This window comes from Phascolarctos cinereus, unplaced genomic scaffold (assembly GCF_003287225.1).
Source record: "Phascolarctos cinereus isolate Bilbo 61053 unplaced genomic scaffold, phaCin_HiC Scaffold_5;HRSCAF=322, whole genome shotgun sequence".
Lineage (NCBI taxonomy): Eukaryota > Metazoa > Chordata > Mammalia > Diprotodontia > Phascolarctidae > Phascolarctos > Phascolarctos cinereus.
In genome coordinates, this window is record NW_027555958.1 from 373,401,133 (window position 1) to 373,977,848 (window position 576,716).

The 576,716-nt window shown below is 43.3% G+C and overlaps 1 protein-coding gene, 1 long non-coding RNA gene and 1 pseudogene across 2 annotated transcripts; 1 reads left to right on the forward strand and 2 right to left on the reverse strand.

Moving 5' to 3' along the window:
• The first annotated feature begins 150,295 nt into the window (after positions 1-150,295).
• Positions 150,296-460,098, forward strand: PLXNA2 (plexin A2). Its single transcript, XM_021007813.2, is given in 33 exon segments — positions 150,296-151,041; positions 188,799-190,065; positions 198,365-198,547; positions 288,306-288,440; positions 350,640-350,740; positions 357,681-357,804; positions 359,846-359,999; positions 361,285-361,381; positions 366,637-366,751; positions 378,229-378,429; positions 382,075-382,171; positions 386,016-386,200; positions 408,994-409,145; positions 419,749-419,866; positions 422,851-422,987; positions 425,951-426,118; positions 426,763-426,856; positions 431,971-432,210; positions 433,315-433,458; positions 434,525-434,759; positions 436,501-436,643; positions 437,251-437,519; positions 439,952-440,018; positions 440,368-440,514; positions 441,894-442,053; positions 442,715-442,818; positions 449,255-449,354; positions 450,523-450,713; positions 452,328-452,399; positions 452,401-452,498; positions 456,693-456,905; positions 457,989-458,139; positions 459,559-460,098. Coding segments are annotated over 32 exon segments (5,679 nt in total). The 5' UTR covers positions 150,296-151,041; positions 188,799-188,877; the 3' UTR covers positions 459,655-460,098.
• Positions 176,735-202,474, reverse strand: LOC110222688 (uncharacterized). The gene is made up of 3 exons (XR_002328463.2): positions 202,271-202,474; positions 181,621-181,711; positions 176,735-176,854 (listed from the first exon to the last, which is right to left on the reverse strand). It is a non-coding gene; the product is annotated as an uncharacterized LOC110222688 (long non-coding RNA).
• LOC144457991 (tubulin alpha-8 chain-like) lies at positions 356,183-357,017 on the reverse strand (annotated as a pseudogene).
• Positions 460,099-576,716: the final 116,618 nt, after the last annotated feature.

Genomic DNA, 576,716 nt, shown 5'->3' on the forward strand with positions numbered 1-576,716 from the left:
TTTTTTTTTCTGGATACCTATCTCTAGGGAGTCCACTCCTTAGAGGGAGAAGGAGGCATACTCCTTTTCTATGATGGAAAAGTATGGGCTTTTCCCAGACTTCTCACTCTTAAGATCCTGTCCCCCTCCTGTCTACTGTACAGTGCCATGCCCCCTCAGATATTAAGGGAGAAGGTGACTCTAAACACCCATCCCTGAACTGTCCTCCACACTGCTACTTCTCTTCCCTGAGCTAAATTTTACCCAGGTTAAAAAAAATTCTAGACATTCTCCTCTAGGAAATATCCATAAATATAAATTTGTATACATTTGCATTCTCATATTGGGCCCAGTGAATGCATACTTGGTGCTCAAATATGTTGATTCAATTCAATTCAAAGCATATTTGTTTATTAAGAACCTACTACGAACAGAGTATGTGTTAGACTCTTGGTGGGGATACAGAATTTAAATAAAACATGGTCTCCTACCTGCCTTCATGGGGCTTCCAGTCTAACAGGGTGATAAGATACATTCAGCAATAAACATAATCACAAAACTACTTGATGTGACTGTTACAGATAGAAATGTCCAAAATAAAGATACTATGAATTGAGTGGTTGATATGTTACATACAGGATTTTTGCTGCCAAAACCTTTGTTCTCAGGAAGGGAGTAAGAAGACAGCAATTGAGGGCAGGCATTCTAAGCACCCTCTGCCAGTGGTGTAAGGGGTTGTACAAGGACAAGAGATAGTCCCTGAGACTGCTTCATCACCCGGGAGACAGAGAAAAAAAGTCTCTGTTTCTCCTCATTACTACCCAATCCCTTTCCTAACACTGCAGCCTTCTGTCCCATTTTCCCTCTCCCATCTCCTCTTGGGCCTTGGCTTAGAATCCTGAGATGTGCTTCTTTTCCACAACTCTGGGCTCCTGGCTTTGGGTGGCACCATGGCTGGAATGCTGGGAGCTGGCATGCAAACATGACCCCAGCGTCCATCAAGGGCACAGGAAATTAAAAAACAAATTGCCCAATGAGTTAGGAACACACAATAGGTCAGAGGGTAAGCTGGCATTCAAAGGTGTCCAACTCCAACATATTACTTTGCCCACTCTGAGGGCAAAAAGCAGTAATTACTCCCTGCTAGTTCCGAAGGTGTGCCCAATCTTTGCAGAGGGCACCAGTAACTCTGAAAGCACTTTGCTAGATGTGAAATAAGGCAATCAAAGATGTTGGAGACATTTTAATTACTAGGCTTGGCCGCTTCCAAAGGTGCCCAAGTTTCAAGTGAATGTGAAGTCTCAATTACTCTGAAAGGGAGAGAGTCACCTGGTATTGTAAGACAGATGACTGGGAAGTCTGAGGAAGGGAAAATGGGATATAGAAGGGAAAACAATGGAAGCCAGAAGGAGAATGACAGGAAATTCATAAGGCATGAGGGTAAAAACATGCAATAGATACATAATATGCAGGAGTGCAGGATGAGCCCTTATCTCAAGGGAGAACAGAGTGTAAATTCACAGGCAAATTAATCCCATTAGCAATTTTTAAAATTCCCTCTTCTCTTCTCAGTAATGCATCTGAAATTCTACTTTTTTTTCCTGCTTCAAGCATCCCATGAACTTTTCACCTTTCAATCTTGCCTGAACCCTCAGCCTGGATTTTCCCAGCAAAGGACACCTTGAGATAATGGTTCTTAGTGTCCCAGGTGTTAATTCAGTTTCATAGGCAAATTCAAAACATCTTTTAGAAAAGTAGGCCCCCCAGCCACCTCCCCAGCCCCCACCTCCATACCTCAGTAGCACAGCAAAGAGGCAAGGGAATTAGTGACCCAATGCTAAGGCCCAGTATTGGTTGTTTTTAGTTATATTCTTGGTGATGATGATGATGACGACGACGACGACGATGATGATGATGATGGATGATAATGATGATGATGATGATGGTGGTGGTGGGTGGTGGTGGTGGTGGTGGTGGTGGTATTGGTGGTGATAGAATGACATAATGGGCACTATACTAGACTCAGAATGAAGAAGTCTTGGGTTTGAATCTTGCCTCAAACACTTTCTAGCTATGTGACCCTGAGGCAAGTTAGTCAACCTTCCTTAGCCTCAGTTTCTTCAGAGTCTATCTCACAGACCTGTGATGAGGCTCAAATGAAATAATAGTGTATGTAAAGTGCTTTGCAAACCATAAAGCAATATACGAATATCAGCCATAAAGATGATAATAAAAAAATCTTATGCAAATGACCAACAACTAGAAAGCTTAAATAATATGCTGCTTTTATCTCCGCTTTAGAAAACTTATTATTTGTTCTCTTTGTCATGGATTTTTTTAAAAACTACATCTCTTGTGCATTCTGTGGCACTTATGCTAGTCACTAGTGTTCATAATGACCATTAGGCACAGTAAGCTGCAGAAGTACTTTCTGAGTCATCAAAGAAAAATTCAATTGTGCTCAGTACAGTTTTAGTGCCAGTTGTAGTTTCTTATATTTCAGGGTTTTTTTGATTTGTCATCCATGCATGATAGATATTGTAACTATCAGAAAATCAAAATACTCAATTATTCATGGATTAGCCCATTTCCAAAACATTTTTGAATGAATGGGAGTCTACAATAATCATAAGATTACTATGATTTTTAGAACACTTTCCCAGTTTTCCTCAGTGTTTTTAGCTCTATTGTCTCATTTTTATCCTCCTGAATACTTGAAAGTTAGGTAACGTAGGAATGATTATTTCCATATTACAGGTGGGGAAACAAGGTACAACCTGGTGGAAGTGTCTTTTAGTGTTTTGTGATGTTTCAAGACACTGAAGTGATTTTGTTTTGTTTTGTTTTTTGCACAGTGATTTCCGAAGTCATGCTTCTTGCAATCTCCCCACCATGGACCCCTCTGAACATCTCTGCCCCACAGGAAACTAGGACTTCATCCTTGGCCCCCTTCTCATGGCCATCTCCATATGTGAGCCTTTTGTCTTATCTTAGTGGGAACCAAGACTCCACACTCTTTTCTGTAGTTTCCTCAGCTTGCCTTTGATGGGGTACCCTCTTATCTCTCACTTTCCTATTACATTATTATTTTATATTATCTTTCCCCATTAGAAGGTAAGCTCCTTGAGGGCAAGGATTGTCCTGTTTATTTGATTTTTATTTCCAGTGCTTAGTAAGTGCTTATAAAAGCTGTATGTCTGTCTTATATAAATATCTATCACAAAGTTCCATCATAGCAAGTGCTACTTTATTCCCACCTATACCTGCCACCTAATACAAGCATAACAGAGGCATAGCAAGATTAAACTATTTGCCACAGTCACGTGGCTAATTAGTGACAGAGAGGACTAAACCCTATGCCTCCTGATGTCTCTTCCAGGACCCTTTCCAGGAGGCCACACAGCATAATTTCTTTCAAGCTTTGCCTAGTATCTAAAGGAATTTGCACAATTAGGTTAACTAGTTTTCTCAGTAATATTTTGTGCCTAGCTGAAGTTCCTCTGACATGTTCTGCTCTGAAATTGTGGGTCATGTTGTGGCTCTCTAGAAGACCCACAGTATGACCGTAGGAGTGGCTTTTGGGGGTGAACTTTCTCCTCTGTATGTCACTTCTCATTCTGCTTTTGGAAGAAGCAGCAGCTGGGATCAGCTGGGGGAATCATTCAAAGGACTGCTGCTCTTTTCCTGCTGAAGATGGGAAGATCCATGCCCTGTTGTATAGAATAGGTCCCCCTCCAGGCAGGGAAAAGGCCCCACTCACTCTAGAAGTCTGGAGCATCATGGGAAAGAAGCTGACAGCTGAATGGGGAAGGAGACAATAGGCCACAATGAGGATTGGGCCGAGCTCCTGAGAAATTGGCCTGTCTGCTAATGAGTGGAACCATCCTCATGCCACAGCCTGGGATAAGGATGAAGTACCTTTCAGTTCCAATGCATTGTCTCTGTTTTCCAAAGCAAAAAGCTGCTCACAAGTAGCATATCCTAGAATTATGGGCTGAAAAGGCTGTCCAGAGGTCAAGGAGGCCAGGCCTACATCTTCAGGGCCCTGAATAGCCCAGATGGAAATAGGGATTTAGCCTATTCCAAAAAACAAAAACAAAAACAAAAAAACACAGAAGAGATAGCACACCATGCCACAGTTACCCATTTCATCTTCAAGTTTTGACAAAGATATAATAGTTCAGTAGGCAATTTGTCTCCAGCATTCTTCCCACCTTCCCATTCTTTCAATCCCCCATCCTTCCTTTCCCACACTCTTCATCCTCAGACTGCTTGGGGGGGAAAAAAGCCTCAATTTTTCCACACTACCTGAGAGTGTTGGGATGGCATATTATTGTCTTTTTATAGATGGATAAACTGAGGTAAAAAAATAAATGGTCTGAGGGATCTCTGGGATCATAGGCCTTCTGGTTTTCAGTCTCAAGAGCATTCTCTGCCCAATTTTCCTCCATGTCATGCTTCAAGTCTTCACTTCTCCATGAAGAGAGAAAATGGGAATATCTCTCTCCCTCTCTCTCTCTGTCTCTCTCTCTCCCGCTCTCTCTCTGTCTCTCTCTCTCTCTCTCTCTCTCTCTCTCTCTCCTCTCTCTCTCTCTTCTCTCTCTCTCTGTCTGTCTCTGTCTCTCTCTCTCTGTCTCTCTCTCTCTGTCTCTCTCTCTCTCTCTCTCTCTCTCTCTCTCCTTTTCTCTCTCTGTCTCTGTGTCTCTCTCTCTCTGTTTCTCTATGTGTGTTTCTCTCTCTCTTCTCTCTCTCTCCTTTTCTCTCTCTCTCTGTGTCTGTCTCTGTCTCTCTCTGTCTCTCTCCTTATGTTTCTCTGTCTCTCTGTCTCTGTGTCTCTCTCTCATTCCTTCCCCTCTCTGCCTTTTTCTTTTTCTCCCCTTCACACCCTCTGTAATTAAATGAGACCTTCACCATTTCAACAAAAAACAATATTTGTTTAGAGAGAGAAAACAGAGGAAGAAATAGTACAGTATTCCCCTTCGAGGCACCCTGACAGAAACAGCACTCGGGGCCTATGTGTCCCTGCCAGCTCTCTTTCTGTAGCGTCTCCCATTTATCACTGCCTTTCGGTGCTGCTATGCAGAGCCATGGAAAGAGAAAAATGACAGGATTTTCCCAAAAAACACAGTAGTGTTTCCTCTTTTCTTTTCCCTTTCATTTAAAAGTCCAAAATGTAAAGTGAGGGGCTGTAGTTAATCAGAGGGCTAATGTTTTCCATTTCAAAGCTCCTTTAATCTCAGGACAGGTTTCACAAACATTTCTTCTCTCCCCAGCCCCCTGCCCACCCCTCTAATAACATCCTAATGTTGCCTCAAATTTTGAGAAACTGAGTAGATTGGAGAGCTGTATGTGGATTCTCTCATTCATCCTCGGAGCTTTTTGATTCTAGCATGCTGCTAGGGCGATCTGCAAATATGACATCCTCCTTTTGAAATCTTCCAAATAGGTATGCTCTGCTTTAAGGCAATCCAACATGTGAAGAATTTACAAAACGGATCAACAAGGGGCTGGAAGAAGGAGGGAGAAGGGAGGGGGATTCAACCCTTCTATAAAAGGACTCATTTCATGGTTTCTTTTGCTGGGGACTCCTAGCTTTCACAAGCATTTACATGCATCCATATTTGTTTAGACTAGATTTCTAACTCTCTGGGGTATCGAGATCCTTAGCTATCGTACCATGAGGGAACTAGAAAGAATTTTAGAGATCACCCAGTCTAACTCTGATGGACAGAGAAATATAAAGGTAAGGAAGGATGTGTAAGAGGACATTGTCCACTAAAAATCAATCAGGAATTAAAACAAGGCCCCAGCTCCCATTCAGCCATGTGCCATGCCAGTCAGACTGGTCTGCAAGTTGTTGCCCTGTACAGAACATTCCATCACCTATCTCTGTGACAGTACCACCCACCTCCACCCCATGTCAAGAATGGCCTTACTTCCACCTTTGAAGCATCAGTAACTTCCTTTAAAATAGATTTCAGGTGCTACCTTTAGCAGAGGTCTTTTCTAAGTCTTTAACTCCTCCAAGGTTTTAAGCCAAGACAAGTCAAGTCAAGTCAAGTCAACAAGCATCCTATTGCATGCCAGGCACTTGGTTTAGTGCTAGAGACACAAAGGGAAATAACAAACAGCAGCCAAACAGTCTCTGCTCTCAAAGAGCTCACAATTTAGTGGAGAAACTATGAAAATAACTACATACAAACAAGATAGAAACGGGATAAATTGGGGAAAATCTGGGGCAAGACACTCATATTAAGGAGGACTGGGAAAGACTTCTTATAGAAAAGGTGAGGGGCAGCTAGGTGGTACAGTGGATAGAACACTGGTCCTGAAATCAAGACGACCTGAGTTCAAATCCGGCCTCAGACCAAACACTTGACACTTACTAGCTGTGTGACCCTGGGCAAATCGCTTAACCCCAATTGCCTAAAATTAAAAAAAAATTGTAAATAGAAAAGGTAAAGGGCAGCTAGGTGGTGCAATGGATAGCATACCGGCCCTAAGTCAGAAGAACCTCAGATACATAACACTCTCACTAGCTGTGTGACTCTGGGCAAGTCACTTAACCCCAATTGCCTCACAAGGAAAAGGTGGGACTTGAATTAGTTTTTTCTCTGAAAGTTATTTTGAATTGTGTTATTGCTGTTTGGTCCTTTCACTCTTTTTCTGACTCTTCGTGACGCCATGCTGTTTTGTTTTGGTTTGGTTTTTTGGCAGAGATCCTGCAGTGGTTTGCCATTTCCTCCTCCAGCTCATTTTTACATATGAGGAAACTGAGGCAAACAGGGTTACATGACTAGCCTAGGGTCACATAGCTAGTAAGTGCCTGAGGCTGTATTTGAACTCAGAAGTCTTCCTGATTCCAGGCCCAGCTCTCTATCAACTTCTCCTCCTAGCTGCCCTCATAGTATAAAGCAGTTAATGGTACAGTGGATGGAGCACTAGGCCTGGAATCAGGAAACTGAGACCCCATCAGTTCCCCACACCAAGAAGTCACAGGAACTCATCTTCCTGGGTTCAAATCCAGTCTCCAGCACTTGCTAGCTGTGTGACCCTGAGCTAGTCACTTAACCCCACTTTCCTCATCTGTAAATGAGCTAGAGGAAGAAATCATAAACCACTCCAGTATCTCTGCCAAGAATACCCAAAAAAGGGGTCATGAAGAGTCAGACACGACTGAGCAGCAACAAAAATACTTTGTATGGATGGGATGATGGGCAGGGGTTCCCAGCAACCCCACATTGTACGGTATTACTTTATCCAAAATTTGCACTATGTTATATTGTATTTTACTGTTTTATTCTCTGTCCCTATGGTCAAATATAAACTCTTTGAAAGTAGAAGTCATTTCATTTATGTCTTTGTATCTCCAGTGCATGGCACAAAGTAGGTACTAAACCCATGTTTAGCTGATTGGGACTGTTTCTGAAATCATTGTAATTCTTAATGGAAAAGTTAAGATAGCTGAGGCAACTCAGTGTCGTAAGTAGAGAGCCGGCCTTGAAGTCAGGAAGAGCGGGGTTCAAATTACAGGCCTGACAGTAGGAACTTCCCATGTGACTCTGGGAAAGTAAGACATGGAATCTCTCAGGGACCCCTGGCAATTCTTGAAGACTTTAAATTGCAGAAACGGTATTGAGCCACATGGGTAGAAAAGGTCCCTTTCATCAGTTCGCTGCACCAAGAGTCACAGATGCAGTCCAAAAGAAAAAATAAGCAACTCCAAGTTATTGCAACTTAAGTCACGCAATCCAGAAATACCACTGGGCTACGAGTTAGTTCTAGGTTTGGTTCTGCCCCTGGACAGCTGTGTACAATTAGCTCCCAGGGCCTCATTTTCCCCATTTTCAGAAGGAGAGGATTCGACTCAATGATCTCTGCGGTCCTTTATATCGTGAAAATTCTAGATTCTCTAAAATTGGGCTAGTCTTCTAAGGTGAGCTTTATCAAGTTTACTGCCCCCTTACTTGGCCAGGCATACAGGAGACAGGGGTTATCATCTTGGTTTTGTTTCATTTTGTTTTGTTTTGTTTTGTTTTTATCTGAGCTTAAGAAATAAAACAAGCATTTCCATAGCATAGTAGAACGGGGGAAGGGGGAAAGAGATCGCATGGGAAACTACAAATCTATTAGGTACAACTTGCTATGGCTTTTAAATATATATTAAAGTTATCATGTGACTTTCTTTTTTTTCCTTTTTTTCTTCCCTCCCCCCCAGATGGCTACCATTACACATATATATGTACATATGATATTACATACATATGTATGCATATGTATATACAGGTAAAATCATTCTATGCATATTTCTGTTTATCAGTTCTTTCTCTGGAAGCTCATATTTATATAAGAAAAGAAAACTGAGACCCAAGAAACTTGAGCAATGACTTGCTGAAGGTCATAGCAGATCAAGGACTGATTCTGGAATTCCAGGCATAACACTGATATTTCCAAAGGTCATGGTATATCTAAGAAACCTGTATCTCTCTCTCCTCCCCCACCTTCTGAATCTACTCATGACCTCTGGCATAAAGTACCAAAATAATGCTTTTCCAGCAGAAAGTTTTCTCAGTCCCTTTTAACTGGAAAGTACCATTTTTCAGCCGCTAGGCAGTGTTGTAGATAGAGCACCAGACCTGAAGTTAGGACTTAACTAGCTGTGTTACCCTAGGCAAGTCACTTCACCCCTATCTGCCTCAGTTCCTTGTCTGTAAAATGGGGACATGATGGAGACAGAAATTGCAAAGCACTTTAGTATCTTTGCCAAGAAAGTCAATGGGGTCACATAGAGTTGGACTCAACTGAACAGCTGAATTACAACAGCTATTTCTCAGAGCCAGAGAAGGATGTCAGTGCCCTGAGACTCCTGGGACCGTCAGTCCATTCTGCATCTCAAGATATAAACATAATTAGTGATTTAGAGAAGAAACTTCCAAGGTTCCAACCCCAAGAACCTGTGACTCATTTTAAGGCTAAAGGCAGTTATAAGGTGATAGATGAAAAAGGACTATTCCAAAAGAATGACTGTAAATGGGAAAAGAAGCCCATGGTTAGGGAAGTCATTCTAGCAAGTGGCTATATAAATGTCTTTATATTGTTATTTCCAGTATTAGTTTGTTGTTCCTCCATGAAAGCTGATTTATTTGAAATGTTATTACTAGAAACACCCTAATCTTTTGGTAATAATTCATATCCTGGAAGATTACAGTTTTGGAAGGCAGCCCAGCGCTGTCTGGAATCCTATTTATGGATTAAAGGATTTGAACAGCATTGCAAGTAAGATCTCTAAAGAGGAGGATAATGTAAACCTGGTTCCATATAAAATGCTTTACCTCTGCTATGGTAACCCCATTAAAGACAGATTGTTAGAGGACACTGGGCATGAGGGCTTTCATTACACTAAACCAGGATATCACTGCCCCTCAAGAGCAGGGATTTGCCAAGCTCAATCTTCCCTTGTTTTGACAGTCTGAACTTGCCTTTGTGGCTCCCCATGCTCCTGGGACCTGCCAATTCCTAACACCATAGGGCTGGATAGTGCAGAGGTCACCATTGGGATCCTTCTGAAGGTCACCTCCAGGAACAGATGGAAGTGATCCTGTGCGGTTTTGGTGGGAAGAGTCCCTGGAGTTGGTATCAGAGGTCATGAGTTCAAATGCTGGTTCTGCCATTTACTCTCTGTGTGATCTTGAGCAAGTCACTTATCATTTTAGGATCTCAGTTCCTGTGTCTATAAAATGGGGGGATTGGGTCCCTTTCAGTGCTAAATCTTGGCATCAGAGATGTAAAGCTGGAATGGTCATCAAGCCCACTCATCCCTCATTTTAGAGACAAAGGCAGAATCTGAACTCCAGCCCTGTGACTCCAAGTTCAGCACTCTTTCCACTGTACCATACTGGGTATGACCCTACATCAATAAACATCCTGACTTTCATTTTCATCATGTTTCACTCATAATCATCCTCCCAAAAGTTTTCCCCCTGTCACTCCCAGTTCACTGGTCCAGATCCACATTTCAGGTGGGCCACAGAAAACATGGAGACACAAAGTTCACGGAAGGCTGCATGTCCAGTGATTACTTGAGGTCTTTGCTGGCTGTTGTGTATACCAGGAAAGGAGTGCTGTCTCCTATGGATAATGTGCCACTGAGTAAGCTTCTCGCACTCTGCTTCACTTCTCTTCCCTTTGGGGTATTATCTGGGAGCCCCTGCTAGGGTTTAGACATGACCCCCAGCCAAGAAGAACCATCCAAAGATGACCACAGGTCTCTTCATGCCATACTTCCTAATCTCTCTTCTCATTTTTCTGTCCTAAATGGAAAGACATATCATCCCATCATTCCTCAGAAGAACTATGACCTATTAACAGAGTCATCAAGGGGACATCATCTACCACCTAAATAATGAATGGTAATTCTAATTATAGCACCATGTGGGATTGATTCAAGAAGTCCTGATTTATTTTTCTCCCAATCTTGTTTTAATCACTTCATCCGGATCCCATTACATTTCACAACTTTCTGCTTTTTTTTTTCTTCTTAGGTTTAGGGCTGGGCTTTGCATGGTTCAAGGTCTCTGAGGCCCCCTACCTTACCCCTCTGAATGGTCTGGGTAAAACAGAGCCCCAAGGTTTAACCACAGCAGCCACTACAGGGCTATGATCTCCAGGGTCTTTGGGAACTGAGTGCCTTCGAACAGAACAAATGCACCCGTAACATAAATTAGTTATATTGATATACAATACAATATGCCTCATTGATCTGGCAGCCAGCATTGTCAGGGAATGACTTGTTCAACATTAGTGAATTTTCCAGGTGAATGAAGCTTATCCTTTAAGCACCAGAACTTTTTTTGTGTGTGTGTTAACCATTTAGGATGGAAAGCTTTCTAAAATGGATTAGACGTTTCCCTTGTCTTTTCACAAACAGATCACATTGACCATGATTTAACCTTTTCTTAATAATGCTCATTAGTGAACATTGAAACACATTTAATTCAACAAATATCTGTTTTTAAAACCTACTATGTGCCAGGCCCTATGAAGGCACTGGAGATATAAAAATAAAAATATGACACAGGCCCTTCCCTCAAGGAGTTTAAAATCTCATAGTGGAATATCTCATGTACACAAATCGATATAACATAAAGTCAGTGATGAGGCAAAAGACAGTTATCTAGAGGAACTTGAGACTGTTTTCAGCAGGAGAGATCAGGGAAGGATTGATGGGAAAAGATGCCAGGGCTAGGCTTGAAGAATTTCAACAGGCTGAAGCGGGGATGGGCTACATTCCAAACATGGGGGATAACCTGTGCCATATGCACAAAGGTAGGAGAAGAAAAGATGAGATCCAGCTTGGACAAAACACAGAGAATATGACAGGAATGATATGAAATGAAATTACAAAAACAGACTGGGGATAACTATAAATTCTAGGCTAAGGGGTCTGTATGTTCTCCTGTAAGTGATAAGGAGTCACAGAAGTTTTTTGAGCAAGGGAGCGACAGGGTCAGTTCTGTACCATAAGAAGATTACTTTAGCATCTGGGTGGAGAATGCATTGGAGAAGGGAGAGACTGGAGACAGAGAGAACAGTTGGAAGGCCGTTATAATGCACTTCAAGTGAGAAGTGGAGAAGTTCAGAACTTGGATATTAAACAATAAATGGAGGAGCAGAGGTGACATATAGAAGAGATGTTTTGGAAGAAGAGTCAAAAGGACCTGGCCAAATGAGTGATTAGAATTAAATGTAATACAATAATGGTCTCAGAGACAACTATTATGTCTGTGTGTTTGGGGGGCTGTGTGTACATTCATATATGCACTGGTGGGCGCTCCATAGGGTAGAGGTGACAGGAAGGATTCTTTGTCCGTACATTACTGGATGAAGGTGTCATGCATCTTTCTCTACCTCCTATCTGTTAATTAGTCAACAGATCAATTTTTTTTGTTCTCAGTATGCCATCCCTAGCAGCCTCCTACATCATGAATCCTGAATAAGTGAAGTATTGCTGTAGATATACGTGTAGCTATGGCTTTAGATATAGATGTAGGTATAGAGATATAGATGGTGTCCCATAAGTTTTAGTGCCATTTTAAGCCTCAATAGCTTAAAAGCCTTTTGGGATACTGTAAGTGTGTGTGTGTGTGTGTGTGTGTGTGTGTGTGTGTGTGTGTGTGTTGTATTGTGTGTGCATTAATAAAAACTTATATAGCACATTTTATAGATAAGTAAGTGATCGCTCTATGTTATACATACTCAGCAAAGTAATAAATCAATTGGCAGCCCTCTGTCTTGCTAAGAACCATTTCCAGTAGCTTAGGTAGACTCAAATGCTACAACAGCTGGGAAAATCTAGGCCCCCAGGTCACAGAATAATTTTAAGAGCTCCATCTATCCCCATGCTATGAAGATTTGTCTTCCTGCCACCAAAAGTCAGAAAGCATATTTCCAACTTCAGCATCCCATGTTCTATGTTCTCAGCTCCCATTCTAGTGAAATGGACATTTTGTCCATTGTCTAGTGGAATGGGCTTTGCATTTAGAAGACCTGAATTCACACCTGTATCTGCTGAGGCCTCTATTTCCACGTGTCCAAAACGGGGTTGGTTCTTTGTGTACCATCTGCTTTGAAAGGCAGCTTGTAAGTACCGTCATGCCCCCACTTGGTTGACCCTACTGGTATCAGGGTCAGGGGAAATGATCAGCCTAATCAAACACACACAAAAAAAAAAAGACGAAGCATCCAATCCAGGTAAAGGGAGAGTGATGGAAGAGTAATGCCAGCTCAGCCTAAAACAGGAAACACCAAGATTTGGGGACAACTAGCTCCTGGGAGATGGCCCTTCATTCTGATATTAAATGACTCAGTTGATTATGACTGGGCTTCTGTGATTCCTGAGTCGTCATTAGGCTTTTTTTAAAAGGAAGAAGCATAGGCTCACAAACTTATAGAGCCTGGAAGGGACTTAAGAAGTCTAACTCCCCCATTTTATAGATGAGGAAACTGAGGCACAGAAGAACGAAGCAACATACCCAGAATCCCACAGATTTTCTAAGTAGTAGAGCTCAGATCCAGCTTCACTGAAGAACAGGCTTTGGGGCAAGCAGTGAAATTCCCAAGGGGCTTATGGGTTTAATGCATCTACAAAGTGCTGTCCCACTTACTGACATTTTACATAGGGACCTACTACCCAAGCCTAGAGGCAGCATGATGTAATGAAAGCGATAGACTCAAACCCTCATGTGTGACTCTGGGCAAATCATTTATCTCTCCTGAGCCTCAGTTTTCTCATCTGTAAAAAGGGACAATAATATCCACCCTACTAACTCACTGTATTTATGAGGAAAGTACTGTGTAAACCTACAAGGATAATTTAAAGGTGGATTGCTGTTACTCAATGCCTCTTCCCACTCTCCCCATTATTCTCACAGTACTCTAAAGGCACGTTCTGTCCGGGAAAGTCACTCAGCTAACACTGGCTAATGGACACAGGGTCTGGCCACCAGCCCACGCCTTTAATGGCGAGCAGGGAACAAGTGGGGAATGGGCATTCAAAACACATCAGAGGCCTTGCCAGTCACCAAAGCCAGTATGACTTCCCCTCATGGCTTCAGCCCGGCCCCATAAGGGTGACAATTTGAAAACTTACACGTTCTGTTTAGGCTTCCCAGAACAGTTTCCTCTGCATTAGGAGCTAGTTGGCAGGCAAGGGGAAAGCAGTGGCAGCTGTGTGGGCCCCAAAGCTGTGGCGGTATGTCATTCTCCCACTCACAGACAGTTTTGTCATCACACCACCAGAAAACATCTGAAAACACAGAGGACTCTGTGTTTGGGGTCAATGTCAAGTGGACAACAACAACAGATTATAAAAATAATAACATTAGAAATTCACATTCATTTAGTGTTTTACGGTATAAATGGTACTTTCAAGGACATGAACAGTCTTGCTTGCCTCTTGTGATATGCGTGGTTATGTTGCCTAGGCAGTGAAATGCTAGCAGACAGAAGGATTATTCAATCATCTCCCACCCCACTGTAGGGTAGGAAATGATGGTAGTATCTAGAACCTTAGGGGTAGAAGTCATCCAGTCCCATTTCCCATCCAACATAGGAATCCATTATTCAGCATCCCTTGACAGGTAGTCAAGTGGAAAGAGCACTAAAAATGGAAGGTTTAGTGACTTCTCAGGAAGATCTGAGTTCAAATCCTGGTTTAGACAAGCCATATGACCCTAAGTCACTTACCATCTTTCATTCTTAGTTTCCTCATCTGTAAAATGGAATAATAATAGGACCTGCCCCCCCCATTGTTTTGAAGACAAAATGAGAGGATATTTGTAAAGTACTTTGAAACCCTTAAGGCAATATATAAATGCCAGCTATTAGTATTATTAGACATACAAGCTCCCACTTTAATCCCAGGGATAGGGAGCTCACTTTCTCAGCCACCTAAGAGTAAACATACTTTGCTTCACCCCAGAGGGGGTAGAAGTTTTATGGGTTACTGATTTAAGATCAGTAAGATCTCCACTGCCTGAGAATGAAATGAGAAGAGTTCATAGTAATGAAGAAAGGGGGATGGACTTAGAAAGAGTATAATAGAAAGAAATTGGATTTACAGCTAGGGGGCCTGGATTGTCTCCCTCAATTAATACCTTTTGTGGCATTGAATTTAACCCTTGAGGCTTTGGATAAGTCATTTAATCTTCGTGGCCTTCAGTTTCCTTACCTGTAAAATAAGGGGATTAGACCAGAGCACCTCTAAGTTGCTGTTGTTCGGTCATATCTGACTCTTCATGACCCCATTTGTGGTTTTCTTGGCAAAAATATGAGAATAGTTTGCCATTTCCTTCTCCAAGTCATTTTACAGATGAAAAACTGAGGTAAATAGGGTTAAGTGACTTGCCCAGGGTCACTCAACTAGTAAGTGGCTGAGGCCATGTTTGAACTCCAGAAGATGAGTCTTCCTGACTTTAGGCCTGGCACTATCAGCTGTGCCACCCAGCTGCCCCAAAGTCCATTATAATACATCTATGTATGTTAGTGTTGGCCAAGGCTGTGATTCCATGAAGCAGTGATTTCTCTACCCATGAAGTTTCCCAAGCAAAAACTAAATGGACCACTTATCAAAAGTGTTATCTATTCAATTCTTGCTTTGGCTAGAAGTGGACTCAGATGATTCTAAGATTCTATGAGTAGATAGTTGCCTGTAAGGTGAGATTTGAGGCCTGCTGCTAAGAGATTCCTGGGTTCCTATCTCTCTTCCCACCCCCCATAATGACCATTAAGGATTCTTTCCTCTAGGATAAGGGTTTGTTTCTGGGGTTGAAATGCAAATACTTTTGGCTAGGATTCAAACATTGAACCAGAATTGGCCTAGTGCCCTAGTCAGTCAGTCTAGTAAAACCCACAGTAAGTTAAGTTTTGATAGCATTAAAGTTAGAGTTAAGGTTGAGGCTAAGCAGTGAATGTATAGAATGAGGGCTCTGGGCTCCTGGCAGAGGAAAGTTAGGGATGAAGTCACCAAAACAAAACAAAGAAGACCACTGAAGTAGAGGAAGGACGAAAGCAATCTCTTACCTCACCATTTTGCCCAGAGCCAACTGGTGCTTACTATCCTCTTTAGATTACTAGATATCTGAGCCACTTGGAGGTAGAGGCATGAAATCTTTCCTAGGAAGCATTAGTACAAGAGTACACAAGTAAGCACAAGCGTATGCCTAAAAAAACCCACTTTTATACATCCAATAATTGGCCCCATCATTTTAGAGATGTCTTACCTCCATTTTCTAATTGGCCTTCAATTGGTAGTGGTTGCCAACACTTTAGTTTTTATTTAGTCTGTCTCCCAGGCCTTTCTGTCAAGTCATTAATGAGGTATAATGATGTGTTATGAAACTCTCAGACCTCCCTTTATGCATTGTTTCTGAATACTGTGTGTCACAGCTATCTGTGATTGCGCCTTCTCTTCCTACCAGATCATGTGCTCCACAAGGGTAGGATCCAGTATCTCCATAGGCACCTAGCACAGTATCAAAGTTGGTACTTCATAATTTTTTTGGGGGGGAGGTGCAGAGGGGGGAAGCAGACACTTAAATACGTGAAGAAAACTACTATATTAAGGAAAGCATTTTGTAATAGATAGCATCCCCCTTGTGTTTCTCCCCTGGGCATTTATTTCCTCACCTGAAAACAAAAAGAAGAGGAAAATTGGATGTAGATGACTTCTAAGACCCCTTCCCATAACATACTGGCTATAGCGTATATAGCTATAACATTCTGTGGTTCTAAAGAGTACAAGTCCAGGGCTCTTTTATCCTTTGTGCTCATGGGGACCAAAATGACATCATGATGTTTGGTTTAGTATACAGTATGTCCAATTATGGCTGATCAGACCAATGGGAGCTCAGAAGGCTCTACCACAGGTCTGGCACAAATAGTCCACATGAACATTTGGAATGGAGATGCATCTCTAAATCTGCACGTCTTAAGCTACTTTTATTCTGCTTTGCTCAAAGAGCACAGTGCCTTCTTTGATGTGGACACATCATTCTGGACTGCCCTGTGTCAGTGTCTCCTATGTCTCACAATCAATTTCAAATTTCTCCAAGACTGAGAACCCAAGAGAGATAGGTTCAGATCTTGGCTCTGATACTTAAAAGGAAGGGAAGGAGTTTATCTCTGCCTTGGTTTCTGCATCCATACAATGACAAACAGCAGATAATAATATTTGGACTATCTATCTGGAAGGATTGTTGTGGATAAAGCTCTTTGTAAACCTCAACATAAGTGTGAAGTGTCATTGAGTCGGTTTTATCTACACACTATTGGGTTTTCTTAAAATAGAGCACATTAGTAGTTCCAAACATCCAGCTCTTCCTGACATGGGAATAAAATTTCACCAGGCTCAGCCCTATTTCTGACCAAACCAAAGAAAATGGATTAAGACTGCAGCAAGGGAGATTTAGGTCAGATCTAAGGAAGAGTTTCTTGACAGGGAGCATTGCTAATTCTGGAACAGGTCAACAAGAAAGACTTTGTGATTGGCTTTCTCTAGAGATCTTTCAGAAACAGGATTAACAGGGATGGTTTCTGTGGCAGTCTTGCTTAGAGAAAGGGGAGGTGACCCAGAACACTTCCAGAGGTGCCTTCCAATTCTAAGATTCTGTCATTTCAGGCCCTAACCTTCCCTCCCTCTCTCCCTCCCTCCATCCTCAGGTTAAGCAAGGCAAGCAGTCCAACTAGCCAATCCTCATTCTATGTCACGAATTCTTCTGGGGTGAAAGTTTAGGGCTTGCCTGAAGAGAAATTCAGCAAAGTCACTCTCTGCAAATTCTGATCAGGAACCCAGAGCTCATCTTGATAAATAAAATGTGACATTCATAACAAACAAACCAAAAAGCAGATAAAGGATGAGAGCCCTCAGCATTAGTGCTGGGGACCCTTCGGCAATAAATAAGTAATATCGTAATAAAAGATATTATAACGTGGTGTCATTTGAAGAGGGAAATGCAATATAGTCTGAAGAGAAAGATGGATAGCTCAAGTTGTCTTCCTGACAGTGGAAGTAATAGCTATTGGATGTTATGTTTAGCATATCATAAAATCAGTGTTAGCAGAAAAGACAGCATCCAAATCTTCCTATAGTCCACATCCAGCCTCTTGACATTGGCAAAGGGAAAAGGCACCAGGTGCAGCTCACTAGGGAGGGACACTTGAGTGTAGAACAAATAGGAGGGACATGAGCCACTCCCTAGCCCTCTGCCTTCAGCTTAAAGTGGAGTTGAACTCTGGGGTAATTGAAAAGTTTCTTCCTCCTTCTATCCCTTCCAGGTTTGCTGTATCTAAGAGGTTTCTATCGACTTTCAGAGCAGGCTTAAGGGGCCGGTGTCAGTGCTCAAATTGCTTTTAGATCATTACTTGGGGACCAACCAAAATCACTTCTTATGTGGAAGCAGAGTTGTTTCTGGGGTATGATTTGAGAGATGCTAAGACCATTCCCTTTCCCCTCCCTCACCCTTAAAATCTCTCTCTCAACTTGCCTAGTGCCTGAAAGTAAACATTTATCACTTCTTTGAATTAAAAAAAAACTCAAGATCAAGGAAGGGAAGAAGAGGGAGCATCAGCTTCATCATGAACCCCAATCCAATGAATGAATGTACAGAAATACAAAAGTGAGGCATTTCCGGCCCTCAGGGAGCTTATGTTCTAATGGGGGGGGTAAAACAGATTCAGAATGAAGCCATAGGTAATCAATCACCAGGCCTTTTCCAGAAGCAGTGATAGTTTTGATTTGATTACTCTTCTCAGAGTGAGAGATAGAAGAGTGAAAAGGTGGAGGTAGGAGGGCAGAATGACAAGAATCATGGAGCAGCAGCAGCAGCAGGGCTGGTGACAAGACATCCTAGGTTGTCATGTGGGTCTGAGACAAGTTAAATATTGAGGTTAGTCTACTTTGCACTCGCTCACCAGTCAGGACAGCTCAACCCCAAGGTGGAATTACAAAACTGAGTAACTTAACATCTCCCAGCCCACCCCCTCCAGTCTGGTTCAAAAGGTATTATTCCAGGAGAGAAAAGTATTGGCAGGGCAGATGAGGGGGTAGAACGATCTAATCCAAAAATCATTCAGCATAGTACAAGGCACCTAGTAGGTGCTTTATAAATATTTATTAATTATTGACTGACTATGTTCCTGGCACTGTGCTAGGTGCTAGGGAACCAAAATAAAAAAGATAAATAATGGCTGGCCTCAGGGAACCCATAATCTACTGAATCAGCACATTTTATAACGTATAGACCTCAAAATCCCCTATCAAGTCAGGAAGCCTAAGACTAACTCATTATATAAAGTGCAATAAGTCTGGGCCTCAGACTTACCTATTAAATGAGAGGCTTGGATGAAATGATTCCAGCTATGATCCTATGGGCTTTGCCTTTTTTACAGATAGCAACCATAGCTATACCTACATGTGAAAGCACAAAAGCCATTTTGGCAATAATAAATCAATACCACAGCAAAGGAAAACATAAAAACTATCTAACAACCCCATACTCAAGTGTCCTTACATGCCAGGTTTTTTGTTTTATTCCTGCCAGGCAGGACAGGCTGGGAAAACATATTGGTCAAAATATTATTTTCAGGGCTACAATAAAACCAAATTAAAATATGAACTATAGGAAAAGTTCCCATATCCCCACATACTTGGGTTCATTAGATTAAAGACTTAGCTCTAGAGGGGATCTTAGATGTCATCTCATTCAACTGCCTCAATTTACATTTAAGTAAACTGAGGCCCAGAGAAGGGAAGTGAGTGACCCAAGGTCACACAGAGAAGAAGCAACCTAGTCAATATTTTAACATAAGTACCCCTTAAGTCCAAATCCAGTAGTATTTCAATTGTGAACATGGAGGGGCTAGACTTGGGAAGGGATCATTCACAAGTCCAGCCTCAGCCCCTGTCTGTAGAAATTGTATCCGCCAAGTGCGCAAGGCCCCCAAACAAGTGCTGTGATTGATGGCTGTGAAGGGAGACATTGTGGGGTTGTGAATAATGTTTCCCCCTCTCATTAGCTGGGCTGCCTAAACATCCCAGAAGTTTTTTGTCCCCACCCCACCTTCACATTCAAAATGAGAAAAACTACTAGAATCATTTTCCCTACCTCTCCCTGGTCTAGAGTTAGAGGTAGATGGTCTCAGTCGTACAACCCCTCACCCCTTCCCATGCACGTTTGCTTCAAGTACAAAACTCAAGAAAAGCCTCTAGCCCACTACAAGCCATTGACAGCAGCAGGAGAGGGTGGCCAACGGCAGAAAGCAAGGTAAGAACACTCATTTATCAGCTATGGCTAAATACTCCCCCTCCCAAATCTCTGGTCCTCAACCTAAAAGAAAAAGCTTCTTGTCTCTGCAGACCTGAGAAGCCCAGTCTGAGATGGATATCTTATTAGTAGGCACTTCCCTCCATCTACAGTAGCAGTCCCTAAAGTGCAAAGGTTTCTGGTTTCTGGGGAATGTTCTTTTCATTCCTCCCCACCCCCACCCATGTCCCAAGCTCTCTGTCCCACCTCTCTACCTTGTAGCATAGAGTGGTTCAGTATGGGAGAGGAGAAAGCATTGTCTCCTGCATCTTCCCCTAAACCTATCCCTTCCGGGTCCATGGACAGATTTCAGGGAGTCTGTGAACTTGGTTGAGGAAAAAAATTACATCTTTATTTTCTCTAACCTCTAACTGAAATATAGCATTTCTTTCAATTATGAAATCCTTTTTAAAATTATTTTGAGAGGGGGTCCACATAAAAAGGGTTATAAACTCCTGCCCTAGACTCATGAGCTGCACCATGTATGTTATGTAGTAGATACAATGCTGGACATGGAATTGGGAAGGCGTGATTTCAAACCAGCCTTTGGTACTTATTAATGGCTCCCATTAGAATGTGCTCCTGGAGGGCAAAGATCATGTTTGTGCCATTCCTGGTATCTCTAGCTCTTAGCACAATGCCTTGCACTTAGAAGTGCTTCATGGATGCTCAAGGATTGACTGACTAAACCTTTCTAGGGTTCAGGTTCCTCATCTGTAAAATGGGGATATTAATACCCATTGGACTTCCAACTTAAGGTTGGTTTGAGGTGTTTAGACATCTTAAAGCGCTACTAAAATGTCAGTTATTATTAATATCTCAGTCCCCTGAGCAGTCACTTCCCACCCCCAAATTCCCAAACTGCCCCAGAAACCATGCCATTCAAGCAGGAAAATAAATGCGTCTATCACCAACTCAGCAGTCTGGCAACGGCAGACAATCCCATTATGTCAATCACCATCAGCAACTCACTTTAACTGGCGGGCTGTCATCTTTCAGAAGATTAATTGCCGAGAACTTGTTGTATGTATTAATAGATCATTTATTCAGATTGATATCTCACCCATTGATTTTCCACCCTTGCCCATGGCCAGGTAGCTTAGCATTATCATGGTCTAGACCTACAGCCAAATTTTTACCTCCAAGAAATGCTTGTAATTTCCTCAAGAGCACAGCAGCCTCTCCCTAGTGCAAGTGCTGAGCCCAGACCAGATTCCACAGAGCCCAGATGCATCTCCAAAACAGTCATGCTGTCTCAGTGCTCTTTTCTATTTTAAACTTTTTTCCCCCAGTTTGGTTTCGAATATTAAGTCCCAAATCTGCCTGCCAGAACATCACTGTCAGATTATAAAGTCACTCCTACCTTGGGTTGCTATAGCACCTTCCCTCTCAGGACCTCAAGCTTCTTTCCTACCTATGAATCTCACATGATCTCTCATTCTTTGCCATTGGGAGGACCAGAACAGGCTAGATTCTCCACCCCATTTGACTGGATAAATAAACCAAGGTCCCAAGAAGATAAGTACTTAAGGTTCACAGAAGCAGGAAGGGAAGAAAGGTGACTGGGACCTCTCCTGGGCTAGGACTCTTCCCTATATTAGCTGCCTCCCTCTTAACACGTGTGTGAGTTGACAGATGAAATCTTGCAGCTCCTATCTGGAGGAAATCCCTCCAGAGAAACCCTTGTCTTTCACAGAAATTTAACAAGGGCTCTGCAATGCAGTGGTAGGTGCTTGGATCCAAGAGACTTTGGGCAAATCCCTTCACTTTTGCCTTAGTTTTCTCATCTCTAAAATGGGAGAATTGAACTAGACAAGGTCCACGGTCCCTTTAAGATATGATGTTCCATTTACACTATTTTCTCACTGACACTAGGCATGAAAGGTGTATTTCCTCCTGCCCTGAAGAACAAGGTCTATCAATCAATGAGTTTCTGTATTTTCCCATGCCTCTTTTGCATATTTGGTTATCAAACCCTAGAAAAACAAGGTCCTGGAAGAAGGGGGCATCTCAGATTGTAAGGAAGATCTGAGGTCCACTTCATTAGAGGGGAGCATGAACCCTTTAATAAAGTGCCGTTGGCTCAGAGCTTTGCTTCAGTCTTTTTTATTGTAGGTTGGTCAATTTTAATCCCCACAGTTATAGAGCAGGGTTCAGTAGCTTAGCAGGAGGTACATGGGAAAATGATATAAAAACAAAATAGGAATCAGTCTTGTACCTCATTAGAATGCAAGCTCTTTGATAGCAAGTACTGATTTACTAGCTGTGTGACCCTGGGCAAGTCACTTCACCCTGTTTGCCTCAGTTTCCTCATTTGCAAAATGAACTGGAGAAGGAAATAGCTAAACCACTCCAGTATCTTTGCCAAGAAAACCCTAATGGGGTCTCAAAGAATCACTGAATAACAGCAACAACTGATTTACTTCTCTTTTATCTCTAGTACATAACACAACATCTGGAACACAGCAGATGTTTAACAAATGCTTGTTGAATTGAATTAAGTTATATTGTTCTGTTTCATTCTTTAAATCTTATCTCCTCAATATGAATATAAGCTCCCTGAGGGTTGGAAGTATGTTTGACACGTGACCTTCTCTCCTCCATAGGAAGATACAACATCCTGGACACAACATTCACCCAACACATATCTGTTGTTGCTGGGTAATCATGACAAAGCTTTGGAGAAAGAGGGAGAAGTATTTACTGGGGCTTCAAAGTGCCCTGGGCCTGTTCAAGTAGGTGCTAGTCTAGTCTGTCATTGTCTAGGGATTAATAAGAGGGCCTGGAAAATCTGAGTGGCCACAGTACAAAGCGAGAGTCAGTGAGGACTGAACCAACCTCCATTTTGAAAATGTCTGAGATGTCTAAAAATACTTCAGAGTGCTTTCTCCCCCAGCTTTCCTCAGCCTCCTAGGAATGAAGCTTTACATGTGCAAAGATGAGCAGCTGGTACTTTTTATAGCAGCAGATAACCAGAAATAAAGTGGGTGCCCATCAACTGAAGAATGCTGAATAAGTTGCAGCACATTAATATAATGGCTTATTATCATACCATAAGACATGACAAATATTGAGGAAATCAGAGATACATGGAAAGAGTTGTATGTACTGATACAGAGGAAAGTCAACGTAACCAGGAGAACAGTATCCGCCGTGATTATATGAAAGAAAACAACACTCCAAGACAGCCAGGCTCTGAGTGATGGTAATGAACAAGCTCGTTGCTAGAAAACAGATGATGAAACACATCCTTCTTTCAGTAGACAGCTGTGAGGACTATGGGTACAGAATGCTGTCTGTTGGAAGCGGTTTTTGTCAGATGGTTTTGCTTAACTTTCTTTGTTATGTGAGAAATAATTCATTTGGACCCCTCCTCTATTCTGATCGGTATTAATCAGTTTGATACTTCATATAAATCATGCAAGGAGGGCCTCAAATTTTAATGTAACATTCACTACTTGTTTACCAAGTTAAGAGGCTCACTTGCACAACCATGAGAATGTTGACAAAGATATCTCCAACTTGTTTTACTCAAATTTCATGCCCAAACTCAGCATTGGCAGCATGCCTTGATGCTTTGGAAAGACCCCCAATTTATCTTTGTACCTCCAGACCTCTCTCTCTCTTGTCCAACATGAGCAAGTGACCATCTTATAACCACTTAGTCAGTGGAGATGCCCCATGCTTCACTCAACCTCTCACCCCCCTCACAAAAAAAAAAATGTGTCATACTTTTGGCCCTCAAGAGCAAGGTCTATCAACCAATGAGATTCTGTATTTTACCATGCCTCTTTTGCATATGTGGGTATAAAACCCTAGAAAAGCAAGGCCCTGAAGATCTGGGGTCCACTTCATTAGAAGGGACCATGGACCCTTTAATAAAGTGCCATCGGCTTTGAGCTCTGCCTCAGTATCTCTTATTGTAGGTCAGACAACTTTATAAGCTAGGGTTTGATGGCTTAGTAGGAAGTACATAGGGAAATGATATAAAAACAAAAGCCATCAATAAAAACTGTGTGTGTGTGGTTTTTTTAAAGAACTAGCTACTGAATGCATAATGGTGCTTCAGAATGCAAAAGGCCTCCAGGAGTCATAGAACCTCAGCACCACAGGATCTCAGAGGTCATCTAGTCAATCCTGGTTTCCATGACCTCACTTCTCTCCAATTAGTCAATGTTGTTTAAAGAAGATGTCACCCAGAACTGAATATAGTAATCCAGATTCCTTCTGCCCAGGACTACATTAGCTACTTGGGGGTGTCATATCAGTCGGTCAATATGCATTTATTAAGTGCCTACTATGTGCCAGGCAGGACAGTAGGTGGCAGAGTGGGTAGAACAATGGGCTTGGAATTAGGAAGATTCATCTTCCTGAGCTCAAATATGGCCTCAGACACATACTAGCTGTGTGACCCTGAGCAAGTCACTTAACCCTGTTTACCTTAGTTTCCTCACCTATAAAATGAGCTGGAGAAGGAAATGGCAATATTTTTGCCAAGAAAACCCTAAAATGGGGTCAGGAAGAGTCGTATAAGAATAAAACAATCCAACAGCAACAAACAACATGTACCAAGCATTGTGCAAAGTGTTCAGGATACAAATAAAGGCAAAAGACCTTCCCTGCACTCAAGACTTAATCTAATGGGAAAGACAGTGCTTTTGAAAATAATCAATGGAGGGAAGTCACTAGAATTAAGAGGAGTTGGGAAAGCATTCCTATAAAAGATGGGATTTTAGTTGGGACTTAAAGGAAGGTAGAGATGAGGACAGAGAGCATTCCAAAGGGGGGAGGGGGCAGACAGAGAAAATGCCCAGAGGCATGAGATGAAATGTCTTGTTGGTGGAATAGCCAAGAAATCAGTGTTACTAATCACAGAGAATGAATAAGATGTAAGAAGACTGGAAAGGTAAGGGTTATGAGGAGAGGAGTTGGGTTATGAAGGGCTTTGAATGATAAACAGGATTTTATATTTGATCCTAGAGGTGATAGGGAGTTTATTAACTAAGGGGGATGGGGGGAGTAACATGGTCAGATCACAGTGTTGAATGATTATTAAGCTCTTACAAGTCTACTAGAATCCCCCAATCTCTTTCATAGGTACTGTTACTTAGCCATGCCTCCTCTATTCCATCCTTGTGTGGCTGATGTTTTTAAATCTAGGGATTAAATTTTACATTTCATACCATCATAGGTTTAGAACTGGAAGAGAACTTGGAGTTCTCTTGAGTCTTACTTCCTCCTTTTATAGATGAGGAAACTGAGGCTCAAAAAAAGTGAATAATATCCCCAAGATCACATAGCTAGCAGTGAAGAAGATGGGATTCAGTTGACGGTCCCTTGATTTCAAATCATTCTTGTTTCCACTGGCCAATTCTGCCTCAATTTCCATTAAATGTCACCTTAGAGGGAGCCCAGGTGAATGACATAGGGAAGTAGATGTAGCCCATCATTCTTGCCTCTTGATATCTTTTGGGATTTTGACTCTGACAGTGCCTGATACATACCATGCATGTACTAAAAGCTTGTTAACTGACTGACCAACTGTCTCTCCAACTTCATGTCATCTGCAAAAATCTGAGAGTCTGTTATTCTGTGATTCTGACACCAGGAGTAACAAGTCATAGCATGGTGGAAGGACCCTGCTGTCTTTGTGATGGAGTGAGCACATGCAAGCAGATTGGGCCTTTGGTCACTGGCCCAGTCTTCCGTAGTGCCATCCAAGGAAACCACCCTCTGTGCCCAAGAAGGCAGAAAGATGATTCTCCATGGTGGGGTCTGTCAGGTCTACAGGAAAGAGCCCAGGAATGGCCAAGGATACGAGAGCACAGAGGCAAACAGATGAGAAAAGGCCACACCAGGATTTGGACAAGAAGAGGAGGAGGGGGGAGGGAGCAGGCTCCTTTGGGCCAGGAAAGAAAATCCCTGTGACCTGGGGGGAGGGAGGAGAGTCGAGGGGTGGTTGCTGGCAGTCCTGCCTGAGAACAGAGGACTTGAGAAGCAGAGATCCCACCGCAGATTTTGCTTCCTAACCAAAGAAGCATGAAAATGATTCTCAGGCTCCACAGCTGTCCTTTTATCTCACATCCCATCTGACAAGGCTAAGCAGAGAGCCAGTGGTGACTAGGGGCTCTTAGTGGCGCACACACACACACACACACAGAGTACCCCTGAGAAAAATCACCATCCAACTCACTGGCCACTGAAGACATGAGAGACAGATGTACACACTTGTTTACATCCCCCAGCGAGTAGCCAATGGAAACAGGGAATTGGTCAGGCAAAGAGAATCTGGGACAAAACCTGGTAGTGTAAGTTGCTAAAAATCCTGACCCCACTTAGAAATTTTCCCTGTTATTCTTGTTTTCCCACTGTTCATTTCCAGCTGAGCCGGGCCCCACAAGAGCCTGAGTTGTCTGTCTATAAAGGCAACTTAGTTACCACATTCAGCTACTTGGGGTGGTGACTGGAAGAGCCAGACAGTGCATAGGACCAATGAAGAAACCCAAGGATTTCCATTCTCCATCTTATCTGGAGTTGTTTTCTCGTCCCCCTAAAAAACTTAAGGGCGGAGGGCTTATGATTGCATCTCTATATCCCCTGAATCTTGGACTCTACCCCTAGCTTCCCTTTCCCCCTTCTGGTAGGGAAGCCTTTGGTCCTTTTGCTGAGGCTCAGGCCCACTGTTCATATGGGATAACTGAGTGGTACAAATAGATAGAGCGTTAGGCCAGGAGTCAGGAAAACCTGAGTTCCAATCCAGCTTCAGACACTTACTAGCTGGGTGACCCTGGACAAGTCACTTGACCCTGTTTACCTCAGTTTCCTCATCTGTAAAATGAGCTGGAGAAGGAAATGGCAAACAACTTCAGTATCTTTACCAAGAAAACTCCAAAAGGGGTCACAAAGAGTTAATATGACTGAAAATGATTAAACAACAACAACAAGAAAAGGTCCACTGACCACCATGAGGCCAAGCATGTACCACTCCCTGCCCCTTCCTTTCCACCACTTTTTTATGGGCTATCTTCTCCCCATTAAAGTGTAACCTTCTTGAAAGCAGGGACATTTTGCTTGTTTGAATTTGCATCTCCAGAACTTAGCACAATGCTTGACACATAGTAAACACTTAATAAATGCTTTATCTTTGTATTTAACAGTCTTCAAAAGTTTAAATATTCTAAGTGCTATCATTGATCTTTGCATTTCCTCCACCTAATGTGGTGTCTTATACGTTTGTTTTTTTAATTACTGGATTACTTCCAATGAAGGATTTCCTCTGTGAATGCAGACGATAATGGTGATGACAATAATAATAATAATAATAATAATTGTTATTATTATATAACACTTGCTATGTGCTAGGCACCGTGCTTTACTATCATTATCTCATTTGGCTCTCCCAATAACTCTCAAAGTAGGTGCTTTATTATCCTCATTTTACAGATGAGGAAACTGAGGCAGAGGTTAAGTGACTCACCCAAAGTCATGTAGGTTTAGATTTGAACTGGGGTCTTCCTGACTCCAGGCCCAGCCTTCTATCTACTGTGCCATCTAATTGTCTGCAACTTAAATAGTCTCAGAGAGTTGTCTAGGGTACCAAGATTCCTTGCATATAGTACTTAATAAAGTTTTTTTTTCAATGAACAAAAAGAATAAAATGGTCACTAGCTGTTCTCTGTATTCACTGAAGGCAGACTAAGTTGAAATATGGCTTGGCCACAGCAAGATGGGTTTAAGTTAGACAAGAGAAAGGATTTCCTGCCTTGAAGTCCTCGAACACAGTCAACCTTCTCTAAAGATCTTAGTATTAACCAATAAGATGATCATATGACTAGAATATCTAGCTAAATTCTTTGAAGTTTGTAAAATACCACATATACATATTATATATATGTGTGTATATATATATATATATACATATACATATATATACACACACATTTATACATATTATATATATACATATATACATATTATATATATACATATATATATTCTCATTTGACCCTTACAACAACCCTGAGAAGTAGATGCCATTATCACTTCCATTTATAGTTAAGGATACTAAGACAGAGGTGAGGTGATTTGCCCAAGTCACATGGCTAGTAATTGTCTGAAGATTCTAACTGAGGTCTTCCTAACTCCAACTCTGCCCCTGTGACCATTTCATAAGTACCCCTGCTGAAAGGTCCCTCAGAATCTGTAATGAGCCCCCTTTCCTTCTTTTCTCCCTTTGCTGAGGCCTCCTTCAGCTCACTAAGAGAGCGTGGACAAAACCTGGACATTCAAATCACCATAACTACCCATCTGAAAGAGGCTACAGTATCTACACTCTTAGGGATCTGAGGCACAGAAGGGACTTAAGTTCACGCTCACCCCAGGCACCAGATATGCTGCCAAGAAGAGTTCATTTCCAGTAAAATGATGCAGGCTCCTTGGTAGACCACCCCATTTGTCCTCACGGCCTCCAAGCTTCCCACTCCCCAAACCCAGCTTCTATCCCTTCCTCTGGCAGCAAGATCTCCCAGACAGAGACTTGCACATACCTGGGAGTTCAGTTCCAGATCTGAGAGGAGGGGGGCCACCCTGCCTCCATCACTCCAGATGGCTACTGGAGCCCAGTCAGCCCAGGCCATCCACTTCCCCCAGCTTCTCCCCAACAGCTTGTGACTCCTCAGGAGCTCTCTTTGGTGGAAAAGTGTGTTCCACTCTCACTGTGAACATGGCCCCCTAGCCCTCCTTCACCAGACACAGCTTACCACTTCTTTAACCCTTTACTTGCCTGGCTGTCCACAACTCCCTCTCTCCTCGTGAAAGCTAATAATGGCAGATGGGCTGCTTAATGTTGGGGATTTGTCCCCCAGTGAGTGCACATGCCTCATACTGGAATGGATCCCACTGTCCAAATTGGTGGAATGCCTTCTGTAAACCAGAGATATTCTTTAAGCCCACAAAGACTTTCCTGACTGAGTGCCTGGGTACAAAGAGGTTGGTATCCCCAAATCTGATCTTTCTGAAGATGCAAAGGACATGGTCCATGTTCACCTTTCCTATACCCACCAGAAGCTACTGATTCTCTTGAGTGGTAATCAGGACATGTCTTTATTCCTATAATAGCATCACAGCTTTAGAACTGGAAGGAAACTTAGTGGTCATCTAGCTTAGGTGGTTTTAACCAAGGGATTCATGAACTTGGATGAGGAAAAAATTACATCTTTATTTCAATATCCTTGTTTTCCTTCATTATCCTATTTGTTTTATTTTATGCTTTTAAAAACAGTATTTGGAGAAGTGGTCCATGGACTTCAACAGACTTCCAAAGGGGTACATGACACACAAAAAAAATTGTTAAGAACGTCTGATATAGTTCAAACTTTTCATTTTGCAGATGGAGAAACTAAGGCCCAGAGAGGTTAAGTGATTTGCCCATAATTACACAGGTAGTAAGTGGCATAACTAGCATTTAAAGGCAAACATTCTCAAGCCCTATCCGGTGTATTTCCTTTTCATCACATGGCTCCCTGTATGTATCTTCACTCTTCTGCAGGCTGCGCTCTTGACTCTCAGGACTTGGACATAGTAGGTACTTAACAAATGCTTGTTGGCTGACCAGACCACAGAAACCTCTTCACTCTGGAAATCACACATTGGAAATATCCTCTTCGCCTGTGACATCTCCCTCTGTTTGGCTGGTTCTTCCCAGAACCCCCATTTTCAGGAGGACCACCCAGGCCAACCATGTCATAGTTCCCGTCAAGGAGGTCTTCCTGATTCTCTGACTTTCTCTACCATGCCCAATTCCCCTTTGCAATTTCCTTTTACTTGTCTTCCCCCATTGGAATGTAAGCCCCTTGAGGGCAGAGATTCCATTTCTTTCTATTTGTATTTCTATTCTCAGCACTTACTGCTGTCACTGGCTCTTAGTAAGCAAGCTTGTTGATTGACCGTATTAGCATGGCACCTAAGGCTGGTTGGTGCTCCATAGACAGAGCCATAGCTAACATATGCACCTGAGGCAGTACAAATTAGCTCTTTAAGCCAACAGATCAATGTGGGGGAGGGGGGCTGAAAGTGGGAAGAAGAGTGATAAACTATCGCTTCTGAAGGACTGGGCATGCTTTCAGCAAATTCTAAATTTGGCACCCTGAGGCAAAGCCCAGCTTGCCTGACTCTAGTTACATTTTTGCTGATGGTACTCTCCAAGACTCTGCACAAAGTGCTCAAATCAAAAGGTAATGAATACTCATGTTCAGCATTTCACCCCTGGCCCACTCCCTAATGATTAAGATGTTATTTTTTTAAAATCTGATCTGATCAATTGGAATTTAATTAACACTGAGCAATTAATCCAAAATAATTCTCAGTCTTTTAATTATGAATTGGATCTGGGAAATAAAAATGATAGGAATTTGAGTAGTTACATAATATAGAGAACTATTTTTCCTCCCTGTGGAAGCCTGGGGGCTTTGGGGGATGTGAGCCTGATATAATTGTTTTATTAGTGCTTAATTACAGCTTTGATACAAGTACTTCAAAGGAGTGACCTTTCTTTATCTCCTTCTTTGAAGTACAGAAATCTTCCCTGCATTCTTGGTTGTTTCAAGAGGCCAAAGACTCTGGAAATGGCTCAGACCCATGGAGGGGGGAGCTTCTGGGGCTCTCCAAGAACACCCAAAGGCCTTTTTTCTTTCTCTTTCCCATCCCTGTCCCTGGATCCACCCCACACAGGCAGACATTCTATTCAGGCTAGAAGACATTCTGGGTCTATCAGTGCACAACAATAAAAGGCATATTGGTCTTAGACACAGGTTTTGGGTTCGAATCATAGCTCTGTTGTTTAGTAACCTCAGAGAAGGCACTTAATACTCAGAGTCTGTTTCCACATCTGCAAAATGAGGATTAGATGACCATTAAAATCCCTTAAACTCTTTATCTGTGGCATAAAGTGCAGCTATATAGAGCAGTTAATGAAGTGTTGGACTTGGATCCAGAAAGATCTGAGCTCAGACGTGGTCTCAAACACTTATTTAACTGTGTGGTCCTGGACAAGTCACTTAATCTCTTTCTGACAGTTTCCACATCTGCAAAATGGGGATAATAATAGCACTCACCTTCTGGGGTTACTATCAGGATCAAATGAGATAGCACAAAGAAGGTGCTTTGAAACCTTTAAAGCGCTATATAATAATAATAACAGTAATAATAGCAATAGCTAATATTTATATGGAGGCAGGTGGCTGTCACAGTGGATAGAGCATCAGGCCTGGAGTCAGGAAGGCTCATCTTCCTGAGTTCAAATCCAGCTTCAGACACTTACTAGCTGTATGATCCTGGAAAAGTCACTTAACCTTGTTTGCCTCAGTTTCCTCATCTCTAAAATCAGCTGGAGAAGGAAATGGCAACTGACTCCACTATCTTTGCCAACAAAATAATTAGAATGTAAACTCTTTGAGGGAAAGGATTGCCTTGCTTATTTGTATATTCCCCCAGTGCCTGGCAACATAGTAAGTACTTAATAAGTTTATTTGTTTATCTTTTGATTTATATCTCCTGCTTTACTGCAATGAGTCTGTCTCATTTCCAGATCCCTTCCATGACTAGTCTGGTGCAGTTAACTGTCAACCAAAACCTAATTCTACCACATGTAGTCTTAGAAGGGTTAGTGCTGGAAAAGACCTTGAGGTCACCAAGTCTAATCTACTGGTCCCCACTGTAGGCCTTTCCTGCATAATATCCTTGATAGATGACCATCCAAGCTCTGCCTCAATACATCTATTGATAAGAAACCAACTATTCCCCCAAGGCATCCTGTTCCATTATAAGACAAATCTAATTACTAAAAGGAAAGAAAATCTCCTTATATTGAACTAAAATGAAACTCCCTGCACTGATGCAGACCAGCAACCTGTCTATGACTTATAGCCTTAGCTGCCTCAGGCATTGGGAGGGTAAATGACTTACTCATGGTCATGCAGTTAGGGGGTCAAAGGACAGACTTGAATTTCCTGACTCCAAGGCCGACCCTCTATTCCATGAATGAAAAGCAAACAAGCAAACCAGCATTTTACCTGCTAACCTTAGCTTTATTATCTGTAGCAACTGACAAGCATTCTTCCTTCTTCCCAGAAAAGACTTAGACAGTAGCATAAAGGGGAACTCATTGTTATAGTAGCGTGCCTTGGATGAAGAGAGGAGAGAGAGACAGAGAGAGAAAAGAGAGAGAGAGAGAGAGAGAGAGAGAGAGAGAGAGAGAGAGAGAGAGAGAGAGAGAAGACAGGAGAGACAGAGAGAAGACAAGAGAGAGCATGGATGAGAGATGTCATCAGCAATCAGAGGGAATGGATTCAAATCCCAGCACAAAGGTTTCTTAGGCGTGTAACCTTGGACATTGTGTTTAATCTCCAGGAAACGCAGAATCTTCATCTCTAAAATTAGGGGGTTGGACAAGCTACCCACTGAGCTCCATTTCAGCCCTGGTTCTATGCTATCACATACCTGATCTGATTCTCTCTTTCTCTGTCTCTCTCTCTCTGTCTCTCTCTCTTCTCTCTCTTCTCTCCTCTCTTCTCTCTCTCTCCTGTCTTGTCTCTCTCTTTTCTCTCTCTTCTCTCTCTCTCCTCTCTTCTCTTCTCTTCTCTCCTCTTCGCTCTCTCTCTCTCTCTGTCTCTCTCTCCTCTCTTCTCTGTCTCTCTCTTCTCTGTCTCTCTCTCTCCTCTCTTCTCTCTCTCTGTCTCTCTCTCCTCTCTTCTCTTCTCTCTCTTCTCTCTTTCTCTCTCTCTCTCTCTCTCTCTCTCTCTCTCTCTCTCTCTCTCTCTGCCCCCCCACTCTTTTTGTCTCTTTCTCTCCCCTTCTCTCTCTCCCTTTCTTTCTCTGTGTGTATGTGCGTGGTGATGGTGGTGGTGGTGGTGGTAAGGGTGATAGCCTGCTTTTGTCTCTGTTTTTCTGTCTCTGTTACTGTTACTAACTCTATCTCTGTGTTCTTTGTCTCTATTGCTTTCTCTGTCTCACTGTGTCTGTTTCTATCTCTTCCTATCTCTATGTCTCTCTGTGTCCCTCTGTCTCTGTCTCTGCTCATCTCTTTCTTTCTGCCTGTCCATCTGTCTCTCTCTTTCCTTCTCTTGTTCTCCCTCCTTATTTTGAAGGGTTTGCACAGCTGTGTAATTTCCTTTTCCTGTTCTGTATACACACACACACACACACACACACACACACACACACACACATCACTAACTCTCCACAATCCTATGCTGTTTTTACTTTCTTTTTTTCCCCTCCAGTATGTGAATCTGATGAGAATAAACCCCATTGTTTTAATGTTATCTGTGTATTATAATGAATCTGCTCTAGGAGAAGCTTGTTATAACATCATCTGTCAAGAATGTATTCCTAATGCCTTTTAAGACGGCCTTTATAATCTGTTGCTACAGAATGGCACTGTGCCTAGAAATCATTTATTAAATATTAGAGACACTGTCAAGTAATTTCACACACTAAGTGGGGTGGAGGAGTTTGTATGTTTGCATGTGCACAGGCATTTCCAGGGGGGTTCTGATGCCCAGTGTGAACATGGATGTTTGGTGAGATTCTGTCACTTTCCACACACCCCATTCATTGTCATAGAAACCTTTCAAGGCAAGAAGATTTATTCAAATATGACTCCAAAGAGAAGGGAAAAGGGGACAGGGGGAGAGAGAGAGACACCCTGAAAAGGCAGCAGGGTAAAATAGCCAAACCTCTCCTCATTGAAGAAAGTGAAAATCAAACTGATAGCGCCAAAAAGCAGAAAATAATTCCTTAGATGAGTAGAATTTCTCCAGGCAACATCATCCATGGGGACCCTCTAGAGCAGATCAATGTTACCCTCTGCTCAAAAATCTCCAATAGCTCTATATTGCCTTTAGGATAAAATACAAACTTTTCAGCTTAGTAGTTAAAGCCCTGCACAATGGGGCTCCCACCTACCCACCCACTGTCATTTCTTATTACTCCCTTTCAAGTGCACAGAGTCAAACTGGCCTGCTGTTGCTCACCTCTTCCTCAAAGAATCTCTAGCTTCCCTTGAAGTACAGTTCAGGAGTCACCGCCTACAAGGGGGACTTTTCCTGATCCTGTTCATAATCAACCTGTCCATAAATACGCATTTACTAAGCTATTAAACACCTACTACAGGGCAGGCACTATGCTAAGCATTACAGATGCAAAGAGGCAAAAGATAGTTCCTGTCCTCAAGGAGCTTACAATCTAATGAAATAACTCTCACTTATTTGTTCTTCTCCCTTCTCCACATTATTTTGTGTTCATTTGTATATATGTATATAATATATATCATAGACACAATATATATATAAACAGCATATAAACACTATATATACAAACACTCCACACAAATACATATATACACACATACACAAACACTATGTACACACACGCACGCACACACACACACATATATATGCATACATATATTTTATACATAGTATTTGCTTACTTAGGTATATATGGGTCTCAGTTTTTTCATCTATAAATTGAATTAAATTACATGACCTCTAGGTTTCCTGAAAGCTCTAAAGTTATCATCATGTGATCTGATGCTATCTTCACCTCAACCTCCTGCCCAAAAAAAGAATATAAGCTCCATGAAGGTAAGATCTATTTCATTTTTGGTTTTGTATCCCAGGCCTACCACAGAAACTTTTACATAATAAGTGTTTTAAATATATTTGTTAAATTCACTTGACTCCATTCATGATTGACAGGTCCAATGGTAGCTTATTCAGGGATGTTTGGTCCATTTCCTTCCCCTGCAAGGTTAACACCAAAAGGAACAATGATGATCCTCCACAATATATCCTTCTATGCTGCTGCTCAGAACACAATACTGGACTGGATGGGTCACAGCATGGTCATTCCAAAGTTCTAGATCTAAGGAGAACTGAACTGCCCTCTGTTTCCTTCTGCAGCTCCCAGAGCTTTATCTGTGTGCACTCAGACATTCATAAACTCTCCGGTACTTAGTTTTGTAGATAAAACATAGGAACGTCCCTCTCCCACCCACACACCATTACCACACACCTGGTGCTTCAGGAAGGATGAATGAGAAAGCCATAGAATTAAATTGAATTCCTTAACCAAACAAGGAATAGAGGAGATCATAAAAGACAAAATAGACAATTTTGACTACATAAAATTAAAAAGCTTTTGCATGAATAAAATAAATGAAGGTAGAATAAGACAAGAAAATGTAGAGTGGAAAAAAATTTGCATCAAATATCACCAATAAAAGTCTAATATCTAAGATATATAGGGAACTAACACAAACATATAACACCAAAAACCATTTCCCAATAGGTAAGTGGTCAAAGAATATGAACAAACAGTTTTCAAAAGAAAAATTGCAAACTATAAATGGCTATATGAAAACACACTGCAAATCAATAATAGTAAGAGAAATGAAAATTAAAACAACTCTGAAGTTCTACCTTACATCTTGAAAACTGAGAAAGATCACAAATGCTAAACAAGGTTGAAAGGGCAGTGGGAAAACAGACATATAAATACAGTGTTGGTAGAGCTGCAAATCAGTCCAACTGTTCTGACTATCGATTTGTAATGGTACAAGAAAAGTAATTATACTGTTCATAACCTTTGACCCAGCAACCCCACCACTGACTGGTCTTATATCCCAAGGAAGTCAGAGGTAGAAGCAAAAGTCTAGTGTGTGTGTGTGTGTGTGTGTGTGTGTGTGTGTGTGTGTGTGTGATGTATGTATATATGTAGATGTGTATATGTATGTATGTATGTGTGTGTGTGTGTGTATATATACACACACACACACACACACACACACACATATTCATAGAACCCTTCTTTGGGGTAGTAAATAACTGAGGGAAAGTAATGGGTACCTAGCATTTGGGGAATGACTGAAAACTATAGTATATGAATTTTAAAGAGTATTATTATGCAAAAAGAAATGATGGCTAGATGGGTCAGAGGGTGGATGGGTGGATGGACAGGTGTATAGATGAATGGATAGATAGATAGACAGATGTATGAGGAATATGAACAGTTCAGAATAAGATTTGTATGAATGGATGCCGAGTAGGTGAAATGAGCAAAAGCCAAAGGACAAAATAGAAAAAGGCTACAGTAATGTGAATTAGAAGTTCACTAAAAGGAAATCAAACTCTGAGTAAATGACAAACCAATAAGGCTTTTGGAAAGCAGATAATGAAATACCTCACTCTTCACAGCAGAGGGGAGGGGGCCTTCAAGGACAGAATGATGTACTCACTGTCAGATACATTCACTCTACCAGATAGTTTTGCTTGTTTTTTTTGTCACAAGATAGGTGTCAGAGGTTCAATGTTGGAATGAAATGAGAAACTCACAAATTGTTGAACACTTAACAAACGGAGGCTTATTTTGCCCTAAAACAGCAAGGATAGGCAACAAAGATACCCTAGTTTCTTTGGCTGGGGGGGGTTAGATGGGGGGCCAGGGAGGTGGGGATCATTTTGTTTCTATATGGAAATGTCTCTGGTCAGCAGCACAGGGTAAAGTGACTCATGTGATCTTCAGGAATTTATCAAATCTGGGAGTCTAGACTGTATATGGCTGGGACTTTTGTCCCTTTAGATGACCAAGAAGTGCAAGGAAAGCCTGTGACAATGTGGTCCTGGGGGCAGCTTTGTCTCCTTTTAGGTAAAGCCTTCCCATGTTGTAGGGGGTTGGGGAGAGAGAAGATGTATCAGGGAAATTTGGTCCTGTCTCAGTAAGGTTCACTCTGGAGGGAAAGTAGAGTGGCAGAAATGACCACACATATAAATACAGACAAAATGCCAATGAGGTCTGTGACATCCTTGACTGGAAGATTACCCGGGTTCTTTATATCCTGAAGAGTCTATAAGTTTATTATTTGATAGTCAAATAAAAGTCAAAAAACAAAGAGATAAATGTAATTATGGGAATCTCCTTCCATGAGAGGTACTAAATACAGCAAAAAGGTCCCTTTCTCTTGTGCATATTAGAATGGTCCTGGGTTGTCAATGAATGAGCTAAATAATGTCTAATCCAGGGGTGGGGAACCTGTGGTCTCGAGGCCACTCTGGCCTTACTTGACTAGAACCTGCATGAAGGAAAGGAGTATTTGCCTTATCCATATGCTTCCCAAAACAGCGAACACTAGTGTCTTCTTTTAAGATTTTGTTTTATTTTTTTAATCCATTTTTTCAATGCATTTTATCCTTGTAAAAGTCATTTCTGCCACTTCACCTTCCCTCAGTGGTACCTTCACAGGACCAGTAGGAGTATTTCATCTCCTAATGAAGATTGCAACTCCTCTTTGCTTTAGTAGCCACTCCTTGTGAATTATTGTAGCCACACACACACACACACACACACACACACACACACACACACACACACACAAATCACCCTGTAACTGATAGATCATGAACCTCTCCAAACTTATTGAGGTTGGTACTTGGTACGAGACATATTCAGTCCATCATTAGGCCCATATTCAGTCTTTCTGGCTTAATATTTAGGCTTCTTTTGGTCATAGATTTCAGATAGTCTGATGATTCTTAGATCTTTATCTCATTTTTTATATCAATTTTAAAAAATTTTGTTTTAGTTTTTATTTTTGTCTCAAGGAATCACTGGTTTCTATTTGGTCCATTATAATTTTCAAGGAATCTGTTATTTGAGTGGGATTTTGCCGCTGCTACACTGATATGTTTATTCTTTTTCTAAGTCTTTCTTCAAGAATTCTACTATCATTTCCCATTCTTTCTTCTAGGGGTCTCATTTCATTTATGATATTATTTTAAAATTCTTGTTTAGTTTCTTCCCGGAATTTTAGTTGAGCTATGACCAAATAATGTTCTTGTTTGAAACTTTACTTGTACCTGTAGTGGAAATATTCTCTTCTCTGGGTTTGTGTCGGGTCTCTCTGGATCTATGATATTTCTTTATTGTCAATATATTATTTAATTATTTTTTGTAGTCTTATTTTCTGAACTATGACTTTGTCTCAAGCACAGACTTCGTATATTTCCAGAGGATATTATGGAGACTCTTTTGGTCCTAATTAATATTATCTGAGGTCTTACTGCTACTTTCCCTGAGTATTGAGTTCTATATCCTTCAGTAAGGACTTCATAGGGAGCTTAGACTAGTAAGTTGCAAACTTGCAAAGTCTTAAGCAGCCTGCTCTAAAGGGTAGTCTGATCCCTGTAATCCCAGCCTAAATTTTTCAGACTCCTAACCCCAGATTGGAGTCTGGGAGACATAGCTCCAAGTTCACACTGGTCGGAGCTCCATCAGATGCTACTGTCTCCGACCCTGTCAGCATACAAGGAGGCTCTAAAACCCTGGTCCTGGGCCAAAGCAACACACATTCAGGTTCATCCCTGGTTCATGCTCTCTGGACACACAGCTACTAGCCACAGCTTCCGTTCTTTCACTGGAAGGCATCTGTTCACGCTCCCTAATTAAACCTTCCTCCCCTTCCCTAGTACCTATAGTTCTCTATCTATCTCCCTTACTGACTAGGGTTGGAAAAAAGGCATTCATTGTAGCTTTTCTTTGGATTCCCTTTCCATTACTTGGTCTGGTGCTTTTTTGCTCTCTTTGCTGGAGTAGCTGTGTGAGAGAACTGGGCTGCATTACTTCTCACTCCACCATCTTTGCTGGTCTCCCAGAAGCAAGTTTAAAAGCATACTAAAAACTTCCCTTACATAAGAATTTCTCAAAGGAAAATCCAAAGATGAATGTGTGCATGAAAAAAAAAACTGTGTTCCCCAAAATATACATGTTTCCAAATGAACTTCTTTCTAAGAGACAGGAGCAATGGAATGGAAAATGTAAGTGTAAGTATTCGAAAGTGTTAATGTTATGAAGTGAGAATAGTACTAGGCCAGGCATCTTGGGGATAGGAAAAAGTTCTCAGGGCAGAAGATGAAGGGGAAATGATCCTATTCAGAGAAACAGGAATCAGAAGACAAGATGATTTGATTCAGGCTGATGTAGCTACTGCATCAACATCTTACTTAGATGACTCATTGTGGCACAGTGGTAACTCTGGGGACTAGATATGACAGAGAATCACGAGCTCTGGACCATCCTACCAAACCAGAAAGGCTGAGCGTATGGATTTGGTGATGTCTCACCCAAGTACCAACTTCAATAAGTTTGGGGAGGTTCATAATCTCTTGGTCAAAGGGTGACTTTTTTTTTGGCACAACAACTCACAAAGAGTACCTCCTAAAGCAAAGAAGAGTTTCAATCTCCATTATAGGATGAACTACCCATAATGATCAACTGATGAATTCTTGAAGTATTGAGGTAAATTATAAGCAAACAAGGGCCTCTTGAAAAATAATCTCCTTCCCAAAATTCATTATATGTATATGTGTCTGTGGTGTCTATATGTGTGTCTAAATTTATATGCACATATATATCCCTCCATACTAGGAACTGAAGATACCTAATTAAACTGTAAATGTATACCTTTAAGTAAAAGTCAATGAAAGCTGTTATTTTGCTTTGTTTTGTTTTGTTCTTTTGGTTTGGCAATAGGGTTAAGTGACTTGCCCAGAGTCACATAGCTAGTAAATGTTATGTGTCTGAGGCTAGATTTGAACTCAGGTCCTCCTGAATCCAGGGCTGGTGCTCTATCCACTGCACCACCTAGCTGCCCCGAAAGTTGTTTTTAACATGAATGTTGTGACTTTCCAAATGGTGATTTTTTTAAAAAAAGAATTTCATTGTGACTCAGTTGTAAAATCACAGACTCTTAGAAGTGGAAAACTTTAAATATGTAATTCAATCCTTAGCTTTTCATCTCTCGAACACAGTCAAGACATGAAAAAGAGGCAGAAGGATTCAGGATGATGGGTAATGATAACAATGATGCTGACAGCATGTATGCATATGGGTATATATCCTTTTAGAGTTTAGAAAGCACTTTACGTATGTAATCTCATTTGATTCTCCTCAGTACCCTGAGAAGTAGGTGATATTATTATCCCCATTTTATAGATGAAGAAACAGAGATTTAAAGATGTCATGCAGTTAATAAGTATCTGAAGTGAGATTTGTAAATCAGGTCCTCTTGCCACCAAGCCCAATGGGGTATATTGGAAAACATGATGCCTCTCCTTGGAGCAAAAGATCAGTCCACTCAGATATAAGGCCTATGTCACAGAATTTTTCCCTCTAGGAATAGCACTTTCAGACCTCAAATTATAACTATGAAGCATTAAAAAACTATTTGGCATTGGCTACAAATTTTAAGAGAACATCAGCAGAGGGGCAGCTAGGTAGTACAGTGGATAGAGCACCGGCCCTGGAGTCAGAAGGGCCTAAGTTCAAATCTGGCCTTAGACACTTGACACTTACTAGCTGTGTGACCCTGGGTAAGTCACTTAACCCTGTTGCTTAGCCAAAAAAAAACCCCACATATTAGGTACCTATATTAGCAGAACAGTTTGGGTAAGAGAACATTAGCAGAGGAACAGCTAGGTGACACAGTGGACAGAGCGCTGGCCCTGGAGTCAGAAGGGCCTAAGTTCAAATCTGGCCTCAGACGTTTGACACTTACTAGCTGTGTGACCCTGGGCAAGTCATTAAACCCTATTGCCCAGCCAAAAAAAAAAAAAACAGACTAGGTGCCTACATTAGCAGAACAGTTTGGGTAAGGAAGAAATTGCCAGAGACAACTGAAGATGGAAGAAGTTAATTTTTGAAGTGTTGAAGAGAAATAGACATGTTGACACATTATTCATTGAGGTATGAATTATTAGCCCTAAGAAAGTTAATGATAAAAAGAAATACACCAAAATATTTATAGCAACACTTTTTGTTGTTGTTGTTGTTGTTGTTTTTTGGGGGGGGCAAGGGACAATTAAAATTAAGTGACTTTCCCAGTGTCACGTAGCTAGTAAGTATCAAGTGTCTGAGGTCCGATTTGAACTCAGGTCCTCCTAATTCCAGGGCCAGTGCTCTATCCAATGTACCACCTAGCTGGCCCTACAGCAATACTTTAAAACTAGCAAAAAACTGGAAACAAAGTAGATGATTATTAATTGATGCATAAACAAGTTGTGGTATACATGGAACACAATTGCACTGAAAGAAATGATTAAAGTGAAGAAAACAGAAGCATGAGAAGAGCTATATGAAATGATGGAAAATGAAGCAAGCAGAACCAGGAAAAAAAACATAAATAGCAACTACAACAGTGTAAAATAAAATTAACGGTACAAAGCAATTGAAAATGAATGATGTAAAATTCTAATGCTTAAGTTTAATCTCAAATAAGAGATATGAGAATTCACTTCCCTTCCTTCTTTGGAAAGGAAGGGGACCATGAGTATGCAACAGACTATAATCCTGGACTTGTCTTATGAACTGTTTAGTTTTTTGCTGGACTTTTTTTATCTCTTTTTTTTAAATTTTTTGTTGTTATAAGAGGCTTCTCTGGGGATCCAAGATGGCGGAGTGAAAGCAGTGACTTGCTTGAGCTCTCCCCAAACCCCTCCAAATACTCATAAAAAATGGCTCTAAACAAATTCTGAAGCAGCAGAACCCACAAAAAGACAGAGTGAAACAAATTTCCAGCCCAAGACAACCTGGATGATTGATCAGAAAGGTGTATTGTGCCGGGCTGGGAGTGCAGCTCAGCACAGCGTGGGCACACAGGCCGCAGCAAACCTGGAGCAGGCCTCAGAGGACTGAACCGTGGGCAGCTGTGGAGATTTCCGGACTCCTCAATCCACCAATGCCAAAGACAACTTAGAAGGTCAGTGGGAAAAGTCTGTTCTGTCGGTGGTCAGAGAGGAAGGGGGGTCTCAGCTCCATTCCCCAAGAGCCTGGCCTGGGGGGGCAGCTGCTTCCCGAGCTTCCGGGCCCACAGACTGAGGGGGAATCCAGTGGCTGATCAGAGAGGGACTGCAGGGATCTCTTTGCCAGTGCTGAGGCAGGAATCTCTTGCTTTGCCCGTGTGTGGATCTGGGTCACAGTTCTGGGGGCAGTGCTGGGGTGAGGAGAGTGCTGGCGTGGTGGAGCTTGTAGTGGCTGTGGAGAGAACCCCTCCTCACAGTTACAGGACAGAAAGGAATACCTGTGCTCACAGGCCAGGAAAGGAGTAAACACCTCACCCCTTATCATACCACCTTGGAAGAACTGAAAATTTACAGGTCCCTACAAGTATCTCTGAAAACAGCTACACAAACCCCTGAAGCTTGGGACAGTACACTCTCCACATTGGAAGCAGACTCTTACCTTAACAAAGAGTTTAAAACTCAAGTAATTGGCTGGGATCATGAGCAAGCAGCGCAAAAAGAGTCAGACTATATTATCTTACTTTGGTGAAAAGAAGATCAAAATACAACCAGAAGAAGACAACAAAGTCAAAGCTCCTACATCCAAAGCCTCCAAGAAAAATATGAATCAGTCCCAGGCCTTGGAAGAGCTCAAAAGGGATTTTGAGAAGCAAGTAAGGGAAGTAGAGGAAAAACTGGGAAGAGAAATGAGAGTGATGCAAGAAAATCATGAAAAACAAGTCAACAGCTTGCTAAAGGAGACCCAAAAAAATACTGAAGAAAATAACACCTTAAAAAACAGCCTAACCCAAATGGCAAAAGAGGTCCAAAAAGCCAATGAGGAGAAAATGCCCTAAAAAGAAAAATTGGCCAAATGGAAAAGGAAGTCCAAAAGATTACTGAAGAAAATACTTCCTTAAAAATTAGAATAGAGCAATTGGAAGCAGTGACTTTATGAGAAATCAAGACACTGTAAAACAAATCCAAAAGAATGAAAAATTAGAAAACAATGTGAAATATCTCATTGGAAAAACAACTGACCTGGAAAATAGATCCAGGAGAGAGAATTTAAAAATTATTGGACTATCTGAAAGCCATGATCAAAAAAAAGCCTAGACATCATCTTTCAAGAAATTATCAAGGAAAACTGCCCTGATATTAGAACCAGAGGGCAAAATAGAAATTGAAAGAATCCACAGATCTCCTCCTGAAAGAGATCCCCAAAGGAAAACTCCTAGGAATATTGTAGCCAAATTCCAGAGTTCCCAGGTCAAGGAGAAAATATTACAAGCTGCCAGAAGGAAACAATTCAAGTACTGTGGAAACACAATCAGGATAACACAAGATTTAGCAGCTTCTACATTAAAGGACCGCAGGGCATGGAATATAATATTCCGGAGGGCAAAGGAGATAGGATTACAACCAAGAATCACCTACCCAGCAAAACTGAGTATAATCCTTCAGGGGAAAAAAGGTCATTCAGTGAAATAGAGGACTTTCAAGCATTCCTGATGAAAAGACCAGAGCTAAACAGAAAATTTGACTTTCAAATACAGGACTCCAGTGGAACATGAAGAGGTAAACAGGAAAGAGAAATCATAAGAGACTTATTAAGATTGAACTGTTTACATTCCTGCATGGAAAGATGATATTTGTAACTCATGAGAACTTTGTCAGTATTAGGGTAGTTGAAGGAAAAAAATTTATGTATGTATATATAGATAGATAGAGGGCACAGGGTGAGTTGAAGATTAAGGGGTCATATCTGGAGAATAAAATTAAGGGATGAGAGAGGATGATACTGGAGAAGAAAGGGAGAGGTAGAATGGGGTAAATTATCTCACAAAAAAAACAGAAAAGAAAAGTCTCTCACAGTGGAGGGGAAACAGGGGAAGGTGAGAGGGAATGAGGAATCTTATTCTCATAGGATTTGGCTTAAGGAGAGAATAACATACACATTCAATTGGGTATGGAAATCTGTCTTACCCTACAGGAAAATAGGGGGAGAAGGGGACAAGAGAGCAGGGGGTGATAGAGAGGAGGGCAGATTGGGAAAGAGGGTAATCAGAAGCAAATACTTCTGAGGAGGGACAGGGTCAAAAGAAAGAATAGAATAAATGGGAGGGCAGGATAGGATTAAGGGAAATAGAGTTAGTTTTTACAACACTATACTAAGGAAGTGTTTTGCATAACTGCACATGTACAACCTATATTGAGTTGCTTGCCTTTTCAATGAGGTGGGTGGGGAGGGAGGAAGGGAGAAAAATTTGGAACTCAAAGTTTTAAAAACACATGTTTTTAAAAAAAATGTTTTCACATGCAACTGGGAAATAAGAAATACAGGAAATGGGGTACAGAAGTCTATCCTGCTCTACAGGAAAATAGAAGGGAAAGGGGATAAGAGAAGGGAGGGGGGAGAGATAGAAGAGAAGGCAGACCAGGGGAAGGGGTATTCAGAATGCATGCCATCTTGGGGTGGCGGGAGGGGGGAGAAATTTGGAACTCAAAAACTTGTGGAAGTGAATATTGAAAACTAAAAAATAAATAAATTCATATTAAGAGAAAAAAAAACAAAAAAAAAGAGGCAACATAGCTTCATCAAGAAAAAAAAGAGGCTTCTCTGGAAGTGGTAAGGAAGAGCTATTCTGGAAAATCTAAGTGATAAAAAAACAGAAGATATCAATAAAAATGTAATTTTAAAAGAAATTTTCCCCCTGTGATTCTAATGAACGAGAAAAATGACTTTGTCCCTTTCCCCTTACTGCTGATTTTTAATGTAATCAAGCTTTAATTAATGGAATAAAATTAAATGCATTAAACATCCACTGTGTGGGCTCTGTACCAGTCATACCTCCCAAGCCCAAGCAGCCCCAAACCTTTAAGTCTGCAGATAGTCTGAAAAAAGGCAGGAGTTCAAGCAACATAGTTTGGGCACTCAGATTCAAATTTCTCCCTTCTTCTGCTCCAAGGAGACAAAATAGAGCTATTAAGCTCTAGCTCCAGCAACCTAGGGTCTTAAAGTCTTCACTGGCTCCCCAGTGCTGTTCCTTTCCCCCATCTACTCAACTCTCTTTTTCATCAGCAAACACAGAGGGTGGTCATCTCCAGACAGCAAAACTAGTCCATCAGTCATATCCACCAGCCAGAGGGGAAAACACATAGGTACCCATCATCACTACCACATTTTTTCTTTCTTCAATTCACCTTTAAAAGCATGCTTGCTCTCCATCTTCTTCATCCTTTCCACTTTGGCCCAATCCCAATTCCTTTACTCCCTTTGGTGCTTTCCACACTCTTTTGGCAGCTAAAGCTTGGTAAGCCTATCCACTTTTGGTTTTCTCTGAAGCTTTATGGGTAGGGTCAACCTCAGGCACTGGGCTGACCTCTATCAGTTGGAGGTGGAAAATGGAATTCTCTTCCTCTTTCTCTCCACTCCAGAGTCCCTCTACCATGCCCCAGAAACTTCATCCTGGAAATTCACTCCAGCCCTGAAATGCATACACTGGAGGTGCACTCCACCCCTACAACCTCTCCCTCTGACTGGCCTCCTCCCAGAACTTCCATTTACCAAGGACACCCAGGCCAGTCATGTCTTCATGCCTCTCCTGGCTGTACTCCAGACTCCCTCTACCGTGCCCTTTCCCTGAGTATCTTGCCACTGTCTCCCTTCTCAGGGTAGGGGCTGTCTTTCTGCTTGTGTTGGCATTCCCACTGTTTAGCAAGTCCCTGGTACTTAAAAAACGCTTATTGAAAGACTGACCTCACATCGTTTCAAAAAAAAACTTTGAACTCATCTGTAAGTGCTAAACTTCAGTGAATAAAGATATCATTAGAGAAGCCAGAGAAAGTGGAGAAAGCCCAGAATATGGGAGTCTTTTATGAGAGAAATGCAGTCTAATATGGGAGAAATGTCCCCTACTCAGTTATTCAAATGAAGAGTGAACCCAAGACCTAACAGTGATAAGACAGGATAACATCCTTCATTTTGTCACATAGCACAAAGAAGCAGACCAGGGGACCTATGCCTAAGAAAGGGAGAAGCTGGTACAGGCAATGGGTTAAGTAACTTGCCCAAGGTCATACAGCTAGTAAGTGTTAAGTGTCTGAGGCCAGATTTGAACTCAGGTCCTCCTGTTTCCAGAGCCAGTGCTCTATCCACTGTGCCATCTAGCTGCCCCAAAACACTACTCTTCAAATGATCAGACAGCTGCTTGGGGATAAGCTTGTTCAATGCCCATGAGGAAAGCCCAGATGTACCAAGTCAAGCCAATAAGAATTTAAGTACCTACTACGTGTCAGGGACTGTGCTAAGCTTTGGGGACACAATGAAAGGCAAAAGTAGAACCTTCCTTCACCAGGAAAGTAAAGAAAGTACACTCTAGGCTAGACTGAAAATAAAATTCCTTCTTCCTCTTCTTCTTCTTCTTCTTCTTCTTCTTCTTCTTCTTCTTCTTCTTCTTCTTCTTCTTCTTCTTCATGATCCTTCATTCTCAAAGTGGTCTAATGGCATGCTGTATCCCAGGGATACACCAGAAGAACACCAGAAAATGAAATTAGAAACAGGAATAGCACGTGCCATCACTGCTACTAGATTTTAAGCTCCTTGAGGGTAGGAACTGTCTTTTTCATCTTATAACCCTCTCAGCATCTAGTATAATTCCTTTGCAAGTCACAGGCTTTCCATAACTACTTACTGAATTAAAATGTTAAACTGTACCAAGCTTAATCCAAAATAAGGGATTTGAGACTGTATCTTTCTCCCTTCTTTGCAGAATCAGGAGAGCATATCTATGGAACACTGTACAAAATGTAGAACTATTTATATGTTAGTTAGTTTTGCTGAAATATTTTCTCCCCTTGCTTGTAAAAGATGATACTCTCTGAAAGAGAAAAGGTAGAGGTAATCAGGAAATGAAGGTGATGTAAAAACAAACTTGAACAAAAATTTTTAATTGCTGAATTGAATAATGAGACCACATATAGAGTAATGTGTTCAGTTCTGAGTGCTGCATTTTGGAAAGGATTTTGATTGACAAGGTTGATAACTTCCAGAAGAGGATGATCAGGACAATGAGAGTTCCAGAGACTCTGCTATATAAGGAGTTGAAGAAAGTAGAGATGTTTTAGCCTGAAAAAGACACAATGTGGAGGGAGAGTTCATCACTGTCTTCAAATATTTGAAAAGCTGTAATATGTAATGGGAAGCTAGGTAGCACAGTGGATAGCACACTGCGCTCAGAGTCAGGAAGACCTGAGTTCAAATCCAGCCTCAGATACTTACTAGCTGTGTAACCCTGGGCAAGTCACTTAACCTCTATTTGCCTTAATCTACTGGAGAGGGAAATGGCAAACCACTCTAGTATCTTTGCCAACAAAACCCCAAAAAGGGTCACAGAAAATTGTACTCAACTTATACAACACAATAACAGTGTGGAAGAGAAACAGTTTTCCCTGTCCACTGCAGTTCCTAGAAGGCATAGTAAGTAGGAATAGTCAGTGGAAGTGATAGAGACAAAGATATTGACTTGAAGATCTTCCTACCAATTAGCAGCTAATATTTGTAGAGTGCTTAAAGATTGATAAAGTACTTTGCATGTGTTTTCTCTTTTGATCTTCACAAAACTATGTGAGATAGGTGCTATTATTAGCCCCATTTTACACGTGAAGAATTTCAAGTAGAGAGAAGTTAAATGACTTGCCCAAGGTAAACACAGCTAGCGTCTGAGACTGGATTTGAGCTCGTCTTCCTGACTCTAAGTCTTGCACTCTATCTACTATGACACATAGCTGCCCAAATTTAAAAAGGCCATTCCAAAAAGTTGAAGGTTTCATTGGGAGGTTTGAAGCATAGGCTAAACACCATTTATCAAGATTGTTCCAGAGTTTTAAGTACAGATACTTCTCATTCAAGTATAAGCTGGGCTAGATTACTTCTAAGGTCCCTCCCAAGTCTGAGACTCTATGATTCTCTATTCATCATCTGTCTAGGTTGTGTGTATGTCTGTACACTGAAATATCAACCTGTTAATAGTAAATTGGCATCTTAATCAGCAGTATTGTGCTACAGCATGTGTTGTCTTGAAAACAACATGGAGTATCATGGTCCCAGTGACTCCGTTCAAAAAAAAAAAAACCTCCTACCTTCAGGCCCTTAATGGTAACAACCAGAAGTCACCACTGGCTGGACACCATTGATAAAAATACCTTTCCCTCAAGTCTCTGCTTCTGACTCCAGCTAAATGCTCTCAGCAACTTCTACCGATAAACCCCAAGCCAGCTCAGTGGGTAACTGATTCCTGCCAGCATATAAAGCCCTTAGGCTGAGGCAGTTTTGTCTTAGTTATCAAAGTCCTTTTAATTGTTGGTACTCAATCTATTCAGCTCACCTATTCTGCTCTTTCAGTTTCGAGCAGCTCCTTCTTTGCTCATGCCTAAAATATTTATGTTCTCCTGATCCTTGGCTGGCTGGTTTTCGGCCCTATCTATTCATGTATGCCCAACTCTGGCTGACCTTTCAACTATTCCGATTCCCATTTAAACCCTGGCAGTTTTACTTCATGCACCCTAGAATCAGCTTCTCAATTGACACTTTGACCCACTGCTATCTATGCCTTAGCACAGGGGTCTCTAACCTTTGTGCCCTGGACCCCTTGGGCAGTCTGGTGAAACCTATAGACCTCTTCTCAGAATAATGTTTTTAAATGCATAAAATACATAGAATTAGAAAAGAGACCACAAGTTAGTAAAAATAAAAATGTAATTTTTTCCAATCCAAAGTTCATAGACCACCTGAAATCTAGTCTCTGATCCCTTGGGAGGTCCAAAGACCCCAGGTTAAGAACTTCCATCTTGACTTAATGCTGAGGGAGCTGCCCCCAGGCCTGTCTCACTGTGGCACAATAAAAAAATCTTCATCTAACTGAAGTCTGTGTATGGGTGTCCAGGCTACAGCTGTTTTCCCTAGCCTATTAAAGAGTCAAAAATGAATCAAATAATTAATAACAATAATAATGATGATGATATCAGCCAAGATTTTCTATGGCACTTTAAGGTTTGCAAATTACTTTACATATGCTATTTTATTTGATCCTCATAACAACTCTATGAAGTCGATGCTATAATTATCCCCCTTTTACAGATGAGGAAACTGAGAATGAGAGAAGTTAAATAACTTGCCCAGGAGAACAATTTATACTACAACAACAATATTGTAGACAATCAATTGTGAAACACTCAAGAACTCTGATCACCATTATGACTAACCACAATTCCATAGGACTCACAGGCAACCCACCCCCTCATAGAGCAGTGATTGACAAAGAGTGCAGATTGACACACAATTTTTTTGTAATTTTTTTTTGCTTGACTATATGTGTAAAGGAATTTTGTTTTCCTTGCTTTCTCAGTTGGGGATAGGGGAAAGAGGGAAGAGAAAAGGCAGATATTCATTTGAGAAAAAATAAATCTTGTTCTTAATTATATGATTCATGTAAACAAAACTATGTATCAGTCAATGTTGTTATGTCTTAATAAAACTAATTTTCTTTTTTAAAAAAAAAGTCTGCAAAAGGATTTGAACTTCACATATAGTGTTCTATCTACTCTGCCAACCAGCCGCCCTACAACTAGGGTTGGTCAGTAAATAGATGGCTCAGTAAATGGAATCCCAACCATTACTCACTGAACCTGCCTGCTGTGGGTCTGATTTATCCTCTATTCCTTCTTTACCCAAAGCATTAGAATCCTCAGAAGCCTTTTTTTCCCCTCTGATGGAGGGAAAAGAGAGGAAAGAAGTCATTCTGGGAAATGGGAATGAACCCAGAGACAGAGAAGAGTGGAATGATACTGTCCCCTGTGCTCCTTCCCTACCTGCTTTCCCAAGCTACAACACTCCCTCGATTCACACTGCATCTCTACTAAACTTTGAGCGGATTCTTGTTGACTTCGCAAAAAGTTGGTTTTAGGGGCACTGAGTTGTTGCATTAGTTTAGCAAGATTGAGCTGTTTAAAATTTCAGAGTTGTCCGCCAAAAAAATAATAATAGGAAGTTGTATTGAGAGGAATGTGCTGACAGCAGTACTGTTTCGGTAATAATTCATGTGTAGTAGATGATGCTTTGGAAGGCAGCCCAGCTGGCTAATGCAGACTGGTGATGCTCTCTCACTGATGGCCGAAGGATTGATTGGCATTTCTGCTCTATCATGAAATCAGCTTGCAAATGAAATAGAGGAGGATCCACGAGGAGGGAAAAGGAATTGGGGAAGGAACTCAGAGGAGGAGAGAGGAATAGCAGGTGGGGGAATGAGGGTGGATGGCCAAGAAGCGGCACTTGAAAGCTTGCTTTCCGATCTAAGCCCGCTTCATCTTGATTTGTCAGCTTGGTATGATTTCAATAAAAGCTCATCTTCTGATAAGTAACGTGCAGCTTTTCTCTGCCTCACCACCCAGGGACCAGCCAATAAACCTCCCACATAAATGAGCTGCCTTTTGCCCATTTATCCACATGTGGGATATATATAATGTGCACATCAAGGGCTCCCACACAGGAAATTTGCACTACTGTGCCCCCCCAAAAAAGCTGTGGGACCTATAAAAATGAAGTCAGCAAGAAAGGAAATGGAGACTAGGATTTAGATATTAACAAATTGGGAAATGTCAGCAAATGAGGTAATGTCCCCACGTTCCCAAGTGCTATCATGGCTCTCCTACCCAGCCTTCTTTATGTGGATATAATTCTCACTTATTAATAGTCTAGCGTTTATATAGTGCTGTAAGATTTGCAAAGTCCTATATGTATGTTATCTTATTTAGCCTTTACAACAGCCCTGGGAGGTAGGTACTATTATTATCCCCATTTTACAGATGAGAAAACTGAGGAAAAAAGAGGTTAAATAACTTGCCCAGTATCACACAGCACATGTCAGTGACTGAATTTTGAGATGCATGAAAATCCCGAGAGCCAGAGTAATTAATAATCAGTTTATTAATTAGGCTAGCATGTAATCAATAATTTGATGGTGCCTCTTGGTAACCAAAGACAAAGACCATGGAGATCATTGAATCCTTAAATATCTTTGGAAAAGTGGGTGCCCCTGACAGGCAGAGATCAACCCTGGTTGGTGAACAGTCAATTAGAAGGTAGACATATTAATGAGGAGGTAGGCTAAAAGTCATCAGCTCCTTCTACTGAGAACATGACTTGATCATGATACTCTGCTGCCTCCAGCAATCTCTGTTTGGTTTCCTCCTTCCTAAGCTGGGTCACCCTAAATTCTAATGGAGGGTCTGCAAGGGCATAGACTTACTTCCTAAGGGCATCTGTTTGCAAGGCCTTCTAGTTGGGTGGGTGGCATCCCACCCAAGATCACAGAGCATGTACCCAGAGAATTTGAGCAATCTCATCTATCAGCAATATCCTTCAGAGACTGACTACCTGACCTGCATAGGCCAGTCCCTAAATGAGGAAATGAATGGAAAAAACTTCAATCCTAATTTAATGATAGGTTATTAATGTAATAGAAAATAATTTCTCTCATTTTGAACTCAGATCTTCCTGATTCCAAATACTCTATCTACTGTGCCACCTGGCTTCCTATTGTACTGTAAGGTTTACAAATTGATTTTCTCCCCAAGGCTTTGTGACATAGGTAGCATATTTACTATTATCTGCATTTTAATTTATTAATTTACTTATTCCCATTACCTTCCCCAAGGGCACATAGCTAATAAGTCAGTAAGTATTCAAACAAAGCTCTCTCCCAAGCCCAAATCCAACACTCTTTCCACTCTACTATACTCCCATAGAGATCTGTGTGGCTACCTCCACATGTCCCAACTGGTAGACATCCTGTTCTATCGATGTTCATGTCTTGCCAAAGCTCAATCCTACGCCAAGGTTCTCAGTCTAAAAATGCCTCCTCCCATACAGAGCTTTCACTCTGGAAGATATTTCCATTGCCGCAGCCCCTTCATCTTATTAGTCATTTCATCTATTTTAAGGAAAAGACCCAAGGTCAGTCACATTTTCTCCATTATTCTTCTCTGGGCCCCATTCAGATTCTTGAGAATTCTCTCTCCACTCTGCCCCAGGTAGATATCCCTTTCCTCCCACCCAGCCCCAACTTTTTAGCTTCCTTGTATGTATTCTTTTCCCCCATTAGAATGAGAGTCCCTTAAGGGCAGGGACTGTGCTAGGTGAGTCCTAAGCAGTTGGCATGGTGCCTGGCACCATATAGGCACTTAAACCCTTTTTGACTTGACGCTAGGTCACCCTGTGCCCCCACTCTCTACCTTCTTCTCTCCTCCTGGGCTACTGAACACCACTAGAGGAAACCACATAATCACATGTGCCTAGACATACTACAAATTTGTTATCTCATTTCTACTGGGCTCACTCTGACACACGGCAATCCTTCTATTCTTCTCCTACCAAATTCTCTGTCACCATGCCCACAGCCAATGTTGATACTTTCCCATCTTTCCTCAAACTTCTTCCACCAGTCCCACTGAAACCGCCATGATGTCATTCCAGGCTACCATTCTAAGTTTAACATTATTTCCCTTCACACATCCTATATTCCCACCAAATCGGCCTACTTGTGATTCCTTAAAACTCAGCACTCATCTCTCACCTATGGACCTTTGTCCAGGCTGTACCTCACAACTTGCATTCACTCCTTCCTCACTTCTACCTCTTAGAATCCCTTCCTTTCTTCAAAGATCATCATATGTGCCACATACTATGGGAATCCTGGACCTCTCCGTCCTCAAAAAATTATAGAAATAGAAAGAGAGATAAAGATAGAGACATTGTAGGTAGATAGGCACAGAGATTGAGATGGAAAAGTTCCCAGAGGGCAACAGTTGTTGAGGGTTTTTTCTACTTTGTACATCCAGTACCTTGAAAAATACCTAGATCATAGTAGATGATTATTAAATACCTGTTATATTGGTTACTGCCAACTGTCAATTATCCAAGGGTGGATCACCTGTAGTTCATCTTTAATTCTGCACTGGTTTTCCCCTGCTAGCTATCATGCATGAGGAGTCCCGTTTCCCCTGGCCATCCGTCCTTTATGCTTTCAGAGAATGCAAATTTATTTTGAAATTAGCCTCTGCAAAACATCATTAGGAAGGAGAGCCTGCTGCCAAAAAAAAAAAAAAGGGAAAAGAAAAGGAGGGGAAGAGAAAAATATGGAACATATTCCAAAGCCAAATGCAAATGGACCGGGGGCAATCCACATCACTGCCCTGTTCTTCTGTGTGGATAATTGAAAAGTAACTAGATAGCATATATATATTCCAAAGGTCCCAAACTTTGTGAAGGGTAACTATTCTTCATCACTGGATGTAGTAAGTAGTGAAGTCCATGAATATGGATCATGGACACTCAGAATTTAGAGATTATATTACCCAACCTGATCATTTTATAAATAAAGTAACTGAGTGCTAAGGAAGGGAAATGATTTGCCTAAAGCTACATAGATCATAAGTAGCAGAGGAGGAATCCCAACCCAGATCTGCTGACTATCAATCCGAGGGTTGGAGGAAAGGGGAGAGAAGGGGCCCGTATTGTTGGTTTTGATCCTGCTCAAATTGGAGATCCATCAGGGAAAGCTTCAAGGTAGATTAATAAATTAATTAATTAAGATTAATAAGGCCCAATCTACTGGCTGAGCTATAGATGCCTGGGAGTTCAATAGTAGACTTCAAGCTCAATAGGAATAAACAGTATGAATATAGGATCGTAGATTTAGTTGGAAAAGACGTTAGAAGTCATCGAAAGCAACCTCCTCATTTTGCTCTTGTTGTTCAGTCATTTCAGTCATATCTGACTCTTTGTGACCCCATTTGGGGTTTTCTTAACAAATATACTGGAGTGGTTTGCTATTTCCTTCTCCAGCTCATTTTACAGATGAGGAAACTGAGGCAAATAGGGTGACGTGACTTGCCTAGGGTCACACAGCTAGTAAGGGTCTGAGGACAGGTTTGAACTCATGAAGATGAGTCTTCCTGATTCTAAGCCCAGCACTGTATCCATTGAGCTACCTAGCTGCCTCCCTCTTCATTTTACATTAGAGGAAACGAAAGCCTAGGGAGGTTACATGACTTGCCCAGGGTCACACAGCTAGTAAGTATTTGAGGTGGAATTAGAACCTGTCTTCCTCCAAAATCAGTGCCTGATCCACCCCATCCACATGCAAAACTCAAGGTGTCCTGTAAACAAAGGTTTTGGTTGTCATTATTACTGTTATCACTGTTATCTCCTCATCATTTTTTTGTGGAGTCCAGTCATTCATCCTTGTCCAATTCTTCATGACCCCATGGATACCAGGCACACCCTTCTATCCTCCACTATCTCCCAAAGCCTGTCCAGTTCCATGTTCTTTCCTTCCATGACACCATCTATCCAACTCATCCTCTTACCCCTTCTCCTTTTGCCTTCAATCTTTTCCAACATCAGGCTCTTTTCCAATGAGTCCTGTCTTCTCATTATGCGGCCAAAGTATTTAAAGCTTCAACTTCAGTATTTGACTTCCCAGTGAATAGTCTGAATTAATTTCTTTAAGTATTGACTGATTTAATCTCCTTGCTGTCCAAAGGACTCTTAAAAGTCTTCTCCAACACCACAATTCTAAAGTGTCGATTCTGCAGCACTCAGCTTTCTTTATAGCCCAACTCTCATAACCACACATTGCTACAGGAAAAACCACAGGTTTGACTTTACAGACCTTTGTCTTTATCAGTAAGGTCTCTGCTTTTTAATATGCTGTCCAGACTTGCTATAGCTTTCCTTCCAAGGAGCAAGTGTCTTTTAATTTCATGGCTGCAGTCACCATCTGCAGTGATCTTTGAGCCCAAGAATATAAAATCTGACACTATTTCCATTTCTTCTCCCTCTGTTTGCCAGGAAGTGATGGCACCAGTTGCCATGATCTTAGTACTTTGTTGTTTGGGGTTTGTTTGGTTTTTTTTTTTTTTAGTGTTAGATTTCAAGCCAGCTTTTATACTCTCCTCTTTCACCCTCACCAAGAGGCTTCTTAATTTTTCTCCACCTTCTGTCCTCAGACTGGTATCAGCTGCATATCTGAGATTTTTAATATTTCTCCTGGCAACTTTAATTCTGGCTTTTGGTTTGTCCAGCCCTAGCATTTTGCATGATGTACTCTGCATATAAATTAAATAAATAAGGTGACAATTTACAACCTTCTCTTACTACTTCCCCAATCTTAAACCAATCAGTTGTTCATGTGTGGTTCTAACTATTGCTTCTTGACCTACATATAGTTTCCTCAGGAGACAAGTAAGATGATCCAGCATTCCCATCTCTTTGAGGACTTGCCACGTTTTGTTATGATCCATACAGTCAAAGGCTTTAGTGTAGTTGATGAAACAGAAACAGATATTTTTCTGGGACTCCTTTGTTTTTCATAATCCAGTGAATATTGACAATTTGGTCTCTAGTTCCTCTGCCTCTTTGAAAACCAGCCTGCTCTTTTGGTATTCTTGGTTCACATATGGATGAAGCCGAGCTTGTAGAATCTTAAGCATGACCTTACGAGACACTATCTTTCTATTATTCTTTTATATTTAACATTCTGTGGATTATTGTGAAGTTGGATAAAATGACTGCTTTTTGCAATGAAATAAGAGTACGAGGACATTATGAGCTTACCTTTTGTGCTGTTGTTATTGTTGTTGTTTAGCCATTTCAGTCATGGCTGACTCTTCTGTGACCCCATTTGGGGTTTTCTTGGCAAAGCTACTGGAGTGGCTTGCCATTTCCTTCTCCAGCTCATTTTACAGATGAGGAAACTGAGGCACAGTTAAATTACTTGCCCAGGGTCCCACAGCTATTAAGTGTCTGAGGTCAGATTTGAACTCAGCTCTTCCTGAGCCCAGTGCTCTATCCAGTGTGGCACCTCATTGAAAGCATCATCAATAAGAGACAAGATGACAGTGTTGACTTGGACCTCATCCTATTCCTACAGGATTTTAAAGTCTTCCATTTGATCTCTGCATTCTAAAAGCTTTGCATTCCATGTAGTTTGGAGATTTTGTGCATTCATTTTGATAATTTCTGTTAAAAACATTGTTCTCAAATTTTTATGGATCAATATTGTGTCAAGATGGTTTTGGCGACAGTTTTGTCCAAAATGACCCTCCTAATCCAGTGTAATTTGTTTGCTGACTTCTCAAGGGTATTTGGGGTAGGGCGGAAGCTGTATTTTCAGTTTGGAATCTGTCATCTTTCAACTAACAAAGGCTGGTGAGCTTCTGCTGCCTAATTGTGGTCACCCAATCCTGTCTTTCTAGTGATCTTTATTCTTATTGTTATTACTTAAAATGTTGGAGCTGGAAGGGATCTCAGAAATTATTTAATATACCTACTTTATATTAGAGAGCAAGGCTAGAGAAGTGATTCACTCAGGTTCTCATAGCTGGTTAACATAGGAAGTATGCATGTTGAAGTTCTGAGGTATGAGGTAAGCCAGGTCATGGTGATCCTTGCTAAGGAAGTGGGACTTCCAGGTTAGATCCTATTCTTTCCTCCACATATCTGCTGAAAGGACACATGTCAATCAACAAGAATTTATTATGAACCTGCTATGTGTCAGACATTGTACTGGGTGCTAGAGGTATGAAAACAAAGGTGAAAAAGTCCCAGCTTTCATGGAGTTGATAATCTAGCCAAAGAAAGACATATCATATTGCACAGTGCAGCATATTGCTTCAATTCCACTAGCTGACCTTCTTCTCATGTCTTACTTCTGTGAATCTATTGAGATCCTATATGGAGGATCTGCCACACTCTGAATAGGTAGGTAACCTTTGGGGAGAAGGTGGGAAAAGGAGGACAAGAAGAATAAAAAAGAAAAGAAGAGAAGGGAGAGGGGTTGGTGGGAAAAGAGAAGCCTTTCCTTACATATTTATTGATCATCCAAAGAGTCAAAGCCCCAACTACTTAACACACTCAACAAGAAGATATAACTTTGGCTCTACAACATACAAATGACCGTCCAGACACAGGTTGTAGAGAATAAGGTACTGTTCCATTGCTGTTCAGTCATTTTTCAGTCATATCCAACTCTTCATGACCCTACAGGGTTTTCTCAGCAAAGATACTGGAATGGTTTGCTGTTTTCTTCTCCAGCTCATTTTACAGATGAGGAAACTGAGGCAAATGGGGTTATGTGACTTGCCCAGGGTCACTCAGCTAGTAAGTGTCCATAAATTTGATCAAATCTTTGCTTCTTCCCATCAAATCAGATCAAAAATCAGATGGTCTATAGACAGTCAGTCAGACAGATAGACAGACAGACAGACAGACAGTAGATAGATAGATAGATAGATAGATAGATAGATAGATAGATAGATAGATAGATAGATATGGTACAGCTCATTTGTGATGAAAGTAATTCTCTCTCTCTCTTTTCTCCCCCTGCCAGCCCCTTTCTGTCTCTGTATGTGTGTCTCTCTCTGTGTCTCTATTTCTCTATCATCATCATCATCATCATCGTCATCATCTCCCATTATCTCTCCACCTCATTGTGATTCTATTCAGAAAGGTTACGTCCCATCAATGTACCCAGAACTCATTCTGTCAGCTCCCTCCACTCCAGGACCAGAATTATCAGCTGAAGTATTCCCTTCATTGAAAGACTAATCCTTTGCCTTGTTACTTGGAGCACATTTTCCCACTTTAAAAAAAAAAAAAGTACAGCTCTGCTTTGGTTGGCATTTCTTTTCATTATCCTTCAGGTGATTGGGGGCCTTACAAAAGATCCACAGAAACATAGTTCGCTCATCTAATTCTGAGCACATTCCCATGTCTGACCACATTAGCAGGGTCATAAATATGTCTGGTAGAAGTCTGAAGTTTAGAATTGATGAGTGTGATCAGCGAACGATCCAAATAAACATAGTTATTATAAAAGCCCTGCGAGGGATTTGGTGACATGCAGAGAAGCTCATGCACATCATTTTCACCTCCATCTTCTAATCTTGCCCATTTTTATTTGGTGCCACATGAGAAATGGTCAGAGATTTATCCCTCATCCTCCTTTTTTTCCCAATAAAGTGTCACTTGTGGGCCAGCAGGCATAGTTGTATCCAAGGCAAGCCCATTCATATGAAGTGAACACAACACAGTCAGTGCCTCATACCCTTTGTCTAAGAGAATCTCACCCATGCTAATGAAAATCAAGAATAAGACAAGTGAAGTCGGACAGAAAAGCTAAAAAATATTCAATTATAATCTGTGACCTAGAACCTCAAATGCTGGGATTACATGAACCGGATTCAAATTTGAAGCAGGGTGGGAGGAATCCTCTCCCAAAACACATTTCTTAGGGGGCAGCTAGGTGGTGCAGTGGATAGAGTACCGGTCCTGAAATCAGCAGTACCTAAGTTCAAATCTGACCTCAGATCAAACACTTGACACTTACTAGCTGTGTGACCCTGGGCAAGTCACTTAACTCCAATTGCCTAGAAGGAAAAAAAACCCACCATATTTCTTACCTTCATTTTTGCCCTTCCCCAAAATTTCCTCTGGGAGCCTCAAAATAATGCTCATGTCTAGGTCTACTCCCACATGAGCAAAAAAGAGTCCCAGTTTCCATGCAAGCACTGAAGGCAATAATGTACATCAGATACAGTCAGGCAAATGGTAAATTGTTGGTAAATGTTTAACCAACAGCTCTCTTCCAAAATTAAATTACCGTCATGTACTTTTAAGTTTGATGCCCATTATTAACATTTTCTCCGTAATTTTCTTAAGTCTAGACAACAACTAACAAAACAATAAATCCAACCCTGATTTGAAGCATTTGCCAATTTCTGGAGTAGATGCTCGTCTTAATATTTAGCCATCAGCTCTGGTAAAGCCAGTTTAAGCTGACTCCAGCTCACCACCAGGTAAGAGACATCCTTTTCTTACCTCACAGAACATGCGATGTAGTATGAAGGATTTGTAGCAGCCCATAAACTATTGTCACTTGATCTATTCAAGACCTCCCTCTAAGGATTTCTGCAGGCTCCCACACTTGGAATACTGTTCCAAGGCATGGAACTCCCCTCAGCATGGAAACAAATTTGGGGTTACTAGAAAAGCAAAGCCCCAGCTTTCTAATGGGGCAGCTAGATGGCACAGCGGATAGAGTACCAGGCCCAGAATTAGAAAGACTCCCTTTCCTGAGTTCCAATTTGGCCTCAGACGCCAGCTGTGTGACCCTGAGCAAGTCACTTCACCCAGTTTGCCTCAGTTTCCTCACCTATAAAATGAGCTGGAGAAGGAAATGGCAAACCACTCCAGTATCTTTACCAAGAAAATCTCAAATGGGGTCAAGAGTTGAATGCAACTGAAAAACAACAACGAACTTTCTAATGAATCTGACCTTGACTCCAGGGACCTGAACAGAATTATAATCTTATAAAACTATCCTGAAGGTTTGGACTCCTACTAGAAAAAAGATGAATGTAAGGTTCCTAGGGAGGCGCCCAACCACGCAAGGGTGTTACCTTATGGTAATACACTAAGTGCCTGGACACTGGAAAAGAAAATGAATTTAGGGTTGCAAGAGAAGCAACCCCTTCCCCATCACTCCTGTACTAATCTGAATAAGGAAAATGAATTTGGGATTACAAAGAGAAGCAACTCTTCTCCTATCAAACCTGCACTATCTGCATAACAGTAAATGTTAATTATTATAATATACTATAATAACTCACAGTAGATAACAAAATACGAAGTGTCCCCAAAAGTCTTAATGAAATTCTTAGCTTTAATAGCTTAATACTATTTAACCATTTAAGCTTAAAACTGTGCTAACACTTTTGGCATACTCTGCATAGGTTCCTGTGTACCCTATATGGGTTTTTTCTCCTCTGTATTGCAGCTTAGTGTCTTGCTTCTCTCCCCCATCTGGGACCACACGCCAGATCCCCAAGCTGGGAACTCTTGTCCCTTCCCTAGACGGCTGGGGCTTACGGAGCTCCCACCACTCGGCCATGCTTTAGCACTCTCTAAAGCCCCCGTCTCTTGGGCTTAGAGTTTACACCACTGCCTGTTCATGACTGTGACCAGGAACTTGAATCCAGATAATCATAGTCTAGGAATTCTCCTGGGCCCATGTGGTAAAGAGACCCAGTCATCGGTTCTTGCTGCCTCCTCTCACTAAGGTTATAGGGGTGAGAGCAAATACCATTGCAATATGCCTCTGCCCCCAAAGCTATCATTAGGGGCTCCCCAGAGGAAAAGCTTTGTGGCTACACAGATTTTCTAACCCTGTGGCCCAGGCTGCTCTTAGGTCTCTGGTTTCTGGTTAGTGCCCAGATCTCCCTGGATGTCTCCTACACGACTGTGACCGCTCTGTTGGTTCCCATTTATAAGCCCAGAACAAAGGGGCTAGTTCCAACTTACAACAGCCAGAGTCAAACAAATCAGATCTAGTCACTGAAGCTCATTGTCTTCTATGAGGTGTAAATATAATGAGTTGATAAATACCAAAGCCCACAACACTCTATGTCTACAGCCTTCTCAAGGAGGTACCAATGGGCATGTCTACACCTTTCACAGGGAGATGCAATCAGAGCTCCAAGACAAGGCTTCCCTCTCCGAAACCATATCACATTGATTAAGCTCCCGTGATAACTCTGGTCATCTCCCCTGATCAGTTACATAGCCTCTCTGGTTCTATAAATGGTTACCTTTCATGAGCCTCACTGACTGGGCAGGGGATCTCTAAGTATTTTGAGAGTATAGAATGCAAATTCCTAAAGAATAGGAACTTTTTTTTTCCTTTTGTCTTTGCATTCCCAGCACCAAGCACAAGCTTTACTCAGAATAGGAGCTTAATGAATTCATGTCGAATCAAATAGAATTTGTTGACAGCAGATGTCCCCAAGTTGGAGCAAACCGTTAGCCTATGGATGGTATCTTCAAAGAACTTCCAGAGATGAAGCCCCTTCTTTCTAGGTAAGTCCATTCTTCATTTAGAAAGGAATAATACCAGAAGATAGAAAGCAGTAGAGATAGAGATGATAGAAAGAGGGGAGGGGAATATAATCAGTGCAGTGGATATAATTCTTTCAACCAAAAGGAATCTGAGATCATTTGGTTTGGGAAATTTATTTGCAACACTGGACCATACACTCTGTTCTAAAATGAGTCTGGGGACAGCTAGGTGATATTTTAGATAGAGCATTGACCCTATAATCAGGAGGACTTGAGTTCAAATCCAGCCTCAGACACTCGACACTTACTAGCTGTGTGACCCTGGGCAAGTCACTTAATCCCAATTGCCTCGCGAAAAAAAAAAAATGAGTCTGCAGGGTGAAGCCATGGTGGTGGAGAGAAGTCAAGGAGTCACCTGAGGTCTCCCCCAAACCCCTCCAAAGACCTTTACATAGTGCCCTAAAACAAATCCTGAACACACAAAAGGATGAAGTAGAACAATTTTCCAGCACAAGACAACTTAAATGTTTGGCAAGAAAGTTCTGTCACACGGGGATGAGAGTGGAGCACAGTGCAGTGCAGGCCACACTAGTGTAGACCAGGCCCCAGCAAACCAGGAACAGGTCTTGGGAGTGAATGAATCAGCAGCTGCAGTGGCTGCTTCCAGAGCTCTCAGCCCACAGATGGCAAGAGGGTCAAACAGCTGGCCAGAAGGAGATTACAGGCGTCTCTTAGCTAGCACTGTGGCAGGACTCCATTGCTTTGCCCATACTCAGACCCAGGTTATGGTCCTAGAAAGCAGTCCCAGGGCAAGGAGGAGCACTAGCACCCCCAAGCTTGCAGCTACAGTGGAGTGGGTACTCTCCTCACAATTCCAGGGCAGAAAAAAGTGCTTGTGGTCACTCACAGATTACAGCACCAGCTAGACGAGTAGCAAACATGCCGCTCCTTAGATTATACCACCTTGGAAGAACTAAAAATTTACAGGTCCCTAGACGTATCTCTGAAAACAGCTGCACAAAACCCCTGAAACTTGAGACAGTGTGCCCTCCACTCTGGAAGCACAGCCTTACTCAAAAGAGTTGCAAGTTAAGAAATAGGCTGGGAAATGAGCAAACAATAGAAAAAATTGTGATCATAGAAAGTTACTGTGGTGATAAGGAAAATCAAAACACATACTCAGAAGAACATACTGAAGTCAAAGTTCTACATCTAAAGCCTCCAAGAAAAATATGAATTGGTCTCAGGCCATGGAAGAGCTCAGAAAGGATTTTGAAAATCCAGTAAGAGAGATGGAGGAAAAATTGGAAAGAGAAACAAGAGTGGTGCAAGAAAATCATGAAAAATGAGTCGACAGTTTAGTAAACACAAAAAATACTGAAGAAAATAACACCTTAAAAAAACAGACTTAGGCCAAATTATAAAGGAGGTACAAAAATCCAATGAGGAGACAAATGCCTTAAAAAGCAGAATTGGCCGAATGGAAAAAGATAAATAAAAATTCAGTGAAGAGGACTCCTTAAAAAGCAGAATTGGCCAAATGGGAAAAGAAGCACAAAAATTCACTGAAGAAAAGAATTCAGTAAAAAATAGAATTGGCCAAATGAAAAAGGAGGTACAAAACCTCACTAAAGAAAATAATCCTTAAAAATTAGAATTGAGCAAGTGGAAGCTAATGATTCTATAAGACATCAAGAAATAATAAAACAAAACCAAAAGAATGAAAAAATAAAAGATAGTGTGAACTATCTTATTAGAAAAACAATTGACCTGAAAAATACTGACCAGGAGAGATAATTTTAAAATTATTGGCCTTCCTAAAAGCCATGATCAAAAAGAGAACCTAGACATCATCTTTCAAGAAATTATCAAGGAAAACTGCCCTGATATTCTAGAACAAGAGGGTAAAGTGGAAATTTAAAGAGTATACCAATCACCTCCTGAGAGAGATACCAAAATGAAAACTCCCAGGAATACTCTAGCCAAATTCCAGAGCTCCCATGTTAGGAAGAAAATGTTGCAAGCAGCCAGAAAGAAACAATTCAAGTATCACAAAGCCATGACTAGGATAAAACAAGATTTAGCAGCTTTTACATTAAAGGATCAGAGGGCTTGGAATATGATGCCCTAGTGGAGCTCAGATTGCAACCAAGAATCACCTACCTAGCAAAACTGAGTGTAATCCTTCAGGGGGGGAAATGGATATTCAATGAACTAGAGAACTTTCAAGCATATTGGATGAAAAGATCAGAGCTAAATAAAAAATTTGACTTGCTAATATAAGACTCAAGAGAAGCATAAAAAGGTAAACAGGAAAGGGAAATCATAAGGGACTTAATAAGGTTAAACTGTTTACATTGCTACATAGGAAGATGATATTTATAATCCATAATCTCATTATTAGGGGAATTAGGAGTATATGTAGACAGAGGGCACAGGTATGAGTTGAATATGATGGGATAATATCTTTAAAAATAAAATTAAGGGACGAGAAAGAAGAATGCACTGGAGAAAGGGAAAGGGAGAGGTAGAATGGGGTAAATTATCTCACATAAAAGAGGCAAGAAAGAGCTTTTACAGTGGAGAGGAAGATGAGGGAGGCGGTGGGGAATGCTTGAACCTTACTCTCATCAGAATTGTCTCTAAGGGGCAGCTAAGTAGTACAGTGGATAAAGCACCAACCCTGGAGTCAGGAAGACCTGAGTTCAAATCAAGCCTCAGACACTTGACCCTTACTAGCTATGTGACCCTGGGCAAGTCACTTTACCCCATTGCCTTGCAAAAAAAAAAATTGGCTCTAAGATGGAATAACATACACACTCAACTGGATGTAGAAATCTATCTTACTCTACAGGAAAGTAGGAGGGGAAAGGGATAAGGGGGGACACTCATAAAAGGAAGGGTAGATTGGGGGAGGCAATACTCAGAAGCAAAACACTTTTGAGGAAGGACAAGGTAAAAGGAGAGAGAGAAAAGGGGGGGAATAGGATGGAGGGAAATACAGTTAGCAATCATAACTGTGAAACAAATTTTGAAGCAAATTTCTCTGATAAAGGCCTCATCTCTCAAATATATAAAGAAATGAGTCAAATTTGTAAAAATAAGAACCATCCCTCCATTGACAAATGATCAAAGAATATGAACAGCTTTCAGATGAAGCTATCAAAGCTATCTATAACCATATGGAAAAAATGCTCTAAATCACTACCGATTGGAGAAATACAAATTAAAACAATACTGAGGTACTACCCCATATCTATCAGATTGACTAATAGGGCAGAAAAGAAGAATGATAAATGTTGGAGGAGATGTGGGAAAATTGAGAAACTAATGCACTGTTGGCGGAGTTGTGAACTGATTCAACAATTATGTAGAGCAATTTGGAATTATGCCCAAATATTTATAGCAACTCCTTTCTGGTGACAAAGAATTGGAAATTGAGGTGATGCCCATAAATTGGAAAATGCCTATAGTATGTGATCGTGATGGAATACTATTGTGATATAAGAAATGAGGAGCTAGATGGTCTCAGAAAAACCTGGAGAGACTTACATGAACTGATACAAAGTGAAATGAGTAGAAACAGGAGAACATTGTACACAGTAACAGCAATATAGTAATATGATCAATTGTAATGACTTGGCTATTGACTCAGAATAGCCAATGACTCAGCCATTCTTAGCAATACAATGATCCAAGACAACTCTGAAGGACTTATGATAAAAAGCTATCCATCCCCAGAGAAAAAACTGATGGAGTCTGAATACAGATCGAAGTATACTTTTTTAACTTTCGTTATTTTTCTTGGCCTTTTATTTTGGTCTATATTTTCATTTACAACATGAATAATATGGAAATATATTTTACATGATTACACATATATAACCTGTATCAAATTGCTTGCCTTCTCAATGAGGGGAGTGGGGAGGAAGGGAGAGAATTTGGAACCCGGTTTTAAAAATTAATGTTGGGGAAAAATAAATTTTTTTAAATGAATCTGTATGTTATTGTGTGTTCTTTACAGATTTGGGGGTTAGCATTTTTTTCTAGCTACTTCTCACCCTAACCTAGCCCCATGACTGAACAAGAAAGCACTTCCACCTTGAGCCAGCATTTTCCAGGTCTTTTCCTACCCAGGGACAGAGAGTATTGATCTTTCTTGGAGAGATCTAGAGGGGAAAAATTTGGAACTAAAATCTTATAAAATGAATGTTGAAAACTGTCTTTACATGTAATTGGAAAAAAAAATAAAATACTATTAAATGGGGGAAAAAAGAAATGACAAGCAGGATGATTTCAGAAAGCCTTGAAAGACTTACATGAACTGATGCAAAGTGAAGTGAGCAGAGCCAGGAGAATGTTATACACAATGACAGCAACATTGTTTGATGAAGTACTGTGAATGACTTAGCTATTCTCAGTAATACAGTGATCCAAGACAATCCCAGAGGACCAATGATTGAGCGTGCTATCCATCTCCAGAAAAAGAAATGATATTGTCTGAATACAGACCGAAGCATAGCAATTTTTTTTTCCAGTGAGGCAACTGGGGTTAAGTGACTTTCCCAGGGTTACATAGCTAGTAAGTGCCAAGTGTCAAGCAGGATGTGGTGGTAGATGTTTAACAACCAGACTCTCCAGGGAAAAAAATATCTATGTGCACACTTTTAAAGTTTAATATGCCTTATTAACTTTTTCTTAAGTCTAGGCAATCAACAGAACACTAAGTCAAGCCCTGATTTGCAGCACTCACTGGTTTCTTGAGGTGTAAATGCTCGCAGTGAAAATTTAATAATTGGCAGAGATGCCTCCAGCATACACCTGGTTTTGAGTCTCTTGTCCTAACCCACCAGTTATCTCCTTCAGATTCCTAGAGATTTCAGTGATTCCATTTCCTGGGACTTCTCCCTCTCTCTTCCTTTGACCTGTCTGTCCTCTTTGTCTGGCTTGGTTTGCATGATGCAGATTTACTACCAGGAATGAGGACAGGCTAAGCCCTTCAGATGAAATTATATTCAAAGTATTTTTCGAGTAAATCTCTACCTTGGAGGGTGGATAAAAGCTATGACTCATCTGTCTAAGAACAGAGGAGGGTATAGAACCAACCACTGGGTTGAGGAAAAAGTCCAATTTATTCACTGGCCTCAGAGTGTGCCTGTGATCTTAGCCAATGAGCTGGTAACTAGCAAGGTCATTGGCACAGATCTGCAGGTGATCGATCTCAGTATGGAAGTTTGAACCATTTAAACACAAAAGCAAGTCTGGTGGGATTCATGGTGGGGTAAGGGGAAGGATACTAGGCCTAGAAAAGGGGATCTTAGGAGCAATCTGTCATCTATAAGATAAAATGCAAACTCCTCAGCCCGGCATTGAAAGCTTTCCACAATCTAGAGACCAGTTACCAGACTTATTTTACAGTATTCCCTTTTGGCATGTAGTAGGTGCTTAATAAGTGTTTGATGTTTTATCTTCACCTACTCCATGCATTTGACATACCAGTTTTCCCACACATCCAGCATTCTATCGCCTTTCTCCATGTCTTTGCAAAGGCCTAAAATACTATTAAGTGGGGGGCTGGGGGGGGGAAGGAAATGGCTTCTTAGAATCCAACTCCTATAGAAAGCTTTCCTTTCCTAATCTCCCTATTGCTAATGTTCTCTGCCCACCCCCAAATTATCTGGCACCAAAACTGTCTCATTTGCCCCGGACATTTAGCTTATTGAAATGCTGGTTATAATGTTTTTGTGACACACTAGTTGAGCAGGTAAAGACAGGCACCACCAAAGATTCATAGTATGTTTGAGCTGGAACCAGCTGGGGTCATTTAATTCAACCATGGCAGCGCCATGTCAGTGCTCCATTGATCCCTTGATAATCATGGCTTTGTCCATATGTTCATTGGGCTGGACTAGACAAACAAGAGTTATAGACTTTTAGGACTTCTATGGCCTTTAATTATCAAATAGTTCATCTGAGGGATGAAAAATCTGTGGTCAAGAGAGGAAAGTGATTTGCTCTATTAGTGATAGAGTTGGGGGCTATATTCTGAGTCTTCTGACTTCAAGATTGCTATACATCAAGGGAAAGAAAAGGGGTAGATGGGTATTTCAGGCTTTGGGTAAGTTACAAATATACCATGAAGTTTACCTTCAATCGATCAACCAGTCAAGTATTTTTAAGGGCCTATTATGTTCTAGCCACTTAGGATATATCAGCTTTAGATATGAAATGACCTTGGAAAACATCAAATCCAACCTCCTTATCGTACAGATGAGGAGACAGAGGCCTAGAAGGTTAAACATCTTGCCTTAGATGACATAGGTCAGGTATCCTGAATACAAATCTGGGTAGTTCAATGGCAGAGATCCAGAATTCAAACCTAGGTCCTTTGAGTCCAAATCCAGTGGCCTTTTCATTAATCTTTAGACCATGCTACTTCTTACAGACCTGGGCAATCCCTGATTGGTGAGGATACCTGAGTTCTGTTGGTCTTATGGTAATTATGGCTGTGTGCTGGCCCAGAGCCTGTGTGTTAGAGAGGAGAGAAGGCGAACAAGTTACACTGCTTCTGTTTATATTGGATAAAAGCTGGGGTACTTGAGAGTAATCTGTATCACAGCTCTATTTACTTTGCAAATAGAGTAAAAAATGAACTGCTTGAATTAGGAGGGTTGCAAAGCAGGGGTGAAGAAGAGGTAGGAAAAATAGGGAGGAGGCCCAAACCCCCCTTCCCTAAGACAGCAAGCAATCTTATATAGATTATACACATACAATCATGTTAAGCATATTTCCACATTAATCATGCTGTGAAAGAAAAATCAGAAGAAAAGTGAAAAACCATAAGAAAGGAAAAAAAAAGAGAAAGAAAAAAGTATATTTCAATCTGCATTCAGACTCCATAGTTCTTTCTCTGGATATGGATAGCATCTTCCGTCATGAATCTTTTGGAATTGTTTTTGATCATTGTATTGCTGAGAAGAGCTAAGCCTAGTATTCCTCTATTATTCTATAAACATTGCTTGAGCTTAACAGTTCAGTAGAATGCCCTTGAAATGAAATCATTGCCACACTAGAGGTCTGGTGATTCCAGGCTGCTAATAACAATAGTGACAATTTATATTTTACACAGGAATTTACATCATGATTTTATATAGGCTGATCATAACAATAATAATTTATATTTATGCAGTACTGATAACAATAATAATTTATATTTATATAGTACTGATAACAATAATAATTTACATTTTATATAGGAATTTATATAGCACTAATAATAACAAAAATAATTTATATTTTATATAAGAATTTATATAGTTCTGATAATAACTATAGCAATTTATATTTTATATAGGACTTTATATAGCACTGCTAATAACAAAAATGATTTGTATTTTATATAGGAATTTCTACTGTTCTGATAATAACAACAAAAAATTATATTTCATATAGTGCTAAAAATAACAATAATAACCATTTATGTTTTATATAGGAATTTATATACTGCCGATGATTTTATTTTTTATAAGTTATATTTTATATCAGAATTAATATAGTGTTTTAAGGTTCACAAAGTATTTTACTTCCATTATTTCATTTAAGGCTCACAACACACCTTCCTGAAGCCCAGAGAAAAGATTGTCCTAAGGACAGGATGGGGAAAGGCTTTCTTGCACAGTAGGAAGTCAAGGAATGAGGATGGAGTTTCAGTAACCTTAAGACCAGCAAAGTTATGTGCATCAGGGGTGAAAGTGCTAGATGTGGAGTTAGGAAGACATGTTTAAATCCTCCCTCGCACATGATTAACCTATGTCACCTTGGATAATTCACTTAACCTTTCCCACCCTCAGTTTCCTCATCTTGTAAAATGGGGATATGTACAGCATCTACCTTACAGGATCATTGAGAGTATCAAATAGCATATGTAAAAAAGATAGTATATGTGAAAGAACTTTGTAAGCTTATTTCATTGTTCTTGTTAAAGGCAAGGACAATAAAAATTACTATGAGCTCGTAGCAGGCCTGAAGCCCGGGAAAATAATTAGGATACAGGAGGGCAGGAAAGAATGATGGTATTTGAAACTGGAAAGACAGTTGGAAAGCATCTATACCAGAGGGTAACCCCCATGTTACAGATGAGTTCACTGAGGCATGGAGATGTCAAGTGATTTGCCCGTTGACCTCCACATTGTAAGAAGCAGAGCCAAGAGCTGAACCTAGGTACTCTAACTCCAGAGGCATTGCTCTCCGTAATACAGTACATTGCCTCTCTCTTACCTGCTACAGCTAAAGTTGGGAAACATTCCACGAGGTCTTGGGTTCCTAGACATCTTAACAAGCTTGATCTACCTCACAGAGAGAGACAGAGAAGGAGAGAAGAGAGAAGGAGAGGGAGGGAGGGAGGAAGAGAGACCTTCATGGGAAGACTGGAACAAGGGGTTTAATCAGGAAAGAGAGAGGCAACAAAAAAAAAGGATTAATTAATACCTAACTTCCTATTGTTTGTAGGGAGGACCAGAATTAACTCTCAGGACTTTAGTAAACTTAAAACCTTTCTCCTTTTTGTCAAAACCTCCTAATCATGTTTTTGTGTAGTGTTTAATAGTAAAACCCTTTCTAAAAAACTAAAAGAAAAACTATATATTATCTCCAGAAAAGAGAGAAAGGTAAATAAAGCTTTAGGGCAGTGAGGTGACACAGTGGATCGAGTGCTAAACCTGGAGTCAGGAACCCTCATCTTCACAAACCTTACTACCTGAGTGACCCTGGGCAAGTCACTTAACCCTGTTTGCCTCAGTTTCCTCATTTGCAAAATAAGCTGGAGAAGGAGATGGCAAACCACTCCAGTATCTTTGTTAAGAAAATTCCAAATGGGATCATGAAGAGTTGGACTGAAATAATTAAACAACACACATAAAAATAATAAGTTCGAACATTTTATACTTCAGAAGTCGGAAAACATTTCAAATCAGGGCTTGATTTGATGCTTTGTGGGTTATCTAGACTTAGACAAGCGATGGAGAAAACGTTAATATTGCACAAAATTTAAATGTTTTAAGCACACATTTCGCCTTCACTCCCCCACTCCCTACCTCCCACCCACAGAAGGTTGTTAAACATTTACTATCATATCCCTGTTTGGAACAAAATTATGAAGGGCATTGAATACTAAGCTGGGGTGTTTGCCTATTATTTGCACACACTCATAAAAATAAAGTTTAGGTTCTCTCCCCAGGACAAAGCTGAGTGATAAGGTATTCAGCTCAAGGCAAGAAAGGCAGTGTGATACAATGTGGGGGGAAAAGTTAGGTTTAGATTCAAAGTATCTGTGTTCAAATATCACTTCTACCACTTACATGATGTTAAACAAGGCTCTTGACTTCTCTGAACCCCATTTTCCTCATCTGTAAAGTGAGGTTAAATTAAATGGCCTCTCAGGTCCCTTCCGGTTCTAATCAATGAGCCCCTAAGATAGGAGTTCTTAACTTTTTTATGAATTGAACCCCTTTGGCAGCCTGGGGAAACCTTGGGGTTCCTTTTCAGAATGTTTTTAAATACATAAAGTCATGCTAATGTGTATCTGGCTGCTGGACCCAGATGGCTCCAAAGAAGAAAGTGAGACTAGTGACTTTGCACATCTCTCCCTCACTTTTACCCAATTCACTTGCATGTCATGATGTCACCTCCATGATGTCATGGTCTTCTTCAAGAATGAAAGACAAACAACAACCCCGTGAGTAGTATTAGATGTCCCACTGAGGACTCAACTGGAACCGGCCAGTTTGGCAATAATAAAATAAAACATGCAGAATTAAAAAAGAAACGAAAGGTAAGTGAAAAAACGTTATTTTTCCCCCAGTCCATTGGCACCCTCAAAGTTCAGCATAAATATGAGTTATTATTAATATAAGGTTTCAGATCTTCTTCCTATCACCTCTAGAATAATATGCAAACACCCCAGCTTAGTATTCAATGACCTCCATAATTTGGTTCCAAACAGGGGTATGACAGTAAATGTTTAACAACCTACTCTGGGTGGGAGGGTGTGCACAAAACACTTAAGTTTTGTGCATTATTAACGTTTGCTCCATCACTTGTCTAAGTCTAGATAATCCATACAGCAGTAAATCAAGCCCTGATTTGTAGTGTTTTCTGACTTCTGAAGTATGAATGTTCACACTGAAAATGTAAGGACCAGCATTCCAGAGGTGACAAGAGCTCTCCCCGAAATTCCCCGGTTCTGAAACCTCTTGCAGTGCAATTTCAAACTCCTCCTCTTCACAATGTTTATGTTCCAGCCAAACTGAACAATTAGCCATTCCCCAAAATATTTGTTCCAAAACCTACCTCCATGCACTCCTACAGGCTGCCCTCCAAGCCTGTCACACGCTCCCTCCTCATCGCTCCCTCTCAGAACCCTTGTCTTCTTTGAAGATTCAGTTCGGATGTCACCTTCTTCTATCACCACCACCACCTCTCCCTAGTAACTAATGTTCTCTCCCCTAATTAAATCACCTTATTTTAAACTTAGAATCATAGAATCTTAGATTCCAACCTGGAAAAGAACCCCAGAGGACATCTACACCAGTAGCATCAAACTCAAATAGAAACAGGAACCACTAATCCATACATAAGATCCCCGCAGGCTGCATATTGACTTAGTTTTAAAATATAATATTTGTTGTTGTTGAGTTGTTTTCAATCATGTCCCACTCTTCACGATCCCATCTGGGGTTTTCTTGGCAGAGATACTGGAGTGGTTTGCCATCTCCCTCTCCAGCTCATTTTACAGATGAGGAAACTGAGGCAAACAGGGTTAAGTGACTTGCTCAGGGTCACACAGCTAGCTAGAAGGTGTCTGAGGCCAGTTTTGAACTCAGGTCTTCCTGACTCCAGGCCTGGAACTCTATCCACTGCACCACCTAGTTGCCCTAAAATATAATGTTATCTATGTTTTATTGTGTTTTTTTTATTTTGTTCAATATTTCCCAATTATACTTTAATCTGGTACTCATCTTCGACACTCTGAAATAGACCAACTCTGTCGTTTTGCAAATGAGTTCCATTAAAGAGAAGCGACCACAACTAGGTGGCATCATAGTGCACAGAGCATTGGCCCTGGAGTCAGGAAAACCTGAGTTCAAATTCAGCCTCAGATACTAATTACCTATGTGATCCTGGGCAAGTCACTTAACTTCTCTCAGCTTTAGTTTCCTTAAAAAAAAAAAAAGTGAGGATCATAATAACACATACCTCCTAGGGTTGTTGTAAGGCTAAAAATGAGGTAATATTTATAAAAGCACTTTGCAAGGGCAGCTAGGTGGTACAGTGTATAGAGCACTGGTCCTGGAGTCAGAAGGACCTGAGTTCAAATCCAGCCTCAGACACTTGACACTTAGTAGCGGTATGACAAATCACTTAACCCCACTGTCTAGCCCAAAAAGAAAGTACTCTGAAAACCTTAAAATGCTATATAAAGGTTAGTTATAATTATTATTACCCAAGGTCATACAAGTTTTAAGTGGCAAAGCAAAGCTATGAACTTGGCTTCTCTGCCTGAAAATCCAGCCCCCTTCCTACTACAGTATACTTCCTCACTTGACTATATATTTATATCCTGCAATGGAAGACAAACTCTGAGAAGAGGGTGTTTGGGGGGTTTTGTTTCATTTTGTTTTGTGTCTCCAAGTCCTTGTGCAGCAGCTTGCTTGTAGCAGACATTTAATTAATGTTTATTGAATTGAATACAAGGCATAGCTGTATGGTAACACACATTGATTTTTTAAAACACCTGGAGTTTACATTTCCATATAAATTCTGTACCCTGAAATATAGCCACCCTGGGAAGAAACACGTTTATTCTAGAGGATGTTGCTATTGAATAGTATGGAAGGGGCATTCAGGAGTCATGGTACCTATTAGGAATGGGCAGCTAGTGAAGCAAGCTTAGCAAGCTATTGGACAAGTGTGAATGTGAGCTGGTGTGTCACACAGAGTAACAACATGCAGATATTGCAGCACCGCGACCTGAGACGGGTGTTGACTGAATGTGTAAAGGCCAGAGCAAGGAGGTGAGCAGAACTCCCAATAGAGAAGCAAGCAAAATGGAGGATAGACACTATCTTCACTGGAGTTCCCAATTCCGCTCATGGTCTTGGAATTTCTATGGATTCTGAGAGTTTGCTTCTGTGTGGACAGGGACTGATCCACTGGGAAGAGAAGCAATCTACCCTACACCCCTTCCCTTGCTAATTGGCACCCAGATGCAAGTTTCACGTCTGTCTTACATCAGCTTTGTAATAAGTGCTCAATGTTCAAATGTTTGCTAAGTGCCTGTTGCTTATAGGGTGGTACCAAGTACCCCTAGGTGAGATGAAGGAAGAAGCCAAATTCAGTTGTTCCCAAAAATAGCTTCTAGGTTAGAGGCAACAAAGAACCTTCCAGATGAGAAATTCCCCACAACTTAACCCAATCTGTCCTTTAAAAGCAGAGGTGCCTGGGCATTCTACTTGACACATAGATTACGGTTGTTTCACTTGAGAGTTCTAAGGAAAAGATTTAACAGGACATTTGCAAAACACCACTCACCCACTTGTGCAGGCCAAAGAGTGCTCATTCTCTGCTCATTCTCCTAAGGCTGTAGGGATAAAGTGAATGATTGCAGCAGCCTGGAGGAATTTTTAAATTCCACCTTGTCAAACTCCTGATTGCTGGGAGAGGTGATAGAGGATAGGCTGCCCCTGATTTTGTTTAGCCTACTTCCCTTGACTAACCGTGTAGAGCATCAGGAAGATTCCTGTGCCAGGGGTCTGAAGATCTCAGTTTGAGGTCCATTTCTGCCATTTACTGGATGTGTGGCCAAAGCTAATTAATCAGCAAGAGTCTTTTTCAGCACCTGTTCTGTGCCCAGCACTGTGCTAGATGCTTGGACCTGGTCACTCTATTCCTCTGGACCTCAGCTTCCTCCTTCTTAAAATAAGAGGGCTAGACTAAGTAACTTCTAAAGTCCATTCCAGCTCCAAAAGTCTATGATCCACATGTGGCACCCAATTGAAAGAGTACCCTTGTGGCCTGAAGGAGTTCATTCACTCTCTAATGTACCTCGGGCTTTCCAAGGAAATATCTGACATACAGGGGGAGTTAGGGTGAGTGCAGGGAGGGGAAACAATCCTGTACTTGTCCCCAAGACAAAGCTGTCTATCATTTGCTTTTAATCTGTTTTCCTAATTTTCTTCCTAAGGAAAGTCAGAGCTCCAATCAACCTCCTAATCAATGGCTGCACTACTCCTGCACAAATGAGCGGGATTTATTAAAGGAGTCATCTCTCTGATGGAAATGGGCACCCTGCTGGGGCTGAGATTGACTGTTCTGAGAATAGACAGACACTAAGAAAATGAGAGCAGGCCTTCCAAGGTCTCTGGTGGCCAGAGAGAAGGTCAGAGCACTCCAGGCAATTATGTGTCCCACAGCTTTCCTAGCCTACCATCCTAATTGGGGGAGGGGGGGTCATCAGTTTGTAACTGGATATTTTCAAACCCACCTAAGGTACCAGAGGCTCACCTCTGATTTCACTCACAGGACGATAGCCTTGGGAAGTTCACTAGCTGAATTGGGCATTTTTTCTGACCTCTCTATCCCATGAGGGCCTTGTCCCATTCCCTCCAATATAGGTCAAAGGGTACTGTTAGGAGGAATTTCTATTCAGCCTAGATTGATCACAGTAATGCTTTACAAAGTACCTTCCTACAGCAAACCCAAAAGACAGATCATATGAGTATTATTATCCTCATAATGGGAAAACTGAGGTTCAGGAAATTTAAGTGGCCTGCCTATGGTGACTCAACTAATAAATGGTGCCAAGACTCAAATCAAGGATTTATTCCAATTCTTATATTTCTCTCCTTATCCGGTGATTTGTGCATTAAACAAATAGTGTTTAGCACAATGCCTGGTACATAGTAAGCACTTAATAAATACCTTTTAATTAACCAATGTATTTATTCATTCAAATACCCATTATACCAGATACATTTTTCAGCCCACTTTCTGCCTCACTCAAATCCAATTCATGTGCAAGTCAAGCTCGTGATGTCACTGGTCCTCTTTTAGAAAGAATACACCCGTGGACACTCCCTGGGCAGGAGCACAAGGCTGGGAACAGTCCATGGTACTGATTGAACACTCCCCAACTCTAAAGACAAAGAAGGAAAAGTAATGGGGGTTTTTACACAAATGTTAGTCTAGAGTTCAGCACAATTCAATACCAGGAATGACCAATCAATAAGTTAGAAACAGCCAGAAGTGGGAGACATTGTCAAAGATGAAAACAAGTTGAAAACCAGGAATGACCTGGGCTGGTGTTTTAACTAGTTATTCGTACTATAGTTACTGAGCTGTGCATGTTGGAAAAGGGGAGAGTGAGGTAGGTGAGACTTCTTTATGGGTGAACAATGAAACTCTTGGGATCTGATATTTCTGGACGGCTTCCCTGGTGTCGGTATTTATGTTTCCCTGTGTTTTGTGTTCATCCCTGAAAAAGTATTGTGTACCAGACACTGCTACTAGCTGCCTGAGGTCTTGTCACAGAGAAAACGAAGAAGCTGGGTGATAATGACTCTGTGTCACCAAGTCAATGACCTCTCTATCCTTTATACTTTCTAAGTCCTTCTGTAATCACTCAAGGGAGCTATGTCCCAGGTTTCTGCATGTTTTCCCAATCAAACCACAAGACTTCCTAAAAACAAGTGACCTTGTCTTGTACTTCTCTTGTATAAAAGCATCTGGCACAATTCTAGACATATAGTACATGATCAATAAAGTCTTGACTGATTGCTTCCCAACAAATCCATTCAATTTCCCAATGATTTTAAAAGTTATTTAGAGAAGCAGTTCAGCTGATGTGAGATCTGAGTTCAAATTCTGGACCTGTCATTTATGATCTATGTAACCTGGAATAAGTCACTTAACCTCTGGGACTCAGTTTTCCCATATGTAAAGGACCAAGTTGAACTAGATCAGTAGTGTCAAGCTCAAATAGAACCAGATCCCTGTGGACTACACGCTGACTTAGAAAAACACAAATTAGCATGATCTGTGTTGTATTTTTATTTATTTTACTAAATATTTCCCAGCTGCATTTTAATTTGGCTCTGAAAGTTTGATGCCTCTGAACTAGGTAACCTATAAGGTTGCCTTCATTTCTAGATCTACAGTCCTACATCCTTATATTTCCTCTAAGCTGCTGTTTCTTTTTTTTAATAATTTTTTTTTAGGCAATTGGGGTTGAGTGACTTGCCCAGGGTCACACCAGCTAGTAAGTGCCAAGTGTTTGGTCTGAGGTCAGATTTAAACTCAGATCCCCCTGACTTCAGGGCCAGTGCTCTATCCACTGCACCACTTAACTACCCCTAAGGTTTTGTTTCTAAATGATCTTTCAAAGTCACTTCTGCCTCTAATGGTCTATCAATAGCTTTTGGCTACTCTACAATGGGTAGCACAGGGGATAGAGTGCCAGGCCTGGAGTCAGTAAAACTCATCTTCATGAGTTCAAATCTGACCTCCGATACTTACTAGCTGTGTGACCCTGGACAAGTCACTTAACCCCATTTGCCTCTGATTCCTCATTTGTAAAATGAGCTAGAAAAGTAAATGACAAATCACTCCAGTATCTTTGCCAAGAAAACCCCAAATTGGGTCATGAAGAATTGGACTTGACTGAAAAACAATGAAACAATAACTACTCTACATATTCCCATCCTCTTGGGCTCCCTTTCTTTGTTCTTATCTCCCAGTTTCCTCATTTATAAAATCATAAGGGGTTGACCTAGATGATCTCTAAGACCCCTTCCACCTCCAAATCTATGATCTCCTCAACCTCCTATCTAAAAGAACTAAGGCCTTAAAGAAATCCATTAATAAACATGGAAGCCTCCCAGACGGATCTCCTTTCCCTTTGCATTTGGTCCTGATGGGTCTCTGAGGGAGAAAAAAGCAAGAAAAGGGCAGAGAGCATGGCAGTCTGATTGTGATCATAGCAGGTAAAGCTCATCAGATAGAGTGACAGTTGCTCGGCCTCCCAAGTTAGGGAACAGGAGGAGGAGGTGCGTGAAATAAGTGGAGGTGGCACCACAAAATATTTTGCAGATAGGTGAGAATTTGAATGGATGTGTCAATTTCGCCTCTCTCCAACATCTGCTTCCCAACATTACCAGCTAATTTCCAGCTGGCTGCCATTCCCCGTTTGTGTCTGTGTATTATAATACTAAAATTTTACTCAGAATATAAACATGCCACCCCCAAAATCCTAAGGTAACTAGGAGAGCTGTAAAAACATTTATGATGAGCTTGAATTTTTAGCTGTCTTCTCTTTTCATTTCAAAACACTCTTTGAAAAATACACAGAGAGCTTTCTTCATAAACTTGGGAGATGGAGACAAGAGGTTGGAGTGGAAGAAAGTATGCACTTGCTTCAAGTACCCATTTTTAAAAGGTCTTTTGCTTGGCACTATAGGGTTACTTAACCTTTTTTTCTGTTTGGAAAGAGAATCTTGGACTGATTTCTTTTCTGTTGCCTGACCAAGTCATAGCATCACCATTTCCACCCCCACTCCCCACCCCCCAGTGAATAGCAGTAGCATCTGTCTATTCATTTGGGCAAACCTAGGAAGAGCAAAAGGCCAACTCCACTCACTGGGGCGCCGCATCTTCTGACCTTCAGTCCTTCAAGCCACTTGGTTTCAAGGTGAGCAAGTCATGTCTTGGAACCAATTAAATATACATACCAGGGTGACTGGAGTATTCTTAAAAAGATACGCAAGGAGAGTACCAAGAAGAAGAAAGCATTTCTGAATGAATTATTGATCAAGATTCCCTTCAAACACACACAAACACACACACACACACACAGTCATACAATAGGCCTGGCACGCTGAAAAAGAAGGTGATTGCATCTTGTGCAGTCTTCACAGGGTTAAGAAAGATAACCTCTTTGCTTAAAAACCTATTCATTTAGTGGATGGGAAATGTATTTATGTCTTCATGTGTTCCCTTTTGTTTGGCTTGCCAAGAATGCCTGAATCAGCAGGTTCATGAGGAAGCTAAGACATCTGACAGGCTTAGAGAAATGATGTGTGCCGGGCTCAAAATTAATTGAAAATAAATGCTTTTCACTTATATAGCAGTTTTCATCCCAGTCTCTAAACAGGCTGTGGATATTAATTAAACATTGTCATGCATCAGGCATTACTTCAATTTTTATTAACTTCTGTGGAAAATAATAATAATAGTAATAACTCTCTCTGATATAGCACTTTAGGGTTAGCAAAGAGTGTGAAGTATAATATCTCAACTGAACCTCATAATAATCCTCTAAGATAGGTATTCCAGGCATAATTATCTCCATTTTACAAATGAGGACATGTGGACTTTAAGAGGTCTTGTGAGTTGACCATGGACACAAAACTAATGTCAGAGACAGAATCTGAACCCAGGTCTCTCCTGACTTCAAGCCCAGTGCTTATGTCTCAGTTGTAAATAGGGAAACTGAAGCAGGGTAGACCATGGCCACGCTGACGTCCACCAAGAGGCATCAGCACTTCCACTGAGCACCAGGTCAGCATCATTAACTCTTTTCAAGTGGATTCCATTTGGTGAAACAGAGCCACAGTCCAGATTCTATTCTATTCTGTGTGACTCACTTTAATTATTGTATGATGGACTCAGCCAGAGATTTGGAGAGAGCAGAGACTCTGATGGGGTTTGCCTCTTATCAGAACTCCTGGAATAACTTATTGTCATTCCTCCCTACCTCTGACAGTTCTGGGGACCAGGTGAGGAACAGTCAGCCCCACTTTTTCAACAATACTCTAGATCCTATTGATCTTTGCTGTGAGTTTTAGAGCCAGGAACAAGAAGGTAGTTGAACCATGAGTTTCCATTTGACAAGGAACATCAAGACCTAGCACAGTGCTAGGTGATGAATAATTGGTGAATGGTTGATTCTAGAGCACTGGATGCTAGACTAATTCACAGTGATCTGCAGCATCACCTTATCCAGCTTACTGTCTTTCCATTTTCCTCCCAGACAATGGCACTCTCCTGACTATCTTGCCCTCCTACCACCCCTACAGACCAGCCTCAGAACAAAGAGAATGTATACAAGGAAAACCAGGATAGACAGGGAATTCCATAAAATAGAAGCTCCTTGAATCTTGCAACAACATATCCCTTTACCCAAAACACAACTGTTAATTATGAGAACATGTGTGAAAATGTAAATGTGGAGTGTTAAGTGTTTCAAACGTATGTCAACAACAAGATAAGACTTACCTTTCACATGCAGATGTATATTAGCCAATCTGAGGAAAGAAGAGACCTTCAACTGGACCAGCTGGATGAATGACAGTCAAAGGCAAAGTTGTGAAGAACTATTAGTCCTTTATTTAGGAAAAAAAGAGGAGGTCACAAATATCAAGAGGGAGTTAGGTTACATGATGCTAGATTGAGACAGTGTTGTGTGATGGGAATAGTATTGGATTTAGAATCAGAAGACTTGGGTCTTTTTATTATTTTTATTATTACATATTTATGCATCTGCCATTTACTAACTATGTGGCCCATAGAAAGTTATTTAACCTCACTGAGACTCACTTTCCACATCTGTAAAATAAAGACTGTTGGACTAGGAGATTCTGGACCTTTCCAAATCTGAAATCTCATGTCTCTATTTTCCCATGATCAGAAGACAAGGAGGGAACAGGCATGCCTAGGATAACCCATGACAAAGGGAAAGAGAAAGAATCCAGTAGTGCATATCCTAAATACAGAACAGAGGCACCAAGCCAACTAGAATACTAAGGCTGGAAAGAGACACAAAGAAATGGGAGAATCTGGGAATCCTAGATAAACTAAGAGTGTAGAATCTAAGTACAATCTCTAGAAAGCCTGTCAAATCTCAGAAATCTGACTTAGAGGGATGACAAGACAACCAAAGAGAAGCCAACAGGACCCAACCTGAGTTGATGATGAAGATGGTCATGAAGTTAATGCCGTTTCTACAAAAGCTATTCCCCAGGGCCCAAAGAGGAAAGGACCACGCCCCCTCCAGAGACCAAAGTGTGAATTAAAAGCCCTGCAGGTGGATGTGGGGGCCATTTTTAATGCCTATTGTTGGCGTGTTCTTATTAATCCTTTAACCTCTCTAGGTCTCATCTGTACACACGGAAGAGCAAGGGTTGGTCAAGACTGAACAGCTTCTCCCCACTATAGGGGGCGTTGGACCAGTTGCCATCTAGAGTTTCCTTGAAGTTTTCAAACTCTGAAGACAGAGACTATCTTTGTCTTTCTTTGTATCCTCAGCGCTTAGCACAGTGCCTAGCACACAGTAGGCACTTATTAAATACTTGTAGACTGACCGAGCTAAATCAGATGAAACTATAGCTATGAGATGAAAAAGTGTGTCATTATGGAGAGAGTGGAATTATAGGTTCTAGCTTAGGCTCAGTTTTATGACCTTGGGTATGTCACTTCTCCCCTAGACCTGTATTCTCATCTACAAGATGAGGAAGCTGGAGCACAGAACTTTTTAAGGCCCCCTCAGGTTCAACAATTTTATGATTTCACGAACTATACATGGGCATGCAACTCCAAAATTCTCCGATTGTATAGTAAAATCAATGTGCACCTAACCCCACATTGTATGCTAAACTATGAAAAGTCACAATTTGATGAGCCAAGAAGAATGAGGAAAACTTCAAGATTTTGATGGGGAAAATCTCCCTTATTCTCCTCCTCTTTCTTTATCCTTGAGCAAAAATGTAGTAACAGTGATGAGTGAACTAAAAACCAAACATCATAGGGGCAACAAGCTAAAGGTCTATCTCCCCTTTCCTCAAAGCATCCCAAACTGTCCCCTCTTTATGGTGCAGCCATCTTTGGAAGCCTGAGTGAGTATGAATGAGTCTCCTGGAGAAAATAAGACTACAGCAGGCTGCAGCATTTTCTGACCAAGGCAATCAGGAAAGGATTTAAATTGAGGTTTCAGGCCTGCAAAGAGAAGGCATTAATCACACTCATCAGTGGAGCCAGAAACAAATTCATTTCTCCAGTGAAGAGGCTTATCAGGCAGAAATTGTAGTCCTGGGGGTAAGAGCAGGTGGGTGCCCAGGTGGAAGAACCAGAAGACCTTAGGAGATGCGAAAGGAAATAATCTATTTACGGCAAATACCCAAAGATGAGACAACATGGCAAGTGAAATGTGCCTCTTCCTTCCTGTGTCTTGCACGAATGCCTTGTCCAAAGTCTATGAGCTTCAGAGTGCCCACAGTTTCCCCCTGAGTAAATGAGGGTCTTCTCTAAAATAATAGCTTTTCTTTAGGGTCTCTGTCTCTCTCTGTCCCTCTGTCTCTCTGTCTTTGTCCCTCTGTCTCTGTCTCTATCTCTCTTCCACTCTCTCTCTGTCTCTCCCTCTCTACCTGTCTCTCTCTATGTTTCTCTGTCTCTTTTTCTGTCTCTCTCCTTCTCTCTCTTTCTCTGTTTCTCTCTCTCCCTCTCTCTGTCTCTTTCTCTGTCTGTCCCTCTGTCTCTCCGTCTTTGTCCCTCTGTCTCTGTCTCTATCTCTCTCCCTCTCTCTCTCCCTCTCTCTGTCTCTTTGTCTCTTTCTCTGTCTGTCTCTCTCTCTGTCTCTCTCTGTCTCTCTCTCTCTCTCTCTTTCTCAGTTCCCCATAGTGAAAAGAGATTTCCATGTAAGAAGTGAAATGAACAGATTTAAATTTTTCCTTTTCTTCCCCCTAAGCTGTTGGTCATGAAACAACTAGAGGGAGGCCACAAGAAAGCCACATGAAAAGATGGACATGGGGCAGCTAGGTGACACAGTGGACAGAGCACTGGCCCTGAAGTCAGGAGGACCTGAGTTCAAATCTGGCCTCAGACACATAATACTTACTAGCTGTGTGACTCTGAGCAAGTCACTTAACCCCAATTGCCTGGACAAAAAAAAAAAAAGAAAAAAGAAAAAAGAAAAGAAAAGAAAAAAAGAAAAGAGGGACAGTCCACTGCCTGGAGCATTAGCCTCCTGTGGACTAACCTTTGGTCCTGAGATCACAGGATCATATTTCTAGAGCTGGAAGGAACCTCAAAGGCCTCCTGACTATAACTTGCATTAATACAGTGTTTTACACAACATCTTGTTTTGTCCTCACAACAACCCTGTGAAATAGGTGTTATTATTATCCCCATTTCACAGATGAAGATACATAGGGTCAGGAAGATGAAGTGACTTGTGCAGAGTCACCTAGGAAGTCTACATCTGTGGTAGAGCTTGAAGAATCCAAGTCCAGAACTAGTCACTTTACAGATGAAGAAACTGAGTCCCAAAGAATTTAAAGTACTTTCCCAAAGTCACATAGCCAATAAATTGAGACAGGATTTGAATCCATATTCTTTGACTTCAAATATAGACAGATGCAGGACTAAGAAAAAGTCATTGCAGGGTGCTTGAGACCAGTAGCAATATATGTGGCTAAAATGATAGAGAACCTTAGGACAGACAACCTTAGTAGCAGCTTAAAATTGAACTCCTTGGCTAGGAATGAGTTGTAAGAGAAGTCTGGCTGGGCAAGTCTACCTGCTGGTGGCTATGGGGAGTGGGGAGAGTTGAGGGGAGGACCTGTGAGCGCACACACATGCAAGTCTACCTATTCTGGGAGATAGCTTACTCCTGTTTGTTGGATTAGCTTAACAGGAAGAAAAACAGCATTGCCCCTTAGACATCTGGGTTTGCATCTAATTTGCAACCCAGTAGGGGCACTGGGAACAGAGGTCCTCCGCCCTCACCCCCCACATCCACACCCACCCCATCCCCCAGCACATTAGCACCTCCCCCTGCAGGCATTCTAGATTCCCCAGGCTGCCATCTTGAGAGCATCTGCAGGAAAAGGTCAGTTCTGTGGATTAGAGAAAATCTTTGGAAATGCAACTCCATCAGTGTTCTGGTTAATGCCAATTAAAGACAGAGATGGAAATGGGGAGGTTCAGATTCCTTTTTTTAACATAAAGATAAACCCAAAGCCCAGGACCTCTGTGATCTGCATTGGCTAATGAGGAAGAATGAAATGGAAGCAAAAGTCAGAAGGAAAAACTGAAATCCAAAGGCAATGCTGGAAAGTTGAGTTTTGCATGGCTTTTAAAAATAAAAATAATAATAATAATAATAATAATAATAATAATAATAATAAACTACATTTCTGTGGTATTTAAAAGTTTATAGGAAATTTTGCTCACAACAACGAAATAGTGTCGATATTGTACCCATTTTACACATGAGGAAACTGAAACCAAGAGAGGTTAAGCCAATCAGTCAGGCAATTAGCAGCTATGTAGCACTGGGCCTGGAATCAGAAAAACTTGGGTTCAAATCTTGCCTCAGACACTTATCAGCTGTGTGATCCTTGGGCAAGTCATTTAACTTCTATCCACCTAACGAAGATTGTAATAGAATCTAGCCCCCAGGGTTATTATAAGGATCAAATGAAATAATATTTATAAAGTGCTTAGCACAATGAGCGGCACATTGTAGGAGCTTATTAAAAGCTTGTGCCCTTCCCCTTTCCTATTAAGCGCTTCCTATGTGCCAGGCAAGTGACTTTTCTAAACTTTATATCTTCCCCCAGAACCTAGCAAGAGATTCTGTCACATACAATAGGAATGTCATTAATGTTTCCATAATTATGAGCAAATTAAATGTCAGAGACAGAGCTAGAACCTAGGTTTCTGGATTCCAAGATACCTTGACATTCTTGATATCTTATTCAAATACTTAGCAACCCAAATGTATCAATGAGTTTATCGATTTGAATTTTTGTTGTTCAGTCATTTCAGTCGTATCTGACTCTTCATGACCCCATTTGGGATTTTCTTGGCAAAGATACTGAAGTGATTTGCCATCTCTTTCTCCAGCTCATTTTACAGATGAGGAAACTGAGGCAACCAGGGTGAAGTGACTTGCCCAAAGTCACACAGCTAGTAAGTGTCTGAGGCCAGATTTGAACTCAGGAAGATGAGTCTTCCTGACTCCAAGCCTGGCACTTTATTCTTTGCACCTAGCTGTATCTATCTATTGGATGGTCCTCCCAATGTCCCGGTCATAACCCATACATGGCTATCCATCCTATACAACTCTATTCCACAGTCTTTCCTAAGTTAGCCACAAAGGATATGCTCAAGGTGCTGCAGATCTACCTCACTTTCTTCTGGTGTCAGCTCAGGCTGCCCACCTGCCACTGTTCACCCTTTCCATGTGACTAGCCTAATGTCTTTTCCTATATTTCCCTGATGATATCTTTTAGTCCTGTTCTTCTTGAAAGTTCCTTCTTCCTTGTATGTCGCAGCCCACTCACATCCACCATGTTCCTCTCCATTGCCCTCTTATATGATCACTTCCAGTTCTAAGATTCTTATGTTACATGCCTCACACCCATACAATGACACTGGGGGAAATATTGGCATTAAAAAGATGGGCCTTTGTTTCTGGGAAAAGTATGATGTCAATAAAGGAGCTTCATGAGTTCCTAAAGACATGCTAGAGGAGATTATACCCTACTTGGTTCAAGAAAGGGCTTTGGATTGGGAAGCAGCAGACTAGAGTAGCAATCCCCTACATACTTCTTGCTAGCAATATAATTGGGGTGAGTCACATAACTTCTCTAGATTTCCCTGACCTGAGATGTAAAATAGAGAAAACAAAACTGTGCCTTCCTGAAGGAAGGGGGATGGACCTGCCCAGCATCTCTGAGATCCATGATTCTATGAAATTCACTCTTTAGCTATATCTTCTCTCTTGCCTGGAATTCTCTCCCTCCTCATTTCAGCTTCCAAACTTCCCTAGCTTCCTTTGAGTCCCAGCTAAAAGCCTACCTTCTCCAGGAATCCTTTCCCAATCTACCTTAATATTGACAGCTTCCCTCTATAGATTGTCTCCACTTTGTCCTTTTATATGTCTTGTGTATGTAGTTTTTTATATGCTATCTCCCTCACTGTCAATAAAGCCTGGGGCCTGAAATCATGAAGACTCAAGTTCAGATCTAGCTTCAGATGCTTATTAGCTGTATTACTCTGAGCAAGTCACTTAACCTGTGTTTGCCTCAGTTTTTTCACCTATAAAATAGGGATAATAATGGTACCTACCTCCCAAGGATTTTGTGAGGATCAAGTGAGATAATATTTGTAAAATTAGCAATGCCTGGCACATAGTAGGCATTTAACAAAAGCTTGTTTCCTTTCTTTCCATTAGTCTGCAAGCTTCTTGAGAGTAGGAACTGTCTTTCTTGTCTTTCTTAAATCCCCAATGCTTAGCACAGGGCCAGGCACATAGTAGGTGCTTAATTAATGCTAGCTGATTGGTTAACTAATTGCCATCTGAGTAACAAACAATCCAACAAAAGTTTCCTTTGGTTACTTGACATGTCATCCTGTCGAGTCCCCTGCCTCCACAAGATCATTATCTAAACCACCTGAGAATTATAAGGCTTGGGATGAGGTGATCTATCCCATTCTTTGTAAAGCATGATCCCTCTAGGGGTATGTGGGTTGCCTGGTCTCCTTGGCTACCATCACTTGTTGGCTAAGACATGACCCAGGGGTCTGCTCTGAGCAGGAAATAATGTGGAATCTGCAACAGCCCTAAATAAGGCCAACCTCAAGAAACCGGGAAGTTGATTCAATGATCGCATGTACAGGCTGTTTTAAGACATCAGAAAACTAAAGAACTACCAGGCGTATAACACCCCCTCACACACTCTCTGCCTGATCAATGTTCCAGGGATTCTGGCAGGAGAATTATCTCTTCCCAAACTTGTTTTAGTCAGAAAGACCAAAGATTCATTAATTAATCATTAGGCTCATTAAAAAGGAAGAGACATAATTTCACAAAGCACTGGGGACCATCCCGTACTAGCAGCCAAGAACTAAGCCCATCTGGGGAGGCTAGAAGGGAACAGCCACTTCATGACCTGTCTTAGAGAAGTACAATGTACCCAGAAGCTGTCTCTTAATTCCGTTTCAAAATGCATCTCCAAACTGTTAATAATAAGTAGCACTTTACTAAAAACATCATTCAAAATGGTAAAAATTCCTCAGAACAAATCACCATCTGGTTGCCTGAATAGAGAGGAAGGTTACCAGTAAGATGAAGGGACTAGAATCTGTGTCGTTAAAAAGAGTTAAGTTAAGGAATTGAGAGCATTTAGCCTGGAGAAGAAGAGGCTTAGGGTGTTCTAAAGGTGTTCAGATTTTACAAGGGCTATTAAGTAGAGAAGGGATTAGTCCTTTACATTGTCTCTGAGAGCAAAACTAAGAGTGGTAGGTAGAATTTGAGGGAAGAGTCTGCTGAACATAAGCCAAAAAGGTAAAGCGAGAGATAGATATTTGGGGGCATGACAGCTCTATGGATGAGATTTTTCTCGATTGTGTTAATTTGTTACAAGAGTTTTTCTTTCTTTCAATTAATTGAGGGAATGTTAAGGGAAGGTAGAGGTGGGTAGCAATAATGATGGAGGAAAAAAAGAAAGAAGAAGGCTATCCAGACATTTTTGTAAATGCACAGAAGAGAATAGGAGATTCAGAAGGAAGCACAGACAAGCAGGACAGTTTTGAAAGTATCATGGAGAATTTATTATATATTTGTGGAAAATCAAATTGAATGAAATTCAGAGTTTCACAGAGAATCCTTTTTGTGTGTTCTGCTATGTATATTTAAATACTCTCTTTTTTTGGTGTTTAAGTTCAGATTTTCAAAAATTTCATAAAAAGTAGAATGGTCTATCTGCCTCAGTAGGTGGTAGGTTCCCTTTCACCGAGGAGCTTCAAGCAGAAAATGAATGGCCTCTACCACTTTCTCCGGATAGTGTAGACCAGGGGTTCTTGGCCTTCTCTGTGTCATCAAGCCCTTTGGAAATCTAATTAAGCCAATGGACCTCTTACTAGAACAATATTTTTAAATGATTTAAGGAAATGTTCAGAGATCAATGAAAATAAAGATGTATTTTTATCCCATCCAAATTCACAGGCCTCCTAAAATCCATCAATAGACACCTTTGGGTTCTATGGACCCTAGGTTAAGAATCCTTCCTGTAGAGGGATTTTGAGTCAGCTTTGGGTTGGGATCTTTGGACTCTGAAGTCCCTTCCAACTCAGATTCTGTGAATCTGTTCATCCTAGTGGGACAAGTAACAGTACGGAGAAAGGACCTGGCCAATATCACACAACAAAGCAATAGGAAAACAGAGACTAGAATCCAGAAAGCCCAAGTATTCATGTAACTCTACTGTCTGACCTTGAAAACAATATAAAATAAGTTGTTATCCTACAAAATATCTCTATAACCTCAGAGGAGAGTCTGGCTCTGGGTCAGTAGCAAGAAAATAAGCAATGTCGTGATTCTGTGCTATTTACCAAAGAGAGCTTATTATTCATCCTGGGTAGATGGTAGGAAAGCACCCCACAAGTCCAAAACCAAGATTACCCTTACCCCACCCCTACTCCCCAGCCTTCTTATCTCTTTTATCCCACCAGCATCATTATCCTTCACATTCTCTATGGCATATAAGACGACTTGTTGTTCTCACATATCACTCTATTTCCCATCTTCATGCCTTTGCACTGGCAGCCTCCCATCCCTACAATGCTCTCCCTCTTCACCTCCCCCTTTTTGGGGCCCCAGCTTCCTTTAAAACTTAGGTCAAGGGGTAGCTAGATGGTGCAGTGGATAGAGCTCCAGCCTTGGAGTCAGGAGGACCTGAGTTCAAATCTTACCTCAGACACTTGGCACTTAACTAACTGTGTGACCCTGAGCAAGTCACTTAACCCCAATTGCCTAAGCAAAAAAAAAAAAAAAAGACAGCTCGAATACCACCTTCCACAAGGGGTCTTTTCTGCCTCTTCTCTCCCAGCCGCTAGCGCCTTCTTCTATACATTCTTTTTATCTGTATATACTGTGTATGTCCCTTTTTATGTACATTTATGTACATATTAGAATATAAATTCCCTGAGGGCAGGAACCATTTTTGCTTTTCTTGGTATCCCCAGAACTTAGCACAGTGCCTGACACACACCTTCCGGGTGAATTCTCTAAGTTCACATATCTTGTGTTTCTATTGAGCTACTTCAATTCTGCTTTGCTCATAGAGTGAAGCAACTTTTCTGATGTGGACATGCCACGCTGACTGAGCTTGTGCCAGTGTCTTCACGTCACACAATCAATTTCAAAGTTCTTAAGAGAGACCTTGAGAGTGTCCTTGTATTGCTTCTTCTGACCACCATGCGAACTCTTGCCCTGTGTGAGCGCTCCATAAAATAGTCTTTTTGGCAAGTGTCTGTTTGCATTCAAACAACATGACCAGCCCATCAGAGTTGCGCTCTCTGAAGCAGAGTTTGAATGCTTGGCAGTTTAGTTCTAGAAAGGCCCCAGTATCTGGTATTTGTCAGGATCACCCTGCCAGGTGATCGTCACAATCTTCCTAAGACAATTGAAATGGAAGTAATTCAGTTTCCTGGCATGGTGCTGGTATACTGTCCAGGTTTCACAGACATAAAACAACGAGGTCAGCACAACATCTCTGTAGACCTTCAGTTTGGTAGTCAGTTTAATATGTCTTCTCTCCTATACTTTCCTGCAGAGCCTCCCAAACATTGATCTAGCTCTGGCAGTGTGTGCGTCAACCTCATTATCAATGTGTACGTCCCAGGAAAGTACACAGCCTAGGTAAGTGAACTTATCCACAGCACTCAAAACTTCTCCATTTGCTGTAACTGATGGTTCATAGTAGGTGCTCAATAAATGCTTCTTGACTGAATGATTGTTTAATCAATCCAGTCTCCCATGTTCCAAACAACATCATTATCTTTAGCTCTAGCATCATCCTGACCCCTCAAATACTAAGTTCCACATCTGTTTTATTTCTCACATCTGTCCTCTCCTTTCTATTCTCAATTATTCTCAACCACCCTCATTACTGCCTACCCAGACTATTGTAATAGATTTTATATTTTTATTCTTTCCCCTTCCAATGCATCCATATCAAATATGCTGCCTAGTGGGGCCCAAACCAGATTAAAATGTAATTGGGAAATAGTTCACAAAATAGATAGATAAAAATACAATAAAACATAGATAACATTACATTTTAAACTGAGTCAATTCTTATGAGACATAAGGGATCCTCATGTATAAATTAGTGGCCCCAATTTCTATTTGAGTTTGACCACATTGCTTTAAATTACCAGCTGATCAATGCCTTTCCTCTCCAAATTGTGAAGGACCTCTCTGTCTGCTGAATGAGTGCTGTACTTTCCCCAATCCATGCCTTTGCACGTACTGTTCTTTTGGCATAGACTATCCTCTCTCACCCTCTTTGTCTGTTGAATATCTGTTAATCTTCTAAAATCCAAATCTTATGCCATCTTATCCATAAAACTATTTCTGACTCTCCCTATTGGTTTAAAAACAATCCCTCATGGTATAGCGTAGCAAAAGCCCCCCCCCCTTACATAGCATTTTGTTTTGCATCTATCTAATAAATTTATCAGATATTATTGCATATTATAGTTATTTGTCCATGTGTCTCATCCCCTTATTCTACCATAAATTCCATGAGGGCAAAGATTCTCTCTCCTGAACTTTATATCTTCTCCAGTGCCAACTTAATGTTCTGCAACAATGTTTCTGAATTAAACTGAGCCAAGTTTAGAGTAATGTGGTGGATGGCTCGCTCAACTGTGCCTCAAAAGACCTAAGTTCTAGTTCCAGCTAGCCATGTGATCTTGAACAAGTGATTTCAGACCTTTCTGAACCTCAGTTTCCTCCAGGGTTCTGGAGGGAATTGATCTATAAGCTCCTTTCCAGATTTAAAATTCTGTGATTCTCTAACTAATGGTCATTTTGCAAGATGGTTTTATTAAACTGATTACGGAAAGCTAGAGATCAGAAGCAATTGTCTGTAATGGATGTGCTAGCCAGAGGGCTAAGATTCAGAGAATACTTGCACTAGAGATCCTGTTGGTGTGCCAACTTTACAGAATTTTGGGTTGGGGGAGAAATGATGCCAATCAAGTAGGAGCAATTTGCTTTCCCCAAAACTTTGTGCTATTTGCTCTTGAAGGCGCTCTGATAACTCAGAACAAATATGTTTTTATGTGGAGCAAACAGTGGGTGTCTGTAGAGGCTTTGTTCCAGCACTAAAGGGACAGAGATATGGGGATAAAACTGATGTGAAGCAAAGGAGTGAAGACCCCATACCAAGTGCCTGATGGCACCCTGCTCGTTCATGCTGTGCTACCCTTGATACAGACATCCAGGGTGCTCTGAGTTTCCTGCATTGTATCAATGGAAAGTCTAACAGCCAGCATTGTGAACACTGATCTACCACAGAGGCATTAGTCATGAGTGAAAAGCCCTGGGCACACACCCTTGCCAGCTTCCCACTGGGAATGACGAGGAATACTACACTTCTGGGCTAGCAGCCCATCTGCCTCTGGGAGGGGTTGATCTTGGGACTAAAGGAGGATGAAGCAGACTAGGGAGTGCACATGAGCTATGTACGTTGATGCTAACTTGCTTTGAGTTATTTCTGATTAAAGACTCAATACAACAACTAGGTGGCACGCTGGATAGGCTCATCTTTCTGAGCTCAAACTTGGCCTCAGACACTGACTAGCTGTGTGTCCCTGGCCAACTCACTTAACCCTGTTTGCCTCAGTTTCCTCATCTGTAAAAATGAACTGGAGAAGGAAATGGCAAACCACTCCAGTATCTTTGCCAAGAAAATCCCAAATGGGGTCACAAAGAGTTAGACACGATTGAAATGACTGAACAGCAACAAAATGAAGAGGTTGAATTGAATGACTTCTGAGGTTACTTCCAGCTGTAGATCTCTGAGTGTGTGTGTGTGTGTATACACATACACACATACACATATACACATATACTACATGTATATATATACCACACATACATATGAAGATTATTTACATATACATATGTTAACTGGAAGACTATTGGCTGGCATTGGGGCAAGGAGGCTGCCAACATTGACCATAGAGACATAATATAATATGCAAGGTAGGTCACCAATCCTTAAGAATTTAGCCGCACCACTGCCCAAAGTCTGAGATGTCTATGAGTCAGCCAAGATGACCTGTAGAGCACCAGTAACCACTCCCCCTTGCTCATAGAGTTTCAAAGGAGAAAACAAAAGTAGCTGATGAAGGCTCCACCACTTCCTCTCTAGGTGAGGCATTCAGATTGGCATTTAATGCAGCCCAGACCTATACTCATGGGTTGATTCAATCCCAAATGATACTCGCTTTGTCACAAGGTCCAGGGCACTCTCCAGTGACCTACATCTCCTAAAGAGATCTTGAGTCATTTGCCAAAATAATTGTTTCTTGTTGTTCAGTCATTTCAGTCTTGTTCAACTCTTCATGACCCCTATTTGGGATTTCCTTGGCAAAAATACTGGCATGATTTGCCATTTCCTTCTCCAGCTCATTTTACAAAAGAGTTAAGTCACTTTCCCAGGGTCACACAGCTAGTAAGTGTCTGAGGATGGATTTGAACTCAGGAAGATGAGACTTCCTGACTCCAAGCTCAGCACTCCATCCACTGTGCTACCTAGCTGCCCAAAACCAATTTGACAGCACCAAAACAAGCCTATGAATGGGACGATTTACCCCTTAATTATCATGCATTTTAGATAGGTACATAGATATACATGGTATTACATTTATAATATCTGACTTTAATTCGTATTATATATACACTTATATTTGTGTATTCTATCTCCCCCATTAGTCCCTGTGCCTTGAGGGCAGGGATTGTTTCATTTCTGTCTTTGTTTCTTTGGCCCCTGGCACAGTGGCTGGCATATAAAAGGTGGTAAAATGGGAATAATAATAACATCGACTGAACAGGTCGTTGTGAGGATAAAATGAGATAATTCTGTAAGTCACTTTGCAAAGTTTAAGGCACCATCTAAACTACTAACTATTATTCTAAGGCACTTAATACACGCTGGAGGATTGATTGGTTTTGTGGGAGGACAAAGGGAGTGCCATTTAGCTTGGATGTTACTGCTGGCTTTGGGTTTTTGTTGTTTCTTTGGGTTTTTTTCCTTTTTGGTGAGGCAATCGGGGTTAAGTGACTTGCCCAGGATCACACAACTAGTAAGTGTTAAGTGTCTGAGGCCAGATTTGAACTCATGTCCTCTTGACTCCAAGGCTGGAGTTCTATCCACTGTGCCACCTAGCTGCCCCTCTACTGGTGATTTGGTTTTGAGTTTTCTTCCTGTCATAGTTTCCTTCCCTCCCTGGATATCTCCCTTCCTCCTGACCCATCATCACCACAACTCTGCAGTATGGCCTTCTGTAAGAGTGACTTGCATTCCTGTGGCAGATTTCTTAACTCCTTACATTAGATCTTGAGCAAGTTTCTCAAGCTTCCTGATTTATTGACCTGATGGACAGAGATTATGGTAGGAACAGTGTCACCCTGAAAACCTTCATTGTCATTTCCAGGTCCTATGAGGATCAGTGGGCATAGTTTGCTTGGGGAAGGGAAGCTTCAGTGGGGACATAATGACTGCCATCAAATATTTGAAGGACTGTCATATAGAAGAATTAGACTAGCTCTGTTTGGCCCAAGAGGCCAAAACTGGGAGCAATGGATGGAAGTTTCAAAGAAGCTAATTAAGGTTTGATGTAAGGAAAAGCTTCTTAATTACTAAAGCTGAACAAAAGTGGAATGGTTTATGTCAAGAGCCCTGGATTTCCCCTCCTTGGAAGTCTTCAAGCAAAGACTGGACAACCCCTTGTCTGGTATACTACAATCAGAATTCCTTTTATTTAGGATAGGATGAAGGGAAATATACTTAGTTTTTCACAACATGACTACTATGGAAGTGTTTTGCATGACTACACATCTATAACCTGTATCAAGATGCTTGCCCTTTCAATGAGGGTGGGTGGGGAGGGAGAAAGGGAGAAAATTTGTAACCCAAAGCTTTAAAAACACATGTTAAAAAATTTTTTTAATTTTTTAAAAAAGAATTCCTTTTATTTATGAGTTAGATTAAATGGCCACTGAGGTCCCTCCTGCCTTTCAAATGCTGTGATTCGATGAACTAATTTCAACTCTAAAGTGGAGGAAAATTTGAAATCTCTTTCCCTAAAAAGGAGAGATCCCCACCTCTCCTATAAATTCATCATGTCCTCCTTGGAGGCAGAAGAATGAACCAATGGACTTCAGGGGTGGGATCTAGACTCTGCTCTCCTCAAACTCCTCCATATGATTCAGTGGGAATAATAATCTAGCTCTATTGCCTAAGAATCCACAAATCCAAATGGAAGGTGCAGTCTTCTTCTCTGTTCAACAAATCACTGAATGTGGCCATCTCTACCCTCATCTCTAGAGAAATCAGAGGTTAATTTTGCTTCAAAATGTCAAAAGAGGGGGAGGAGGAAGAGCCAGCATCACCTGGTCACAGATTCTCATTGCTGATTTTTAGCAGTGCCCCCCAAACCTCTACCAGAGTCAAACAAAGCACCATTCCATCCTGATCTGTGTCCCTTTTCTGTACTATATAAAAACGGCTACATATGGCACACATGGACTGCAGCTCCAAAACTCCCCAGTGCCCACTCCCTTCTATCAAGCTGCTCCCTAAAATCTGTGGACACAGCAGACTTCAAAAGAGGAAGCCGGCTTGATCACGCAGCGTGAGCCTTGGCACACTAGAGCAGGGGCTGTGCCAGGGCCATGGTGCCCATGTCTATCCCACTCGAATGCGGCACTCTGAGCAGCATCTGGCTGCCCACTCCCCACGTGACTGGAAATCGTTGTTCAGAGCCAACTTACCCTCTCCCACAGACCCTGCTTAGATAAAGTTTATTACTCTACAAGTAGACAAAATCAGGAGGAAATAATTAAAAAACAAAACAGATTTAGGAAGGAAAGGACGCTTCCTTTCTTATACACAGCTCCCAAAGTAGAGGCTGGGGCAAAATTAGCCATAAGATAGAACTGTGACTTTTCTCTTCTTTGGTCTCTCATACCCACAAAGGATATGGTATTTAGGTTCAGATATCCGAGTTTGAGATGCTAGTCACGTGACCTTGGACAAGTCATAAATCCTAGATCTAGAGCCGGAAGAAAGCTCAGAAGCCATCTAGTCTAACCCTCATTTTACAGATTAGGAAAGAGGCTAAGGGAACATAAGTGACTGGCCAAAGTCATGCAGATAACAGATATCAGAAGTAGGATTTGAACCCAGGTTCTCAGCTTTAACAGTCATTCCTCTTTCTACTGTACCACACTGCCTTCTTTACTGAGCCTTTGTTTCTTCACCTGTAAAATGGGGAAAATATATGTGTTCTACTTATCTCACAGGGTGGTTGTAAAGAAATATTTATAACTATACAGTAAGATTGTCATAGTAGCTTTTATTCCCACCTGGCTGCCATAATCTACCTTTGGAGTGGAAGAGGTGGTCAGGGAGAGGAGGAAGATTTACAATGTCTTCTGTAGTGACAAAAATTAATTTCTAATGGTAAATTTTTAAGAATTGTGACAAGTGGTAAGGCAGAGGACCTTACCCAGTGCAACACTCAAATCAGATCATGAAGCCAGCCCTGTCTGGAGGTGAACTCTGCTTCTGATTTTCGTTAGCATTCTCTTCCCCCTCAAGAAGAGAAGCAGCACCAAGGAGCACTGGAATTTCTCAGTGTACCCAGGTCTGGGAAGGCAACAGGATGTTTGTACACACACACACACACACACACTCACTCACTCCCCAGCTGGATACAATGTGTTCCTATCTCAAGGCAGAGGACTGGATGAACTCTCCAGAGAACTTTCAGCTTCACCTCAGGGTCCTAAACCTTATTCCAAAGAGGTTTCTTGACTTCCCGGGACTCCTCAGAAGTACAGACAGCCGCTGACATTTGTCATCCTTAAAATAAGATTTCCTCTACAGCCTTTAAAAAGAAAAACACCATTTTCCCCCTCAAGAGTGGGTCAGGAATGAGTTGTCTTGACCACCACTGTTTGGGGAGTCAATTGCTCCCCTCCCAGCCCTGCTCCCAGCAATCTCTGGAGGGGAGGTTCCAATTACAGCCTGAGTCTACCTACAGTCCTTCAGGACCAAACCTTATAGGAAATCATTTCCTGACAAGCTACCAAACACAACTCCTTGAAAGCAAACAGACATTCAAATTCTTTATTTATCTTCCTCTCTCCCCTCCTGTTGTGGAGAGAGAGCTCATCTCTGGGCTGAGCTAGGGACAAGTGATACTGAGCTGAGCTACTCCAGAGACCCCAGGCCCTCTGAAAGAACAAGGGATCCAGAGGTCAGAGGTCACCAGCAGCAAGACCACGGTGCAGAGCCCTCCCCTCCTTTTCCTGACTTCCCTCTGAGGGTTTCTGATATAGTCTAGAATGATATGAACCAAGTGATCAAGAATAGATAGCATTCGGGGGCCAGCTAGGGGGCGCAGTAGATAGAGCACCGGCCCTGGATTTAGGAGGACATGAATTTAAATCTGGCCTCAGACACATAACACTTACTAGCTGTGTGACCCTGGGCAAGTCACTTAATCCCATTGCCTAGCCAAAAAAAAAAAAAAGAATAGGAGGTGCTGGTGGGAAGGTGGAGAGCCTTGTGATGGCCCTTGGGACTTACTGCAAGACTATTTTTGGTTCCTCATCTTCATCCCCATCCCTTTTGCTTCTAATCCCCTCAGTGCCCATAGACACATGCTTTCTCTATCCATTCCCTAAGGTAACAATAAGAACATACATCTATATAGGACTTTATACCCACTCTCTCTCTTGCTCAATCAATAGGCATTTTTTACTTTCTTTTCTAATTTTTAATTTTTCTATTCAGAATCTATTGTCAAGTCCTTCAGTTGTGTCTGATTCTTTGTGATCCCATTTAGGGCAAAAATCCTACTAGTTTGCCATTTCCTTCTCCAGCTCATTTTACAATGAGAAAACCGAGGCAAACATGGTGAAGTGACTCTCCCAGAGTCACACAGCTAGTAAGTGTGTGTGAAGACAGATTTAAACTCAGGTCTTTCTCACCACAGGCCTGGTGCATTATCTAATGCACCACTTAGGTGCCCATCTGGAACTTAACAAACACCAAAAAGATAATATGTCCATATACAAAGTAGGAAAAAAAAAAGAAACCACGCAAAACTGTGAATCACTCTTCCATACAATTTACATTTTAAAGTACATAATAAATTCAACATGTTACTTTCAAAGCTGTCCTGCTTTCAACACACATCTGTTAATCTGATTCTCACCACAACCTTCCAAAATAGGTTGTTCAAGCATTATTATCTCCTATTTACAGGAGAGAAAACTTAGGATCAGAGAGGTTAGGTAAATTGGGGGCCAGTAGTAGTGGGAAGAACACAGATTTAATTTGAAGTCAGAGTCCTTGGGTTGAAACTCCATTTGACATTCTTTACTTTTGAGACCTTGAACAAGTCACTTCAGATTTTTGAACCTATTTCTTCATCTATCAAATGAGGAGTTTGGACTAGAGTAATTATCAGCAAACAATTGTGAAGTGCCTGCTCTATGCCAGGCACTGTGATAGGCCTTGGGGAAAATAAAGATAAAAATGAAACAGTTCCAGTCCTCAAGGGGCTTACAGTCTACCAGGCGAAACAACATGTACACTTACAAGTAAATATAAAATAATTCTGTGTAAGAGGCAGCTGGGGTAGGGTGAGGGTGTCATGGAGCCAGTGGGGATAAGATCAAGAAAGGCCTCACGTACTCGGCAAGACTTAAGCTAAGCTTTAAAGGAAGCTAGGAATCCTGGGGGTGATATAAGGAATAAATTCCAGGCATGGAGGCCAGCCTACGCAAAGATGTAGAGAGAGATAAAAGAATATTATATATGGGCAACAGCAAGGTCAGTCTAGCTAGATTATAGAGAAGGAGAAGGGAAGTAAAGAGTAATAACCCTGGGAAGGTAGAATGGGGCTTGTGCAGGATTTTAAAGGCAAACCAGAGGAATGCGTATTTGATCCTTAGAGGCAATAGGGAGTCCATGAAGCTTATTGAGCAGGGTGGCAGCAGGGTCAGAACTGTGCTTCATGGATGTCATTTTAACAGCCGAGCAGCTCATGCATTTCAGAGAGGGAAGACTTGAAGCAGGGACTACATGAAGACCTAATTAATAAATGTTGGATGAATGAATGAATGATAGGATGAATGAACACAAAAGTACAAGAATGTGCACAGCATACACAAGTTCAACGGGGAATTTCTCTTGGCTTAGGAGTTTTCTAATAGTACAACTCTTTCTAATAGTACAATTCAAACACCACTCTGTTCTTCAACATCCTTCCCAACCTGAAAGTGTGACAAATTGTCTCCAACGACACTACCAAATCTGTAGGAAAGAAGCTCCTGGTCCTTACTAATACAGACATGTCTTCATTGTCGTCACTACTGTTATTTAGTCATTTCAATTGTGTCTGACTCTTTGGGGTTTTCTTGGCAAACATTCTGGAACAGTTTGCCATTTCTTTCTCTAAATTATTTCACAGATGGGGCAGCTAGGTGGCACAGTGGATAAAGCACGGGCCCTGAAGTCAGGAGGACCTGAGTTCAAATCTGGCCTCAGACCAAACACTTGATACTTACTAGCTGTGTGACCCTGGGCAAGTCACTTAACCCCAATTGCCTAAAATAATAATAGATTATTTTACAGATGATGAAATTGAGGCAAACAGGATTCAGTGACTTGCCCAGGGTTACATAGCTAGTAAGTGTCTGAGATCGGATTTGAACTCAGGACAATGAGTCTTCCTGACTCAAGGGTCAATATTCTATCTCCTGTACTACTTAGCTGTCCATATGGTGGCCAAGCTGATCAGGACAGCAAGATCAGGTACTTCTTGGGCTTGGCCCTAAGAACTTTGGGGTCACCAAAGATCTAGGGTTCTCAGTTTGGGTCTCAAGAACTTGATATTATCAGATCCAGCAGTGATCAGGTCCTGTGGAAGACAAATTGGGGAGGGGATGCAATTAGATATAATGAAAAGAGTACTGAATTAGTAGTTAGTTAAAGGACCTGAGCTCTAATCTCATTGACTTTGGGCAAATCACTTCACCCCTCTTCACTCTTTTAAGTTTGTTTCCTTAGCCCAGAAACCAAGTGACCTTGACTAAATGGTCTCTACTACCTTCCAGCTCAAAATAATAATCCCATTTATGTGGCACTTTTAGGATTGCAAAGATTTACAAGGCACTAAGAGTCTGTGGGATAGGTTTTGCAGATACTATTTTCCCCATATTTAAAGAGGACATGAAAACTTACAGCTATTAAAATTCAGAGGCAAGATTTGAATCCAGGTCCCCTGATGCCAGATCCACACCAAACTACTTAGTCTATGATGCTAGTATTCACACTAATCAAACTCGAAAGACTGATAAGCCAAAAGGCTGACTGATTCATTTACAGAGAAAGCTACATCTACCAAGGCTGACAGAAATATTTGTGTTGGCAGGTCAGAGCTCCCGGTATTGTCTTCCCAGGAGCAAAGTCTATTTGAAAATCCAAATTCAGATCAGAAGGTTGTCTGATGAATAAAGGGAGTTGCTTAATCAAAATGGATAGAGCTATCAAGCAATAAGACCCTGATGTAATGAGATAATGTATGTAAAGTGCTTTACAAAGCATAAGGCAGTAAATAAGTGTTAGCTGTTATTATTATCTTCATCATCATCATCATCATCATCATTACCATCACTATTATTATCATTATGTATCCTGTGCTCTGAAAGCAGATGCTTTTCCAGTAGAGTAGATCCTCATGTCAGGGGGTATCCTGTTCCCTGAATAGCCATAGTTAAATGTTGACAAATTTTCACTATAAAAATCATACAAGTTTTCTTCAAAACTGTTAAAGAGACTATGACATCTTCCTATACAATGCATGGACATCTCCACAGAGATTATTAGATGATATCCATCTGATGGAGTATGGTAGAAAACTGTTTACGCATTGATCCTTTATTGATCTGAACAGCACTCTATTGAAGAGAGCAGACAGATCCGGTAAAGAGATGAAAGAACCAATTAGTCAGGCTATTGGTATTTATTAAGCACCTACTATGTGCCCGGCACTGTCCTAAACACTGGGAATACAAAGAAATGCAATAAGAAGTCCCTACTTCCAAAGAGTTCTTAGTCTAACAGGAGAAGATACCAGGCAAGCAACTGTGTGAAAACAAGATGTGTACTAGATAAAGCAGGCAGGATCTTAGATGGAAGACTCTAAGATGAAAGAAGACTGGGAAATGATTCTTGCAGAAGGTGGAACTTTGAATTTTTTTGTTGTTCTTTTATTTTTTATTATTTTTTTCCAAATACATGTAAAGATAGTTTTCAAAATTCATTTTTTATAAGATTTTGAATTCCAAATTTTTCTCTCTCCCTCCCTCCCCTCCCCCTTCTCCAAGATGGCAAGCAATCTAATATAGGTTATACACGTGTAATCATGTCAAACACGTTTCCACATTAGTCATGTTTAACTGAGTCTTAAAGGAAGTCAGGGGAGCTAGGAGACAGAGATGAGGATGAAGAGGGAGTGGGGGATAGTTAGGGAAAATAGAGTTGGGCGGTTGAGTGTCATGTTCGAAGAACAGGAAGAAAGCCAGAGTCACTGAACCATAGACTACATAGAGATGAATAAAGTATAAGAAGACTGGAAAAGTAAGAAGAGGCCAGGTTATAACGGGCTTTAAAAGCCAAACAGAAAGATTTCTATTTGGTCATGGAGGCAAAAGGGAACCAATGGTTTGGCTCACACCAGAACTGAGAAAGAAATAAACAAGAGAAAGCAGATTTGGGGCTAGAGAAGGGAACCCTAAACATCTACATGGTCTCCCATGTAATTCCTTAGTCTCAGAGATGACAGCCATGGAAAGTAAATGGCAGAATGGCCAAGGAGTTCTTGAAGAGGAAAAATCACATGGCCCTAGGACAAGAGGAAACCACATGACCCAAGATGCCAGCAGATGGGAACAGTTAGGGAAGTTAAGGAATGGTGAGAGTTTCTGGACCTTTTAGAGAGGAGAGGAATTTTTCCTGATCCTTCTGTTGTTGTATAGTTGTGTCCAAACTCTTCATGACCCCATTTGGGGTTTTCTTGGCAAAGATACTGGAGTGATTTGCCATTTCCTCCCCCAGTTCACTTTACAGATGAGGAAACTGAGGCCAACAGGATTAAGTGACTTGCCCTGGGTCACACAGGTAGTATCTGCAACCAAATTTGAACTCAGGTCTTCCCGACTCCAGGCCCAGTGCTCTACTCAATGCTGCCCCCTTCCTGACCCTAGTCTAATGAAATAGAGAAAAGAAGCAAGAACATGGTCCTGGAAATGAGCCGTGATGAGGAGAAGCAAACCTGCACTTGTCCTGCAATGAAACCATGATTTGTGTTGACTGTAGATTCCATGGGAAGAGGTAGGTAGAAGACTTATTCTCTACTTGCCACAAGCATAGAACTCCTTTCTGAGTAAGCTCCAGATCTTAAGCTAGTTCTGAGTGTGTGGCAGGAAGGGGCAGAAGGAAGAAGACTGAGTGGCCGTTTCCCTATATCAGACTCAATTACATTTCTTTTCTGCAGAAGCAGAATAAGGATGGTACTATCAGTCTGAAGGACTTTATAAGTCTCTACTAGGGAGGCAAAATTTACCAAAGAGAGGGAAAGAGTTGTGAATGCACATGGGCTCCTGGGAATCTCGGGTATGTGGTGGAATATGGACAGTTACAGTCTATCTACAGTTATAGTCTGACTATAATACAGTTACGGTATCCAAAGTATATTGTTAGCTTGACTGTCTATACAGGAGCTTTTTACCCACATCTATAAAGGGCTAGACAGGAACCATAGTCCAATATTCCCAGGGGAAATCTTGGGTGGGGACAAGAGCTAATAAGTGATTTATAAGACCCCCAAATCCAACCTAAACCATATAAACTCAGAGCTTAGAGTTCTAGGCCACAGGGTATGCTTCTATCCTTATAACATCTCCACAAGACATGCCATAGTTTCTTTATTTTAAAGTACCATATAAATGTAAGTTGTTACTATTATTAATTATTTCAGTTACTGAATGGCAGCTAGGAGTTCAGTGGATAGATTGCCTGATAGAGTCAGGAAGACCTAAGTTGGAATCCTGCCTCAGACACACAGGCAAATGACTTAACCTCTCTCAGATTCAATTTCCTTCTCTGTTAAATGAGAATTATAGCACCAACCTCACAAGGTTGTTGTGACAATCAAACGAAAAAATAAATGCAGAGCACTTTTCCAGATCTTAAAGTACTATACAAATATTAGCCATCATTATTAGTTTCCTTCACTACCTTCACCCTCCTTTCATTTGGAGGGAGTGGGGTGAGGAGGAGGGGGAATTGTCCTTCACTGCATGGGAACTGTAAGGATGGCATACTCCTCCTCCCCTTAAATGCTGAGGAGAGAAGTCCCTGAGGACTCTGAGTGTTGTAGGTGTAAAAGCCTCATGGGGATCCCCACCACCACCCCACACCACTCCCAGTGCTATACATTCATTTCTGGCTCAGAACCTCTTCTCACAGCATCACTCAAATGTCTCCCAAAGACTGTAGTGCAAACTGAAGAAGAAGCAAAATAAGCGGGAGAAGAGAATTGTGAAATTACAATTTGAGAGGGTGGAGCATGGACCCTTCCATTTAGCAGCAAAGCCTTGGGGGGAGGGGGGGGTTGGGGAATCTTTTGAAAAGCCACAGTGAAAGAGGGAGGTGTTGGAAGTAAAAAAAAAAAGCATAAGAATTAAAGTGGAGAGGGAGGGAGGGGAGAGGAAGTGTGAAGAAAAATCGGCTTGATTCTCAAGCTTTCTCCTCTTTTCCTGTTGTTGCCATTGGCCATCGGCAAAGCTGCTGAGGATGGGGTGAGCAGCTATCCTCACCCATCACCCAGGGTCACACTGGAAGTGACATCCAGAATTGCTTTTTATCCCATAGGATAAACATTTATTTGGGGTCATATGTGTAAAAAGCTCTTAATATAGTGCCTGCCACACAGTAGACACTACATAAATTCTTATTCCTTCCCTTTCCCAAGGCCCTGGAAATCCCATACTCCAAAGGCAGTTCAGTTTCTCCTCCCGCCCCCCAGGGCTGAGCTTCTAATCTCCTAATGCATGATTTCCCACCCCACACCCCCTTTCACAACCTCTCCTCCTCCCCATCCCATGCCCAGATATCCGGACGCTACTGGCACATCCCTAACTTTTTCCCTGTGCACCCACCAGCCTCCTTGTCTCTCTGTGATCTATCATACACAAAACCCAATATCCAATTGGGATCAGTCTGTCATCTTCAGGACACAACGGGCAGTAATGGAGCTTTAGTCTATTCCTGGAAAGGGAGGAGGAGAAAGGGAAAAGCTTTTTGTCACCTGTGTGCTGAGAAGTCTATTGTTGGGTGTTCAGAGAACACAGTAATTGATAATGATACTCTGAACAGCACCAGGGTTCGATAAACATGAAACAATTACAGCAAAAGCCATAACAACAGCTTTCTCCGCTCCATTAGGGGAGGTGAGCCAAGGGGCCTGTGTGTGGATGAATGACCTCACACGCTCCTCTGCCAACTCCTGTCCCGCCAGGGCCTGTCAGCGATCCTTCCGCCTAAAGATTGGAAGCAGAGAGTCATGGAATTCTACAAATGTAAGTAGTAGACAAGGGCATCGTGGCGACACTACCTCGCTATGAGTAAAAACGACAGCAGAAATCCTGACCCAAAAGGAGAAAGCTGGCTCTGCCCCAGAGAAGGGATCGGAAAGGGATGCAGAGACTGCAAGCTTCACATTCAAACGCTGCTTTGCCCTGAACTATCTGGGTTACTGGGGCTGTGTGGAACCTGGACTGAAATAAAGAAAATGAGCAGAATATAACGCTTATTCTGGGTTCTCAGGGTCAGTTTCCTTAGCTATAAAATGATAGCTTTATGGTTAGACAAGATAATCTCTAAAGTCTTTTTCCAGCCCTGATAGCCCATGAATCCATGAATAATACTGCTTTATTATGCTATCTTTTGTTTTCGCATCACTTACATTTCTAGCTATGTCCCTCCCCCTCCCAGAGGGCTGTCCCTTTTAACAAAAAATCAGAAATAGAGGGAAAATATTTCAGCAGGCAAGCTAATATATCAACCAGCTCCCATATTGTACACTGTGTTCCACAACATATTTCCCGTCATCCCCATCAACCTTTGCAAATAAGGCAGGGAGACATAATCTCATATCTCTTCCATCTGGGCCAAGCTTGGGCATTATAATTAGACAGCTTTACACTTTTATTGGTTGTCATTGTTTCCATTTACACTAAGACATCGTGTATATTGTTTTTCCTGATTCTGATGACTTCATGTTCCATCAGTTCACATGTCTTCCCATGCTTCTCTGCATTTCTATACTCATTATTTCTTAAGTGCACAATATTCCATTATATTCATGTACCACAACCTGTTAAGCTATTCCCTAATTGATGGGCATCTACTTTGTTTCCAGTTCTTTGCTATTAAAAGTGATGCTATAAATATTCTTGTCCATATGGGATCTTTCTTTCTATCATTGACCTCTTTGAGGCATGCACCTAGCATATGGACATTTTAGTCACTTTCTTTGCATGATGCCAAATTGTATTCCATAATGATTAGACCAGTTCACAACTCCACCAAGTGCATCAGTGTCTTTCAACATTTAAAGTAATTATTTTATTTAATTTAAATCCCTCCAACGTTTAAAATAATAATAATAACAAATAACAATAACAATTTTTATACTTATGTAGCCTTTAGATAGCACTTTGTGGTTTGCAAAGTACTCATTTTATCCTTACAACAACCCTGGGAGATGGTTGCTATTATCATTTCCATTTTACAGAAAAGGAAACTGAGGCTGAGAGACACTGAGTGACTTACCCAGGGTCACACATCTAATAAGGGTGTATGAAGCCTGATTTGCGCTCTAGTCTTCCTGACTCCAGGTCCAGTGCTCTATGTACTGCACCACCTCTCAAGGACCAGCTTTTCTAAACAATGACAATAATAACTAACATTGCTGTAGTCCTTTAAGGTTTATACAATGCTTTCCTCACAACCACCCTATAGGTGGGTAGGAAAATGCTATTATTTTCCCATTCTACAGATGAAGACACTAAGACTCAAATGACATGCTAAAGGACTTGTACCTAGTAAAGGTGAGATGACTACCTAATGAGGAGTATAGTAATTACTGCACCCACATTTCTTCAGTGCTTCAATACTTTAATCTGGGGCCACCCACCAACAAAGACAGCCAACCTCTCAGTATCTTAGTAGATAGTCTTTTATAATTGTGGTGAAAAAATGTGATACCCTGTAGCCAACCTGGTAACGAACTTCTCGAACTTATCTTTGAAAGACAGACAGATAGTTCATCAATCATAAGACTTTTCAGCTTAGTAGGATGTGCCAATGCTTTTTCTCCCTTTGCATTCAAGACCCCATCATGCCATGATGATGGACCAGAGGAGGTATCACAATGCATATTATTTCTATTGAACAACACCACATATGTATGTTTCTACAGACCAATGAACAAAAATCGCATATTGCAGCAATTCCCGAACCATGGCCCGTAAGTAATAACTCTAGCTGAAACTTGATAAAGTAACAAAGGTGTTTCCCAGTTCTCCTGCCACACAGCCCAGCTATGGTTCACATACTGCGACAAGTTCAAGGACAAAGACTCAGCATCTCTAGGGGCCAGAGTCACTTCAAGACCTGACTCCAATGGAAAGACAGGAACACCCATACACATTGGCACTACAAATTGGTCCCAACATTGTAGAAAGCAATGTGCAATTAGGCTAAGAAAATGACTGAAAGATCCATGACCTTTGATCCTGAGAACCCAGTGGGGGCTTGCAATTTATACAATTCGCATGGATGTAAAGCAATGTAAAGCACCCTATAAGACAAGTAGAGCAAGTATTACTATTACCATTTTTCAAATGAGGAAACTGAGGCTCAAGAGTGTTAAAAATAACTAACCTAAATCACATAGCTAGTAAGGAGCAAATCTGGGGTTTAAAACAGTCTTCTAACCCCAAAAGGTATTCTTTCCACCATACCTTTATATTTTTCAAAGACCTTTCCCTAATTCTCTGGCTTCTATCTCAGAACTCAAGCTCTTTGGAGAAAATCAGACCAAGATCCTGCTTCTGTGAGACTCTACTGATCCATGTTACTAGCTTAGGAGAGAGTAAGTCCTTCAACTCACTAAGACCCTATCATCACAGATTTAGAGATGAAAAGAACATCAGATTCCTTATCCCGCATTTTACAGATGAAGAATCTGAGGCAAACAGAGACATTAAGTCCCCTGCCCAAGGCCACTAATACATATCTAAAGTAGGATTTGAACCCAGATCTTCCTGATTCCAAGTCCAGTGTCCTATCCATTACACCAGTTCTGTCAAACTTACATACAAACAGCTGCCATTAAACTGTACATAAGAATCCCTTTGGCTCACATATCCACTTTAGAAAGCCACATATCAGGGGCAGCTAGATGGCACAGTGGATAGAGCACCGGCCCTGAAGTCAGGAGGACCTAAGTTCAAATTCAGCCTCAGACCAAACACTTGACACTTACTAGCTGTGTGACCCTGGGCAAGTCACTTAACCCCAATTGCCTGGAAAAAAAAACACATATTAACATCATCTGTGTTCTATAGTATTTTTATTTATTGTTACATATTAAATTTTAATATTAAATATTTCTGGTCTGGGAGTCATGTTTGACACCTCTGCTTTACATTACACTACTTCCTTCAATATACACTCTCCTTTAATGCCAGTTCTTGCCAACTTCCTGGGCTTTGGTGCTCTTTGGGAGAACATTAGACTTGGATTCAAAATACTCAGTTCTAAATCCTGGCTCACACATTCCTTATTAGCTATGGCTTCACCTCTCTGAAGATACAGTCTCCGTATCTGAAAATGAGAATGATACTGGTATTCCCTATCTCCTAGAGTTGTTGTGAGGCTGCAAGGAGATAAGGGGTATCAAGTGATATTTAAATGCCCAAAGTCAGGAAGACCAGGATTCAGATTCTATCACTTACGCATGTTGGCTGTGTGATCCTACGCAAGTCACTTAAGCTCTTAATGCTCCAGCCCAGTGATGAAAGCAAGTCAAAAAGGGGCCACTACTCCCTATATAAGGATCTCTGCTAGCCACATGTTGACTTAGTTGTAAAATGTAACATTATTGTGTTTTACTGTATTTTATTTGTTTTTAAAATATTTCCCAATTATCTTTTAATCAGATTCAGGCTGCACTCAAGAGAGTTGCCAGCTGCATGAGGCCATGCATTTGGCACCTTTGCTCTAAGACTCTCTAAGACCAAATCACAGAGAAGGTGCTGATCTGAATTGGTAAGAGGTAGTTTCATTATATCAATGAAATTACACATCCAGTCCCTAGTCTAACATTATTATTGTTGTTATTATTGTTGTGCTGCTATTGCCTCTGCATTTGGATCCACCCCTCCCCATGCTAACTAACTAAGTGTGCATAAAAGAGGGTTGTAAGAGCAGGATACATTTGGTTTTAGCTCCTGGGAAGGATATGAAAGGGAGTCAAATTTGCATAGGATGCCAGACAAGCCCTCTAGCCCCTGAAACTTCACACTTGTCTGCTGCCAGGACCCAACGTGCCATCTGCCACCCTAGGAAAGCCAGGGCGCTATAGACCCCTTTAGCATGTATGCCTTTTGTGGCTGATGAGAAAACCTGGTGTGAGAAATCTTAATTGCTCAAAAATACCTTCCTGGTACACAATGCACACACACAATTGCATGAACACCAGAAGAAAGTGCCTTTTCAAAAGCAAGAGCATCGGCGGAGAGTAAAGCATGACGACAAAGGCAAATAGAAAAGCTATTGGATGCCATATTCTGGACTCCAAGTCTCCCTAATGTTAAGAACATTCTAAGTGAGTGCCATGTGTCCCATAGAATAGGGATATGGAGAGCCAAGGTATAGCCTCCTCCTTTTTTTCTATTCCTCCCAAGATCTGGGAATCTCTGAATTTAAATAATATGATGCATTAATATTATTCGTAAGAGTAGCATGAGTGGACTGACAAATGAGGTATCTTGCTGAGAGAGCCATAGACATTCTCTGCTTGGTCCCAGTCCAAGTGATTATATAGGAACTTGGAGAGAGCCAGGTGTTGGCCACTTGCGACCAAGAGGCTTGTTCTGAATGATGATGAAAAGCTTTATGATTGGGTGTAGAATGTGGTGACTCAGGTTGCTGAGATGGAATTCAGTGGGCATACAAAGGGAACAATCCAGCCATCTCTCATTCTCTATCTCTTGGATCTGAAGTAGGAAGATGGCTTTGAGCAGCCTCCCCAACAGTCAGTAGGGGGCCAGGCAGCTGTAAGCATATGGAGGCCTCTGTGTCTAGGAGACCTTGTGAGTTTCCCAGAAGTTCCATCAGACGAAGTCAGGAGGACCTGAGTTCAAATTCAGCCTCAGACCAAACACTTGACACTTACTAGCTGTGTGACCCTGGGCAAGTCACTTAACCCCAATTGCCTCAAAAAAAAAAAGTTCCATCAGAGATCCTGGAAGTGATCAGAGCCAAATCGCAGCAGGAGTAGCCGCCGCCAGAGCAGTAGTGGCCAATGGCAGGAGAAGCAGCTCTCAGGACTCTTTGGACCTACGAGGGAAGTAATGATACTAACTTCCCAGCAGTACGAACATGGGACAGGTCACTTAATATATTCTCCCATCACTTTTCTCATCTGCCAAATAGGTCTGATTATATTACTTTCATTATTCCCTTGTAGAATTACTGGGGGGAAGGAAGGGAAGGGGAGGGGAGGGGAGGGAGGGAAATTTATTAAGTACCTACTATGTACCAGGCACTCAGTGCTTTATAAATATTATGTCATTTGATCCTCACAACAACCCTAAAAGATAAGTGCCATTAATTATCTCCATTTTACAGAAGAGAAAACTGAGGCAGAGACGTTTAATGATTTACCCAGCATCACACAGCTAGCAAGTTATCTGAGGCCAGATTTGAATTCAGGTCTTCCTGACTTCCAGCTTAGTGTTCTATTTACCGTGTTTATGCTGATGAAAGAGAAGCCAACTTTTTCTAGGATGGAATAGCAGCATCCCGGGCCTGGAGACAGAGAAAAGAACGGTATATCCTCTTTAAGTCCTTGCTGGGCATGAGATTCTATGGTATCTGGAGCCTAGAAAGGCAGCACAGAGAAACTGTATTCAGGTGACTCCAGTTCAAGCTCTCCAACACCCACTTCCAGTCACTTTTCCTGTGCCAGGTACTGGGAGGTATTCTCAAAAAAACTAATAAAATAAATGACTAAATAAATAGAACCTCTTGTCTAAAGAACACAGAGATAAGATAAATCATTCTGAGTCCTGGGAAAATTATCTCCACCATCCTGCCCCGGTTTCTCTGTTCAGCCAGAAAACACTTTAATTTATCTTGTGAAATTTTTCACCCACTAGACAAACGTTAAGTATTTCTTTCTTTTTTTTTTTTAATATTTCTCTTTCCCCAAAGGTGGGTTGGCTCTCAACTCATTGCAATAAAAGCTTCATTAGCCTCGGTGCACAGAAGGCATGTGGGGTTGGACTGGATTCAGGACTAGCAGAAGGATAAAGAAACCTGACACTCACTCTTCACATAATTAGAGTTGGTAAAAATAAACTGTGTGCATTTCATTAAGGGAATGGATCTGTCACTATCAAGAGAGTCATTTGTGAATCCCAGGTCCAGAACAGAGGAGTCCCATGCCAACAGGACCAGCCATTTGTCATGTATTAACCCCAGCTGTTAAAAGCTTCCTCTAGTGTCACCGGGGACCATTCCTCCACCCACCTCTTTTCACCACTTCCATGTTGGTGTCCTGTCTGGCTAGCTTCCCAGCTGCTGTGCTCCAGTTGATACTGTACATGTCTTCTTATATATGACACATGTTCTCCTCCTTCCCCTCAAATTCTCAAACATATCTGTGACCTCATCAGGCTGGGTGCCTCCTCGATGGAAGACCATTCATGTCTAGGAGACAAGGATTCCACATAATATGCTGGGGGCCTTCCTTGATTTCTCTTGGCATCAGACAGCTTCCTGGCTGTGGGCAGTACCCGTAGTCAGGAAGATCTGAGTTCGAGTTTGGTCTCAGATACTTATTACCTGTGTTGCCCTAAGCAAATCACTTAACCTCTGACTACCTCAGTTTTCTTATCTATAAAATGAAACTTCTTTGTTCTGATTCTTCTTTCACAACATGACTAATATGGAAATATGTTTAATATGATTATATGTGTATATGTATGTTGTACATGGGTAATCTATATCATATTGCTTGCTGTCTTGGGTAGGGAGGAGGGGATGGAGAGAGGAAAAAAAGTTTGGAACTCGAAATCTTATAAAAGCAAATGTTGAAAACTTTCCTTACACGTAACTGGAAAAAAATAAAATACTATAAAATAAAATCAATCTTAATGAGAGCATCAGCTTCCTAAGGTTGTTGTGAGGATCATATAAGTTAATAGAGTCCTTCAGTCCCAAAGAGGACCAATGATATCAGAGTACCAGTGGAACATTCAGGCTACCCATCAGTTATTACCTAGTCTGGTCATGTGAGCAGCCCTCTTCCTCCTCCTTTTTATCATTTCCTTAATGACATTCTTGATCCTGGTTCTTGGGGGGGGTGGTTATGAGAACAGGAGCAGGTAATTGGTTATTCATAATAACGGACAATTATATTTAATGTCTGCAAAGTACTTTGCATATATAGTGTGTCCCAAACTATTAAACTATTAAAGCTTAAAATTGCACTAAGACCTTCGGGACATCCTACATAATTTTATTTTATCTTCACAACAACCCTGGGAGGTGGATGCCATCATTAGTCCCATCTTACAGATGGGGAGATCAACTGAGAATGGCAAATGACTTGCCCAGGGCCACATGGCTAGTATCTGAGATGAGATTTGAACTCAGGTTTCTCTGACTCAGAGTCCAGCCCTTCTCCTGCTAAACCACCCAGCTACCATGTGTAATGTTTTACAGCCTTCTCACTTCCACCATGCAACTTTGTATTGCCCAACACTCTCCTTCCCCTGTAACTTCTCAAAAGGATGCTTTCCTCCACCAAGAATGTAGAGAAGCAAAGCAAAGCAAAGAGGCTATTGATGATTTCCCTTCAGCAGCAAGCAGATTTGCCTGTTTTTCTGCTGGTCAGAAGGGGATTGCACTGACCCATCCACCCTCCCTAATATATGCACTAGGTGGAACAGTGGATAGACCACCAGACCTAGAGTCAAGAAGACTCATCTTCATGAATTCAAATCCAACCTCAGACACTTACTAGTTGTGTGACCTTGGGCAAGTCACTTAACCCTATTAACCTCAGTTCCTCATCAGTAAAATGAGCTACAGAAGGAAATGGCAAACCACTCTAATATCTTTGCCAAGAAAACCCCAAATGGGGTCATGAAGAGTCAGACATGGCTGAAATAACTGAACGGCTACCTTTCTCTAGCTCATTTTACAGATGAGGAATGGAGGCAAACAGAGTAAATGACTTGCCCAGGGTCACATAACTAGTAAGTGTCTAAGGTTGCATTTGAACCAGGTTCTACTGCCTCCTGGGCCAGCGCTCTATCCACTGCCAGAGAGAGAGAGAAAGAAAGAGAGAGAAGAGAGAGAGAGAGAGAGAGAGAGAGAGAGAGAGAGAGAGAGAGAGAGAGATTACATAGCTATCTGAGCATTTTCTTCCCTACACCTCCCCCTTTACACTAGGACAGACGAAAAAGAGACTCTCTCTCACTTGAGCAGGGATTGTTTTTGCCATTCTTTGTATCCCCCAAAGCTTAGCACAGTGCCTGGTACATAGACATAAATGCTTGTTGACTTAACTTGAATTGAATCTAACCACTTGAGCTACCTATTCAGATTGTGAAAGTATGGAGGTCTTAGCTGTCCCTTTATTTGTTCTAAGATAACTTGATCCACCTATCAAAACTCTGGGAAGGACAATGAAAAGTACTCCAAGGAAATTCTCTAGAATATGGACTCTTATCTCTATTCCTCCCTCACTTTGCTCACCCTGATGCAGGGGCTCAGTGGTGCCTTAAAATATTCACTCATTCTCTATCACCAGAAGGGGAATCATTTACATTTATATAATTTACATATTAAGCACCTATAATGTACTAAGGTGTTTCAAGGCGTGTAGGGGAGGGAAGGGAAGGAATTACGCATTTATATTGTGCCTACTATATGCCAGGTGCTGTGCTAAGCACTTTGTATAAATATGCCATTTGGGGGGGTAGGTAGGGTGATATCGAGAAGACATAGAAAATGACAAAGGCAATTCTCTGCTCTGATCAAGGAAGAATATCCCAAGTAAGAATTCCAGTTAATTAAAGGGAAAAAGAAAGGAAGAAGTACTGGTGCGCAGGTGGGCCAAGGGGCAGCCAATGGCTCATAATGAAACAGCTTCGCCCACTTTAAACATGGACCTGATCGTGGTCATGAGTATTTGAACTCAGATCTTCTAACTCTAGATCCTTTCCACTGAATCCAACGCTGAATCACGGATGAGCTCTGCCCCGAGTCTGTCTTAGGAGACAAGAGAATAGGCTCAGAACCATGAATTTTATTATTACTATCATTAGGCTTGTGACGCCCTTTACAAATATAAACTCACTTGATCCTCATAACAACCCTGAAAGGCAGGTGTTATTATTATCTCCATTTTACAGTTGAGGAAACTGAGGCTGTCAAAGGAGCATGAAGATAATAATAAAAACCTGCCTAAATAGGAGACTCTTCCTATTGCAGAAAATGAGGACATAATTCTCTGAGTCCCTAGGACCATCACTGTTCAATTTATTCCCTGGCACTAAGTAAGCACACCCGGGGCAATCAGTTGGGGATGAGGAGGAAGTAGGCAGTGTACAGAGAAGAGTCTAACTGCAGGTGCAATTACACCAGCAGAGGGAAAGAACTGTTTCTTTGATAGTTCAGACCTCATCCCACAGGAAGTGGGGGAGAAGGCAGATCACAGAAGATGGGGGCCAAAGCAACAAGATATGGGAGTATCTAGCCAGGGCAATTCCAATGAACAAGATAAAAAATGAGAGGACAGGGAAATAAGCAAGATGAGGAAAAGGTTCAAGAAGCCAGAGTTGTTTAGTCTAGAGAAAGTAAAACTGAGGGGTGGCTTGATAATGTCAAGTACTTTGAGGGCCCTTGTAAAGATGGTGCTGAGAGAACAGGACTAAAGGAGGCCGCTGAAGGTACAGCAAGAGGGACCAAGGCTAGACAAAAAAAAAATACATCCATGTTGGGGAACAAGGGAGTGGGAAAAGGGCCTACTATGTGCCAGGCACTGTGTTAGGTGCTATATAATTATCTCATTTGATCCTCCCAACAATCCTGAGAATTAGGTGCTATTATTATTCCCATTTTATGTATGAGGAAATTGAGGCAGGTGGAAGTGAAGTGACCTGCCAGGGTCACACAAGGGAGTAGCAGCTGAGGCCAGTTCTCATTCTCTCTCTCTCTCTCTCTCTCTCTCTCTCTCTCTCTCTCTCTCTCTCTCTCTCTCTTTTTCCTCTCTCCCTCTTTTTTTCTATTGCTGTGTCTCTGTCTATCTGTCTCAAGCTTCTCTGTCTCTGTCTCTCTGTCTCTTTCATTCTCTGTCTCTGTTTCTCTCTCTGTCTCTCCCCCTTCTTCCCTTCTCTCTCTCTTTTCTCTCTCTCTCTCTGTCTCTCTCTGTCTGTCTCTCAATCTCTGTCTCTGTCATTCTTGTCTGTCTGTCTGTCTGTCTGTCTGTCTCTCTCTCTCTCTCTCTCTCTCTCTCTCTTTCTCTCTCTCTCTCTCTCTTCCCTCTCTCTTTTTTTCTATTGCTGTGTCTCTGTCTATCTATCTCAAGCTTCTCTGTCTCTGTCTCTCTGTCTCTTTCATTCTCTGACTCTGTTTCTCTCTCTGTCTCTCCCCCCTCCTTCCCTTCTCTCTCTCTTTTCTCTCTCTCTCTCTCTGTCTCTCTCTGTGTGTCTCTCAATCTCTGTCTCTGTCATTCTTGTCTCTGTCTCTCTGTCTCCCTCTGTCTCTCTGTCTCTGTCTCTCTGTCTCTCTGTCTCTCTCTGTCTCTCTCTCTGTCTCTCTGTCTCTCTCTCTCTCTCTCTCTCTCTCTCTCTCTCTCTCTCTCTCTCTCTCTCTCTCTCTCTCGTTATATAAACAGACACAGCCCAAGTTTCCAGGCTAGTGCTTCACTGGATCATGACTATAGGCCTGAATGCTTTTAAGAAGAGGAAGCAAAAACAGTCAGTTTGAGACCCTTCTGTGACAAACCAGTGCCATTCTGAGGAGTCTCCTCCTGTTCTGTAGCTGCCTAAAGGCCACAAGGTAGCACTGTAGTTGGAACACTGTACCTGCAGTTAGCAAGACCCAAGTTCAAATCCAGCCTCAGACACTTAACTGGCTGTGCGACCCTGAGAAAGTCACCTCATTTCTCTATGCCTCAGTTTCTTTAACCATAAAATAAGGATACTAATAGGACCTACCTCCCAGGGCTGTTGTGAGGATGAAATGAGATAATATTTTTAAAGCATTTAGCACAGTGCCTGGAACATAGTAGGCATTTAATAATTGCTTGTCTTTTTCCTTTCTATTTGGATCTCCTAGGAAGATTAAACAGAATGAAGTTTTAGGCACCCCAAGTTGACTATGCTTGTGACACCCCAAGATTTCCTTGTACCTGTTTTGTATGTAGACACATTGTCAATATATGTGGAATTATCTATATACATGAGTATTATCTTTTCCCTTAGAATTTAAGTTTCTTGAAGACAGGAAATGTTAATAATAATTAAAAGTTACAAAGTGCTTTGCCAATGTTATCTCATTTGATCTCACAAGAAGTCCATGAGATAGGTGCTATTATTATCTCCTTTTTACAGATGAGGAAACTGAGGCTGAAAAAAGGCTAAGTGACTTGCCCAGGATCCCACAGGTAGTAAGCAAAGCACATTGTTATCTTAAAAGTGTTATATAAAGTAAATGGTGATTTTTAGTACTTTGCAACTTCAAAAAAAAAACCTATAGAAACTCAATTTTAAATATCTACAGAGAGGAATAGCTAGGCCAAGGGTAGGTGGGGCCTGACCTGTTGAATGTATGGGGGCTGATAACGTAGCACTTTGCTGCTGGATCACCTTGGCCTTAACCCTGGACTGGGGGAGCTGGTCCTTCCCCACCATGAACCTGGAGGGGTTATTTGGTGAAGTCTAAATCCCAGGGGTCATCTATTTTATTTTATAAACAAGGAAACTGAGGCAGAATTGGTGCAAGAACCCAAGTCTTCTGAGCCCCAGACCAGCACTCTTGCCTCTGTTTGACATTTCCTCCCCCGATTCTTTAAGAGTAGGAGCGTATACTTGTGCGTGTTCAAACCCCACCTTGGCTAGATGCCCTGTGGAAAGTCTCCCTGGGATGTTTCCATGAAAGAGTGGAGTAGTCTGGGTGGGTAATGACAGGGACATGAAGAGCTGGCTTTGGGGGCCTGGGTGAGGCACTGCTCAAGTCTGTGCCTTCCTTTCTCCATGAACTCAGCCCCTTGGCATCCAAGACGTTTCTCCCTTTAAGGACACAAGGAGCTTCCAGAGAAGCTTCTCTTCCCAGCTGCCTCTGCACATAGGCCCTGTCCTCCGCCCTATCTCCCCCTTCTTCCTCTCTTCCTTGTTCTCCCTTCTCTCTGGTTTCTTCCCTTTCAATGACTTTATTGGCATGACGACGGTTGCCAAAACCAGTAACTGCAAGTCTCCATGTCTGGGGATGGATTTCACAGTGGGAAGGGGGCGGCTGGGACCTTGAACCACATTCCCACCACGGATTTCTGCCTCAGTCTGCTGCAGTGGCAGACTGCCATCAGCCTCTGTCTCTTTGGTCTCCAGCCCCGTCTTGTCTCCAGACGGGAGAAAGTCTTCATTCCTACAGAGGCCTGGTCTGGAGCCGGGGATCTGAGAAGAAGCAATCCCAATCCCATGTTTTCTAGGGGCTGTTTGTAAGTAAACCTCGAACTGTCCTATGCACATGAACACTGCTGTCAAAGTTCAGGCTTCCCACTCATCACAAAAAAGTCACAAACCGGGGCAGGAGGGATGTGAGGGGGCAGGGATGGTCAGAGACAATCATGCTTGGTCCCAGTTCCCTGGACACTTTCATTTGGGGTACAGGATGAGAGGTCAACTCGCACTGAGACCATTGCAACACTGGAAAGCCTTCTTCTCGTCCAACCCCACCCCCTTACCATATAAATAAGACTTGGGAAATCTCTCAGAAATAGGCAGAGAAAGCATTCCTCATGCTAAATAAAGCCTTAACCAGGATGTGGTGGAAAAAGTAATGAGCCTAAATCATACTTGCTAGCTATGTGGTCATTTAGCCTAATCTGTAAAATGGGAGGTTGCTTTCATTCTCTACTCTACAGTATTCTTGTGAAGAAAATGCTTTCTGCAGTGTATAGCACCATATAAATGAGAGTGATTATCTGAAAATAAGCTCAAGATAGTTTCTCTTCAAATTATATAAACAAACAAACAAAAAAAGAAACTCTGTCTCTCTCTATGGACCCAGCTTGGTCTATTGATTTTTCTGATATTATCTCTGTCTAGATACAGCTAGGTGGTACAGTGGGTAGAACTCCGGGCCTAGAGTCAGAAAGACCTGAGTTAAATACCTTCTCAAACACAAGCTGTATGACCTTGGGCAAGTCATTTGACCCCTCTCTCTGCCTTGGTTTCCCATAAAATTGGGATCAAAATAGCACCTACCTCCTAGGATTGATGTGAGAACCAAATGAGATTATATTTGTAAAGCATTTAGCATAATGCTTAGTACGCCATAGGGGTTAATAAGTGTTTGTTTCCTTTCTTCCTGTCTCTCTTCCTCCCCCCTCTCTCCTTTTCCTCTGTCTGTTTCTACCTCTCCCTCTAGTTTTCTGTCTCTCCTTTTCTTCTATCTCTCTCTCTTTCTCTCTCTCCTTTTCCTCTGTCTGTTTCTGCCTTTCTCTCTAGTTTTCTGTCTCTCCTCTTCCTCTGTCTCTGTCTTTTTGTCTCTCCTTTCCCTCTGTTTCTGCCTCTCCCTCTACTTCTGTCTTTGCTGTGTCTCTGTCTGTCTGCCTTTCTCTGTCTCACCTTCTGTTTCTGCCTCTCCCTCTAATTCTCTAGGTCTCTCCTTTCCCTACATCTCTGTCTCTCTCTTTTCTTTCTCTCTGTCTCTCTCTCTGACTTTCTCTGCCTCTGTCTCTCTTATACACACACCTTGTCAACATAGCAGACTTTCCTCCTCCGGGTGCCTCAGCTAATGGAAATTTCTATTTGCAATGAAAATCAACTTTGGAAAACGTCACAGCAAGAGGTTTTTTGTTTTTTTTTTTTCCCCTGGCTGCCCAAGATTGATCCGGTCCATAGGATGCACCAGATCATTGCATTCGGTAATTTCATTCTGCTTATGATCTATTTCTTATACGATCAATATGATAAATGCAGCAGAGAGCAAAGTAGGTTACAGCGGGTGCTGCGACTCCGGGCGGAGTGATGAGGAGAGGGGAGCCAGGCTGCCTGGCTATGCGTCTCATGAAGCAAAAAAAGCAATTCAGTCAGACTAAGGGCTACAGATGAGGCGGTATATTCTGGGCAATAAATGCAAATGATGTCACTGCACTTCTCCCAGCACAACTGGGGATGGGAGATGAAAGGAGCTGTGATGTTTCAGTGCAAGGGTCTCCACTAAGAAACCCACAGGAATTTTTCACAGAAGCATGCACTTGGGTATGTTTGGGAGGAAGAGAGAGACTGGAGTTTTCTTATAAAATATGTGCTAACAACAAGGCCCCTCCCCCTTAGATTACTGGACCTCTGAGCACTGTCATTTTTAAAGCACAAGCAAAATGGAATCAGCCATCCAGGTCTGGGAAAATGGGACATCACATTTGTCCCAGAGAATGGATCACCAGCCTGGCCCTCTGAATTCCCTTTGCTACTGTTTTTGCTAGGTCACCAAGAATCAATGTGGAATTAGCTGGGTGACCTGGAGCATGTCACTTAACTGCTTTGGGCTTCTGAGATGTTATCTGTAAAATAGGGGCAATCATTCAGTGCAATGCATTGCAACAAGCATTCCTTAAGCTTCTATGAAATTTACTCTGGGGTAGGTTAGATAGAATACAATTCTTTCCCCCTTGGAGCTTACTATCTAGGTGGGAGGCTATGACACAAAGAACCCCAAGAATGATAGATTTGGAGTCAAAGGACCTAGGGCTCAAATCCCAGCTCTGCAAGTTATTTCATCTTTCTGTGCCTCAGTTTCCTCATCTACAAAATGGTGTTGGATTCAATGGCCTCTCAGGTCCTTTTCAGCTCTAAATCTACGACACTGTAATTTTCTCTGGGTCTCAGTCTCTTTATATGTAAAATGATGGGGTTGGACTAAGTGACTTCTAAGGTCTCTTCCACCTTCAAATTTGTGACCCTATGACCTTCAGACTAAATATGAGGAGTACCATGACTGTGTGCTTGTCATCTGAGAAGGAGCTTGGTTGAGTTGGAAGAAGCTCAGAATCAGGTTGGCAGGAAGGAGATGAATGTTCTAGTGACATCAACTCTTAATCAATCAGTCAACATTTATTAAGCACCTACTATGTGCCAGGTGCTGTGCTAAGTGTTTAGAGATGGTCTACTAAGCATTGGTGGAGGGGGAAGGGAAAGAACCCACATCAACAAAAACACCAATCCTTGAAGTATTGTTATACTTTAAATAGCAATAAAATTATTTTTAAATATTTTATTTTTTCCAATTACACATAAAAACAATTTTTAATATTCATTTTTTTTAATTTTGAGTTCCAGCTTCTCTCCCTCCATCCCTCCTTCTTCTCTGTCCTCATTGAGAAGGCAAACAATTTTACATAGGTTATCCATATGTAGTCATGCAAAACATTTCCATATTAGTCATGTTGTGGGGGGAAAATATAGACCCAAAGAAAATAGCACCAAAAATAAAGCAAAAAGTATGCTTCAATCTGTATTCTGACTCCATCAATTCTTTTTTCTCAAGGCAGATAGCATTTTTATCTTTGTATCTCTAGAAATAGCTAGGTCATTCACAGTTGATGATTGTATTTATTGCTGTTACTGTGTACAATGTTCTGGTTCTGCTCACTTCACTTTGCATCAGTTCATGTAAGTCTTCCCAGCTTTTTGTAAAAACACTCTGCTTATCATTTCTTACAGTGCAATAGCTTACCATCACAATCACATACCACACCTTATTCAGCCATTCCCCAGTTGATGGGCATCCCCTCAATTTTCAATTCTTTGCCACCACAAAAGAGTTGCTATAAATGTTTTTGAAAAATCCTTTTCTTTCTTTTTTTTTTTAATCTCTTTGGGATACAGACTTAGTAGTGGTATTGCTGGGTCAAAAGGTATGCACAGTTTTATACCCTTTGGGCATAGTTCCAAATTGCTCTCCAGAATGGTTGGACCAGCTCACAACCAGCATTAGTGTCCCAATTTTCCCATACCTCTCCAACATTTACCGTTTTGTTTTACTCTCATATTAGCCAATCTGATAGGTGTGAGGTAGTACCTCAGAGTTGTTTTAATAGTAACAAAGTTAAATAGTAATATTGCTATTATTTTCACTCTATTAGTCCTGGGAGTGGGATAAAAAATAATTAAAAGACTTTGTCACTGCTCCTATGGAAATTGGAAAGGGGAAGAAAGAATCAGTGCAAATATGTAATGGTGGAAATAGCTCTGCACTAGGGTTAGAAGGTATCAGAACTGGACTGTGGACCTGGTTGTGCCAGTGACTAGTTCTGAGGCTTTAGATAAGTCACTTCCTTTCTCTGGGTTGTAATTTCCTATCTGTGAAATAAAGGGCTTGAATCAGATACCTGATCCCTGAGTTCCCTTCTAGTTTAAATATCCTAAGATCTGCGGTTAATGAAGGGCAAATTGTATCTCTGATTGACTGTAGGGAGTGAGCTGAGCTGGGGGAGCAGCTGAGCTGAAGCAGAAGAGGAACACGAATCGCTGAAGACAGAGGAGGAACCTTCCTCCTTCAAAGCTAGTACTCAGGCATCACCTCCTACATGAGACATTTCTTGATCACAGATGCTAATGTCTCACCCACACCTGCTCGAATTGCCTTGTAATTAAGATATATTTCATCTACTCTGTGTGTATGTGTGTGTGTGTGTGTGTAGATTGTTTTCCTGATAGAATATCAGCTCCTTGAGGGCAGGGATTGTTTTGTTTTTGTCTGACACACGCTTAATAAATTAAAGGAGATTGGGAAAGGAACAAGTATTTTTATATAGCCCCTACTATGTGCCAGAAATGGTGCTAAGCACTTTTTACAAATAATAATACTTAACATTTATATAACAATTACTAACTGCCAGGCACTGTTCTAAGCACTTTACAATATCTCATTTGATTCTTGTGACAACCCTGGGAAGTATGTGCTATTATTATCCTTTTTACAGTGGAGGAAACTGAGGCAGCTAGAAGGTAAGTGACTTTCCCAGGGTCACACAACTAGTAAATGTCTAAAGATGGTTTTGAACTCAGATCTTCCTAACTCCAGGTCCAGTGCTCTAACCACTCAGGAACCCATTGCCTCTAAATGGTTATTGATTGATTCCTAATGGGAATACTTCCCAATGTTAAATTGTAGAATGAGGCAAGGAGAAGAAGTCACCTGCAGGAGACAGTGAGCAGAGTCACTGGACAAGAGCAGAAAGTCTATGGGGAATAATGAGAAATGAGAGGAAGGGGCAGCTGGTCATCAAAGGAGCCTTGAATAATGCCCACATTTATTTTGCACACTAAGGCTCCTCTTATAATTCTGTGAGCTAAGCAGGACAAGCATTATTATTCCCATTTTAGAGATGAGAAAATTGAGGCTTAAATGACTTACCCAGAGTCACACAGGAAATGGTATCAGTACCTGGATTCTAACTCAAGTTTTTCTAATTCCAACTCCAGTGCTCTTTGCCATATATCTATTCACCATTAGTGTAAAGAGAATTAGATTCAGGATCAGCACTTTAGTCTCTGCTTCGCCACTGACTCACTGTGTGACTTAACCTTTCTTGAACCTCAGTCTCTCCTTCCTCAGTAAAATCAGGTTGGGCAGGCTGATCGCTAGAGCTCTTTGCAGTTCTAAATGCTAAAAGACAGTGAGTCCATGAGATGGCTCTGAGTAGATTTGGAACCTGGGCCAATGTTATACTGGACAATAGGGGGTTATCCAAATTTCTGAGCATTTGGGCATGAACTCAGAAGGGAAGGGGAGGGAAGGGAAGGGGAGGGAAGGGGAGGGGAGGAAAGGGGAAAGAAGGGAAGAAAGAAGCACAGTACTTGACCTATAGTAAGTGCTAAATAAATGTTTCTCCCCTTCCTTTGCCTTTCTTTGCCTTCTCTTCCCTTCCTCTTTCCTGTAACAGGGCTTTAAATTCTTGGAGACAGCTATCATGCCCCCTCTAACTTTTCTTCCTCAAGTTAAAAATCCTCAATTCCTTCAAGTAATCCTCAAATGTCAAGAGGTCCAGACCCTTCCTCACCCTGGCTTCTCTCATCCAGAGATGTCACCTTTCCTCCCCCACCCTCCACCCAATTCCTGAGCACTCTCTAGCCCTCTAAATACAGCATAAGATTGCATTAGGCTTGTTGGTTGCTGTGTCATATTCCTGTCTTCAGAAAAGTCTGCCTTCGCATAGAATCATAGATTTAAAACTGGAAAGGACCTTAGGGACCATCTAGTCTAACCCCCTCGTCCTAATCCAGCCCAGATGTGGGGAATCCTATCCTGCTTTCCTTGTACAGTACCTGTGATTCTATCCTCGTCAGTAATGCTTGTTAAGCAACTCTGCTACACAGGGAGCAGTGCTGGCAGCTTTAAACAATTTGATAAACAAGCAGCAGGCTCCCCATGTGAACTCAGCCAAGTGGAGACAGCCTCCCCCCAACCTCAATCCATAAGAATAGGAAAGGGACTTATATTTTAATGTGCACTGATATTACAGATTTTACTGGTATTATAGCTCTCAGAACTAGCAGAGACCCCAAAAGATAATCTGCTCTAGTTCCCTGACTGTAAAAGGCAGGTATGTTATTATTTATTATACCCATTTTATTGATAAGGAAACTAAGACGTCCAGAATCACATAGACAGAAAGTACATGACAACTCCTTGAGTCTAGGACAAATAAAAAGAGAACTGCATGGGATTGGAAGGAAGAGCAAGAGACAGGCTTGCTTATGGTATGGTGCAAAGACCTGGAGTCAGAAGACTTGGGTTTCAATCTCAGCTTTTACCTATGTGACCTTGGGCGAATCACTTAATGTCTCTGGGCATCATCTATAAATGGGATTGGACAACTAACTAAATAATCTCTGAGGTTCCTTTTCAAATCTGTATTTATGACCCTTTGATTGGATATGGTCCATAGACTGGAGGCCACGGAATGGCACAGTGGATAGAGCACTGGACCGGGAGTCAGGAAGATCTCAGTTCAAAGATGGCCTCAGTCACTTGTTTCCAGTGTGATGGTAGACAAGTCACTTAACTTCTGTCTGCCTCAGTTTAATCAACTGAAAAATGAGGAAAATAATAGCAGTTTTAAACCCAACCCTTCCAGGGTTGTTGTGAGGAATCAAGGGAGATAATAACTGTAAAACACTTAGAACGGTTCCGGGCCCTTAATAAGTGTTTCCTTTTTTTTCTCCTTCCTTCCTCCCTTCCTCCCTTTTTTCTTTCCTTCCTTCTCCTCTCCTTTCTTTACTCCCTACCTTCTTTCCTTCCTTCCTTCTTTACTTCCTCCTTCTTTCTTCCCTCTCTTCCTTCCTTTGTTTCTCCTTCCTCCTTTCCTTCTTTCTTTCCTTCCTTCCTCCCTCCCTTTTTTCCTTCCTTTCTCCCTTCTTTCCTTTTTCCTTCTTCCCTCCCTTCCTTCTTTCTTTCTTTCCTTTCTCCCTCTCTTCCTTCCTCCCTCCCTTCCTTCCTTTGTTCCTCTTCCCTCCCTTCCTCCTTCTTTCCTCCCTCCCTTCTCTCCTTCCTCCCTCTCCTTCCCTCCTTCCTTCCTTCCTCTGATCTGGAGCATCTCTTTGCAAACGAAGGGAAATGTCCAGAGTTACATAGCAGAAAGACCATTCAATTAAGGCTCCAAGGTCTTGAGCCCCAACTCAGACTCTGCTACTTACAACCTGTGTGACTTGAAAAAAAACATATGACCTCTGGACTCCAGTTTCTTTATCTGTCAAATAAAGGGGTCGGGAACCGGATGATCTCTAAGGTGTCTCCCAGCTCCAAATCTTATGATCCTAAACCACTCATTTGGGTTTAAAATTGTCTCATTTTCGCTCCAAATGAAAACGAGCATCCCTGCACGCCCGAGGCTTTGAAGGAGGCATACAATGCCAGCAAGGAATGAAGGGCATTCAGCTTGCCCTCTCTGACCTTCATTAAATGAGTTGTCTAGACGGAGAGCTGCAGCAGTCTTATCAGGGACGTAGGCCCATCAGCAAAGCAGAGAAACTTTACAGGCTCACGGTCTACAGAAGGAGATGGGCTTTCATTTTTTTCGCCACTCCGAGGTCATTTTTCTATTGACTTGACTTAAGCTCCTTGGGGCTCCTGGCCTTGGAGATATTTGTCCACGGCCCTTTTTGCCAGCATCCCAGACAGCTCTTCTGTTGTGGGTAATGAGTTTGAGTCACATGAAAACACCCAAGCCAGTTTCTGAGGCTTTGAGCAAAGGCTCGTAGGAGCTTGGCACTTCTGTTGTGGCCGTCTGTTTTCTTCCATCTCTCCCAGACTGAGGCTTTGGGTCCCAATGTGCCCAGAGGACCCAAAAATTCCTTTTCTCTCCATACTGTTCCAAGTATTCTGGAGTGAGTCAAACACCCAAAAATCCAGTGGGACTTTTCCAACAAGAGGGCTTCCAAAATTGTTCAAGATTTGTATTACCTTTCCATAATTGGAAAAGTTCACCAAACAGCAATGGAATTATCTCTTTCTCTTCCTCCAGCTTGCCAATCAAAACATCGTCTGCATTAATCCAAGGCATGGAGGCCCATTCCCAACAAGCTAACCAGAAGTAATTGGAAGCAGCCTTTTTTCTGCCTTTGGTCTGGGGGTATTTTCATTGTTGCGCTGTTAGAGCCAATACTGAGATTTTTGCCAAGGAAAACTTTCTTTTGAAACTTACATGTTATCTAAATAAAGAGTTGGAAGTGACTCTTGGCAGCCTCTGAGGTGGCTTTGAGCTATGAAAAATAATATACATGTCAGCTGGGATGTGAGCTTCTCCCTGCTTGAAGGGGAAGAGTTGTACTTTTTACCTGTTCTCTCTATTCAAACTGATCTACTTATGCACCTGTTTCAGCCTTCCCCCACCCTGTGACCCCTCAGAGACATCTATTTGACCTAACTGGGGTTGGTGTTTTCAGGGGCAGCAAGGTGGTACAGTGGATAGAGCATTTGGCCTGGAATCAGGAAGACCTGAGTTCAAATACTAGAAGAAAAAAGAAAAGAGAAAGGGAAAGGAATGTATATCAGCTGTTTCAGTGGGTTTTTTGGAAAGCGATTGTTGATGTTTTTCAGTTGTGACCCCATTTGGTATTTTCTTGACAGACACTTGAGTAATTTGCCATTTCCTTCTCCAGATCATTTTATAAATGAGGAAACTGAAGCAAAGAGGGTTAAGTGATTTGCCCAGGTCACACGGCTAGTAAGTGTCTGAATACGGATTGGAACTCAGGCCTGGTGCTCTATCCTCTGCGCCACCTAGTGGCCCAGGCTTTTACTGTACTCACTAGTATTTAGATTTAGAGCAAACAACCTCAGGCCCCAGCTTCCTCTTATGCAAAATAAAGGGATTAGACTAGATCAGAGGGGTCAAACATGGCTGCCTACAGGCCTACCTCACTCCCTATGTCAGGAACCAGATTAAAATGTAGTTCCTATCTGATTTCAGTGTGTTCATGTATTGATTTTTTTAAAGAAATATATAACTGTATTTTTCTAAGTCAACATGTGTCCTGCAGGTATCCTGATATAACGTTTCGTGGCCCCTGTTTCTATCTCAGTTTGCCACCTCTGGGCTAGATGGTCTCTAAGATTCTTTCCTACTCTCATCTAAATCCTCTGGTCTTGAGCACACCAGGGGCATTTTACTCCATCCCAGAGAACTGACCAGGGCATCTGTACACTTGGGTAATCACCAGAATAGAAAATGGTTATGGAGTGTGGCTCTGACCAGCTCTGGAGATAAATCTCACTTAGAAATCCCTCTATTCTGGATACTTTGGTCTCATCTCCTTTCAACCAATGGCTCACCCCAGTAGAAAGAACACTCCCCAAGGGACTGTTACATTTTTGTCATTGTATCCCTAGTGACTTCCACAGTGCCTGGCAAATAATGGGAACTTTATACATGATTGACAGCTAGGTGGGGGCAGTAGATGGTGTGCTGGACCTGGAGTCAGGAAGATTCATCTTCCTGAGTTCAAATCTGGCCTCTGACACTTAGTATCTGTGTAACCCTGGGCAAGTCACTTAACCCCGTTTGCTGTCTCAGTTTCCTCATCTGTAAAATGATCTAGAGAAGGAAATGGTGAGCCACTCCAGTATCTTTGCCAAGAATAGCTCAAATGGGGTCACAGGGAATCAGACATGAATGAAACAACTTAACAATAAATAAATGACTGCTGATTCATTGATTCCATTCCAGTCCAGGGAACTATTTTTCTAGTTTCTCCATCCTTTTCACAGTCCAAACTGAGTTTTCTGTCAGATACTTTCATCCGGTTTCTGATTCCTCCTCTGGGCTCAGGCTAAACCACGGGTGGAGCGTTGAGGCCACATGTGGTCCTCAAGTGCAGCCCTTTGATACAGGTTCAGTCAAAGTGCCACACTTAAGGACATAGAGAGTCACATGTGGCCTCGAGGCCAAAGGTTACCCACCCCTGAACCATACCCATGGTCTTCCCCCACCAACATCTGAGTTCTGAACTTATCCTGGTCCCCAGTTTCTATAAAACTAACTGTGCTAATGCCCCCATATTTTAAGCTATCATTTTTCTCTCACCAGAACTCTCTTTTCAATCGACTACTCATATTGGGATCTGGAGCCCTCCTGTCATTCCACAATGAGCCACAGACCTCTCTCATACCATTACCAATTAATTCTTAATACTTAATTCTCATCCTTAATACATATAAATACAGTCACTCAGCATACATAGATACATGTCCTGACCATAGAGAGAGTCCCCATAGGACCATGCAATGCTATTGGAGGGCTTAGAGTCCAGTGACCTGAATTTGAATTCCAGATCAGCCACTTAATTTATCTATGTGATGGTCAAGTCACTTAACTTCTTCTTGCCTCAGTTTCCTCTATTACAAAAGGAAGAGATTGGCCTGGATGATCTCTAAGGTCCTTTTCAACTCTATATCTGAATATGAGTTTATATTCAAGGCTGTAAGTCATACAACCAGGCTCCAAGCAACTCTCCTAACTCCCCTCACCCTGCTGTATTAGAGACATCACTGTTGCTAACTCCCATCCAGAGTCCTTCCCTGCCTCCTGCCTCCTTTCCCTGCCAGGCCTCTGGAATGAGTTATAGAGCAAAGAGTAGGAGAGGGGCTAAATAAGGATTATCTCCCCCTCAGATAACTTTTATGTGCTCTCGCTCTCTCTCCTCATTTCATTTTTCTTGATCATCAGGAGAGAATGGAGTGGAGGGAGGGTGCAGTAGTGGGGGGTGGCAGAGGGAGCAGCAAAGCTTCCTTCCCCCAAGTCTGCCCCGGTTGCTATTACTTTTATCTCTGGGGTTCTATAAGCAGAAGAAAGTTTAATTGGTGTCCTGGTGGAATGAGATGGTGGAAGAGCTGAATGGCGGCAGGGTTGGGGTTTTCTTTTCCATTGTGCTGGCGGACATAATCCTCACCATCCCCTGTCCCCCTGCCTGTGGTTCAAACCAAAGGCGGGAGCTGGAGGTGGTCCACTCAGTGCATCTGGCTGTTTTGGAAAGCTCCAGGGAGAGACTCATCACACATAATCTAATGCATCAATTAAACCCAACAGATCGCTTTTCAATCACTTGCAGCAGCAGGGCACACACACACATACACACACACACACACACACACACACACACACACACACACACCCCAAATATAATAATCCCAATCAGTAAATATCCCAAGACTCACACCAGCCGCCCCAGCATCTGCCATGGGGGACCAGGCAGAAAGCTATTCAAGCCGCAAGGTGGAGGGGAGGGTAAAAAGGAGAGAGAAAAAGGGAAGGTGGGGGGAGGGGGAAATGCTTGCTGCTGAACTTGAATGTGTGCCCAAGAAGGTCCAGGAGGGCAGGAGTGTGAAGAGCTTTGAAGGCAAAGAGCACTATACTGATGCTAATCGTGATTTTTTTTTTATTGTGCTTTCTAGTCTCTTTCTCTCACTTGGATACACACAGAACTGAAACCTGGGGTGTTAGTCACTGGACTATTCTCTGAATTATTGGGAAAAGGCCAACAATGGGGGAGGGATAGTTAAAGAAGGGGTTCATGTCCAAGATGGAAGTTTAAGACATCACCATGTGAAGCAAGGATGCCCATTATCACCACTATTATTCAATATTATACTAGAAATGCTAGCTATAGCAATAAGATAAGAAAAAGAAATTGAAAGAATTTAGAATAGGCAATGAGGAAACAAAACTATCACTCTTTGCAAATGATATGGTATACTTGGAGAATCTCAGAGAATCAACTAAAAAACTAGTAGAAATAATTAACAACTTTAGCAAAGTTGCAGCATATAAAATAAACCCACATAAATCATTAGCATTTCTATATATTACCAACAAAGTCCAGCAGGAAAAGATAGAAAGAGAAATTCCATTTAAAATAACTCTAGACAATGGAAATTACTTGGGAGCATATCTGCCAAGACAAACCCAGAAATTACATAAACTCAATTACAAAACACTTTTCAAATAAATAAAAGTAAAATTTAAATAATTAGAAAAATGTTAATTGCTCATGGGTAGGCTGAACCGACATAATAAAAATGACAATTCTCCCTAAATTAATATACTTATTCTGTCTCATAACAACCAAACTACCAAAAATTATTTTATAGAGCTAGAAAAATAATAATAAAATTCATCTGGAAGAACAAAAGGTCAAGAATATCAAAGGAATTAATGAAAAACAATATGAAAGAAGGTAGCCTAGCAATTCCAGATTTCAAACTTTATTACAAGGTGGTAATCATCAAAACAATCTGCTACTGGCTAAGAAATAGAGTAGTGATCAGTGGAATAGGTTAGGTATACAATACACAGTAGGAAACAACCATAGTAATCTTGTGTTTGATAAATGCAAAGATCCAGACTTTTGGGACAAGAACTCACTATTTGACAAACACTGGTGGGAAAACTGGAAAGCAGTTTGGCCAAAACTAAGTATGGACAAATACCTAATGCCATGTAACAAGATGAGATCAAAACCAACATTATTTAGATTTAAAGGGTGATGTAAGCAAATTACAGGAGTGTGGAATAGTTTACTTGTCAGCGTATGGATAAGGAAAGAATTTATGACCAAACAAGAGATAGAGAGCATTACAGGATATAAAATGGATAATTTTGATCTCATTAAATTAAAAAGGTTTTGCACAAACAAAACCAATGAGCCAAGATTAAAAGGAAAGCAGAAAACTGGGAGAAAATTTTTACAGCAAGTTTCTCTGATAAAGGCCTCATTTCTCAAATATGCAAGAACTGAGTCAGCTTTATAGGAATACAAGTCATTCCCCAATTGATGAAAGGTCAAAGGATATGAAAAGGCAGTTTTCAGAAGAAGAAATCAAAGCTATCTATAGTCATATAAAAAAAAATACTCTAAATCACTATTGACTAGAGAAATGCAGATTAAAACAACTCTGAGGCAGCACCTCATACATATCAGATTGCTTAATATGACAGAAAAGGAAAACAACAAATGTTGGAGGGGATGTGGGAAAATCGGAACACCAATACACTGTTGGTGGAGTTGTGAACTGATCCAACCATTCTGGAGACCAATCTGGAACTATGCCCAAAAGGTATATAACTGTGTATATCTTTTGATCCAGCAATACCATGACTTGGTCTGTATCCCAAAGAGAGGTAAAAGAGAAAGAAAGAAAAAAGGACCTATATGTACAAAAATATGAATAGCAGCTTTTTTCATGGTGGCAAAGAATTGGAAATTGACAGGATGTCATAAATTGGGGAATGGCTGAACAAGTTGTGGTATATGAATGTAATGGAATACTATTGTGCTATAAGAAATGATGAGTGAGTGGGATGCTTTCAAAATAACCAGGACTTACATGAACTAATGCAAAGTGAAGTAAGCAGAACCACGAGAACAGTGTATACCATAATAGCAATATTGTATGATGATCAACTGTGAATGACTTAGCTATTCCCAGCAATACAAAGATCCAAGATAATTATGAAGTACCTATGATGAAAAATGCTATCCACTTCCAGATAAAGAATTCATGAGGTCTGAATGCAAATGGAAAGCATACCGTGTTGTTGTCATTGTTTTATTTAAGCTTTATTTTTCTCTTGGTTTTTTTGTTTAAGTTTTCTTTCACAACATGACTAATATGGAGATACGCTTTGCATGACTGTATATGTATAACCTTTATGGAATTGCTTGCCTTCTCAATAATGGGGGGGAGGATGGAGGGTGGGAGAGAATTCAGTACTTGAAATTGTAAAAAATAAATGTTAAAAATTATTTTTACATGTAATTGGGGAAAATAACATTAAAATTCAAAAAAAAATCACCATGGTTGTTGGACTTACATGGATCAGGAAAAATTTAAGTTGGACAAAATGGAGAACTTTCCTAACTAAAACTGCTATAAGGATGATCCAGATTACTAAGAGATTATGTAATGTCCTTCAATAGCTGACTTTAAAAAATTGAGACAGACATCTGTCTGTGGTAGTTAGATTTCCCCAATAGATAAATGACCAGAGGATCTAAAAGGCTGTTTTCAAAAGAAAATTCAAGCTGTCAACAACCATGAAAAAACTGTTTCCGAATCACTAGTAATTAGAGGAAAGCAAATTAAAGCAACTCAAGGGTTCCAACCTCACGTAAATCAGACTGGCAAAAATGATCAAAATGGTAAATGACAATTATTGGAGAGCCTTCTCAAAAACAGGCATATTAACGCACTGTTAATGGAGCTAATGGTCCAGGCTTTCTGGAAAGCAATTTGGAACCATGCCCCCAAAGTCACTAAACTGTACATTCCTTTTGACATAGTTACACAGTCAGACTTATCCTCCAAAGACATCAAAGAAAGAAAGAAAGGATTCATATATGTAAAATTACTTAGAGGAGCCCTTTTTGTAGCAACAAAGAACTGGACACTAAGGAGGTATCCCCTGTTACAGATTGGCTAAGCAAACTGTAATATATGAATGTAATCAAGTATTTTTGTGCCACAAGAAATTATGAGATCAGGGGTTTCAGAGAAATCTGGAAAAACATCTATGAAGTTATGCAGAATGAAGTGAGCAGAACTAAGAGAACAATTTATACAAAAACAACATTATAAAAAAAGGAACTTTGAAAGACTTGAGAACTCTTATCAGTGCAATGATCAGCCGTGATTCCAAATGACTAATGATGAAGCACGCTAATAATACTAACAATAATAACTAGTATTTATATAGTGCTTTAAGGTTTTCAAGGCACTTTACATATGCTATCTCATTTGCTAACCATCTCTTGGCAGAAAGGTAATCGATTCAAGATGTAAAATGAGACATATACTTTCAGACACAGCCAATGTGGGAATTTATTTTTCTTGACTGCATATTTGTTATAATGACTTCTTTTTCTTTTTTTTTCCCCTGAAGGCTAAGTTGAGGAGGCAAGAAGGAATAAAAGAAAAAGAGAGAGATAAAGAAGAAAAGAAAGAGAGAAGAAGGAAGGAAGGAAGGAAGGAAGGAAGGAAGGAAGGAAGGAAGGAAGGAAGGAAGGAAGAAAGAAAGAAAGAAAGAGAGAGAGAGAGAGAGAGGGAGGGAGGGAGGGAGGGAGGGAGGAAGGAAGGAAGGAAGGAAGGAAGGAAGGAAGGAAGGAAGGAAGGAAGGAAGGAAGGAAGGAAGGAAGGAAGGAAAAAGGGAGGGAGGGAGAGAGAGAGAGGGGGGAAGTCATTGACACATTTGGCTTTTAAACATTCAGTAAAGGGGGCAGCTAGGTGGTGCAGTGGATGGAGCACCAGTCCTGAAGTCAGGAGGCCCTGAGCTCAGACCATTCACTTGACACTTACTAGCTGTGTGACCATGGGCAAGTCACTTAACCCCAATTGCCTTTAAAAAAAAAAACAGTAAAGAACAAAAAGAAGGCCAGGAAGAAGCACAGATAAGCAAGACTGCTTTGGAAGATACAAGTTGACTTTATACTTAGAAAAGTAAGTGGTACATAATAAAGACCTGTAGTTTCGTGTACAATCCTCTTTTTCTGTGTGTGTGTGTGTGTGTGTGTGTGTGTGTGTGTGTATCTGCAAATGCCTGTTTTATTTGTTATTTGTTAAGCTCATAATTTTTTTTAAGAATACAGTCCTACTGAGAGGCCCAGCACTGACTAGGATTCTAGAGAAGCATATAATGGGATGGATCCTATAAAAAGAGGGCTTGAATTCTAGTTTTAGCTCTGCCACTCATTCCCTGTGTCCGTGGACAAATGGTTTTACCTTTGTGGGTCTCAGTTTCTGCCCTCTGTAGAAAGAAGGAATGAAATGAGATAATCTCTAAGGCTCTCTATAATCTCTAGCTCTAAATCTGTAATCATGAAGAAGTCTTTGGCCTCAAGAAGAAATTTGTGAATGGGAGCCAGGCTGGAAGGCGAGAGCCCCCATTCTGTTAACTATTATAGGATAACTGCAACCCAGGAAGAAAGAAGCTACTTTGGTAGATTCCATCTTTCATAGCTAAGCATGGGCCTTATCATCAGTTCTGCTGCCTGTATTAGTCAGGTATGGGGAAGGGCAAGAGGACCAGGAGCTACATTCTCTGTGCCTGGCTTTGGGGATGGGAACCAGACCCAGGATTCCCTGGGCTACAGATCTGGTACTCGGCTCCAGAGCTCCCCGCTCTCCCAAACAATTAGATAATCCAATAAGCATCTCCAACAGACATATCTTAACGCTGCTAGAGGCAAGTGTCAGAGGCTAGATGAAAGAGAATCAGATTTGGAATCAGAGGACTTGACTGTGAATGTAGCATCCGCTTTTTACTGTGTGTCTGAATGTAAGCAAGTCGGTTTACTCAGCTTCCTTATCCATAAAATGTGAAGGTTCGACCAAAATAATTTCTAAGGCACTCTACATTCTTTGTTGACCTAATTAAGCAGGACCTTTACCTAGTTGGTTCTATGATGATCCCCAAACTTCTGTTTGGTCAAAAGTTCTGTGTGTGTATATGTATTCATATAGAAGTGAAAGCTGCCTGGGCAATTGGATATTTTCACCAATCAATAAGTATTTCTTGAATATATATGTCAAGCACTGTGTTCTATGCTACCAAAGCAGCTTAAAAAAATATGGAAAAGTCCATGTCATTAGCATTGTAGCTGAGGAGATGACATACCCACACATAAAATGGAGCAATTATATGCTAAATGATAGCATACTGACTCCAAGAGCGATAGGAATTTGGGAATGTCTGAGGACCAAGGTATTCAGAGAGGGCTTCCTGTGGAAAACGACCAGGTTTCTAGTGGCTTGCAAGCTCAAGATGAATCTATATGGAAGCCCCCAAACTCACCCACTCATAAGCTGTTTTAACTGAAGCATAGGGAAGTAGAACTCCTGTTGTATTCTTCTTGAATGATGCCACAACTGTAGCATCACATTCACTTCTAGGCTTCACATTTTGGGAAAAATACTGACAAACTGGAGAGTATCCAGGGGACTGTGGACTGTGAAGGACTCCAAACCATGCTACAGGAAGAGCAAGAAAAGAACTGGGGGAAAGAAAGGCTTAAATGAAACAGGATCATTGTCTTCAAGTATTTGAAGGGTTGTTTCTGTGGAAAAGGGATTAGATTTACTCTCGTTGGTTCTGGAGCATAGAATAATAATAATGATAACAATATACAATAACAATGAAAATGATAATAGTATATAGACCACTCTAAGACTTGTAAAGTGTTTTATGCATGTCATCCTCAACCCTGGGAGACAGGTACTTTAATTATCCTCATTTCATAGATCAGAAAAATCAGTTGAGGTTAAGTGACTTGCAGTAAGCATCTGAGGCAGAATCTGAACTCAGATCTTCCTAAGTGAATCCAGCCTTCACTGCCTCTACAAGGTGGTACACTTCCCTCACAGGTTTATTATTGAGGATCGAATGAGATAATATTTCTTTTTTTTTTTTGCAACACAAATAGGGTTAAGTGACTTTCCCAGGGTCACACAGCTAGTGAGTATCATGTATCTGAGGCCAGATTTTAACTCAGGTCCTCCTGACTCCAGAGCTCTATCCACTGCATCACCTACTTGCTCCTTGAAACAATATTTATAAAGCCCTTAGCATAGTGCCTGGCACATTATAGGTCATTAATAAATACGTATTCCCTTCCCTTCCCTTTCTTACCCACCACCTACCTGTAGAATGGGTGGAGGGTTCCAGGGAGACAGGAAATGTACCAAGGGATAGTGCAGTGGATAGAGTACTAGGCTGGGAGTCAGGAAGACCTAAGTTCCAATCTGGCCTCTGACACTTAGTATCTGTATGACCCTGGGCAAGTCACTTAACCCTATTTGCCTCAGTTTCCTCAGCTGTAAAATGAGCTAGGGAAGGAAATGGCAAACCACTCTGGTGTCTTTGCCAAGAAAACCCCAAATGGCATCATGAAGAGCTGGACACACTGAAATTACTGAACAATAACAGCAACAACCAGGAGGTGAGAGATGGGGCGTGTCCAGAGGAAGGGGGCAAGGAAGAGGGCGACACGTGAAACTATGTCATATCAAAAGCGATGGGTGATTGAAAGAACTTGGAATGTTTAGCCTACAGAACGGAGCAAAAGATGGAAGCCATTGGGACTCAGATCTTGGCTCTACATGAGGGGAAACCTCCTAACATTTTGTGTAAATTAGTAGGGTCCAGAATTCCAAGGAACATGAATGAATTCTCACATTACATCTATAGGATTGATTGAATAGTATGCAAGGCATGTGCATGTACTCATTCATACAAGAAGTACAGAAGAACACATGAACACATCTGCATCATTGCCACCCACTGAGCCCTCATCTGTGGTCTGGGGAATAAAGCCACCCAAAGGGTGGCTCTTCCTGAGAAAATACCCCAAATTCCAGATGGCCCGCAGATCTCAGGGGCTCTGCAGTTCAACATCACAGTAAACAAGGTGGCTGGATGCTCCCATCTCAGAGAAGCAATCACTAGCAGAGCTGTAAGCAGAGTGAGGGCTGCAGAGCAAAAACAAGAAAGCACGGTACCTACTTTCAGGAATAATTAGTTAAAAGAGAAAGCTACCAGATGTATGCCAGGAGTGAACTCCTCCCCAACTCTGGTGGCTTCCCTGGCAACAATTTCGTGCTGGCTTTCGAGGGTCTTCATCTCCCCCTCAATGGATCAATGTCATCCCATGCCCCCTCAGCTGAAGGTGGGTTCATGCATCTTGCCCTGGCTGAAGTCTGAGGTACTTTCTCAAGCTTCAAAAATTCCTAATCATGTCTTTGAATAGTTGTGAGTAAAGCTGACAAGTCTACAAATGAGAATTAGTATTGATATTAATAATAATAATAGCCAGCATTTATACAGAGCTCTAAGGTTTACAAAGTGCTTTATATGTCTTTTCATTTTATATTCACAACCACCCTGTAAGGTAGTTGTTTTTATTGTATTCATTACAGATGAGAAAACTGAGGCATAGAGAAATTAACTCACTTGCCCAGGATTGTGCAGCTAAGTAAGTATCTGGGGCAGGATTCAAACTCAGATCTTCCTGAATCCAAGTTTGGCACGTTGATAATTGGTAAAAATTCCTTCAGAATCAGGAGTATTCATGAATGTTCATGAGACATTCTTTTTTTTTTATTTTTAGGCAATTGGGGTTAAGTGACTTGCCCAGGGTCACATAGCTAGTAAGTGTCAAGTGTTTGGTCTGAGGTCGCATTTGAACTCAGGTCCTCATGATTTCAGGGCCGGTACTCTATCCACTGCGCCACGTAGCTGCCACTTTGTGAGATATTCTTGTTGTCTCTGTCTAGGTCACTCCTCTTCCCATTGGATGAAGGCTCTCTGATCTAAAGAGCCTGCTCAGTTCCAGTAGCCCCAAAGAGGAATGAGCTACCTCTAGAAGTAGTAAGTTCCCCACCGTTGGCCTGAGGCAGTAAAAAGTACACGAGATTTGTAGTTAGAACACCCAGGTTCAAATTCCAGTTCTGGTGTTTGAAACTTATGATTCAATTCAATTCAATGAATATTTATTAAGCAGCTACTATGTACCAAGTGTTATACTAAGCCCTAAGGATACAAATAAGAAAGAGTTTACAATCTAACAGGGGAAAACAATACGCAAAAGGAAGATTGGGTGGAGGCCACCAGGCAATACCCAGCAAAGGGCCTGATTCAAAGTCAAGCAGAGCTGCTGATGGAGAATGGAGAATTACTTGGAAAGTTCTGAACATTCAAAGCCCTCTAGAAAGGAAGGTTTTAGGAGATGACAGCTGCCCCCTCCAGCCCTCCAATCAGAAGAGAGAAGCAGCTGAAGAAGTTGAGGCAGTATTGCTATTAAAAACTGAGTCAATCAGCTTGGTGATAAAATTTCAAAAAGATCAGTAGAAACTCTTTGGTTCTTGCTTCCTCATTCCTAAAATGAGGAGTTGGACTAAAAGTTCCCTCTAACAACCCAAAATCCTTCATCCTAACTCTTTAATCAGATACTAGAAAACTATCTGTCATCAAGAATTTTGCAAGGGAAGAGGCAGGGTGGGGAGAAGGAGGAAAAAGGAATAAGCATTTCTATAACACCTACAGTTTGCCAGGTGTTGTGCTAAGTTCTTCACCAATATTATCTCATGTGATCCTCACAAAAGCCATAGGAGGTAGGTGCTGTTATTATCCCCATTTTACAGTGAAAGAAACTGAGGCCAACAGAGGTTAAGTGACTTGCTCACGGTCACACAGGTGTCTGAGGGCAGACTGGAATTCAAGTCTCCCTGACACCAGTGCTCTTTCCACTATGTCACCTAGCTGCCCTATTTTTGTTATTCTTATTCTTATCAGCAGCAGCATTATCATTTTATAGATGAGAAAAAGATAGATGGATAGGGTATCGGACTTAGGTAGTTCTGGGTTGGGTTCCTATTTATTAGATGTGTGACTAGGCAAGTCACTTGACCACTCTTGGCCTCAATATCATTATCTGTCAAATGAAAGGGGGATAGGATTCAGTGACCACTGACTTTCTTTCCAGCTCTACATCCTGTGATCCTATTGTAATTGTGGCCATCCCATGGAACATGGGCAGGAATGGGCCCCAAACCCTGACCCACATCTGGTCACACATGTTCTGGTTGGACTCTGCCAATGGAGGCTGAACTTTGATCACTTCTGGTGAGACATGATCTTTTTGATAAAGGCTGTGGGCCGATAAAGACCTCTGGTTGGTCCCCATACATCACCTCTTCCACCCTCACCGTGATGGGGGAAGAGAGGCCTAGTATCCAAGGGTTCCCCTGAGGAGCAACCACTGAGAAGTCCACTCAGTGGTCTTTGACGGGTCAGATAAGTTCTCAGCTTCTTCTTCTTTTCTACTGAACTTGTGTCTCAGTACTCTGATAGTTCTCCCTTAGATGTCCCATGAAGAGAGTTGGATAAGGGGGAAAAAAGATGTTTCCTCTTCCCAAAACCTATGAGAATTGCTCACACATAACAGTAGTAGCATGTGCTGACCTAGAAAATTATGAGACTGGACCCCAAGTCTCAGGCTGAATCTTCTGCTTTCTCTTTCTTACCCTGAGCACATGACCAAATAACCATCCTGGGATGGATGCTTCTAGCATTCGTGGCTACCTCGTGGACTTCAAAGATCTAGGGTCATCAGGAGGTCAAAGTGATTTGGTCCAGGAGGTGCGTTGCTTCCAATTACATCCTTTTTAGAGGAGAACATGGACGATGGCAAGAGAATGAGCCCAAGCAATGCCATGACTTGCCAGAAGAGCAGAACCTTGAGTGAGTTGCTGAAAAAGTAACCGAGCTGAGATACAGCTCAACAGTTCCACAAACCATTTCATGCTCTAGTGTTTTAAACATAAACCTCTGGGGAGTTGTGGGTTACTGGCTCATATTTTAAGTGTTTGTCCATGAACAATCACGAGTCCTTTGTGTTTTAAGCATCTCTTTTGTGGTGGGGGAAATAAATAACTGACTTAAATCTAATCTACTGTGTACATTGAGCAACTTCCTAAAATTGACTCTGTTAATTTTTTTTGAGAATGCCCTAGACAATCTAACCTAAGGTTTAAGGGATTGGCCCCATAGTCAGAAGTATAAGAAGCCAGAGATGGCCCATCTCTTTAGAGACAAGGTTTTCCTAGGACTGAAGCTAGTCTGTGTGAGCCTAGAGTAGGAGAAGTTGTCCCAGTCCTCTGGGCCTGCAGGTTTGTTATGTGAGGGAAGATTGTGGGGGAGCTTGAAGACTGAATGAGAGAGACAGAGAGAGTAATTGATATACTGCCCACCTGAAAATCAGAATAAGTTATTCTCTTGAGATTATGCTTAGTGAAAACACTCTTCCAAAATAGAAAAGTATAAATAAATAAATAAAATAATTATGGGAGGATTAAAAAAAATAATAATAAGCAGATCAACATTCATTTCAGCTTTACTGAAAAGTCAGCAGGAGAAAAAAGCTATATTTGCCAAGCCTAGAAAGAGACACAATTACTAGTAAGGGTGTAGGAAGGAAGAGGGGATAGGCAGAGGAGGGGTCCAGTGTTGTTTTATTCTCCCAGAAGATATTGCAAATAATGGAGAGGTATAAAGCAGGGGAGGAGAAATTACTTTGACAGGGCCCCTTTTAGGGAGGAAAATGGAGCTAAGTACACGTTCCATTATTCCCAATCTTTCACTCAGCTCCCCATTTACACAAGGGCTCCTGGAGTTGATATTTCCCCTTTGCTGTCGTAAGTAGTCATGGACTGGAACCCATCATTTCAAAATAATGGTCTGCAATTCCCCCATTGTCATGATTAACACAGAGGAATAATTATTAGCCACGCTGAAGACGGCAGTGAATAGATATTGCTGACAGCCCAGGCTGCCAGCCGGCCCTGCTTTTCCAAAGCCCATCAAGTGTAGTTCCCAAGCCTTTTACCAGGAAGGGGCTGTGATGCCCCAAAGAGATTACAGAGGGCGTATTTTTCTCTTCTCCCAGAAGGGAGAACCAGAGGCCTTCCACATTTATCATGCAGCCAGACCTCTTGGGCTGGCTTTAGTCACCCAGCCATCAGTGACTCAAACCTATAAGAGCTAAAGCTGAGAAGCGAGGCTTAGAGTGAGGGTGGTGCACGGGAAGACAGAAAGAAGGCAAATAGCCAATTGCCCCGTTCATCCCACAGTCTTAGCCCCAGAAAGCAGTAGGAAACATTGTCAGCTGAATGGATCGAAGGAGCTGAAGCCACCCATGACTCAGAAAGATTCATAACTCCAGGGCTCTGAGCAGGAGAGTTTATCAAAAGCAGGAAAAGAAAGAAATCATGGGGCTAGGAATGATTGGAAGGCAAAATTCTATTTCTCATCTTCGTCCCTGGGTTGTTGTACTGCCTCATCCTTTCTTGGATATCCAACTTTCTTGGCTATTAGGAAGCCACTCTTCACTTATTACCAAACATTCTCTCTTCTGCCTAAGAGCATTTAAAATAATCATAAAACCAACATTAGAGCTGGGAGGAACCTTAAATGTCATCAAGTGCAATCCCCTCGTTTCAGAGACTACTAATTTGAGGTGACAGAAAGGCTAGGTGACTTGTCCAAAATCCTATAGTATTACTAGCCAAGTCAGAACTAGAGCCCATGTCTCTTGACTCCATGGCAAATAAGAAGAGATGAGATAGAACAGAGGTTCTTAATATGCAATCTGCAGAGTTTTTTATTGTATTTCAATATTAATTGATTTCCTTCGTAATCCTCTGTATTTTATGCATCTAAAAACATTTCTCTGAGAAGGGGTCCACAGGCTTCACCAGACTGCCAAAGTGGTCCATGACATTGAAAAAAAAAAGTTAAGAACTTTTAAACTAGATGAATGACTGAAATTAGTGAACGAATGAATGATTGAATAAGCATGTATTAAGCACTTGCTATGAGCCAAACACCGTGCTAAGCACTAAGGATATAAAAAGAAAACAGCTCCTCTCTCAAGGAATTGGGGAAGACAAGATATATAGATGATCCCTTCCCCTTTAACATTCTATGAGCTCTTGAGTCCATGAGTCACATGTAGGGAGAGATCTGGAAGGACTGGTCCCTCTCTTTCTTGTTATTTTATGCAATGGTGACTTAACTGTTTGCCCAGGAATCTTGGGATGCTTAATTTCCTTTGTTCAGGTACTGGTTTTCCATGACTAGCATCTATACAACCTTGATCCTGAGCATTGCAAAACACCTAAAAATAGCCGTTTGGCTATTACTTCTCATAAAAGCTTCACTTCACTAACTTAACTCAAGGAGCTATTTCAAATATTATTTATTTAATCACTATAGTGTTAATCATTAAAGCTGATGAAGTCAGAACACTCATTCTAGAATCTGAGGGCCTGGATTAAAATTCTGCCTCTAAAGCTTAATTATAGTGTGACCTTGGGCAAAGTATTTTAACCTCTCTGGGACTCAGTTTCCTCATGTGTAAAATGAGGGGGTTGACTAGATGTCCTTGGAATATCCTTGTCCCTTCCAGCTCTAGATTCATAATCCTCTAAGGAATGGGGAGAAGGAATTGTAGGAATGGTGGTCATGCTCTCCACTTTCCCATGTCCTTGACATAGTGAGAGTCAATGTTTGAGTTACAGGGCTGTGGGTGTTTATGTACTCCACCATACCTATGGGCATTCAGCCAAGTGACCATGGCTTGTGCATAGAGCATTTTGATGTTTGTTTTAAAAAATGTACAGATTTGCAGAACCAAGGACCAGGTTCTGGATTTTGTTCTTCACCAGCACCCTCCCTCAGGAATCAAGAACCCCACAGAGCCCTACAGCAGCCCCAACATATGTGGTTGAGTTTCCTCAGACTTCCTGTGTTGCCTTGCCTATTTCACTCCTAAACACTCGAGACACATCTTCAGGGTAAAGTGTTGCGCCTCAGAATGAAGCTGTTCAGCATTCTCATTACACCACTGGGCTTTCCCCTCAGGGTCTGGCACCTTCCTCAACACAACAGACATTAAACAGAAGCTGGAGTTGGAGGATGGGGGAGGGAAATGGAGAGTTTGGTCTTCCATCCCTGAAGATTTTATATTGTGGAGGCAAGGAAGAATCCTTTATTATCATTATCGAACACTGTTCCCCCTAATTAGAAGATGGGAGTTCAAGTCCATAGAGGTTTGCCCGACATAAATGTCATTGAAGAGAACAGAGCAACTGCTATGTGTTTACTGTCCCTGTGCAATGCTGCAAAGCTGACCTGGCACATCCTTCACAACAGGGGCAAATTTTATATTCATCGAGCCCAATTATCCCATTATTTTGAAGACCAATGTCCAGGTACATGAAACTAAGTGGGACAGAGATGGCAATTTCCTCACAAGCACTGGTACATGTTGGTACTATCTTTGCTTCATGCCATGCCCCAAAGAGGAACATACACCCCCTTAAAAATAGGGGGAAATCAAGCTCATTAGTATGGTTGTTATTAACTATTGTTAATAATAATTAGCATCATCAGCCACGCTCCCTTTTCATGGAAGATGATGACACTCTTCACCTACTATCATAGAATACACGTACTGAGTTTTCCAAGACATGGGTATATCTTTGCTTTGATCCATCCTGTTACCAACACACTAGAACACTCAGTTGATGAATGCAGACAGAAAATGTATCATTACTCCTCCCATTACCTGACTTTTTGATCATTGATTCCCAGTCTCTTCCCTTTTCTACCTCAATAGAGAGATCATAGGATCACAGAAACATACATAGAAGTGACCGAAGAGGCCAGCTAACCCAACTCCTTCATTTTGCAGATAAGGAAATGGAGCCCAAAGAAATAACATGGTTCACCCAGGGTCATACAGGTAGTAAGCAGAAGAACTAGGATTTGGCATAGCTAGAGGTTGGTGTAGTGGAAGGAGCTCTATACTTAGTCAGGAGACCTGAGTCCGAGAGATGCCATGCTGCACAATGCTGTATTTGGAGTAAAAGGATTTGGATCAAACCCAACCTCTGCCACCTAATACCCTCTGTGAACATGGGCAAATCTCTTAAACTCTCTGTGCTTCTTTTTCCTCCTCTGTAAAATGAGAGGGTTGGGCTGGATGGACTCCAATCTATGCCCTAATGTCCCAATTCTGAACCTCTTCTTGTTCATCCTTCATTTTTGAAGAGGACCAATGACCAATGCCTTGAGTCCAGTGTGAATTGGATTTAAGGGAGGCAGAATTGTTCAAAGTCCTTAGCCCCGCTCTCTTCCAGAGTCATCGAAGTCCAGTGGCAAGACAAAAGTCAAGAGAACTGATGATGAAGTGGGTGACCTCGGTGTCTTCCATGTCTGACCAAGCTCTAAGTGCTCCACAGCACCTGCTTCAGCTGCCTTCGTGGCCATTGGAACAAATTGTTCTCATCCGCCCATCCTGCCCAGAGAAGACCTCACATGCTTGGAGTAGACACCTCCCCAACCCAAGGTCAGGTCAGTTACCCTCAACCTGGTTTAACCCATCTGGGGAGACAGTTTACCAGGGTGTGGCCACTGCACACACTACAGTTTCTTGGAGCCAGGTGAGAGTTGAGTGATCACCAATAGTGGATGAGCAGCCCTGAAAAAGGCTGGGCAAGCTCTCACACCAGAGGTGCTGGTCCTCCCCGAGCTCTCCACATACCCCATACACGCCTTGCTAGCTGTGACTGGGGGGCTGGTATTTTTATCTCTCTATTCCTCATCTATGAAAAGAGAGAGCTGAACTAGAGGGCCTCTAACATCCCTTCCATATCTAAATTTCTAATCCTGAGTCCCAGCTCTGAAACTTCCTAGCCATTTAATTGTAGACCAATCATTTAATGCTCTTTTTCTCATCACTTTCCTCATCTACAAAATAGGAATAATATCTGCACTATCACCTCTTCCAGTGGCTGTGAGGAAACTGTTTTATAAACCTTAAAGTGATATTTGAATGTTAGGTATTATTATAAAACCTGGACAAAGGAAGATTAGACCAGCTAGGTACCTTTGGGCTCTGAGTACCTTTGATCCTCAAAGGACAAGCTACATTAAATTTCATTGTTCCTCTGCCCCTGCCTTCTTACAGCATAATCCTCTGGACCTTTACCCCTGAAAGCTAAGAGGCAGTGAGAGTCAGTGAAGCCTGAGCTAGTCTGAAGCAGCAAAACTCAGCCTGTCTAATCAGACACCTAGGAGGTCAGGCCAAAAGGTGGAGAACACTGCCCCACTCCATGACAGTCTGTGGCTCCCAGTGAGCAGCAGCAGAACAGGGAGGTGGTGGGTCATCAACTGCTTCTCTCAGCACCTGGCCTTCATAGCACATTTTGGAAATTCATCTTCCTAATGGAGGGGTGGAGAACCTGCGGCCTCAAGGCCTAATCCCTAATACCTAATCAGGGGCTATTCTCCTCAGGACTGTGGGTATGTAACCGCATTTCCCTAACTCCCTAGTGGCATGAATGTGTCAGTGCACCTTGGTCTTCCCAGAGGGAAGGAGCCAGTTACAGGACTGATTGTGATCCACAATGACATAGAGAACTGTATACAAACTTCTTGCTATCAACTTTTTGATGTTGTTTGGGGAGTATCTGTGCTGGGGCGGGGGGGTTCATTATGGGGAACAGAGGAAGACAATAGGGTTTTCCATTATGTGACAAAGGGATGTTCCTGGGGTGAGTAACTATTCTCTTTGAAAACTTCTCCACAGAGAACAGGCCAAGAAAGGGATCAGATGTAAGCTGCAATGTTGAGGCAGAAGCTCAGGCACTAGGAGATTGGATCCAGGCTCTAAGAGGTTGGGTCATCCTTTGGGGACAGACTATGAAACCTTCTTTTCTGAGACATTTAGAAAACTGAAGGGGGGTAAACCCTACTGGGACTTCAGGCCCAAGGCTGCCCTGAGCACACACAAAGAAAGAAATTGTGTTATGAAAAAATACGCAGGAGTCAGAGGACCTGGTCTTGAACCTTGGCTGATTCCATGGGACCTTAGGCATGCTATTGCCTTTCCCTGAGCCTCAGTTTTCCTCTTCTGTAAAATGAGATTCATAGCCTAAGAGCTGAAAAGGACCTTGGAGACCCTCTAATCCAAGTACCTCTTTTTACAGATAAGGAAACTGAGGCCGAGGGAGGGTTAAGGCACTTTCCAAGGTCAGTCATATCATTAGCTCCTATGTGCCAGATCATGGAATCAACCTGGATCTGTTCTGACTCCAGGGTCAACTTTTTTCCCTTTTCTCAATATCCCGGGTTGCCTCTCAAATAGCTGCAAAGGGTAATTCCTTGAGAAAGACTTAGAGCCATGGTAACTTATGACAACAAATTCACTTCCCTGGGGAAGGCTCCAGAAGGAGGAGGGAGGGGGAAGGTAGAAGTGGAATGGGGAGGGTGAGCAAGGCCTAAGCTCTGCTTGTGGGAGGGTTATCGAGAAAGAAGAGAAATCTCACCTGGTTTGATTTATAACCTTAACTGGCTTGCTACTGTTCAAAGTAGGCAGGAAAAGTGGGATTTGCAAATTGATGAGAAAGGAAGAGAGAGGAAGGTGATGTCTTTATGAATGGCTCTGAAAATCGCAAGTCGGTGTCCTGATCATCGCTTCGTAGATTTACAATTCAGGTAGTCAGAGCCTTATCTCCCCTGGATTCACCCCCTTTTGGCCTTTGGGTTCCACAAGCTAGGCTGTCAGCTGTCCTCTTGGTCAATGGCAGGGTTTCCACGGCTGCCACCACTACAGATACTTGAGATGCTGAAGCCTATGATGGGGAAGAGGTGGCATGTGAAAAGGACCCAGTGAGGATCACTTCTCTCTGTCCTCAAATAAACTAAATGAGGGAGCCCACCTAAGTTAAAGCCAAAGAAAATTTCAGATGAGAGACGAGTGGGTGGGAGATCTTATCATGGTCCTACACCTTCAAAACTAAAATCAGGCCTGGGATATGCAAATACACAGCCATGTAGTGAGAACAGACATGCACAACCACCCGCAAGGCATGAGCCGGTGCACACATTCGCTACCTCCCCCATCCCCTCCCCCCTACATTAATCTAAATATATGCACACACACACACACACACACACACACACTCTCTCTCTCTCTCTCTCTCTCTCTCTCTCTCTCTCTCTCTCTCTCTCTCTCTCTCACATGCACCGGCATTCCCCTGCTAAACCTTGACAGTCCAACACACCACCCCCACCTCCCAAAGGCAAGCAGATTTGATACTGAAAGGCTGCCAGAGCCTGGCTAGCTTCCAGAACCAAAAATACCTTCTCTGATAGGAGGGGCTAGTGAACTGGAGTCTTATTTGTGTGGCTAGGGCTAGGTCTGTGCTCCAGAGGGGGCCCTCCCCAGAAGACTAGTTTGCTGGCCATTTACAAGCGAGGCCAGGTCGTCTTTTCTCTGAGGCCAGTGAAAGGTTCTAGACCTTAACAATGGTCTCCTTGGCCTGAAAATAGGTAGTCCCATACATCCACATGTACACTCAAGGAGAATGCTCCCCTTTATTCTCCTCTCCACATCTTGTGTACCAACCCCCCACCCCACCCCACCCCAGTTTATAGCTGAGTTCTAAGGAAACAGTGTAGCATCAATTATTATATATATATATATATATATATATACCTATAGAGTCTTTTAAGGTAATAAACAATTTTACAATTAATCAACAAGTGTTTACTAAATGCTTTATTATGAGCCAGGGGAGGGGAGGGGTGCGGGACACTGAGAGTACAAAAACCAAAATAAAATAATCCCTGCCTTCAAGTGGCTTATTGTCCATCTGGAAAGACAGTATTCTCTTTTATACATATATATGCGTGCACGCACACACACACACACACACGCACACACACACACACATAATATTATATGTAAAATAGATATATTCAAAGCACATTTAAACAAAAGGTTGTTGTCTGTTCTTCGCTCTCAAAGAGGACCATGACATCACGAAGATGATGCCATGACTTTCAAGTGAATTGGATGTAAGTGAGGGAGGGCTGTGCAAGGTCACCAGCCTTACTTTCTCCTCCAGAGCCATCTGGATGCAGTGGCAAGAATAGATCAGGTTAGAGATGGCCCCACAAAAGACAAGGTAAGCAGCATGATAGAGTATAGATGAATCTTTTACCTAGATTTTAACAAAACTTTTAGTAAAGTATCTCATACTGTTCTTGTGAAGAAGATAGAAAGATCAGGATTAGTTGAAAATAAAATTAGATTCAGAACAAATTAGATGGCCAGAATCAAAGAATAGTTCTTAATGGTTCAATGTCAACATGGGAAGACATTTCCAACAGAGTATTCCAGGGATCTGGGCTTGGCCCTGTCCTTTTTAACATTTTTATCAATAACTTGACTAAAGGCATAGATGACGTGCTCACTAACTAAATTTGCAGATGATACAAACCTGGAAACGATGGCATATACAATGGAAGATCCAATCTTGACAGGCTAGAGCACTAGGCCAAATCTAATAAGGTGAAATTCAATAAAAATAAATGTAAATTCTTGCTGTGGTGCAAAAAATCAACTTTGCAAATGCCAAATGAGAGAGGCATGATTAATGTGGACTACATGTTCAAAATGAGTCAGCAGTACATTGTGGCAACCAAAAAAGAGAGTGTGATCTTAGGCTACATTAAGACAGGCCTAGCTTCTAGGAATAAGGAAGTGATAGCATCACCATCCTCTGCTCTCATCAGGAGTATTGTGCTCCATGTATAATCCATGTCAAATTGCTTGCCTTCTCAATGAGGGGGAGGGGAGAGGGGGAAGGAGAGAATTTAGAACTCAAAATTTGAAGAAAAAAAAGAATGTTAAAATTGTTTTTACATGTAATTGGGAAAAAATAAAATATTATTTTTTTAAAAAAGAGTATTGAGCCACCACTGAAGAAGGACATTGACAAAATAGAAAGGGTCCAGAGAAGGACATTAAGGATGATGAAGTGAAGGGATGATATTGAATTCATGATACTTGAGGGGAAGTTGAAGGAACTGGGCATGTTTGAACTGGAGAATAGAAGATCCAGGGGAAACACAACTGCTGCCTTCACGCATTTAAAGGGTTATAATATGGAAATGAAAAAGATATGGCCCCAAAGGGCAGAACCAAGAGCAAAGGGGAGAAATCTCAAAGAGACAAATTATTATTTGATGTCAGGAAAAGCTTCTAACAATTAGGGATATCCATTAGCGGAACTGATGATAGATGCTTCTTGGAGGTCTTCAACCAGAGATGAACAACTACTTGTCAGGTTAAGTTATAGTGGGGGTTCCTAACATGTATGGAATGGACTAGGCTGGTAAGGTCATTTCCAACTCTGAAATTCTGTAATTCTATAATTTGGGAGGAGGAGGAGGAAAGTTACCAGATTGGAGGCTCAAAGCTGGACTTTGGAAGAACCTAGGGATTCCAAGAGGTGGCAGTGGAAAAAAGAAGGGTATGCCTTAGCACAGGACATAGTCTATGCAAAGACATAGTAATGGGAGATGAAATATCATGTGTGACAAATAGCACAAAGGCCAGTTTAGCTTGACTATATAATGCATAGCAGAGAATAATATGCAATGAGGTTGAAAAATCCCGTTGGGACCAGGTTATGAAGCCAGACATTAATTCATTTGCTACAAAAACCCTGGGAGGCTTATGGTACAAATATTAATACTCCCATCTTACAGATGAGGAAATAGATGCAGAAAATTCTTGTCCAACTATGGCCATTCAGCCAATAAGAGGCAGGCCTGCAGATTCAGACTCAGGTCATTTGACTCCCAACTGGGTGCTCTTCAGGAATATCTAATATTCCCCAACTGTGTTACACAAAGATCCAGTGCAATGGGAACCAGGATTCCACGAAAAACATTTATTTTTTTCTCTAAAATATTAAAAATTAAATTATCTGTAAATCCAAAATATTTATTACATGCAGTTTTTCTGCATGGAAAAGTTTTATTTTTCTCTATTTTTTTCTAGAACATTCTTTCTTCATCCTGAGGAAGTGGGGTGGGAAGGGGAAGGGAGTCCTTAGCCTTAGAATTATTTATAGCTTTTGTCAAGTCCAAACTACTTTTATAATCCATCAATATTAGATAATCCTGATGAAAAGTCATGATACTGTTGTAATTGTGGTTAATAATAGTGAACCCTTTTGTTTCAATGGTCTTTCACTTTTAAGAGTTCTTTCACATTTATCATATAGTTTTATCCTTACTACAATTCTTTGAAGAAAACAATTACCTAGAGAGAAACTGAGGCATGAAGAGGATAAGTTTCACAGGATGCAGAGTGAGGACTAAAAAGCCAGACTCCCAACTCTCAGATAAGAAGAGTACTTTCTACTGAATTCAACTGGACGTTTGGGTTACTTTCCTTTTTGTCATGTTACGCCAACTTTTGGAGTTTCCCAAATTGTAGGTCTTCAGGTCTTGGTGGATCTGGGGCTAGGTGGATTGTCCTCTCTAATGCAAAATGCATTGTCTCCTTTTGAAAGCCCCTCCACTGGGGGGTTTCCTTTATCTAGAGGGTTCCAAATTTACAGAACAGGGGAGAGGAATAATTTGGGTTCCTTCATATCCCTTGAGGCTTCTAATGGCTCATTAGGGGATTGCAATCCAAAATTGGTCAGTGGAAGGTTGAAAAGATGTTTTTTTTTAATTTTATTAATTTATTTTGATTTATCAACATTCGCTTCCATATTCTTTTGAGTTGAAAATTTTTCTCACCCTTCCTACCCCCCACCCTCCTCAAGACGGCACACAATCTGATATAGGCTTTACATTTACATACCCATTAAACATATTTTCACATTAGTGAAGTTGTAAGTAAAAATTAAAACCAATAAGAGGAATCATCAGAAAGATGAAACAAAACTCAGCAGAAGGTAAAAATAAGTGATAGTGATTCAACTTCCATAGTTCTTTCTTTGGATGTGGACAGCATTTTCTCATCATGAGGCCTCTGGAGATGTCTTAGATCCCTGTAATGCTGAGAAGGGTTCAGTTTAACAATATTAGTCATTGCATAACATGGCTGTTATTGTGTACAAAGTCCTCTTGGTTCTGCTCACTTCACTCAGCATCAGACCATATAAGTCTTTCCATGTTTTTTCTGGACATTTATAATGTTGCTTAGATATAGTGAAACTCAAGTACAAGGAAAAAAAGCAGATTGTCCCTAGTCACACAGCAAGCTTATCATATTACTCAGGTCAGAATTGCAAAGACTAGGAATAGGCAAGATGGATGGACAGGTGGATGGATAAGTAAATGAATGGGTAGATGGATGAATGAATGAATGAATGCAAATAAATGAATGAAAGTACATTTATTAAGCACTTATTACATGCCAAGCACTATGCTAAGAGCTGGAGACATGAAAGCAGACAGTCCCTGCCCTCAAGGAGCTTATGTTCCAATAGAAATAACACACACGGGGGAGTGGTGGCCAGAGAGTGGTAGAAGGTGGCCAAGATAGGTAGCTCTGCCTAGGGCACAAAAATGTAGGGAGGAGGGCATGACTTTTGGATATAATTTTTATAAGTACACGTTTTCAATGCCAGAAAATATAGATAGCAAAATCAAGGAATGTCATAGCCAGGTGGACTAGACAATGAATGAATGAATGAATGAATGAATGAATGAATGAATGAATAGCATTAAGTGATCACTATCTGACTAACACAATCTGATAAAGCCTGTCTATTCCCACAAGGACCTCCTATTACAAAAGTAGATAACAAATACAGGGGGAGTGGTGGCCTAAGTAAGATATTTTGGTATGGAAAATAACAAGGATAGTGAGTGGATTCATACGAGTTGATTGACACAACCTCTCCAGAAGTTAGAGTAATATATGATTTTTATGTAAAGCATTCCATAACCTAAAACAACAATATAAATGAGAGCTATAATGATGATACCCTGCCTGGATCACTGTCTAGTCATGGCAAGGGGCTTGTGTAACTCAATGAAACCATGAGCGGGGTTACCCAAGACAGGTTATAGTGGAAAGATCTGACAACAGAAACTGGAGGATAGAAAGACCTGGCGCGCTGTGGTCCGTGGGGTCACAAAGAGTCGGACACCACTGAAAGACTGAACAACAAAAATAATAATGATGAATTCAAGGTTCCTTCTTGCTCCCCGATATAGGGATGCTAGTCTGGGAACCCTTTTTTTTTCTTCCCTCATTTACATCAATGGAAACTAATGCCACTAGAGGGCAGGAGAGAGCGCTTTTCAGAAATCTTGAACGTGTAGGTAAAACTGTTTTGGGCTGGAGCTGTGAGATAGGGCAATAGAGGATACCCGGCAGTACTGCTTTTAGGGAACGCTCAGATCACCTTTGTTTGGTGTGAGGTGTAAAGATCTCGGGGATTCTGGAGATTGAGGTAATTAGCGGTTTTAAAGGCTCTAGACTTGCTTGGAAAGTCTTCTACAGAATGCCAGAGTTCAGAATTCTCTTTGAAATGCAAACTCTGTGGACCAAGTAAACTGAAGATAAACAAGTCCTGATAGCAAAGAAAGTAAAGAGTAGTGACTCATTGTTTACGTGCTGGAAAGTGAAGACTATTATTCATTAGAAATCCTACCTTGTCTAAAGGTCTGGGAGGGAACAAAAGTCCAGCAGGGGGCTAATCCCCAAAAGCTAAATAAGACCTTGGTGTTCTAAGAGAAGAAAGGAGAGAGGAGGTGAAGGTCATTCAACAAAGAGGTTAGGAGAGGGGAGCACTCCAACCGCGCTTCTCTAGACTGGGCAAGGAAAGTGGGGTGCTGGGAGAGTGATTATATCAGTTTGCGTGTATGTGCTTGTGTGTGTGTTAATAATAGAACCTGTTATCTGGTGGAGAGGCATGTATCTGAGACTGAGGGTGGAGATAGGAGATCCGACCGGTACTGGAAAACTGGCCAAGTGGGGTCCTAGGAAAGTACACTTTATTTTGCACACAAAGAATCTGAATTGAAATTCTGTTTCTGTTATTTACTACCTGTGTGACCTTGGGTAAGTCGCTTTACCGCTCTAGGCCTCAGTTTCCTCATCTGTAAAATGAAGGGGTTGGACTAAACGATCTCTAAGGTCCCTTCTAGCTCTAAATACTATGATTCCATAACATCTGGCTTCAGAAACACTCACTAAAGGGCAGTCAAGTGGGTGCCTAAGTTCCCCCTCCCCCGCCGAAACCCTGGTCTGAATTCTAAGAGTTAATTCTCCATCCCTAGAAAAACTTGGCTGACGTCTCTCAACCTCTCTATCCCCAGTTGAAGGCTCTACATACAAAACAAGAAGGGTTTTGCATTTTAAAAAATAATGATTATTATTTTTTTAATACCGCGGAAACCACACTCGACACTTAGTTGCTTATCTGTATTGCCTTTATGGGAAGATAAAATTCCCATTTGGCTTTGGGGGGGAGGGAAGGGAATACACCTTCACTACTGTCCATACCCCCACCAGGCAGACACGAGGATGAGTAGGGGACGGAATGGCAGACACCAGTGGCATGTAGTGGAGAGTGACACCTCTGAGCCCATCCTGTCCTGCCGCCTACTGCTCCCATCGCTAGCCTGAGCCCCAGCACCTCAGGCAGCCCGGCTCTCGAAACCTTGACCCTGAATCCTCCAGCCCCGGCCGGGTTTCCGCTGCCCCTTCGGGACTCTTAAGGTGGCGGGTTAGGTCCAGACCCGACTGGCAGCCAGGCAGCCTCCCCTATGCCAAACAGGACTTTTCCCTTCGTGGACAGATGCCAGGGGAGGAAATCCAGGAAAAGCGCGCCAGGCAGTGAGGAGGGGAGGGTGGGGAGAAAGGAGACAGGCAAAGGGGGAGAGCTGAGACGCGTAGATGCAGCGGATGGTGCCAGCCCCCAGCCCCGGTGACGCTGGCAGGGAGAGAGTTAATGCCGCCCGGCCTCTATGATAATGAGCTGCATGGTAATATAGAGAGAGGGGCAGGCTCAGTAGGCTCTGCCGCCGCGGCTGCTGTAGCTGCCGGGCGATGAGCCGTCAGTGCCAGACTGGAACAGGAGCTAGGGCTGAGCGCAGTTCCTGGGAATTTTTCAGCTGGTTCAGCTAGCGAACGAGTGAGCAAAAGGGAAAACGAGAGACAGACTGGGAAGAGAGGGAGAGATTAAAAAGAGAGAGACACACAAACACGGAGACAACACACACACCACACACACACACGCACACGCACACGTGTGCGCGTGTGTGTGTGTGTGAAACAGATTCCCGGAGGAAATAGGACCGTGAAAGAGTAGAAGAGAAATAAGGGAAGGAAGCGCCGGGATTGCTGATGTCAGAGGGAGCCCGGAAAGTCGCGGTGGAAAAAATCGGAAGACAGGCACTGCTTGGCTCATTCCGAAGAAAAGAAATTGCCACCTACCCCAGCGCGCTCACATACACACCCCTCTCGGCGCCCCCTCCCCAAAATCGAGGCAGCCGAGCCCTGGCTTCTGGGGTTGGGGAGCCCTGAGTGACTGGAGGAAGGTGCTGATCGGAGACCGGCGGCGGGGCGACTTGCGGAATACAGATAAGTGGCTGGCGGCTTGACGTGGATTTTAATGAATTTGGGCTCCATGTGGATGTTTTCGTCTCCGTGAATCCGAGCTGGGGGCAGGGAGCGAGGCTCCACGCAGCCCCGGGGGCCAAGGCGAGCGGGCAGCCGGACAGACAGACATCGGCAGGCAGGGTAAGCAGCGAGGGACTCCTGCCGGGCTCGCCGAGCGGGCAGCGTCTGTCTCGCCCTCTCCTTTCCCCAAACCGTTGGCCCCCTCTGCTAAAGGACTCCTCCCGCCACACACTCACACACACATACACACACACTCCTTCACCTTTGGGGCGTTGAGATCCTACGGAGAGGGAGGAAGAGACTGGGGAAGAGGGCAGCTGCCTAGGGAAGGAGAGTTCGCGGCTCCATTTGGCTTTGACCACCCCGCCCCCATGCCTTTCCTCTCTCCCTTCCCACCCCCAAGCTCCGTGCCTAGGAGAACACCGGGCCACTTTCCTGGTACTGGCATGCGTGTCTGTGTGTGTGCGGGGGGGGGGGTTGTATATATGTGTGTGTGTGCTTGCGTGTTCGTGTATGTATGTGTGTTCGTGCGCGCGAGGCAGGATGACCGGCTGTCTCCATCCTTGGGGGGAGGAGGGGAGGTGACTGGAGGCAGTCAGGGGCGCCCAGGTTTGCAGTTCCCAGGGTTTGCATTCCCAGTGATTCTCTAAAAATCCGAGGCTCAGGTAAAGGCTAGGAGTCGGAAGATGAACTCAGTCAGAAAGGGCCTCCTTGGCTTGATTAAGAAACAGCAGGGAGGGAACAAAATCTGCCTGGATTCTTTGGGAGTTTTTTTTCTTCCCGGTCCCCCAATACCACTGCTCCAGAACATCAGAGGACTTGCATTTTGAAGCTAAACAGTCACCCTATATGCAGTTCTGGTATGGCTCCAGGAGAGATCCCAAAGCACTTAATAAGGGTCAGTATCTGTCTAGTGCCTTATAAGAGCAACACTCTCCTGAAGATCTTCACCACTGTTGGAATGGTCAGAAGGTAGGAGTGTGTGTGTGTGTGTGTGTGTGTGTGTGTGTGTGTGTGTGTGTGTGTGTGGGTGAGAGAGAGAGAGAGAGAGAGAGAGAGAGAGAGACTATATGTGGTAGGAAGGGTAATGGACTGGGCTGAGATTTTGCCCAGGGACGTAGGGGACACTTTGTGAGCTTTCCTCGTTTTAAACAAATAACATTCTGGCCAATCCAATGTCCACCTCCTCTCCTCACTCAGCCCAAGAACCAGGCCTAGGAACTCTTCCTTTCCTTTATCCTAAGGCACTACTCATGCCATCTGCTCCTAATTTGAGGGTTGGTCTAGGTGGAAGATGTTCCTCAGAATCTGCTGCTCCCCAGGGAACTTCAACCACTTGGTTTGAGAACTGTGTTGTCTCCCCCTTCCCTAATTGTCCCATTGATAAGACCCAGACTCCTTGGGAGGAAGCTACATTTCAATGAGAAGGTAATGTGGAAGTTAGGCACAGGACTGGGGCCTCTAGGATATGGTTCTAGAAAATGCGACTCATTTATTGGGGCTCATCCAGAGAGTAAAAAAACCCTGTGTATGACAGGGGTCTCATATGGGCATCTTCAATCCTGATGTAACAACTGCAAAGTGGTGATGTAGGACATGTAGAAATTTGGAAGTTTCTGGCTGGGGCTAGAAGCAGGGGCTTGAGGACTCACTAAGGAAGAAAACCTATAGGGTTACTAGATGCACGAGTCCTTAAGAGTCTAGTGAACTGGGACTTATCTCAGAAAGTTAGACCTCCAAGGCTACTGTCAGGGATGGAAGACTGGAATGGGAATGGAGCCCTCCTTTGGTGAGGGAGCACCACACACCATCATTCTTGGAAACACAGTGCCAGGATCACTTCTTTATCAGCCTCCTCCTGAGGTTTGGCAGTTTCAGCCTCTTTTCTGGGTTGGCTAAGGACTCCAGGGCCTTTGCTAGGGCAGATCCAGCAACTAGATGCTATAGCCTCAGCTTGGGAAATTTGATTCCATTAGCAATCCCAACCCTCCCCTCCCCAGCCTCCAGGTGAGTAGATGTCTGCCTCCCTGGACTCCTTATTACCCCCAAGGCACCATTTGATACAAGTATAGTATCTCTCCAATGGCCTGGTTGTAGTGGGAGATGGAGTAGGAGGAAGAAAGAATCAGAAGAATGCTGCAGGGGAACAGGATGGGGAGAAATAGTGTTTCTTGGTGTGACCATCCTATCAACCCCCTCTCCCCTTCCCACCCACCCCCCGACCATCACTCTGACCCCTTTCTCCAGTCTTGAACTTGCCACCTACAAGCCATTACTAGGAAAACTAGACCTGGTCCACCGCTGATCCCCACCAGGGATTTGATGAGAGAGAAGGTAATTTCCGCTGCCCTCTCTGCTCCCACATGGGCCTCAGCAAATTGCATTAGGATGGGTCAAATTGGCCTGCAAAGCAGCTAAATGGAAATGACATTTGGAGTGATTTGCAGAGGGGATGCCGAGGGGCAGCAGCTATGGCAGAGAAGTACCTGAGTACCAAACCTTCTAAGGTTTGGAGGACCAGAGGACTAGCTGTCCTGGCCTTTGCCTTGACTTGTGTGTCTCTCTGAAGGCTGAGGACCTGGGTAAGGGCAAAGGAAACTGAACTGGCTGGCTGACAAATTGTCTCACTCCAATCCCAAACCTCTCTGGTGACTAAGGAGAAATGCCTGTAGTTACAGGACTCTTCATTCTTACCTCCCTCCTTCCTATGTTGACTAGGGTACACCCTGCCCCATCTCCAAAGATCCAGAGTTCTCTCTGTCTCTCTCTCTCAACCACCTGGCACCAGGGTCTGGAGAATGTGAAAGTTCACCCTTTCCTGGCATCTGCTTATAGCACCCTTAAAAGGATCGCATGAAGGGAAAAGGAGCCCACCTCAGGGAACAGCTACTTCCCGGCCAAGCCCATTTCCCATTTACAAACACGTCTGATTATTCAGCTAATCTTTATTTCATGGGCATGTTGCAAGAAAACACACAAGCAGGAGGGGAAGCCAGTGACACGGTTAAATATACACGGCAGCGGCAGCTGGCAGCGGTCTAAGCGCACCGATTCAGGTAGTATGAAATATTGATGGAGCCAGGCTTGTCACTGTGTTTAGGTTTTTTATATTGTCTGTCCTGCTCCTTCCCACAGATGTCTCCCTGACGTGGGATATGGCAAAGGGGTCCCCCAGCTCCATCTCTGGAGAGGCACTGCACACACGCACACACACACACACACACACACACACACACACACAGCTGTCTGCATGCATTGCCACTTACAGCTGTCTCCACACACACAGACTGAGGCACAATATACTTCTGTCCATTCCAACGAATGGAGAGGCAGGGAACTCCAAGCCAAGCCCCCCCCCCCACACACACACACCCAATCATAAAGAGACTGGAGCATTGTGTTACAGTCTGTTAAGGGGAAATAATTCAGGACTGTCCATTGGGGAAACTGGTGGAAACCGAGGCTTCGAGGTGTTGGTGTTTTATAGCTCAGCCTCTCCACACATCACCCTTCCCTGAACCTCCGCCTTCATGGGGATATTCGGCTATTAATTCATTAGATTTGAATTTTTTTAAACCAGCCGCTCCCCAACCCCCTATATATTCAATTCAAACAGTGATGAATGGACTAAAATCCCTCAAGGGAAACAGTTTTTCACTTAGTTACAAAGATTTCATGCCTAATTAGAGAAATGTGGGTTGGAGGTTCCTTTTTTTTTTTGTCATTTTTAAAGTTGTTTACCTCCATCCAGCTTTGCTAAGCCCAGGGTTTCCAGACAGGACAAAGAGAAAGATATTGTAAATGGGAAAGGGGGAGAAGCCAAAGAGATATGGGTGGGGGGGGAGAATTCAGACCTTCTGTCCCCACATGGTCTCCAGAGGGTGAATGAAAAAAAGGGTCCCTGTTTCCACATCTCTCTGCTCAGTCTTCTTTGCTTCCCTGACTCCCATGTCTTGGCATTTCGGCATATGGAGCTTTCCTATCTAGAGGCATACTCTATGGTCTGATTTTCTAGGGCAGAAATGGGAGAAAGTTCTTTGTCTTTGGGAGTTGATGTGGAGTAAACAGAGTATGAGGAGTGGGTAGAGGAGGGTAGATCAGGCAGCTAAAAGAAAAGGAAGAGTGACAACAGACAAGGAGAAAAATTCTTTGCCTCCCCAGTCAGTTAATCATTAACCCTCCTGCCCTGCCTTAGCTGATATCTGCTGTCCCAGTGAAAGGATATCGCCTGGAAACCCAAATGACTAGCAGGTGTTCCAACAGCCCCTTGCCACCAGACACTTCGTGTTCTCCCCTTTCTTCCTCTTCACTCCCCCCACACACAGTCTCCACTTTTTTGCTCCCCCTCCCCACATGCACAAACTCTTCCCATCCCCTACCAGCTGTCCCTTCACCCAGGCCTGCCAGTTGTTTGAATGGGAGGGCACATCTGAGGGTTGTGATAAAGCAGTGGGGGAGCATGGACTGAGGACAGAGGGCTTGTTCCCTACAGGGCTCCCTCAGAAGCAGGTGCCCCAGTCCCCAGGTCACATAAAACCTGTCCTTGGCCAAAGTTCGCAGAGGGGTAAATTGCAGTCCAAATTCCAACTTGCTGTAAAGAAGTTTGGCTGTTCTTGTACCTCCAACTCTGGATATTGTATTTTGAATGTTGCTTTGACCCTTTCGGGAATGAAACATTTGAATGCAGTGCTGTCCAAAGTTTTTCAGAAAGTATGGAGACTGCAGGATGGTGTGAGAGATCAGGAGATGGACAGAGCCAGTCTGAGACACCTACAGAAGCAGGGATTTCTCAGTCAATTAGCATATATTAAGCACCTGCTGTATGTCAGTCCCTGAATTAAGCACTGGAGAGGCAAAGGCAAAAAACATGACATGAAGAGGCAGAGATGGAGAAATAGAAAGGAAGAAGAGAGGAACAAAACAAGATCAAAATATAGCCAGAGAGACAGAAATAAGGCATGGACCCAGCTGTCACTGCACAGCCACAGTGGTGGGGGGTGGAGGGGAATTAAAGAAGGGGAGAGAATAAGAGCAGGAAAGAGCGAGGTTAGTAAAAACTGGGAATGGAAAGGGCCTCTGGGTTCTATATGGAAGTCCCTTGCGGAGGACCGGGGAATTAAATGGGGAATGGAAGTACCACTTTATGGCCACTAGAGGGGGCCTCTTGCAGACAAGGCTGACTTGTAAACAGTAGCTTTTGTGCATTTGGAGGGAGAAAAAAAATGAGAGAAATGGGAAAAACCCAGCTGTCACTGCACGGAGACCACAAGTGGCTTTGCTGTGTTGTCAGCAAGACCCCAGGGTCCCCGTCTGGCTGAAGGGGAAATTGAAAAGGCGACTGCTAGCCTTAAATAGGACTGTGCCTAGGGCTCTAAGGGAATGGGGGGAGGGAGGCACGAAGAAAAGGTGGGGACTGCCCAGGAGGGATACCCTAGGTGTGCAAGTTTTCAGGCATCTTGACCTGCTGGCCCAGTGGGTGAAGGGAGTCCGCCTTTATCTAGGGAGAGGCTCTTGGTTCCTCTCCCATGTGCTTTCCGGTTTCTGCATTTATAAGGTTCTGCAGCTCCCTACATGCAGATTTGCCAAACACTCTCAGATGGTAAAACTGATCCTAAAGGGACTTAAAAGGGGGAGAGAAATGGCCCTTGGAATAACTGAACATATGTCAAAGATGTATCATGGATCTAATCTTCTGCTTTGTGTTCTCAGTGGGAGCGTTCCTCTGAGTTATAATCCACCCTTACATTTCAGCTGGAGCACAATATTGAGAGAGAACAGCCCAGTGTCTTTCCTCACCTGAGGAGTTAATGACCTTCTAATGGGGACGTGGGAAAAGCATTGAAATTGGGGGTGGAGAGGAGGAGGTGAAAGGCGAGGGAGTAGGGAAAGGAGCAGAGGGAAACATCTCTTAACATCTGATCTTATCCTCCGATACCAAATCTTGGCTTTCCTTTGGCTCCCATTTGACCTGGGGGGAGAAAGAAGAAAAGCAAGATATATGTATCATGTTATGAAAGTTTAATCCTGCTTTCCCTCAGCTAAAATGGCTTTCAAGATGGGAGATTTAAAAAAAAAAGGCCACAGAATCACTCTTGGAAAGTTTAGCTTGTCTCTCAGGAAGGAAAAAGGAGAAGAGAGGTTAGGAGGAGAGTAGGGCCTAGAGAGCATGTCCAAGACAGTGTTCCCTCCATTCTACTGTTATATCAGTGCCCCACCCCAAACACAATGAATGAATGAATGAATGAATGGAAAAGGCATCTGTTTAGCATATACTACATGCTAAGCTTTGAAGATACAAATACAAAAACAAAACCTACCCTCAAGAAATTTACATTCTGATGAGGGAGACTGCAGTTAGGTAGCAGAGGATTGAACAGTCAGGAAAAAAGCGAGTTCAAATCCAACCTCAACACTTACTAGCTGTGTGACCCTGGGCAAGTCACTTAACCTTGTTTGCCTCAGTTTCCTCATCTGTAAAATGAGCTGGAGAAGAAAATGGCAAGTATCTCTGCCAAGAAAAGCCCAAAAGAGGCCACAAGAATTAGACACGACTGAAATGACTGAACGACAAGTCCACATAAGAGAGTGGCTGTTAGAGAGGGACAATTTAATCCTGGAAGTTCCAGGTATGTCAGGTGCCCTTGAGAGTGACCTACTTCCAGAGGTTCAATTCAAGGGACATTATTACAGCCAGATCCATGAGGGCTCTGTCAGAAGATTCCTAGTTCCTTCCCTTCTAACTTAAACTCTTACTACCATAGGGGAGGGGAAGGAATACAGGGACAATGAGAACGCTGAGGGACAGTGATGTACTAGGTAGAGTATTAACTAGAAATCAAATCTCCACACCAATACTAACTGTAACCATGCATAAGTCATTGAGCCTCAGTTTTCTCATCTTTAAAATGGAGATTATGGTAATAATTTGGTAATGCCAGCCTCACCCAGTTGTTGTAATAGTCAAATAAGATAATCCATGGAAAGCACTTTGCAAGCCTTTCAGTGCTATTTAAATATCATTTCTGTTCACTATTTGAGGGACTGGGTCCATTGGATTGCCAGGCTGAGTGTGTTTATTAATACAACTGCTTATTATTATATTCAACTCATTTGAGCCAGGGCTAAATTGAACTGGATGGGAAGCATACTGAGGGCAGGGACTGGACTCTTCACTGTTATTTTTTTTACTAATAAAAAAAAGTGTGAGATGCTTCTCCATAGACTCCTGATTGATCCTCTGCCAGTAGGAAAGATTGGACACCCAGCCCAGGGTTTCTACAGCTAATGTTCAGAGAGCGTTCCTTTAGGTTGAAGAGGGATTTGACATCCTCTACGGTTGCTCCAGGGAGCAGAACAAAGACTAGTGGGTGGAAATGACAGGATTCAGACTCATATTCCTTATAATGAAGAACTTTTTAACAATTAAAGCTACTTCTGTGGAACTGTTAGCTATGTAAGACTGAACTCCTTTTTGCTGGAAGTGCTCCCGCAGAGACTGACTGACCACCAAGTTCAAATCCTGGCTTTTCCTCTTTCTCCCAGTGTGACCTTGGACAGATCTCCAAGCCCAAATTTCCTCATGTGTAAAATGAAGACATTGGACTAGATGATTTCTAAACTCAAAATCTATCATCTGTGTGCTCTCTGAGATCTCAGGGATGTTGCAGAGGGGATTTCTCATCTGGGTTCATGGTCTACCTCTAGGATTCTAGGATTCTGTGCTTCAGGATTGGCTGGCCCTGGGAGGTTAACAGGACTTGAGGCTTCTAGAAAGATAGCTAGGCTGGGGATCCAGAAAATGTCCTTCTAATCTGTTATGCCACTTCTTAGCTATATGACCTTGGCCACTGATTCTACTTTTCTGGGGTCTTAGTTTCCTCATCTGTAAAATTGGAGGACTGGACTAAAAATGGAATCTAAGTTTACTTTCTGTACTCCTAGACATTCCGAAGTAGTGGGAATCAGAAAGTGAGACCATTCCAAGCCATCCGACCCTAATAACCAAGGTCAGAAACTCAGAGGAGTCAAAATTTCAAAGAGACTGAAGGGATCGTTGTTTGCCTGCGGAAAAGCCATGTGACTTCTCAGGGCAGTCAGCCAGCAAGGAAGGAGTGGGGCAGGGCAGATGGCTCCCCACCTTTGAGGGAGGGGAGGAGAGGAGAGAGAGAGGATGTCTGAGCAGACTGTCAGCACCTTTCCTTTTCTCCCCAGCACTTAGCAGAGACCCCAACAAGTAGTAAGCACTCAGTAAATGCTTGTTCACCGACCAACTCCCTGACTAATACAGTGTTAAAAAATGATGACCACTGAGGCAGACAGGAGCTGTGTGAGGGGATGCTGCCACTTTGAAGCAGTTTCCTGATTTGTAAAAGTGAAAGTCTGGGTTGGGTAAATATTAAGTTGACCTGTGACCTCCTACCTTCTGATGGCTCCCCATGCCTCCCATTCTAACAGCTGGGGGATGAAGGATACCTGAAAGGAAAAGGGACTGTTGTCTCAGTGTGAAGGAGGTCAATTCTCAGGAGGACAGAAATTTTCTCAGGAGGAGGGGCTGAAGCATCCTTTTCATTTTTTATACTATTTCAGGACCCCACATGACAGACAGGCAGACAGACAAATAGATAGGTATAGACAGAGACAGAGAGACATGAGAGATAGATAGACAGACAGACAGACAGGAAATTCCTGTCTTAGAATCACAGGATTTAGAGTTAGAGTGGTACAGTGTGTTGCTAGACTCAGTTACGACAACTAGATTTCAAAATCTGTCTTCTGAGACAAAATTCTTACTAATTATATGTCCCTGAGCTAGTCACTTAACCTCTGTTTGCCTCAGTTTCCTCCTCTGTAAAATGGGGATAATAATAGCATCTACCTTACTGGTTTGTTGTGAGGATCATATGAGATAATGCTTGGCAAAGCTTAAAGTAACATATAAATATCAGCTGTTATTATTAGTAATGGGGCTGAAAGAGATCTAAGAAATCATGTGATACAACCCCTTTGATTACAGATGAAGAATCAGAAATCCCAGAGAAGTGATGTGACATAAGTAGCATAGTAGTCAAGAACAGAACCCAATTCTTCTGATTACAAATCCTAAGCTTTTTCCTTCATATTTCTTTGCCTGTCTTTGTCATTTCTTCCATGGGGTTTGGAATTGGTAGCCCCAAGTGGTTTCTGGTAGCCAAGCTACTTTGAGTAATTTATCTTGGTGTGAATGAATTGGGCCTCAGAGTCACATACTAGTGATGGAAATATGTATATGGGGGGTAAGGGGGATGGCAGGCAGGGGGCCAAGAGGATTGAGGAGAGAACAGATCAATTCAATAACAGGAGTCTGGGATCACAGGATGGGGATCTTAACACCTCTAGAACAAAAGACCTCCGCCACTTACCACCCTTCACACCTTTCCAAAAGGTTTATCAGTCCTCCCCCATACACAGTCTGACTTCTGGTGCTACCTGGGGAGAGTGGGGAAGAAAAAACCTAACATCGTTGAAATAAGACACGCATAGGAGACAGGATTAGTAAAAGTCTCTTGCTGGGGGGAGCATCTGAACAGGAGAAAACATTATGCAATGATCCAGAGGTTGTGAGATATGGAATGTCGTATCTGTGGAAAGGCTAGTGAGCCCTTACCTCACTTATGTATTCCAGTTGTTCCATCATTTGAGAATGAGAGTCAGAGTAGTGGTTAAAGAGCTTGAAGCAGAGGAGACTTCTACTGACTGTGGGACCCTGAGCAAGTGATTTAACTTCTCAGCCCTCTGGACAGCTATCTAAGATTATAAATGGTGGAAAAAGTGATGATGTAGAGCCAGTATCTTCCTGTACCAATGCAATCACAGGTCAAGCTACTTTTCTTACAGTGGGGATGAGGAGCATTCACACTCTTCCCAAGGGTTCTAGCTTGGAAGGGGGGGAGGGGAGAGCTCAGAGATCAGAAACAGCTGCCCCAGAAATGGGAAACTTCCATTCCCCTGCATTGGTTTGGAATTTGTCTTCTATTTTAATTTGAAACATTAGTTAAACACTTAAAGTGTGTAAAGCACAGTGCTTCATTCAAAAGTAATATTTGTATAAAAAGCCACACTCAGGAGAGTGTCATGGTTACAATGGGCATGACTTTGTTCCTTGAATTCCAAATAGCATTCAGCTCCAAATATCCCCATTTCCTCCAACTGATCTTCTCCTATGGCATGCTTTTCAATGAATTCTCTCACTATCATGGTCACTCTCCTCTAAATACACTTCCGCTTGTCAAGGACTTCCTAAAGCATGACACTCAGAACTGAACACAATGCTGTAGACCTGGTCTGACATTAGCAGATCTTAGCAGATCTATTTTTGTTATTTTTGTTTCTCTTACTATGTGTTTATGTATTAGGCACATTGTTGTTCATTCATTTAGTCACATCCGACTCTTGGTGACCTCAGGGACCATGGCACGCCAATGCTGTGCATGGGGTTTTCTTGGTAATCCTTCTCCAGTGGATTAAGGCAGACAGGTTAAGGGTCACACAGACAGTATTTGGGGCCAGATTTGAGTTTAAGGTCTTCAGGCCTCCAGGCCTAGCGCTCTGTCTACTGAGCCACTTAGCTGCCTCCAAGGCAAACAGAGGTTTAAGTGACTTGCCTAGGGTCACACAGCTAGTAGGTATCTGAGGCCAGATTTGAACTCAGATATTTCTGATTCCAGGCCAAAACTCTATCCTGAGCCACCTAGCTGCCTCATTAAGCACATAGTAAGTCCTTAATAACTGCTCATTGACTATCACATTCCTCATTCTGGACACTGTGTCTTATTTACTTAACACAGGATATGATCAAATTAGCTTTTTCCACTGCTCTGTCACACTTTTCAGCGGTTGAGCTTACTACTACCACCTAGACCATTTCCCACACTGACTACTGTCCAACCACACCCCTTGTATCTGGTACTGGGGTACTTGATTTGTTTTAATCCAAATGGAGGACTTGGTCTAGAAAATAGTCAATAAACATTTATTAAGTGTCAATAAATAGTCAATAAATACTTATTACTGTGTGCTGGGCACTGTGACATTTGTTCCTACTTACTTTCATCATATCAGACTTGATCCAATTGCTATAGTTTATGGAGATTATTTTGGATCCTGACTCACTCATCCAAAGTACAAGCTATCTAGGTGTATGCTCATAAGTGTTTAACAACTGGCTTCGGGGGGGGGGGGGGGGGGGGGGGGGGAGGACAGAAATGTACCTAAATTTAATCTGTATTATTGACATTTTCTCTGTCACTTTCATAAGGCTAGACAATAAACAATGAAAAATCAAGCACTAATTTGTAGTGTTTGACAATTTCTAAGGTGGACCAGCATAACCTGTTTGCCTCCCAACTTCATCTCAAGTACAAAATTTTTTAAATGGATTATCATACCACCTGTGGTATTCATTGATAAAATGCTGAACAGAACAGGGTCTAAAATAGATACTGGGCATAGATCCAAGTTGACATCCATTTGCTATATATATTGATGAGATGATAGATTTAAAACCGGAGGAGACATTAAGTTGTTGTTAAACTCCTTCATTTTACAGTAGAGAAAATTGAAGTCCAGAGAATCATTTGCCCATAATCCCAGAGATAGCAAGTAGCAGAGACAGGATTCAAACCCAGTTTTTCTTACTCTAAAGCCATGGATTATTCTACTACACTCCCTGCCTGCCAGTCATTCAGTTTTTTCTGAATCCTCTCATGTGGGTGACCTCTCTCCATGTTATCCACAAGGATAACATAAAGGTCTTTGTCAGGACTCTAGCTGAGATCCAGCTATATTATGTCTAAAGCCTTCTCCTGATCTACTTACCAAGATACTAGTCCTGCCCAAAAAAGATGTGAGGTTATTCTGGCACAAGCCATCCTTGATGAACCCATGCTGGCTCTTGGGCATCTCCTTTTTCCCTTTCTAAATGCTCACAAACCATCTCTTTTATAATAAATTTCAGAATTTTTCCAAGGATTGAAATAATGGCCACTGGCCTCATCATTTGAAGATTTATCCCCTCTTCTCACTTTAAAAAATCAAAATATTTTCTAGTTTTCAGTTCTCTGGCACCTCTTTCATAATCCATGACTTTTCAAAGAGCAGCAATAATAAATATCTTCAAGTTATTGCAACTCCTTAGGAAACAGTTTGCCCCAGCTTGGTGACTCATTGAGCACAGCTAGGTACTTTCTTACCATCTCCTTGATTATCTTGGGTCTTAATTCCCTATTAACTATTTCTGTTCTGTCCTCAGTACAAAGATCAACCTCCTTGGTCAAGAAAACAGAAACAAATAGAAGTTGAGCAATCCTGCTTTCTTTCCTTAAACATTTACCCTGAATGGCAATGCTATCACTTTAAAATTTCTCTTATTCCCAACATGACTGAAGAAGTCAATTTTGTAAGCTTTAGCTAATTGTGTACTTTAACTGATTCAGAGCTTTACCATGGCTAACATATATGGGGCTTTTGAATTTTTCTGCATTCATTCTCATTTGCCTTGTTTATTTCCATTTCCTTCAGGTCTTTTTAAAATATCTGAGTTGGTGGATTAGTTCCCAGTTCATCTATGTCAGTTTCTTGATGAAATTCACTCCTTTATTACTTCTCAAGATTGTTTGTTGTGTTATCAGAATTTCATTCTTGAGAGCATTCCATCTCACTGGGGCTTCCACTTGCCCTGTAGAGTTGTAGGTCACGGATCCCTAACTTTCTTGGAAATCTTTTCTCTTAAAAGCTAGGTTCCTCTTGAAGTACTTTGTTCCAAGGTCCCCATCATTTCTAGTTAGGCAACTGGTTCCTCCTTATTTTTCAGAATCAAGCCTGGAAATAGCAATTTCCTCTTTGCCTTCTGCTACCTTTTGAAGAACGTAGTTTTTCACTAAGGGAGGACAAGATTTTATCAGTTGCTCTGTTTTTAGCAGAGAAAACACACCAGTAGATATCAGCATAGTTGAAATTGCCCATCCCTACAAATAATATCTCTCTGCCAGAATTGTGATTTCATTCTAAATATATCCATTTGCTTCCTCTGGCCAGGTGGTCTGTAGAATACTTCATATGGCTCCTTTTTCTTCTTCCATCGTTCTTCACCTAAATGCTCTCCACCATACTTGTAGATTTCATAATATGAAGACCTGTTCTTAAAATATACTGCCACTCTCTGAGACTGATATAAAAATAAATTATAATAATGTGTGCTACTAAATTCTCATTTCCCTGGACTTTAGCCCCCAAGAGTCATCACTTCTATTATTGCTCTTGGTTTGTGGTATCTTTTGTTTTGCTTCTGATCTAAGTGACATTCTCAGATGAGGAGTCCAGACATCACAGCTAACATTTATGTGGGATTTTTTGCTGTTTACAGAGCATTAAAGATGTGTGTGTGTGTGTGTGTGTGTACACACACACACACACACACACACACACACGGATGCATATGGATTTATATATGTGTGTGTATGCACATTCCCATATTCTCATTTGATCCTTATAACAACTCAGTGAAGTAGTTATTATGAATATTATTTTATTTTACAAATGGGGAAACTGAGGCTCAGTGAGTTTAAGGAACTCATCCATGGTCACACAACTACTAACTAAACAATAAAAGCAACATTCAAACCTAGGACTCCTAAGACTTTGTGTCCAGTGATATTTCCACTATACTACATGGGACAGACACCCCATGAGCCCAACTTCCTATTGCCAAGCAGGCAGAAAGAGGGAAAGTTTATAGTATCCGTCTGCTTGATTGCCTCTGATATAGTATGTGATTGCCTTGCAGAAAGAGCTCTTTGGGAAATGAATATTTGAGTCCTTATTATATCCATTTCATTGAATAAAGTCTCTGTCTATGAACTGGTTATGGTTTTTCTGACACTGGATTCAGAGGGCTAGAATTATGAAGTCAAGGAATTTCAGAGTTTAAAAGGATTGGGAGAGGCAGAAGAAAAGATATTTAGTGACTTAGGAAACTAAAAGAATCTTTTAGGGGCAGTTTGATTTGGTGCTTGGAGTCAAATCTTGGGGAATGCCCATCTCAAGGGGCTGAACCCAGATTCCAATATTGGAGAATAGAATCCATGATCAATTACCCTTTAGGGAAAGAAATTATGGAATAGAGAAGGCTGACAGCAGGTGTTCTTCCAGGATTAGAGGGGATCCCATTGTCCCCTCCCAAGCAAGCTTGAGCTGGACTTTGGCTTTGGTTGTTTGAATTGCAGAGAGAAGTGGCTGATTGCCAGAACATTCTTCCTTACCTCCTTTCAAATCCCCATGTGCCCAACTGATATCTTCAGAACTGGCTTATTACAGGAAAGAGATGAACCAAGCTAACGTTTTGTCATTTTCCTACTAATTTCTTCCTCCCATCCCCATGTAGCAGATGTAGCATGGTACAGTGGAAAGAACAATGAATTTAGTGTTAGGAGATCTGAGTTCAAATCCTGGTTCCTAGACTTTCTAGCTGTGTTATTTGGAACAAGCAAGTCTCTTGACTTATACTCCTCAAGTTTCCTGATCTATGATATGGGGACAATGACACTTGAACTACCCCTCTCACAAGGTTCTTTAGAGGAATGTTGCTGTTGTTTGTCCTCTGTTCTCAAAGAGGACCAATGATATCATGAGGGTGATGTCTTGGCTTGTACAAAAAAATACAGGACGAAAGTACTTTGAAAACCTTAAGGTGCTGTCCAAATATTAGAACTCTAAATGGGAGCCCAAGAGTGGATAAGTAACTCAGTCTGGGTCACATGGAGTGCTGGTAAATAGATTCACTCCCAAGACTTTCCTAGCGGTTTCTTTGCTCAGTCCTATAGCCTGGGTGGCCATCCCAGTGTCCTCTCCCCCTCACCCAACCTCCCTTTTTCTGGACTTTAGGCTAGACAGGTGTTTTGGAATGAGAATAGCTAGTCTGCCACAGGGAAGTGTCACATCAGCAGCCCCTCTCCCAGCCTTCCCAAGGACAATGGAAGCTCTTTCTTGAAAGCTGACCAAGCCTCGGCACTTAGGACATGACCTCTCCAGTATACTTGATGTGGCAAGAGAGAGTGACGTGGAAAGACAGTCACGACCTAAACTGTTCCAACTAGCTTCCCTTCAAGTACTGTGGGCTCTGCTGTTTGCAGTCTACAACTCCATCATGGACAGCAGCTGAGTGGTCCTTGAGGGCCAGGACAAACCTGCTTTGTGTTTGGGCCTCTATAAACTCAGCTTTTACAACTTTAAGAGGGGAAGACAACAAAGTGGGCAACTGCCTAGAGACTTGGTTGGGAGGAGGAAGGCAGAACTTTCCCCTTTTTCAAGCATCCTTGGAAAGAGAGAGAGCCCTTTTCCAACTGAGCCACCATCATCCACTTTTCTCTGTTAGCATTGACACTATGCACTGGCTGAATTTAATGAATGCTTTTCTGTGATGAGACCAACTGATCCAAAGAGGCTGTGTGGCAGGGGATTATGGCCTGCTCTCCTGGTTTGGGGACACCCAATTACCCTCAACTTTATTCCCTGGCTGAGCCTTCTTCCAGGTGGGCTTCCAGCTTTGGGACCTGCAGCTTCAGCTTTTTGGAGTTGATGCTGAAGATGGTAGCTGCAAAGGGGAGGGAGAGAAGGCTCAGAAAGAGTTAAAGGTCTAATGGCCATTGAACTTCATTATGGTATAGTAGAGAGATTCTCTGGAGTCAGAGGACTTGGGTTCAAATCCTGTCTCTGTCACTTAATACCTGTATGACCTAATTCAATCCAATCCAATAAACAACAAGACACTTAATATCCCTGGGCCTATTTCCACATCTGTAAACAGGTGGCTTCTGCAATTCCTTAGAGCTCTAAACCTATAATCCTTTGACCAAGAACTGAAAGATAAATGAGAGCCTCTTTCCCCCAATTTGGCCCTGAATACAGTGGAGAAAAAGAGGGACTTGCAGGCTATAGGAATAATACTAAGAATTGGGTGTCCATGAACTTGAGAGCTGTTAACCTTCCTCACTAGGATAACTGAATTTCTCCTCCCAGACAGCTTAGGGGCACGGGTGGAGTGGGGAGTCAGAGAAGCAAAATTGATTAGAATCATAGAACTATTGAAGAAAAGAGGCATTAGCTATTAGTCAGGGTGTAAAGTACTCCCAATGTAAAAATCCAGAGAGTTGGGTTTTGATTTCCTGTTTTGACATTAGCTCTGCAACAGTGGGGTGCATTCTCTGGGCCGGTAAAAGGGAGGCATTGGTCTGGTGGAGTTCTAAGGTCCCTCCAGTTCTAGGTGTATGAGTCTAAGAAACTAGGGCTCAGAGCAGTTTGCCTAGTCACACAGCTAGTGCTCTGTAAGACCCAAAACACCATTATCTCTTCCAAACCACTCCTCAGAGAGAAGGAAATGAAGGCCTACCAGGGCCAAGTGACTTGCCTCAGGTCACAAATGTAGGGTAGAGGAAAAGAGTGATCTAGAAACTATGTCTCTTGAATCCAGGTTCCACTTCTTTCCTCTACATGGCCCTAGATTAAATCTAGCTAGGGTCTCCTCCAGTAGCAAAGCTTCTCTCCTAATAGCATCAAGATTAGCATTCCTTCTACATGCAGGCGGAGACCTCTCTGAACTGAGCCTTGGTCAAGTCTCTGCCTCCTCGGCTCTAACTTCTAATCATTGTCATAAAGAGGACTGAAACAGCTGCTCACTCGGGTCTATTATCAGCTTGGTTGGAGACGGCAAAATTTAAATGACAGTAAGATGCTTAGCAAAGAAACGAAAGTCAGTGTTAAAAATAAAGAAAACAAGACAGCTTGTTTCATCTAAATAGAAGGGTTATTAAACAGGCCTGAATTAATCAGTGATCTGCCAGGGTTGAGAAATTGAAGAGTGGGGCCAGAGTGGAGAGCCGGGAGAAGACTGCAGGGAGAGAAGTAGCTCTGCAGGTAGGAGCTGTTCTTGGGCCGGCTGTCGGGAATATGGAAATATTCTTTTCTTCTGAGGTCGACTTGGCAACTGGCTGGGTTTCTGCTCCGGAGTGCTGAGAGCATCACAGAGAAGGGGAGGGCAGAGGGGAGGCTGGGACTGTGCTTTGGCATTCGGCTTCTCTCATCAGCTTAGTGATTCTGGAATCTCTCCATCTGCCACCACCTGAGCCCCAGCTCTCAAGCCCCCCTCCTCAAATCCCCTCCAAAGTCTATCTCACCCTCTCCCCAGCTTGGGCTGGAGCCAAGCTATAGGAGCTGTTGCCTATGATTCAAGAGACAGCAGGGAGCAGCTGGCCCCTGGTTCTTTCTCCTTGTCTTTGTGAAGGGAGGTCAGGGGCCTTGGGGTCCTGACGTTTTTAGAAATTTAGGAAAGGGGAGGCAAGAGTCTGGAATGAATGGTTGGAGTGCAGGCCAGACCAGAGGTGAGAAAAGGCATCCACATACTCTGGAGAAACAGCCCATGCTTTGGGAGAGCCTGACACAGCCTCTGTTCAATTAGCCCCACAGGCCTGAAGAGCCTAGATTAGAGCTGGAGGGACCTTAGAGATGCCATCTAATCAAACTCCCTAATTTTATAGATGAGGAAACTGAGGCCCAGAGAGGTAAACAGACTTTCCAAGGTCACAAGGTTAGTCAGTAGCAGAGCCAACATTCAAAAACAAGTTAAATTCATTGGTCTTTCCACCCCACCAACTAGACTTTTTGAGAGATAAAGGGTTGTGCCTAAGGGGAAGGTGGGAGACTTTCTTTGAGGCCCTGCCAGAGTGGGTAATCACTCCTGGAGCATTTTGCTCTTTGACCTCAAACATTCCTTTTTCTCTTCCCCCCCATCTAACCCCGCTACCCCCACATAAATCCACCCTCTACCTAGGGCAACTTCACCTCTTCCTTCTGGCTGTTTAGCCTCTTAAGCTCTTCCTACTGCTCTCCATTCATCATCCTGGGGCCAGACTCTGCCCCAGCTCTTTTCATCTCAGGCTTTGGGTCAGCCGTTACTATCCCTGGCATCTTCATTGCTCTCCTCTCAGCACATTCCTCTCACTTTATCAGTGCCTCTCCCCTTCACTTTCTCCCTTTGGAAAAAAAAATTCAATTTCCAGAGTTGGCAGAGTCCTAGAAAATCCATCTGGTTCATTCCCCTGCCTCCCTATTGCAATCAAACGACTGTGAAGCTGCTGCCTTCTAGAGGCACTTGGAAGGTACTGCCTTAGTACAATTCTCTTGGCATGGACTTGGGCCCAAGAGAGAGCACGTTGGCCACAGATAGCTTATAGTCCAGACAGCAAGTCTTACACAGATACACACTGCCCAGCTTTGGCTTTTTGGGTTGTGGTTTGGGGTTTTTTTTGTTTTTATTTTTTGCTTTCCTTGTCCCCTGTTTTGCGTGTGCAAGCATTTGCTACTTGAGACATGCTTGAGAGCTCAAGAGCCGGAATCCTCGACAAAGAATAAAGGGTGAGACAGTGTGGGAGGACAGCCACCCCAGTCCGTTTTAGCGGCTTCCTTCCTCCCCTCGAGATTGAGTTAGTTTAGAGCTCTTTCTATCCTAGGGTTGGCTGTCAGTTTGGAAAAGTACTTAGGAGAAAGAGAGGCTAGGAGAGATAAGAAATGAAAGAGAAACCTCATCCACAGTGTTGGGAGCAAGCCCAGTGTCAGAGGAGCCCCAGAAGAAAGCGATGAATTCCAACAGGAGGCTGGGGGAGGTGTCGTGTGGAGGGGTGTGAAGGTGGCAAGGGATTGGTTATCCAGGGAGCACCTCAGCCTCCACCAAAGCCTTCTCCCTTCCTTCCTTAACACTCCTCCCTCGTCAGCCCTTTCAACTCCAGTAGCCTCGAGGAGTCTCTGTTTTCTCTGTGGCCGGCTGAAACCTGTTCGTTGCCAAACAGGATGGGGTGGAAAGAAAGGTAGAAGGGGTAAGAATGGGATTATGAGAAACTGTGAGAAAAGAGGATTCCTGATGTGGTGGAAAGAATGTGGGATCTGGGTCAACCAATTAATGAATCGGACATTTACTTAGCGCTTTCTAGGTGCCGGTCATTGTGCTAAATGCTGGCGTGGATTTAATTCAATAAGAATTTCTTAAATGCCCACTATGGGTCAGCCACTGTGCTAGGGATTGAGGAAACAAAACCAAAACAGTCCCTACCCTCAAGAAACTTGGGATGGGGTAGGGGAGGAACCGACATGGATGCAGATAAGAAAAGACAAAATATATGCCAGGCAACCGGAGAGCCTTAAGTGGGAGAATCGGGACAGGCCAAGAGCTGAGCATGCTCATGGCCAGCGAGCATTCCTGGCCTGGAGAAGAGCCCTCATGAAGGAATGGGCTTACACTCCTAGCTTTGCTTCTTACCACATGGCCTCAGCAGATGCCTCCTGTCACCCCCTACTCACTAATCTCCAGTGGCTCCCTATTACCCCCAGGGGCAAATGCAAAATGCTCTGCTTTGCCTGCAGAGCCCTTCTTGGCTCTGGTGGTGGGGGGGGTTATCTATCTGTCCTCCACACCTGGATTGTTCTCCCTCCATATCTTCTGCCCATTGACTTTCCTGGCTTCCTTTCAGTCCCAACCAACATCCCAATTTCTACAGGAAGACTTTCCCAACCCCTCTTAATTCTAGTACCTTCTCTCTATTAATTATTTGCTATTTATTCTGTAGAAAGCTTCTTTGTACGTATTTGTTTGTTGTTCTCCCTTTAGATTGTGAGCTCCTTGAGGGCAGGGACTGTCTTTTGCTTCTTTGTATCTCCAGCTCTTAAAACAGTGACCAGCATATAGTAGGCACTTAATAAATGTTTATTGATTGATGCATAATCTAGAACCTACTCATCTATTAAATGGAGTGGGGACGGAGTGAAAGCGATAGAAGAGTAAGGATGGCATTATGAGTAGTTCTGAGCAGAGAGAACTAGATGGCCTCTGAGGTCCCTTCCACCCCCAAAGCCCAAGAAACCTGTGATTATTGATCATGGCTAGGAGACGAGTCTGCTTTGTTTCAGTTAGCAGCTGAGGGAACAAGTTCAATAAATAACTAAAAAAACAGTTCAATAAATCAACAAGCATTTATTTATTTGTTTCTTTTTTTAGAGAGGTAATTGGGGTTAAGTGACTTGCCCAGAGTCACACAGCTAGGAAGTGTTATGTGTCTGAGGCCACATTTGAACTCAGGTCCTCCTGACTCCAGGGCTGGTGCTTTATCCACTGTGCCACCTAGCTGCCCCTCAAACACACATTTATTAAGCACCTACTATTGTACCAGAAGAGGGGCATAGTGAGTAGAGAGTTGCCCTTGGGCTCAAGCCCCGACTCGGAGACCTCCTGGCTCTGTCGCTACTTATCCTCTCAGTATTCCAAGCCATTCTAAGACTAGAAATTACAGACAAGGTGTCAACCCTCACTATTGGAGACAGGCGTTCCTCATACCAATCCATTCATAGCACCATGTGCCAGGCACTGTGAGGAGCACCGGGGACACAAAAGACAAAGATGAAAGTGTTCCTTGTTCTCAGCGACCTTACTTCTTTCTGGCAGGATGTGGCCATTCCTACAGTAGGCATGCCTCACCCATCAGAGGATGAGACCCCTCCAAGTTTGAAGTCATGATACAGAGTTGGAGACAGCAGCTACGTACAATGCTTCTCCCAAGTAGCTGCATAGCCAGCACAAGTTCTCAGGAAACTTTCCCCATTCACTCCCACCCCCTACTCTGCCCAGCTCACTCTTCATCCCCTCAGCACTAAGTTCTTCCTTCATCCCATACTACATACCTCTTGTTGACATGTTTCTTTATATTTGTATCTATGACCTTTTTTTTTTGGAGGCAATCAGGGTTAAGTGACTTACTCAGGGTCACACAGATAGTAAGTGTCTGAGGCCATATTTGAACTCAGGAAGATGAATCAGGCTTGGCACTCTATCCACTGTACCACCTAGCCGCCTACCCTCGACTATAAAATGAGGATAATAACAGCACCTACCCAACTGCTTTACACAGTTCTTGGCAAATAGTAGATACAAATAGATGTTAGCTAATAATAGATCCCTAAAACAAGTATATGAGTTCAAATTGCTACACTGGCAGGAATGCTACCAGATCAGGAGAAAACAAGTTAAAATCCAATCTTCACAATGAAATAATATATTTATGCCCTACATGCCTCCCCCAAGACAGAGCTCAAATGGCTCGAACTTATCCTTTCCACCTATCCTTCAGTTTCAAGTTCAAACACTTCTGTGAATTCTTTCCTTTTCCCCCACCTAGAAATGATTCTCCCTCATCTGATTCCTTAGCACTTGGGCTTCATGCTTCCATTTGTGTGAATTCATCTGTATACATTCATAATTCACTTCCATTCATGACTTAGATTCATACCTTTACTACTACTCATTATGCATTCATAAGCTACTTGCTACCTATGGGACCTTCCTCAGGTGAAGCTAAAATGAAGGAGCCAGACTGAATGATCTCTTAAGGTCTTTCCAGTTCCAAATCCTAGGTTGGTTTGTCTAGATATGTAATCATCTTATGTACCTATATTATAATTTGTACTATTATCTATGAATGTGTCATCTCCCATTAGATTGTGTGCTTCTTGAGGACAGGTACTAGATACCATCTATTTTTGTAATTCTTCCAGGACCACAATGCCCCACCCATAATGGGCACTTAATAAATGTTGGTTGAATTAATATTTTTTTCATCCCCCTGCTTTAAACCTTCCAGGTCACATCCATGTCTCTAATTATCCTCCTCAATGAGTTTTCCCTTCACCCTCTGGCTCTTACCTACCTTTTAATCCTTATTTCATATTACCCCCTTCATAAATTCTACATTATATTTAAATTGGACTCCTAGCTGTTCCCCCTACTCAGCATTATTCCTCCCCTTCTGAGCACTGGTGCTAACTACACTCCACATCTCCAGCCATGCCTGGAATGCACTCACTCCCTCCTCATCTTTGTCTTTCAGAATCTTTGACTTCCTTCCAGGCTAAGCTGAGGTGTCACCTCCTTCCCAAAGCCTTCCCTGAACTCCTTGGGTGTCAAGCTTTCTTCTTCCCCAAACTATTTGGTATTTTATTCATGAGCACATAAAACTTAAATGAAAATTTAAAATGACAAAAACAAAATCATCTCTACCCTCAAGAAGATTACTTGCCCAAGGGAAGCCTCAGGGAACATTAATTTCTTTCCTTACATAACTTTGTTAGGGGAAGGGTTTGAATCACTCTAATAGAGCATAAGTTATTTGAAGTTAAGGACTGTTCCATTTTTTTCCTTATATCTGCATGGCCTAACATATGGACAAAGTCGCATAAAGTAAGCACTTAATGTTTGCTTAATCAAATTTATTATCTATGCTTTAATGTCTACAATCTATATAACCTTAGTGAGGTAGCCTAAATCTCTCTAAGCCTTGGTTTCCTCATCAGTAAAATGAAAAGCTTGGATTGCATGGTCTCTAAGATCCCTTCCAACTCTATTATGATTCAATTACCCATTTATGGTGGAATTTGAGAGAAATCATTTTTACTTGGCATTTTTAAGGAGGATTCTCTTCAGGAGAGTTACCTTCATAAGGCCAAGGACCCTAAATTTAGGGAAGCCAAGACACATGGCACCAAGAAGTTTTTTGACCTGGAACTTGTCAACACTTTCTATTCCAGAGTAACATCTTCTCTGGGGTTTGTCTTTTTTCACCTATTCCTGGAAGTGTTCGATTGCCATATTAGGCTTATACTTAGAAAAGAGAGTGGAAAGAACAGGGAGAGGGAAAGAAAGAACCTTCAGTGATCATGTGCCTCAAGGGATTTCTATGAGTGAGAGATGTACAATCTCAGAGAAAAAAGTAGTTGAGTCAAGTTGGTGGTCCAGACCCCTGGTCGGAGATTGGGATGTCCAGCTCTGTCTCCAAAGTTCATCTATTTGGTTTCCCTACCTCAAACTGAAGTTTCCTCCACTTTTGCTGTAGGCTCCACTCAGAGCTCCTTCCCTAATCGCCTCTGGCATTGACAGGTAGATCCCCAGAGAGTGGCTGACGACTTTTCCCCTCAGGCTTCTAGGAGTAACCTTCAGGGGTTAGAGATTTGTTTTTCTAGTAATGTCACTCAAGACCCATTCATTGCACTCAAAGCTGTGCCAATTAGCCATTTAGAGTTAATTAACTTTTAGAAACAGCTATTTACTAAGATGGTATTGGAAGGACAGTTGGTACAAAACACCCCTAATACTGAAGATACACTCTGAGTCCAGGGGGAAATAGGCTCAATCCTAGAGAACACACATGGCTCATCTTTGGATTATTAGAAATTCTTTTCTCCCTCATGGAGTCCCTCAAAAAGTTTTTCTAAGATGTGACTGACACAAAGGGCATGCTTCCTGAAGTTGCCTTTCTTCATGTTGAGTTTGTCTACTCTCAGGTCACATTGATATATTGCTTATTACTGGTCCTGTCCCTCCAATGACTTGGTCAATGGGGGGAGGGCAGCAGGAGTGTGACACTCCTCTGGACTTATTATCCTTACCCCACCACCACACCCAATATGATGTCATTAAATGAATGAAAGTACTTCTGAGACTCCCAAATCTTGATTGATCGATTCAATAGAAGTGCCTAGAATTTGTTTATGCCTTTGATTGATTGATTCTGCAACTCAGTAAAAGGGGTGTTCTCACCTGATAAAGACAGCAAGGCTAAAACATGGAGTTTGGTTTTTTTTAACACATTAGTTAAATTTTGAAGGGTATGAGGTCCTCTTTTTATTTTTTGTTGTTGTCTTTTTTCTTTTCTTTTCCTTTTTCCTGAGGCACTCTTTTGAAACTACCATGAGGGAAAAGGAATGCTTGATTCTTCCCTAATGTTTAGTACAGCTTTTGTTTTAAAATTATTATCATTATTATTATTATTATTATTATTAATACAAATAATGCCACTATAATTTTTTGTTCATTATAGGACATTTCTTACTGTCATTAACCTCTTTCATATTTAATCCTAATACTGGGACATCTAGATTAAAGGATATAAAAAAATTTTTAATAATTTTGCATACTTACAAATTATTTTCCAGAAAAGTTAGACCATTCTATATTTTTTGCACACCCGTCTTCCCACAGTTCCTCCAACACTGGATTTTTCTATCTTTTGCCACCTTTTTCAACTTGGCATGTGTGAGTTAATACCTCCCAGTCATTTAATTTTCATTTCTCTGATCATTTCTGATTTTGAACAGTTTTTCAAATGGTTGCTGATATCTTTCAATTCTTTTTTGAAAATCATTTATATCTTTTGTCTACTTGTCTACTAAGGATGGATCTTAATCATATAACTTTGTGTCAATTCCCTATCATGGTCAGTGGAAAGACCACTACAGTAAGTTTGAAATCCAAATCTACCACTTAGTTATCACTAGTGTGACCTCAACAAGCTTTCATTTTCTACATCCTTAAAATGAAGGTTTTGGACTAGATGACTTCTAACTTCCAGAGCTAGATCTATGATCTGAATGTCAGACTTCTAATAGAGGTATTCAATGCAAAGATTGTTTTATCCTCAATCCATCTTTTTAAAAAACATTAGTTGCATTAATTTTGTTTAAGCAAAATTTTAAATTTACACATTCAAAGTTGTCTGTTTTATCTTTTTAAATCTTCCCTATACTGTGTTTGGTTTTGAATTCTTTCCCTCTTGATAAAACAACAGTTGTAAAAGATATAAACCTTTCATTCTTTTATTTGAAAAAAAAAATTGACTTTTTTATCATGCTATTTATGTATCAGTAGTTTATCATGGTATAATCATCTAAAGCACTTGCTCTTATGCTAAGATATCTTAATGTCCTATGGAAATAGTTTTAAGGAATCCAGGGTCATCTCTTCACTACTATGAGGTATTGGACAGGACTTTAATGAAAGGACAGGGAATAAGTCTCAAAAATGTTTTGTGAAAGGGGAAGATATATACTTGAAAGCAGACTTTAAAAAAAAAATTCAGCCCATCCCTAGAGATCTGGCAAGTTTTGCTAAGTCAGAGGGAACCTAGTTGAGAAGAGGATTGTAAATTTAGTTTGCAAATAGAGACTCACTAACATGGCCTTGGGTTGTATTAGCCAAACTAAAGACCTATTCTCATTCCTCCTCACTTTTCAAAGAAATGTGAGGGTTATTTTTCCCAGATCTCTTTAGTATTCGAATAACTTCACAGCCATTAGTGGTGGTTTAACTGGAGTCTTGCCAAGAAACAAAGATGAGTTGACATCAGACAGAGAAGAGACACTGCCTTTGGGATGGATGAACTCTGAGGACCAGTTCGGGAATAACACCCAAAACTTTGATAGATTTTCTTAGTCTAATAGCATCCCCGCCTAATTCACCCAAACCCCTTAAGAGACCTGGGGCCTGGGTAGTTTTGACAAGCGAGCTCTCTAATCTGTGCTCTTCCAACAAGGTTAGAGTGAGGGAAGAGGGGAGGGATAATGTTGGGATGGGGGGATTTGAGGGGGAGGGAACTATAGGAAATTGATTGCTCTTGTAGTTTGGTTTATACCATGCTGCTCATTTAGCTCTGCCCGGGTGGTGACCTTTAGATAATAAAGGGAATTCTGGGAGATTTCTGACAGGCCTGTGAGATATGGGGCAGGTCTGCAGGGTCAGTTAGTGTATCTCCCCACTCCCGGCCCCAGGGTAATGAATCTTGTTTTGACTTCGAAAAGCCAGCCCAGTCAGTGCCCTAGAAAGATGAGGAGCCACGGGAATAGGATACCAACCCCACCTCCCCCAAACCCCAGCCCCCAAATGAGTACATGTCTTTGGAGTCCTACATAATTCAAGGAGACAACTCCAAACTTTAATAGCCTGCAGAAGAAAAGACAAACACTGGATGTTTTGCTAAGGTCCTGGGAGAGCTGGCTCGGTTTCCAGGGTTTGACCAGAGCCCACTGGAAAGACCTGGGGGGAAAAAAAAAGAAAGAAAAAACAATAACTGGCATTAAAAGCTACAGTCCCAGGACAGTGATCAGGGAGGAGGAACTGGGGCAGTAATCAAAGGGAAAAGAGAGCTCTCCCTGGGAGCTAAGAAACATTCAAGAAAGATTCTGTTGGCTAGCATGTGTTGTCTTCGCTGACTTCTGGGGACTTGTATAGGATAAGGAGAAGAGAGCCATGCTATAAAAATTGCCCACCACGTGAGGACTTGACAGACTTCAATTTGAGCTCACTATTGCTTGCTGTGTGATGCAAAAAAAGTTGCTCAATAAACTTCTCTGGACTTCAGTTTTCCACCCTGAGAGGGGGAGATTCCTCTCTTGCCTCCCTCTGATCTTCCAGGAATGTTAGCAGATTTTTCTTGTTGCTGTCGGGCAGCATGGTACAGTGGAACAGAGCACAGAATTTTCGGCCAGAAGACCCAACCCCTGCTTGCTGCCTATCCCTGTGACTACAGGCAAATCATCTCACCTAAGAGCCTACCTAACCTCCTTGTAAAAGGATATAATTACTCTGGCACCACCTACCTCACATGAGCTTTTGTGAGAAAAGTGTTTTGTAAAAACTACAGAAATGTGAGCTATTAATACTATTGTTATTCTTGGAGATTTTTGCCTTCTATTCCCCTCCCTTTCCTCTACTTCATCCTTGAAGGACTCCCTCAAAAGTTCAAGTTCTCCTTCTATTCCATTGCCTACAGTGTTCTCCTTTCCCTGGAGTGAGGTGCTAGTGTCCCTGACCGGTTTCTTTTCTGTCACCTTGCCTTGGGGTTTGAGAGGGTTATCATGAGAATACCCGTGATTCCCACTTTGGTCCCCAGGCAGCTTAGGTGGTGTGGCCCTGAGCACAAGAGGAGCCCACTTCCTGTCCCCTTCCATAGCAGATCCATCTGCTGTCCTGCCAGTAACAGCTTAGATCTTGATGAGTTCCCATCTCTTGGACTTTCCCTCAGTTACTCAGTGACCAGGCTCCCCCAGTTCCCATCTGGCCTGTGAAGAGAACAGGATGTGTGTTGAGCCTTGGGGCATGGGTCTTCTCAGTGAGGGAGAAGAGCATCTCAGTGGAGATCTCTACCAAAAAGAGATTCAGTCCATGATAGAAAGGCAGTAGATCTCATGTCCCATAATCCGTTTCCAAAGAGGTGAAATGCTGGCTATGGAGCCAGAGGCTGTAACTAATCTAGGCTCCAGAACTTGCTAATAAACCTCTTCTCTTCATTCTCTCTCCCTCTGACTCCATTTCATTCTCTCTGGTTTTTCTGTCTTTGTGGGGGGAGGGACCTGGCTACCTCCCTTCATCTGTCTCTCTCTCAATATGTCTTTCTTTGGCTATATTTTTCTCTTTTTCTCTCTCCTCTCTCCCCTTTTTTAATCTCACTCTCCCCCTATTTTTCTCTCTCTCTCTCTCTCTTTTTTGGTCACCCTCTCTGTCTCTCTTCTTGTCCATCTTTCTCAGTCTGTTTCTCTGTCTGATTCTATCTACCTATCTACTTCTGCCTCCCTCTCCCCATGTCTTATTTTTGTCTCCCACTCCTTCTGTTCTGCCATCTCTCTTCCCATGTGTCTTTCTCTTCCTTTACTCTCTCTTCCTGTCTCCCTCTTCCAGTCTCTGGCTCTCACTTTCTATCTCTTTCTCCCCTCTGTGTCTCTCTCTTTCTTTGGGATGAGGTATAACAATCCCTGTTCCACACAGCCCAGAAGATTCTATGGGGGAAAAAAAAATTTGACATCCGATTAATGAAACCAACGCAGCTGGTACGGCAGTGACATCTAAATTGTTCCTTTGGTCCTGTTATTTTCTGTAGGAAATTCTGTCTCTCCCTTTCTCTCTTTTCCCTTTAAATCACGTGCATAAAATACGCTAATAACAATCTTCGGTGTCTCTGAGTGAGTGACAGCTGAAATAAGAAAAAGACTAATCATCCCTCCTGCAGCCCTGTCACATGGAGATTAAATGAGCCTCTCTTTTCTCCCTACACCTCCCCCCCCCTCTTCTTTCCCCTCCCTGACTTGCTTGCTCTTTTCTCAATGAGAACCCTGGGCATTGGAATAATAATATTATAGACACGATCAGGGTGACAGTGGGGGAAAAAAATCAGCTCAGACCCATGATTAATCCTTCAATCTAATAATTATTTAAATACCAGATAACTCCTTTCACTCTAATTGAGGCCTTTCAGTTGCTGGCATTACCGGCACTGTTCCACGGGCTCCCTCCCTCACCTTGTGCTACCCAACACGTTCAGAGGTCGCCATTAGAATTCTATTCAAAGGGCCCACAGTGTACGCATGACATCCAAACAAGGTTCCAATAGCTAGGAGGCTGGAGCTAGTCCCTAATTCCCACCTTGCCTCGAATTTACAGAAATCTTGGGCCAAAAGTAGCTGATGAAGGTCAGCGAATCCATCACCCCGCCTTTGGGTGACTGCTCAGACAGAGAGCTGTCTAGCCTTACCTTCAAAGAAAAAGGACCCTGGAGACAGCATCTACACATAGTAGGGGGTTAATGAGCGTTGGTTAGATTAAATGAGATGGAATGTGCAAAGAACTTTGCAAAACATAAAGTGCTTTATAAATTAAGCTAACATTACTGTCATTATTATTGTTGTTGAATTGACAGAGGAAAGACATTCCACAACCTTCCTTGGGAAGGTTCTCCAGAAAAATCCTTCTAGTCAAGTTCTTTTTTTTTTCTTTTTTGGTGAGGTGACCAGGGTTAACTGAGTTGCCCAGGGTCACACACAGCTAGTAAGTGTCAAGTATCTGAGGTCAGATTTGAGCTCAGGTCCTCCTGACTCCAAGACCAGAGCTCTATCCGTTGCACTATCTAGCTGCCCCTTAATCAAGTTCTTTTTAACATCTAACTCCAGTCACTCCTGCTTAAAGCTCTCTGTGAATTCAGAAATTTCCTCCCTCATGCAATATCTGAACTTGCTTAGGAAGTATACTCAATTTAATAATAAACTTTCACATTCCTTTAATGTGAATTTTACAGTTTTGAAAACATTTTCACACATTTTTTTTGGATCCTCATAACAACTCTAGGAGGCAGGATTATTAGGATAAAGAAAGGATTATTCCTACTCTGTTTTTATGGATGAGGAAAACTCAAACAGATGAAGTGATTTTCTGGAGGTTACGGAGCTATCAAGGATGGAGCCCAGGATTTGAACTGAGGTTTTCTACCCCTTAGTCCTCTGCTTTTTCCACCATTTTCAATGGCACCTAGAGAGCTGACGTGGAATACTTGACCGCATGTGAAGTGACATTCTCCATCATGATATCCACCTGCTGCTCTTTGGGAATGGCTAGCCAGGAAAAGGAGAAATGTCAACTCTTGGTGCTCCCCTGTTTAGGGATGGTAGATGGCATGGTGTATAGCTCTGTAATTGAAGTCCCAGAATGTGGGATTAAATTCTGGCTCTGCTACTTACTACAATATGGTATGTAATAGATGGGATCCATGCTGGCCTTGGAGTAAGAAATAGCAAGGTTCAGATCTGCCCCTGAAAACTTATCATCATTTTGGCTATGAGCAAATCACTTAGGTTTTATGAGACTTAATTTGCTAATTTGTGAAACTGGTATTATAGTAGCTACCTTAAAGGTTTGTATGGAAGCTAAAGAGGTAGTTTAAAGCATATCATAAATGTTAGGTATTCTGATTATCTCTGTGACCTTGGGCAGGTTACCCAAGGTCAGGCCTCAGTTTCCTCGTCTGGAAAACAAGATATTGGACAACATGATCTCAAAAGACCTTTCCAGCTTCAAGTCTACTGATGAGTCATTTGCTGGTTTCTGATTTCTCCCCCAGATCTCTGTTCTTATTCTGACACCTTAACTTCCTATCATTCCTTATTCTTCATGAGCACATTTACCTCTCTCTGCACTCTTCCTCTGATTCAGGCTGACTTCTCCATTACCTTAACAGCTCTCTGTTCAAGTGGCATCCTATCTCTCCCCAGAAGGGCCATCCCAGGATAGAATAAAGTCAACTGTCAGATCCAATATCTGGTTATTTCTCATTTTAATATATTTTTGTTGATACCTTTTATTTTTACATCACTTAAATGTCTCCCAACATTCTTTCTTTCCCCCTCCCAGGGACCTATCCCATATAGAAAAGTATATATATATGTATATATATATATATATGTGTGTGTGTGTGTGTGTGTGTGTGTGTGTGGCAATTGAGGTTAAGTGACTTGCCCAGAGTCACACAGCTAGTGAGTGTTACATGTCTGAGGCTGGATTTGAACTCAGGTCCTCCTAACTCCAGGGCCAGTGCTCTATCCACTGCCCCAAAAAGAATATTTTTTAAAGAAAAAGAGGAAAGGAAAAAAATCAGCCAAATAGACTAATACATTGAAAAAGTCTAAAAACATATGCAACCTTTTTTCACTTTCTAATAGAGTCAGCAAGGCACAAGAGAAAGAGAATTACTGGGAATTAGGTCCCAGCCCTATTGCTGCTATCTTTCTGTGTGCTACCAGCATAGTGACTTCCCGTCTCTGGGCCTCAGCTTCTCATCTGTAAAATGGGGGGACTGCATTAGATGGTGTCCAAGATCTCCTGCCAGCTCTAGCAAATGTGATTTGAAGGAGTCAGCAACACCTTAAGGCAAAAGGGGGTTCCAATCACTTTCTCCATTCTTGAATTAGAGAGGACTGAGGGAGAATAGCATCTGAGAGGGGAGAGAGCTGGAGGGATCCAAAAGGTCCATTACTTACACCCTTTGTTGATTCCATGCTGATAATATTCCTCTTTTCTTCATCCATGCTTGGAACCCCAGGGTTCTCGCTGCCATGGCCTTCAGATCCTCTGTGTTGGAAGAAAAACAATTAAGGTTGGTGTAGAGGTGGCAAAGAGAGCATCAGGCAGGACCCTCAGCTGAACTGCAAACTTCTAAGTGCTATTCTTTTCCTGCCCCATCAATAAGACCTGCCTCCCAGATAGCTCCTCAGCTGGGCATTTGGTGCCATCTAGATCTGTCATCAACACCTGCTACTCAGATCCTTATCTGGGGAGATGGTGCGATCAGGCCCTTGAGATAAAATATCTCATAAGCTTTGGTCTCTGTCTCAGACATCCAATTTGACCCTTTGGTGACTCAGTCCAGAGACTGAGTACCAGAAAGCAACACCCTCTAGTTTGAGGCTCGAGGTAAGAAAGTAGGGAGCAAGTGAGAAGTTGAATAGAGCGCTGATGTTGAGGCTCAGTCAGAAAATCTGAGTCACATATACTGTGATGGGCAGTTCAGTTCTCTGTGTCTGTCTCCTTCCTCATCTGTAAAATGAGGATTTTGCACAGGGGGTATTGGAAGAAAGGTGTTTTGCAAACTATAAAAAATGAAATATGAGCTCCTATTATTTTGGAGAAATCAAGAAAATTCTGGATCCTAGGACTGTCTTTGTGTGATGGTGGGATCCCCTCAGCTTGCTGGAGGTGGGAAGAGATGGACAGAGGTAAACATTGTATATTACCTACCAAAAAACTGCTGGGATAAAGTTTAGCCTAGAGCAGGAACAGGGAGCAGATACAGATAAGAGAAGATATAGGAACATAGGAACTGGGAAAACCCAGGTTGAATCAATCAGCAAGCATTTATGAAGTGCCTACTATGTACCAGGCACAGTGCTAGGTACTGGGGAATACAAAAACAAAGACTTGAACGACCATTCCTCTCTAGAAACTTACATTCACATTCTATTGGAAGTCTTTCTATGTTTTTCTAAAAATCAACCAGCTCATTATTTCTCATAGCACAGTAGTATTCCATCACAATCACATACCACAACTTGTTTGGACAGCCCCTCAATTTCCAGTTCTTTGCCACCACAAAGAGAGTTGCTATAAACATTTTAGAACATATAGGCTCTTTTCCTTTTTCCCTGATCACCTGGGGAAACAGACCTAATGGTAGAATTGCTGGGTCAAAGGGTAAACACGGTTTTATAACTGTTTGGGCGTAATTCCAGCTTGCTTGAAGGAGATAACTTCTAAATTGAAGATAGTGATCTCACTTTCAGGCTGTTCAGAAAACTTAGGGGAAACCGGAGGAATGTGGAAATAGAGAAGGGCCCTAAGGGATCAAGTGCCCAAAACAAACAAAAACAAAACCCCGGTACCTGCCCTCAAGGAGCTTACATTCTATTGAGGGAGACAGTGTAATTCCATACAAGAATATATACGAAATAAATTTGAAAACTCACTGTAAGGCTGGTCAGAAACCAGGGATACAGGGAGCAAGGTAAATGAAGTCTTGGGACCAATTCTGAGACCCTCATCCTTCCCTAAACTTTGAATTCTGATAGGAAATTTGACCCTTTCCAGAGTGCTCTGGATTGGAGCCGCAGCTCAGTGCCATTAACTTTGGCCACTTAGGGCAACGGGCTCTTGGCTTTCCTCCATCTTTGAAGTCAACAGAACTTCTGAAAGTCACATGTGTCAAGTGACTGGGGAGGGTCCCATCTCCTCTCCAGGCAAAGGAAAGTTGCTGCTTTAGGCTCCCAGATTCTTAGAGTGACAGCTGCTCATAACTGGGTGCTTCTCCCTGGCTCCAGGGACCTCAATCCACTGTCCTACTACCAGGAACAGTCTGCTCTGATCCGATCCAAACCACCTAAAGAGAAGAGGCTTCTATTGTCACTGATGAGGAATCTTGACCTGCTCAGCCCAACCTAGAGGATTAGAAATCTCTAAGTTGGTCACATTTCTAGCCTCTGAGAGCTGAGGGGGCCTTGATTATGATGTCAGTCTTCTTCATTTTGTCTTTGTTCAGTCATTTCAGTCATGTCTGATTCTTCATGACCCCATTTGGAATTTTCTTGGCAAAGATGCTGGAATGGTTTGGCATTTCCTTCCCCAGCTTATTTTACAAATGAGGAAACTGAGGCAAACAGGGTTAAGTGACTTGTCCGGCTCACATAGGTAGTAAGTGTCTAAGGCCAGATTTAAACCAGATTTGAGGCCAGATTTTGAGACTAGATTTGATTGACTCCTTGAATTCTGAATTTGATCTCCTTTTTGTTGGAAGAGGGCATTTTCCTACCCAAAGTTATGGTGGGAGTGGGGCTGATGAAAGGAAATGCCCTTCCCAGGTGCTCCTCCAGCTAGAGAATTGGGTGAATTTCTGAAAATCAAGATTATCTCGAGTTCATTTCCCTCTCTTGGAATATGAGTGTTGCTACCAGCCCTGGAATGTAGCTAAAAATACTCTCTGGCTTCCGAAGGGGAGCTCTTGTCTGGAGCTCATGTGGGGAGGGAGGCTTTGCCGGTGTGTGGAGAGCCGGAAGGGCTGGGGCAGAAGGATCTGAGGTCAGCCCGTTGCTCACACTGGGGTTGCTTTCCTCTTTTTAAGGAGGCCTCTGGGACCTCATGACTAACCCCAATGAGCACTTGGGGTGACTCTGATCCAAGGTATGTGGGTCCTATCTCAGGGACTCTGCCCCAGAAAGGGAGGCACTGTTGTCAGGCTTGATTCTAAGGTTCAGAAGAGAGAGCTGGAGGAGGGTTTAGAAGGCAAAGAATGTAATGAAGCCTAAGGCTGTGTGTCCTGTTCTAATTATAACCTGGCTGAGCTGGATGGGGTAGGGTTCAGGAGACTCCTGAACAGTGTTTGAATGAGATTTCCACCTTCCACTTGAATGTTTACAGCCCGAACACAAACACAACAGCTTTTTCCCAATTCTTGAGCATAGATCTTGTCAGCTCAAAATTCTTAGGGCCTTAGAGACCATCAAGTCCAATCCAATTCCCTCATCTTACAGATAAGGAAACTGAGGCTTAGGAAGGGGACATAATACCCCAGGTATTCAGTGACTCCTGATTGCCTTCCAAGTAAAGTTTAAACTTCTTTGCTTGCATTCAAGGCTCCCTAGAATCTGGGACATTCAATCTTTCCATACTTATGTCATTGCCTCTCTTTCATGAATTGTGTTGCAGTCCAAGAGAACTATTAGGTGTCACAGTATATACAACACTGGGCCTGGAGTCAGGTACACCTGACTTCCAACCTGGCCTCAGACACTTACTAGCTGTGTGACCCTGGGCAAGTCCCTTAACCCTGTTTGCCTCAGTTTCCTCATCTGTCAAATGAGCTAGAGAAGGAAATGGCAAACTACTCCAGTATCTGTACTGAGAAAACTCCAAATGGGGTCACAAAGTGTCAGACGTGACTGAAATGACTGAAAAACAACAAGTCTCCCATTTCTGTATATCTACTCACACTATTCCCACTTCCCCTTGTCTAAAACACCTTTCTACTCCTCACCCCCCCGCCCATTAACTGTTAATAGCTCTTTTAAAACTCAATTCAAATGTCATCTCTCTGTAAAATCTTCCCTTCATCCTCCGGACCTTCCCTCTCAGACCTTTTATAGTATTTTGTTCCACAACCGTTTAATATATTTATCATGTAAGCCTGTCTATTATAGTTACCTGTCTTTTTTCTAAACTATAAGTAAACTCCACAGAGGCAGACAATGCATGCTACCTAAACTTCCTATCTCCTTCGTTATCTAGCACAAGATTGTATATGCAGTAGGCACTTAATAAATATTTGCTGAGGGCAGCTAGGTGGTGCAGTGGATAGATCGCTGGGCCTGGAGTCAGGAAGACCTGACTTCCAGTCTGGCCTCAGATACTTACTAACTGTGTGACCCTGGGCAAGTCACTTAACCCTGTTTGCCTCAGTTTCCTCATCTGTCAAATGAGCTGGAGAAGGAAATGCCGAACCACTCCAGTAGCTTTGTCAAGAAAACCCCAAATGGGGCCATGAAGAGTTGGATGTGACTGAACAACAACAAACAAATATTTGTTGAAATGAATGTCAATTAAAGTGGAAGGAACCTCAGAGATCATCAAATCCAATCCCTACCTTTTATAACAAAGGCCCAGATAAGTTGTGTGATTTCCCAGAGTTCACACAGGCAGTAAGTGAAAGAACTGACCCTCTGACTCCAAATTTAAAACTCTTCCCACCACATCAGGCAGCTTCTTCAGCCCCTTCATTTCTCTGAGCCTCAGTTTCCTCTTCTGTGAAAAGCCAATATAGTAACATTTAGACTCAAGTAGAAATAGGGGACCACTGAAGCATCCGTAAGAATCCCTGCAGGTCTCAAATTGACTTAGAAAACCATGTTAATGTGATCTGTGTTCTATTGTATTTATATTTATTAGGTTGAATATTTCCCAATTACATTTTAATCTGAACTGAGTCATCCTCAGCATCGCCCCCTACCCAGGCTGCATATTTGATACCCAATTTAGACTACCTGCTTAGTAATATCACTGTGAGATAAGCACTTTGTAAACCTTAAAGGACCTTTTATACAGGGGCTGGAAGAAATCTCAGATCCAACCCCTTCATTTTACAGATGACAAAACTGAGACCCACAAAGGTCAAGGGCTTTTTCTCCAAAGTTACACAGGTAGCAACTTTAAAGTGCAGTAAGAATATGAGTTGTGGTTATTATTGTGGTTATTTCACAAATGAATAATCAAGTAATGCCTGGAGTAGGAGTGACCCACAAACCTCTATTCCCCCTACTTCTCTCTACCCTGCGGTGTCTACGGGGTGCAGTGTGGTTGAATGAACATGACCCAGAAAACTACTTCCATTAGCAAAAGCTTGAGCAGCCTTTAATGCCGAGATCCAGAACTAAGCAGCTTGCTGGGGGTGGCTGGACTTTCCTTGTCCAAATGGATGAGGAATCAGCAACCCTGCCTTCCTGGGGCCATTCTTCCTTCTGAGTGGCACTTTTGGGCCATTAGCCCAACCTAACTCAACTGGAAAACGACAGTGCCTTTTTTGCTGATAATGTGCCTGGCTGTGAGGTTAAAGAACAGGGATCATTTGGTCTTCAAAAGAGAAGGGTGAAGGGAAATGGGAGCCGAAATTATTCATGTAGAGCAAATCTACGACCAACTTTTTACAGAATGATTAGATCATGGATTTAAAGGTGGAAGGAACTTTAGGGGCCATCTAGTAGAAACATCTCATCTTATAGAGGAAGAAACAAGAAGTGACAAGTCTGAGTTTGCACAGACAATAAACCTCAGAGGCATAATTTGAACCTAGTCCCCCTGACTCCAAAGCCACTGGTGTGTCCCACTTTTGCTGAGAAAATAATTCCACTAGTTCTAACTCCATAGAAGATAGAATAAGAGAAAAATGAGTTTAAACAGAGAAAGAGGGCTGGTCTTGGGGTGAAGAAGACCTGGATTCCAATCCAGCCTCCTATACTTACTAGCTGTATGACTCTGGGGCAAGTGATTTACCAAGCCTCAAAATCTTTATCTCTAAAGTGGGGTTGGTGATAGCAAGGTAACACCTACCTCACAGGTTCATTGCAAGGCTCAAATGAGATAATACACATTCAGAGCTTTGCAAACATTCAAGCCCTATGTTGGGGCAGCTAGGTGGCACAGTGGATAGAGCACTGGTCCTGGAGTCAGGAAAACCTGAGTTCAAATCTGGCCTTAGACACTTACTAGCTCTATGACCCTGGGTAGGTTACTTAACCACTAATTGCCTTCAAAAAAAAAGTGCTATGTAGATGGGAGTTGTTGTGAGAGGCTTCACCTTGTCAGGAAGAACCAGATTTTAATCCTGCCTCAAGCCCCTATTGATCATGTGACCCTGGCCAGGTCACCTAGCCTCTCTGAGCCTCAGTTTCCTTATCTATAAAATGGGGATAATAGCACAATACTGTTGTGAGGAATACATGAAATAATCTATGTAAGGAGATTTGTAAACCTTACAGCATAATATCAACATGGTCTATTATAATCTAACACAAGGGAATGAAGTTGAGTTTGAAATATGTTCCCAAGAAGTCTCTAAAAACACTAAAGGTTTTTATTTGAATGAGATGCTTAGGGTATGAAACTTAGATTGGGAAGACCCTATGATCTAGCCTGGGAATCAGGATCTAGTCTCAGCTCTGTTACTAACTAGTTGTGTGACCTTGAACAAGACATCTAACTTCAATCTGGTCCTCAGTTTCCTCATTTAGGTTTTTTTGCGATAATAGATGTTGAGTCACTTTTAACAGAAAAAAAAAACTTTACATCATGAAGACCATCCTTGGAAGAGGTTTCAGGATTATTTGAGCAGCCCCAAGAATTGGTAGTGATCTATCCATTATTACAGCTAGAAAAATTAAAGCATAGGAAAAGGGGAAAGAATTCCTAAGAATCTATGCAGGAAGCAGGATTGGGGATTATTTAAGGGTGATCAATCCTCTTCCTCTCTAGGACATTTCTGCCTTGTGTTTTCTCTGACAGGACAGAGAATGGACCTGTGATTTTCTTGAGATGGGGACTGCTGGGGGACGAAACTCCCTATACCAAAGTACAACTATCCCTCCCACATTGTGACTTTTGTCATGAGGTTTTGACATATCGCTAGTCAGCATAAGAAATTAAATGGGAAATTTGGGGAAGTTTTTCGGAAGCCACAGATGACACACAAGAACCAGTCCACAACACAAGAAAAGTATTTTTACTTAACATTGACCTACATATAGCTTATGACCAAATGCTTAACCCAAATTTTACAATAAGGTATTGTGAATATCCCATAAAAGAAAAAAATTCAGACTTCTGTTAGGAAGGGAGGGCCAAAAAAAATTTACGTGGAACTGCTCCCCTAAGTTCTGCGATGTGGAAGGGACAGTGGTGGGTTGCACTTTTTCTTGCATTTATTGTCCTACTGAGTTGCCTGGAGCACTGAAAGGTTAATTAACTTGCCCAGGGTCACATCACCAGGATGTGCTGGAGGCTGTGCTCAACCCAAGCTTTTGAAGCTCCAGTCCAGCTCTTTGCTCACTACACTGCCGCTGTCTCTCTTAACCTCTCTCCAAAGCTTACCTGCATCTGACCATCTCTGCTTTGTGTTTTCCAGAACCATGTGAGTCTCAGCCTTGGACTGTGGGATAAACCAGAACTTGGAGAATCTGTCTCCTCTCCCTACCCCGCTCAGGATGGAACGAAAGAGACCTTGGCCTCGGGTCCCAAACTCATATGGCTGGCCAGTGGTTCTGTTCTCAGTGGTTTGGGTGCTGCTCTTACCCCTGACAGCTGGTACCCCCCAACTCAGCACCTTTCACTCAGAGAACAGAGACTGGACCTTTAACCACTTGACTGTGCACAGAGGCACGGGTGCGGTGTATGTGGGGGCCATCAACCGGGTCTACAAACTATCTGGCAACTTGACTATCCAGGTGGCCCATAAGACGGGGCCAGAGGAGGACAACAAGTCCTGCTACCCACCCCTCATCGTCCAGCCCTGCAGCGAGGTGCTCACCCTCACCAACAATGTTAATAAACTGCTCATCATTGACTACTCTGAAAATCGCCTGCTGGCCTGCGGGAGCCTGTACCAAGGGGTCTGTAAGTTACTCCGTCTAGATGACCTCTTCATCCTTGTGGAGCCGTCCCACAAGAAAGAGCACTACCTATCCAGCGTGAACAAGACGGGCACCATGTACGGAGTGATCGTGCGCTCGGAGGGGGAAGACGGCAAACTCTTCATCGGCACTGCCGTCGATGGGAAGCAGGACTACTTCCCGACGCTCTCCAGCCGCAAGCTTCCGCGGGACCCGGAGTCCTCAGCCATGCTGGACTACGAGTTACACAGCGACTTCGTCTCCTCTCTCATCAAGATCCCCTCGGACACCCTGGCCCTGGTCTCCCATTTTGACATCTTCTACATTTATGGCTTCGCCAGCGGCGGCTTCGTCTACTTCCTCACCGTCCAACCCGAGACTCCAGAAGGCGTTGCCATCAATTCGGCGGGTGACCTCTTCTATACCTCGCGCATTGTGCGGCTCTGCAAGAACGACCCCAAGTTCCATTCCTATGTCTCTTTGCCCTTTGGCTGCACTCGGGCCGGGGTGGAGTACCGCCTTCTACAGGCTGCCTACCTCTCAAAACCTGGAGACTCTCTGGCCAGGGCTTTGAACATCAGCAGCCAGGACGATGTCCTCTTTGCCATCTTCTCCAAAGGGCAGAAGCAGTATCACCATCCTCCCGATGACTCGGCCCTCTGTGCCTTCCCCATTCGGGCCATTAACACCCAGATCAAGGAGCGTTTACAATCCTGTTATCAGGGTGAAGGCAACCTGGAACTCAATTGGCTGCTGGGGAAAGATGTCCAATGCACCAAAGCGGTAAGGACTCCATGAGCTCTCTTCTCCTCTGTGGCTGGGTTTTCTTTTTCTTTTCTTTTCTTTTCTTTTCTTTTCTTTTCTTTTCTTTTCTTTTCTTTTCTTTTCTTTTCTTTTCTTTTCTTTTCTTTTCTTTTCTTTTCTTTTCTCTTCTTCTCTTCTCTTTTCTTTTCTTCTCTTCTCTTTTGTTTTCTTTTTGTGAGGAATCGGGGTTAGGTGACTTGCCCAGGGTCACACAGCTAGTGAGCATCATGCATCTGGATTTGAACTCAGGTCCTCCTGACTCCAGTGCTCTATCCACTGTACCACCTAGTTGCCCCGAGGGCTGGATTTTCTGGGCGGGGAATTCCCCATTGGTCTTCACTATTAATCTCTTCATACTCCTCTGACCACATCTATGGATCTCTAAAGTTCTGAAAGGCCCTAGATTTCAAGAATCATGTTGCTAGTATATTACCAATGAGCATAGCACTTTGCATATAGGCATTATTCAATAAACATTTCTTGAAAGGCAGCATGATGCAATGAATAGAGTGCTGAACCTAGAGTCAGGAAGACCCGGATTAGGGGTAGCAAGGTGATGCAGTGGGTAGAGTGCCAACCTTGGAGTCAGGAGGACCTGAGTTCAAATCCAGCCTCAGACACTTTCTAGGTGTGTGCTTTGGAGAAGTCATTTAGCCCAGATTGCCTCCAAAGGGGAGGGGGAAAAAAAGACCTGGGCTTAAATCACTACTTCTCTATGGGACTAAGTTTTCTCGTCTATAAAATGAAGTTTTAGAAACCAGATGGTTTCCAAAATCTCTTCCAGTTCTAAATCCTAATCTGGCCCAGTCAATCAATAATGATGATGACTTTTATAACAACAACAATAATAGCTGACATTTATATAGCACTTCAAGGTTTACAAAGCACTTTATATACAGTATTTTATTTGATCCTTATATCAGCCCTGTGAGGTAGGTGCTATTATTATCCCCATTTTACAGATGAGAAACCTGAGATGAAGTGGGCTAAAGTTAGGGTGGAAAAGGAGGAGAGAAAAAAAAAACCACACAGGGGAAGGCTGGAGGAAATATTAGGGTTAATTCTCCCTTGCATGGCTCAGAGGGTGTTCCCACAAAGCAGGAGGGGGCCTTGTCAGGAGGAAACTGCAAATTCCTGCCTTGCTCCTGAGTCAGAGGAGAGAGGAAACCGACACCCTTCTGTGCTCCTGTATGGCTGCCGGGAGACACAAAGACAGGCCCAGACTTGTTACATAAGGAGAATAAGGACACTGGAGAGGAGGGGATACGCAAGGGCTCCCCATGATGACAGAAATCACAACAACAACAAACAAAGGCCTGTTACTCGTAGCCTGCCACACAGTGGCTCACAAAGTGTTTTCACATCCATTTCCTCCTTTGACCCTCACAAAAGCTCTGTGAAGTAGATAGCACAGGTATGATTATCCTCATTTCACAGATGAGAAAACTGAGCCTAAGGGTTAAGCAAGTGTGCCAGGTCACTGAACTAATAAGTGATGGAGGGAGGACACAAAAGTGGGTACGTGAAAAGATCGATTAGCTTGGAGTCATAGGGCCTGAGTTTAAATCCTTGCTGTTAACTTGGGCCAAATCATTTCATTTCTAAAGACATTTCCAACTCCAGATCGGTGATCTTATGTACTAAACCAAGGTCATATGCCTTGAAGCTCATTGCTCTAAGAAAATCAGATTGATGGACCCCTCCCCCCCTTCTCTATGCCTCCCATTGTTACCTTTACTTTAAGCCTAGGACTGTTTGACTTGCTGAGAATATGGCAAAGGGGAGATAGAACAGGGAGGGATTCGCAGTATGTAGGCCTACTCAGATCCTTGGGAACACAAGGTCATGGAGCTAGAAGGGACCTCAGAGGTCATCTAGTCCAATTTTCCTTTTTTTTTTTTTTTTGGCTAGGCAATGAGGTTAAGTGACTTGCTCAAGGTCACACAGCTAGTAAGTGTTATGTGTCTGAGGCTGGATTTGAACTCAGGTCCTCCTGAATCCAGAGCCGGTGCTCTATCCACTGCACCACCTAGCTGCCCCAGCCCATTTTCTAGATGAGTAAACAGAACATCATCAGGCCCAGGACTGATTTGTGGGTTTGGATACCAAGGGCCAGGAACCTGACCACTGGAGTGATGCTAAGCTTGCAGATCAAGATGCGACCAGATCCGAGCTTCAGAGAGGAACATTCTCTAGGTTCTCTCTCCATGGGACAAGGATGAGGGGTTGGGAAGAACAAGTAGTGGTAGGTGAAGCAGAAAGAGAAGGGCCAAGCAGTATTTGTTATTAAACTTTTTCTTTCGTATTTGTTGTTCAATCATTTTCAGTTGTGTCCCACTCTGACTCCATTTGGTTTTCTTGGCAAAGACACTGGAGTGGTTTGCCATTTCCTTCTCCTGCTTATTTTACAGATGAGGAAACTTAGGCAAACAGAATTAAGTGACTTGCCCAGGGTCACACAGCTAGTAAGTGCCTGAGGCTAGATTTGAACTCAGGTCTTCCTGACTGTAGGCCCTGTGTTCTATGCACTGTGTCACCTAGCTGCCCACGTATTCGTATTTGCTGCATGGTAATTATGTAATCCTACTTAGATATTCCATGTTATTTCAAAGATCTATGATTTCATTGCTATATGTGTACTGGAGGGCATCCCCCTTCACAGATGTAGACTGAAGCAAGAGTAGAGGGCTGTGTCCTACAGGCTGCCTGTTTCTCTTAGCCCAGGGACTCTGGCTTTGGCCCTGTTGGAAAGTTTGGATTAGGAGGGCTTTTCTAATCTCTGACCAAAGCAACCAATCACCATGTGACCAGTCACTCTAGCTCTGAACCTGGCTAGAAGCTGGTTCTGAGAATATCAGAGCATAGTCCATCACTGGGCCCGCCTGGAAACCTAGACATCTTGGAAGGGCCTGCCAGACCCTGCCCTCTAGGGCCATCCTTTTTGAAAAGCCAAGACCATAACCTAGCCACAATGAGGCACCTGGGTAAAACTTAGGTCTAAGGAACTCCCCATATGGATAAGTATTCATTCAACAAACATCTTATTAAGTACCTGTTGTGTGCAAGGAGGCTCAGTGTTGAATACTGGGGATACAGACATGTATGTAACATGTATGCATATATATGTGTTTGTGTGAATATATGCAAGTATAAATATATGTGTGTTATACATGTATGTGTGAAAATGCACATGTACGCGTATACATACACACAGTCCCAAAACTCTTAGTGCAGTTCAGAGCTTTAATAGCTTTGAACTGCATTAAACTTTTGGGAGTATACACACACACACACACACACACACACACTCATACAAACACATATATGGTGTATATATGTATATACACATATATATACCTATACACACTATACATGTAGTACATACCTTCATATATACATATACACACATATTCGCAATGCACACAATAAATACATATATATACACCCACACACATGTGTGTGCATGTATGCATGAAAAGGAATCCATTCCAGGGAAGAGGGACGGTACAAGTCAAGACCCAGAGGTTATAGATGGTGGGACAAGAATAGGGGATGGAGATGAGTATAATTTGTCTGGAACATAAGCCATATGAGAGAGAGTATTATGAGAGATGGCCAGAAACATAAGTGGGAGCCAGATGGTGGGGAATCTTGAAAGCGGGAATTAGGAGTTCATACTTTGTTCAATTGACAATGGAGAACAGCTAAAGGTTTTTGAGTTGGGGAGCAATGTGATTGAAGAGGTACATTAGTATTACTGAGGCATCTGTGTGAAGGCTGGATTGGAGCAGGGATAGGCTCAAAGCAGAATGATCACTTAGGAAACTATTGAAGTAGTCTCAGTGAGAAGGGATGGTATAATGAACAACATGTCTATGTGGAAGGGGAATTGACAGCATTGTAAGACCACAGGCATCTTTATATTCCCAGCACATATCTTAGTGTTTTGCATATAGCAAGTACTTAATAAGTGTTCATTGAATGAAACGTGGCTTCTGTATCTTCTAGAGTCCAGCCCCAGGCCGGTAAAGGAAGTCAAGGGAGGAACTAATATAGATTAGGAAGTTTAGATCCAACTGCACTGCCTCCCAAGGACCTAAAGAAGGGAGATGGAGACGAGTGTGTGTGTGTGTGTGTGTGTGTGTGTGTGTGTGTGTGTGTAACAGAGGAAGAAACAGACTAAGAGAGATTATGTAACTTAATTAGGATCACACAGCTAATAAGAGTCCAAGGCTGGATTTGAATTCAGGTCTTCCTGACTCCTGATCCAGTACTCTGTCCAACACACCAGCTAGTTGTGTCATTAAAGACAGAGGATCACAGACCTGGAGCTAGAGGGGACCTCAGAGACCATCTAGTCCAAGCACCTCATTTTCAGGTGAGGAAATGTAGGCTTTGGTCTGCTTGAACCTATGCCTATCCAGGAGTACTTCACCTTCACCTATGACATGTTGGGTAAGCTAGTCAAGCTCATCCCTGACTCTGCTGCCATCCTACTCATCAGTAGGAGCAGCAGGAGCAGTAGTAATAATGATAATAACTGACATTTACATAATGTGTTATGGCTTTCAAAATGCTTTAAATACATGATCTCATTTGACCCTTACAACAACCCTGTGAAAAGACACATCTTCTACACGAAGAAGATGAATCACAGAGAGGTGAAGCTTGTGGTCACGTGGGAAGTTAAATGGCAGAGCTAGGCTACTAATTCCAATCTTCTGATCTTATAGGCAGAGTTCTTCCACAACTCACCCCAGGCTGCTTCACAGGGTTCAAAAGATAGCTCTTCCCTGCTGAGGGTAGGATGCCTGTGGGGGGAGGAGGTTCCTCCAGTGCTTTCTATGCTTCCCACAATAGTCATTTCCTTCCCCCTCAATTTGGACAAGACTCATTTCCGTACCAGGAAGGAGCCGCTAAGGGAGGATTAAGTGCTATTTCTCTGGCCCACAGTCCAATGGCTTTCTCCATGGAGCACTTGGCAGCGATCAGCCATCAAGTACCAATTGAGTACCTGCTATACCTTATAGAACTCCTGCCCTGTGCTTGTTACCCCATGGTAGGAGTTGGGGAAGGGGATGTGTCAGATGGAACACAGAAATAAACGAATAAGCTCGTCCTGCAAAAAGCTTGCAGTCTAGCATACTGATTCATGGAATCATAACATTTTAAAGCTGGAAAGATTATCTGGAGCCAGAATTCTTAACCTTTATTGTGTCCTGGATTCCTTTGTCAGCCTGGTGTAGCCTATGAACCTCCTTCTCAGAGTAATGTTTTTTAAATGCATAAAATAAAATACATGGGATTACAAAGGAAACCCATTACATTAAATTCAGTTATCAAAAAAAATTTTAAAACAAATTAATAAACCCCAAATCATGATATAGAGGCAGTTTGGTAGAATGGAAGTCAAACATCTTTGAGGGTAAGACCAGAGTTCAAATCCTACCCCAATACCTAGCTGCTGGGTATCACTGGGCAAGTCATTTAACCTCTCTCTAAGCCTCAGTTTCCTCATCTGTGGAATAAAGGGGTTGTACTGTCTTTCTCACTGAGTTGCTGTGGAGAAAGAACTTTGTTAAGCTCAAAGTGGACATAAATATTAGCTAGTATCTAGTTAGTCAAATTTCTTCGTTTTATAGATGAAGATAGAGAGATAGAACTTCAAGAGGCCACAGAAGGTGCTGAGTCCAACCACTCATTTTACACAGAAGGAGGCAGAGACCCAGGGAAGTTAGATGACCCAGGAAGATCACACAGTAAGTGTCAAAGACAGGATCTGAACCCAGATTATGGAGGTCCAGAGAGGTCAGTAGTGCTTTGCACAGAATAATAGGTGCTCTATAAATGTTGAATTTTAATTTACTCAACCAGGGTTACTTGGTGACAAAGTCAAGACAAAGCCAAGTCCACGTCTCCTGACTATCAATTTAGCACTCTTTTGTTGAGCTCAGTGTGAATTGGAGATTGGGGAGAACTGGAAGAGCTCTGCTTGCTACCAAGAGAGTCTGGACAGAAGTACATGGCCTTCCACCCTTTGCCCTTAAAAAGTGGAAGACATAAAAGAGGGTTGGAGATGTTTGAGGTCATCATCTCTGTAATAATAATAATAATAACAATAGCTAACATTTATACAGCTCTTACTGTGTGGCAGGCACTGTGCTAAGTGCTTTACAATTATTATCTCATTTGATTCTCACAACAATCCTTGGAGGTACATACTATTACTATCCCCATTTTACAGATCAGGAAAATGAGGCAGATCAAGATTAAGTGACCTGTTCAAGGTCACACAACTAGGAAATGTCTGAGGCCAAATCTTCCAGACTTTAGGCCTGGCACTTTATCTACTATGCCACCTAGCTGCCCCAAGAATCCTATTATACTAGAAGAATCTTTTTCAACCAATCTTTAATATAAAACATCTCTTGTATATAGCCCCTTCTCTCCAGGTCAGGACACAGTCACAACCCTAGGTCAGGCCCTCAATCACCTCTTATGTAGACACTACAGTAGCCTTCTAGCTGGTTTCTCTGTCTCAGATCCCTCCTCACTCTGATTTAGTAGAATCAAAGTTATATAGAAAAGAATCTCTGTGGAGCACATATTGACAACCACAATTAGAAAACACAAATTAATATTATTCATGTTATATTGTGTTCTTATTTATTTTATGAAATAATTCCCAGTTACATTTTAATGTAGTTCAAGCTGAACTCAAAGTTTTGCTGGCTGACACCTCTGACCCAGCCTGTTCTCCATTCAGCTGCCAAACTGATTTTTTTCTAGCAAGAAGCTATGACCATTTCATTCCCCTATTCACTCAATAAACTCCAGTGACCCCCCTACTGCCTTCAGGATCAAATATAAACTCTTCTGTTTGGCATTTAAAGATAATAACACGGCCTCTTCACACCTTTTCAGTTATTCCACTCTGTGATCCAGCAATCTCAGCCTTCTGGCTGCTCCTTGAAGACAAGAGTCAATCTCCTATCTCTATGCTTGGTCCTGGCTGTCCCCTATATCTGGAGCAGTCCTGATCCTCACCTCTGCCTCCTCACTGCCCAATTTTCCTACACGATCCAGCTCAGATCCCACCTTCTGTAGGAGACTATCTTTGGTTCCCCCACCACCCCAATGCTAATGCCTTTCCCTCTCAGATTTCCTTCCACATACTGTATAAATCTTGTACCTACCTCGTTATTTTACATGTTGTCTTCCTCATTAGAATGTAAGCTGTAGGGTAGGAACTGTTTTTTGCCTTTCTTTGCCTTTCTTTGTCCCTAGAACTTGGAACATTGCCTGACACATAGTAAGACCTAAATAAATACCTGTTGACTGAATCAGGGAAGAAAAATGACCAGAAGTCCCCTGCCCTTTAAAGAAAGACTACATACTAACACTCCCTAATGACAGAAATATTCCAGTGACAGAGGTGGGGGGAGGAAGGGAGAACACTGGACTTAGACCCCACAGGAGGTTCCTGATATTATACAATGCAACATTTTTTTTAAATGAAGCACCTACTATGTGTATAGCATTATGCTAAATCCTGGGGCAGATACAAAGTTTAGGTAAGGTAAAGTCTCTGCCTTCAACGTGCAGTCTTAGTAGAGTGATAACAGCACACAGTTGAGTCTAAGACACAATAACTGCATTGGAGGGTTACAAAGTAAAGTTTTTTGTTGACTGGTTCATCTTTTGGTTGATATATGAGGTCTCAAGAGGAAGGCTGTTACTGACCAGGAGAATCAAGGAAGGCTTTTTTGAGGAAGTGGTATTTCAAATTGGATCTAAAAGGATCTAGATCCCTGGTGAACTAAGACCATAGAGGAATCTAAACTAGTATTTCAACTTTGCAAGTAGCCACTAGTCCCCTCCCCCAAAGTGACTTAGTGACAACTTTGGATGAATAGTAAATAATTTTATTCATAAGATCATAGATTTAAGGCTGGAGAGAATCTCAGAGTCCATCTAGTCTAACCTTTTCATCTAATAAATCACTCCCTGGGTACCTCTTGGAAGGCTGTCTGTAGGGTCCTGTGAAATCTCTTTGTGGGTCAATGAATAGTTCTTCATTTTTCAATCTCTCAGAAGAAATTTATTAAGCACCTAGCATTTCCAGGTAACAAAGGATGAAGGACAGTCTGTCTGTATGAGCCTTCATTGGCCAATGATGGTAACTGAGTATGCCCAGCATCTCAGGCTTGAAGGGAAATGACCATTTTCTGCTCTCATCTTTACTCATGATTGTTCCCTTCCTTTTTTTTTTTCCCAGCCGGTCCCCATAGATGACAACTTCTGTGGCTTGGACATCAACCAGCCTTTGGGGGGCTCCACTCCTGTGGAAGGGCTCACCCTCTTCACCACCAGCCGGGACCGAATGACATCAGTAGCCTCTTATGTCTACAACGGCTACAGTGTGGTCTTTGTGGGTACCAAGAGTGGAAAGCTGAAGAAGGTAGGCACTTTAATGTACCCTAGGTATCATGGTGGGATTTAGTGAAAGATGCTGGCACCAGGATTTTCTGGAAGACAGCAATGGGAATGGATCTAACTATGAGCAACTAACTCCTACAGGGGAGGAAAGGATCCAATTTGTGGATTTTCCAGAGTTGGTTTGTTTTTTTTAACTTTGAGCTGGCTTCCTCCACAAACTGGTATGCCTCCACCCCCTACCTCCTCTTGCCATTATCTTGTGGGTTTTTGTTTGTTCTTGTTTTAAATATTTTTGTTGACAGCTTTTGTTTTTCATCACCTAAATTTCCCCCCTGAATCCCTTTCCATTCCCCTTCCCAGAAAGCCATCTTTTATAACAAAGAATTTTTTTAAGAGAAAAAGATCCAGCAAAATGCACCAATAAAACAAAAAAACCCTGATATTCTAAGTAATGTCCCACACCTGTCTGGCATCATCTTGCTAGTTCACCATTCCAGCCTGTTGAGACACTGAAAAAATCTTGATTGTGTCATCATATATTAGCTATTCCCTCCAACTTCATGGCATCCACAAATTGGATAAGCATGCAGTCTGTGCCTTCAGCCAAATCTTTGATAAAAATGTTGAACACACCTTCAGTTAGCGGATGTATGAGGAATTAAAACTCATTTTATTCCTTCCCTGAACTACAAAGGTACATCTTCTTGGAAGCTGGGGGACTAGAATCAAACAGAAATTAACACCAAATGGGAGCAATTTTTGTATGATCTGGTTTCTCATTGTGCAAACCATAATTGACCCCTTATCCTCTGATTAGTCTAGATAATAGGATACTGAATTCATCGATCACAAGTTGGTTGTTTTGGTTTGGTTTTTTTGAGAGCCTGCATGGATGCTGAGAAACTGATTGAGGCTGGGTAGGGCTTTTAAAAGAGTGGAGGTCTTGGAATCAACAGAACTTAAGTCCCAACTTTGAGAGTTATCATTGTGACCAGAGGCAGCCATGTCATCTCACTGAGCCTCAATTTCCTTGACTCTAAAATGGAATAATAATAACTTTAACTCGTAGCATTATTATGAGAATAAAATTACATTATGTATGTAAAGTGCTTTGTAAACTTTAAAGCCCTATATAATGTTAGCAGTTATTATCATTGTCACCAATTATACTACCACAAGTTATTGTGAGGAAATGCTTTATAAATCTTTAGCATTATATTAATCTGATCCAGTTCAACAAACATTTATTAAGGCCCTACTATACTAGATACTAGAGATAATGGGGTCAAGAACACACAGTCCCTTCCCTCCCTCAGTGAGCATGCAGTTTGATGGGGTGTTACAGGGAAGGACAGATAAACAAATAACCATAATACAAGTGATAAGTGCAAAGGAGGGGTCCAGGTAAAGTGTTAAGAGAAACTTTTGGAGAGATAACTTTCCCCCTAGGGAGGGAAGGTTAGGAGAGATCTGGGAAGAAACATTTAATGGAGGGGGTGGTATTTGAATTAAGCTTTGAAGGAAGGGAGAAATTTCAACCTGTGGAGAAATAGAGGTGGAAGGTTATTCTAGGCAGACAGCACAGAGCAAAGGTTTGGAGATTGGAAATGTAGAATGAAAATGGGATATGGAAAGTAGTGCAATTTGTCATGTGGAGTGTCTTACAGTGGATAGAGCACTGGCTCTGGGGTGAGTTAAATCTTTGACTTCTGTAGCTGTTTGAATTTGGGCAGGACACCGCCTCCTCAGGCTTCAGTCTTCTCAACTATAAAAAGAAGAGGTTGGACCAGATATTTCCTAAAGTCCCTTCTGGCTCTAGATAATGATCCTATGAAGGGGAGTAGAATAAAATAAGACAATTATTATCTCATTTTTCTCATCCATCATCATCATCATTATTATTAAAACTCATAATAACTATTTCAAACCATCCAGGGTCAGGGTGTGGTTGTTGGTGCGCCACTAAGCTGAGGTAGATGGGTATGCGGCCAGGAGTTTCCACCTCTCCTTCTCCAGCTAGATGAACCCTCAGCTTTACCCTGGGAGCCTGGGGAGCACACAGTCTGAGGAGCAGCTCTCCCTGGGCACAATGACATCACCAGCTGGAGAGTGCAGGATCCCTGACTCTGGCAGCCAAGAAGGCTGCTCTTGAGGCAGGCTAAAGCCAACAGCTTGTACCTGCTTGTCAAACATTTAGGGCTGGGAGCAGGAGCACAACCTCATTCATTATGTGGGATTATAGGAGCAGCATTTTTTCCAGTCCCAACTTAATCCTTCCTCCCCCAGACCCCTCCCCACCACCTGCCACTGATAGCCTCGGTGGAGACTTTCCTGCGTCTCCCTCTTTGAGGCTGACCCAATCATCTCTCTCTCCTCATGGCTCAGTTGAGGGCCTTAGAAGGGAAAGGATTTGGGAAGGTGGGGAAGGAAGGGTAAGGAACCAGGAGAAGGAGGGCAAGCAGGAGGGAGCTTCTGGGAGAATCCCTGTAAAGCTGCCAGAAAGGGATGAAAAAATAGATATGGGTTTGGCATGAAGGCAATGAACCTTCCATATCTTGTCTGGTTCATGTGTCACAGCAGAGCTCTCTTTAGCCCTTTGTCTAATCCAGGTGCTGCCCCCTGCCCCCAAACTGGACTTGTGTTCCTTTAGATATCCATGGAGGAAATACCTAGGAAATGTGCCTCCTGCCTTCCTCTCTTGAATCTGACAGCTAAAGCTGTTTTCCTAGCACAGAGCTGCCTTCTTTCCAGGAGAAAGAGTTCAAAGAATCTTAGAACTATAGAATCTTGGATCATCTCTCCTAGGGAATTTTATCCTGTTCTATGCCATGGGCCCCTTTGGCAGTCAGGTGACACCTGTGGACCCCTTCGCAGAATAATGTTTTTAAATACATAAAAATAAAATATATCAGATTACAAGGGAACACAATTATATTGAAATAGTTATTAATTTTTTTTGAAGTTCATGGACCCCAGGTTAAGAACCCCTGATTTAGTCCAATCTATTCATCTTGCAAATGAGGAAATCAAGGCCCAGCAAAGTGACATGATTTGCTCAAAGTCATACAACCATGATTAGAATCCAAGTCTCCTAACTCTCATCCTGGTGCTTTTTCTACTAATGTCAATGAGTGGGACCAAGTGCACCATTCTGGAACACATAACAATATGTAGCGGAGTACGCTGTGAGTGTGTTTCCTGCTATGCATCCAGTTCCCTCGGTGACCCTTTGAGTTGAAGAAAGGAAAGCTCAGGGTGCAGTAAAAAGAATACTGAAGGTGAACCTGAATTTGAGCCCCGGCTCTGCCAGCTTACTATCTGTGTGACTGTGGGCAAGTCACTTCCCCTCGGGAGGCCTGTTTCCTCTCCTGTAAAATAAGGAGGCTGGACTCTAGTGTCCTTTCCAACAGATCTAAAAAGCATTAGTGGATTAATCCAGAGTAGCGAGATTTGGCCACCCTGGTACTAAGCTGCCCAGCATCTGTTTGCTTTTTTGGAACACAAAGTTCTTTCTTATAAGGCATCTTTCCAAACTGAATGCTCAACTTGGACATGTTTAGCTGACTCTGTAGAAAACATGGCCCCAATATGTATAGACAAGTCAGAGGGTTCAAGGGTGGGGCAGGGGAAACCACAGCCTGTGGGGCACTTTCAGACACGTAAGCTGGCTGCCCTCGTGATATCGACTCTTCCTTCACACAACTGTTTCTCTGAGTTTGTCACTCACCTCCTTCGGCATACTCACCCTCTGCTTCCACATCTGCCTTCCAGGGAGCTTGATGGCTCTGAATTCTCAACCTTGTTCCTTACCCTGCCCGGTAACCACCCCCGCCGGAGGCCCTCCAATGAAGCAGCCTGTCAGGAAGCCCTGGAATGTCCCCAGGAAATGCTTTTCTAGTCCTGGCCCCACAACTCTTTCAACATGGAAAGGAACATAAAGAAGAAAATAGACAAGTGCGGGGGGTGGGGAAGCTGAGGGTGTTCAGCTTTCATTTCTTCCCTTGCTGAGCCATGCAGCTATCAGCTTGCTCCATGCCTGACCCATAGAAATAGGCCATCTCTGTGGGTTGACAAACTCAGAGCCAGGGAAACAGACTCACCAACATCATTACACTCTCTTCACCACTACCAGAAAGCACTTACCCCAGGCCTGACTGCTGAAGGTAGTCTGGAAGCATGAGCTTCATGGTGCGGCATCCAAGAAGGGTCCTCTAACATCATCTAATCCAATGCCTACCCCAGGAGGACTTTCCTCTCCAAAATCCCCAACAGGTGGCCATTTGTCCTTCAACTGAATTCATTCAGCATTCATTAAACACCTGCTGTATTCCAGAGGGACTAAAGATAAAGACAAAAACCAAAACGATTTGACTTCAAAAGGCTTCCTATTCTTGCAAGGACACACAGAGAAAGTAAACTTTTGGAACTCTCTCAAGGGTTATATATGTATTTGGATCATAAGAATCAGATATCTGGAGCTGGAAGAGAACTCAGGGGCCTTCTAGGCCAACCCCCCTCTCATTTTATACATGAGGAAACTGAGGCCTAGAGAGGTCAAATGACTGGCCCAAAGTCATAGAGCTAGTGAGTGGCAGGGCTAGAATGGGAATTCCATGATTTCCTTTACTACCATTTGCTGGCCCCTCAGCATAAAGCAGTTGGGTCAAATGGAAACACAGATCCGTGCTGGCCATATATTGACTGAGAAGACCCCAAATTAACAGTATTTATGTCTTCTCATGCTTTTCAATTTATTTTGTTAAACATTTCCCAATTACAATTTCATCTGGTTAGGGCTGCTGGGGGAATTTTATGCCTTTGTGGCAGATAGAGTTGATGCCTTTGCTCTAAAGGTTCGCATTCTATGGATAGTGGGTTCAGTATTTGGAATCAAAGGACCTGGTCCTCTTTCGCTTGTCATCTGTGTGGACTTAGGCAAGTGCAGATAAATCTCTGAGTTTTGCTTTCCTCATCTGTACAATAAGGGTGTTAGAAAAGGGGCTAGATGGTTTCTAAGGTGCCTTCCCTTCTAACCAGATCTTTGATCCTGAGAACACTTGGTAGAACTTTGAGAGAAGCAGCACATATAGTAGAAGGTGTGATGCCTAATGGAGGCCTGGTGTGATTCATACCTCTGACAAAAGCTAATCTGGGAGCTAAGAGGTCAGCTAAGTGGTGTGCAGTGGATAGAGTGTTGGACTTTGAATCATGAAGACCCCAGTTCAAATCCCCCTCGGATAAACATCTTTACTAAACACATTAACTAGGTGACTCTGGGAAAGTCATTTAACCCCTATTACCTCAGTTTCCTCACCTGTAAAATGAGGATAAGGACACCACCTACCTCCCTAGTGGAATCAAATGAGATAACTTATGTACTTAGCTGACCTTAAAGTGCCTTGTAAATATTAACAACTACTACTTCTTCTTCTTCTTCTCCTTCTCCTTCTCCTTCTTCTTCTCCTTTTCCTTCTTCTCTTTCTCCTCCTCCTCCTTTTCCTCCTCCTCTTCCTTCTCTTTCTTCTTTTCCTTCTTCTTGTCCTCTTTTTCTTCTCTTCCTCCTCCTCTTCCTCTTCCTTCTCCTTCTTCATTATTATTATTATTGAAAGTCAGTGGCACCAAGTCTGAGAAGGTGTCACAGCACTGAGGTTGTCAAGGAGGAGGACACAGATGAGAGGTGACTAGAAGCTATCCCACCAAAGAGTCTGAAAATCATGTCATATTCTACACTCATGGATTTCTTACTTCTGCAAAGGGTGGGGGTGGGGAGGTGTCTTCTGTGGTGCTTTGCTTGTTTTTTGTAATTCTGCAATGTTCACTTTCAATTTTTGTGGTTGCTGTTCTTTCTGTTTACATTGTTGGGTTCGTTGTGTATGTTGTTTTCTTTAGCTTTATTTACTTCTTTCTGTATCAGTTCATGGAAGGCTTTTCATGCCTCTTTGCAATCACATTTGTCATTTCTTACAGCTCAGTAATATCCCTTTACATTCATGTACTTCCTTTATCCATTCCCCAATTTAATTGCTTAAATTATTGTCCATCCTTCTTTTATAGATAAGGAAATGGAAGCAGAGCCAATTAAGCTCCAAAAGAGATTTGAACCCAGGTCTTCTTGACTCCAGTGCTTCATCTGATACTTCTTGTTTAGTCATGTCTGACCCTTTGTGACCCCTTGTGGAATTTTCTCGGCAAAGATGCTGCAGTGGTTTGCCATTTCCTTCTCCAGTTCATTTTACAGATGAGGAAACTAAGGCAAACAAGGTTAAGTGACTTGCCTAGGGTCACACAGGCAGTAAGTATCTGAGGCCAGATTTGAACTCAGGAACATGAGTCTTCCAGACTCCAGGCCTGGCACGCTATAGACTGTGCGACCTCTTGGCCTTCTATCCAATACTATTATTTCCCATTACTAAGGCTACTTTGCAAAGGAGGCCTCTTCCTTCCAACACATGATTCCAACATAGATGTGAATGCTGTTAGTCATGATATCTTAGAGACATACAGGAAGAAAAAAACATTTTTTTCAGTGTGATTTAATGAAGTTTTGAATTCAGGAGGAGCCCCTTCTAATATCTGGATTTTATAGGGGTTAGGGTGCTGGTTAGAAAGGTCTTAAAAATGCAAAAGTCCCCTTCTTGGCCCAGCTGGGTTAGAGATAGTGGCATGGAGGATGATGCTGACCTCTTGCCACAATCCTTAAGAAAGGGAGCTTGATATAATGGAAGGAACACTGAATTCTCCTCTAGAATCAGAGGACCTGGATTCAAATCCTGCCACAGTGTGACCATGCCAATAACAGGCTTCCTTTTTCTCATCTAGAAAATGTGGGGATTCAACTAGATGGCCTCGGAGGTCCCTTTCAGCTCTAGAACTCTAATCATACCAGTGCCTTTGTTTCTAGGATTCTGTGTTATGAGTAACATCTGATGGTCCCCGGGGGCATTTTTGCAAATTCACAAGCTTTGCCCTTTGAAAACACATAAGGGGAGCCGCCAGACTTTTGGCAACATCCCCTTTCCCATTAGCTAACCATGACTGAGATGCCTGTGAAATTCCTGAGGAAAATTCTTTCTGCCTTTCCCCAAGGAATAAACCAACACTAGGTCTCCGGTCCTTGGCTCGCAGGAAGCGCTGATGTCACAATCCTATTATTCTCTGCTTTGTAATCTCACAAACAATTTATTGAGCAAAGCTCCAGAAACTGTGAGTTTTCAGTTTTTATGTGCTGGCTACAATCTCCCACCTGAGCAGAGAGTATTAACTTTCCCAAGCTCCAGACTTACTGCTCAGGATTTCGGCTTTGGCCACCCCTGTGTATATTCAAACTGCTGGAGTTTGCCTCTTCTCATGTTCCTCACAGGCCTTACATCAAATTAGGGTTGTTATTACCCTGCCTCTCCTCTGCCCCCATTTCACAGATGAGGGAAACTGAGACCCAGAGAGGTAATGTGACTGGCCTTAAATCACATGGAGCACTCATGGCAGAATAAGAGATCTATAGACCGATCACTACACATTTATAAAGCATCTATAATGGTGTCAGGCACCGTGCTAAGTGCTGGCAATATAAAAAGAGGCAAAGGACAGTCAGTCCTTGCCCTCAAAAGCCACTCTCCTTCCTCTCCTTCCCTATGTGTCTTTGTCTCCCTCAGTTTCCTCATCTGTAAAGTGGGGATAACAACAGCACCTCCTTCTCAGGGTTGTTGTGTGGGTCAAATGAGATAATAGTTGTAAAGCACTTAGCACAGGGCCTGGCACGTAGTAGGTAATTAAAAATGCTTATTGCTCCCTCCCCCCTCCCCTTAACCACAAGTCGGGCACATAGACAAGTTTCCAACCTGCTGCTTGGCTCCGTCAAGAGGTAAGGGAGGAGCCGCTGAGCCGGAAGGAAGGCTGAGCTGGATAGAGAGCTGAGAAACATGCCATCTTCTCAGCCAGCCAGGCCGAACAATAGCAGGTCATTCCCCCTCTGGAAATGATTCATTCCTCTCTGGGTGTGAACTCTTGATTCTGTAAATAGTGAAGGCTCCAGGTCAGATTTTGTGGGATGGAGCTGGCTCAGTACCCCAGCCCCGCTGGCCCATACCTCTCCAGGATACCCAGCCACCCTGGGGGTAGGAAGGAGGGGATCTAGATTTCCCCTTCAAGCCCCTCCCACCGCCGCTCCCCCCCCCCAAGCCTGTCGCCAGGAGGGAGTGGGATAGAGATACTGAGAGCGCATCACTGCATCCCTGGTAATGAGTTTGGCTGCCTGCCCAGGTTCCTGCCAGCAATCTTGCTGTTTGTTTTGTTCATTTATAGGCCTCTTGGGTCTAAAGAGCTTGGCTTCTGAAAGCGGGTAAAGGCCGAGCTTGGTCAGCACAGGAATGGGACCTATTAACCACTGCCCCCCACCATCCTGAAGCACTACCCTAACAGGTGTAGAGAGGGGACGTCTAGGTTTATTCTGCTTCTGTCGTGACGAGGTGTCTGTTGAAGAACAATTCCCATGCCACCTAGGATCATAGGCTTTGGAGCTGAAAGGGGCCTTGGGGTCATCTCATCCAACCCCCTCACTTTAGAGGTGAAGAAACTAGGCCCAGAGAGAAATGACTTGTCCAAGGTTTCATAGCTTAGAATGTAGAGCCGCTTCTCTACCCAGCATCCCTTGACTCCAGGTCCATTAGTTTTTCCATTACATAGTCTTGTTTCTTGATAGTGTCCTTAATTATGGGTTTATCACTATCATCACTAGTAATAGACAGTGACATGGTAGATGGATATCTGCTGGCCAGGGGGACCCAAGCTCTAGTTCTGCCTCAGACACATAGGAGTTGTGTGACCCTCGAAGGGGTGAGGGAAACCCAGAGCCCTGCCTTCCTATCCCCAGTATAGCTGTGTCCTGGAGAGGACTGGGGGAGCAGTCCTGAGATACAGAGCTAATTCCACGGGCCAGAATCTGAGCCAGAGCCTTCATAACCCTGGGCCACTCCCTGAGAGCAGCTTAAGGAGCTTCATCCTTGGGAGGTGACTACCCAATAAAGTCACATAGTCTAGATACAAAGAAAAAAGTTTCCATGTACATAGTGCTTTTAAGGCTCTCTGATGTTCATAATGTCATTTGATTTTCTTGCTGACCCTGTAAGGCAGGTGATGCAAATATTATTAATTATCCTCATTTTACAGATGAGGAAACTGAGGCCTCAGCTCTTCTGACTCTTACGTCCAGGACTGTTTTCACTATAGCATACTGGACCGCTGTCTCACTCATTTCCTTTTATACAAATCTTGAGGCTGCCTCTTTCAGACTAAGCCCACCTTTAAGTCCTGAGTATCAGGAACTGGACCATCTATTTACTGTCTGTCCTTAGCAACCCCCAAAATCCCAGAGACAAGTCAAACATTAGGGCTGCCTGCTTTTTGCTCATTGAAATTTTCTAACTGCTTGGCCTCAGAGGGCCAAAAAAAGGCAGTGCCCTGGTTGATTATCTCCCATTTATCCTGGAATTAGCTTGTTTGTTCATAGTTGTTTGTATATTGTCTTCCCGTTAGCCTATGAATCCCATGGGAGCAGGAACAGTATTTTGCCGCTTTTTGTATCCCTAGCACTTAGCTCAGTGTTTAGTACACAGAAGGTGCTTAGTACATGCATACTGACTCATTGGAAATTGGAGAGAGCCAGATTTCAGCTCACTGTTATAAGAAAAATTTGCTAACAATTTGAACTGTCTAAAACTCAAATATCCTAAGGGATAAACTGTCTCAGGAGATGGAGGACAGCCTCGCTGGAAGTAGAAGACAGCCTCAGAAAGTGGAGGACAGCCTCACTGGAGGTGGAGGACAGCCTCGCTGGGTTTCTTTAAGCTGATGCCACATAGTTACTTATCAAAGGGGCAACAGAAAGGCTTCTTATTTAGGCCTGAGTTGAACTAGTTGACTTAAGGTTCCTTCCAGATCTGAGCTTCTGTGACTCGGTGATGCTGATCTGACCTCTGTTCCCCAGCCTTATCTTGGGTTTCTCTAGGTGACTTGCCAGTTGAAAGGGCTTCTCAAGGAACTGGGAGAAGAATTACTCTAGAAAATAGCAGCTTCCTTCCCTTCAGCCATTCCCATTCCAGAAAGGACCTCAAGAAAGAGAAAATGGGTCCAGAACCCATGCCCTTAGGCAATAGGATACTATTAACATGAGGTATCTGAGCCCCAGAGAAGTTAACTGATTTGGTAAGGGTCACATAGTTAGTTAACTGTGGAAAAGGAAGCCTTCCTTCATCTGAAGCCATTTTCTCTACCCAGCCCTAACTTCCCTGATAGGTAGTAGATCTGCTACTCACAGGCATAGTATCAAATTCAGGAATGTATAAGAGAGCAGACTCCAAACTGGAATACCTCTCCCTACCCTCTTCCCAAACCCTAGAATTTCTGGTTCCTAGAGAGAGGCCCTGAGCAGTTTTCTGGTGGCCAACTCATGGGCTGGTGGATTTAGTGAATTTCACTTCCTCCATGGTTCCCCAAGGTGATGCTAAAGCATCAGAGCAACTTCCTTGGCTACGTGAATGTAGGGATTGGGCAACATGAGGAAAAGCCACCCTCCCAGGCCCGAGTCATGGGAAAAGATATTTAAAAGACTGGACCATCTGACCTAAGTTCATCTAATCCAGTGGGACTTCAGCCTCTAGTTGCATTAGTCACCAACAGAGGCAACCTCCTCTGTGTTCAATCATCAGCAAGCCATAGGCCTGGGGCTCCCCTCTGAGGGCATCAGGGATAAAGGCAAGTTTCTGCCCTGCTCCTGAAGCATTGCAGAATTATCTAAGAAAGGTCTGTCTCTTATCCCCCTCACCTTCCATAACAATAATCACGTCTCTATAATATAAGTAACTAGCATTTATTCAGTGCTTTAAAGTTTGGAAAGCACTCTACAAATATTCTCTCATTTGGTCCTCACAACCACCCTGGGAGTTAGGTGCTATTGTTATTATCATAGATAAGGAAACTGAGGCTGAGAAGGGCTAAATGAGTTGCCCCAAATCACACAGCTAGTAAGTTTGGAACTCAGATCTTCCTGGTACCAAATCCAACATTCTGCATATTGCATCACCGAGCTGACTCTACTTCTTTAAGGTATACGATGTGCTTACCCTGTGAGAACCCTGAGAGATTGATAATACAGGAATGAATGAGTCACCTAATGACTCTGGGCTTTCGTTTCCTCACCTGTGAAAGGGGGATCCATTTTGTAGGTCACCTGAGTTTTCATCTTAGTACATAATTTTCCTGTAAGGAATTCATATCCATCTAGCTTCTATTCCTCATTTTCCCTGGAAGGTAAAGTAGGGTTGGGATTTTTCTTTTCCTGTTGTAGATAGAGAAACTGGGGCCCAGAAAAGTTTATTAAGAAAGGTGCCCAAATTTGCACTGCAAGCTTTAGGTCACCATAGAAAATCCAGCAGAAAGCTCATTGTAGTCATAGGCAAAAGATAACAGGTTCAATTGCTCACTCTGTCAGTTCCTTGCTCAGAAAAGCCACTTCCCCTGAACCTCAGGTTCTTCACCTGTAAAATTAGGGTGTGAGACTAGATGATCTCAGAAGCCCTTACCAGTTTTAAATAGAATGCTTTTCTAGAGCCAGGGCTCCTCATTCCAACGGACCCCCAGCACACAAACCCAGAGATCTGTGATGAAGCCTTTAGAAACGTCTAATGAAAGATGATCAGAGCAGGTTGCGTTTCCTTTGTGCTTTACCTCTCTTATTTCGCTTATCATGCACCCCACCCCTCTTCCCCCTTGTAAAAAGGACAGTCTGGACAAACAAGAACCAGGGAAGTACAATTGACTGTAGGAAGTCAAGGCCTGAAAGTCCACCCTTTTTAAATCCCTATTCTCCACCCCAGCCTCACTGTAAGCATAAGAAGAAGTGGGGCTCCACCTGGAGCCAGCACTGTTTGGGACTCTCTCACCTGCCCCCTTCCCAAATCCTTTTTGTTAGCATTTGATTCCTAATTCAGAAACTGATGTTGCCAGCTGTGTGTCCCCACCTAACCCAGGAAACGGAACAGCAACAAGGGAAGAAGCTAACAGAGGCTTCTCACATCTTCTGTTTCCTCACCTGTAAGAAAGGTGCCAGCTCTGGAGAAGGAGAAGGCCACGGAGAGAAAGGCAGAAAGAGATACAGGCTCCCTGGAGAACAGGGCGAGGCCTTTCCAGGTCAGACAGGGTCAGGATTATTTATATGAATGGGGGTGACCATTCCGTCTACTCTCAGAAGGACAGATTCACCCACCCATCTCTGCCGGGCCTAGGCATTCTCTTGACAGAAGCTAGGCTTGAGCTACTAGGGTTTTCAATCCGTCGTCGAGCCTAGTGCATTTAGAATTCTGGTTTCCAGCTTTCCTTATACTGGGCATTTACCTATGGGGAGGTTTGCCCTCAGTAGAAACAAAAAACAAGTATGCACAGTAGACAGAGAACCTGGTTCTGATCCTGGGTCTGCCTTGTACTGCTCATATGACCTTGGGCACGTCACTCCTTCTGTGGGCTTATTTCCTTAATTATAAAATGAAGGCTTCCTTAGGACCTCCCAGTCCATGATGGATCAGAGAGGGCTACTTGCTTAAGACAATGTTTGGCAACTGAATCAGGACAATCTAATAACTACTTATTAAGTGTTGGGCAACTCACCATCTCTCTGGGCCTTGCTTTCTTCGTCTGTAAACTTCTGTAAAATGAGGGGGTTGGAATAGTTCCCCTCTAAGGTCCCTTTCTTGTTCTAATTCTGTAGGCTAGGAACTCAAGAGAGAACTAGACCAGTAGCCTTAAGTCCTGGCTTGAGGCATGTCTTAGGACTGTTCTGGGCCTCAGTTTATCCAGAGAGTTATGGAAGGAAGAAGCAAGGGGGAAGTATTTTGAGTTCTTAGAGGAAAAGAGTGCCTTGGAAATCCCAGGGACATTTATTCTGATCATGTTGTTGGCGGACGCTGCCTGGCGTTCCTCCCATTGGGTCTCCTCTTCTGCCTCCCATCCTCCCCCTACAACAGCCCCAGCCCACAATGCACTGGGGTTGCAGCCCTTTCTGCCACATGCAATTCCCAGCTGACTCCCCTTTATCTGAGCCCCATTGTTCCCAGTGAGCTCTCTGAAGGGGAGACAAAGGATCCTCGATGCTGAGGCCAAGAGCCACTGTGTAAAGCGTGGGGCCTGGGCCCTGCCTTAGAGAGCATCCTTTGACGTCTCTAGGCTCTTCTTCAAAGACCCAGTCTGGGATCTTTGGTGTGCCAATCATACCCATTCAGAGCCCAGTGGAGGCAGGGGGTGGAGGACATTCAGAAATGGAGTCATTTTGATAGGACAAAATTAGAATAGACATTAATGCAATAGTTAACAAGGGGCCCACCGATGGGGGATGGGCCCACTTGCTTGTTCTCTGTTTATGGGGCTTATGCAATTCCATCAATATTGATGCCTGATGCCTTTGATTCTGACACTAATCATTGCTATGAATTAAATTTGCAGCCATATAATTAGGATTGCTATTAATAGGGCCCTGAGCTAAGTGCTACGACATGGCATGTCTTTTACTTGATATAAAATGGCATCCTTGGAACTCTGCTAATGGGGTGCACCTGGGATTTGCCAAGAATGATGTGAAAATTATCCATTCTATATTTATATTGGGCTTTTGTGAAATATCAGTGCACAGAGGTGAGGCCCCTGAGAAGGTATTTTCTGGACTGGGGTTGTGGCTACCAGTTGTGTGCCTTTCCTGGGTTAAAATGTTAAAATGTCTCCAGGAGAATGTCTAGATTCTATAGTCACCTTTAGTCTCTCTGCTCAGCCTCAAAACCCTCCCAAGTTGGCAAGTTTTTCCTGAGAGCTAACCTAGATCTAGCTTGCTGTAGTCTACGCTAAATCCATGTTACTCAGTGGTAATAGAGGACAGTTGTGTTTTCCTAATCTTCATAAACCAGATTGGATGGGGATAAAGAACGGACCTCTGATTTCATGGCTATAAGACATACTTGAGTGAGGAAATACCCTCTATTAATACAGGACAGAACTTTCTCTGCAATTTATAGTCTTAGGAAGTTAACTAGGATATTGAGAAATAGAGTGACTTTCCCAAGGTCACACAGCCAATATGTATCCGGTTCTTCCTGGCTTTGAGGTCAGCTCTCTAACCACCATGTAATGCTGCCTTATGACTAGAAAGCTTTTTTAATTTCCCTAAAGAGAAGAAAATCTGCTTCCCAACCAGATGAATGAGGCTTAGGCCTAAATTTCAATTGGCTAGCTGCAATACAGACTGAGAAAGAATCTTCTCCCTCCTCCACCATCCAGCTGCGCTACTTCCCTGACCCAGAGATGCCTCAAAGAGCTGAGAGCCCATTTGGAAAAGCACATACTCTCAAAAGTAGACTGCGGAACACAACGCGAATGAATGAATGAATGCAGACATAATAAAAAGGCAGCTGTCGAGATAGCTTTTCTACCTGTGTGTTACCCAGGCCATTTACACATCTGGCTGCTAAAGGCTTATGCCTCTGAGGACAAGTTTCCTTCACTCATGCCTCAGTGGAAACATCCAGATCACTCTGGAGCATTGTCTAAGGCTTTACGTGCCCATGGAACTCTACTAAAATTCAGACTGAGTCATCCCATCAAGTCATGAACCTCCCAGCCTTTTCCTAGTGAGCTCTCTGATGAGAGCTGACATTTAGATATAGTGCTTTAAGATTTGCAAAACACTTTGCAAACATGATCTCCTTTGATTCTCACCACTCTGTGAGAGAGGTACTATTATCATCCCCATATTACAGATAAGGAGACTGAGACTGAGGAAAGTTAAGTGACTTGCCGGAGGCCACATCGAAGGCTTTCTGACTCCCAACCTGTCACTCTATCCATTCAGCCAGTGTGCCTCCCATGTGTCGTGATGTGTGAGGGGTGCCCTTTTATTACTGAGAATATGTATTTTCATCAATCTGCATAAGGAATGAATCAGCCTGTGCTCTTCTGCTGACTTCAGATCAAAAATTGTTTTTGATCTCTCTGAAACCAGCATTTTTTTCATTTCTTTTACCTGGTCTTTTTCTTTCTTTCTTTCTTCCTTCCTGCCTTCCTTTCTCTCTTTCTTTTCTTTTCTTTTTTTTCCAGCACAGAAAGACAGAGAAGGAAAGGTAAAACTTCTGAGCTCTGCTTCCTTTCTCAGCGCTCCCAAATGCCAGTTTGTTTTTCTCTCCAGCTCAGGGACAGTAGAGTGAACTCTCTAAGTAGCCTCAAGATGAGAGGTTCTGTCTTCCTCAGAGCACAAATACACATTGGCACTAAGATGGAAAGTAATCCTTTCTGGGTCACGCAGAATTTAGTTCAATTCCACAAACATTATTAAGCCCCTACTATGTACAAGGCCCTGTTCTAGGTACTGGAGAGATCAATTCAGAAACAGACCTGTCCTATGATCATAGATTTCAAACCAGAAAGGATCTCTGCAGTCATATAGTTTGTCCTGTAAAACTTGGACTCAGTCAAAAGGCTTCACCATATATGGCCTCGAGGCTGCAGGCTCGCTACCCCTGTGTCCATTCTATAGACGAGGAACTGAGGCCCCAAAAGGTAAGAGACTTGTCCAAATAACACAGGAAAAAGGAGTGGCAGAATTGGGATTTGAACCTTGATCCTCTGATTCTATGTCCAGGGCTCTACTCTTATGGACCATGCATTTTACTTGGGGATGGGAGGTGGGAAGAAGGTGTATGTATACAACACATACACAGATGAGTAAATCCAACCTAATACAAAGACAAAGAAAGCACTGATGGTCTGGTACCCCACAAAGCAGGTCAGGGAAAGTTTCAAGGGAAATGGATGCTGTGAATATGCACCAGGGGCAAGAGTTGTGGAAGTCCAACAAAGAATACTATTGTTCTACCCCTGTCCAGACACTGAGTGTTTGGGAAGGGTTCCTCCAGTGTCGTTTCTTCTTATTTATACTCCTTCCATATAAATGCCAAGTCAGGCTTAGGAAACCAGCTCTGATATTTTGCTCTGTTAGAGCCAGCATAGTGATGGAGAGGTTGGCTATTTAATGTAGTCTTTGGAGGTGGGATTGGTCTCCAGCTAGTTTTCAAATGGGACCTACTACCCTTCAAACCCACCTCACCATTCAGCCTCGGTTTTCCAACCCTAGACCTCAGAGAATAATAAGAGTGTGAAGGGCTCCCAGGAAACCTGCAATAAGATGCACCTCTACCTGGAAGGACCAGACTAAATCAGTTTCTCAGCTTGCTAAAGTAGGTTCTTGTACAACGCCTAGGAGTTGAGCATGTGGAGGTGTGGGAGTAGGATACATGTCTCAGGCTGTCACCCCCAAAAAAGGACTCTTGGAATAAATGAGTCTTTATCACTAACTATAGGAAGACACGATTTCCCACCCCACCCACCGTTTTTATCCCATCCTCTACCAAATACCACACATTCACACAGCATACCTGGATTAATATCTCATAAATCATAACTACTTAGCTCTCCTGCACATGCTAATACTTCACTGACTAGCGTCCAGCATTCGCCATCAGGATTGGCTAATATTCAACAGAAGATGTCAAACATCAAAGTACTCAGTTGCAATGTACCATAACTTCAATTTCCTAGTTGCATTTTTAATTACTTAAATACTAAGATAGGGTTACCATGGGTATTTCTTCTGCAGATGCATATTACAATCCCCATTTCTTCCAAGCCTACTTCAATTCTTGCCCTTGAATATAAGGTGTCCCCAAAGTCTTAGTGCAGTTTTCAGCCTTACTAGCTCAAATCCCTGAATAGCGGCGGTACTGATGCAGCATTAAGGTTGTCCATCTACTGCTCCTCATTCAGTGCACAGCTAACCCACCTCCTTTTCCCATCCTTTAGGAAATGCGTTTTATGATGTCTTTTACGCTGCTTCTCATGCATGTCCTCTTTGGAAATATGCTTCAGCCTGCTTATATCCACTCTGAGTCTTTCATTATTCACTTGGAAAATTAAACTATTAATATCCAGAGTTTAAGGCAGTGTTGCCTAGTGGCCCAAGTGCTAAGCTTGGAGACAGGAAGACCTGGGCTCAGAAAAAAGTGCCTCTGACACTTATTACCTATGTGGCCATAGGCCAGGCCACACTTAACCTCTATGTGTTTCAGAAATTGTGTAGGACTTAATTATTCTAGACGGGAGGAGAGCATGGAAAGAAAATTGGCTCTGACCTGACCCCCTGAAAAGGGACTGGGTTCAAATCCTGTCTCTAATGCTTATGACACTTTGGACAAGTCACTTAATCTCCCTGAGCCTAATTTTCCTCATCCGTAAATTGGAGTTGGATTAGATGGCTTCTGAGGTCCTTTCAAGCTCTAGGTCGGTGATCTAGTTTCAAATTCTGCCTCTGATGTTGCCTTGTGACCTTGGGCAAGTCACTTAACTTGCCTAGGCCTTAGTTTGACTACCTATAAAATGAGAGCGCTAGATTAAGTGGCTTCTGATGGCTACCGACCTAGTCTAGATCTACTATATTGATAGAAGAAATCCTTATAACAAAGGTACCCTCGCAGAGATGCTTATTTTCCTAATACCTGAAGCAATATGTAGAAGGGATTTTCTTCTATTTTGGTTTCCACTGAATTATGGAACATAGCCAGGTTTTCTGGCTAATACTTTAGATTAGCCAGGTGTTGAAAAGGCAAATACTCATTTGTCCATCTATTCACATGCATTCTCATACAAACAGACTAATACAGAGTTATCTCATCATCTCCAAGACCGTGGAAAAGGCCACATGCCCGCAGGAGGGGGGGGGGAGACATCCTAAGACCCATTAAAACAAGACATGTTCGCCATTCTTCCTACTTCCCCAGTCCTCTCTGTAATCACCATTTGCTTCTGAAGCCCCAGTTGTTGGACTGTCTGTCCCTCATGCAGACTGGTAATCACCCCAAGGGAGTAACTGTAACTTGATGAATAAAGGGGGGGAAATGACCCAGCCTCAAAGAAGTATAAAGCTATCTCTTTGGCGTGTCCCCAGTATTTATAGCTGAGCTCAGCAGACACCCCTGGGCTGCAACTAGTCTGTAGATTAGCATCAGTCCATTATGCCTTTTATGATGCACACCCCAACCCACTCTCCCCACCCCTGATTTTATGACTGTCCTTTTCATTTCTGGAAAGAGCTTGCTGGAATGGCAGATGCCTACATTTCTGTCTTCAGGGAGCTGTTTGCAGGCAGCCTGGCCCAGGCCATAAACAACAGGAGATAAACCACAGCCAGTGGCATGAAACGCCTCCATGGCCAGGGGCTCTAGGAAATATGTGTTTGTGTGTGTGCTGGGGGGGGGGGGTTCCTGATGTATCTAAACCATGGGTTTGGGGGTCTGGGCTGAGGTGCCACTCAAGAAGGAAGGAGAGAGCGAAGCATTAGCTTCCCTCCAAGGCTGGTAGCCATTCATTGAATTCCTTCCCCGTGCCTTGACTGTTGGAGTCAGCAGCTTCCCAAGATGAATGGAGCAGCCCCCTTGGAATGGTTTTTCTGCTGTCTGCTAGTATTGGTACATAGATTACCGTGGGCTGTCTTACTCCATCTGTGGCTCCCATTCCTTGGTGTGACTTTTCTGAGTCTCTGCCTCTCTCCTATTCCATCCCCCTACCACCACCTATCACCCCTCCCCCCCTTACTATTCTTCCCACTCCACTACGCTGTCTCCTCGTTCTTCCCTTAACACTGGGTCCCACCAAGCTATCACTGCCCTTGGCTCATTAAACCCTCAGTTTGTTACTGGGGGGTGGCCACGAATGCGATATTAATCTCCAGCCTTCCGCCAGCAAGTCACCCCTGAAGCTTTGGGAGATAGGCATCCGGAGTCAGCTCTGCTCCTTAAAAGGCACCCCTGAGAGAAGAAAACCAAATTCTGAATGAATAATTGGCCTTGTGGAGATTTCACATTTTTTTCTACACACACATATACAAACAGCCAGTGGAAAACTAAGAGAGCAGGAAAAATAGCAGAGAGAAGGGAAGAGCCAGAAAAGCCCTGAATAATTAGTCAGTGGATTAGAGGTATTCCTTCCTATCATTAGAGATCCGTGTTGGTGGTGGTTGTACAATGGAAGGGGGGAGGGGGCCGAGAAGGGGGGCAGTGTGTGTGTTTGTTTGTGGGCGGTGAGGAGGGGTGGGGAAGGCCCATTGTCTCTTTCCTATTTGGTTCTGGGTCTCTACCTCCAATGGAAACACGTAGATGAAAGCGATGTGCATTTAAAAATGTATGTACACATCAGACTGCTGAAGATAGTCGCTATTATGGTGAGTGTGTGTGTTTTTTGCAGTAAGCTGCTAAATTATTTATTGGGCACTGGGCTTTAATCTCATAAACCTGCCTGCAGGCCCCAGGCACTGGCAGCCTGAGAGCGAAATAAAACACACAAGTCGGGGGGCACGGAGCACTCCAGTGACTCTAGGTAGTAATTGTTCATCTTCCCTCGGCCTTTTCCCCCAGATCGGCTCATTAAAAGCAGCCGGTCCCTATGAAGTACGTTCTCATTTTCCCATCACTGCTAACTTGGGAAATTGATTTGCATCTCTTATCAGACAAGAGGCCCCAGCTGAGTGCTATGTAGCAAGGGGGGGCAGGGGAGAAAGATGGATCCCAGAGCCCAGCCCTCCATTACCAGCTCTGAGATGTTAGCCACCGAAGAGCAAAAGGACTGGGGTGACCTGGGTTCAAGTGGAAGTTTGGACTTGGCCTTCTGGCCTCTGGGGGCATTCAGAATTGCTGGAAGTGTCCAGGACTAGGTGTTCCAAGCTTTAAGTTCCGTTATGGGATGTTACATTAACCAATATTGTAGGCCCAGTGAGGAGGATGAATCAGAGCATCTTGACATGGGGGAGTACTATCTCAGAGTCGAGCCTCATTATTGATCTCTGAATACCAAGATAACAGAATCTTAGAGGCAGGTAGGTGGTATAGTGGATAAAGTGCAGAACCAGAGTCCTGAAGACTGGAGATCAAATCCAATATGAGACACACTAGTTCTTTTGTCTATGGATTAGTCATTTAACCTGCCTCTACTTCCTCATCTGTAAAATGGGGATAATAAAAGCATCTACATCCCAGGGCTGTTGTGAGGCCCAAATGAGATAATATATGCAAAGCATTTTACAAATCTTAAAAGTGCCATTTAAATACTAGTCTTTATTAGAATTGGAAATGACCTCAGATAGCACCTAGTTCTAAACCCCTTACTTTCCTGATAAGCAAACTGAGACCCATTGAGGCAAAGTGATGACGTGCCCAGTGTCATCAGTCAGTGATAGTAATCCATCAACCAATCAACAAGTATTTATTGCATGCCTACTCTGTGCAAGGCCCCGAATGAAGTGTTCCAGGAGAGGTAAAGACAAAAATCAAATCGTGCCTACCCTCTAGGAGGGAGGCCTAGAAGTTCAATGCTAATAACAGTGTACTAGTCAGGATCACAGAAAACAAACTGGGCACAAGGGAGGTTTCATTTTCCAGACTCTATCCAGCTCTCCTAAAACAAGGAACACAACTCGAGGACTAGCCAGCTGTGGTGTAAGTGGCCGGAGCCTCCCTCTTGGCTCTGGCCAGGGGGACTGACTTGTCACTGGCATTCATCTGAAGGGCTACCTGTTGGCTACCACTGGAACAGGGAATGATGGAAACCACACTGGGATTTGTGAACCAGGGCACAGCCAAGTTGGGGAGCAGGTGTGAGGTGTAGTCAAAGCCAGTCTAGTATCTGGTTAGGCATGAAGCAAAGTGTAGCATGTGTGTCAAGTGGCTCCTGCCAGGACGAGTTGACATCAGGAGGGCAGGCGTGGATCATAGATCAAAGAAAGCACTCCCCCGGTCCCCTGGGCCAATAGAGCTTCAGGAAACAACCGGTGGGCTGGTTCATTTTCTTCGAGAGAAGTTTCTGTTCCAAAGACTGAAGGCTTAGAATACTTAGAATTCATTTACTACCTTTCTGCAACCTTGGACAAGTCACTTAACTTATCCATGCCTCAGTTTCTTTATATGTAAAACAAGGGAGTTGAATTAGATGATCTCTAAGACCTCTCCCTTCCAGTTCTAAACTCATGACACTGTAAACTCTACACTTTCAATCTGCTGTTGGAAGGGAGAGGAGATCCCAGTGATTTTCCCAAGGCCACATAGCTAACAAGTATCAGAGGTGTGACTCACTCCAAAGCCAGTGCCTTTCCTATTGTATCACACTGACTTGGCTCTACTCACTCTCCAGGTTTCTGTTTAAGGGACTTTATCCCTTTAGTGCCAGGCTTATCCCTATGGAGCCAGGGAATCACCCTCCCAAGAACTTGTAGTTTCTGACTAAGAGAAAATGGTCTCAAATTTGGCCCTGTAGAGCCAAAGTAAATAATAATGAACCAATGTTCAGTGTGAGACAGTCAGGGAGGGGCAGACAGGAGCCAAAAAAATCTTCAATCATTCAACAAATATTTATTGAGCATCTGCAAGATACAAGGAATGGTGCTAGGTAATGAGAGAGATGCAAAGATGAATAAAATAGCCCTTCCTTGCCCTCTGGGAGCTTGTTGAGAGAGATATAAAGATGAATCAAAGCATCCCTCCCTGACTTCAAGGACCCAGCTAAAGCCAAAACCTACAACAGGCAGGAGGTTTTGTATTTTCTCTCTCTTTAGACCTCCCCTCATATTGAATCTTATGAGGCTTTCCAGAACCATAATTTATGGAATTATGGATTATTAGAGCTAGAGGGGACCTCAGGAATCATCTGCTTCAGCCCTATCATTTTACATGTGACAAGGGTGGAGCCCAGATGATGAGCAAAGCCAGGAAGTTGCCTGAGCTCTCCCCAGTTTCCCTCAACACAACTTTAAATCACTTTACCTGTAACTCTTGGGTGATAGCTTAAATATAACTCTTATATGTAGCTCCAATCTCTAGGGTTTCATGGTCTTGATCCAATCTCAGAGGCTGAACCCAAAGGGTCGATTTATCTCTGCCTCATTCTACCCCTCTCCCCTTGAGTTTGTTGGGATTTTCATGTTTTGTTCCATTTTTGTTTGTTGTTTTTGCTGGATTTGTGATTTCCCAAGTGTAGGAGGCTGCTTTTGAATAATTTCCTCTCCCAATGTAGATGGGCACCTTCCGTGAGATGTATAGTCTTATATTGTTACCTTGGGCATTCAGAGGTCAAGCAACTTTTGCCCATGGTCATAAGCCAGCATATATCCAGGTTGGGAACTTGAATCTAGGTGTTTCTGACTTTAAAGCCAGCTCTTTCTATCCACTGTGCCTTTGCCTCATTTACCCCCATAAACAGAAAATATCTGGGAAATCCCCAGATATACTTGGGGGGGGGGGGAATTGGACCTGTAATTTCATTGATATAAGGAGCTTCCAGTGAGGAAACACTCTTTACCAGTCAATACAGATTGGCACGTGGTCAGCAACTTTTAGTTATGTAGAGTTCATTGGGGCACTGAGATGTTAAATAAGTTGAACCCAGGGTTTCCTCATTCTAAGGCCAGCACTCTATTCACTGTATGGCACATTCTCTTTCTCCAAGTATATCCTTGTCTTTCCAAAAATGTTGATAACAGAGTACTCAGTCCCCTAGAAGTACTTAGCTAACAAATGCATATTGAGTAGAGGACAGCCTTTATTTCACTCCACAGAAAATGCAGACAGGAACCCATAAATGGATCCAGGAAAGACATAAAGCATTCACAGTTGTTCATAATTCCCCTTGAAAATGAACTGAGTTCATGGTTTGGGGAGTGCATTCTTGTGTATCCCTAGCAAGGTCTTACACAATCACCCCAAAACTCATTGCATCATCATGTGATTTGAACTCTTCCAGGAAGGCGAACCCACTTTGGGGCCACTGGAAAGGCAAGTCTTTTCCCATCACACCTTTTTTGTTAGAATCATTCATAATCATAGCAAAGGGTGCCAGCATCCTAATCCATTTCTCTTTCATATTATAAATTCAGTCCCCTTGCTTCCCTGAGGAAGGTGGGGAGACATGTAACTAATCCTCTTCTTTCTTTAAAAGCTAAGGTCTCTGAACTAAGAGGTCTCTTCTAATAAGATCCCAAAACTCATGCTCCCCAAGAAATCTCCCTTCTCTCTTAGCAAGCTAGATTCCAGAATCATGCTGTCTAGAAAATCCAGATTCTCTCTCCTCTGTTTAAGAGGTTGCGGTTTGGGAATATTCATCCCTCCTCTGGGTGAGCACATTATCATGTGCTTCTGTAGGATATTCCTGGCGTGTCCCTGCTGCCCCCCCATAACCAGCTGTTACAGTCTGTTAGGCTGGGAGTGCACTATCAGAAACTTTCCTCCTGCTGAGGAGGTGAGCATCTATAACTCATATGAATCTTCTTTCCCAAGACAGTCAGTAATGGGACCTGGGGACAGGAGACTATTTATATGGACAGACTTCCCATCATCACCATCCACTCACTTATACCCATGTCAACTCAGCTATTCTGTCCTTTAAATAGAGAAAAGGTGAAAAAGTGCCAGGTAAGAATTTTGGGTCTCTCATATAGTCCAGTCCAAAGGGGTGGCTTCTCCCAGCCAACCAATCATTTGGGGGCAGTCTCATTAAATAGCCCCATCCTAGAATGTGATCAGGAATTGTCTTTGACCTCTTAACATACACTACACAACAACAACAGATAGGAGCTAGGATTTACATAGTGCTTTAAGATTTGCAAAGCATTTTATGAATAGTATCTCATTTTATCCTCATAATAGCCCAGGGACGTAGGTGCTATCATTATCCCCCATTTTACAGATGAGAAAACTGAGGCAGACAGCAGTTATGTAGCTTGCCCAGGGTCACACAGCTGGTGTCAAAGGCTAGATTTGAATTCGGGTCTTCTTGACACCCGGTAGGATCCTCTATCCATCGCATCATCTAGTTATGCTCATCAAATTCGTGGGAGTGGGGAGAACTCCTTTGATCACTCTTTCTCATGTAGATGAAGAAATTGAGGCTCAAAGAGTTGAAACAACTTGACTAAAGTCAAAGAGCCATTAACAGAAAAACCTGAATGAGACTCCAGGTCTTTTTTTTTTCCCCAAAAAAACTGATATCTTTTATTTATTTCCAAAAAATATCCCACATCCCTCCCCAGCTCAGGGAGCCATCCCCTGTAACAGAGAAGAAAAAAAGAGGGAAGAAAAAGTAGTTCAGCCAAACTAACCAAGATATCATCTGATTCTGACAGTATCTGTAAGGTCCTATGTCCACAGGGGAGAGAAGGGCATTTTCTCCTCCCTCCTTTGGAGCCAAGCTCTGTCGTAATTACACAGCCATCAGCGGTTTTGTTGGTCTTTTTCTTCCCATTCACATTGTTACAGCCATTGTATATATGGTCTTCTTGCTTCTGCTTTCTTTGTATCAGTCCATATGTCTTCCTCTGTTTTCCTGTATTTTTCATCATTCTTTATGGTGCAGTAATATCCCATCACATTCGTGCACCACAATTTGTTTAACCATTCTCCATTTAATAGAACCAAGTTTGCTGTTCTTTCCACTATGTACTCTGCCTTACACCAATGCTGCCCACACTCCAGCCATGCAAGCATGAACACAATAGATGCTCACCTATGCCCTTCTGCATACATGCAAACAACCTCCCACCTTCCACCTCCAAGCACATTATCAGCGCTGGGTTGTTGAGTGAAAATGGGACAGGGCAAGCTAGGAGGCTCTGTCTAGCACCAGTAGCTGTGCCAAACTATTGAGGTATGGCAGATAATACAGAGCACAAGCAAGAGGACATTAGCTTAGAAAAAGGCGACATGCGAGTGCCATGACTCTAGAATGGGGGTTTCCAACCTGCGGTATGCTTACCCCAGAGGGCACAAGAAATTTGTTGATGGAGTCCAAGTCAAATCAGGTCCACAAACATTTATTAAATGCCTACTGTAGGTGGTACAGTAGATAGAGCACCAGCCCTGACTTGAGTTCAAACATCCTCAGACACTTACTAGCTGTGTGATCCTGGGCAAGTCACTTCACCCTGTTTGCCTCAGTTTCCTCATCTGTAAAATGAGCTGGAGAAAGAAGTGGCAAAGCACTCTGGTATCTTTGCCAAGAAGACCCCAAATGGGGACAGGAAGGATAGAATACGACTGAAACAACTGAACAACAACAATGTGACAGACATTGTGCACTGGGGAAATGAAGAAAGGCAGAAACAGTCTGTGCCCTAAAGCAGCTCACAATCTGGGGAGACAAAATGCAAACAACTACAGTATGTACAAATAAGGATAAATTGGACATAATCAACATTGGGGAGGTACCAGCAGCCAGGAGGACTGGGAAACACTTCTCGTAGAAAGTACAAGGACTATTTAGTGAATAACTATTATCCTATTGAAATTAATCCCAAATTAATGGAATTAATGAAAATTAATTGATGAAATGAATTGAAATTAATCTATTTTATTTTTGTGTGTATTTATGGTAAACTCTAGAATGTATTTCCTTTAGTATTCAATAAGAATAATGGGAAGGTTAGCTAAAATCCAAGGAGTATTTGGGACACAAAAACGTTGAGAAGCCGTGATCCAGAGAATGAAACTGAGATCAGGGTTTATGGCACTAGACTAAATTGGAAGGAACACACCTGGTGGGGAGTATGAACAGGGAAGGCAGTCAGTGCCTCTGGAGAACCATTCTCTGTAGGAAGGCCCTGAGTAAAAATGTGGTCTGCATATTGGCAGGATTTCTACTCAGAAATCCAGGCTAGGAAGGATGGGCCGGGCAGAAGCAGAATTTTCACCATGCACAGATGGCTGGATGGTTCAAACTGAGCATGAGGGGAACTAATGGGAAACAAAGGCCAGCTAGGAAGACTGGAAACAGGGTTCTAGGATCTAATACAGGCAATGGGGCCACCTGATAAAGTAAGTGGTAAATAATGACTCAATCTTAGAACAGGGGATATCAGCTGTCATCCTTGCTTGCAAAAACACTCTTTTTTGGCATGCCACTCCCTAAGAGTCAAGGCTATGCATCTGCTTGGAGCTGGTCACTCTCCTTATAAGTGGAGGATTTAGACTGAGTGACCTTTAAAGTCTCTTTCTTCTCTAAACTGTGTGACCTTAAGCTCATAGGTAGAAGACTGGGTGTTTTGAGGAGTGGACCTCATGGTACCTTGTTACTCCCATCTGGAACTTTTCTCTGATTCCTCAGATTTTCCTGGAGCATTTTGTCGTATCTCTCTTTTCTATTCCACCCTCACTTCAGTCTCTCTCTCTCCCTTGTGTTATACTCATTTGTGTTGTAAGAGCAGAGATTTAGACCTGGAATGAACCTTGTTGTCCAGTTGTTTTTCAGTCATGAGCAACTCCTCATGACCCCATCTGGGGTTTTCTTGGTAGAGATACAAGAGTGGTTTGCCATTTCCTTCTCCAGCCCATTTTACAGATGAGTAAACTGAGGCAAACAGGGTTAAGTGACTTGTCCAGGGTCACACAGCTAGTAAGTGTCTGAGGCTGGATTTGAACTCAGAAGGATAAGTCTTGGTGCACTATGGCACCACCTAGCTGCCTGGAATGAACCTCAGAGGCCCTCATATCCAACTTCCTCATTTTAGCTAGTGTCTGTGTATATATCATCATGTTCACCGCCCCACCCCAGTAAAATGTCAGCTCCTTGGCTGGCTACCTTTGCATTCCTACTGCCTTGCATATACACACACCCCTTGAGGGTGCTAAATTCTAACCCAACTCTTATGTAGAGATGTAAGCTGCTGCTGCTGCCCCAAATATCCTTCAGGTTATATTTCCCCCAGAAGGGGATAACTATTCCCCTTTGATTAGCTTGCACCTTTTGAGGTCCATCTAGGTCAGGATAAGCAGGTTGCAGGTGGCTGGAATCTAAGGACCTCAGGGAATAGTCAATATGGATGGTTCCTCTGGCCCTACCTGCCTTTGCATCTCCCAAACTTAGCAAAATCCTGTCCTTCTGCCTCATCCCATCAAGCAGCTCCCTGTGCCGCTCAATAGCTCGGGCAGCACATTATTGCTTCGCCCACCTCCACTCTAGTCAATCTTGAGAAATTGTCAGGGAGACAGAAAATCGAGATAAATGTGTGAGAGAGAAGAACTGGGTGGAGAGGAAAGTGAAGTCCATAAATACTGATGGGGACGTCAGAACAGCTTCCCGACTGGCCCTTCCCAGTGGCTCCTATGTACTGAGCCTCTGAGGCTTTGCTGACCTGGGGTGGAGGTTGTAGTTCAAGAATCCACCCCTCTTCTCCTAACTAAATGAAGTTTCTCCTCTCCTTATAAATGGGTTGGGCGCCTGACAGCACCTGATAAAGATCTGCTCTTGGTCTCTGCCTCCAATTGCTCCTCTTGATTCAGTGCTCAGGAGAAAGGCCTGTTATCTGATGCATAGTTCCTAGGTGGTTGGCTGGGTGGTATCTGTCCCTCTGATACCAAAGCTTTCCACTTCAAGGTAACCTTCTGATCTACTCAGTATTTATCTTGGATGTGCCTATTTACATATTTTCTTCCTCATTAAAATGTAAATTCCTCGAAGGCCGGAAGGTTTTGGCCTGTCTTTGTATCATATGTCTTTGCACATCTCAGAATATCATAGATTTAGAGTTTCGAGGGACCCTAGAACCATCAAGTCTACCCCACCATTTTACAAAAGAGGAAATTGGTACAGAGAGGTTAAGTAACTTGCCCAGGGTAACACAGCTGCTACATGTTTGAGGCATAATTTGAATTCAGGTCTTTCTTGCTCCAATTCTAGAATTCTCTGCTACACCCCACTGCTTCTCATACTTACCTAGAAAATGTTTAATAAATATTTGCTGACTGACTGTCCCTCCATCCCCAGTTTAATCTCTTTATGGGGAAGAAGGTCTAGACACATTGGCTCGGATTGAGACATGGCATTGAGAGTCTGCTTGGTGACTTTTTGTAATTGTCACGCCTTCTAATCATCCGGCCTCCACCCACGGTCCAGGATTTGGGTCCCCCGAAATACAAAGAAACTTTCCCAAGGAAATTCCATGGGTTGCTAGAGATTCCAAAGTATAGTTATCTTTTCCACATGAAGACTCCCCATCCAGGTTTCAATATATCTCCAGTCAGCATAAGAAACTAAATAGGGAATTTGGGGGGAGTTTTGCAGAAGCCAAAGACAGCAAGTAAAGGCCAGCTAATGACACACAAAAAAGTTTAGAAACTCAGAAATGCATAAAATATATGTATAGTATTATATAATCTCAATATATTTTATCTTTTAATACCATGAATATACACAATTTCTTCTTTGTTAGGAAGGGAGGGCCAAAAATTCTTGTGCAGATTTTCCAGGGGAGGGAAGAGTGAGCCTCGCCCCTAACTCCGGAGACCCTAACCCCCTGGATGTGGAAAGGATAACTGCATACCTCCAAGCAGCCATCCCACCCCTCTCTGCAATGAGTACATCTCACTTACACCACAGCTGCTGCTTGAGATCAGGTGGGCTCTGAAGAGGGTACATAGCTAACTCCCTTATTTCCACCTCAGCTCAGCGGAGGGAATGTTAGCTGGTCTGTGCTGATTGGGTGAAATCATGCCTATTTTAAATACTGTCAAGAATCTACCAAGAACCCTAGGGCTGAATGCCATTGGAGTTAATTTCCTTTCCCTGGGGCACTCTTCTTAATCTACCCACTTGTGACAGGCGGGTGTCTATGCCAGTTTAAGAGACCTTTTGGGATGGAGAATCCACAGCCTCACTCAATCTCCATGCCTTAGGACAGCACAGTTAACCGGAATTTGGAATTGTTTGAATGACCCAAAAAGGAGTTGATTAATACATAGACTTCAACCTGGAAGGAAGTCTCTTGTAAAGTGCCCCAAGGATCTGACCTCAGGCCAGCAAGGTTCAAGATTTTTAACCACAACTTGAAAGAAGACTTATCCACTTTGTTGATGACACAAAGCTTATGGGGGGGGGAGGTGCTAGAGCTGACTCATACAGGCTTGGGGGAGAGTCAACTGTTAAATTTTCAGTATGAGCATTTCCACCTTGGAAATCAGCAAATGTTACAAATTAGGGTTTGATTTACTGTTCTGATGATTGATTTAAGAAAGTGATGGAAAAAAATGTTAATACTGCAGATCACACTTTAAAGTATGTCCCCTTAGGAGAGCCAGTTGTTAAGCATTTACCCACACAAGGCACATTCCTAGCCCAGAATTAACATTAAACTACACAATTAGAATCCAAAAAGATCTGAACAGGCAAATGAAGGGCTGAATCTCTAATGAGTTGAAAATCTAGGGATAAATGTAAACTACTATATGGGTTCAAATACTTTACGCAGGATGTTAAAGTAAAATAATTACTTTGTACAGGATGGGGGAAGTATGTCTGGATAATAGTTAATATAAAAAAACCTTCAGAAATGTAGTGGATAAGAATGATGAGTCAGAATTACAACATGGCCATCAAAAAAAAGGGGGGGGACATCATCTATATTTACAGAAGTCCAGTGTCCAGAGTAAGAAAGGTGGTCATCCCATTATAGCAACTGTATCAAGAATTCTAAACCTGGAGTCCATGAACATTTTTTAAAAATATTTTGACAACTATATTTCAATGTAAGTGATTTCATTTTAATCCTATGCATCTTTAGGCATTTACAAGCATTCTGGGGGCAGATAAGTGGGACAGTGGATACAGCACCAGCCCTAGAGTCAGGAAGACCTGAGTACCTGAGTTCAAATTCTGCCTCAGACACTACCTGTATGGCCCTGGGCAAGTCACTTAACTCAATACCTCCAAATAATAAAACAAAACAAATTATTCTGGTAAGGGGTCCATAGGCTTTACCCAAATGCCAAAGGGGTCTAGGACATACACCCACACAAAAAAAGATTAAGAACCCATTCATTATACTTTGTAAAATCGAAGGTGAAGCTTTGTGTTCTATCCTAGGCAGCACATTTTAGGGGAAAAACATTGACAAGCCAAAACCATGTAACTGAGGTTTGGTTGAAGGAATTATGACTATTTACCCTACAGAAGTGAAAACTTAGGTGGGATAAAATGTCTTTAGTTGTTTGTAAGACACTCTTGTTGAAGAGGGATTAGATGTGTTTGCTTGACCTTGGAGGAGCAAAGGTTAGAAGTTACAAATTAGAGCTCAAGTCAAGAGGGGGAAAAAAATCTCCAAATAATTATAGTCGTAGAAAATAGAACTGGCCACTTTGGGAAAGCCCATCCTAGCAGGTCATCAATGGGAGGCTACACGGTAAAGGAGATTCCTTTTGAAGCATGAGTTAGACTAGATGACCTACAAGGCCGTCCCCTTGCAACTCTGAGATTCTGATTCTATGAACCTTAGTATCAGGAAATGCTTGTGTGTGTGTGTGTGTGTGTGTGTGTGTGTGTGTGCGCGCGCGTGTGTGTGTGAGCATTCCCTGACAAAAAGATCTGTATATATATGTACATATATATAACCTTAATAAACAAATATTTATTGAGTGTCGATGGCTGTGTGCCATGAAGAACAGGAAGGCATGATGTTGTCTTTTGGCAAGGATCATACACTGTTAGGAGATACAAGCAGGACAGATATTTAACAACCAGCTCTCCCAAAAATGGACACCCTCTCACTTTTAAGTTTAATCTGTGTTATTAAACTTTTCTCCATCACTTTCTAAAGTCTAGACAATGAAACAACCAATGAAACCCTGACTGGTGGAGTTTGTACATTTGTGAGGTGTAAGTGCTCACTGGAGGAGCTTGCTTGTTCCAGCACACTGCTGAGTAGAAGACACATACACATACAAAAAAAAGATAATTCATGATACCAGACTGTGTATGCTAAATGCCCAGTGAACATTAGAGCAAGAGAAGACTCGAAGTATAGAGGAGGGAGATCTGACCATGGCTGGAGTGGATGGAGAAAACTTGGAAATGGAATGTGAGCAGGTCTTAGAAGAGTAGCTGGGCATTAGCAAGGAAAGGATGAATGGGGAAGGCAGGAGTGGCCTGACTGGTGTGAGCAAAGGTGAAGCTGTCTGCTCTGACCCAAGCCTTGTCCAAAGGCCATTCCTTAATGAAGGCAGAAATGCCTTTTTATATGACTACCAGAGGTGCATATGATACATCAGTTGGTCACACACTGCCACTCTTTCTAGAGAGACACTTACCTAAATGGCCTTAGGTATTAAGTCCAGCTGCCCCCGTGATATCTAAGCATTGCTCCCCAGCAAAACTCCCCAACAAACTGAAATAGCCAAAGTCTGGGTGGAGTGTAACAGTGGTTTAGAGTAGAAGTAGCTAGTGGCGAAGTGGATAGAGCTCAGGACCTGGAGTCAGAAAGACCTGAGTTCCAATCTAGCCTCAGACACTTACTAGCTGTGTGACCCTCGGCGAGTCACTTAACCCTGTTTGCCTCAGTTTCTTCATCTTTAAAATGAGCTGGAGAGGGAAATGGCAAACCATTCCAGTATTTTTGTCAAGAAATCCCAAAATGGGGTCATGGAGAGTTGGGTATGACTGAACAACAACAACAGAGTAGAGGTGTCAAACATGTTAGCCCCAGGCTGCATGGCTGCTTTCAATACAACCAAAACCAGATTAAAAGGTAACTGGGAAATATTTAATGAAATAAATAAAAATGTAGTAGAACATAGGTAATGGTAACATGTGGTTTTCTAAGCCAATATATTGGCCCCATTTCTATGAGCATTTGACACCACTCATGCATGTTGGGTTTGTAATCCAAAGATTTGAATACTGCCTCAGAACCTTGCTAGCTGTCACCTCACCTCTCTGGGACTCCATTTCCTCATCTGTAAAATGAGGGCTTGATTTTAACAACTTCTACGATTCCTTCCAGTTCTGTTCCTGGTCCTCTAATCCTTACTGAGCAGCCTCAGGAGGCAAGATAGTAAAGACTTAGGGCTAGCTGGAGCCCTGAGTCCTATGGTCCCAGCCTTATTCCTTCTTCCCGACTCCAACCCCTGTCTCTGTGTTTGTCCCTATGTGTCTTTGGCCAAGTTCTTTAAAGGCATCAGTTGCCTCATGAGGAAAAAATTAGGAGGAAACCTACCCATGGTTGTGATGAAGATCTGTTTAGGTAAAGATCCTTTAGAAGAGATGAAACAGGATTCAAATGGTGAGTAGGAGGAGGATCAGAAATGATGCCGGCATCTTAAGGCCCAAGAGGGAAGGGATTTACATCACATGCTCAGCCCCCCACCCCAACCCCCAAAAAAAGCCCATTTTCTACCTCTCCCAGCTATCTTTAGTGGGATTTGGTCCAGATATCTTTGGCTTTAACCTGTGTTATATGAGAGAACAAATGTGGAGGAAAGACCATTGGATTGGGTCTTTAGGGGTCAGGAGACCTGGACTTTAATCCTTTCTCTGGCATTTATGCTAGTTCTATGACTTTGGGCAATTTATTTGGCCTTTTTAAGTGCCTATTTCCTCAACTATAAAATGGTAATAATGGTATCTGCCCTGGGTTTTTCACAAGGATGTTTATGAAAATCAAATGAATTAATGTATTTGAAAGTGCTTTAAAAAACTGTAACAAACTATAAAGTTCCATATAAATGGAAGGTGTTATTACCAATATGTCCCTTCATTCAACAGCTGTCTTTTCAACAATCCCAGATTTTTAACTGGTTCTATTTCCACTTCCCATTCCACTCCAAAACCAAGTCCCAGGTTCAAGTCACCTGGGTATCACCTGCTTCTTTGCTGCCTTACAGCCCAACCTCTGCTAACCTCACTAAAAGACCCATCAGTTATTCTTGGGGGGGGCAGATTGAAGAGGACCCCCCAAGTCAGTAGAAAGAGGGAAGGTCACAGGGCAACAGAGTGGCTATTTTGCTATGCTGGCAGATTGTTTCCCAGAAGGCGGTATGGCTTTCTGCCCAGTGGACAAGAGAACAGTTGTCATGAAAGTGGGTAAGGTTCTGGCAAGACCTTGGTCATTGTCCAGACAACAAAGGGATTAACAGAACAGAAATGCAGTGGCTTTATTTGGCTCTGGCCCTGATGTTTTCACTAAGAAAGGCATTTGGTTTAAGGAATTTTCGGTTTGTTTGTTTGTTTGTTTTCCCCGACCCTGGAGACAAATTAGCATACACTGGCCTAAAGAAAGCTTCAGATACTGAAGGGCTCTTAGCTGTCTGGTTTGTCAGGATCTATCATTGTCTCCCTCCCAAACCTCAGGGAGCCTCTCTGGACTATGAAAGCAGCCAGTCTGGTCCTAAAGAAGTAGACATTTCCCTCTTACTCACATGCCTGACCACCTTTCCAGATGTGGAACGATCATGATGCTGCCAGCATCATGTTTGCAGAGATCCACCTCAAGAGATCTTGAGTCCTCTTATTTAATTTTGTAGTCATTTGATACCCGACAGCCACTTGTGATGGGCAGAGAAGAAAGGACCAGTTAATACTTTTGCCCAAAGTGACACAGGAAGCTGGTTGGTAGAGACTCCAAGACCAGAATTTTACTTATAGATGTAAATTCATCTTGTCCATCTCCCCTACCTCCAGGCAAGATTTTAGCCAAAATAACTTCATGATTTCCCCTCGAAGTCAAGTCAGGAAGAATGTATTAAGCACCTACTATGTATCACAAGGGGCAGTTAGGAGCAGTGAATAGAGCACTGGGCTTAGAATCAGGAAGATTCATCTTCTTGAGGTCAAATCTGGCCTCAGACACTAGCTGTGTGACCCTGGGCAAGTCACTTAACCCTGTTTGCCTCAGTTTCTCATCTGTATAATGAGCTGGAGAGGGAAATGGCAAACCACTCTCATAGAAGACCCCCAATGGGGTCAAGCAGAGTTGGGCATGACTGAAAAGACTGAACAGAAGCAGCAGCCTGTATCATGAACTATTCATTGGGGATTCAAAACAGAAACAGTCCCTGCCCTCAAGGAGCTTACAGTCTAAAAAGAAAAGAAGAGATAAAGAAGTTATACAGGAGATGTTGAGGAAGTAGAAGCCACAGAATTTGGAAACATGTTAGATGAGAGTGATGAGTCGAGGACGACATCTGTGTTGTGAGCCTAACATGAACGGTGGTGTGCTTAGCAGTAATCAGCAGGTCAGTAAGAGGGGAGGCTTTAGGGGAAAAGATAATCAATTCAGTCTTGGACATGATTGATTTTTAAATATCTGTGAGACATATAGTTCTAAATGTCCAAAGGAGGTCATGAGAAAGGTTGTTGTTTTTGAGTTTTCTGACTCTTCATGACCCCATTTGGGGTTTTCTTGGCAAAGATACTGAAGTGATTTGTCATTTCCTTCTCATTTTACAGATGAGGAAACTGAGGCAAACCAGATTAAATGATTTGTTCAGGGTCACACAGCCAGTCTTTCTGACTCCAGGCCTGGCAGTCTATCCACTATGCCACCTAGCTGCCCAGGAGAGAGGTCAGGGCTGGATAAATAGATCTGAGAATCATTTTGATATTCATTTTCATTGAATCTTAAATTTTCATTGAATTTATGGGAACTGATGTGATCACTAAGCAAAACAGTATAGAGGAGAAAAGAAAAAGGCCCAGGACAGATCCTTGAGGGACACCCATGGTTAGCAGCTATGTCCTAGATGAAGAAAGGAGAGTGAGGAAATGTCAGACAAGGAGAAGGTGAACCAGGAGAAATAACATTCAGCCCCTCAGCCAGTGGTAGGGGGTGGGGGGGGAACTAGGACAGGTAGCAATCATATCAATGTCATTAAAACCTAGAGAGAAGAAACAATTGAGGAAAAGAGTGTGATCAACAATGTGCTGTTCCCTAGCAGCCTCTCTTTGGGCGTTGGGGCCACATTCTCCACTCCCTTCCTTCCTATTCTCCATCACTACCTCTGCCTTCATTTCCACCTTGTGAAGATCATTCTTGATGCTGTCATGGAACAGCTGCCGGCAACACCTGCCCATTTTCTCTGTTGTGCAAATGATAATCCAAATACAAGGAAAAAGAAAAAGGAAAGATGTGAAAAGAAAGGTAATGGGGCCAGAAGAAAGAACAGAAATGGAATGATTTGGAAATTGTTTTGGCTAAACAAGTGACTTAACCTCAGTGCCTGGGGCAACTCTCTAAGACTATAAATTGCCTGAAGGTGCCTACCTGCATTGATGGAGGGAGTTTCCTTACCTGTAATACATGAAATCAATAGTCCAGTACCTATCTCTCCTTCCCCCTGCCTGCCTCCCCCCCACTTTTTTTCTTTTTGCGAAATTACACACTCTATCATTTCTGTAATAATTCCTTCTGCCTGCTGCATATCCACCATCCTCTCCCTGCTTTAGTTCTCTTTATACTTTTGAAGGTGGAAGGGCTGGGTAGTTTTCCCCCATCCCAAGTCATTGACTACTTTCCTCTCTCCATTGTACTCCATTGTACCTTGGAGAAGGAGATGCTGGGGGGCTCGCTCCCTCCCCACCCCCCAAGAGCTGATGCAGACATCTCAAAAAGGTTTGGGGAGAAAGATGGGAAGAAAAAAAAATCCTTCACCACCCTCCTCCCACTCAGGGCCTCCTTCCAAGAAATGCTGATGTGCCCTGATGAAGATAAGCTTCCCAACACCTGGGCCTAATGATAACTCCCTCAGAAAGTCATTACCTGTGTTGCTTTCCCAACCCTTCCCCCCTCCCCCACAGTTTCTGCTGTTTATCTAAAGGGCCATCAGAGAGAGATGCTTGCCTGCGTCTTTGCTAACTGCCAGAAACACATGCCCTAGCGATTACTGAGTGTTGTGTTGTTATGGTGAAAAGCCAAACTGACGCTTAACAGCAACCTTCACCCAGCTATCTTCAGCACTAGCCGGCAGGAGTGGCTTCCTCAATCCAAGCCACCCTTCTCCACATGGGTTCCCAAGTGCCATTCCAACCCCGACTCCTGTCTGACCTTCTCCCTCCTCCCTGCCTGCTAGAGCTAAAAGTCAGAGCATTCCCTGGCTCCCCACACCCCACCCCCAAAAAAGGCTATGGGATAAAGGTGAAAGGTACATGTTTCCAGACAGGACCAGAGTTACCTCCTTCCAAAAAGCGGTGGAGAGATATGAGACGTGTTTTTCAACTTTAGAAGGGCCTCGAATAGTGGTGGTGTGGGGACGTAGGGGTGCAGAAAGGATTTGGTTACTGGAATGGAAGTTCAAGGGAGTTTGGCAAAAAGGTCAACTGAGCAGCTCCATTTGTGGGGAAGGTCAAACTCATGACTCAGCTGGTTTCCTATCGTGTCATGGAAAAAGCTTCTAGGGGAACACTCGCCAAGTCTTTAGAAGAAAAGATATATATAGATGTAAATATGTATATTTATAGCTATATCTATGTATGCTGCAAGAGGGATATTTATTCCTCCATGGCAGTTCGCTGTGCTGGGGGAGGAGGGCTTCTGGAAGAAGAGCATGGCGCCAGGATCTCTGTGCAGCTTCTTTCCTGATCCTTGGGAAAAGGTGAGAGCATGGGGAAGGGGACTGGCTCCTGAGCTGGGAATCCCCAGGTGCCTCAGTCTTTCATTCATCCCCTCAGCTAGGAGAAGCCCTGAGGGAGGCCAGTCCTCAGAGCTGGGAGTTTTCCTCTGAGCTCAATTTCTTTCCTGACTCTGCAGTCTCGGGTATGCCTCATGGGAAGCTATTTCTAGGGATCTCTCAGCCCTGAGTAACCTGATCCTCAGAACAGGGGTGTGAGAGGAAAGGGCTCCATATGGAAAATAAAAAGACCTGGTGGGCAGGGGGTGAAATGGATTTCCTTGTTTCCTAAAAGAGAAAAGGAATAATGTCCAGGGTTTGTTTGCTTTCCACCTGTGGGATATGGGCTTAATTAGACTCTGGGCTTTGGAGGGGCCCAGACCATGTTGTGGGAGGCTTTGGGATCCTTTGCTGCTTAGGCAAGCCATCTGTTGGTCCCCCTCAGAGCTTGGGGGAGCAGCTGAGGCCTGCCAGGAAGCTAAGATTCTTCTTCCCAGAAACCTCCTCGGGTCACTCTACTCTGTGGGCACGAGTCCTACGCTGGGCTTGTGTTCTACCCTCCTTGTTTCTCTCCCTTGTAGGGCCTGATGCTGGAGCAGGTAGGACAGCCCCAGGCCCCTGGGTGAGATGGAAGTGGGGTTGAGACTGGTGTAGCCTATCTGGGCATCTCCCATCTCATCTCCATCCCATCATGCTGTCCTAGACAAGATACGAAATTCCAGATTTGAGCACAGAACGGGGCGTGGCTCCTCTCCTGCTCAGAGGAGCCCCAGGGTGGAAATGAGTCAGAGAAGTTAATGGTGCTCCACCCACTTTATCTAAGTGGGTTTGATAGTGCTTTCTTGACTTAGGGGAAGTTTCATTGTAGAACTTGCTTGCTTGCTGTCTGAATTCCCACCCTGCCACCCTCAGGCTCTCCCGGCTCCCCAGTCAAGTTGAACAGTTCATCACTCGCAGAGGCATGAGGTCTGAGGGCAGTCTCTGAGTCAGCAGGTCAAGCTAGATGGATTTTTTTTTACCCATCTGGCTGTCTTCCTGAATCCTCGTAACTGTCCAGTCCTCGGTGCCAAACAGACCCATCATTCCAAGACAATGTGGTTTGTGCTGGGTTAGAAGATGCTTGGAGATAGCTAATGTTAGATGCAGAGAGCAAATTCCTGGGGTGTGGGCCTCACCAGCAGGTGGGTAACTAAGGAAGTAGTGAAAACTTTCTGTAAACCTTTAAGCATGAAAAAGAATGCCATCCTGATGCCCACTGCCCTCACCACCTCTGCCTTCTGTCCCCACCTCCACTGTCCTTGGTCTCCAACCTCTCTTACCCTGCTCTGTGTGTATGGGCTGAGACAGGAATAGTCCTATTTGGAGGGGGAGACAAGAAGGCCCAGTAGAAAGAGCCCTAGATTTGGAGAGATGGGATCTGGGTTAGAATCCCGTGTGTGACTTTTGGTCAGCCAGCTGGGTCTCATTTTCCTTCTCTCTAAAATGGACTTTCTGACCTGTGAGGTCCTCTCCAGCTCCAACCCTGTGCTTTTATGTATCTAGAATGCCACACTAGGTACTTTCCCTGATACTGTAAAGTGTTTCCAGCTAATCAGCATGAGTGAGAGGCTCCCAGGGAGGCTCAGAGTACCTGATTCACCAATGCTCTGTGCCACAGCTGAGGAGGTTAGCGGTGGGGAGATGGAGAGAGCATCCAAATCCTCCCCACCTGGAACAACCTTTACCCTCCCCCTTCTGTGGACATCCAGGAGGAGCCCAGAGGCACTGATCCCTTGTAAGTCAGTCTGGGACCAAGCCAAGTGGTGGTGTAGCTCTGGGCATCTGGCTTCTCTCTGATCTCTGCCCCTTCATTTCTTTCCCAGCATCAGCAGCTTGGAGCCCCTGCTGGTCAGCTGACTCAAAGAAGGCCTCTTAGACCTCTTGCATCTATCTGCCCTAAGCACTGAGCTGGCAAGGGACGTGGGGAGGGAAAGAAAGCGGGAGATTCAGAGGGAAGTGAAATTCAAGTGACAGGAAAAGAGATTTCTGGGGCTTTCATTGCCCTCCGTATCCTAACTCAGGATGAATTACTGTCGGGTTTATAAGTCAACTGTGATTTCCCCATTCTCTGAGTTGCCAGCTCTCCCCAAGCTCCCTCCCAACACATGCCCCTCTCCTCCCTACCTCCCCACTTCCAGCCATTTGCAAATCCAGCTGTGACCTTCTCTGCTTCTGACCTCATCCCTAGTGGGAGAAGGAGGAACTTTCATCGCCTGTCCCAAGCTGAATAAATTCAAGGACCCTCTCCCTCCTTCCCTCCCCTTCTCCTTAGTTCTATAGGGCAAAGGGGAGGAGCAGAGAGGGGAGAGAGAGAGAGAGAGCTCTAGTTCTGGGTCATGAGGCTGGTTGGCCTGGCCTCTGGCCTGGAGTCCACATGTGGAAGAACAAACTCTAGGTCTGAAAAAGAAAATCCAATTGTTCCTTCTTTAATTCCTGCCCCCTGACCTTTGGGGTGACCAAGTCAGTCAGTCAGCCAGCCAGGAATGCAATCACTCTCTAAAGACACTAACTTACCAAGCTGACTATGGGCCAGATGCTCGAAAGCCAGATGCTCAAAGGCCCAGGGTTTTGCTCAATCCAGTGACCAGAATCTCCAAATATTAGAATTGGAGGGGACCTGAGATCATCTAATTAAATGTCCTCATTTTATAGACACTGAAGCACTGAGGGATGCAGTGAGTTGTGGAAAGTCATGAAGCCAGTACTAATAGCTTAAATTTATATAGTACTTTAAGGTTAACAAAACATTTCTCTCATAACAACACTTAGAGGTAAGTAATGCAAATTTTACTATCCCTATTTTATGGAGAAGAGGCAACTACTTGGCACAATAGATAGAGCATGGGACCTGGAGTCAAGAAGATATGTCAGAACTAAGGTCCCCTGATTCCAGTGCTTTTTCTGCTACACCAATCAATCAGCAAGTATTTATTAAGTATTTGCTATGTGGCAAACACCATGATAACAGCTGGGAATGAGAAAAGCAAAAATGGTTCCTGCTTCCAAGGAACTTACATTCTAATAGCTTAGACAAATAAACACACTATACACACAAAATGGATGGAAGACAACCTTAGAAAGAAAAGCTTTAGACTCTGGGCATGGTGGTACATACTTGTAATCCCAGCAATTAGGAGGCTGAGACTGGATCTCTCGAGTTCTAGAGTTCTCAACAGTAATGGGCTGAGCCAATCAGGTGTCTCAGAATCAATATGGTAAACACCCAGATGGGGAGGTGGAGGGAATGAGCACCAGGTTACCTAAGGGGCAAGGGGTAAACTGGGCCAGGTCAGAAAACAGAGTTGAGTGGAAGTTCCCAAGCCCATCATCAGCTAACCCACTAATGGCTTCTGTACTTGCAGCCTGGGCAAGATGGGAAGATCTAGCAAAAACGAACAAATGAATGAATGAATAATGGAAAGCTAGCACACCCAGGAGTCCTAATGTCCAAAATCACTCCATAAAGCCACTAAAAATTAAAAAAAAGACTTTTTCCCCATTGTATTTCACTTCTCATCCAATTTGATTCAGTTCAGAACATATATTAAACATGTCCTATGTATAAAAGTCTCTGCTTGCCTCAGGGTAGCCCTGAGTTCACAAGAACCAGTTTGAGGGGCAGCTAGGTGGTACAGTAGATAAACTCAGGAGGATCTGAGCAAGTCACTTCACCCCCATAACTGTCTCAGTTTCCTCATCTGTAAAACAGGGATGATTTAACACCTACCTCTCAGGGTTGTTGTGAGAATAAAATCAGATAATTTTTGTGAAGTGCTATGAAATAATTTATTTTAAGACAATTGAGACTCAGACACTTACTAGCTATGTGATCCTGGGCAAGTCACTTAACCCCAAATGCCTTAAAAAAAAAGAAAGAAAGAAAGAAAGAAAGAAAGAACCAGATTAAGAAATCAGTGTTAAACTGGGCCAGTAAATAACTTTGCCCCTCTTTGGGCCTTAGTTTACCCCTCTGTAAAATGAGGGCAATGGACTAGAACAGTTCTTAGGTCTTTCCCGATTGTTAACATTCGATAAGGAAAAGAATCCTGTGCACTGGACTGGAGGCCTGGGTTCTAATCCTGTCTCTGCCACAAACTTACTCTATGCCATTGGGTCAGGTAAGTCACTTCCCTTCTTGGACCTCGGGTTTTGAATCTGTAAAATCATTTGATGATTGCCAAGGCCTCCAACTTTCTGTGACTCAGACTTTGTTATTCACTGACTTCCTCCGGTCATTTTCCTATAGAGTTGGTTCCCCATACTGCCAATTCCCGACCTTCCCAGAGACCCTCGCTCCATCCCAACTCTGGTCTGCAGATGGTGGGAGCTAGGAGAGGGGGAGGAGGGTCTTGCCTTGAGCAGAGGTGAAATTCTGCTCCCATCCCCTCACTGAAGTCTGACCTTTGCACCTCTCCTGCTAGTGACCCCTAACTTGCCTTTCTTGTCTTACGCTCCCTGGGGAGGAAGAAGGGAGACAGAACTAGATGGAAAAGGTATGAGAAGGAGGTTAGAGGTCATTTCACAGTAGGTTTTGGCAGAAGAGGCCTCTGGGACCACCTGTGAGATCTGACTTTCATCCTCACCCTCTGGGCTGTGTTTCCCTAGATTTGGAAATAAAAGCACACTACCAAGCTTTGATTGGGAGCTAAGTTCCGTGTGACCATAAAGCTACTTTGCCCTCCAGGGAGTCAGGAATACACCCCCTCTAGGTCTCTTAAGGCTTCAGGCAAAATATGGGTTAAAAACCTCCAAACTGTTCCTGCCTGTACTTACTCCACAGTGGTCTCACTGTAAGACGATGGAGTCAGGTCTGGGGAGGCTGAGGTGGTTCCTTTTCCGAAGATCTTTCATGTATTAAGATTGAATTGAGTGCAGCCTTTTCCACGAGCAGGGGGCTGGAAGGGATGAACTCTCGCAGAGAAAAGCTCGCTAGTTCTTTGATGCCATTGCAGTTGGCGTGGGGGGAAGGAAAGTGCAAGAGGAGTCTGGTGTAATGGAAAGGGAACTACATTTAGAGTTAGAAGACCTGGGTTTGAATCCTGCCTCTGTGACCTCTGGGTCAAGGGCAGTGGGAGGTACCCCCTACTGAGAACTGTCTATCAGTTGGGGGGAAGGGGAGAATCCAACCAAGAACTCTCCTGAGCAACACCCTCCTCCCCGACTGTTAACATGCGTGACTTTGGACAAGTCCCTCTCCTTCTCTGGGCCTCACTTTCTTCCTCTTAGATGACCTCCAGGATCTCTTCTGGTCCTGATATCCTGTGATTCTAAGTACCTTCTCCTGAGGGCATAAGGAAAAGCCCAGTAAAAAGGAGCAGGTCTCAGGCTCAAGGCCTGAAAATTCCAGGATTCCTGACAGCCTTTCAGGAGGCACCAGGGGCTGTGAGCTTGGGTGGACCTTATTTGGCCTCACGAGAGGAATCAGGTCCCCAATATCATCCCCAGCCTCAGGTTTCTCTGCCCATGGCATTTCTTCACGGCCCAGCCCAAGAGGCTCTGGCCCTGCCTCCGTCTTGCCCAGGGACTATTCTCCTCACCTTCATTTGACCACCCTGGGATGGGAGCAGGTATAACAAGGTGGGAGTCTCTGACTAGCCTGACTGGGGTGAAGTTACCCAAGACACCACCTCCACCTCCCTACCTTCATCTACTCCTAACCTTTGCAAATGGCTTTTTTACTAGAAACATTGTGAATCTTCCATATAACCACAGTCACATGGACCACATGCCCCTTCCCTTTTCAAGATCCTTCCCCCTCTTTCTGCTTAACCTTGCTCCATTACTGGCCACCAGAGCAGAGAGGTGCCCCCATAAGCTACTTCTACTCCACCCCTCCCCCGATAGGGGGGGAGTTTTCTTTGCTGACAGCCTGAAGACAGGTCATTTTTCTTCTTCTCCCTTATAATGGCCTTTCCTTCTCCACTCCCTCCTTTCTAACGTCTAACGACTTTAACATATACACACAGTCCTTAAAAAAAATACAACCCCCTAGTGAGTTGCTGCAAACCTCATATTGTGGGGGAGAAACAGCTTAAGCGCATGTTCACAAGTTGCTGCATGCGATGACAGGGAGCCTTGTGCTAATTTCCTCTGAGTGTGTTTGAAGATGGTGAAAGAACGGGGGTGTGGAAGAGGGAGCAGGGAGAGGGAGGGAGATTGCTTTCGTATTTAGTTGCTCCCTTTGAACTTCCTAGAAATGTTGGAGCATTTGGCAAAATCCCATAGCATCATAAATACAGAGCTAGCAGACACTTAGAAGACATTAAAGTCCAAGTCCCTCATTTTACAGATAAGGAAACTGAGGTCCAGGAGCATTAAGTGATTTGCTGATAATAGAGGAGGCAGATTAAAACATAAGTCATCTGATGGAGTCTGTGCTCTTTTTTTTTTCTTTTATTAAAATTTCCTTCTTATTCTGAATTTAAGTTAGCAACACAGATGTTTCAAGGTACAAAGCACAAAAGAGGATTGTACAAGAAACTGAACTTTGCATGCTTTTAATATAACATAAATGGGGTCAGCTAGGTGGTACAGTGGATAGAGCACCAGCCCTAGAGTGAGAAGGACCTGAGTTCAAATCCAGCCTCAGACACTAGCTGTGTGACCTTGGGCAAGTCACTTAACTCCAATTGCTTTCTCTCTCTCTCTCTCTCTCTCTCTCTCTCTCTCTCTCTCTCTCTCTCTCTCTCTCCATATATATATATATATTATATATATATATATATATATATATATATATATATATACACACACACACACACACACACACACACACACAACGCGCACTAACAAGGTAACAACAAATTGCTCTATTTTGTTTCCCTCTGAAACCTGAATAAATATAGGGATTCTAAGAATTGGAGACAAGGAAAGAAAACATTCCAGGTATGGGAAATAGGCTATTGCCCCTGTGCATTTTTAAAAAATGTTTTCTTGATACTCCCAATGCTTTTTCCATTGCATCATGTTGTGGAGTCTCCCTGTGCCAGAATATCTTGGAGAGAAAAGACATGCATCTGTCTTCCTTAGATAGGCCTAGGCCTAACCCCCTAGGACAGGGGTTAGGAGGAGGGGGCAAAGAAAGATAAGATGACCTTTGGAGGAAGGGTACAGAAGTAAGCCAGCCCTGAATATTGTGGGAGTTTAAAGGAAAGATGTGATTGACCATCTTTCTCTGCTCTCCACCCCAGATCCTGACCATGCCCAGGCTACATTCTTCCTTCAGATGTATCTCAATCATTTCTGCCCCCACCCCAACTCCATTTCAAGTTAGGAAACATGATAAGAGGCCTAAATATTTGCTCCTCACTATCTACTTTAAGGACCATCCCAGAGCAGGCCCTAGAGAATTTGTACTGGAGAGCATCCCTAACCACCAAATAAGCCAAATTAGAGCTGAACCAGTGGTTTAAGGCAACTAGGCAGCCTGCAAAAAGCCTTGGCTTTAAAGATCTGGGTTCAAGGCTCAGCTTTGCCATTTTCCTTCCTGTGTGACCTCATTCAAATATCTTACCCTCTCTGAAACTGTTGTTGTTGTTGTTTTAATCATATATTTGGTTTAGGGATTGTACAAATCCAATGGTCAGTGTAGTAAAAAGAGCTTTGGGTTTGGAGTCCTGAGTTTAAGTTCCTGTTCTGTTATTTGTTAGTTATGTGATCTTGGTCAAATCCCTTCATCTCTCTGAGTCTTGATGTGCTCATTTGAAAAACTGGGCTGATAAATATTAGTACCATAGACCTCACAGGGTTTATTATAGGATAGAAACGAGGGATGATAATGGATGAATTGAGCCACCACCATCACCACCACCACTACATGAATAACTGGCCCCTAAAAATGGGATGTAGATTACTAGATGGGCAGAGTGGAAATGGAGGCTCTAGAGACTGTTACTGCGTTCTCTCCCTGTAATTTTACCTGCCTGGGAGTGGGGCAGGCTCCCCTGCCAGGAGGAGAGGGTTCTGATTGTAAGGAGCTCCTTGCTGAGTCAGAGAATGGGGAGCCTGCTCTCCTTTTTCTGAGCTCAGGAGTTTCTGGGCTGCTGCCAGCTCTCCCCCTCACCCCCCACTCCTGCAGAGAAATATACGTAGGATTCAAATTCTTCAAATCAGAAGCAATGCTCTAAACCTGCAACTTTACCTCTTGAGAGAAGACGGGAAAGTGCCTGTCTGACCTCCCATTATCGGTGCCATTATCATCATTATTGTTAATATCACTGCCATCATGCTGTAATTTACTGCAGAGTCAATGCCTATGGGGCTTGGGGCCTCCTCTGGGCTTTCTTGTTGGAAGTAAATGAACTTAGGGAACTTTCCCTCCTCCAACCCCCATATTGGGAGGGGGGAGTAAAGGGAGAGATTGTTCTTCTTTCCTTAACCACCAGCTCCCTCCATACATTCTTCAGTGAAACTGTCTCAACACTACCTTATATTTTCTCCCCTCTAATGGGGTGGCTGCTTGGCAAGATTTAGAGTTTCATGTAATGAGAAAGAGGAGGTAAGGAGTGATATTAGAAAGAAAATCCCGCAACCTTTAGAGCAACACAAATCCCAGAGCAGGACATGGCTGGCTGACAACCACCTCCCTCCCCAACCCCAGCTTTGGGTTGGGAAGAATCTCACATGTCCCTCAACCAATCCTATAGAGGTTAGGGAGGGGACCCACCAGGATCCCATCAGCCCCTCCTTCCGGAAGCAAGGTGGGCGTTTAGATTATACCACCCCCATGACCCCCCTGGTAATGAAATGTCCAGCAAGTAAGCCCAGGTCCAGCAAGGAGCAGGGACTGCTAGCATTCAGACAGAGGAGGCCCTTGGAGGAAGAGATAGATAGCATTGCTTTCCTTATTCCCTACAATTTATCTTCCCAGACTTACTTCCCATCACTCCTCCTCATCCATTCAATGTTCCACCCCAAATGGGCTACTTACTGTTCAACTAACACTGCATTCTCTGTCTTGCCTCAGGGGCCACAGCCTATTTCCCATATCTGGAATGTTTTCTTTCCTTGTCTCCAATTCTTAGAATCCCTATATTCATTCAGGTTAAGCACATGCACCACCTCCTAAAGGAAGACCTTCCCGTATCCCCTCATTAGCAGTCCCCATTCCACCCACCCAGATTACTTTGTATAGATTTTGTTTGTTTTATTTGGGTATATGTTGTTTTCCTTCTAGAAGAGGGAAATCCCCTTGAAGATAAAAATTATTTTCGTTTTTGCCAGTAGAAGGAATTTCTTCACCCTAGATATTTACATGTTCTCTCCCTGATTAGAACTGTGAATTTCTGCAGAGCAGAGGCTGTGGTTTGGGTTGTCAACCTGAGATGAAGAGGGTTACCAAGTAGCAACAAAGAGGGTCTTTAATCTCAGCAAGAGGATTGCAATATACAGCATGGGACTACTGGAGTGCCCAAAAGGAGCAGAAGGGGCAGAGTTTTAATATACTTCAACAGGGAGGAATTAAGGTGTTTTGCAAAATAGCCAAAACCTGGGAAGTAATGGACATCTAGTCAAAACAAGGCGTTCCAGGTGCAGAGAATTCCCAGAGAATTCTCCAACCATGTGGTCAGTGAGGTCTAGGTAGCCCCATCTGATGACTGCATTCAACAAGGTTTTGTTTTGCTTTTTAATTTAGGGGTCTCTTTGTCTGTTTGGCCTTTTTTTCTATCTCCAATGCTTCAAATAAGCTCTGGTTGGTTGATTGTATGTAATCCCCTATAAAATCACAGATCCAACAGCTATCAGTAGTCCTTTGCATGTCCAGCACCAAGGACAGCACCTAGCACCTAGCAGGTGCATCATAAATGCCTATCACATCTGATTCTAACTATTTTCAGTCCTTCCTATCTCCACCTTTGCTTCAATAAGCCCTCACCCTTAGCCTCAGAATGTAACCAAACAGCCAGGTTGTTTATGCAACACTGGCTTTCAGTCTCTCCAGTTACAAAAATTCCTCTGAATTAGTTTCTTTTTCCTATGCATTTTCTGTTTAACTGGTTCCCTCGACAGCTACTCTGGTGCAATGAAGGGTAGTGATTATGGAATCAGAAATCCTGGGGTCAAATCCTAACTCTGCCATTTACTGCCTGTTTGACTATGGGTAAATAACGTAACCTCTCTGGACCTCAGTTTCCTTAGTTATAAAATAAGGGGCTTGGACTGGATGACCTTCAAGGTACCTTAAGTCTCTAAATCTATAATTTCTTGCTTTGAGGACTTTAGATTCTAGTTTACTGGGCCCTAGTTGGCCAATGTACCCTTTTCTAGCTGTGCCTTTCCCCCAGCTTTTTCACACTCTACACCAAATCATTGTTTTATTGTCCCCAGTTTTTCTAAAATAGGTCCAATTTCTCTTCATCTTCATCCCACTCACTTCCTACATCATGCCCCAAGGGCACTAAAATTTCTGTCCTAGTATTCTTCTTTTCTAACCACTTCAGCTTTCTCAAAGCCCACACTTTATTTAATATCACTTCTGGTTCAGCCAGACAAAGATCCTCTTAGATCACAGAATCACAGAACATCAGACTTTAAGAGAAGTCACAGGTCATGGAATCCTGGCCACAACACCCCTGATAAGTGGTTATCCAACCTCTGCTTAAAAAACACCCTCTTTCTTGAGGCAACTTATTCCACTTTTGCACACTTCTAATTAAAAAGTTTTTCTTTATATAGGTCTCCACAACTTCCACCTAGTGTTAGTTTTGTCCTTTGGGATCTAGCAAAACAGCTCCAGTCACGTGACAATCTATTAGACAGCTGTCTTGTCTTCTCCAAGTCCTCTCTTCTCTCCAGGTTAAACATTCTCATAGCTCCTTTAACAACACATCATCATCTGGCAAGGTCTCTAGTCCCTCATCCCTTTCTTCCTCCCCCTCCAATCCTGACCTGATATCCTGGGTGCCCTCTTCTGGACTTGCTCCAATTTATTGATTTCCCCAGAACTGAATACAATATATGAGATTGTTGGTGTTGTTCATCCTTTATTCTCGAAGAGGACCAATGACATCAGGAGGGTGATGTCTTGACTTGCAAGTTAATCGAATTTAAGTGAGGCAGAGCTGTGCAAAGTCATCAGCCTCACTCTCTCCTCCAGGGGATCATGGGGTCCAGTAACAAGACATAGGTCAGGACAACTGGCGATAGCCCCCCAATATATAAGATGTGGTCTGACTGGAAGATAGAATGGTAGCACTACATATATCAGAATAGTTAGGGGTGGGGAAGAATGTCAGATGTGGCTACTCCAGGCTACTTTCTGATGTTTTATGGTTTGTATCTAGCTTCGGTACCCTGGGGTATTTTAGCCATCATCAAATATCCAAGCCCTTTCTTTAGGATAGAACTGACGGTGGTACCCAGGGCAGGGTGAGTGCACTGCCTGGTTAGGAGAGGAACATGTTCTCTGCAGAATTAAGCACCAAGCTACCAAATCACCATCAGATAGAGAGCATTCTCCTGGGTAGTCCTCATCTGAGCTAGTCAATATCCTAGGATCCTTGTCCTCAGACTCCTCAGTCATCCATTATTGATGGGATTTTCTCCACCCATTTTCCAAGTTCCTCAGCTTCTTCATGTTATTGTTGTTCAGTCATTTCAGTCATGTCTGACTCTTCATAACCCCATTTGGAGTTTTTTTTGACAAAGATACTGGAGTGGTCTGCTGCTTCTTCTCCAGCTCATTTTACAGATAGGGAAACTGAGGCAAATGGGTTAAGTGACTTGCCCAGGGTCACATAACTAGTAAGTATTTGAACTCAGATCTTCCAGACTCTATCTACTGTGCCACCTAGCTGTCCATTCCTCAACCCCTATACTTTCCCATACATTCTTTTAAGGCAGAGTTCTTAACCTAGGGTTCACAGACCACCTCCCTGGAAAATTTTAGCTGAGTATAATTCTGACTTTAACAATTAGAATTCCCCAAAGATGGAACACCCTGTAAGGTAAGAGTGGTTTTTATGTAATAAAATTTTATTTAAAAATGTAAAAAACCATTCTTAGCTCACCATACAAAGGCCCTACAAAGACAGAATTAGCCCATAGGGCCATCATTTGTTGACCCCTGGCCTAAATGATCTGTAAATCCCTTCCAGCTCTGTTATTTTGTCTAGTAACTGGATGACTCAGGAGCTGACCAACCATGGCCCTGTTGGCCAAATGCAGTCACCTTAGTGTGGGAACAGAAGCAAACGAGTATGTGCATTTCATTGTCTTTCCCCATCTTCAAATGTCTGGATCCTAGGGTTCCTAATTTTGCTCTGTCTGTGTGTACAAGCACATGAATTGTGCACCTATAAGCAGAACTATCCCTAGGAATTTTTTTTAACCTAAAGCAAAAAGTATTTGGGGAGATGTGGGGAGGAGGGAGAAAATGGGGATAGATGATGGTCTTCTCCCACCAGGAGAAGACAGCGGTCCCACCCATTGCCCACATACATACCCTCAAATCATAGGGTTTAAGATAGAATGAATATGAATGAACAAATGGAAAAGGCATTTATTATGTATCAAAGACTATGCTAAGTGTGGAGGAAACAAATAAAATGAGATAGTCCCTGCCCTCAAGAAGCTCACATTCTGGGGCAGCTAGATGGTACAGTGGATAGAGCATTGGCCCTGGAGTCAAGAGGATTTGAGTTCAAATCTGGTCTCAGACACATGACACTTACTAGCTGTTGTGATACTGGGCAAGTCACTTAACCCCAATTGCCTCACCAAAGAAAAAAAAAGAAGAAGAAGAAACTCACATTCTATTTGGGGAGATAGTATATGTAAGAGTTCAGTTGCAGGGCAGCTGGGAAGGCCCCAAAGTCCGAAGGTTACAATGGCAGGGCCGTTGAGAAGTCTCAAGCCTCCTTAGAGCAGAACCAACATGTCCAATGATAGCACCCAGGGGTCTGAGGGGTGCAGCAGCGGGGGAGGTGGGCCTCTACCAAGAGAGGAGCACCAGGGACATGGGGCCCTAAGGGATAGCTGCCCAGACACAGATGCCATGGGGTTATGGGGTGGTAGTCAAGATGTGGAGACATGTGCCTAGAGGAGGAAGGGCACCCCCTGACCAGGAAGTACTCCCCTGAGGCAAAGGCCTCTGTGCCACTCAATAGATAAAGTTCTGAATATGTTTTAGATTATCATTACTATGCATGCCCAGCATTTCTTATCAGGATACAGGGTGATGAAAGTTGGAGCAGACTGCTAGAGCAGATGCTATATAAGCCAATCCTCCTGGCTTGGCCATGCCCACCCCTCTATGGATCTAAGGGTCAGGCTGATAATGAGAGGATTAATTTTCATTTCCAGACTCTACCCAACACCCCCCCCCCAGTCCCATGCCCAGTATGGTTAGTTAATGCCAGTTCAGCTGGTAGCATTTTCATTGGCAAATCCCTGCTCCTGCCCTGGAGGAAAGCTCAGCTGAAACAGTGAGCCCAGTCCTGGACTTGCCAGAAACTGGATCCCCAGCCCCGAACTTGAGAGACAGATATGCAAGACCAGTATCAGAGAATCAGTCTTCTCTATATCACCTCACTGCCTCCCACCCCCAACCTCCTGATATAATAATATTGTATGTTTACATGTGGTTGTATATTTAGATCTAGAAGGAACCTGAGAGGTCATCCAGTCAAATGGTGTCAACCCCAAACAGAAATGGGGGCAGAAGGAGAGGGGAGCTGGGTATTGACTTAGAAAACCACATATTAATAGCATCTGCTTTATTGCATCCTTTATTTTGTTACATATTTCCTATTACATTTTTTTAATTTGTGAGGCAATTAGGGTTGTGGCTTGCCCAGAGTTACACAGCTAATAAGCATTGTGTGTCTGAGATCAGTTTTGAACTCAGGTCCTCCTGATTCCAGGGCCGGTGCTCTATCAACCCAGCTGCCTCTCCTATTACATTTTAATCTAATTCAGGCCCCTCTGAAGAGTGTTGTGGGCTTCCTGCAGTCCTCAGCCAACAAGTTTGATGGCTGTAATCTAGTCTTCATTTTGCAAATGAGGAAAGAGAGATCTAAAGAGGTTAAATGTGTGACCCATGGTCACCCAGGCAATAAGTAGCAAAGCTCAGGTTAAAATGCAAAGCCCTCTTGATTCCAAAACCAATGGTCTTTCCACAGTGCCACCAAAACCTTTATGCACAGTATCTCATCAATGCTCACAAGAATTTGGTGAGGTTTGTAGTATGTGTCCCCATTTCACAGATGAAGACACTGAAGTTGAGAAAAGTCAACTAATCTCTCTCATCTCCACATCCCGTACAATCCGGCAACACCAGTCTTCTTGCTATTCCGTACATATGATGCTCTATCTCCTGACTCTACCTTTTTCCTTGGCTATCCCCCGAATGCTTTCCCTCCTCATTTCTGCCTTTTGGTTTCCCTGGCTTCCTTGAAGAATCAAACAAAATTCCACCTTTTGAAGGAGGCCCTTCCTGCCCTTCCTCCCCACCACCACTAGTCTTTTCCCTCTGAGATTACCTCCCATCAGAGAGGAGGAGAGGGAGAGGGAGATACACATATAAAGATAGATATACAATGCACATATGTATGTATATGTATTTTACATGTACAAAGTTTGCTTGTTATCTCTCCCATTGGAATGTGATTTCCTTGAGGGCAGCCACCATATTTTTGCCTTTCTTTTGTATTCCCAGTGTTTAGCACAGCCTGGCACATAGTAGGCACTTTATCCATACCTATTGACTAACCTAAGATCACAGAGCTAGTGCATGGTAAAGAAAAGACTCAGATCCAGGTTTTCTGGGCCCACAAGTCCCATATTCTTTCTACTATACCTCTTGCCTTAGTACCAAGGTGCCAACAATGATCATGGTATCTAGCTAGGGAGAATCTCTGTGGCCTCTCTTCCCCCTCTGCTGCATTGAGGTCTCACTTTAATTAATGCCCAATATTCTGGTCCCTGGAGGCTGAAAGGCAGCTAATCCAGGTCATCTCAAACCTTCTTTTCCAAAAATGTTAGGAACAGGCTCTCCTCTCTGTTGGAAGAACAAGCTCCTCTCCAAACTCTTTTGGAAACAGGGTCCAGCTTCTTTGGGACAGTTGCCATCAGAATAATCCAAAGTCCAAGGGCTTTGGGGATGATCTAAGTGTCTGGAACATGTACTCACATCATTCTGCCTAGATCTAAGATCAGACTCACGGTGTCTTGGGCTGTCTACAGATGGGAAGATTCCCCATGAGGTACTCTTGGAACATCTGGAAGGGGGAAGAGTATGTAACCTTAAGGAATAGGCACTTGGAAGTGTTGTTTGGATGCATATGTGTGCGTGTATGTACGTGTGTATATTACATATGTTTATTTGTGTTTGTAACAGAGAGAGGGAGAAAAGACCTGGAAATGGAATAAACCAGTCTTTTGACTTGCATTTCTTTTCCTTTGCATCTCTTTTTTCTCCTTAAACACCTTCAATGACTCCCCTGTCTACAGGATCAAATTTTGGCACTGGAGGCATTCCTCAATCTGCAATCTAATTTGCCAATCTTTATCTGCCACTATTTATTTGCCAATGAGAGCTTCTTTACTTCAGTCAAACATGTTTACCTTCTCATCCAACAAACCTAGAAATTTCTGTTATCTAAAGGCTTTGAAGCTAATCTTGAGCCCTATCTATCCAAACCAATCCTCTAAGGTCCTGTTCAACCAATAAACAAGTTTTTATTAAGGAATCCCAATTGCCAGACACTGTGTTAGGTGCTGGGATTTTTTTTTAAGCTCCTGCCTTTATGGCTCTTACAGGCTATTGGAATAAACAACATATACATGTGCAAGTATATGCAAAAACAACTATGTTAATTTGGAGGGCCAGAGGGGCCAGAAGACACTAGCAGCCAGGGAGGGAGGATCAGGAAAGGCCTCATGTAGAAGATGATACAAGCTCAAATTTGAAGAAATTAAGGATTCTCAGAGGGAGAAGTGAGAAGGAGGTGCATTCCAGGAATGGGGCACCCTTGCAAGGGTAAGAGGCTCTTCCATCCTCTCTACTCCATGAAGCCTTTCCTTTAGCACCCAAGTCTTCCTTGACCTTCCCCTCTTCTGAGCTCCCATAGTAATCATCACATGCCCTCCTCATCTAGCCCTTGATCATGCTCTGCATAGTATTGCTAAATAATTTTTAGGGAGTGTTAGTCTTGCCCCTTGAGGGCAGAAACTGTGTCTTGTACTTGGCTGATCTGCTTAGAGATCTCTGAGATCCAGCTTTAAGTTCCCATGATCCTATGAGTCCACACGGTACCTGGCATGGTGCCCTGCACAAGCAACTGGTTAGTAATTATTTGTTAGTGGATGCATGCTATGTGATGGGCAGGGGATTTGGGGAAGGGAAGTGATTTCAACCTTATTTATTTAGCTTCTTTTGAAAGATGGGGCTGAGAAGAAAGAATTTAGGAGCCTCTGGAGACTTTCCATGGGTTCAGTTAGATCTTTGGCCAAGACAACTTTATTCCTCCATCTTGAAACTGGCCAAAATAGATCCCATAGAAAGATTTTCAGAAGGCTACTGTTGGCATCCTTCCTTCCTCTCCAGCCATCACTTACACCCTCTACCTCCCCAACAACACATTGTGTGCCCTTCTGTGAGGGGCTGATGTCTCTCTCACCCTCCCCCACCTGGCTCTAGTTCCCACATATTCCTACCTCCCGTCAGCCTGTCAATCACCACTCTCTAGAGATCATCCCCCAGCCCCATCTCAGTTCTTCCCCTATTCCAGTCACTAATAATTGCTTCAAGGCAGGCTGGTCTTTGTTTAAAGTTCTTTTCATTTAACTTCAGACTAGAGAAGAGGGTAAATGACACTCTGTCTCTTTAAGGCAAACAAGAGGCATTAGAAAAATACTTTTTTTCCTGCTTTTGCTTTTAAGAAAAAAAAAATCCTCCAAGTTATTAGGGGAAAGAAAATCATTTGACTTAAGCAGCCTCTGGCAGTCTGGTGATGCTGAGAACAATATCCCTGTCAGCATCTATCAGGTTTGGAAAACAAAGCCATCTGCATATGGGGGGGATGAGGAAGGGAGGGGGAGAGCAGAGCTCAGCAGAAAAGGAGGTGAATTACTAATGAGAGATGCACAGAGGACCCCTTATTTCTCTACCAACACCACCACCCCACACACATCCACAGTAAAATTGGGGGAGGTCTTGGACACGCTGGTTTCTATGGTTGGCTGAGAACAGGAAGGCCCTGACATCTGCAAAGAGCTTCTAACACCAGGTCAAAGGAGGGACAGTTGGCAATCCAATCTAACCCCAGTGGGGAACTGAGAGCCACCTGAAACAATAGAATTGTAAGATGGTAGGATTTAAAGCCAGGGAGGGACTTTAATGATCATCTACCCCAACCCTCTTATTTACAGATGAAGAAACTCAGGTTCCAGAGAAGTGTATTGACTTGCCCAAGGGTCCTATGGGTAGTATGCAGCAGAGTCAGGACTTCTTAGTTCACTATACCATACTAACACCTCTATTTTGGAACTAGCCCTCTCCATTTGTGCCCATAATCTCATCGCCTCCCATCTCTCTCTCTCTCTCTCTCTCTCTCTCTCTCTCTCTCTCTCTCTCTCTCTCTCTCTCTCTCTCTCTCTTTCTCTCTTTTTTTTTTGGCTAAGCAATGGGGTTAAGTGACTTGCCCAGGGTCACACAGCTAGTGAATGTTATGTGTCTGAGGCCAGATTTGAACTCAGGTCCTCCTGACTTCAGAGTTCTATTACCACCTAGCTGCCCCCTCCATCTCTTGCAAAAAGATTTTACTCCTTCAACCATCCATTCCCCCCACCCATTCAATTTCCCCTTATTAAAAAAAAAATTCTCCTTAGCTACTGACTCCTTCCCTACTGCCTATAAACATGGCCACCTCCCCTTCATCCTTCAAAAACAAGAGACCCTACCATCCCCTCAAGCATTCATCCTATATCTCACCTCCTTTTCATGCCAAACTCCTAGAAAAAGATCTGATTCCTCTTCCTCACCTCCTGCTCACTTCTCAGCCCCTTGCAATCTAGCTTCCTGCCCCACCATTTAACGAAAACTGCTTTCTCCAAGGTTATCTGTGATCTGTTAACAGGAAGATCAGACAGACTTTTCCTAGTCCTCCTCCTCCTCAATCTCTCTTCAACTTTTGACACTGTGGATCATGGCTTCCTCCTGGATCCTCTCCCTTCCTTTGACTTCCATGATGCTGTGCTTTCCTGTTTCTCTTCCTATCTATGAAATGATTCCTTTTCAGGCATCTTTGCTTCCTCCATTTCCCATCTCCTAACTGTGAGTGTGTGTGTACCTCAAGGTTCTGTCCTGAGATTTCTTCTCTCTGCCCAGGCCTTCTTTCTTTTTTTTTTCTTTTTTTTTAGGCAGTTGGGGTTAAGTGACTTGCCCAGGGTCACACAGCTAGTAAGTGTCAAGTGTTTGGCCTGAGGTCAGAATTGAACTCTGGTCCTCCTGACTTCAGGGCCGGTGCTCTATCTACTACGCCACCTAGCTGCCCCTGCCAGGCCTTCTTTCTCGATGATCTGCCTTAGATCTAGCCTTAATCTCTCTCAGGAACTCCAGTCCCCCAGCTCCAATCACCTGGATCATCTCCCCCATAACCATCTCAGATTGAACTCATCCAACTCAGAATTCATTCTTTCACACTAAAGCTGCCCCTCCTCTAAGCTTCTTTAGTTCAGTGGGGGAAAGTACCACCATCAGTGTAAGATGGAGGATTTCTTCTGAAAGGAACCAGAACAATGGTGCTTCTAAGTGGATTATAGATGTAGAGATGGAAGGGATGTTAAAGGGCATCTAGACTAAGCCTCTCATTTTACAGATGGGGAAACTGAGGCCCAGAGAAGGGACTTGCCCAAAGTCACACAGGTAGTACTCACCAGAGTCAGAATTTGAACTCAGACTCTGTGACTCCCAGTTCAGCATTCTTTCGACTGAATTTTGCTGAGTCCCTGAAGAAAGGAAGAATTAACCTTCTAACTCCTAAATGCAGTTCTCATTTGTCTACTATAGCTGTTCTCTCTCACTGCCTCGGCTGGAATTGAGTCTTTTTTATGATATTATTACTGATGAGGAATATCTAATTAAGCCCTCATTAGAAGCCCACTAGTTTTCAAGGACTGATACCAGTTGCTCTCAGAAACTACCTACTCTTCCTTTGTTCCATATTGAATTTTCCTCATTCCTTGAATCACAGACTCTGTAAACTGGCAGGGCCAGCTAAAGATCATTTAGTCCATTCCCCCTGCTTTCCAGAGACAACGTCTTCTATGGGAAGTGGTAAAAAGTGCATTGATTTTCGAACTGAAGGACCTGAGTCGGCCACTTACTATCTGGGCAATCTTAGACAAATCCCTTTACCTCTCTTGCTCTCAGTTTCTTCATCTGCAAAATAAAGGGCTTGAACAATTCAGTGGAAAGAATGCTGAACTGGGAGTCACAGAATCTAAGTTCAAATTCTGACTCTGACAGGCACTATCTGTGTGACTTTGGGCAATTACCTTCTCTGGGCCTCAGTTTCCCCATCTGTAAAATGAGAAAGTTGTTCTAGTTCAGAGGTGGGGAACGGCCTGGAGGTCACATGTGGCCTGCTAGGTCCTCAAGTGCAGCCATTTGGCTGAATCTAAACCAGAGTTCCTAAGTTCCCTTCCGGCTATAAATCTGTGATCCTTTTTTCATAGTCTGAGTGCCCTAGTGCTAGGGAGAATGGAGGAGGAAATTTTGCCTTCTGAAATTTAGGGAAAGAGAGCACACGGAGCTCCCTTCATCAATTATCCCAGTGTTTTCAAGTCTACACGACAAGGATTCCACTCCCCACTCCCACCCCCTGACTAGAGGGAACCAGACTGCAATTCTCAAAGGGGTAAAAGAGGAGTGAAGCAGGGCAGCTCGCAGGTTCTTGCAATCCTATCTGGTGAGCCTGTGTGTGTGTGTGTGTGTGAGTGTATCTGTGGTGTCTTAACTACGGAAAGCTCAGTGGGGAATTGGTGTTTGGGCGGCTAAATAACCACAATTTATATTAAGCAGAAACATAGTCATTAAGCTCCGCTTGCCAGTTGCTGCAGGCTGGCTTGCATTAGAGGAGCAGGAAGCCAGCTCTGCTGTGGCCTGCAGCAAGTCAGGGAGCCTGACTGGGGGACAGGGAGCTCTCCCCTTTTCTCCTCCTCCTCCCTGCCCCTCTGTCCCCAGACTTGCAGGAACAGATAATGGGACAGAGGGAAGAGAAAGGGATTGTACACTTCACTTCCACTCATGGACATGAACCTCTCCCTTTGGTGACCACCTCAGTGTGTTTCTCTCTCAGCAAAGGCCATTCCTATCCTAATTAACGGAGCAAATACCAATCCTGGGCTGGGCAGGGGATACATGTGTTGATATTTAATTATCTAGTGTGCACTGAGGCTATTAGAGCCCCTCTGGAGAGCAGGAGCTGCAGACAATGAGGTGCAGTGGAGTTCACTGCAAAATAATTAATTAATGTACTTGTGGTCCTGGTTTGCCAAGAGGCGGCTTTGGGCCTCTCACCGTCAACCTGAAGTGAGGTAGTGATGGGTTGATACCTTGCTGAGTTTTGACATCATCACCGTCTCCTCAGTTACCACCAATGTTCTATGAAATTTACACTAGGTTATTTGGCACCAAGTGGTATGCTGTTGTCAAAGGTTTGGTTATGGCGAGCATTTTAAACAAAAATTGGCAAAATGAAGTTGGTGGCTCATTCGGTGAATTTCAATTATCTGGATTCTCAAAGTCCCCCATAAACTAGGAGAGGAGCATAGGGGAGTCCTTGGGAGCAGGGCTTATCTTTCTTATTATTCTTATCTTTGCATCTCTATGCTCTGCATGGAGCTTAATAAATGTTTTCTGAATTGAATCTGTAAAAACTGGATACTCAAGTCACAGGACTGACATTTTCCCACAGGCTTTGCTTTCTGTTTTTGCAATTGCCTTTCTCCTATGCCATAACCCCAGGTGCGAGCTCAGGTGGTGAGTTTGTGTGAGTTCAAAATGACTCAGATTGAGCACTGGGGGATTGAGGTGGGAGAAGGGAGGGGTCTTGAAATTAGCTAGCAGCATGTATTAGCCAGGCACTGTGTGCAGAGCAAGAGTCCTCACTGATTTATTATTTTGCAAATTTCCACTAAACTGGAAGTCAGCAGACCTAGATTTAAGCCCCTACTCTGCCACTTGGCCTAGAGGCAGAGCTCCGATCCAGGCCTGGGATTCTGGAATTCTAGAAAATGCTTAAGGGTGGGCGATCATATTTTTAAGGTCCCTTGCACAGTCCTTCTGAGAATGGTGATAAGAGGACCCACTCAGTTCAGTAATCTCATGTAAGTTTCAGAGTTCGGCTATGGGATGAGGTCTTATCCTTGATCATCTCTCTAATGCAAAGAGGGTTGGAAAGAAAGAAAAATGAAGGAGGGAGGTCTCCTCTTCTGCTTAGGAGTTAGTCTTTTTCCTTTCTGGGCTGTGAAATGAACTAGAGCCCTGCATTTTGTGGAAAGGGCACAGGATACCACTGGATGTATCTCTTCTCTTTCAGTCTCTCTGCTCTGGATATGTTCCTCAAGTACCTAATCCATTCATAGAATTTAGGGCTCAATGAGCTCCTACCAAATACAACCCCCTTTGTCTTAATGTTTGAGGAAACTGTGGCAAGGTCTCATAGATAGTAAGGAAGACCTGAATTCAGATCTGACTTCAGACATTTATTAGAAGGGCAACTCTGGGCAAATCACTTAAGCTCTGCCTCAGTTTCTTCAGCTATAAAATGGGGATAATAATAGCACCTACCTTGTGGGTTATTGTAAGGATCAAGTGAGGTATTATTTACATAATGCCTGGCACATAGTAGGTACTTAGTAAATGCATGTCGCCTTCCGCGTCCCCCATTTCTAGCCCTAAATTTAGCTAGCTCTTTTTCCAGTAGTCAAACTGCCTCAGTGCTGAGGAGGAGCCAGGGCTGATGCATGCCTTATCAACTCAATTTTCTCAATGGATAGCCCGCCAGGCCCTGTCTGAAAAATAAACAAACAAACAAACGAATGAATGAACGAACAAATAAATGAATAAATAAATGAATAAATGAATAAACAAACAAACAAACAAATAAACAAATAAATAAATGGCTGACAGTGGCTGGAGCTCCTGGCCAGCTGCCCAGTCTCCTATGCATGTGGACTGAAAGCTGGTGAGAGGCCAGTATGCTAGAAGCTCCCATCTCGACCATGTCCCCGTGCACCCAAAGTCCTCTCCTTGGCCCTATTTCCCATGACATGTTTCCCACCTAAGCCTGCTTGCTTGCTGAGTATTTTTAACTCAAAGCCTCCTTGCGCTTTGCTGATCTTCAGACAAGGGTCCAGGAAAGATAACAGAATCCATTAGTGCCGCTAGAGTCAAGCAGTGTTTGCTAAATACAGGCTCAGGAGTCTCTGCTCCCCCAGCTTCATGCTGCTGCTGTTAGTACTCTACCTGCCCTCCTTTCTGGCTGCCCTTAGAGGTGCCTCTGACGGGTTCCCACAGATCCTTGTGCAAAATGAAGAAATCTGGGTTTCAGCTCTGTGACATCCCATCTACAAGAGAGAGAGAAGAAAACTAAAAGAAGAGGAATTCCCAGGCCCTAATCCCAGTGGCTAGGGGAGAGTAGGTTTGTAAACAGAGCAAGAAATATGATTTTCCAGGACTCCCAAGCCAGTGGGCCCACTTTAAGGGAGAAGGTTGAAAGTGACTAGAACAACCCAGCTAGAGTGAGAGAGAAGCCTGGCTAGAAGCAGGGGTAGTCTGGAAAATCAAGGGGCAAAAGGAGTCAGTCTCTAAAACCCATTGAGGCTGGAATTGCCATCTAAGTAACTTGCTCTGATGAGGTATCTCCTCCTCCCAGGACCCTGGGAGCAGTTTTGTTTTTTTAGCTTTCATTTTATTTTTTAAAATAATAAGCATATATTTTTTTCTCCAGCCCATCCTCTCTTGCTTTTCTATTTAAAAAATAGTGTGTCCTAAATATGCAAAGTCAAGCAAAACAAATTCCCACATTGGCCCATATCCAGAAATATATATCTTATTCTGCATCTTGAGTCCACTCAAAATGCTTCATTATCTACCCTCTGGAAATCACAGCTGATCATTACTTAGATCAGAATTCTCAAATCTTTCAAAGTTGTTTGTCTTTACAATGTTGCCTTTATTCTACATGTTATTCTCTTGGTTCTGCTTCTTTCACTCTGCATCAGTTCATATCAGTCTTTCCAGGTTTCTCTGAAGCTTTTCTTTCATCATAGTTTACTGTGCAATATTTTATTTCTTTCGTATGTCATAATTTGTTCAGCAATTCTTCAATTGATGGGCACCCCCTTATAGTTTCCAGTTTCTTGCCACCACAAAATGAGCTGCTACAAATATTTTTGTACACATGGGTCCTTTTTCTCTTTCTTTGATATCCTTGTGCCTACTAGTTTCCATATTAAACCATTCATTACAGCAACTGCATCTCCAGAGAGGCCTCAGTACCTGTCAGTGTAGAGAGAGAGACAGAGTAGGGACCAGTGAACAAAGTATTGCTCCCCTCAGGGAAGGAGAATAGCTGCTTAGAGTGAACAGTCCAGAGCGATAAATTCCAGATACCACAAGCTCAAAAACACCTCGTCTCTACCCCCTCAGCATTTAGTTTATACAATCCTAGGAGTCCCCAAAGGTCAGTTAACCAACCTCCTATTTGTAGCCTTCCCACGCAAGGGTGTCAGTACTTTTAAGAGATCTCTTCTTGGTGGTTCGGAGATTCTGTTCCTCCCCTCAGTCACCCATTCTAGCATCTCCCAGGAAGATATCTAAGCTAGAAGACATTTATGAGGCCATTAGTCCACCTACCCCTCTCCCATTTTACAGATGAGGAAACTGAAGAAAAGAGAAGGACACACAACTAGCCAGGGACAGAACAAAAGCTAACACCTCCACTTTTATTGAGTAAGTAAACAAGGAAGACCTTTCTTAAGAAGTCTGTTATCGTTTAAATGTTTTTCATTTTTCCTCTTTGGAAAAGGACCCACATGGTCTGTATGCCATCCATAATGTAATTCTGAATATTATTGAAAGTCCTGAAGAAGACACCCTTCAATCTTCTCTTCTCCATCCTAAAGAATTCCACTTGTCCCAAAGCATTTAACCTTTTCTTAAAGACCCTATTTCCTGGTCCTCTGATCACTTTGATCTGCCTTCTTGGGCTCTCTTCCCCATTTGTCTTTCAAAAAGGGGACCCCACAGCTAGGTGGTCAGTGGATAGAGCACCGGCCCTGAAGTCAGGAGGACTTGAGTTCAAATCCAGCCTCAGACCAAATACTTGACACTTACTAGCTGTGTGACCCTGAGCAAGTCACTTAACCCCAATTGTCTTAAAAAAAGGGGGCATCCTAAACTGAACTTGGACTGTACTCTTAACCTCTCATCCCTTTCAGTGGAAAGGGTAGAAACATGTCAGTATAAGAATACGCAGGCAGTGCCAAGGAAATAGAAGATTGGTAGCTGTAAAGGGGTACACTGACATGTTAAATCCCTTCCCCCATCCCCCAGTGACTACACATTCAGCTTCTGTGGTCTCCTCCTCTTGCTGTGGATGTGATCCAACCTGGAAACCGCATTAAACATTACACAGAGTAGTTGACGTGCAATTAATAAAGTACAGATTTTGGCTGGAAGCCATTACTTAACATAGCCACCATGACTCCCGGGGAGGAAGGGCAGGAGGAGGGAATCAGGGAAAATGGCATGCAATGAAAACCATGGCTGATATTTATAAGAGTGATAGGACATGTTCACAGCAGCTCGTCTCTCAACAGCACCTTGACATCAGGGGAGAAAGCTCTTGATTCCATTTTTCAAGGGGAGCAAAACTGAGACACAAAGATACTAAGTGATTTGCTCAAAGTTATTCAGTAAATATGCAAACCAGCATGGCATAGTGTGAAACAGCCCTCACGCAGAATCAGGAGACCTTAGGGTTCAAGTCCTGGAAGAGAGATACAACGATGCAGTGGGAAGAACTCTATTCTTGGACCTGAGTACTCTTAGTAGCTTTGTGACCCTGCATGAGTCACTTGAACTATCTGTATCTCAGTTTCCCCATCTGTAAAAGGGGAATAATACTATACTACCTACCTTAACAAGGTTGTATGAGGTAAGCTCTTCCTCAGCCTTAAAGTGCTATTTAAAAATGGGAATATTTAAATATAGGAATTCTATCTAAATAGAAGCTATTATCCTGCCAACAACTAGCTGTGCAAGTCACTTTATTTCTCTGGGCCTCAACTCCCTCATTTGCAAAATTATCAGGTTAAATAAAGTCTGAGATTTCTTAAGTCTCTTCCAGCTTCAGTAATTTTTTATGATTCCATGATTACTTTCTACTACTGTGATTCATGCTGCCTCCATCCAGGAAGAGAGGAAGGAAGGAAATGAGCACTAATTAATACCCATTGTGTGCCAGGCAACTGTGCTAAGTTCTTTAAAAAAATATCATTCATAATTTATCCTCACAACAGCCCTGGGAGGCAGGCACTACCATTAAGCCCATTTTACCATTGAGGAAACTGAGGCAGAGAGAAGTCAAGTGACTTGCCTAGGGTCATACAGCTAATAAATGTCCGAGGCTGGATTTGAACTCAGGCCTTCCTGATTCTGTGCCCAGCCCTTTATCCACTCTACCGCCTAACTCAGGACTCTCTCTCAAATCTAGTACTTTTTCTCCTATATTCTGTTTTTTGGTCACATTTCAGGGCTTTGCTTAATTTAAGGGCCTTTTTATGAGTTTTAAGATAGCCGTCCATCTTCCTGTCAGTCCCCCTATGTCCCTCCATCCATCATTCTTTAAGGAGGCTGGAGCTTCTTCTCTGAAGAAGGCACAAGTGCTTTTTCCTCACCACCATGTTTGGAAAGGCTTTTACTGAAGTTTTGCTCCCTATTGGTAAGAGAACAGAGTCGGGAAAGCTTAGGGATGCAAGGTTGGGGGGTGGGGAGGAGGATAGGTAAAAATACTTCTGTACTTAATTCAAATGGTTGGGCCTTCAGGCATTGGCTATTGAAGTTAAAGCCTTGCTGTTCTCTACTCAGTAAGATCCCAAGCTGGTTTGTTTTTTTTTTAAAGCAAAATGCAAATTTCAGCTCAGCTAGTCAAAACTGGTCCATCCGCACAACTTCCAGGCTGCCTGTCATTAAGAAAAGACCCAGGTAAGGGCTGGGGGCTGCAGAAGGAAAGGTAGAGAGAATCGCAGGGAACTCAGGGAATGGGTCAGGGGCTGTAAAGCCAGACACTAGAAAATAAAGACCTAGGTGCAGAGGGGGAAATTGAGGCCCATTTTACCAAAGGGACGATCTAACTCATCATGGCACTTGGAATGGCCACCACATTATGGAGACGTCTTCAGCATCCAAATTCATGGCCTCCTCTCTCTCTGAGGACTATCTTCCTTTGGCTTTTATCCATGGAAGAGACTGGGTATGAGAACATCTAGTCTCCTATTATAGCTCCAGGGTATTTCATACATATTAATTGAATGATAGTATAATGTCATGGAAAGAGCGCCAATAATATTAGCTAGCATTTTTGTAGCGCTTTAAGGTTTGCAAAGCATTTTGCATATATCCTTTCATTTGATCTTCACAGTAACCCTGAGAGGTAGGTGCTGTTATTAGCCCCAGTTTGCAGTTGAGGAAACTGAAGCAAACAGAGATTAAACGACTTGTCCAAGGTCCCACAGCTTGTAAGTAGCTGAGGTGGGGTTTCAACTTAGGTGTTTTTAACTCCAGGCCCAGCACACTGTCCAACTAGCTTTGTTGTAAAAGATAAAAACAGAATGTAGCCGGGTCCTGATTAGTGTGAATAATGAATTCCCTGAAGTGGTCACCGTCTAACCAAATTCTCACTATTTGAAGTTACAATTATCTAAAATAGGGTGATTGGTTCCTGCCCAATGGAAATATGCAGTATGATTTCTAATAATGGGACCACTTCAAGGGATTCATTATTCACGCTAATCAGGAAGTGGCTTAAGTAGAAGGTAGTGCTAGAGGGGGTGGTAGTAGACCCTGGGGTGGGGGTGGGGGGAAGAGGAAAGATCTCCTGAAGTAGATAGATGACCTTTGAGCCTCATCTTAGAGGAGACCAAGAATTCTAAAAGTTGAATACTGGGACATGGACGGGATGTTCCCTTCCTAGGGAGCAAACAGCACAAAAATACGGAAATGGTAGATGGTGTCATGTACAAAGAACAGCAAAATGGGCCAGGATGATTTGGATGGTGGAGTGTGTGGAAAGCAATAGAGGTAGGAAGAGGACAGGCCATAAAGAGCTTTACATGTCAAACAAAGGGCTTCATATATTTGATGCTGGAAGTAATAAGGAACCATTGGAGTTTATTGAGTAGGTGTGACTTGGTTGCCCCTGAGCTTAAGGAAAATCACTTTGGTGGTTGAGTAGAGCATGGATTGGAATCTAATTAGAAGGCTATTGCAATAGTCCAGGTGACTGGTGATGAGGGCCTGAGCTAGAGTGGTAGACTGAGGTCAGGGAGGGGAAAAGAAAATGGTGTCTGGGCAAAAGAGGGAGCGGGGCAGAAAGTCGGTAGAAAAGGCAGGGTTAAATTTCCTTGGCATTCCACAGCAAGGCTTCTGATTGGGCCCATTTCCATGCAGCTGAATTCTAACTGGGCTTGCTACCTAGGGATTCAGAAGCCACAGAGCCTACCTCGGGCAAACCTGATACCCTCATCTGGAATCCATCCACAGCCTATTTCCTCCCCCGTGCCCAGAGCTCATTAGAGGAGCCACGATGGGACTTCACCAGAGACTTCCTTCAAGCAGACAAATCCCGAGCATGCCAGGCCGCTGGGAAGAGTTAAGGAAGGCTCTGGTGACTGACTTTGTCTTCCCAAATATGCAAAGCTGCAAGCCCCCCAAGGCATGTGCTTTCTTATTTCAGTATCCATTTTCTCTTCCTCTGACTTTTTATTCTCTCTTTCTTCCTGTCTGGTCATCAGAACCAACTAGTATCAAGCCATTTGGATTAGGTCAGGGGGTAGGTTACCTATGGCCTCGAGGCTGCATGTGGCCTTCTAGGTCCTCAAGTGCAACCCTTTGACTGAGTCCAAATCTCCAAAGGGATTTGTTCTATAAAACTTGCCCTCAGTCAAAGGGCTACACTTGAGGGCCTAGAAAGCCACATGCGGCCTTGAGGCCATAGGCTCCCCACCCCTGGGTTAGGCAATAAGGAGAAGAGAGTTCTATCCCTCACCAGGGCTCTTTGGGCCCCACATTTTAGTCCTCTGATCTCTGTCTTCCTCTGTTCTGGCAGGAATCCATCATGTAGATGAAATATGGAAAAGTGCTAAGTTGGGGAACAGGCTTGCAGAAGATTTAGGATCCTGGGAATATCAGTATGAAATGTATGAAATTTGCACATTGAAAAATAATAATAAACCTTTGATTTCATTGGCAAGGAAACTTCAGTCAGCACTTAAGTCTTATCATCTCCGTTTCTAGGGGCACCGAGGGTTTCAGCAACCAGGACTGCCTACCAGTAGGGGTTGAGAGGCCAGATCTGAATCCTAGTCTTATTGACTTCAAGGCTGACTCTGTGTTCCACTAGGTCCTATTGACTTTTGTATAGTGCCTCCTACGCAGTAGATGCTCAGTGAACGTTACATTGGATTGGGACTCCCCAACCCTGTCAAGACATCTTGTATAATGCAGTAAATAGACTAATAGTCGAATGAGCTGAGTTCTAGCATCAGGTCTACCATTGCCTCCCTTCCCCCATCTGTAAAATGGAAATAATGAAACCTGCAGTTGTCCATAGCGGATGCTGCTAAGGCTTTGAAAAGTTGAAAAACACCCTGGAAAAGTACCGTTATTATTACTAGAAGCATCTCTTCGGGAGAACAGTGGGGAAAGCAAAGGCCTGTCTATATTGTGTCAACAAATGGCTGTCTCTGGTGGGTAACCTGAGAGTCAACCAGCCTGATCCTGCTGCCCTCTGCCGCCACTGTTTAGATCCTGTCTGCTACAGGAGGGTAAGGATTTCCCATTCTCCCTCGTGGGCCACGGGGGGTCACAAAGTTCTTGTTGTCACCCCACTCATTTTATTAACCTTTTGACTGTATCCCTGCTGGAGTACAAGTCTAAGGGAAGCAGATCCAGTCTTACTGACTGACTCCCTCACACACACACACACACACACACACACACACACACACACACACTTTCATATGGGAATGAATACTTCCTCTGGGAACATCCTCCCCTTTAGCATGCTGGGAGCATTACATTACATTACTCCATCCTCCAAGTATCTCCATCCTTCTCCAGTTTCAGGAATTCTGAAGGCCCAAAAAAGTTATTCTGTTAGCAGAAGGTGCTATACTGTCAGGAGCCGCTGAAAGTACCACCCAAGTCCTCAGGCACAGCAAACCAGGCCGAGACAGAAAGAATCGAGTCCCTTGGAAGGGAGGGCCACAAAGCTGTTTAAACAACATACTCCAAGAACAGCCTGTTTTCCCAGTGCAGTTTCCTGCCGAGTGTTTGCCTGACCCGGCTGCCCAAAATCCCTCTCCAAACACCGGGTTTCCTGCCTAACACTAGCAATCTGAGAGCTAATTATCTGGGATTAGGGATGGGATGGGATGGGATGGGGAGGGGAGGAGGGACCTTTAATTACAGGAAAACAGCCTCGCTAATGTCCATCAGGCTTTGAGGATTATGGCAGAAACCTGGGGTTTGAATGCAAGGCAGTGAAGAAGGTAGAAGCTGCACTTTGGGGTGACCTGGGCAAGATTTGTCTGTCAGAGAAACCAAGTTGGTCTTTTAGCCATCTCGGAAGCCTGTGTTGGGAGGATGGGAGGATTGAGAAGAAGTGGGGCATCAATCATAAGAAATGTTAGTTCTCTGGAGTTTGGGGGAAGTAAAAAAACCCTATAGAATGTGTTTTGATGCGTGTGCATGTGCGTGTGTGTGTGTGTGTGTGTGTGTGTGTGAGTGTGTGTGTGTGTGTGTGTGTAAAACACATCCAGAGGGGGGATAGAAGGGGGGATTGGGAGTTGTAGGGACTGCCTCTAAGCAGGTAAATCAATCACTGTTGAGAAACAGCTGTTTCCCTGAAACTGAAATTTCTATGGACTAATGACTTTGTCACCACCCCAACCAATGAAGAACAAGAGAAACCCAGAAGAAAGGCCCCCAAAAGCCCCCAGGAAAGAGTGTGCTCTTCCCTGTTAGTCCAGCAGCCTATTCAGTCCCTTCCACCCTCCCTATTTCCCTCCCCCACTTCCTTCCCCTCCCTTTTGCCTCCTCCCGCGGTCCATGGCACGCTGACCCAGTTCTGCATTAGGCCTGTGTAGGAGATGCTCTCTCTGTCCCAGGGGAGGAGAGTGGGAAATGGAACATGAATCTAGTCAAGAGACTTTGAAATCTACGGTGACCACTGTGCTCTTTGGGTTGGCTCACTGGGATCAGGGCCCTCCACAGACCAATCCCTGATCCGAAAGGAGACCCCAGGTTGAGATGCCAAACCCAGTAATACAAAGTATAATGAAATTAATGTTCACAGTACGAGGATAGATCAGATCTATAGAAGGGCACATACCACCCAATCCCACTTTTCCTTCATTCCAAAATCAGATGTTTCTCTCTCCTGTCACTCATGCTCAGGAAGAATCAGGGGCTGTGTATCTGGTCCAGGATAAAATTGAAACTCTTCTCCTTGATAATTAAAGCCTCCCCTAGTCAGGCTCTAACCATCCAATGATACAGAGTGTCCCAAAAGTCTTAGTGCAGTCTTAAGCTTTCATAGCTCAATTAAGCTTATAAATTTAAATCTTAAGCTATTAACGCTTAAACTATACTAAGGACACCCTTGTAAATTACTCCCCATCACATGCTCTAATAAGTTCACACCAAACTGGTCCATTTTCTTTCCCCAGGAAACATCATTCCATCTTCCTTCTCTGTATCTTTGCACAGACTGACCTCTACACCTGAAAGGTGCCTTCTCCTCACTTAGCCTTTTGGAACTCTTAACTCCCTGTAAGATTCAGCTCAAATTCTACCTCTCCTACAAAAGGCTCTTCCTGATCCCCCAAGTAGTTAGCGCTCATCACCCTCAAAATTGGATAACGTGTGTATACATAATATTATTCTGGACTTAAACTACAAACAAAATCAGGTTTTAAATATATAAAGTGTTGTTCAATCATTTCAGTCATGTCTGACTCTTCACAACCGCATTTGTAGTTTTTTTGGCAAAGGTACTGGAGTGGTCTGCCATTTCCTTCTCCAGCTCATTTTACAGATGAGGAAACTGAGGCAAACAGGGTGAAGTGACTTGCCCAGGGTCACATGGCTAATGAGTGTCTGAGGCCAGATCTGAACTCAGGAAGATGAGTCTACCTAACTCCAGGTCTGGCAATCTATCCACTGCACCACATAGTTGCCTTAAAATATATAAAGCAGGGGTAGCTAGGTGGCACAGTGGATAGAGCACTAGCCCTGGATTCAGGAGGACCTGAGTTCAAATCCAGACTCAGACACACAACACTTACTAGCTGTATGACTCTGGGCAAGTCATATAACCCCATTGCCTAACCAAAAAAAAAATACATATCATATATACATAATATACATAAAATAGATTAAGAAAAAAAGATTGCACATGAAAACTACGCATTTCTATTGTGTGGAGCTTACTGTTCCTTTTATGTAAATAACATATAAATATGTAATAATTTTAATATGTAACTGTCAAAGCTGTCCTGCTTTTCTGTATTTCCTTCTGGCTTTTCCTTTATTCTGTGCATTTAAAAGAATTCACTAGTTACCCTCTTTTTTCATCCTTTTCTTCTTCTTTTTTTTTTAATAAATGACTAAACCCTACTCCTCCCTTCCAACCCTCCCTCAATTGAAAAATAGAAAATACAAAACCCTTGCAACAAATATGCAGTCAAGCAAAAAAAAAAACCTACATTGTTCATGTCCAAAATTGTAGGTCTCACTCTGCATCTTGAGTCCAGCACCTCTCTGTCAGGAGCATGTTTCACCATCCTCAGGAATTGTAGCTGGTCATGGCAATGAACACAGTTCTTAAGTCTTTCAAAGTTGTTTTCCTTTACAATGTTGTTGTTATTGTATAAATTCTCCTACTTCTGCTTATTTAATTCTGCATCAGTTCAAACAAGTCTGTCCAGTTTCTCTGAAACTGTCCCTTTCATCATTTCTTATGGTGCAATGATATTCCATTATATTTATAACTTGCTCAGCCATTTTCCAATTGATGGGAGGCCCCTTTGTTTCCAGTTCTCTGATATAACAAAAAGAGCTGCTCTAAATATTCTTACACTCACAGGTCCTTTGCATCTCTCTTTGATCTCTTTGGGAGTATAGCTTTAGGTGTGGTATTTCTGGGTCAAACAGTTTAGTGACTGAGGACACAGTTCCAAATTGCTTTTCAGAATGGCTGGACCAATTCACAGCTCCATCAGCAAATCCTAGTGTGCCTGTCCTCCCACAGCCTCTCCAATAATTGTCATTTTCCATTTTTATCATCTTTGCCAATCTGATGAATATGAATTGGAACCTTAGAGTTTTTTTCATTTGCATTTTTCTAATTATTAGTGCTTTGGACCATTTTTTGGTATTGCTATTGACAACTTGGATTTCTTCTTTTGAAAACTGTCTCTTCATCTTCTTTGATTATTAATCTGTTGGAGAATGACTCTTGTTCTTATATGTTTGAATCCAATTCATATATATCCTGGATATCAGTCCTTTATCAGAAAAAGTTCCTGCAAAGATTTTTTTCCCAATTAACTATTTTCCTTCTAATTTTTACTTATCTGGGTACACATTGTTTCCCCTTGAGGACAGAGACTATCTTGCTTTGGTCATTGCATTTCCAGTGCCTATCACAATGCCTGGCACATAGTAAGTACTTAATAAATCCTTGTTAAATTCAGTTGACTAAATGATCCCTAAGGTTCCTCCCAGCTCTAGCATGCTAGAATCCGGGAATTTGCAGTGTGCACTTAACACAGAACCTGGTACATATTCTTGTTGACTTGATTTGACTTGACGTGAGGAGAAGAGGAAGGGAAGCATATAATTGGAAGCAATATGAGGAGAGGAGCCATGAGCTGAACAAGGAAAGCCATTATCTCTTCTCCATTGAATCCAAGGACACTGTTAAGCCACTGACTCTCATGAGATGATTCAAGGAATTATCCCTCTGGGGAGCCAGAGCTCATTTGGACCTCTTAGGGCCTTGCCCTCTTTGATGGGTTGGCCTAGATCCAAACTTGACTGGGAAATCTGTGACGCTGTCTGCTCCTCAATTTTCTTTCATCTTAGAAAATAGGCAGCACCTTGACTATACCTCCCCAGAGAGCCTTCTTTTCCCTCCCCTCCCCAGGAGCCCTCATCCTCTGTTTCTCTTCTTTTTATCTATACCTAGATAGTGGTTCAGTTGTGTCCAATTCTTTGTGACCCCATGGATCATAGCACACTAATACTGTCCATGGGGTTTTCTTGGCAAAAATACTGGAACGGTTTGCCATTCCTTTTTCCAGCTACCTATATAGTACTTTATGGTTATAAAGAGCTCTTCATATCTGATCCCATTGGCACTTCATAAGAATTCTGTAAGATAGTAGTCAGCCAGTCAGTCAAAAAGCATTTATTGAAGTACCTACTATATGCCATGCACTAGGTAGTGAGAATATTATCTTCATTCTATAGGCAAAGAAATAGAAGCTCATCAGGGATAGATTAAAACCTCTAGGCATCAGGATGGTGGTGACCTCTTCTCTGCCTTTCCTAGACTGAACTAGCCAGCATCACAAGTGAAATGAAGAGTTTTTCCTGGCTCTAAAAAGCTACCCAAAGTGCCTCATAGGAGACCAAAAAAAATGTGAAGAGTGCTGAACTTGAGTGTCAGGATGTGAATTGGATTCCTGCCTTGGCCTCTTATTACTGGTATGACCTTGGACAAGACACCTTCCCTCCCTCTAGTCTCAGTTTCCTCATCTATAAAGTGAGGGGCTTGGATTATATTGCCTTTCAGGTCCCTTCCAGTCTCAGATCTAAATTCTGAATGGGGAGACCCTGTCTGTACTTTTCTGTCATTTTCCTCCATGTCCTTACTTTTAGAACTGGTTGCTCAGGGTCATTATCTCCCCTCATCTCTACTCCATGGGTACTCAGTGGTCAGCTGACTCTTCTCTGGTGCTTTTAGTAAATAGGTCTGGCCTCCAGGTCAGTAACAGATAAGGGAATACCTTCATAAAGCCCTGCCTCTCACCCAAAAGAAAAAAATATTTCCTATTCAGGAGGGAAGGAATAGACTAATGGTGTTTCTTTGGCCTGATGTATTTAAGCCCAGAGACCCTCTGGGGGAGTGATGGAGCCAGCTCATAGGAGAGCTCCCAGGCTCAGGGAGAGCTGATTATAAAATTTTCAGTGTGAGCATCTACATCTAGGCAAACACTATAAATCAGAACTTGATTTTTTGTTTGTTTTCTTGGTTATCTAGACTAGAGATGTCAAACACTAGGCTGGTCAGCATATCTAAGTATAGTTGAACTAGATTAAAATATAATTGAAAAATATTTAACAGTAAAGTAATATAATAAATAATAGATATAATTTTAAAATTAAGTCAGATTGCAGTTATAGGGATCCTTATATATGGTTTAGTGGGCCCCTTGTGTATTTGAGTTTGACACCATTGGTCTGGACTTAAGAAAGAGAGAAAATGTTAATAATATAAATTAAACTTAAATGGGTGTCCCCTTAGAAGACCTTGTTGTTAACATTTTATTAGCATACCCCTGAGGTAAATCCCAGAAAACCTATTGGGAAATCTGGTTTTGAGGCAAGTGACCCAAGGTCATGTGCAGAAATCGTGGTGGAAGTAGGGCTAGAACCCAGCTGTCTTGACTCTGAGGCCAAGTTTTCTTTCCACCATACTGAGCTGCCTCTTAGCCCACTCTCATCTAGCCCCACGACTTGTCCTCATCCCATCCAAACCTCCTCCCCTACCCCACTCCATTCCCCCTCTCTGTTGTCTGCCACCGTGAGGTGTGTCGGGAAGAATGAGGGTCAGTAGTTGTCAAGTCAGAGTTGGGGAGGGTAGGAAAAAGGGTTTCCCATGGCCCGAACTGGATGTCAGCCAACTCCTGGCAGCCTTGAGGCAATGGCACTGGGGAGAGAGGAAGGAAGGTCATGTGGTCCTCCCCCTAGCTGGGAACCCAGGATTTATCAAAATGACTGAGCAAGGTCAAGGAGAAGGGGGCACAGTCAAGCGCAGGTGGGTCTGGAGCCCCAGATATCCTCCTACCTTCCCCTCCCTTTTCCCTAGCCCCATCTTTGCAGATTCCCATTGTATGTCACCTGACTGCCAAACTGGAGACCTCAGCAAGACAAAGTACTCTTCAGTTAATGATTCTGGTCCCCAGACAGGTGGAGCAATCTTTTAAAGAGAAAAATATATATAAAGAGGAGTGGGCAGAGATGCTTTGGTTCTCTACACGAAAGAGATGCTGTAGATTTTTCTTTCTCTTTTTAAAGATCAGATTAGAAGCCAGCAGATTTTCTCTGAGCTGCCTTCTCTGTCGGTAAAGGACCAGGACTTCCATCTCTCTCTCTCTCTCTCTCTCTCTCTCTCTCTCTCTCTCTCTCTCTCTCTCTCTCTCTCTTCTCTATTTTTTTCCCCAACTTAAAAAACTTAGAAACAGAGAACGTTCTCCTTCCCTCCCTCTCCCAGCAGCCTCAGTCCTCTGTCCTCAGTCCAGGTCCGGCAGTGATCCTGACCAAGCCAGGGCCCCCTGCTCTGAATCAGTCTACCTTCACAAAGTGGGCCAAGAAAAGGGAAAAAAAAGAACCCCTCTTTCCCCCTAATAACCCCATTCAAGGAGCTCAAGCTACAGCTGCTCCTTTTCCAAACCCCTTTTACCTGATAAAGAATATAGAAAGTGAACATTCGTTGTTGAACTATTGACCTCCTTGGGATATATCACTTCAGTCCTTCCCACAGATCCCTCCAGTTCCATCCTAGGGTCTTTAGATGACAATACCCCATCAATCAATCAACAGATGTTTACTGACAGGTTTGTGGAGTGTCACTATGTACCTAGTGCTGTGTTAGGTATTATGGGGGGATATAAAAGAAGTTTAAGAAACTAGCCTTGTATACACAGCACCTTTCAATAGGGAAGACATCAATATGGGAATGAAAAAATCTGGCTGAAAGAATGGGGAAGAAGCTTCCTGAGCTGAATGCCAAGAAGGACATTCTCATTTCCTTCTGGATGGAATTCAGCTTTAGAGACAGAAATTTTGTAGTTGTTTTTATTTGTTTGTATGTTTTTTTTCCTGCTGTGTTACTAGAGCAAATCTTTATAGCCTGGACCAGGGTTGGGGAACCTGCAGCCTCGAGGCCACATATGGCCCTCTAGGTCCTCAAGTGCAGCCCCTTGACTGAATCCAAACTTCACAAGACAAATCCTCTGGTGGGAGAGGGCCATATCTCTTACAACTTGGCAAGTCCATTATTCTGTTTGGCCTGAGTGATGTTAACTAGGATTCTCTTTCTGAATTCTTCAGGTATTCACACCCAAGATTTTCCTGGTTGTACTTTGCTTGGGCTTAAATTTGGTTTTTACTGCAGAGCTAGGCCTGGCCTCACTGAAAGAATCACCCAGTCAGGTTTCATCCAACATACCAGGTGGCCAAGATTGTTTGTCTCAATACACTAATACATTCATGTCGTATTTCAGGCTGAATATCAAGTGTTTCTTGAATATCTGATGATAAAACAGATCTGGTCATTCTGACCATTACAAATAACATTTGGTCAAGATAACCAACACTCCTCACAAGCATCTGTCCATCAGGACTACACAGTCAAGTTGTTTACATACATACATACATACTTTGGCATGTGGGTGCACATTATAAATTCAAGGTGGAGTCACTCATGGCAGAAGCATTCCAATGACACTGTGAACAGAATGCTTCAGGAAGAGTGGGGGAGGTGTCTGAGGAGAGGAGAAAATGGAAGAAGAGGAGCAAATAGCCAGAATCAGAGTGAACATTGCCCAGGTGACTGGCCATTCTCCATAACCCTAGGAAGGCAGAGTACACAGGCAGCTTCTCAAAAGTTCCAACCCCTCTCTTCCTGGTCCCACACCCATCTTCCTTCTGGGTCTTGACACCTTCCCAACCACCATTGAGGTCTGCCCTCTGGCATCTTGCCCAGCAGCTGCAAGTCAATCACATAAGAAGGAGGTGGGCATCTATTGAAGAAGAGAAGCAGGTGTGCATCCAGGGAGTACAGGGAGAAAGGCAGGTGTCCCTTTCCAGGAAAGGGCTATTTCAGGGTGTTGTGGGACATTCTATAGCGAGTCGCCAATAAAAACCCCCATTCATTATTCTTCCTTCCCAAATTTGATTAGGATGAATCTGGTCCCAGAAGAATAGCAGCGAATTAATTAGGGGTCTGTTGGTATGAGGCAGCTCATTATTAAAGTCCCTCTCCTGGGAGTGGGAACGGGAAGAGGTGTGGAGACGTCAGCTATTCAAACAGAAAACCTCTTTAAGGATCTTTGGCTCCCTTCAACTGCCTGCTGTGCCCTTGGGCACTGCCAGGGAGTGAGCTGTCTATGCATAGGACACCCCTAGGGCTGCTAGGTACCTTGAAGGGCATTACTTTGGAGGTTACCTTTCCTTATCTCTGCTGCATCAGCCTGCTTACTCCAAATTACATCCCCTGATCCCAGTTACTTAGATATATTCCGTCTGTCTCTGAGCCAAAGTGCCAGCTAATCCTTGCATTCTTACCTTACCAACCACAGCTTTCACTTATATAGGGCTTTTAGGTTATAGAGTACTTGCCTCAAAACAGACCTACAAAGTATAAAAATATTATCATTCCTGACCCTCAACAAGTCACCTAATTTCTCTGAGCCTCAGCCTTCTTGACCATAAAATGGGGATAATAATAGCAGTCACTTCACAGGATTGTTCGTAGGATCCTATATTTAGAGCTGAGTGGGACCCCAGGTGTCATTTAGACCAATCCCCTCATTTGAGGAGGTGTTTAGTAAAGTGACTTGCCCAAGGGTCACACTGGTGATCTAGTGTTCTTCTGACCCCAGATCCGGTGCTCTTTCCACTGTGACATGTTGCTGCTTGTAGGGGAACAAATGAGATAGCAGATGTAAAGTGTTTTGTGAACTTTAAGGCATTATTGTAAGTGACAGCTGTTATTTCTGTCCTTATTTTAGAGATAAGGAAAATGAAGAAGTGACTCGCCCTTAGTTGCATAGCTAACTGTCAGAGATGGGATGGCAATGCTGGTCTCTCAACCTTTGGTCCAATACTCACTCAACTACATCTCACCATGACAGTGTCTAGGATTTGTCTTAGCTAAAGCTTCAAGCTCTTTTACAAGCATTCCAAATTCAAGATGGAGTCACTCACGTCAAGAGTGTGCCTATGACACCGCGACAGAATGCTTCAGGAACGGTGGGGGAGGTGGGGGAGGAGAGAAGAGAATGGAAAGAAGAGGAAGGAATTGCTAGAATTAGAGTGAGCTTTACCCAGGGGAATGGCTATTCTCCAAAACCCTAGTGGGGATAAGGAGGGGAGGGAGGAGAATTTGAACTGGGCTTCATGGATAGGTCACAGGGAGGAGATAAGGGAGAGAGAGAAGACATGAGCGAAAGGGCAATTGTGAAAAACAAGCAAGAGGTCTTTAGGACAGGGTCAGTAGTCAGTTTGGCTACAGCATGAGCAAGAACAGTATTAATGAGAAGGGACATCGAAATGCGCAAGACATGGACGTCGAGTCTCAACTAGAAGTACCCTCAGAGGCCATCTAGCTCCCCCCAAAACCTGGCTGAAGGTTCCTTTTACACCCCCCATAACAAATGCTCATCTAGCCTTCACTGATGACCTAACACCTAGAATTTTATCTCTTTTTCCTGTTTTCCTATTTTGTGGACTTCTGGACAGACCCTGGGGTTTGTCAAGCAAATTTTCCTTTTAATGTTTCAGGAATTGTAAGAACACAGTTAGGTCTCTATTCTATCACCATCAAATACCTCCCATCCTCCTCCCCTCCACTACTTTTCCCGATGGAGCAGAAAAAACAAAAACAAAACAAAACAAACAAAAACCCCAGTTATCATGTCAATAAAAAGGAAAATTACAGTTGTTTCCAGAACAGACATTCTGAAGAATGTTTCTTATGATCTGGAAAAGAAAGAGTTCACTAAAAGGGGTAAAAACCCTTGTAAATAGCCCATCCTTGGCTCTATTTGCTGCTATCCGATTCAACAAACATTTAGATCTCATCTGGGTCCCAGTTGATCTCCTGTGGTCATACATAAAGGAAAAGGCTACTATTTAGTAATGGACAAGCTATTTTATTTCCTGAAAATGTGATTTTTTTTTTAAAGGCCACTGCAGCCAGCATGGCTTCCCAATTTGACAGAGGGAAAACTGGAGTCTTAAAAACACAGAGGCTATTTCTGAGGTCTCTAAGTTAACTATATATCTGAGTCTATCCACATCGTCCGCTCTAGAGTCCCCTTTGGCAGGGGGTATTGCCATCTGCGGTAAAGGACCTGTATGGTTCTGAATTACCCCCAAACTCCAGGGTTCAAGACTTATGTGCGATTCCAGGTCATCCAGGGGTTCAAAACCCCATCTCCGAGCAAGAAAAACTTGGTCTTACATTGCCTAGAACATGAGTGTCGCGTGTCCATCTGCCACTCCCAGCCTGTAGAGAGTAAACAGAGATGGGAGTTTGGCAGAAGCTCCTCATCATTCTTTATTAATTCCTTCCACCCTCCCCCAAACTCTCCCCCCTCCCCACTCCCCTAGCCTCCAAGTGAAGTATTGCTTTTGCTGCCTGCGTGATTTGATTTCATCTGAGGCTGCTTAATGCCTCTTCTGTCTCTTGCTGTGTTTATCTCATTGTTTCCCAGAACAATCAAGAGCTTCCCCTGCCTCTGGCAACTCCATCTTATTCCCTGAGCCTGCGGTCCTGGCTCCTGCTGGCAGGAGGTGAAGCAGGGACAGGAAGCCAGAGCTGGGTTCATACCTGTGACTTTCCTTAAGAGCAGCCATGGAAGTCTGAACCATCTAGTCATTTGTCTCCTGAGGCATCTAGCCATCTTCCCCTTCCTAAGAGCTGAGAAAAGTCCCCCATCAAAGATGGAGCCAGGAAGCAGGTGATTCTTTTTCTGCTTAGTGGCTCAGAGTGTCCCTTCTCGTCTGACTGTGGGGGAAAAAGGCACTATGGATTGGGCAGTGGCAGACATATCTGGGGCTGGTGCATAGTAAGAATGTTTTATCTGTCCATCTTTCTATTTAGTTCTTAAGTATTTGGAATTAAGTGGAAGAAGGGGTTTATTAAACATACCCAGCGTCCCGCATCAACATGGACTAAGGATCCACAAAGTAGCCATTGAAAGAACTTGCCAATAGTTCACTCCTTCAGTAAGCCAATGGATCTGTGATCTCATCAATTAGAGCATCCCTCCACTGATGCAGATTGCAATCCATCCATAGTCATCCATACGTGGAACTCTTACCCGTGTTCATGTTGTCCCATTAATCCACCAGAAGGATTCGATGACTCAACATGCTGGAGAACTTCTAAATTTGATGTTGTATGGATACCAGTCTAGGAGATGTCCATCAGTTAGTTCTCTCCTCTCTTCCCATTTTACTCTGTGACCAACCCTTGACTCATCTTTGGTTCATACATTTCTTTGACATCACTTAGCTTCTTCTCCAGGACAATTCCTCCTTTATAATGTGTTTTAATCACATTATAACATATGATGACATTATATAGTCATTTTAGGTTTACAAAGTATCATCTCTCTCTCTCTCTCTCTCACACACACACACACACACACACACACACACACACACACACACACACTGAAAAATGCAATATTATCCCCATTCTATAGATGAGAAAACTGAAACTCAGATTTGTTGAGTCACTCACCTGGGGTCCCTCAACTCACTGAGAACCAAAAACTAAATCTGGATCATATGACTCTAAGACTTATTATTGATGCCTAAAGAGAAATAACCACACACCATCCCCAACTCTACCCAGAAAGCCACCCAGCTGATAGGAACTGGCTTATTCAGTTTGCTCTTTGAAGAGCCTCTGTCAAGATGGCTTGCTTTTTTTCAGCCTAGAGAGCAAAGGGTAGGCTTTGGGGGCATTTCTCTCTCCTTTTTCTACTCATAAACATACAGACACACACACACACACACACACACACACACACACACACACACACACACACACCCCAGGAGGAAATGCCCTCCTTGGCACTTTACCTCTTTTAAAAATGTCTTTTGACATCCCTGACCCTCTCTGATCATGAATACTTGTGCCAACCACACCCCAGCCAAGGACCCCAGGCAGGTCCTTAACATTCAAGGAAACTGATATACTTGTGCCTGGATGGAAATGTCAATCTCCAATATATATCCTTCCTTCCAGTGCCAAAGCCCTGGTGATTGACAGCTCATTTGGGACAAGTGATGAAAGATACCTTAGTAGCAAGTCTGGGGGAGGGAAGGGAGATGAGAGGAAAGGAAGAGGAATTTGCAAATCTTAGAAGAGGTCTCCTGTCTCTCAATGGACAAGATCCCTAGTCCTTCATCCCCTCTTCCTCTACCCTTCTGGCTCAGCACAACAGACAGGAGAAGTTTGAGCTGCTTCCTTCTTTCCCCTCCAATTATCCAGGCATTTAGGGCCAGGCTCCCAGTCATCCTCCAGGGAGCTTCAGCCTGCTGGGTTGTGCCTTTGAACGTTTAGTTAACATTTCCACAGCTCAGAGGTTGGGGAGGAGGAGAAGAGCATCGAAGTTACTGCTGCTGCTGCTGCTGGGTGTGTGTGTGTGTGTGTGTGTGTGTGTGTGTGTGTGTGTGTGTGTGCAGAATGGAGGGAAGATGTATTTCTGAGATTGAATTTACCAAAGACTTCAATCTATAAATAATTTGGGTCATGAAGCTGTACAGAAATAAACTGAAGCTTGAATCCCCCCCCACTTCTTTTTCCCTTTCTCCTCTCTCCCTCTCTCTAGCTTTCTCTCTTCCTCTCTAGCTCTCTCTCTCTCTCCCACTCTTCTTCTCTCTAGCTGTCTTCCTCTTGCTGTCTCCCCTCCCCTCCCCTCCCCTCCCCTTTTCTGTTCTTTCCTTTCTTCTCTTCCCTCTTCTCTCTTTTCTCTCTCCCCTCCCCCTCCCCTCTTCTGTTCTTTCGTCTTTCTTCTCTCCCCTCTTCTCTCTTTTCTGTCTCCCCTCCCCTCTCCAAAATGCACAACTATAGTCACAGAACCTCATTACGTTCCTCTCTGGCTTAGAACCACACATCACAGCTTCCCTACCTTTCCCCACGTTCGACATGCAAATACATTCACACAAACGAGCACAGGACCCTGGGCAAGCACAGGATTCAAAGGGGAGTTCAAAGGGGACAGAATAGTAGCAGTGCCTTCCCAAGGAAAACCAGAAGTGCTCATGGGGCGGCTTGATGCTGAATCCTTGCTGCTCCGAATTCAACACTGAGTGTTTCAGTCCTCCAAACACTGAGGCAGTGTCGGGGAGAAGCACCAGCCTTGGAGTCAGTCGAAGAGCCTGGATTTCAAGTTCAGCTTTTTTCCTTAACCATTGTGTTACCTTGAATGAGTCATTCATTCTCTTTCTGCCTCAGTTTACTCAGTAGGAAAATGGGGATAAAAATAGCATCTCCTTCATAGTATGGTTGTGAGGATCAAGTAAGACAATATATTTCAAAGCTTAAAAATGTGTATGTGTGTGTATATGTATAGTGTGTGTGTACATATATACACACATAACATATATACACATATAAATATATGTATACATGTATATATTTATATATGGGGGGGTGTGTGTATGAATGCTAGTTGTTATTATAGCCTTTTCTCCCTGGGTTTCAATTTCTCATCTGTAAAGTGAAGGGTTTGAGCTAGATGAACCCTAAGATTACTTCCACTTCTAAATCAGCTCCTATTTATGATAATATTTAGAGAGGTAGTAGTAGCAGAGTAAAAAGATCTCTAGCCTTAAAGTCAGGGGAGACATGGGTGCAGATTCTGCTTCTGACACTAACTAGGTAAGTAACTTAACCTGCTGAGCCTCAGTTTTCTCATTTGGAAAATGGGAATAATAATGGTATCTTCTTCCCAGGATTGCTTTGAGGATTAAATAAGAGAACACATGTAAAGCAGATTTTAAAACTTAATGCATGAAATGTCTAGTGCTTTATACTATATGCTGTATATACAAATGCATTTGTCTAGTGCTTTATGCTGTTCGAAGTACTTTCACATCTGTGGTCTTATTTGATGCTCTCAAGAATCCTGTAAGATAGGTGGGGCAGGTATCATTATCTCATTTGCTATATGAGGATATTATGCATAAAAAAGTAAAATGACATGGCCAGGGTCCCACAGTGAAGGTCCCTGCTGATATCCTATCAAAGGAAAAACCTTTCTTCTCAGAGTCCATGCTAAGGTCTTCCAATTCAGTTTTCTTTCCACAATACCATCTGGCCATCCCTGAGACAGATTCTCAGCATCCCACTGCTTACCATTCCCCAGTGTGATGCCCCATGTTTGTGGTTCCCCGGCAGCACTGGGGAAGAAAAAGTAATATTAAAGTGTCAAAGCCCAAGTAAGCACTGCCATAATTTAGGGCTAAATAGAAAAAGGAATTGACGCACAAGAAAAAGGAGTTTCAAGGAGCCTGCAGGTAAGCGAGTTAATTGGATATGCTGATTTGAATTGGATGTGCTTGTAAAGAGACTGTCATTAATTTCTGCATAGACATAGCTGTGATTTAAAGGAAAGGGACTAATAGGATTACTATTTCACTCTCATTTCAATGGGGGAACCTCCCACACAGCGGTCAGGGCGGTAAATCAGCCTTGGATTGCTCTTGTAATGATTTGGCTCCAAGGCCAGCTCCCTGGCAAACTGAATCTTCTGCCTGCCTGCGTACTTTTTATCAAATTGAGGTTTCCAAGCCTATTGCAATTGCTCGTTGAGGAGACACACTCATGGCCCCCATCTGCAGGGAGAAGCATCGTTGAGGATGGAGATGTGGCTTTGGTCAGTCCACTCAGCCAATTATCTCAACCGTTTCTCAATCTTCAACCTTTTTGTCCTCTCTGGAGCTTTTAGCCCTGTTCACCACTGCCTAGATGGTCTCTCCTCCCTGAGTCCTCATGATGCTTTTCTCTCCTTGTTCTCCTACCTGTCTGACCATTGCTCAGTCTTCTTTGACAGCCTGGATAAACCCCAGGTCTCTTTCCTAGCCCCTCTTCTCTTCTCTCTGTACTCCCCCTTACTGATCGCATAAGTTCTTGTGCGCTCAATTATCATTTCCAAGCAGTTGACTCTCAAATTTAAATATCCTATCCTTATGTTGCATCTGATGACCAATCCCAAAAGACATCTCCACCAGTATGCCCCATACTCAAACCCAACATGTCCAAAACAGAACTTGTTTCCCTGCCAAAATACACACTTTTCCCTAACTTCTCAATTTCTGTTGAGGATTCCACCTTCCTTCTAGTCACTTAGATTCAAAACTGTGGAGTCATCCTCAACTTTTCACTCTTCTTCATCTTCCATATTCTATTAGTTCCCACAATCTATTCATTCTACCTTTAGAACATCTCTTGTATCTGTCTTCTTCTTTCAAGTCTTTATCATGTCTTTCCTGGATTATTTTGGTAGTGTCCTAACTGGTCTTCCTGCCTAAAGTATCTCCTCTCTCCAATTCATCCTCTTCATAACTGCCAAGGTGATGTTACTAAAGCATAGGTAAGATGTTACTTCCATGTTCTAGAAGCTTCTATAGCTCCCTTTTGCCTCTAGGATAAAATATAGCTTCTTTTGCCTGGTATCTAAAGCCCTTGGCTCCAAGCTCTCTTTCCAGACTAATCAGGAATTAGCCCCCATCACATTTTTTACGTTCCAGCCAAATTGACCTATTTGCTATTTCCCATATTTGACATTCCATCTTCTTCCTCCATGTTGTTTTTTTTCCCAAGCCTTAAATATTCTTTCTCCACACTTTCATTTCATAAAATGGCTAGCTTCCTTCACAGCACACAGAGCCCAGGTACTACCACTGATTTCCTGATTCACCCCAGCTGCTAATCCCTTCCCCCAAATTCCTTTGTATTGACTCTTTGTCCATTTTACATGTGCTTATCATTGTCTACAAGCAATAGAACATAAGCTCCTTGAGGTCAACTATTACATTTTTGTCTTTGTATCCATAGAACCTAGAATAGTGTCTGAAACATAGTAGGTGCTCAAAAATTTCTGACTGAGTTAGCTATCAATCTCCTAGAAACACTGGAGTGTTAACAAAGAACAACATTGTTTGTCAATCATTCTCCAATACCAAGGCAGTCTAGCATAGCATGTACAGTAACTTGATCTGACACCACCAAAACATGTGTTCAAATACTGACTCTGGTGCTCGCCAACTGTGTGACTACAGGAAGGTCAATTGACCTCTCTGAGCCTCAGACAACGCTCTCATAATATATTATGCTTTATAGAAAGACTGTCATCTGTATGGGCGGCAGGAGTTCTTGATATAGTAAAGTGTTGTCATTGTCGTTGTTGTTGTTGAATTGCTTCAGTCAGGTCCAACTCTTTGTGACCCCATTTGGGGTTTTCTTGGCAAAAACAGTGGAGTGCTTCACCGTTTCCTTCTCTAGCTCATTTGCAGATGAGGAAATTGAGGCAAACAGCTTAAGTGACTTGCCCAGGGTCACGCAGCTAATAAGTGTCTGAGGCCGGCTTTGAACTCACGAGGGTGAGTCTTTCTGATTCCAAACCCAGTGCTCTATCCACTGTTCCACCTAGCTGCCCCTATATATTTAAATATCTCATCTTAAACTAGGCCTTAGGGATTTTGAAAGACCATAATATCATAGATCTAAGTCTGGAAAGGACTTCAGAGACTATGTAATGAACTCCCTCATTGTACAGAGAGGAAGGACTGGTGGCCAGGAAATAGTCTACCATCTCTGTACAGAGAGGAAAGGAACATTTAGAGATCCATTATTTGGAACCAACATGAGTCATTGCATTTGATTTGTTCTTTTAGGGTTTTCTTGACTTATATTATTGTGGTCATTGAATGTATTGGTCACCTTTTCTTGATTCCTTCACCCTGCAACAATTCATAGAAGGCTTCCCCTGTTTCTCTGAATTCCTTGTGTTTGTAGTCCCTCAAAGGACAATAATATTCCAATACAATCATGTACCACAATTTCTTCAGCCATCTCCCAATCTTTGGGCACACATTTTGTTTATAGCCTTTTGCTATTACAAACAGTTCTAATATGAATATTTAGGTAAATATTGTACCTTTTTTCTGTCATCAGCTTCTTTGCGGTATGCTCACTAATGGGATGTCTGAGTCAAAGGATACATACAGTTTGATAATTTTTATCCCATGATTCCAAATTGACTTTGGGAATAGTTAGATCAATTCCCAAGTCCACCAAATGTATAGTAAAGAGCTGGCCTTAGAGTTAGAAAGACCTGGAGTCAAGTCCTACATCTGACACATATTGACCATATGACCTGGAAAAAAAATCACTTGACCCTTTTGTGCCCTAAGCAACTCTGAGACTATAAATTACATTGGCGGAGGGAGTTTTCACATCTGGTAGTCCCATATACTATTGAAAACACTCCAGTCCCTATAGCATTTTGCATACACTCTAAATACATCATCCTATTTATTAACATCCAGTGGAGTAGGTAATACAAATGTTGTACCCAGTTTCCAGATGAGTAAATTGTGGATCAGAGATTTGCCCAAGGTCATACAGCTATTGGTTGGCAGAGCTGGTATTCAAATCCAGTTCTTCTGACTCAAGACCTAATGTGTTTTGTACTACAGAATACCTGCCTATGAGGTATGGCATGGGTAGGGCCCAGAAAAGGGGCAAAGTCAGGAGAAGAGTCACAGAATCCCAGACCCAGGCTCTCCCTACTATGTGCCAGGCACTATGCTAAGCACTTTAGTAATGTTATCTCATCGGACCTCATCTTGAAGAGGTTGAATTCTCTGCTGAGTATCCAGCCCTTCTCTCAACTGCTTTGGGTGACCCTGAGGCTGAGGGTTGGCAAGGGTTGTGCAAACTTGGGCTGAATGTCATGATGGAGGAGGAGACAGAAAGCTTCTTGGTTTGACCTTGCTTTTTTAACGAGGAACTTGAACCAAATAACTTATCAGCTTAATTTGGGCTCATTCTGAACTGGTTCATATAGTTGTTTGTTTGTTTGCTGTTTTTAAATGCTGAATTATTTTCTGATCCAGTTTAAAAAAAAAGTTTAACAGTTGGTTTGGAATCTGTCTAGAGTTCAGAAAATTTGTGCCCTTCAGTCATTAGTTTATATCATTGCCTGTAACCTGATTTCCTACCTGCATTGCCCAACTCTGTCCCAGAGAGCTAGCTCTTCAAGAGCCCTACCCTTGGATTCTTCCTTCTGGAGCCTGGCTCTGTCATCCAAGTCAAGTCCCAACTGGGAAGAAGACCCTGACCAGGGAGATCTGGATGGGGACTCAGTGGCTCCTGGGACTGAGCCACTTGTCTTAGCAAAGCTTGCAGGCCACTGAAGAGGTACTGCTGTCCTGAGGCAAAAATGCAGAAGATGTATCAGGACTTCCTCCCCACACTTCTCTTTAGGAACAGGAAAGGAACATGGCATATTGGAATAAGACTGGTTTTTGAGGTCAAGAGACTTGGGTTTGAATCTCAAGTCTGGTCTTTACTATCTCTATGACTTTGGCCAAGTCATTTGGTTTCTCTGGGCCTCAATTTCCTCATCTGTAAAGTGATGGGGTTAGCCTTGAAGCCTTCCAAGGTCTCATGCAGCTCTAAATCCTTTGATGCAATGCAGTGACCAATCTCCCTATTTCAAGGAGCAGGAAGACTGCATCAGGAAACACCAATGTACATGGCAGAGCCAGCCAAGACCCCTGACTCCCATCTTCCCAGTCTCTCTTTAGTTACTACAGAAAGGTCTACTTGGCTGGTGCAGTGGTCAGTGAGGAAGGACCCAAGTCTTTGTCAGGATTTTTAAGGACTCCTCTTTTTAACGGGTGTGCTTGCATCTGTCTCTTCCATGAAAGTTCAAAGTATGTTTTTTTTAATCACAACCCGTCTGCTGTCAGAGAACACTTGTATTTGGAGGTGGAGGCCGGCATAGAATTAGTCCTCAGGAGGTGAAGGAAGATGTCTCAGCCTATGCTAGGGTTCAAGGCAAAAAGATGCAATGTGATACTGTGGAAAGTGGCTTTAAGATCAGAGGACCTGGGTTCAAGTCCCATCTCTGGGCCTCTGTTTCCTCCTCTATAAATCAGGGGAATTTGACCGGGTGACCCATGAGGTACCTCCTAGCTCTAAATCAATGATGCCATGATCCCAAAACTAAAGGTCCCCACCACCCCAGCATGGGAAAGGAAAACGAATGACCTTCCCCCCACCCCCAAATATTGAAAGGAAGGAGTTCAGCAGCAGTTGCCAAGGTAACTGCTTTAAACAACAGGTTGGAAAGCGGAGGAGAGAGTCAGGCTTGAAGAAGAGAGAGGAAGAGGAAAGTATAGAACTGGAAATCCACAAGGGAACATTGGAGCAGGGATGGGTTTGGTGCTATACTGCTGAGGTCTGCTATTCCACCCGGCCCTCGGTCAAGGGTCCCTCAATGCTGCCAGGGCTAGGAGAATGGAGATGGACAGTGCCTGTGCCCCCACCTCCACCCCCCCTTATCATCCCCTTCTCTTGGAAGATTGGGCCACAAGGGGCACAGGGAAGGAAGGAAGGAAAGAGCTGGGGGCCCCTGGTATCCTTGTCCCTGAAAGCTGCAGGGATTGGGGCCTCACCTCCCCCACCCTGGCCCTGAGCCTGCAGCCCACAGCTGTCCTCCAAACGGGCGCCAGCTGTGCCCTTATCGTGTTTCTCTGGCAAGTGTGCAAATTCTAGACAGAAGAGAAGAATGTGGCCCACAGGACTGATCTCCCTCCCCCAGTCCTGCAATAATCCCAGCCAGAAACCCCACCCATGTGGCCTCTGTTCATCTTTTCTCACACTGGGCTCAGGGGCAGGGGCAGGGGGGTGGCAGAAGAGGAGGCCCGGATGCTGGTCAAGAGAGACACCAAAGGGGACAGGTGGAAATAACAATAGCAGAATTAAAAATAATACTAATAACTCAAATCTCCATAGCTCTTTAAGATTCAAAAGGCACTTTCCCCACAGCGACAGTCGCACACAGTAGATGTAAAAGAGAATCTGATATTAAAATCACACAAGAGAAGTACTTGGCAGCCTCGTGTTGACTATGGCACTGAGGCTAAGATGCCTGAGTTGTTTGGTTTCCAATTCAGTTCTATTGCAAAGTATTTGTTGAATTCTATAGTAGGAATTGAGTGGCCCACACAGGAAATAGACTCTTCTGACATCCCAGATTCCCAGAATCTCTCTATTGGAAAGGGGCCTCAGAAGCCATATTTGATCCAGTCCGCGGCCAAATAAGGATCCCTCTTTGGCCTGCTCATCAAGTGATTATCCAGCCTTTGTTTGAAGAGCACCAAGAAAGGGCGCATACTGCCTCGCAAAAAAAAAAAAATCAAAAAACAAAACCTTTCTCCTTTGGACATCTCAATTGTCAGAATGTTTCTTCTTTCATCAAGGCAGGATCTGTCCTGTGTCCTCTGGGGCCAAGCGGAACAAGGCTAAAACCTCTTCTACATGACAGATAATCAATAAATAACAACAGCAGCAACAACAGCAATAATGATAATACAATAATAGCCAAAATTTATATAGCACTTACTATGGCCAGGCACTGTACTAATCACATTACAAATATCATCTCATTTGACCCTCACAACAACTCGGGGACGTAGGTGTTATTATTTTCCCTATTTTACAGGTGAAGAAACTGAGGCAAACAGAGGGTAAAGAGACTTGCCCAAGATCACATAGTAGTGTGTATGTGATTTGAAGTCTTCCTGACTCTAGGCCCTGTACTCTGTCCACTGTATCACCCAGCTGCCCCAAATAAACAGGTATTTCTTAAGTGCTTAGTATGGAACAAGCATTGTGCTAAGAGACAGAGACTGAAGGAAGACAAAAACAGCCCTGCCCTCAAGAAGTGTACATTCTAACAGGGGAAACAGCACGTAAAACAATAGAGCTTCAGATACTTGAAGAAAACTATCGTGTTCTTCACCCCGACCGACATCTTGGCTTTAGTCTTCACTTTTCCTAACTAAACATCCCTAGTTCCTTCGTAGGGCAAGACCTCCAGGCTGTTCACCACTCTGATTTCTCTCAGCTTACCAATATCCTTCCCAAATGTGAGCACAATACAAGGATCTTACACAGTCTTTTGGGGAGTGATCAGACTTACCTCTATGTAGCAAGACAATATATAATAACGTACTGAATTGAATACAATTAAGTGCTCAGAATGTATGTTACAAACAGTAGTTCAGGTAAAGGGAGTGAGTGATAAGTATGAACTGAAGTAGTCTGAGAGGGCTTAAGGACTGAGCTGTGTGTGATTTGAGCTGCATCTCAAAGGACAGAAAGGGCTTATATTGGTGGAGGAAAAAGAGATGGTATTCTAGGTTTCTTTGCTAGTGCCTTCTCTCTGTTACTTTGTTGTCGTTCTTCAGTCATTTTCAGTCGTGTCCAACTCTTTGTGACCCCATTTAGGATTTCCTTGACAAAGATACTGGAGTGGTTTTTATCATTTCCTTCTCCAGCTCATTTTTACAAATGAAAAAACTGAGGCAAACAGGGTGAAGTGACTTGCCCAGGGTCACACAGCTAGTAAGTGTCTGAGGCCAGATTTGAGCTCAGGAAGACTCATCTTCCTGATTTCAGGCCCATTCCCTCTGTTGATTACATTTATCCTGAATACTACAATTTATCCTGTATATTATCCTGTATTGACTACAATTTATCCTGTATAGTTCTTTTTTGCACGCAGTTTTGCACGTAGCATGTTATCTCCTCCATTTAACCATGAGCTCCTTAAGAACAGGGATTATCTTTTGCCTGTTTTTGTAACCCCAGTGCTTAGCGCACTGCCTGATGCATAGTAAGCACTTAATAAATGTGTATTTCCTTTCAACTTCCTATTTCACAAACCTCCCACACTAGGAGTCTGGGCTCCTATCTAGCTCCCTAGGTCCCTGCCGCAAAACCAATTCATTCATTCCTTCATTCACCAAACATTTATCAAGCTCCAACCCCTCTTAATTGTTTCCTAGTTATCCTATATATAGTTTGATTTGAATATATTTATTTGCATGTTGGCTTTGCCATTAGGTGATAAGCTCCTTGAAGGTAGGGATTATCTTTTGCCTCTTTTTATATCCCCAGTGCTTAGGCCAGTGCCTGGCCAATAGTAAGCACTTAATAAATGTTTATGGATTGATTGATTACTCCGGGTCAGGCATTGTGCTAAGTGCTTGGGATGCAAAGGAAAAAATGTAACCCCTTGCTTTCAGTTGGGGGATGGGGGGAACAGGTACACGTAAGTATATTCAGGTATACTCCACTAGATAATTTGGGGTGGGGGAAGGAGGATCAGGAAAGGCCTCCTGCAGAAGGCACCCCATGAACTGAGCTCTGAAAGAAGTTAGGGATTCTCTAAGGTGAAGGAGGGGACAATAGTAGCCTCAGCAAAGGTAAGGAAATAGAAGTTGAAATGTCATGCATAGAGAAGGGCAAATGGGCCAGTTTGCCTGGAAAGTAGAATGCATGAAGGGGAGTAATGTGCAGAAAGCCTAGAAAGGTAGTGGGGAGTCAGACTGGACTGTGCCCTTCCCAGGCAGTCAGACCCCTGTGCTTTATGAGTGATATCTCTTCCTATCAAAAACTGCTCTCAGCTCTCATGCAGCCTTCAGAAGTGAAAGGATCTAATAAACTACTGACAGATAATGGATGAACATCTCTCCAGGCTATTTGAATTTTTGCAAGGGTCAGTGCCTTTACCCAAAGGAATGAATATCTCATGATGGAATTTCAGGCATCAGTGACAGGTCTGAGTTGGGGAGATACTTGGGAGATACTGAGTTGGGGTAGAACTTGGACCTTCCCAGGCCCCCTTAAATCATCCTGCCTAAATGACTACCAACATGGAAGCCTGCCTCCATCTCTCTCCAGTTGGGTTCCAGGAGCTGGCCTCATTTCCCTTCCAAATATAGCAATGCCCCCGGAATGTCACCATCTTGCAGCCAGCATGCCTGGGCAGGCAGACAGGCATAAATATATGCATTGTGCATGCTGGCTAACACAAACACACTTCCATGGCTAAAGGGATCAGATTCGCATGTCCAGCAAACACAGGCTTGTAGAAAACAGAACCACTTTGGTGCACCTTGGGCCAGTCCAATCTCAGGGACGCTTCTATAAGAGCTAGCATTTACAGGTTTACCTTAAGGTTTATTGTAAAGCACTTTACATATGTTACCTCGTTAGATCTTCACCACAACCCTGAGGAACCCTGATGCTATTATTATCCCCATTTCATAGATGAGGAAACTGGAGCTAAAATAAAAGCATTCATCTCTCCCCACCTCCTAGTAGCTAGGGAACATTTTAGCCTGCCTGTAAAGTCATAGGAATTAAGAGTCAACCCACTCATTTTTAAAATAAGGAAACTGAGGCCCAGAGAGAAGTAACCTACACAAGTTCATGCAACTTACAAGTAGCAGAACCTGTATTTGAACCCTGGTCCTTTGAGTCCAGACCTGGCGCTGGTCCTCTGTACCAAGGAGTACTTAGTAAATTCCTCATCTTCTTCTGGGTGGGGTGGGGTAGTGCAAGACTCAGGGAGAGCAATGTTTCCCTTCCAAAGAGAGCTAAGAGTAAATTCAATTCAACTCTGTTCTATTCAACAAAGATTTGCCGATGTCTAATGCATGAAAAGACATTATGCTAAGTGCTGAGAGATGAAACAGACTTAGTCCCTGAGATCATATACTGTAGAGTCTAGTAGGGGGAATTCTATACATAAGTAAGAGTCAAATAAAATGGATCTCATGAGAAGCATAAACAAATTGCTATGGGAGAAGGTTTTTTGGAGATGCTGAGGACACCTCTGATTCTCTTTCAGATTCGGGCAGATGGCCCTCCCCATGGAGGGGTTCAATATGAAATGGTTTCCATTCTCAAAGATGGGAGCCCCATCCTCCGGGACATGGCCTTCTCCATTGACCAGCGTTACCTGTACGTTATGTCAGAGAGACAGGTGAGTGCTGACATCGCAAGGCTATCTAGAAACAGTGATGGGAGCCCCTGTGCAGAATTTGTGGCTTGTTCACTGAGACCATTGGGCTTTACCAATAGAAATCCAGAGGGAAGTCTGAGCCCAGGTCACCTGGGTTTTAGTAATCGTAACGCTAACTCATATTTCTATAGTATTTTAAAGTTTCCAAAACATTTCCCTTATAGCAACCCTGGGAGGTGGGGAGTTTTGGGGAAGGAACCTATGATGTCATCAAGATGAGGTACTTCCAGTGCAGAAATCCCCTCCACTCATGAATATTGGCAATTTATCTGTAACTTATACTATTAGAGAGTTACCTAGGGCACTGAGGGGCCAGCTGGCTCAGCTGCAGCCACATAGTTAATATCTGTGAGAGACAGGGTTGGAACCAGGTCTTCTTGACTCCCTAACTGGCTACTAGTATTCCCATTTTATGGATCATGAAGTAGAGGTACAGATGGGAGGAATAAGTGAAGCAGAGATACATAGGTGGTCTTTAGTTATCAGAGCTGAAATGCAAGTCCTCTGCCTACAAGACTGGGGCTCTGTGCATTCTACTGCCTGGCTCTTCTCTCCTGTTCACTCTTGGTCTTTCAAGGGGAATTAGAGAGAGACATTTGGGGGCCAGCTCCTTCCTGGATGCCTGCTGCCCCAGCCTCAGCTCCGTGTCTCTGAATATGATAAACTGCCCCACAAGAACAGGCCAGACTGCACAGAGCATCTTGGTGTGATTAGGAGGTAGATTTATGACCTGAGGGCCCGCAGAGGCTGCTGATCCAGGGAGCCAACAAGGTGTAAATAATCCAGGCCTTGGTGCTTGGACCAATCTTGTAAGGACCAACCCAAGCGAGGAATCAGGAGGGAGAGGAGAAATCTACATCTTAGCTCACACTTGCATAGACCAGATGAAACTCAGCCAGCTGTGAGAGGTGAGGTCATGCCTGCGAGAGAGGGAGCCTGGACTGATGCAGTCTGCTGTGAGGCTTTAAGGAAATCTCATGGTATTAAATTTGTGCACGGCATCATGGAACTAATGAGATCTAGCATTTAAACAGCACTTTAAGATTTGGGAATTGCTGTACAATATTGTCTTATTCTGCCATCAACAACAACCCCAGGAGGTAGGTGCTATTATTTATCTCATTTTATTGAGGCAGATGGGGGTTAGTGACTTGTCCAGGGTCATACGGTTAGTAAAGGTCTGAGGCTGGATTGAACTCGCATTTTCCTGATTCCAAATCCAGCACCACCTAGCTTCCTGAAACTAGATCTAGAACTAAAGCTAGAAGTAATTTCAGAGTCCACCAAATCAAATCTCCTAATCTTATAGATGAGGAAAATGAGGCCCAGAGAGGTTAAGTGATTTACCTGAGGTCATGCAGGTACTGAAAGTGGGATTTGAATCCAGGTCTTCTGACTCCAAAATCAGTGTTCTTTCTACTGTATCATGCTAGCTACCAATCTGTGCCTCAGTTTCCCACATGTCCTGAGGGCTAAGCATCCATACTCCAGTTAGATGGTAAGGACTGGAACATGCTACTTCTGATCTTCCATAGCCAGGGCTGTTCCTAGGCAAACATAGGAAAAACTTTGGGGAAGGGGAAAGGGGGAAAGGCTGGCCATAGTTTTCTCAAGGATCATATGTGACTGATGGTAAAGAGAGGGAAATTTTCTAAAATTAAGTAAAATTAACTTAAGAAAATGAAAAAAGAAGGGACAAGATTCTATCTTTCCTTCAACCAATATTATCGGGCAACAGCCATTCATGTAGCATAGTACTAGGGAGTTTTGTTGGTTACTCAATCATGTCCTACTCTCCGTGACCCCATTTGAGGTTTTCTTGTTAAAGATACTGGAGTGGTTTGCCATTTTCTTTCCCAGCTCATTTGACAGATGAGGAAACTGAGGCAAACAGGATTAAGTGACTTGCCCAGGGTCACACAGCTGGTAAGTGTCTGAGGCTGGATTTGAACTCAGGAAGATGAGTCTTTGTGACTAGTGCTGATGTTCTATCTGCTACACTACCTAGCTGGCCACTAGGTACTGTGTGAGTGTATAAGAGAAGGAAAAGATGCAAACATGGCTGTTCCAAGTAGGGCCCCATAGTTTTAGAAGGGACTGAGGATTTTAATGCTAGTGGAGACCTTCAATGTCATCTAGCCCAATCCCCCCATTTTAGAGAGGAGGAAACTGAACCCCAGAGAAGTAAGGTAACTTGTTGCTGGCCCCAGAGCTGCTTAAATGGAGAGCCACACATTGGAACAAGGCCCTCCTGGCCCTCAGCCCAGTGTATTTTCCCCTACACCCTGTTGCTTCCCTTAAAGGGGACTTGGTGGTGAATCCAAATCTCTCAATTTGGGGTCCCTGACAAGAAAGCAGAAGATGCCAGAAAAGGGCCGTGGGGTGACTCTTGCTGACACTTCCAAACTGGCTCTGCTGAGGTTTCTGGTATCCCTCCATCTCTCCTGCCTTTCCCTGAACCATTAGAATGTCCCCAGATCTCCCACACTCCAGATCTAGAGCACCTGAGTCAAGTGTAAATTGATGGGTGAGAAGGAGCAAGGGACAAGTAGACAGGGATGTGGCCCGTCCAGAGAACGGAGATGGAATTTTAACTTCAACAACAGACGGCACACACCATATGTGAAACACATGCAAGCAGCGTGAAGGTCCACTTGGCTCTTCCTGTTTCTTTGAGCACTTTCATGTGGCCCTTTTTCTGGAGTAGAATCAATCTCAGGTGGATGATGGCCCTGCACACCCAAGCTTGCCAAACTTTACAGATTCTGAATTTAGAGTCCGAGGTGATTTTTCATGTAAATGGATCATATCTATGGCATAATTTGAAGGCCACTGGGAAGGTCAGCTTATCCCCAAAATAACTCACCTATGGAGCTGTTACAGCACTGTCTATACCCAACACTGATGATCAATTCCCTCTGTTTACTTCACTTTGGTTACTTTTAAAATACAAATACCCTTGAGAATGGTTAAAAACATTATATATACATTCATTTTTTGTAACATCATGAATTTGGAATTGGAAGGAACCTGAGGGCATAAATTCCAACTACCTTATATTACAGATGAGGAAACTGAGGCAAAAAAGAGAGGAAGTGACTTGCCCAAAGTCACACAAGCAATAAGTAGCAAAGCTGGGACTCCAAGCCAGATCCTCTGATTCTAAATCCAGTACCCTTTCCTCTATACCATTTAACAGACATATTAAGCACCTACTATATACAGGATGGGGGCAGCTAGGTGGTACAGTGGATAGAGTGCCTTAGTGTAAATTTTCTGTTATTGGGATAGCCACCTGAGATCAGGGAGCCAAGAGAACAAAAGTATTGTTGTGGACCAGGGGAAAAGAAGGGTAACTTTGAAGAATGAAACCTTGCTTAAAAGTAAGATGCTACCAGTATCAGTAGAAGGACATTAGATGACTGGGAAGTTTAGTGGGATGCAAGTAGTGTACAGGACAAGGCAGAAGGCAGAGGCAGTATCGGAAGAGATAGATGCAAGATTAAAAACTATTCATAATTGTGCCTAGGATTAGCTATATTTGGACAGGATTTATTTTCCCTCTATATCCTAGCTCATTTTACAGATGAGGAAACTGAGGCAAACATCCGAACCAGAATTTGAACACAGGACTCTGTGACTTGAAGCTTAGCACTCTTCACTATACTGTGCTGACGGGAGTGATGGAGCCCTGGGAAATGGAGAATGTAAGCTTCTCGAGAGCAAGAACTGGTTTTTCCTTTTACTTTTTCTCCTAGGAGCCTGGCACAGCTCCTTGTACCTAGTAGGCACTTAAATGATCACCAAATTGGATGGATTGGAAGGTACCACGAATGCTTTTGCCTCTAAATATCTTTTTTCTGATTTGATTTATCTGTGAATGAATGGTTTTTGAAAATGATTTGCAAAGCCATAGACTAGTGAGGGGAAGAATTGGGCAGGGGGTAGTGATAGATGAGATGAAAAAGATTTAATGAACATAGAACCTTTGGAGGAATAAGTGGCCTTGTTTCCAGACTGGCCATCTAATGCCTGTCCCAGACCAGTGCCTCCACTTGCAAACACCCTTTCATCCTCAATTGCATCTCTTCCCTCAGCTCTTCAGCTCTTTCTTATCCTGGGCTGTGAACAGTGATAATGCAGTAACAATTGCAATAAGAGACTTTGACAAGTCATTGCAGGAATCTCGGTCTAACGCCACAGAACTGTCTATAGAGATATATGGGGTGGAGAGGGGTGCCCTGTGCCAGGGGGAGCTGTAATCCAGGAGGAGGAAGTTCCAAGGGGGATTTGCAGTGCAGCACCTAACCCTGGCACCTGAAGAGCTGTAAATCTTGTAGAAACAGGTGCCCAACTGATTTAACAAGGGGTCGAGATCAGGGATGGGAGCCAAGAACAGCTCAAGGCCCATCTGTCTGAAGCTGAGACATTGTGAGCACAGAGAACATCCCAGAAAGCTGAGGCCTCTCAGGGGAAACATTGGAAAATACAAGGTAGCCTTGTCTGACAGTTCCCCTGGAAATATCTGTTTTGAGGTATACAAGGAATTAATAGAAGATAATGGGCAACATGATAGAGAAAGAGCATTGATAACCCGAAGGAGACAAGAGACCTGGGCTCTATTAACTAATCATGACCTTGGACAACCTATTTAAATTTTTTGGGCTTTAGTTTTCTTGCCTGTAAAAGCATCCTTCACATCGAGGACAAACTTAGATACCGTATACTTCAATCTGATCTCATCCTTCTCAAAAAGCCTCAATGGTTCCCTACTAGCTCCTGAGTTAAGTTCAGACTCAGTAGACATATTAAAAGCCCTCCACAATCTGGCACTCAAAATTTCCACTTTGCAGGCTCCCCCCAAAACATTTGTCTCTATGGACTTCATGTCCTAGCCAAATATATATATACTCTCTGTCGCTCCCAACACCTCCTTCATTTTCTTACCTCTCTGCCTTCACCCATGCATAGGGTGCTTTCCTGTCCTCTACCCTTGCCTCTTAAATTTCAACCCATCCTTCAAAGTCCCAGTCTGCCTCCTCTAGAGGGCTTTTCTCGATCTCTATAGTCAGTGATGGCCTTCTCCTACACCTTGGACCACATATAACATTTGAGTTAAAACTCTTTTACGCACTTATGAATCATAGTTATTTGTGCAGGTAATTATATACCACCTATTGGTATGTACCAACCATGTACACACATATGCACACATACACACACATACACACTCATACACACCTGTAAGATCTATGAGGGCAGGGTTCAGATTTTATTAAATTTATCTCCTGTAGTACCAAGTCCTGGCCTTATACCCAGTAGCTGCTTTACAAGTATTCATTGGATTGGATTGAATGGATTATATTGGATAATCTCAAAAATCCCTTCCAGTTCTAAATTACTATGAATATATATGTATGTATATATGTATGTGTATGTGTATATGTATAAGTACGTGGAGGCAGCTAGGTGGCTCAGTGAATAGAGTGCTGGGCCTGGATTCAGAAAGATCTGAGTTCAAATCCAGCCTCTGACACTTACTAGCTGTGTGACCATGGGCAAGTCACCTAGCCTTTGTTTGCCTTAATCCACTGGAGAGGGAAATGGCAAACCACTCCAGGATTTTTGCCAAAATAAAAATCTCCTAGACAGTATGGTAGATGGGATCACGAAGAGTCGGACGTGACTAATGACTTGAGCAACAACGTACAATATAGGCTGTATCCTCACAAGGAGCTGAATGAGAAGAAATGGACGCAGACTACATATACAGCAAGTAGTGTGATAAGACCGAAGGAAGAACTCTGCTGAATTAGGAGCTTCTGGCGCCCAAGGAGGTCTGTAAAATCTCCTTCTTTGAAGGAATTTTAAAGTCCTCATCAACTGGGGCTAAGACTAGAGGCCAGGGGCTGGATGAAATGACATCTGGAAGACCCTAAGATTCTAGGAAAGCTCAGATAGAAGAAGATGTGTTGGGAATGGTATTTTATGTAGGCCAGTGTTTCAGCAAAGATGCAGTCCTTATTTCTCCTGCTCCTAGACCCTGGAGCCAATGCAGAAAACAGTTTTTATCCTTCTAATCCCTGTTTAAGATTCTTGGGTCCATGAGCACAGAGAAAAGGTCCAAAGATAACAGAACATGGATGATACTTCAGGGATTCATTCTTTCCCCCATAGATCTGCAGTAATCCAACAATCTTTTTTCCTCTGTTTTTCTTTTGAGTCAATTAAAAGTAATTAAGAGATGGGGCTTAGTAAGAGGTGTCAAGTAGTTAGCGCCATTGCCTAACAAGTCAATGTTAATGTACCATTAATGGACCTAAGACAAATATGTTGGGAGGTATGGGAGAGAAAAAGGAATTGGGAGCTAATTCCCCATCCATCTAATTGGCCAGGTGCTCCATTGACAGGATGCCAGTCTACTACCTAGATAGGTCGTTCTCCCTAGAACCAGAAACAATGAATCAACAGATGTTTGTAAAATTCAGTGCTGCCCAGATCTCCAAGGCCTAGGGGAAGGCAGACAACAATGAAAATCAGGCCATTGGCCAAGTGAAAGCCAAGCAGCAGGCCTAAAGGAAACCTAATATCCCATTTCCACCCAACTTGTCAGGGCCAACCATTCCCTAAGAAGGGATATAACTCACCACCAGGCTGGTGGGGAAAGAGTGTGGGGATGGAAACAATTATCCTATTTTATACTTTAATTAGTTTGAATTAGCCCTGGGAATAGAGGCATAAAATGATCCAGCGAAGGGTGAAATGGGGAAAAGGGAACCACAACAGAGGGCCTCTTTTTTCTTGCCAGTGGGATGGGACCATGGGATAGGCGAAGATACTGTCAATATGGCCCCTGGTAGGATGCACAGGAGTCAAAATGTCTAAGGCAAAATGACTAGGAGGGATTCTCTCCACTGATCTCTTTTTCATTGTTATACCTTCCCAGAGAAACTCTGAAGAGTCTGTCTCCTTTCCCCCTCAAAAGGCCAGATGTTTTCTCCCATTTAGATCTCCACTAGCACCTCAGAGTGAGTTTCCAGGCTTCCCATTCCTAAACAATGACATGAATGAAGAGTGATATGCAGAGCAGCCCACACCGTGAAAATCACCCTCTCCCCTGCAGACCCACGACTCCATCCCTAAGACCACTCAAAGGCTTCCAGCTTGGCTAGATGACAGTGTGAGGCCAAGCCACTCATAATCTGCTATTTATTTTAGAAATTCAGGAATGTGCCCAGCAGACTAAACAGTCCCAATCCCCCTCAATGTATGTGAAGGCGGCTTCAACCTGGTGTGGAGACTGAAGAATCCAGCTCAGCATCTAGCCTCAGGGAGAGGGGAGATGGTTGCTAAGCCCTGATCCAACTTCAAGTTTGATTGGACATAGGAAGGCCCATCCTAAGGTGACATCCAAGGAGATGTTGCCACTCTTGGTCTTTCTCGGTAAAATGAGTCAGGAAATAGGACAAACGAAAGGTCTATTAGCAGACAATCAGTGGCTATTCATTTCCTTCCCCTCCCACTCCCACATCCCACCATGCCATATTTGGGCCTGAGTTCTTTCTAAGTATATTCTTATACCATCACAACAGAAAGGTTTAGTAACCAAACTAAGACCCAGAATTTCCAGATTGTTGTTTTTTGCCCTCCAGACCACCCTCACTTGCCCCATAATTCACTGTGTAACTCTGGTGATGATTTTTTCCCCCCAGGATTTTCCCTTTAAAAAATAGAGGGGAAAAAGCATACATATAAAATCATAGTACTAGAGCTGACAGGGTCCTTAGAGGTCATCTAGGTAATGAGTTTCTCATCACTGGAGGTGTGCAAGAAATGATTGGATGACCACTTGCCAAGACTGTTGTTGAGAAGATTCAAACTTTACACGAAACTTAGATCAGATGACTTCTGAAGGTCCCTTCCAGCTTTCCAACTTTTATGTAGGAATTTAGATTTGAGGAAAATCAGTGAGTAGTTAAGGCTAATTTCATGGAAGGAGTAAAGTTTGACCTGGCCACTGAAAGATTTTTGGGCAAAAGGAGAAAATTAACCCAAAATATTGGACCCAACTAAGGACTCCTTACCAAAATTCTTTCCTAAGTCATTCTTGCCTCTGTTGGTGGGAGGTGATTGGCCAAGAAGAATCTTGAGCACATCAGAGAGTAGGGATAGAAATTTTTAAAAAATAAAATAAAATAAAAAACAGGATCATTGACCAATACCTTAAGGAGCCCCAAACAACATCAGAGCTGTATATTTTATCCTCTCCTCTGGGGACTAAATCTTTTCTCATACTTGCCTATAATGATAAGAATATCCCAACCTGAACTGGCACAGGTGCCTTGCCAGCTTCCCAGTCCATTAGATCTGGCCAAAGGGAATAGACCTCCAATACTTGGGACGATAAATACTGAACTGGGCTGAGATGGGGAGTGGGAGGGAGAGAAGGGGAGATGGGGAAAGTGGGGTTAGGTAAGATAGTTATGAAGTACACTGAACCACTTTGGGCTCTTAAAATGATAGCTATTTTAGAAGTGTGGTATAATGGGGTTTAGAGTCAAGAGACCTGGATTCATATCCCAGCTTATCCATCATTCATATTCATATCCCACTTACAAGCTGTGGGACCATGGGCAAATCACTTCATCTCCTAAGCCTCAGTTTCCTCCTCTGTGAAATGGGGATAATGATGTTCCTACTACCGATCTCAAAGGGAAACTTCACGGTTTTCCCAAGGAAAACATTGTAAACCTTTACATCCTAGATACCCATGAGCTGTTCTCTGTGAGATAGTGCCCCGAGTGTCCCTTTTCTGTATGGGTCATCTCACATCAAAATCTGGTTTCAGCTGGACCTGACTCTAGCACTCAAGGCAGCTAATTAGCTTTGGTGTTGGTTTCTAATCTGCTGAAGCTGGCTTTAGCCTCTAAAGTGATTGCCCAAAGCAGGGGCTGGAAGGAGATTTCTGAAGAAATTGGGAGCATTTTTTTTTAGAAGGCTTTGTGGGAGTTAATCAGGGGATGGCTTCTCACTGCTTGGAAATCACTCACACAATGAAAGGCTGATTCGGAAGACCCTTTCCTAAGCAGGCCCAATCTAACATCATTGTTATTTTGGCCCATTAGGCGGGCTCTGGCTTTGTTGCTGCCTGCCACCTCCTTCAAACCTGCCATCACCCTGCCTTCCAGAAGGTTGGCATTTTAACTATATGCTGTCCAAGTAGGGAAAAGGGGAAATTATGGCCTGAAACTATTAGAAACAAATGGCGCACTGCAGAAAATGTGGGATCCTAAACAAGACTAAGTGAAGGTCTTCTCAAAAAATCTTGCAAAGAGGAGAGACTCTTCTTCCTCTTCCTGGTCCTCTCTCTCCCCACCCCTCAATTCTGGATTGTATAAGAAGCTATCCCGATGAGTAAGGGGAGAGACAAAATGTCATGTGGAGGACCTTGCCTACTTACGGATCTGTCCAACAGATCATAAAAATGAGAAACGGGTTGTGATCCCAGATCTTTTAACTCCAGAGCCTCCAGACTCTGCTCTCTCCAAGGGTGTTGGCTTCTCAGAAACATCAAAAGTGGTGATGAGATGAAGTCTTCCTGTAAATTTACTGCCCCAGCAGTGGCAGTAGCAAAGGGCCCTGACCTGAGACCAGAAGAATGACTTTGGTTCTCTTGCTAACTGTGGGGCTTCAGGTTTACTGGGCTCGAGTAAACTCTGCAGCCTGAATCCTAGGTTTGAAAGGAGAATGGCTTTCAGAAGACCACAATGTGTTTGCTGCCCCGATGCTGGAGGGCTATTACCTTTGGCCAAATCTAATGGATTGGGAAGTGGGCAAGGCACCCAGAGAATCGGGGGAGAGGGAGGGGAAGGAAGGCAGCAGCTCTTCCAGATGTCTTTTGTTCGTTTATTTTGACATCTCAGTCCATTCTTCTGACTCTGCACATTTGTTTAGTCCAGGCGATAACACTTCCCAGGGTGCGGGCAGAGCGTGCCGGGGTGTATTTTTACAAGAGGAATGAAGCTTAGGTAACGTGAGACCTCCCTGCAGCTTGGGCTAGGGAGGCCTTGCCTGAGCCCCAGGAGGGTTGTGGGGGGAAACCTGGTGGGGAGAGCTGGGGGTGGAGAGGGGAAGATGAGGGAGAGGGGCGGAATCACAGAGTTTTTGGATTAAGAAAGTGAGGATAAGGGACTCTCAGCCACACTTTGTTTTACAATGCGTCACTTTCAGTAGGATTCTTGGCTCCACATGTTTTTCTGGTTAAGGACGTGGGAACCTGGTCTGCCCTTAGAGCTGTGCTGAGGTATCGCTGCCTTTCCCTCTTTGGGGAGATGATGATTCCTGGGAGAAAGGCAGGGGAAGTTCCCATGAGGTACAAGTTCTTCACTCAGTGATTACCCCTTGGCTCTGATTTCCCTCTTTTCCTCTCCTTCCCCCCCCCGCCTGCCCGAATGCCTGGGAACAGACAGACTGGCACACAGCAAAGCCATCCTCTTGCTATTAATATTCTCATCAAAGCTTTTTTTAATTTAATAAATATTTTTGTGAGAAGGAAGACAAACGCAAACTCACCCTATTCATCAGTTGCCTGGCTTGGTGCTTTCCAGAGAGAACAGTTTCCAGCCTCCTATTTTAAAATCTTTCACTTTCGAGAGAGATGATTGAACACAAAGCCCAAACTTGAGTGGGAGAGTGCAGACTGCTGCCAAAAACTTCATCTCTGTTAGTGGGCAGAGGGCTGAAATCTCCTTCCCTAATCCTCCAAAAGCAGTTTGATCTCTTTCTCTGCTGGTGCTGAAGGCCAGCAATCCAAATGCCTGAAAGAAACATTCTTAGGACTGAGAATTGAGAACTCATAATATCTTGGATCTTGAAGGGGCCTTAGGAATCATATCATTCAGACAGGCAGCAAGCATTTATTAAACACTTACTAGGTGCCAAGTACTATACTAAATCCTAAGGATAGAAATACCAGAAAAAAAGATAATTTCTGTCCTAAAGGAACTTATATTTTAATGGGATACAAAAACATATACAACATATATAAGGTGAGGGGAGTAAGGGATAGTGGGGACATGGTGCCATGATCCAGAGAGTCAGAAGCAGAGCTGAGAGGGGAATGAAGCGTGGTCAGCCCGGGCCCATTTCCAAAATGGAAGACTCAGAAGGAACTTGACAACGGGAAAAGGGGGGATGTATGGCAGTGGAAAGTTCCAGACTAAGAAGGCAGCTGAATCATGGTGGCAATGTCTAGAGAGAGTCAGAAACATCGCTGGAAGGAACCTGTACCCCAAAATAGAGGCCTCAAGAGGAACTCAACAATGGGAGAAGGGGTCTAGCATGGGGTCAAAAGGTGTTCCAAGGAGGGAAGTTATGGTGGCAAAGTGAAGAAAGAATCAAAGGCACAGCCAATTTTACAGATGATGAAACTGAGCCCCAGAGAGTGAATCTAAGGTCATCTAGCTAGGTAGTGGCAGAGCAAGGAGTAGAACCCCCAACATTGACCTTCCACTCCAATAGGACTGAGTCTTTACTCAGGCATACGGTGCAAGGAAAAAACCGAACTATATAGGGATATGGTGAGAAATCTTTAGATAGGGAAGTTCTCTAGCAGAATTTGAATGAGATAATAGATGTAAAGGACTTTGAAAACCTTAATGCATTATATAAATGCCAGTTATTATTATTAATTATTATTATTATTATTAGCCTTCAGTCATTAGACCTCTAGTCTGGAAATGACTTCATTTCCTAAGCCTTGTACTCCACTCTTGCTTAGCTCAAGCAATGTTTATAGAACAATACAGAGTTGTACTCTATGTTTAATGTATTAAAATACTTAATAACCAGGATCTGGGGGGGGGGGGAAGTATGCATACACTTTCAAGTTTAATCTGCATTATTAACACTTTCTTAAGTCTAGACAATGAACAAAACAATAAATCAAGCTCTTTTTGTTGTTCCGTGGTGTCTGAGTCTCTGTGACCCCATTTGGGGTTTTCTTGGCAAAGATATTGGAATAGCTCCAGTCCCCCGATCTCCAATCTCCCATATCTCCTCTCCAGCTCATTTTGCAATGAGGAAACTGAGGTAAACAGGGTGAAGTGACTTGCCCAGGGCCACACAGCTAGGAAGTGTCTAAGGCCAGATTTGAACTCATGATGATGAGTCTTCCTGATTCCAAGCTCACTTCACCACCTAACTGCCCTGAATCAAGCTCTGCTTGGTAGTGATTGCCTATTTCTGAGATGTAAATGATGACACTGAAAATTTAAGAAGAGGCTTTCACGAGCTGGTTGGAGATGGTTCCAGCACACCCCAGCTCTCTAAGTATCTTTCCAAAGGTCAGATTAAGGGGCAGCTAGGTGGTGAAGTGGATAGAGCACCAGCCCTGGATTCAGGAGGACCTGAATTCAAATCCGGCCTCAGACACATAACACTTACTAGCTGTGTGACCCTGGGCAAGTCACTTAACCCCATTGCCTAGCCAAAAAAAAAAAAAGCAACAAAGGTCAGATTAAGATGCATTGTAGACTGGTTTTGAAGTCACCGTCGTATACAAATATACATAGGATCAGGCTATAGACTGGTAGAACTAGGAAGGACCTTAGTCATGCAACAAGAATTTATTAAGTGCTTACTATGTACCAGACAGTGTGCTAAGATCTGGCCACACAAAGAGAGACAAAAACTGTCCCTGCTTTCAAGAAGTTCACCTTCCATTAGGGGAGAGAACATGTAAACAACTACATACATACAAGATATATACACCCTGGATGGGAGGTAAGCTCAGAGACAATATACTAAAAGTTAGAGGAGGGACTGGGAAAGGTCTCCTGTAGAAGGCAGCATTTGAACTCAGTCTTGGAGGAAGTAAGGGAAACCAGGAGGCTGGGGTGAGGAAGGAGAGCATGCCACACACTGGGGACAGCCAACGAGGAAGTGTCCTCTGTGAAGACCATCGCAGAGGCCCGTGTTGATAGATCATTGAGTACAGAGTAAAGTATAGGAGCCTGGAAAGGGCTAGATGGTGAAGAGCTCTGAAAGCCAAAAAAAGGGGGATTTTATATCATCTAGTACATCCCTTTTATGTTCAGACTAGAACCTGAGAGTCAGGGGTATAAAATGACTTGCCCAAGCTTGCATGGCTAGTAAGTATCAGGATTAGAAACCAGGCCCTGTGAATCCCAGTTCAGTGTTCTTTCTCTCAATTCACATGGATCAGGCCAAGAAAAACAAAGCCTTTCCTAAACCTCACCTGCCCTGCACTAAGTAATTTATTCGATATCAGAGTGAAAAAGATCCAGCATGGTATTGTGCAGTCTCAAATAGAAACAGGGGTCATGAAATTGTACTTAAGGATACCCACTGACCACATATTGAACATTATCTGTATTCTAGTGTGTTTTTGTTCATTTTGTTAAATATTTCCCAATTGCATTTTAATCTGGTTCCATGCATTTGGGAGTATTGCAAGAAATGAGCATTTGACACCCCTGATATAATGGGTAGAGTACTGGACTTGGAGTCAAGAAGACCTGGGTTTAAATTCTGCCTGAGATATTTACTAGTGACCCCAGGCAAGCCACTTAACCCCCCTGTATCTCAGTTTCCCAACTGCAAAATGAGGGTTTTGGACTAAATGGCCTCTAAGATCTCTTCTAGCTCTAAAGCTATGATCCTATGAGTCTTGAGTCATAGGTGACTTGGCTGAAGGTAACTCAAACATGCCTTGCCCTTCTACATCCTCTCTCAGCCCAGGGTTCCATGGACCTTCCTGTGCCTTGATAACCAGGTAGGACAAAGTACTGCACATTTGTGTGTCCTACCCCTCCCCCCTTGCTTTCCACTGATGTCTCAAGATTTGATCATCATCTCCCCATTACTTTGCTGCCATGAAGGGTATGACATCCTACCATTTTATGGCTTCACTCAGAATCCCTGTTCTTCAGTGGTAGGCTCCCAAGGCCTAAACTCCTTTTCCTGACCCCAATTCCTTCCTCCCTCCTCCCTCATACCCGTTCATGTTAGCTCCAGTCCATTGAGCCCTGAGGAATCCCTATTCAGTTGTGAACAAACTTCCCATCACATTCAGCCTGCGTGTTCCCTCCCAAAATGACTCTCAGCATTTATTCTGTATTTTCTTCTATGTGGTCATGGGGTTCCACCCCTCCCCTATCCCTCCCCATAGAGCAGAAGCTCCTTGAGGTCAGGGATTGTTTTGCTTTGTCTTTGTTTCCCCAGAGCCAAGCACATTGCTCTGCATATGACAAGACAACTAATAAATGATTGCTGAATTAAACTGAATTTCCCCCATACCACTCTACCTTTCTGTAATGAGGCTATTTTATTTCCATTTCTCAGGTGACACACTAACATTTCTTGCTGCTATGGTTATAACAAACTATGTTAAATTTAAAATTCTATACAACAGATGTGTCTATAAATGCAAGTCAATTCCATGAACATTTATTCAGTGACTATTTATGTACAGATCATTGTACTGGGGATAGAATAGATAAGTAAGAGTTGGGGGAGATTCTGGTGGCCCTTACGAAAGGGGACACAACATGTACATAAATAATGAAGCTATAAAACATATCATGGAAAGTACGTAGAAATTCAGAGTATTGTAGGAGATTGGAAGAGGCAGAGCTCACTCTCCGTGGTGCATTGTGGGATTTAAAGCTAGGAGAGGCCATAGAGACCACCTGGTCCTACTCTACTTTATAGAGGAGGAAACAGGCCCCCATAAGATTTCCACCTCTTTTCCAGACTCAGCTTTCAAGGCCTCCCCTGATCCCAGCCAGTTGTTAAGTGGCTCCTGCCCTTCCCAAGGACTTTGTATTTATTTGGTATTTGCTTATCTGAATTTATGTTGTTTCCCACCAGTAGGGTTTAAAACTCCTCACAGGCAGGAGTTTTTGCCTTTGTATTCGTGCTGCCCATTTACAGTGTCTGACACACAGTAGATGCTTAATAAATTCTTGTTGAATTGAATTTAACTGAAGTAAGTTGTTCAAGGTCATACCTAAGCAGAGCCAGGAACTAGGATTCCAAATACAGTGTTCTTGCCACCAGGCCAAGTAGTAGTCATCAGAGAAGGGTAATTAATTAGCAGTCAATCTATTATTAAAGTGTGCATTTATCCATTTATGTAACTTGCTCTGTGATCTTTCGGTTTACAAAGTATTTTGCATACATTATCTTATTGGATCCTTATGACACTGCAGTGAAGGAGATATTGCAAGAATCATGGTGATACCCCAAATGATGTTGCCACAACAATTTTCAAGTGATGATTTCTTTTCAGTGGCATTACTTGTAGTAGATAGAGTGCGGGTTTGGAGTGGGAAAGATCTGAATTCAAATCCTTCATCAGATTCTTAATATATAAGCCTGAGCAAGCCACTTAATGTGTCTTTGCCTTAATTTCCTTATCTGCAAAATGGAGGATTGGACTTAATGGTCTCTAAAGTCCCTTCTGGATCAAAATATATAATCTTTTACAACCAACTTACTTTTATCAAAGTATGCTGCAATTCTAAAGATTGGTGATTTAAATGCAACTAGGTGGTGTAATGGAAAGAGGATTGGATTTGGAGTCTGGAAGACCTCAGTTCAAATGCAGCTTCATACAATTAGTGGTAATGTGATTCCAGGCAAGTCACTTAACCTCTGCCTCAGTTTTCTCACCGTAAAATGAGGATAATATAGCACCAGCCACATAGGGTTGTGGTGAGGATCCAATGAGATGACATATGTACTTTGCAAAAGTTTAAGTGCTATAGAAATGTTAGCTTTTTTTTTTCCATTGGTGTGGGCACACCCTTTGACCATGAAGCCAGGAGCCAACTTCATGTCTTAGTAGAAGGTCTTTATCAGTTGCTGAAGCCAAAAATATCCATCACCTGGCTGCCAGGCTCCAGCGATGAGTCTCTCTAAACTTCCCCAGGGGCCTTGGAAGGCAACCACAGAGAGCCCTTTCCAAACTGGGAACCTGCTGGAGCTTGCACTTCCCGGCTGAGCCTTTGAGAAGCAGTGTAGGTTCCATGCCAAAACTAGATGAGAGAAGAGGACCTCGGTGGAGGTCAGTTTATACACGGAGGGCTTTCACCAGGGGTTGCTTGTTTGGTTATCGTCCTTTGCTCTCAAAGAGGACCAAAATGACATCGCCATGTTAGCGTCAAGTTACTGTGTGTCTGACTATGGCTGATCAGACCAACACGAGCTCAGAGTGCTCTGCCCCACGTCGGGCACAAATGCTCCATGTGAACATTTGGGCTGGATTCTCAAAATCTGAGCCTCTTGCATTTGTTTTGAGCTACTTCAATTCTGCTTTGCTCATAAAGCACAGCACTTTCTCTAATTGAGGACACGCTATGCTGGGCAGTCCTGTACCAGTGTCTCCCATGTCACACAATCAATTCCAAAGTTCTCAAGAGAGACTTTGAGAGTGTCCTTGCATCACTTTTTCTGACCACCTTGTGAGTTCTTCATAAAGTAGTCTTTTAGGCAAGTGTATGTTTGGCATTTGAACAACGTGGCTGGAAGAGTTTGAATATTTAGCAGTTTAGTTCAACAAAGGGCTTGTGTCTGCTACTTTATCCTGCCAGGTGATCTTCAGAATCTCCCTAAGACAATTCAAAGGGAATTGATTCAGTTTCCTGGCATGGCACTGGTATACTGTGAAGGTTTCACAAGCATACAACAATGAGGTCAGCACAACAACTCTGTAGACCTTCAGTTTGGTAATCAGGCTAATACCTCTTCTCTCCCACATTTTCCTTTGGAGCCTCTCAAACACTGAGCTAGCTCTGGCAGTGTGTGCATCAACCTCATCGTCTATGTGTATGTCCCTGGAAAGTATACTGCCAAGGCAAGTGAACTTATCCACAGTTTTCAAAACTTCTCCATTTGTTGTATCTGGTGGTTCCATGGATGGATGGAGTGGTGCTGGCAGTTGGAGCACCTGTGTTTTCTTGGAGTTAATTGTTAGGCCAAAATTAGCACAAGCAGCAGAGAATCAATCCATACTTTGTTTCATCTCAGCTTCATAGGCTACACTGAATGCACGATCATCTGCAAACAAAAAACCATGTACCCACACTCTCTTTACTTTAGTCTTGGCTTGTAGCCTTTTCAAGTTGAATGACTTATCACTGGTTTGATAGCTGACCTTGATGCTGTGTTCTTCCTCATTGAAGGCATTTGACAGCATGGCTGGAAACATCATACTAAAAAGCATGGGAGCAAGCACACAGCCTTGTTTCGCTCCATTGGTGACTGGGAAAGTGCAAGAGCATTGTCCATTATCCAAAACCCATGCAAGCATGCCATCATGAAATACTGATGAACTTCTTTGGGCAAGCACATTTTGACATAATTTTCCATAAGCCCTCATGACTGACGGTATCAAAGGCTTTGGTGAGATCAACAAACATTGTGCACAGACCTCTGTTCTGCTCCTGACATTTCTCCTAGAGTTGTTGGACAGCAAACACCATATCAACCATTCCTCAGTTCTTTCTAAAGCCACACTGGCTCTCAGGTAGATGGTCATCTCTCAGGAGAAGGATCAGCCTATTAAGGAGGATGCTGGCAAGAATTTTGCCAGCAATGACTAAGAGAGAGACCTTCCCTGTGATTGTCACAGGATAATCTATTTCCTTTACCTTTATAGAGATGGACAATGGCAGCATCCTTGAACTCCTGGGGGATAATCTCCTCTTGCCATATGACCCAAAAAAATTCAGTCAACTTTCGTATGACCAATGAACCCCCTACCTTGTAAATCTCAGCTTGAATAGAATCAGCACCAGGTGCTTTGCCGCAGGAGAGGAGCCTAATGGCATTCAAAACCTCTTCTGTTGGAAATTTATCTAGAGAGGGATTAACTTCAACCTGAGGTAAACACTCAGTGACTTCAGCATTGATTGATGATGGTCTGTTGAGAACACTATGGAAGTGTTCAGCCCATCTGTCCAGGATCATGTCCTTATCACTAATCAATGTGGCTCCATCAGCACTGAGTAGTTGAGATGCACCATATGTCTTTGGCCCATAAATAGCCTTCAGGGCATCATCAAAGCACTTCAGATTGTCACTATCAGCATAAAACTGAATTTCATCTGCCTTCTTACTGAGTCAAGAACTCTGCATCTCTCTAAGCTTCACTTTGGATTTTTCTTTTGGTGGAGTTAAATGCTGCCTTCTTAGAGATGATTGAACTATCCTGCTGGTAAACTTTGTGGAGTTCTCATTTTTTCATTTAGCAGCTTCTGAATTTCTCCATCATTTTCATCAAACCAGTCTTGATGTTTGTGAGTGTTCTGACCCAGATGAGCAAATGCAGTGCTATACACCATATCTTGGAAAGCTGCACATTCCTTTCCTGCTCCAATGTTGCCAACTGCGTGTTGGCTCAACTTTCCCTCCAACTTAGCAATAAACTATTCCCACTCAGAGAAATGCTCTAATCTGCTGACATTAAGTCTTCTGGTAGTCATTTTGCCTTGAGGCCACCACTTTTGTTGAATGCAGATATTTAGCTTGGAGAGATAAGTCTATGATCAGCCCAGCCCTCTGTGCCACACATTGCCTTCGGCACTCTTACATCCTGTCTCTTCTCCTTACAATGACATAGTCTATTAAATGCCAATGTTTGCTACAAGGGTGCATCCATGAAGTTTTATTGCAATTAGGTAAATGGAAAACAGTGTTGGTGATGAGAATGTCATGAGATGCACAACTGCAGTAGTAAGTGACCATTGCTGTTGCTTTCTCCAACTCCGTTCCTCCCAAAGACTCCCAGACATGTCTGTCAGTCTGAGCTTACTCTAACATTAAAGTCACCTAGAATTATAAGCTTGTTCTCTTTTGGTGCACTGATGTTGAGGGTCTCTAGGTCTTCAAAAATTTTTTCTTTGACATCATCAGGGTTCATGACGATGGGAGCGTAGGCACTGATTATAGTGGCATGATGTTTTCCTGCAAGTGGCAATCACATTGTCATGAGCCTGTCATTCCCTTCTTTTGATAGGCATACAAACTTGTTGACTAGATTAGTTTTATTGCAAAACTTACACCAGCTTTATGACACTCCCCTTCACTGTGCCCACTCCAGAAAAAAAAAATGTATCCAGCTCCAACTTTAGTAAGCTGGCTTTCATTTGCCAGCCTTGTTTCACTCAGGGCTGTTCTTTAGATGTGATACCTGCTAAGTTTGCTCACAAGAAGTGCTGTTCATCTTTCAGTCTACTGGATTTTGTGTTGTCTATAAATGTTCACACATTCCATGTACCAATGGTGAGTGGAATCATCTTTGCAGAAGTTTTTGTACATTTTTTTTGTGTGTGTTTCAACCACATGGTGGGATCCCTGCCTGTCTATAGTAAACAGGCCAGGGTTGTCTAAGCAGACAATTTTTAGGACATCTTTTCTAGGCCCCTCCTTATGCCACAAGGTGAGCAGTGCAGTCCTTAAAAGGCTACTCAGGCGCCCAAGGGGCTGCTGAATCCCACTGCTGCCTCCAGTGAGAAGACAACATTATGGCCTAGGCCACTTGTGTGCAGGGTTGTGACTATATCTTCCAGTGTATCCGCACCTGCTGCTTCATCGCTTGCCTATCACCACAGGACTTTGAGATAGGTAAAAATGGTAAAATAGTACTGGTGATGTCTTTTGATTCATACATAAATTGGATGAGACAGAGTTGCACAAAGTTGTTGGCCTCACTCTCTCTTCCAGAGTCGTCATGGTACAATGGCAGTTCAGAGTCAAGATGCCTGGTGATGGCTCAAGGTGCAGTGGATGACCTTGGCATCTTTGATGTCTAACCAGGCTCTAAGCACTCCACAGAGCCTGCTTCAGCTGCCTTCATGGCCACTGGAGCAAATTGTTCTCATCTGCCCATTGCACCAGGGGACGTCTTCACGTGCTTGGAGTAGACAACCCCTTAACTCAGTGACGGGTTGAGACCCCCTCCGTTACCCTCAACCTATTTTAGCCCATCTGCCAAAATGGTTTACCAGGGTATGGCTGCTGCAGCGTGCTACAGCTTCTTGAAGTCACATGTGAGAGGTAGATCAGGTGGACACCAAATATGGAAAGCAGCCCTCACAACAGAGGTACTAGTCTTCCCTGAACACACCCTACACCCCAAGGAGTAGTTGTTCTCCATAGCCGTGAAATAATTGAACAAGAGGAGAACATGGGATTACACAAAACCAGAGGAAGTTTCAGGTGAACAACAGGAAAGCTTCCTGGTGGCATGATCTTGGGCAAATCACAACTGCTTTCAGCTGCCTTATACGGATATTACAACTTGTAGTTATTTGTATTCATGACCTTGGGCAGGACCACAGGAAAGCAGGGACTGAATCCTTCCCTCTGTGTATCCACTGTACCTAGCATGATGCTTAAGAGATAGGAGACTTCAAATAAAGGTTGTTCAGTCTGTGAAATGAGAGGATTGGACTGGTCAGTCCCTTCCAGCTCGAAGAGTCTCTGAATCTATTAGTGGCTCCAATCCTTTGTCCCTTCAGCTTCGGTACAGGTGGTACTCTGTCTGCCATTGTCTCCATCTGTCTTATTCTCCCTCTGAGACTCTTGTTTCTTTCTCTCCACCAGCTTGTTGTAGTGAATTCGAGGTGGCTCCCTTCATTCTACAAGAATAGTCCTAATCTGATAACTTAACACTTCATATGAAATGAAATTGTGAAATCTTCTTAAAATAAAAAAGCATGAAGAAGAAAGTCAGCTCTTCAGTGGGTTGTTTTGTCAAAACATCAGGAAATAGATTCAATACCCAGCAATCAATCAACGAGTATTTATTAAGTATCTAAACTACTGTGTTCACTATGCTAAGCACGGGAGATTCAAAGATAAAAATTAAACAGCTACTGCCTCAAGGAGCTTATATACTATGGAGGAGATGACACAGATATAAATAAGTGTATAGGATATATACAAAATGTACGTGCTAATTTTGGGAGGGAGGGTACAGAGGAATCCCAGCATGGCCAATATGTGAGCCAGCTAGTCAGCCAATAGTCATTGAATTTATCTGATGACTTCAGTGACTGTCCAAGTAGTTCGGGTGATGTACATGTATTACAGAAATAGGCCCTTCCCTCTGGGAACTTCCAGTCTAGTATTGAGGATAGAAGAATCAACAGCTGGCATGTATCTCCCAGTTTTGTGCCTGACTTGATATTACAGACCAGTTGTTTTCAGATGTATCCAACTCTTCATGACCCCACTTTGGGGTTTTCTTGGCAAAGATACTAGAGTGGTTTGCCATTGCCTTCTCCAGCTTATTTAACAGATGAAGAAACTGAGGCAAAGATGGTAAAGTGACTTGCCCAAGGTCATACAGCTAGTAAGTATCTGAGGTCAGATTTGAACTCAGAAAGATGAGTCTTTCTGACTCCAGACCTGACACTCTATCCATTGCACCATTTAACTGTCTTTTTAGACCAGAGCGGTCGTCTATCTTTGTTGTTATATCTTTTAAGGAATCCTATGTAATTTTGATGAATGCATGCAAGGGAGACATGTTGTTAGGAGAGAGTCAAATACCTTTTTATAGTTCACAAACAATTAGCACAGTGGAATCTTGTTTTCTCTCTATCCTTCGGTTAACTATATGATGGTAAAGATGTGGTATCCTCTGGAATATTGTGAGTGTAAGCCTGCCTGTTCCATTCTAATACTTTCATCAAAAATGCCTTCAGTGTATGTATCAATCGTTCCTATGAATGTTTCTGGCTTTTAAATGATCAAATGAAGGTAATATACATAAAATGCTTTGCAGATTTTAAAGTGCTATATAAATGCTATAATTACCATCCTCATCATCATCATAGTTAGACCCTAAACCAGAAACCTACCTTCACAAAATGATAAATGTTTCCTGAAGGGAATCATGGGTCAGTTTATGTTGGCCAGTTGGAGAGCGGGTTGAACGTTTGCTGAACTTCTATTATTATTTCCTCATTTCCAGCACACAATCTAGCACTTAATTATGCATGTGTTGTATTGTTCTCTGGTTGTTAGTCTAATTGTTGGTCTTGTCTTCCCAACTAGAAGGTGAGCTCTTTGAGTGGCAGGATCATATTTGCTACTTTCCCTTCTCTCTCACTCACAGAGCCTGGCTCAGTATCAGATAAATGATAGACGTTTAAGTGGCTGTTGGTTGCTTAAATGTGAATCCTGGGAGTTTTGTGAAGAATGGGATCTTTGCATGTGAGTTAAGAGAGTAATGCCGTATGGTGGGCAGGAGAAAGATTTATGGTTGATAAGATTTTATCAAGCTTCCTTCTTTGTTGACAACGTTGTATGGAGTTCTACAGAGAATATAACAAATGAATAATCCTTGTCCTCAAGGAGCTTACCATCTGATAGAAAGATAAATCGCATATACAAATAATTGTAATGTAAGGTAGTAAGGTTCTCCATATAGAGGAGATATGAAGTGCATCTTATAAAAGATCAGAAAAGGAAAAAATTACTTCTGACTACGGTGATCAGGGAAGGCTTCATAAAAGAAGCGGCATTTATGCTGGGCCTCCAAGGTGAGTAAGATTTAATAGATGGCTTTTGTTTTTGTAACTCAGTGCTTGGCCAATGCCTGGCACATAGTAATTGCTTAATACTTGTTGATTGATTGATGTGGGGAAGTCATTCCAGGAGCTGAAAATAGAATAAATAAAGGCAAGAAGGCAGGAAGGAACAAGACTTCAGGAAAGGCAATTAGGTTGGTTTGGCTGCAGTATGAAGGTAGGGTTCATTGAGGGAAGTAGCAAAAAATAAGACTGGAAAAGTAGGTGGGGTCAGATTGTAGAACACTTTGAGTTGCCACACTAAGAGGTGTGGATGTCAAGGGACACTTAAGAATCGTTAAAGATTTTGGAGCAAGGGGCAGCCATGATGTTCAGTCCCCTCCTTTCTCCTACCATCTGCATTTGAGACTATCTTGCAACCTTTAAGATGAGAGCAGGTTCAGAGAGTGGGGGATAATACCAGAAGTCCTGATTCAGTCCTTTGAATTCCACTTTAAATGTGAGCCATTCATTCTACAGGGAATTGAAATAGCTTATGGTGTCTGGGAAGATGGCACGTAGAGGGGGAAGTGAGGGAGAATGCTTGCCATCGCCTCCACCTAGCATCTTGTCCCACTGACAGAGATCAGAGGAGGGCAACCAGGATGGTGAAGCGCCTCAAGTTACTGCCAAAAGAGAACTGGCTGAAGAAACTGGAGATATTTAGCCTGGAGAAGAGAAGACTTTGGGAGGACATAAGGGTAGGGACTGTTTTTGTGTATGCACTTGGATTTCTAGCTGTTAGCCTACTGCAAGTTCTTGCACATAGTAGGTGCTTAATAAATGCTCATTGGATTGTATTGGAATAGGAACTTGAATGGTTTTGCTTGTCCTCAGCAGCAAAACTAGTTTAAAAAAAAAAAGACTGCAAATTACAAATAATTAAATTTAGGTATTAGGTAAGGGAAAATTTTCTGACAATTAGAACTTGCCCTCGGTGGTACCCTGTCTCTGCAGATAGCGACTTCCCTTCATGGGAGGTCTTCAGACAAAGGCCAGATGAGTGACTGCTGGGAATGTTCCAGAAAGCATTCCCATTCAGGTCTGGGTGGGTTAATGGGGAACCCCACCCAGGGGTAGTCCCTTCCCACTCTGATTTCTGTGACCCTTGGGGTCCCTATGCCAAGCATCCTCCCCACCACCACCACCCCCATCCCTGCTCCTTGTCCGTGCTCTCCCACCCATTCTGCTTCAATCCCATTTCCTATGTGTGAGCTCCAGTAATCGAATGTGTTTTGTTTAGACCATAACATTTAGTGCCACTCAGGATTTCCAATTAGGCTTCAATCAGACGCCAAGAGCCTGATTCGTCTTGTTGTTTTGATCAACACCAAAGATGGCAACATCAGAGGAGCTGCTGTGAAAAGTTATTTTCATCCTCTGATGACTAGGACAGTGACTATGATGTAGTGATACAGACACCAGAAGTGTGAGGAGAGGCACCAGGCAGCATTAGGTAAGGGGAAGAGGTGAAAGGGATGGGAGAGGGGTACTGGCATTGTCTTTGGGGAGACAAGTACAGTCCCCAGCCTCCTAAGGACTCAACTTTCTTGGAACCCTGAGTACATAGAAGGCAGCCTGGGAGCATGGAGAACGTGCTGGTATTTTTATCCCTTGTTTACAGGTAAGAAGAGGCTCCGAGAAATTAAATAACTTGCCTGGGGTCACACAGCTACTTAGTGTCAGAGGCAGAGGACCTGGATTCAAATCTTGCCTCTGATACTTGTTAGCTCTGTGACCCCAGGCAAGTCTCTTAATTTCTCTGAACCTGTTTCCTTACCTGTAAAAAGGAGATAATGATACCTACAAGACTTACCTCACTGGGTTGCTGTTAGATTCAAATGAGATAAGAGATGAGGTAATTATCACTACTATTCTTAATAATAATGATACCATATGAGTGCTGACTGGGTCTAAAGAACCAAGAAGTCTGGTTCCTGCCTGGCCACCTGACCTGGCTCCAAAATAAAATGCTTCATTTAATGGTCAGTGCCTGGGGGTGAAGAGTAGTTTGGTGGAGGTCAGAGAGATGACTTCACACCACTGGTTTATCCCACAGGACGAGCTGATTACAGGAGCTGACTCACTCACGATCCTTTCACCCAAGAGCATTTCCCTGGACACAGGGCTTTGTATGGGACAGGGAGCTGACCAAAGGTCTCCCCTTCAGGAAGGCTTCAGGGTCCTGGGTCCCTCAGATAGACATGAATGACTTAGTGTAAACAGTCACAGGCTCTCCCTCCCAGGAGGGAACTTCTGATCAGTATGTTTTACTTGAAAAATGGACTTTCCACTGGAGTGGGACGAGGCATGGTGAGGGGAGATGCTGCCCCTCTTCTCCCCATTTGGCACCAATTAACCCCTGTGCATGAGAATGGAGGAGTCAGGGTTTGGGCAGGAGCGAGAGTCCTTCCTTGTACGTGCTCTTTCATTCTAGAAGCCCTTCCTGAGTGCTTCTGGGTAAAAATCAGGACATGAGGTGTACCAGTGGATCTGGAAGAATGCAAACGTGTAATGAGATGGTGATCACGTACATCCTGGGGCATGAAGAAATAAGGTTCTATGTGCGCCACAGGAAAAGACTGTTTTGGCCTTTGGAAAAGAGCAGGACTCCAATGCCCTGGGCTGGCTTACCTCAACCGCACGATTCTAGCTGGCGTTTTAAACAGGACCTGCTCTAAGACTCAGTATGCCAACCAGGGGCTCTGGCTGATATTTCCCAGGCTTGTTTGATTTTACTTCAGGTTACTTTCTCCACATATGCCATTAAGCATTTATTAATTACCTTCTATGTGCCAGGCACTGTGCAGAGCACAGAAAGACACAACACTAAACTGAAGAAAGAGGACTGGGCAGTGAGGAAGGAGCCCTAAGAACAAGAGAAGTAGTTCCTCTGCTGGAATACTGTGTGATGTTAATAATTAGCTCTATCTCTCTGAGCCTCAGTTTCTCCAGATATAAGAAGGGGAGCATCCTCCCTGACCCATAATGAATAGCAAAAGTATAAAGTCTCTGTGACTGTGGACAATTTGTATCACCCTTCTGAGCCTCAGTTTCTTTATCTGCAATACTAGTATAAATAATTACTGTTAATAATTATTATAATAATGTACTAGGTGGCACAGTGGATAGAGCGCTGGGCCTGGAGTCAAGAAGATCTGAGTTCAAATCTAGCCTCAGACAAGTAATAGCTGTGTGACTCTGGATAGGTCACCTAATCCTGTTTGCCTCAGTTTCCTCAACTGTTAAATGAGCCAGAGAAGGAAATGGCAACCCACTCCAGTATCTTTGCCAAGAAAAGCCCAAATGGGGTCACAAAGAGTTGGACATGACTGAAATAACTAAACAACAATAACCAACATGTCTCAAGGGGTGTTTGAAATGAACTTTCATTTAATCCACAGGCACTTATTAAGCACCTAATATGTTCCAGGCACTGAGATAAACTGCTATCGAGAAATTATCTTCCACTTCTGAGATTGTAGCCCAGCTCCAGCAAATTTAAGATGAACAGAGCTCAAGAGTGGTAATATTCCCCAAACTCAAGCAATCAAAGCCCCCAGCCACTCCTGGCTCCAGCACTCCCCCCTCCCACCCCCATCCACCATGAGCTCCAGTGTGCCTCACCCCCCTGACTGATGTGTTGCTCATTTTTCATACTTAAGTCATGTCCCAGTTGCATCTATTTACAGCTTGGACTATAAGAAACAGTAACAGATAATTGCAGAGGCTCATTTGCCAATTGTCAGCCACCTGCTGGCAACAGAGTGATCTGCCTGTTTCTATCTCCCCGGGTGCCTTAGAAAATCATTGTGACCTTTAATTTACTGGGCCTCCTAGCCACCTCTCATGGCCCTCAGGTCTTCGCTGTCCCTCCAACAGCCACATCCAGGTGGCCCAGCTGCTGCTCTGTGATTCCCATCCAGACTCTCCCTGGTTAGAAAGAAAGGCTTCTGTCATACACAGAGAAGGAGAACCCAGGTGAGTTTCTTGGCTCTCCTCTGTCCCTCTAGCCTAGGCCTTGGAAATTTATGGAGTAGGAGGCAGAGGAGGGGAGTGAATACAACTTTCTCCTCTCTTTTCCACCAGGCAAATGTCCTAGGAAGGTTTTCTTGTTGCCTGGGGTTCTCTGCAGCCCTTCCCCTAGAGAGACACAGAAAGAAATAGGACATGGCCTGAGTAAATATTATTTTCCCTTTCACAAAGGGTATAAACTGAGGCTTAGAAATGTCAAGTCACCAACCTGAAGATCCCTCAATATGTCAATAACATAGCACAAATGACAACCTAGTTCTCCCAGCCCCTAGGTCAGCATGCATCCCTATTCTGTCTGTCATTTATCCTCAGAAAAGAAAGGGGGTAAGAGGGCCAGCTCTGGAGTCTGAAGACACGTTCATATCAGCTCTGCCAATTACTAGCTCTAGGGCCACAGACAAGTTACTTAATATCTTTGAGCCTAAATGTCTTCATCTGCAAAATGGGAGATTACAAATACATATTACCTCACTCACAGGAAAGTGTTCTGAAACCTGAAAAGCATTCTATAAATATATAAACCTGAAAGCATTCTATAAATGTTAGCCATGATTATTTCCCCCTCCACCCAATTTGAGCTGTTCTTCCCATCTCCAGGCTTTGGCCTGGATCGCCCATTCTTTCTCACAGCTGTTTCTGCTTTAGCACCTGCCTAATGGGCCCCAGCTGTGACTTCCTCAGCTTCCCACGGGCCCTTCCAAGCCACATGGGCTGAGGTTTCCACAGTAGTGGTGGCAAGGGTGACAGGGAGATAGAGTAGAGAAGTGAGCCAGGGAGTGAGGTGGCAACAAGGATGGGCCTGGTAGACCCAAGCTACTTCATTGTGCTTGCTGCATTAATGCAATTAATGCAAATTGTGTGTATATGTGTATGTGTGTGCACACGTATGCATTGTAAATGTATGAGCTCTTGAGTATGTAGGTGCATATGTACCCTCTTCTGGGGAAACTAACTCTTAATGGAGTCTAGCCTTTTCCCCTCCCCTCTTCCTGGTCATATGTTGCTAGCTTGCTGGGGCCCTTATCACAGTTTCAGGGCTGACAAGCTTCACAACTCCCTCAGATTTTAAAAGGAATATTAAAAACCTTTTGCGCAGGGCTCCTGCCTGTTTCCCAGCCACCTTCCCAGCTCTCAACGTCTGCATCAATCTTCTTCGGGGAGTGATTTAACCTTCATTTATTCATTAATTTCTTTCCCCCCTTAACTTCATTAGGTAAGATTTATAAGGGTGCTGAATTGGAAAGGTCACCTGTCCCCGGGTCCAGAACACTCTGTACCAGCATCTCTTGCTCACAGACCTCCACTATGATTGGTTCAGGGGAGTTGGGTGATTCGAGGAATGGTCAGAGGAGAAGGGGGCAAGGGAAGCCCAGGGATTGTGGCTTCTGGGGAGGAGAGAGAAGAGACTTTCAGAGTAGGTGTTTTATGTTGGTTGTCTTGAAAGGGACTGCGATGATAATAGCCAGTGGTTAGATCGGGCAGCTTTACTTCTGTCCCCATGGAAGTAAGGAAAGAGAGAAAGAAAGAGGGGGGAGGAAGGGAGAGAGAGAAAGGAAAGAGTGGGAGAGAGAAAGAAAGAGACAAAGAAAGGGAGGAGGGGGATGAGAGAGACAGAGAGGGAGACAGACAGAAAGAGGGAGGGACAAGAGGGGGGAGAGAGAGAGAGACAGAAAGAGAGGGAGACAGACAGAGGGGGACAAGGTGGGAGAGGCAGAAAGAAAAAGAGAGAGAGAGGGAGGGGGAGAGAGAGAAAATCTGTCGCCCCAGATCAACTAGGACCCTCAAAAGACTCAGAAGAAGATTGAGAGGCTCCTAGTAGTCAGTCATCTCCATGCTCCCTCTTGAGCATAAGATTCACCTCTTATCCAACACTTAGATGCTTTGGCTCCAGGATATCATTGATTTGGACACTCCCTCCAACATTGCCACTCAAAATCCATCCATGACTTCTCAGTCTGCTTTACTCTTCTCCATGTCCTACCATCAGTCCTCTATTAAGGGATCCACCATGTGGACCATGCTGAGGCCTCCCTCTAGACCTCCTGACATGTCATGTATTCCAGTGAATTAAGTATTCTATCCACTGGTCACCCTTCATTCTCAATTCATGATAGCTTATCTTCTTTCCCAGAAATTTATCTCTTTAATGATATCCTTTATCTGGTTCTTCTGCACAATTCATAAAACAATGAAAAAAAAATTCAAGATCTCATCCAAATCTTGAGGTTATTTGTAGCTTTAGTCCCTCCTCTGCAGCTCTAATTCCCATCTTATCCTTACCTTCAACCTCCTTTCTCTAGGCTAGGCTGGAAGTCATGCCTTCAATTTTAGGAAACTGTCCCAAGGAAACAATCTTTCTCCCTAGTCATGCTAGGAAGATGGCAATGTAGTGTGTGGCTTCAGGGACATCAAGAGATTTGGAACGCATGGGAGAAAGATGTCTTGATACAGTATCTAGCAGTACACTTGTATCTTATGCCCCACTGTTGCTTACAAAGTCTTCCTTTATCCCCCCAGCCATAAGTGCTCTCTGCCTCCTTTGAGTTCAGTAATGTGAATGTGTGTACCACTCAGACTCAGATAATGTCAGAACTGGAATGGGCTTCAGAAATCACCCAGTACCACCCACACCTGAGGACAAAACCCCTCTACGATGTATCCACTGGGTAGTGGTTTGCTCAAAGGCCTCCAATGGAGAAGAACCTGATGCTACTGGTTCTGCCTTTTGGGGCCAAACAGAGCAAGTCTAAGCTTTTTTCTCTGTGAGAGCCTTTTAGATACTTATAGATAATGATCAGGTACCTGCTGGAGGTTCTCTTTTTCAGATCAAATATCCCCAGCTACTTCAGCTGAACCTCATATAGTAGTTAGTTGTGTGCGTGTAATGGGCCTCAGCTAGCTGTAAGCTCTTGAAAGCCAATGTGTGTGGGTGGGTATATTGTACGTATGTATACACACGTGTATATTTTTATATACATACACACACATAAATATATAATACATATGCATACACATGTGTATGTGTATAATATACCTTTATGTGCATCTGTTCACATATATACATGTACACAGTGGGAAATGAGATGTGAGCGTATTACTAGGTAGTAGAGAGGCTATACCATGTACATGTAGATACATATACATATACATTCACATACATACATACATGTGTGTATGTGTGTTATATTTATGTATATACACATATGCTCAGAGACCATCATAAAACAGAAAAAAAATGAAAGTGGCTCTGCATCAGCCTAGCCTTCATGTTTGAAGTCTGGAGCCAAAGGGAAAGAAATGGACAGTTTTATGGAATACATGCATACATGCATACATACACACATGTGTTGTGCGCACATATATGCGTATATTTATATGTGTGTATGTACATGTATGTGTATTATGGATGAACTCCCCCCAAATCTAATATAATATCTTGTTGAATAAGTGTTTGAATAAATGAATGAAATATTCAGTGTGTCAAGCTATGAATATTAGTTTTGAATATGATCAGAGAAGATTATAGGAATTGATTTACAGATTGCAGGAATTAATTTTATTTTATAGATTTAGAGAAGCCTCTTGAATTCAACATGCAAATTTATGCTTGCAATGCAAATTAACAGTATCCCTAGATTAACTGAGGAAATCCTAGTACCTTGACTTTTCCCAGAATCTCATATGCTTTTGCTCCCAGGGACAGCCTGATTTGTTTCACTGGGAGCATAATTGGGAGTAGATTGCAAAAGGGCTCCAGGGCCAAGTAAATGGGCTGGACTTTGCTAGATGGAATGCAGACTGGCTCAGAGATCTGGATGGCAGGAATCCCAGCAGGGACCAGGGCTCCCAGGCAGTAACCACAGGTCTCAGGGCCAGCTTTGCTATTATGCAGATCATCCCCATATATTATACATTAGTCTGTACTCTCATCATGCATTTATATTTGATTAAATTCTTTGCTCTCTTGAAACGAGTGATTCCCACCCTTTTTGGAGTTGTTATACTATATCATTGCTTGTTTGCTTTTTTCAACACACGCCCCACCTAAAAGAGCTGTCATATTAGCAGAGTTTTAAAATATAAAATAAAATTAATTTGGTTGGGGGCTTGGACAGCATCCCTTGAGACAACTGAAGACAATGTGAGCATTACCACCCAGGGTGGGCAGATTCCTGCTGAAGAGCGAGATACATATAAAAAGACTCTCATCTATGTCTTCTGATTAATTCTAATTCATAAAAGCATAGGCTTGAAAAAGCCTTATTGGAAGGAGAACATCTCTTCCTTTTTTCCACTTGGTGGAAAGAATGTGGACTGGTAAAGAAGGCATGTGCAGCGATGTAAGTGACTAAGGAATCCATCAGTCAAGGCTCTTGAGGCTAATGACCTTCTTGTCCGTCTTTTGCCATAGGTGTGCCAGACTTGTCTCCTCCTACCACCTTTTCAGTTCTGGAATCATGATGCTCAGGCTAACTCCTCAGTGATCAGTTCTTGTTCTGACCACCTCCCCCCTAGCGCTGAGGGTGGTCAATCTAGGGCCCAGATGCTAGTCCATAACGCTCACTCAAAGCTGTTGCTGCTAACTCTGCACCATTCCTTACCATGCTGACTCTAGTTTTTGTGTCATTCATTCAAAACCTGTATATTGAGCACCAACTGTGTACAAGATACTGTCTTAAGCACTTAAGAGGAGGCTTGGCTCCTGCCCTCAGGAAGCCTATAGTCTAGACAGGCAATCAACAAGCTTTCATTAAGCATTTCCTATATGTCAAGCACTGCATTAAGCTCTGAGGATATAGGAAGAAAAAAAAACAGTTCCTGACCTTAAGGATCTTATATTCTAATAGAGGAGACAACATGTAAGTAATTAGATGTATACAAAAGTAGATAGAAGGTTACTTTAGAGAGGAAGGCTCTAGGAGCTGAGGGAACCAGGAGGGCCTACTGTTGCCCATGGCATTTGAGTTGAGTGTTAGAGGCCTAACATAAGGAAAATGACGCATACACAGATGATGATTTAACATGGAAGAATAGGGAAAGTGTTATAAGAGAAGACCGAATTGCTCTAAAATCAGAGGAGGGAGAATTCATATCTGGTTGGGAGAAGTCAAGGAAGGCTTCTTGGAGTAGATGCAATTTGAGTTGAAATTTTTGAAAGACAAAATGGTATGTCTTTGCTGAGGGGATGGCAGGGAGATATATCCCAGAAGCAATTTGGGGAAGTTGGGGAAACACAGAGAGGGTCTGGGAAGAAAGAGCATGTAACATAAAATGGCTCTTACCAATAACCTTTCACAATAATGTCATTAATATAGTATAGCCAAACCCCACCCTAATTTCCAGAAACACTGATATCACTTTGTTGAATCAGGTCACTCAGGTTCCAAATGTTCTCTTCCCTATAATTGGCGGAGAGAGTAACAATTACAATTGGCCTTCCCATTCACCACCCAAAAATGATTGCAGGAAAGGTCGGGGTGGTACCAGTGGATGGCACAATGCACACTGTCTCTCCTGTCCATCAGGCAAAGACAGGTAGGTGGTGCAGTGGATAGAACTCTGGGCCCAGAGTCAAGTTCAAACCCAACCTCAGATACTTCCCTAACAATATAACCCTGGGCAAGTCACTTAACTTCCATTTGCCTTAGTTTTTCCATCTGTAAAATAAGGATAACAATAGCACCTGCCTCCCAGGGTTGTTGTGAGGACCAAGTGAGATAATAATTTATAAAGTGCTTAGCACAGTGTGTGGCTATGTAATTGCTTATTTCCTTCCTTCCTTCCTTCCTTCCTTCCTTCCTTCCTTCCTTCCTTCCTTCCTCCTTTCCTTCCCTTTTCCTTTCTTTCTTCTATGCCCGGGCCCCATCCTTGTCATTTTCTATCCAAGATGGGGAGAGAGTAAACAAACCTCGTGACTTACTACTATCTCCTTGGAAGATAAACAGCAAGGGCTTGAGTGCTGGAGCTGTGGATGTGGATGAAATGAAACGGCAGGGAAGGGAGGAGATTAGAGGAGAAAGGGGAAGAATAAAGGAAGGTGAGAGCACTACAGTTATAAAGATGACAGTCTCAGCTCTCTGTAAAGGCCTATTTTAAATCTTTGGTTTCAGTACAGATCTCTAGACCAATTCTAGTTGCTCAGGAACATATCTCCCATTTATAGCATTGCTCCTGTTGAGCTGAGACAAATGCTGTCTCACCTAAAGTGTTTTTGCAGAAACAATTAATGATGTTAGGGGGGTCGTGCCTGCAGTCTAGCTTGGTCAGAACACAGAGTGTTGTGTAGAAATGGAATTTTGGGCTTTATTCAGTCAGCAATGAGGAGTTATTGAATACTTTTGAATGGTCGAGTGGCATGATCAGAGAGGCATCTTGAGGTCATTCTGGCAGTATTATGAAGCATAAAGCTGCATGAAAAGGTGATAAAAATAGAATGCCTGTTAGAAGGCTCTTGAGAGAGTCCTGGGGGGGGGAAGGTAATGAGAGCATGACCTAGGAAAAAGAAAACAAGAGATGGATGTGAGAGATACTTTTGGAAGGAGAACCAACAGGATTTGGAATTGATTGGCTATGGCATGCAAAGGAAGTGTCAAAGAAGGCAACATAGTGCAACAAATTTGGAGTCAGAAGCCCTGTGTTCAAATTCCAGCTCTTCTACTTATTACTTATTTGTGACCTTGAAAAAGTCTCATTACATTGCTGGGCCTTAATTTCCATAACTGTAAAATGGGTGGGTTGTACTCTATGTCTTCAATAGTCCATTCATCTCTAAATATATGATCACACACCCCCAGGGAGGGGAAAGGAGAGTGTGGCAGTGTGGAAAATGTTAGGGATGAAGAAACATGGCACCTGGGAATACAGGGCTGAGTGGCTTAGCTCCTCCAAGGCATGGTCTTTAGGGGTTATACCATATGGATGTGTAGTAGTAGCATTGACAATATACACAGAAATGTAAATACGATATAATTTTCAAGAGGCTCAGAACACTAACTGGAGTTATCAAGAAAGACTCCAGGAGAAAATGGCATCTGAGCTGATTCTTGAAGGAAAATAAGGATTCAAAGGAGAGGAAATAAGAAAGGAATGCGTTTCAAGTAGGTAGGATAGCATGTGTATAAATTCACAGAAGCAAGATCCATTGGAACGGATGAGACAGAGGATTGAGGCTGGAGTGCCAGAATGAGGTGGATAGAGATAAGGCCCAGGTTACAACCTTGGGGACACCCATGCCTGGAAGGTGGGAGATAGATGCTGAATTAGCAATAAACACCAAGAAGGATCAGTTAGAAAGGCAGATTTAGTCAGTCAGTCAATAAATATTTATTAAGTGCCTACTGTGTGCTGCCAAGCCACGGATAGGGAGAGTGTCCAGGAAGAGGGAGGGTTTCAACAGAGATGCATAGAGGTCAAAAAGTACACAGAGGTCAAACAGAATCACGAGTAAGAGAAGATCATTGGATTTAGTAAGAGATGTGTGGTAACCTTCGGGAGAATTGCTTCTGTAGTATGGTAGTATCAGAAGGCAGATGATAGAGGGTTGAAAAATGAGTGGGTAGAAGTGGAGTCTGGGAAAACAAGTGACTGAGTTTGGCAATTAAGGAAGAAAAAATATAGGGTGATAGCTTGGAGGAATAGTAGTTAAGTGAAAGTTTCTTTAGAAACAAAGGCTGGGGAGAGTGTGAGTAGGCAGTAGAAAAGGAGTCAGTAGATAGAGACTGGAGATGACAAGGTGGAAATGATCAATGGAGTACCTTCTCAGAGGAGACAGGAACAGATAGAATCCAGACTGCCAGTAGAGGGGTTGGCCTTGGCAAGGAAGGGCCACTTCTCCCTCAAAGACTTAAGTAAAGTAAATGTACAGGGAAGGGTATTTAGGGAATAGAATTTTGATATGTGGAATGGAAAAAATGAGGAACTTCACAACTAATGGTCTAGACTTGCTGAGTAAAGAAGGAAGTGAAAGAAATTAGGGCAGAAATGACAAAGGAGAATGGGGTTTTGAGAAACCACCACAGGAAGCATGATAGAACCAATCAAGGAAGAATAAAAGGATTGCCCCAACAGCGATGAGGGCCTCGCTGAGATTGGGCAATATGAATTTATAGTTGACACAGTCACCACGGTTGGGTGACCACCATCAGCAGCTTTTAGCAGCCAGGAAGTAAGAGCAGGGAAGGCAAAATGGTAGGTATGAGCCAGGGTAAAGGAATGGAAGGGCTTTTATGGCATAGGGCAAGAACACAAGGAATTTAAAGGTGGAGGACAGTGTGCAGTGGAATTGGTTAACTTCACAGTCAATACTGTAAGGGAGGAAAGTGAGACCAGAACAGGAGTGATGCGTCAGAAAACAGGGAGGAGTGGAAGGGCTAGAGGATGAGGGGAAGATGAAGAATATGTTTGAAAGGAGTGAAGCAAAGGGAGAAGTAGAAGGTGATTTAGATCCCAGAAAGCACTTTGGAAATCTAGGGTCATGGAGGTGACATAGTTTTGCATGGTGGTTAGGTCTTAAGTGTGACCACTACTGGGAGTGATTGAAACGGAAAGAAAATACAAATCATAGGAACTGAAAAAGGGGTTAAATTTAGGAGTCCAAGTTGTTGAAAGAGGCTCAGCACACTGAGGTCCTCAAATATAAGGACAAAGTTTTGGATGGATAGAAAGACCTCTGGTATTGACCTCCTTGAAAAAAAAGTGGGGGGGGTATAAACTGAAAGCTTGTCTGTTATAGCAACAAGGATCTAGAGAGTGTGAAGTAAAAAGGGGTCATCCTTTCTCTCTTTCCTACTCCCTTTGTTCTATCTTTTTCCCTTTTCCCCTTTTCCCTTCTCTACCTACTGAATGTATCTGACCTGATTGTAATCTACATGGGCTTTGGGTGCTAGTCTCATAAATGGCTCTTTGGGTAAAGAGCTTAGTGACCCCTCCATAAAATCATGGCAATGAGAAGGAAAAAAGGGAGAAAGGGAACTTTAAATATGATGTTGGGTTTCATTATTTATTGATAAATTATAATAGCAGCAATTTGATGGGGTCCATAATGGCAGTATCCAGGATTTCATCTGTTGGTCTAATATTTATGGCCATTTATGGGTGATATTTGTGTGCTCTTCCATTCATTATGATTTTCATTAAGACTGTAATCCCATTTAGAAGTCTGTTTGTCATTTTTAACTCCTCTCTTTAATCTTTGGCAGCCCTAATCTTTCTTCCCAAAGCTAGACTATGACAACTTGAGATGGGCCCTGACATTTCTATACTATATCGTTTTCTTGAGATCAGGATCACATGAAGTCATAGAGAGAGATCTGAGGAATTTTCTAGGCCAAGCTCTTTATTTTACAAATGAGGAAAATGAGGGCCAGAGAGATTAGGTGACCTTGCTCAAGGTCATATAAATAATAGAAAGCAGAATCAAGATTTGAACTCAGGTCATCTCCTTTCAGATCTAATGCTCTTTTTAAAAAAAATTATTTAGATTTGTCTTTACATTCATTACTCACCCCATCTGCCCAGACTGAACCTTCCCCTTGTGATTAAAAAAAAATTAAGCGAATACATCTGATAAAGAGACTATGTTTGCCAATATGTGAAATACTCTGTCCCACCTTGAGGAGCAAACTATGTTTCATTGTCCCTTCTTCATAGCCTTCATTGAGTTTTCAATTACTCATTTTTTTTAGTGAGATCGTTTACATCAATGTAGTCATTGTGTATGGGGTTTTTTTTCTTGGTTTTATTCATTTCAATCTGTACCAATTCATGCAAATATTCCCATTTTTTCAGAATTCTTATATTCATCGTTTATTACTGTGCAATGTTATAGCATTACATTTATATGCCATAGTTTTTTTTTCTTTTTTGTAAAGCATAAGCTTAATCAAGCAAAGCAAATCCACACATTTGCTATGTTCAAAAAGGTATGTCTCATTCTACACTTTTGAGGCCATCACCCTTCTTTCAGGAGGTGAGCAGCACACTTCCTCATCAGTTTTTTCTATCCAAATTGCTCTCCATATCTATTCATAAAAGTCTTCCCCTGTTTCTCTGTAATCGCCACTTTCATCATTTCTTATTGCACAGTAATATTCCATTATGTTGATATACCAGAGTTTGTCCAGCCATTTTTTCCAGTCTTTTTTTTCTAAGTCTTTGCTCTAACAATAAGAGCTGCTGTCAATATTTTTGTACATATGGGTCTTTTTCTTCTTTCTTTGATCTCTTCAGGGTATAGACCTACTAGTAGTATCACTGGATCAAAGGGGAGTCACAATTTAGTCACTTCAGGGGAATAGTTCCAAATTGCTCTCCTAGGCCAATTCACAGCTCCACCAAGAGTGCACCAGCATGCCTATCTTCCCATAACTCCTCTAACTATTGTCATTTTCTGTTTTTGTCATCTTTGCCAAAATGATGAGTGCTATGTAAGAACTCTGAGATGTTTTAATTTGCATTTTTCTAATTATTAGTAGTTTGGAGAATTTTTTTCATATGGCTATTGATAGTTCAGATTTCTTCTTTTAAGAACTGCCCATTCACATCCTTTGAATATTGATTGGGGAGCTGCTGTCATTATTACATATTTGAATCAGTTGCATATAGATAGATATAGATTATATATGTATATCTAGAAATGTGTGTGTATGTATATATGTGTGTGTGTATGTGTGGATAGATAGATAGATAGATAGATAGATAGATAGATAGATAGATAGATAGATAGATACTGGACATAAAGATTATTTTCAAGTTAAACGTTTCCTTTCTAATTTTCACTTTATTGTTTTTGTTTGTGAAAAAGATTTTCAACTGAATGTAATCAATGATCTTCTTTTGTGATCCCTTCCATCCATTGTTTGGTCATTACCTCTTCCCCTTGGTTGTGAAAGATATTTTCTTTCTTGTTCCTCTGACTTGTTCATAATGTAATGTTTTACATCTAGGTAATAAGTCCATTTGGAATTTATTGTTTTATATTTATTACATATAGTCCATTTGGAACTTATTGATTATATATATGTGTGTGTGTGTGTGTTTGTATGTAATGAAATCTCGACCTACACCTAATTTCTACCAGAATTTTTTCAAGTTTTCCCAATAATTTTTGTCGGATATTGAGTCTTTACCCCAAATGTTGTCATCTTTGGATTTATCAAACACTATGTTACTAAGCTCATTTCCTTCTGTGTGTTATGTACATAATCTGTTCCACTTATCAAAATTTCTATTTTTTGGCCAGTACAAAATAGTTTTGATGATTACTGTGCTGGAATATAGTTTGAGATAAGCTACTGCTTGGTCCCTTCCTTCCTGCTTTTTTCATTATTTTCCTTGAGAATTTTGACCTTTTATTCCTCTAGATGAATTTTGTTATTTTTTTTCTAGCTCTCTAATGAAATCCTTTGGTACTTTTATTGGGAAGGTACTGAATAAGTAAATTAATTTAGATAGTATTTTATTTTTTATTATATTGGCATAACCCAACTATATTTCAACACTTATTTAAATTTGTATTTATTTCTGTAGTGTTTTGTAGTTTTATTCATACAGTTCCTGTTTATAAATGGAATTCTAAATCTTTTATATATTCTATAGTTGTTTTGAATTAAATTTCTCTTTCTATCTCTTCCTGATGGATTTTACTGGTAATATATAGAAAGGCTCATGATTTATGTGGGCTTATTTTATATTCTGATACTAGTTGAAGTTATTAAATGAGTCAATAAATTTTAGTTGACTTTCTAGGCTCCTCTATATAGACCATCATTTCATCTCACTTTGACTGTGCCCTCCCTTACTGAAATCCAACTGACTTGCAAGTCATGGCATCATCTTCCTGATGTCATGGTCCTCTTTGAGAATGAAGGACAAGCCACAACACACAATAACATTTCATCGAAAAAAATAATCGTTTTGTTTCTACTTTGCCTATGCTTATTCCTTTAATTTCTTCTTCTTGTCTTATTGTTATACCTAACAATTCTAGCCCTATGTTAAATAATAGCAGTAATAATAGACTTCCTTGCTTTATCCCTGATGTTATAGGAAAAGTTTCTAGTTTGTCTCCATTACATATAATGTTGGCTCTTTGCTTTTGAAAGACACTATTTACCATATTAAAGAAAGGTCCATTTATTCTTCTGCTTTTTAGCATTTAGCAGAAATGGATATTGTATTTTGTCCAAAACTTTTTCTGCGTCTATGGATATGATCATTTAATTTTGATAACCTGGATATTAATATGGTCTATTTGGTTTCATTTTCCTAATATTAAGCCAATCCAGTGTTCTTTCACTCTGAAAAACAAGTGACACTACTCCCTTTTAAAAATTGTCTTGTAAAATAACCCTCTTTGTGACTCTAAGTCAGGGCAGGAGGCAGGGTAAAATCATGTCAAAAAAGGAATAAATAGATCTCTGAGGCTCTGTTCCTCTGGCCTCAACTGGGCCAGAATTAATCAAGTCAGACACTCTGACCAACCAGTAACTCCTAGAGAGGTTGTTCTGCATCCTCTTTGGCACTAGGGCCAGACATTATCAGCTCTAAGCAAATTCCCCTGAGTTGTAAAGTTACTCTCCATACTTTAAAACTGGGGATTGGAAGGGGAAGCTCTGAGAGCCCCACCATCACTCCAAAGGGGTTACTTTACAGATACAGTGAGGGCTTTCTCCCTCCCCTAGAGAACTTATTTTGGAACGTAGAGTGCATGACTAAGAGTCAGGAGACTCAGGTTCAAGTCTCCACTATACCACTTCTACCTGTGTTACCTGGATAAATTACTTAACATCTTGAAGTCAGTTTTCTCATCTGTAAAATGGAGAGCCTAACATATGCTCAGTTCCTTCACAGAGCTGTGGTGAATATAAAATAAGAAAATCTAGTCTATGTTATTATAGAACTGCTGCCAATATACATTGATATGGAAAGTTTCCCCACCAAGTGCTCTGTATACTGATAGACTCACAAATCTGCCCCCACCTCCCCCCCAAAAAAAATCTCCATAGTGGAGGGGATAGGATGCTAAACTTGGAGCCACAAAGACTGGGGGTTCAAATTCCACATTAGACACTTACAAGCTGTGTGACCTTGGGTAAATCACTTAACCACCCTGTGCCTTGGTTTCCTCATCTACTAAAATAATACACTTAGACTTAAAGACCTCTAAGATCTTTTCCAGCTCTATAAATCTATTACCCTATAAAGAGTTCTGTGATCTGGCATCTAGTGAAAGATGCTTTACAGAGCTGGTTCTAAATCACTGCTGTTGACTAACTGACTTAGGTCTACCCATCCTGAAATTTTATGTTCAGGGTTTAGGGTCTGGGGCAGTAATCTCTCCACGGAGCATAATCTCACCCTGCACTGTACGCCTCTTCCTTTAATTCCTCTTCTATCGATACCATCTCAGCTAAGAATCCTCCAAAAAGAAGCATATGAGTCGGGGGAATCACAAGAGATTTTTGGCACTGGCCTCCCTCCCCAAAGTCCTAGGACCCTGCCCAGGGAGAACTCACTCAATTCCAGCACTGCCTCCCTCCAGTGACTCCAGGTTCTGAACAGGAAAATTAGGCTCTTTGCTCTTCCCTCGAGTCACTTTTAGTCATTTATTTAGTGGCTTCTGCATTGGCCTTCTCTAAAGCTCATTGGCATGAAATTAGCTGAGACTCTCTATGGGATGGGTAACAGGAGATCCTGTGCTATGCCAGGGGTCTGGACAAAATGATCTGGAAGGATGCTGTCTCATGCAAAGGTGGGGTCAGAGGTGAAAGGGAAGCAGTACATTTGTCCTACATGGCAAAGCAACATATCTCTACCCATTTTTTCCTGGAGTCTCACAATCCTCCCTATATCATGCTCCAGCCATTTTGATCACCTCACTCACCTAGTACTCAGCACTGACCCTGCTCAAATATGTACACACACACGTGTTTGCACATAATATACATACCTATAAACATAAATGTGTAGGTGTCCTGTGCATTCATGCTGTCCTACATATATACATGTGTACATATACGCCGATAGCATACACATATGCATCTTCTCACACACAAGTGCATACATGCATAGTTCCATACATACATCGTATGTGCATAGCTATATCACACATGTACATTCACATACTCATACATGCATGTATATGTCCATGCATTTGCATGGACAGTCTTACATCTAGTAATTTAGGGTATATGCATGTATATAAATGTACCATACATGATATGTGGACACTTGTGCACAGGTCTTGCAATAAATACCTTCACAGTGATCCCTATACTCACTTATGGGCATGCATATGGGCATGTGCATTCATACACGTACATGCACACATGGGTTGGCATACATACACACATATGTGCATTACATTGAGTCTATAAACACATATACACATTCACAAATATTCCGAAAGAAAGCATTCAGGTGGTCACTAAATAGCACTATTGATGCTCTGTCCCTGCATGCCCTGCCATGATAATGCATCCCCCGTGGTGCGTAGTGAGACGGAGCCAGAATACGCTCAGGTGGTTAAAAGTCCAGGTCTAATTAGAGTTCCAGGGAATCAAGCCATTGTATTATTAATGATTCTCCGGCACTGTTCTGATTAAAACAGCAATTTTAATAAGCACGGCTCGATGCTAAGTGTTCACTGAGCACCTAATTACATCAGTTATAACTCTAAAATTATTTAAAATCCCCCCCTTTTTTTTCCCACCAGGCCCTGAATACACCAAGTAAAATAGGGACTCAGAAAGAACCGGGTGATTATTTGTTCTAATTAATTTCCTAAGCACCTGTTTATTAAAAAAAGAAAGAAAACATTTTTATTCTCCCCTCACACCACACACACACATGAACACACGCACGCACATACTTTTTGTGGTATCATGACTTTGGTGACATCAGTTACAGGAAGCTGTAGAGTAAGGGCAGATGAAGGTTTGTTGTTTGGGACACATTCTCTCAGGAAGGATCACAGAGTTTGCTCTTCAATCCCTGGAGCTGAGTGAGAGATGGGATTCCTTCCACCCAGCACTCTAGGATCAGGGACCTGGAACTAGAAAGGTCCTCAGAGCCCATGCAGGCCAACTGCTTCACTTTACAGACGATGAAATGAGGGTCAGAGAAATTAGTTCACTTGTCCATAGTCACACAGAGATAAGATTTGGCTTTCCTTCCCATTGCTTCCTCCAGTATGTCTGGTTGTCTACAGGAGGCTATTATGAAAGGGGTTTTCTGTGACAGCTTTCCCTGAAAGGCCGCCCTCCCTCGTAAATAGATCTGGAGTTTGCCGCACCAGCAGTCCTAAAACTCTTTTGGTCCATGCACCAGTTTGGCAAAGGGTCAAACCTTAAAAACCATCTACCTCCACTCATTCCTTCACCACCACAAAATAAAACCATCGGGAATCATACAAAGAATGGCATTGCTTTTGATGAGGCATTCTTGAGTTCTTGTCTTTATTTAAAATTATCCTTAGCATTATTAATATTATGAATAAATTATTAGTTTATATCAGAAATAGTTAAAAGCCATGCTGTTATCAGGAGATCAACCTACCAGCTAGCTATCTGTCCTCTTTCCTAAGTCCCTAGAACTTGGTTATGGAATCAGCTCTATCCTGGTCAACAAGAGAATGAGATGCAGGAAACATTTATCTAGAGGACAGGGCTCTTGATCAGAAGCTCTTCCTTGGTGTTTAGCATGGGGGTTTTTTGTTGGTGGTGGTGGTGGTGGTGGTTTTAGAGCTGTTATTAGCCCAAATCTGGAGTTCAGCATAGGAGGAAAATGATAGTACTCCAATACCATTGCACAAAGTTGTTTTTTTCCCAGAAGAAATTAAACATACACTTACACTTGCATGCCGTCACATTCTGTCTGTGTCTCCTTGCCTGTTTCTGTCTCTGTAGCTCTGTTTCTGTCTCTGTCTGCCTGTCACTCTCTTTCTCTGTCTGTCTCTGTCTCTCTCTCATAAACACACAGAACCTCTTGTATTATGAAATGGAGTGCTATAAGAAACTCCCTTAATGGAGCTAGGGCCTCACCTTACAGAGAAATATCAGGGAAGGATATTTTCAGAATAGCTAAGGATTTGGCAGTCAAAAGGAGAACAAATCTCCAGTGCTTAGAGAGAGAAGACTGAGGGGCAGCTGGAAGTTGGGAACCACTCTGCAGTCAGCCTTTTTGAAAATCCTGTTTTATAACGTGAGGTTCTAGTGTCTCTTCTTAATGCAAAAATGCCCCCCAGAACCCACTCACCTTGGACCAGAAGATACTGGCTTCTCCAGGCTCTGAGGCTCCTTTCTGTTGGAATAGATATTGGCTAGGACCAATGGCATAACTCAAGGTCATATCTATAAGCATAGTTTGAGAGGAGAACTTTAGTGGGGAGGGCCCAGAGACTCTTGGCCCTAGCCAATTCTGTTTCTGCTGAGGGCCTTCTATGGGCGTTGGAGATTCCCATAGCAGGATGAGTTTCAGGATGGAAAAGGCAGAAATTAGGTTCTCTACCCCCACATCTATTAATGTCTATCTAAGGCCCTTGGACACTTGGATATAGTGACAATCTTTTTACCCAGAAGTCAATGGATTCTTTCTTAGGAAAGGAAGGACCTGAGAGAGGAAAAGGGCCAGAGAGCAGAAACTAGGTGGTGATATTCCCAGAAGCCTTGCTATATTCTCTACATAGTAACTTGGGAAACCCACCAACCCAAGGAAAGCTCTCCTCATCCCAGGAGTAATCCCTAAAGCTATCACTTCACAGGACATCATACTCCTTCCATGTCCTTGATGCTCTGTGTATGTTATAGCACTAGTGATAACAGTAATCATAGCTTGAATTTATATAGTGCTTCAAAGTTTACAATGCTTTTTCCATACATTCCAAGCATTATCTCATTTGATAGTCACAATAACTCTGTGAAGTAGGTGTTATTGATATCTCCATTTTACAGATGAAGAAACAGAGGCTCAGAAGGGTTAAATCCTTTGCCCAAGGACAATGATGCTCTTCTCCCAGGTCCTCAGTCAGCCTCTGCCCCTACCCATCCATCCATCACTGAGCTATACTTGAGCACATTTGCCTCTGATACTTTGTTAGGAAGGTGGGATGAACTGAAGCTCTGGACAGTTCTCCAATTAGCTAGTCCAAATAGTGGAGAGTAGTCCATGCATTTTCTACCCAACTCGGGGGAGGGTGGTTCAGTTTTCAGACTAGCAAGATAATTTTAAGCCCCAGGAGAGTGTATATCATATGGAAGTGGGGTGCCTGTTTATATCAGGATTATTCTCTTGTGTTATGCATTTCCCTTCCATTCAGGAACTTATCCCCTGCCCTGACATAGCAGAAGTTGAATCACCCCCTATAGACAAGTGTTATGGCTTCTTTTACCTTATATGCTCACAAGAGGGATAGAAGAGGCCAAGCTGGCCCTGTTGTTTCATGGGACCCAGCAGGTTCTTCCATTTCCAAATCCCTCCTAGCCCTCATCTCCAGCCCCATTTGCTCTCCCTGAGTAATTTCATTGTTGTCATGGAGACAACACAGTATCAGCATTTCTGCTCTTTTTGTCTGTTTACCCTTCCAAAAAGCACAGCTATGCAGACAGAATCCCACTGCCACATCAAAAAGGTCTCGGGGACACAAACCATACCTTTTCTTCTCAGAGAGCAAATGGGCGTACATTTGGAAAACCCATTTTGCCCAGGTAGCCTTATTATCTTGGGGGACTCATGTCTCTTTGTACCATTTCCTTTTTTCTATTTCTCCTGCCTCCTTAAAGGAATGCTCTTAATTTGGTATCTTTCAACTGAGCAGACTAAGTCTCAGCCTCTCTTCCAAGTGGGATGGTAGATATTTCATTAGTTAATTCATATCCATATGCTTCTTCTAAGGAATACAAAGCATTTTCCTACTTATATCAAAATATCCTGATATGATTTATGGCATGCTGGACTTAGTCAACAAGATCTGTGTTCGAGTCCTGCCCCTAAGACTTACTAGCTGCGTGACTGTGGACAAGTCATTTAATCTCTCTGCACCTCAGTTTCTGTATCTGTAAAATGATGATAATAGTACCTGTACCTAGTCCACAGGGTTGCTGTGAGGCCCCACTGACATAATTTAGGGAAAGTACTTAGTAAACTTTAAAGCTTCTAGAAATGTGATTTGTTTTAATTACTGTTCAGTGAGTTGCTCAAGGTCATACAACATATTAGTGGCAATCAAGATTAGACCTTGGGCATCCTGACTCTTTCCATTAAATTATATTATAGCATGTCTCTCCCAGCCCTTCATTGCCACCTTTAGGGAGGCATGCACATATTCAGAATGAAAGTTGGATTCTGGGAAGGTCATTGCTCTGACCCTCATCCAAAGGTGGAATCTCCCCTGGCAAGAAATAGCAGCTTCTTCCCCTTTGACCTCTCCCCTCTTTGTTTCCTCAGGGACCCTGTGCTGAGTTTTTATGAATGAAGGGGGAAAACCTCATTGAAAAGTTCATCAACTTTGGGTTTCTCCTCTCCAAGTGATAGATAGCTTTAATTACACAGAATTACTCAGCAACTCAGCTCTGCTCCCCTAAGTCATTAAAAATAGATTTTCTCTTTGAACTCCACTCTACCCCTCTGGTCTCCAGGTAGTCCATAGTTCTTAAGGGACAGCCTCAGGGTCGCCTCCTGGTCAGAAAGGTTGGCTATTATATTGGTAGCAATCACAGACTCAAGAAACTTTAGCTTCTTTTTTTTTGGGGGGGGATATAGGAGGGAGTTGTTCCTCCTCCTCTTAATGGGATTGCTCACTTTGTTTTCATAGCTCAAGGGGCTGTGGGGGCTATGCTGGTGTTTACAATAAGGATTTAAGGGGATCTGGACAAGTTGCTATTGATTTTTAAAGGAATAAATCCAACCCTAGGAAAAAACAATAATGAGTCTTTCACATTAATTACAGGGAAATGGGTTCCTGCTTAGGAGTGTAAAAATCGGAGAACAAGATATGGTTCGAAGTTACCCAGCACAATGGGGGCAGGATGGCCCATACCCTAAGGAAAGGTCCCCTTTTTGCACTTCTCTAGAAGGCAAGGGGTCCTTGGCACTGGTGGGTGACTGCCTTTCCTTCAGTGACAAAGTGTGGAAAACATGGACTCAAGATTGGCTTGATCTGTCTCCCATTGCCACAACCCCCTAAAGCAGAACTTCTTAATCTTTTTAGGTGTTATAAACCCCATTGACAATCTGCTGAAATCTATGGACTCCTCAGAATAATGTTTTTAGATAATTGAAGGAAATGCTAGATTTTAGTTACAGGTTAGTAAAAATAAAGATGTAATTTTTTTTTGCCCCATCTACATTCGGAGACCACTTGAAATTTATCCACAGACTCACCCAAGAGTTAAAAACCCCTGATCTAAAAGGTTCCCAAAAAAGAAATACAGTAAACTAAAAATCCAGATGTGAACCAGTAAGAATTTTATTTATTTGTTTTTGTTTTGTAGAGATGTGTCATTTAAGTGGTATAGGGACCCCTCATGATGCAGTAGAAAGAAGACTGGGTTTGGATTCAGAGCAGCTGGATTCCAATCTCAGCTCTGGCATTTGCTTTCTGTATAAAAAGTTGGGCAAGTCACTCTCTGGGCCCCAGTTACATCATCTGTAAAATGAGGGGTCTTGGACTAGAAGACATGCTGCTCTACTCTGAATCTGAAATCCTGGTGAGGAAACTTCCACTACTAATGATAATAGGCAACTGTTTTGCAAATTTTAGTCATAGAGTGACCTGAGATACTGTGGAGTTCAGTGACTTGCCCATGGTCACACAGTTAATATGTGCCAGAGATGGCTTGAGGTCTACTGTCTATCCACTACATAATAGTGTACATAATACATGTACATAATACATGTACATAAATAGCTGCCTCTCCATAATAACCAACATTTATATTGTTCCATGAGTCTTAATAAAACTTAAACCTCTACTCCCCTCACACTCAGCAGTCCCAGCCTTTGAGTGCTAACTTTCACCTTCTTCTGCCAACCCTTTATTTCTCACCATTACCAGAGGTCTCTTTGTTAGGATGTAAAAACAAATGAGAAAGACTAAGAGATACTTTGTGGACTGAGAATGTATTCATTCTGGCTGGTATTCTGGAGTTGTTATCTGCAAGGATGGCTAATGCCTCTGCTGGGCACAGCTTCATAGAATGTCAATGGAAGAAGTGCACTGATTGTCTGTCCCTCGAGCCAGCCCCAGAAAGTTTTCTCCTCAGCCCGATCTCTTTACTTGGCAGGCCTGAGACCCCCTGAGCTGCCCCCAGGGACCACATTGCTTTCTGAGTCTCTTTGACATCCCTGTTGCTGCATGACATTTGAAAAGCATTGTCTTGACTCAGAGCAGGTCACAGTCAAGACCCTGGTCCCCCCATCAGCTCAGCAGGAAGATTCTTCTCTACAGATCCCTCCGAAGTTCGCTCAAGGGAGATAACCATGGAAACACAGATTTAGAACTGGTAGAGACCTTGAAGGCAATCCAGACAACCTCCTAATTTTATAGATGAAGAAACAAGGGCCCAGAGGGATGAAATTGTTTGCCTAAACTCACACAGGTAAATAACAGATTTGAGATTTGAACCCAGGTCTTCCAACTACGAATCTAGTTCTTTCTACCACACAATGCTGGTCCATTCCCAGAATGGGGATAGCAAAGGGTTTAGGTACTTTACTATTGCCCTCAGTAAGCCAAGGGAAAGAAGTGGAGCCAAGAGCAGTCCTCTAAAGCACATGTTTTCCCTGGAGACTTCCCATACCGAGGAAGGAAAAAGAGTACAAAACCAGTTGGAAAGTCTCCCCTTCCTCTCTGGGGGATATGGGCTTATGGAATGTCCACCTTGGCTCCAATGCCTGGGAGTATTCAAGCAAGGGCTAAGGCCCAGGCTTGGCTTCCCCTAATGCCATCTGCTCACATTCCTCTGGTTGGGGATTTTTGTTTCCCGCTACATACTTATAAACCTCAGCTAACCTCAGCTTCCTAGTACAGGGGGAAAATTGAGAATCTTTTGACTCAGGACTCTCTCATAAGCCAGTCTTGCCTGGTCACCCCACTGGGGTCAAAAGTTAGACCACATGAGATGAGGTGTGGCGATTCCATCAATTAATCCATCAATAAACTTTTTACTAAGTATGTACTCTGGAGGTTAGTAAAAAGAAACATTGATCTAAAAGTCAGAGAGATCTGGGTTTGGGGCCCATCTCTACCTCTTATTAGTTGTGTGGTGTTAAACAAATCACTTGTCTTTGCTGAGCCTCATCTGTAAAATGGGGATAATCATTCCTGCTTGATCTCTCAATTATTGTGAAGGTTGAAGAAGATACCTGTAAAAATCTTTGAGAGTGCCTCATTAATGTTAATTATCAATTAATTAGTTAATAACATTAATAAAGTTAAATTATATATTAATATATAATATATAAAGTTATTGAATATAAAATACAATAAACATGTATACTAGAAAATAAATATAACTTTTTAATAATTAAACATTAATAAATTAACATTAATATAGCATCAATATAAGTTATATGGCAAGGCAAGGTGGCATAGTGGATATAGAGTTAACTGAGAGTCAGGAAGACCTGAGTCCATGACCCACCTCTGATGCATACTGTCTGTGTTACCCTGGACAAGTCACTGAATCCAAACTTCACAGAACAAATCCCCTTAATAAAAATATTTGTTCCATAAAACTTAGACTCAGTCAAAAGGGCGCACCCAAGGACCTAGAGGGCCACGTGTGGCCTCGAGGCCTCAGGCTCCCCACCCCTGCTAGTTGCTTATATGTTGTTTTCCCCACTAGACTACATGCTCCCTGAGGGCAGGGACTATGGCTCTTTTGGTTTGTTAGAGTGCCTGACACATAGTAAGTGCTCAACAAATGTTTGTTAACCAGCTAGAGCTAAGCTAAGTAACTTAGTGTGAAGTCCTGTCACCCAGGGAGTTGTGCCAAAGAATTTGGCAGGGAACTTAGAGTAGCACGTTGTGTATTTATAGTCTTGGGCTGTGGTCACAGAAGCACCTCTCATCCCATCTGTCTGAAATATCAAAGGCAATGAGGTTATAGACTGAAGCAGTAGCAGCACCGAGGAGCACTGGCCAAGGGCACAAAGCCTTCGCTCAGGCTTTCTGTTGCCGTCCAAAGCTTCCTGTTGATATCTCCCCCTTCGCTCTGAAATTGTGCTTTTTTTGAAGGATCTGTGCCTGGGCCGTGGACCTCGCAATCAGCTCTCTGAGGCCCAAACTCCAGCAGGCAGAGCTGCTGCAGTCCTGGGAAACTCGCCTTTTGCCGCAGGACTTTTAGCCTTGATTACTTTCTAAGCCTGGGCTGATCTCTTCACCCCCATCCAAGGCTCTGAGCCTCTTGGACCTTCCTCTTCGGCTCCCAGAGTTCAGAGATCTGCCATATCCAAACTTTAATTTGAGAGCCTTTCTTTCCTCTGCTGCTGCCAGAATTCACCTCCCTGTTTAGCATTCCAACCCTTGTGTCCACACTCTGCAGGCCAAGAAGCATATTTTCCAGGGTTTATTTTTACAAGAGGACAGAAAACAAAGAAATTCGTAAATAATAAACTGAAGGAAGGGAATTAGAATGACAGACAAAAGAAATCTATCTTATCCTAGGCTGGGTGGCCCTCACCTTCCTATGTTGTTCTAAGTATCCTCCCCAACCTCCAGTGATCCTAGGCCAAGAATCCAGCTACCTCATGACTCCGCCATAAGAATGGCCTTTTCTGCCTCAAAGCAATTTCTTGTTGATTCACCTTCCTGGGCCTGATGGATAGATAGATCTTTCTCTTTTTTTAAAATTTATATATGTATTTTTTAATTTATATATTTATTTTTTATTTATTTGTTTATTTATTTTGCTTAGGCAATTGGGGTTAAGTGACTTGCCAGGGTAACACAGCTAGTAAGCGTCAAATGTCTGAAGTCAGATTTAAACTCAGGTCCTCCTGACTCCAGGGCCAGAGCTCTGTTCACTGCACCATCTAGCTGCCCCTTAGATCTTTCCTTAAAGTCACTTTCCTCCCTCTCCCCGTCCCCCTTCCTCTCAGCCATTCAGAAAACTCCCCTCTTAAAGGATAGGTTTTTAGTGTTCTTCCTATTTTACTAAAGAATCACTTAGTTAACCAGGTAGTTCCTGTTACTTGTCTTCGTTCCAGGCCTAAACAAGGAAATGCATCTGGCACTATGCTCCCATTACTTCAATATCAGAATTGCATCAATATCAATTGAACCCAACACTCAGTTCATCCCCACTACCACGAGAAGAAAGCCCTTTCCAGGGTCTAGCATAGTGCCCTGTGCATTGTAAGGGCTTAATAAATGTTTGTCAGATTGAATCGTCACTCCTTTCAGAAGCCTTGGCCTCTGACAGCTTCCAATCAGATTGCATTTGAGACTGCCTTCTGGGGAGGAATGTCAAAAAGGGTATTTGGTGAGAGTGAAAATTTTGAAGATTTTTATAGCTCGTGCAAGTCAAGCCCTGTCTCTGACCCTGCCATGGATTTGGCATTCCTCCTGAATGAGTCATTTCCTTCTTATAAGATATTTATTACACAGGCCATCATGATACCCAGACCCTGTCCAGAATTCAAGCCTCTCTCCCCTAGCACTCTTTGCATCTCAAAGGTCTCATAATTACAGGATCATCTGCTTAGAGCTAGAAGTCTTAGAAATTTTGGAAATCATCTGGTCCAATCCCCTGATCTTACACATGAGGAGTGGGAGTTCACCCGAAGTTATGAGTAACTGGTAACTGAGATGAGCAGAGCTGGGATGTGAGGCTCGAAGGTAGCATCTGGGCTAGCCAGAACCAGCCTTGCCCATAGGCAGCCCCCTATGTCAAAGGATTTCAGCTACCCCCCAGAATATCCAACTATTAGAGTTTCAACCCTTTAGATTAAGGCTTTGATTCCTATTAAAATGCATTATTGTAGGGGCAGCTAGGGGCCTAATGGATAGAGCATTGGCCTGGAAGTCAAGAAGACCTGAGTTCAAATTCGGGCCTCAGACCAAATGCTTGACACTTACTAGCTGGGTGACCCTGGGCAAATCACTTAACCCCAATTGCCTAAAAATTAAAAAAAAAAATTTTTAAATGCATTATTGTTCCTGTTGTCCTTTGTTCTCTAACAGGACCAAAATAACATTATTATGTCCGGGTCAAGGCACAGTGTGTCCAACTATGGTTGATCAAACCAATATAGCTCAGTAAGCTCTACCACAGGTTGGGCACAAAGAGTCCACATGAACATTTGGAATGGAATGTCTCTAAATTTGCACATCTCATTGCTACTACAATTCTGCTTTGGTCATAGAACACTGTGCCCTCTTTAATATAGGCATGCCATGCTGGGCACTCCTGTGCCAGTGTCTCCCATGTCTCACAATCAATTCCAAAGTTCTTCAGAAAGACCTTTCGTCAATTCTTCTGACCTCCACGTGAGCGCTTGCCTTGTGTGGGGTGCTCCTCCCCATGTGGGGTGACACAGCTGCTAAGTAGATATGGATCTGTTGGGTTATTAAAATGTAAATACTCCCTAGAGGAACTTTTTAGGCTAATAGTTTAAAGATTTTTTCAGAATGATAGAACTAGGGGGCAGCTAGGTGGCAGCTAGGTGGTGCAGTGGATAGAGCACCGGCCCTGAAGTCAGGAGGACCTGAGTTCAAATCCAGCCTCAGACCAAACACTTGACACTTACTAGCTATATGACCCTGGGCAAGTCACTTAACCCCAATTGCCTAAAATAAAAAAAAAAAAACAAACAGAATGATGGAACTAGAGAGAGGAGAAAAAATAAATAGATAGGTAAATGATGGATAGATATATAGATGATAGGTAGAAAGAATTGATTTCTCCTTTATTGTGTGCCAGGCGTGCTAAATGCAAGAGATACAAATAAAAGCAATCATGACAGCCCCCGCCCTCCAGAAGTTTACATTCTAATGGGAGAAGAAAACAATAGAGATGGGTGCTGGAAAGCATGGGGAAGGAGGGAGGGAGGGGAAGAGAGCGTGGACTTTCTGGGGCCATGGCAAAGACGCAGCCTGAAAGTGAGGTGGAAGCCTAGGCCACCCATTAGAGGCAGTCAGAAGCCAGGATACACTTATCACTGAAAAAATCACAGAATCACAATAATCATCATTTTAGTTACCTGGAGGGTTTGGAAAAACACATTCCACACATTATCCTATTTGATCCTCATGACAACCTGGTGAGGTTGGTATACAGATATAATTGTGCCCATTTTACAGATGAGGAAACCAGTAGAACATAAGCTCTCTGAGGGCAGGGACCAGCTCATTTATCCATATACTTGCATCACTAGCACCTAACCCAGTAGCTGGCATAGAGTAGGTACTTACTTAATAAATGTTTGTGGATTGATTAAATGAAGCTGAAAAAGGTTAAATGGCTTAGAAGGATCCCAACAGCTAGTAAGTACCTGAGGCAGGATTTGAACCTCTGCCATCTTCCGGTCTTCCGGTCCTCCATCCATTAACAACGATCCCAATCACCCACTTGTTGCTGCTCAGTCTTTTCATTTGTGTCTGACTCCTCATGACCCAATTTGGGGTTTTCTTGGCAGAAATACCGGAGTGGCTTGTCATTTCCTTCTCCAGCTCATTTTACTGATAGGAAACTGAGGCAAAGAGGGTGAAGTGACTTACCCAGGGTCACACGGCTAGGAAGTGTCTGAGGCCAGAGTTGAACTCAGGAAGAAGAGACTGCCTGACTCCAAGCCCAGCACTCTATCCACTATGCCACCTAGCTGCCCTTACCATCCACTGCCTGGATCTCTTAGAGCCAAAATCACAGACTAACATAATGTTCATATAAGAAAGGCTCTTAAAAAGACCTAGTTCTACTTCTACCTTTGCCAGGGAAGGAAATTGAGGGTCAGATAAGGCAAATGATAAATATCCACTGAGCTGGGTCACACACATATCAAGTAATAGGGGAAAGGAGGGTCAGTAAACTAGCATTTATTAAGGCCTACTTTGTACCAGGCACTGTGCAAAGCACCAGGGATTCAAAGAAAGCCAAGAGACAGTCCAGTTGTGTGACACTGAGCAAGTCACTTAACTCTGTTGGCCTCAGTTTCCTCATCTGTAAAATGAGCTGGAGAAGGAAATGGCAAACCATTCCAGTTGCCGGGAAAATCCCAAATGGGGTCTCAAAGAGTCAGATGTGACTGAGCAACAACAAAAATTATTCAGGAGATAGAGATGAGGAGGAAGAGAGTTCCAGCCAGTGAAAGTTCTTGGAGTCCGGAGATGGAGTGTTGTGTTCAAGGATCATGTCCCAGGATCATCACAGAATATGTGGAGAAAAGAAGGTGTTGAGTATCGCAGGTGGGCTTCGGAGCCAACTGGGTTGTAAAAAAGGGAGAAGACCGGAAAGAGTTGGGAAGGGAAGAATGGCTAACTCAGCCTACTTATCAGTTTTGCCTCAGGGCAATAAAACATCTGCCTCCCACCACTAATTGTCACCTGGTCTCTCCCTGTTTCCCCTTTCCCCAGTTCCCCAGGGCAGGAAATCGGAGCCTGTTGATCAGGCCAACTGTAAGCTCCGATACATGCCGGCTGTGCCAGTCCATGACATGCCCCACTGTTCACTCTGTGATGCCTCCAGGAGGCCGGGGATGAGAGTGGGGACAGGTGTACCATCTGGTAAGGCTGGGGACTGATTCCTGCACAGCAGAAGGATTAAGTGCTTAGTGGTCTGGGCTCTGAAATGCCTGAGGTAGTGCTCTCTTTCCCTGCACAGAATCCAAGAATGTGAGAGTGGGAAGGGCCCTCAGTGATCCTCTAAGCCAGCCATGCACTCAAAGGAACTGCTCCTACAGCATCTCTGACGCATGTAGTGGATAGGGCACTGGAATTGGAATCAGGAAGACCTGGGTTCAGTTCCTGCCTCAGATATTTACTCACTGTGTAACTCTAGGCAAGTCATGGCACTTATCTTCAGATTTCTTCATCTGTGAAATGAGGGGCTGGACTTGGTGGCCTCTGAGATTTTTTCCAATGATTCTAAGAGATCCTGAAACCTCAGTTGGAAAACTTGCCTGCAGCAGCCTGATTCTATTGGGTGGTATAGTTTGTATTGTTAAGAAGTTGTGTTTTTTCCCCCTGGCCCAAGCCTGAATTTGCCTCTCTCTGACTTCCACCCACTGTCACTAGCTCTGCCCTCTGGGGCTAAACTGAGCACATTTAATCCCTCTTCCACTTGGCAGCATCTTCCTTGCCTCTTTCTGCCTCCTGTGGGATTGCAAAGGAGCCCAGCAAGCAGTTTTTGCCTCACTGAGTGCCTAGGCTAGGCAATTTCTAGAGCCAGCCACGGACCACATCCGGACTTCTTCGGGATGCTTGCAATTCTGGCGCATGTTGAGATTTTTGTGGATTTCTGGAAGCCAATATGTGGTACTGTGTCTCTGTTGTGGGCTAACTTGCTTCATGGTCAAAGACCCACTGAATTTCTTTGCTCCAATCTAGTGGCTCCTCTGACTGGCCAGGCTCAGGTTCAAATTGTTGTTCAGGTGGATACAACCCTTAGTGACCCCATGCGCCACAGTATGCCAATGATGTCCCCTTTCTTGACAAAGATACTAGAGTGCTTTGCCACTTTCTTGTCCAGGGATTAAGGCAAACAGAGGTTAAGTGACTTGCCCAGGGTCACACAGCTGGTGTCTGAGTCCAGATTTTAACTCTAGTCTCCCTGACTCCAGGCCTAGTGCTCTATCCACTAAGCCACCTAAGCTGCCTCCCCAGGTATAGATACAGAGGCTGTAAGCCCTGTGTTCTGTTCTTTGAAGTCTGCCTGCACAGATCAGCTGCCCCAGCACAGAAGGAGGAATCATGTATTAGGTCTCAGCTCCAAGGATCTAACTATGTCGTGTGTCTAGCTGATGTGCCCACCTATTAGAGGAGGGGCTCGTCATAGACCCTTTTGGCAGTAAGGTGATGCCTTTAGATGCCTTCTCAGAATACTGTTTTTAAATGCATAATACAAAGGAAACAGTTTCATTGAAATATAGTTATAAAATGTTTTTGATTCATGAACTCCAGATGAAGAACCCCTGGTATAAAAGCAATGTAGTAAATAGTGCATCAGACCTGGAGCTTATGGGGTCTAGAGCTTGAAAGGGCTTTGTTGTTGCTGACTGTTCCACACTGTCTCTGCATGCCTCTCGGAGAGATGCTCCCAAAGGTCCCTTCTAGCTCTACATCTCTGGTCCTACAGTTCTTGGCCAATGTAGACCCAAAGAAGTAAGAGGAGAAGGAATGTCTGTTCTTCCTAAAAATGCCCAGGGCTTCTATGGGGTCCCAACAATCAACTACCCAAAACTGTCTTTAACTATGCAGTGCCTAGCAAGCTGTGGACACCCTAGGGGCTTGGGGTGGATAGTCAGGGAGGGAGATAAAAAGCATATTCCTTTCCTTTCCTCGCCTCTACCAAAGTTTTTCTACACAATCGTGAACCCAGTTGAACTCAAAACAAAAGAGGCACTAGAGACCCGGATCCCTGAGGCCACTGAAACCAAGAAAGCAGCCAGAGTCACCTTTAATTAAGAGCATTTCTTAAGCAAATTACTTAATAGGACAGTTATAGTCATCAGAGGCATAATTACAAAACATAAGATTATGCACAAAAAAAAAATGCACAGGGGTCAGAGGGGAATCCAGTCAAAAAAGAATGTGTAACACAACCCCACCGGGGAAAAGAGGAGGAATGGAAGTGAGGGTTAGGATATGGGTGTTCCTTCCTAGGCCTAGGACCCTTTACGTAATTCCCAAACCTGTGCCTGTTCCCATCACCCTCACATCCCAATACTGGAGGAGCTAGGAGAGCCTGGGGCATAGTTAAAATGAAATAATAATAAATAAACACTAATTAGAGCATCATACATTGTTCCATTAAACTCTGAATCAGCCCTGACAGAACACCTCTTTACAATGGAAAACTTTCTAAGAGAAAACTAATGAGGAGGTTGAACTAGATGGTCTCTAACTTAATAATAACAGGTAGCATTTATGCAGTCACTTTGAGATTGGTAAAGCACTTTGTAAACATTATCTCCTCACAACAACCCAGGACAATAGGTTATTATTATCTCCATTTTTTTTAACAGAAGAAGAAACAGAGTAAAATAGTGGTTAAGTAACTTGCCCAGTGTCCCATTTCTTGTCAGTGTGAAGGCAGGATTTGAACTCTCATCTTCTTGACTATAACTCAAGCATTCTATCCCCTGTGCCATCTATCTACCCCAGATCCCTTCTCCCTCTAAATTCAAAGGTCTTATGATCCCTTCTACCACTAGATCTGCAAGTGAGTTTCTCCCCTTCCCTCCTCCCCCAATCCAGGACAGAGGACAGATGCCCTGAGGAGGCCTTGACTAGCCATTGACATCACTACAAGCCCTGGGAATTCAAAGTTACCCTGGCCCTAACTCCAGAGATCTGAATCTGTCCCTTACACTCCCAAATAATAGGTCAGGTTCTCATGCGGTTATAAAGTACTGAACAGAGATCTGAATCTGTCCCTTACACTCCCAAATAATAGGTCAGGTTCTCATGCGGTTATAAAGTACTGACTTGAAGTACTTTTTAGCCCCTCTGGAAGTCAGTGTTTAACTGTTGTAGTGTCATGAAGTGGGCATTTATTAGAGTCACTTCCATTGGCCTAAGTTAATAAGGTTTCCAGGGCTGGGTGAGATACTACCAGGAATGGCTGACATCCAGGGAGGCTCAGTTTACCTTTATGGCCAAATCCTTTTTCAAAGTCATTTCTCCTTCACATACTATATTTAGTCCACGGACTGTTCCCTGAGGCCATCGTGGCAGCTTCTGCCTCTAGATTCAATCCTTCTTTATCTCTAACTTTGAGAATCTTTCTCTTCTTTCAAGTCTCAAGCTCCCTGTCATCACCTCTCTGAAGCCTTTTGCCTGCCCCTCAGAGGAAAGTATTTTCTCCCTCCTCAGATTTTTCTCAGAATACTTTGTACAGATTCTCTCCTTTGCATCCCTTTCTGTACTAATCTAGAGTATGTTTGTCCGTATGCACATCCTCACTGCCTGGTAAGCTCCATGAGGACAGGGACTATGGCATTTTTCACCTTCGTATCCCAAGAACTTGGCCTAATGCCTTGCCCATAGTGTTGTACAGTCATTTCAGTTGTGTCCAACTCTTCATGACCCCATTTGGGATTTTCTTGGCCAAGATACTCTAGTGGTTTGCCATTTCCTTCTCCAGCTCATTTTATAGATAAGGCAAACTGGGTTAAGTGACCAGGAAATTTCGGAGGCCAGATTTGAACTCGGGAAGATGAGTCTTCCTGACTCAGCCCAGCACTCTATGCACTATGGCGCCACCTAGCTGCCCTTGCCCATAGTAGTTACATAATAAATGTTTGAATTGAATTGAATTTCTAGCCCAAATCAGAAACCTTGAGAGACCAGGTGCTTTGTAGACCTTAGTAAGATCAATTCACATTTATAAAGTGCTTTCAAGGTTGCAAAATGTTTTCTCACAACCCTATAAGGTATCGAATGCAACTATTGCTATCCCATTTATAAATACGGAAACTAAGGCACAGAGAGGTTAAGCAATTTGCCCAGGTCAAACCCTAGACTTGAACCAAGGTGTTCTATCTCTAAAATTAGTGTGCTTTCCGTTACACCATACCTAGAAAAGCAATGTACTTTGTATTTGTCAAAATATAATGTTTCTTCCCCATAGTAAAGGGAGACACATCTTTGGGGAGAGATCAATTCAACTTTTAAGTTCCCTCACTTATACCGATAGATCACCTTTTTTTGCACTTTGCTCTTCAAACTATTTTTTAAAAAATAAAAGCCGGAGGGCCCAGGAAACAAGAAAAATAATTGTGCTATTGGTTTCATGTTTAGAGAGGGGAAGAGGTTCTCACTATCTCCATGGCACTTGGCTTGAAAGTGGGCTTTGTTGCCGGAGACACTGCTCCCTTTCAGGGGCTTATTTCCCAGCTGCTGAGAGCCGGGCTGTGTTTTGACGGACGGGGTGAATGCAATGCAGACAGTTGTTTTAATTTCCAGCCAGATGCAGACATCACTCAACAAGGAGCCCGAACCTCAAGAAAGGGAGCCTGGGCACTGGGGCTGCTGCCATCACTGCCTAGAGTGGAGGGCTGGCTGGAGGGGGCTGGGTGGAAGGAGACCAGGCGGTCAGGGTAACAGATATCCTGCTATAGGGTGCAGAGTGAAGACAGGACCTGGAAGAGACAAACTAGAGAAGAACCCCAACATGCACTTGTCATAAGGCTGCTCTTTGGGGACAGGGGTAAAAATAGGAGGAGGAGAAAAGAAGTGATATTGAGACATTATATTTTAACACAAAAGGTTACGTAAAACAAAAATGTGGGTGAGTACAAGAAAGGGCTTTTGGTAAATCCCTGTTGGTAAGAGAATTATAGAATTTTTGGAAGGGACGGGATCATCCAGCCCAGCTTCCCGACGGGAAGAAGAATCTTCTCTCCCAGTAGTGGGAAGACAGCTAGATTTTGAATCAGAACTGGTCTTGATTCCAACTGCATTACTAACTCCGTAACCATAAACGAATTATTCTACTTCTTTGGATCTCAACTACCTCATCTGTAAAATGGGTTTAATACTATTTGGATTAGTTATATCATGATGTTATTGTGACAACAGAGTTTTGCATACCACAAGGCACAACTCTATTTAAAGCAGGGTTTCTTAAGTTGGAGGGTTCTGCAAGCCTTTTCTTTTTCTAAGATTATGATAACCATAATGCAACACAATTGGTTTCCTTTGTAATCCTATGTATTTTTTATCAGACTTTATCAGATTGTCAAGGCGGTCTGTGACACCAAAGAGATTTTTTCATTGTTCAGTGTCCAATTCTTCATGACCCCATTTGGGTTTTCTTGGCAGAGAGTGGTTTGGCCCTTTCCTTCTCCAGCTCATTTTACAGATGAGGAAGCTGAGGCAAACAAGATTAAATGAGTTTAGAAAGTGTCTGAGGCTGGATTTGAACTCATGAAAAGGAGTCTCCCTGAATCTAAACCCAGCTCTTTTCTATTGTACCACCTAGGCACTCTGGCTAAAATAAGTTTAAAAACCTCCCATTTAAAGAATCCTATTTTGTAGAACAATGGTCTCTGAATGAGGATTTTAAAGTGATCCACTCACTGGAGGGGCAGAAGATAGGCCTCATCACACCCCCTCCCATAGGTGTGTCTCCAAGATAAGCACACCTACCCTTACCCTCTAATAGTCCCTTCCCATGGCTGTGCAAGGGGCCAGCCTACCTCCTCCTTTCTAATCCCAGCTAGGCCCTCAGGGAAGTTATTAGCTAGCCCACCCTGAGATCACTCCCAGCAGCCTTTGAGAAATTTCCCCATATACTCCTAGCAAATCTTTTCCCTGTACCCAACTCATCTCTGGGCTGCAGCACGAGCACCTCAGAGGGCTGGCTCGGAGCCAGTGACCATAGAATCCAGTTTTCCCTATTTTCATTTTGGGTGGGATAAAGTCAAACCAAGGCATGGATGAGTTGCAGTTAGGAACAAAGATGTTGTTCCATTATTTCTCCCCCAAATCCACTCCTCTTTCACAATGGCCTATTACCGTTAAGGGGGCTTCAAGTCACTCAAATTCGTAACCTGGAGTCATCTCCAACTCATTCTCCCATGCCCTGTATATCCAATCAGTTCCTTCAATATCTAGCATCTGTTTCTTTCTCAGTACCCACACAGCTCCTGCCCTAGTCTAGGTCTTTATCATCCTCCTGCAATGACCTCCCAAGTGGTTTTCCTGCCTCAAATATCCCCTCATTCCAGTCTATCATCCATATATTTGTATTGTCCTAAAATACAGGTCTGATGATGTCACTTCCCCTACTTAATAAACTGCTATGGCTCCCTAGCGACTCTAGGATCAAATACCATTTCATCTTCAGGTGGAAGAGTGGATGGAATGCTAGACTTGGAGTGAGGAAGACCTGAGTTCATCCTGCCTCAGATACTTACTAGAGAAAGTTGGTTAGGTTGAGGTTGAGAGGGATATTCAGATATGAAAGTGTGATAAAAACATTTTAAATTAAATAATTTCTGCAATTGCCAATCTGCATTGATAGGGGCAGTTTACACATAGGGAGCTTCATACACCAATGAAATCACAGGTCCAAAACTGCTTATCCCCATTACCCCCACCCAAAAAGAAGCTTGTATTAGCTTTTTTTTTAAAAAAAAAATAAGCCATAGTATACAATTGCCTCACATTGACCTTATGATTCACTTAAATCCCCAGATCTTTTTCTCACAAACTGCTATCAAGCCAGGACTCACCTGTATTTATGTAATTGATTTTTTTTTTAAAAATCATGAATTTAGGTCTACATATTTCTCCTTGTTAAATGTCATCTTATTAGTTATTAATAACTCACGTATACTTAAAAGTTTGAAAATACTTTTCTCACAATAAAATCTCTGTCTATTTTTTAAGGGACCGTCATAGAGGAGAGGGCTCATGGTTACCCAAGGCACTCTCCATATTCTCTTTGTGGCCAATCAGGTGTATAACATTGCCCTGGAGAGAGCACACATCTAACCTGATAGATTTCTCATTACGTCTACTAGGCCTATAGCTCAGAGACATCAAAGAAAGAGGAAAAGGACTCTTTATAGAAATATTTATAGCAGCTTTCTGTTATAGCAAAGAACTAGAAACAAAGGGGGGGAGGGGTAAGCAGCAAATTGGAGAATGACTCAACAAATTATTTTTTATGAATGTGTTGAAATATTAATATGCTATAAAAATAACAAAAGGGATAGTTTTAGAAAAACATGAGCACACTTGTATGGACTGGTACAAAGTGAAGTGAGCAGAATCAGGAGAACAATTTATACAACAAAGCAATATTATAAAGAAAACTTGGAAAGACTTTAGGACTCTGATCAATGCAGCAACCAACTGGGATTCCAAAGGATTGGTGATAAAGCAGGTTACCCTATTTCCTGGGAGAGAGGTGATGGACTCAAGGTGAAGAGTGAGACTTTTTTTTTTGGGCAGGGCCAATGTGGGGACTTATTTTGCTTAACTATGAATATGTGTTACAAGGGTTGTTTTTTTTTTCTTTTTCAATGGGAACAGAGGGAACAGGAGGTAGAAGAACAACGGCACAGTTATTCTATAAAATAAAGGAAAGAAAGGAGGATTACTGAAGGAAGCAATTTTTTAATGCACAGAAGAGAACAGAGGGAAGGAAACACAAACAAGAAGGAGAGTGTTGAAAATTTCAGGTTGAATTTATTAAAGGAAAGGATAAGCTACACATAGGGCTGCCCAGTCTTCTATTCTACTTTGTATATAAAAAGAAATTCTGATTTTATTTGGGGTTTCTTAAGTTCATAATAAAATAATAATAAAACAGAAAAAATCCCACTACCTCTTTTCTCTCACCCCAAACAAAAGGATATTTCTTCTATGTTACCTGAGCTCACATATTTCTTTGGTTTGTTATGTGGAGTACAGATAGTTTAGAGACTGATAAGCCCTAACACGAGAAGTAAAAATGGACCAGTTCACAACATACTTTTCTCAACCTACCACCCCACTTACCTTTGCTCTTCCAAGTGGGTAGCCTGGGAGGAAGAATAACAGGTATCACTGTTATGATGTCGGACCACTTTCTTTGGTTAATAGATGAAGTGAGTCTGTGCTTTTCTATGATCCAGGGGGGAAATAAGGAAACTGCTCTCTCCAATGGGGTTAGAGATGGGTTCTGACTCCACAGATTCCCATTCTGCCCAGTGAGACAAGACTCAAACAGCTTCCTCATCAGTGAGGATGGTTCCCCCTTACCCAGACTTTTCAAAGACTAAGAAATTAACTAGAGAGCCTGAATGCATACAATACAGAATGGGATAATTGGATCCAGGTGGTATATTTTGTAGAATGTAAAGAGATTGCACTATACTCTGAATATTATTGGATGGGACAAGTTCTCCCTCCCTCTCTTTTTTCTGTTTTCTGTGCAAGCAGGATGTCTCACCCCAAGCCCAGCTGACAGCTCTCCACAGATGAGTTTGTCACTCACTAGCCTTTCAGCAGATTTAACCATTTTTCAACTCTAGCCCACTGGCGTGAATAGTTGGCTCTCTGGGGGATTTTAAAGTCTGGCAGAAGGAGATTAAAGAGTTCTATTTGTATCTCTAGAGGGGGTAGGAGTGCCTAGCCCACTACTATAGTAGCCAACAAATTTATCTCTGCCTTGAAAATAGCCACTGGCCTGGTTGAATTGGCTGAGTCAGAACACCTGTGGGGCAAGTAGACCGGAATGATGTCATTCATTCCACTGCTACTGCACTCTACTCCTCATGGGAGATTGGGGGAAAGCGTGGGTGGTTGGGGTGACTTGTTTGGACTGATCCACAAGACTGATTATCCCCATGCTCTTTTCCATTTCTCTACTAGGTTTCCAGGGTCCCAGTAGAGTCCTGTGAACAGTATACAACATGTGGGGAATGCCTGAGCTCAGGGGACCCTCACTGTGGCTGGTGCGCCTTGCACAACATGTAAGTCTGGGAAGTCCTGGGTAATAACAACTCACATTTACGTAGAATTTTACATTATACAAAGTGCTTTCCTCACAATAACACTGTGAGGTTGATGGTATTCCCATTTTACAGGTGAGGAAAGTGAGGTTCAGAGAAGGTAAGTCATTTGCCCCGGATCACACAGCTCACTTAATGGCAGAGCTGGGACTTCTGACTTGAAGTATAGTAACTTTTTATTTTATATAGACTCTGCACGAACACAGGGGACCAAGCACAAATGTTTTCTTTTGGGGAGCTGTGCTTGATGGGGAGAAAGAGGTGAGATCCTCTTCCCCCAGCTGGTGATACTGATAGTGGATAGAATATAGACAGGGGGTAGCTCCAGGACATGAGACTCCTTCCCGTTCGTTCATCTCTCCATCACTCCGTTTTGTTCTAGAATCCGGCACTATTGGGAACCCAGGTCCTGATATCATGAGGAGTCATGTTAATACCAGATACCCCTGAAGCAGGAATAATTGAATGCTTCTTCCCCTACTTTAGTCTCTTTCCCAGCTGCTCCAAAGTCAGGCCTATGTGCCCCTAACAAGAATTAGGATCAGAGGAAAGGACTCCAGGATGAAACTACAGCAGTTCCTTACTTAACAGCTAACATTTATGTAGCTCTTCAAGATCTGCAAAGTTCTTTGCGTGTTATATCACTGGATAGTGACATCAGTTCTGTGAGGTAGGTGCTACTATCATCTCAATTTTTTTTTTAAAAAGCAGAAGTATGGGGGCAGCTAGGTGGCGCAGTGGATAGAACACTGGCCCTGAAGTCAGGAGGACCTGAGTTCAAATCCAGCCTCAGACCAAACACTTGACACTTACTAGCTGTGTGACCCTGGGCAAATCACCTAACCCCAATTGCCTAAAAAAATTAAAAAAAATGAAATTAAGAAGTATGACTTCATTGGCAAAGGAAACTCCTGTCTTGGATAGCTCTCACTTAGCATTCAAAGCCCTCTATCGCCTGGTCCCCTCTGACACATCCTCTTTTATCCAGTGACACTGGCCTCCTGTGTGGTCCATGGACAAGACACTCCATCCCTCAGCACCAGGCATGTTCTCTGGCTGTCCCCCATGCCTGGAACACTCTCCCTCCTCTACTCTGACTGCTGACCTCTTCTTTTAATTCCCAACTAAAATCTCATCTTATGCAGGAAACCTTCCTTAACACCTCTTACTTCTAGTGCCTTCTCTCTGTTAATTATTTCCTATTTATCCTGCATGTAGCTTGCTTCGTCTATATTTGTTTGTTCACATTAGATTGTAAGCTCGTTGAGGGCAGTGGGCTATCTTTTGCCTCTTTTTTGTATCCCTAGCACTAAGCACAGTGCCTCCACATACCAAGCACTTAATAAATGTCTATTGATTAATTGATTGATTGATAGACAACTGTTCTGCACCTCATTGTCTTAGAGAGTTGTCCAGGGCTCTGAGTGGTTAAATGATTGGCTCAGGATCACAGTGTCAGAGGTGAGACTTAAATCCAGGTCTTCTGGCCTCCAAGACAGGCTTTGCCACTCCATAAAACTGCTTCTCGCACCCATTTGACAGATGAGGAAACTGAGGGAGAGGGAGGTGAAGTGATTTACCCAGAGTCATACAACTATTAAGTGTTTGAGAAGGGGTTTGAACTCTTGGCCTCCTGACTCCATGTGCAGCATTCTAAGACGTCACCTCTCTGTCTAGAGTAACCAGTAGGTAGCACAGAGTGTTGGGCCTGAGGTCTCAAACCCCTGAGTTCAAATCCAATCTCTGACATACTAGCTGTGTGACACTGGACAAGTCCCTTAAGTGCTATCTGCCTCAGTTTCGTCATCTATAAAATGGAGATAACAAAAGCATTTACCTCCAAGGGTCGTTGTGAGGAACAAATGAGATAACATTTGTAAAGGGCTTAGTATAGAGTAAGAGCTCTATAAATGTTAGCTATTCTATTACTGTGTTAGAGTGGGCTAAGCATAATCCAGCAATGTCAAGGCAATGCAGTGTGGTAGAAAGAAGACAGGTAAGGAGCTCTTTGGCTTCTAGCAACAGATCTGTCACTCGGTAGCTGTGTGAGTCATTCACTCTCTCTCTGTGCCTCGGTTTCCCCATCTCAGAAACAGGAATTACCACCCTGACTACCTCACAGGCTGCCATAACAGTGAAAATGCTCTGAAAAGTATAAAGTGCTATACAAATGCATGAGATGACCTTTGGAAGACCCTTCCAGCCCTAGTACTTTATGATTCAAAGGCGCTGGCACCTCCTCCTGACTGTGCCTGGATACAGACAATGAAGTAGCCCATGTCTGAAAGAACCAGTCCTATAAAAATGCAGGATTGCTGCCTTCCTGGCCATGGCACCCTAACTCCAAGAGGAGCTGGGGAGGGAAAAGAAACAGAGAAAGCCTGAGAGGCTGCTTGATGAGAAACTAAGAATCCTTCACCCACCCCTCTCTCCCGCCACCCCCCTACCCCAATAGAGCTGGAAACCCTGTGGCCATGTGCCAGCCAGAAAACATCTCCAAGAAATGTGCTGAGTTGGGGCGGAGGCAGAGGGCCAGGGCTCAGGGTCCCACACAATAGCTCTTGGCTCCCAGCCTTAGTAGCAGGTGTTGGGAGGGCTAAGAAAGGAGGGAGACTGGCATGTCACAGATGCAAAATCTGGACTGGATTTGAGCCCCCCACATGCTGGGTTCATTGCTTGTGTTTAGGGGTAAAAGGTTGGGGTTTGTATTCCAACCACCAATTCTCCTACAGCCAGCAGGTCCCAGTTTAGATTAGGCTCATAGAAATATAGCAAGGAGGGACCCTAGCAGTCACTGAGTCTAACCCCTTCATTTTACAGTTAAGGAAAATGAGGCCCAGAGAGGTTAATGAAATTAATGCCGTGGTGACAAAGTTAGAAGTGACAGACACAGGATTGGTACCCTGACAGCTAGGTGGCTCAGTGGATACCCAGAGAGGTTAGTGAGGTTAATGCCACAATTACAAAGTGCGAAATGACAGAAACAGGATTAGTACCTGACAGCTCAGTGGATAGAATGCTGCGCCTGAAGTCAGGAAGCTGTGAGTTCAAATTTGGCCTCAGATACTTATTAGCTGTGTGATCTTAGACAAGTCATTTAACTTCTGCCTGCCTCAATTTCCTCTTCTATAGAATGGGGATAATAATAACACCTACTTCCCAAGGTTGTTGCGAGGATCAAATGAGATACTATTTATAAAGTACTCAGCACAGTGCCTAGCACAAAGTAGATGCTGTGTAAATGCAATTATTATTATTATTATTATTAACCCAGGTCCTCTGACTCCAGAATCAGTCTTTCCACTGAATTACCACCTCTCATCTTTATTTTCACCTTGCCCCTCCTCTGGAGGCCCAGAATGCCTTCTCATGGACAGATTTTCATGGGAGGCCATTTGGTGTACAATAGCAAAGGCGTTTGCCATCACCACCACACACAATCTTGCTTGTTCATCTGGCGCAGCTGTGGTAAACCATCACAGCACAGAGCACATTCTACTTCACTGTGGTATGGATTCCGGAACCACAAAATTGCCAGTAGGTATGTCAACTCAGTCATGCCAATGTTGGCTACTGTTGCCCAAGCTCCAACTGTGTCCCACAATTCCTCAACAGAGCATTGTCCCCTGAGCCAACAAGAGTTTGCTAAACCTCCCTAGACCCCTACACAGTTTCCCACTCCTTCCCAATCATACTGCCCTCCACCAGAATATGAGGCCTTTTCTGATTCCCTCACCCTCAGTAGGTGCCCTCTGCTCCTCAGAAATTGCTTTCTATATATTTTTGTATTTACTTTTTTGGGGAGGTGTTATTTGGAATGTAAGCTCTTTGAAGGCAGGGCTTTTTTTTTTAGGTCTTTATACCTCCAGTGCCTAACTCAGTGCTTTGTTGAATGGGTGAATGCCTGAAAGAGAATTTAGATCATCTCCCCTTTATTACCAGAGCTTTCTCCACCCCATCCCCCCTCCAACTGGGCCTTCCCAGAATCATCCAACCACAGCAGTGATGGCAGTGACAGCAACAGACAGAGTTTGTCTGGCTTCTTCACTCCCAGGCCCACATCTTCTCAGAGAGGGAGGCAGAGGGCTTGGGAAGATTGCTAAAGAGCCTCTTGGGTCTGGGGGGGATTTGAAACCTTCTTGTCTCTTCTGTATGCCACGCTTTTGCAAGTGTGTTATTGTCTCCGGGGCTATTTATCTCTGTTAGGGCTGTTGCCATAAATAGTATGATAAAAAAAAAAAAGAGCCATTTTCAGTAAGTCAATGAGATAAAGACTCTAGTCAAGAGCTCACTTTGGAGCTATCTTACAGATTCACTTAAACCTCAATAATTCTTTTCTTTGACAGCATTCATATTTAGATCCATTATGTGCCAGGAAAGGGAAAGAGGAGGGGACCTTGGGGGGGTGGGGGGATGAGGAGGGAGTTGGGGTGGAAGTTGCTGCATAAAATGTGGGGAAGTGCTAACCTCAGAGAGTTTTCTCCTTCTCAGCAGCAGGCCCTGGCCTCCCAGGCTGTGAGGGCACTTACTCCATAGAGCCCGAGCCTGCTTAGAGCAGGAAGAGGAAGATCATGAGATTTAGAGGTGGAAGAAGGGACCTCAGAGATCATCTCCTTAAACACCCACAATTTATAGAAAAAGGAAACTGAGGCCTAGAGAGGTTTTAAAAAAATCCAGAGGGAACAGTTACAGAGGCCCTGAAAAGAGACATTGCCCTCAGATGGTCCCTTCTGGTCATCTGAGATGGCCCCAGCTGGCATCTCTCCTCTGTCCCTTTGTCTGCAGGAAGCATTGAATCCAAATTATCCCAAATATACATCTTACAAATGGGGAGAGTTAAAGGCAATTTCTAACCATAAGAATTAACTGGTATCAAATGTAAATTGAGGGGGCTTGGATTCAACGGCCCCCAGGCCTCATTTCAGCTTTGGATCCTATGGTCTTTCTATCCAATGTGATATAGTCAATATACATATAATAACAATATCTCATTTAAGCCTCATAACAACCCTAAGGTAGGTGCTGTTATTAACGTAGCCCCACTTTATGGAATAGGAAACTGAGTTGGGAGAGGTTAATGACTTGCCCAGAGTCACACAGCTAATAAGTCTGTGAATTAAGAGTCATACTCAGGTCTTTCTATCCAGAACGCCAGCACTTTATCCACTTTGCCGTGGCAATGACAGCAACCATCTATGAAGGGCCTACAAAGAGAATCACCTTACCAGGTGCTGTGGATACAAAACTAGGAATGAACAGTCCCTTCCCTCTTGTGTTCTACTCTACTCCATCAACCACTTATCCCAGCTTTGGAGGCTGTTCTCCATCAATGAATTCTTGCCAGAATCCTTACCAGGACTTTTTAAAATTGCAAGTAAGGAAAGATTTTATTTTGGGGTGGTAGGAAAAGAGAAAGATACAAAAGATGGATGGGCCAGAAAAGCTTGTTTGCTGGATATGTTCTAGAATTCCTCATTTTTCATCTTCACCCTCTATAGAGTCTGTGCCTACTTCCTCATAATTCTTTTCCAGGGAAGCCACATCTCCCTGAGCCTCAGAGAATTCTCCTTCTTCCATGCCTTTACTCATATACCAGTGCACAAATGCCTGCTTGGCATACATAAGGTCAGACTTGAGACAGGCCCATGCTTTGGCAATGCCTGTTGTATTATTGAGCATATATATTGCCCACTGTACTTTAGCCAGGTCTCTATCAGGTGCCACAGAGTGAGGCTGGTAATTGATTCCAAATCTGAAGCCAGTGGGACACGTATATGAACAAAAGGGTTCTCTTGGTCTTGATTGTGGCAATGGCAGCATTGACATCCTTGGGCACCAACCACATCACCACAGATAGCATGCAACAGGTCACACATTACTACCCAGTTGGAGGGATCAAAGCAGGCACTGGAGATCTCTGCTACAGGGAACTGCTCATTATAGGGCTTTTCAGTAGAGACAATGGGCAAGTAGGTGATGAGGGGGAAGTGGATTTGGGGATAAGGCATCAGGCTGGCGTGGAGCTCTGTGAAGTCTACATTGAGGGCACCATCAAAGCATAAGTATGGAGGAAACAATCTGGTCCATGAGCCAGTTGAGGTTGGTACCAATCCATGCTCAAACAAGACTTCTCTCAATAACATCCCCAAAGATTGGCCATTCACTCTCCATCTGAACTTCCAGTGAGAGGAAACTTACTACATGCCAGCTGTGCATTGCATCTTTGGATGACTGTCATTAAGTTTTCTTTGTGTCAAGTCAGTGTCTTCTGTTTGTTTGTTTGTTTGTTTGTCAATGTCTTTTTTAAAAAAAATCCAAGTTGTTGATACTCTTTAGACAAAGCACCACTTTTATCGGATGATATATTTAGAGCTAGAAGGAGAATCAGAAATCAGTTTTACAGATAAGGAAACTGAGGCACTGAGAAGCTTAAGTGGCTGGTGATGGGTCACAGAGCTAGTAAGCATCTGAGGTAGGATTTGAACAGAGGTCTTTGTGACTGCTAGTCCCAAGCTCTATCCACTACGCTATCCAGTTACCCCATTAGAATCATCTGTGTTTGTGCCACCAGAATTTCATTCTTGAGAGTTTCCTCTCCCTGAGATGATTTCTCCCATAGAAGTTTTGACCTCGGATCTTGCCTTTTTGTGTCTAAGTTAAATCCCCTTTGCTATACATTGAATCCATTTCCATTCAGCCTGAGTTTCAATAGAAGTCAACATAGGAGTCACTGTACATGGCAAACAGAAGGAGTCCTTTGGAGGAGGAGAAAAGGGAAGAAAAACAGAGAAAGGCTTTAATGGATCAGTCCTAACTCCATCATAGCAGGCCCCCATGGCGCTTACCCTGTCCAAGGGAAAATAAGAGCTCTGTCCCTTCTATGCCTTGTTATCTGTTGTAGGTGCTCCCGGAGGGACAAATGCCAGAGGGCCAGGGAAGCTAACAGGTTTGCTGCCAACATCAGCCAATGTGTGAGCCTCAAGGTAAAACCCAGCAGCATCTCCGTCTCTGAACACAGCCGATTGGTAAGTACACCAAACAATGGAGGGGGGAGGCTGGGGGAGAGGGGGCTGTATGTCAAAAGCCATACATACTTCATTGTCAGCTGAATCTTGTTTTAAACCCACCGGCAGAGCTTTCTAGTTAGAGGAATGCTACAGTGAATCCATTTTTTTAAAGAAATTAAAGGGGGAGGGGAGAGGAAGGGAGAAAAGATAGAAGTTGGAGCTCAAAACTTTAAATAAAAATGTTAAAAAATTGGGAGGAAAGAGAGAGAAATAGAGAGATACTATTCTGACTTTGAAAAAAGTAAAGTGTTGTCTTGTGAGTTTGACTTTAATTTTGGGGGAGAAGCTAGAAATAAAACATTGGAAATCTTTAAAAAAAAAAAAAGAAGTGAATAATCACTCGCTACCCTCCCCCAAAGCCTATATCATCTGTTTTTGGTTTTGGTTTTGTTTTATTTGAGACCTTTTCCTCCAGAGGATTTCATTAAATGAAGTAGGCCTGAAATATATTCCAAAACCATTTCTTGCCATTATCCATTATTTGAAGTTACCATTAACACTGCTTCTACCCCTCCACTGGCATAAATCATGAGTTACTTCTGTGTGTATTGGGGGTGGAGGGCAATTAATCCCATACCTGTGTGAGTTCAAGATAGAAAATCCTTTAGCCACCTGTCAAGGTCCAGCCCAAAGTATTCCATGTCCTCAGGCCCTGCACTGTCATTCGGTCTCAGAGGATTTTTATGATCATCCATGAATGTTAATTAGCTGATGAACCATCCATTATTTCAGTTCCTACATCCCTATAAAGAGATCTGTCCTCCGTAGGACAGGGTAGATGGATAATACAGGGGGAAAGAATAATAGGTAGGGAGGCTATTGTCTGAAGGAAACCAAACTAGACCAGAAATTTGGGAACAAAGTAACTAACAGGGGGACTGGGAAATACTATCAATCAAACAATATGCATTGATTAAGCACCTACTGTGTGCTAGGGAGCTGGGAATACAGCATGCCTTAAAATCTCTCTATAGAACTTCTCCAGGCCTCAGTTTACCCATCTCTCAAATGAAGGGCTTAATCTAGAGGTTCTCTGAGGCCTTCTCTAGCTCTGGCATTATATGATCCATAACCTGAGAAACAATGAAATTTATTCCAACCTCCTCCCTCCCCAGCACCCAACTTTTAGTAAAGTTCTTATTAAAAATCAGAGTGAACCCATATTTCTTTCTATTCCTCCTGCTCCACCTCGGCTTTTGTGGGGTAGAGGGTGGGGAGCCACTCCTAAACCGGAAAATAACTGTAAGATGGTACCAAAGAGCAACAGAGAAGAAATGGGAATTCTGGGTAACTCATCGACTTGTTCGTTAACCTCTGATGATTAATAAGTTAGAAAAGGAGAATGCATTTTGGCACCTAAATCTGAAGAAATCACGGAAGACCCCATACTCCAATTCAGGGAGGCAGCCTGAATTAAAGGGCTTAGTTCTTGACTCCGTTTCAAATTTGCATCGTCCCTCCACCCTACTCAGGCCTTCAGTGATTCCTAGGAACAGACAGATTGGCCTGGTGGGGGGAAAAAATCAGTCATCCTCTACCTTATCACCTACACCTGTAGGGTTATGGGAAAAGAACCTACGAGCTGGAAGGGGGCTTAGAGATCACTGCTTGAGGCAATGACAATTCCATCTTTGTCTTGTATCTCAGGATCTGATACATAGCAGGCATTTAATAAATGTCTCTTTATCGCTTGACTGAACTGGTCTTCATTTTACAGAGAAGTTGAGGCCCAGATTCAGCAGATGTGACACAGGGAATTAATATAAGGGTTAACACTCGAACCCAACTCTTCTGAATCTCATCCTCACGGGCATCCCATTATAACACTCTACGTTCCAGGTTCCAAGGCTCTTTTCCAATAGAACGTAAGCTCCATGAGGGCAGGAAGTGTTTCATTTTTGTCTTTGTATGCCCAGCACCTACTGCAGTGCCTACCTTGTAGAAGACCCTAAGTAAATCTTTGCTGGATTGAATTGAATTGGATTTCCTTCTCCTTCAGCTCAGCCTGACCGTCAGTGATGCCCCAGACCTGTCTGCAGGTGTTACCTGTGCTTTTGGGAACCTGACGGAGGTGGAAGGGCAGGTGTCAGGGAATCAGGTTATCTGTGCCTCCCCTGGGGTCAAGGATGTCCCTGCCATCCCTGTGGATCAAGGTAAGAAGGGGTCTGATGTCTCACCAAGAAGAAAAAGGGGCCAGGAGAAAGGCAGGGTGCTAGGCAGAGCATTCTCACCCCACCCCCTCCCTGAGCTGAGCATCCCCTTCTCCTGAAGGCCAGATACAGGCCAGGATCTGCAATCCATCATTATATTATTTGTGTGCTCAGGGGTATTTTAGATCATAGAATATGGAGTCATATCTACTGAGTCTCCTCTGTGGATCAAACACTGAATGCTTTCCAGAGCTCTGATAGGATCAGAAAGTCCTTCAGTCACTGCTTTTACCTCACCGCAAACCAAGAGATTCTAGAACATATGGTCAATTAAGCCCTCTTTCAACTGGGTCACAATATAGATGGTTGTTATTTCCCCCTCCCAATATTTTTTTCTTTTACATAGAGTTTGAAGTTATTTATCTGCTTATATGGTATTTCCCCTAAGTAGAATGTAAGCTCGTTGAAGGCAGGTACGACTGTCACCTTTTATGTCTTTGTATCCCCAACACCCACTGCAATGCCTGATACACAGTAGGTGCTTAATAAGTGCATATTAAATTGAATGGAATGGAATTGACTTGCTTAGAATCAGCAGCAGAAAAAAAGTGACTCCTCTTCTGAGAGGTGATGGAAGCTTAGGGCTCCAGCTGATTAACAGACTCCTAGGAAGTTTGAGAAGTCATTCCAAAAACTCCCATTAGCTCATCCTCACAATCCCTAGGGTTTCACCCCTTGTGAGGACAGGTGAGGAAAAATAATCCTGGCTCTAAAGGGGTTTGAATATCATCTAAACCACAGGTTGTGTTATCTCCATACTAGACTAATGGCCTCAGGAAATCATTCAAACCCTGGTCAGTCTGAAGCCAGGGTTCTAATTCTGGTTGGTCTTAAGCCTAGTGTCAGGGCTGGCCTTTCATTCCCAAGCTATTGCCACTTTGCAGAAGCTTATTATTTGACCATCCACTCTCCTTTTCCTTTGTCTTTCTCCTAGCTCCATATGCTGGTGCCAACGTGAACTTGGGCAGTATTTCTTTACAAAGAAAAGCAGGAGTGCACGTGTGTGTGTGTGTGTGTGTGTGTGTGTGTGTGCACGCGTGTGTGTTAGAAAAGGCACACGAAAACAGAAGACATAAAAGTTATCTGACTAATGCAGAGCTGGCCAGATTTAAACTCACAGATCTAATCTGTAGGGTTTCCTCCTAGCTCATATCTGGAGAGCCCTTCCCCCCCCCCAACCTCTCATCAGAATGCCTGTTTGTTGATTCTCTTCTCCTTTCTCTTCCAGACTGGTTTGGCCTGGAACTACAGCTAAGGTCCAAGGAGACCGGGAAGATGTTTGTCAGCACTGAGTTCAAGTTTTACAATTGCAGTGCTCACCAACTGTAAGCATTATTTGTCCCTCCACCACCATCTCCCACCCCACCCCCATCCTAGAACCCAGCAGCTCCTACCCCTGGCCCTCAGCCAGAATCACAGATCTCCAAATCAGAAGGTACCTCAATTCAGAGATGCAGCCTCTGGTGAAAGGTTGAGTTCTTGACTCATTTACAAATTCATACAAGATGGAATCCTAGGTCTTGATGGCAAAGCAGCAAAAATTACCCATTTATAGACACTGAGGGTGAGGGGAAAGGGGCTTTTGAAGGTGGAGAAGGGGAGGTAGGAAGGGCGCCATATGCATTTGAAGTTAGAAGAGACTCTGTGTTAGGAAAGACCACATTGAAGATCAGTAAACATGGGGGAGGGGAGAACTGGTCTGAGGCAGCACAGGTTAAATAAAAGAAGCTGGGGAGAAGGAGAGGAATGCCCTCTGTGCCCTCCTTCCTTCCACCTTCCTGAGAGGAAGTAGAGAAAACAGCCCCTAGGATGGTCTAAATGCAACCTAGTTGATTGAGCCCAGCTTCTCATGGGGCTTTAGCATAACCTGATGGTGCCCCCAAGCTGTATGATTCTGTAACTGTACACAAAAGCTGGGAACATCTTCAGTGAGAGGCCTAGCCAGAAGGGACAGGCATGAAGGATAGTCCTTTGCACAGATTTTTTTCCTGAATGAGCCCTCTCTCAGAAAGGCTCTAAGTCTCCTCTTAGAGGCTCTCATGCATTTGGCTCCAAGAAGGGGGAGTATTGGCATCTATTTGGCTACAGCAAGGGGTGTGGAGCCAGTGACTCTGGGCATTCAGCGGGGAGGGTGGACTGTAAACACTGAGCCCAATCAGGTAATTCCCAGAGACCCAAGCCCTAGGAATAATACACATTCTAGAACCTGGCACAGGGCACTTGTGGTCTGAGCAGGAGTCAGGACTCTACTAATGTCATGTTTGTAGGACGCAGGCTGGAGAACATACTGCAGAGAGACAACACTAAGCCAGAACAAAGAGTTTTCTGAAAAGAGGGTTCAAATAAATAGCTAAATAAACCCCCACTCCTTGCTCTTCCCTGCTTAGATCTGCATTTACATTTTTAGAATAAGGTCACTAGAGAGGCAGAGGACAGAGACTACTGAGCTGTTTAGTCATTTCAGTCATATCCAACTCTTTGTGACCCCATTTGGGGCATTCTTGGAAAAGATGCTGGAGTGGTTTGCCATTTCCTTCTCTGGCTCATTTTACAGACAAGGAAACTGAGGCAAACCAGGTGATATGACTCACTCAGGGTCATACAGCTAGTAAGTGTCTGAGGCTTTATTTGAACTTGTGAAGATGAGAGTCTTTCTGACTTCAAGCCTAGTGTTCTATCCACTGCACCACCTAGCTGCCCGAGACTACTGAACACCAATGGGGGAAAAAACCCAAAACGGTAAAGCCAAGACAAGATCTAAAATGAGGCCAGGCTTACCAGTAACCACCCTCACCAATCTTGCATTTTGGAAACTTGAGAATATTAAGACTATAACCTCTTCCTTCTCTTTCCCAAAACCCTGCATAGCCCTTGCTACCCTGATGGTCCTCTCTGTTCTGCCACCATCCTATTAATCTTGCCAGTGGGACAGAGACCTAGAGCCTGAGCCAACCCCTCCTCCCTTGAGAATGCATTCTTTGTGACAGCATCCTCATCTCCATGGCAACCTTCTGTGATGTCACTGCTTTCTCTCTCAGGTTACTGTAGCAATATGGATGCTGTCACAGGGTACAGGGATGCAGTAGAAACCAGGAGGCTTTGGCAGTAGAAATTTCACTTTGCTGCCAAAAATAGCCTTCTTCTTATAGGAAAAAAGAGCACTTGCTTTAGAACTTCAGAATCTGAGTTCAAATCTATCCCCTACCACTTACTACCAATGTGACTTCACCTTTTCTGGTCAGTTTCCTCATCTAGAAGATGAAGCAATTGTCCTAATGACCTTTGAAGATCCTGTTTGCTCCACATGTGGGATCCTGTGATATTTCCACCGAGGCATTCATGATTGAACATCTTGGAACCAAGAAGCCTTAGAAATCATCTTGTGTAATACTTCAGTTTTACAGATTAAAAAAACCAAGGTCCAGATGTTAAGTGATTTGCTCAAAGTCACACAGAATCAGAAGGGACCTCAAAGTTCAGCTGGTTGGATTCTAGGTCCAATGTCCATGAACCCCCTCTCTAACATTCCTGAGAAGTGGTCATTCAACCTCTGTTTGGCCACCTCCAGTGACAGGGCACTCAATTCCTGGGTCCTCCAGACTGCAACTCAAGAAAGCCCATCCTATTTTTGCACTCTTCTATTAGAAAGTTCTTCTTTATTCTGAGCTGAAATCAATCTCCCTCAAACTTAAGGTTGTTGTGGGATTTTTCGGGTTTTTGTTTCTTTTTTTACATAAAAAGCTAGTGTTTTTCATCTCCCTTCAGAAGAGAACTCATTGGTCCTGTAGAGCTGGGGCTGAGAACCCCTAGTCTCCTGTCCAATAGTTTTCTGCATTCCATCATAGAGCTTCCTGATACCCTAAAAACAAGATCTTATTGGATCTGAAAATATGCTATGAGCCCATGCCCAAGGGACTAAGGATATTGGTCAACAGAGCCAAATCAGATCCAAAAGTGGACCTGAAAGAAGTTGAATGAATGGCTTCTGTGTGTTCATTAAATTACCCCTATGTTACTTTGTTGTTGTTAGAGGATACCTATCTGTGAGTGTTTGCTATAGGCAGAAACTCTCAGACCAGTCACTTAAGCAGTGGTAGACAAGCACACATATTGACTTAGAAAACCACCAATTACTGTTATCTATGTTTTATTGTATTTTTGTTTGTTTTGTAAAACACTTCCTAATTACATTTTAATCTGGTTTAGGCAGCACTTAGGTTGTGGGCTTTCATGCAGCAGGCAGGCCATGAGTTTGACGTAAGGGGCAGAGGGTCAGGGGCCAAAGGCAGGTAGGTTTCGGCACTATGGGGAAACTGAGCTGAAGAAGTTTCTCTAGAATATCATCACAGCTGATCCAGGGGGATATGGCCAGTGGTGCCCTGCTCCTGACTCCTGACAGTAACATGAGCCCCACAAGGTAGCAGTAGATTGTGGACCCAGGTCTATGACCAGGAGCCAACCTTGAACCTTACGCCTCATTGACTTGAGTCACCTTTAGCCTCGTGAGGCTTTCAGCATCACTACTTTCTTAACTCCCCCAATAATCAAATCCCAGTTTGAAAGCCAAGGTCTCCTCCACTTTCTTGGCCAGAGGATAAAGAGCTGACTTCAGAATCAGGAAGACCTGGGTTCAGGTCCTATCTCTGCATATATTGCTTATAGGCAGCTAGATGGTGCAGTAGATAGAGTGCTAGACTTGGAGTCAGGAAGAACTGAGTTCAAATTCAGCCTCAGGCACTTTCTAGCTGTGTGACCTAGAGCAAGTCACTTAACCTCTCTGTGCCTCAGTTTCCTAATCTGTAAAATGGTAATAATAATAGTGCCTACCTCCCAGAATTGTTGTGAAGAAAAAAGAAAATATTTGTAAAGTGCATAACAAACATTAAAACACTATATAAAAGCTAACAATAAATACAAATTTAGTGCTGCTCTCCAGCAACTCCTTTCTTTTTGACTCCATCTCTGCAAACTCACTCACTCAAGATTGTGTTTCCTTAGGTTCATTTACAAACAAAAAGCAAAAATATAAATTGGCACCTCCGGATTTGGAATCCAAGGGTCATACTCTTAGAGGAAAAGGAATCTTGGTCAAATTCTCTCATTGGGGGGGTTGGTTTTTTGGTGTTTTGTTTTTTATTTTGGATGAGGACGCTCAGACCCAGCCACATATGTGACCAAGATCATTCAGGTGGTCCTAAGATAGAAGCTAGAACCATTGATAACAACCCCCTCATTTTACATATGAAGAAACTGAGACCCAGAGAGATTCAGTAATTTACCCAATGTATAGTAAGTGTCTGGGGCAGTATTCAAACCCAGATCTTCCCAACTCTGAGTCCAGGGGTCTACATCACCTAGCTGCCCTCACCTCACTGCATTGTCTATCAGTGCCTTATCTTGTTTCTCACTCTCTTCTAGCCAATTTAGAGTGGAAAGCAATTAAAGGAGGCGCCTGGCCTACTCCATCCCCTAAAACCAGCTCCATTTTATCAATAAGCCAATCTCTCCCCCTACACACACTGAGAAACACCAAAAGAGTAGCAAAAGTTTGTCTGTTGTATGTTGAGGAAACCAGTGTGTCAAGCTCAACTCTGATTATATTGTCCTAAGGGCTGTGTGACACACTTTAACTATACTTGTCAGCTCTTAGATTCTGGAGGAAGAACAAGAGGGTCCAGCTAATCCACTACCCTCTCTTTCCCACACTTGAATATCCCCAATTTTCTGAGACAATCACCACTCCCCCCAAAAAATTTAATATGAAAAAATCTTTAACTCTTGAGAATAATATCTTCTATTTTACATTACATTTTATTGCTTTTTAAAGTGTTTTCACAGATTCTGTCTTATTTGATACTCTCCTTGTGAGATCAATTTATTGTCTCCATTTTATAGATAAGGAAATTGGGGTTCGGAAAGGTTATAGTAATAGCGAGCACTTATAAGGTACTTCAAGGTTTGAAAAGCACTTTTATGTATGTTATCTTACTTGATCCTCACAGCAGCCGTGTCAAGAAGGTACCAGTATTATCTCCATTTTAGAGATAAGAAAACTGAGGCAAACAGAAATTAAGTGACTTGCCCAGGGTCACACAGCTGGTAACTGCCTGAGATAGGATTTGAACTCTGGTCTTCCTGATTCCAAGTCCAACCTTCTATCCGTGTTGACACCTGGCTGCCTGGGTAAATAGCTAATAGGCAGAAGAGGCAGGTCTTCTGACCAGTCAAGGCTTTCTTCCACTACTCTAAGCTCCTTCCAAGTCCTTTTCCTCTCTCCTCTGCCCCCGCACCTGCTAATCTGTTCAATATTAAAACTACCTTTCTGACTAAGGCTGGTGAGTGAATGAATCACCTTACTTTTCTCTGGCTTCATTCACTCACTAGTGACAGGATCTTATTAGAAGATCTTTGGATGGAAAACAAATGGTTCTCATTGCTATAAGCTGTCCCTATTATCCTTTTAAAGGGTGGGAAATAAAGTATGTGACCCTAGCCTCCCAGTGTGACTAGAATAGTTGATCAGTGTGACCCAATTCTCAACTTCCTCTCTCTCCACCCTTTCTTTCCTCCCTCCGTGCAGGTGCCTGTCCTGTGTCAACAGTGCCTTCCGCTGCCATTGGTGCAAATATCGGAACCTCTGCACCCATGACCCTACGACCTGTTCCTTCCAAGAAGGCCGTATCAATATTTCTGAGGTAAGGTGGACAGAAATTAAACATGGGCATTATGCAGGGGTATGTTGGTAAATGTTTAACAACCAGCTCTCTGGAAGGAATGGGGGATGGTGGTGTTCATGATATACTCTTAAATTTAATTTGTATTATTAGCATTTTCCCCATCACTTTCTTAAATAAATCAATCAAGCCCTGATTTGTACTTGGCCACTTTCGAAGTGTAAGTTGGCACTTTGAAATTTAACAATTGGCTTTCCCAAGCTAGTTTGAGCTAGCTCCAGCACATGCCTGGCTTTATAAAATGCTTATTGACTCTGAGTGGCCTTGCCTGTTCTCATATGGTAAGCTGTAGGCTCCTTCATGCCATCTCTCTGCCTTAGGTCTAAATCTGGCATCTTTGAAGCATGCAAGTGAATCGGGTTCCAATGTCCACCCAAGAAACTCTAAAAAAAGGAGAAAATTGTCCTTGCAATGTAAATGTATGTTGCAGCTCCCAATGGACACCATTAACTCTATTCCTTAGAGCATTAGCTATCCAGATATCCAAGGGGTCAAAAGCAAAGGTTTGGAGAAGATGTGCTTGGACAGCCAATCAGATACCCTGTATTAGAACATCAAAGAATGGCCTTCATTCATTGTGTTCTTTGAGGAGAAAAGTCACTTTAAGACTGGCTAAACATGAGCTCTAGTTCAATAGAAAACTGTCTCATTTCTCTTTCTTGATCTTTCATACCAAGGTCCCTTTCACTGACAAAAGACTGATTTTTTTTTTACTCTATCACATTAGAATATTAAATATTCTAATTCTATCCTAAATTCTAAATATTTGCTTCTAATATTAAATATTCTAATTAGAATAGTACATATTCTAATACAGGCAGGTAGGTGGCAGAGTGGATAGAACATTGGCCCAGAGTCGGGAAAAATCTGAGTTCAAATCCAGCTGTGTGACACTGGGCAAGTCACTTAACCCTGTTTGCCTCAGTTTCTTCTTCTATAAAAATGAACTGGACAAGAAAATGGCAAACCACTCTAGTATCTTTGCCAAGGACACCCCAAATGGGGTCACAAAAAGTCAGACACAATGGAACAGCCACAAATATTCTAATATATACACAGGTGGTGACCTGTTGGAGGGAAGGAGAGAATGAATTATAGCCAGGGGAGAATGCCATGTATGTGTCATTTTGTTATCTAGTAAACATCCCATCTGTGGTGCCTGACCTGTCTTTGTTATCAACACAGTGAAATGCCAAGTTGCTTATCTTCCCAATAAATATTTCAGGTCAATGAATATTGATTGAAGCTGGCTTACTGGGCCTATTTCGAGAGCCTGAGGATAGTATGACTTGCTGGGTCTGTTTCCTTTTTTGTTTCTAATGTGTTTTACACTCCAGAACAGCAGGATTTGAGTTTCAAAGACCACAGCTGTCTCATCCAGACCAATGTGTGTGAATGTCTAAATGCTTTTGTCCCTTTAATTCCGTCTTTGAGGAAAAATATCATGAATGGAGATAGGCCCATTCGTTTGGATAAGATCACTGTACCTGAATGAGATCCCTGCTGGTGGCTGCTTGGCTGAGGTTTCAAGGGATTGGGAGTTGTAGGAGATAGATAGGGCAGACTGGTAGCATGCATGCATTTTGGCCTAAGCTGGAAAACAGTGCAGGACGTGTGATGCATTTGTTATGAGTTTTGGTGGCTTTCAGGGGCGAGGGGGGCATAGGATGCCTGGAGAGCACAGTCTGAATTCCCTCATTTTCTTCGCTTCTGACCTCGATCAGTTCTTAGCACCTTACATTTTTACATTCATCACTTACAGGCTGGTAAATGGGGTTGCCATTATTGAGAGAGAGAGAAAGGATAATTAGGTCGGTCATCACGAAGAGTCAGGCAGTGAGAATTTATTAAGCACTTAGGACTGTGCCAAACAAGACACTAAGCATCAAGCTTACAAAGAAAAGACGAAACAGTCCCTGCCTTCAAGGAGCTCACGCTTTAATGGGAGAAACAAATATGAAAATAAACTAGCTGGATAAAGGGGGGTGGGGGAGGGGAGGAGGGGGAGAGAGAGAGAGAGAGAGAGAGAAGGAAGGGGGAGGGGAGAGAGGAGACAGAGGGAGGGAGAGAGGGAGAGAGGGAGAGAGAGAGAGAGAGAGAGAGAGAGAGAGAGAGAGAGAGAGAGAGAGAGAGAGAGAGGGAGGGAGGGAGGAGGGAGGGAGAGGGAGGAGAGAGAGAGAGAGAGAGAGAGAAGGAAGGGGAGGGGAGAGAGGAGACAGAGGGAGGGAGAGAGGGAGAGAGAGAGAGAGAGAGGGGGGGGGAGAGAGAGAGAGAGGGGGGGGGAGAGAGAGAGAGAGAGGAGAGAGAGAGAGAGAGAGAGAATGAGAGAGGAGAAAGTAAGAGAGAGAGAGAAGGAAGGGGAAGGGGAGAGAGGAGACAGAGGGAGGGAGAGAGGGAGAGAGAGAAGAGAGAGAGAGAGAGAGAGAGAGAGAGAGAGAGAGAGAAGGAAGGGGGAGGGGAGAGAAAGGAGAGGGAGAGAATGAGAGGGGAGAAAGTGAGAGAGAGAGAGAAGGAAGGGGAAGGGGAGAGAAAGGAGAGGGAGAGAATGAGAGAGGAGAAAGTAAGAGAGAGAGAAGGAAGGGGAAGGGGAGAGAGGAGACAGAGGGAGGGAGAGAGGGAGAGAGAGAGAGAGAGAGAGAGAGAGAGAGAGAGAGAGAGAGAGAGCGAGAGAGAAGGAAGGGGGAGGGGAGAGAGGAGACAGAGGGAGGGAGAGAGGGAGAGAGAGAGAGAGAGAGTAGATAGAAGTTAATGTCGGAAGGGAAAGCACTGGCATCTGGAGGGACTGGGAAAGACCTCCTACAGAAGGTAGGATTTGAGCTGAGTCTTGAAAGAAATCAGGGAAACCAAGTGGCAGAGGTGACAGGGCAGAGCACAGCTAGAAGGGCAAAGGCCTGGAGGTGGGGGATGGAGAGTCAGGTTTGAGGAGCAGCAAGCACACATCTTGGCCTGGCGCTGTTCAGAAGTCTCAGTCTACCAGTGCCTCAGTATGACTTATTGGAAACCTCCTTCCTCTTGCTGAATATGGACAGCTGTGTGGAACTAGCTAGCTCTTACTTGGAATGGGCAAGTCATATCAACTTTCTCGGCTTCGATTTAAACATTTGTAAAATGAGGGAACTGAATTAGAAGATCCTTTTCAGCTCGGAATCTATGGTCCCATCATTCTAATGACTGAAAGATGATTTGGAACCTCCTTGGACTAGATGACCTCAGAAAGACCCTGCTGACTCTTAACCTGTGCTCCGATGCTCACATAAGCCTTTCAGAATATGGGCAAAAGCATGGAACTTACTGTAGGGTAAAATTATTCCCTAGAGTTAGAGTCAGAAGATCTGAGTTTGAATCATGACTCTGCTACTTACCCAAGTGACCCTCTGTAGGCCTCAGTTTCCAAATCTGTTAACTGACAGGATTCATCCCTTCCAGCTCTAGAACTTATAAAAGAATTCCTTTTTCATTTTGGGATCAGTAAGTCAGTCAATAAACATTCATTAAGCACCAAGTGTTGAGGATATAAAGAAAGACAAAAAAAAAAAAGGCAGGGATATTTCAAATGCAGTTCCAGCAGGAGATAGGTAACTATTATCCTAGCTGTCGAGCTAGGAAGAGACTTCAGAGGTCATCCTATCTAACTCTCCTACTTTTCAGATGAGCAAACTGAGGCAGGAGCAATTAAGTAATTTGTTCATGGTCACACAGGTTGAATCACAAAATGTGAGCATTAATACAAAGCTTAGAGATCTCTTATTCAACCCTCTCATATTTACAGATGAGGAAACCAAGGCACAGAGGAGCAAGTAGACTTTTCCAAAGAAAAACAATTAGTAAGAAGTAGAGCTGAGACTCGAACCGTATCTTCTGACACCAATTCCAGCATTCTTTCCCCAGGGCCCAGCTTCTTCCCTAGACAATTACTGAGTATTTCTTCCAGCCCTGCGATTCTGTGAATTAGCTTCCAGGCAAGACCTGGCCTTCTGCCCCTTCAGTAGGGAGAAAGGCTTTCCAATGAAACAGTAAACCAGGAAAACCCATTAGCTCAAGCTGCCAGAGAGGGAGAAAAATGGAGATTGAAGGCCCAAATTCCTGGAATCCACAAAAAGATGTCTGAGGGTAAAGGTGGATAAGGTAAGGAGTTAAGGTAAGGAAGAGACCCGGGTAGCCAGGTGAATGGGAAGACAGGTGAGTTCAGGTCATGGTCAGGCCTGGAGGCTGGGCACAGACTGCCAGGGACCAGCACAAAAGTCTTAAGTTTCTTTTGAAAGATGGGCCCAGGAGAGATCGGGGGAGGCCGATGAAATGCTGATCTAGACAAGAAAGAGCAGCTGTTTCTCTTTCTCCGGGGGAGCTCCCCCGACTCAGTAAAAGTTGAAACCTGAGGCCAAACTTGAAAATGACCTGCAGCTGGGGAGATGCTGGGATGAGTGTAACACAAAGCCAGACAAATAAACTCACAGCCCGGGTGTGGGGACCGGCAGGGCTCAGGCACAAAGAAGCTAATTAGAAACAGGCCCGACCTCCCTCGTGCAGTTTACACGATATCTCTCCCTCTCACCCTCAGACGGGCCCCAGAGCTGGAACCCCAAGAATCTATGTGACTCCCCCTCCCAGAATCAAGGGAATCCTGAAAAAGCCCTGGGGACAGAGTGGGATGCTTCCTGCCTCCCTGGAGTCGCTCTCCTCCCCTTTCCTCCCTTCCCATACTGGGTATCTCTGCTCCTGGGTGTTGGGTGGCTTACAGTCTGCTGTCCACTCGGTCTCTGCCTTTCCCCCATTACCCCTAAACCTGGGAAGGGGGGGGGATGTTTCACTGGTTTTATTCCAGCTAATATTTACTGACTAGGCTCTTCTCCAGGGAATTCCTCTTTTGAGGGGAATGAGAGAAACAAAAAGCCCAGCTCCTAACTTTGCTGCAGGTTGTCAGGAGCCACTTCCTAAAAAATACTGCTTTGACTCTAGGCTCACCACATTTCCTATCACTGCAAACCCCAGCTGCTGGGGCCTGGTGCTCTCAGCCAGAGCCTTTCTCTTTGGGAATGGCTCCTTAGAGAGGTTGGGGCACAGCAAGGGAGGCTATGCCCCAGGGGGGTAGGGCATCCCCTACTTCTGTGGGACCTCCACCCGTCTTGTGGTTGGGTTTGGGAAAACTCCTTTCTGACACTATGAGACTTCAATTCATGTGTGTGTGTATGTGTGTGTGTGTGTGTGTCTAATCAGAGGGCTTAGAAGTCGGAATCATGGAACCAAATTTCATTAATACCTATTTATCCAGTTCGACCTAATACCATTTAGTTTAATTCAACATGCGTTTATTAAATGCTTGCTAAGTGTAAGATGAGAGGTAGGAAGTTGAAGAGGATACAGGTCTGGCCTTGGAGATGGGAATACCAGGATTCAGAGTCCTGCTTCTGGCATACAGTGGTTATGTGACCCTGGGTCAGTCATGCTCTCGATGCCTGAAGGTCGGTCTCTGTGACAGAAGTTATAAAGAAGGTTCCCTGTGGAAGCAGATGCTCAGCAGAGAAAGGGAGAGTAGGAGAGTAATTCCAAGGCAGGAAGCATCCCATTCCATGCCCAGGGCTTTCTCAGGATCCTGGAGAGGGGGAGTCAGCTTGGGCTTCCAGCTCTGGGGCCTGTCTGAGGACAAATGGGAGAATTTTTGTGTAAACTGCATGAGGGAGGTCAGGTCTGTTTCCATTAAAATCTCCGTGCCTCAGGTTCCACGAGCTATAAAATGAGGAGGTTGGACTCAAAACTTCCGAAATCCTTTCCAGCTCTCAGTTTCCTCATCTGTAAAATGGTGCTAATAATAGCACTGGGTTGTTGTGAAGATCCATTGAGATAACATGTAAAGAGCTTTGCAATCCTTGACTGAAATATGACTCAGCCATAAGGCTCTTTGTGACTCCATTGCGGATTTTCTTAGCAAAGATACTGGAGTGATTTGCCATTTTCTTCTCCAGCTCATTTTACAGATGAGGAAACTGAGGTAAACAGGGTGAAGTGACTTGCCCAGGGTCACACAACTATTAAGTGTCTGAGGCCGGATTTGAACTCAGGAAGATGAATCATCCTGACTCTAGGCACTGGTGCTCTATCCACTTTGTCACCTAGCTACTCTGGCAAACCTTAAAGCACTCTTCCTTCCTCCAAAAAAAAAAAAAAGAGGAAATCTACCAGGCTCTTTAAAAGAATTTGGGCTTCATTTAAGGCTGTGTGAAGGACTATCCCTGTCCCAGATGCATGCTTAGCAGCCATGGAGGTGAAGGAAGGAAGCCTCTTCTTGCTCAAGCTGGGTCCAGACTATGACACAGCATTAATGCTTCAGGGTTGTGGGTGTGCAAACAGCTTTTAACTTTAAAAGCTCATCTCCCTCCATGGCTAAACCAGGCCTAGCATGATGTAGATACATAAATATCTTCTTTACGCCCTGTCCCAGGAGAGAGATAGAACTAACTAAATCCGATTAGCTTCCCAGGATGCCGACTCTGCTCCCCCTTTGAAGTCCAGTGGGTGAAGATAATGCTGTTTCCACATAGAAGTCGATTCAACACTCTGGAGTATCCCCAATTCTGGGAGCTGATGAGGTGGAGCTGAATGGAGCCAAGCCACTGGGCCCATCTTTCCCTGGACTCTGTCCCTCCCTGGGCTCCTGGGCATCGATCTTTGGGGCCATCACCTTCCCTAGAGTCCTCTGAGACATCCTTAATGTGCCTCCTCTTCATGCTTGCCATTATTGGGAATAGAGAATAGGAATTAGGGAGGAGACAGGGCCTGGGCCTAGTTAGATGAGAGTCTGTCTAGAAGGGGAGGGGCAAGAAGGGTGGGAGGAGATAGAAGATGACCTTGAGTGGTGTCTCCCACCCCATTAGACTGTGAAGATCCCACATGGCAGTGGGCATTCCCAGTAACACTTTGCATTCTGCCTTACCCAATGTAATTATTTTCTTTCTCATCCCTAACATGGCAGCAGTGTTTGTATGCATAGGTGGGTGTGTGCTTATACATGGACAGAAGTGGTAAAAGTAGGAATATTGTAGGAGACTTACAGCCTGCAAAGAGTTTTTGCTTCTCCATATCGACCTGGAAGGGGCATCTTAGAAGTCATTTCTCCATCCCTTTCAGTTTACAGATGAAGAGACTGAGTCCCAGAGAGGTCACACAAGTGGCAAGTGGCAGGATTCTGACTCAGGTCATTCTACTCTAAATCCAATGCTCTTTCTACTACACAGTGTGGGACTATGCTACCCAATGGCTGTAGGGGCTAGGTGGTGCAGTGGATAGAGCGTTGGGCCAAGAGTCAGGAAGATCTGAGTTCAAATCCAGCCTCAGATACTAGCTGTGTGACTGTGGGCAAGTCCCTTAACCCTGTTTGCCTCAGTTTCTCTTTCTAAGACTCCCTGCGAGTTCCCATGTTGATGGATCACTAGACCTGTTACACAAGGGCCAAAGAGCCTATACTCTCTTGGTTCTCACAGTGAAGAGCAGGGAAGGAAATGAGCATTTATTAGGTGCCAACCATGTGCTGAGCACTTCACCTACATTACCTCATTTGATCATCACAACAACCCTGGGGAGGTAGGTGCTATCATTATCCCCATTTTACAGATGAGAAAACTGAAGTAGACAGAGGTTAAGTGATTTGCCCAGGGTTACACAGATAGTAAGGTAGGCTTCAAAGTCAAGTCTTCCAGACTCCTGGCCTTGTCCTTTATCCACTGAGCTCTTTAACTGCCTTCTAAAGAGGTGTGCTTGGGGCCCAGTCAAGTCATCAAGCATTTATTAAGCACCTACTGTGTGCCAGGCACTGTGCTAAGCACTGGACATATTAAAAAAAGTTGAAATCAATCCCTGCCCTCAAGACATACTCTGCTGTAGGAGACAACACACAAAGAAATATGTACAAACAAGATAAAAACAAGGTAAGTTGGAGCTAATCACTAGCATTAAGAGAGATCTGGAAAAGCTTCTCAGAGAAGGTAGGATTTTGGCTGGGACTTGAAGGAAGCCAGAGAAGCCAGGAGATAGAAATGAGGAGGGAGAGAATTCCAGGCATGGAAGACAGCGGGTGAAAGTCAGAAGGAATCTTTAAGGCCATCTGATTTAGCCTTCCTCCCCTGAATTCCCAGCCCATTTTACAGATGAGGAGACTGAGATCCAGAGAGGAGAAATAACTTACCAGTTAATGACAAGGCTGTGACTAGAGCCCTTGACTGATGACCCCAGTGCCAATGTGCTTTCCCCTCCACCATGCTGCCTGTCTTTCTCATGTGGCAGAAGTAATTACTCAGTTCTAAAACCATGAAGACCACTCCTTGCCCCTCAGCTGAGGGGTCTGATAAGCAGATGGTAGGGGACCCTTCCAGGAAGAAGGATCCTTTGTTTGCAGCCTCAAAGCTTTGGGGCCTGAGATACAATTGTGGGGCTTTTGGAGCGTTCGGTTTTTGCTGTTTTTAAGAACAGTAAAAAGAAAACTCCCTCTCTGAATGCAAATCATCAATTGGTCCATGATTCAGTCCCCGAGAAGCCAAGTGACTCTGGTTGTTTTTGTTGTTCTTATTCTGCTGTCATGTGTCACACTCTTCATGATTCCATTTGGGGTTTTTTGGCAAAGAAACTGGAGCAGTTCACCATTTCCTTCTCCAGCTCATTTTTACAGATGAGGAAACTGAGGCAAACAGGGTCAATGAAGCCAGTTGACTTGCCCACAGCCACTAAGCCAGCAAAAAAAAAAAATGGCGGCACTAGGATTCAAATCTCAGTCTCCTGGCTCTGCCTGGTATTCTTTCTCCTACACCTGCGGATGACTTGAAAGAAGGTAGAGCAAACCCAACAAGCGTGAATAAATGTCTCTCCCTGTGTTCCGCCTCGGCCCCTCCTCCCCAAAATAACATTTTATTCTATTTCTTTTTCTGTTTTCCAAAGCAACATGGCATTCACGCAGGGCCTGGTAATTAAACGAGATGAAAAGCCCGAGCAAGTGTTTAGAGCATTGCTGGGAGGGCTCGATCCACCTCCTGGAAAGCTGGGCTCAGCCAGAGCTGGAAAGCTGAAGCTACTGATAACATGATGCCTTTGGCAGAGGGGAGAGTGAGGGGGTCAGCTGGCAGAAACGGGGCGAAGGGAGAAAGAAGAGAGAGCCTCGGGATGGCGGGAGGGGCAGAGGGACTTGAGGGTCCTGTGTCTCGGAGATAGTTGTCATCACCCTTGCTATACACACACGCGCGCGCATACACACACACACACACACACACACACAGGACTATGATGACAAATATTGAAACCCCTGGGAGTTGAGACAGAGAATTCATTTTTCCTGCTCCCTCCCCACATGTAAAAAAAATTTTTTTTTTGGCCTGTAGTACATATCAATGACCAGGAAACTCCCTCTACCAGTGCAGATCAGCACTTCTTATGCAACATAGAGTTGCCCAGGGTCAAATAGTAAAGTATATGTCCCAGATGGATTTGAGCTCATTGCTGACCCCCCACGTCACATTAAAACTACAAATTTCTCCTAGGACAACTGAGATACAATGTGCCTCGGAAAGAAGGGAGCTAGTTCTCAGTGTCCCAAAGGTGTTCCTCTTCTACCTTACTCAGTACCTCTCTACTGGCCCACGTCTCAACATTCTGGGGACAAGAAAGGCACATCTGTCTCTTAATGACTGTTGCTAATCCTTGGCTCAACAGGGACTGAGGAGGAAAAAAGCATTTATTAAGCTCTCACTGTGTACCAAAGATTGTGCTTAGCCTTTTGTAAATGTTATCTCATTTGATGGGTAGGCCCATCATAAAGCCTAAACCCCAGATTCAGGTTGATTTTTCAAAATCACACAGATGGATAGTAAGTCGACAGAGCTAGGATTTCAACCCAGACCCTCTGCTTCCCCATCCATCACTCCTTCCATTCATTCAAGACAGATGGAACAGTGAAAAGAAAGAGCTGGATGGAGTCTCTTGTTACCTTTGTGATTCTGCGTAGGTCATTGAGGGTCCTTGGTGTAAAATGAAAGGGTTAGACTGGGTCAGCACTACTTAAACTGTGGGTCCGCAACCTCCTATGGGGTCATAAAAAATTTGGCAACAGTAAAAGGTTTCTGAACACCCAACAACCAAAACTTAATTCAAAATTAAACATGTAATGAATCCAAGGTGTTTCTGGCAGCGTTTGCCCGGGTTGCATCGGGCAGCTTCACTGCAGCCTTGGTTCTGAACACAAACCGTTTGCACTTTGCCCTCAGGCCATGTAATGCCACAAATGCTGTTGAAACAGGAAAAGGAGTCTCCAGTGGAAAAAGTTTAAGAAGCCCTGGACTAGATGATATCATCTCTAAATCTTTGGTTCTCAGATCCAGATAGTGACTTTAACAAAGTTTCATTTGTGGAGAGGCAGCCAGATGTAATAGACAGAGAGCTGGCCTTGATGCCCAGAAGAAATACATGGCATCTAATCATGCCTCTAACATACACTGGCTGTGTGGCTCTGGCCAAGTTACTTATTTCTCAGTATTACTAGGCCAGAGGTATCAGTTAAATGGCCCACAGCCTGCATGAGACCTACAACACTGCTGAGTTTGACCAGAACCAGATTAAAATGTAATTAGAAAATGTTTAACAAAATAAATAAAAATACAGTGCATAGATAATTTCAACATGTGGTTTTCTAAGTCAACATGGGAGCCCACAGGGATCCTTACGTATGGCCCCCATTTCTCTCTGAGCTTAATGCTGCTCCTCCAGGCAACTCTCTGGGGCTGACCTATATTGGAGAGGAAGTGTCCTCATCCAGGAGTTCTCTGTACCAATGTTTCTCAAAATATGGTCCTTGGACCAGAGAATCTTCCAGGGAATCCCCAAGGTCAAAACTATTTTCATGGTTATATGAAGACTTCTTAATTTCCAATATTGGCAGGTATCAAAAGATAGAACCCAGAAAACTCTTTGGGGTCCTCCATAATTTTTAAGAGAGTCTGAGACCAGATAGTTTGAGAACCACTGCCCTATTCCAGTGAAGTCACAGGTCCAATCCCTTCCCTCATTAACACATAAGTATCTAGGTTAACCATCCCCACTCCCCTCTTTCTAGCATCTGGGCCTGGTTTTAGCTGCCATCGCCATGCTACCTTCACCATACTACTCCTTGCTAAATGACCTGCCCAAGATTTCACATGTATCCAGTGACAGAGCCAGGATTAGAACCCAGCTCCAGCGTTCTTCCCAGTGTGCCAGTCTGTCTTGAGTGATTTACTGGAAGGAAGCAAAGACAGTAAAGTATAGTAATCAACACATAAGGGGTCATCTAAATACATGCAGCATCAATGCACAAATGGCTCCCTGGGCCTTATGCTGTTTTGAGAGCTAAGCTGGGTCTCACGTTCCCCAGCCATAGAGGATGGTGCTAATGGAAGAGACTAATTCTATCTGTTTTCTCCCTCCAGGACTGCCCCCAGCTGGTACCCACAGAGGAGATCCTGATCCCAGTGGGGGAGGTGAAGCCAATTGCCCTGAAGGCCCGAAATCTGCCTCAACCACAGTCTGGCCAGCGAGGCTATGAGTGTGTCCTCAACATCCAGGGAATCATCTACCGTGTCCCCGCCCTTCGCTTCAACAGCTCCAGTGTCCAGTGTCAGAACAGCTCAGTAAGAAGGGACCCTGAAGGGGCAGCTAGGTGGTACGGTGGATAGAGCACCAGCCCTGAAGTCAGGAGGACCTGAGTTCAAATCCAGCCTCAAACCAAACACTTGACACTCACTAGCTGTGTGACTCTGGACAAGTCACTTAACCCCAATTGTCTAAAAAAAAAAAAGGGGCCCCTGAGAGTGGACCATAGCCAGAACTGGGGATTCCATCACCAGCAATACCTAGGTCACAATCTGCATCTACCACTCCCACGGGTCATTTGTCTCCCAGGCCTGAGTGACCTTATGTCTATTCCATTTGCTCACCCAAAAATCCAAGAAACAGAGGAGAAGCCACATTAAGTACTCATAGACTATGACATGGCATTGTTTAAACTGTGTCAGTAAGACAAATGTGGTTTCAGCTGTAAGACTGGGTCATATGGGGCTTCAGGAAATGATTTGGGGTGGCTTTCCTGAATCATCATTCATTTCCTCCCGTGTAACCCTGACATGAATACCACCTTCACCCAAGAGCCAAAGCCAGATATCAGCTTCCATCAAACCTTGGGATAGGAAAGAGGGAAGAAGGGGAGGGAAAATCCAAAGGAAGTGGGGGAGGGGGAAGGAGGAAGTAATGCATTTCCTGAACAGCAAGGGTTAAACTAATCCTGAATGCCAGACAGAGAGCTGGGAGGTGTTTAATTATAATACTAGCCCAGAGAAGATCTTTTTATCTGCCAACTCCCTGTCTCTGACGGTGGGGGGGTCAGCTCGGAGATGTGTGTGTTGTGGGGGTGAAGTGACAGAGGTGTTGAGGAAGCTAATTCGCCTGGGAGAGATAAAGAGAATCTCAGGCCTCTTATCTGGGAGCTGTCAGATTCCAGGTCACCGGTGCTTGATAGAATTTGTAATCGGTGGAAAGCCTCCAGGCACAAGGGAAAGGAGGGATGAGAAAGGAGCTCAGGACAACAAAGGGAGAAGAGGGGGTGGGGGGTGGGTTGGGCAGGATCCCAAGCAGTGACGCACTAGATAGGTAGTTGCCAGGGGCCCAGGGCAACCTCTAGGATAGGAGATTCCTGGAGTTCGTCATCATGAGCTCAGCCAAGGGGATCTGGGAATCAAAGATTTAAGAGTCAGAAGGATCTTTAAAGGTTGTCATTTTACAGATGAAGAAACTGAGGGCAAAAGACCTTAGATGACTTAGGTCACACAGGTAGTAAGTGACAAAGGCAAAATTCAAACCCAGATCCTCTGACTCCCAAACCAGCTGCCTTTCAGTTGTACTTCTCTGGTATCCTAACCAGATATGGACTTATATTTTCACATCCGGTCCTAAGCATAAAGCTATTTTTTAAATGGAGGGAGAATTGTAAGGTCCTCATTACACTGGCAGTAAGAGAAGATTTATCTGTGGACCATATCTTAATACTTGGAGATTGGACAGATCTTGTGCTCAGGAAGTCAATGGGTATTTGTCCTGAATGGCCTATTGGCCAGGGCCAGGGAGGAAAGGATAGACATCATGGACCCAAGGGAGAGGAGGAGAGGCCAGCTGTGGGGTGTTAGCAATCCATTGATCAATTTATTAAGCATGTGCGAGGTTTTTGTGCCAGGAATTGAAGACAAAAAAATCCTTCCCTCAAGGATTACATTTTACTTGAGGGGTACAATGTGCATGCAGATAAGTATGGAGAGGATCATCTGAGAAAGAAGAGAACCCCAGTAACTGGACAACCTGGGAAGGCTACCGGATAATGAGATATACTTATGTATATGCCTCCCTCCAACTGCCAGCAGCCTCCTTCCCAAACTTCCTTGTATTGAACTGCTTTTTAAATATGGGTATTTATTCACTTTATGTTAATGTAGTCTATATTTATATATGTCCTTGCTGTCTCTCCCAGTCGAATGTAGGTTTCCCCCCCCCCCCCCGGAAGTAGGGAGGCTGCTGGATGGCCTAATAGGTAAAGCAGAGCCTGGAAATCAGGAAGTTCTGAATTTAAATGCTGCCTCAGACTAGCTGTGTGGCCCTAGGCAAGTCACTTGACATCTAACAACCTCAGTTTCCTTATCTGTAAAATGGGGAGAATAATAGCACCTACCTTGCTGGATTCTTTCAAGGATCAAAGGAGGTAGTGTGGGTAAAGTGCTTTTGAAGCCTTATTCTAAACATTCTAGCAATTATTGTTATTATTATTAAGGATTGTTTCATTTTTTGTACTTGTATCCCCAGTGCCTAGAATAGTGCCTGGCACATAGTAGATGCTTACTAATTACTTATAGATTGATTGAAAGATTGATGTAAGCCATGACTTAGTCCTCTATACTAGGAGCAACTAGGTGGTGCCATAGAGCGCCAGGTCTGGAGTCAGGAAGACTCCTCTTCCTGAGTTCAATTCTAGCCTCAGACCCTAGCAATGTGACCCTGGGTAAGTCATATAATCCTGTTTGCCTCAGTTTCCCCATCTGTAAAATGAGCTGGAGAAGGAAATGGCAAACCACTCTAGTATCTCAGCCAAGAAAAACCCCAGATGGGGTCACAAAGAGTCATATATGGCTGAAAATGACTGAACAACAAAAGTCCTCTAGATTCCCACAGAATAGGTCCAGTCGTTGAGGCTGACCACCCTTCCTACCCCCAGATATCACAATTTTTCAGTTTGCATCTTCCCCAGCCAGAGTTCACTTTGGGTAGATCTCAGAATATTTTTGATGTGGATAAGAGAGGTCCCCATATCCACTTGAGTTAACAAATTCATGTTTCAGGTACAGGACAACCTTTACCTTGCCCTAAAGATAATGGAGAAAATGTAAAGGATTCCCAGGAGCCCATAGTCAGTAATCATCTATTGATCGACTGCTCCACATAAGGCCTATTTTACAGTCTACTTGGGGAGATAAATAGATACACTTGAAAAAATACCAAACAACACAGGATAGCACAGGGTCAGTGTCAACATGAGGACTCCAGTTAATGGGTGGCTCCAATGTTCAAGGAAGAGAGAAATCCCATAGGATAGGTGGCCTGGGAAATGTAACTTTAGCTGGAATTTGAATGAGGAGGACTAAATATGTGAAGGTGGGAGAAGGAGGCAGCCCAAGTGGCCCAATAGGTGGAAAAACAGAGAGAGACATTCCAAAGCTGGGGAATAGATTGACAACGTAAATGAGGCAGGGCTCATACAAGACACGTTCAAGGGACAGTGAGTCTATCAGTCCAGCTAGAATGGAGAGTTCATTTGAGGAAATAAAATTGGGAAGATTAGGAGCATCATATTGGGACCAGCATTGAATGCTAAGCTAAGGAGTTTGGATTTTATCACATGGTACTGGGAAGCCACTGAAAGATTCGGGGGGATTGTTTAGGTAGGATTGCTTAATGACAGAAGCATAGTACTAATATAGTGACGAATGGGATAGGGATGGGGCTCCCCTGGGGAATCACTCATTCTTACTTATGCTGACCCAAAGATGGGCAAATTTGTGGGTTTCTCCCCTGAGTGCCATGCCTTCCCTGTTGTAATATCCATTCCCCCAAGATGCCAACACTATTGGCATAGGGCTTACCTTACTCCTCAGATGGATGGGGACTTCTGGCTGAGCCTAGGTTGGGAGCAGGCGACCACATCCTGGTAAGCCATGCCTGTTTCTCTTTCCCTTCAGTACCAGTATGATGGGATGGACATCAGCAATCTGGCCGTGGACTTTGCCGTAGTATGGAATGGCAACTTTGTCATTGACAATCCAGAGAACCTAAAAGGTAAGTGACAACTTTCTGGTTGCATTTTGATGTCTTAACAACCCTGGGGAAGGGCAGGGCAGAAGGGAGAAGATCCAGGCAGCCACTGTGCCATGAAGAATGCATCCTCTCTGTTTGGGGAACAGTTCAACGGATCTACAAGCAACATTTGGGGCCATCAAAGGGGTTCCATGGGGGGAACCATGTTTTATTAGAAACAGAGCCTTTCCTGCGTGGCTTGCCGATTCCTCCTTCCTATCCTTTGACTCATGGAGCCTTTGAAATGTTCTGTGGAATCAGATCTATTAGAACAGCAGGCAGGAGAGCCCTGCCAGCTTCCCTGGAAATTGAGACATTGTTTTCCATCCAACTTGTTCTCTTGTCCATTTGGCCTGGGTCATTACACAGAGAGGACTTTTAAAGTTATTCTCCTGAGGTACATGGAAAGGAAAGTTTAGGAAGAGAGAGTGCTATGGGGGTGGGAGAGAATTCTCTGTAGGGATTTGGGAACCAGGTTACCCCAACCTTTCTAGTGTATAACTCATCACCTATCAAATATCACCAGCCTTGTCCTTGAGTCCCCAATCCAAACCATCAGCAGGAACTGAGTCCAAATGAGGGAAGGACCAAGGTTGCAACTGATCCTATGAGGACAGAGAAGGGAAGCAAAGACTTTGACCCACTCACTCTATGACATAAACATCTGATCTCTGATTTTGTAACTAAATAAAGGTTCCTAGACCTATAATGGGACTCTGATGAATCCATGGCTACACTGGAGTCACAGATCAGAAAGAGCATCAGAGATGGAGAGCTGAAGAGGCCATTGAATTCAACCTCTTCAGTATACAGATTTACAGGAAACTGAGGCACAATTGGAGCTTCCAGGTTAAACGATTTACACAGTTAGCAAATGTCTGAGCCAGAATTTGAACCCAAGTCTTCTTGACTCTTGGCCTAGTGCCTTATTTACTAACAAAAGCTGATTCTCAAAAGTCTCTTCACGAGGCTGCTGCCACCTCCCAGGATCTAGTATCAACCTAGTATCCACCCCCAAATCACTTAATCAGATGCCCTCACTCTGATATCCTTTTTCTTTTCCCAGACTCTGAACTGCCTCTTCACAATTGAAATAGACTCAGGTAGAGAGGATTTTCTTTACAAATACAACCAGTAATATGAGAGTAGAGTCAAATTACAGTGCATCAGACAAGCACTTATTAAGTGCCAATTATGCACCGAGTACTGAGGATATAAAGCAAAAATCAAAGCAATGCCTGCCCTCAAGGAGTTTATATTCTATTGGAGGAAATAAAATATGCACATCGAAGTAGATACAAAATACTACGTACAAAGTAAGTCAAAGAGATTTCAGGTTAATACAAGTTAATACATGTTTGGCAGGAACAATGGTAATTTGAGTGTTCCCAAAGTTAAATAACTACACACACACACATACTCCATTAATTCATATGAGGAGCTGGAACCATCATCCCTGGTCCCTCCCCTTCCTACCTGGTAATAGCCACTTTTCTTCCCATCATGCTCAGCATTTTCTCGCCTGTGCCCAATTTCTATCGCCTAGAGGTTTAACCACTTACGAATCAAATTCCCAATAGGTTGAAAATGGCCATCTGCACCTGACTGAGCCCTGGTGCTTCCACCCACACAAATATTATCAATGTGATCATTAATTACATCTGTACCTACCTCATCATCCCTTCTAAGGGAACATGTGCATATCAGGCAGATGATAGACAATATCCCAATAGCCCAAAAGTTCAATAATTTTCCCTTCCCCTTCTTTTAAATCCTTCATAACCAGGATATCGGAACTGAGCTAGAAAGGTTTCCTACTGTTCCCAGTTTCCAGGCCAAATTTCCCCACTGCTGAGAGACAGGAGAGATTTCCCCTGCTAGATGTTCTGGGCTTGACTCCCAGAGCTTGATTTTGCACCTGGAGCTTAAAGAAATACCACTCCATCCAAGCTGTCACATCCCTGCAGCTCTGGCTGCAAGATAATAATAATTGACATTATATATATAGCATTTTCAAGTTTGCAAAGCACTTACCATACACTATCTTATCTAAACCTTGAAACAATCCTGGGAGTTAAGTACCACAGTCTTATCATTAGATGAGGAAACTGAGATCAGAGATCTTGATCTTGATGGCGTAGCTATTGTCAGAAGCAGTTTCTATATCCAGATCATCTCAATGTTCCTTTTCCTTTTGTGTCTTCTCTTCCCCCTATTAGATTATAAACTCCTTGAAGGAAGGGAGTATATTTTTTTTCTTATTTGTGTCCCCTGCACTTAGCACAATGTCTGGCACATTGATGCTTAATCAATAAATATTATATAAATAGACAAAGTAAATGGTTAATAAATGTTAATTGAATTGAATTGATTTTTAGATCCTGCACTCTAACTATTATAAAACACGGTCTTCCAGGATTGAAGGAAGAAGACTAGTACCTTTCTATCCCCATCACTAGAAGATCCTGTTTATATATTGTATGTGTGTATGTGTGTATGTGTGTGTGTGTGTTTGTGTGTGTGTACATATATATATACATACATACATATAATTTATATTTAATATATTCATATAGTAAAGAAACTTTTGTAATAAAGTCAAGGAGAAACACCAAACCTTTAAGTGTTTCCTTTGGGATTGAGACTAAGGGATAGGCTATGGAAAACATAGATGAGTCACAAATGAAGACTTTGGGAAGATTAGAAAATATGGCTTTTCCCTCAGAGGTTGTTATCAAACCCCAACAGAGAAACACCTCTGCACCTAACTGACCAGAGCTCCAGCCACTATCTAGACACTAGGGGTAAGAACACAGCTTGCCCACACACTATCCCTACCTACTCCACTTAAAACCTACTCAGAAAGTTAAGAGCTGAAATGAATTTGATTGCTTTGGCCTGGTGAGGTAATTTCTAGCTATTATGGCTCACATGTCAAGGGGTTTATAAACTCCAAAATACATCCTACTAAAGTTTTAAATAGCTAGATTGTACTAAATAGGGTCGTGCCTTCCAAGTCAGAAACATGAACAAAGCTATTTGGGGCTTCATACTGTCAGGTCTTACTAGTCTTTCAGGGGCCCATCACAGCTTTCTACTCAGCCCCTTGCAACTCCAGCAGAGCTGTCAAGCAAGCTGCATCCCTATATCTGTGTCCCAGAATATAGACAGCATTGTTGATTTGAGACTTCTGAGTTCAGATTTTGACCCCAGCACTGGCATCGTGTGGGGTTTGGGGATATTGGTAAACCCCTCTGAATCTCGCTTTTCCTATTCTGTACGGGGAAAATCAGTCTTGTCCATCCTTATTTCTAATGAATATATATAAAAATTCAGTGGACAAAATCCATAATACTTGAGCTTGAAAAAGATATTACAGGTAGATACCAGCTGGTTCTGATTATAATTATTAGCCATGATAACTATGATTGGTAGCATTTAATAACACATAATTATCTAATACTTAAGGTTTGCAAATGCACTTTGCATTTTTTTTATTTGATCCCCACATCAACCCAGTGAGGTCAGTACTACAGCTATTATGCCCATTTGCACAGATGAACACTGAGGCTCAGAGAGACTAAGCAATCTACTCATGTTAATACAACTATAAAGTGTCAGGGACAGAATTTTCAGTTCAACAAGCATCTGAACACAAGTCTTGACTGACTCCAAATCCAGTAACATTTTATTTCTCATATCCACAAATGGGGACAGCTTTTATCAGAGAATCTTGAACTCAGAAGTAGAGGACAAAAACTAGGGAAAGAGAGCTCCTAGTTTCCAGCCATCAGCACAGGGTATGACTGTTCACTTCTGTCCACAGTCCACCTGTACAAATGTGCAGCCCAACGGGAGAGCTGTGGCCTCTGCCTCAAGGCTGACCGGAAGTTTGAGTGCGGCTGGTGCAGTGGTGAACGCAGATGTACCCTCCATCAACATTGCTCCAACCCCACCTGGCTTGACTGGTCCAGTCACAATGTCAAGTGCACCAACCCTCAAATCACAGAGGTGAGTGTTCAGTTTGGAGGATATTGCCCATTACAGGACTCTGCCTGATCCAAATTTTGTTTGTATTTGCACGTATGTGAATCTACATGCTTGTCGGCAAAGCTGGATCAGATTCTTCAAGCTTTTACCCTGCTGTATATATATAGATTTTTCACATATATACATATACACACACACACACACACACACATATATATACATACATACATACATATATATAATATATATATTATATATATTATATATATACACACATACACACATACATGAGGGTAATGCTGGAGATTTTACACTGTATTCATTGAAGGGTGATTCTTTGTGTATATATGGATATGCATGCTTGTCTATGGACCTGTACACATACAGGATTAATTCCAGGAGGTTTACCACTGGTTGTGTCTTCCCAAGAGATCTCTAACACTTTATGGGGATATTAAGTATAGATTTTGCTGCTCTATAAGGAAACTGGAAATTTTCATTGGTTCCACCTTTTATAGCACATTCTTACACAGGAAGCAACCTAGCTTGGTGTACAAAGCACGAGATTTAGAGTCAGAAGACCTGGGTTTGAATCACTGCTCTCTCTGGTCCTCACTGGAGTTTGTGGTGCAGTGGAAAGAGGACTGTGCATGGATTCAGAGGAGCTGAAGTCAAATCCTGCCTCTATCTCTTACTAACTGTGTGACTTTGGGCAAGTCACAATCTCTCTGGGCCTTGGTTTCCTCATTTGCAAAATGTGGAGATTGGATTAGGTGGCCATCTAGATCTGTGATCCTAGGACAGATCTAGTGTCTTTCCCAACTCTGAAGCCAATGATGCTATAGATGCAATTCAAACATGATTTATTAAACATCTACTGTGTGCAAGGCACTGGCTAGGCATTTGGGATACAAGAAGGAGAAGAGACATAGCTCCTAATCCTAAAAAGTTTAAAATCTGCTAAGGGGGAATGTGATATGAAGTAGCGTGTATAGTGGATAGAGGACTGGACCTGGAATCAGAAAGACCCAGATTCAAATCCTACCTCAGATACTTACTAGTTGTATGACTCTAGGTAAGTTATTTAACCTTGGCCTCAGTTTCCTTTTCTGAAAAAACAGAGTCAGGGAGGAAATCTGGAGCTGTTGGTCTCTTCTAGATCTAAATCTATAATTCTATAAGGCAGATGGTATCACTTCAGATAGAATACTAGGCCTGGAGTCAGGAGTCTGAGTTCAAATCTCTAGACACTTACTAGCTGTGTCACTCTTGCCAAGTCACTTAACCTCTGTCTGCCTCAGTTTCCTAAACTGTAAAATGGGAATACTGATAGCACCTACCTTGCAGGGTTTTTGTGAGGACCAAAGGAGATAATGTTTATAAAGTACTTAGCATAGTCCCTGGCACATAGTAGGTACTTAATAAATGCTTGTTTCCTTTCATTCCTTTCCTTTCCTAAGATATGTATACAAAGAGAAGTGTGATAGAGGCAGAGAAGAAAGTTCCATGGTGCTCTAAGAAAATCTGAGAAGGGCAAGAACACTTTGAGCTGGGGGTAGGCAATCAGGGAAGGCTTCACAGAGAAGGTGGCACTTGAACTGAGTCTTGGAGTAAGAGAGAGAGTTTACAGGCAGAGGCGAGGAGGGAGAGCATTTTAAACACGGCAGCCAGATGGCCTGAATACAAAAAGGTCAAGATTTCCCTGTAAATCAAAACCATTCCACAGAGAGACAGAGAATCTGCTATGATTCAGGGCATTTATTTCACTTCATATATCCCCACCATTATCATCAATGCATCAAGTCCATTAAGGTTCCATTAGGATTTTTTTCCTCAAGAAAAAGTTCTTCTCATTCAGTAAATGTTCTACACAAAGGACAACCTTCCTGCCTATTAATAGATAAAGAAAACTCTTAATTGTACCCATTAAGAGTTTGGAAAGTTTGGGAAAGGGATAGCAAACCAACTAGCTGGTACAGAAGAATGGGTAATAAAATCTGAAATATAGGTTTCATGGTGAGACTTGTGGCTGAAAGGGGCCTCAGAGACCATGTTTCTAAAGATGGAAGGGACCTTAGTCAAATGCACTCATTTTACAGAGGAGGAAACTGAGGCCCAGAGAGAAGTGACTGCTTAAGGTCACATAGGCAGTAAACTAACTGTGCATCTTTGTGTATTAGGGTATACAAAGTGTGGGGATGTGCAGGGGTGCATATATAGGTGCAGCAGAGTGTTTAAAAGTAGCTTTGTGTACATGCAGCTGTGACATGTCTGTGTGAATGTGGCTAGGGAGTGGATATGTACAGCTTTGGGGCATCCATCCATGCCTGTGTGTGTGTACATGTGCATACAACCTTGGAAGACAATGATGGAGATAGCCTGTCCTCCCTGCCATGCTAACCGAGCCAGGTGGGGATGAAAAATTGGCTCCCCAGTAGGGGAGCGTTTCAGAGAGTAGGTTTAGCTTTTCTCAGCAGAAATGGGATTTTGGTGACTGCAATTAGCTTAGAATCACCAAGCTGAAACTGTAATAAGAAAGTAAAGGCAGGGACCAGATTAGCCCCACTGCTCATTCTCAGGGTTTTCTCTGTGTCCCAACTTGTTTGTGCATTTTAATGGGAAGAAACAGATAATTAGTTACCCAGAAAAATGATGTTTCCTGAATAGCAAATTACAAAGGAAGATGAATAGATAATGCATAAGAAAATATAGCTGCACTCAGGCTTGAATGGCCCAGGAGAGGAATAGGTGTACTTTACTTGAGGTTGCATTGTCTGCTCATCATCCTTAGCGACTTGCTATTCATGGGCTGTCATTTGTAGCTGGAAACTAATTGCATATTTTCTAATGGTTGGGATGAATAAAAGACTGGGCAGGTAGCATTGTTGTCCATCATCAAGAGCAAAGGAAGATACTGTTTCATCTCCACCTCATAAAAATGAATCATAGAACCCTCAGATGGCTCACTCCCCTCCCCCCAGCCTCAGTTTTCCTGTATGTACAAAGGGAGCAGACCTTGTTCATTTTCCACCCATTTCAGAGAAATTTGTACCTGAAAATCCATTTGATTATAAGCTCCTTGATGTCATGAACTGTCTTTTGCCTCTTTTTTATATCCTCAGCATTTAGCACAGTGCCTGACACATAGTAGGCACTCAATAAATGTTGATTGATTGATTGATTTATTGCTTAATCATACTATCTGGGTTTAGTTTCCTCCTCTTTAAGGTGGAAAGATGTGATGAGATGATTTCTAGGGTCCTTTCCAATTCAAACTTTTATCATCCTATGAGCTTTAGACTATACTGTATTTAAATACTTATTTCCTTCCCTAAAATTTGATATTATTCAATACATTATTAAATAGCATTTATATAAATATTAAATAGCATTTACATAGTGCTGAGAGATGGGTGCTATTATTATTCCCCTTTTGCAGTTGAAGAAACTGAGGCAAAGAGAAGTTAAGTGACTTGCCCAAGGTCACACAGAGAGTAAGTATCTGAGGTCAGACTTGAACCAAGATCTTCCTGACTCTAGGCCTAGAACTCTATCCACTGTGCCACCTAGCTACCGCTAATCATCATCGTTAATGTAATCATACCTCCTGCCCTAACAGATGGATTGACTTGGACAGGAAATAGGTAACCTTCTCCCTCTCCCCTCCCAATCTAGATTTTTTCCTAACTGCTATCGATTTCAGTACATTCACAAAGCAGCAAGATCCCTTGTTAAAGGAAATCTGGATCCCCCTAGGGAAGCTGTAGGCTAGTGCACCTGGATCCAAATTCATTTAAAAAGCAAACCACTGTCCCCAGCATTGCTAGCTGCATGACTGTGGAGGAGCCACTTAACCTTTTCACGTCTGAGAGATAGCCAGAAGTGGAGAGGATGCTCTCAGGAGGTAAGGAGTTCCCTCTCTCTTGTGATTTTCACATGAATGAATTAGCTGCCGGCCCATTGGGGATGTTTTGGAGGGGCTTTCTTTCCAGTTATAAGTTAGAGTCAGGGTAGGGAGCCTGCGGCCTCCAGGACATATGTGGCCCTCTAGGTCCTCAAGTACTGCCCTTTGACTGAATCCAAACTTCACAGAACAAATCCCCTTAATAAAAGGATGGACTCAGTGAAAAGGCCACACTTGAGGACCTAGAGGGCCATGTGTGGCCTCAAGGCTGCAGGTTCCCCATCCGTGGGTAAGACACAGTAGCCTTTGAGGTCCCTCCCAGTTTAGATTCTGTGATTCCGTGTTCTCTGAGCCTCAGTTTTATCTGTCATCTGCAAGATGGGAACAATAACAATTATGCTCCCTCCCTCCCAGTGTCATTGTGAGGGAAATACTTTGGGAAACTTAAAAGTACCACAGACACACGTTTTTTATTCATGTGGTGGCTGCCTCCCCCAAACCTGGTTCCCAGGGCCAATACAGATGTGATCTGAATATCTCCTTTGCTGAAGAAAGAAACATTAGCCTGAGACACTGTGCTGCCGGAGAACGGTGTTTGTCTCCAGCTGGTGCCCCAAAACGGCTTAGCTCCCCGAGCTGCGTCTACAGCTCCGTGCTTTCTCTCTGATCCTAGTGATTTGACACGTGTGCTGACCTGAGAGCCTGGACAGTTCCCTTGTTCTTTTACATTAGCAGTTATCCAGCTCAGCAGCCGGCTCTCTGGGCAATGCAGAGGATGTTAGCAGAAACCGACAGACCGCTAGCCCTTTCCTACTCCCTCCCGCCAGAGGCCCCCTCTGCTGCTTTGCACCCAGGCCAGCCTTAACAGCCAGGGAGCTGTCCCAGCGACTGAACAGCAGCATCCTTGCAATCCTCTTCTTTTTTATGCCTGTTCCTAGAGGGCACCCAAGCTGTACGGAGGCTAATTAACCCCCTGAGGTAATTAGGCTATAATTGATTTTCCCAGATAATATATCAGCAGGGGGTAGGGGCCCTAAGCTGAGGTGTCTCCCATTAGTTTTATTCAACCAGAAGCAATGGACCGAGAAAAGTAAGGCCCTTAAGGAAACCGAAGCCCTTGAAGCAGAGAGGCCTGGGCCTTCTGAGAGGCCTCCCTCACTGTAGCAGCCCCTCTGTGGGGCAGGATGTCTGCAAGAGGCCTTTCATTCCCCATAAGCTAAAATATCCTCCTTCATTTTATTCCTCCCAACCCTTGCCCTGCTTCTCCTGTCATCTCCCTGCAAAAGTCATTTTTAAGACTTTTTTTTTTAAGCATCCCTCTGGGCTCATAGTCAGCTGTCTCTGCTCAACTTGGTGCAACCTGCAAAGAATTTTTTTACAGTCTCTTAATCACTAGGATTTATGAGGACTATTGCTTCTCTTATTAATCTCCCCATAACCACCACCTCTCACATGTACACACACAGTTCGCTATCACAGACGATCCATTTAAAATGGGCCCCTGGACAGGTCCAGGCCACCTCTGGAACAGTGAGGAGAGGTGTGCCAGCCCTGGGGGAAGTCTTCAAGCAGATGTTGGGAGACCATTGGCTTGGGACTATTGGTGAGAACATTCACAGAGCTGGTCTAGGACTGGACTAGATGGGTCTCCCCACTTCTTTGCTTCTGAGATTCTATGGGGACTGACTATATCTGAGCAGGATAATCCAATTTCACATCCAGAAAAGGTCCTTTCCTGAATTGTCTAGGCTTGGTTCTATCCTGCCTTGAATGATAGGAATGAATGAAATGACCTGGTGAGGACCCTTCTCCTTTAGAAAAAGGAGGGATTGTCTTAAGGGACATGTGTTCTTCTTCCCTTAGCCCCCCTCCCCATTGTCACTATGGCAACCAAGCCTATCCCTTAGAGACTCAGCCTTCCTGGCAGCTTCAGGTAGGATGAGTCAAAGAACCTATTGATTTTCCAGTTTGCATAAACTTCAGGTTAGGACCCCCTCAAGACTCTCCATCTGCTCTTTCCTAGCCAACTCTGGTGTGATAATGATGCTGCCTCCCTCGGGAGCTATCTCAGGCTGTTCCCACCTCGGCTGTCAGCACTGTGTGTGTGTGTCTCAGTGCACATATGTCACCTGTTCGACCCCCAAAATGGGAAAACTGTAAATGATTGAAAGCCCAAGAGATTCCTGACCCACTGTGCTTGATTCTCCCAACCCCTTCCGCTCCCCGCATTTCAGGAAGCCTAGGTGACCTGGGACCTTCAGAGTAAGGAACAAGTGAACTACTCCCATTTAGGAAGTAGAAATCTGGGGAACAGATTTCTCAGGAAGGAGGAAGCGAAATACACCCTTGAGAGGATAAATCCCCTTGGAAGAGAGCAGGCCACGGAGTTTAGGATTTTAGAGCTAGAAGGAACCTTAGATACTCAATGACCTCCAAAGTGTTTTTCCAGCTCTCAATCAGTTACCTCAATCAATAATAATGTAGTACAACTCCCCTTTTTGTAGATGAGGAAACCGAGGCACAGAGAATAAAAGTGGAAGCCTACAGTCACACAGCTGTGCATATACACTGGTGGGATCACAGTGCTAGTGATGGGAGGAATGTTAGAGAGCATCTGGTCCACTTCCCTTGCTTTAGACATGAGGAAATGGAAGGCCAAAAAGTTGACGTGGGTTTCCCAAGTTCATACAAAGAGTGTGGGATTTGAATCTAGATCTTCTAGCTGCAAATCTAGTGCACTTCCCTTGACAACATGTTGCTGAAATGGAAAGTTCAGATTCTATGGGAACAGTTTACCCTTTGGATAGTGTGCTTATCCATTAGACTGTGTTCTCCTCAAGGTCAGGGGTCTTCTTTTGTCTTTCTTTGTATCCCCAGCACTTAGCACAGTGCCTGGCACATCATAGTTGCTTAATAAATGCTTATTGGCTGAATGACCACTGTCCAAGTCCCACCACAGTTTTCATAGGCACACACACACACACACACACACACCCCTGAGCACACTGAGACACTTGTGGGAAACCTGGAATCTAGTCTTACTTCTGCTACTATGCGATTTTCACCAAGTCGCTTAATGTCTACAGGCTTCATGCTCCCATCTCTCCACTGAGAAGGATAAATCTCACTTAGGATAGTCTCTACACAGTGCTTCTTTTAGGCATGGGGGTCAGCAGGTATTGTCCCCATTTTACAGAAGAGAAAAATGAGGCCTAGAAACGTGAAGCTGCTTGCCCAAAGTTATTCAGCCAGAATTAGAGCAGGGACTCACAATCAAGGCTTCCGACTCCCAGACCAAATTCTTTCCGCTATTCGGGGCTGCCTCTTCTAAACTAAAAAATGAAAGGTTAAAGTTGAAGGGGACCTTGCAGACCATCTAGCCCAGATCCCTAAACGATGTCCCATAACCTTAGACAGTAGGGTGGATTGGAAGCTTGAAGTGGGACGATCTAGGTCTGGGTCCTGTCTTACGTAACTGCCTCTTACTGGACTTGACCTGGAGTGGGCATCTCTCCTGGGGCTTCAGTTTTCTTCCCTATAAAATGGGAATGATTTCCTGTAACATCGGACTTTGTCCTTCATAGGCTTATTCTGAAGATCCGATGAAAGAAAAGGTGTACGGCAGTTTGTACAGATCGTTGTGCTTGTCAGCCGCTGTTACTCTTTCTGGCTTTGCAGCTCTCTGACGTGACAGGCACTCACCTAGGCCCGTACACATGAGCACATAGCACCCGCCCACAGACAAGCACTCCCTCTTCCTGCCTTGGCACTTTTCCATACGGTTGATAATTGAGAACACAGCAGTGCAGAGACCTCTTGGCCGAGCCTCATCTCTTGCCTGAGGTCATTCTCCAGCTCTAACCTCACAAGGGATACCAGAACCTGCTTGCCCTGTAGGCTATATAGCTCAGGACCGAACCTTCTCATCTCTCTTCCCTGCCTTGAGGCTGTCCATCAGCGCTGCTAGTGTAGTAGAAAGGACAATCTTTGTGATCTTGAGCACCTCACAGTCTCCCTGGTCCTCAGTTTCCTCATCTGTAGAGTAAGAGGGTTGGATTAGATGGCCTCTAAGATCCCCTTCCTCCCTACATGTGACTTAAGAAGCTCTGCATCTCAGTTTTCTAATCTGCAAAATGGGGCCAATATAGTCCCTACGCCAAAGGCTATTTTGAGGCTCAAATGAGATAACGTATGGGAGGTACTTGGCAGAACTTTAAAGTACTCTATAAATGTCAGTGACTACTGTGGAGGGAGGATCACAGAGCACAGCCATTTTGCCCATGATCATTCTGTCCAAGGACCCACAAATCTGACCAGGAAGCCACTGCCAATTTAGAACAGGATGAGGCTTAGGAAGTCTGCATATTCCAGTCCTTGGAGATTTGGTCCAAAGAGTTGGACCAGGTAGAATCACGTTACTCTTCTGTTCTCCATCCAGAGCAGGAAGGGATATTCCAGTGTCCCAAGTACAGAGCTTCCCAGAAGATTCTAGGGGACTCTCAGCGAATTAGAGAAAATTGGCAAGTCTAGGCATGAAGGATCAGGATCCCCTCAACCCAGCCTGCTTCCTCTGCAGAATTAGGAACAACGATCTATTCATTAAAGACTACAGAAAGGCATGAGGTGACCCAGTCAGCATGTTTGAGGCCAGCCACCCCTGGGCAGGAGGGCTCATCATCTCAGGCTGTTTCTAGAGGGGAGACCAGGATCAGCCTTAATTTACACATTTTCTGGTTGTGAAGATTAATAAGAAGTCTGGCCAAAATAATGACCTGAGCCCCAGATTTCCCAGCCCAGATGCTCAGATGTCTCAGACATCTCAGCTTGATGGAAAAGCCCAGAGGACAGGTCAGAAATTGGTTCACAGCTACTCATTTGGAGTAGAAAGGAATGCAAAGTGAAAGCAGAGCAAGCTAGAAATGGGATGGATGGTGGGTGCCTATACTTGGTCTGGGTGTTTCATAGGATTGGCTCTGGGAAGGACCTTAGAAATCATCTCATCTAACCCCCTGATTTTACAGATGAGGAAACTGAGGCCCAGAGCAGTAAATGGCTTCCTCGAGTATAAAGTTACAGTGCTGAGATTCAAACCCAGGTCCTTGAGGTGATCTCATGGTTGGTCCATCTGACTCTTCGTGACCCCATTAGGGTTTTTGTTGGCAAGGATACGGGAGTGGTTTGCCATTTCCTTCTCCAACTCATTTTCCAGACAAGAAAATTGAGGCAAACAGGGTGAAGTGATTTGCCCAGAGTCACACAGCTAGTAAGTGTCTGAGGCCAGACTTGAACTAAGGAAGACTCTAGGCCCAACACTCTACCCACTCCGCCACCTTGCTGGTGATCCCAGGCACCTCCTCACCTTTTGCACCTGTGGTGGGGGTGAGAGTTGAGAGTCAGAATCTCTTCATGTTCTGAACTGAAAGCATCTTGCAAATCAATACCTTACTAGAGCGAGGCAGCCTTTATGACAAGGAAAGAGTAGCTTTTACAACTGGCTTCCATTTATCCTCGGCTGGCTTACCCACTTTCCAGATTTTTTATCTTTGGTCATCTTCTGTAGTGTCCCTTCCAGTTCTAAATCCTCTGATCACAGCTATTGTCAATTCAGTGTGTGCCTTAGGAGATGCAAACTTTATGTAAGTCCTCCTCCAATGTCTTTTTGTGGTATGGGGGTGGTCTCTGGTGCTCAAAAGCTAAGCACAAGCTCTGAAAGTGTCTACTGAGATGGAAAGCTTTGAGTGAGGGCCCTGGGATAAGATTGCATGTCATCTGTGGACCGACTTAGCTATGGTGAAGAGGCCCAATACCAGACTGACCAGAGGACAATGAAATTTTAGACCATAAATGGTCTAAAGACCATCAGCTAAGCCTGAAAGAGGGTGCCATCTAAGTCAGTGGAAGGAATACCCACACCCTCGAAATCATGTTTCCTTCAGGTACTCAAGTATGTATATGTATGTGCACAGAGAGGCGGCCTGGCTTAATACACAGAGAGCTGCCCTCAAAGCCACAAAGACTTAGGTTCCAGTCTGGCTTCTGATGCATACTGGCTGTGTGATCTTGAGAAATCATTTATTTCCTCAGGGCTCTAGACAACCCTCTAAGATAAGTTACAAAGCAAGGGACAGATCTGCTGATAGAGTGAGCTCCCAAAATCAATGAAATCCCAGGTCCAGACCAAAAGTATATTCATATAAATATACATATACATACAGGATCACAGGATTAGAACTGGAAGAGTCCAGGCCTCTCAATATACAGATGAAAATGCTGATGCCCAGAGAAGTGAAATCCCTTACCCAAAGTCACAAAGATGGGAAATGATAGAGCTGAGATTCAAACCCCCATCTTCCAGCTTAATATCCAGGGCTCTTTCCACTGTACTGATCTGTCTTCTCTTTTTTCTCTTTCTTTCTTCCTTCCTCCCTTTCTTTCTTTTTCACTTTCTTTCTCTCTCTTCCTTTCTTTTTTCTCTCACACATTTATATATGCATATACATATACAAAGCAATGACTATGTATGTTTATATGCACATGCTGTTTGCTATATACAGATATAAAACTATTATCACATAAAATCATAATTTACATGACAAATCAGCTGCTCCTACCAAAAATGTCATAATATTGCATTCCAAATCAAAATGTAATTTGTAAATATCTTATTAACTCCACTAGTTTCACTCCCCCTTTCTGAGATTTCATTAACAAATTATGGCTTTGTAGGTAAGCCATACGGAATTTCCTGTGACCCTTTTAGATTTAATGACTTGCCCAGAGTCACACAGATGCTAAGCATCAGAGAGAGGTCTCCCTGACCATAGGACCAGCACTCCTAGGACTCACGCATACAGCTATACACAATACTAAACATTCTTGCCATCCTTGCCATAAACTCACATACTAAAAAAAAGTTGACTCTCTTTCTTTTACTCCCCATCTTCCTTCATTATGGAACTAGACTTATAAAGGGACTTATGGGCTGGGTCATTTGTGAATAGTTATCTGCAATGCTGCACCAAACCTCGCCTTAGAGGCCATAAGCCAGCTGTCCCAGGCCATGGGGATGACTTGCTATAAAGTTCCCAGCAAATAAATAAATAAGTCATCCAGCTTCGTGGAGAAACAAGGCAGCTCTCTGATCTCCTGTTCATTTATTTGCAGGCCTCATTAATATAACATCAGTGCAACAAACAGCTAAAGGGGGATAGTGTCAGGATGAATAATGGAGTTACTCTGCTGAGATAACAATTAGGTTTTGAATGTACTATCAGCTAAGACAGTGAGGATTCATGCAGGGCTGAAGAGCTGGGGCTGTCGATGCCATAGACTCCTGCTGAGCTCGTCAGCTGGGCTCCAGCCTGCTTGGTGGAGCTGACACATGTGTGTGCACATGGGCACACACATGAGCACACACATGCATGCACACACACACACCCCCAGAGGCACACTCTGAGAAAAGGTAGAAAAGCCAACTGCTATTTTGCTCCTACTTTCCCTGGGGCCCTCTATTTACTCCAGTCTCCACTCTGTTGGGACAGGCTGAGACAAAGACTCTGCCGCAATGGGGTCAACACTACTATCTTCAAACATTGGAAGAGACTGAGCAGCTGGGAGGGAGAGGTAATAGCCCAAACCCTCGAGGGGACCATAGCAAATGCCTGAAACCCTGTGTACAGGGGTCAGCAGCGATAGATACTCCCTATGGAGCCCCTGGATGTGAGGTATTTTAGAGAAGACAGAGGCTGTGCCCCCGAGGGTGTACATGAGTGAGTGACCCAAAGGAAAAGGGAAAGAGTAATGGAAAAGTCCATTATCCCAAAGCTCAGGAAGGCTTCATGATGCCAGAGACATAGCTTGGTAATCTTTATGTCCCACTCAGCAGGTGGTGCGGCGATCTTCGTCCATGGTTGTCATATAAATGAATGAAGGAAAGAGCAAATGAGGCATGGCGTGAGGGGGAAGGCCGTCGCTTGGGAGTCAAAAGCCTTACATTCTCGCCCCTGGCTCAGCAGTGCTAAGCTACCGTGGATGTGTTTCTTGGTCAAGCGCCTCATGTCCCTGCACCTGGCTCCTTATGTCCTTATGTCTCCAAACCCGACCTTCCCCCTCTCCCTTCATGTCCCAGATTGCCATGAATTAGCAAACACAGACCCAGTGGCTTTTGAATCTGAAAGAATGAGGACACAGTATGATGGAGTAGTGGCAAAAGCACTGTATTTGGAATCAGAGGACCTGGGTTCAAATCCCTTCTCTGCCGTACACTAGTGATATGACTTTGAATAATGTGCTTAGCCACTCTGGGACTCAGTTTCTTCATTTATAAAAGGAAGAGTTGACCTTTAATGTCTCTTCCATCTCTAAATCTATGTTCATGAGATCCTATGGATTATATTGATACAATATACTGGAGAAACAAGGCAGCTTGGCTTATATTGATACAGTGACTAAGGATATAATCACCAATCAGCAAACAGCCGTTCAGATAGATAGAAATTCAGCCTGAGTCTTCTAACGAAGGGCGGAGTGGGCCTGTCAAAGAGAGAAGTGCTAGGAGAGTCTATATGGGGTGAAATAGAATTGTTTCTGTTCCTCAATGGGGTTGCAAAAGGAAGGTGGGCTGTTAGTTGTTGTTTTTTCCAATTAACAAAAATCTACTTTCTCTTCCTTCCCCTGTTGGAAAAAAGGGGGAAAAAAATAAAACCTTGATAGCAAAAATGCATTATCAAGCAAAGCAAATTCCCGTATTAGTCATGTCAAAAAAAAAAATACGTCTCAATTTGCACCCTGAGTCCATCATTTCTGTCAGATGTTTCATCATTAGTTCTCTGGAACCATCGCATTACTTGGAGTTCTCAGCTATTTCAGTGTTGTTTATCTTGACAGTGTCTTGGTTATCATGTAACTTGTCCTCCTGGTTCTGCTCACTTCACCTCAGTTTCATATAAACCCTCCCAGGGTTTTCGGAAACCATTCCCCAGAAATCAGGTTTTTTAAGAACCAAAGAAGCCCCTTACGGGTGACTTGTACAATCAGCTGGATATATAGTCTCAGACTTCCCTCGTCAGTGACTGGGCCAACAGATGGAAAGAGCCCTAAACCTGGAGTCAAGACCTGAGTTTATAACTCAGCTGTACCACTACCCAGCTGTGTGGCCTTGGCTAAGGCCATTACCCTCTCTGAACCTTCATTTTCTCATCTTTAAATCCAACTCTTTCAGCTCTGACAGTCTTTGAATCTAAATACCCCTTGAGCCAAAACTACTTTACCTCTGTGGGTATTTGCATTACCACATACAAGATTAAAACACTCTACAAATTTCCATTTCCTCATATGTAAAACAAGAGGATTGGACCAAACGAATTCTTGAGTCTGTTTGTTTTTTCAAATAGATATCTTTTGTTTTTACATTGTCTTTATTTCTAAATATAGAATTTCTCTTCTCCACCCCACCCCCAAGGCCATCCTTTGGAGCAAAAAAATTTCTAAAAAGAAAAAAGAAAGAGTAGTTGAGCAAAGCTAGCAGCAGATCAGCTGGATCTGACAGTATTTTCAATGTTCACACCCATGGATCAGATGACTTCTCCAACTCTAAATCTTTGATCGTGTGAACCCTTGGTTCTCTAAGAACTGGGCAGGCTGAGCTAGAAAAGCTGGTGAGGCACCCCCTCCATGCAAATGACACTCCCCCAACTCAAAAGGGAATCTCCCATCTCTTTCTCTCCCTACCCCCCCATCATTCTCCCACCTCCAGCTCAATCCCCAGAGCTTCCATATGGACAAAAGCCTTGTAAAACCTGAGCCATTATCCCCGTGGATCTTATCCAACATGCCTCCTGCCCGGCATTCACTAGACAGCCAGGGCCAAAAATTCACCAAAGTGAAAGTAACCCTGAAAGCAAAGAATCTCTCTTGGCATCCCACATCAAGCCAGTGAGAGAGGGCAGGGCAGAACTCTGGTGTCCCAGCTCCCAGCCTCAGCCTGATCTTAGACTGTGACAGTTTAATCACCTCATCCTCAGTAGCAGCCAACATTTATTGACACTGTAAAAGGTGTAAGACAGGGGCTGGAGCCAGTCCTCAAAGACTTAACAATCCAGCTGGGGAACAGGGACTTGCTGCTCTACTTTGATAGATCTGTGAGCTCATTAATGCAGCTGCCCCCTTCACTGAGGGAGACCACAATTCAAACATGCCCTTTCATTTTATGTGGCACAGATCAAATTTGAACCCAGCACCTCTTGACTCCAAACCCGGAGGTTTCGTGCTGCTAATTCACAATGAATTAAAAGGCAGAATTAGGGTCACGAATCTTTATTGCTTGATGAACCCTAACAAATGAGTAAAATAGCCAGTACTGGGTCTGAATGGGGCTAGGAAGCACTTCTCAGAATTGAACAATTAGAGGGGACCTCAATAGCCATCTGGTCCAGTTCTTGTTTTGCAGTTGTTTTTCAGTCACATCTTACTCTTTGTGACCCCATTTGGGGTTTTCTTGGCAAAGATACTACAGTGGTTTGCCATTTCCTTCTCCAGCTCATTTTACACATGAGGAAACTGAGGAAATAAACAGGGTATAGTGACTTGCCCAGGGTCACACAGCTAGTAAGTATCTAAGGCTAGGTTTGAACTCAGGAAGATGAGTCCTTCTGACTCCAGGCCCAATGCTCTATGCACTATGGCACCACCTAACTGCCCTCCCCCCAATCTGGTCCAACTCATGCCCAAAAGGAATCCCCACTATAAGCTACTCTATGTGTAGTCATATAGCTTCTGTTTGAAAACCTCCAGGGAGGTTCCCCCTCCACTTCCCAAGGCACTTCCCACTCCACTTTGGGGCAGTTCTAATTGTTATCTAATCATTGATGCCTCCTTCTGCTTTGGGGAGCCAAACAGAAGAGGTCTAATTGCTAGATACCTGACTTCCATAATCTACCAGCAAGGTCCTGCAGAGGAAATATAGTTGAGTTCCTTCTCCTAATGAGAAATGGGGCTGTGAAAGTGAAGGCCCACCATCACCCCTATGGGTTCCTCCAGGACCCAAAACCTCTCTCTATGTTCACTCCTTTCATTCCATCTCTGTCACAGCATTGACTGTGGGCCCCATGCCCTAACCCTACCTAGGCCTTGCCCTGTAAAAAAACCAAGTTAGGCCAGGAGTGCTTCCTACCCTGCTAAGCCCCTGGGCTTTCCAGTGCTTCCTGATTCTGGTACATCCCACTGGATCTCCCTAGCTGTAATTAATCGGTTGCATCTGCTCTCTTACCCTGGGGCGGCTTTGTGGCACAGTTCCCTCCCAACCATTCAATTAGCTGCTGTAAGAATCAAGAATGGGGGCGAGTGTAGCTCCACGTCGGCTGTTTTCCAGGTCAGGTCACCCACGGAGGAAAACAAACTTGACAGGGTCTGGCAGTGGAAGGCACTTGGCTTGAATGCCCAAGGCGCCAGGCTTGGCAAGAGATGGATTTCTGCTGGCTGGTTGGGTTTCAGGAGGTGGGTAATGGGGCAGGCCAAACCATAGGCCCAATCTCACACATACCATGACACTACTGTGGGCTGAATAGTTCCTGGCAAGCAAGCAGTCTTTAGCTCATTCTCCTGGCTTCCTCCTAAGTGGTTTGACCTAAGCATGCTGACACTGCACTTTCCCCCTACCCACTCCCTAAAGAGTCAGAACTTGGAATGAACAAATAAATTAAAAGAACACATGGACACATGACTTTGGGACGTATTAATAGGCCTGGTCACATTGAACAGGTGGATAGTTTAGAATCATCATGATAGTAATAACAACTAATATTTATGGAGTGTTTTAAGCTTGTATGTAGTAATACAAATATTTTAACTCACATTATACAGATGAAGAAATGGGGCACAAAGAGCTTTAGTGACTTACCCACGGTCACACAGCTAATAAAGGTATAAACTATGATTCAAATCCAGGTCTTCTGATTCCAAATGCATCTATATAAAGTCTTTCTACTGTATAATAATGCCTTTCTTGTGGCACTAGAAAGAACCATAAAGGTAATCCAGTCCAACCCACTCATTTTACAAATGAGGAAACTGAGGCCTGAGATCTACAGATGTTATTGAATCGCAGCATTTAGAGATGGAAAGGATCTTAGAAATATTCTAGGGCCAGATGAAAAAAGTGAGGCATAGGGAAGGGAAATTACTTGCCCAAAGTCACTCAGCTACTTTGTGATATAAATTCAGTTCTATGAAGGATCTACTTAAATGACAAAAACAAAATGACACTGTGGTTGCACTCAGGGAGCTTGTGATCCACTCAAGGGTGTGACAGGACATAAATAACTAGGATACAGGTCAGAACATGGCAGGTGCATAAAGAAAGATGCACAAGGTGCATCCTTGGAGAGATCCAAGAAGGAACAGAAAGATCACTGCTGTCTCAGGGGATATGGGAGCCTTCTTCAGGCAGGAGGCACTTGTCCTGGACTTTGAAGAATTAGAAGGATTTCAACATGCAAAAATAGATAGGAAGAACATTACAAGCATGGGAATTAACTTAGAGCAAGCCTGTAGAGTCTTGTGAAAGAGAAGGAGTATAAGGTCAGGGTAGGAACACAGGTGATGTTCAGAGCTTTGAATTGTTGTTCGGTCTCGTCTGACTCTTTGTGACCCCATTTGGGGTTTTCTTGGCAAAGATACTGGAGTGGTTTGCTGTTTTCTTCTCGAGCCCATTTTACAGGTGAGGATTGAGGCAAACAGGGTCAAATGACTTACCCAGGGTCACATAGCTAGTAAGTGTCTGAGGCCAGATTTGAGCTTGGGAAGATGAGTCTTCCTGACTTCAGGCCTAGCACTCTGTCCACTGGGCTACCTAGCTTCCCTGTCTCAGGCACCCACTAGAGCTTTAAATCAAGGCTAAGATTGGACTTTAACCTGCAATTCCCACAAGTGGCTATTGAGAATTATTAAAGATTATTGATCAGAGTGACCTGATCAGAGTTATGCATTAAGAAAATTATTCAGGCAGTGATAGGCATTGGAGAGGATTGGCATCTACAATCCCCAAGTCCCATCCTCGCTGATGGATTTTTTGGAGCTGGAAGAGATGGTGTGTGGTTTGAAGTGCTACTTGTCCTGGATGATATAAGAAGGACTGGGGCCCAGGGAGCTTCCTTCACAGGGTATCTACTCTGGCCCACTCCCTTACTCTTTGGGGTTTCCAGGAACTCGACTATTATTTTCCCGATAGTCACCTTCCTCCTTCTCCAGCTCCAGTTGTGTAATTGTAGGCATTGTGGAATTTTAAATCTGGAAAGGGACCTTATAGATCAAGCTGGTCCAAGCTGCTCATTTTACCTTTGAGGAAACTGAGTGCCAAAGAAGCTTGCTCATAGTCACACAGATAATAATGACAGGCTGGGATCTAAACCTGGTCTTCTCCTTCCAAAGCCAGTGTTCTTTCCACTGGACCACGCTGTCTCCATACCATTCTCCTCTAATTGTACCCACATAGAGAGAGGTAGTTGCCTGCGCTGGTGAGTTGAAGCCAGCTCCCACTGCCTCAGGAGGGCCCATTGTTAAATTTTCAGTATGAACAACACTACAAATCAGGGCTTAATTAATTGTTTTGTGAATTGCTAGACTTCGAGTGATGGAGACAATATTAATCATTCAAATTAAATTTAAAAATTTGTTGTACATACCTTTTTTTTTTCTGGACAGCCAGTTATTAAATATTTACTAGTATACCCCTCGGTGGACCTATCTGACCTTACCTTGCGGTATGAATGAATTTTTGTTTCCTCCAGTTGATAGGTTCCTTTAAGTTGTGTTGAAATAGGACTTTCATAAATCAAATCATATTTTAAATTCTCTAGGACATTTGGTTATTTAAAGGAACCCTGTGGTGAATCATCTCAAAAATCAAAGAATTATCTCCTAATTTCCATTTTTAAAAAAGCAAGATGTTCACATTTCTGGCTTATTTAAAGTGAGGTACATCTACACAATGTCTCAGTCCATACCTGAGCGGCTTGCCATCTGTGTCTCCTGCTTAGAAAAGTGCTCCAGCTACCCATGGCATGGTCCACAGCATCCTAGAGTCTTTTATACACTCCAAATTCTATGGAAATGGGGGACCACCTGGGTTTGGTGACTGCCTGGGCAAAATGGCTGTGCCAGGCTCCTTCTCCTAAGAGCTGACACCCAGGTTAGAAGTGACTCAGCAAGACTTGTATGTTCCCTGCATCTGACTCTCTCCTGGTCTGATGCCCCCTTGCCAGAGCTATATCACTTGTCAGCTAGTCACTGAATAAACTAAGGTTCTCATTCTCTAAGCACTACAAACAGGATTATACTGCTAAGCTGTCCTACAATAGCAAACCACTATAGCAAATGAGGAGCATGAACTATCCTACAGAAAATAACAAACCATGCAGCCTACCATAGTGGAAAAGGCACTGGATTTGGCATCAGGAGGTGGGTTCAAATCCTATCTGTGTTGCTTACTACCTATGTCACCTTTATCAAGGCACTTCGTTTTTCTGGGCCTCAGTATTCTCATCTGTAGAATAAAGGGAGAAGGCAAAAAATGATCTCTAAGGTGCCTTATAGCTCTGAAATTCTGTGATCCTGAGAACTGTGTATGTGCTACCCTATAAAACATTTTCCATGGTTACCCTGCAATAACAAATGTGTATCTGTGAGTAGTAACAAGCCACGATTCCAACAAGCCACTGCCCCCAAACCCCATCCAGGGACACCCCCACCCTCTACAATTACCCACCAGTGCCCCAGAATGACCCCGCAATAAAATCTCAGCTCCCTACCTTACCTGCAAGAGGAAAACATTTTTAGGTTCCCAGAAATATTTCATTTTTCAGCTTCTCTGAAAGGTTGTAATTAACCACGGCAAGGCAAAGACTGGTTTGTTGTTTTTTTTTTCAATGGGGAGAATATGTGACAGAGGCTGAAGGGAGAAGGGGTGGGGAGAAGAACACCACAGCTGTAGGTGGGGAGGGGGCTGAGGGCTGGGGGCCAAGGGGACCCAAAGACTGGAGAATGCAATTTCCTGAGCTCCTCAATAGAGAGCCAGTGGCAAATGGCAACTGTGATACTAATGATGTTCTCCTGCAGTGGCAACCCTCTGGAGCCCCCCTCCCAGTGACCCAATAATGAGGCTCCAGTTCCCAGAGCCCACGGGGCCTGAGGCACCTGGAGCTAGGGTGGGAGGATAGAGGAGAGTAGGGGGTAACCCAATTGTCACTGGGTATTTTTAGAACCCCTAAAGGCAGACAGGTGGCCAGTGGCTGTGGCTTATTGCTGGAAGCTTCTCCCCCTCCACAGCAACCCCCTCATTCCCCCCAAGTAGAGGAGGCCCAGAGACACCTTGGCAAGCTCTCCTCCGCATCTTCATTACCTGCATGTTTTTCTTTTTATTCATGAGGTGAAATGGTTTATTCCCAGGAAGAGGCCAAACCACTGACCTGTGGAAAAGGGCCCCTAGGTATAGCTGTAGGGAAGTGACCCAGCTGGGGCAGAGGCAAGTAATGCCATCGGAGCCCTCAACTCTTTGTTTGGACCTGAACTCAGACCTTTGCTGCCCACTTGTTAAGCCTAAGTCTTCTTGACAGTTAGGAAGACACTTGGTGGCACGTCTGCCGAGACATAGAAGGGAGAAGGAGTGCTAGGTAGCCAGGTTACACAGTGGAAATGAGTACTAGATTTGAGATCAGAAAGACGAGAGTTCAAATCCTGGCCCAGGCACCCACTAGCTGTGTGACCATCGGCAAGTCACTTAAATTCTGTCTGTTTCTTCCCTCATTCATAAAATGGGGATAATAATAGCACCTACCTCACAGAGTTGTTGTGAGGATAAAATGACTAAGCATTTTGCAAACTAAATTGATAAAATTATAAAGCATTTTAGCAAAAAAATTGTAAAGCATTTAGAAAACCTTGAAAGGCTCTATGAATGTCAGTTATTATTATTGTTTACAATAATAGCTGGACCCGCCCAAAGGCTCTGCCACCATCATTTCTCTGCCCATAATCTCCCAGCAGCTGGAATGGCTTCTGGGAGAGGGGCCTGGTTGTGCCTATATCCTAGGAAGGAAACAAGGATTTTTGTACACCCTTGTTAACGGCAGCTCGGAGCCTACCAGTGGTACCCACAATATGGCGGCCCTTACAAATTCATAGGTCTGAGAAAGAGGGATTCTAGCCAAAGTACAATGTTCAAGGAAAGTGACTAATCATCCAGGAGACCTGAGTTCTAGTTTCTACTTTGCTTTTTGCTGGCTCAGAGACCTTGGATGAGTCACTCTCTCCAATCAATCAACAAACATTTATTAAGTGGTTTTTTTTTTGTTGTTGTTTTGGGCTAGGCAATGGGCTTAAGTGACTTGCCCAGAGTCACACAGCTAGTGAGTATCATGTGTCTGAGGCCAGATTTGAACTCCTTCTTGATTCCTTCTGAATTCAGGGCCGGTGCGCTATCCACTGTGCAACCCTATTAAGTGTTTTCCATGTGTCAAGCACAGTGCTAAGCCCTCAGGGCAGCTAGATGGTGCAGTGAATAGAGCACTAAGACTGAAGTCAAAAACACTCATCTTCCTGAGTTTAAATCTGGCTTCAGAAACGTACTGTGTGACCCTGGGCAAGTCACTTCACGCTGTTTGCCCCAGTTCCCTCATCTGTAAAATGAGCTGAAGAAGAAAATGGCAAGCCAGTCCAGTATCTCTGCCAAGAAAACCCCAAAATGGGCCCCAAAGAGTTGGAAATGACTGAAAAATGACTAAACCACATCAACAGCAAAGCCCTGAGTACAAAAAGGGAAAACAAAAACCATCCCTGAATTCAAGAAGCTTACATTTTGTCGTATGGGGGAAGCGGAGAAAGGAGAGATGAGCCAGATAATCTCTAAGATCCCTTGCAGCTCTTAAGATTCTTTGATTCTAGAAGAAAGTCTGCTTGGGAAAATCTTCTTTCCTTCATAAAGATATTTATGGAGTATCTCCTGTGTATGTATGGGCCACTGAACTGAGCATTGTGAGGAATGCAAAGCTTCCTAAGTTGGGATTCCCACTCTCAGAAAACAAGCTATCAGAGGGTTATAGTACGTGCACCCAGAATAATGCTAATACAAGGCAGTATGGGATAATGAGTGATAGGCCAAGGGCTGTAGGAGTTGGGAAGACCTTAGTTCGAACCCAGCCTCAACAGCATATCTTATTAGCTATGTTAGCCTGGGCCAATCACCAAAGCTCTCTGAGTCATCATTCTCATCATTGATAAAATGACAGGGTTGGACTCAATTGCCTTTAAGGTCCCATCCAGTGGGAAATCTATGATCCGATTAAGTACAGAGGAGAGAGATATCACTCCTGACTGGTGTGATAAGTGAAGCCCTTATGAATGAGGTAGCATAGCAGATTCCTCATGTGTATGAGAGAGGTCATCAGCCCAGTTCTTCTACTGTGCCCAGAACATGGCAGCTCAAGAAGTGAGTGACATAAAACTGTCAAATTCACAGTCATAGAGGCATCATCTTTCTAAGCTGAAAGGGAGCTTAGGGTCCATCTTATCCAACCCATTCATTTTGCATATGAGGAAATTGAGACCCAAAGAGGTTACCCAAGGACACATATATAGTAAATAGCAGATCCAGGATTTGAACCCAGGTTTTCTGATTCTAAATCCAACATGCTTCCTACCATGCTAAAAATACCTCTATCCAATACTTAGTTTATGTCCCTCACAACACCTAACTCAGTATTGAGGATGTAGTAGCCTTGCACACCTTCGCCGATGAATGGGGGAATGAATCAAGGGAGACAAAATTCTTCTGGGGCAAGGACACCGGAGTGTGGAGTAAGATTTTCTGGTTTCCAAATCTACCACACCATACCACCTCCCCTCAGGTCACTCAAACCTAATATATGAGCATCACCTATTGGGCCTCAAATTCACGTTAACTGGAGGATTGACTTTCCTTCAAGGAGCAGCCCACACCCGTGGGAGAATCTGACAGTACAATCTTACCTGTTACCCAGCTCTGTTGTAAAGGGAAAAATGAGATGCTTAATTACCTCAATTATGGGAGGCACTGGGGTGCAATGGAAAGAATGATGAATTTAGAATCACAGGACATGAGTTCAGATCTCAGGACTGCCATCTGTTACCTACATGACCTTGAGCAAGTCACTTGACTATTCTTGGGCCTCAGTTTCCTCATCTGTAAAATAAGGAGGTTGGACTAGTTGACCCCTAAGGTCCCCTCCAATTTTAGGTCCATGAATCTAGATCCATCCTAGTAGGTGTGGAGAAGTCATCTGAAAGCCATTTCTGTTTCTTTGAAATGAATGACATTTACAGATTTACCTCCATTTGGAAAAAAAAAATTGTAGATATCTTTTGTTTTTATCTCACTATCCTTTCCAGATATAGAACACAACTATGCCTATTATTAAACCCTTCCTTGTAACAAAGAAAAGTAAAGCAGAATTTTAAAGTGAGATATAAGTATAAACTATTATGATGATTGTTATTCATTCACTAAGTATTTACTGAGTATCTGTCCTAAAAAAAAAAAAAGTAAAGCAGAACTAGTTGATACAGTAAACACATGTGACAATGTCTACAACATTCTGAACCTGTAGTCCCCCACCTCTCTGGAAGAAGATATGTTTCTCGGACCAAGATTTCTTCATTCTGTTTTATTTCATACACAGTGAAATGAGTCTAGGTTCCCTACTCACAGGACAGCCAATGACAGAACCATTGGCTGTCCCCAAAGTGGATCATACAGATGAAGGTAGCCAGACCCAAGTATCCAAGAAAGTCCTCCAACTTCTCAGAAGCACAAATGTTCTTGATAACAATATTGCTACTGGTCACCATGGTTTACTAACCCCTGTTGCTCATTCCTCTGCAGATTTTGACCATGTCCGGCCCCCCTGAAGGAGGGACTCGAGTCACCATCCATGGTGTGAACCTGGGTCTAGACTTCTCAGAGATCGCCCAATATGTGCAGGTGGCTGGGGTGCCATGCACCCCCCTCCCTGGGGAGTACATCATCGCTGAGCAGTGAGTTTACATTGTCCTGACCTTAGCTTCTCTTAGTCGGAGAGGGGACCCCTTTCAAGAATAGCAATTGGGTATGCTTTCTCCTCTCCCCCAGGGGCCTTTCTGACACCAGAGAAATACAGTCTTACTGGACACCCTTCCCCAACTTACACACCTTACTCTCACCCCTCAGATGGTCCTTACCTTTGTGTCCATCCACATAAATTCCCAAAGTTGGAAGAGACCTCCAAGGTTTTCTAGTCTAACCCACACCTTGAAGTGGCTCTCCCTACTGGGACTCCCCACCTCTAAACCCACCTCCTAACCCCCCTGTACTTACAAAATGGCATCGAGTGAGATAGGTGGAGAGCCAGCCCCAGTGCAGGATGGGCTAAGGGAGGTTTATTCACTGACCACCTCCCCCAGCCCCCAGCTTCTTCAAACACAGGATCCTTGGCTATGCTGTGACATCTCATTCAGAACCCTCCCTACAGCACAGCCAAGACACTTTTCCCACAAACGTCAGCTCTTCAACCTCCTTCCCATCCCGCCCCCACCCTCGGCTTCCTCCCTCCCAGCCCCCATTGGAATGCATCCCACATGGTGGGCTGCAGGCGACAATTTGTTTGGCGCATGGGGCTATGACAGCAGCTTAATCCGAGCAGGGCCTCCGCTGGAGCAAATTCATTTATTTCACTAAGGGAAATGTCAGCTGGAAATTAGAAAATAGCCATGTAGCGGCGGACAGGCGGACGGGGCTCCAGGAGTGACATATGTTCCAATTTGGGGTGTTCATTTGGTTGCGGCCAAGGTGGCGGGCAGTAGGGTGGGGACTGTAGGAGGAAAAGGAGGGGAGCTTTCCACCATGGGCTTTTTGGGGAGGTTGGGGTGGGCAGTAAAGACATACTGAATGATTCTTTTGATAAAGTAACCCCAATTCTACTGAGAACATAGCTCCAGAAAGAAAATATGGTGGTCTTGAGGAAAGGCTAGTCCAAGGGCACCAGGCATTGGGGCATAGTCAGATCATCGCTTTGTCCACTTCCTCCTGTCCCGCTCCCTCTTCTCCCCACCTTACAGTTGGCCTGTGTTGGTGAGGCATAGCCCTTGGCCACCAGGTTTCAAGATTTCCTAATCTGGCTTCCTGGGGTCAGGAATTCTAAGGCTGTTAGGAGCAATCTGAGCCCAGCTTGATGTTCAAGGTCACAACTAGCCATTGCTTCTTGAGGAAGAGGGAGTGGGAGAGGCTCATTTTGGAGAGAGAAACTTCCAAGATATTTGTGGGGACTGCTGCGGGGAGAAAAGCGGTCAGCCTGGGGTGAAGACATCAAGGGACCTGTAGGCTAATCAGCCCTGTCCGAAAACTCTTCTTAAGGAATGTGACAGAGCAGGAACAGAGAGAGAGACAAATCAAGGAAGAAAGACGGGGAGGGAAAATTTTAAAGGAAAGAGAAAACAGAAATGGGGGGGAGCATTTGAGAGCTGGATTTATTCCAGGGTGGATGACTAGAGAGAGAGTGATCAGGAGCCATGGCCAGTCTGCAGGGAACCTCACAGTGAGAAAGGCCCTCTCTAGGAGTGGTGCCTTGATAAGAAGTGTGATTCGAGGGAAAGAGAGCTAACTTTGGTGGGAGGCAGAGGCCCAAGGCTCAAGTGCTACCTCTGATGCTTACTACCCCATGTAGCCTTGGACAAATCACCCCACCTCCCCTGGGTCTCAGTTTTCTCATCTATCAAATAGGTATTGATCTAAATGGACTCTGAGTTCTTTCTACCTCTAAATGTATAATCCTATAGTCTGGGCAGGATTCTGAGACATGCTGCCCTGAAAGTTCCCTTGAGTTTCAAGCACTTACCTCCAGGCTCCCCTGTCCGCCTGCCAAAAAAAGAAAGGAACAGGTATGGGAGAAGCTTCCGAGGTCCCTCCAACAAGAGAGCGAGGGAATGTCCTGCTTTTAGCTGAGAGCTCTTGACTCCTAAATTCCATCTTCTTAACATAGATCTCACCAGTGCAGCTCTGGCTTCCCAGCAAGAGGGGAAGGAACTTCATTCAATGCTGACAGAGGAGCCATACATGAGGAGATAAAAGCAAAGTGTAGAAATGCAGGGTCAGAGTAGGGGTCTCTCCCAGCAGCACCTCGCTGGCAATTACCCTTGAAAACCACCACAGTATTCTTCCTTGTTGAAGGGGCAGGCAGGAGGGATGGAGCGAGCCTTGGGGCCTGGCTGGATGCAAGCATCGCTTTCCAGTGGCGCCGGGCTCATTAGAGCTCTCGAGGTTTCAAAGTTTGTTAACATCATTAAAGCCTTCATCCCGGGCAGCGAGCAGCAGGCGTGATCGTTACAGATGTCTTCGTGAGATGAATCTGGCTAGAAGGGCCCGGCACCGGGGCCCAGGAAGTGGTAGGATTGGCGGGCCGGGTAATGACTCACCATATGTTCATGCCGGGCCATCTATCACTCAGCAATTAGGTTAATGTTGGTTAAAGGGCCCCACTTAGGCTTATAATCCGTACCCCACAGATCTGGAGGGGGGGGACCTGGTAACCAGGAACTTTGGGGAGGTGGACCTCCCAGCATTTGGCTTTGATACCTCCCTTACTGGGGAGGAAAGAGGGAAGGTCAACCCCACCTCAGGATGTCAGGTTTGGCTCACAGCCTCTCTGGCCTCACCTACTCACTCCTGCTGACCACCCCCTAGTGACCTTCACCCCTACGTACCAGGAAAGTGCCACCTACAACCACATGTCCTACACATGGGGAAAGTAAGGAGGCCCAGCTTAGCAGACACCTGCACAATGAGTCAGTGAGATAATGAAATCTCTGCTGGATGGGGCCTGGAATTCTCACCATCAGAAATCAATTCTTTGATGGACTGTCTCCTGAATAACCCTGTTAAAATGTAAAAGTTGCCTGGAAAAAAAGATACCATAAATTAATAGAGCTGAGACGGCTTTGGAGGTGATTTATTCATAGAAGCTAGAGTTGAAAGGGACCTTAGAGCCGGTCTAGTACAACCTTCCCATTTTATAGATGAAGAAACAGTCTTGGAGAAGGTGAGTGACTGGCCCACAGTCACTCCCCTGGTGAGCAGCAGAGCCAAGATTCAAACCCAGAGCTAATGACTTGATATAATTCTCTTTCCATCTAGTGCAGGAGAGAGAGGGACTGGACCTATGTTTCATTTTTATAGGGAACTCCCCGGTGAAGAAATTCCCATTACCAATGCAGGTTAATGCCTCTGCAGTTTATGATTTTAGAAAATTGCCTAGAGCACTAGATGGTTATATGACTTGCCCAAGGTCACACAGGCAGCATGTATCAGAGCAGCTCTTCCTGATTTAGAAGCCAGTTCTCTCTCCACTAAGCCATGTTGCCTCTCTGATCTAACCAGCCCTGCCACTCCTCAATTTTACAGATTAACAAAAGAAAAGCATTGTAATAGCTATTGTTGGGTATTAACACACTGGGGACTTGGGAGGTTTTAGGGGACAGTGAGAACTGAGGACTTGGGATGCTAAAAGCAAGAAGAGGCACAGAGAGGGAGACAAAATCTCCTTACCATGCCCGAGCTTTACCCATGGAGGGAGCTATGAAGGACAGAGTCAGGGGACAAGAGCAGAAAGAAGTACTGCACAGCAAGGAAACGGTGCTTGTGGCTTGGGGTCTTAGAGTCATAGAATTGTAGGGTTAGAAGGGGTCTTTGAGACCACCTAGTGCAGCCCAAACATCAATAAGGATATTCTTTACAGCAGATCCTGTAAGTAGCCACTGAGCTTTCATTAAAGACTGGCAGAGAAGGGGAAGCCGCCCCCGTCCTGGGCCCTCCACCCCACCTTTGGAAGGCTCTCACTTAAGTTTTGCTTTCCACTGAGCCAATATCTGCCTCTCTGCTCTTCGAGCTTGCTCCTAGAACTGCCATCTGAGGCCAAGCAGAAAGAAGAAAAAAAAAGCTAATCACTCTTCCACATGACAGCCTTTCAAATACTTGAAGACAGCTATCATGTGTCCCCTAAGGCTTCTCTTCTCTGGGCTAAATATCCCCATTTCCTTCAACCGATACTCATATGTCATGATCTCAAGGCCCTTCACTGTCCAGATTTCCTTCCTTGGGATTTGACTGTAAAATATATCCTACCTGCAAAATCTTGTTTCTGACCCCGTTCCTTGAGCAACGTTTCCCCGGTTCCCAACCACCACCACTGGGTACATGTTAGTCAGGTCTTCTTCGGCCTTCATTAACAGGGGGATGCCTGCTGGTTATCAGAACCCTTACGAATCTTGCCAAGGGCCTGCTGCCTCCATCCCACCCACCCCCAGTACAGGTTGACACCAAAGAAGTCTACAGAGTTTTAAAGTTAGAGGAGACCTTTAGGATCATCTAAGTCCATGGCTCTCATTTTAGAGGTAAGAAAACAGGCCCAAAAAAGGAAAGTGACTCACCCAAGATCTCATTGCTAATATGTAAAAGAGCTTAGATTTAAACCCAGAGCCTCTGCTTATAGTTATTGGGCAGCTAAGTGGTGCAATGGATAGAGCATTGGGCCTGGAGTCGGGAAGACTCATCTTCCTGAGTTCAGATCTGGCCTCAGACACTTACTAGCTGTGTGACCCTGGGTAAGTTACTTCATCCTGTTGGCCTCGGTTTCCTCATCTGTAAAATGGGCTGGATAAGGGAATGGCAAACCACTCCAGTATCTTTGCCAAGAAAACAGACTGAAACAAACGAACAAGGTTTTCTTTTTCCACTGTATATACCAGCCACCTCAACACTGTCCCTATGCCCAAGTCCTTTTTCTGTTTGCCTTCCTTGCCCAGTACTTCTGATCTATCACCAGCCCTAGGAAGCAGTTGTACAACTTTCTGGCCACTCTTCTTTTGGTCTACAAATGATCTTCTAAACGATTTGCCCGTAAGATATATCTGGATTCCAAAATCTTGTTTTGTTGCGTCCCCAACTCCAACTTCCTCTAATACCTCCCCCACCTTTTTTTAACCCTACCAACCTCTTCTCTAGTTCCTTAGAAGACATCTTTGGTTACAGCAGACTCACTCTAGGACTTCCTGCCCTCATGGACATAGAATCCCAGGAAAGTAGATCAGAAAAGAAATCATACAGTTATTTTAGTCTCTATCTGATTGGGCTGTGTAGTGTCATGTAGTGGGGCTATGCACTGGTCTAGGGGCATGTTCAAATCCTGGCTTCTCTGCTTGCTAGCTGTGTGACTGTGGGCAAGTTACTTCCCCGCTCCCAGCCTCAGTATTTTCATCTTTAAAATGGGCTTGATCCTACCTTACAGGCTTATTGTGAATAAAGTATCTCGCAAGTTACAAAATGCCGCATAAATGTGAATTGTGTTTTTTCTGGTTATCATAAAGGACTAGAAGCTATCACTTACTGTTCTCCTCCCTACATCTTTGATTGCTCCCTGCCCCAAAACAGTTTGTTTTATTTAGTTATATTTTAAACTAAACCCTCCTTGATAGTTTTATTTTTTAAGTTGTACACTGGTCTCTTGACTAATAATAATAGAAAACATTTATATAGCACCTCCAGGTTTACAAAGCACTTTACATATATTAACTCATTAGAGCCTCATGCTGGTCCTTTAAGGTAGGTGTTACTATTATCTCCATCTTACAGATGAGGAATTAAGGCAAACAGGGTTAAGTTACAGCTAGTAAGTATCTAAGACAGTGTTGGAACTCAGGACCTGTTAAGACTCCAAGTCCTGAGCTCCACCATTGGGCTGCCCAGCTGTCTCTGATTAGATTTGGGAGATAGCTAGGCCAGTGTGGGGTACTCAGCCACATGTGGCCTTCTAGGTCCTCGGTTCGGCCTTTTCACTGAGTCCAAGTTTTACAGAACAAATCCTTGTATTAGGGGAATTTGTTCTCTGAAGTTTGGATTCAGTCAAAGGGCTGCATTTGAGGACCTAGAGGGCCACATGTGGCCTTGAGGCTGCAGGTTCCCCACCCCTGGCTAGGCCCTAGTCTCTTGAACAAACCTTTTACAGACTATCTCTTGGGGCAGGTTACTACTGGCTAATCTCGTCTCTTCTACATTCAATTTAGTTCAATTCCATTAAATATTTATAAGATGCCTACTGTGTACAATGCACTGCTCCAGGTATGGAGAGTACAAAGATGAAACAACAAAATCTTTCTTTTTTTCCAAGGAATTTATAGTTCAATATGAGAACCAGACAAGTACAGAAATAAAGATGATACAAGACAGAATGTGATAAGTGCAAAGGAGATGTCCAGAGTGTTTGCTATGAAAAACATGAGGAAGAAAAGTGAACTTTCAGCTGGGAAGATCAGGGAAGGTTTCGTGGCAGAAATAGATGAGAGCTAGGCCTTAAAAGAAGATTTTAACAGGAAGAGAATACAGAAGAGGACAGACCAGGCCTGAGGGTTGGTCTCAGCGGACAGGATGAAATTGAGGAGCAAGACATCCAGTTTGGCTGGAACATAGAGTGACTGAAGAGCAGAAAATGAAATGAGTCTGGAAAGCTAAACCAGAGCCAGATTACAGAAGGAGGCCTTGAATGTCAGTTTGCATTTGATCCTAGGAACAGGAGAGTCACGGAAGGTTTTTCAGCAGGGGGTGACATGCTCAGCGTTGTGCCTTAGGAGTCTGATTTTTGGCAACAGCATAAGGACAGATTGGAGAGGGGAAAGGCTGGAAACAGAGACCAGAAAAGAGACCATAGTCATCCAGACCAGAGATGATTCAAACCTGACCTAGAGTAAAGGTCATGTCAGTGGGAAGGAGGCAAGCAGATGGAAGAGATTTTGTTGTCTTTCATTCTCATTGGGTTCCAGTTCAAAGAGCGTCTTTCTCCATATTCAGCAGTATACTCTATTTGGGACTTATAGCTACATCATGTCCTGATTGCAAATGTATATACACCCATGTGTGTTATGATATATACATGTATTCGTGTGCATGTAGCTATGTGCATGTATACATGTGTTACAGATACATACATTCTCCACATGTATACACGCTGTTGTATAAATATACATGTGTGTCGTGATATCCATGTACCTGTGTGTCTACACTATAAATATGTATGCACATGGATGCATATATATACTGTGTTATACCATACATATATAGTGTGTATATATCTTCATTTTACAATTGAGGAAACTGAGGCAGACAGCAGTTAAGTGACTCACCCACAGTCACATAGCTAGTAAGTATCGGAAGCTAGATTTGGACACAGGTCTTCCCGAACCCAGGACTAGCTCTCTATCCAATGTGCCGCCAAGCTACCCTTCTGATATAGAGATAGACAGACAGACAGACAGATAGACTGACCTTCAACAGATCCATGATGTCATCAGTATAAGCATTCCCTCTGCCAGTGGTGTCGGACACAGCCCATCCTTTTAATCCTATGGGATTCTCCCCCATGGTTTTCTGCATATCTGTCATAACCCACCCAATGCGCTAGAGGTCTTTCTCTTGTTCTTTTAATATTTCATGGATACCAGTATCCTAGAGGTTACATTTCCGGCTTGTTTTTATCCTCAGGTCCCACAAGGCCATTTTCTTTCTTTTTTTCCTTCCTTCCTTCCTTCCTTTTTTTCTTTCTTCCCTCCTTCCTTCCTTTCTTTTCTATCTTGCTTTCTTTCTTTCTTCTTCCTTTCTTTCTCTTTCTTTCTTCCATCCATATTGCACCCTCTATGTGTCAGGCACTCTGCTAGGTGCTAGGAATACAGGTATAAAATAATTCCTGTTCTCAAAAAGCTTACATTCTATTGAGGGATACAACATATGCATATATAAACACATACAGAATAAATTTATAAAGAACATGTGCATATATATGCGTATTTACATATCTCCAAGAAATATAGAATATAATCCCAGGAATAAAATGAGTAGGGAAAGAGAAAAGTTTCCAAGAATTTAGAAAGTGGAATGAAGAAGTTTTTTGTTTTGTTTTTTTTAGGGGTTTTTTGGTTTTTAGGCAATTGGGGTTAAGTGACTTGCCCAGGGTCACACAGCTAGTAAGTGTCAAGTGTTTGGTCTAAGGCCATATTTGAACTCAGGTCCTCCTGACCTCAGGGACAGTGTTCTATCCACTGCGCCACCTAACTGCCTAGCTTTTTTTTTCTTTTTCTTTTTTCTGGCTAGGCAAAGGGGTTAAGTGACTTGCCCAGGGCCACACAGCTAGTAAGTGTTATGTGTCTGAGGCTGAATTTGAACTCAGGTCCTCTATCCACTGTGCCACCTAGCTGCCCATGAAGAAGTTTTTAGGAAGCAGAAGGAGGGTTTGGTTTGGTGCTCTTTGATTCTCCCCATCTTTCCCTCCCTCCTGGTTGCACCTAATCCATCTCCCATGCACCCCAATGTTATTTCCTCATTTGCAAATAAGATAGTAATACACACCCTGCCTCCCTCCTGGAATTGTTGGATCTATAACAATAATAATAATAATAATTCAAATTTAGCTATCCCTTTATACTTTATAGTTTATCCCTTTATAAGCATCTTCCTTATAGTACAGTATTATCATTCCCATTTAACAGAGGAGAAAGCTAAGAGAGGTTGAGAGAAAATGTGACTTGTATGAGGTCACACGAATAGCCAGAAATGAGGACTTCTTACTCCTAACATGGTCTTCTTTCCACTATAATTAGGTCCTATTTGGTGCAAATAATAAATCTAGTAAAAGGTTGCATTATTCAAGTTTGTGCTAGTCAAAGTACAATTACATGAAAACTATGGTAATTGCTTCTACTCAGTGAAAATATGCTATAATTCAAATAATTTAACCACTTAATGGGGCTCATTATTTGCACTAATCGGGACCTAGCTGTACATCCCCTAGATAGGCTGGGAGTCTACTTTGCAAATGTTGAAGTCCTATATAGTGTAACTGAGGGCATATTAGTAATTATTAGTTAATATTCTGAGAGAATTTCCAGGGCACTCTGGTACAGTGGGAAGAGTATTGGTTCTTGAGTCAGATGACCTGAGTTCAAATTCTACCTCTGATCACTACCACCTGTGTGATATTGGTGAAGTCTCTGGAAGTTACCTTCCTGGGGCTCCATTTCCTTGTCTATAAAAGAAGTGGGTGTGAAACCAAATGGCTTCTAAGGCCACATCTAGCTCTAGACCTATGATCTCTGCTGAATGCCGTGATACCCTGGGTGGGAGCAGGCTATGAGGTTCGAGGAAGGAGAGAAAGAGAGTTGTTACACCAAGCCTGAAAATAACAACTGATAGTACTTTCAATTAAGCCTTTCAAGTGCTCAGCTAATGAGGTTTAAGGAGATAGTTACATGCAAAATGCTAATTGATCATCACCATCACCATGATATTGACTGCAGATCCCTAATTAATTTATGTATGTGTATAGAAAGGGGGAGCGTCAACTGTGGTGTGCCCTGCTACCTTATTGCATCTAATATGTGGAGCATAATAAGACCATTATTGCATGTTATGTTAATATCCACCAACAGGCAATGCCCTTATTTACGATTAACTGTTCTGAGAGAGATGGAGATCAGTGACATGCCAGGGCTGTGTGAGCATGCGGTATGTTTGTTTAATGTAGGCTTTATTACATCCAAATGGAATCTGTGTTTAGTTACCTTCATTCCTAGAGAAGCTGTTGAGATAAGAATCGCTCGGTTAAACAGGGATCTTCCCCACAGAGCAATGATAACACCATGGATTAGTGTTGAAGAGGGTTTGCTTTCCTCCCTCCCCACTATGCACTGGGTGGCTCTGGGTTGATGGTCTATCTTCTCTCCTAGTCCCCTGCTCCCAGTCTGGGCCGTGGTGGCAGGAGGGGGGTCAAGCTTCCCTCTGTTCCAGGGTGCCCCTTCCAGCTGGGAATGGTTGAGCCTTCCATCACCCCTACATGCAGAAGATGACCTCCCCTCCTTCTCCTGCCCTCCCCCAGTCCCCCGCCTTTTCCAGACTGTGCCTGTGGTGACAGCATCAGTGTCTAAATGCCCTCCTTGTAACTATCTCAGACACCTCGGAAGTAGTCACTGGGGTATCGATCTGGGCTGGATGAGAGAGAATTCTCACTGTGAGCGCCTCTCACCTCTCTTCCCTCCAGCTCTCTCTATTAGTATCAGATCAGGCGTGCCTTCCAAACCCAGGGCTGCATCAAGTGCCTCTTCTGCCAGGTCTCTCTCCCCCTGATTAAGTGGGAGTCCAATGTCAACTGATCTCTTAATGAACTCATTCCTTCCCTCGGGTCTTGGGACTCTGCTCATCCCATTTTGCTAGGAGCTCCCTACTCTGGATCTTACCATCTCAGCAAATTGTCAGTTATATCTATTCTTCTTTTTAAACTCACTGCCAGAAAGAAACCAGGATTGAGTCAGCTTGGCAAATAACCCCTCAACTACTTGTCTGGGGAAAGCAAAGATGTGTTATAAGCAAAGAGAAAAAAAAAAGTGCTGACCAAATTTTTCTCCCTGGGCCTCCTTGAATGGCTGCAGGCTAGTAAGCCACTTGGATGGGCTGGTACATGTTGGATCCTTATTTTCAAGACTATGTTAATTCATTCTCCAGGGTCAGAGGGAGTAGGTGGGAACAATTTCCCTAGGCCTCTCTAACCGGGAGTTTTCTGTGTGTCTTCAGGATCGTCTGTGAAATGGGTCGTGCACTCCCAGGAATCAACTCCGGCCCCGTACGCCTGTGCATTGGCGAGTGTAAGCCAGAATTCATGACCAAGTCCCACCAACAGTATACCTTTGTGGTGAGTATGGAATTCTGGAGCGGCTCAGGGGAAGAGCAAGCAAAGAGAAATTCTGTTTCAGAGCTCTCCCAGGCCCCAAACTCCAGGTTCTTTTCACAACAGAGGCTCCTACAGAAAATCTTTTGGGCAAAATTCTTTGCTTTTCCCAGAATGGGATGGGGCGCATGACCCACATTTAACTGTGCTGTAACAACTTCAGAAGCCCTTAGGGTATCTGGCCAAACTTCTAAGCAGCACAGAATTGAGTTTTTCCTAGAAGGTGATTCAGAACAGCATTGGGAGAGGAGAAGGGCACGATAAGGCTGATGGGCCACGTTGGCCCTGCCAGTATGACATCCTCATCTAATTTCATCCTAACGAGGACACATCGCCTGGGGGATCTAATTAAATAGTATTATATTTATCTGGCTTCTTCTTTCTGCCAAGGATGGTGTATGTAGGAATTTGGAAGAGTTAATGAAAGCCTGAAGGGAGTGTGACTGTATGGGAGTGTGTGTGGTAAAGTGCCTATGTGTTCTCACCTATTCAGAGACACACCTGGAAACACCTTTGCAGGCACAAAGCCAGGCAACAGGCATGGCCTCCTGAAGGCTACCCCTAAGGCTGGGCCAATATTAGTATTTGATCAACAGCTTGCTTCTAGGACCCGGAACAGTCCATGGTTTGACACTCGCCTGCACCCCCACAGCAAGCTGTTCATTAAAAAGTAAATGGGGTCATTCAAACTCAGTTTTTCCAACAGTTTTGAAAAACCACTGAATCCCTCCTCTTTGGAGGTCTTTAAGCAAAGGTCGAATATCACTAATTAGGTGTGTTATAGTGGGGATAACTTTCATGTATGGGGTGAATTAGATGGCCATGGAGAGCTCTGCCAACTCTGAAATTCTAAGTGACTGATTCTTTAGGATTCTTATCTGTAATCATTCTTCCTCATATTTATACATATAGTCCCTGAAAGAAAAAAAAAATAGAAAAATCACCAAACCACAAATTTTTCATCATCCTGATGCATTTCACCAGTCTTTCGAGTTTCTTAATTTCCTCCTGACCTCATTTCCCCCACCATTTTCTTTTTTTTTTTTTTTAAATAAATGGTTTTACTGATACTCTTTTTGGTTTTACATTGCTGACACTTCCCAGTGACCCCTCCCATCCCTTACTAAAACTGCCCCTTATGACAAAGAAATACAGTGAAAGAAAACAAATCACTGCATTGGCCTTGTTGAGCAACATAGGCCTTATCTAGCACCTATGGTCAACAACCCCTCTGCCAAGAAGAGGGAGGCATGTATCCCCAATAGTTTCCGGAAGTCATTACTGGTCACTGAAGTGATCTGATATCTTCTTATGTCATTTTCTTTCATGTCATTGTGGCCATTATATAGATTATTCCCTTGGTTCTGTTTTCTTTGCTCTGCATCAGTTCAGATAGATCTTCCCGAGTTTCCCTGAATTCTCCGTAGTGGTCTGGGCAGCATTGCACTAGTATACTAGTTTCAGTCATTCTCCAACTGGTAGGCACCCTCTTTGTTTCCTGTTCTTTGCTACCACAAAAAGCCCCCACCTTTTTTTCCTACTACTCATCTTTCCCGGCGCTGATACTCCTCTCTCTACTAATGAAGATTTTTTATCTTCCCTTGCCCATCTCCAATGAAGCAATCCCATGAGAAGCAAACACAGAAGACAGCAACTCTTAGAGCCAGAAGGAACCTGAAACTCATAGCATATTCGGGTTGGAAGGGACCTTAGAGATCCTTCAGCCCAATGGTGTCAAATTAAAACAGAAACACCTACTAAATTATACATAAAGATACAGACGGACCTCATATTAACTTACAAAACCACATATTAACATTATCAATGTCCTATTATATTTTTATTTATTTCGTTAAATGTTTCCCAGTTGCATTTTAATCTAGTTCAGGCCCTATATTTGACAAGTCTGATCTAGCCAACCTGATTTCTACATTTTACAGAACCAAAGTGGTCGTCACTTGTCCAAGTCTGATATGTTATTTACAGGTAGAGATATTAAGGCCTAGAGAGGAGGGGTGACTTGTCCAAGGTCACACAGCCAGTGAGCAACAGTATGAGGACTATAACCCAAACCTCAGATGGGATACTGCACTTGGAATCAGGGAGACCTAAGTTTAAATCCTGCCTCCAACACTGGCTAGCTGTGCAACCCTGAGCAAGTCACGTAACCTCTCGCAGCCTCAGTCTTCTTTCTCATCTGTAAAATGGGAACAATAAGAACACCTAGCTCCTAGGATTGTTGTGAGAATCAAATCGTGCATAAAGCGCTTCACAGACTTCAAAGGGCTATAGGAATACTAGTTATTCTTCCCCGTCCCATGTTGCCTCTCTAGGTAGAAATAATTCATTTGTTTCTTTCAGAGTATGTCCGCCAGCTGTGTCTTTTCCTACTCAGTCTATGTGGCTGAGGGCTTGTTTTCAGAGCCCGGCTAGATCCCTGCCACATCTCCACAGCCCATTCCAGGGCTGTTGCCAGTGTTCTGGAGAGAAGTGTGGGGCACGTGTAGCCACCGTGAGGGGCTTCTGCCTCACGGTGGCTCAAGGCAGGACAAGGGTTCTTTATTCAGCCACATTGATTTTATGACGGAGGGAATTGGCACCAGCTCCGATAGGGAAGCATTTTCAAATTGTCCTCAATTTGTAAACTAATTGATAGATCAATCAGTGTTGCACCTGCCTTCCCATCAGCTTTATGAGCACTAAGCTCCCCAGGGAGGTGATTAATTCAGAGACATGGCCCTGATACAAACTGAACATGCACCAAAGCTGCTCTCAGACACGGGGTCAAACAGAGGAACCAGCAGAAAGCCTTTGGGGTTGAAAGGCCCGAAAAAGAGGAAATCTCAGCCCCGAGCAGGTGGCTGGTACCTCTCCCTAAAGCTTCACCGAGGTTCCTCACTCTCTACAATACCCAAGCAATGATCCCTTTTCTCTGCTTCCTTCCAAAGAACCCAACAGTGATGTCCCTTGCCCCAGTTAGGGGCCCAGAGTCTGGAGGCACCATGGTGACCATCACTGGCCATTACCTAGGAGCGGGGAGTAGTGTTACTGTGTTCCTGGGAAACCAGACCTGTGAATTCTATGGGTAAGAGAAGCTGACAGCCCGATTGTGATCTGTTAACACATTGTGTGCATGCTGGTGAATGACCATACAAATATTTCCCTGGCTTGTTTTGTCTCACTGCTATTTCTTTTTTTATGAAGGTGGGGGTTTTGGGAGGCAACTGAGGTTAAGTGACTTGCCCAGGGTCACACAGCTAGTTAATGTCAAGTATCTGAGTCTGGATTTGAACTCAGGTCCTCTGGACTCCAGGGCCAGTGCTCTATCCACTATCCTTTCTTCTTTTACCTTGTTGGCACCTCTCAGTTAAGTGCCCTACCCCTCACCAATATGCCCCACCCCCACCTCAGACTCCTCTTCAATAGCAAAATATAGTTAAGGAAAACAAAGCAACACATTGGCCAAATGTGACCATATGAGACCCCTTCAGTCCCCATAGTCCATTACCGCTCTGCCAAAAGGGGAGATGCTTCACCGTTAGTGCTCTGAAGCTACCATTGGTCAATAATATATTATGGGAGACAGCACTTAGAATTAGGAGATGGGGATCCAAAAAAGGCTTGAGCTTCTCAAGGAGAGGTTTCCTGCTCTTGGGTGATCCTCCGTGCTTTCTCCTAGTGTGCTGTTCTGGAAACAGACAGTCAGTAAGCGTTTATTAAGTGCCTCCTGTGTGCCAGGCACTGTGCTGAGTACAGGGGATACAAAGAAAGGCAAAAGACAGTTCCCGCCCTCAAGGAGCTCACACCCTAATGGGGAAGACGACAAGCAAGCAATTATGTAAAACAAGCTGTACAGGATAAATTGGAAACAATAAACAGAGAGAGGGCACAAGAACTGAGGAACTGAAAAATGGCCATAGGAAAGTATATCTTATTTCTTTCCCAAGTGTCCGGTGTCGTATGGAAGTGCCCTCTATCCTCCCCATGTGACAAGGAAGCAGAGATTAGAGTCCCAATGTCTTTAATTTTGTTTTTCATTACACTCCTGTGTTATTGGATAAATTATTCTCTTGATTTGGTTTACTTTCCATCAGTTGTTACAAATTTTACTAAGTTTCATTGAATTTCTCATCTTCATCGCGTCTTCCAGCATGATAATAATTTGCCGGATTTGTATGCCACCATTTATGCAATTATTCCCCAATTGGTGTGAACCCACTTTGTCTCCAATTTTTTGCTACCTCAAAAAGTGATGCTATAATTTTTGTATATGTGGGACTTTTCCCTCTGTCTTTGGGGTGTGTGAGTACTAGTGGTATCCCTGGGTTAAAGGGTACTTAGAGTTTAGTGACTTTTCTAATAAAGTTCCAAATCGTTTTCCAGAATGGTAGGACCTTTTCCTCTGTGCTCTTTCTCACAACCCTGATCCAAAGCCCACTCCAATCAGGAACACAATTCATCAACTTGCCTGCCATGGCCATTCATCAACGGGTCTGAGTGCTTTAAAAGTAAATAAATAAAACCCTCAGCGTGGACCGTGAGAATCCCCACCTGGAAAGAAACTCTGAGTTTATTTAATTATTGCCATTGTTATCATTAGGTATTTATTGAGCAGCTGCTCTGGGATTGTGAATTATGGCAAACACACAGTCCCAACTCACAAATTAGAAGCTCTCTTATCCAGCGAACATCTCTGGAAGGAGAAGTCTCCAGCTCACTTTTCTCTCGATCAATCAATAAATATTTTTTAAGCACCTACTATGTCCCAGGCACTGTGGCCAAGAGCCTGGCATATTTAATATGCACTATTCTAGGGGAGATCTAAGAGGCTTTTCAAGGGACCCAGAGTTCACTAAAGCTTCCTCCTTATTGGGACAATTCCCACTAAGAGGCACATGCAGAAGGTTCACTCATTATTCACCAAATCCTTCATCATAATTTACCTACTTGTAAAAGTTCCTGAGCCTCTTTCACCCCAGTTTTCTTCTCTGGCTAAGCAGCTTTGCCCTTCTCTCTGCAGGGACATTATTCCCAAAGGAGCCTGACTTCAGTGATCTAAATCACCAGATGCTGACATAATAGCTCCATGGCCCTTCTTTGCTGGCCTCTGTTTACTGACCTCCTCCAGGCCCATAGGAATGACCTAGCAAGCTCCCTAAGTCAGGAGCACACAGTAACTAATCACAGCCCAAGTGGGCTAGTCAACTGCATAGAAAGGCAATTCTTTCAAAATCCTATGTCCCCTTGATTCCATATTTTGATATCTAGTTAGCTAAGTGGCACAGTGAATAAAGTATTGGCCTTTGGGTCAGGAAGACCAGAATTCAAATCCTGGGAATGTTCAGATCTTTACCTGTAAAATGGGGAGAGGATATTTGGGATTCTTGGGAGGATCAAATGAGATACCATGTAAAGCTCTTTGCCAACATTAAAACAACATATAAATGCTAGCAAGTATCATTATTAGACCATTTCTCAGTACTCTCTGCCCATTACCTAGTCTTCTCTCCTTCTGACCTAACTTGGGGTACTTATAACAACTTCTTGCCTTTTACAAAGAACTTTTCCTTTCCTTTTATACAGAATTTTATAAAGAGTAGTTCCAAAATCTTTCCATGTACACCTTCTCATTTGATTCCCATAATAACCCTGTCTGGTTGTTAGGGCAAGTATTACTGAACACGTAATAACTCTGTATGTTTGTTAGGACAAGTACTACTGAGCCTCTCTGGGCCCAAAGTTTCCTCATTTGAAAAAGAAGAGGATTGGATAAGACCACTTCAAACATCTCGTCAATCTCTGACAACCTGTGAATCTACTATCCACATTTTGGAGATGAGGAAACTGGTGCTCAGAGGGGTCAGGAAGTGAGCTGAAGAGCTGGGCTTCTGGCCCCAAACCAATGGTCTTTCCTCCAGACCACAGCCACCTGTTCCATGTCAAACAGAGAGCACCCCAGAAGCGAATGCATTTCCATTGACCTACATCCTTCCCACTGGTTTGGCCTAACTCCCCACATTACTCTGTTGCCTTCTGTCTCCCTGCTAGGAGATCTATGAATGAGATTGTGTGTGTCTCCCCACCATCGACCAATGGCCTGGGCCCCGTCCCTGTTTCTGTAAGTGTGGACCGAGCCCATGTGCACAGCAGCCTGGAGTTCGAATATATAGACGACCCCCGAGTCCAGCGTATTGAGCCAGAGTGGAGTATTGCCAGGTAAGGGGGAGGGGAAAAGAAAAAGAGAAGTCTCAGGAAGAGAGCTCCAGATGCCCCCAGCCCAAAAGAGCCATGAGCCAGCATGGCCTAGGATACAACTGCATCAAGAAAATCTAGAAGCTCACATTTAGGCCTAGGCAGGGCTGAGAAAACGCTCCCAAATAACTAATGCCAAGGTTCCTAGGCCGGCCTGCAGTTTACAAGTCGCAAAGAAATGCTGTAGTTAGCTGACAAAAACACAGGCTTTAGAGTTAGAAGACATGGGCTCAGGTCTCAGTCCCATCACTTGCGATCTGCACGACCCAGGATTTACAGTTGGAATAGACCTTCAAAATCATCTTTTCTGACCCTATGTTACAGAAGAGGAAACTGATGTCCAGAGCATCTTAGTGACTTTTCCTAGAGTCAAACATGTTATAAGCAGCAGAACTGAGATTCAAACCCAGGTCCTCTGACCCCAGATCTAGAGTTCTCTCCTTTACATCATCCTTCCTTAACTTCACTGAGACTCAGTTTCTTTATCTGAAAAATGGAAATAACACCTGCCCTGTCAACCTCTAAGAGCTGTGAGAAGTAGATGAGAGTATTATGTAAATGTCAAGTATTGTCATTATCTCCCTAACTCAGCTTCTGTTTCTCCCCAGTGGCCACACTCCCCTAACTATCACAGGCTTCAACCTGGATGTCATTCAGGAGCCCAGGATCCGGGTCAAGTTCAATGGCAAGGAATCTGTCAATGTGAGTAGTGGTGGCCTCCTCTAGGTCATGCTAAAGGAGGGCTGGTAGAAAGAACTAGAGATTTTGGAAGAGGAGAAAACTTGAGGGGGTGGGAGGTGCCAATACATTTCAGCAGCCTAGGGCCCCAGAGAAGCTTCCCCAAAGGACTAAAACAAGCCAGTAATGCATAAAACCATATTCCTTTATTATGGTATGTTTTAGCTCACCTGGAGAGAGGCTTGAGGCCTAAAACAAAACACTCGGGGCAGAGGGATAGACAAATAGAAGCAGGGGAAGGGGGTTTCAGGGCAAAGGAAACACCTGAGTCTTAAGTGCCTCAGGTGCAATGATCTTCAGGCCACATCAGGAAAACAGTGGTCCTTTGGACAGCCTGGCCTTTGTCCAGGGTTCATCAAATTTCCCTTCTCTTAGCTCCTGTGTGGAATGCCTGGGTCCTTCATTTGCTCTACAGTAGGGCAGCCTGCTGGATCATTTGGACAACATCCTGGGCTCTATGAGGAGGAGGCAGATTTGGGCCTAGTCATATCTGTTTGGTTTACCATCTCAGATGTGTGAATACATGTTGTCTCCCCAATAGAATGTATATGTACACATGGTGTCTTCCCCTCTCCCCCCCCCGCCATGGAATGTAAGATCTTTGACGACAGGAATTGTTTCATTTTTCTCTTTATGTCCCCAAGTCCTAGCACTGTACCTGCTGATTGATTGATTAGTGAAACTGTCGCAACCACATAGATGCTAGGGCTTAGCTATTGATTTAATTTGGGCAAGCAAACACAAAATATGGAAGTTTTCAGGAAAAAAAAAGACTTTAAGAAGGGGGACATCTTGAGCAAGAGCACCCCACCCCAAGTGAGCCACAGAAAGGCCTCCAGAACCAGCTTATTTTTGGACCATCAAAAAGGGACATGATTGGGGGGCAGCTAGGTGGCGCAATGGGTAGAGCACCGGCCCTGGAATTCAGGAGGACCTGAATTCAAATCCGGCCTCAGACACATAACACTTACTATCTGTGTGACCCTGGGCAAGTCACTTAACCCCACTGCCTAACCAAAAAAAAGGGTGGGGGCATGATAGCTATCTTCAAATCTTTGAAGGTCTGTGATGTAGATAGATTATACTCATTTTGTTTGGTCCCAGAAGACAGAATTAAAGCAAATTGGTACATGTTGAAGAGAAGCAGATTTGAGCTTCATGTAATAATAATAATAATAATAATAATTTAAAAAAAAACACATTCTGACAATGAGAGCTAGTCCAAGTGGAATGGCCTATCTCAGAACTATCTCAGGATGTCTTGGGTTCTCTATCACTGAAAGGGGGGTATCACTGAGGCTGGAAGGATTGCTTCTTGGGGATTTTGTGGAGGCAAAGTTTTGGCTAGATAATTTCTAAGGTCCTTTCCAGTTTTGGGATCCTTCTAGGAACCTTGTTGATGAAGGAGGGAAGGAGACAGTGTCACAAATTCATTTCCTACCCTTTCATGCCTGGGAGGCATCCTTCCTCATGTGGGGCATGAGCTATGTATAGTCTGTATTTGAGAGAGTTCAAAAATGTAGTAGAGAAGGTGATTTGCAAAATACTACATGCTGATTCCCTGAAAACCATTTGGAAATGCGATTGAATGGGACACCCTCCCATTCTACCCCTCCACTGAGTCTAGGATAACTTACTGAATGGTTTACCTTCTTGCCCTCCTCCCTCCATTCATCCACTGGGACCCATCAGCACCCTCCTCCCCTCACCCAAAGCCTTCTTCAGCAGCACTCAATCTCTGTTCCATGGTTAGAGCTAAAAGGGACCCTAAAGATGATCGAGTCCAGTGACTCAGGGCCTGTGAACCTCAGAATTATTGCAAGGGCTCCACAAATCTATATATGAATTGAAAATAAGCACATTCTTTCTGTAGATTGAATAAATGCCTTTTACATGTATCCCTAGTTTTCAAGTATATATTACTATTAATAGAGTCCATGTTGATTTAGAATTGCTACTGAATTCATGGCAGCTTCTGGCCATCTTGTAGTTTCTCAGTCTGTCAGTCAGCAGGCACTTATTGAGTACTTGGTAAGTGCAAGGCTAAGCACTGGAAAGACAGGGGAAGAATAAAGATGGCTCTTCCTTTAAGGGGCACTCATTCTAATGGGAGAGACAACATGTAGAGATATATATTTATATGTCATATAGAGACATGTAAAGAGATACGTATCTGTGCATGCATATATTTAAATAACATTATATATATATATATATTATAGAGAGACATGTAAAGAAATATATACATGCATATATATTATATATAATATATGCATGTATTATATGTATAGACTATGTAAATATATACAATTCTTTGGGCTATAAAATATATCTATATATAGACATACATATATATCTATACCTAGATATAGATATAAACATATATGTCTATATAGAAATACGTACATAGAGAGAGAGAGACAGATATGCATGTATAAATATATACATACATACATTTAGATCTCTGTATAGAGGTATATCTCTTTAAAATTACTTCTGAATATATAGGCGTCAAAGAATTTTTTTTAAAGATAGCTCTTCCCTCCTCTCCGCCCCCCCCCCCAAAAAAAGGTTGAGGACTCATGGCTTAGATACATTCCTGTCTGGAGACAGGGGGATTGCCTAGCTGACCTCTAGAAGAGCAAATAATTTTAGTCCCTTTCCTTCAAGCTAGACTAACACTTGGGAGTGATTTCTCCTAATGGAAGCATATTAAGGCAAACTTATATGATAGGGACTACCCCCTCTCCCAGGAGAGGAGTAGAGAAGAGGGGGTTTTTCTGTTTGGCCAGCATTGGCTCCTATTTTCTGATGAGCCCACAGAAAGACACCATCTCCTTCTCTGGCCTTCAGTTTACAAGGGGCCTCACTGGGTAATGTGGAGGACAGAGTTTAGAGTAGTCCAACCCAAAAGAATTTTTGGCAGAGAAAGTGCCAATGCAGCATTAGGCAGGAAGCAAACAGAAGTGGACTCCTGCATTCCAGAGCTATTTGCTTATTCATCAAGGAGCTGAATGCAGGGGAACTGAAAGAGTGACAGGGAAAGAGCTGTCCAGAGGCAAAGAGGCAGAGATAAAAGGGTCTCCAAGACAGGGTTGGGCCCAAGAGTCTTATGCTAACCACCCCCATCTGCCAAAGCCTACCCATGATCCAAAGTCCTATTTGGAAAATGAGGGGAGTACCTGGTTTTTTTAAAGGGCTATTCACTCAGATGAAGATGACAAGAGAATGATACTGTCCAGGGGAGAGGTTTTTAGCAGACCTTTTAAAAGGAGCAGCTGATATACTTGAATTCACTTTGGAAGACCCTTGCAAACCTCAGTTTTTTCAAAAATTTTTGCACTCATATATGTATTTTTGTTTCCTGAAATTGAAAGTGTATGTGTGTGTGTGTGTGTGTGTGTGTGTGTGTCTACGTGTCTGTGTCTGTGTGTGTTTGGCTCATCATACATGCCTGAAGTTGGCTGCCAAAGCAGCATGTTCTCGAGAAGCCAGATGCTCCCGTCTTGGCTGTGGTTGGGAAACTGAGGCTCTCACATCGAAACTCAAACTAGATGGAGCCAAAACTAAATAGAAAGGAGGAAACCAGTTGGTTTGGTGGAAAGAAAAGCCTAACAATCAGGAGAACTCAGTTAGAATCCCCACTCTGGTACTTACCAGCTATGGAACCCTGGGCAAATCACAGGCTACTTGGAGCCTCAGATGGTTTGTTCATATTCGTCTGTAAAACAAGGATGGAATGATATTGGCAGGACTTCACTTGCAAGGCTATTGTTCATTTGTTTTCATTTTAAATGTTTAATTGATTTTCTTTTCTTTTTAAAATCACCATTATTTGTTATTTTCTAGCCTTACCTATCCCACTCCCATCCCCAAGAAGAATTTTCCCTTGTAACAAATAAGTGGAGTTAAAGGAAAACAGTAGCCATGTTTGAAAATGCATGCCTCATTCTGCACCTGTAGCCTGCCACTTCTCAGCCAAGACATAGGGTACCATCCTTTAGCATGAGTCCTCTGAAGCTACCATGGGTTACCACATTAAGGATTTCATAAACCTTAAAGGGCTATAAAAACTTAAGCCATTTCTAGGATTTCGATGGGTTTTTCAAAGGTTCCCTCAACCCAGTTCTTGCCTTTTGGCAGCAGAGAATCAAGAAAAGCAACTAATCATGTTAAGTTCCTTAGTTTATCCCCTGGGGACTGCAATCAAGCAGAAGGTAACCTGGCTAGGATTTAAATGACAGACTAAGTTCTATAGACTCTAGAAGTAGAAGAGACCTTAGAGAGTGATTTACCCATACTAAAAAAAAGACGGTATATGCCAATGGTGGGGAACCTGTGGCCTTGAGGCCACATGTGGCCCTCTAGGTCCTTAAGTGTGGCCCCATGACTGAGTACAAACTTCACAGAACAAATCCCCTTAATAAAAGGATTTGTTCTGTAAAACTTGGACTCAGGCAAAAGTCCGCCTAGAAGTTCAAGTTTTACAGAACAAATCACTTCATTTTTCTTGGGGGTTTTTTAAGTGTGTTTTTCTGCAACATGGCTTCTATGGAAATATGCTTTACATGTAAAATGATATCATGTTGCTTGTCTTCTCAAGGGATGGGGGTAGAGTGGGAAGGAAGGAGAGAATTTGGAACTCAGCATTTTTAAAAATGAATGTTAATTTTTAAATGTAATTGAAAGATATTTAATGAAATAAATATATTACATAGATGTATGTATATATAATATGTGTGTGATTGTGTGTGTATGTGTGTAAAGAGTATGCACAGTTTAGTAATATTTTGAGATTAGTTCCAAGTTGCTTTCCAGAATGACTGGACCAATCACAGTCCCACCAACAGTGTATTAGTGTGCCTGTTTTCCCATAGTCCCTTCAGCATTTGTCATTTTCCTTTTTGTAATCTTTATTATCATTGGCATTTTGTCCAAATAAGGAACACGGGTTGGGAAAGAAGGTCTGAAGAATCTCTCTGGGAAGAGGATACACCTCAGTGTAGAGAGCACCTTGTTCACCCTGTCCTCGTTTGGCTCCTCGTGCTTTAAGCTTTTGCCCTTTTGTCTACCCTCAGGTATGTAAGGTTGTGAACACAACCACTCTGACCTGCCTGGCCCCTTCTTTGACTCCAGAATATCGGCCTGGCCTAGATGCTGTAGAACGGCCAGATGAGTTTGGGTTTGTCTTCAACAACGTGCAGTCCTTGCTGATCTATAATGACACTAAATTCATCTACTATCCCAATCCAACTTTTGAACTGCTTAGTCCAACTGGGGTCTTGGACCAGAAGCCAGGATCCCCAATCATACTAAAGGTAGGAGCATTCATTCATTCATGCATTCATTAAACGCTTGTAATGTGCAATACAACATGAAAACCTTCTTCTCTCCCCTTCTTTTCTTCCTTCCTTCATTTTCTCTCTCTCCTTCATTCCTTTCTTTTGCTCATCTCATTCTTTGTATTTTTGTCCCCAGTTCTTAGCTCAGTGCTTGGCCCATAGCTGGCACTTAATAAATGTTAGTTGACTACTTAATTGCTTACTTCCTTGCTTCTCTCTCTACCTCTCCCCCACTCTTATTTTTCATTATCTTCTTTCTCTTCCCTCCTTTTCTCCTCTCTTCCCAGTGTGGCATTCATACTTTCTCTGCCAAACATTCCTTTGAGTTTTGCTTCTATAAATTCCGTCCTCCACACCGGCCACTGGGCCTCTTCACAAGCCCAAGGCAACAAGAGGAGATAATAAACCAGCTAGGCTCACAATGAAATGAAGGAATAGGAATGGCCAATAGTTGGTTGCAATGGGGAACTCCTTCCCTACGATTCCCTAGAGATTATGGTATAGTTCAGATTCCTTCTTCCTCTCCTCTCCATCCTTTACATGTGAATTTGAAACATTACTTTCACTTGATTAAAGAGGATTATTTCTTCCTCCTCCTCCTTCTCTGCCACCCTGTTCTCCTTCTCCTTTTCTACATTCTCCTCCATACCTTCCCCCTTCTTCTCATCCTCCACCTCCTCTTTTTACTTCTCGATCATGGATCTTTGGTAACAAAAATTTTGCAGCATGTCAAAACTAGCTGTAACTGTTTTCCAGTTTTAGGTCAGTTTGATTGCCATAGTAACCCCCGTTCTCATATTTCCACAGATCGAGCTTCCATGATAATAACTGTCCAAATTTCTCTTCTCTAACCATATTACATTTGACTTCTTCCAAAGTTACCCAGAATTCCTTCATCTGTTCAGCCAGCACACCCCCACTGTTGAAAACCCAGCTAAAATGACTCTTGCTTATTATAGAATCTGCTATTTCCGTTTTAGCTTTCCTAGTTACCCTTGTGTCTCCTCAGTTGTTGTTTTTGTAAACACACCCTTGGCTTTTGCATACACATACCAATTTTTCTATTACTGTTCTCAACAGGGCAGAAACCTCTGCCCTCCAGCCTCGGGGGGAGCCAAGCTGAATTACACAGTGCTGATTGGAGAGACCCCTTGTGCCGTCACTGTGTCTGAGACACAGCTCCTTTGTGAACCCCCAAATCTCACAGGACAACACAAGGTCATGGTGAGTGGCTCTTTCTTTTTCATCCAGAACTGAAGGATCTTAGAATTGGAAAAGACCAGAAGGTGACCTAGTCAACTACTCTGCATGTAGAAGTAGCAACTTTCAGCACAAGGAGTAGATTTCCCCTCTTTTTCCCATATTTTTTATCTCATGTGTATTTTACTTTAAAATATGTGTCGACATCTTGGTTTCTGCATCACCTCCCCCTCTCCCACTCAGAGGACAAACAATAGAAAAGAAAAAAAAGCTTCAGCAAAACTAACAAATGCATCGAACAAAAGGCAGCGTTCTGCGCCAGTAGCCCCTGACTTCATGCATGTTGGACTTAACATCCGTAGGGGCTTACATTTGCATAGTGTCTTTAGGTAACACATGATCCTCACAACTACCCAGTGAGTTAAGCACAAGGATTATTATCTACATTTTGCAGATGAGAAAGCTTTAGTTCAGAAAATGACTTGTCCAAGGTCACGTGGCTTTTAGATTATTAGCTTCCTGAACACAGGAAGGCTCTAACCTAAGCATCTTTTCTAGCACTTAACACAGTGCCTGTCCTACAGGAGACATTTATTGACTTGCATACAGTTGGTGCTTAATAAATGTATGTGAATTTAAATTAAAAAGTGGCAAAGCCAGGACTAGAACCTAGGTCTTCCAACTCCAAAGTCAATGTTCTTAAACCTGCCTGTACTATCAGCCTCTCAGATTCAAATGCAATGAAGGAGCAAAAGACATTGTTAGTGCAGTTAATTAAAGGTAGGCAATAAACAGCAAATAGATTTGCCCTTGAGGTTATACTGTGTATTGTGGACTAAAGTCCTAACTCTTAAGACAAGAGCAACTTGATGTCGTTAGAGGCAGGATTATACAGTAGAACAAGTATCCGCTCTGATGTCAGAGGACCCACCTTTGATGCTCACTTTGTGACCCCACACCAATCATTTGACTTCCCTGGGCCTCAGTTTCCCGATCTGTAAAATGAGGGGTTAGGCTGGATGGCCTCTGAGGTCCATGACAGGAAGATTCTTGAGCAGCCGCTGACTCTGTGTATGTCCATGGCGCCCAGGTTCACGTGGGCGGGATGGTCTTCTCCCCCGGCTCAGTGAGCGTCGTCTCAGACAGCCTGCTGACCCTGCCAGCCATCGTCAGCATTGCGGCCGGTGGAAGCCTCCTGCTGATCATAGTCATCATCGTCCTCATCGCCTATAAACGCAAATCTCGAGAGAATGACCTCACACTCAAGCGCCTTCAGATGCAGATGGACAATCTCGAGTCCCGAGTGGCCCTGGAGTGTAAGGAAGGTGTGTAATACTTTTCTACTTTTTCATTGTATTGGTCTCATGGGATTCTACAGTTTCTCTCTCTCTCCCAATAAAGAACTTTCAACCTTTTCTCCCTTTCCTCTCACTTTTATTCTTTACTCCCTTACCTTAGTCCCATCTCCTCCCGCAGCGCCTTTTGGCCCCCAAAGAAGAGACCCCTGCGATTCCCTGGGGAACGCCCATGTGGGACCCAAGGGCAACCTGGGTATCATTCCAGTACCACTTTTGACCTTGACTCAGGATGACTTCTGCCAACTTCCTCCCCTTCTCTGGGTCTCAGTTTTTCCATCTGCAAAGTCAGAAAAATCATCCCTGCCCGATTTCAAACCATTCAGCCCTGGGCAAGTCACTTTCACCCTGTTTGCCTCAGTTTCTCATCTATAAAATGAGCTGGAGAAGGAAAGGGCAAGGAAAGATACTCCAGTATCTTTGCCAAGAAAACCCCAAATGAAATTACAAAGAGTCAGAGAAGACTGAAATGACTGAATGACAATTTAACTAACCATTTAACTAAGGCCCTGGTCTGCTGCAGGTCACCTGTTAAAAGAAGTCATTGTCTTATATGGGAGAAACAGCACACAAGTGAGGAGGGGCCAGAACCTTTTCTCTCCCCCACAGTCTATGAAATGTGGGATGCTTAGAGGAGGCTGAACTTGTGCCCATGCATATTTAGTCATGTATGTTGTATGTGGGTGTGGGTGTGTGTGGCAGGGATGGGGGGTTGTGGGGCAGGGAGAGAGGCTGTATTTTCCCACATATTTCAGCAATGAGGCAACCAGGAGCCCCCAATACACTCTCCCTCCCCACTGCCTCCATCCTCTGTGGATGTTGTACACAGCTAAGATTTTAGCAGACTCTCTGGATGAATACTTCAATTAGAAGTCAAGGCATTCCTTTTTTCCTTCAGAACTCAAAATCAGAAACAAACTAAAGGCAGTTGGGAGGAGGGGTATGGTAGAAGAGTTAGATTTCAGGAAAAGGCAGGAAGAAGGCTCCTCCTGGCAGAGTAATATAGAGGGAGGGAAAGGGGACTGAAATCACTGCTGATTGAACAGATACTTCTTTAGAATCACTGGAGCCTACTAGGTTGGGATCATCATTGTTCCCAAAGTTGGCCATTCTATCTGGGCTTCTCCACAAGCTTTGGGAAAGTTTCCAAAGCAAGGTAGATGGGAACTTAGTTTAACCTTACAGTTACAGCCCAAGTTCCACTTTTAGCACTTCTAACCTTTCTGTTGCCCTTGAGACCTTCAGGATAACCTCATCATGAAATTATATCATTAGGAAAGACCTTGGAGGACAAGTTGTCCAAACCCCATTGCAGAATCTTAGCACTAGATCTTGGAGGTTATTTAATCCTATACATAGGGAAGCCCAGAATCTCAAGCTGATTGCCTCTACACTGGGACCTTTCCTTTTCCTTCAGGGATTGCTTTCCTATCCTCTCCTCCTTGGACGCATATCAGTCATAGAGTGGTCTTCAGGAAGCTAAGTGGTACAGTGGATAGTCCTGGACTTGTAGCCAGGAAGACCTGAGTTTGGACTCTGTCTCAGTCACTTACTAGCTATGTGACCCTGGGCAAATCACTTAACCTTTCTCAGCCTTAGTTCCTCATTTGTAAAATGAGCTTCATGAGCTTTTCCAACTTTAAATCTATGATCCTCTGATGATTCTTATCACCTTACATCTCCCCTGACCATTCCACCCCCCTGCACACAGCTTTTGCTGAGCTGCAGACAGATATCAATGAGTTGACCAGTGACCTGGACCGCTCAGGGATCCCCTACTTGGACTACCGGACATATGCCATGAGGGTTCTGTTCCCTGGTATTGAAGACCACCCTGTCCTTCGGGAATTGGAGGTAATACTCTACCACCCAATCACTACCATATCCAACCTTACACATTTATACCACCACCACCATCACAAAGAAGGAATGCCCCATTGCCAGAAAGTCAACCAGCAAGTAATAACTCACTGGCCTTTAAATATTTTGAGACCCATCAACCAGGCATGAAATCATCTTCTCCTTGGGTTGGGACACAGAGTGCACAGACAATCAAACTACATTGTTGCACCATGTACATCTTGTTGGGGTTAAAAGGAATTGGGGAGAGGCAAAGAGGGAAACTGAGTCTTCTAGGCTAGTCTCTAGCTTTGAATCCATAGGTATGTCTCCCACTTTTCCTCTTGGAGATTCAGCCCTGATTCCTGCCTAGTGTTGATCTCCCAGGCCTTCTTCCCCCTTATTCTAAAAAATAACACAAGGTTAGAGACCCTGTTCATATCTAGCCCTAGCACCTGGCTATTTATCCAACCCTCCCAAAAATGTAAAGGGAAGGGGCACGATGGAGGGTGAGCTTTTTTGGCCAGGTAAGCTTAAGCAGTAGGCCCTCCACGGGCTCCTAGGAGACGGTGGGAATGAGAGGAGGAGGAAGGTCTGATCTCTGAGGGTGCCACCCCAACAGGTCCAGGGGAATGGGCAGCAGCACGTGGAGAAGGCCCTCAAGCTCTTTGCCCAGCTCATCAACAATAAAGTCTTTCTGCTGACCTTCATCCGAACCCTGGAGCTACAGCGCAGCTTTTCCATGAGAGACCGAGGCAATGTGGCCTCCCTCATCATGACCGGGCTGCAGGGCCGGCTGGAGTACGCCACTGATGTACTCAAACAGCTGCTGTCTGACCTCATTGACAAGAATCTGGAGAACAAGAACCACCCTAAACTGCTTCTACGCAGGTCTGGTCACCACCCGACTTGGGGGCGGGGGAGGGGGGACGAACTGGGGACATCAGTGGGGAGCTGGTGTAGACAGGAGGGCATCCGGTGCCCTGGGCCCGAGCTGGAGAAGGCCCGAATGAAGCAGCTGAGAGGCAGCTAAGGGTCTAGCAGCCCAGAACATCCGAGAATCTATGTCACCCCCCCTTCATGTTACAGGCTAGGGAAACTGAGGCCCAGAGGATAAGGAGCAGTTGTCTCACTTGACCCTCTCACACGTGGTCCTTTGAGGTAGCCAAGAACTGTATCCTTACTTCTATTTACAAAAATGAGGCTCAGAAAGGTTGAGACTTACCTAATGTTAAGTCAATGTATCGGTGTCAGCTCAGACTCAAACCCAGAGGGGGCTTCTGCTCTCCCCATGGCAGCGTATGTACTAGCCTTTCTCCTTCTCTGTGTGTTTGGCATGATGTCCTGGAAAGAGAGGGACTTGATAATAACAGCAGCACACATTTATCTATATGGTGCTTGAAGGCTTGCAAAATGCTTTACAATGATTATCTCCCTTGATCCTCACAATGACCATGGAAGGTAGGTACTGTTATGATCTCCATTTTTAGATGGGGAAACTGAGGCAGACAGAGGTTATGTGACTTGCCCAGGGTCACACAACTAGTGAGTATCTGAGGCTAGATTTGAACTCAGATCTTCCTGACTCTGGGCCTGGTGCTTTATCCACTGTACCACCAACAACCTTGACTTTTAAAAAAAAAAAAAAGCTCTGTAATCATGAAAGGTGACTTCATGTCTCTCAGTTTTGGTTTCCTGGCCTGTAAGATGGTGACAATCATTTGAAGCTACTGCGGGTTGGGAAATCAAGGTCCCAATGACCACAGACAAGTCACCCACTTCAGTTTCTCCCTCTGTAAAATGGGGATAAGTCTACATTCCCTCCTGCATTCAGTTGTTTTAAGTTCCACTGTAAGCCTTGAAGTTGTAGATAAAGGTATTATATATTGTTATTATTATCATTATTATTATTATTAGATCAAGGCCAGAGGCAGTTTTGTTTTTCTCTTTGTATATCGTGCCCAGAATCGTGCCCATCTAGTTGTTTGCTGACCTTCACTTACCCAAAGACCATTCATTATGGAAGACACTTGGCCAGTTTCAAAGCACCCATTGGAAGCTGTGCGGAAGGAGATCATTATCCTTGACTTACTAGCCTTTCCTCTTCTCTGAAACTGTCACTTGCAAAGGTCCCCAGCTCCCAGGGCCCCACGTGGAGTAGTGATAAGTGGAGGAAAGGCCTTTATTTCTTTAAGTAGGGAGCCCGCAGCCTGCCAATCTGAGCATTAGAAACGCTCATTAAGAGCCATGTATTTAAATTAGAGCTAATCTCGGGCACAATACCGGGAGAAGATGCTGGGTGGGGCCTGGGGAGAAAGCTACAATTTCTTCTGCCATTGTCACTCTGGGGCCCAAATTGCTGGAAACCCTGGCAAATGCCTGTGATTTGCTCCGGATAGAGGGTATAATTTATACCACGTGTGGAGTTAAAATACCCCTCGAATCCCCATCAGCCAGGCCAGTTACTAACTGGCTGCTGTGGAAGCTTTTTTTTTTTCTTAACCTGGACCCAGCTAGCTGAGCACACTTGTGTGGGGAGATCAGAGGAAGAAGGGTTGGGATGCCGAGGGAAGCCAGGTGCTGCCCATATTGGGAATAAGCACCAATCCTCCATTTCTGATTCAGACTCCCACTCCCAGAGGGCCTGGGCTCTAGGTCAACTAGATTCAATTTAATTCAACAAACTTTTATCCAATACCTACTAAGTGCAAGGCATCTCCCCAGAAGGAAGGGATTAACTTGCCTTTCCCACCCCTACTCCTAAGCAGATGATTTAGAAGACAGACTGGGAGAAAGTAGGCAACAGAAGGCATATGGGGGAGACCACTGGGGCAGCTGAGACCCTCTCCCCATAGTCCTGGGGTCACAGTGAACTAAATGCTTAATAAATGTGTGTCAAATGTATTGAATTAGCTAACCAAGATCTGAATTAATTAATTAACTAGTAGTGTAGACCCCTGGATCTTGGGTGATTAAGTAGCCACTTCCCCTCCCTTTCCCCCTATTCCCCCAAGCAGCTGCATTGTCTGATGGCAGCTGGGGCAATTCATTACAACTGGATCCATCCTTAGAAGCCATCTAGACCAAACCTGGGAGTTTTCCAGATTATAGCAGCTGAGGCCCAGAGAGATAAAATGATTTGCCCCAGATCACTCGGGTAGTGGCAGAAGCCAGACTCTAGAGGCTCATGACACCTGATTCCCCAGCTTCTGGCTCCCGACTCACACCTAGAGATTCCCCACCTTCATGCCTGCCTGCCCCCATCCCACCTGCGTGACTGGCTTCTGGAATGAAGGTCCCTTACTCCCCATTCCTTCCTTCAGGACAGAGTCTGTGGCTGAGAAGATGCTAACCAACTGGTTTGCCTTCCTCCTACACAAATTCTTAAAGGTAAGAATAGGTATGGGTTAGCAGTGCTAGCAAAGGGTGAGGAGGTGGGAAAGGGGCCATACTGGGTGGGAGGGACCAATTGAGGATTAGTATGTAGCTTTAGTGCTTATGGGACTGTCCTTTGCCCCTCAAGCAGATGACCTGGGCAGGGAGAAGAGGTGAAAAATAAAAGGGCCTTGGGGAGCCCCCACTCTGCCCCTCAAGCTATTAGTGGAAAGTCTGTTTCCATCAGCTGACTAGGGGAGTCAGAAGAGCCCTCAGCGGTTGGACCCAAAGGGCATCTCTGGGCCCTAATCCATGGCGTCTGTGTGTGTGTGTGTGTGTGTGTGTGTGTGTGTGTGCCCACCAGGAATGTGCAGGGGAACCACTGTTTATGCTGTACTGTGCCATCAAGCAGCAGATGGAGAAGGGCCCGATCGATGCCATCACAGGGGAGGCCCGCTACTCCCTGAGTGAGGACAAGCTCATTCGACAGCAAATTGAGTACAAGACTCTGGTGAGGCGTCCTTTTACGTAACCAATGTTCTGACCACCCTGGACCATTTGCCATTCACTCCTAAAAAGCCATCCAGAAGCCCAAGACTTGAGTCCTGTCCTGTTCTGCACCTCTCAAACCCCATCCCCTCATCTCCAACTCACACATCAGACTTTGCCATCAGCTTTTTCTGTCCAGGAGATGACCTTTGGGAGGCTGATAAGGAAAGTAACAGGCTAAGGATTGGGAGAAAATTATATTTTTAATTTTTTAATTAACAAAAGTCTATTTTCTCTCCCTCCTACATCCCCCTCCACTGGAAAAAAAAAAGAAAAGAAAACTTTTGTAACAAGCATGCACAGATAAGAAAAAACATTCCTGCATTGGCTGTGTCCAAAAAATATTTGGAAAAGGGAGAAAGATTTAAAATAATCGACTGATCAGCAAACATTTATTAAGTGTCCACTATGTGCTGGGTGTTAAGATTATGAAGATAAAACTAAATCATTCCTGCCTTCAAGGAGCTTACATTCCACACTGCTAGAACAAAGACCTAAGAAGTTACCGGAAGTAGATGTCCTCTGGGGATCTATTTAGCCAGAAAAAGTATGAAGGAGAGAGAGTCTACTGGTAGACATTTGGTTGATTATCATGATAGATGATGGGAAGGGTAGGGAGAATCCTGATCCCTGGTACAGAATGGAGAAATTTTAGAAAATGTACATTCTGTGTCAACTTAATTAAACTAAATTTAAAAAACATTTTTTTTGTATTTTTATATACTTTAATACATATATATTTTTTATTTTTACACATTATTTTATAAGTGCTTACTATAAAAAAAATTCATAAATGAATTCAAATCCATCCTTAGACACATACTAGTGACATGACCCTGGGCAAAATAACCCCTATTTGCCTCAGTTCCTCATCTGTAAAATAGGGACACACTGGAGAAAGAAATAACAAACCACTGCAGTATCTTTGCAAAGAAAACTGCATGGACAAAAAGTCTGTGGTATCACAGAATCAAACACAACTGAACAACAATGTGGAAGGCACTCACAATGGTGTGAGAAAAACAGAGAGAAACAATGGTTTCTGCCTTCATGATGCTTACATTCTGCTGGAGGAATACAGCATGCAGAGGACTAAGCAATCACAAAATCTAAAGATGTTACAGAGTCACTTCAAAAGAGAGAGCATTAACATCTGTGGGAGGAAGGTCTGGAATCCGGTGGGAGAAACTTAGCTACGAGACCGAGTCAGCCATCCTTCTTTCTCCATTCGGGTGGTGCTCTTTGAATGTGGGTTGAGGTGGGAGGATCCCAAGGGCCTGGCTCAGCCTCCCTGAAGCTTTCTTCCCATTACACCACCCCTCCACATTTTTCCCTCCGCAGATCCTGAACTGTGTGAATCCAGACAATGAGAACAGCCCAGAGATCCCGGTGAAGGTGTTAAACTGCGACACAATCACACAGGTCAAAGAGAAGATCCTGGATGCCGTGTATAAGAATGTGCCCTATTCTCAGCGGCCCCGAGCTGTAGACATGGACTTGGGTAGGAGCCGAGTACTGTGGAGTGTTGGGATGGGGAGTAAAGGGGCTTTTGGGGGGACTATCCAGCCTGGTTATCGGGGTGGGAGGACACAGAGGTCCTACTGGAAGCACTGGTGTTCTCCATGAATTGCTGGGCAGCGTATGCCAATGCCATTGCAAGGCTTCTACCTTATAGTAGTTATTGCTATTGTATATTTTGCCCTAAAGGAAGGAGGGGGTGGTACACCCATTGTGGTGCAGTGGAAAGACCACTGAGCTTGGAATCACAGGACCTGAGCAGGTTCTGTCTCCACCACTTGCTTCCTGAATAACCATGAACAAATTACTTATTATCACTTGACATCTGTAAAATGAAGTAGGGTTGGACCTCTAAGGTCTGCCAGTTCTAGAGCCACGATCTCATTATCCTGCTGTGTATCAAGGGAGGTGGTCATACTGATTCATTTGGCGGTTTAAGATCACAGCAAAACCTTTACGATCCTTACTGCCCCAACTTCAAACCTGTGGCAGCATGAGCAGGGGATGGAGTTCCCATACCCTACCCCCTTTTTGTCTGGATGGCCCTGGAGGAGGAAGATCTGGGGGAAACTTCCCATCCAGCGAGGCCCTCCTTTGAACTGAAGGATCTCAGGGCATGACTCTAATACTCACTCTCTCCTTAGAGTGGCGGCAGGGACGGATCGCCAGAGTCGTACTGCAAGATGAAGACATCACCACCAAGATTGAGGGGGATTGGAAGAGGCTCAACACGTTGATGCATTATCAGGTGAGCAAGCAGGAGCAAGAGCCCCAGGCTCACCTTTATAGGGCAGTCTTCGCCCTAGCATAAGGCTACATCATACAAGGGAAAAGAGCACCTGATACAGATGAAATTAGCAAGTGAATGAAAAAGCATTTATTATGTGCCAGGCACTGCACTAAGGGCTGAGGAAAGAAATACAGAAAAAGCAAGACAGGATCTGCCCTCAAGGGGCTTCCGTTCTAATAGGAAAAGACAACACATTTAATAAGCAAAAAGGAATGCCTTGGTTTGGCAAGTCCTCGAGATGACGAGTGGAGTAATATTGCAATTGATTAACACGTGCTTTCCAGGAATAGTAGTGTTGATTTGATGGTTGGTCCCAGAGCAAGAGGTGGAAGGGGATGGAGGATAAGATACATAGCATGGCATGAAGAAGATCTGAGAAGCAGCATGGTGGGAAAGGAGGTGCCTGGATTTGATAAACTCTCATCAATCAGGATTTCAGAAAACCAGGGGTGGAATGTCATCTCCAGCTGGAGGAGGAACAAGGCAGCATGGAATGAAGATGGCCCGAGACAGCAGCATGGTAGAGCTCAAGACACTTAGATATGGACCTTTGGTGTCTAGCCAAAGAATTGAGTTCAAACCCTACCTCTGCCAATTACTATGTAACCTTGGGTCATACTTCTTTTTCATTCACCTTGCTTCTGAGCCCTCCCTTATCTTTAAAAAATAATAACAATAAATATGAGTAACTGGAACTAGATTATCTCTAAGATCTCTCTCACTCTAAATATGATCAAGTGAGATAATTTATGACGTATTGTTGTTGTTCAGTCATTTTCAGTCATGTCCACTTCTCCATTACCCTATTTGGGGTTTTCTTGGCAAAGATACTGGAGTGGTTTGCCATTCCCTTCTCCAGCTCATTTTACAGATGAGGAAACTGAGGCAAACAGGGTTAAGTGACTTGCCCAAGGTCACATAACTATTGTCTGAAGCTGGATTTGAACTCTGGAAGATGAGTCTTCCTGATTCCAAGCCCAGCATGCTATCCACTGTAGCCCCAGCTACCCTTCCTATCACATATAGGAGGTACTAAATAAATGCTTATTGAATTAAACTGTAAGCACTTTAAAAACCTTAAAGGGCCATGTAAAAGTGAATTATTATTATCATTATTATATCTACAACCAAGGCACCTTGGCCATATCTTGCCCTGGCAGGGACTGTCTCCATGTTCCCTCCTCCAAACAGTTTCTCTGTAACTCAAAAACTAGTGAGAAGCTTTCTCATTGGCTTTTGCCTCTTTCATACCTCATCTGAAAGTCTTGGGGGCACCCACAAGACTATCCACTACTATCCTCCCTCTATTCCCCCCACCAAAGAAAATGGCTCAAAATGTGTGGTTTCTATAGGATTAAGCAACAGACGAGCTTGGAAGCCAAAGCCTGAGAGCTGTGATTGAGATGTGACACAGGAGGAATTCTAGAAGAAACTGTTTTAAATTAGAAATTGGAAATTGGAAATGAGGGAGACTGGAGGAAATTAAAGTCAGCCAGAGATAGCAGCCACTTCTGACTGCAAGGAACTATGGGATTTACATATTTAATATCCTTCCAAGGCCAGGTCTGTGAGGATACTGTGGAAAGAACACAGGATTTGGAGGCAGAAGGCCTGGTTCTGAATTGGAAAGGTGTCTGGTCCTCAGTTTCCTCAGAGAGTTGAACTAGAGGGTCTCAATAGTGCCTTCGAACTTGAGGTCCTCTGGGTCATCCAGAGACTATGGCGTGGCCTGTGTACATGGGACTTGGAAGGGCAGGATCTCCTTTGGAGAAGTGATGTGAATACTAGTACTACCCTAGAGATATCAAACCCAGCTTCAGACACCTATACTAGCTGTGCGACCCTGGGAAAGTCACTTAACTCTGTCTATCTCAGTTTCCTCATCTGTAAGATGAGCTGGAGAAGGAACAGCAAACCACTCCAGTATCTTTGCCAAGAAGATGTAGCATCAGACCTGACTGAAAGCAACCGAACAACAACAGTAAGAATGAACAAATTCATATTCAAAATGAGGACGTACAGGATGACCCGAATTATGGGCTTAGTTCGTACATTTCTTCGTGTAATCAGAAGCAGAGCAGTACCAGGGAAAGTCCATGGACTCTGGAGTCGTGGGAACATTACTTCACAATTGGAAGGGATGTTGGGGGTCATTTAATCTAAACCCACCACTACCACTGCCATCACCACCATTTTGCAGATAATTAAAACCCAGAGAGATTGAATATTGGAATCATACAAGTAGTAAGTAACCAAGGTAGATATCAGCCCATGTTCTCTGACTCTAAATAGGATACTTTTTCTGCTATTCCGTGCTACCTCATAAGGACCTGGTTTCAAATCTTGCCTCTGACAATTCCCTGGGTGACCTTGGGCAAGTCACTTAACTTTCCTAGACCTCAGTTTCTTCATCTGTTAAATGAGTTGGACTAGAAATCGGAGTTTCTTAATCTTTTTGGTTGGCAATCTGGCAAACCTATGGACAGCTTCGCAGAATAATGTTTCTAAATCGTTGAAAGAAGTGATGGATTTTAGTTACAGGTTAGTGAAAGTAAAGATGTCTTTTTTTCCCATCCAAGTTCAAGATCTGAAATCTATCTATAGATCCCTTGGGGTCTGAAGAAGCCCTAGACTAGATGAACGCTGGAGCTGGAGGTCTATGCTTCTAGACTGCCATGTGGACAGGGGCTGTCTCTTTCTTTGAACTAAATGCCCCTAGCCTTTGCTCTTAGTGCAACGCCTCTGTACCATGTACTTTCACTGCCCTCATAGCAAGCGTCATTCACTCAGTCAGCAGGTATTGACTACCTACTGTATGCAAAACATCAACCCTGCCTGAAAGGAGGTATCACTCCCTATAAGAGAAGGAAATTGAGTTACAGAGTGATTAGTTGACTAGGAATTGAATTAAATGGAATTAACTGCATTCACTTGAGTCGCCTGGCCAGTCTTTTTTCAGATCCTAGGATCTAGATCTGGAAACAACCTTAGAGATCAACCCCTTCGTATTACAAACAGCCCAAAAGGCAAAGGGGGCTTACCACCCAAGGTCTGGTGACCAATTAAGTAGCAGAGTGAGAAATCAAGTTCATGACAAAGCTAGAATTCTTTCCACTACCCCATGCTGCCTCTCACTTACAGAAGGACTCCAGGATCTAAACAACAAGCCAGAAATGGCCAAGTGATCTCCCTTTATCCCTTTGAAGAGAATCAATCTCCCCGTGATTGCTCTTTACTCAGAGTCATAGCTCTGGGCTGGGAATTTCTGGAGGCCTCCCTGGAAAGAAGGACCCCAGGGCCTCCTGTGCTATATCATCTGAGAGAATCTGAGAGGGATATTAGAGCGCTGAACATGGAAACTTCAGAAGGGTGGAGGGGACAGAGCCAGGTGCTTTTCCCAACTTGGCCCCTGTTAGCACTACAGAGAAACTGAGTATCAACGGGGAATTTTGAGTTCATAGGATCAGATTTTAATCTCAAAGGGGCCTTAGAGTAAACTGCAATGGCTCACTCACTATTACTTCAAGGAGTAAATATCATCTCTTCTGTCTGCCATTTATAGTTCCTCACAACCTGGCCCCTTCCCTCTTTTACAGTCTTCTTATGCATTACTCTCTTCCGCTAAGCTGTGCTGTCCCCCTGGCTATTCCTCCTACAAAACACTCAATTTCCCGACTTTCTGCCTTTGCACTGGCTGTGCCCCATGCCTAGAATATTCTCTGTCCTCACCCTCACCTAGAGCCTCCGATTTCCTTCAAAAGTAAGCCCAAGCACTGTCTTCTATGTGAAGTTTTTCCTGATCCAGTTGCTAGTACCATTCCTCCCCAAATTACCTTGGATTCATTTTGTAGATATGCTATGGTGTCATGTCATGCCACATCATGTTACGTCATGTCATTGTATTATATTATGTTGTTATATCATGTCAAATTATATCCTATCTTATTATAGTATAGTGTAATAGCATATCATGTATTATATTGTTATATTTTTTATGTTACCTTATATTTTCAAAAAGTCTTAGTGAAGTTTTAATCTGTTAAAGCTTAAGTTAGCAGGACCATGGAAGAATCCTGCTATTAAAGCTTAGAGCTGCCTGAAGATTTTTGAGACACCCTGTGTTTATATGTGTACATGTCATCCCTACTAGGACATAAGTTCCGTGAGAACAAAGGGCTGTTTCACATTTGTCTCTCTATCTCCAGAGCTTAGTCAGTCCCTGGCACACAGTAGTCATTTAATAAATGCATGTTGATTGATCTAGTTCAGGGGTTGGGCCCCACTTGAGGACCTGAGGGCCACATGTGGCCTCAAGGCCCTCAGGTTCCCCACCCCTGAATTCTAGTCCAACCCACTCATTTTGCCAATGAGAAAGCTGAAGCCCTTGGAGGTGAAGTGATTTGCCCAAGGCCTCATAGGTAATGAGGGGAAAGAGCTGGTAGTCATGGCCAGGTCTTTGGACTCCAGGTCCAGTGTCCTTTCCCTTTTACCATACTAAATTGAGAAGCAGTGAGCAGTGTGGTATAGTAGCACTAGATCTGGAGTCAAATATGTTCAAATCATCTAATTTCTAGAAATTATTAACTTTGGGATGTTTATCAAGTCACTAAGCTAGGGGCAGCTGGATGGCACCATAGTGCATAGAGCACTGGGCCTGAAGTCAAGAGCTCCTCTTCCTAAGTTCAAATCTGGCCTTGGGCACTTATTAGCTGTGTGACCCTGGGCAAGTCACTTAACCTTGCTTGCCTCAGTTTCCTCATCTATAAAATGAGTGGGAGAAGGAAATGGCAAACCACTCTAGTATCTTTGCTAAGAAAACCCCCAAATGGGGTCATGGAGAGTCACACATGACTGAAAAACAACTAAACAACAACGATCCTCAACTAGGGTCAGCTTCTTCATCTGTAATATGAGGAAGTTGGACTAGATGACCTCTAAGATTCCCTTCTAGCTCTAAATCTCATCATCATCATCAGAGTTAGCATTTATATAACACCAGCTATGTGCCAGGCACCATGCTAAGTGCTTTGCAAATATGGTCTCATTCCTACAATATGATCCTGAGTCCTTTCTGAGTCTCAGTTTCTTCACGCATAAAATGGTGGGATGAAACTATATGTTTTCCATAGGCCCTTTCAGCTCCACATCCTTTGAAACTCAGCCATGGGTCTGTCTCTTCGGTGTAACAGGACCACATGGATTAAGGCCAAGGGGTAGGTAGTGAAAAATACACTGGAGTGGGAGGTAGCCCTCCCAGCTCTACGAAAGTGACCTTGGACAGGTCACTTCACTGATGTGGACTTCAGTTTCTTCACTGGCAAATGAAAAGTCCTTATTAGACTCAATAACCTCTCAAATCCCTTCTAGTTATCACCTTCCAAAGTCTGTGGTTCTGTTAACATCGAAGACCTTAAGGAAACAGCAAATTTACTAGGTGCAACACCGAGATACTGAGCCAAAGTCCAAAGCTTTGCCCTATCTTTGCCCCTTCAAAAAACAAAGGTCCTTGGGCCCCAACAAGAGGAAATCTCCATAATCTTAATTAACAAAGAGATGCTAAAAAACTTCTAAGCCTTCTGTAGATTTATAAGGAGGGTAAAATTAAACACCCGCCACTAAAACCAGCTATCAGGGAATCTCACTAGTGTTAATGTGCATTTATAGTTTGACTTCCCCACATTTAATTCTTTTTGGTGGGAGAAAGGGACTGACAATTTAAGACCCAGAAAGATGGTTTTATGGCTGGTGCAGCCATAAATCAAACTTATAAAGTTCATAAAAATTGTTAAAATAAAAAATGGTTTAATAGGAATGTTTTATGGCCCATAACATTATTATAGCTGTTTTATTCCCTTTGCGTTAAGGGTTTAATTGGATCGCCACAATTCTAGGGATTCTCCGTTTTTATTGGATGGAGTGTGGCCTTAAATCAGAATGGCCCCAAATGTCTTCAATATGTCTCCTCGTTTATCACCCTGCTCCCTGAGGGGCTGGGGGTTGAGCCTATGAATGAAGTCCCCACAAAGGACTGAGCAAGAGAGAGGCTTTCTTCTGAGGCCACAGGGAGAGTTAGCCCTCAGAACAGTCACATGCTAAGTCGAGTTTTGTAGGCCCAGAAACAGAAAGAATTCAGGTGGAACCTAAAAGAAATAAGGTCTCACTCAGACAGGGATGCCAGATCAAAATCCAAATTACATAGATTCTCCAGTTGCAATTCTCTGACTTCTAATTTCTACCACCAGGAAGCTCTACTTTCCACCCCTGTGGACGCCAAGTTCTGACATGCGCTTGACTCGTGTGCCTTTTGATTTTTCCCCTGTCCGATCTCCTGGAGTGATGACGGTCTCTGTGTACCACTGCTCACCTCAGCTGTTTTCTCTTTCTACCCTGACAGGTATCAGACCGCTCGGTGGTGGCTCTTGTCCCCAAACAGACCTCCTCCTACAACATCCCCCCCTCTGCCAGCATCTCCCGGACATCCATCAGTAGATACGGTGAGGAATAGGCAAACTCGGGGAGAGGGCAGTCATCAGAGGCTGGGAGGCTAAATCCTCTCACTGATCTGAGCAGGGACTGGTGATACAGCCCAAGTCATGACCCCTTCCTCCTAAAAGCATTTAACTGGCTGGGGCCAGTTAAAAAGTTGTATTCTTGTTCTTCACCCCCATTTCCCTAGAGAGGCAGTGTGTCATGATGGATAGACAGCCGGCATTGCAACCAAGAAAGCTTGGATTCAGTCCCTGCTACTGACACACACTGGTTTTGTGACCTTGGGCGAGTCATTTGATGACTCAGAGCTCTTGACAATTCTCTCAGACATCACAGAGAAGATGCTCACCTGCATTGATAGATGGAGTTTCCTTACCTGGGAGTTCTCTACACCAAGGAAATCATAGATCCTAGCTGCCTTCCCCCACCTTCATCTCCTTTCTTGTCTAGGGAATATCACTGGATAGATGGTCTGTCCAGAGGTGTATCTTGTAGGCTCCGCTCTCATCAGCTGTGCAAATATAGTGAATAAAGTGCCTACCAGTCAAAGCAGGGTCCATGCCTTCCCGGACTTGGAATTTGGGTGGTGGAAATTGCAATGCACCATTTCATGGACAGTGCTTCACCCTGTCTGACTCCTTTATCATCTCTGGTCCCATGGCCCTCAGGCCATCCAGGTGGGGACTACACAGGGCCAACCTAGCCCAGCCTCAGTTGGGTTTTCAAGGATCCATCTCTTAGTCCCCCAAAAAGAAGGGACTAGATGGCTCCTAACATGGCACATTCTAATTTACAAGTCCACCATATTAAAACGAGATGACTTCCAATTTGATTTGTGGTTGTTTGGAAAATCACATATTTATTATTCATTGTTGGTAGTGTAATAGGTTCCTTTATTCTTCAGTAGGCCCAGCTTCAGAATGTCTTAATCCAACCCTCAATGGAATAATCACTTTTAAAAGGTGCCAGACGCCTTCCTTTGCATTCATGCCAACCAAAAACCTTTTCTGCCAGCCTTTATTCCCCAATTCTGAGGCCACGAGCCAGTAGAAACTGACTTTTGTGGGGCTGGATATAGCATGCGGAAGAGACCACAATCCAAAAAGCTTGAAGTAAGCATAACAAAGTCCCCTAAGCTTCATTGTCCTCCACCCCATTCCTTCTCTTCGCCAGATTCATCCTTCCGGTACACAGGAAGTCCAGACAGCCTGAGGTCCCGGGCACCTATGATCACCCCCGACCTGGAGAGTGGGGTCAAGGTGTGGCACTTGGTCAAGAATCATGACCATGGAGACCAGAAAGAAGGCGACCGAGGAAGTAAGATGGTATCTGAAATCTACCTGACCCGGCTGCTTGCCACCAAGGTAATCCTTGTGCTGTCTCTGAGTCCCAGAGGCAGTGGGGGAATGGGAGGGGAGAAGAGCCACAGAGTTGAGACAGACCCTGCCCTTCACACGGAGGAGGATTGAAAATGATGGTTCACAGGCAGGTGACTCTTGGACCAGTCAGCCATCAAAGCCAGGCCCCTGTGCTAAGCAGGCTGAGTACAATCTTCATGATGCCAGGTCATTAGACAGGGTTTCAAGGTTGCTGGACACAGCTATTTCCTTTCCCAATGAAAACAAGTATAATGTAACTGAATCTCTTAAAATGAATTTGCTATTTACCCCACCCCCACCTCCACCGTAACAGTGTAATGAAGCCAGGTTTTACAGGTTTCCCATAGCGTGTTTCCTCCCTCCCAGAATGCCCTCTGGGAGTAGACCTCCTGGCCTCATTAGCCACAGTTTGCTGCTTTAAGAATGCTAAGAGAGACAACTGCACAAGGGGGTAGCTTGCATCACCACCATTTCCTTTCCTGGCTCAGCAAGATGGGGGCACATCTTATCTAGGGTTGAGAATTGGGATTTTTGCTGCTACTCCAAGCACAGTACAGTGGAAAGAGGGCTAGATTAATAATCAGAGGGCCTGGTTCTACCCCTGCCTCTGCTTATTTACTATCTGTGACATCTTGGGAAAGTCACCAGGAAACTCTGGGCCTCAGTTTCCACACCTGTAAAATGAGACAGTTGGTCTAGACAACCAGGGACAGTACTTCACAGCTCTAGCTCTACAATCCTGTGATCTCCACCGAGCCAGAATTAGAAACAGAAGCTGTGAAGATGTGGTGGGTGCCATCAGCAATCCAGGTGATCCAAACACAGCTTTTTTTTAAGGTCACACACACACAGTACAGCTGCCTACTCTGGCAAGAAAAGAGCAACCACCCCCAATGGCCTCCAGAGCTGGATGGACCCCAAGTGCCCCCTCCTTGCTACCTTCCCGGGCTGACTTTTGAGCTCTGGGTGCTATGGGGTCCTGTATGGGACAAACTAACGTGGTAGCTCAGAGCTTGCTTGGGGCATTTGTGCATCAGTGTCAGGGCGGGGCCTCTTACCTTGGGTGCCGTGTTCCCAGCTACCACTTAGCCCACCTTAAGCCAATCAATGCCTTAAGCACCCCAGGGACCTCCTTGCCAAACTCTCCATCTGGCCCTCCATAGCCCAGCTTGTCTTTCAGCCATCTCCTTTGCCTGTTAACCCATAGCCTTTTTCTTGCTGATAAGAAGTGTAGAATCAGAGGCCCCCTGGTCTCAAGTCCTGAGCCCACACCAGCCTGCTACTCGGTTCTGTGCCCACAAGATATTAAAGACTTTGCCCCCCAGAGATCACAGCCAAAAGAACCAAATGCCTATTCATCTGTTCCCGCCTCCCCCCCCACAACCCACACCCTGAACCTACCACCACCAACCCCCCCCCCAAACCGTCTGTGCATCCCCACAACACAGACATTTTTACTTTTCCAAGACAGTATAAAGCCCGTGGCACCATCTGGCATCCCCTTCTGCTGCCTGCCAGCACCCCCCCCATCCCTCCCTACTGAGCCTTCTCCCTCCCAGCCTCTCTTTCACACCTCCCACCATCCTTCCCCTCCCCCAGGGCACATTGCAGAAGTTTGTGGATGACTTGTTCGAGACCTTGTTCAGCACCGTGCATCGGGGCAGTGCCCTCCCCCCTGGCCATCAAGTACATGTTTGATTTCCTGGATGAGCAAGCAGACAGGCACAGCATCCATGATACAGATGTGAGGCACACCTGGAAGAGCAACTGGTAAGCCCCTCAGGAGGGACAGGGCAGAGACAGCCAGCCCACCCTGTGGTGGGGAGGAGCCCAGAGCTGGCATGGGGCAGAAGCTGAAAAGGCAGAGGGGAGATGGGAGGTGGGGGTTGCCATCCTCAGCTGCAGCTGGGAAATCCAAAACCCAGCAAACAAATAGCATGCATATGCTTGGAAGAACAAACGTGTTCTCAGTAGCTTTCTCCTCCAGGAGTTCGCCTGCTGGCTTGAACCCTGGGCACTTAGGCTGGCATCTACACTTGGCCCTCGAGGCTGCAACCCTCTCTTGGGAGAGCGTACACCCCTGATGCCTACATCTGCTCTATAGCAGACAGAGGGAGGTGGCGGGGGAAGAGGGTCATCACCACTGATTCAGAAACTAGTAGTGGGGTGATGTGGAGGGGTCAGGGTGAGAGATAGGTCTCACCTTCCTCCATCCCATAATGAGGCAATCTTAAAGTCTACCAGCAAAACTACAAAGCCAGGACAGGTTTGGGAAATGCTATCTAGCACTAGACATCTGGAGTCAGACTGAACCCATGTCACCTCATGAAGACAATGATGGCATTAGTTGAAACCAGATCTGCCAAAATCTGGAAAAGTTGACCAGTTCAGGACAAGGCTGGGATTGCTAACACCCACTGTGGGCTGGAGCCAGCTGCCTGCAAGCATTTCATTTCAAACCTAATCTCTTAAGATCAAGTTATTACCCCGGCGCCAGAGCATCCCAGGAGCAGCAGGTGGGATGGCCCTCAGATGTGACTCTTCCCAAAGGTGATAACAAGCAGCCAGCACCAGCAACTGGAGACAAATTTCCCAGTGTCCCTTGGCACATGACTGAGAATTTGGACTTCTGCTCTCTGAGGCCTTGAAGAAAGGATAACGGGTAGACTGGAGGCAGAGCCGGGGAAAGCACTTGGGTCAGACACAGTGTGGCCAAGAGCCAGAATGGAAATCTTCCCCTGGAAAAGAGCTGCTGGGGGAGGGATGAGGTCCTGGTCCACACGGTGGGAGGGCAGCACAAACAGCTGTCTGTAGCCAGCATTCCCTCGCGGAAGACAGTGAGCGCAGATGTGCTGAGGCTGGTGTTTGAGGATCATCAGACCTGGAAAACACCGGGCTGTTTGGGAAGCTAACCAGGGCAAAACTGAATACCTTTCCCCACAAAGAGTCATTTCACTCTCCACCTCTTTGTGGTTGCCAATGCATCTTTATTCTGCAGCTCATAAGAAAAATGAGGATAATGATAAAGTGCTTTGTAAATGTTATCTATTATCATGTGATCTAGTGAAAAGAGTCTCAGCTTTAGAAGTAGGAAGAACTACATTCAAATCCTGGCCCTGAGACTCAATATTTATATGACCTTGGACACTCAACTTCCCTGGGTTTCAGTTTCCTCATCTGTAAAATGACAGGGTTGAACTAGATGACAAAAATCCTTCCTATCTATAAATCTGTGATCTTGTAATTTTGGTATTCCTTTCCTTCTCTGCTTTCCTTCAGTGTATGTCCTGTGTTTCCCAGAACCCATCTCCAAGGAGGAGGGGAAGGGGGGACAGAGATAGGATATGAGGACTGTATCTGTTTCATTTGTTCTGTGTAATGCCCAATTCAGCCCAACAGTATTTGGGCATGGGCACTGACTTTGGAGAGATAAAGAAATGGTCCCGGGTTTTCGGCTCTATCTCTTGCTGGCTTAGCACTCACCCCTTTTTATCCCCCAGATTCACTTTAACAAAGATTAATATGACCCTCAAGCTGGGCTCTAGAAGGTCTCCTTGCCCACTTATTTCACACAGGCCCAAGGAATGGGTCCACGGAAACCCTTAGCCTTGCCATCCAGACAGCATTTGCCCCAGAGGCTCACAAGTGCTATGAACACAGATATTTCCCCAGATGGGACAGGGGACAGGAATTGTCCAGACTAGGACAACTCCCTACCCCTGCATCACCTTTATCCTTATCACAAGAAACAGACCATGATACTCTGAGGGGGCCCAGAGAGTAGAGTTGGGACCTAGTAGAGGAGAACATCTTCATAAAGCCTGAGGTGAGAAAGGGGGAAAAGTTAGAAGCTTATGGACAGTGAAAACAAGGGGGGAAGGCTATGAAGTGATCCCCCTGAGGCCAGTTAGAGGTGACTTGGGACCAAAGGAGCTGTGAATGATCAATCGAACGTCCATGAGCAAGGCCATGACTCAGCAGAGTCTTGGGGTCATCAGGAGTATGAATGGACCTTAGAGGTCATCTGGGCCAACCCCTTCACTTTACAGATAAGGAGGCAGAGACCCAGAAAGTTCAAAGTGACTTGTCCAAGGTCACACCAATATTAAGGGTCAAGGCCCTGGCTTTCCAGAGTGTTCCCGGCCCTTTCCACTACTCCATAGAAATGCAAAACTGAGCAATGGTTAAAGAGTTAAACTTATTGACCAATCAATCAACAGATGAGGAAATGAAGAGGTCAGGTGGTTTGCTCAAGGTTACACAGAGAGTAAGGAACAAGAGCGGGACTTGAACAGAGGTCCTTTAGCTCCTGGTCCATCCATCAGTCTTTCTACTATACCACATTGCTTCTCGAAGAGTCCCAAGGGTTAGGGCTCTAAGGCTGCAGCTGGAGATGGAAAATCACAGCCTGGAAAATGATGAGAAAGCAGCAACTGTTTGGGGATTTGGGAAGGGGGTGGACTGGGTTTGTCCTTTACTCCATGGCCAAACAAGCAGAGAATAATCCTCTCCCCTGATTAAAACCTCCTTTGGGGAGGAAATCCCTTCACATCTGACAAGCTCCTTTGGGGAGAAAGAGCAGCCCCCAACCTGCAGCAAGTCATTCTCTGAGATGCCAGCCACACAACAGTCCACTCCCCCAAGCTCTCTCCACGACTCCCTGAAGCCTGGTTACTTGAATGAACTGGCATTTTCAGGAGGAGGAGACTTGTTGAAAGGACTCCCTGGGGAACCCATTCCTCTAGCCTGAGTTCCGCCTTCGCCAGGCCAGACCAACTCTGGGAAATGATGGTGGGAGCGGAGGCCGAAGCTGGCTGGGCATGAAGCACAGGTGGAGATCATTGTCCTTGCTCAGTGGAAGTGCCCAGGGCTCTCTGCAGTTGTCCTCCAGACAACAGCAGTGGGCACTGTCATGGGGTACAATATACCCGATGGTTTCCAAGAAAATAATGCTGCCTTATGTTACCATTGAGGAATAGGCTTCACTCAGGGCATTGAGACCCTTAGCAATGCTTCCAAGGGTGGAGATGGGCTCTCCATCCCTAGAGCTGGTAGAAAAAGAAGACAGTGAGTTGGGGTTTCATCTTTCCTAAAATATCATCTCATTCTTGGAAGTGTGGACATGTCCTAGAACCTGAGATGTGTGAGCCATCCTGATGGACAATGGACTCCATGGGGACTACTGTCTACTTGCTTATATAGGATCTTACGTTGATAGATGTAGAGTTGGAAGGGTCTCTGTAGGCCTTTAAATCAACCTCTACTTTACATATAAGAAAACTGAGGCCCAGAGAGAGGTGACTTGTCCAACATCACAAAGCTAATTAGAGTCAGGATTTGAACCCACGTGCTCCAACTCCGAATCTCTTTCTACTATACCACTCTTACATCCATTCATTCTATGTCTCCCTTGCATTCATTCATTCACATATGAAACCACCCAGGGCTCCTGTGTCCATTGTATTGACTCAGGCATGAAATGTCTGAAAAAGGTAACAGTACAGTGGAAAGTACATTGGACCCTGAATCAGAGACCCTGGGCTCACATCCACGCTCTCCTGCTTATGTGACCTCGGGCAGGACATCATCCCCTCTAGCCTCAGTTTCCTCATATGCAAATGAGTTTAGGTTCACTGACCTTTATAGTTCCTTCCAGCTTGAAATCCTCTGACCTGGTGCTCACTTATCTTGGACGGCTTAGGACAAAAATGTCTCCTGCCTCCCCCCTGCCCCTGTCTTCTTTTTCCTAGGTGAATAACAATTCCTGCCAAATGTTGGTGCTGAATTCTAGTTTTTCTTATGTGTCATGGTAGGAAGACTGGGGTGCTAAGCTGTCAGCGCATGGGCCTAATAGTACTAGATGCAGGATCATGGTTGAAAAGACATTGGTATTGGGTAAGCTTCCTTGAATGCCTCTTAGCTCCCAAAGCCCAGGAGCTCACTGAGCCCCCTTTCTTCCCACAGCCTTCCTTTACGATTCTGGGTGAACGTGATCAAGAACCCACAGTTCGTGTTCGACATCCACAAGGGGAGCATTACGGACGCCTGCCTCTCGGTGGTGGCCCAGACCTTCATGGACTCCTGCTCCACATCCGAGCATCGGCTGGGCAAGGACTCCCCTTCCAACAAGCTGCTCTATGCCAAGGACATTCCCAGCTACAAGAGCTGGGTGGAGAGGTCAGTAGGACACCCTGATTCACCCCAACCCCAAGGAAGGCAGCTGAATAAGGACGTTAGGTCCCACTCCTTAGGCAGAGACATGCTGCCTCCCACTGGCATAGCTAAGAATGCACCTTGCCATGACCTGCCAAGACATCATTTTGCTTTTGCCTTCTGGGTCCCATTCCTAGGCTTTTCCCCACTCCCACCCCCATATTCCCCCTGAGCTCCATGTTGCAGGAAGAAAGAAGCATTTATCATCATCACAATGCTGATTTTGACCAGCCAGGCAGCTCCCAGGTAGATGCCAAGACCCCTCCCAAGGCGCTCCAGCCACAGCGGCCCATGCCAGTTGGGACTGGAGTACCAGGGAGTCAAGAAATCAAGTTAACAAGCATGTATTAAGTGCTTAGCATACGCTAGGCACTATTCTAAGTGCTAGAGATAAAAAGAAAGAGAGCTGGGGAAGCAGAGCCTGCATTCTAATGGGAGAAATAACATATCAACAACTAGGTATGTGCAAGATACATCCAGACCACATGGAAGGTAATCTTTAGTGAAAGATGTTAAAACCTGGAAGGATCAGGAAGGGCTACGTGAAATAGAGGGGATTTGAGCTGAGTTTTTAAGGAAGTCAAGAAAGCTAAAAGAAAGCATTCCAGGCTTGGAGAGCAACCAATTCAAAGGCAGAGAGATGGGAGATGGGCTGGATGCTCTGCTCAAGGAATAGCTGCATCCAGGGCCATCTCCAGTCATCCTGATCTATATCTCACCGCCAGACTTAGATGGCACCGGAGGACAGAGTGAGGCTGGTGACTTTGCACAGCCCTGCCTCACTTAAATCCAATTCACTTGCATGTCATGGCATCACCTTCCTGATGGTCCTCTTCAAGAACAACAGACAAACAGCAGCAATAATAGGCCAATATAGTTGGATCACAGAGTGTGTGAGAGAAGACTGGAAAGGCAGGAATTGACAAAGTCACGAAGAGCTTTGAATGCCAAACAAAGGGAGGCAATAGGGGAAAAGTGAATAGGAGGAGTGGAATAGACCACCTTGCTCCAGCTCCCTAATCAAAGGGTCTCTCCTATCCCCTCCAGATACTATGCTGATATTGCCAAGCTGCCAGCCATCAGTGACCAGGACATGAATGCCTACCTCGCAGAACAGTCACGCCTCCATGCTGTGGAGTTTAACATGCTCAGCGCCCTCAATGAAATCTACTCCTATGTCAGCAAGTACAGTGAAGAGGTAAGAGGGAGATGAGTCAGGTGACCACCACGAAATGAGAGATGAGCGATCTCATCCAATGAGTTAATCAATTTCACATACATTCATTGGGCACCTATTATGTGCAAGAGACAGGAGATGTTTATTGATCTGTATGCAGAAGTTGGCCCATTGGCAAGCTGGCAGTTGAAAGTCATTTGATTAATATCACTTTTAACGCTGTTAACAAAATAGTGAGGGTTTTTTTTTTACTAATTTAATTATCTTATCTCAATAAAGTATTTTAAAATTAGCATCATTGCTTTTAAAAAACCCTGAGTGAGGCTCTTCTCTGCATTTGAGAAGATGCCAACTGCCAATTTGCAAATAGACAAGTGGACCCTAACTTCTACTCATGTGACTTTGGGTAAGTCACTTAACTTTGCTGGGCTTTGATTTCTCCTTCTTAGAAGATAAGGGCATGATAGATATAGGATTGGAAGAGATTTTAGAGGCCATCTCAATCAAGCCCTTCACTTGATAGATGAAGAAAAAGAGTCCTAGGCAAGTTGTGGCTGGTCTACAGTCATTAAGTAATAAGAACAATTTGTACTAATGGCCAGGAAGGTGGTGGAAGCAGGCACTGGGGAGTGCTTGCGGCTCGGTCAGACACCAGAGACGCCAAGGTCATCCGTTGCATCTTGGGCCAACGCCATTCATCCTGACTTTTGCCCTGCCACTGGACATCGATGCCTCTGGAAGACAGAGTGAGACAAATGAGGCTGCACAGCTCTGCCTCCCTTAAAATGAGCAGAGACATCACCTCATGATGTCATTGGTCCTCTTCAAAAATGAAGGACGAACAATAATTAGGAGTAAGCATCAGAGGTGGAATTTGAACGCAGGTCCCTTAGCTCTAGAGCCTACAGTATTCTTTCTACTATGCCACACCTCAAAATTCTGTGGTTCTATATAGAAATTAGACCACCTCCATAGATTATATAGAATGCATGAGTAATAGGCGATTCATTAAAATAAAAGTGAATAGGTGTCTTGATGGGTTGTGATACACTAAATGAATCTGGATTCATTGAGAAAGACTTCTGGGAGAAGGAGGGGATGAGGCCTGAGTAGGATCTGTAGTATAGTAGAAAAATTCCTAGGTTTTAGCATCTGAAAGGATGTGGGTTGACTTTAGGCAGATAGGTAGCCCAGATAGATAGATAGAATGGTGTGCTTAGAGACAGGAAGACTTGAGTTCAAATCCTGTCTCAGCACTACTTTGCTGTGTGACCCAGGGCAAATCATGTGACTTCTATCTGCCTCAGTTTCTTCTTCTACAAAATGGGGATAATAATAGCACCTACCTCACAAAGTGGTTGTCAGGATGAAACAAGGTAAAAAAAATGAACTCCTAAGATTTATGATGTCCACCTGACTTCTGTGTTTCTCCTCCCCCAGATCATTGGGGCCCTTGAGCAGGATGAACAGGCACGGCGACAACGGCTGTCATATAAAGTGGAACAACTGATCAATGCCATGTCCATCGAGAGCTGAGGGGGCGCTGCTGGCACATCTCTTGAGAGAAGAAAGAAGGCAAGGAGGAGTCAGCCTTCAATTCTTCGAAACTGGGAAGCTGGGAGTGAAGGACTAGTGAAGGGTGTACAGCTCCCAGAGCTCACTGAACCCACCCTGGGGGGAAGGGAGGGCTGTGCCCCTCCCCCAGCATCAGCCAGGGTTCCTCCTATCCAGTTCCTGGAATCATCGACAGTAGGCATCATGCATCCTTGGCAAGAACAAGAGAGAAATGGGGGCCAGGAGGTCGTCCTCGAAGCCAAGAGGCAGGAGCTGAGGACAGATCTGCCTCTGTGACTGCTGCTTTGCATGAAAAAAAAAATCATTTAATGTATATTGGGAAATAATGAAAACTTTATTTAATTTTTTTAAGAAAAAGAGAAAAAAACCCACAGAAATAAAATAGACAAAAAGCCACTCTGCTAATCCCGTCCCACCTTTTTCTTTTTTCCATCCTGGTTTTTCCCCCTTCTTTCTCACCTTCTCAAGCACTCCTCCCTCACAAGATTCCTGCTCCCTTTCCAGTGACAATGTGCAAACAGAGGACAATGGGAATCTGGGGGAAATAATCTGTTTCCTTTCCCTGGGAAGTAGAGAAAAGAAAGAGAGAAAGAGTGAGCACAAGTTTGCACCAAACATTTTTCACAGTCAAACCTGGAAACATCCCACCAGTCAAGAGCTCATTGGTACTTCTATGTGAACTCCTGAAGCGTCACATGAAACCAAACCTGCCTGGCTGGGAACCAAGCTTTACCTACACATACCTGCGTATGATCACCTCTGGAGAGAAGCTTAGTCTTTAGACAGTGTCTATGCTTTCTGCTACCGTTTGTTTTGTTTGTTTGTTTGTTTTAATTTTGTGTCTAACCAATTGAAGACCTGATCTTCAGTACCTCCCCTTGGAGCCAGGGGGTGGTGAGATGGGCCTCTCTTCATGCTGGGATCATGACCCTCACTCGGACACCAAACATCTCCACCTCACGTGTCTTTCTCCTGCCACACTCTGCGGTGGGGAACCATTTCTACATCCTAGCACGTGGCTCGGGGGGGCACAGTCTGTTAGGGCTGTGATCAGAGCCCCTGAGCACTAGAAAAAAGTTCAATGGGCCATCAAGGGACCAGCTCTCCAGGCTCAATCTGGAACTTGATTTGGGGGAAATGGGTGTTCAGGATTGGAATTTCACTCCAATTTCTTGCAGTAAAAAAAAAAATACAAAAACAAAAACACTGTTTACAGTAGGTAATGCTTGAAAAGAGTTAGCTAAAGAAGCTGCAATATTTATTATGCTACTTTTCCAATTGTCTCATACTTTCAGAGAGAGGGAGAATGTTTGGCATTCATCTTTGGATATGTCCCTGGATGTGCAGGGCTTACCTCTGAGGGGATCAGACCAGGCCAAATGGTTTGACTTCCAGAGAGTGCCAGAGTCTTTGTCTTCTGCATTGTCTCTGTCTCTGTTGCTGATTCTTGGGGTGAGGAGGCCAGCATCTGGCTCAGATCCTTCCTCTTCTTTCCTTCTTTCCCTTCACTAAAGATGATGGGTGACTATTCCTGAGTGCTGTTTAACAAGAGACCAAAGCTTCACCTCTCTTGTCCAGGTTACCCACAGAGGCTAGGAAGTTTCTCCAGATATTGGCTTTACCACCTTGGGAGCTGGTTGCTGATGATGGAACCACATTGATCTGACAAGCCTAAGCTCCCTGCTCATCTAAATAGTTAGGATTGTCTTCCCTTGAACTACCCTCTCCAGCAGGAGCAACTGAAAGGAAGGGCAGGTGCTACAGAAGAAGGGAAGGAGAGGAAGAGAAGAACAGCCTCTCCCTCCTCCCATCCCTCCCATTTGGGAAGAGGCCAGAAATTCAGCCTGCAACTCTTAGAGATCTGAACAGGCTGCCCCCAAGGGAGAATGGATTGTGGCTTCTTTCCTGTTTGTTTAACTCAAACCATCCATCTCCCTCTCTATCCTGCTACATCTCCAGGCAGTCCCAGTTTTCAAAGCTTCCACTGGCCACACAGTTCCCAAGGAAAATGGGTGAAGGAGAGCTGGCTGCCAGCCCCAGCTGTCGTGTGGCTTTGGATTGCTGCACTAACCACACAGCAGACTCCCCTGGTCTGTTCGGCTCCAGTTTCTTGCCTGAATGCAGCTGACAAAAGGGAAGAGAAAAGCATTCAGTGAAATACTCAGGAAACTTGCTGTTTAAATTATGATTCACAGTCAGGCATGCCAAGTCCACTTTTCTTCTGATAATCCACTTCTGTTAAGGTTTCTCTGGGCCCTATTAATAGCCTGAAAGAAATACTAATGACCGACCTTGCGCAAGAAGCCAAAGTATTTGACATTCACAGATCCAAAGCTTAGTGACTCAGAGCCCATGATTTACAGCAATGAGGGGGTGAGGGAGCCAAGGGGAGAGAAGAATTTAAGATGAAGATTTCCTGCTTCCAACAAAGGAACCTATCTCTGAATCCTTTATGCTTGCATTCCAGGTTTGGTTTGAATGGTGAGGTTCTGATGATCCCCCTTACACAATGATTCCCCCTTATAACATTGCCTCCTAGAGCTTTGCAGGAGTTGGAGGCTGAAGGCTGAAAGACTCAGTATCCTCTTAACCCATCTTCACCCACCAATGACACCATCTACCCCAGCTGATCCCGCTGCTGCAGCCCTTGCTAAACTCCAAACCTAGAAACAGAAGAATCAGCAAGGTAGAGAGTGTGCCTCATTTCAGGTATTTTCATTTGAGAATGAGAGTGAAGGTAGACCTGCAGGGGAGGCTGCCTGGTGAGTCAGGGTGAAAGGAGCTAGCCACATGTATCTTGGCAGGCAAGAAAAAGAAAGTCGGTCAGGAAGAGTAACTTCCCAAGAAGGATGTTAGGAAGGAATGCCCAGCTGGATCCAAGCTAAGTCATAGAGCCATGCAGATGATGAGATCCTGGAATTCCTCTCCCTCTCTAATCCCCTACAACCCCACAAAGAATGGGAAAATGGAATGGGATAAATTTGTCCTCACTCATTCATCCAGGAAGTCTCTCCCATTTTGGGGGTGTTCTAGGGAAGTTGAGCTTTGTGGAAGAGTAACCCTCAGTCCCACTCTCTGGACAGGGTGCTTCCACTTCATCCTTGGGTCCCTTCCTCAGTGGAACACTGAGATTAGGAGAGAGGGGGAGGTCTGTTCATGCTGTCTACGAAGATGAGTCTTCTTAAACTAGCCCGAGAAAGTTCTTCTAACCCAAGAAAGTTTCCTAGCCAACCAACCAGCTAGTCCAACATAAAGTGTACAGACCTCAGTCATTGCCATCATGAGTCAGTTGGTGTTCTCACTGGGAAGAGGAAGCTGGTTGCCATGGGCTGCGAGTTTCTGCTACCAAAAGAGTAGGCATGGACCAGCTGCCTTGTTCATCTCTGTACTTAAATGCCCCAACCTGTGGAAGGCAAGAGTGATGTGGGAAAAGAACCAGCAGGAGGAAGAAAATAACTGCACTTTCTCTTGTTGCCTGAGGCTTTGACCTTTACCAGCTCCCCCCAAGGATGACATGAAATACCAACAAAAGGTACCATAACTGCTGAGTTCACAATGGGAACGATGGATGGATGTGCTCTACAGAACAGACTAAGATGGTCCAGGCAGAATAAATGGGGGACATTTAAAAAGCCATGGCAGATAAATCTCCAGGTGCATTTCAGCGTCACACCTGGCCCCATTAACCTGTTGTCAGTAAATATCAAGCAAGCAGCTGCACTTTGGGGATGGACAATGTGTCCTTTCTACACATAGTAAATCTGTAGCAAGAATCCTCTTCCCTAAAGTTGAAGTCAAGGGTCAATGTGAAAGAAGAGTTGGAATGGAGTGCTCTGTCCAAGGTGCGGGGGAGGAAACACCATATCACTGGGGTTCTAGACTGAAATGGGACTTCGCTGCTGTGGTTAAGGGACTCTGGGTAATACTCTCAGGAACATCTGTGGTGGCATCTTCACTACTCCCCCTTCCCCAAAGACTGCATATTTGATATCTAGGGCCAGATACATCCCTGGATGCAGATGTGTGTTTTTACCCTCACTTCCTCCAAACCCAGTGCTAGAAGATACTCTGAGAGCTTAACATGACCTTCCCCCTACCTCCAGGAATGATTCCCCCAAACCACCACAGACAGATTGGCTGTCTTCCCTGTTTCTGGAGACTCTCAGTAAAGGTGATTGATTCTATGCTTATTCCCAGTCTCATGTGACCCACATCCCCAACCCTCTCCTTCAGGAAGATTTTATTCATGTCTCACCTAAATGGGCTGTGATATAAGTCTCATTTCCTCTTGTTCTGCCCCATATAAAGATGGAGAACAGCAGGACTTAAGTCAGGTTCTTGATTCTCACCTCCCTTCTCTGTCAAAGTTATGTTCAAAGTGGAGATTGAAATGGGAAAGAGGAAGGTGGGGAGAAGTGTCTTAGGTGTGTCTGGAAGGAACTCTTCTTACACCAAAAGGGGAAGGAGCCTCAAAGTCTTTGCTTACCCCATCATCTAGGTCCCTTTTTTCCAGCATACCTGCCTCTCTCCTCTTTTCTCTCCCTTAACCCCTCTTTTCTTGACACACTGGAATTCTGTATTATATTTTTCTTATGAGAAGAAAACAGTGTTTGTCTGGTTTTGTTGTTTTTACAGGTGTTGTGGAAAAAACTGTAAGAAAATTTAAGTATTTAAAATGTTCCGAGAAAAAAAACTGGGATTTTTTGTTATTATTCTAATATATTATTGTGTACCTATTGTAAATATGAAACGCTCCTATTTTGCAAGCCAAGGACACACTTTGTACTGTTGTTATACATAAATAAAGTTTACTGGATAAAAAAAAAAGAAACCTAGAATAAGATGTCTCAGTGGGATGAAAGATGACAGAAAATCGCAATCCTGCCTCTTACTACCTGGGTGACCTTAGCTAAGTCATTTGCCTGTTCTAAGCCTCAGTTTCCTCAATTGCAAAATGAGAAAGATGACCTAAGAGGGTTAGTTCCCAATTCTATGATCATGGGCTTAAAGCTGAAAGGACTTTAGGGACCATCTAATCCAGTTTCTTCATTTTATAGATGAGAAAACTGAGGCCCAGGAAAATTAAGTCATATAGGAATCACAGAATTCTATTTAAAAGGGACCCCAAAGGTCAACTAACAACAATAACTGTAGGTAGCATTTATATATCCTTTTAAGGTTTGTACAGTACTTTATATATAGTAACTCATTTCATCCACATAACAACCCTGGGAGTGCTATTATTATACCCATTTTACAGATGGGGAAGCTGAGGCTAAGAGAAGTTAAGTGAGTCACCCAAGGCCACATAGCTAGTAAGTGTCTAAGGCAGGATTTGAACATAGGTCTTCCTGACTCCAGGTCCAGCACACTAGCTAAAATACTGCACCACTGCTCTCTCATCTAAGATTTACAACTAGAACAGAACTTGGAGGCTGAATCCGGCTGCCTTATTTTCACAAATGAGAAAACCAAGACTGAGAGATTAAGGAAGTGGCTCAAGGTAACTTCATTAGAGGGAGAAAGTCATCAGAGGGAAAATCTGAACCCAGGTCCTTTGCCTCCAGAGACAATGAGTGCTCTTTCTATTGTGTTAAATAGCCTTCTTCCATTATGTGGGTGACTACAAACAAAATCACTTACTCCAGGTTCAGAGATCCAATTAACATCTAGTTACCACAACTCTTCCCCCTGCCCCCAACATAGCCCCCAACTTCCTCCATAACCAGTGGGCCAACACTGACCCCTAGTGCCAAGACCCCAGAATACACTTCTCCAACTCCGGGCCTTCTACGTAATGAGAGTATTTAATGTCAACACTTCCAAGCACTGGCCCCTTTTCCCCTTCAGTAAGTTCCTCTCCCTAGAGACTAGTTAAGCTACAACTCATCCCCAAGAGTGGGCTGACTTTTGGAAGGATTTAGCTTGGTTCCTAGGAAACGCAGCTGTGGTGGGCTACTATGACTTATGAGTATTTCAACCCTGCTTTAAGGAGAAACGTCCTTGGCAATGGAAGACGTTGGCTCTAAGGAAGAACGTCTGGATAGCACTAGTTGGTAAAATTGTGGAACAGGTGAGAAAGAATGAGTGGCTTACTGCTCATCTCTAAAAGTCATCAAGCAAGCTTGGAGACTGGAGGGAGGCTTGAGATTTCTGCCAAGTTTGTCTTTGAGATAGAAGGATGGTTTCATTGACTTCCAGTCCTGGGATTCCCTTTAAGATGAGAATGCCAATCTTCCTCCACTACCGCCACCTCCTCTATTCTCTATTGAAGTTATATTTTCTGTTTTTCCCTTCATTTATCGAGACATGTTGACATATCTCCTATACACCATCTTCAAAGAGATGACAGGTAAGTGCAAATTCTAGCAGCCTTGTAACATTTCTAAAAAGTATCCAAGGCATCCATTCATTGATTCATTCATTCATGGATGCCCTAGCAATCTTACCAATGTAGCTTTTTGATCACGTCACTCACCTACTTAAAAACTTTCAGTAGATCCCTATTGCCAGTGAAATAAAGCACAAGCTTCTGATCCTGGCATTCAAAGCTCTCCAAAAGCTGACTGTAGCATAACTTTCCAGCATTATATGCTACCATTAATAATAATGATAATAATAATAATTAACCTCGATAGAACAGTTTAATAGAAGATATTCTGCATTCAAGCCAGAAAGTTTTCTATGCTATGCCCCATCCTCCATTCTCATCCTGCCCTCTCCATGTCTTTACTCATGCCATCCTATCCCCTTATTCCTGGGATGGGCTCCACTCACCCACCCAAACCCCTCGCCTGTTGAAATTTTCTTTCCTCAAGGCCCAGCCAAGGTCCCATCTCTTCCGCAAAGCTGTCCATGACCACCCCACTCCTCCACCAACTGAATATAATCTCTCCCTCAGCAAATCTCTTCTAGCGTTTGTCTGAACTGTATCCTTTATACTTATTCCTCTTGCCCTTATATCATAACTATTTGTTTACATATATTCATAAGCTCCATTAATTCATAAGCTCCTTGAAATAAAGGTGAGTTTCATACCTTTTTTTTTGTATTCTCCCCCCATCTAGCCAGATGCCTTGCACAAAGAAGGCATTTAATAAATATTTGTTGAAGTAAAATACCACAAATCTATTCATCCAGCTTTTCTTAAGGTACTCTTTGCGAGGCACTGTGAAAGATAAAAAGATAAATAAGACAGGGTCCCTGCCTTCAAGCAGCCTGTAATCTAGTAAAAGAGATAAAGCATGCATTAAAATGATAATATATACATGCATAGAGACAGTACAAATGAGTTTAGAGAAGGAAAAAAATAGCTAGTCTACAGAGCTTTGCAATTTGCAAATCATTTTACATATGTTATCTCATTTAATCCTCACAACAACCTAGGAGGTAAGCATTATTATTGTCCCCATTTTACAAGTGTAGAAAATGAGGCTGAGAGACATTAAGGGACTTACTGCAAAGTCACATAGCTGGTGTATGTCTGAGGCAGGATTTGGACTCAGATATTTCTGACATAAGATCTAGTGATTCGGCCACAGGTGACCTAAGGTTAGATCTACTTGGGACGAAGGTAGACAACTTTCTCTCACTTCCTGACAGTGAAACCCAAAGAGCTCTGAATTTAGGAATAACCTAACAGAGACAGAGTTTTCTGGAGACCCTGATATAGCTAGTTCACTGGGCACTGTGAAGACATGGAGGAGAGGACAAAGTCCCTTCTCCTGGAGAGCTCCTCATTGGAGGTGAGGAGACACACCCTGGGATCATAGCTCTAAAGTTTAGGGTCCATCGAATCCAACCCCTCCCCCCATTTTACAGATGAAGAAATTGAGACCCAGAGAGATTAAGTGACTTACCCAAAGTCATACAAGCAGTGAGATTAACCCAGCTTTGCACTCAGTCCTATGACTTCAAGTCAGACCCACTTTCTACTGGTTAAAACATAGTGTGGCACAGGGGAAACAGCATTGGTTTTGTTGTCTGAGAACCTGGGTTCCAATCCCGGCTGTGCAAGTCAACTTTTATGTAACCCTGGACTCTCCAAGGTTACTAGCCTATGAGCCTAGTCTAATGGGGGAAACAGTCTCTACCACTGGATAGAGAGCTCCTGGCTTAAAGAGGAAAACAAATCCTGACCTCAGGGAAGGCTATCTATATCGGTCCCCCTGATAGGACCAGGGAGACAGATACAGACAAAGACCCATAGAATAAAAACATGCGCTAGAGAAAGAGCTTTAGTCTATATGACCTTGGACAAGTCACTTGCTGCCGGCCCCAATTTTTCCACCTGTAAGGGAGAAGTTAGATGGAAGGTTGGACATAATGGCCTCTGGAGTTCCTTCCATTTCTAACTGTATAATCCTGTGGATACAACAGAACATGTGTTAAGCCAACAAGGAAGCTCAGAGGTGATTTGGAGCCAGGGAATGGTCAGTAATCCAGGATGTCTTTCTGGAGAAGAACAAGACTGCAAAAAATGCTTGATAGACATTCCTTAGGAATGAGTTATTGTTGTTGTCGTTTTCTTCTTAATTTCCAGTGAAACTAGAGATGTAAATTCTGGTCCTAGGGGTGAAAGAAAATGCAAACAGCCCCCAAAAGAGCCCCCGGCAGAGCTAAGAGCTGGGGCCAGGATGCAATTTGCCCATTGTTTTAAATAACAGTACAGGGTTCTGTCAGGGCACAGGGCTGTTTTGCTAAGATAATGCCATCTTGTGATTCTGTGTAAATGCAAATCCGAAGCTTTGGTGAGACTTCCACCACAGCCAAAAAGGTGTAATCGTTCTTCAACAAAAGCTTTAATGCGACCCTGGTGATTTCCTGACGTGTTAATACAGTTAGCCATCAGGAGCTGGCAGATCAAATTAGCACTCAGATTTCTTTTGTCACCACTGACTACGACTCACCTCTGGGAGGGGTCTCTGAAGGAGGCATTGCCTGCAGCCTGGGAAGTGGGGGTGGAGAGGAGGGAGGGAGAGAGGCAGGCAGGGAGGGCTATCTCCCACTGGGACCCTTACACCAGTGAGCCACTCCAGAATCCCCAGTATCCTCCCTTCTCCTACCCTCTGCAGGTATATGGCGAGATGGAAGGGGTTAGCCTGCTGTGAAAGATCTACACTCACTCTTTAGGCCCCCAACCAGCAGCCTTCGATGGTGGGAAGTCCTTCTCTGTGGCTAACTTGAACCTCTCTTTCTGCAGCTGCACCCCCTACTGCAGAAGTGTTGATTCATCTTTATTCACTGAACCGACACTCATGGGGTGAGGTGGGGGGAGGGGGCATCTTGTGACCCCAGACTGAAACATAATCCATGCCCTTGGGAAGCTTAGCTCTCTATTCTCATCTCTGTAGTTATACTTAAAAAAGCTGCGGTCTTAAAACAAATACTCAACATTTGCATATTGCTTTAAAGATTTATTTTAAAGCACTTTCCTCACAATAACTCCTGTAAGGTAGGTAGCACTAAAGTTATTACACCTATTTTTGTGGTTATTTAGTTGTTTCAATTGGGTCCTACTCTTCATGATCCCATTTGAGGTTTTCTTAGAAAATGGAGTGGCCTACCATATTCTTCTCCAGTTCATTTTACAGATGAGGAAACTGAGGCAAACAGGGTTAAGTGACTTATGCAGGGTCACACAGCTAGTACGTGTCTGAGGCTGGCTTGGAACTCAGGTCTTCCTGACTCCAGGCCCAGTGCTGTATCCACCATGCCATCACCAGTCATCTTGACTTTCAATGGCTCTGGAAGAGAAAATGAGATGGATGATTTTGTGCAGCCTCACTTAAATCCAATTCACGCAGGAATCAAGACATCCCCTCCCCTTCCCCATGTCATTGGTCCTCTTTGAAAACGAAGGATGAACAACAATTGCTGCCCTCACCTTTTTTACAGATTAGGAAAAAAAAAACGCAGAGAAGAGAAATTACTTATCCAGAATCCCATAGCCTGAATTTTACAGAGATAGAATTCAAATACAGGTCTCTTGACTCCAGGTTCAGTCTTCTACTATACCACAGGTCAGAGGACCTGAGTTCAGGTCCTGGCTCTAACACTAACTGAATGACCCTGGATTTGTCATTTCATTTCTCTCAGACTCCATTTCCTCGTCAGTAAAAAAGGGAATAATAATATTTGCCTTGCCTACCTCTCTGAGCCTGTTTCCTCACCTGTAAAATTCAAGAATTGGACCAAATGATCCCTAAAGAAGATCCTTTCCACTTTTCACATTTACAATTCTTTGTGTCATAGGAATACTATTTTTTAAAAGGTGCTTTATAATCAATCAATAAATAAATAGCATTAAGTGCTTTCTATGTGCCCAGCACTGTGCTAAGCACTGTAAATTCAAAAAGAGGCAAAAGATAATCCCTGTCCTCAATGAGCTTATAATCTAATGGGGGAGACAATATGCAAATGAATATAGAGCAAGCTACGTACAGGATAAAGAGGAAATAATTAACAGAGGGAAGGCACTGAAATTAAGAGAGGTTGGGGAAGGCTTCCTATAGAAAGTAGGATTTTATTGGAGACTCAAAGGAAGCCAGGAAGGTCAGTAATCAGAACAGAGAAGCAACAGCATTCCAGGCATGGGGGACAGCCAGAGAGAATGCCCCAAGCTGAGAGATGGGGTGTCTTGTCCGAGGAACAACCAGGAAGCCAGTGTCACCGGATCAGAGAGTATATGTTAGGAGGAAAGTATGAAAAGACTGGAAAGGTCTGAGGGACTGGGTTATAAAATTGTAAAGCGCTAGAGAAATATAAGCTGTTAGGATCTTATCATAGCTTTGTAAGAGAATGACCTTCTTTCCTTGGAGGGAATTATCTCTGCTATTTTTACAAGAATCATAGGTTTCAGAGTTAAAAGGAGTCTTAGAGATCTAGTCTAACCCTCCTCATTTTACAGAGAAACTTAGCTCTAGAGAAGTTAAATGAGTAAACAGTGAATGTGGGATTGAAACCTAGGACTTCAGACTCAACATTTAGGGCTCTTTCCATTATACTGTACCACTCTGGAGGCAGCAGATAGGATGACTGGGAAGCAGGAGCCGAACCCTGGGCAGCATCAGGGTAGAAGGAACAGTTGGGGAAGAAAGAGATAGTGTGGATGCCCTCAGGAGGAAGGGAGAAAACTCAGGCAGAAAGAGAATCAATCAATAAGCACTTATTAAGTCCCTACTGTGTGCCAGCCACTGTATTGGGGATACAGAGGTAAAAGACAGTCCTTGCACTCCAGGAGCTTACAACTGAATGGGGGAAACAGCTTGCAAACAAATATAGACAAAACAAGCTAAATAGAGAATAAATAGGAACAAATTGACAGAAGGAAGGCAACGGGATGAAGAGGCTGGAGAAGACTGAAGAAGGCTGAAGAAAGTGGCATTTTAGATAGAACTTAAAGGAAACCAGGAAGGTTGGTAGTTGGAGCAGAGGAGGGAGAGCATTCCAGGCGTGGGAGACAGGCAGAGAAAAGCTCCCTGCTTCCTGTCTGCCACCTTCTTCGCATCACAGAAAGGAAGACAGAATTTCTGAGTTGGAAGGGAATTTAAGGACCATCTTAACCCAACTTTTACCTGAAAAGGAATCCTCACCACTATACCCCCAACAAATAATCATCTTGGTTTTGCCTAAAGACATCTGAGGATGGGGAAATCAAGCAAGCAACAAGCATTTATTAAGTGCCTACTGTAGGTCAGACACTATATTGGGCTTTCAGAATTCAAAGACAAAAATGAAATAAAACCTACTCTCAAATAGCTTCCTTTCTATTGGAGAAAATAACATGTGCACATAGGGGCAGCTAGGTGGTACAATGGACAGAGCACTAAACCTGAAGTCAGGAGGTCTTGAGTTCAAATATAGCCTGAGACACTTAGTAGCTGTGTGACCCTGGGCAAGTCACTTACCATTTGTTTGCCTCAGTTTCCTCATCTATAAAATGGGGCTGATAATATCACCAACCTTCCAGTGTTGTTGTGAGGCTCAGATGAGATCCTAATCGTAAAGCATTCAGCACAGCACCTGGCACATAATAAGTTCTGCATAAATGTTACCTATCGTATATTATTTTTCAGGCCACTGCACCCAGATGGCTCTGGAGGAGAAAGCAAGGCTGCCGGTGAACACGCAAGCCCTCCCTCATTCAAATCAAATTCAAGTGCAAGTCATGTCATCATCTCCCTGATGTCATGGTCCTTTTCTAGAACAAAGGACAAACCACACAACCATAACCACAACAACCACACAACAAACTTTTTAAAAGTTTTTGATGTAGTTTAGGGAGTGAGGGCACTAGCAGGTAGAAAAAGCAGAAAAAGTTTCATTAAAAAGTAGGTTTTTCACCAAAGTCTTACAAGGATTCATTTATTTTACTAGGTGGAGGACAGAGTCCATTTCAGTCTTGTGAACAGCTGATGTAAAAGCATGGCAATTAGAAATAGAGAAGGAGCAAAAAGACCAGTGTAGCTGGATCATCCAGTGTCCAATATGCAAAGAGACTGGAAAGGTGAGTAGACAGCAGGATGTAAAGGGCTTTAAGTGACAAGCAAGGAAGTTTATAGTTTATCCTAGAAACAATTGAGGGCTACGGGGAGTTTAATGAGTTAAAGAGTGACCTAGTCAGAATTTCACTTAAGGAAAATCACTTCTGCAATGGGATGGAAGATGGATTGGTGGGGGGAGAGACTAGAGTCTGGGAAACCAATGAGGCTCTTGTAAGAATCTAGACAAGAGGTGATGAAGGCCCTGAGCTAAGGGAATGGCTTTGTGAGTATAGAAAAGGGGATGAATGAGAGAGGTATCCACCTGGCAAAGAAGCAGCAAGATCTGTCAGCTGATTGGACATGGGGAGGAGGAGACAGGGATGACAGCAAAAGTGTGAACCTGGGACCCTGGAAGGATGGTGGGCCCTTCCCACAAAGATGGGGTTTCAAAGAGCTTCCCATGTAGGGGCAGAGATCATAAGTTCCGTTCTGGACATTTTTGAAGAAGCCCATTCCATTTAGGGGCAGCTCCAATGGTTGGGAAGGTTTTCCTTGCATCGATGGAGCCTTAAAAAATTGCCTCAGTATATTTCATCCATTTTTCTTCATTCTGCCCACCCAACTCCTGGGGCTAAGCAGAATACTTCTAATCTTTCTTCAACAGAACTGCCACTTGAGTACTTGAAGATAGCTATCCTGTGTCCTGAGAGTTTTCTCTTCTCCAGGTTAAATGTTCCCAATTCCTTCAAACAATCCTCTTATGGCAAAGATCCTAGGCCCTTCATCCCTCTAGTTACCCTTCTCTGAACTTCTTCGGTTTATCAGTGTCCTCTCTAAACCATGGTGCCCAGAACTGCACACAGTATTCCATAGGGAATATCACCAGGGCAGAGTCAGGAATGGGGCCACCTCTTTTATTTGGGGCATTGTTTCTCAATACAGCTCCAGCTTTAGGGGATGCCATATCAGACTGTTGATTCACATTGAATTTGCAGTCTACTAAAACCTCCAGACATTCTTCAGAGAAATTGTATCTCCCCATTCCTTCCCCATCCCATATGCTTGTGAAATGGATATTAGATGGAAAAGCGGGAGCATCCAGTGAACACAGGCAGCATGCTCCCCCCTGTTGCCAGTCCACAGGGAAGAAGTTGGGAAGCCCGCTTCCAGAAAAGCACAATTATCTGTAATGGAAAGGCCCTCCTCATCAATTCAGGGCATGCATAGGTTTTCCAGTGCACTTACTTCAGGGGAGGAGAGCGGGAAGAAGCATTTATTAAGCCCCTGTTATGTTCCAGGCACTGCCATTACCTCATTTGATCTTCACAACAACCTTAGGAGGTGGGTGTTATTATTATCACCATCTTACAGTTGAGGAAACTGAGGCAGGCAGAGGTTAAGTGATTTGTCCAGTAAGTATCTGAGGCAAGATTTGAACTCAGCTCTTTCTGACCCCAGGCCTAATGCTCTAGCCACTGGGCCACCTAGCTCCTGACCTCATCAAGAGCTATCTTTTTGTTTGGCTGCTAAATGGGAACTAAAGGCCAAACAAAAGACTCCCATGGGGCAACTTACCCTCTGTGGAGGCCGGAGGCTTTCTCCTGATATTATGAGAGTAGCCATGGAGCACCCTGTTATCCAGGATGCTTGCCAGGTAGACCTGCCCATCTTCTCTTCTTATCATACAATTCCTTACTGGTGCCTTTCACTCCTGGTCTTCTTGGGCCTCCTCATCGGTTATATCTTGTAATGTGCTCATACGCCCCATGGGTCACAAGAAAGTATTTCTCAAGAGCTTAATATGGTGCCTGGCACATTGGAAGTGCTTAATGAAGGCTTCTTCCCTTCTCTTTCCCCTTCCACCCCTAAGGGATGCTCATTTCGCATTCTTTAGAAGCAATTGTGTTCCATGTCTTGCAGCTATATAGCTATACTAGTAGAATATTAGTATTTTTTAAATGGGCCTTTTTTTTCATGGAAATTTTGGGGTTAATAAAGGAACTTTGCTGAAGGCGACCCAGCCCTCTCTACTGTTCAACTCTGGATCCAACTTGTTTTCCATCTGTACTGTCTGACCTAGGCATGCATACCAATAGCTCTATAAGGTGTGCATCCATATGCATATCAAATCTAGGCAATAGACATTCTTCATCACCTTGTTCTTTCCTGTGTAGATTAGCTGATCAAATTTCTTTGAGTGATGAGAGATCTCTTCCAGGAGACTCTGCAGTGTTCTGGGATGTAATGCAATCAGCACAATGCCATCTACAAACAAGAAAGAACATCTGTAGGACCTCACCTACCATCTGGACTCTGGGCTGGGTTCCCTCCATCACAGCGGCAAACACTGTTGGTGAGTATGCATCTACCTGTTTTATGTCTCATCCAATGTTTCTTATCAGAGGGTCACTGAACAGGGTTATTTCTAGTGTTATATTTGCTAAGGAATTATGAATAAGTTTGATATATCAATGATGTATAGATGGGAGATACCTCATGAGGTGGCATTTTTTTTCCTATTGAATCAAATACCTTTTCCATAATAAGCAAATAGTATGTACTGCGGCATTGTGTGTTCCCTACATCTTTCTTTTAATTGTTAGATGATCAAAATATGGTCCATTGTTGAATATTTGTCAATCAATGAACATTAATTAAGCACCTACTATATGCCAGGCACTATGATAAGCACTGGGGATGAAAAAAGACGCAGAAGACAGTCCCTGCCTTCAAGGCACTCATAGTCTGATGCAGGAGACAACAAGCAAATAAATATGTGCAAACAAGCTATCTACGCGATAAAAAAGGAAAAATTAAAAGAAGGAAGATGCTAGAACTAAGAGGTGCTGGAAAAAGGCTTCCTGTACAAGGCAGGATTTCAGTTGGGACTTAAAAGAAGCCAGGGAAGTCAGGAAGTGGAGATGAAGAGAGAGAGCCTTCCAGCTGGGGGGGACAGCCAGAGAAAACCCCTGAGAGATGGGGGGTCTTGTTCATGATACAGCCAGGAGGCCAGTGTCACTGGATCAAAAAGCGTCTGGTGGACAGTAAGGTATAAGAAGACTAGAAAGGTGGGAGGGGGCTAGGTTATGAAGGGCGATCAATAGCCAACAGAGGATTTTGTATTGGATCCTGGAGATAATAGAGAGCCACGGGAGTTCATTGAGCAGGGGAATGACAGAGGCAGATCTCCACTTTAGGAAAATCACTTTGGTGGCTAAATAGAGAATGGATTGGAGTGGGGAAAAGACTTGAGGCAGGCAGGCAGGCAGGCCCACCAGCAGAATATTGATTATGAAAGCCTGTTTGTTACCTATGAATACCCTCATCAAGGATGCCCTCAATTTTTGCATAAATAATACTCACAAAACTTTTGTACAGCAGTGAGAGCAAGCAAAAAAATGGGTAGTTATTAACATTCAGTCATCCTTTTTCAGTATTAATAAATCCTGAGTTTTTTTCCCATCCTTTGATATCTTCCCTTCCATCAAATACTTTGTATATTGAACTCTCAATGTCCTCACAAGTGAAATCTTTACCAATACAAATTTCCTCTACATATACTTTGTGCAGTACAGCTGGTTTGCCACCTTCCTCTTTGATGTCATAACCTACTCTATAAGCCCATCTTGGACTGGTGTCAGGGTCCAGATGAAATGGTTTTACTATCCTTAATGGAAAATACAGTTTGTCAAAGTATTTTTCTCAAATCTTTTCCATTTTTCTTTAGTTTCTATTCCTCCTTATATTTTCATCCTTGAAAACCTTCGAAATGACTTTACTTCGATGAATGTGTTGCCACACTTTCTTCTCTCTGTTTTATGAGACAGAGTCAAAATTATCTATCGTTCTTCTTTGCAAGATTTTACGAATGAGTTTATATTCTAACTCATGGGTGCCTTTGGAAATTTTCTCTTTCCACCTGGCAAACAGGTCGTATAGTTGCTGACTAAGGGACTTTCTGGGCTCTTTTGGTCTCCTTGCTGTGGCAATTAATTTATGTTGGTTAAACTTCTGGCTTCTTTTAAGACCCAGGCCAAATTCCACCTCCTCCAGGAGGCTTTTTCCTATTCCCTCAGCTGTTAGTGCCTTCTTTCCAATATGGATACATCTTCTATGTACATAATTATCTACATGTTTTCTCCCCAATTAAAATATGAGGTCTTTGAGGGTAGAACCATGTCTTTGCCTTTCTTTGAATCCCAGCACTTCATGCAATGCCTGATAAACAGTAAGGACTTAATACTGGTTGATTGACTATTATACTTGGTATTAATGTCATTACCATGGTTTGTTTTCCTTTTTGAATTTTTAATTGCTTGTTTAAAGTTGGTCAAGGTTAAGTTGTTACAATTGTACAAAATATCTTTTTCTTCATTATTATTCTTTGTTCTTGATTTTTTTTTTGCTAATTTTGATGTTAGATCTAACAAATCAATGGCCTCCCAATACACTAACAGCTGACTCATGAATAGCTCCCACATCAATAGCAGGTCTTTTCTAATCTGTTGAAACATAATGGACATCATTCTTTGAGATCTTTAAGCAAAAGGTAGAGGATGACTTGCCTGGTAGATGATATTCTTTCTCATGTAAAGTCTGGTCTGAATGACCATGGAACCCCCTTCCAAATCTGGAATTGTCTGATTCTGAGATCTTGAGAGTTCATGGATTCAGAGCAACCCTTTAAGCCTGAGCTACTTTTATCTCTGGGATGCCATAGGAGGGGTTGTTTCTACCATCTGATGCTAAGGGGGAAGAGAGAGAAAGAGAACAAGCATTTATTAAACACCAACTATGCATAAGGCAGTGTGCAAAGTACCACCTTACACACACACACACACACACACACACACACACACACACCCCTCAGGCTGCTCTTTGTCCTTCCTTGGATATTCATTTTACCCTCATTTCACATAAAGATGGGGGGAGCGGGGGTAAAGTGTAGTGTGATTTGCCTCAGGCTACAGCCTTAGCATATCCTTGTATATTCCAGTCACTCAATAAATGCTTGTTGGTGGTGATGATGGCCCTGGGCCCCAAAGCCCTCTAGGGAAAGCCCTACTGATGTGGTGACTAGTTAGTACTTCTCTGTATGAATTTTCCAAATGGTCCAAGTACACATGGCTTTTCCCCCTTCCCTTCAGTTTCCTCCAAATCAATTCTACCATCGTTGTAGAGCGGCAGATTAATAACTGGATTTCCCCCTGCAACGCCATCCCTGACAACTAATTGGTTCGATATCTCCCAATTGCTGTATCACTCTGGGATTTTCTGAGAGAGATATAAATAAGCCGATTCTATTAATAAGCCATTTAGCCAAGGAAAGAAAATACACTTCTAAGATCCCAAGGGGGACAGGGAAGCCACTCAGTGGCCCGTGGAGCAAAAGCCTTGATTAGGGGAATGAAGCGTCCTATATCTGAGCTCTGCTCCCAACAGAGCTTGCCCACATCCCACTCACATCCACACACATGGTAGATCTCATTCCGTCCTTAAAGGGCTTGGGGAGGAGTGAGGAAGAGGTGGGGGAAGTAGGGCTCATGGTGCATTGAAAAAATTATAAATTTAGATAAATCTAGGCATTCATGGGCCTGAGCATGTCTCTGGAAAATAATAGTTACCAGGGTAGAACCTGATGCATTTGGGGGCGCTTTATTGTCTCTTTATAATTAAGTCCTGCGCAGAAATCCAATTACAAATGTTCCCAATTGCCCTCTAGCTAAGGGCTGACAGAGAAGGGGAGACTCCTGGACTTAAACAAGTCTGAGTAAAAAATTAATATCATGGCAGCATCAGCTAATTAAAAGTGCCGCCTCTATTAGTACATCTGGATATTAATAAATGGGACTATTATTATTTCATCTGACAACCACAGCCTTACCAATCCATCGGCCCTGCTCTTGAATACAACGTCTCCTTGCTTTGCCTAGAGACTCCTGACAATGTAGGAGGGGGCTTCTCTAAAATATTTCCACCTGTGCCCTGGTGCTCTTTATTAGGCCCCATCAGAAGGGGAACTGCCACTGCCAGAGAGGGCATACAAATCATAGCTAGCATTTATATAGAACTTGAGGGTGTACAAAGCACCTCACCTATGTGATTTTATCCTCACAACAACCCTTCAAGATGGGCGCTATTATTATCCCTATTTTACAGATAAGAAAACTGAGACAAAAGGATATTAAATGACTTACCCAAGGTAGCACAGCTAATAAGTATCTGAGGGAAGCTTTGAACTAAGGTTTTCCTGACTCAAAGTCTATCCTTCCACTTATAGTCCCTTCAGGCCTCCCTCCTCCACACAGCATAGACTTGCTGGGTAAGGGGAAAGCTGAGACCACTGACTCTAGAAGCAGCACTGCCCATGAAGGCTGATGGAGTTGGGGGGAAGCATGATGCCTGGTCACTAGGTAGAGTTTTAGTCATCCATCTTCTCCCTTACTTGCCCACAGACTTAACTGCATCTATTTTGTGTTTCCTGGTATTTTGATGTGGTTTTACTTGTTATTTTACACCGTATTCTATCTTGGGCAAGGCCAACATGTGCTATTAATTAGGAAAAGCCTTGGGTGGGGTGGAAGAATAGAAGGGTAGTCCCCGCCTGGGGCAGGCCTGAATCACGGGGAGCACAGATGTAATATGAAAGCCAGGCCAGGTCAGTTAGCAAATGTCAGAGATTGAAACCACATGTAATCAGGTTGCCATCCCTGTCAAGAGAGATCCAAAGGGTTGTAACTGGCAGGTAATTAAGTTGCCAATCGGAACATTCAGAGCCCAGCAAAGCTACCACAGATGAGGGAGTCCAATAATGAAGGGATTATAGGGAATTTCAATTCAACTAAAAAAAAAAAACCAATCTGTATTAAGTGTATGGTGGATGGCAGCCACCAGGGATTTAAATACAAAAAGCAAACAGTCCCTGCCCTCAGACAGTTTACTTTTTACTGGAAGGAGGGGAGGGTGCAGAGCCCTTTGATATTTTGACTAAAGCTGGTTCTGTTAGCCCTGAGTTCTAGGCTTCCTTCCTTCCTCCATATAGGCTCCAGGTCACCGGGCAAGGAAAAGCATGAGACCTTTGAATTGTGTCTCCAGCAGTTGTATTGCTCAGGCTGGCTGACACAGTTGTCAAGCTACTTAGATAACCTTGTCACATAAGAAAGTCCCAGCAAGACCTTTTATAACCCAACTGTCCTTATCACAGTGGTGTAGTGCCAGATCTTCCCCTTCAACACTTGCACCTATACCTGTTATCTTCCCCTATAGAATATAAACCCCTCGGGACAGGTAGGTTGCGCAGTGGATAGAGCACCAGCCCTGGATTCAGGAGGACCTGAGTTCAAATCCGGCCCCAGACACATAATACTTCCTAGCTGTGTGACTCTAGGCAAGTCACTTAAACCCAGCTGCCTCACTAAAAAAAAAAAAAAAAAGAAAGAAAAGAATAGAAACCCCTCAAAGGCAGGCACCGTTTCCATTTTTGTCTTTGTAACTCCAGTACCTACCTACACAGTACCAAGACAGAGTAGGCACTTCATGAAGATTTATTGGGTGATTTATCTCATAAAACTGAAGGGGAAAGTCAAGCCTCAATCAATCAGGAAAGATTCTGAGCTGTAGTCCAGACTCTTATAAATAGCAAATAAAAAGCAAATAGCTTGGAACCATCTTTCCTGTATTTAAAATTCTGGTGTAACCCTGACCTCAAAATCCATTTGCAGGAATGCTCCTCATCAGTGGAGATGTCCCTCATCTGGATAAGGCGTGGAGTATTGAATCATCACTCCCCACCAATGAGGAGAGTCCCATACAAATGACTTGGGGGTTACACTAGTTAATTGAGGATTTTTATTAACCAAGGTCCTGCTAATACAACTGTTGTATTTATTGTCACTGGTTACCCCAAAAAAGCACTCGATCTTATAATGTGCCCAGATGTTGGGAGTCCACCAATTTGTCTCCAGACACATCTGCTTTTGTGATTGAGAATCACCATAGAGGGATGAGCATGCTGAAGGGATAGACTGAAGAGAAAGAAACAGGAAGCAAAGAAGAAAGGGAAAGGATAAAAGAAAGGAAAGAGGAGAGAGAGCAACACAAAGAAAGGGAAGGTCAGAGAGGAAAAGTGTAGACATAGGTAAGGAAGGGAGAGGGGCACAGTGCTAGAGTGTACTAAACCTGGAGTGAGGAAGACCTAATTTTGAATCTAGCCTCAGACACTTATTTTGCTGTGTGACCCTGGGCAAATCACTTAACCTTCAAGGAAAAGCCTCACAATAGCTAGATTTCAATGTAAAATCAAGAGATGGTAGCAGCAGAGATCGAGAGGGCCAGCAGAGAGAAACTCAATGGAGGATAAAATGGTGAAATGGAAGACCAGTGGACAGTGGTGCAGTGGGTGCAGCCCAGAAACAAACACCAGCAGCTCACAGCCCTGTGGAGGAAGCAGCAAGAAGCATCATCAGAGGGATTCCAACTGGGACAAAGCCCTAGAAGGTTAAGTTGGCCAGGTCATGTGAATTCCCATTCTCCCACCAGTCCTGTGGGTATTTGTGAGAAAGTGTGCCTCTCTGTGTATGTAGAGATTTTCCCTCACCTTTGGTTGTTCTCTTAAAAAGAACAATAGTAGAGGTGGATGAGCTATAATTTTGAATAGATGCTGACCCTCACCATTCTTTGAACCTAGAATAGCCTTCAGGAAGCCCGTATTTAAAGGGAACTGAGGTGTTTCCTCATTTGTAGGAAAGGGGTTGGACAAGAAGAGCTCTTGCATTCTAACCCAACCTTGGACTCTCTTTAAATATGAGCTGCCTGAAGGTTATCCCAGGTTCAAAGCATGCTTTGGGGCACTTCAATGTGTCAACACCTCCTCCATCAACAGGCTGCCCCATCCAGAGCCAATCATAAGTACAGTGGTCTTCCTCCCCCTTTTGCAAGTGAGGCTGATCTGAAGAAATGGCTCTGCTCATTCTGCCTTATGGACATTCTACCCTCTTCCAACGTTGGAACACAGTGAAGAGGAAGGAATGGACTCTGTTCTCTTGAAGAATCAGTAACCTTCAAGGAAGTTGTTGTGGACTTCTCCTGGAAGGAGCAGGGGCTCCTGAACCCTTCTTAGAAGGAGCTGTTGTACAGAGAGGTGATCTTAAGCAATGTGACCCCCCTAGGTCTGGTCACTTCCAGATCTTCATTCTCCTGCCTCCCCTCCTGATTCTCTAGACTTCTTTCTCTACCATATCCAAGCAGCCTTCCCACACTGGAAGATCCCCCTGCCCTGGGGTCCCTTGCTCTGATTAGTCAGTTCCTCCATGTTCCTCCCACAACTTCCACTTTGAGGAAGGTCCCAGGTGGGCCATGTTCACTCCTTCATTCATCTCTAGCCTCTACTCACTCCTGACTCTTCAGATTTTTTTTCCTCTACCACACCCCTTCCCTTTTTGCCTCCTTATGTGTAGTCTTCCCACATTAGAATGTAAGCTTCTCGAGGGTATGAACTGACATTCTTTTTGCTTCTATTTATTCCCAGAGCTTAGGACAAAGTCTGGCATGCAGTAAGTGTTTAACAAAATGCTTGTTGACTTATCCAAGGCCATACAATAGTGAGTTGTGGAGAGCGGGAGGTCCTTTCATGTATAAACTGACTAGATGGCTGCTAAGTCATCTAATCTAACTCTCAAATTTTGCAATTCTGTTATTCTTGTGTTTTTCCCATTATATCTCTCTCTTTCCCTAACATAGAAAAATTCAAATGTTTAGTTTGGAAGGGCATAGGGACAACATCTAGCAGAAAGCCTGTCCAGAGTTTCCATCCCATGGGTCATAGAATCATAGATTTAGAGGTTTAAGGGACCTCAGAGGCCGTCTGTTCCAACACCCTCACTTTACAGCTGAGGAAAGTGAGGCCCAGGGAGATAAAATGACTTGCCCAAGGTCACACAGGTAGTAAGTATCACAGGTAAGATTTGAACCCAGGTCTTCTGACACCATCATCCTTTCCATTATACCAAATCAAATGATTTCCCAAGGCCACACCAGTAAGTTGAGAATTCAGCTCCATGTTTACAACTCAGCTCCATGTTCATCAAAACTCTGTCTTTCGTGCTTTCCCCTTTGATCCTCCCAACTCCCTGTCTCTCCCTCTCCGTGCCTTCCTGGCTTTCCCACTGTCATTTTGGACTCCTTTGAAATGACAAGAATAAGACCAAAAGCCAAAGGCCATCCACTACCCTGGGTAGAGATAAAAGCTAAAAGAGGGCTGTCTGACAAGCAAACGATCTGGGCAGTGAGGTTTACAGGGGAGCTGTCCCAGGCCCAGCAGACAGGACCAGCACCTGCAGCACGGACGGCAGCCTGGCTTACCTGGGATGCAAACTACTCCCTGAGGTCACATCAATGGAGCTGATGCCTCCACACCACACCCACTCCCACCCTCCGGCCAATAAGAGAGCAGAGACCACTGAAATAGCATCAGGAAAATTCTCTGGTCTTAACCTAACCTTCTCCTGCTGGTGGATCATTCCACTCCTCCCTCTTCCCCTTCTGTGGTCTCCACATAAGACCAGCCTGACACAACCCAGACAGAAGCTTCTACTTTTTAAAGAGCTTTGGTGATCTAGATCTCACTACCACCCTCAGTCACTTATTTCATGTTGATCCACCTAAATGAGTAAGTTCTTTCTGGTGACTAGCCTAAATTCCTCCTCGCTAAATTCTACATGTTCCACACATATGTTCCTTTATGTTTAAAAGGCAGAACACTGGGAAATGCTCACGATGTTACGTGCACCACAGAATAGAGACAATGCTTCTACCTCCAAGACGCTTTGTGTCTGTACATGCAACCAACCACTAGATGCCCCCAGAGACAGAGGGACAGAGGTCAAGCCAGGTAAGGAAGGTCTCCTGCAGATTCCCTGTGGTCTTTCCAAAAGACATGCTAGTCAGTATGGATCCCCAGGAATGTAGCCATATATTATGTACTATAATGATGATGATGATGATGATGATAACTAGCCTCTCTATTGTGCTTACTCTGTTCCAGGCACTATGTTAAGTACTTTAAAATTGCTAACTAATTTGATCTTCATAACAACCTTAGGAGGTAGTTGCTATTTATTATTATACCCATTTTACAGATGAGGAAACTTGAGGCAAACAGAAGTTAAGTGATTTGTCAGGTCACATAGCTAGTAAGTGCGGTATGATGGTACATATTTCTTATTGTCTTAAGATTCAATATACTGTCAATATACCTCACCAAAGATTCCCATGAGATTTAAAGTTGGGAGGGGACTTAGAGATCATCTAATCCAAACCTTTCACTTTACAGATGAGGAAACTGAGGCCCAGATCAGGGAAGGGATTTGTCTAAGGACATACAGGTAGCATTTGAACCTATATCCTCAGAATCCAAATCCAATCTAATCTCTTTCCATTACACCACAATACTGCCCTGCTTCCTTAGCTATGAGGCAAAAATCATCGTCATTACAAATCAAACAGGAAGTATAGCCCTTGGAAGGGAGAACTGGAATATCCCCCACAGCCCCACCTTAACCCAGTCTGGTATTGGATCAATGGACTTGCTAAATGCCCTTATTCCCACCCTAACACCCATGCCCCTTTGCTCTGGACTAACTAACTCCTTCCCATGTGATCTGGGCATGCATGTCAAGCCATCTTTTTAATTTTCTGGTTGGCTTGGCAAATCGCAGATGCTCACTCCCCAGAGCTTGGTGCCTATGCGTTGCATTCATTTACATGCAGCTAGGGCTCATCTTTCTCCCCACTTCACTTCAGCTCCTCCTGCCACCTTTCTCTCAAGGAAGCCCCAAGCATGGAACAAGGAATCATCCTCCCCATACCCAGAGCAGCCTGCGACCTTTCAGTGTTTAGAGAAGCAATGACCATCGTCTTTGACCCCCTCAGTCCCTGCCTCCTAGCAGCAGGACAGTTCCCCAAATCAAGAGGGGTGGGTGTTACAGTGATTGGAGGGAGTTGGAAGGGACACAATGTAGAGGAGAGGCCAGGAAAGAAAAGTGTTAGACCCTGTCCATCCACTGCCACAATTATAGCCCCATAGCTGGGGGTGGGGGGAGCCCTCATTAGAGCCAATGGCTCCTGCACAGCCCTGCCATCAGGGAAATGACAGGGATTTGGCTAAGTTTAACCAATTCTGCAGCTGGGCTAATTACTATGATTCTAGGGCTTCGGGTCCAGCCCCAAACCAAACAAATACTAAAGAAAACCAGAGGAGGCATCCCTCCCCCTATTCCTAGTTCCTCAGGAGCCCTGCATAAGAGGGGCAGGGATTATGAGTACTCATTGTATGGGGGAGAGATCGAAGGAAGAAGGGGAGGAAGGAGAAAGAGGGGAGAGAGAGGGAGAAAGAGAGACAGAAACAGAGAGAAATGGAGATAGAGATAGAGGAGAGAGAGAGAGACAGTGACACAGAGAGGAGACAGAGACAAAGAAAGACAGAAGAGACATAGAGAGAGACACAGAGAGAGGAGAGACAGAAAGAGGGAAGAGAGACAGAAACAGAAACAGAGAAAGTACAGAGACAGAGGAGAGACAGATAAAAAGGCAAAGAGAACAACAGAGACAGAGAGAGAAGAGAGAAAAAGACAGAAAAAGAGAGAGGAGAGAGTAAGACAGAGAAGGGAGACAGAGAGGAGAGAGACAGAGGAAGGAGAGACAAATAATAAGGCAGAGGAGGGGAGAAATACAAACAGAAAAAAGAGAGAAACTGAGATAGAAAGGAGAAAGAGGAGAGACAGAGAAATTGAGAGACACAGAGACAGGACCAGAGAAAGACAGACACACAGAGAGAATACAGTACACCTGTACTTAGATTGGTGCAGGTGAGTGGGGAAAACAGTGTCTCTCACATGCCCTAATCAATCATATACACGATTAGAGAGGCAAGCCCAAGGTAAACATTTATGCCTAACAAGTAGGGTGTCAGTATGAACACTGTTCTTCAAGGTTCCCCCAAACTAGAGTAGGCTCATAGATTTCCAGCTTGAAGGGATCCAGGGTATCTATTCCAACTCCCTCATTTTACAGATCAGGAAACTGAGGTCCATGGAGATGAGATAACTGGACCCAGGTCAGACAGGCAGTAGGGAGTGAGTGGAAGAACAAGAATCCAAACCCAACTCCTCTGCCTCCAAAGCCAGGATTTCCTCCCCCATCATCCCATCCTGCTTCTTACCTAAACTCGGTAATCCGGCAAACACTTACTACATTCTGCGTCGGAGATCAAAAGTCAACATGGAAAACAACCCCTGCCTCCAAAGAGCTTCCGTTCGACTGGGATAGGAAGAGGCGCAAAATGTTTGAAAGATAGATAGGAAAGGTAGAACACTAACCACTAGGGCGAGCAGGAAAGGCATCTAAGAGGCAGATGTGCAGAGGGAGGAGGCAGAAGATCCCAGGCAAGGCAGACTGCCAGTGCAAATGCACAGGGTTCAGATTTGGAATATTCAAGGAACAACGAATACACCATTTTGGCTAGATTGGAGAGTGGTTCGAGATCGTGAAGGGGAGGGACTTATTCACATCAATCTTCCTACCTCCCACATTTACTATGTGAACAATAGCATATCATTAATTCCCCGAAGCCTCAATTTCCTGGGGATAATTACAGACCCTACCTGAGAGTCAAGGCCATGCAGGAAATTGAGCACTGGACTTGACATCACAAAGTCCTAAGGTCTGCTGTGCTTAGCTATGTGACCCTGCTCAAGTCGCCTGTTTTCTCATCTGTAAAATGGGCAGAATATTAGCACCTACCTTTCACAGGGTCCTTGTGAGGATTAAAAAAGTTAATGTATGTAAAGTTCTTGGCAAACCTTAAAGCACTCTATGAAGTCAGAATATTACTAATGAAGAAAATATTCCAAATGACGAAGAAAATCACACTTACACTACCCACCTCACTTTTGTTGCTAGGTTTATTTTAGATTTTGTATATATATATAAATATTTTGTAATATTTTATATCAGGTCCTGTTATTATATAGTATTCTTCCAATATCTATCACGGGAAAGAGAAGACTTTGACTTTCTGAGGATTAGGACAGTGGAACTTGTCAGATTCTTGCAAGCTGGTAGGTCCTAATGATGGACCCTCTGTTGTCCCAGGTCTTGCCTGCTTAAATTCCAGTTGTGTATTACCAAGCTAGATGCAAGGTGATGAATTTTTCAGCCAATCACAACTCTAGAAGACCATCTCCTGGGTTGTGGACAGGTTGTGATCAGCTTTAGTGGGACAAATACCCACACCAACAGAATAACAAATCCTTCTAATATATGTATATATGAATCGTTTTAAGATGTATAGGCACACAACTACACTCTATTTGGGGAGGTGGACAGCCCTTGCATTTAAAGACAATCCACAATTTGGCATCATCCTGAACTCTTCACTCTCACTCATCATACATAGCCAATCAGTTACCAAGTCTAATTGATTTACACCCATACCATCTCTTGAGTCTGTCCCCATCTCTGTTCATAGTCATTGCCCTTGTTCAGGACCTTTGACAAAGATTATTGCAATAGCCTCTTAATTGGTCTCCCTGCCTCAAGCCTTTCCCATTTCAAATCCATCCCCATCACAGCCACTAAAGGGATTCTACAAATCAGAGATTTGACGGTGTCACACTCCGCATCTCCCCTCTCTCCCACACTCAAAAAATTCACTTGTTCTCTACTATCTCAAAAAAACACAGTAATCTTATTACCTTTCTTTTTTTAAATTTTTTTATTTTTATTTTTTTGGCTAGGCAATGGGGTTAAGTGACTTTCCCAGGGTCATACAGCTAGTAAGGTTATGTGTCCAAGGCCAGATTTGAACTCAGGTCCTCCTGACTTCAGGGCTGGTGCTCTATCCACTGTGCCACCTAGCTGCCCCTCTTATTACCTTTCTAGTCTATGTATACATTGCTGCCTTCTGTGCACTCTCTGGTCCAGTTGTATCAACCTACCTGCTATTCCTTACTTGCTATTCCATTTCCCATCTCCATGTCTTTGCATTGGCTGTCCCCCATGTCTGGAATGTTCTCCTTCTTCAGTATCACGTTTTAGAATACCCAGCTTCCTTCAAGACTCAGTTAGTGTGTCACATTCTATTTGCCTTTTCTAGTCTCCTTCCCCCAAGCCTAATTAGTTCCTTCCCTTCTAAGACCTGGTATCTTGTGTGTGTATACACAAATTCATATATATGTATATATGGTATCTCAGATGTTAGAATGTAAGCCTCTTGAGAGCAGGGACTGCTTCACTTTTATCTTTATATTCTCAGTGTTTAGCACAGACTCTGGCACATGATAGACATTGAATAAAGTCTTATCAAATGATTGAAACATGTGACATCATGATGTGGATAAAGAATTGACTTTCAAGGCAGGAAAAGCTGGGTTCAAGCCCTGTCTCAGATATATATTGGTTTCGTGACCCTGGCCAAGTCACTTAACCTCTTAGTGAACCAGGATTATTCTCTCTCTCTCTCTCTCTCTCTCTCTCTCTCTCTCTCTCTCTCTCTCTCTCTCTCTCTCTCTCTCTCTCTCTCTGACTAGAGACTGCAGGACAGATACCATTCTGCAGTGGAAGAGAGATTTTCCTCACCAAGATCTAAGACTTAGAGTTGGGAAGGATCTCAGAAGCAATCTTGTCCAACCTGTTTAGTTTACAAATGAGGAAACTGAGGCTCAGTTAGATTAAGTGACTTACGCAAGAATCTACAGAGAGTAAGCATCAGAGGCAGAATTTGAAGCCACGTACTCTGACTCCAAAAACATTGCTCTTTTTACTGTAGCCCAATAACAGGGTAAGAATTTGTACCTAGACACTTTTTAATCCAGCACTTTCTACTGTAGAAAACTGCTTTATTATCATCTAGACCATCGATAAACTACTCCAGGTATCACAGCCTGAGGACTGAGGGCTTTTGCTGGACTTTATAACTTTATTAAGTGATTAAAACAATGGTTATAAGTTGTAAGGAGTTTAAAAACACTGTGATATATTATTTGTGCATTGATTTATGTGCTGGAGATAAAACAATGTAACTTCCTCATCTTACAGTTGAGGAAACTGAAGCCCAAAGAGAAGAAATGACTTTCCCAAAGTCATAGGGAGAAAATGATGAGTAGACCTGGGATATAAAGCCAGGTTCAGACCAAGATCCTTCAATTTCCACTGTAATGTTCTTTATTTATACCATCATATTGTCTTTTTGAGTACCTTGAGGGCAGAAAATGTCTCACTTTTGCAGTCTTACTCCTAGTGCCTTGGACAGTGCCTGGCACATGCTTAATAAATGCTTATGACTGATTTTTAGCTAGCACTCAGCCCTGCTACTGAGTAACTGTGACCTTGGGCAAGTCACTTCCTTTCTTCTGTATACAATTTCCCCCTCTGTAAAATGAGGAGATTGGACCAGATAATCTCTTCTAGTTTTAAAACCTAAGGTTTGCTGCTTACCCCAGTTATGCCTACTTGGGAAGCCACACCAACCACCAGCTTCTCTCTATTTTCCACTGCATATATGTGAGGAGAGGGAGGGCTACAATGTCAATTCTATGAAAGAAAAGACCTTGTCTTGTTCTGCATTGTATCCTCCACGGTGCCTTGCATATAGCAGGCACTTAAAACACATTCTCTTCATAAATAGATAAATTAATTGATATCCAAAGAGGCACTAAATCCAGCTGAATTTTTCTTTAAAATTGTTCTCCAGTTGGCCTTTTCTCTCTAATTTAGCTGCCCCCAACCCAGTTTAAAGCTCCATCTCCTCACCCTGAAGCTAGAGGCAGAGGGCCCCAATCAGTCCAGTCTGCTTTCTCCAATCCCTCCTGTTCACTGCCTGAGAGATGCAGAAGTCACGTGGGCAAATGAAGTCCCACCCAGGCAGGGAGAGACTGAGCTCTTCACAGAAAGAGCAGACGTGGGTCAGGGAAGAAGATTTATTAGCCACTAAACTAGGAGGGGGAAAAAGGCAGGGAGTAATCAAAGTGATACTTTATGTTGCTTCATCTTGGGAAAATAATTGTTCTGCTGGAACATCATTACACTGTCATCTTTCTACTCCCAGGCCACTTACTGGAAAATAAAGACTCACTTTCTTCCCCATAATGAGCTGTAGCTTCAATAACTCAGAAGGCTTTTCAGAAGGCTAGCCACTCCACTCCACCTCCGCCCCCCAACCATCAGGACGCTCTTACCCTCTGATGTTACTGCAGAATTAAGGCTTCTGGACTGGGCCTTCCCTCCAGGGCCCTCGGCCTCAGGTGGAGTGTTTCATGTGCTCCTGAAACTGCCCCACACCACAGCCACTGGCTAGTGATAGAAATCTGGAATCAGAAAAATCTAGTTTGGAAGTCCAACAGAGCAACATAGTACCTATGTGACATTAGGCATGTTACTCACCTCCCCAGGCTTCAGTTTCTTCTTCTATAAAATGGGAGTGTTGGATTAGATCATCTATAAGGTTCTTAAAATGTGTGACCTCAGACAATGGAAGGAAATCAACGTTTATTGAGCACCTACTATGTGCCCGGTGCTGTGCACTGCATAATTATTTGCTCCTCACAACAACCATGGGAGGTAGAGGCTATTTTACAGATAAGGAAACTGAGATAAACAGGTTTGTTTTTTTTAAATGACTTGCCCAGGGCCACACAGCTAGTAAGTATATGAGACATGCTTTGAACTCAGATCTTTATGACTCCAGGCCCCGTACTCTATCCACTGTACCACCTAGCTACCTCCTAATTAATGAAAAAGCATTTCTTAGGCACGCACTATGTATCAGAAACTATGGAGGCAAGGATACAAATAGAAAAGGTTAAGCGAAATTCCATCTGTCCAGCAGCTCAGTCTATTTAGAAGAGATAACACTTTTTTTTTAAGTTCAGCTGCAAGATAGATGGAAAAACCCAGAAGCCGTAAGGAGGGTAGGGAGCATGTTAAGGTCCAGGGGGTTGTGGAACAGTGCCAGAGGTCTACAGCGTACAGAAACAAAGCGGACAGTAAGACCTAGAAATCCGGAAGCAGTAGCCAAGCAGAAGGCAAGGCCTGATGATTCCTTATCTTGGTGGTCCCTATTTCTCCAAGCAGCCTGGGTGAATTGGGGTGGGACATTGGCAGGGTAGGATGGGGCAGGAAGGGGAGAAGGGGGAAGGCAAGGGAAGAAAGGCACACTTGGTGGAGATGGGTCTTCCTGCAACCCACTCTCTCCCCCACACTAGACCAGTCACTTCAACTCTATGGGGCTCAGTTTCCTTCTCTGTAAAATGAGAAGGTAGGACTCCATGACTCCTAAGTTTCCTTCCAGCTTTAGTGCTATGATCTTAAGAATTCCTAGTTAAATAGATAAATGGATAATTGTTCAAACAGATGATTGGGTAAATTAACTCATCCAGTTAACAAGGGGCTGAAGCAGTGTCCAGCAGTGATGTCAAATTCAAATTCGGGAGCTATTGAATCATACATCAGGATCCCTGTGGGCCACATATTGACTTAGAAAACCCCACACTTGAAGATTTCTTTTATTATTATTTATTTATTTATTAGTTAAATATTTCCCAGTTACATTTTAATCTGGCTCACCCTCACCTGGGAACATTGCAGGCTGCAGGTCTGATACCTCTGATGTATAACTTTAGAGTTTCACGCTGTAGCCAGAAGGACTTAGATTAGACTTTAGGCAACATTTCCAACTAAGGCCATTAAGACATTGAAATAGATGACTAAGAAAAACTTTCTTTGGGACCCTTTAAACATGGAATAGGTTCTCATCTGTCTGGATTGCATTAAGTGGGGGTCCTGCCTTGAGGCAGAGGGGTGGATGATATGGCCAAGATTAGGAGTCAGTGGAAGAGAATTGGATTTGGGGTTGCTACCACTTACTAATCTGTGATCCCTTGGGCAAGTCATTTGGGGAGGTGGGGGAGAGAAAAGGAATAATTCAATTCAATAAACATTTATTAAGCCCCTACTATGTGCCAGGCACTCTACTAAGGACTGAGGACACAAATAAGAAAAAAGAAAGGCAGTCCCTTCCTTCAAGGAGCTTACCTTCTAATGGGAGAAGAGCCTGGAAAAGGGTAGGGGGGAGTACATTAGGAGGTACCCAGCACAGGTGCATCTTTTTCCATGGAGTTAAAGCCAGACAGAGTGACAGATATAGAACCTACTACGAGCCAGGCACTGTACTAAGTTACAAGCATTATCTCATTTGATCCCACAACAACCCTGGGATATAGGCGCTATTATTATCCTCCTTTTACAAATGAGGAAAATGAAGTTAAGTGACTTACCCAGGGTCACACTGCTACTAACTAGCTGAGGCTGGATTTTAACTCCAGGCCCAGCACTCTATCCACTGCACCACCTAGCTGCCTCTCTGACCCTCATTTTCTCCAGGGAATAGAGACCCTCTACAAATTTTGAGCTTTAAATCTGTGTGTGACCCTAGCTCGTAGTCTGTGAGCTTAATTTGTGGTGCTGCATTTCCGGAAGTGACCAGTAGAGGGCCACCTCAATGGCCTTCCGAATAAGCACTGAGTGATCTGCCTCGAGACTCGGGAGATGGAAGGAAGGGGGATGACTGTCTCGATGTCACTTTTCTAAACCAAGTCAACTAATTTCTTCCATGAATCAAAGCAATTTTTAAAATCCTTCTTAGACCTTTGTCAGAGCAGGAAAGGGCTATAGAAATTATATATATATATATATATATATATATATATATATCATGAAGAGGAGGGAAGAAGCATGAAATGAGCTCCTACTATGTGCCAGGTACTGTGTTAAGCACTTTACAAATATTAGCTCATTTGATGAGGCCTAGGGAGGAAACGTATCTTAGTAAAGGTCATGACTAGAAAGTGACTCGACTGGGATCTGAACACAATGCTTACAATTCCAAAACCATCCATTCCACTATTCTACACTCCCTGTACCTTTCTCCCCAATCTGTTCCTCCTTCACTGATGATGAATGACTGAGTACTTTTAGTCCATGGGCTTCACAACAGCTCCAGGCTCTGGGCTCAGGAGGTGAAGAATGTGGCCACCAACCACACTGCCTAATTTCTAACACTTCTCAAAGCTCATGGGGACACCTAGGGACCTGAAACAACTTGGTGGTTAGAGGAATATTTGGTTCTTGGGGAGGGTAGAGAAGAGAGAAGATAAGGTCTGTCCAATTTGTTCTGGGCTCTGGAAATGCCTCCTCTTATCTCCTCTCCCATTGCTTCAGCACATTGCCAAAATTACCTCGATAATATATTTTTTAATTTAAGAATTCATTTTCACTTCAAGAAAGAGGAACATTGCAGCCAGATAAGAAACTCCATCTGTCTTCAAGAAAAAGGGTCGTGGATTCTGGTGTCACTAATCCTGTAATGTCTTAAATTAAGGTGCCACTTCTGAATGCTTTCTTCGTATTTATGAAATGATTATTCAACAGAGGTGCATTTAATATTGTTAAAATAATGATTGTGCATGTTTAATGCATCAATTTAAGTTATTATCTCCCATGCTATAAAATGCTGAATAATTTCATAAATAATTATAAAGCATTTACAAATGGCACCTTAATGCAAAGCATTCTTAGCTAATCCTTTATCTTTCACAAACACAGAAATAACAATTAGATTCCTGGAATGAAAAAGGGAGGTTATGTTGGAGAATGTGTCACCTCCACACAGAATGCCAACAAGAAATGAAAGCTCTGAAAGGACCAGAGCTCCTGGGGGGAAGGGGAGGGAGATGGGGGTTGGGCAGGTCATGGGATCCCCCTAGCCTGGCTCCTAGAAGGTCTTGGCATAGGATGAACTTCTCAATCCCTCTGGAGGAAGACAATTCCCTGGCTACCCAAATTCCCACTGATTTTAAACCTGAAGGATATATAACCTGCCTGACCAGAGGGAATGTATTAAGGCCAAATGTAACTGGGGCAAGGGGAGGGGGAGGACAGGCAAGATGGCTTGAGGAGTTCCCTTCCAACCATAACATTCTGGAATTTGAACCAAGATCATCAACCTTTCCAGTATGTATTAGCAGGCATAGTTTTTGTTGTTGTTCAGTCATTTCAGTTTGTGACTCCATTTGAGGTTTCCTTGGCAAAAATACTGAGGTCGTTTGCCATTTCCTTCTCAAGCGCATTTTACAAGTGAGGAAACTGAGACAAACAGTGTTAAGTGACTTGCCCAGGGGAGAGCAGATTTGAACTCGGGATGAGTCCTAACTCCAGGCCTGGCACTCTATGCAGTATGGCGCCACCTAGCACCCATCAGGCATAGTCCGGTGCCTATTTAGTGGCTTAAGGCAAGCTCATTCAGTTTGAAATGATACATTCTATCAACAACACATAAGGATGTATATGGAAAGCAGAAGATAGAATCCCTGTCCCCAGGGGTTTATAACAGAGTTAAGGAGGTGAGTGCACACATCTAACATTATTCACTGCCACTCAAAGGATTTAAAGCTAACAGGTCCTTCATGGTCATCTAATCCAGCACCCTTATTTTACAGACAGGGTAACTGAGGTCCAGAGGAGTTGTTTGTCCACGGCTGCACAGATAATAAGTAGCAGAGACGAGATTCAAACCCTGGGCCTCTGACTCCACAACTCTTTCCAGACACCATGGTTCTCACAAATGCTTAGAGGGCAATATTCACAGCACCATGGAGTGCATTAGAAGGGGGGGGAGACAAATTAGGATGGAGTGAAAATCAGAGAGGGCTGCTAGGTGACACTGTGGATAGAGCACAGGACCTGGTGTCAGGAAGCCTCATCTTCCTGAGTTCAAACCCAGCCTCAGACATCTACTAGCTGTGTGACCCTGGGCAAGTTACTTCACCCTATTTTCTGCCTCAGTTTCATCATCTGTAAAATGGGCTGAAGAAGGAAATGGCAGACCACTCCGGTATCTCTGCCAAGAAAATCTCAAATGTGGTCATGAAGAGTCAGACGTGACTGAAAAAAATGACTGAACAACAATGTCAAATCAGAGAAGGCTTCTTAGAGAAAGTAATAAAAGTAATAGTAATTGGATAATTAAGGCTTGCAAAGTGCTTTTCATACATTATCTCCATTAGTCCTCACAAAAACTCTGTGAATTAGGTGCCGTTGTTATCTCCATTTTACAAGTGAGGAAAGAAGCTAAAAAAAAGTTAGATGTCTTGCCCAGAATCATACAGCTAGTAAGAGCCTGAGGTAAGATTCAAACTCAGATCTCCCTGACTCCCAAGTCCAGTGGGTTTTTAAGCCCCATTTTAAAGGAGAAGAGGACCACAGCTTGACAGAAAAGACTAAAGATCCTCTGAAGGGCCAGCAGGGCACTTTGGGAAGCTTCCTTTTGAAGGCTCCAAGGGTACCCATCCTTAGGGGGCTTGTTGATGGTGACAGGAATAGCCCTAGGAAAACAACGGAGAAGAAACTAGCCCAGCTGATATAGGTGAATGACCAGTGGACTAGAAGTCAGAAGACCTGGATCTAAATCAACCAATGCACAAGCATTTATTAATTTTCACTATGTGCCAAGTGGGCATACAAAGAAGGCAATCCTACACCTCCCTAGCAGCTGTAATGTTGGCCAAGTCATGCTACATCTCAAGGCCTCTGCTTCTTTCCTGTCAAGTTAAAGGTCTGGATTAAATGGATTCCAAGGTCCCCTCTCACTCTAAAAATCGATGAAAACATGTGGCAGACCAGAATATGGGTACCCTTTTAGACCTTCTCAAGGCTAGCCCTGCAAAGAAATAAATGAATGAATGAACGGTTCCATGGTCTAGCAGCTCCGCCTTCAAAACTGGGGTAGGAGAGAAGGAGGGAGAAGCCTCAGGGGGCCCTGTGCTGGGACATCAGCTGCCTGTCATGGTGCATTTCTGCTCCTAACTCAGCCCAGCAGAGCGAAAGAGAATCCCAGCTGTTGTTTGTCCTCCATATTCAGGGGAGTGGGGCGAAAAGAGAGGGCGGCCGTGTTCTCAGAACAGTCTCACTAACCAAGAGATCCGCAAGTCAGGGGTTTCATTAGGCTGCTGCACTAAAGAGAGAGCTGCCAACAAGTGGGTAACAGTGCTAGGTGGGTGACATCCATTCTAGCTCAGAGAGGAGAGCCTCAACATGGCACCATAGAAAGAAATCCTGATTCTGCCGCTTGCTTACCTGCAGCACCTTGGGCAAGTCCCTTCTAGGCCTCAGTTTCCTCATCTATAAAATGAGAAGGTTGGACCAGACTTTCTCAGAGGTCCCTCCCATCTCTAAAACCCATGAAATCTCTCCTATAAAACCTTTCTCCTATCCCTTTCCTACTCTCTGTGGTATGTACTGGAGCGTGCATAGAAGTGCTCAAAGTTGTTTGTTGTTATTTGGAGGGGTGCTTTTTTTTTTCCTGGGGATCTTTAATGTTCTACATCAGTCCCTTCTGTCCTTCAAACAGAGGCTCAAAACTCACCTCCTCCAGAAGAGCCTTCCCTGATTTACTTCACCCTAATTTGATCTTTTATTACTAATGCACTTACGTGTGCTTACTTAAGACCCTAATGCAATTACAGCCTGGCTTGCATTTCATCTATGCTATTTAAGCAGATTGTATTCTATTTAAGCAGCTTTTTATGATATTTAAGTGCGTGGTCTATCTCCCTAAGTAGGTCGTAAGCCTTTGAGGGGGGAAGGGAGGGATGGAGCAAGGGCTATAGAATTTTTGTTTCTTTATACATCACTATGCGTTGATGACAGCCTAAAGGATGTCAAACTGAAGGGTTACCTTATAAAACCTCCAGTAGGTTTTCATGCCATATTCTATTAATACTTTAGTCAGGACCTGGGACAAGGATAGCCGACTTAACTTGGGAATGTTTACTGAAATTGCCAAATCCTGGCTTTTCACAGTGCCTTCTTCCTTTCCCTACCACATATACCCCACTTATCCACATCAGCTCAGTCAGATTCCTGTTTTGGGAAACCTGACACCTGGCTGCTAGTTTCAGATTAGGCACTAAATTGCTATGTGACCATCGGCTAGTGGCTCAAAATCTCTGGGCTTTAGATCCATATTTCCATTTCAGACCCCTTATCCAGATTCTATTCCCATATCCTCAGCTACTTTTTAGACTTTTCCATTTATCAGTCCTTTCATTTTTTTAAAAACTGTCTCTGTATCTCACAGTCTGGAAATACAGCAGCTATTCACATGCTGGATCCCACTTCTGATCAGCCTGGGACCTGGGCTAGTTCATTTCTCTTTAGGCAAACTAATTCTCCCTTCTTTCACCCTCCCACCCAAAGGCTCACCATATTGATTACAGACTTAGTGAGAACACCCAGATGACTTAGCCCACTGTAGCTCAGAACTGTTGAGTTCAAGCAATCCATCAGTCTCAGCCCTCCTGGTAACAGGGATTACAGGCATTTTACCACCCTCCTCTTCAATGCCTTTCTATTTCAATGTCCCACCACCATGTCAATTATACGCCCCCAAATCAATTCATTCTCTTCCTCCCAGAACAACTTCTCCCTCTCACTCTTTACTACTCTCAGATGCTCTTGTGAAATTTTCCGGACACTTTCAAGGACATTAGAGATGAAGAGCAGAAATCCTTTATTCAAAACATATGGTTTTCCTTCTTCTTGGTGTAGGTGTATCATTAGCACTACTTTTCTGTGGATCAGCCATGATTAGAGTTTATTTTTGGATCACAGATAGAATAATGAAAGGGAAAGACATTACTGAGGTAACTGGGCAAGAACTGGAAGAGAAAAAAGAGGAAAAGAACCAAAAAGGATAGGGAAGGGAGGGAAGATTGTTCAGGTTGACATTAACTGAGCTGTGTGTCCTTGAAAAGACCCAGAAATCCTCTATAGAATCTGTCTTCCCCCACCCCCACCACCTACTTCCTCATCTTCCTTTAATTTAACCTGCTTTCCCCCTAGTACTGGCGGTCAACATCCATTTTTAAAACTCTTATTCAGCTATATTGATTTTCTATTATGTTTAATTGCTAATATTGCAACAGTATTGTTTTCTACCATTTTTCATTGCAAATGTACAGTATTTCAATTACATTATGTGTTAAATAGGTTTATGAAGGCTAGGCTGAGAGCATAAACACCATTTATACCAGGGCATTGTTTCTATGGGAAAAGCAAGTCCTTTGACCTCCCTGTGCCTCAGTTTCCCCATCTGTAAAATAAGAGGAATGGACTACATAATTTCTAACATCCCTTCCAGCTCTAGAACCTATGTTTATGTGTTGCTTTGCTTCCTTGACTAAACTTAAGACCAGGGTAATCTTTTTCTTTTTTTAATTCCTTAGTTAATCACTAAAAGTCCTTCACAACCTAGCTCCAATCTAGATTCCAAGACTATTTATGTGATACTATACTTTATCCTCAGGAAGCTAGGTGGTACAATGGATACAGTACTCAGATCTGGAGTCAGGAAGACCTAAATCAAATCCAGCCTTTGACACTCACTGGCTGTGTGACCCTGCAGGCAAGTCACTTCACCTTATTTTCTGCCTCAGTTTCCCCATATGTAAAATGAGCTGGAGAAGGAAATGGCTAACCACTTCAGTATCTTTGCCAAGAAAACCCCAAGTGGGGTCACAAAGAGTCAGACATGACTGAACAACAGCAACTCATCTGTTCTACTATCCTGTCAAACTGTCCTGGTCCAACCTGTTCATTAAAACAACATTCCAGCTAGGTGGCACAGAGGATAGAGGGCTGGGCCTGGAGTCAGGATGATCTGAGTTCAAATCATACTTCAGACACTTACTAGCTGTGTGACTCTCGGCAAGTCACTTATCTCTTTCTGCCTCAGTCTCCTCATCTGTAAAATGGAGATTAAAAATTAGCAGCTACTTCCCAGGGCTGTTGTGAGGATCAAAAGAGATAATGTTTATAAAGTGTGCTGCAAATCTTCAAGTACCATCTAAATGCTAGCTGTTATTGTCTCCTGACTCTGTACCTTGGCAGAAGTTGTCCTAAATTTCTATAATTTCTCCCTCCTTAACTCTACGCTCTTTGAACCCTTAGTTCTCTTCTCTTCAAGAAGTCTATCCAGATTTTCCCAGCTATTAGTTCCTCTTCTCCATCCATCAGTCAGTCAAACGTTTATTAAGCACCTTTTGTGCCCAGCACTGTGCTAAACTCTGGGGATACAAAAAGAGACAAAAAACAGTCCCTGCCCTCTAGGAGCTCATAAAATATCAAGGAGTTGGTGTTTATTTTGTTTCCATCCTGTATATTACAGAAAATTAAACAAGTTTAATTCTCCCACTAAAATGAACACTTTTTACCAACAAGGTCTGTTTCATTTTTGCCTTTGTATCTCCAGTGCCTAGTACAGTGTCCAGCGCACAGTAGGGGCTTAATAAGTACTTCTTGATATGCTCCACAGTGGTTAATAACTTAATCAATATGTGTTGAATTAAATTACATTCTCCCCTGCCCACAGCAAAGGGATGAGCTCCACTCCCTCCCAGACTCCTGGGATACTCAACAAACAAGAGATGCTTGGGCTGCTGTGTCAACACAAGCAATGATGGCAGTCTAAAATTTCAGCCACAACCCATTAGGCGTTGGCTTGAAACCAGCGGTTCAGGAGCCGACCCCAACCCCCATCCCTGATTCTGCCAAGAGGTAGAAATCGCACTTCCTCAAACACACACACACACACAAACACACACACACACACACACACACACACACACACACACACACACACACGAACAAGCGCGCACCCTCCCCACCGCCATTCATAACCCCCGACTAGACTGTGACTGTGCCGAAAGCTCCCTTCCTGAGCCCTCTCTCAGATGTCTGTCTTGCTAGGGGGACAGACCAAACAGATCCCAAGTCCTCATCCTCATGCAAGGTCTTCCCTTGGCTTACCCCCACCCAGCCCCACCCCATCCCGTGCCCAGGGTCCCCACACACCCGTCCCCCTCCCCAGGGCTTTGTGTGACAGCAGCTGCTGCTGTCGCCTGAGCAGTCCATCACGGCTTCACGCCGCTGTCACCGGGAGACGTGGTGGAACGAAAACAAAAGACGTGACAAATTTGTCCTTTTCTCTTTCATAATTAACCAAAATATCTCAGCATGTAGCGAAGCACGGCTCCTAATTAACAGACAGGCGAGAGGAGATTAAGAAAAAAGGAGGCAACCCCTTCCAACACCCCCCCCAACACATTCCTCCTCCCCACCCTCCTTGCCCCCCCCTCCATAAATTATATTTGCAGGAGAGAATGATATTCTGGTCAGACATGACAGACAGAGAGAGCCCGGTCCCCAGTGAGGCAATTAATATTTCACACCTGCCAAAGCAAAGCAGCAACAGCCAGGGGAGGGATAGAGGGAGGGAAGGGGGAGCAGCACCGGGAAGGGGGTCTGGCATTGTCACAAGGCCAAGGTTTGCAAGAGGCAAGCGGGGACAGTCCTTCTGTTAGGCTGCCCTGGGGGCAGGAGGGGTGGGCTGGCACCAGGAATATACAGGGGCTGTCCTGGTAACAAAGACCCTGCACCTGCAGTACTTAGCAGCCAGCTCTCCCAAGATCAGCGGACACCTCAATACTCTATAGCTTATACACTTACACAAGGCAAAAGATGGGGGGTGGAGGGCAGGGGGCAGGTTAGGTAGGGATGGGAAGAGAGAGGGGCAGAGAGCAGTAGGAAAAGAGCATAAAGAGAAACAGGCTTTGGGGGAGGGGACAAAGTTTCTGTGTGCCGTGTGTCACTTCCCCCAGTAGCACTGATTGATGAGGCCTCAGAAGCTGTATTCACAAAGAGCTTTGCCCATTCGCTTTCTCACTGGCTCACTTGAATAAACACATACATACACACACACACTCTGATCCACTCACATCCCAACTCCTAGCCAACGTATAAATCAATCAACAGATGTTTATTGAGCAACTATTTAGGGATATTGGCCAAACCCCGGTCTCCTTAAAAGATATTGCTGTTCACCTGTTTCAAGCATATCCAACTCTTTGTGAGCCCATTTGGGGTTTTCTTGGCAAAGATACTAGAGTGATTTACCCTTTCCTTCTCCAGCTCAGGAAACTGAAGCAAATGGGGTTGTGACTTTCTCAGGGTCACACAGCTAGTAAGTGTTTGAGGCCAGATTTGAACTCAGGTTCTCAGGACTCCAGCCCGGGAGCTCTACCCCTTCACTACCTACATAGCTCGATCTACTTTACCACCTAGGGTACAAAGAAGTGTAAAGAAGGGCACAGGAGGTTACAGTTAAGTAAAGGGAGACAAGATATAACACACATGAAAAGTTAGCTAACAAGATGGGGCAGAACATAGTAGGGTTGTGGGTCCACAGAATTTAGAACTGGAAAGTGCCAAATTAAGTAGCACCTACTATAAGTTCTACAGTGGTCCAAAGGAGAGAGAGGTGGCTTTGGGCTAGAGAAAGCAGGTTTCACTGAGGAAGTGAAACTTGAGCTGTATTCTAAAGCATGGCTAGGATTTTGTTAGGTTGAGGCAGATAGTGGGTTTTATTGAGAATGTGTTAAGTGCATTGAACAGGGTCTGTCAAGGGATACTATAGAAAGGATTCCTAACTGATAACAGTGAAGTGAGTGGAACCAGGAGAACAATTTATATAATAACAATAGCTTTATAAAGAAAAACATCTAGGGGCAGCTAGGTGGTGCAGTGGATAGAGCACCATGCCTGGATTCAGGAGGAACTGAGTTCAAATCCAACCTCAGACACATAACACTTACTAGCTGTGTGACCCTGGGCAAGTCACTTAACCCCATTGCCTATCCTAAAAAACAAACAAACAGAAAAAAAACCAACAACAACTTGGAAAAACTTGAGACTGCTAATAAATGCAATAACTATCTACTATTCTAGAAGACTAATAATGAAGATGCAAAACAAGACATACAATTTTTTTTTTGGCTAGGCAATGGGGTTAAGTGACTTGCCCAGGATCACACAGCTAAGAGACATACAATATTGGAAACAATTTTGGACAATGCAGAAATTTGTTTTGCTTGACTATGCTTTTTTGTTGCAAAATTTTTGTCATTTGGTTTTTCTTTTTCTTTTTTTTTCCCCAATAGGGTGAGTATAAGAGTTTGAGGGGAAGTAGGAAGAGGGATAGGGTAGGAAAAAGAAAGAAAAGAGGGTCATTGGGGCATTTTTTTTTAATTCAGAGAAGGGAACAGAAGGACTGCCAAAAAGAAGCACAGATAAGCAGGATAGCTTTGAAAGCTACAGGGTAAACTCATTACATTACAATACAGCACAATACAACACAACACAACACAACACAACACAAACAATAACTGGCTTCTATTTGCCTGTGCTAGGCACTGGGGATGAGAAAAAGAAAAGCAGTCCTTAAACTCAAGTAGCTTATAATCTAATAGATTGTAATTGAACATACAAGTTAAGTAATTATATATTTTAATTACATATTTAAAAGAAAAAAATGTGTATATTAGAAATCCAGTTTTGTGAACACTCCTCTTTTTTCCATTCTGCTATGTATATAGAAATACCTACTTGATTTGGTGTTTGTTAAGGTCATAATAAAAATAAATTTTTAAAATGACTTCCTAATTTGGGTAGGAGATAAGACCGAATCAGCACTAAGGCCACTTCCAATCACAAGACTCAGATTCTACAGGCCCATTTAGAGGACAAGGACTGTTGTTTTGTGTTTGTTCCTGAAGAGTACCATGACATAAGGAAGGCGATGCCGTGTCTTGCAAGTGAATTGGATTTACGTGAGGGAGGTCTGTGCAGCGTCACCAGCCTCGCTCTCTCCTCCAGAGCCATCTGGGTCCAGCAGCAAGGTATAGAACAGGATGATTGGAGATGGCCCCCAGAGGAAGAGGACTAGACCAGTCTGGAAAGAGTAGGGGGGGTCTTAGTAATGGGAGACAAGTCTGGAAAGATTGACTAATACCAGATTGTGGAGCACCTTGAAAGCCAAGCTAAAGAGTTTGGACTTTATTCCAGAGGCAATATAGAGGTACGCTAGGTTTTTGGTGTAAGTGAAGTGGTGCTTTAGGAAAACGAATTTGGTAGCAGTGTTTAGGATAGATTGAAGCTAAGGGAGAATGGAAGCAGGGATACCAGTTATAATACAGCCTCATGCAGATTACACTTCAAGATTTACAAAACACCTTCTTCATAACAACCTTATGAGACATAGATAGATAGATAGATAGATAGATAGATAGATAGATAGATAGATAGAAATGGTTTTATCTCCACTTTATAGGTGGAAAAACTGAGGTTCAAAGAGGTTTGTGGTTTGCCCAGTCACATAATCTATAAATGCCAGTATGTGAAGCCATACCTTCTGACTCTAGATCTAAAGCTCTTTCTACTACATCAGACTGTCTCTCCATTAGAAAGTTAAATGCCAAGCTTGAAATGCTGAGTATGACCTAGAGCAGTAGCAGTACAACTAGAAAAAACCATTATGCTTCAAAACTTCAATGGATCCATGTAGGTACTTTTTTTTTTTGCTTTTTGGTGAGGCAATCAGGTTAAGTGACTTGCCCAGGGTCACACAGCTAGTAAATATTAAGTGTCTGAGGTCAAATTTGAACTCAGGTCTCCAAGGCCAGAGATCTATCCACTGCACCACGTAGTTGCCCCAGCATAGGTTCTTCTTCCAACAAGCCAGATTATAACCCACCAACACCATCTAATTTTGGGCAGCTCTTATCAATGTCCTCCATAATGCATCCATCCAACCAAGAAGGTCTTCTAGGGCTGAGAAAGACAAAGAAAAGGAGGGGGAGAGAGAGAGACAGACAGACAGGCAGGCAGAGATAGAGACACAGAAGAGAGACAGACGAACAGAGACAGAAACAGAGAAACAGTGACAGAGACAGAGTCAGAGACAGACAGAGACATAGAAAGAAAGAGAGACACACAGAGAGTTCCCAGAGGATGGCTGATACTCCTCCCTCGGGATTCTAGGGGTAACTCTGTGGGGTTGTGGCTTCTCAGACTATCTCTCACAAGTTCCCATTGGTGCATTCCCCCCATATCAATTAATTAGTTGATATCAATTAGCTTTTATAGAAAGATGTTTACTGAGAAGGTACAACAAATGTTTTAGGACATGTCTCAGCACCTGTGTCAGTTCACTGCTAGCCTCGTCAGGTAGGTTACCATCTGACTGTGTTGGCTTCTCACTGAATTCAGCTGCTACTGCCATTGGCTCCAAGACTCTGGGTGTTGTTAGGACTTCAGATGGCTTTGATGGATTTCCTCAGCCTCACCAATAACCTGGACAATCACATATCAGGAAACTGCAAAGTTGACCCCAAGCTTCTTCCTGAAGCAAAGGCCCACCTTTTTAGCCCCAGTGTTTATCAAGCTATGCTGTATGGCTGTGAGTTATTGAACACTACAGTCTCTGATGCACTGAGGTTGAAAACCAATCAGATCATCATGAGGTTACATACTGTGGATAAGAATGCCACTGGGTGGCACTGAGGTGGCATCCTGAAACAACTGGAATGACTGTCCATTGGCTATGCTGTACCCAGAAGTTAATTTTGTGGAGATTCCTTGAAAGGAAAAAAGGCTCCTGGAAACAGGAAGTGCCTCTTGGATGTACATATTTCCTACATGGATTCCACACATGACATAAAAGGAATCATGCATGAGAAATGGGCACAGGATGTCATCAAAGGAATGTATAGTTTGGGGAAGAGGGTGGAGCATGTAAAAAGAATGAGAAATAGCCAACGACAGTTCAATTACTCCATTATTTTTTCTATCAATGTCCATAGAATTTAAGGAAGGCTGTATGCACATTAAGTGGACCCTCTATGGCAAACCATGGACAAGAATCTAACCAGATAGGCAGGCATGAACAGTTTTAATCTGCATCCTGGAAGGGAATACCCACAGCAAGATAACAACTCTACGGAAGTAGTGGAGTTAAATGCCATTTTATAATTAACAATAAGCATGGTGGGAACTCACATTCCCTTAGCTTTTCAGTCAGTTGTGAGGCTGTGAAGATATGTACTACTCTGGAAAATCATTTCTAGGAGACTGCCTCTGAAAATGTGTTTTCTAAGATCCCACATCACCATGCAGGCCATTAGACCTCAGGTAATAATGTAATAAAATGACCAGAGAAATAAAGGAATCTACTCTTGCAACTGTACTCTAGGCCCAACACCCTGGAGTTTTCCTTTCTTTAATTATTTAACTTGAAAGCAAGCATAGCATAGACACAGAGCACTGAACCTGGAGCAAGAGCTGAATCCCAGCTCTTCTACACTGGGCAAATAAATGACCCCGACACTGGAACAAATCCCTTTGCTTCTCTGAGCCTCAGTTTTCCAATTTGTGAAATGAAGGCATTAAATCAGTTGATCTCAAAGGCTCCTTCCAACTCAAAATCTATCTCTAGTGGCTGGCACCCATTAGCCACCGACATTTGTTTCTACTTTTGCCACCAGTCGATATACCCTGACATAGGGCAGATGCACATTGCCCCCTCCTAATTTGTTTCTTCCTAGTGAGCCCAAAATAGTAGGTGGGTTTTGTCAAAAAGGATTTTACAAGTATATCCATGAATAAATCAATCAGTAAGCATTTATTAAGTGCCTACTATATGTGTGTGTGCATATATATATATATATGTATATATATATATGTATATATATATATATGTATATATATATATATATATACATATAAACATATATAGACAGAGAGACAGAGACAGAGAGAGAGAGATGGCACTATACCAGGTGCTCAGGTTATAAAGACAAAAATGAAACATTCCCTACCCTCTTTTAATAGAGAAGGAAACATATATGAATATAAATAGATATAAAACATATATACAAATTAAATCACATTTAAAAAAAAGATAAAAGAGAGACAAGCTAACAGAGCATGGAATTATTGACTCTTATCCTAAAATCCCCCTTAACCTAGTAACAAATGGTTGGCACAATTTCCTGGACTTAATCAGCTTTCACCCCATCTAACTGACCTCTGGGCCTGACCTTGCCACATTGGAGGCCAGTATGCTGACACCTAGCTTAATCCAGCTGAATTCTCATTTTCCTATGGGATTCAAAGTTGGTACCCCCAAATCACCTCCTCCAATCAAGTACCAGGGGTAGTGTGTATAAATATTGTAAATCTTCCATATTAGCAACACTCCAAAGCCCCTCCTCCCCAACCAGGTAAAGCTGGATAAGTCATGATTCATAATCCCCTCCCACCAAGAAAGTGCGCCTTCCCAAAAGCTCCTTACCAACTGGCAGTGCCTAATATGCATCCATAGGCACACCCAGTCCCTACCTAATACCAAGTGAAGGGTCATTTCATCTCAGGGAATACTGTTGAGAAAGGCTCTCAGGATCGTCTGACACCATTCCTCAGCCTGGCAATGGGAGGAGGGAGAAGTAGGGAGGGAGCAGAGGGAAGGGAGTCCGGGCTAAGAAAATCTTACCTGGCATCTCTTCCTCAGTCTGGACTGAAGGTTTGCTGGCTGGATGTGCTGGGCTTTTGAGGAAGAAGACATGGCTTCTCATCCTGGCTCTGATAGGAACCACACCTTAGGCAGGTCACAACATCTCTAAGCCCCAGCCTTTTTTTTAGTTTTTTTTTTAAGGCAATTGGGGTTAAGTGACTTGCCCAGGGTCACACAGCTAGTAAGTGTCAAGTGTTTGGTCTGAGGCCAGATTTGAACTCAGGTCCTCTTGACTTCAGGGCCGGTTCCACTTAGCTGCCCCTAAGCCCCAGCTTTTTAGCCTGATAAAATGGAGATTTCATCTCAAAGGTCTGTCTCAAAACAAGGCCTGGGATTGGGAATCCCAAAAGGCCAGGCAGTCAAAATTGAACAGATATTTTGTCAGGCACTTGCTCTATGCCCAGCACAATGCTGGACACTGAAGCGGATAGGTAGTATGAGGGATGGTCTATGTCCTCTGGGAACTTGCCATCTAGTTAACAGATATTAAGCATACACAGGTGAAATAATGGAATTTGGAGGCCAGAAAGAACCTTAGGGATCATCTGGTTGCACCCTTCCATTTTACAAATAAGGAAACCGAGGCCCAGAAAAGGAAAGCGCCTAAGAATTGCACAGCAAGTTAGAGACAAGTCAGCATTGAGTTCCTATGGTTTGTTGAACCTTGCTCTGTCCTGATTATAAGTTCATCACCAAAGGGATAGTAGGGGCTAGACCTGAGATCTTATTAGTATGGGAACCTCCCTCCTATCAGTGCAGGTAAGCACCTTCTCAGCAATTTGTAGTCTCAGTGAATTGCCTGGGACCAAGAGGTTAGGTGGCTAGCCCAGAGACAAGTAGCCAATACACATTTGAAGATAGACTCGAATCCAGGCTGAATATAAAAGATACGAAGGTGCAGACACTGCCCTGGGGAGTTTTCAATCTGACCTGGAAGATAAGGGACCTAAGTGAAAATATCTTCTTAGTGACACAGGCACAAATGAGTGTGCTTGAATATAATGTAAACTAAGGATGAGCCTCCAGAAGAGATGCAAATTAAGGTAGAAATCAGTCCAAAGAAGATGCCCGGGCTGGGGAGGGGAGGGGATTATAATCAAGGTAGGCCAGGTTTTGGAGGACGTAGAAGGATACAGGCTGGCATCGTAGAGGTAGAAGCAAGGGGAAATTGGCCTGTGTAAAGGCAAGGAGACTGCAATGAGCAAATTGTGAGTCACAAGACTTGCAAATGCATCTGGAAGCCAGAAAAATATGACTCTGTTGTGTGGATTTTTTAATTAAAACCTAAGGAGTGCGACAGGTTGCCCGAAGCCAAACCTAGATCCTTAAATCAAGGCCCAAGCTCTCGGACCTACGCAGGTGCCAAGGAGCCGGCCAAAGACTCTCCTTGGAGACTCTTTTCCATAAAACAACACACCTCAAGAAGGAGGGACTGACTGAGCCCAGGGCTCTCAGGAGGCTGGAGAAACAGAGACAGCACCAGTGGGAAGCTCCGGTCCCCGTTACCGTCCCAGCTTCAGCCCCCAGTGCCTCCTGAGGGGCTTGTAAAGGAAGCCAGCTGTGGCAACAGCCTTTTAGAGATGCTTCAGAGCTGGCTGAGAGCGTCTGAGGGGCCCCCAGACTGACAGGAACCTCTGTCTTTAAAACACTGTGAGTTATGAGTGAGACACGGGCAGCCAGGGCCCCTGGGATTTCCTGGGAACATCAGCCTCTGATTAATCAAAGGCAGCTGACTCTTAAGCATTTCTCACTGCAGACCAACCTCATTTCACCTGCTGCTCCTCTCCGAGTCTCCCTCCCTGCCTCCACCTTTCTGGCCTTCCCTGCCTCCTCTAACCTCCTCTTTCTCATACCTCCCCCTGCTTTCCTCCTCCCTCTCCTCCAGGTCTCGGCAAATCTCATCTCTTCATGTAATCCCCAGGATTTTAACTTATGATTGATAAATATGAAATAAAAAGCATTTTCCCTTGTTAAAGGAATTCCAGGCTGATAGGGAGATTTGTTGGGGTGAGGAGTGTTTCTGAAAAGTCACTTGGTCAACAAGCATTTATTAAGAGCTTTCTATGGGGCCCGCACTGTGAGCCGGGGGGGGGGGGATAGAAAGAAAGGCAAAAAACAAGGTGTCTGTCATTAAGGAGCTCCCAGTCTGGTGGAGAAAACATGAAAATAACTATGAACATACAAGATATAGCCAGGGTGATTTGGAGCTAATCTCAGAGGAAAGGGAAAGGAGGCAAGTTGGGAAGAACAGGAAAGGTCTTTTGCAGAAGGTGGGATTTTTCAGGTGAGTCTTATATTGAAGAAGCCAGGAGGCAGAAGTGTGGTGGGAGAGCATTCCAGGCATTGGGACAACCCGTGAAAAGCATGGAGCTAAGGAATAAAGTATTGAGTAGGAGGAGTACACCAGTGTCAGTAGACTGCTGGGTGTGTGGGAGAGAGTAAAATGAAGTAAGACTGAAAAGGTAGGAAGGGACCAAGTTGTGAAGGGCTTAACACACGCACACAAACACACACATGTAAAAATGTAAACATTAAAATGCAAAAAGAAACTCTTCCAGATGTAAAGGAAGTGTTCAGCATCTTAGATGTGATCTGAGGCTTGACTATCTCAGCTGCACATATGGAAAGGCCAGCACAGATAATGAGTGAAGCATATACTGCCTTGGTTTCCTGTCACTCATCTGAAGAAAACCCCAGCTGGGAAGTGTAGCTGGCTACCTACCCAAAGCAAAGGGAGAGTACCCGGGAACTCACTCTGGACCAGGAAGACTTGTCCAACCGGAGAGGATAGACCCTTTCAGAGTCCTGCTGAGCGTGGGCTGAGCTGTTGACCTTGCTAAAGAGAGCACTGTAACCTTGCAGCCGGCCAGTAAAGAATGAGCCCAATGGACTGATCTATCCCAAAGGGACTCTTTGCCCTCTGAAGGACATGGTAATATAATGATGATGATGATGTTAGCTAGCATTTATATGGGGCTTTAAGGTTTGCCAAGCGCTTTACAAATATCATGTGATCCTCACAGCAAACCTGGGAGGCAGGTGCTATTAGTATCTGTATTTTACAGATGAGTAAACTGAGGCAGGCAGTGGCTGAGTGACTTGTCCAGGTTCACGCAGCTGGTAAGTCTGAGGTTGGATTTGAACTCAGGTCTTCCTGATTCCAAGTCCAACAGTATCAGCTGATAGGTAGAACCTTCCCAAAGGCACGATGACCTGCCTGACCCAGACCAGGAGTTAGAATAACCCCAACAGTAGAGGATGTGCCACACCCTAGTCAAGGGACCCCATCACCAACACACGTGCCAGGCCTGTTATCAAACTCAAAAATCCTGGGGAGAGGGGATGAGGGACTAAAGGGTAGTTGATAACAGAGAGGACAGAGTGCTGAAAACCCAGAGGAGCAAGAGGCCAACACAGGAAAGGCCAACGAGATCCACCTCTGTCTCCCCTGATTTCCTTGTATCATACCAAAATACTAAATGCTCGAATTTAACAATAAGCATTCAGTAGGTACCATTGTTCACTAACTGACTGATGGTCGGTCTTCCTCGAGGTAGTGATTGCCAGGATATGGGAGAGTAAGAGAGAAAGCACAGAGTTGAGGCTGGAAGTCTCAGTTTTCCCTCCTATTAAATGGGTAAAAAAATTGCCTCATCGTTCCCCGGGGTGAGAAAGAATTTGACAAGTTAATTGGCTGAAGCCAATTGAGGCCTGCGGAATAAAAATCCAGAATAAATACCAATTACCATCTTTATCAGTCAAACTTTCCCTTATTACAACCAAACCTCCAAACCTTAGATGTTCACCCAGCCTTAATTACTACTTTTAAGTGGCCTAAATTAAGTGCTTTATTGCTTCGAAGATAATTTACATACCATTACTTTACCATTTATGTTGCATATGATTCTTGATTAAAATTGGTAAACTAAAAGAGAACGATATTAGCTCAGGTTTAACAGGACCCGAGGGTCATGTCACTTGTTTTTGTGGGGATTTTCATTATTTTTGTCAATTAGAAAAATTCATATAGCGCTTAATCATGTATTTTAAAAAACAAAGAAACAGTTTGTAGGCAAAATGAATTAATCTTCACAACTTCTCTGGGAGTTAGATTAGACCCACGGTTTCTGCTTTGCTGTAAAAGAGGGAAATAAGAAGAGGGACAGAGACAGAGATATAGACAGAGAGGAGGAGGAAGGGGGGGGGAGAGAGAGAGAGAGAGAGAGAGAGAGAGAGAGAGAGAGAGAGAGAGAGAGGAGAGAGAGAGAGAGAGAGAGAGAGAGAGAGAGGGACAGAGACCTAGACAGAGGAGGAGGAAGGAGAAAAAGAGAGACAGACAGAGACAAGGACAGAGACAGAAAGACAGAGAGACACAGAGAGAGACAGAGACAGAAAAAGACAGAGGAACAGAGACCTAGACAGAGAGGAGAAGGAGGAAGGAGACAGACAGACAGACAGAGACAGAGAAAGAGACAGAGACAGAGAGACAAAGAGAGAGAGAGACAGAAAGAGACAGAGGAACAGAGACCTAGACAGAGAGGAGAATGAGGAAGGGGAGAGACAGACAGACAGATAGACAGAGACCTAGACAGAGAGGAGAAGGCAGAAGGAAAGAGAGAGAAAGAGATAGAGAGGGATAGAGAGATAGAGGGAGAGAAGGGAGGAAGGGAAAGCAGAGAGGGTGTAGAAAACAAAGCAAGGTTTAGTAGAATCTGGGGGTCACAGGGGACAGAAGTGAGGCAACCCGGCCAGCTGACAAGATCACTGCCCTGGGATTTGCCAATTACTACTTGTTCGACCTTAGGCAAATTACTTGGACCTTAATTTTCTTACTTGAAAAATGAGGGGCTGAACTAAACGATCTCTAAATTCCCTTCTGGTTCCAAAATTTTATGATTCTAAGAGACAGAGAGAGACAGATGAGGAGGGGAAATAATAATAGCTGACATTTATATTATGCTTTTAGGTTTGCAAAGCTCTTTACATAAATTATCTCATTGTAGCCTCTCAACAACCCTTTGAGGAGGCACGTTTTTTTTTTTTTGTCCAGACCTGAGATTTAATCTGTCTAGGGAAAGGTTGGTGTGGAAACTCCCTCCACCATTGGAGATTGGCAACTCACTGGAAATTTCCAGTCTTAGAGAATTGCCTGTTTCAGTGATAGGATAAGTGACTTGCCTATAGTTCCATAGCTAGTATGGTTCAGAAGTAGGATATAGACCCATGCATGACTCCAAGGTCAGCCTCTCTGCCCACTGTACCACACTGCCTCATGAATTTAGTACTAATGATATTCATAGTCCTATTTTACTGATGAGGAAACAGGCTCGGCAAAGTTAAATGATGTAGTCATAGGGCCAATAAGCATCTGGAATAGGATGGGAGAGTTGACCCAAAAGCTTGATGTCTTGGGTAGGGGCATGTGTCCTCCCTTAGCCCTGGTCCATGACCTCCCCTCAATGCCACAACCCAAAGTCCCATAACTATGGTGCCCCTCTTGTGGCATCAGCCTTCTTCTTGTTCCCTTTGTCAGATCCTGAAAGAAATCAAAGCCATGAGCTGAGGAATAAAATGTCTTTAATTGAAGTAACAGAGTGGCAAGCCTGCCCCCCTGGGGGATGTCCAGTGGATTTCCCAACTCCAAGACTCATGCAAAAGCTTCTTATGCCTTTAGGAGGAAAGGAGGAAGAGACAGTATGAAGTAGTAAGCACTGGTCATGAGACCCCAGTGGCCCTTGGCAGTCTGGGCAAGAAAAGCCACTTCATTCTGGCTGTTTTGCCCTTCATACCACAAATCCCAACAGAAAAGGGCAAGGATGCTAGATGCTGAGATCCAGCTGTTACAGGGCTCCCCACAAGGCAAAATCCCTGGGTGAGGGGGCCCTAGGGTATGATTCAGCTCAACCCAATTAAGAGTAAATAAATAAAGAGTAGGAATGTAAGGACATTACTGAAATTCTGACATTACAAGGAGCATTTAAGGGAGTGGCAGTTCATATTACATTTGGTATTAACTATTTCTGTCATTGTATTTACAATTTTCTGTCAACTTCCAATTCCTAGGCTAACAAAAGGTTGAGGAACATTCCGTAGATTTCAGAGGCACTGGCCATACTTAATGTGGGCTGGCTTCCCATCTCCTGTGCAAGAGTATAAGCAAGGCAGATTGTTCTTTATGCCCTAATTCCAACTGAATTTGCTCCTACAAAAAATTTCTAATTATGGCTCTGATCAGTGGCAGATTTTGAATCCAGGTTTATCGGACTCTAAGGCCAGCATTCTATCCACTATCCCACACTGCAAAGACCATGAAGGGAAGAAAAAACAAAAAGAAAAACTGAGAGAAATTGAGAGGAATGGCAGGGCTAATACAAATAAGTAAATATTTTAACTGACTGACCAAATGCTTCAGTGAAGGAGGGAAATAAATAACCTGAAATTCTGGAGCAGAGTACCACCGATTGGAGCCACAGGCAGGACTAGAGTCATCCCCAAGCACTGGCCAAGATGAGGAACATAATGCATGCAAAGGTTGCTGGCAGCAGGGATGTACTAAAGCAAGCTTGCATGAGCTTGGGAGAGCCGATTGTTAAATTACCAATATGAGCATTAACAGCTTGGAAATTTGGCAAACACAAACCAAGACTTCATTTATTATTTTGTTGGTTGTCTAGACTTAAGAAAGTAATGAAGAAAATGTTTATCATGCAGATTAAACTTATGTGTTTCTAACATTTTTTCTTGGAGAGTTGGTTATTAAACATTTACCAGAAAACCCCTGCCATCAGCAATCTGTGAGGGTATGAGCCTCTGAGATGGTGTCAGACTAACCCAATATATGATCATGTTTGAGTTGTATCATTTTGGAGGAAGAAGAGTGAAAGAGCCAGGTTAAAAAATTGGGGAGGGGGGCATGATACAGCAACACAACTTTAGGGTGTCAGGTTACCTGGGCAAATTTTCCTGCATGTCTTATTTCTATTCTCCGGTGTTATTTGTGTCCATAGGGGAAGTTTTATGTATTTGACCTTGAAGTGTGATGCTTGAGGTCCTAAGCGCAGAATACAATTAGAGGCAGCTAGGCGGCTCATCGGATAGAGTGATGGGCCTGAAGTTGAGAATACTCACATAACTGACTTCAAATCTGGTCTCAGACACTTGCTAGCTGTGTGACCCTGGACAAGTCACTTAACCCTGTTGGCCTCAGTTTCCTCATCTGTAAAATGAGCTAGAGAAGGAAATGGCAAACCACTCCAGTATCTTTGCCAAGAAAACCCCAAATGGGGTCACAAAGACAACAACAATTAGGGATTGGTAAATAACAAATCTGTGTCATGAAGTCAGTAACAACAGCACCTTTGACAACACCTTTTGGGCCCTTCTGTATTCTCTATGGAGGGGGTGGAGTTCTGGAATTCAGGTGTAGTGGGACCTTGACAACAGACCCTCCCAGAGAATTCTCAGGTTCCTCCATATTCTATCACACAGGCCTGGCATCACCTCTGCAATGACATCCCCTCTCCTGCGCCCTGACCCTTAACGCCTAAAGTTTGGGAGAGGCTGATAAAGCTTTTTCAGCAGTTCTGATTCGGTTAGGAGACAGCATGGCCCCTGGGGATTGCTCCACCTCCATCCATCACTTCCCATTTTCTACTGCATCTCCAGGCCATGGGAAGAGGGCTCTCCTGACTTCTGGCCACACTTGAGGAAGGTTCACCATCAGGGAGAGCTGCCCAAGTGCACAGAGACAGTCCTACGCCCAGAACCAAAACAAGAAGCTGGCTTTCCCTGGGGGGTAAGAACAAATCTCTTCTTATGCATTTCTCTTAGAAGTTAGATTGTAAGCTTCCTGAGGACAGGAATCTTTTTGAATCCCCAGTGCTTAGCACCAGTAGTAGGCGTTTAATAAATGTTTACTGGTCACTTTTCTTTATTTCCTGTCTCCTGTCTCCTCTCCTCCTATTTCTCTCTGCCCCTGCAGATTTCACTTTTGGTCTCCTCGGTCCCTTCCAGTCTTTACCACCTTCATTCCCTCTCTCTCCTTCAGGGTCAGATCAGTCCACAATGCCAGCAGGGGGTGTGCCTTCTGGATGGCTGGGGTCTGCTTAGACTTCTCCCAGCTCCTTCTTGCTCATCCTTCTCAATCTGTTCTTTCTTTCGCCCTTCCTCTTGGCTTTCCTGCCCCAGGCCAGCCCAATCTAAATGAAGAACAGAGGAAATCAAGTTTCCCAAACAACTGAAAAAGAAAGGGGAGGGTCCGAGAGAGAGAGAGAGAGAGAGAGAGAGAGAGAGAGAGAGAGAGAGAGAGAGAGAGAGAGAGCGAGAGAGCGCATACCGGGAGGTACTTTGCAGCCAGTACCCCCTCCCCCTTCTCTGACGGTGGGTTTGGGCCGGTGTGACATTCCCTGACAGCTCTGACAAGCCTCAACAAGACAATTAATGTATCACAGCTGCCATACTGAGAAGGTGACTGAAGATGAGGAGGGGGGAGGGGAGTGTTTAAAATTCATAAAAACATGGAAGGAGGAGGGGGGAGAATGGAGGAAAACTCTTGACTTTGGAGACTTTCTTTCAGAACCTCTGAAAGGGCCAGAGGGAGGCCCAGGAGGGGAGCTTTGGGGCAACTGGGCGGTTGGTGTGAGGTGGCCTTGACCTCACTTTTCTCACTCAGCTTGGATGTGGGCAGGACTTAGCCAGAGAGACATCCCTATCTCCTCACCCAGGCTTGGCAGAAGCTCGGAAAGGGGCTGAGGTCGAATCACAGGATCACAGAGGTAGAGCTGGAAGGGACCTTAGAGCCCAAATCCCTTATTTTACAGATTGGTAAACTGAGTCACAAAGAAAGTGACTTACCCAAGGTTTGTTGTTGGTCAGTCATTCGGTTATGTCCGACTTTGCGTCACCCCATGGACAAAGTCAGGTTTTCCTGGCAAAGATACTGGAATGGTTTGCCATTTCCTTCTCCAGTGTGTCCCCATCTTACAGATAAGGAACTGAGACAGATAGGGGTTAAGTGACTTGCCCAGGGTCACACAGCTAGTAAGTGTCTGAGGCTGGATCTGAACTCAGGTCTTCCATGGTCTACCCACTGTACCACCTAGCTGCTCCTACCCAAGGTTACCTAAGTAATAAGTGACAAGCCCAGATAGCAATATCTGATGTCAAAAAGCCTCCATCCTTCGTCATTCTGAAAGAGCATTCCAGCCAACTGGTAAGACCAACCTCTAGGGGCCTTTTGGCCATGATGCCCCACCTGTAACTGAAGACCCCTGGTTTCCATGATTGAGTGGGTGGGGAGCAGCCCCCGAGATGGATGACTGGCCAAACAGATGGGCCTCACGTGTTCTGAGTTCCCTGAACTCTCACTGTCCCCATGTCTGTCTTGACAGACAGATGGGCTTCTCCTCCGGGCTTTACAGATTAATGTGTCCTTCTTATCAATTATGAAGACACAAAAGTGTAATTTTCTCCCCATGTTTATACTGCTCGGGATTAATCTGCCCATAAATGGATAATCTGTCAGCTTTCAGGGACACTGAAGTGGGGAGGGGGTGGGGCAGGAAATGGGGGAGAGATTTACCAGCGGGTAATGCCATCTGCTTTATTAGGTTGTTTTACAAACCTGACATTCAATTTGTTCTAGAGGACTTGGTGACGGATTATTCTGTAAATTCCCAAATAATTACAATAACCAGAGAGAAGCAAAGAAGGGGAGAAGGAGATAGATTTGAAAGGATAATGCCCAGCCTGAGAGTGAGTAATGGTCTGGGTGAAGAGTGTAAAAAAAAAAAAGCTGTTCTTAGGCTGAGGGTGTAGAAGTGGTTGTGTCAGAGAGGGTGGTCAGGGAGGGCCCAGGTTAGAGACCGGGATGAACTTGGAAAGCTTCTCCATGCTGTTGTTCAGTTGTTTCAGTCTAACTCTTCCAAACCATTTGGGGTTTTCTTGGCAAGGATACTGGAGTGGTCTGCCATTTCCTCGTCCAGCTCATTTGACAGATGGGGAAACTGAGGCAGCAAACAGTGAAGTGACTTGCCCAGGGTCACACAGCTAGTGAGTGTCTGAGGAAGAGGAGTCTTCCTGACCCCAGGCCCAGCGTTCTACCCACTGAACCACCTACCTGGAAGGTTTAGAAACAAGGAAGTGGAAAAAATTCATTCATCCATTCAACAAATCTTATTTATTTATTTATTAATAGCTTTTGTGTTTGGACACTGCTCTAGGCACTGGGGAAAGAAAGAAAATTTAGGTAAGTTATGGTTGCAGCCTACATAGCTTGCAGTCCAGTAGACAGGACCTCTGGGAATTCCTTCCAGCTTATTACTATTATTAATATGACATTAAAATAAACAACAACAACAACAATAATAATAATAATAATAATAATAATAATAATAATAATAACTTAAGATCCAGAGAAGTTGTTACTAAGGTTCTCCAATTAGTGACCAGGACTGAACTAGAACCCCTCTGTCTCAGAGCTCTTAACCCAAGGTGCTTTTCATTAGACCATAGCTAGAGGGCCCCAAAGACTCACGAAGGCTCTGGACTCACCCCTCCAGAGGAGTCCTGGTTTGCTCGGAGAACCCAAAACTCTCATCCTACATAGCTGGCAGGATCTGAATCCAGGTCTTTCTGATTTCCAGGCCAGTCCCCCAGCGACTATGCCATGAGCCGCTCTCCTTGAGAATCCCTGAGCTCCCACCCCCTCTTCTTTCTTCATCCTTTCCATGCCCATGGCTCCCCACGGGTTAAGGCTATTTGACTGCTCCTGATTTTTCTAAGGGCAGCCCAGTCTGTGACACATGGCCATGATTATGAGCTGAGAGATCTCATTTTTCATCAGGACTCTATTCAATTACCCTGTGTAGGCTTATCTTATATATTTCCCTATGCTGCCTTTCCCACTGCGGCAATATTACTTAGCCTCAAAGTAAGTGTGTGTGTGTGTGTGTGTGTGTGTGTGTGTGTGTGTGTGTGTGTGTGTATTCTGTGGGGGCGTGTCAGGTGGTGTATATTTCTGAGAATGTTATTCCCAAGCACACTTGACCTGAGAGCAAGTAACTGCAGAGCTGTGAGCACCCATACTGAGAAAAAAATAAGTTTGTGTGCAAGTGTGTGTGTGTGTGTGTGTGTGTGTGTGTGTGTGTGCGTGCATATGTGCTCCTCTCTCTCTGTGCTGTGTTCTTGTCTATGGCCACTAATAAATTACATCCTTTGCTTGGTGCTAATGAGGCTGAAGTGAAAGAGAAGAGCAAAGGAGGGGGGGAAGAGGGGAGGAGAGGAGGGAAGAGGAAGGAGACAGAGGAGAATAAAAAGAGAAAGGGGAAAGAGTAGAAAAAGAGGAGAGAGGAGAGAAGGGAGGGGAGGGAAAGAGGGAGCAAGAGGAAGGGAAGGAGAGAGACAGAGACAGAGACAGAGAGAGTGTGTGTATGTCCAGAGGCACTAGAAATAATGCTTTACTTTCTAAGCATTTACATGGCACTCAGAGCATCTCAAAATGTTTTCACTTCCATTTTCTCCCCATTACAAGTTCACAGCACCCCAGTGGAATAAGGGGGCTAGGTATTGTCACTTTCCCATTTTATAGGTGAAGAAGGCAAGGTTCAAAGGGGCCCCTGTTAAAGATCCTTGGGCAAGTTCTTGGAAAGGTGGGAATTAGAATTTCCAGCCCAGGGTGGGAGCTCAGGAATGCAAATACTTCATCAAAAGGTCCCCAGTGAGAGAACAGGGCCTTTCTCAGTACAAATCCATCCCCACTATGCAGAAAGGCAGCTTCCAAGCCCAGACCTTACAAGGAGTATTTAAATAGCATCAACCTGATGTGCAAAAGAGAACAGGGCCTGGCAGATGTATGGGTTCACCACTGTGTTTTTTGTCACTTCTTTCTACAGTCTGCTGTAAATCTGGGGGCTCTGGGAGTATTTGTGCGCCCCGTATGCCCCATGAGACAGTAAGGATAGAGGGGGTTTATTTCAATCTGATTCAATTCACCAAGCGTTTTTACTAAGGTGCTTACTCTGTGCTAGGCACCGTACTAGGCATTGAGGGTACAAAGGCAAAAAAGGAGAGTGCCTGCCCTCAGGGAGCTTGCACTATACTCAGGGGAAAGGATGTGGACTGAGAGAAATAGATATAAAGTGATTTCCCCCTTTGAGAGGAGTTCAGGAGAAAGGAGGCACACAGAAAAGACCTATGTGCAAACATTTCAAGAGAATGCATCATCTCCCTCCCCAACTAGACTAAAAGAAAGAATGCTAATGAGGCAGGGGAGGGGGGAGACCAGGAAAGGCTTCATGGGAAGCTTAATTTGAGTAATGCTTGGGAGGGGAGCTAGGGATTGATTGACAGTGGATAGGGCATTGGCACTGGAGTCAGGAAGACCTGAATTGAAATCCACCTCAGACAGTTACTAGATCATAGATAAGTCACTCTGCTTTCTCATCTGCCTCAGTTTCCTCATCTGTTAAAAAAAAGGAGGTGGAACTAGATGGTGTCTAAGATGCCTTCCAGTTCTAGATCTATGATACTATTAGGTATAGATGAGGAGGGAATACACCCCAGACACTGGGGGGGGGGTAGGGAGGCTTGGGGAGGTGAGGGGGTGGAACCTATGCTATTCAAAGGTATCTAGCATTTACATAGCACTTTAAAGTTTGCTAAGCACTTTACAAATATTATCTCATATAATCCTCACAACACCCCTGGGAGTTGGGTGCTATTATTATCCCTATTTTACAGATGAGGAAACTGAGGCAGTCAGCAGTTAAGTGACTTGCCCAGAGTAACACAACTCTTATGTGAAACTGGATTCGAACTCAAGTTTTCCTGACTCCAAGCCCAGCATTCTTAGACTTTCCCTCTTTGTCTGGACTCTAGACTCTAGAGTAACTAGTAGGTAGCACAGTGGATAGAGCTGTAGGCCTGGAGTCAAAAAGACCTGAGTTCAAATCCAGCCTCAGATACTTACTAGCTGTGTAACTTTGTGTGGTCCACTGTACCACCAATGTGCCTTTAAGACCTGGAGGTGGGAGATGTCATATAGGGAAGTATATGGAGTGATTAATTACATATGTGTATATATATGTGTGTATACACACACACATACATATACACATATATGCATACATATATATACACACATATATGGAGTACCATATATGGGAACAGCACAAAGGGGATGGATATGAAATAAGGCTGTAGGAGTCATATTGTGATACTAAATCTTATGTGTCTCCAACAATTCTGGATATGAGGCTCTGTACACCTTGGCTCTCTGTCCATATTACTGATAAGTATCATGATCCAAGTATATGTGGGGACAAGATAGCATACATGTGTACACATGTGTCTATGTTGCACCATGAACATGTGAGTGCTTTTGGCTACAGGTCTTAGGGATGCATTTTGTGCCCACCCCTAGGGCAGGGTCAATGTGAAATGACTGCAGGCCCCTGAATGTGCTGCCCCACCCCCCACCCCCGTAGGATGTCCCTGGCCCCACTGGCCATTTTGTGCCCTTCATGGGTTGTTGTTGAGTTCTTTCAGTCCTGTCTGACTCTTCATGACCTCTGCCAGTTTCCTTGGCAAAGATACTAGAGTGGTTTGCCATGTCCTTCTCCATCTCATTTTACAGATCTTACAAATGAGGAAACTGAGACCAACAGGATTAAGTGACTTGCCCAAGGTCACATAGCTAGTAAGAGTCTAAGGCTGGATTTGAACTCATGAAAATGAGTCTTCTTGACTCCAGGCTTGACACTTTATCTACTGACCTATCTAGCTGCCCTGCTCTACCCACGGAATAGGGTAAATGAAATGATTGGAGTGCCTTGAACACACTGCCCCAACCCCCTCTCATGGGTTGTTCCTGGCCCCACTTTCTACCACTCATACGCTGACATCTCCCTATAAAAGTAGTATTTCTCCAAAGTAGCCAGAGCAGGGGCAGTTTAGGAGTGAGGTCACTCAATCAACAAATATTGGTTAAGAACCCATTATGTTGCAGACCTAGTAGCTAGATGGCTCAGTGAATAGAGCACCTGGAGTCATGTAGACCTGAATTCAAATCTGGCCTCAGACACATGTTAGCTGTGTGACCCTGGGCAAGTCACTTCACCCTGTTTGCCTCAGTTTCCTCACATATAAAATGAGCTGGAGACAGAAATAGTAAACCACTCTAGTATCCTTGTCAAGAAAACCTCAGATGGCTTCACAAAGAGTCAGACACAACTGAAACCGAAGAACAACAGCAAATGTCACAGACACCTAGGCATTGGATATATAAAGACAATGAATCAAACAGTCCCTACTGACCATAAGCTTATGTCTGAACAAAAGTGACCCGTCCACTGACTCAGGTTCCCTTTTCAATCTCCCCATGCACCAGAAGTATGGTTCCAGTCATCGTGTTGGGGTTCTGGCTCCAATAGCTTACAAGGAGCAAGCTAGGATCCCTCCCATGCTACTTTGCTTAGAATCCCTCATTAGTTGCCCAGATGTTGCCTTTTGGGAAAAGTGAAGGGAAGGTTTCCCAGCTGGAGCTGAAGTCAGTTTAAGGCTGCTACTCTACCCTAGTCTCTCTCCTCTCTCCCTCCCCCACCCACCCTGGTTTGCCCCTGGGCATCCCTTCAGGTCTGTGTCCCCAGGGGCTGGTGCACTCTAAGGAAAAGAATGAGGCGGCTGCTCAGAGAGACGTCAGGGAAGAGGCCAGCCGCTCCTTGTCACAGTCTCTCACTGACTCTGCCCCTGGTCAGAGCTATAACACTAACAGCAGGGTGTCCCTTGACATCGTGAATCTCCGTGTGGCCTTGTGTTCTCATGTGTCCACACCTGTTGTGTCCCGATGTGCACAAATCTGTGTAGAGAGCATTTCAGTCTTTTGTATTTATATCTCAGTGACTGGCACAGTGCCTAGAACACACCACAGTAGACCCTTAGGAAATGCTTTGGGTTTTTTTATTGCTTGCTTGATTTGTATTGGTGAATCTGTGTATATATAGTTCATCTCTATCTCTGTGTGTTGGGGCAGCTAGGTGGCACAGTGGACAGAGTGCTGGGTCTAGAGTCAGGAAGACTTGTCTTCATCAAAGTCATCACTCTCATTCTCTCTTCCACAGTCATCAAAGTCCAGTGGCAAGATAAAAGTCAAGAAAACTGGCAATGGCCCAGTGGATAGAGCTCTGGGCCTGAAGTCAGGAAGATCTGAGTTCAAATCTGGATTCTGACACTTACTAGCTGTGTGACCCTGGGCAAGTCACTTAACCCTGTTTGCCTCAGTTTCCTCATCTGTAAAATGACCTGGAGAAGGAAATGGCGAACCACTCCAGTTTCTTTACCAAGAAAACCCCAAATAAGGTCACCAAGAGTCAGATACGACTGAACAACAACAACAATCTCTCTGTTTCTATTTCTTTAAAAATGTCCTGGCTACTAGCCCTGCTCTGCTCCCTATAGACTCTGCTGCCGCCCACTAGCCACTGAGTTCACACACAGAGGGAAGTGTTTTCAATGACTTTCTCTTAGAAAACAAATTGTTTCCTGGACTGACACATTTTATGCTCTAATTACAAGGTTTACCTCCTCCCCCTCCTTAGGCCAAGGCGAAAAGACCTGAAGCACACAAACAAGGGGCTAAATGTCATTTATTTGTTGGTTTGTTTGCTTACTTATTCATTCATTCATTCATTTCAGTTTGGCTCAGTAAATTGATAGAACAGTTTACTTTCTGAAAGTGCAGCTCACCAGCTGCAGCTGGGAGGACAGCCAGGTAGCACAGTAGATACCGTGCACAGCCTGGAGTCACCAAGACTCACCTTCCTGATTTCAAATCCAGCCTCAAAGGCTCACTAGCTGTGTGACCCTGGGCCAGTCATTTAACCCTGTTTGCCTCAGTTTCCTCATTTCTAAAAATGAGCTGAAGAAGGAAATGGCAAACCGCTGTAGTATCTCTGCCAAGAAAACTCCAAATGGGGTCATGAAGAGTCAGACACAACTGGAAACAACCAAAGAACATGTGCCAGGCACTGTGCTAAGTACTTTACAAATATTCTCTTACGTGATCCTCGCAACAACTCTGGGAGGTAAGTGCTATTATTATTCCTCTTTTATAGTTGAAGAAACTGAGGCAAACAGAGGTTAAGTGACTTGCCCGGATTTATACAGGTAGTACATATCTGAGGCTGGATTTGATCTCAGGTCTTTCCGACTCCAAGCCCAGTGCTCTATCCACTCCGGGGTCAGACTTGAGGCAGGGACACTTGAACTGGCGCAGTTGCAGCACAAGTGGACAGTAGGGGACAAACACAAGAAACGTGGTAGAGGCAGAACCGACAAGATCACAGACTTGGAGCTGGAAAGGACCTTTGAAACCATCTGATCCCACCCACTCATTGTTCAGATGAGCAAACTCAGAGAGATCAAGCTGCCCAGGGTCCCACACCTGGTAGAAGTGAGGAAGGGGGCAGGTTTGGGGGAAAGAAGATGGGTTCTGCTTTGGGCATGTTAATTTCGAGATGCTCACATGGCACAGAGTCCTAAATGCCTCCAAATCATTCCGCTCATAGCAGAGAAAGGAACCCAGGTCTTCTTATCCCAAGCCCATGTTCTTTTCATTAAAACACACCTCTCCAAAGTCATTTGACAATTGATGTTTGACCTAGGTCTAATAATCCTAGATCAGCCATGAGAACCACCCTATCCTGGCCTAAAACAAATTAAGCTGCAGAACCGAAAGCAATAATGTCTTTTCCCCCTCCCCTTTCCTAAAAATTAGAGGAGCAGGTAGAGAGTATTTAATACACCTGCCCTCTTTTTCCAGGTAAGGAAATCTGAGGCCCAACTGTGGCTACTTACCACAGTGTGGAATTAGAATCTAGGTGGTTTCCCCTGGCCTTCCATCTCTGGGGGAAGGGAAAGAAGACAGAAGTTCTGTAGGTATTTAGTTGCTGCTCTTTGTTAGAAGGAAGGGATAGCTTTGGGGTTTTGAGCTGGAATAGTATTTCCTCTGCTGGTCATCGGCAGGACACCTATGGGTGTAAAAATCCAGGAGGAGGGGAAGGCCTGCACACAGTTGTTCCCAGTTCCCTCCACTGCCCCAGCCCCAGCCCCAGGCTGGTCTGCTGGGATGTTTAACTGGGAGATCCTCTGACTGTTCATCGGCTTTGATCCTCAGACTCTGCCAGTTTTTTTGTTTTATTATTCACTGCAAGTTTGCTGTGTGTCTATGCTTATTACTGGCTGGGCCCCCGCCCCCATCCCACTGCGGGTTTGAGATGCCCTTTGGAGGAAGGAATCAGCATCATCTCAGCACCAAGGCTCGCCGGAAGTCTCCTTTTGAGGGGACGTGAAGGACAAAGAAGGGGCACAAAAAGGATATATGGGAAACTTTCATGAGCAGGTGTCTCATCCTCCCTCCTCAGCTGGACTATAAGTTCCTGAGGTCAAGGAGGGTGTCTCACTCTTACTTCCAGCCAACCCACAGTTCCTAGAACTTCCTAACTGGAAGGAACACATGCCTGAAAAAAATAATTTATGAATCCCTTTCTTCCCAAGCTTCAAAACACATCTCTTATGTCTTTGATCTCACTTAACAACATCAGAACTGCTGTACAGGGACATCCCAGTGCATCGGGGTCTATCTAGAGGTCCCTAAATTCATGCAAGTGTGCACAGATGAATGTGGGTGTGTCTGTGTCCACTGAATTAATTTCAATTCAACAGACGTCTGGAGAGAGGAGTGGGGTGAGGGGAGATAGATTTCTGGCCTCAGAGCCAATAAAAAAGGGGACACAAACTGCCTCAGACATAGACTGACTGTGTGACCCTGGTAAGTCATTCGATGTCTCAGTGTCTCCAGGCAACTTCCCTAGGAGTTTCCTATGCCAGTTCAATAAAAGGTCCAATCCATTAGATTGTAAGCTCCTTGAGGTCAAGGATTGTCTTTTGCCTCTTTTTGTATCCCCAGCACTTAGCACTGTGCCTGAGACATAGTAAGATATTTAATAAATGTTTATTATATTGAAGTGGAGTTGGGGGGGGAAAGTACAAGGAACCGTTCTAGTCCCTGGACATATGAAAATGTAAAAAAGACAAAAACGAAGCCATCCCTGCCCTCAAGGAGCTTACATTCTATTATGTGGATAGGACACATACATAAATAGATAAAATGCTAGCTAGGGAGTAACCAGGGAGAGTTCAAGAGAGAGACCAGTGTATTCTAAGATTTAAGGGAGAAAACACTTTACACTTTGAAGATCCTGTGTGTTTCTATGGCCACATGTGTGTAGGCAGCATAGTGTGCTGGAAAGAATGCTGTATTTAGGGGCAGTTAGGTGGTGCAGTGGATAGAACACTGGCCCTAAAGCCAGGAGGACTTGAGTTCAAATCCAGCCTCACACCAAACACTTGACACTTACTAGTTGTGTGACCCTGGGCAAGTCACTTAACCCCAACTGCCTAAAAATTAAAAAAAAAAAAGAATGCTGGATTTGGAGCTCAAGAATCTGGCTTCACATCCTGACTCTTTCATTTATTAATTCCCTGACTTTGGGCAAGCCAATCAATCTTTCTGAAACCATGGTCTTTTTCCCTTGTAAAATAAAGGGGCTAGACCAGATGAACTCCAAGTTCCCTTCCATCTACAAATATATTATCTATGAACATTAACCTAACATATGTGCATGCAAATCCACCAACAAGTGGCAGAAGAGTGGATAGAGGGGTAGCCTTGGATTCAGATCTCTGCCTCTAACACTTCCTAGCTGCAAGTTACTCAATCTTCATGTGCCCGAGAAAGTCCTTGGGATTTATCTCCAAACCAAGTCTTGAAAAGTTGTGATCTTTGATGAAGGGAGTTCCCCATGCTGAAGAACTCACAGGTTCTTCCCATATCCATACATGCTTGCATTAAGGAATAATACTGGGCCTCTTCTCTTCTCTCTCCCTCTTCTCAGGAGATGGCTCATCTCTGGACCTGCACCAAGTTCAGTCTTAGGGGAGCCTGGCCTATACCAGGCTTCCTTTTCTCATCCTTCTCATCCTCATGAATTCCTCGCCCCAGTCCTACAGGGGAAAATTACTTAAAGATTAAGTTTTGGCTCATGATTAGGCTTCCCCACAAGGCAGAATTTAAAAGTTTCTTAATGTACAATGTAAATCAGTTAGTTATTTCCTATAGGCAAAAGAAATTATAAGACACACATTTACAGAAAAGCTAAAAACAGGATTCAGCAATTTATTTTATAACTACAATTATTCTTTCTCAAGATACTTAAACCTCATCAGAACATAAAGCAGTTTGTGGAGTTACCAAATGAGTATTTCGCATTTCTCCTCATTTCTTCACAGTCCAAACAATTCTCTGTATGTAAGAGTCAATCCTGACCTTTTAAAATACATAGCTTGTATTTTACATGTATGTACTCTAATATGTATGATATATATTCTGGCAAAAAGGGTCAGTACTGGGCCCATCCTCTTCTTCATAGTCATCTTCTTTAGATTGGGAGCTCCACTTCTTTTTGTATCCCCAGCACTTAGCACAGCACCTGGCACAAAGTATAATAAATACTTAGTAAATACTTAAAGCTTAATAAATGTTTATTGTCTGATTGACTCTTCTCCAAGAATGCTGGAATAGTTGCTGGGGACTCTGCCCCTTGAAGAAGAGGCACTACAGTCTACTTTGCCATTATATCCTAAGGACCACAGGAATTTTGCATATGACTTGCAACTGAAACCTTCTTGTACATTGTCTCCCCCATTAGGCGGAGCTCCTTGAGTGTGAACTTCATGAGAGAAGGGCCTATTTTACTTTTCTGTTTCTATTTCCTGTCCTTAGAACAATGCTTGTCTAATAATAAGTGTTGAATAAATAGGTTTATTTTTTCACTCATTCATTCATTCAGCTGAGCAGCCAACCAAAAGTTCCTAGGTCCTCCAGGCTTCTTAAACTCACAAGGTCATCTCAAGGCCTAGACAAGTTCTCAGGATACATACTCATTCACCTAAGGCCAGGAAAGAACCAACACATAAAAAGGTAGCCCAAAATCCAGGCCCAGATTTATCAAGGTAGGATATGTGCTTTAAATGCAATATACTCTTAGCACATGGAGTTTGGGCCTGGAGGATAGGGCAAACTAACCCTCCCCTATCCCCTCTAGAGAAGCATCTCTAAGCATTCTAGGCAAGAAGGAAAGAGAGCCTTGAGGGTAAGCTTTTAAATATCTTCTGCGTCATCAGCTTTTTTTTTTTTTTGCTCAGTAGTCAATGTGCCAGGCCCCGATAACGTTGAGTCACTCACATGTGATAAGCCAGAAGCAGGAAGTCAGCTTTTCAAATGCCCAGAGAGGGCCACAGTTCTGCTAGATTTGGAGAAGTTCATCCTCACAGAGTGAGGAACATCTCAGCCACTCCACTCCACAATCAAATACCATATGCTAAACTACAGAGGGATTGAGGCCTATGTCACTGGAGAGAAAACCCATGTTACTAATTCTTGAAGCATACTGAGCTAAAGCTCTGTGTGTCTGCATAGCTAAAGACATAGCTATGGACATACATGGACAGAGCCATTTAAAGGTTTGTATGCATCCAAGGGTATCCATGAACACAACTCCCATACTTCCAGCCCAGTGTCCCTTCCATGACAAGCACTATAGGATAGAGCTGCCTTTTCTAATGTCAAGCTTGGCAAAGTGGGAAAAGTCCAGGGATCTGGAATCAAGAAGACCTGGGTTCAAATCCCACTCACTCACTAGCCACTAGGCAAGTGACTGAATTTCTCAGAATTTCAGTTTATTCATCAGTAAAATGAGGCTGATAACAGCACCTGCCTCACAGGCTTTGAAGTCGATAGAGCACTGAGGGGTATGCAGTCAGGAGTTCAACTCTGGCCTCGAACACTTAATAGCTGTGTGACCCTGGGCAAGTCACTTAATGCTGTTTGCCTCAGTTTCCTCATCTGTAAAATGAGCTGGAGAAGGAAATGGCAAAGCACTCCAGTATCTCTGCCAAGAAAACCCCAAATGGGGACATGAAGAGTCTGAAATGACTTAAGTGCAACAACACAGGACTGTAAGGATCACATGAGTGAATGTGTGCAAAAGGCTTTGTAAACCTTAAAACACTTAGGATAAGCTGTTCTTCTTAGACTCCCCTGTTTAGCATTTAAGGCTCCTCACAGCCTAGCTTCTGCCTGTCTCTCCAGTCTGTAATATATTACTCCCCTCTGTGCTTTAGCCACACTGGCTGACTTTCTGTTCCTCACACACTATACCTTCGCTTTCCCTTCCTAGTGTTTGTCCCCAGTGGCTGGAACGCAGTCTGCTCTATCCTCAGCCTCTTAGAACTCCTGACTTCCTTTAAGAGTCAGATCAATACCACCCCTTCAGGAGGCCTTTTCTGATCTTCTCTAATCACATGTGCCTTCTTCTCTGAGGCTACCTGACATTTACTCACGTATGTATTAATATACGTACAAATGATCTCCTCTATTAGAATATAAGCTCCATAATTAAAGGCAGGGACCGTTTTTACTTTGTCTTTGGATTCCCAGTACTCAGCACAGTGCCAGGCACACAGCAAGCATTTAATTAATGCTTTTTGATTACCGGCTCTCTCTATCTCGGGGGAGATTATCCCACCCACTCGTGGAGGGGTAAAATGAGGTCTAACTGGCGGGAAAGTCAAGTCAACAGGTCCAGGCGCTGAGCTAAACTCTGGGAATACAAATCCAAGCAGAATGAAAGACAGTTCTTGCCTTCAAGGAGCTTACATTCTAATTGGGGAAGACCACATGAAAGAGGGAGGAGGGGGATGAAGGTACCCATCACTGGGGCTTTGTCGGGAAAGTCTTAGGATACGTCAGGACGGAGTAAGGTCTGGAGAGGAATGGTAACGTGGCTGGCAAGGCGTCCTTAAAACGAAGCGATTTGTCTAAGGTTACGCAGAAAGTCGTGGCCCGGCCTGTATTAGAAACTGAATTCCTGACTTCAGCCTCGCCCCTTTCCCCGCTGCCCCACCCCCCTCCTTGCCGTGGCCTCCCAAACAATAGATGCTGATTAACATGGTACTTCGAGTCCTAGTTCCCTGTTACACCGTGACAGCCTGGCCTTTGCCTGGTTTGGAAAAAAACAGTGGTTGGCTCTGCTCCTTGGTATTTGCGGGAACTTTGCCGGCTCCTCTCCCACTCCTTGTTCCCAAGCCCGAGCAGACCTCGATGAAGTGGAACGGGCCGCTACCATCGCGGCAGATCTCCAGCAGAGGGCAGCCGCCGGCCACAGGAGACGGAGTAGTGCGTGTCTGTCCGTCCAGCACCACCTCCAGCGTCCTCCTGCTGGCCGTCGGCCCAGCCCCGGGCGCTTCCTACAGCTGCTGGCAGGGCTTCTGTCTGGGACTACAAGAAATGGCCCTAGTGTCCCAGGGAGCAGAGGAACAATGATCGTCTTTCAGCCTTATGGCAGAGCAGCCCCGTTCCTGAGCCACTAGAGAGATTAGGGAACAGATTTGCAATAATAGTAAAAATTCTTCAATGACAATAAGTGGTAGGACGGTGGCACCCTTGCTTCAGTGCCCAGCTCAAAAACCTGGGTCCCCTTCCTTTACGGGAGGCAGCTTAGAAACCTGGATAGATTGGGAGAGCTGGGGTCAGAAAGACCTGGGTTCAAGTCCTATTTCTGAAAATTCCTAGCCGTGTGATTCTGGGCAAGTGGATTACCCTCTCTGAGCCACAATTGTATTATCTATAAAATAAGAAGCTTGGACTAGATGCCCTTTAAATTCCTTTCCAGTTCTCAGTCTATGAAAGAATCCAGAGAAGATAGCCTACATCCTCCTTTAGATAACCCTTGTAGAAGGCAGGAAGTTGTAGACTGTAAACTCCATGGGGCTCTTTTCTCCTCAAAATTTTGTAACACCCCTAGTACACTTAATAAATGCCTGTTCAATCACATATATTGTCAGACTCATTAGTCAGTTTTGTTAAATTGCTTTTTTCCCCTTTATTCAAAAATATTTGTGTTATAAGGGGTGGCTTTGATGGATAGAAAGGAAGGGAGGCATTCAGAAAAGATAATGTAAAAGCTGAATATAATAATAATAAAAATTTAAACTCTGCTGTTGAATGAACAATTAAAGTGAATCAGACATCTTTCTGGGTTCAGTTGGAGTTTTTGCCCCTTCCCCTTTTCTCTACTTCACAGAAAACAGGACCCTAGATTTCTGCTGTCCCTAAGGCGTGAATGCCAGAGAAAAAGGGAAATGGGGAAGGAAATGGGAGGGGGGAGGGAGAGGGAGAGAGACTGTTTGCAGTCTAATTTGGAGGAAACAGATGGACCTGCCTCGAAGTTCCTAGAAGGGACCAGGAGAATTCTTATTTTCGATGTGCCTAGCAAGGTGCGAGGCTTTTAATAAATTCTCAGTGTTTCTGTTGGTGGACTATATTGGTCTTAATATCCCCCTTAAATAAAATCCCTTTCAGAGGAAAAGATTAAGATTTTCTGTGTGTGTGTGTGTGTGTGTGTGTGTGTGTGTAAGTAACATATACATACATTAAAAAGTAAAATGAATTACAGGTTCTTTTACATAAGCCCAATGTGGACCTCTATTTTCACCAGTAGTGTAATTTCTGCCCAGGCTAGGTAGTCTCAATTCCCTGTAGTGTGGGGTTGGGAACTTGGGAGTCTCCCCACCCTTACAGTAGAAAACAAGCGTCAGAAACTTCCAAGTGAGAAATCAAATCTTAGCTTGATTTTATCTGGCTCTTGAGGACACAAGTCTCTGGTCACTGCTTCTGCAGCCCAGAACATAGTTTCCATTATGGTGGACTGTTCTGGTTATTCCACTGAGAGAAAAGCTTCTAAAGGTTTAACAGTTTGAGTACTTGATGAACATAAATAATGGCAAATGAAATTTCAAAGGATAGTACCTGGTAGCAGTTTAAATCTGCAGTTGAAGTTATAATGAGCCTGGTTTCTCCCTCCTGTATAATTCTCTTCACTCTTCTACATTCCATTTTTCCTAACTTAAAGGTCCATAATATGGATTTTTAATACTTTTTTGCATTTGTTTTTGTTATACTCCCAACTGGGCTACTTCCCTTACTCCCACTCCAGTTGTCAATTGATGACTAGAGGGTGGTTACAAGTACTACTGTAAGAGTTCTAGGTGGTAAACCTGAAGGTCTGGGTTTCTAATAACTGTCTATCACAAGCCCTCACTGGTGTTCTTCCCATTAATAATCATGACAGACTTCATTAGCTTTTAGGAAAGGAATTTGCTAAGGCATAATAAAAGTAGTTGTTATAAATCATTCTCCCAAAACTCAAGGCTCACTCTCTTTGCACATATAAGATCTCTAGGTAGAATAGACTCAAAGTACAATGGTTGTGAGGTACATGTATAGAGAACACCTGTGGCAAAGGGATACTTCCCAACTCCTGACCCTGGAGATCTTATTCTCCCTTTGTCAAGTTCCCATGAGGTTTATGGGGGCAGAAGTGGCGGGGAGGCAGTATAACATCAGTAACAGATGAGTCACTCCACCAGGGTGGCTCCTCACATCTTGGTCCAAAAGGTTGATCAGCTGTTGGGTCAGGGCACTCAGCCACGGTGTGGCACTTTCCATACCTCAGAATGTTCACTAAGTCACTTCATGGGCAGTTCCATCTTGAAGTTACTGCTCAGTCACCTCCTGGTTCTTGTGGTTACTGTTACCATCTACAGTTACCATTGGGATCTCTAATGGGACTTCTGGATCTCCTATACTCACAGGTAACTGTCTTGACACATCCACCTTGGAATTTTGTTGTTCAGTCGTTTCAGTCATGTCCAACTCTTTGTGATCCCATTTGGGGTTTTCTTGGCAAAGATCCTGGAGTAGTTTGCCATTTCCTTCTCCAGCTCATTTTATAGATGAGGAAACTGAGGCAAACAGAGTTAAGTGACTTGCCCAGGGTCACACAGCTAGCAAGTGTCTGAGGCTGGATTTGAACTCAGGAAGATGAGTCTTCCTGACTCCAGGCTTGGCATTCTATCTACTTCACCACCTAGCTACCCTAATATCAGGAAAGAATGAACACAAAGAGACAGAGGTGTACTCACAGCCACCACAGCCAAGTGGAACATGGGGACAATGTCCCCACCAGTGGAATTTTTGAGACTAGCTCAAAGCCTCTTTTCATGAAACTGAGGGATGGTTCCGTTGACCTTTCATATGCGCATTCAGTCCCAGGTCAGTCAGTACTTCTGGCTCCACAATCAATGACAAGATTCTTCAGCATTACACAGAATCAACCCTAGTATCATCATGCCTGGAAATCAGCTCCCACCAAATCCCCCTTTGGGAGGATCTGCACATGCTCAAATGACTCCCCCTCCATTGGCCAGCATATCCCATTACATTATATTTGTTTAACAAAATTTTGTTAATTAGATGAATTAGACATTTTACACTTCTCTTAGAAAATAATTAAGCTTTTTGGAAGTGGCTTTTGATTACTTTTCTGTGGGTCTCTATCCCTGAAAAAAGAAAAGTTCCCTATCCTGCCATAATGAAAAGCACAAGGTAGGAAGAGTTCACTAGAAATACTATGAAGGTAAATAGCTCTGCAGGTGGGGCTCAAATACTTTAGGGACATTCATTTATATCTCTCTGGTATGATTATATTGTTCTGCCTTGGAATGTTAGTATTTGTGTGTTTAGGTCTAATTCTGTAGGAAACTATAAGGAACTATAAGCTCCTTAAGGTCAGGACCGACTCTGCCTTATATTCCACACTGACAGAGCCTGGTGAATGTACATAATAGGATTTTAAAAACAAATTTTAAAAAAGTTATTCTTAAGTTTGGTTTTCTTTAGTTTTTTTTCGGGTGTCACTTTGCCACAACATCCTAACTAATTTAAAAGGATTATCGAATTCATTGTGGCTTGTTTATACTATATTTTACCAGTCATGGTTACTAAGGTTATGTGGTTATGTGACTAGTCCAGGCTTACAAAGCTAGATAGCCTGTCTGAGAAAGATTCAAGTTCAGGTCTTCCTGACCCCATCTTCCTTTAGTTTTTTGGTTTTGGGGGGTTTTTCACTTTTTAAAATTGTATTGAGCAATTTGAGGAGAAAAGCCAGGAAGGGGAGAGGAAGCCCCAGTGCCCTGGCTCACTGATGACATAGTTCAGTCTGACTTCTTTGTCCCCTGAGTTGGTTGTTCTAAGGAGTGTTGGCTTGATCCCTGAAGAGGTGAAGGTGGGACAGTGCCTGTACTTAGGAAAGGACTGCAGGGACTCCCCAGGGAATTGGGGATCACCTACCCCATTTTTCGCTCACTGCTCCTCCCCTCTGTAACTTGGCTTCCCAGCCTCACTGGCGAGCAGGGACTCCAGCACAGGTCTGGCCTCTCTTCCTTCATGCCTGGGCCACTGTCCCTTGGCAGCCCCTCTGCCCCGCAGCTGTGTACAAATGGAATCTCATTCCTTCCAAGCATTTGCTGCCAGACTCTCCATGATCGGAAACATCCTCTGGGAAGACTTCAAGGGAGACTGCGTAAGTCTAAAGTGTCTCTTCATTCCCCAATCTGGGTACCACTGACAAAATGGGAATGAGCATAGAGGACAGCCTGCATCTGGTGGAAAGAGGTCACCGCATCCCTTTATCGTGGTGCTGCGCGACGAACAGTGAATTTGGAGTCAAACGGAGCTGGGTTCAGATCCCATCTTTGGCACTATGACTTTGAACACATCACTGAAACTCTCAGGACTCAGTTTTCTCATCTGTAAAATAACAGGATTTGGCCTCGTTGGTCTTTCTTAAGGTCCTTTCCAGTTCCAAGTCTATGATGTCACCCTTGGGGAGAGAACAACGAGAGAAAAGCTCCTTGCTCAATACTCCTCAGTGCCAGACGCGCAAACCCAAGGGGTTAGGCGGGGAGGAGCTCTCTTGGAGCTGGAGGGGGATAAGGGGGACTCCCTTTGTTTCCGCAGCGCGAACTCAGGACGCAGCCTAGGGCAGGCACGCCTAAAGGGCTGGAAGCAGACACTTCTGCATTCTCCAAAGTCCTCGCAAACTAAGTGTGGAGAATGGACTTGTGTGGTTTGACTGAAGAGGTTTGGTCCTAGCTGAGAAGGCTCGAGAGGGACAGCCTTGGGGAGAGTGGGGTCTAAAGGAGGCCAGTTAAGAACAGCCGACCCCAGCTGGGCCAGGTGGGATAAGGGACAAGACCGAAGGGAGCGACGGGGAGGAGGTGTTTGGCTCTCCATGGATCTCTGGTGCATCACCAGCTGCGCTAAGGGTTCAGAGCGAGCCAGGGAAGCCAAAACCTAGGGATTTCTCTTGCCAGTGACTGGGGCCAAAAAGTGACGCCCGAGTTTTGAACAATGTTTTGGAAAAACCAATGCTGTTTTAGAGTTGGGCCAAGGGCGTGCGCGAGAGGGCTAGATCAGCCTTTCTGCGTCTGTCCAGCGCGCTCTTTTGTAAGAGAGCCCAGAGAGGCACACGGGTGGTTGGTATGCTCACGAGGAGCAGTCCCCCGCCCTTCTCCTTCCCCCACCACTAGCTGACGTCTCCCGATTTACGACCACCTCCAGTAACAAAGAATGAAATTGAGGAGAAGTCCCCTGAATCACCGAACATATCCGACACACCACAGGCTTCCCCTCCTCTCCCAGTTGGCACCCCTACTATTTACCCCCAGTCATAGGTCTGACAGCTCCTAGAAACCAGTGGGTCCCCAGAAGGTAAAGGTGGGAGAAGAATCTGGAATGTAATATCAGTAACCAAATTTTACTCACATACATCCTCCTCCCATGTGGGAGGATCACAAGCTGTAGCATCAGACTTGGAATCAGGAAGACCTGAGTTCATTAGCATTGTCAGTTTGGGCAAATCGTTTAATTTTGGTTTGCCTCAGTTTCCCCATCTGTAAAATGGAGAGAATAATAGCACCTACCTTTCAAATTTGTAGTGAGGATAAAATATTTTCTAAAGTGCTTTACAATCCTTATAGGAAATGTTAATTATTGTTATTGTTAATGGGGGGTGGGGTGCCCACACCACCCAGGAAAGATATCACCTCTTGTGACCTGCAGACTGTACAATCACTCAGTTCTGACTCCAGGATAACAACAACAATAATAATTTATATCCTGCTTTAAGGTTTCAGTGCTTTTCTTCACCAGTATTGTCCCATTTTACAGAGGGGAAAAAGAGACAGGTTCTAAGATAATGTGCCCACAGTTAGTCATTCAGGGAAGGGATTTAGGTTGGACTAGAACCTGTGTCTCCTGTCTCAATCCAGGATTTTCTCCCCATGCCCCACACGGCTCCATTACTCCTCATACCCAACCACAGCTCAAGATTTGAGGTCCTGATTTCCCTCCTGCTGGATCTTAATGGGAAGGGGCTGAGAGGCCAGGTGCCAGTCACCTCTTCTGGTACTTCTTCCTACACTATCTGACTAGACAAACCCAATCTTCTTCCTCTCTTCTTCTCCCCCAACTCCCATTCAAATAGGTCAAGAGAAAGGGAGCCAGGGACATTTCTCCTTTTCCTGTCTAGAAAGTGAGACATCACAGAGGTATTTATTGTCCCTGGGCCACTCAAGACAAAGGAACAGGCCATGCCCAGGGCAGGACCAGGAGAGACAATAGCTCCTGAATGTTCATCCAGGAAGTGGAGATGAAACAAGGTCTCCAGTTCCTTTTCCTCTTCTTTCCAGCTGCCAACCTTCTCTACCCTGCTACCCCACCCCACAGGCTATATTTATAGAGGCTTTGATCCCACGTCCCTTTGCCAGGATCCAGCCAGGCTCCTCCATATCCTGGCTTGTCAGGTCCAGTGGTGTCTGCCTGATTTAGTAAACTAAGTGCAGAGATTAGTCCAAACCCCATGGAGTCATGACCTTGGGCTGTGTAAATGGAATTAGTGACTAGCCCTGGGATGCTATTCAAATGTTTATTCTCCTGCCTATCAATTGGGGAATAATTGAACAAATTATGATATAGGAATGTTGTGGAGTGCTATTGTTTTATCAGAAGTGACTAACAGAGCCTTTTCAGAGAAACCTGGGAAGATTTTTATGAACTGCTGCAGAGTGCAATGAGCAGAACCAGGAGAACAATTTAGACAGAAACTCTTGAAAGACAAACAACTTTGAAAGATTTAAGAACTCTGATTAATGCAATGACCAACCACAGATCCAGAAGACAGATAATGAAGAACACTACCCATCTCCTGACAGAGAGATGATAGACTCAGAGTACAGAATGAGATATGTATTTTTTAGACATGGCCAATGTGGGAATTTGTTTTGCTCGACTAGATATATTTGTTACAAGGGTTTTCCTCCTTTTCCAATGAGGGAAAGAGGTAGGAGAGAGAGAAAATAGATTCTGTTCATTAAAAAAAAAAATTTAAATGTTTATCCCCAAACCTCCATGCTGACCTGGAACTGGTCCAATTTCAAGAGTTGATTCTTTTTTCTTTATTTTTTTGAGGCAATGGGGTTAAGTCACTTACCCAGGGTCACACAGCTAGTGAGTGTTACATATCTGAGACCACATTTGAACTCAGGTCCTCCTGACTCCAAGGCCAGAACTCTATCCACTTTGTCACCTAGCTGCCCCTAAGAGCTGACTCCTTAAAAGGTCATTTTCTTTCTAATTTGTTGTTGTTGTTGTTGTTTGTTTCTTCAAGCTTCTACCTGGAATTTACTCCAGGAAATATCCAAACATATCTGAGATATAGATTGTGTGTGTTTCCATAGATATGAGTAAAATAGCTTCCCAGCACTCAAGATAACAACGTGGGTATCAGATATGAGACAACTTTTATTTCATTCCACAGAAGATGCAAAGGACTCATAAGAACCCATAAACAGATCCAGAAAACCCAAAGAACACTCAAATAGCCCTCAAATCCCCCCAAAATGCAATCACATGTGGCTGCTCCTTGAACAATCAACAGCCCCTCCCAATTCCCCTGTATTATCTGAATCATTCACAGTAATAGTGAGCAGCTGGGGGCGAGGGCCGAACAAAGTTGCAGTCCTTTGCTTCCTTATGTCATTGGTCTCCTTCACTACTCCTCTAGCATGCTGATGATCCCCTTCTTTTTCCAAGAGGCAATGATGCTCATGAAGTCTCTGAAGGTCTGATACCCAAAATATTAAACCTGGAAACTGTCAATTGTAGGGTTCTCATGAAACAGCTTCTAAGACAAGTATTGCTCAAGAAATCTTCCTTATTTGATTTAGATGACTAAATTCAGGGATCATGCTACCTACCTAAAAAAAAAAACCAAAATCCCTCCACATTACACAAGACATTAGGGTTCAGGAACAATATCTAAGAACGCCAATCTCAAGATGAGAGAGCACATACATCTTTTTCTGCCCCAAGGCAGAAATCACTAGTTCCTGGTAGAAAGGGAGGGACATAGAGATCACTATATGCACAGGTTATCCCTCTCTCCCTTTCCCCCAAGAACACAGCTCTCTGCTGTGCTCTTATCTGCTCTTTAATCAGTGAAAAGATGAAAACAGGCAAAACAGATCAATTCATCATTCTCTCTCTAGGCTGTGGAGAGGGGCAGTTCACGTAACAAAACATAGTCCATATTCTGCTTCCAGCCATTGAGACGTCTCCAGGACAGTCCTAATCACTGGAAACCAGTTAGGAAGACCCAATGCATAGGTCTATACGTACAGGGGAGAAAGATGTTCACATTGACAGAAAAGTGAGGAGCTCCCAATCACTCTTAATGAGACTTCAATGCTTATTTTAAAGCATTTTCAAATGCTCCTAAGATCCAGGTAGAGTCAAGAGGAGGGTGGCCATAAGGACTCTGAGCAGCGATCTGTTCCAATACATAAAGGAATGCCTACTATAACATACCAGTAAGACCTCCAGGGAAGGGGAACTACTAATCCCCAAGGCAGTTAGGGTTAGTTGTAATGGCTGGCAAGTTTTTTCTTACATTGAGCCTAGATTTGGCTCTTTTCCATGTTCGCCCATGTTCCTTGTTCCATGTTCCTTGTTTTGCTCTCTCGGGCCAAGCTGAAGCTTAATCCTTCTTTAAGATGACAAGGCCTTCTAGTACTTGAAGATTCCCCACCCCATCCCCACCAACTTCTCCTCTTCAAGTGACACAGCCCACTGCTCTTTGAGTTGTTCTCACATGGCCAGGACTCAAGACCTGTCACCATCTTGGTTGTCTTCCAGTAGCTGCTCTCAGCTTATCAATGGCCTCCCTAAACTGTGATGCCCAGAACTGAACATGGTGTTGCAGATATGCTCTGTCCAGGGCACAGTCTTTGCCTCATGGCTCTCACCTCCTTATTCCTGGAAGCTAAGACCTCAATACAGGGCAAGACTTCATTAGCTCCTTTTTTAGTGGCTATGTCATAGTGCTGGCTCATGTTCAACTTGTAGTCCATGAAAATGCCCAGATCTTTTCCAAACAAATTGCAGCTGAACTATGAGTCCCCATCTTGAACTTGAGAAGTTGATTTCTTGAACCCAAGTATATGACTTTACATGTATTCCTATTAGATTTAATCCTTTCGGGTTTGGATTATAGGATTACATGATGCAATGTATGCTATATTACATGTTAACATGTTATAATATATAATAAAATATAATATAGGTTAACATGCTATATTGTCATTGTTGTTGATATGCCCAATGTTCCTTTGGATGTTGGAGGGGCTCAGGCGTATATCTTAGAACTTGGCCGCTAGGTGGTGCAGTGGATTCAGCTCTGAGTCTGGAATCGGGAAAGCCTGGTTCAAATCTGGCCTCAGACACTTATTAGCTGTGTGACCCTGGCAAAGTAATTTAACCTCTGTTAACCTTAGTTTTCTCATCTGTAAAATGGAGATAATAATAGCACCTACTTCCCAGGGTTGTTGTGAGGATTGAGTAAGATAACATATCAAGTGTTTCCCAAACCTTAAAGACCTATATAAATGCTAGCTATTATTATTGGAAGCCACTTGTAACCCTTATGTCAGAGATCTGGGGGATCTTTCCATTTTTCTTTCTGGCTTCTCTGGCTTCTCCGTCCTACCCACCCTACCCAAATTAAATCTGGGACCATCAGTATCTGGCATTTCCTAGAGGGCTCAGTCATGTCACTAATCTGGCCTGTTTGGCTCAACCAAGGCAATACCAGAAAATACCAATGTGTTTCACTTTCCAAAGGCTGGTCATTAGAATCTCTCTTACAAGTAGTAGGCATGAAAGACATTAAGCACAGAATAGTTTTTTATTTACAGTAAAAAAAAAAAGCACAAAAAAAGGACTCTCATGGGGATGTATATAGTCCATGTGACCTATAGCATTACCCTGGGTGGGATGTCAGGGAGTGACAAAGTCAAGGTTTGCTCCTCCAAAGCCGTCTCAGGTCCATCTCTCAGTCACTCACTTTTGTGACATATATAAATATATGTGTGTGTATGTATACATATACACATACACATACATGTATATATATACCACAACATGTTCCTAATACAGCTAACTAAAGTATCTATTTACCTATATCTCTTCATCTTTTCTACAAGAATAGCATGTGAGACTTTGTCTAATACTTGGTCAAAATGTAGATGAAATATATCTAAAGCATTCCCTTTATCTACCAGTCTAGTAACCCTATCCAAAAAAACCAAAAGGAACAAAGTTAGCCTGTTCTTGATAAAGCAATATCAACTCCTTATTATATGTTCAATGTATCTGTTTACATGATGCTTTCTCCCAGTAGATGTAAGCTCCTCAAGGGCAGGTTTTCTTTCATTTTTGACTCTGTATCTCCAGCACCAGCACAATTCCCCACACACAGCAGGCATTTAATAAATGGTTATTTAATGTAATTCCCACTTTTTATCTAGATGTTTACTAGATAATACATAATTTTGCCAGAAATAAAAGTGAAATTCATTGATCTAGTTTGTAGATTTCATTATTTTCCCTTTATGGAAAAGCAGGACATTCTGGAGTGTCTCTCTCTGGCCACTGTCTCACTCCATCCTCCTCTTTTCTTGCTCCTTCTTATTCTCTGTCTTCTCATATTAGAATCTAAACTACTTGAGAGTAGGCACTTCTTGGTTTTATTTTGTTGGTGTCCTCATCCCTTAGCATAATGCCTAGCATGTGATAAATACTTAACAAATGCTCTTTCTTTTTTCTTTTCTTCCTTCCATCTTCCTTCCTTCTTTTCCTTTCCTTTCCTTTTTCCCTCCTTCCCTCCTTTGCTCTTTTCTTCTCTTCCTCTCTTTCTTCCTTTCTTCCTCTCTCTTCACCTTTCCCTTTCTCTCTTTTTCCTTTCTTCCTTCCATCTTCCTTCTTTCCTTTCCTTTTCCCTCTTTCCCTCCTTTGCCCTTTTCTTCTCTTCCTCTTTCTTCCTTTCTTTCTTCCTCTCTCTTCACCTTTCCCTTTCTTCCTTTTTTCCTTCTTCCTTCCATCTTCCTTCTTTCTTTTCCTTTCCTTTTTCCCTCCCTCCTTCCTCTTCTCTCTCCCCCCCCCCCACTTCTGTCCTTTCATCACACTACTTATGTTGGGTATCGACTTCCTTTTGGCCTTTTCTCACTTATTCTTTCCAGTCCAAAGATAATTCTTCATGGCATAGAAAAGAGATTCAAAGTGAGCTGTAGGAAGTGCTGCCTTCTCTCCATCATCTGTTATCATCATCCCATCCACCCCAGCAGCAATACTAGCCCATTTTAATTCTCCGCTTTTCTCCAGCATAGATGTCTAAGAGCCCTTTCGGTTGTCTAACTTTCTACATTAACCTCAGCTCATCCCGAGCTTCAGCAGTACTGACAGTATCTTTACAGGACAATGCCAGCCTTTTGTACTCCTCCTTTGTTACCTGCCCTTTCTGCTATATTCCAAATATTTCTTTTTAATATCAAAATTGGATGATGAGTTCTCTGTGTATCCATATCAGGTCCTTTGACAACTTCCCTCAATCCTCCTTCTTGAAATTGTTTTACTTTATGCCGTCAAAATCTCATTCTTGAGAGATTTCCATCTCTCCTGGGGAGATTTCCCTTGTAGAATTTTTTGTCCAGGAGAACCTACCTATCTACCTATCCTCTCTCCCCACCTCCAGGTAATCAAGGCTAAGTGACTTGCCCAAGGTCACACAGCTAGTAAGTGTCTGTGGTCACACTGGAACTCATCCTCCTGGCTCCAGGGCTGGTGTTCTCTTCACTGTACCACCTAGCTGCTCCTACCCTTTCTTTTAACCTTTTAAAATCTATCCTCCCAATATCTAGGCATATTTCTGATTATTCCTGGTTTTTCTTTCCTTATTTATTATTCTTTCTATCTATTCCTTATCCTTTCTTTCTCTATACTCTAAGACTGAGTGATTGAGATGAAATGTAGCATGGTGAATAAAGGATCAGCCTTGGAGTCAGGATAGCCTGGGTTAAAATTCTGCCTCTGATATATCCTAGTTTTCTGACTACGGACAAGTAACTCAATATCTCAATGCCCCAGGATATTCTCTAAGACTAGAAGATATAGACAATATGCTGATTAGTGGATGGAGTTTCTATACCATACATAGCATACAAGTCACAGATTTGAACAAAAACAAAATGGAGTGGTCAGTTCCCCCCAAGGAGGATGACTAAGATGGTGACTGGTAGGACTGGAGACTATGTCATACAAGGGTACTTGAAGGAAATTGGGACTTTTTTTTTGTCTGGATCAGAGAAAATTGGAGTGGGGCAGGGGGAGATATGATAGCTATTTCAAATATCTGAAGTACTGTGCTGTGGATCAGGGCTTGTTCAGCTTGGTTTGAGATGGCTGAACCAGGTGCTGTTTGGGGAAGTTGTAGAAGTTTTTTGACTTGATACAAATTATTACATCAAGTGCAATAATTAGAATTATCCAGAAATGAAACAGGCTGCTCTGTAACACTGGAGATCTTCAAACTGAGGCCCGTCAGGAATTCTTATTTAGGTATACGTATGTTAGATTAGATGGCCTCTGGTGTCAGGCAGTTAGACAGCTAGCATCTATTAAGTGACTACTGTGCATCACACAACATGCTAAGTGCTGGACAGCACTTTTTTTCTTTTTTCTTTTTGGCTAGGCAACGGGGTTAAGTGACTTGCCCAGAGTCACATACCTAGTGAGTGTTATGTGTCTGAGGCCGGATTTGAACTCAGGTCCTCCTGACTCCAGGGCCGGTGTTCTATCCACTGTACTACCTAGCTGCCCCTGGATATCACTTTCAACTCAGAAATACTGTGAATCTATGAAGGCTTGGAATCTCCTATTGAACTGGAAAGGCTTCAACTACAATAAATTCAGTAACAGTTAAGTGGAGAGCAGGGGTGCTCCCTTCAAAAGCAAGGATCAGGGTATGGGCTGTCAATCAAGTGCCCATCCCAGCTACTATACTCCCCAACATCAGAGGATGCTCTAGATACCAGGACCCTTTCCCCCCACCCCAGACTGTGTGGCAGCCACTGAAACTTACCTCATGGGATTGGGCCCAGATTCTTTATCCAGACCTAGTATTGTTGTTGTTTAGTCATTTTTCAGTTGTGTCCAACTCTTCATGACCTCTTTTGGAGTCACAAAGATACTAGAACGGTTTGCCATTTCCTTCTCTAGTTCATTTCATAGATGAGGAAACTGAGGGAAACAGAGTTAAGTGACTTGTCCAGGGTCACATAGTTTGTAAGTATCTGAGGGAACATTTGAACTCAGGTCTTTTTGATCCTAGGCCTCGCACTCTATTCACTGTGCCACCTAGCTGCCAAAATGTTGGTGTGATGTGCCCAATTACATCAAGGCCTGAGCCTCCATCCTACTCCATGAAAATTCCTCTTCTCATTCCATTCCAGCTGCACTTCATTTGAGGCCACTAACAAAGGCACAATTATATATACCTATTTAATTGTAATATTAGAAATAAATAAAAAGCAAATGCATCAATGTACCTAGCATAGGCATCTCCTCCCAGCCCTAGTGATACTCCGTAGATCAGCCCAACTTCCATACCATAAACCTAGACACCCAAAAAACCACAGCCAGGATGTTCAACCTCCCATTTCCACTTCTGCAGGGAAGGATACCATAGCAAGGCCAGGCACCAGGGATTCTGGATGCATCCCACCTCACTGATATTCTCCCTCGGTTGTTTCCACTGTGATCATTGTTCTGCTCAGTGCTACAGCTTCCCACTGCTCTGATCTGGGCATACTTCCCACTTCTCTCTGGGTTTCACATGCATTCAACCCTTTCCACGGTTTTACAGAGCACACAGACTCACTATTATTGCAATCTTTTTGAAATAAAGTGGCGGGAGGACGAAAGGGCAGACCGAGTCCATGCCTATAGCCATGTTTTGTCTATTCCAGTCACCTTATCCTCTTCTGGAACCAGTATTATGTCTTCTTTCCTATCTACAATTCTTTGCCTTGACAATCTTATCCACTCCCATTGCTTCAACTACAACCTCTATTCAAGACTCCTAAATAACCATCTCCCTTCTTGACCTCCCTTCTAAGCTGCAAACCTGCATCTCCACTTGCCTATAAGCAGTGGTAACAACTAACTCTCCAGAGGGGAAAAAAAAGAGATGCATGAAACACTTTTAAATTTAATTTGAATTGTTAACATTTTCTCCACCACTTTTTCAAGTCTAGACAATCAACAAAACAATAAATTAAGCCCTGAACTGTAGCAGTTTTTCAAGGTGTAAATAAATGCTCACACTAAAAATTTAACAATCTGTTCTCTTAAGCCAGTTCAAACTGATTTCAGTACACCCTTGTCTGTAAGACATCCCTGTCTTTATGTTCTACCAGAACCTTGAACTCAGCATGTCTAAAGCTGGTGTCATTATCAACACGTCCGAAAAAGAATCTTTTCTCCTGACCAACCCTTCCTTCTAATTCGCCTGTTTCTCTTGAGGGCTCCACCATTTTTAATGTTCTTTTTTGTTATGAATTTAATAATCACTTGTTTGGGGTAGAGGGGTAGTAAGTTAGAGGGTAGGCATAGAAATACTCCATTATTCTTGTAGTTGTTTCCGGCACCCTAGCAATCAACCTTGACTCTCTGCTCTCACTCACCACCCCCTAAACCAATTAGTTGCCAAGTCTGGTCAATTCTACGTCAACAACACCTTTCACATGTGAACCCTTCTCTCCAGGGACATTCACTCCTCTGCTTCAGGACCTTATCACCTCTCGCTTGCAGTATTCTAATATTCTCCTAATTGGGCTTCCCTGATGCCAGCAACTTCTGTCTCCCAACCATCCTCTGCACCAGTGGTGGCCTATTATATTGCCTCTTGGATAAAATCTAAACTCCTCCATTTGGCATTTAACACCCTTCACAATCTGGCTCCAAACTACTTTTCCAGGCCAATTACATATCACCCCTTCTCTGGTACTCGACCATCCACCCAAAATGGCCTGAATTTGCTGTTCCCAGGACCCGACATTCCATTTCTCAATCCTGTGCCATGAAGGCTGTCCCGCATGCCTATAAACTACTCTTCCCTCATTTCCACTTCTTGGAATGACTGGTTTTCTTCAGCCCTCAGCCCAAGATTCCTCCTCTCCCCTCTCCTTCAGGAGGCCTTCCTTGATTCCCTGAGTTGTCAGGACCTCAAAGGAAGCAACAAAAATCATTTTGTATCCATTGGGTATATAATTTAAATCTACTTATTTGTGACTTTACTGTACTCCCTTAGTAGAATGAAAGCTTTTTAGTGGAAAGGACTCTTGTTTTAGCCCTTAGTGCCTGTTGATGGACTTAATGATTTTCCCACAAACTTGTTCTTCTGATTTTTGTATGTCTTGTTGTCGTACCACCTTTTAGCCTGTCTCCAGCATTCAAAACCTTGGTCTCTTCTTTCTCCCTAATCTTTCATGTCCAATAGGTACTGAAGTTGAATTCTGCCTCATAACATCTAGGATAACCATCCCTTCCTCAATAGTCTCACAACCACTTCTTCAGGACAAGCCAGCTTACAATTCATTATCTTTACAATTATTAATCTCATTTAATCTTCACAACAACTCTGAGAGGTCCGCATTACTATTGTCCTCATTTTACAGATGAAGGAATGGAGATAGAGATTAAGTGATTTCCCCAAGGTTACACATCTAGTAAGTGTCCAAGGCTGGATTTGAACTCCAGTCTTTCTGACTCCAGAGGCAGCACTCTATCCCCTGCACCACTGAGGATAATTTCTCTTACACATCTTTGTGGTCATGTCATTCCTCTACCCAAAAATCTTGCCTACCAAGGAAAGTTTAAATTCCTTTGCCTGCCATTCAAAAATCTTCCCCTCATATCTCACATACCATAATGTTTTGCATGATTCTAATGCACTTATCATGTAATATTTTGTGTTTTAGTTATATGTATTAGTATCTGGATTATAAGCTCCATGAAAGTAGGGGCCAGGAGTGTCCTGGTACATATTTAACAAGAGGCTCTCAAAAAAATGCCCACTTTTAAGTTTAATATGCATTACTGACATTTCCCCCATCACTTCCTTAAACAAAACAATAAATCCAGCCCTTGTTTCTTGTGAGAAGCCGTTTCAATCTGGCTCCAGTGTATCCCTGTCAGGGACTATTTTGTCAAAACTTTGAATTTCCTTCAGTACCTTGCTATAAAAGTTGCTTTCTGATCTCTTTGGGTCTCCTTCTTGTTGTAATTAAGTTATGTTGGCTTAATTTCAGATTATTAGACAGGGTGTTCCACAAGTCAGAGCAGATGAATGAAACAGGAAACCTAACACACAGAAGAAACAGTTGCCCTATTTTGATTGGCTCAGAACAGAAAAGACCTTTGCTTAGACAATAGACGTGTGAAACTTCCTAAACAGGAAGGTCATCCATGGAAAGAAAGGCTTCCCTGGCAAGCCGAATACCATGTGGAAATTTAATCTCAGAGAATGAGATGTGAGATTAGTGATAAGATTGCATAAGGAGCAAACAGAGACAGATGCAAAAACCAAAAGCTTTCATCCACTTATTAACAGCATCCCAATGAGAGGCATGTGTGCTAAGAGCCAAACTTCAGAAAATACACAGAGTACTACTTTGGAAAAAAAAAATTTGGATTCAGAAAAGGAAAACACTAAGCAGATGCTATATTTACCTTCACACAAAAGATTCCTCTCTTTGATTATAAAAGAACACAGAATAATTTTTGGCCCAAGGGGTATTGGGAAAAATACAAAAATAATTTAATGTACTAAACAGAATTATAAACAATTTTAAAGATGTTTTTGAACACAAAGTAGAGGTAGATGTTAAGAGCTGATAGAATGTTGGACTAGAAATCAGGAAGACCTCGGCTCATATCCTTCCACCCATACTTACTATGTTTCCCCCATAATTCATCTAAACTCTCTATGGAGCTGCCTATCAGGTCATAGACATTTATGGTAGAAGGAGTTCCCCAGAGATTCTTCCCATATGTAAAAGCAACATTGCATATTTGATTTACAAATAGGCAAAGTCTCAAAACCAACATCAAGAAATCACAGAGTAAAGAAGGCAGAGATTCTGTCTGCTTTCCCCATCCCATTTACCAGTATAATGGCCTGAGAATAGAAGCTGAAAGTTGGCAGGTTGTTGTCCTTGGTTCTCAAAGAAGACCAAAAAGACATCACTATGGTGGGGCCAAGGTACAGTGTGTCCAGCTGTGTCTGATCAGATCAATACGAGCTTGGAAGGCTCTACCACAGGCTGGGCACAAACGACCCATATGAACATTTAGAGTACAGAGGTCTCTAAATTTGCACATCTCACATTTCTTTTGAAAGTAAACAGTGGGGGCAGCTAGGTTGTACAGTGGATACAACACCGGACCTGGAGTAAGGAGGACCTGTGTTCAAATATGACTTTGGACACTTACCAGCTGTGTGACCCTGGGCGAGTCACTTAAGCCCGATTGCCTCCAAAAAAAATAATAAAAGTGTAGGATAATCAGAATCTGAAATTTTCACCCCACCCCCTTTCAGTTATGTGTCACAGCATGCTTGTGACTGAAGCATGTAAGCCAAGCTCCTAGTCCAGGGTGATTAGACTATAGGATGCCCAGGAATGGACAGCCCAGGATGATTAGATCCTCCTTGAAGACCTGTTTCATGAAGAGTCCTTCATGAAGGTAGTTGTTCAGATCAGGGAACTCAATGCCATTGGAAGAAATACTTGCTTTTTAATATAGACTAGGTAGCTCTGAGTCTGGGTCTCTGGTTTGGGCTGAAACTAAAGTGACTCATCCACCATATGCCTCTTCCAAAGTTTCCTTTCAGAGAGTGGCTCAGAGAAGAGTTAATTAAAGCCACAAATTAATCCTACTCTGTAGAGATGGAGAATGAAATGAGTTGAGACTTGACTTAAGACAGCAGAACCCTCAAACTGAAAAATAATTACATAAAGGAACAATATGATTAGTATCTGAGGCTGGCACAAATATTGTTGGGAGCAAGATTCTCACTGGGGCGTGAGGTGAGAAGAGCTCTGGAGAGAGGCACAGATTGGGTCCTTTTGACATTAAGAAGGTTATCGGATAGGTTCTCTATGAACAGCCTTACTGTTGTGACATAGGCCTTGTATATTGTTTAATATGTTCTGAAGTATCTGAAACAACCACAAATAGCCTCCTAGCTGTTCCTAGGAAGAAGTACAAATCAACTCCAGAGAACATCTCTAGGCGACCACTCCTACTCGAGAAACTCCTTCATAAAAGACTGAAGTTTAGCTTGTGTGGTCATGTGATTCATTTAAATGTGTTGCAGGCTTTCTTTTCCTGTGGGGCTCTTAAATTTATAATTAAACCATGGTTGACACAGTGCATTTTTTTTTTTACTCTGTCGGATGAAGAATGGCATTACTCAAAAGAGCAGAAGCAGCTGCCTCTGTTTTTGAAGGCTCCATTGGGAATGATCCCTAGCCCAGTCACTTTGTTCTCTGTTTTCAGGTTAAGAGAGAGAAATTAGGGAGGGCTGAGCAGCAAAAGGATCATTTAAAGCTTCACTTTTTTATAATAGAAGATGGATCAATTAATTTAAGTCCATTCAGGGCATGGGCTGGTAGAAGTAAATTGTATCTTATATAATGTACCACCAGGGTACTTGTCCCTAGAGAGAATTTCGAGACCATGAAGAGATCTTGGTCTGGAGAACTCTCTAAGGGTATCACATCTGATTTATGTCCCTCACAACTTTCAAATTAGTTAAGATGATGTCAACCCATAGGGGCAGCATGGTACAGTAGTTAGGGAGCCAGACTTGGAGTCAGGAAAACCTATGTTCAAATCTTTTCTCAAACACTTACCAGCCATGTGACCCTCAGCAAATCATTTCAACTCAGTACCTCAGTTTCCATATCTTTAAAAGGATGAGGTTGAGGTAGATGGCTTTAAATGTACAATGTTATGAACAAATTATATAAATAACATCAGGACTTCTGTATCACATGACCAACAAGATGGGATATTAGACATTTTCTCTGATCCTTACAACCCCTCAAACCTCTCCAAAACAGAAAATATGCATCAAAGATAGAGAAACATCATGTGTCTCCATGGTCAGGGACACCAGGAATCCAAAAGAAGGTAAACAACAACATGAACTAATGAGCCAACCCATCACCCTTCTCCCACTACCCACCATGCTACCAGCATCAAGGCTATACTAACCAACCCATGAACCCAACACATGGGCTTGCAACACAACCCAGTGACCTAATACCTGGGCTTATAATCCCACACCCTGGTCTTCCCTCTCTTTGTCCAGTGTTATAGATGTTTGGATGTCAGGCTGCAGAAGTTTGTTTAAACTGACACAGACAGCCTTCACCATGGCAGCAGCATTGTGTGCTGAAAAAGATTTCTGCAGGAGACCTGAAAAACAGAGGGAAAGGGACAAAACACATGAGTGAGCTTGAAACAGAGCTCAACCCTATCCTACCCCCCACTCTACCCTCTCTCTCGCAGAGCCTCAGAGACCTAAACTAAAGAAATCAATCCCCATAGCACCAGCATGGCAAGTCTCTGAATGACCCATGCTGGGCCAGAGAACTGAGAAACTAAGGGAGCAGGACAGGAAACCATGCTAGGACATTGGGGGGGGGGGGGGGGAAGAGGGGACTGTGTGGCTCTCTACTAAGCCTGAGGAAAAGAGTTCAGCATCCAGCTGGAGCCAGTTCTGTGCCTCCTAAAGTCACTTAAGGCAGAGACCTGGCCCGGTGAACCATGAATTGTCCAGCATGGGAGGAGCTTGAGGTGCTTTGAGATACAGCCTCCAGGGAAACTACCATCAGGAAGGAAGGAGCCATAAAGTGAACAATAGGGGAAAATCTTGAGGGAAAACTGACATTAAAGTAGATAACATCAATAAATTTCTTAGATATGTTTTATAAGGAATATGTGTGAAGTAATATTGTAAGTGAAGCTCATAACCCTTTCATTAGTGAGCCTCCTGAAAACTACCCTAGGTTCAAAGCACATTTAGAATCAGCATTCATGCGAAACCGAAGTTTTTAAGCCCCCATCAATTTTACCATATCAACTGGAGGACATACTGGTAAATAATAATAATGAGTTCAAGGCAAAAAATATTTAAACAGCACAGCAAAATGAAGGACAAGAAAAATTCTCATACACTCACTCACAGAATATCACCAGGAGAGAGGGAACTCTCATGGCCAGGGAACAAGTATAGCCAGGACAATTCATACTGCTAGGATGGTGTCCTGCTGCAACACTTTGGATGCTTCTGCTTCTCTTCAGAGCTGAAGATGCCATATAACGTCACATGATAAAATGATGTCATAGGGCTGGGAGCTATTTTCTCTGGTGTGACATGCTGCTAGGGTCCTTTGCTAGTTTCTTCTCTCCACTGCAGTGTCCTCTGCTCATGTCTGGACTGAATTGTTCTTTGCTCTTTCTCTCTAGCTATCATTCCCTATTGAATTAAATCTGTTCTATCACCCTTTCCTTGTAAGAAGGACAGCTTTTTTAGATCATAGCCCCAAGGGTTATCTCAACCCTTTTGTGATTCAGATCATAGCCAACCAGACAGTCAATGAAGCTCTTGGGCATTGTCAGTCTTTTCAAATGATTTTCCCCCTCCCCCCTCCCAGTAGCTACTGAAATTTGGTGTAAGCTTTGAGACAGAATGAAGAACATTCCTTTCAACTCCTTTCAACTCTCATCCTAGCCCTGGCTAATCCTGTCAATCACCCTGTGGTTTCAGTTAGCAAGATTGTAAAAGGTTTCATGGGGCTGTTAACCATAGTCCTATTTTTTTTTTTTAGCAGTAGTTTGAGTCACTTCCCTCCCTACATAATGGCACAGCATTGTATGACAACTCTTTGGTGAGGGGAGGGGGAGAGACTAGACTCATACTTTTAAAATGAGATTTAATTCTGCGGCCTCTTTCTATCCTTCGTGCTGTGTCCTTAAACATGAGACTGGCAATCTTCTCTAGAGAGCAATGCTTTAAATCAAGAGAGTATAGTCAGTTTCGAAGCTAGCAGAAACCTATTTGAAGGTGGTCAAATCAAGAGGGGAGATCTTGGCAGGGTAGGGGTATGTGTGAAGAATCAAGAAGAAAAACAAAAATATCTAGTCTCTGATGTTTAAGGGACACCAGCCTGCCCCAATTGCATTGCCTCTTATTCTCCATAAACTACAAAAAAAAAAAGCTAAAATACTAATATAATAACAGAGAGCTTCCTAAGGGCTGAAAGAAGTCACAGACTTCATGGGATAAGGTCCTGGAGCAGCCTGCAGGCCTAAGGCCAGTTTTCTTGAACTTTACAGACTGTTCAGTACAGTATTGGAATTCAAATCTGGTCCAAAAGAATGGTATGAGAGATTAGTGATAAACATGCAGAAGAAGCAACACAAAGGCGTGAAAAAAAGAGGCTTTGATCCAACTGCCTTGGGTAGTCATAGGCAAATTACTTCATCTCTTAGAACCTCAGTTTCCTCATCTGTGAAATCAAGGTAATTATGCCTTTCCTATTGGAGAGCATTATCAGAAGCAATGCATTCCCTCTCCCTCCCTCTCTCCCTCTCTCCCTCCCTCCCTCCCTCCCTCCCTCCCTCCCTCTCTCTCTCTCTCTCTCTCTCTCTCTCTCTCTCTGTCTCCCTCCCACTCCCCACTGGAAAACATGTGAATTACTATATATTATATTACATATTATATAATGTGTGTATACAGACAGATACATATATCTTTATAGGACCAGTACTTACTAGGGTTCCCCCTTTTTCCTTGAAGTGGGGATTAATTTTCTAAGTTCTAAAAGGCAACAAAGCTGTCCCTAGGACCTGATTGGACCCTGCCTCCCTTGAAGCAGCTTCCTGGTCATCTAAGGACATAAAAGGTCCTACCCATGGGAAGTAAGGCCTCTCCAACTTGTGGGATGTGAGACATCCTTCCCTGTTGACCAGATGATGAGAGGGCCTTGTCTATAGAATCTAAGGGTCACTAGGTCCTTTGTGTGTGTGAGCTGGACTCATCTATCCCCACTTACCATTCCTATAAATTTCATGACCAAAAATGCCCCTTCCTGCCCACTACTCCCCTATGTATTTTGTCTCCTCCCTTGGTAAGGGCTTTTTTCTTTTATTCAATCATATATGAGAGATCTGACAGAGGAGATTGAAAGAAATATTTCTTTGTATAATAGTCTTGATGATAATCTCACTCTCTTACTTACCCTTACCATTTCCAATTACTTTTCTAGGGAAATGGTTTTTGGTTTTTTTTTTCCAAGGGTCTGAAACTTTGATCCTCAGGGCATTCATTTTGTAAAAGTCATACTATCTCAATACCAGTGATTTTTGAACCCAAACAATAAAGCTAAAATCATAACTCACATGTATGTAATGCTTTCCTCTCAACCACCATGTTAGCATGGAATTATTGCCTTAATTTTTACAGATGATAAAATTGAGGCTTTAATCAGAGATTACATAATTTGCCTATGAATGACCTGCCTCAAATTTTCACATATCTTTCTATTGCTTCTTCAACTTGCTGAACACTAATCTTACATGCCATTCTTTTGGTCCAAGCTTGAATTCTCATACTGTACTGAACAGTCTGTAAAGTTCAAGAAAACTGGCCTCAGCCCCCGCAGGCTTCTCCAAGGCCTTAGCGCTGGAGTTTCTGAATGAGACTATTTTCCTTAATACAGATCTTCCTCCTCTGAGGCAGACTACAGTCCTGCTTTAAGATTCTCCCAAGTTAGCTAGGTTGGAGCTCAGAAAACAGACACATGATCCATCACTGGGTCTTCCTCTAAACCTTCCCACCTTAGTAGAAAGTGCAGTTATTCGAATTCAAGAATGCAGGTGGTCACCTTTCCACCACCATCATGCAATCTTTATTCTTAGCATCATTGATTTAAGGGGCAGAAGGGATCCTCCAAATTACCCTGTCCAACAGATGCTGATGCTGGAACAGAGGTCCGGCATTACTGGGGGAGTATGTATGGACCCCCTACTAATTTACATACCAAAGCCTTTGATATCTAGAATCAATCTGATAGTCTTCCAATGATTGAATAAGTGAATTAATGCATGATTGTCGAATAAGAACCCTTGCTGAGTAATCATTCTGGAGAGGCAGTCTCAGAGCCAGGAAACACCTGGGTTTTTCAGTCCTGCTTCTAACATATATTGACTGCATGATGCTAGATAAGTCCTTAGATTTCTCAGTACCCCCAAGTGACTTCTCTAAGACCCCAGGTTACTGGAGATAGTGATCTGGTTAGTAAAGACATTCTCTTCATAAGGAGTGCCCTATGCCAGCAAAATCATAAGTCCAGCTTAAAAAAATATGCCAGAGCATTCAAATGCCAGGATTAGTTCTGTGAAACTTTGATGTATAGGAAATCTGAAATGGGAAGTCTCTTTCCCATGGGATCTCTCTCTAGGGTTAATTGCCTGATCCAAGGAAGGGAAAATATGTGGTGAGATTATCCTAATAGCCTTAGAATATTAACTGTTAAATGTTTTGAAAACCTTGGGCCAAGTCTAAAGTAATTCATACCTACACATATACATATATGCCATGTGTATATGCACATGTGTATGTGTGCATACACACATGCAAACACACAGTCACACACATTTATATGTACACATACATACACACATGCACATATGTGTGTATGTGTGTATTTGTATATATACATACTGTCTGTTCGTACTGTGTACACTATGTATATGAGTATAAAATATACCTACATATGTGCATGAATATATGTACATACATCACATAGCCATAAATATAATACACAGTACACGTATGTATATAGGCATACATATGTGAACATATGTGCATATAACACACATAACAACTATACGTGTGAATATATATGTATGTGAATATATGTATATATACAGTATGCATGTATGCATGAATATATGTGTGTCTGTATACACATGCATACACATGCATACACACACACGTAGCCAAGGTCCAGGGTCCCTGCTTAATGGACCCCCACCCCACCCTAGGAAGCTACCTTTAGGTTCAAGATATTCTTTAGATCAGCATTTCTGATCAGATCTTTCAGTGCCCACATGGGGAGGGAATTAAAATCTGGAGATTAAAATCTCCAGTTCAAGTCTGCTCAGGCTCTAACATTTTATAATCTCTTGATTCTTTGCAGAAAATATTCTAATGAATAAGCAGCATGAATGGATTTTTCCAAAATAATGCCTTGCATATGGATTCTGGGACAATCATTCCACCACTGAGCATTGTTCTGCTTAGCTCCATCTCATCAAAAGAATAGGTAAGACCAGCCCAAGGCTATTACCCAAGTTCGTTGACCTCTGCATCCTTCCACCCAACAAACAGGAGGCTGCTTCTGAGCAAAATGCTGTGGACTGAATGTAGATCCTAGGCTCTTAATGCTTCTGAGAAGTAACCTGTCTGGAAAACAACCCATTAAGATCAGAGGCGTAGGCAGGAACAGTCTGGTCCCAGCTTCCTATGGCATCAGACAGCGTAGCCCCCTTATCTAGCTCCTTTTTAATCTTGATTTAAGTCATTTTGGCAGTGTTTGGGGTCAGACTGGAAGCATGACAGCTCACCAGAGTCATCTTAGTACCAGCTGATATTACGTGACTTTTTACAATGGCAAAATACTTTCCCATGCGTTGTCTCATTTCAGTTTCACCAACAGCCTGTTGAGGTGCTGAGGCTCAGTGACTTGATCAAGGTCACACAACTAGTAAGTGGAAGAATCAAGCCTAGAAGCCAGGGCTTCTGGCTCCAATGAAAATTTAGATGAAAAAAAAAATAATAGCAATAACAAGAATAATTTGAATGTGCCTAATGCAGCTAGATGGGGCAGTGAGTAGAGCATTGAACCTGGAGTCAGAAAATCCTGAATTCAAATCAATTCTCAGAATTTTTTTATCTGTGCGACCCTGGGCAAGTCATTTCACCCCTGTCTGCCTCAGTTTCCTTATTTGTAATGGGGATAATAATAACTCTCACCTCCCAGGGTTGTTATAAGGATAAAATGAGATCATATTTGTAAAGTACTAGATATTGTTATTATTAATAGTGTTTCAAAATTTACCAAATGCTTTCCCTACAACCCTGTGAGATAGGTAGATGATAGATGACATTTCTATAGGGTTTTAAAGGTGCTTCTTTCACAGTAACCCGGTGAGGTCAGTAGATAGATGATAAATGACATCTCTATAAGGTTTTAAGGTGATTCCTTCACAATAACCTTGTGAGGTAGGTGATGTAAGTGTAATGACATCCATTTTATGGATGATGAAGCTAAGGCTCAGAGATGATAAAGTGACCTGTCTCAGCTTACATAGCTAGTAAATAGCAGAACCACCACTCAAAACTCAGGTCTTCTGAGTCTAAAACCTCATCTCACATAACTAGGTGTGTATTGGGCATCTCAAACTGCCTATTCTGTCCAATCTCAAACTCAACATGTCCCATACAGAGGTCATCCTCTATCCCTTCAAACCCTCGCCACCTCCCAGTTTCCCCACTCCTGTCAAAAGGCACCACCATTCCCCTCAGTCACCCAGGCTCAAACCTCGGTGTCATTTTCAATCCTCACTCACACTCACCGCCATATCCAGTGTGTTGCCAATCTTGTCTTTTCTATAGTCACATCTCTCCTGTTAAGTCCCTTTCCCATAGCCCTTCAAACCTGGAATACTGCAGTAGCCTCCTAGTTGGTCTTTCTTCCCTCAAGTCTCTTCCACTTCCAGTCCATTGTCCACTTAGCTGCCGAAGCAATCTTCCTAAAGCAGATGTCTGACCATGCTACACACACACACACACACACACACACACATTCTCTCTCTCCTCTCTCTCTCTCTCTCTCTCTCTCTCTCTCTCTCTCTCTCTCTCTCTCTCTCTCTCAACTCGTGATAACCCTATTATCTCCAGAACAAAAAACAGCATTCTCTGCTGGGTTTTAAAGACCTTCACAACCTGGTCCTTCCTCCCTCTCCACTCTTCTTATACTTTACTTCCATTTACTATTGGATTCAAAGACCTTGGCCTCCTTGCTATTCATCACACACGATACTTTATCTCCCAACTTGTGTTCCTTTGCACTGGCTGTCCCCCAGACCTGGAACACTTTCCCTCCTCACCTCTGACTTCTGGCTCCCCTGAATTCCTTTAAGACTCATTTTAAGTCTCATCTTCTGAAAGAAGCTTCTCCTAATCGCCCTTCATCACTCTGCACCCCGCCCTTGCCCCCACCACTATTAATGCCTTTCCTCTGAGAACCCATCCCATCAAGGACCACATTTTTGCCTTTCTTTGTATCCCCAGTGCTCAGAACAGTGTTTGGCACACAATAGGTACTTAATAGATGCTTGTTATTGTTGTGATGATGATGAGAAGGATGAGTATGATGCACACTCCCATCTTTTATCACAAGGCATTTTCACTGGCTGTCTCCAGTGTCTGGAATTCTTTCCCTCCTTATCTCTGCCTTGTCTTCCTTCAAGTTTCAGCTAAAAACCCACCTTCCACAAGAAGCCTTTCCCAATTCCCCTTAATTTGATGAAAGCAGTGATTTGCTTGAGCTTTCCCCCAAACCCCTCCAAATACCTGTTAAAAAAATTGCTCTAAACCAATTCCCCTTAATTTTAGTGCTTTCTCTCCCTTCATTATCTCCAATTTATCACATATATGTATTATATACATGTATACGGGTACATAAATATGTATATTTATCATGCATATATACTGTGTGTCTATCTAGATGTAGATCCATGTATATATATATATATATATATATATATATATATATATATATACACACACACATGTATCTATGGATCTAGATATAGCTAGATAGATACATAGATTATTTGTACATAGTTGTTTGCATGTTGTATCCCACATTAAAGTGTGAACTCCTTGAGAGACTGCTTTTCGTCTTTCTTCATATCCCCTCCAGTTCCAGGACCTAGAACATAGTAGGCACCTGACTATGCCATAGCTGACTTTTATGTAGAGCTATGTAAAACTAAAGTTGACAAATCATGTTATATACATTATCTCATATAGGAGTGAAATAGCATAAATGTTGCTATCTTCATTTTACACATGCACGTTCCAGGAAACTGAAACTAAGAGAGCTTAGATGATTCACCGAAAGTCACAGAGCTAGTGTGAGGCAGGAGTCAAACTCAGGTCTTCTTAACTCCTGGACCAAGAGGCCCTTGGTTTTTTCTATGTCAGTGTAGATCTCTTTCTCTTTTTCTCTCTGTCTCTGTCTCTCTCCCTCTCTCTCAGGCAAATTCTACCAAGCTGAAAAGACCACACAATATAATATGTTATTGTTATGCAGTAAGTTCAGAGAGGTCCATCTCCAGGTGGCTGACTACAAGGAGACAAATTTGGGTGGGATGAGAGGTCACAATTCATACAGCTCATCAATTAGGTTATAGATGCCCTGTATCAGAGGAGGGGGGTAGCCACTTGGATGAAATTGGAGAAGGGGGTACTTGCACCAATGAAATCATGGAACTGGGAATTACTAAAGTGACATGATCCCCTGTTTTTATATGGTGACAACATAAAAATCATTAGGTTGGCCAGCATTTCTGAACTTTTATAAAAGAAACTATCTTGTAAATCACTCAATGTCCTTTATATAAGGACCCACGAGATCTATTTCTGCTTAGGTCTAGTTTCAGGAAAAAGGTTGTCTCCAGAGATGAATTTGTTTGTTTTTTTGTTAACAGAAAATGAAAACTGCCATATTTAACACATTTCCTCTTTTGCCTTTGCTGCCAGAACTTAATCAGATGTACTGCCTGAGTATTATAATCTGCTTACTCAGATGTTTGAAATAATCTACCCCCTCTGCTTCCTTCAGATGGACTCTGATATGTTTTATCTCCTGCTGTTTTTTAATCTCAAGTCTTTTTGAAAGTAGGAAAGATATATTTTTTTAAAAATTTAATAGTTCTATGCAGCTCACTCAGATTAGGCAATGGTGTGCTGGGAAATGCTTAATAACCGGCTCTTCATAAAATATATATATATGTACACATGACACATTTTTATTTTAATCTACTTTATTAACATTTTTCTCCATAGTTCCTTAAGTCTTGACAATCGGTGAAATGATAAATCAAGTCCTGATTTGTAGTATTTGCTGATTCCAAAGTATAAATGCTCACACTAAAACTTTAACAATAGGCTCTTGAGAGTTAGTATGAACCAGCTCCTGCATACCCATGTAACATAGATATAAGGAAGCCAAGAAATAGCTACTTAAAAATTGTTCTGTTCAACTTATTTTATTGTTCTCAGAATTGGGGGAAAGGCAAAGCTCCTTTAAGAAGAAGGTTTGCTCTGTTATGATTAGTTATGGTACAATCTTTGGGGTTCTGTGCAAATAACTTTTACACAAATACTAAGTTTCAAAGGTCAAAAAGGAAAGGAGTTGAAGCTGATTGATTAATCATTTTTTTTTGCCAAGAAAACTCTCTCCTGATTAGAAAAAAAAAAGAGGCAGTTTTGGAGACGGTGGATACAGAGACATTGTTAGAACCAAAATCTTTCTGGATTTTTCTGTTTTGACCATGCAAGATAAAGTTGAGAGCTACTGCAGGAAGTATAAAACCACTTTAGGAAAAAGAAAATCGGTTTTTGGTTTGTTCACTGGTTTTTTTTTCTTTTGAAAGATTAGTTTGTGGCTATATCTAAGTCTCCGAATTAACTAAGGAGACAAATTGGCTACTTTTCTTATGTAGTGCTATGCTATCTTGGTGTTGAAAGCAGGTCAGGACCCTAGATGTGGATGGCCATTGCATTGGAGTGGAAATCCTCCAGCAGTCTCCTCGCAGCTAACCCTTGGAAAATTTGTATTGACCATGAGTTTGGCAGGGCCAGACTTTAACTGACAAGCCAGCCCTTCCCATCTTAAGGATTGTAAGAATGGGAAACTGAGAAAACATTCAGATGGAGTAAGGGAGGGTGAAGGGAAAAGTCATAATGAGTGGTCAGTCCCAAAGCTGAGTTGGTATGATTGAATCCTGCATGAGAGATAGGGGGAAGGCACTGTATTGCTGGAAATGGTCAGGACTCCTAAAAATAGGGAGTGGGGGAGAGTCACTGACAGCCTTGTTTACCAATACAGCGATGCAGCACTAACACACTTAGAAAAATATGAGGAAGTAGCTAAAGGCTTTTCTCACCAAAACTTCTTGGACCCCCTGAAACCTTTAGAATAGGTAGAAAAAACAAAATGCAGATAGAAAAAGGTCTGTCTTATTTTTGTTTTTGTTTTTTTTTACAAATCTCACTTAAGTGGGAGAAAATTAAAGGTTGATAAAGAATAAGGAAAACCATAGTTAGATTAAGCCGTGATAATTAATAACAGTGAAATTTAAGATGAGGAAAAACACTTAATTTGTACTCATTTGTCCTTTTTAAAAAGTTTGCTCTAAAATGAATCTTTCCTTAAGAATTATTAAAGAAAGACTAATAATGTGTGCTACTTTAATGAATTCCATTTTTTCTAGGAACAAAAGCATAATCTATTGCATCTTTGCTAATTGCTCCAAGATTTAGTTTTCCATGACTGTGAAAACCCTATCAAATTGCCCTATCCATTCATAAGTCAAGGAACCATCTTCACCTGGTAGATTCTACCTGAATTCCTGGAAGGAAATCACCAGCATTTCCAAGCATGACCTATCTACAAACACAGACATCACATGTCACATCTAGTAAAGAATGTTGCTTGTCTACTTAAAAGATTCATGAATGAAAAAGCATTTATTAAATACTTATTATGTACCAAGCACTAGGGGTACAAACACAAAACCAAAGACAGTTCCTGCCTTCAAGGAACTTACCTTCTACCTGAGGGAGATAATACATATAGGAGAGTAGTGGGCAGGGTAGATTATTTTGGTTTTGAAAGGAAGGTAAGTGGAGCCATAGGAGTGGATGTTGATATACCCTTTCCAAGACTAATAACAGTATAGAGTGTGCAACCTTTAGCTAAAAGGGTCAACCGCATGGGTCTGTCTTCCAGTTAGTAGAGATAAATGTCCCATGGCTCCACGAAAAGCAGGCAGAGTTAATACGAGTGGGAGAGGAGAGATGTTCTGGCTTCCAGATTTAAGAGAGAACATATGGGATTCCAACCTCTCTTCAGGTTACTGGAGGAAGGAAAGACTCTGGGAAGAAGCTGGGATGTAGAAATTTGATAATATCCCTATTCTCAGCTTCCTGCATTAAAGACTTTGGAGGATTTCTCCTTGGGGGAGATCTGATTCTCTCTTGGTTGAGCTGAGTTACTTCACTCCCAAAGGGAAAGTTCATTCAATCTGCGTTTTCTGGAATATATTCTCACATGTAAACTGTCTTTGATTTTTGTTTGGCTAACAACTGGATAAATGGGTTTATTTGCTATTATCTATGTGTGTGCATTATGGAACTGGCACGTGGTGGAAAGGGGGTCAAGCCTCAGATACACGATTTGGTACACTCCTTTCCCTTTCCCCATCAATGATTAGTGATCAGGAGCCTAGCTTGAATCTAAAACTTACATCTCCAAACCAGTATTGTCAAACTCAAATAGAAACAGATCCTTGAAGGCCAAATAGAGGAACAGACCTGGCCACAGGCCCGAACACTGTTGCCACCAACAGGCCACGAGTGTGGCACTTTTTCCCTAGACTAATAATATTTAAGGAAGTAGATAGATGTAATTCTTGTCCAGTACCCCTCTCTCTGGAGAGAACAGAGAGGTAGCCTCTGGCTCCAACTTTCTGCTTGCCTTCCTGGAAGGATTCAAAATCTCCCTTGGATAAGTATGGTGGGAAGAGACATTAGAGATGTCTATTCTTGCCTCCCTTCAAACCATCTTTAGATAGACTCTTGTGGCCATACATAACATGGGCAACAAAATAGTACCCCACCCATTCTAACCCCTTGTAATTTGATTATAGTCACCGAGGCAAACTGCTCTGGTTTGATACAGCAGGACAATGAGACTCTCACAATCAGGACAGTGTGTGCTCCAGTGCAGACATTCCTTGGATGAAATGGTTGAGTCCTCCAGAGCTTGGTCTCTGGTCCTAGGGAGATAGCTTTTTTTTTCTTTTTTGGCTAGGCAATGGGGGTTAAGTGACTTGCCCAGGGTTACACAGCTAGTAAGTGTTATGTGTCTGAGGCCGGATTTGAACTCAGGTCCTCCTGACCCCAAGGTCAGTGCCACTTAGCTGCCCTGGGAGATAGCTTTCAACAACATGGGAATGAGAGCTGATGAACTGAGCCATATACTTTAGCATATCAGGAGAATATAATTGCAAAGCACCCTAAAGGGAAAACTTTCATCAAAAAGCCAACAGGGACACAAGAACACAATATTCCCACCATATCTCTCATCTGAGAGAAATGAGTTCAAAGTCAGACCTAGGTCTGAATCCTGGCTCTGCTTTACTTATGAGATTACTTATGAGATCTTGGACAAGTTACTCATGTCCCAAAGTGTCAGTTTCTGAATCTGTAAAATGAGGCGCTTGGACTATAGGATACCACCCTTCCCCTTCCAGCTCTGAATTGTGTGATACCCTGAAAATCAAATTCCTGACATAAAGCACTTTTTAAAGGAGTAATACGGCAGTAATATGCCAAGCATTGTGCTCAGTACTGGGGATACAATGAACAGTTCCTATCCTCAAGAAGCTTACGTTCTAAAAATAATAACTGATGTACAGCTCTGTGATGTTTGCAAAGTGCCATATAGGATGATAGATTTGATGCTGGAAGGAATCTTAAAAAGGTCATGTAGTCCAAGTGTGGGCAGCTCGGTGGCGACATAGTAGGACAGAGCACTGGGCCTGGAATCAGGAAGACTCCCCTTCCTGAGTTCAAATCTGCCCTCAGACACTTAATAGCTGTGTGACCTTGGGCAAGTCACTTAACCCTGTTTGCCTCAGTTTCCTCATCTGTAAAAAGAGCTGGAGAAGGAAATGGCAAACCACTCTGGTATCTTTGCCAAGAAAGCCCCAAACGGGGCCCCAAAGAGTTGGACATGACTGAAATGACTGACCAACAAAAAACAAGTCCAAGTGTTATACAACTCAAAAGTGACGCAACTGGGCTTTGAATGTAGGTCCTCTGGCCACAAAGGCAGTGTTCTTTCCACTGTACTATGGAGCACCTCCCCCTCCTTTTCAGAGAGGTTACCTCACTTGATCCTCACAACAATCTTTTTTTTTATTCAAACTATCTTTTATTAGAAACAACTGAACTTCAAGACAATTGATTACCATTGTTCTATAAATGAGCCTGAATTCCCTGAGCTCAATGGACTGGATAATACCAAGCAGCTGTTTAGAGCCAGAGTCCAACAAATAGCTGGAAGAACCACCATCTTTGTGGCTGGATTTCACAGGTGCCACAGCCTCGACTAGACTAGACTGGACTAGACTAGAGACTAGAGAACAGTTGTCAAAAGGCACATCCATCCAACTTGTGCCTTTTAGCATGTGTAATGACCAATCTTCTAACATCACCTCAGATGTGAAGACCAAATGTGAGATCTCGGAGCACTGCATTCCCTGTTCATCTCATCCTGTTTAGTGATTAGTCTTTTCATTTTACAGATAACGCCCAGAGAGGTTAAGTTTATAGGCGCACGTGAATCACAGCATCAGAGTAAGGATGTGAACCTTGGTCTCTCCGGATTCCAAGCCCAGCATTCCATCCATGACACCAGTATCATATATGCCGCATAGAGCTTTTTAATCTTCTCCAGTGTCTAGTACCCTAAAAATACTTAGGTTTCTTGAATGAATGAATGAAAACAGAACTAGATGGAATTGATTGAATATAGATATTTAGACTTTAAAATATCTAAGGAAATAAGCAGAACTGGGAAAGCAACATACACAATGACTACAGCATGTAAATAGAAAGAACAAGAAAATGAAACTGAATATAATGACCAGGATTGGCCCTAGGAAAGAACTGAGAAAATGCACCTCCTTTCATTGCAGAGGTGAAAAACTATGTGTATGGAATATTGCAATATACTGAACAGACTAGGTTCATGGGTTAGTTGTTTTTGCTGAACTATTTTTCTCTTTTTAAAAAAATGTTTATAATAAGGGAAGTTTCATTAGATAGAAGGGGGGAAGGGATATGTTGGGAAATGAATATGATGTTACAAAGAAGGCATCGATAAAATAATTTTTTAAAATATAAAAATAAATTAACACAAAGACATCAATATTAAAAATTTTAAAGATGTTCTATCAGATAAACAAACAGGGAGATAAATTAGGATGATATCAGATCACATCAAAAACAAAACTTTATTATGGAAGGGAACTTGAGTTAGAAAAAAATAAAACACAGCTCTTAGGTCTTGTTTTCCAGACCCGTGCTGGCTCCAAGAGGTCAAGCAATTTTTCAGATTAGAAATATCTTTTCCTCAAAGTGGGAATGTATTTTTAATAGTAAAGATAAGTGTGATTCCTCAAAAGAAGAAATAATGCAGATTCTCAGAGGTGGAAGGGGCCCTTAGAGGCCATCTCTAAACCAAGCTCTACCAACCTGTTACCTGAACAAGAATCCTTGAGAAGTGCTCACCCAGCATTCTTTGGAGCTCTCCCTCAACCTCCTGAGGGCACCTATTTCACTTTAAAACAGCTTTAATGTTGGGAAATAGGTCTTTACCTCAAGCCTAAATCTTCTCTACCATTTCCACCAGTTACTCCTAGTTCTTCCTTCCTAACATATGGCACCCAAATGGAATACAACATTCTAGACGTAATATAATTAGAGTAGGGTACGGCAGCACTGTCCCTTCCTGGGCTCTGAAAACTGTGTCTCTCTTAATGGGGCCTAAGATGATGTCAGCTTTTTTCTGGCCGTTGTATTATACTGTTGACTCATGTTGTATTTGCAGTCTGCTAAAAAAAAAAAATCCAGATCTTCTTCAAGGGATCTGTTATCTGATCTCCACCATCCTCCACCATCTTTGACTTGTGAAGTTGATTGGGAGTGTAGGGGTGAGGGGGAAAACTTAGGTGTATCTCTGCTGAATTTCATCTTTCAGTTGTTTTTTGGATATTAATTCTGTCATCCAATGGATTGGCTTTGGGTCATCTGTTAATTGGATAAACATGTCCTCTATTCTTTCACCCATGTCATTAAAAAAAAAAAAGTTAAACAGAAGGCCAAAGATAGATTCCTCAGGTCCTTTAGTATGGCCCTTCCTCTCCAAGTTAACATTCACCAATTAAGTACTTCTCTTTTTCTCCTACTCTATCTCTTGAATTTGAATCATGACATCAACTGCTTGCCAGACATCTCTTCCCTGGGTATCCAATAATCACATATCTGAAACAGAGCTCATTATCTTCCCCTACTAAATCTACCCCTCCTACAGTAAATTCCCTCTTTCTGTGGGGGCGTTACCATCCTCCTAGTCACCCAGATTCATAACCTTGGAATCACCAACTACTCTTCCTTCTCCATCACCAGTCAAATACTATATCTCATCAGTTCTTTTTTCACAGCATTTCACAGCTGTTGCCTTCTCTCAACCAACATGGCCATCACTCTATTGAAGCTCTTAACACCTCTTACCTGGACTTTTTCAGTAGCTTCTTAATTGTTCTTGTCATTCCTACCTCTTCCCTCTCCAATCTATCCTTCACATTGCTGAGTGGTGTGGTGGTAAATGTCTAACAACCAGCTCTCTGAGGGAAAAGAAATGTACACAGCACACTGTTTAATCTGCATTGTTAACATTTTCCCTATCATTTTCTTAAGTCTAGGCAATCAACAAAACAATAAATCGTGGCTCTGATGTTTAGCATTTGATTTCTGAGGTATAAATGCCCACAGAGAAAATTTAACAATCAGCTGTCAAGAGTGGTCTCCAGCACACCCCTGATAGGGGTCTGAAAATATTCTTTCTATGACCCAGCTCTGACTGTATCAGTTCCCTGCTCAAAATCCTTCAATGGCTCCCCATTGTCCGTAAGATAAAATGCAAACTCTTTAGCCTTGCACAATATAGCCCTACCTTTCCAGTCTTATTTCATACTAATTGTCTGGAACTCTAGTTCCAGACAAACGAGACTACCTACTGCTCCCCGAACTCGACACTCTATCTCTGAAGTCTACATATTTATACAATCTGCCCCCCCCTTGGCTGCAATTCGTTCCCTCCTCCTCTCCACCTGTCAGAATTCTGGTCTTCCTTCCAGGTCAGCTCAGGTGCCACCTCCTCAAAGAAACTCCCTCATCCTCCTAGTTCATTCTCTTTCTCTCTCTTTAATTCTCCTTCTATGGTATTTATTGTGTCTGTATTGTATCTCCTCAGAGAACACAAGGTCCTTGAGGGAAGGTGTTTTGTCTTTGTATCCCTGATGCATAGTGGTGTCTCGCATATAGTTTAATAAATCTTGGTTTAATTGAATCGAACCGGTTACAAATCCAACCAACTGCAATACCATCTTGCCCAAACCTCTCCGTCTTGTCAAAAAGGACAGCTTGAAAGACTTTGTTAAATATTCCCTGAAATCGAGGCAGACTTGGCCTCCTGCAGGCCCCTGATATGCCAATCTCGTAAGTGTCAAAAATGGAAATAATATTAGTCTGGCATGAGCTTTTGTTTTTGTAAATGAAGTCCTTCTGGCTCTTATTGATCACTCCTTCCCTTTCTAGATTGTTCGCCATCTATTCTTTTAATAATGCATATAGATGGCTAATATGGAAATATGTTTTACATGACTTCATATGTATAAATTATATCATATTATTTGCCTCCTCGATGGGTGGGGGAGGGGCTCCAGGGAAGGAGAGAATTTGGAACTCAAGATTTTTAAAAATGAATGCCAAAAATAAAAAAAAGACTAGAAATAATAATAATAATAATAAACAACACCAGAGTATGACTTGAACCAGATTAAAATGCAATTTGGAAATATTTAGCAAAATAAATACAAATACAATAGATTATAGATAATGTTAATATATTGTTTTCTAAGTCAATATGCAGCCTTCAGGGATCCTTAGGTACCATTTAGAGGTACCATTCCTATTTGAGTTTGAAATTACTGATGCACATGTCTATAGATAGATTTACTGTACTTCCCAGAAAATTGTATAGTTTCCCAGAAAGTCTACCATATAGCATGAATTCTGATTAAGGTATAGGATCATAAGATCATAGATACAGTTACCAGAATGGTTTTAGAGATCCTTTATTCCAACCCTTTTATTTTATATAGGAAGAAACTGATGCCCAGATTTGTGCAAGGTCACCCAGCTGATAAGTGGCAGAATCCAGGTCCACTGATTCCAAATCAGGCCTCCTTTCCACTATACTACTCTTTTTCAGAGCAGTACAGAGTTCAGCGCCATGATAAAGCTCCGACACGAGAGATTATTTTAAAGAATTGTAAAAGTCTCATGAAAGAGGCTGGACCAGCTGCACAGTTAGAATCAACAGGGAGACATGGAAATAGGTGCAGATGTTGAGGACCTGGATACAGCATCTTGAAACCAGCAGCCAGGGCAAGAGGCCAGAGTATTCATCCACTTTTTGAGAAGTTGGCACCATAGGCTGTGGTCTATGAGAAGTCGATGCTCTCTAGCAACCATGCCGAGAATAGTATATTCCTGCAATGATATTGGAAGAGAAGTGATTAATCAAGGAAGTGTTAGACTCTTAACTTTCAACACCAATGACACAAGTGGTGTGACTTTGTCCCTCTCTTGCTGTGGTGTAGAGACAGATGGCTTAATTGGAAAATTGACTTGTCATCTTCTGCAAGCACGTGAAGAAGGCCGCCATTTGGGTTGCAGAGAATGTGTACTACCTAATTTTAATTTTTCTGTTACTTTACCTTTCCTTAAATGCCCCTTGCTCTGCATTTCTATGGCGCCTAGCATGGTCTGGTTTAGAGATATATTGGTGGAGTCTCAGCACTTTGTACTCAGTACTTTGAAGTGATTACCAAATAGCACTCTGAACCTTGATGGAGATCCATATACATTTCTGCAATTTTGGAGGGCCTGTGGGAAAACAGACACACTGATACACTGTTGGTGGAATTGTAAATGGGAGCAACCATTCTGGAAAGCAGTTTGGAATTACTCACAAAAGTTACCAGATAGCTATACCTTTTGTCCCAGCAACATCACTGCTAGGCCTATAACCAAAAGAGATCAAAGAAAGAAGAAAAGGTCCAAAAAGTTATAGCAGCTCTTTTTGAGGAGGCAAAAAAAAAAAGGGAAACTATGGTGTTTCCCATCAATTGACAATGTATGAGTAAATTGTGGTTTATGAATGTGATGGAATACTATTGTGCTGCCAAAAAATGATGAAAGGGGTGGTTTCAAAGGGACGTGGAAGACTTATAGGAACTGGTACAGAGCGAAGTAAGCAGAACCAAAAGATAACTGTGTACTATAACATCAGCAATAGAAAACCAAAACATTTTGGAGACTTTTACGAAATAATGAAGAATGAAAGGAGAACCAGGATTAGAATTTACACAATAATAACAACACTGCAAAAAGAAATGATCTCAAAAGGTGTAAGAGCTAGGATCAATACAATGTCCATTCATGATTCCAGAGGGCTGACAATAAACTATGCCACCTATGACAGAGAGCTGATGGAATTAGGCTGTAGAATGAGACATATCTGTTTTTTTATACAATCAAGGAATTTGCTTTGCTTGACTATGTATATTTATTACCAGGAATTTTTTTTTCTTTTTTGTTGTTCCAATGGGTGGAGATTGAGAAAGTGAAAAAAAATAGATTTCTGTTAATTTTTCTAAAACAATGGAGAAGGGCGTGGTGGTGCTACAGATGGGGAATGTTGCATGTGCCTTCTAATGAGGTCACTATATTATTAGCTTTATTTGTTTTATTTTGTTACAAGAAACGTTTTGTAGAGAAGGGGTATTCTGTAAATGTTTGTAATGGAAAAAAACAAAATACATTAATGAAAATTTTTTAAAAATCTTTTTTGGCCAGTAATAAAAGTCAAGCTCAACAGTCTATAACTCATAATTTTTTTGGAAAATGGGACTATTGGTCCTTCTCCCCTTCTGTACCCTTCTTTAGAAATCTCCAGTAGTGGCTTCGTAGCCACAGCTGTGAGTTCTTTCAGTACTCTGGGATGTAATTCACCCAGAAATGGTGTGCTGAACTCATCAAGGGCAGCCAGGTTCCTAGGATCATGGTGCTGTCTTAAGAAACAGACTCAGAAATGAGAACAAATGGGAATCTGAGGTGTTTACAAGTACCTAAAAATTACCATTACAAACACGACCGGCCCACAGAAACCTTCCTTTCTCCCCTTTCCCTCTGAGACCAAAAAGGATGCAAAGGGAAAGGCGCCCCGATGTACATGGGTCGGTGTAACATCCTTGACCTCACCGGGCTCTCCGGCTCTCTGTGATCTTCCTCCTCCTCCTTCAGTTGATTGTGCCCTGTTGATCTTCCAGCGGATCCTATATGTATCTGTCACTTGCTCCAGTGGAGCTGTTCCTACATACAGCCATCGGAATGATCTACCTCACGTATGTCACGCTCATGCTCAAGCACCTACCATGTCTCCCCATTTCTCGTGCGTTTAACCTAAAGAAATTATAAGGTGAGGGGTGTAATCATTCTCTTTGACTATCTGAACGGTTGTCATGTGGGAAAGGATTTAATTTGTTTCATATAGGCTCAAAGGCAAGTGTTTAAGGAGTGTGATAGGGAGCAGTGTGCTGGTAAGTTTTAACAACTAGTTGTCCAGGAAAAAATATATAAGCAGGATACACTTTTAAGTTTAATTTGTATCATTAACATTTTTCTATCACTTTATAAAGTCAGGACAAACTGCAAAACAAAAGATGAAGCCCTGATTTGTAGGGCTTGCTGATTTCTGAGGTATGAAAGCTCATGCTGAAAATTAACAATCACCTCTCCTGAGGGGATATGAGCTGGCTCTAGCACATCCCTATAGTTAAAGGGGAGGTTCCTATACTGCGTCCTTTCCACTCTAGAATCTATGATATCATCTCAGTCTAATATTCAAAGGTCTTCTATCAATGGGCCCTCACATATTTTTCCCAACTTTGTCTTCTTGCGCCTACCAAATACTTCTTTATAGATTAGTTAGTTCTATCATCTGGACCTCACTCCTATGTTGCTTTGCGTTAGCTGCAGTTAATAACAGATGACCCAGTTGAGTATCCCTCCAGGTTATGTCGTCTCCACTACACACCACTGCTTTCCCTTGGCCCTTACATTTGGGTTCCAAACCAAAGACTTCCATGCTTCTTCAGGCGGAAGACCTGTGTCTCACTTTTCTTGTATTCCTCTAAAGCTCTAAGTGGAATAAAAGACACCATTAATACTAATAACAGCTAGCATTTATGGAGCACATTATGGTTTCCAAAGCACTTTACATATATTATCTCATTTGATAATCACAGCATCTCTGGGAAGTAGGTGCTATCACCATCCCTGTTTTGTCTATGAAGAAACTAAGAAAGGGGGGGGGAGGAGAGAGAGAGACAGAGACAGAGAGAGATCAAGTGGCCCTTTGTCCAGAGTCCCAGAGCTAAGTGTCTAAGGCAGTATTTGAACTCAGGTCTTCCTGACTCCAAATCCAGCATTCTATCCATTATATCACTTAGCTGCCTCAGAAAAGTAAGTGGCTCACTCACTTATCAGTAATGAAAGACAATAGTTGAATAGTCTGCATGCTACCCTTGAGATATTAAGCAAACCAGAGAAAGACTTCACTGTACTAGGTGGAGGCTTAATCAAAGGCCATAGATAAGGTGATACACAACAATGATACACGATCAGAAAATGCAGAGGTTGGGATGGGGTGAAGACCTCACTGAGATCTCAGGTCCAAAAAACAAAATAATAACAAGCATTTATTTGGAGTTTTAAGGTTTGCAAAGCAATTTACAATTATATCCTTTGATCTTGAGACAACCCTGAAAGGTGGGTGCTATTATTATCCCTATTTTACAAATAAGGGAACTGAGACAGAATTTAAGTGATTTGCCCAGCCATCATACAACTAGTAAGTATCTAAGGTCAAATTTGAACTGAATTCTTCCTGACTTCCTGACTAGGCCCAGCATTCTATGCACTGTGCTATCTAATTGTCAAGATCTAATCGTCTAAGTAAAGCTATAAGTACAGTACCAGGCATAAATTAGCTATCCAAACAACGTTTATGGAACCAATTAATTAATTAATGATGAGTACATCATTTACGTAAAGTCCCTTCAAAATCTGAAGACCATGAAACTGAAGGGCATCATGATATAGTGGAAAGAACAGGGGTCAGGGTCATACCTCTGATGCATACTAGCGGTGTGACTAAGGGCAAGAAAGTTAAGCTCTCTGATCCTCCATTTCCTCAGTTGTTTAAAAACAAAAGTTGGGGAGGGGATTATCAGACTCTAACACTTGGAAGGAATATATTGACACTTCTTGGTTCACATCATACATGGACAAGAATCATCATCATCATAACAATAATACCTGTAGTACCTACCTATCTCATGCTGTTGTGAGGGTCATCTGCGATTATGTACATAAAGCACTTTATAAATGTTCAGCTATTATTATCCAAATCACAGTGCAAAAAGTGCTGAATTCAGAGTCTGAAGCCCTGGGTTCCGATTAGAGCTCTGACACACAAACTTCTTGACCTGGGGCAAAAACACCTAACCTCTGATTGTTAAAAAACAAACGAACAAAAAAAGTGAGGGGGTTTGTGGAGACCTTAGGGACCCATTTAAACTGAGATCTGGAGAGATGAGGTAGCTTGCCCACTGACATCTGGAGAGATGAGGTAGCTTGCCCCAGGTTAAACAATACCACTAGTTTGACAGCTGGGGCTCAAATCCAGGGCCTCCTTAAAATGGACTAGACCGTTTCCAAAGGCCTGTCCAGCTCTAAGTACTGTGATCCTAAATGGCCAGGGGAGTCCCCATATGGGTAAATTCAAGGAGGGAAATTAAGAGAAAGTTCCTAGGGTCCTCAAAGTCTCGCTAAATCACTTCCTGGAGATAGCCACATGCTGGAGATCAGTGACTCAGATTGTGGTGGATTAATCTCAAACTCAATTTATTTTTCAGTTAACAAAAGGTAAGAGGGGGTGTGTGTGTGTGTGTGTGTGTGTGTGTGTGTGTGTGTGTGTGTGTGTGTGTGTGTGTGTGTGTGTGTGTGTGTGTGTGTGTTTTGCTGGGGGTGGGAGGGGGAAGTGGGAAGCAACTGAATTTCAACTGCAGATGACAAACAGCTGGGTCAAAGAGGCTTATCTCTCCTTTCCAGGCAATTCCCCCCACCTCAGCCCCTCCCCCAAATAATGGGGGCTTCCGGAGACAAATCCTTTTTTCTTCCTCGTTCTGGAGCACAATGCCCAGTTTTCTGCGTCTATAATTAGCCTTCGTCCCCACCCCAGTCCCCACTACCCCCCCCACCCGTTTATTTATTTTGAAGAAGGGTTCAGGAACTGAGTAAGCCCAGAGAAGCTTGATAATAATCTTGAGATTTCTGTGGTGACTCTGTTTCCAAAACCTTTTCTCATCTATTATCTTTTCCTTTTGTCCTCAGTTAAGAGAGTATTTTGCCCATAATGCAGATGGGGAAACTAATGCTCAGTTTAGTAACTTGACTAAAATCAGACGATGAGGCCAGTAGTAGTGCAGGACCCAGATCCTGCTGACCTGCCTTCCTACCTGCTGAATATCCCATTATATCCCAGTGAAGCCAAAAGACCCCTTACCAATTCAATGCAATAAACATTTATTAAGTACCTACTATGTGCCAGGCACTGTAGAATAATGCTTTTAAATGCATAAAGAAAACAAATTATGTTGAATTAAAGTTACCAAAACATAAAAAAAAGTTCATGAACCCCAAGTTAAAAATCCCTGAGTGGAGGTAGTGGTAGGGGAAATGACTAAGGCCCGGACAATCGACTCTCCAGTTTGCTACCCATTAAGCCTTAAAAGAGTACAAGGAGGTGGGAGGGAGGAGGTTGTCAGAACAAAAAGAAAAGGAGAAAGGGAAATGGAGATGGAGATGGAGATGTGGGGAGCAGAAAAGCCCTTCCTCTTCAGCCTGCCACGGAAGAAGGCAGCTTAGACTCTCAGAGGCAGCAGGTTTTTGTTGCATAGACCCAACCCATGTTTCCTGCACCTAGAGATAGTGGCCCACTCCAGCTGAAATAATTTCAGATAGTGTGAGGGGAGAATTAACCTAACTGCAAGGCTCTCCCAACAGAGAATTCCCCACTGCTAGCACCACCCAGACCAGAGGCCGGGAACCTGTGGCCTCAAGGCTACAAGTGACTCTCTAGGGACTCAAGTGTGGCCCTTTGAATCCAAACTTCCCTGAGCAAATCCCTTTAATAAAAGGATTTGTTCTGCGAAGTTTGGATTCAGTCAAAAGAGCGTACCCAAGGACCTAGAAGACCACATGCGACCTTGAGGCTGCAGGTTCCCCACCCCCGACCAGACAAAGGCCTACCTGAGAGGCCTACCTCCCCTACCTAGGGGAATCCAGCCTAGTAGAATATAAACTCCATGAAGCCAGGGTGTGCTTTGTTTCCTCAGTGTCTAGCCCAGTGATTTGCATATAGTAGGTGTCTAATAAATTGAATGGTAAGTGAATGAATTAAACAGAGCTCTACACACACACACACACACACACACACACACACACACACACACACACACACTCTTATACACCATACCCTCCATCCCTCAGCATTATTTAATGCATGACTTCTTTCCTTCCCTGTGACTTTGCATCACAGAGTGAGTAACTCTAGTTGGGAGTACTCTCCTCTAGGTATACCTTTGGAGTGCCCCTTCCCTTCCCCAACTGTGGGCGGCTTGGTAGAAGGAGTTACTTCTTAGAGTCCTGGTCCTAATGCCTCTGTCCTCCCTTTATGGGGGGCAGGGCTGGGCAGCAGGCTATAATAGAGATGCAGAGTGGGACTTTGATCTCTAAGGTCAGAGGAGAGAATGACAGGAAGGGGACAGCCTGGACACTCCGGCTCTCTCCTCTCAGGCCTCCCAGAGGAGGGCCCATGGAGGCTGGAAGGAAAGAAGAGAGCTATTCTTAGCCAAGGTGTGGGAGCCCAGCAGGACCTGTGGGCGCTGCCCTGAGGGTCAAAGACAGGAACTGACCACCCACTCTGGCTGCTTCCCCAGTCGGCCTTGGACTGATTTCACACGGGCTGGAAGAGTCTGACCCCTCCCCCAAGCTCACCCCCACGGCTGGTTGCCCTGGCTCTCTCCCAACCTACCCACACACACATGCTTGACTCTGGCTATTGGAATTCAACCAGCCAGTTAGTAATTTAGCTAGGCACCAAGTCCCCTGCAACCAGGTTAGGGAAACAGAGGAAAACCTGAGGGAAGATAAATATCCACCACCTGCTTTCAGGAAGCCTTTTCACCTGGTTAGGGAGACACACGAGGGTTCAGGAAGTTTAAAAGGCAAAAGTAGAAAACAACATATTATAAAGTAAGAGTTAGATTGGGGCAATAGTAAATAGAGGATACTGGAGGTAGAAAGACTGGGGTTCAAATTCTGATTCCAACATATGCTGACGTGATCCTGGGCATGCATTTAACCTCTTGGCGCCCCAGTCAACTCTCTTAAGACTAGACAAAGTTATTGATCAATGGGTAAACATTTATTAAGTGCCTACTATATACCAGGCACTGTGCTAAGTGCAGGGGATACAAAAAGAGGAAAAAGACAGTCCTTGCGCTTAAGAAGCTTAGAATCTAATGGGTCAGACAACAAACAAACAAATATATACAAATATATACAAAGCAAGCTATACACAGGATAAGTAGAAGATAATTAACAGTAGGAAAGCAATGGAATTGAGGGGTTAAAGGGTGGATTCCTGTGGAAGGTGGGATTTTAACATTCATTTTTAAAATTTTGAGTTCCAAATTCTCTCCCTTCCTTCCTCCCTACCCCCCTCACATATTCTCCCTAAAGAGAGAGAAGCTATACTAGAATTATGTCCATCTGTCCCCCTAAATATTGCTGGTCAAGAGGTATGACTTTTAAGTTAAAATCCAAAGAGGCTTCTCAGCTTTATTCAGTAGCTACCCCTTAAAGGGGAAGGGTACCCCAAACTTAAACCCACTGTCTTGGCCCTTTCCCACCAAATGCTATTATACAAAAGACCATCACAAATAGTCAATAGTGAGTAAATCCATTTATTCAAGCAAATAGTACACAGAAATTTAGAAGTTGTACAGATTAAACTATACAAGGAAATAGACAGAGAGACATGTTGAGGCACTGGCTTATATGCTTGCCTTCCAAAGTCTGTCTTTCTCTCCTTTTCTAGGTGCTTGGAGTCAATCTTCAAGGGAGTACGGAACTTGCACGGCCTTTCTTAAAGAAGGAATCAAGAATGCCTCTCCTCTCCAAATCTCTCACACCAATTTAGCCCCTCATGTGGTCATGGCAGATTCTATCATTATATTCTCTACCAATCTGAAATTATGTTCTACAGGCAGCATGCAATATAGGGATTCTCTTTCCCTACTCAGCCTGGTTGGGGTCTAGGTTACATAGGTTTATGGTAGTGGTGTCAAACTCAAATAGAAACAGGGAACCTTTCATAAGAAGCCCCTGCAGACCATATTTTGACTTAGAAAACCTCATATTAACATTATCTATTTTCCACTGTATTTTTATTTTATTTATTATTTCTCAATCACATTTTTTTTGTGATTGGGGTTAAGTGACTTGCCCAGGGTCACACAGCTAGTAAGTGTCAAGTGGTCAGTCTGAGGCCAGATTTGAACTCAGGTCCTCCTGACTCCAGGGCTGGTGCTCTATCCACTGCACCAACTCTCAATTACATTTCAATCTGGTTCAGGCTGCACTGGGGAGTGTTGCAGGCTGCATTCCTGCTGGTGGAGTGTTTGACACTTTTGGTTTAGAGAGTCAAAAAGTGTAGGAAAAGTAATTTGGAGGAGAGAGACTCAGTCAGGGAAGACTTCTTGGAAGAGAGGGTTCAATCAATCAAAAACCAGTTATTAAGTGCCTACTATGTGTTAGCTGATAGGTATAGACAGGGAAAAAGTTAAACAATCTCTACTTTCAAGGAATTTACATTCTAAACATGGATGGATATGTATTGGCAAGGAGTATGGATGAGAGCTTTCTAAGTGCTCCCTGCTTTTTGGTACTCCCCCTTTCACCCCACTTATTGGTCACCCTAGCCATTTTGTCTTCAAATGTCATTTGGATACTATCCCCTGGGATGACCCAACTTCAAAGAAATCTACCCCTCCCTGCCCCTCCAGCACCAAGACATTTTTCCCCATCCCCACCCCCAGCCCCCTTCCCCTGCAGCTGGGCTATTTTCACCTCTAGGGAAAATATACATCTGGTAAACAGATGTATATTTGGGCTGGCCTCTCTACACAAAGTCAGTCCTGGCTTCTTCAAATGAAACTGAAGAAGAGGACCAAAGGGATTCAAAGAGAAGATAAGACACATTTACCCAAGCTGGGATCTGGATAGAGTATCAGGGTACCACCCCACGTCTTTGGAGAGGTACCTCATGACCCTCCAAGATGGCCAACAGGGTTTCCATTGGCTCTGGTGTCTTCCTGCAGTCCCTGCCATCCAGATGTGTTGCACAGCTGTACACCAGCTGTTTGTACTGAACCCCAAAGAAGGCTGCATTGTGAAGGTTCGAAGATGGGGAGGGGGATATTCCCTTGGTTGTGGAGGGCTAATCTTGGACAATCACCTCACTAGCCAAGGCAGGGGAAATGGTTTCACATTCATATGTGCTGATGGCAACTTAGACACTGTCCTGGCTGGAGGAATGGAAAGCAAAGCAGAAAAAAAATCAAAGCCCTAGGGTTGTGAGCCTTACACAGGCTCAAGTTTCCAGACCTCTTCTCCTCTCCTCCTTACCTGGCACCCTGGATGCTCCAGCCTAGGTCAGCACAAGTCCAGGGGCATTTGTTCAAAGCCGATATCCAATCTTCTATCCCTTCCAAAGGACAGAGCAGAGTCCCCGTCCAGTAAGTGATGTTATCCTCCCTTCTTCCCTCTCTCCCTCCCACCTCCCTGAGCTCAACGGCTCCATTCAGCCCAGACATATGGATCTTTTTAGAGTCTTATGCAATTTGGCAACTGGGTTTCACACCCTTCAACCATGAGCTCTGCTCCACAGAGAGAAACAGGGAGAATAAGAGGGCCCGTGGAGCCGGGCTTTTCATTGTTCTTGTCCTTCGTTCCTCCCTTCTCCTGGCAGCTCTCAGCCTCAATCTGGAAAACAAAATGTACCTCCACATCCTCCACTGGAAACAGGAGGAGAGAAGACAGAGGGGAGAAGAAGAGAAGGGATGGGGAGGAGGGAAGAAGAACAGAAAGAAGGGAAGAAGCAGTTAAGCAGCTGGAGCCCCACTCCCTTTCCAAGACAGGGAGCTCTTCCACCAACTGAGCAACCCCTGTGTTTCTGGAGGCCAGGGAACAGCTCAAATGGCTCTCTTTGGCAGGCAGCACCTTCAGAGGCTGTCACTGTCTCCTATTCCTTCCCAGAGACCCTTGGAAACAGGTGAATGGGAGACTGACAGTGTTGGTGGGTGGTCCAAACTTTCCTACTGCCCCCAGAGAGGAGGGCTCTTTGCTACTCAGGGTAGGTGATTTTGGAGTCAGAGGACCTGAGTTCAAATCCTTTCCATGTCACTTACTTGCTATGTGACTTTCAGCCTCAGTTTCTTCATCTGTAAAATGAGGGATTTGGACTATATAGAGGTCCTTTTCGGCTCTATATCTGTGATCCTGTGTAATTCTATTCAGAGAGATGAGTAGGACTTTGGAGTTCAACAAATTCAATGAACAAACATTAAGTGCCTACTATATACAATGTGGGAGACAGCCTAGTATAGTGAGCCTTGGAATTCAAACTTGGGTTTGAGTTCTGCTTCTGACACATCCGATGTCACTGGTCATTATGTATGATCAGTCAAATCAATCAATAAGTATTTATTAAGCAATTACTATGTGCCAAGAATTGCGCTAAGCACTGGAGATACAAACAACCTCTTAACCTCTTAGGGCATCCAGATAACTCTTTAATACTCATATGTGTCAGTGCAAGTAGTTTCTATAGGAGGAACATCCCACACTAATGGAATCGCAGGTCTAGATAAAAAACAGAATGTGCAAGACACAGTGCTAGGCAATAGTGTTAGAAAGGTGAGACTGTCCTTTCCCTCCAGGAGCTTAGATTCTATTGGAAGATAGAATGTGTACATAGATATATAAATGCAAAGGAATCTGAGGAAAGAGAGACTACTAACAAGTAGAAGTATCAGGGGAAGCTTCAGGAACTTGAGCTAAATCTTCAAAGAAGATGATAAGGATTGCAAGAGGCAGGGAGCAGGGTTGGCTTGTGCAAGGTCTCCGAGGCCAGAGATGGATGGTTCAATGCACTAAGCAACTAGGAATGCAGTTTGATTAGGCTGTAAAGTTCAGTGAGGACAGAATTTTAAAAATTTACATTTTTTAAATTTTATGCTTTTAATAAATATCAGCAAACTGGGACATTTCAATATAGAAAGAAAAACTGAAAAGGGATGGAATATAAAACTGTGAATTTGTTATGTACAATTTGTTTTGTCCCACTATGTACATCTTTTTGTTTTTTTCTTAATGTAACTACAATTTGACTTCTGGTTCCAAAACCAAGATAAGATCAGAAAATTAGATAGATGACAGATTGTGGAGGTCCTTAAATCCCAGGCCGATTTTTATCCTAAAGAAAATAGGGAGCCACTAACAGGTTTTCAGCAGGGAATTCACAAGGACAGACTTGTGCCTTTTGAAGATTATTTTGGCAGCTGTATGGAGGATGGATCACAGAGAAGAGAAATTGGCATCTGGGAGACCATTTAGCAAAGCTAAGTAGCACAGGAGAGAGGGATTTCAAGAGCCTGAACTCTCAGTGGCTAATGTTATTGAGAAGGCAGCAGAAATGAAAGATGCAGTGGCAGTCTAGGTTAGAGAGGAGTAGAAAGCTGGCCTTGCAGTCAGGAAGACTTGGGTTTAAATCCTACCTACCTCTGACACTTCTAACTGTGTACCTTCACTCTGGGGTCCTTTCCAGTTCTACCATCCGTGATCCTCTGTGCCTACTCAGAGAGTTGCTGTTACAACAGAGGTGGGTAGGACTTTGGGATTCAACAAATCTGAGTCACTCTGAGCCTCACTAACTTTAGTGCCTACTGCACAGAGTGGTTTGAGGCTCAAATGAGATGATGTATATAAAACACATTGGAAACATTAAGTTTCATAAATGTCAGCTGTTATTGTGGAGGTAGATGGAAACTGGATAAAAATGGGGGTAGGAGGGTAGGGAAGACATTCAGATGGAAGACTCAAAGATGACTCCAAGGTTAGGAACCTGGAGGACTGGGAAGA